The sequence below is a fragment of the Cnephaeus nilssonii genome (assembly GCF_951640355.1).
Source record: "Cnephaeus nilssonii genome assembly, chromosome: X".
Classification (NCBI taxonomy): Eukaryota; Metazoa; Chordata; class Mammalia; order Chiroptera; family Vespertilionidae; genus Cnephaeus; species Cnephaeus nilssonii.
Genome location: NC_137071.1, coordinates 4,002,605 through 4,579,320, shown reverse-complemented (window position 1 = coordinate 4,579,320; position 576,716 = coordinate 4,002,605). Strand labels below are relative to the sequence as shown.

Sequence of the window (576,716 nt, the reverse complement as noted above, 5' to 3'; positions counted from 1 at the left end):
CACCAATTTTTTTCAATTACTCTCAGTTAAATTACAAAATATAATAGGTAGAATAGAGACCATCCAGGAAGTTATCCAGTGTTTCTAAAAATTATTTGACTAATGTGTTCATTTCTTGTGGAACACATCTGGGGTGAATTTAAGGAGAAACACATGCTTGCATATTTATTAATGTTTACCAGGCAAGTGCTCACGATGAAGATGAAAGATGTGAGTGGAGTGGCTTAGCCAACTCTTGTCACACTTTATTTGTTACAAATGAGGTAACATATGCAGGAGACTTTGGAAATTCTAATGTCCTATGTATAGAGAAAGCAAAGGAGAAATTTTGTTATCATGGAGCGGATAAAATAGGGCATGTGGAACTTTGGGGGAAGATGCCATGCACCAAAAATACCACAAATAATTAAAAGGAACACAATAAAACAAGAAAAAATATTTGCAACACACATCAGAAAGAACTAATTTCCCTACTATATAAACTGGTCATGCAAATCAATAAGACCCACAATCCAATAGAACAAAGAGTGAGTTCATAGGAAAATAAAGAACAAATGTCTTATAAACATACAAAAGAATAATAATTTTTGCTCCTAGTTAAGAAAATGAGAATAAATAGTAGTTACCATTTTTCACCTATTGTATTGGGACAGTTGTACAGTACCCAATGTCAATGTGGGTATGGGAAAACAGATATACCCTTGAGGTGACCTCTTTGGAAGATAATTTGTTAGTTTCTGTCAAAATTGCAGTCCCATGCCATTTATCCTAACAATCCCTTGCATAGTAATTTGTCTTACATACACACTTGCATATATGTACAAAACCATATATTTGAGACTATTTATTGCATCATGGTTTATAACAGTAATAGACTGAAGAAAGCTTCACTATCACTGGGGACTGATAAAATACATTATGGAACACCTGTACAATGGTGAAAAATGCAGGCAAGAAAAAATAGGTCTTTGGAATGAGGCATTATTCATTAAAATAGCATATAGATTAGATGGGACTAAGCCATTTTAACCAAGTGCAATGTGTGAACCGTCTTTGAATCCTTATAACAAATCAACTTTAAAAGTGCATTTATGAGCCATTTAAGAAAATTTTGAGCCAAAACCGGTTTGGCTCAATGGATAGAGCATCGGTCTGCGGACTGAAAGGCCCCAGGTTCGATTCCGGTCAAGGGCATGTACATTGGCTGCGGGCACATCCCTGGTAGGGGGTGTGCAGGAGGCAGCTGGTCGATGATTCTCTCTCATCGATGTTTCTAACTCTCTATCCCTCTCCCTTCCTCTCTGTAAAAAAATCAATAAAATATATTTTAAAAAAAGAAAATTTTGAACACTGACAGGATATTTTGGTGAGTCTAAGTAATTATTGTTATTTTATTAGGTTTGATAATGATATTGAAGTTATATTTAAAGAAGAGCCCTTATATTTAAAAAAAGCACAATAAAACATTCTGGGTAAAATAATATAGTGTTTGTGATTTGCTCATAATAACCTATGGGTTATAAAGCTTAATAATCTATTAATCTGTGGGAAGGAAGGATAGTATAGATGAGACATGGCTGGCCCTGAGCTGAAGATTACTGTGGCTGGATGATGAAAACATGGGGTTTTATTACACTGCTATTTCTTCAGTGTTTGAAATTATCCCTAATAAAAAGTCAAAACTAATAGTTAAAAATGAAAGCTAAAAACATTAAAATAAACCAAAAAAATAAAAATAAAAAAGCAAAGTGGATAATAAGTGTAATAATCTAATAATGAATCTGCATAAAAATTCTGGGAAAATATGTTTTCCTTCTTTGAAGAAGTTATGGGGGCCTAAGATATAAGGAATACTTGCTTTTCAATATTTGGATAATGTTTTAAAACAAAGCTATAAAAATGAAGTACTGTACAAATATTAAATTTCCTATAAGAAATAATGTATGCCACAGTTAAATCCAAAATGAGTTAAGGGTCTCAGTAGGGCTATCCAATGAGCACATTTATTAACTCAGGTTTTGCTTAGACTTCTACTGACATGTTAATTATTTTAATTAAAGTCTTCAGCTTGCTTGCAATCATTTAGTACTTGGTATAAATGATAATATAATAAACTCTATTATTTTATTTATATATAATTTATTTGTGTATAATTAAATATACATATAATTAAATGTTTTATTATATTGGATATGTATATATATTTAATTAAACATATCATTAAATCTGCAGGCTTGGTTTAATTCATTAGACATTTATTGGAATATATCAATTTATCAAATAAACATAAAATAGAAATATAACTGACATCCATCATCTAGATTTTCCCCCCATATTTGCTTCATCTATTTTATCTGAAGTATTTAAAAGTAACTCACAGACCTTGTGACAACTCCTAAATACCTCAGTATGCTTCTCTCTGCTGTGCCCAGTCTACTAATAAACCCATCATTATTTCTGTATGGTGCTTTTGATCTCTAGCATTCTTTTTGGTTCTTCCTTAGGATTGCCACCTCTGCTTACATTGCCCACCTGTTCTTGCATGTTGTCTACTATATTCATTAGATCCCTTAGCATAGCAATCATCATTGTTTTCAATTCCAGCTTCGATCATTTCAACATCCCTGGAATGTCTGGTTTTGATGGTTGCTCTGCTTCTTTGAATTGAATTTTGCCTCTTGGTAGGCCTTGTAAATTTTCTTGAGAGCCAGGTAAAAGGAACTGCTGTAAATAGGCCTTCAGTGATGTGGTGGTGAGGTGTGGGGAGGGCAAGAGTTGACCTTCACAAGTGCTTCTCGGTTTCCCCTTCCCACCTCTTAGATGGAACAGGATGGCTGGAGTGGGCTGGAATTGGGTATTCCCCTTTCCTCAAGTCAATTAGGCTCTGGTTAAATAGTTTCTCCCGAGGGTAGATCTTGTTAAGAACAGGGTGCTCTGGCATATTTCAAAGTGGTTCCTTTTCTCCTCTCCTTGTCAGAAGCACCAGGGGATTTTCCTTCGATATTTACTAGGAGAGTCAGGTTGAGCTCCTGGAGTTAAAATTTACAAAAGTGTGGGGGCCCCTTTATGACTGGGTCCCCTGGAGTTTTTAGCTCTCAGATTTGTCCACTCTGAGCCTCCAGCAATTCATCAATTACAGTTCAGGTTTTCCTGCCTCATCACAGGTTTCCTCAGAGTTGCAACCTCCTAAGTTTCTGCTCTGGTAAGTTGTGATTTTTCTGTGTTTGCCTCTCTCTCCAATTTTGGGGGCAGTGGTTTCCCCTGTGACCTTACTTCTCTTATGCATCTAAGAAGAGTTATTAATTTTTCAGTTTGTTCAGTTTTTTACTTGTTAGGATTGAGTGGTGGTTAACTTCCAAGCTTATACACAGACACAGAAATTTTAAGTTCTGTCTTTCTCTCTCTCCCCTCCCCCCATTGACCTGATGAAGAGACCAGGCCAGAAGTACCTGTAGGGGATTATCCTCCTAAGGAGACAAGTAGATTTTGTCTACTGAATGGCACTCTTCAGGTGTTCTGCTATCTGGAATTGGTAGCCCAGCAAATGGTGCTGCACATGGCCGGCCTCAACTTCCCCACAAGACTGCTGGCTGCTATCGGCGGAGGCATCCACTACACAATACTTCTTTACCACTTTCCTGAGTTCAGGATTCCCAGACTCCCCCTGCTTTCAAGGCCGCTCATGAAAGGGAGGCCCTCTTTTGTAACATCACTCATGGTGCTTTCTGCTGTGCACACATCCTACTGTAGAACCCTCTGCCTGTGAGTTCCAGCATACACTGTGCCAAGATTGTTGATGTTTGTCCAAAGCCTTTGATAATCAATGGGACCCTCTGCTTTAAACAATAGCTCTATAATAGTTTCACTTCCTGGACTTGTTGAAGTTTTACCTTGTGGAGTCATTTATGCCCTGCTATGCCCTGTTATTTCCTGTAAAGTGGAAGTCAGATCATCAGGCTTGATTTAACTCACATTAAACATTTATTGGAAGGAATACTTCATAAGTGATGGTGTATATTTCCTACTTCAACACCTCAGGGAGTTCCTAAGGTCTAATTGTCCCATTATTATTTGAAAATGCTGATTGATCACTGGGTTAAAGTGGTGACAGCCTAATCCCTCCCTTGTAAAGTTACATTTCCCCCCTGGCAAGCAGTTTGTAATCTCTGGCATAACTCTGATACCGTGTGATTATCCAATTCTTCATCAACAATCCACCTAATGGTTTCAACATCTGTGGATAATCCTTGCCCTAATGAAAGACTACAAAAGAGGCTACGGATTGGTGGTTTTCTAATTCTATCATTTGTGCTACAATTTATCAGCTGTCATTCTACTTTGAGAAAGAGCTTTCTCATCAGCTGTGTCAATTTAGTTACTCTGAAGTATAATTCCTATTGCAAACCGGGATAAATTCCAAGGTAAAGAGTAGGTGTTCTAATCTCCTCCAGTGGTGGCAAATGAGTGTTTTGTTGTTATTTTCTTCTTATCGACTTATGGATTTTAATATAGTTAATGCCTTTCAATCAGTGATAGTCATTATATTTTTGGAAGGCTTGTGGTTTTCGTTTATTGCTACAGAGGTTTATAAACTTGCCAACTAATTTCAATTGGAATATTATGAAAATTAGTTTTTATTTTTAAAATATACACCCTTAATATACTGTTTGATTCTTAATAAGCCCAAATTTGGTCAGTGGAAACTCAATCCTATTAGTCTTTGAGTACTTCCTTGCTTTCTGGCTCACCAGTCCATCCCTTGTTTACTACATCCCATACCTAGAAACAGCTGTTACTCTCAAGAACCCTGACACTCTTTAGCTGTTAATAGCATTTAGGAATTGTAGTTTAGAGCATGTCATTGTTTCCAGGCAGTATCAGCAGACAGCCTTAGAACACACACACACACACACACACACACACACACACACACACACACTCACACACTGAGTCTAATTGATATTTTTTAGCATTCTTATTTGTTTTTATACTTATGGCTCTTTTCTCTTACACTGAAAAATCTTATATTCTACTACTTACTTTTCTTGAATATAAATGGAAGAGTTTGAGAAGGATAGGTATCAAGTCTTCTTTAAATGTTTGGTAGAATTCACTAATGAAGCCATCTGGTCCTGCACTTTTATTTTTGGGGTTGTTTTTGATGGTTCTTTCAATTTCCTCACTGTTGATTTTTTTTTTTTAGAGATAGAGGAAAGGAGAGGGATAATCAGATAGAAACATTGATGAGAGAGAAACATCATCAATCATCAATCGGCTGCCTTCTGCATGCCCCCTACTGGGGATCGAGCCCACAACCTGGCATGTGCTCTGAGGGGAATCAAACTGGCAACCTTTCAGTGCACAGGATGCTGCCCAACCAACTGACCCACACAGGCCAGGGTAGAAATCTAGTCTATTTAGATTTTCCAATTCTTCATAATTCAGTCTAGGAAGTTTATATATTTCTAGGAACTTATCCGTTTCTTCTATGTTATTGAATTTGGTGGCATATAGTTTTTCATAATATTTTAGTATGATCTTTTGTATTTCTGTGATGTCTGTGGTAACTTCTCCTCTCTCATTTATGATTTTGTTTATATGGGTCTTCCCTTTTTTCCTTAGTGAGTCTAACCAGAGGATTTGTCAATTTTTTATTAATCTTTTCAAAGAACCAGTTCTTTGTTTTATTAATTTTTTGTATAGTCATTTTGTTCTTTATTTCATCCAATTCTGCTCTAATTTTTATTTCCTTTCTTCTGCTGACTTTGGGCTGCTTTTGTTCTTTTTCTAGTTTTTAAGATGCAATGTTAGGTTCACTTGAGATTTTTCTTGTTTCTTGAGATAGGCCTATAATGATATAAACTTCCCTTTTACTATTGCTTTCACTGTATCCAAGCAGTTTTGATATGTTGTATTGTCATTCTCATTTGTCTTTATATATCTTTTGATCTCACCTTTTATTTCTTCTTTGATCCAGTCACTTTTTAGTAGTATGTTGTTTAATCTCCACATAGTTGTATGTTTTTTACTTCCTTTTTGAAGTTGATTTCTATTTTAAGGCGCAGTAATCAGAGAATATGCTTGGTATGATTTCAGTGTTCTTAAATTTGTTGGGGCTAGTTTTATAACCCAACATAAGGGTCATTGCAGTATTATTCATGGTGGCCAAGACATGGAAGCAAACAGACTGTTCCTCCATAGATAATTAGATAAAGAAGATGTGGTACATATACACAATGGAATACTACTCAGCCATAAGACAAGATGAAATTACTGCTATTTACAACAACATGGGTGGACCTTGAGAATATTATGCTAAATGAGATAAGTCAGTCAGAAAAAGCTGAGAACCATATGATTTCACTCACATGTGGGATATAAAACTGAAACTCAGAGACAACAGTATGGTGGTTACCAGAGGGAAGGGGCTGGTGGATAGTGAAGTGTAAAAGGGGCCAAATATATGGTGATGGAAGATGATTTTACTTCGGGTGGTGGGCACACAGTGCAATATACAGATTATGCATCAAACAAATGTACACTTGAAACCCATATAATCTTATTAACCAATGTCACCCCAATAAATTTAATTAAAAATACAATATAGTATTACCACTAACCAAAAAACTACTGAATGAAATTTAAGATTTTTTTTGCATTTCTTACTTTCCTTGTAATATATATCCTAAGGATGCAAAGTCAAAACGTGTTTTAGAGACACTTAAAATAATTATTTTCTCTGGTTATATTGCCAAATTGATATGTAATTAGTTACTTTTGTTTCAGTTGTTTTCCAATTTTAGGATTTTTTTCTTTTTTCTTTGACTTTGTGAAATTTTTTTTTAATTACAATTTTGTAAAACACCATTATGTTTAATGGACAGGAGTTCTTAGCCAACTATTAAATATTTAACCTCTCCAATGGAACTATACACAGAACTTCTAATCCTTGAATTTTCAATTGGTTCTCCAGTCTCTAGATAATGGCCTCTGTGTAAATTTGTAGAGTAATTATGTACTTATAGGTATTCAATTATAGACACTTATTGAATTTGAATACTTGCCTAAAATTATTTCCTCTATTTGCACCCCCTTTTAATTTCTTCCCCACAATTTCCAGTTATTTTTTTTAAATGTGCTTAGGGAGGTTTAAATTGATTGTAGAATACCAACTAAAAGAAGAATCACAGGATTTAAAGAAAGAAGAAGGAGCTAAAGGACCCTAGATATGTTTTATTTTATAATGGAAGTTTCCTCATTGGCATGATTTTTTTTTCAGCTGCTGTACACCCAATGTGGCTAGAAACGTTGTTTATAGCCAATGTCTATCTTAATTGGTCCGTTTCCATGCCTAATGTCATCATGAAATATTTTTAATATCATTTCTGTTTGGAGGCGTGGGATTTCATTTCCCAAATTAGGTCCTGTCCACATTGGGATCCCTTCCAAATACAGATATGCAAGAACAAACACATGTGATTAAAAACTTCACAAGGAGTCTGCTGAGCAAATCTGAACTGATTGAGTTTAGTTCATATAATTTTATCCAAGAAGATTAAATATAGTTATTTTCTAGTGCAAGCTAATTACCTTCTTCTCCCTTGTGTCCATTAATGGAACACACATTTTGCTTTCATAAAGACAACACAGTTTTCATGGTAATGTGCCTCTGGCTCTGAAAGAAAATGAGAAAATTTGCTGTTGAAAAATTGATTGCCTTCTTTCCTATCTTAAGATTATAGAATAAAACACTGAAGGTTTTCTTCCAACATGCAATTTGGATGTACTTCACCTTTGAAGAGTGAAGGTGGAAAAGACCAAAGAAAGAAATCAATGAAACATTAAAATTCTTCTAGAAAAAATATAGGCACTAGAAATAAAAATCAGAAAATAAGAAACACAAATGGCAATATGTACAGCATTGTTGGTCAAGCACTATAAATGCAATTCATGCAATAATAGGGAATTCTTTTGCCTGTCCAAAAATGTGATTTTTAAAAGAACATATAATACTTGGTAGTGGTAAGGGTGTGGTTAAATAGTCACTTACAAAATAAATGTTGGGAATCCAAGTTTGTCAACCTTTCTGGAGGGCAGATTTAAAATGTGCATCTATAAGTTAGATATTAATTTTTCAGGGATATATCCTGAGGACATAATTGGTATGTGAGCACAGATATATGGAAAATAATATTCATTGTAGCACTATTTAATATGGCATAGAATTAGAAATAGCAGAGATCTTTAAAGACAGTAAATGGTTATATAAATTATGGTACATCTATATAATAAATCCTATGTAGCTTTTAAATATTTATAAAGACTATATGATGGCATAGGAAATATTAACATTGAATTAAGTGAAAAAAGGAAGATATAAATTATGATCACAATTTTTGTAAAAAACAACAACAACAAAACCCAAAAAGCAAAAAGCACTCCTTCATTCACACTTGCATACACCTATGGAATACTGGAAAGAAATATGCTAACATGTACAAATAATTTTATTTTCTTATGACTTTAATATTTTCCAAGTTTTAATAATAAAGGTATACTACTTTGTAAAAAGTAGACTGGATATGATTTCTACCTATCAAAAGGTACACAAAGAACAAAATTTTAATTCAAAACCTTGCATGGATACAAGGAGAGAAACTAATATTTTACAAAATCTCTGGAGCCAGACACAATCAACTTAGTCTGTTTCATGCTTCCATGTCTCTGGATCTATTTTGTTCATTAGATTCCACATATGAGTGACATCATGTGATATTTGTCTTCCTCTTACTGGCTTATTATGCTTATCATAATAATCCCCAGGTCCCTCCATGTTGTCTCAAAGGATAATAGATCCTTTTTTAAAGCTGCATAATATTCCGTGGTGTAAATGTACCAGAGACATGGAAGCATGCAACAGACTGAGGAATCTCGGAAGGAGGAGGCAGGAAGAGATTAACCAAGGACTTACATGCATATATGCATAACCCATAGACACACACAATAGTGCGGTGAAGGCCTGAGGAAGGGGTGAGAGTAAGGAGGAGGGGCTCATACGGGGGAATAAAAAGGGGACATCTGTAATACTTTCGAAAATAAAGATAAATTTTAAAAAAATAGTCAAAGTTGAGAGATGACTTTGGAGCTAAGAACGATTTTTCTGCATGTGAGGCAGGTGCAATATTATTGGAGTTGAGAGATAAAGTTTCTGAAGACTAGGGCAGGGCTGAGCTGTGAATTGGCTTTAGCAAGAATGACTGATGAGCATTATTTGTTCAAGCCATTATTTAGTCATTGATGCTTCTCTGTCTCTGGATCTATTTTTGTTCATCAGTTTATGTTGTTCATTATATTCCACAAATGAGTGAGATCATGCGATATTTATCTTCCTCTGACTGGCTTATTTTGCTTAGCATAATGCTCTCCAGTTCCATTCATGCTGCTGCAAATGGTAAGAATTCCTTCTTTTTTACTGCAGCGTAGTATTCCATTGCATAGATGTACCACAGTTGAAATTTCTAATTGCAGCTAAATCTAAACTTACTTGATACCATGATATAAACAAATAATATACGTAATTGGGTGAAACATTAAAGAAACAGTCACAAAACTAGGAGGTGAGAGGAGTCAAGATTTTCTCTCAGTTCTCATAAAATTATTAGAAGACATTGTTCAATTTCCATTTAGAATTTAAAAACTAATGTATTTTATGTAAGTGGTATGTGTGTATGTTAATAAAAATATTTTAAAATAAGATGCATGACTATAAACTTACTAGAGGGGAGCTAAGAGATGATAAACAGTTATGTGAAAAAGAAAAAAAACACACAAGGAAATGTCAAAAAAGCATTAGCCCTGGCTGGTGTGGCTCAGTTGGTGGAGTGTTGTCCCATGCACTGAGGGGTCGCCAGTTCAATTCCTGGTCAGGGCACTTGCCCAGGTTGCAGGCTTGATCCCAGGTAGGGTGCATGTGGGAGGTTGATCAATGTCTCTCTCTCTCTCTCTCTCTCTCTCTCTCTCTCTCTCTCTCTCTCTCTTTCTCCTCCCTCTCCATTTCTCTTTCTCTAAAAATCAATAAAAAATAGTTTTAAAAGATTATTTAAAATATAACATTTGTTTTATTATTAAATGGAAGAGGGTACAATATTTATCTTTTAATTTACATATTAAAAGATAAAAATCTAAGATGGATATTTAAAAAAACAAAAATGCATGCTCTGTACAAGGAAAAATCTATAATACAAATATATCCTGAATATAAGAGAACTTATACAAAAGAATCAAATGATTAAAAATAAAAGTATATGGGAAATATATTAGGCAATTACAAAGCAACAAGGATTTAATTAGAGATTAAAAAGCATTAAGTAGGACAAAAAGGGTCACTTTAAAACCATGAAGGGTAAAATTTACAACAAAGATGTAACTGTCAGAAGGCATTATATCCCAATTCACATTAAGAAATATGACAAAAATGTTTTGCAAAACATGGAATAATAGTGAAAGAGTCTAAGATGCATTCCTCTGTCTCTGACAGAACAAGTACATAAAAAGAAATTAAGGGTTACCTCCTCTTGTTGCCTGTTCTTCCTGTTACTCTTAGCAAGCCAGAAATGGGCTGTCGAGTTCTTTGTTCTTCCATGTAATTTTATTTAAGCCTGAGTAATGGGAACTTTGGGAATTGAATTTATGTGGTAAATGGAAAAAAGAATGAAGTAGTTCTGTAACTGAACTTGTGGTTTGCCTATAAAAGGAGAGTTATGTCACTCAGGTGTGAGTTCAGCATATCTCTCTAAACAGAAATTAAAAGGGTGAGATAGACATAAGACAAAAAGAAAGTATACCAAATAAGGCAAGTCATGAGTACAAGTCATGATAAATTGCCTTTAAGTTTTGTATCACGGATGCCGGAAAGCTGATTTCAAACAAGTTTGGAAGGGATGGGTTGCTTAAAATTCCAGTGGGTCCAGGGTCAATTAGTTCATATTCTCATGCCCATTGCTTAATAAACTTTTCCTTTAATAGGTGTCACCTTACCTCTCTTGAGGATGTAAAATTGAACGCATTTTCATAGTTTGTACCTAGATAGCATGTTATTCTCCCTCTTTTTTTTAAAAAAAATATTTTATTGATTTTTACAGAGAGGAAGGGAGAGGGATAGAGAGTTAGAAACATTGATGAGAGAGGAACATCGATCAGCTGCCTCCTGCACACCTCCTACTGGGAACATGCCCACAACCAAGGTACATGCCCTTGACCGGAATCGAACCTGGGACCCTTCAGTCCGCAGGCCGATGCTCTATCCACTGAGCCAAACCAGTTAGGGTGTTATTCTCCCTCTTAATCACCCTACAAAGAAGTTAATTTGCTAGGTGAAATGAGGACTGGTCAGGTGGCTACTCTAGTGGAGTAAGGAATTTTTCTTTCTGGAACCTGGGGACAGGATGATAGTGAAGCCCCATAATTCCTAGGGGTAATCTGTCATGTGGTGTCTGGGAGCAACTCCCCTCCTGAGGGACCTTAAAGATAGATCTTCCTTTGGTTACTGCTATCTAACTATCCTGTTTTTTACTTTATTTTGATTATCACCAGGAATTTCTTGTGAAAAGGCAGAGCCTGGTTTGTGATATGCTGATGACAGATATGGAAGAGGTTATATCCCTCACCTGTGATGAAGAGGGTGATGAGATAATAGTGTTCTCTTGTGAACAGTTATATTAAAGAATCAGCAGCAGTCACTTGACAAAGACAGCAATACCCTGCAGAGCTGGGATCCAGCTCACAATAAATACGCTGTACCAGGGGAGCCAGCAGTTTGGCCATGTAACCGGGATGCTGGAGTAGAATGTACTTCCTAGTGTGTGTGAGATGCTCTCTGGAATCTCTGATAAAACTGGTGGAAGACCCTTGGCAATAAATATATACAAGTGCATGATCCCAATAATTCCATACAAGGGTATGTGTGTGTGCATAAATCTGTGTGTGCATATATGTGTGTGCATGTGCATGTGTGTGTGTGTGTGTGTGCATGTGCATATGTGTGTGTGTGTAGACCATGAAAGACAAAATGGAGGGAAATTGAGAGCAAGCAGTTTGGAAGGATGTTTAAATGTTTCAAATTAACTGTGGCATGACTTTGACTGATTTTTAACTTCTTCTTTGTACCTTTCTGCTTTTATTTTACTTTCCTTTTTAAATATGAGAGTATGTCATTAAAATATTTGTACATGGGCTAAGAAAGGAACCAAATTCCCCGGCTACTGAATTATAACAACACTTAGCAGGAATTACATTTGCAATTTCATGCGTAATTTTGGAATAGACTTTGCCTTTGGGAAAAAATCCTCACAATGTGGAAAGACCAGTGAGCTCTTTTATGAGACAAGGGATTAGATTTTTCTCCTTACTAGTCAGCAGCCACATGGCCTCAGACTAGTTTATTTATTTCTTGAAACTACCTCCTTAAGGGTGAAACAGGAAGGTATTTTTTACCCAATAGAATAGTATAGTATGGTGTAATTGAATTGTATGCACATGCTATGAATTATTATGAAAAATTAAGGTTTTTATTAGTGTTATTATTATTGTTGTTGTTACTTGTACTGGAATTATGATGATGTCAAGTTTCAGAGAAACAATTTGCTTTCCAAATTAGATATTTGGATGCTAAAAATGATGAAAAGGCTTAATACTGGCTGTCAAGGAAAGCAAATAAAACTAGGTCAAAAAAGAGGAATTGGATTTGTGAACTGGAATTTAATATGTATGCATGAAATGCCTTACAGAGATGACTTAGAGCACTCAATAAAGACCTGTTGGTTGGTTGATTTGATTTAGAGCAGCAAAATCCATGAAAATAAACACTGACCCATCTACCCAGGAAGGGCTTTGCAAATCAAATAGCTTTTGGTCAACAGGCCTGATGACAATATGAGAAATTCAATTTACTCCACATCTATTTTTATATATTGGATTGGAAGCCTGTGGCTTTTTGTGGGAATCTGTGACAGAAATTGAGTGTTTTAGCTGCAAGTTGAGAGTACGAGTCAGTTTAGTGAACAAAGAAATATAGGTTGTATCACTGTTTAGGAATATGATGTGGGGCACAAATATATATATATATGGTTGAGGCATTAATGAAATACTGTGAGACAAAATACATTTGGTCAAAGGTTCTCAAAGCTATTTGAAAATCTCTTTTTAATATTTATCTTCCTTTTGTTAAAATATAGCATACTCTAGGACTCCTAAATCCCAGTAGAAAGACACAGGGATCAATAAAAAGCGGGCAAAAAACTTGAACTTCACTAAGGAAGATATATGACTGGTCAATAAGCACATGGAAAAGTTTTCAACATTATTAGTTAACAGGAAAATACAAAGTAAGCATGTGTGAGGTGTTCCCTGGAACAATATCAGAGGTACTACTACCCACTAGAATGGCTAAAATGGAAAACACTGACCATACCGAATGCTGGCAAGGATGTGGAGGAACTGAATTCTCTCATATGTTACTGGGGAAATTTGAAATGGTACAACACTTGGGCAAAGAGCTTAGTGTTCTTATACAGTTAAACACACACCTACGTTTGTCCTAGCAATTCTACTTCTAGGTATTTACCCATAAGAAATGAAAATGTACATTCAACAAAGTAGAGTTGAACAAGCTCTGACTAAGAGCTATGTCCCAGCATTGACTGTGTGGGTTTCAATGGGTCCTGTCATCTTCTGAGCTCTACCTTCTCATTTTACAAGAATTTGTGGGATTGGATGATTTTTAAGGTTCCTTAAAGTTCTACGTGCTAAGATTCTATGGAATATGACTCCCTCGAGATGTGACTCATCTCAGACCCATGAAAGTTGTGCCAACCTGCTGCCAGCAGGAGTAAGGACTCAGATTGCAAGTAGTCCAAAATGTCTGGTAGCTCTTTAGGAATTGTCCCCTTTTCAGAGGAAAACTCTTCCCCATTCCCTCCCAATCGAGGTTCAAAGGGACCTTGCTCTGATCATGTGACTGGATATATTAATAAATCCATTCATCAACAAGTATTTACTGAACACCTGCTACACACAAGGCATTGTGTTAAGAATTTGATTTGATGATCCTGAGAAAGAAGAACAAAGTAGGTGGGATCTCAATACCAGATATGAAGCTGTATGACAAAGCCACTGTTCTCAAAACAGCCTGGTACTGGCTCAAGAACAGACATATAGACCAATGGAATCGAATAGAGAACCCAGATATCAACCCAAACCACTATGCTCAATTAATACTTGACAAAGGAGGCATGAACATACAATGGAGTCAAGACAGTCTCTTCAATAAATGCTGTTGGGAAAATTGGACAGATACATGCAAAAAATGACACTAGACCACTAACTTACACCATACACAAAAATAAACTCAAAATGGATAAAGGACTTAAACATAAGATGGGAAATCATAAAAATACTAGAGGAATCCACAGACAGCAAAATCTCAGACATATGCCAAAGCAATTTCTTCACTGATACTGCTCCTAGGGCAAAGGAAACTAAGGAGAAAATAAACAAATAGGAATACATCAAAATAAAAAGCCTTTGCACAGCAAAAGAAACCATCAACAAAACAACAAGAAAGCCCACTGCATGGGAGAACATATTTGCCAATGTTATCTCCTAATAAGGGTTTAATCTCCAACATCTACAGGGAACTCATACAACTTAACAAAAGGAAGATAAACAACCCAATCAAAAAATGGGCAATGGACCTAAATAGATACTTTTCGAAAGAAGACAGAAGGAAGGCCAAGAGACATATGAAAACATGCTCAAAGTCACTAATTATCTGAGAGATGAAAATCAAAATGACAATGCAGTACCATCTCACACCTGTCAGAATGGCTATCATCAACAAATGACAAGTGCTGGCGAGGATGTGGAGAAAAAGGAACCCTCGTGCACTGCTGGTGGGAATGCAGACTGGTGCAGCCACTGTAGAGAACAGTATGGAGTTTCCTCAAAAAACTAAAAATGGAACTCCCATTTGACCCAGTAATCCCACTTCTAGGAATATATCCCAAGAAACTAGAAACACGAATTAGAAAGGATATATGCACCCCTATGTTCATAGCGGCACAATTCACCATAGCTAAGATTTGGAAACAGCCTAAATGCCCATCAGCAGATGAGTGGGTTAAAAAACTGTGGTACATCTACACAATGGAATACTATGCTGCTGTAAAAAAGAAGGAATTCTTACCATTTGCAACAGCATGGATGGAACTGGAGAACATTATGCTAAGCGAAATAAACCAGTTGGAGAAAGATAAATATCACATGATCTCACTCATTTGTGGAATATAATGAACAACATAAACTGATGAACAAAAACAGATCCAGCTGTACTTATAACACATTTCTATGTCCATAAATGCAGTGCTCATAAATACAGCCACACTAATTTATTTATGTATTATCTATGGCTGCTTTCATGCTATAACAGCAGAGTTCAGTAGTTGTGACAGAGGGAGTATGGCCTGCAACGTCTGAAATATTTTCTATCTGGCTATTTGCAGGAAACAGTTTGCTAGTCCCTGGACTTGATAATCAACATATAAAACTTGTTTAAGAGCTTTGTTTTTACTGATCACTTAAGGCAGTGGTTCTCAACCTTTCTAATGCCGCGACCCTTTAATACAGTTCCTCATGTTGTGGTGACCCCCAACCATAAAAGTATTTTCATTGCTACTTCATAACTGTAATTTTGCTACTGTTAAAATTTCCTACAATGAAAATTTCAAAAGGAAAACCCGTAATCCACACTGCAGACACATTCTAGAGTAACTACAATGCATGGCATTATAATCTGTAACTCCCAGTCATAAAATATGTAGGTTGTATGACAGGTAGCATGTGTGAGCATGCAGATAAATTTATCCAAGGACAGAGGGGATGGAGTGTGGTATGAAGTGTTTTCCTCCTGGCTTTTGAAAACAGACTATCTCTTTCAAAACCAATGCCTGCAAAACTTAGTTGCAGCCAGGTGCTGGTCATTATCTGAGAAGGTTATTTTGTTTCTAGGAAATGGAGAGTTGGAATAATAAGAGGTATGGGCTCATAATTTAAAATAACTCTGTTATAAAAGGCCAATAGACATGTGTAAAGATGCTCAACATCATGAATAACCAGAAAAATGAAAATTAAAACCACAATGAGATATCACCTCACACCTCTCAGAATGGCTATCATTAATAAATCAACAAAAAGTAAGTGTTGGGGAGGATGTGAAGTAAAAGGAACCCTTGTGGATTGTTGGTGCAAATGCAGACTGGTGCAGTCACTGTGGAAAGAAGTATGAAGTTTCCTCAAAAAATTAAAAATGGAACCCCCATTTGACCCAGTAATCCCACTTCTGGGACTATATCTGAAGAAACCCAAAACACTGATTTGAAAGAATATATGCACTCCTATGTTCATTGCACCATTATTTAAAATAACCAACATTTGGAAGCAGCACAAGTGCCCATCAGTAGATGAGTGAATAAAAAAGCTGTGGCACATTTACATAATGGAATACTACTTGGCCATAAAAAAGGAAATCTTATATTTTGTGACAGCATGGATGCAGAGTATTATGCTAAGTGAAATAGGCCAATCAGAGGATGATATGATTTCACTTATATGTGGAATCTAATAAGCAAAATAAACTAATGAACAAAATAGAAACAGCTTCATGGATACAGAGAACAGACTAACAGCTGTTAGAGGGGATGGAGGTTGGGGGCTAGGTGAAAAAGGTAAAGGGATTAAGCAAAAAAAGTCAGCCTGTAGACTGAAGGGTCCCGGGTTCAATTCTGGTCAAGGGCACAAGGCAGGGTAGTGGGCTCAATCCCCAGTGGGGGGTGTAAAGAAGGCAACCGAGAGGGCACAGGCCAGGCTGAGGGACTGCCCCCAAGTGCATGAATTTCGTGCACTGGGCCTCTAGTATGCATATAAATTCTTTGGTTAATCTCATCCCTCCACCCCACCCCTTCCCTCTGAGATTCATCAGACTGTTCCATGTTTCCATGCCTCTGGTTCTATTTTATTCATCAGTTTATTTTGTTCACTAGTGGTCCAGTGCATGAAATTTGTGCATGGGAGGTGTGTCCCTCAGCCCAACCTGTACCCTCTCCAATCTGGGACTCCTCAGGGGATGTCTGACTGCCGGGTTAGGCCCGATCCCTCTCGCAATCCAGGACTGCTGGATCCTAACCACTCACCTGCCTGCCTGCCTGATCGCCCCCAACTTCCCCTTCCTTGCCAGCCTGCTCACCCCAACTGCCCCCCCCTGCTGGCCTGATCACCCCCAACTGCCCTCTCCTCCTGGCCTGATCGCCCCTAACTGCCCCTGCCTCGGCCCCACCACCATGGCTTTGTTCGGAAGGTCTCCCGGTCTAATTAGCATATTACCCTTTTATTAGAATAGATTAGAATCCTTGTTCATTTATTTCGATTTTTAGATTCAATTGTTGATAGATATGTATTTATTGCCATTTTATTCCTATTTTTTTATTTTTTTTCCTTATTCTTCTTAAAGACCCTTCAACATTTCATGTAATACTGGTTTTCTGGTGATGAACTACTTTAGCTTTTGCATATATTTAGAAACTAAATGAAACAAATAAGCTTATGCCACCTAGGCTCTTCAAAAACACTTTAGGGCTCCATTTCAGGAACAGAGAAAAATAGTATAGAACTAAAAATAAGTCTATAGGTATGAATCCAGTCCATAATAAATGTCTAATATTAGTTGTCTCCAATCTCTGTAGAGTTTTTTCAGAAGAGGGAAACTTTGGCTAAGTATTTAATCATTCACCAATGATGTTAATTCAGTGGAATTTGAAATTGAGACTGTTATGCATTTAAATATCCTCTAAATAAAATTCAAGCAGTTTTGTCTAAAACTGATCATTGGCCTATCATGGTGTAGCCATTTTCTCCCACAGGCTGAATTATGTTAACAGGAATCATCTTTTTTATGTCTAAATCGATATTTTTCATTCATTTTTAAGTAACCATTCTTTAAGCTGATCTTGTCGACATGGTCGATGAATCTCTGGCATTATTTAGATTTGTGGGCCGTTAAGGGCCCTCCAACAAATAATGTCAGCTGTTCCATCTTCCACTGACATTGCGGTTGTTCCTCATTACTCACTGTATTTTAATAGCTATTTGGATTCTTTAGGTATGTAAGTAGCTAGCTATTTTTTCTATGTAAGTGAGGGTTGAAAATCTTCTAGGTGGCTGGTAGGGAATAGAGGGGGACAGAGTATTTGGAATAATGTGGCTTTTTGTTTGATTAAGAGCCATAGAGCCCTCCTTATAACTGAGTAACTTTGCATGGGTTGAAATGAACAGTGATACTGGAATTTAGCCTGGAAGTTACAGAATCTTAAATAATTGAGAAAGAGCAGACTATCGTGGAACAACCACCTGGGTTCATATAACCCCAGACACAGGATTAGGAGTTCAGAAGTTGAAGAGTTATACTATCTACCCTTACAGAAAATCACTTGGTATGTGACTGTCCAACTTTCTGAGTAGATGAAAAGATTCAAAGCTATAGCTGTAGTCTTGCAGGAAGAGTTTAAGGCACAAAGTAAACATAGACTGTGGAATTTGTACCCCATGACAGAGCATCACTGGACTAAGAATGGCTCTTTCCCTAACGGTCTGGATTACACTGAACAGCTCCATTCTCTGAATCTCCTTACTTATCTGGAAAATGAGGATGAACTTGGAATTTAGAGTCTTGCTTCTCAAACTGTGTGGGTGAAGGATTGTGTGTTTTATTTCCAATTCATCATTGATTGATACTTTTGTTAAATACAATAAGAATCATTATTAAACAAATCATGTGCTCGGGTGACACCAATGTCTTAGCAAAATGCAAGTTTCTAAGTGCTTACTGTAAATTTCTGTACCTATTCATTGTGGACTCAAACATTTGACCACATTTTAAGTAGCACTGCTTTAAAGCAGGCATTGGCCAACTGCAGCCTACAGGTCAAATCTAGCCCACCGCCTATTTTGGAAAATTTTTCTTAGCACACAGCCATGCCCCTTCACTTACAAATTGTCTATGGCTGCTTTCAGTGCCACAATGGCAGGTTTGAGTTGTTGTGACAAAGGCCATGCGGCACCCAGAATATTTACTGTCTGGCCCTTTATGAAAAAATTGTCTACCTTGGTTTAGAGGGCACAAAAAATAAAGGAGCTGCATTAATTTTCTAAGGCCCTTTCAAACACGTAGAGACAATAATTCTAACAAGATGCTTGGTAACAGGGACAATTGGCTGTCTGGCCCTGAAAGAGAAATAGCCAGAAAACACTGTTCCTTCTGGTAAATTAGATCAGTATGTTCTATGAAGACATTCTATTCCAAAAGAAAATATTTCATTTTTTCTATCCATTTGCATGTCCAATATTCCAGTGTATGCCACCTATGCACGCTAATTACATACATAATTGTATGTCTGGTCAGTTGGAGTCATTCAAGGTCAAAGCTCTGCCCCTGCTGGTGAGGCTCAGTGGTTGAGCATTGACCTATGAACTAGGAAGTCACAGTTCGATTCCTGGTCAGAGCACATGCCTGGGTTATGGGCTCGATTCCCAGTGTGGGGTGTGCAGGAGGCAGCCCATCAATGATTCTCTCTCATCATTGATGTTTCTATCTCTCTCTCCCTCTCCCATCCTTTCTGAAATAAAAAAAATATATTTTTAAAATGGTCAAAGCTCTGTCTAGATTTCTGTCTTATTCCTTTCTTGAATTTCTAGAAATGTGTGCTTTCTTATTTCATTTTCAAAACCTAGCAGATTCCTAAGTAATCACTAAGTTTCTCTGTTTACCACAAAGGTCTTTTTAGAATGAGCTGGAATTTGTGGGCTTTGGTGGTTCTTTCTAGTTAAATAGCTTTCATTTGTGGGGTTCACAAATCCCTAATAGCATCCCTCTACTACCTACTTTGCTGCAGAAAAGAAAGCTCCACTAATTTCCTACTTATTAGCTTGGGTTGAGAATGCTGTTACTACAAAAAAATGCAGAATTCTGTAATGACATCATGATGCTAAGAGACCTTTCTGAACATTGTGAAAACCAGAAAGTGAACAGATTTCTTATTCTCAACCAAGTATTACCTATTACCAATTTCTTTATTTTCCTTCAAGAAAATTGTCCTGGCACCACATTTACTACCTCAGTGATCAACACAATTATTTATCCAGCCTTCCATGCTAGAAGTATCAAGTTTATTGGATTTTTTTATTTAGCTAGTCAGGAGCCTTGTCATTTCTACCTCGGTTGTCTCTTGAAACTTTATTCCCTCCCTACCCCCACCACAACCACCTTAGTTCAGGCCATAAACGAAAAGCATTTATAACATATTTTCTCTAACAAATACCTTTTTGTCCCATGTTATGTCCTGATTTCAGTACCTCTGAGGTGGGCAGTTCCATTTAACCTAAAGTTATCCAACCTCAAGAACCTAGAGCATTGCTTTTCTTTTCTGCCCTAGGGTCCCACAGGCCCTCTTAAACTCTGGACAGTAACAGCTGGAGGTGCTAGGAAGTTAATATCTGGTGGCAAGTTTCAACAAGTGGAAAGTCTCTATATGAATGCTTTAGCCAACGCCTTCCTTCACTTCCTTCACAGAAGCAATTCTAAGAATCATTCTATACATGTATGCTCAGAGACTCTGGTGGGTTTGAGTTCAAGTTATTCATTGTGGTAACAAGCTCATTTATGAAGATTTTAATTGTATTTTTCTCTTTACTTATCTCATTGTTCTTGCTCTCTCACTCCTGCTTTTTGGGACTACCTCCCAAGTAAACCACGTGCTCTTTAGTCCTTGTTGCCGGCCCTGCTTTGGAGGAAACTAATATATTAACTCATTATCTATGAAGCTGGAGGGTTTTATTATTTTAAAGATGAGAAACCCGAAGCATGGATAGGTGCAGTATCTTGTTCAAAGTTTTATTTATAGGATGTGTGATATCTAGGAATATATTCTGGCCCACTGTTTCTACAACACCGGGGTCTCCTTTCCACCTAAGATCCAAAGCACTTTCCATGTAGTACCTCATTTATCTGTATAAAAATTCATTATTATAGATAGATATTGAGTATTTTACAAGCCAATTCTTGAAAGTGGCCCCTTTGAAGTTAGACAAAATAGTAAATACTCATTAGATGAGAGCTATATGCAAGTGCTAGGACCCCATTTACAGTGATTCAGAGAATGGAGACTTCATTAGCTTTGTTTGTTTTGCAAGCCATTCATATTACAATGCATTGTTTGTCATGTTGCATTTCTTGAAATACAGCCAAATTAAGTATTTTATAAACAAAATAGGCCACTCAAATGATTTACTATCATCCACAAATAAATGAAAATGCACAATTAAGCTTTCAAATGTAAGTACTCAAGGTTGACTTCCTCATTTAAAAAAATAAAATTAGCTTTAAAGTCTTAGCTCTAATTTTGACTAAGCAGAAAAGAAAATCCCTGTCCAATTGTGAACTGTTTTTATTTTTTCTTTATAAGTCTTTTAAATTTTAATTAATTTATTTTTAGAGAGGCAGAGGAACAGGGGAAGAGAAAGACAGAGACATCAACTTGTTGTTTCACTTATTTATGCATTCATTAGTTGTTACTTACATGTACCCTGACCAGGGATCAAACCCACAACCTTGGTGTATTGGGGCAACACTCTAACCAACTGAGCTACCTGGCCAGGGCTCTAAGTCTTTAAAAACATCAGAAGTATGAGGATAGATAAAAGACTGGTGGAAGAAATGTGCCTAGTATCCTTGATGGTCATAAATAACAGGCAGGAGCAGAAGATATCTTAGGAATGCCCTCTCGGGTTCTCTAGTCTTGCAATCACACAAATGAAATAGGAAACTGGGCCAAGGAAAATGAGTATATAGGTCAGAGTCCCAGAAGAAAACAGCACATGCAGCTAGGAGGATGGAACAAATCTTTCTAGTGAAGGAACTATTTAGAGGTATAGAGTGAAGGGAACCATTAAGAGATGTTGAGACACCAGAGTATAGCAACATCAGACAGCTGTTAGCATCCTTGGGCCTGATGAGGCAAAAGAGGAAACAGAGCTACCAGGCACAGTGATAGTTAAAACCATGGAAGTGGGTTTCCCATAGGAATTGTCACCACAAAAGAATAGTATGGAGCTGGGAGAGAGCCAGGGGAATAATTGCTTTGATCTTTTTTAAGTCTCCTGTACTCTGTTCACTCTCCAGGTAACTCCTGTTAACTAAACCCAACTACAACCAGAGGTACAGAGGTCTGGCTGATATAGTCCATGGAAGTAGGCCTGCTTAGGCACATAGAAGGACAAAGAAAGATGGAGAAGAGATCTAGGAACTGTTGAAGGAAGAGGGAGGTCCTTATTTTGCTTACTCATTCATGAATCAAATCTGAAATATACCCAAGGAAATGCAGTTTCAGGAGTGCTTTAGCTCCCCAAAGGATAGAACTTAGACTCAGCAATTACAATAACCAATTGAGGAACACTTGAAATAGTTTTTTAGCCTAAAATTTAAATTATCCACTAACATTTATGTGAAAGTTTATACACATTTGGCTACATATTTAAGCAAAGAACTGTGGTAATAACTATCATATCAATAGATAGTAATAAGTGTCCATGAAACAAAATGACTTAATGTCTTTAATATTTGAAACATTGGTGTTACACAAATCTTTTCTCAGTTGACTAAGTATTGCATCCATATCTCTAAAATGTATTTAATGACATTGGACATAATTTTTTTTACATATTCTTATTGATAATATGAAATGATCACCAGATGAGCTCCTAAGGAATGTTTTTGTCTTATTAGTCTTTGGCTTTTATTTGAGTGTGACACCATGCTTGCAGGTTTGCTGCAGTTCATTCATTCATTCATTTAATGAACACTTGTTGAGCATCAAGCAGTGTGCTTAGCATAAGAGTTAGATTATAAAATGTTCCTTGCCTTATTCAATAGTACATGCTAGTTTAGGAGGTTGATAAGAAGCAAGCAAATTCTTTAATAAAATATGTTCAGATTATGATCAGCACTGCACAGGAAATGAAAACAGTGAGGAGGCTGAAATATAACTAGGGAGAAAAAATCTCAGTAAACAAGGTGGTCATGGAAGAGCCTTTTGAGAAGAGAATGTAAAAACTAAGGTCTGAAGGATGGGGAGGAGCTGGACCTGCAAAGAGCAAGGGGAGATATAACACAGGCAGAGGGAACAGGAAATATAAAGGCCTAGTGGCAGGAAAGGGCCTGAGTCCTGTGACAGTGTAGCTTCATCTTCCCTTAAGATAAGGTGACTTGGGGGAGGGGTACTTCATAAAGTAAATTTCTGGTCCCCATCCTAGATTCACTGAATCAGGATCTATGGAGGAGAGTCTTGGGAAACAGATGAATGCTATCATTAGGAATACTTGGGAAACCCTAGCCATAGGAAATATCAGTGATTTTTGGACCATAGATTTGTCAAGGATATGGGTATTAAGTGTAAAGAATAATGTGTAATTTTTTTGGTCTTTCATAGTGCCTCTCATTAGACTCAGCAATTACAATAGCACTGATCAACGTTAGCAAGTTAAAATGTATCAGACACAGCCCACTCTCTGGGCCCTGAAGCTGCCACCTGCTTTAGATAAATAAATCATGAAATGTGGTAGGCAGAATTGCAAAGATGTCTCCCCAAGATTCCCATCCCCTAGTTCAGTGGTTGGCAAACTCATTAGTCAACAGAGCCAAATATCAACAGTACAACGATTGGAATTTCTTTTGAGAGCCAAATTTTTTAAACTTAAACTTCTTCTAACACCACTTCTTCAAAATAGATGCGCCAGGCTGTGGTATTTTGTGGAAGAGCCACATTCAAGGGGCCAAAGAGCCGCATGTGGCTCGCGAGCCGCAGTTTGCCGACCACGGCCCTAGTTAATCATTGAAACATTATTCTAGTATGTAAAGAAATTTTGCCAATGTAATTCTGGTTACCGGACTTAAAATCAAGAGATTAACCAGATTACTTAGATGGGTCCAATCACATAGGCCATGACAAGTAGAAAAAAAAAGTGTGTCCAGAATGAGAAGAGAGAGGTGTTCAGAGAGATGCAGCAAAAACAAACTTGTAGAGATTTGAGGCATGGGAAAGACTTGACGGGATACTGCTGGAAGGGCCGGTGGGGAGGTGTTGGGGCAAGGAGGGCAGATGGAAAGTATAAGAAAGAATGTGGGAAATTGACCCAAGCCATTATGCTCAATTAATATTTGACAAAGGAGGCAAGACTATACAATGGAGTCAAGACAGTCTCTTCAATAAATGGTACTGGGAAATTTGGTCAGATGCATGCAAAAAAAATGAAACTAGATCATCAACTTACACCATACACAAAAACAAACTCAAAATGGCTAACGGACTTAAATGTAATCAGGGAAACCATAAAAATCTTAGAAGACTCCATAGGCAGCAAAATATCAGACATATGTTGGAGCAATATCTTTACCGATACAGCTCCTAGGGCAATGGAGACTAAGGAGAAAATAAACAAATAGGAATACATCAAAATAAAAAGCTTCTGCACAGCAAAAGAAACCATCAACACAACAACAAGAAAGCCCACTGCATGGGAGAACATATTTGCCAATGTTATCACCAATAAGGGTTTAATCTCCAACATTTACAGGGAACTCATACAACTTAACAAAAAGAAGATAAACAACCCAATCAAAAAATGGGCAATGGACCTAAATAGATACTTTTTTAAAGAGGACATTCAGATAGCCAAGAGACATATGAAAATATGCTCTAAGTCACTAATCATCTGAGAGATACAAATCAAAACAACAATGAGATACCATCTCACACCTGTCAGAATGGCTATCATCAACAAATCAGCAAATGACAAGTGCTGGCGAGGATGCGGAGAAAAAGGAACCCTTGTGCACTGCTGGTGGGAATGCAGACTGGTGCAGCCACTGTGGAGAACAGTATGGAGTTTACTCAAAAAACTAAAAATGGAACTCCCATTTGACCCAGTGATCCCACTCCTAGGCATATATCCTAAGAAACTAGAAACACCAATCAGAAAGCATACATGCACCCCTATGTTCATAGCAGCACAATTTACCATAGCTAAGATTTGGAAACAGCCTAAGTGCCCATCAGCAGATGAGTGGGTTAAAAAACTGTGGTACATCTACACAATGGAATACTACGCTGCTGTAAAAAAGAAGGAACTTTTACCATTTGAAACAGCATGGATGGAATTGGAGAGCATTATGCTAAGCTAAATAAGCCAGTTGGAGAAAGATAAATATCACATGATCTCACTCATATGTGGTATATAATGATCAACATAAACTGATGAACAAAAATAGATCCAGAGACAAATGGCAGAGGGCGTGGGGGCGGTTAGAGATCAACCAAAGGACTTATATGCATGCATATTAGCATAACCAATGGACACAGACACCGGGGTCGTGGGGGCTTGCTCTCTGGGGTGGGAGTGGCCAGGGGAGGGTCAATGGGGGGCGGGGGAAAGGAGACATATGTAAAACTTTAAACCATAAAAAAGGGCAAAAAAAAAAAATGTGGGCAGCCTCTAGGAGCAAAGACCAGCCTTTGGTTGTTAGTCAATAAGGAAATGAGGTCCTCAGTCCTGCAACCACAAGGAAGTAAATTTGGTTAATATTTTGAAAGCTTGGAAACTGAGTTTTTTCAGTCTACCAGTAAGAACCCAGTCAGTGAACACTTTGATTTTGGCCTTGTAAAATATGAAGGTGGGAAGCCAGCTAAGCCCACTAGGACTTCTGACCTATAGAACTGTGAGATGATAAATTTATCCTGTCTTAAGCCACCAGGTTTGTGGTGATTTGTTATGGCAGCAATGGGAAACCAATACAAGAGATAACAGTAAAATTTAGCAGTTCCCAACCTTAAGGCCACTCTTTACACTATCATCATTAGGATTCCCTCCATTAGATTAGTGAATTGAGCCATGTACCAGTCATTTAACTTTTCTAAGATTCACATTTCTTATCTGTAAGATGGAGATAAAAGTATCCCTAATTCACAGAGTGGATTTAAGATTCTAATGAGATGAAGCTTATAAACTTGGAAACACCACACAGACATCTGGAGGTTGTTCCCATAGATGTTATCAGGATACCTTTTGGCAACGCACTTGCACTTAAACTCTTTCCACTTGTTACAAGTTGGGTTGCTTGGGAAGGAGACGTGAGGATGATATAGTATGGTACTTGGAATAGGGAATGTTTGGGATCACACATTTGGAAGGAATAGGGAGGAAGTAGGAATGGGTCAGGGAGAAGTTGAGCTGGGATGTAATCTAAACAAAGTGACAGCTCATTTCATGGGTACATTGGAGATGGGACAACCCTTCAGACTTGTCCAGGAATGTCCCAATATCTGAGACTTTATGACCCATGCATTGTTCATCATTGGATAAAATTGCCCTGGAAAGAGTGTATGAGTTTGGTCCAATCTGCTAGATTAAGTAGAGATAGCCCCTGATGAGGACTCTCAGAAACTAGAGATATAAGTCCTTTAATCCTAGAGGGGCATCTGAGAAGTCCATTATAGTGTTCATCACAATATTCCTTATCTTTGTGGACCTCCAATAAGAGATTTTTCCATCACAAAAGGAAATAATAGCTTTTCTAGTTACCCATTTGACTTCTAAATCTTTCTTGTATGTCAGAATTTCACTCATATGCAAGATAGAAGGAATTCTGCTATCAATATTCTACTTCTAACTCAACAGTCTGTTGAATCAATCCATTCTTTAGGTCCTCCTAATAATCATAGATTCCTTGGCCAGATTGGAGCCTACTTAAATACTCTAGCATATATGTCTGCCAACACTGTGTCAAGGAAATAACAGTGGGAAAGAACTAAGGAGGAGAATCCCTTAGGAACCATCATAAAATGCCTGTGGGCTAAACATTTAAATGAACTAACAACCACTGGGGTCCCCAAGGCTCCAATTTCCTGTACTAAAAGGGAACATTTTGTGCAGTGGCACCCACAGGATTTCAGGAGAGTTTTAGGAGAGACATTTTAATATTTCATCTTCTCAAGCCTCTTCTCTCTTTCAAGTGGAATAATCAACTGAAAATGTCTTATGACCTTGAAGTATTTTTATACCATACTCCCAGCCTTGCAAGTTACCCTGGAATGTGGAGCTGAAATGTTTTGGTAATGTGTGATTAAGAAGGGAGAAATTAGAGAAGGAAAGGAAAAGGATAGGAGAGACATATGTTTTATACATCTTGTTCGATTCTATTCCCCCGGATGCCATTTTTGTGCCTTTGGAATTAGCATTAATTCTCCCCTGCCTATCATAAATGTTATTGTTTGGTTATTACAGGGAGTGGAAAATATTAACCTGAACTAAGACCTTTGGTATAATTGAGAAAACATATTTTGACTCTTGGGATTTTGGGTAAATACACTTCCCCCAAATATTTTCCCAAGTGAATGTTTTTCCCCCATCAACACTTCAAATGAGACATACTCTTAAATCTTAGAGAATTATAGATAAAGGGAGAGGAAAATTTTCTGAGTACAGAACATGTTATCTTGATCTTTACCTAGATGTCCCACAGGCAAAGCATTTGTCCAAAACTGATTTCCTCACTACATCTGCTCCTCCTTCTGTATTCCCTGTTTTGATAAGTAGACCAAATATCCTCTCCGTCACCTAAATCAGAAACTTAGGAATTAAAGAAAGTGAAGATAGAGAAAATAGAGAGAAGGTCTCAAAGAAATTAGGAAAGATAATTTTCTATAGCTGAATAAGAAAATGCATTCAAATTGAAAGGGATAACCAAGTGGCTGTCGCAAAAACACACACACACACACAAAAAAAAACCACCTATGCATTCTGACATTTTTTTTAAGAAAACTGAGGTTAAAGAGAAAAGTCTTAACATTTTTAAGAAGAATATTTTTGTTCCATTTCTAGAATGGAACAATAATTAAACCACAATCTTTCTTTCCATCAACAACACCAGGTGCTAAATGCTACTGGTACCATGTAATATATTATCCACCCAGGAAATCTCACCTGGAACATATGGATCAGTGTTTGGGATAAAAGGGCCATGACTATCCTAGGCACACTGGGACAAATGGTCGTTATACCAAAAGCTGTTAAAACAAGGATTTCAAAATTCAGAGGGAAAATTATTTTAACCTAAAATTCCATAAGTAGAGAAAATATTGAGCCAGTAGGAGGGCAGAATAAAGACTTTCAGACATGCAAGAAAGTGTGGCACCTATGCATGTTTTTCTTGGTAAGATACTTGAGGATATATATTTTTTAAAAAAAATTGTGAAATAGAACCAATAATATAAATTTTTTTTGGAAAAAAAAGAAACAAAATTATTCTTAGAACCAGAAACATTATTTATTAATCACCCAGTTAATCAATAAAGTCACTGCTTATGACTGTTAGCCAAAATTGTTTGTATATATGACGTGCCAGATTGGGTGGGGGTGGAGAGGTGTGTATTAGATGAAAAAGCGATAAAATAAGCCAAGAGGTAAAAAGAGAAGGGTCAGAGAAAATAAGGACCTAAAAAGGAAGAGATGGAAAAAGGAATTCTGTGGTGATGGGGCAGGGAAATCTAAGCTCACAAAGCTGTGAGCCTCCTAAGAGAACATTCAGCTCAATCATAGGAGGAAGGACACAAGAGGATGGAGGAATCTAAGAGTGAAATGTCCAGATATAAAGGGAATCAGAAGAGACAACATTAACAATTAACAATTTGGAGGTGATATAGAATGAGGCAAAGGTCATTTAGTCAAATATATAAAAGAATATAATCAATTTGAACCTGACACTAGGGACATTCTCCTCTGAAAGCCATGTGAAGGAACTGTCTATATATATAAAAGCCTAAGTGACCAGCTGGCCGGCTGGTAGCTATGATGTGCACCGACCACCAGGGGGCAGACGCTCAACGCAGGAGCTGCAGAGTGACAACAACTTTGCAGAGTGCCCTCTTGCAATCCGGGATCCCTCGAATAATGTTGGACTGCCAGTTTTGGCCCGAACCTCGCAGGCCAGGCTGAGGGACCCCACCTGCTGGAGGGACCCTGCTCACTCTGTGGATGCCCTTCAAGTCCTGGCACCGCCCCAGGTGTGGCCGGCTGGGGAGGGACCATGGGAGGTTGGCTGTAGGGTGTGTCTGGCCCATCTCGCCCAGTCCTGCCCACCAGCCTCCTTCTAATTAATTTCCTTTCAATATGCACAAATCCGTGCACCGGGCCTCTAGTATTATAATAAAAGCTAGTATTTATTGAGTTACTATGCGTAGACACTATACAATTTACATGTACTAGTTCACTTAAATACTCATAGCAACCCTATGAGGTAGGTAAATTATTATTCCCTACTTTTCAGGTGAGGTAACGAAAACACAGTGAGGTTACTCACCCAAGGTTACACTGATAGTACAAAGGTGACATTTTAAGTCTGCCTCTGGCAGTCTGCCTCCAGAGAACATTTGCTTCTAGGGTGAACAATAGTTGGTCAAACTAATGTTATAGGTTTTTAAACTTTAGAATCGGTCTGTAGACAAATCACAAGAAACTTAACTATGGTTACAACTCAGAATATAAATGTTATCATCCAAAAAAGATATAACTGACAATAGTTGGGAGCTGAAAGGTTGGAGGAGACATAGAAGGAAGGATGGGATATTACTGTCCTCATCTAACAAAATGAGAGAAAGAGAAAGAGCCTATGTTTGACAATGAGGTACCATCTCACACCTGTCAGAATGCTATTATCAACAAATCAACAACAAACAAGTGTTGGCAAGGATGCAGAGAAAAAGGAACCCTCGTGCACTGCTGGTGGGAATGCAGACTGGTGCAACCACTGTGGAGAACAGTATGGAGTTTCCTCAAGAAACTAAAAATGGAACTCCCATTTGACCCAGTGATCCCACTTCTAGGGATATATCTCAAGAAACCAGAAACACCAATTGGAAAGGATATATGCACCCCTATGTTCATAGCAGCACAATTTACCATAGCTAAGATTTGGAAACAGCCTAAGTGCCCATCAGCAGATGAGTGGATTAGAAAACGGTGATACATCTACACAATGGAATACTATGCTGCAGTAAAAAAGAAGTTCTTACCATTTGCAATAGCATGGATGGAACTGGAGAGCAGTAGGCTAAGCGAAATAAGCCAGTTGGAAAAAGATAAATATCACATGATCTCACTCATTTGTGGAATATAATGAACAACATAAACTGATGAACAAAAACAGACCCAGAGACAGAGAAGCATTGATCAGACCATCAAACCTCAGAGGGAAGGTAGGGGAGGGTGGGGGTAAGGGGGAGAGATCAACGAAAGGACTTGTATGAATGCATATAAGCCTAATCAATGGACACAGACACCAGGGGGGTGAGGGCATGAGTAGGGGGGGGCGTGCAATGGGGTGATAAGGACACATATATAATACCTTAATCAATAAAGAAAATTTTTTTAAAAAATTAAAAAATATATTTAATGATAAAAATAAAATAAAATAAACAAGAGCCTATGTTTGATAGTTCCAGACATGGAGATTTAAAATGCAATTTAATGTTGTAGAGGTGACCATTCTTTTCATTCTCTTGGGTGGCATGTAGAGGGAAAGTGAGGAGTAGATAAGTGGGTTAAGTCTACATCTAAAAATCAGGAAATCGATGTAAAATGCTTAAGATTGATACATAAATAAAAAATATCAGTATATGCAAATTATTGAAAAATAAAGTGGTACCCATCAGAGAAACAAAATTAAATATCATGGTTTCTTCCAAGGTAGGCAACTGCAGTTTTTCATCTTATGCTCGTTTGTACTATTTCATTTTTAGGTATATTACTTTGCACATATTAGTATGATAAGCCAGAGAAACAGAAGATGCAACATCAGCAACATTAGCAATTTGGTTTCAGGAGAACAACTTCATCCATTACACTAAATGAAATGTGGCTAATTTGAAATCCATTGGTATTGTAACTTTGATCATATTTGTTTTGTAAATTTGTTTTGACTTCATAATGGAATGAAGGCATATAGATTTTATACCTAGTGTTGTGTATGTACATTACAAAATATCATTAGAATAAAACATACTGTAGGTCAAACAATCCAATTAAAAAATGGGCAAAGGACCTAAATAGACACTTCTCCAAAGTGGTTATACAGATGGCCAAGAGACATATGAAAAAAATGTTCAAAATCACTAATCTTCAGAGAGATGCAAATTAAAATAACAATGAGGTATCACCTCATACCTGTCAGAATGGCTATCATCAATAAATCAACAAATGACAAGTGCTGGAGAGGATGCGGAGAAAAAGGAACCCTAGTACACTGCTGGTGGGAATGCAGACTGGTACAGCCTTTAGGGAAAACAGTATGGAGTTTCCTCAAAAAATTAAATATGGAACTGCCATTTGACCCAGTGATCCCACTTCTGGAAATCCTATATAATAAAGAGCTAATATGCAAATGGTCATCTTGCTGTTATGCCATCACACTGTGATACCCTCATGCCATTATAATCCATCACCAAGGGGCTGCATGCACAGCGGGCATGCACGGGTGGGCGGGGCTGCGTGCATGGTGAGGTACACGCGGGTGGGCATGGACTTGACGCTGCATGCGTGCATGGAGGTGGGTCCCGATGACTCCGTGCAGCGATGGCAGGGGTCCCGGTGGCTCCCCCGACTCCAGCCTTCCTCTTTGGGGCAATCCATCGAGGAGCCCCGGGTGGGTTGGCGGGGCCTACCTCTTTGGGTCGATCGATCGCAGGGCTCCCACACTGTGAGAGGGCACAGGCCAGGCGGGGGGGACCCCCCCAAGTGCATGAATTTCATGCACCGGGCCTCTAGTGTATAATAAGATAATAAGAAACCCGAAACACCAATCAGAAAGAATGTATGCACCCCTATGTTCATAGCAGCACAATTTACAATAGCTAAAATCTGGCTAAAGTGCACACTAAATTGTGCTCAAGTGCCCATCAGTAGATGAATGGATAAAAAAGCCATGACACATTTATACCATGGAATACTATTCAGCAGTAAAAAAGAAGGATCTCTTACCTTTTGAGACAGCATGGGGGACCTGGAGAGTATTATGCTAAGTGAAGTAAGCCAGTCAGAGAAAGACAAATATCACATGATCTCACTCATACATGGAATCTAATGAACAAAATAGATCCAGAGACATAGAAGCATGGGACAGACTGTCAAATCTCAGAGGAAAGGCAGGGGTGAATGGGTGGGTAGGAAGAGATCAACCAAAGAACTTGTATGCATCTATGCATAACCCATGGACATAAACAGTAGGGTGGTGGAGGCCTGGGGAGGGGGTGGCAGCATGCTATAAGGGATCAATGAGAGAAAAAAGGGGACATATGTAATACTTTCAACAATAAATGTTTTTTAAAAATACTGTAGGTCAACTCTAAGAGGCCAAACCATTTTTTTTCTATCATTTTATCACTTAAGTTTGATAAATACCACTTCATTGTAAGGGGTCAAGTTACCTTGGTACCAAGTCATTACTTAGGGCTTAGTTCAATTTCTTCTCTTCTTAATATATTTTTATTGATTTCAGAGAGGAAGGGAAAAGAAGAGATAGAAACATCAATGATGAGTGAGAATCATTGATTGGCTGCCTCCCACATACCCCCTACTGGGGATAGAGTTTGCAACCTGGGAATGTGCTCTAACCAGGAATCAAACTGTGACTTTCTGATTCATAGGTCGATGCTCAACCACTGAGCAACACCAGCCAGGCCAATTTCTTCTTTTTTGTAAAGCATTTCTGTAATCTTTTAGGCAAAAATGATGATGGTCTCCTTTGGATCTCACTGTATACTGTACAGCTTGTGTCTCTCTCTGTAGAGTACTAGAGGCCTAGTGCACGGCATTCATGCACTGGAGGGGGTGTCCGTCTGCCCTGCCTGCACCCTCTCGCAGTCCAGGACCCCTCCATGACCCCACAGGGAGCGGGCCTAAGCCGAGGGATGTCCGAGGGGTCCTTTGTGCTGCTGCAGAGGCAGGAGAGGCTTCTGCCACCGCCTCTGAGCTCGCCAGCTGTGAGCCTGGCTTCTGGCTGAGTGGTGCTCCCCCTGTGGGAGCACACTGACCACCAGGGGGCAGCTCCTATGTTGAGCATCTGCCCCCTGGTGGTCAGTGCACATCATAGCGACCAGTTGTTCCATTGTTCGGTCAATTTGCATACTAGCATTTTATTATATAGGATTTGTTTACAGAGATGTTTGTTTATGACTCATAAACTAAAAGTGCTTATTAGTGAGGCCTATAGCTTATTCATTTGTATCCTTAGCAACCAGCTCACAACCAATCGCATACAAGGAGCCCAGCAAATGTTTGCTGAAACAATGGGTGGTAGCAGCAATGATATTCTCTTGGCTTTAGAAACTCTTTCAAATGTTGATCATGAAATTGAAAAAGCACTTTAGCCTAAAAGCTTTTTAGAAATAGGAAAGCATCAAGATGAAATTTAAGTCTTATAGTTAGATTTATGAAACATTAAAGGCATCATAAAAGGAGTTGTGTTAAACTCCTCTCCTGAGTATCTGTACTCCTGTGGAGATAAGGTAATGGAGTCATTATATTCATGTATAGTAAATATTAGCACAATAGTAGACTAATATCTTAGCATATAATGACATACCATAGTTACTTACACATGACCAGCTTTGTTAAGATAACTTAGCAACACAGATTCTCACTGCTACTGCATGTAGGGAGTTTAACATATTTCCCAGCCCCATTCTTATTTAACATATTTCCCAGCCCAAAATAAAATTAATTTGGCTTATTAGTATATCTGCTTAAGAGAGGGGAGAATAAATCTTCCATACAAAAAAGTCAACAGGTGAAATTGTGGGATTTTTCTGAAAAGGTCAGATTCAAAGGAGGAAGTAGAACTTTATTGGTGGCATGTTACTATGGGTTATCATTGGTGAGATTTTCATTCATTTCCTCCTCTGCTCTCCCACCCCCACTCCCCATACAATCAACCATCTGTGAGTTCATTTTGCAAGAATTAATCAGACACCAGTTAGGAGCAAGATGTTGCTTTAGGCACCATGGTTTATTCAAAAGTAAGACGTGGTCCTAATAAGCCTGAGTTAGAGACTCATGCAATTTGTCTCCTGACCAACCAGTCTGTTACTTGTAGTTTTACAACCTGGCTTTAACAAAGGGGACCATGTCTCCTTCTATTGATTACAACTTTTTAAATGTCTCACAGGCAGGTATTTAAACAAAGACATGAAGGCTCCTTGGGAGCTATTAAAGCTGGCTTACTTGTTTTATTCTTTTAAAAAAATATTGTTTTATTGTGCTCTCAATTATAGCACTTTCTCAAAGAATGGCACCTAAGAGGGACTACTCTGTATTATGGAAAACCATTATGTAATACTTAACCCCTACACACTTTTTAAATATCTCATTTCATTCCCATTCATGAAGAATATTGATTTCTTTGTAAAATGAAATAAGACCTCTTTTCTTGAATCTTCTGCTTTTTTGAGCTGGGAATTTCTAGATGGTGATCTAGTTAAAAACATCAACATTTGAAAAAATAAGATTTATTCAGTTCCTTCTGAATGTTTTTTTATTATATTTTTCACTGAAGTTGCTTCAAACATTCTTAAAGATCTACATTAGGTATTTATGGAAACTTCTTACTCTCTAACTTATAGTGTTTATAATTTAAAAGTATCACTTATTCTCAGCTAGGAGTCAAACAAGGATATCTGAAGAATATTAAGAATTCTTTTGAATTTATTTCCTTTTATTGGTCATCTCCAGTAGCCCCAGTTTTCTTTAAACTAATAATTTTTGTATTAAAGCATATTTGGTGTACAATATTATATTAGTTTAAGGTGTACAATATAATGATTCTACATTTATATACCTTACAATGTGATCAACACAAGAAGTCTGCTAACCATCTGTCACCATACAGTTATAATATTATTTACTATAGTCCCATAGAATATTATTCAACAATAAAAAGGAATGAAATCTTGCCATTTGTAACATGGGTGGACCCTGGAGGGTATTATACTAAGTGAAATAAGTCAGAGAAATACTAATACCATATGATTTCAGTTGTATGTGGAATCTAATAAAGATAAATCAAGTAAATAAACTACCAATGATTTTTATAGTTATAAGCAGTCTCATTTGAAATGTAGGCATCAAATATGAACTGATAATAAATATCTCCCATTCCCCTAAAATAAGGCCAGATATTACAATCTTAAGATATCCTCACCTAGTGCCCATGGGAATATATCACTCATACATAGAACTCTGTGCTGATGTAGACAGCGACAGCCCTTTGCAGATGGGAGAAAAGAAATGGTGCCATATTTAGACTTAGTCTAACAGAATACCTTTCTGTGAACTCTGGGAAGCACATTATTGATCCAACACTCATTTTCCAAGTTTCACCAGGCCTGGTCATAGAAATAGGGCCTCGATAATAATTGTAAAGCAGTATTTCTTAATCCCACACCCAGAACTGACAAAACCAATTCCTCTTGCTACTCCAAGAGAAACTCAGAATTCCTGAAGTTTCCCTTATTCTAGCAAACATAGCCCTTTTAGGAATCTTCTCTTGGGCCATTTTAACTGATGTCTGCTTGGGCTCCAGGTTGCTGTCCCGAAGTTCCCTGTTTTCCTGACATGGAGGGCCCAGTCTCAGGTAACTGTGAGGCTTCTTAAGCAGGGGGCCAGGGACACTGATGGTCACCTCACTGAGAGAAGGAGTGGAGAGAGGGAGCAAGGGCAATGACTCTCCTTCAGGTTGGAGCATAGGAACTAACATTTGGAACTAGCCAAAGTTCTGCAACTCTTATTTTTTCACTTAAAATTCTGGAGGAAGTTTCTAGGGGCTTTACATGCTTGAGAATGAGTGTAATGGGAGGAGAGAGGATGGGAAGGTTGTAGAAGATAGAGGATCAAGGGCTTGACCTTCAGAGCAGGAGAGACTATAACTCCACATATAAATAAGGTAAAGTGTTGTTGGGCCACTGATCCAATGGGCCAGAAAACTTGAAGTCTTTGAAAATGCTCCCTGGGATATCTTAAACCCCCAGTGGACGTTTCCAAAAACTCAGACTAGTTAAATATGGCATTTTCAGGCTGAGAACTGACCCATCTGTATAAGGTAAAGGAAGCATTAAGTTGGAGAATGTTGCTCACCTTTCTGACAGCTGATCTTTCTGATAACAGTTAAATCTTCAGAGTCACCATATTGGGTAACTTGGAGTTTTGGCTAAGGGTAAATAATTTTTACCCCCACATTTACAGGTTTTTTAAAATTTCTTTATTAAGTTATTGCATACGTGTCCTTATCCCCTCATCACCCCCCATTACTCCCCACTCATGCCCTCACCCCCCTGTTGTCTGTGTCCATTAGTTAGGCCTATATGCATGCATACAAGTCCTTTGGTTGATCTCTTCCCCTTACCCCCACCGTCCCCTACCTTCCCTCTGAGGTTTGACGTTCTGATCGATATTTCTCTGTCTTTGGATCGGTTTTTGTTTACAGTTTTTATAAAGTGCCATAGTTCTTATCTGGCTGGGCCTCAACTTTCCCATGCAGGCGTTGTTTAACTGCTTTTCCAGAAAGGCAGTGCCCACCTAGCTGCTTCTTTTGATAGAGAAGAACATGTAGAGGTGGCAACTGAGGGTGTGTTTGACTGTATTACTAAAAAGAGGTCTTAATAGGAGCCAAGGGACAGTTTCTGAATGTGTCTTGACTTCGAAGTCCACTGATCTTTTCTAATGTCTGTCTGCTGCTGTTGGATGACCTTCAGTGGACATCAAGTCCCAGCATTGTGCAATGGAGACACAAGAATTGTTCACCAACAGATCAAGCACTTATTAGTTTTGTAACCATGGACAAGTTATTTAAACTTCCTTAACAAACTATTTATTTCAAATAGACTTTACTTTGCCAGGGCATTGTAGGGTTTAAACAGCACAATCTACAGTTGATCCTCATTATTCATGACTAGAGGCCCGTTGCACGAAGAGATTCTCTGCAATAGGCCTTCCTTCCCCTGGCTGCTGGCACTGGTTTTCCTCCAGCACCCGGGACCCAGGCCTTCGCTCTGGCCACAGCCTTCAGCGCCGTCCTGGCGGAGCACTGTTCCTGTAGCTCCCTCCGCCCCTGCCCTCCCCCTCATAGCAGACGTCCTGCCCCACCCAGCTGCTCTGCTCCTGCATGCTTGCTGCCCAGAGGCCAGGAGCGGCTGGGGGGTGGGGCCATTACCATCTTTGTCGGGTTAATTTGCATACTCACTCCTGATTGGCTGGTGGGCATAGTGAAGGTATGGTCAATTTGCATGTTTCTCGTTTATTAGTGTAGATTCTGTATTTTTGAATTTGCTAAAATTTATTTGTAGCCCCAAATCAATACTTACATCTCTTTTCACCCAAAGCACACATTCCTAGCTGAGGTAAAAAAAGATGATGCTCTGTCTTCTTATTCCAGCTCTCATACTGTAAACAAGTGTCCTTTTTTGGGGTCTATTTAGTGCCATATTGTTTGCATTTTTGTACTTTCTGTTGATGATTTCACTATTAAAAATGGCCCCCAAACATAGTGCTAACATGCTGTATAGTGTTTCTAAGTACAAGAAAGCTGTGATATGCCCTATGGAGAAAATACATGTGTTAGAGAAGCTTTGTTCAGGCATGTGTCATAGGGCTGTTGAATGTGAGTTCAATGTTAATAAATCAGCAATATATACTTTAAAAGTGTCTTTAAACAGAAACACACAAAACAAGGCTCTGTATTGATCAGTTGACAAAAACACTATGACCAGATAATCACAGGAACCTAACCCTGTATTTCTCCTATGAGCAATGGTTCAGTGTTTGCTAATTCAGTGTTTGTGTTGACTTGATAGACTGAAACTACCATGAATAATGAGTATTGACTGTACTCTAAACGCCTGGTATTTTGTTGGAGCTAAACAAATACTTATTCCTTTGTCTTCTCTCTATATGCATAAGGGTAAAATTATGAATTTTCTTTCATGAGGGATGGGTGACTGCTTCCCTCACCCTCTTATCCTTAGAGTGTTTCCTTGAAAACATAATAGGACCAATAAGAGGCCTAACCTTTGTACTTTACAATGCAAGGTTAGAAGCCTTCTGATCCTTGGCACTGTATATACATACCTCCAAAGTTAACTCTCTCATGTGGTATACAGGAGACTACACAAGGTGAATTTATTTATTTCTCAAGGAGATTGAAATATTCACCCTGCTACTTCACTGTGGAAACTTGTATAAAATTCTGTCTGGACTTTGTAGATACTTTTGAGCTTGCTTACATGCATGTAAATCTGGTTGTGCTTATTCTTTAACAAATTGTGTTCCCTCTCTGAATATAATTGATTCAGAGGGGTTTTTTGTTGGTAGAATTATTTTATTTCTTCAACATGAGTTTGGGTTTTATTCTGGGAAACCTGTTATTTTAAAATTTCCTGGGCTTGTTTGTATCTGTCAATGACTGAATGGCTTTTTGGCTTTGCCTTTATGCAATTCAAATTATACTAATGTATCTGTTAACTTAAAGTGGTTATGCTTGTGGGCTCCTACTGAATTAATTTTCCTGCTGAATATGAAGGAACTCAGGTTTTCCATATTTTTGTGTGTACTTAGAAATCAGAAAATGGCTGTCCAGGCATTTTGCAAGGTACCTGATGATCCTAATTGTTGACTGAGGATGCTGCAGGCATGGGGAAAAGGTTGCTTAGATTAAATTTCATGGCATGATTCTCAGTTATTGGCTCCAGCTCAGAGCTAGATGTCTGATTTTTCTAGGAGATGTGTAAAACCAATAATTTAAGATAGAAACAAATTTAGAGCTCCATTGATCCATCTTGTTGGCTGTTTTTAGGAACTCGTTTCACCAAAGGACAATGCAGTGGTGCTTGCTTTTATGCTCATCAATCTGTTCCCCCTCTTCTTTTCCTGCTGATGTTCAGGTGGTACCTGTGTCATGACTCAGCACACAACTTCCTTTAGGACAGGATTTGCCAACTCTTAGTTGTTGTGGGGACAATCCTGTGCATGGTAGGAGAAATAATAACATCCCTGGCTTCTACCTACTAGATGCCAGTAGCTCACTCCTTGCTCCAGTTGTGACAACAAAAATCCCCAGACATTGTCAAATTTTCCCTACGGGGAGACTTGGGGAGATTACCCCAATGAGAAGCACTGCTTTAGAGAGAGAAGGTGTACTAATATTCTGTGCCAAGGCGGGGTTTCCAGTCTCTGAGCCTCCAGGCAAACAACAGAAGCTCATCAGTACCTGCCACTGAGGATGTCCTAAGAGAAAATGTGGCTACCACATGACAAGATTCTTCTCAGTAGTATGTTGAACTATTCTTAAGTTGCCAGCATCTCAGGAACAGCACCTATTTGTGTTTTTCTTGTCTATACAAGGAAGAAAACACTGCCCTTTACAGAAGCTTCATTTTGTTTTGCTTTTAGTTTTTTGTCTCCTTCATAGAAGACAACAAGCATAGCAGCTTCTGGAACATAAAGAACTATCTATCATCTGAATTTCATTCTTTCTTGGTTCTCTGGAGCTCCTGACCATAAAAGTCAGGAGCTTCCCTTTTTCCATAGTTTCATCTTCAGGATTTTTGTCCAACCAAACTAATTGGCTCACTGCAGAGAGGCAGGAGAGCATAGTGGCTAAAATCATAGACCCAGTTTAAAGCCTGGCCATGCCATTTACTTTATGTGACTTTGTATAACTCAGTTTAACATCTTAGTGTCTTAAATTTCCTCTTTACAGAGTGCTGATAATAATACTGACACTCTTACATCATTATTGTGAATCTTAAATGAGTTAATACCTTCGTAGCACTTGGAATAATGGTATAAGGAAAAATCTGTGTTTCAGTGTAAACCTATATACCTTTCCTCTTTATTAGCTTCTTCTTCTATGGGAGCTATTTTACAACTCTTAACTTGTACATAACTGATAGCAATGCAAAAGAATTCTTGTTTACGGACATGAAAATATGCAATAATTGATGTTGCAGTCACCTAGCCCCTTTTATTTCACCATTTCCCTGTGTAAGGGCCATGGGTAGCCGACATCTTTGGCTATTTTTCCTTTCAGTGTTTATGTAATAAATTGTCTGAATCTTAAAAAGGTTCATGTTTCTTTACTGGCCGAATCTGTCAGGCCTTGGCCTTGCCTTATACTTGACAATCAGAATTTGAAATGAGATTTACTTGACTTTCCAAAAGTCTATCTATTTGTCACTGTATCTCTTTTGTTAATAGCCTGCCATCTTGTAGCTATCTTTTAAAAATTCTTTTTGTAGTAGGATTTATGATAGACTGTTAGCACCAACCTGAAATAAAAAACACAAATGTCTGTTGTCTCCCAGCCTACATTAGTTATCTACTACGGCATAACACTTTACCCCAAAATTCAGCAGCTTATAAAAAACACAAATTTATTATCTCAAAGTGTATGTGGGTCATGAATTCAGGCATAACTTAGATGTATGGGTCCTCTGGCTCTGAGACCCTTACAATACTGTGGTTAAAGTGTTGACTAAGGCTATAGTCTCATATGATGCTCAACTGGGGAAGTATCTACTTCCAAGTTCACTCACATGATTGTTGTCAGGATTAATTTCCTCAAGCACTGTTAGACTGATGGGTCAATTTCCTGCGGGCTGAGGCTTCCCTCATTTCCTTGTAATACGGGCCTCTCCAACATGGCAGCTTGTTTTATCAAAGTGTGCAAGCTAAGAAGACAATAAAGATAGTCTATTAACAAGATGGAGTCACAGTCTTTCATAACTTAATCACTGACTTGGCATCCCATGACATTAACATATTCTGTTTATTAGGGGCAAGTCACTAGGTCCTGCCCAGAATTAACAGGAAGGGGTTATGCAAGGATATGAATATCAGGAGATGGGAATCATCAGGCCATCATAGAAGTTTGCCTCTCACACAGCCAAGTGTGAACCAAATCTATGGGCTCTATTCCAGCATAATCTGAACCAAATATGGTGAGGAAGACAAGATCATCAAAACCCAAAGTTCCTTAATTCTCATAAGCCGAGGTACAAATGTGATAACATTATTATTAACTAGAGGCCCAGTGCATGATTTAATCATGCACCTGGTGCACCAGCGGGCTGGCTGTCCGCCGGTGCACCAGGCCTTCCGAAAGCCTCCTGCGTGGCGGAGGCTTTCGAAAGGCCTTGTGCCGGAGCAGACAGCCGGCCAGCTCCCCCGCATTGGCTTTTGATCGTGGGGGAGCTGGCCGGCTGTCCGCCGGTGCACCAGGCCTTCCGAAAGCCTCCGGCTCAGCGTCCTGCTGGCCCAATCAGCTACCCCGGCCACCCTGAGTCCCGCCCCCTGCGCCTCCTGCTGGCCCAATCGTGGGCGTAGCGGAGTGATGGTAATTTACATATTACCATTTTATTATGTAGGATGCCCAAATATAGCTGGATCTTAGGCCCTGCCTGCTAATTCCATGGCTCTAGCCTTTCCCTCAAAGTCAACTTTGTTTATGTCTGAGAGTCCAGAAGGAGTATTTCATATAGTCTCATGAATCAGCCTACTTGGTCTTCAGCTGCAGCTTTTAAGAAATGCACTCAGGCACTGGCATTACTACCAGGGCTACCTGTCCAACGTATTCCTACATTTGAAGGTTCTTTCAGTCCTAATTGTACGCTTGAAGCCATATTCTACAAAACAATTTTAAAAAGAAACATTTGATAAAAAATCCTCGCTCCCTGCTTTATGTCATGACTTGGATACCCAAATGGTGCCACTTGTTTCACAATGTCCCTGCTGTGTAGAATCCTCTCTATTTGGTTCAAATCCCCTTGCCTAGGTTAGATTGGAGAATTGATAACATACCATCTTCCTTGCCTCTTAATCCCTCCTATCTCCATTGACAGAAGTTCAAACTTCTTCATTTCTTCTCTTTCCATTTCCCATCCTTGTAAACACCTAGGGACAGTTGTAAATGTTTAACAACTGACTCTTTAAAATAAAATAATAAAAAAAACCCTCTGATTTGGGGCACTTGCCAGTTTCCATGGTACACATGCTTCCACCATGGATGATTAGAAAATACCAATGTGATGTCATTGAATGTGGAGTCGGGAAGAGATGTGTACAGCTGGCTCTTTGCAAGCCAATGCAAGCTGGCTTTAGCATGCCATTGTTTGAAGGACCAATAGCCCAGAAGACGCAGCCACACTATGAATCCCAGCTAGGACTAGCTGGAACCTTACTACATACTCCATATTTGTATTCACCTTCATCTGGTGGCGAATGGGATTAAGTACTCCAGCCATGACTGTAGTCTCTTATACATTTCTTTTACTTATGGAAGTACTTTCATTGCAAATGGGCCTACATTTCAATATCCTCAGAGAAAAGTCTGAAGGAGGGCATTGGTTCCAGGACCACCCCTCCCCGCAAAGCCATCCATCCCAAAATCAGCAGATGATCAAGTCCCTTATATAAAATGACATAGAAGAATACATACAGTGGACACAGAGGGCCAACTGTACTGTACTCAAACAGCCCCAAAGTTATAGCCCCTTAAAGATTAACTTCCTATTGCCCAAGATCCTCATGGACTCTAGGCTATTTCACAGACTTGGTTTGTTTTTCTTGATGTTTGTTCTTCTCACTCTACATTCTCCCATGTGGCCCAGCCTAAAGGACTAAGTTTTTATCAAAGTTCTACCTCCTTGATTTTGGCTAGGACCCTACATTATTGTTAAGTGACACTACTACCCCCACCAATGTAACTTGATCCATTTTCTTTTCTTGACACTTCATTTTGACCCTCTAAATACAATAAGGGACTCAAAGCTCCTTAACACACAAAGCTTATAGAGATTTTGGAAAGATTCAGGCAGACAGGCCCTTATAATTCCATGGCAATGTGACCTTGGGTGAATTACTTTCCTGAGTCTGAGCATCTCATTATGTTTAGTCTAGATAAGAATACCTACTTGCTACGTTTGTTGTAAGGATATTAATTAGAGGATAGATATCAAGTTCCAGACACAGAGTATGTGCTTGGCAAAAATATTTCCAAAGACTCCATTCCATTATTGCATTCATTCATTTCTCACTCTCTCTCTCTCTCTCCACCCCTCTCTCTTAATTCTTCTCTCCCAATCTTTAAGCATGGATGCATCTGTATCTATGGATACAGGGTTGGGTTGGGTGGGGTTGAGTTGATCTATCTTGGGCTGTGTTAGAGTGGATACTCAATGAAGGACACAGACAAGAGAGAAAGAAGGAGCTGTCACCCCACCCCTCCAGGAGGCGCAAAGCCTGGTATCAATTTTTAAAAAAATATATATTTTTGTATTAAATTTTTAAAATATAAAAGTAAATTGCCTTTGTTTTATTAGCAGTTTCTTTTGCTGTACAGAAGCTTTTTATTATGATGTACTGTAATTCCATTTATTTATTTTTGCCTTTACTTCCCTTATGTTTTGGGTCAAATTCATAAAATCTTTTTTAAGACCAAGGTATATAAGTTTAGTACCTATGTTTTCTTCTATGTAATTTATTGTTTTGGGTCTTATTATTTAGGTCCTTGATTTGTTTTAAGTTAATTTTTGTATATGGGGACAAACTGTAGTCTAGTTTCACTCTTTTGCATGTGGCTTTCCAATTTTCCCAGCATAATTTATTGAAGAGGCCTTCTTTTCTCCATTATATGCTTTTGGCTCCTTTGTCAAAAATTGTTTGCCCATATACATGTGGATTTATTTCTAGGCTCTCCATTCTGTTGCATTGGTTTCTGTGTCTGTTTTTCTGTCAATATCATGCTGTTTTGATTATCATTACTTTGTAGTATAATTTGAAGTTAGGGAGTGTGAATCTTCCAGCTTTGCTCTTTTTTTCTCAGGATTCCTTTGGCTATTAAGGGTCTTTTGTGGTTCCATATAAATATGATGATTTTTTTCTGTTTCTTTAAAAAGTGACATTGGGATTTTGATGGGGATTGCACTAAATCTATATATTGATTTGGGTAATATGGGCATTTTAACTACATTGATTCTTCCAACCCATGAATGCAGAATATCTTTCCATTTCATTGTGTGTTTTTTTCAATCTCTCTCTCTTTTTTTAGAATATTTCATTGATTTTTAGAGAGGGAGGAAGGGAGAGGAGAGGAGAGGAGAGGAGAGGAGAGGGGAGAGAGAGAGAGAGAGAGAGAGAGAGAGAGAGAGAGAGAGAGCAAGCACATAGATGAACTGGTAACCTCCTGGTGCACTATATGACACCCAACCAACTGAGCCACGTTGGCCAGGGCTCAATCTCTTCTAATAATCCTTTGTAGTTTTCAGTATATAGGTCCTTCACTTCCTTTGTTACATTGATTAGTTTATTCTTAGGTATTTTATTCTTTTTTGCAACTGCAAAAGGATTTTTTTCATTTCTTTCCCTGAAATTTCATTATTAGTATATAGGAATGCAATGGATTTAGGTTGTGGAGAAAACAGAACTCTCATTCACTGTTGGTGGGAATGTAAACTGTTACAGCCACTATGGGAAACAGTATGCAGGTTCCTAAAAAATTAACAGAAGAGTTACCATATGACCCAGCAACCCCTCTTCTGGGTATCTACCCAGAAAATTTGAACACATTTATTCACAAAGATACCCCTATGTTCATTGCAACGTTATTCACAGTGGCCAAGACAAGGAGAGAACCAGAGTGGCCTTTGCTAGATGATTAGATAACGAAGATATAGTACATATATACCATGGAATACTACTCAACTATAAGAGATTAAATACTGCCATTTGTAACAACATGGATGGACCCTGAGATTATGCTAAGCAAAATAAGTCAGTCAGAAAGGGCTAAGAACCATACGATGTTCCTCATATGTGTGATATAAAACAGATACTCAAGACACAGACCACAGTATGGGGGTTACCAGGGGGAATGGGTGTGGGGCAGTAAAGGGTAAAGGGGGTCAATTATATGGTGACAGAAGAAGATTTGACTCTGGGTGGTGGGCACACAGTGAAATATACAGATCATGTATCAGAATTTTAAACTTGAAACCTATGTAATTTTATTAACGAATGTCACCCCAACAAATTTAATAAATATAAAAAATAAAATATAAAAGTATAACCTGCTTATCTTAAGAATAGAAAAATATCCAGGCATGTATTTTATAAATATAATAGTCCACTTTATCTCTCCATTCCTATTCTTTTGTTGAAAGCAATGTGTTTATCCTTTCATAAATCTTATATGCTTACACAAACATAAGTACACATATAGAGCTTTCTTTGATACATGCTCATTTTTATAAAATGGGTTCGTAAGATATGCATTACTTTATAACTTGCTTTTCTCATTTAATAATTCATCATGTGGGCATTATTTGCTTTTTTGTCAGCTCTCAATAAATAGTTACTTAAATATTTGTGAAATAAGACTGTAAAATTCTTTTGTTGTAACAACTTTACTGAAATATAATTCACTTACATACAATTCACTCATTTAACCTATAGAGAATTCAATGGTTTTTAGTACATTCACAGAGTTGTACAACCACCCCACATTCAATTTTAGATTTGATTTTACATTTCATCACTCCCAAAAGAAATCCTACACCTTGTAGCAATTGCTCTTCATTTCTCCCCATCCCCCACCCACCCTAGGCAACCTCTAATCTACTTTCTGTCTCTATAGGTTTGCCTGTCCTTTACATTTCCTATAAATGAAATTATAAAATACTAGAGGCCTGGTGCACAAAATTTGTGCATGGGGGAGGGGGTGTCCCTAAGCCCAGCCTCCACCCTCTCCAATCTGGGACCCCTACATGGGCAATGGGACATCCCTCTCACAATCCAGGACTGCTGGCTCCCAACTGCTCACCTGCCTCCTTCCTGATTGCCCCTAACCACTTTTGCCTGCCAGCCTGATCACCTCCTAACCACTGCCCTGCCAGCCTGATTGATGTCTAACTGCTCCCCTGCCAGCCTGTTTTTCCCCAACTTCCCTCCTCTGCCAGCCTGGTCACCCCTAACTGCCCTCCCCTGCAGGCTTGATTGCCCCCAACTGCCCTCCCTTGCAGGCATGGTTCCTCCCAAATGCCCTCCCCTGCTGGCCATCTTGTGGTGGCCATCTTGTGTCCACATGGGGGCAGGATCTTTGACCACATGGGGGCAGCTATCTTGATCTTGTGTGTTGGAGTGATGGTCAATCTGCATATTACTCTTTAATTAGATAAGATAGAGGCCTGGTGCATGGGTGGGGCCAGCTGGTTTTCCCTAAAGGGTGTCCTGGATCAGGGTGGGGGTTCCCTTGGGGCATGGGGCAGCCTGGGCAAGGGGCCTGTGGTGGTTTGCAGGCTGGCCACGCCCCCTGGCGACCCAAGCGGAGGTCCGGGTATCTGGGATATATTTATCTTCTACAATTGAAACTTTGTAGCCTGGAGCAAAGCCAAACCTTCTGCTCACTCTGTGGCTGCCGCCATTTCTGTTTGGATTTGTTTACCTTCTATACTTGAAACTTTGTAGCCTTAAGCGGAGGCCTGGGCCGGCTAGGGCAGGTTGAAAGCTTGGCTTCCTCAGTCATCAGGGGCAACCCTAGCCTGCTCTTTCCAGCTCCGTGGCTGCTGCCATTTTTCTTGGGATTTATCTTCTATAATTGAAACTTTGTATTCTTGAGTGGAGGCCTGGGCCCGTCAGGGTGTGTGGAAAGCTTGGCTTCCTCTATTGCTGGGGAAACCCAAGCCTCCCTCCTACTCTCTGTGGCAGCAGCCATCTTGGTTGGGGTTAATTTGAATACTCACTATGATTGGCTGGTGGGTGTGGCTGGTGGGTGTGGCTTGTGGGTGTAGCGGAGTGATGGTTAATTTGCATATTGCTATTTTATTAGGTAGGATGTGGTCTTTTGTCACTGGCTTCCTTCACTTAGCATGTTTTCAAGATTCATTCATGTTATACCATGTATCGGGACTTTATTCCCTTTTATTGTTGAACTAGAGGCCCAGTGCATGAAATTCGTGCACTGGGGGAGAGGCACCTCATCCCAGCCTGCGCCCTCTTGCAGTCCAGGACCCCTTACTCCTTACTCCCACCTGCTTGCTGCTCCTTAGTGCTGCCGAGGAGGTGGGAGAGGCTTCTGGCTGAGTGACGCTCCCCCTATGGGAGCACACTGACCACCAGGGGGGCAGCTCCTGCATTGAATGTCTGCCTCCTGGTGGTCAGTGTGCATCATAGCGACCAGTCGTTCTCGTCATTCCACCATAACAGTTGCTTAGGCTTTTTTTATATAGATAATATTGTGTTGTATGGATAGATCTTGTTCTCTTTATCCATTCCTCAGTTGATGGATATTTGGACTATTTCCACTTCTTGGCTATTATGAATAATGCTGGTCTGACCATGCATGTATACCATCTACTTTTTAAGGTCATCTGTTGACCTCTTTCTCAGGTGACCAATCTTCAGTTACACACTATATCTGCATGTTTTATGGCAGATGATGATACCAGACATTAATTTTTAAAAGAGAAAATTTTTATACAACAAAAATAAAGTTGTACCTTTCCTGACAACTTGGTTCCATGATATAGTCAGAAGATAGCCTGAAGTAAAATGATAATCTCAACTCTATTATCTTCAGTACAGATTGCTTTTCAGAGTATAAAATATCCAGCTGCCTGGGACATCTGGATTTCCTATAGACTTACCTAAAAATCCTGTCTAAGATGATGGTCATCATAGCCCCTGATGCCCTAGCCCCCATATCCCCATTCTTACTCCTGTATTCCCTAAATGTGTGAAAGGCACTATGATATAGAGTCACCCAAGTAAAAAATATTGTAAATGCCCTAGACCTCTCCGTCTACCCATTCTGCATATGATCAGTTACCCAGGCAAGTCAAGCTCTCTGAAATAGTTTAATTCATCCTCTTCTCTTTATCCCTACTGCTATTACATTTTTTTTCAAGTTATCACAAGATTCCCCTGGTGCACCATGACCTCCTGAAACACAGTGTTCCATGTTTGAGTATTTTCTTTGCATATGATATCCTTTCCCCCTCCTGTTCCTGGTTAGTGTTGTCAACTTTTTTTTTTTTAATCCTCACCCGAGGATATGTTTCTTTGATTTGAGAGACAGAGAAAGGGAGGGAAGGCAGGAGGGAGGGAGAGAGAGAGAGAAACATTGATGTGGGAGAAAAACACCAATTGATTGCTGCCCATACATGCCCCAACTGAGGATTGAACCCACAACCTAGGTGTGTGCCCCAACTGAGAATCATACCCACAAACTTTTGGTGCACAGGACTACTCTCCAACCTATTGAACCACCCAGCCAGGGCGGTATTGTCAACTTTTAAGCCTCAGCTCAAATGTCACCTTCTCTCTAATGCCTTTTCATTCAAGTCAGGTGAGTTTCCCTTCTTTTCTCTGTGGCACACTGTTCTTATCTTTATTTTAGCCCACACAACATTTTAATGTGGTTACCGGTTCAATTGCATATTTCTACTTTCATTTATTTCTGAAATTCTTCCATTTTATCACTGTAGCTCACACATTATTAGTGCTAAACAAGTGTTTGCTTAATAAATGAATGAATAACTAACCACTTATATATAAAAAATTTGAGATGATCAGTTTTTCAAATATATTTGAGGAACTCCCCTCCTTATTATATTTCAGCTGTTCATTTGCAACATGTCTTAGATTTGAGGGTGCTTCTCTAAATATGTAACTGTTTTCAGTTTTGTATTCTCCATCTGATTTGATAAATTTTCATGATTAAATTCTGAATAATTGGAGAGACTCCTCCAAATGTGTGTAATAGGTCCATTAATAATAATATCTAATTAAGGAATATTTTAAATTAGCAAAGTAATAGAATAAATTCATTAAGTTCCCATTAAGTCCCTCCATGAAAGTGAACACTTTGCATTTGTTAAGGGTTTCTTAATGGAATATCATTAACCCAAGTACTTCAGAAATTAATATGAAACCCTTGACACAGAATAATGTCTTATAGAGGCATATGGCATGTTACATTGGCCCCATGGTCAGGGCTCATCAATTCCATAAGTTTATCACACTGAGGAGATTAAATTTCATGCTTTACTAAAGATTAATAGAAAATATCATGGGAGTTGTACACATTATTTATTAATCTAAAGAGATGGCTGTCTCTTCCTAGCAAAAAGAAATTCAAAATTAATGTATTATAGTGGATTTCAAAATTTTTATACAGGAGAAAACAAAAAGGGTAAGAAATAAATGAATAAGAAGGAGATACTAAATATTTAAATGTATATGAGACATGCTTACCACAGTTCTGTAGGTTTATGGGGAGTAGGAAAGAACAATTGACTTTATCTAGTCTGTGAAAGAGAGCACTAAGCAAAATACTAATTTGTTACCTCTGTGTCAGGATGGCAAACTTCACCCTTTTCTGCACTTGACAATTTCAATGATGTGTCATAAGAACTGGAAGAATTATGATAAATTCATAGCAGCTCTGGAAAGAGACTTAGGTGCCATCATCAGGTTATACATTTTGAAGACTACCTGGAAGTTTAAAAAATAAAGTTGGACTGATGGAAAAACCCATTCATGCAGATGAGGAAACTGCAGAAAAGTGAGCAGACAGGATTTCACAGGGAAGTTCAGTGCTGCAGAGAAACTAGGGAGTGGGAGAAGATGAACAGGTGGCTGGTAGAGTGATTGGGATGGAGGTAAAGATTTGTAATCTGTCGGTATATAGGTGACCTTTTAGCCATGGTGCCAGATGAAACCCTGTAGTGCTGGGTATTTTTCAAAATAGCTACTCTTAGTAAAAATGAACTATGTGCTAGTTATTTTATAATTCACTATTTAATGATTCAGAGTTGCTTCTCATATGAAATGATAGAACTTACTGAAGGAAGGCACTCTAGAATTAATTCCCAATTTCTTATACAAAGAGCATATAATCCAGCAGATGTAATATAGCTCTCCAGTCTGAACACAATTGGAGTTTTTATTTAATTTCCTTCCATTCAATAACCTAATATTTCATCATTCCCAGAAATGCCTCTTCTACATTCAACATTTCTATAAATGTGTGATGTCTTGAAAAACATTTCTCCTTTAAATGCAATCCTATTATCTAATTTGTGTTAAAAATCCCAAGTCCAATTCACTCCTTACCTTATTTCTTACAAGCTCTCTAGCCTGCAAGAGGAAGATTTTTCTCTCCTCACTGACACTTGCCATCACTGCATTAAGAAAAGAATGAAATCTGTTTGATTTCAGAGATGAGCTGTTTTGTGGATAATGAAAACAAATTAAGCATAACAGTTTATTTTGTTCATTCTATCACAGGTGGGGTCTCCTGTTGAAAAAAATCTTGCAATCAAATAAATTATTTCACTTGACACTGAAGACCCAGAGACTTCACTAATATGGCCATCCTCTCTATTTAGAGATAGATCAGCAGGTACGACTCATATTTGCTGTCCAACTTCCATCGTTCTCTGAGCTTTAGACATTTTAAATTCTAAGACCTCTGATCATTATTGCCTATTTTTAAACAACAAAAAGCTGGAAAATTATTTTTCTTTATAGTCCATAAGATATATATCAGTGCAGGACAAAAAAATACTAGGAACCTTCATGCTCTAAATGGCTTGTCTCTTCAAAGTTTCAAGGTCACAATTGTTTTGGTTTTTTTAAAAGGTCAGTGCAAAAATAAATGAATTGCAACAAAGAGAAATACCAAGTAAACAAATACAGCAGAAGGGAAGCCCAGGGGATTAGGGGAAAAGGCAGGGATGAGGGGTGAACTGAATATTGGTTGATGAGTTCTGAAATAGGTATTTCACACTCACAAAAATTCTTCTAGAAATCATTGTGCATCTATTTTGCAAAAGCTTAAAAACAGGGGTCTCAAAGCAAAAGTTATATCCCTTTCTAACAGAATATTTTCACAAAATGATTCTCTGTTATTTTTGTATGTCTTCCTCAGGAATCCTTTATCATTTTTAAAAATATATTTTTATTGATTTCAGAGAAGAAGGGAGAGGGAGAGATAGAAACATCAATGATTAGAGAGCATCATTGGTTGGCTGCCTCCTGTGCACCCCCTACTGGGGATCGAACCCTTCAGTCCGAAAGTTCCAAGCTCTATCCGCTGAGCCAAACCAGCTAGGGCAATCCAATCCTTTATCATTTGAATGACATGGAGAGAGCCTGAGAACCAGAGAGGTCACGTGACTTACTCATATTAAACACAGACATTCTTTCATATCTAGGATGAGCGATTCAGGATAGTCATTGTTGACCAACTATTTACCAGGATTCTCCCTGATTTTTCATAGGGACATTTAGCATTATGTACAGATAATTATTCAGGATTCTTTTTATTTATGCAAATCAGATTATATAGTACATAATATTTAGCCATCACTTATCTAATTTAATAATATGCCATGCTTGTCTTTCCATGTTAGTATGTGTGGCTCTGATACACTCTTTTTAAAGATCACATTTTATTTACTTAAATGAGTGGTTCCTAAGGTGGTGAAGGGGAAATTTTGCTCCCACGGTGACAGTTGGCAATGTCTGGAGTCATTTTTATTTGTCACAATTGGATAGAAGTTGCTATTGGTTTCAATGAGTGAAGGCCAGGGATGCTGCTCAGTACCCTACAATGCACAGGACAAGAATGATCCAGCCCAAATATCAATAGTGCCAAGGTTGAGAAACCCTGAAAATAGATGTACCACAATTTATTTAATGAATTCCCTAATGGTGGACATTTTTAGTATTCCCAATTTTATCTATTATAGTAGCACTGAATATCCAAGAAACTCTATGTTTTGCATCAGTTCAAATATTATTTTAGGATAAATACTAGAAGGATAATTTCTTGGTCAATGATTATGTTACCAAGGGGTTATATATGTTGCCAACTTGAACTATTAAAGATTATATGAATGTACATTTCTTCCAAGGACATGTGAAGTTATGTGGTTCCCCAAACACTCTTCAACCTCTACTGGGTATTATCCACTTTTTGATATATGGCTGTCTACTACTTTGTTATTTCAAATTCATTAGTTGTTGGTGAGCTTAACTATCTTTTCAAATGTCACTTTCTCTAAGGTTTTTGTTTTCTTTTGCGAATTGTGTTTTCACGTCCTTAGTGATTTTTCGCTTGAGTTGACTATCTTTCTCTTCTTGATTTGAAATAAGTTTGTCTCTTATATGTGCTGAAGATATTTTTTCCTGGTTTGTCACTTGTCTTTTAACAACATTTTTCGGCCATGTGGAAGTGTTACATTTTATAAGGGCAAATTTATCCTTTTTCAAATATTTCCTCCTGGAGTTTATGTCATGTTTAAGAATGCTTTCCCTACCTGAAGAATATAAAAATATACACCTAAGTTTTCTTCAAATCTTTTCCTAGTTCCTTTGGGGTCTGTTTGTCAGTTTGTTTTACATTTAATCCTTTATATCTTGCTGGAACTTACTTCAGTATAAATAATGTTAACCCACTGACTTCTCCTAACAATCATCACAGCTTCACAGGAACAATCCAAGTGAAGATTACCCTTGCAGAAAATAAATTCATAACCTAGCCATGTGTAATCCATTCTGTAATACCAGTTAAGGTTCTTCATAATATCACCCACATGCAAGAATGATACTCGACACTGTTAAGTGTTAAGCTTGTTAAACGAAGAAATTTACAAGATTTCATGTTAGTATTTTTTCACATTATTTTATTTATCCATACTATTTCATTTCTGTTGCATATTGTTTCATTTTATCTTCATATCACACCTAAAAGCAGGATGTCTTATCCCTACTCTACAGTTGAGGCACAGTTAACACTGCCCGCTTGGCTGTACATTTCTTGAGAATACAACTGTGGGTTTATATTTTATTCTCCAGTGCCTGGAACATATGTATTGAATAAATTCGTGGTTGGCCCAAGGGCACATTTTACTAGGTAAAGGAAATGAGCACATTGATGGGATAGTCGACACTTCTCATCTCTACTTGATTTAGCTATAACTTAGCCCAATATCATCCCAAAGAGAAATTGTTTGCAAAATACTAGGTGATTTTGTTCTTTCAGTTGATCACTGTGCTACTTACCCTTTTTTGTGCTTTTCTCTCTCTATATATAAATTGAAGATAAATAATTTGAAATCACCCAAAATTAGTTAACATTAGATGTGGATGTTTAAGGGTCCTAAATTAATACTTTTGAGATGTTTAGAGTCCTTTAGCTCAGATTTTGAGGGAGAGCTAAAATACTAAAATTACTGCTAGAACTCTAAAGAAATATCTTGGTTAGAGAGAAGGAAAATAGAATTTTTTTAATCAAAATAAACCATAATAGTATTTTTACCTGAAAACATTTCTACTTCTCTTCAAGAAAGCTAGACTATTCAATTCCCTTACAAATGACTTGTTACAATCACCTGATAAAAAAAAGTCTTCACTATCATATTTCCAACCTATAAATCAGAAACCAAATTATTTATTGATTGCCAGCCCACCTGTAGGGAAGTTCCTTGTTGATTCAAAAGCACTTACAACTGCACTCCCCTGGAAGACCCAAGACCAGGTCCATGTTATGCATGATTATGGAAACAGACAGTGGTGTTGGTGTCCTTAAAAGTAATTCTATCCACTTGGTCAATGATCATGTGTCAAACCAGCAAGCATGATTGCACAAGTGTATGGAGAGATCTTCAGAATCAACCCCCTTTGACCTGAGGTTGAATGGCTAGGGCCATGACTAGATACATTCAAACTTTGTGAGTGGTCAATGCTACTGCCTTAAAAAAAAAGTTCTATGAGAAAATATCAGAAGCACCTCCAAACAGAAGCCTTTTTTGTATTCATGGCTAGCTACATCCATAACCACCAGACAAGAGATAAAAATTGATAAAACTACAGCCTTGGGGATATAACTTTATCCCTGAGGTCTCCTCAGAGCCTCAGCTTTATATAAATTTTCCATCACACTCTCAGCCAGCTGTTCAAAGTACAAGAAACTATTTCCCTGATGGGTAAGGCATCTCAGGGTAGAAAACATATTCATAACAAAGTTACAAAATTGTACTTCTTCTCAATAAAAATTCATTTCTTTTCTTACTTTTAAAGAACATCCACAGTGCAGTCTAAATAAGTTTTCAGTCTTATGTTCTTAAGAAATCAAGGTCCTTGGGGTTGGTCTTAGACACACTGCAAGGCTCTGTTTGAAACTATCTTTCCTGTGCCTGTTATTTCAGTTGGTTGCTTTGTCTTCTGGATCCTCAAATCTCTAATTCTTTAAATTTACACTGCTTTTGGATTTACTGCTAAATTCAGGGTCACCTGGTGGTTCTTCCCATTTTCTAATGTTAGTCAGTTTGCTGGTTTGTTTTTGTCACTTAAGGACTTTGGTCTGTTCTAGAATCTTGATCTGAGCTAAGCCATGGAGGGCAGCAGATGGAAAGGGTGGGTGGGAGTGGCGGAAGATTAGACAAAGAATGAATTGAAAACTGTGTTTGAGGTACTTACATTTTCAAGTAAGAGAAAATTCCCAACTAAACTGCAATAAAAAGAGGATCTACTAATTATAATAACTAGAAATTAATAGTCAACAATTTACAAAACAATTCCACATATATTATTTCACTTTATCCTCAAAAAACCCTCTTAGGCAAAATTGGTGTTTCTGATATTTCAACGGAAAAAGCGCCAATTCCGAAGGTGAATTGCCTAGGATGACAAAGCCACTGGGTGGCGCAGTGAGATTCCCATAGAAACTTAGTATCTGTTGGTCTCTATACCACCTTACCTCTCCCAGGGTGGTTTTAAGTGAGGGTTGGAAGTGGGGAAGATTACGCAGAAAATGCAGAATAGGAAGGTAATGAGGGAGGGAGACCCTGGAACATTTCACTTAAGGAAACACTTTATAGAACTGTGTAAAAAAGAAAAAAATGGAGAGAAATCTCTGAAAGAAGAAAGGGGGAGGGAGCTGCAATAATCTGGCTTTCTAGATAGGGCAGGCATTTGGAGGGATGGGGAATGGTGCTGAGAGGAGAGTGGACAGAAGTTATTAAAGAGTGAATCCGCCTCTTCATGGTTGAATGTCAGACTAGTCCTACAATGACTCAAGATTCTACCTCCACAAATGTGTTTCCTACATATTGGGTTCTATTTGCTTATATTGAAACTAGTCTCTCTCTGGTGACTCTGATGCAAAAATATGGTATACTATTTGCAAAGACAATTGTCTAAAGCTACACAAATCATTTTCAGAGCCCAAGGGCTTGGGCCTTACCTCTCATGATAGAGGCACTTTTATTCAGAAGTGAAGAATGGGAGTGAGAAAGGGCAGAAAAGAGTCGCCCTTCATACTAAATCAGATAAAATGAGTTTGGCTAGTCTCTTGAACTTTCCCAGGGCCCCCTTCACATCCCAGGACTTTTGATTTCCAAGTTTTATTTTTCTTATAGGACACAAAAACAAAACAAAAATAACCTTTCCTCCCAGAGTGTTAGTCAATTCAGGTCAAGTCAATTATGCTGCTTATATTTTTCTGCCTGTTGATATTGTCTGTGGTCAGCTGCTAGATTAAATAGGGAAGGCTCATCTTGAAGATATCAATCGGAGCTACAAAGAGGTTATCCAAAGAAGGAGGAAAGAACAGAAGAAGGGAAGGGGTTGTGTAATCCACCCTCATGAGACAACTCAATTCTAGATGAAGGCTATGGCATATTTGATTACAACCTTTTCCACAATGACCTTTTCTCCACACACCTGTATTATGCATCTTTCAGAACTTGAGCTTGAAGGCTTGATAAGAAAGAACAAGCCTTGACACGTTTTATGAAGTATGATTACCTTGATAAACCTGCAGAGCCCTGATACACAGTTGGGAAGGTGCTGAGGACAGGGGACACAGCAACAACAACAAAAAGGGCTGACTGGACTGAACTTTTCCAGTACTTTCTTTTTCACTTCTTTTTAGCCAGCTTGTGTGTGTGTGGGGGGGGCGGTGGGGGGGGGCAGCATAGAGGAGACTTGCTTAATCTTTACCTTGCTCTCAAGTGATAAAAACTAGTAGTCCAGAGGTGTCAAACACACACAGAAACTATAATTTGAGCTTCAAAGTGTTCAACTCTTAGGATAGAGACATATTTCAGGGATCCTAGCACATAGATTGACTTTAATATGCATGCACTCTCTAATCTTCATATGTGCACATGGACATCTTCACTCCTTTTTTTAAATACTAGTAGCCCTGTGCACGAATCCGTGCACCAGTAGCTCGCCAGTAGCTCGCTGCCACACTCCTGTAGCTCTCTGCCTGCTGCCCCACCCTCCTGTAGCTCCTCCCGCCTCCCTTCCCCCCACCCCCCTCATAGTTTGCTGCCCTGCCCCCTTCCTGTAGCTCTCCGCAGCTCACTTGTAGCCAATAGCTTGCTGCCGCCCTCCCATAGCTCTCCACCTGCTGCCCAGCCCTTCAGTAGCTCCCTCTGCCCCCCTTTCTGCCCTGCCCCCTCCTGTAGCTCTCCGCCACCCGCTTGTAGCTTGCCTCCCCACCCTCCTGCTGATCCGTGATCCAGTTGTTATGTGGTCGGTCGTTTGCATATTACATCTTTATTATATAGGATGTTTGCAATATGGGTTTGATGAAGGTATTTCAGAAGTACTACCTGGGAAGAATTTTTATATTTCTGCCTCACTGAAACTTGGAAATTGAATCAGCAGAAAACCTATAAAAGGATAATGGGTTCCTATATACTGTGTTTTGAGGAGCCTTTGTTGGAAGAGAGTTCCAACATTTTTTTGAAATTATATCCAATCATAGAACTATTTTTTTCTGTTAGTGGTTGCCATCTTAGTTTCCACATTTTAAAATGAGGATAATGAATCCAGAGAGACTGAGAATATTTCATTGCAATAAAAATATATGATCCCCTAACACCGGGGTTCATATTGCTATAGCAAACTAGTTTTCTCATTTACAGTATTTTTTGTCAAGTTTCATAAGGAGAAGATTACCACAGAAGATGCAAAAGGATAAAAAAAGTGATGACTTTTGCCTCTCTTTAAGTGTAGCTTTGTAGATTGTAATTCTTTCAAATCCATTTCTGTACGAGGCCTTTGGGACCCAGAGCAGAGGTGGAAGGGAGGAGGTCACACTGAGAGGCCCCAAGGGGCACAGGTCATGACTGTGTCTGCAATTTCATGTCAGCAATGCCCAGGATGACCTGGACTTGGGAGACTTCCTCATTTCTCCCTCTGTTAATTAAAGAAGGGAGGGCATTACCATGGGAAGATTACTTATTTTCTGTTCTATTTTTGTCTTCATTTATCAGCTACCTCTTTGACTAAGTATTGAATATTTGTTTTCTCTTCTACCTTCTGGGATTCCCTGTCCCCTGCTTCTGTAACAGTGTGTCATTCAACAATTTCCACAGTAATAACAAACTACCCCAAAACTCAGTGAATTTAAGCAGTAATCATTTATTCTAGTGATCACAGGTCTGTGGTTTGGGTGCATATGGACTGGACTAACCTGGTATGTGGGCTCTAGGTTCCATCCAGGCTCTAGGTCCCATACTTCAGGTTCCAGGATCCAGGCTGAATCCGATTCTGTCTCACATACTGATCATCTGCCATGGACCAGAGGCTACCCAGGGCATGTGGTGAAGTCAACATGTCTCATTCTGGGACCAAGGATGCAGAAGATGGAGATGTATAATGTGCCCTCAGGCGAATAAAGAATTAGGAACAAAAAATTAAATCTTTCACAAATAGGAAGTATCATAATGTACTGAAATTGTTTGGTTACCTATATCTACTTAAACTTAAACTGGACTGATTAACCCGAGGATAGAACCCAATTCTCATTTCTACCTCTAGCATAAAACCCACATTTATCTGAGTTACTCAATAAATTATTCTAGAAATTAATTATCCAATAAATTATTCTGAAAGAAAAATAAAGAATGGAACTAATTCTCTCAAAGCCCCATTTAAAAAGAGAGAGAGATAGAACAGCAAGGGACAGCATCCCTTTTTCTTGGTGATTCTTTCAGCGTTTCTTCCCCTACTCCTTTATTCATCCTTATTCTTTTTGGCAAGAGCTACGTTTTCTTGATTTTGAAGCTATTGGTTCCTCTTGCAGAAGCCCATCATGGCAGGCAAGTCTTTATTTTGGTTTTCATCTCCCTGTGGTTCCCAACACCTGTGTGGACGCTTGCTGTTTTTATTTTCATAAACAGAACAGCACTATTCCCCAGGAAAGCATATTTTTTGCTTTTGATGAAACTTCTTGAATTAGATGGGCCCCTAAAATAAGATGTGATTGTCTTGAGCTTTTTGTTTCCCCATGAAACTGACAAGAAATTGAAATGCAGGCATTCTATTTTCCTCTGTGATCCTGGGACTCAAAATAGGTCGACTCTAATGCTAAAATAGCAACTAGATGCACCCCTTGATATTATGTGTATTAGGGTTTTGAAACAAATTATGTCAGTCTTTATTAGTTGAATAAAAGCAATATTTATGCATCACCTATTTTTTTTTTCCAAATGTGCTTCAAGACTAAGCACATGTATCTTGTAGAAGCCTACCTTTGGAAGGAAACACTATCAGTGCCCCACATATCCCCTGGGAATTCAACATTATTGTATCTCCTGTGTTAGGTATTGAACAATTGTTTCTCAAAGATGTCCCAGTACTAAGCCCCAGAATCTGTGACTATGTTACCTCACATGGAAAAAGCAACTTTGCCAGTGTGATTAGGTTAAGAATGTTGAAATGGGGAGATTATCCTGGATTATTTGCCTGGGCCCAGTGTAATCACAAAAGTTCTTACAAGAAAGAGCAAGGAGGGATAGAATCAGAGAGAGAGACATGGTAGCAAGCAGAGGTTGGAGATGTTGTGCTGTTGGCTTTGAAGGTGGAAGAAGAGGCTATGAGCCAAGTAATCCAGGTGGCTTCTAGAAGCTGGAAAAGGCAAGGAAATGGATTCTTCCTTAGAGTTTCCAGGAGGAATGCAACCTGGCCAACAAATTTTAAACTACTGATTTCCAAAATTATAATATTTGTGTTGTTCTAAGCCACTAAGTTTGTCACAATAAGAGACTAATACATCTCCCAAAAGCTTTCTACTGCAAATGCATACTAACACTCTAGAGGCCTCAGCACTTTCTCAGAGTTGTTCATGTCTTAGATTAGCCATGTATGCCAAGTAGTTGAGCATCTAGGAACACCCTCAGCCATTGACCGATAGGACCTATACTCCAACTTCCTTGTCCCTCAGGTGGGACAACTTCGAGGCATGTTCTATACCATCTCCAGCAGTGTCAAGCTAGAGTGGAACCCAGTTGCTCATAGCAGTAATCTACCCAATGACCCAGTCTTCACTGGTTTCCTCCACTTTCCTGTCTCACTTCTCCATTCTAGTGCGTCCAGGGATTGCTTCCCAGATATAATACTTGTCTCAGGGCCCATTTATTAGGGATAACAGCCTAAGACACCTACACAGATGCTTGGAGAATCACTGGAGTGGGGAGGAAAGCATGATTAGGAAACACCTTGGTATGACAGCCCTGAGAGCCCAAATGGATATATATTGGGGCCCCTCTCTTCTTCTTCACATTTTCAGTAGAAGACAGAGCAAGTTTTTATCTGTAAAAATTCTCATGAATAGGAAGCTGTAGAATGATAATAGAAAATTAATTAGAGCTCTTGAAAAAGAAATTATATTTTATAATTTGCTGATTGATCTTATGATACTAGCTTATCCCATAAGATTTTGTAGGGACCTTTAAAATCAGAAACATCATGCATAGGTATTGTTTTCTTCATAGGTCAACAGGAGAACAAAAGATAATTTCAAGCTAAATGAAATATGCAAAATAAATGTAATATTCTGGGTTTTGTGAAAGTCATTTTGCAAGCAAGTAGACTAAAGAGGTCCATTCGCATGTTCTGAAAGTGGCCTGTTAATAATAACAACTTAGGGTTTATGGCCATTCCAGTCTTTTATCTCAAGCCATCCAAATGCTGCATTCAAAAGTACAATTCCTATTGTCAGAGTCTTTTAACATCCATGACAAAGGTGTGTGGAGTGTTTCACCATCATTCAGTAAAAGCAGCCTTAACCACCATTCTTTCAACTATTTCATCTTATCAGCAAAAGCAGTTGGCAGCAAGAATATGGTTTTGCTCTTAGTAGTGGAATTGCTGTTTTATAAGGTATTTTTTTATATTTAAAAATATTATTAAACAAGGCCCATTGTTTTGTACTCAGGGTTAGAATACTTTAGCTGCAAAATGTCCATAGTTTGATATTTAAATATGAAATGACCAAAACCTGATAATTTTAAAGCTTAAGACAGAATAGTTCTATTGCACTTAACATCCCATCTAGAAATAATCTCTTGTATATTGAATGGTCTAGGATATATTTGGTAGATTTTTTCTACTGATATAATTTCACATTACAATAAAAATAATATGGCTATAGTTATATCACTTTATTGAGCACTTATTAATGTACCAATTTGTGTGCATTAGCTTACATAACCAAAATGATATGAGAAGGATATTCTTGTCATGCTTATTTTATATATGAAGACACTGAGCATCATAATAGTAAAGTAATTCATCATAAATCATGTCACATGCAAGTGGCAGAGCCAATATTCAAACCCCTCAACAAATCCTTCACCTGTTTTAAATGGCTGATTTAAATATTTGAGAACCTTTATATATAGGTTGATTTTAAGACTTGTCCTATATAATAAAGAGGTAATATGCAAATTGACCATCACGCCATCACAAGATAGTGGTGCCCACAGTGGGGCTGGGGCCGGCCACTCTGTGCGCCTGCTGCCAGAGTCCCCTCAGCCCCGCTGGGGTCCTCGGGTCCTCCTGTACCCCCCACTGACTGACAGCTCGCCCAGGCTCCTCCAGCGAGCTGCCCATCCCTCTCTTCCTCCCTCCCCCGAAGCTGAAGCCTGACTGTGGTGTCCAACAAATTGGAAGTTATAACTCATGTCATTGAGAGTATCCTCCATTCCTCAGCCAGGGCCGGCCACTCCACGCGCCTGCCACTGGAATCCCCTCAGCCCCGCCGGGGGCCTCGGGTCCTCCTGCACCCCCCACTGACTGAGGCTCAGGCAAGCAGGGCCGGCTGAGGTACAGGCAAGCCTCATATGGCAGCTGCCCAGCTGCTCAGGGCCAGCCCGAGACACAGGCAAGCCTTGGATGGCGGCTGCCCAGCCTCTCAGGGCTGGCCCGAAGCTCAGGTAACTTGGGCCGGCTGAAGCTTGTGCTGCCAGCAGTGGCAGCAGCAGAGGTGTGATGGGGCATCGCCTTCCCCTGATCACCAGGTTGCCTCCCACCCCTGAGGGCTTCCAGACTATGAGAGGGGGCAGGCCGGGCTGAGGGACCCCCCCCCTTCCAGTGCATGAGTTTTCATGCACCAGGCCTCTAGTAAAGTAATAACAACTTTCAATATTATAGTTAATTTAATATTATTTGCTGTAGAACAAAGTATTGTGGGAGCCATGGAGGAGGAAATGTAATCCTTTATCAGTTTTACTGTCCCTGATTATGTTTTTGCCCCATGTTTTTCTATGGTTCTTTCATCCAAACCTAAAATGTATTACTATTTATACACAAACTAATAATTCTCACATTTATATCTCCAGCTTAGACCCTTCTGTTAAAATCCATATTTATGCTACCATCTGCCACCTATGATCTCAATGTAGATATTTCAGAGGTATTTCCAAAAGTGAATCATTGATTCTCCTCATCACCCCTAGTCCATTCTGTAACTCCTCCAATATCATGCATGAGTCTAAAGCCATGGCATTGCCATCCATCCAGTTCTCATCACATGAGACTCATTCTTGGTATCTCATTTCTTCCTATAATCTTGCATTCAACTGATCATATTCTGTTGTTGATTCTACTTTTGGAGTCCACTTCTCTCCATCTCTATCTTCAGCATCATTGTCTAAGTGGCCATCAACTCTTGGTTGAACCATTGCAATACTGTCCTTACTGCTTGTCCCAGGACCACTCTTACCCTGAGTCTATCCTTAATTTGTTAAAATAGTGATTATGAAATGTTTAATAGAGAAAAATGTACCAGACACTTATGTAAATAAGAAAATTAGAAAACTATAACTCACTACTCTTTTATAAAGATAAATATTATAGTTTTATACAGATCTTATCTATATATATAAAACCCTAATATGCAAATAGACTGAACTGTAGAACAACCGAACAACTGGTCGCTATGACATGTGCTGACCACCAGGGGGTGCGTGCATAACATGGCGGGCGTCAGCCATGGCAGGATGGTGGAGCAGGTGAGCAGGGGTGCTAGACCAAGGTGGGGTGCCAGTCGCTGTCATCGGGGCAAGCCTCTGGTGGTTACTGAAAATTCTTTGCTCCCACGCACTGTGGAACCGCTGGGTGCTGGCCCCGCTCACACCCACTGCCAGCACCAGAGTCACTGCTTGCACCCAGTGCCAGCACCCGGTGCCAGCCCCAATCACCCCTTAGGGCTTCTCCACCTCCCCCTGCTCCTGAGGGGTGATAGGGGCTGGCAGCTGCCTCTTGCACCCACTGATGGTGCTGGCCCTGCTTGCACCCGCAGATGGTGCTGGAGCCACCATTCGCACCCAATGCCAGCGCCAAATGCCGGTACTGATTGCTTGGCACCATCAGTGGGTGCGAGCAGCAGCTGCCAGCCCTGATTGCCCCTGAGGGCTTCTCCACCTCCCCCTGCTCCTGGGGGGGCGATCAGGGTAGCAGCCACTGCTCACACCCACTGATGGTGCAGGTTCCGCTCACACCCGCTGCTGGTGCTGGCCCCAATTGCTCCATGCTGTCAGTGGGTTCAAGTGGGGCTGCAGCCATCAGCACGTGGGAGTGGTGGTGGTGGGAGCGGGGCTGCCGGCAGACAGGGGACCAGGGGCTGCAGGGGGAGAGGCTGGGCAGGGGCACGGAGGATGGGCCAAGGCTCACCCCTGTGCCCACCACAGCCTTGTGGCCCACAGTTCCTTTCAAAGTGCACAAATTTGTGCACTGGGCCCCTAGTAGAGATAAATATTTTCCATTTCTTTATTCAGATATCTTTTAAAAGAAAGAAGACAGGACAAATAGAAGTAAACCTCTATCTCCTTTCCCATCCTTTCTTCCTTCCCCTTTTCCCTGAAGATGGTGTATATGATCCCTAAAATGCTTATATGCTTTTACTTCCATGTATAGACCCTTAATATAATGTATTGCTTTGTACAGTGTGGAGGAAAAGTAGATTTGCAGTTGTCAGTATGTGAAACAGTATTTATTCTTGTATTATTTATTAATTATTGTATTACTAGAGACCCGATGCACGAAATTTGTGCAAGGGGCTTGGCCCTTGCAGCCCCGGCTTCATACAGAAGGTTGTCCAGAAGGATGTCCAGAAGAACGTAGGGAAGGACGTTTGGCTGTCTGTTCTAATTAGCATATTATGCTTTTATTATTATAGATTTTCCATACGAACAACTGTAAACCTAATTTTTCCCCACCATATGTATTTTAAAATATACACCAACTGTGGTTTATTCATACAATGGAGTCCTTTATTGCACTTAAAATGAATAAACTCGATCAATATTTATTGACATATATGAAAAGCATAATATTAAGTTAGGAAAACCCATTGAAAAAGAACCTTTATAGCCTTTTCTCGTTCCTGCATATAAGCACATAGAATAAGTGGCCTTTTAAAAAACAGGAACCAGGACACATATTAAAATCAGGGAAATGTCTTCATGTTTGCTCTTAGGAAAAAGTTCAAAATCCTTGTTATGACTTGTACAGATCCTCCCTACCTGCCTCCTACCTTGCTTCTTGCCTTTGTCTATATTTCCTCCCTGTCTCTCAGTCATCAGACTCCATCTGATCTGTGGATTTTCAGACTTCTCACTGCCTCCTTTTCCTCCTATGCCCCCAAACCTGGCCAATTCCTACAGTTTTTTTTTATACTCCTCTAATGTCTTTTCCTTGCAGAGGCCTCCTCTGACTTGCAGGTCTCTCCACCTCTGAGTCTTGATTCAGTTGCCCTTTAAGATAGGTGTTTATCAGCTCTGTTCAATATAATTTTTGTGATGATGGAAATGTTTTTTATATGAACTGTCCAATATACCATGTGTGACAAAGAGCACTTGAAATGTGGCTAGTGAACTGAAGAACTGAATTTGTAATTTTAATTGATTTAAATTTAGCTAATTATATGTGGCTGTGGTTACTATATGGGACAGCACAGCTAGAGTCTTGTGCTTTTCCTTCAAACCACTTCTTTTCATGGTACTTATATATTTCCCTGTGTGGTAGGTGGTTTAATATCTGTCTCCTGATACTCTAAGCTCCCTGAGCTCTAGCCCTAAGTTATCTTTTTTTTGTCTGGCTTCTTTTGTTCAACATTATGTTGGTAAGATTCATCCATATTGTTGCACATGGTTGTGGTTCATTTATTCTCATTGCCATATAGTATTTCATTGTGTGACTAGTCCACAATTTATTCATCATACTGTGGCTGGGCATTTACAAAGTTTCCATTTTCGGTGATTAAAAATATTGTTCTATGAACTTGCTAAGAGACATTTTTGATGACTATATATACACATTTAAGTTAGGACTATGAATAGAAATTAAATCAGATTTTTATTTTTGAAGCAACAGTATCACCAATCAATATGTACAGCAGTAAATGAACTCAGAGTGAGAACAAATGGGACATTCAACAGCGTGTAGGCAACTAGATGGGAAATATGAGGGGTTGTGCATCAGCATTAGAAGAATCAGTCAATAAAGACTGAACTGGAATAGATTAAACTTTCCAGTATGAAAAAGGGCAGAGACCACACACCAAGCTTATATGAATAAGCACATGAATATTGACTGAAAGAATATTCTCAATATAAGGACATTGAGACATATCTGTGAGTGTGACATTTGGGTAGAACATATACAAATAAGGTAGAAAAACAAGGTAATCTTAATGGGCCAATACTCATTAGTTTCTAGTAGTAGGTGATGAACTGTGGCAGAGAAAATGCTCTCTTAACCAAATCCTGTTTCACTTTCTAAGTACACAGGAAAACTACATTCCTTAGCCTCCTTTGTAGCTTTCTGATGCCATATGGTTGGGCTCTGGCTAATGGGATTTAGTCATAGAATGCCAATTACTGGCTTGGATATAAAACTTACTATGTAATTTTCCACTCAATCTCTTTTTCTTTGACAAGAGCCAACAAAGAGTCCCCCAAACAACATCAGACTGTTATGATAGCAAAAAAGATATACCTTTGTTACAATAAACCACTGAGATTTTAGAGTTATTTTATTACTGTTGTTTAGCTTAACTACCATGATTATAATTGTAGGCAATAAGAGAGGTTATAGAGAAATTTTATAACTTTGAGCTATCTAACATATTCAAACTATATCTAGACTGCCTTTAACTAGGTTTGTTAATATTTGTTATCTCTTACTGATCACTTCCAGGCCTTTCTTATCACCTGTCCTCCCAACATCTCTGTAAGGTACACAGACAACATGAGGAAACTTGGGCTCAGAGAAATCCTGTACCTGAATTGCAGTCATAGAACTAAGCGGCAGGTTGAAATCTGTGCCAGAGTTGCCCAAAACCAGCACCCTTTTTTCTTGTTCCTTCACTTGCCTATTTAGGCTATTAAGAGGTATCTTTCTTTTCTTTTTTGTGTTCCCCCTGAGATAATTATTTCAGTGCAAGTAGTTTATTTGGGAAGTGATCCAAGAAAATACCAGTGGAGAAATAAGAGGAAAGAGAAGGCAATCAATAAAGGGTATATTATCAAGTCAGTTACCTCTAGGGGCACCAGGATCTGGGTTGGAGAAGGAAGCTCTGGGAGTAAGTGTAGAACACATTCCTCAGGTTATCCCTCCATAAGGGTGAGAGAGCTGGGATATTAAATTTTAGTCCTCAAATTTTAGCTGTGAAAACAGATTGGTTGGCCCTATCCCCAGCTCTCTGATTCAATAGGTCTGGGGTGGAGTTTGATAATTTGCATTTCTGACAAATTTCCAGGTGCTACTGATGCTGGCTGGTCCAGGGACCACACTTTGAGAACCACTGTTATTAGTGTTTCCATGTGGAATTTCTTTCTCAGAATTTCCCCAGGAAACATGTGCTTTTCTGAATTCCAAATCCTAAGAGAAGATAAACTCATTGATAAACTGAGAAAATAGGGGAAAAAGTAGTACAATTCTCCGGTAAGAATTAAAGCTTAACTATCCACTTAGAGACTATGGTTTCAAAGGAATTCACTGATGTTAAGTAAAAAACAAGAGCAAAAGTTTGAATAAAAACTTACACATAGAATGAAAGGTTAAGGTAAACATTTCCAGGAATAGAGACAGAAGCACACAGAAGAAAAGTGGTCATGATGTAATTGGTCATTCCTCTATCTACTGCCTCATTAAAAGCGTGTAGGTGTTTGTGGCTCTGTCTCTTGTTACTGGTGTATCATTCTTGCCAATAAAATAAATATTTAGAAGTTTATACCAATAACTACACTTTGTACAAATTTTATGATCTGTACACTAGAATAACAAGTTTTAGAAGCAAAATAAATCCTTAAATTGGCAGTTCAGCATGTGATTCTGGGTAGTGCACTTAACCTTAAAGAGATATTAATATTCAGACAATATTCAAGTAATATGCAATAATTTTGTTATCTCTAGTCTTTGAACATTCACTATAGGCCACTGTTCTTTGAAAAGACTACTAAGCTTAAAGTTTATTAATCATTAAAGATTTTATATAGTCGTAATAATGAGTAAAGAGTATGAAAAATTGATGAATTTATAGAATAATTTATAATTTGAGGAATTCCTAAAATTCCCAAGTATTTAAATTTATTATTTCAAATGTTGGAAAATTTGGAAACACCATTGTACACCGACTTCCATCTCTTGTTATCGGAGAGTATTCAAAGGGAGTGCTAATAATCTGATTTTCCCTCTGGCAGAGAGCATGGGGAAAGCCAGCTCTGTCTATCAGCTGGAGGGGATATGGTGGGCAACACATGCAAGAGGACACAAGTATTGGGAGAAGAGTTGAACTGAATTACTTTTTTAAAATAGCTTTATTGGGGTATAATTTATATACTATAAATTTCAGCCATTTTCAATGTACAATTCCATCATTTTTAGTAAATTTACAGAGTGGAGCAACTATCACCACAATTCAGTTTTAAAACATTTTCATCACCCCCCAAAATATCACCCATGCCCAGTTGCAGTCTATCCCAGCTGCAAATGTCAAGCAATCACTCTGCTTAAGTTACTTTTAAGGCATCTGCCAACCCTAAGATTCTATGAAAGTAGAATTCCGAGACTTGGGCACAGTTATGCTGCACAAAAATGTGAACTCTCTCCAGGAAATTTCAAAGGCATTTGCCTTTCAGAGAACACAGGCCTTCCTTGCACTTGCCATGTTGACACTTAACAGCTTTCTTCATTAGCATAACCTTTCACTCTGAGCAGCTTTGCAGACACCTGATGATTGTTTTGCTATTAACCTGCCATCCTAGGAATGCTGAGGTCAGGGGGCTCTGTCACATGTTATAATCATCAGCTCCTTTGTTAATGTACTCATTTTGCTTCCAGGTTGTTCTTTATGGGTGAAATCAACAATTTTTTTTTTAACTTTTGAAGTACCAGATGTTTACTTCTGGGCTTTCCCTAGAATGTTATCTTGTCCTAACTTCATAAAAGAGACATATTTAAACCCAGTTCTCTCCATTTAGGGACGAAATTGATGTTCCAATTAGAGATATCTGAGGTTTTGCTACCCATCCCTAAGAATGTGCATTTGTATTAGGCATTGAGCTAATTTCTCCACAGCTGGAAAGATTGTTATTGTGTTCTTCAGCTCCCTTAGAAGTTCAGGAGGCCAGTTTTGTTCTAAGAGTTAACTTTAAAATTGAGCTTAGATCAGGAATCAAACCCATATTATCAAAAATATGACTGGAAAAGTGCCATCAAATTTTTTTAAAATGTAAATTTCTAGGGTAGTATAAAATAGCAAGTTTATTTCCAAATCCTATAAAATGAATACATAATTTTTTTCTGAGCCTCAGTTTTCTCATCTGTAAAAATAGGCCCAATCATTGCACACTCTAAAGTGAGGGGTAAAATGTATTAAAGAATAAGAAAGTATCTAGAATTTTGTACAACATTTAAGACACATGTAATACATTCTATTTTTCTTCTTTGATTTGTTTACATTGATTAAATGAGAAGTTCCACTCTGCTATTCTACACAAGACAAAAATTACAGGTTGTGTTGTATTTTAATCTATGAAAGCAAAGACAGAAGCTATATTAAAAAAACAAAAACAAAAACAGATTGGTTTGAATTCATAAAGTAAAACAAAAAAAAAAAAAAACTTTGTCAAGAAACACCAAAGCACAATTTTGAAAGCATTTGAACAATTAGGAAACATATTTGCAACATGTATAATAGAGGAAATAATAGTAGTAGTACATAAAGAACACTAGCAAAAAAAATTCAATGAAAATTAGGACAAAATACATGAATAATAATACCACCAAAAAGATGTACCTATAAATATATTTTAAAAGTTCATCTTTGCCAAATATTTTTAAAAAATCAAATTGTGTCTATAGTGAGATACTATTTTCTACAATGAGACTGGAAAAGATGGAGAAGATTAGTCATTTCTAGTGATAAGCACAGTGTGGAAAACAGACAATCTTACATATGGCTGGTGGGAGTGAAAAGTAACACAACTTTTGTGTATGAGAAATTTGTTAAACATATTTATATCTCTGGACCTAACAATTGAATTTCTAGGACATTTTCCTAAGGAAATAATTATTAATTTGCACAAATATTTAGCCATATAATGCTCAAGGTATTCTATACAGGGTTTTAAATTTATAACAACAATTTTAAAATACCTAGGTAGTCGCCCTGACCAGTTTGGCTCAGTGGATAGAGCGTTGGCCTGCGGACTGAAGGGTCCCAGGTTCGATTCCGGTCAAGGGCATGTACCTTGGTTGCGGGCACATCCCCAGTAGGGGGTGTGCAAGAGGCAGCTGATCGATGTTTCTCTCTCATCGATGTTTCTAACTCTCAATCTCTCTCCCTTCTTCTCTGTAAAAAAATCAATAAAATATATTTTAAAAAAATACCTAGGTAGTCAATAGGAAGGATGAAATAACTGTCACATGTATTAATCTGAGTACTGTCAAGCTAATAAAAATTACAGAAGAATAATTAATGATATATGGTGCATTTTCTTTAAAGTCTAATGTCAAGGGGTGGAGTAGGAGATGATGGTTGCTACAAAGACATATGTCAAAAGGTATGCATACAGAGAAGGGTGAAGATTTGGGGCCAATAATGCAATCTGCCACAACCATTATGCTAATACTCTTTCCAATATGTTTCATGATTATTACTCATTCTCAGGAGCTCAGCAGGGCTTGCATTGAATATACTACCCCCTACTTTTATGAACAAACTATAGGCCTGGTGCATGAAATTCGTGCACAGAGGGGGGGGGCATCAGCCTGGCCTGCACCCTCTCGTAATCCGGGACCACTGGCTCCTAACTGCTGGCCTGCCTGCCTGTCTGATCCCCCCTAACCACTCACCTGCCTGCCTCATTGCCCCTAACCACTTGTCTGCCTGCCTGATCACCCCTAACTACTCTGCCTGCCTGCCTGATCACCCCTACCCACTCGCCTGCCTGCCTGATCACCCCTAACTACTCTGCCTGCCTGCTTGATTGCCCATAACCACTCGCCTGCCTGCCTGAGCACCCCTAACCACTCTGCCTGCCTGCCTTCCTAATCACTCCTAACCTCCTCTGCCTGCCTGCCTGATCACCCCTAACCACTCATCTGCCTGCCTGATCACCCATAACCACTTGCCTGCCTGCCTGATCTCCCCTAACCACTTGCCTGCCTCCCTGATCACCCCTAACCACTTGCCTGCCTGCCTGCCTGCCTGATCGCCCCTAATTTCTCCCCTGCCTGCCTGATTGCCCCTAACCACTCTGCATGCCTGCCTTATCACCCCTAACTACCTCTGCCTTGGCCCCCTCCACCACAGCTTTGTCCGGAAGGACATCCGGAATGATGTCCAGAAGGTCGTTCAGCTGTCTGGCCTAGTTAGCATATTATGCTTTTACTAGAGGCCCGGTGCACGAAATTCATGCATGGGGGTTGGAGGGAGGGTCCCCTCAGCCCAGCCTACACCCTCTCCAATCTGGGACCCCTTGGGGGATGTCTGACTGCCAGTTTAGGGGATCAGGCCTAAATTGGCAGTTAGATATCCCTCTCACAATCCTGGACCGCTGGTTCCTAATTGCTCACTTGCCTGCCTGCCTGGTAGCCCCTAACTGCCCCCCCCCCCCCCGCCAGCCTAATCGCCCCCAACTGCCCCCCCTGCCGGCCTGGTCACCCCACACATCCTGCTGTTCAGTCGTTTGGTCATCCATCACTAACCCCCCTGCTGGCCTGGTCACCCCACACAGCCTGCTTGTTCAGTCGTTTGGTCATCCCTCACTAACCCTCCTGCTGACCTAGTTGTAGACAGCCATCTTGTGAGGGTGTGAGGGTTAATTTGAATATTACCTCTTTATTATATAGGATTATTATAGATAAGGTTATGTCTTATTTTTATGCACACTGTATTGAAAGGCATCACTGTGGTCTCTGGATATCACTAGGGCTAGCATTTTACAAGATCGTAGTTCTATCCTCTTTGTACCAGTTAGGCTATAGCAAGAGAATTCATAGCTAACAGTATTTTTAACATAGAAATTCAATTATTATTTGTAACAAGAAGTCTGGTGGTCCCAGGTTTGGTGTGATGGCTCAATGAAACCTTCAAAGGTGCAGTGTGTTTCTGTCATTTTGTTCCTTCATCATCAACCTGTTGGTTTTTCTGCTTTAGGTTGCTGCCTTATGGTCACATGATGGCTGCTGCAGTTCTATGCATCACAACTTCCCATGTTCATATTTAAGGCAGGAAGAAGAGTAAAGGAGCTGTACCAGGAAGTACTCTCTTCACATTTGTCCCTTTATAAGAAAAAAAAATAGTTTCCAGAAGTTCCTAAGAGACTTTTTCTTTCATATTACTGACTGGAACTGTGTCACATATACACCTGTAGCTGGAGGAGCGACCAGCCTCTTTAATAGAAGTGGCAAAAGTGTGGAAGAATATTGGGATGGTTATTGTGTACCAATTGACATAACCTGCCATACTTTATTCACTGTTCTGAGCGATTATATCAGAGCTGCATAACCCTAGATTTAGATGCTTCTAACAGTTTTTCCAGATTCCCAGACACATTGAAGAAGAGAGGAATTAATCCCTTTCTCAGAGAAGCCTTGGTTTAGACACCCTGTGGGTTTGAGTTAAGTAGACTTTTCCTACTACTTTAGGGTTCTATATTTTATTTTTTGTTCGTTTGAGTGGTTGTTTATTATCCCAGGAACTATAGTATAATCCTAACAATAAAGAAATTATGTAATTATTTTGACTAACTGAAACAGACAAGAAAACAATCCAGAAGCTTTATTTTTAAAAGTCAGCACTGAACTTAGAATATGCAATTAGAATGGAATTTACTGTGACTCTACCTTTGGGATATAATTGGGCTATTATTGAACTCCCCAAATAGCAAACACTGAAAAGACTCAATTTTAACTAGCAGCACATACATCTATACACAAAAACTTTTGCCTAACCCTCATTAATACAACTAAAATCTATTTCTATTTACTTGTGGAAAAAAGATTGATTTTGTCATTTCTTTCTTAGATAAACTCTAAAAAAATGCCATCCACATGCAGTGTCTTCTTCCCCAGGGTCCCATCAAATTAAAGTTACCCAATTCTCCCAATTCATACACCAGTTCCTCTGGTCAGAATACATAAATTAGGGTCACAAATACAACCTGAAAATTAGAGTGAGTAAGAAAACAGTCTTACCTCATGCCATAAAACAAATTTTAAAAATTGCAGCTCTCTCTAAAAATGTTTTCATCCATATATTATGAAGGAAAATGAAAACAGTCCAGGAAACAAAAATGAGTTTTTACTGAAATTAATATTATTTTATTTTGGCCTTTGAGTTCATGGTGAAATCTAAATTTCCATGTCTTATCTTTATGATAAAAAGGAAGCTGATAACTGGTGCTTAAATATATTTGCTTAACATACCCATGTATGTGGAAGCCCATTACTTCTTCAATGAGGCCATTTCTACCTAGGACCAAACCACACTGCACAGCAGTATCAGTCAGTGTGGTTCATTACTGACCACTTAAAGTTCAATCTAGTTTGTTCCTTGAGAACCTCAACTGCTTCACTCAATTGGTGACTGATGGTACTAAGATGTTGCCACACAATAGCCGGTATTTATTTTATCGTGTTCTTATTCAGTGCCAGTAATTGTTTTAAGTGTTTTACATGTATTATCTCATTTTAGTCTTCAGGACAATACTACACCTTTGTATTATTATTATTATTATTATTATTATTATTATATTTATTTGTGGAATTAATACATGGATAAAAACTTAATCAATAGAAAGCAAATGTTTCTAAATGCCCTTCTCCAGCTCTTTTTCTCATCTTTATAAATTGTAAAAAAAGATGTATTCAAAACTAAAGTACCCCATCCTCGTTCAAAGATGTCCTACAGGTGTGGGCCAAATTGGGTTGGCAACAATCAAGTATGTAAAGGGGTAAGACAGAATGTGGGGCTGTTCTAACCTTGTTTTGCTCTGTTGTTGCCAATGTCCCAGAGATCCAAATTGGGTACGGGTAGATTTTAAGATTAATATATCTATGTAGTAGACTGTACCTATGTGGTTTCATAATTTTAAGATGTAATGCCAACATGTCATCATTTCAATTTGAAACTCACCATCTACATCCATTTGAGGAAAGAGTATCATGTTTTAACAAAATGCCATTTAACAACCCAATTAAGGTAGGGCTTTGAGAAGGCTTCTTATGGTAGATTTGACCTGCCCATGAAGATCCACTTCAAAAGGGTGACAGTCATATCAGTTCTCTGTGACAAGTGCCTTATTGTCACTCCCAGGCATTGCTACTACTGGCTATTAGGGGACACTATGTGTTCCATGCTAGGGTAACCAGATCCTCTGTCATAGGAATAAGAATGGGGATTCAGAGAAGGATAGGAATCCTCTGTGTCTGGCTTGTACTGAGAACATGGAAACTTAGGGCCTGTGGAGGAATGGCTATGAGCACGGAGAAACAGAGATAACTGAGGAAAGAAATGAATAAAATACATGAGCAAGAAGAAGCAGTGGTGAGAGACCAAATAGTATAACATAATAGGAGAGAGAAGGTGGGAGGAACAGACTGTTTTCCTATAAGTTTGGGCAAATGTATAATGACATGTATCCATTATTATAGTATTGTACACAGTAGTTTCACTGCCTTAAAAATCCTCTGTGCTCTACTTGTTCAACCTTTCTTCCCTGCAACCCCTGTCAACCACTGATCTTTTTACTATCTCCATAGTTTTGCCTTTTCCAGAATGTCATATAGTTGGAATTATACATTATGTAGCCTTTTCAGATCAGTTTCTTTCACTTAATAATATGCATTTCAGTTTCCACTATGTCTTTTCATGGCTTGATAGCTCACTTCTTTTTAGCACTGAATATTCCATTGTCTGGCTGTATTACAGCTTCTTCATTTATACACAGTTTACTTATACATGGAAGGACATTTTGGTTTCTTCCAACTTTTGGCAAACATGAATAAAGCTGCTATAAACATCTGTGTGCAGATTTTTGTGTGGACATAGTTTTCAACTCCTTTGGGTAAATACCAAAGAGAGTGATTACTGAATCATATGATAGGAGTACTTTCACTTTTGCAAGAAACTGCCAAACTGTCTCCCAAAGTGACTACCATTTTCCATGCCCACCAGCAATGAATGAGAGTTCCTGTAGCTCCACATGCTTACCAACAATTGGTGTTGTCAATGTTCTGGATTTTGGCAGTTCCAATAGGTGTAGAGTGGTATTTTGTTGTGGTTTTAATTTGCGTTTTCCTGATCACATATGATCTGGAGTGCCTTTTCATATTCTTATTTGACATTTGTTTATCTTCTTTGGTGAGAAGTCTGTTAAGGAGTTTGGCCCACTTTTTAATCGAGTTGTTTCCTTATTGTGGAGTTTTAAGAGTTCTATGTATATTTTGGATATCACAGTCCTTTATCAGATGAGTCTTTAGCAAATATTTTCTCCCTGTCTGTGGCTTGCCTTCTTATTCTCCTGACAATCACTTTTGCAAAGCATAAATTTTAAATTTTAATGAAGTCCAACTAGTCAATTATTTTTTTCATGGATTCTGCCTTTGGCATTGCATCAAAAATGTCATTGCCAAACCCAAGGTCTTCTAGGTTTTTGCCTGTGTTATGTTCTAGAAGTTTTATAGTTTTATGTTTTATATTTAGGTCTGTGATTTATTTTGAGTTCCTATTGGATATGGTTACACAAAGGCAACACAAGGGATCCTTGCACTTGTGGTATTGGAAATATTCTGCAACTTGTCTGTGGTGGTGAATACACAAGCCTGCACTTATGATAAATAGTAGAGAATTAGTACACACATAAGTATAAGTAATACTGGGGAAATCTAAATAAGATCAGTAGCTTGTATCACTGTCCATATATTGGTTGTGTTATTACATTATAGTTTTGTGAAATATTGCAATTGGGGGAAATGGCTATAGTGTACATGGGATTACTCTGTATTATTTCTTCTAACTTTATATGAGTCTATAATAATCTAAATGAAAAAGAACTAAAGGTTAAGCCCAAGAACTAAGCTATATAGTGTCTAGAATCACAGAATTAGTGTTAGAGCTCAGAAAATCCTTAAAACAGCATTTCCCACATCATGGTCTCAGAAAAGTAGTACTATAACATAGTCTATGAAAAAAGGGGAGTTATTGGTCAACTAAATAGAGAATGTGGTATTATTTAAATTTCATACTGGAGACTTACTATGCTTAGGAGTAAAAAGTTCTGTACTTTTCTGCATATTAGTCATCATGGCCATGGTCACACTGGGTTGCAAACATCCATAGAATCTCAATAGCATAAAAAATGAAAACTGATTGGCTAGAGCTCTGCTGATCTAGGGTTGGCTTGGCTAGGATGATTTGCTTCTACTCCATGTGACTCATTTTCCTCTCTGTGTGTTTCCTTAAAGTCTTTCATTTTTCTAGGTGTTGGGAATAGTAGTGATCAAGGTAGACATAATCCCAACCATCTGGTGAGAGAGATAGAGACTCAAACTATCACAGAAACAAAAATATAAATACATGCTGTAATAAGTGCTATCTGAAGGAAAGATATGGAAGAATATAAAATATATAACATAGGGATCTAACTTTGTGAGAATGAAGTTGGTGTGGGAAGATTTTCAATGGAAATGATATTTGAATTGATGCCTAAAAGATGAGTAAGCGTCAATCAGAAGAAGCATAGTGGCTAAGCAGTATGACGCATGTACAAAGGCCCTGTGGCCCACTTATAGTCATTGTGGCTGGAGTGTAGAGAGTAAGGAGAAATGTGATATAAAACCACTGTCATTCATGTGGCTGAACCATTTACTTCTCCTAAGAGAATAACTATGTCCCCAATAAGAGGTTAACTATTAGAGCCACTCATCCAAAAAAAGCATGGGGGTGGGGGTGGGTGTTGGTAACAGAGACATCAGGCCAAGAGGCTAGAAACAGTTCCCAGGGAAGGCTGAAGGGAGCAACAGCTGGAGCAGGAGGTTAGGTAAGATGGCATCTTCTAAAGTTTGGTGATGGGTGGAGTGGCAGCTAAAGCAGAAAATAAATTATTTTCCTCTCCTTGGCTTATGAACCACATACTTCAGAAAGAGACTCTGAACCACAGCTGAGGTAGCCAGCAACTCTCAGGAATGTGAGAAGTACAGTGGTTCCCACATCTGCTGTTTTACTTTCTGTGGTTTCAGTTACATGACATCAACCATAGTCCAAAAATTTTAAATGAAAATTTTCAGAAATGAACAATTCATGTTTTAAATTGCACACTCTTCTGAGTAGCATGATGAAATCTCATGCCATCCTACTCCATTCTGCCCAGAATGTGAATCATCCCTTTTTCCAGGGTATCGGAGAGAGAGAAGGAGAAAGAGAGAGAGAACACATTCACATAAATTTTATTACAGTACTAGAAGCCCAGAGCGCAAAATTGCATGGCCCTGCCCACTTGCGTGTGCCTCGCTGCACACACAGCTCTGCCCACCCACACGCACCTCACCACACATGCAACCCTGCCCACCCCAGCACACCTCACCATGCATGCACCCCCGGCCACCTGCGCACCTCACCATGCACGCAGCCTCCTGGTGACCTGCCTTTGGTTGTTATGGCATCACAACCATTGGGTTTTTATTATATAGACTAGAAGCCCGGTGCACGAAATTCATGCACGGAGGGGGGTTGTCCCTCAGCCCAGCCTGTACCCTCTCCAATCTGGGACCCCTGGAGGGATGTCCGACTGCCCGTTTAGGCCCACTGGGATCGGGCCTAAACGGGCAGTCGGACATCCCTCTCATAATCCAGGACTGCTGGCTCCCAACTGCTTGCCTGCCTGCCTTCCTGATTGCCCCTAACCGCTTCTGCCTTCCAGCCTGATCACCCCCTAACCACTCCGCTGCCAGCCTGGTTGATGCTTAACTGCTCCCTTGCCAGCCTGTTTGCCCCCAACTTCCCTCCTCTGCCGGCCTGGTCACCCCTAACTGCCCTCTCCTGCAAGGTTGATCACCTCCAACTGCCCTCCCTTGCAAGCCTGGTCCCTCTCAACTGCCCTCCCTTGCAGGCCGGGTGCCTCCCAACTGCCCTCTCCTGCTGGCCATCTTGTGGTGGCCATCTTGTGTCCACATGGGGGCAGGATCTTTGACCACATGAGGGCAGCCATATTGTGTGTTGGAGTGATGGTAAATCTGCATATTACTCTTTTATTAGATAGGATAAAGGCCTGGTGCACAGGTGGGGCCAGCTGGTTTGCCCTGAAGGGTGTCCTGGATCAGGTGGGGGTTCCCTTGGGGCGTGGGGCGGCCTGAGCGAGGGGCCTGTGGTGGTTTGCAGGCTGGCCACGCCCCCTGGCAACCCAAGCGGAGGCCCTGGTATCTGGAATTTATTTTCCTTCTACAATTGAAACTTTGTAGCCTGGAGCGGAGCCAAGCCTGCTGCTCCTTCCGCGGCCGGCAGCCATTTCTGTTTCAGTTAATTCACCTTCTATAATTGAAACTTTGTAGCCTTAAGCGGGTGGGCCCGGACAGGGTGTGCGGAAAGCTTTGCTTTCTCCGTTGCCGTGGGCAACCCTGGCCTGCTCTCTCAAGCTCTGTTCTGCCGCCATTTCTGTTTGAATTTGTTTACCTTCTATAATTGAAACTTTGTAGCTTGAGTGGAGGCTTAGGCCTGGCAAGGGAAGACGGAAAGCTTGGCTTGCTCTGTTACCTGGGAAACCTTGCTCTCTGTGGCTGTAGGCATCTTGGTTGGGTTTATTTGCATACTTGCTCTGATTGGCTGGTGGGCGTGGCTTGTGGGTGTGACGAAGGTGCGGTCAATTTGCATATTACCTTTTTATTAGGTAGGATACTGTTATACTTATTCTATTTTGTTATGAGTTATTGTTCTTAATCTCTTACTGTGCCTAAACTTTATCATATGTATGTATGCATAGGAAAAAACATATTATATATAGGGTCTGATTCTGTCTATGGTTTCAGGCATCCACTGTGAATCTTGAATATATTCCCTGCAGATAAGGGGGTACAACTGTAGAGTGCTTCCATCCAACCACATCCATTCTCATTCCTGGGCAACAAAGTGAGAGCTTCAGGATGGCAGAATGTAGTGAGAGGGAGCCAGAAGCATAAAGGCAACCAATGTGTTCATGTTGCTATAAGCTGGATGTAACTCTGTAGGTGCCGAGCCAGATCCCCTTTCCAGGGTTAAGATTCCCATCTACCAGCTGCTGTTAGTTGTTGACTCCAAACAGCTCAGTGCTTCCCCTTTCTCTGAAGATTTGTCCTAAGCTGAATGACAGCTGCCTGGGAGTTAAGCCAGTCCTCCCAACACCTGGGGTCCACGGCTAATGACTTTCTGGCATGGAGATACAAAAGGCCAGTCAGTCCCCTTGCCTCATAGTGCTGTTAATGTACCTTGAGTGCCTAATTCTCTAGAGCTATTTATGCTCAAGGGCTTCCCATGGGATCAGATTGAATCTAGTCTCCAGCCAAGCCCATACTCTCCCCTAGTTGCCACCTGCCCTCCCCTGCTTCCATCACTTCCTTTCTCTGAGACCTCTCCTTCCATAAACCACATTCTTGGTTTCAGGCTTCACTTCTAAGGAACCAATTCTAAGACAGAGTTTTGGCAACAACCAACCAGTTAGTTAAAATTTATTTTAAGAATAATTAACAGATTAACCTAAATCTTGTAAAAATACCTGCTCTGCCTTTTAAACACTTAAAAGGACAGTTAATAGGTACTTGCCCCAAACAGATGCCATCTGATGAATAAGCATACCTGGACAGGTTGGCTGAGGCACAGGTATTAAATCTCAAGGCTTGGTACCCTGGGAAGTTTATGTTAAATCCCCAGACTGTAGTTCCACAGGGGATTTCCTATAGAGCAGGGGTCAGAAAATTGTGGCCCAAGGGATAAATCTGTCCTGCAACCCCTCCCCCTTTTTAAGTGAAATAAGCCAGTCAGAGAAAGACAAACATCACATAATCTCACTTGTATGTAGCCCACTTTTATATATAACCCACAAGTTAAGAATGGTTTTATATTTTTAAATGGCTGAAAAATATTAAAAATAGAATAATTGTGGCATGTGAAAACCATATGCAGCTCAAATTTTAGTATCTGTAGGTACAGTTTTATTGGCACCCGGGCACACCCATTTGTTTACACATTGTCTGTGGCTGCTTTCCCACTGCAACAGCAGAGTGGAGTACTTGCAACAGAGACTGCATAGCCTGCAAAGCTTAAAATGTTTACTATCTGCCTTTACAGAGAAGGTTTGCTGACTCATGGTATATAAAAATGAGGGGCTGAATCCTGAGCTGTTTGTTAGCATTCACTGTGAATAGCTAATGTTATGAGATATTTTTCTGGGTGACAAGTTCGAGCTGAGCAGAGTAGAAGTAAGTACGTAATTGTATATGGGGCCAATGGGATAAGGAGCACTGAATCAGAGGTTAAAAACTCAGTGAGAAAAGGGGGGACATTGCAGCCTTGAATGACTCACAGTTATTGTCACTAAGAGGAAGGAAGAGGCTGGCTTGAGCAGAAGGGTCTTGGAGAGTTGACGATAATGGAGTGGGCCAGTAAGGAGCTCATAGAGCTAAAATAAGCGAAAATCAGTTATTGCATTTCCATGGTGCCTAAGCCCCAGGAACTCCATTGAAGCAGCCCAAATAGATTGAATTCCAGCTGGGGGCGAGGCTAGCTATTGATCACAGATCCATCCAGCAATCCTGCATCTTAGCAGGAATTATTGCTCTCTGAGAAAACCTGCCTAGAAGAGGGCCTCCATCACTTTCCTATTAACTCGAGAAAGCATTCCAGGCAGGATGAAGTCAGTAGGATGGAACCCTGCGGTACAAGCTAAAGAGGGAAGAATGTGTGAAGTTGAGTGGGCTCTCATTCTAATTCAACTCACATTTGTTTGATATCGAGCATGGTTCTTGAATATAGTAGCGTCCTTATCTGAGGTTTCCTTTCCATGGTTTCAGTTACCCAAAGTCAGCCACAGTCTGAAAATATTAAATAAAAAAATCCATAAATAAACAATTTATAAGTTTTAAATAACATGCATTTTTGAGTAGCACGATGAAATCTCATGCCATCCTGCTCTGTCCTGCTAGGTATGTGAATCATCCCTTTGTCCAGTGTATTCGTGCTGTGTGTGTAGAACAATAAGACATTTTGTGAGAGAGAATGACTACATTCACATAACTTTTATTACAGTATATTATTATATTTGTTCTATTTTATTTATTTATTTATTTATTTATTTATTAAATATATTTTATTGATTTTATTACAAAGAGAAAGAGAGAGGGATAGAGAGTTGGAAACATCGATGAGAGAGAAACATCGATCAGCTGCCTCCTGCACACCCCCCACTGGGGATGTGCCCGCAACCAAGGTACATGCCCTTGACCGGAATCGAACCCGGGACCCCTCAGTCCGCAGGCCGACGCTCTATCCACTGAGCCAAACCGGTTTTGGCTTGTTCTATTTTATTTATAGTGCTGCTAATCTCTTACTGTACCTAATTTATAAATTAGACTTTATCACTGGTATGTACACATAGGAAAAAGCATAGTCTAGATAGGGTTCATTACTATCTGTAGTTTCAGGCATCCGTTATGGGTCTTGGAATGTATCCCCTGCAGATAAGGGGGAACTACTGTATATGTTACCAGTCACTGTGGGTCCCAATTTATGGATGAAGAAACTAAGATTCCAACAGTTTTTAAATATTTTTACAGTATCACGCTGCTAGTAAGTGAAAGTAGCAATGTTGACAAATTAGATAGGCATCATGGGGTGAGAAGAGGATGAAGGAGGTTGTGGGGGAATTCCACTGCATATAGGAACCCAGGTGACCACCCCTGAAATTAGACCTTTAACTCTGTCGATGTAGACCATCTAGTAGAGTGTGTCCTGGACCAGGGATGAGCATATTAAGGAGGTTGTAGATGATGAAAACAGCTCAAGCTGTAATTATGAGGGAAGGTAGAGTGTTCCCTAGAATATAGTATGTTTTCTGAAAAGGAATTGCTGCACAGATGGTGATTAAAAATATGGAGCCTGAAATCATACTGCCTTCCTAGTAGCTTTGTGAGCTTGGACAAGTCACTTAACCTCTCTGTGCCTCAATAAAATGGAGCCAACAATAGTACCTATCCCATAGGGTTGCTATGAAGATTAAAAGGGGTTAACATTTTTAAAATGTAAATATTCCGTTATTAAATAAAGTAGATAGTGGAGATCATTAGTAATGTGCTTGTAAACATTGAACAACCAGTTCTCTAGGGGAAAAATGTTTTTCTGGTTTGTAGCATTTGTTTATTCCCATGGTATAAATACTCCTACTGTGGCAGGTTTCAAGCTACTGATATAGCATCATTGAATGCAAAATTGGAAAGAGATGAGTACAGAGCACACGATTATATGGTATTTCTACCATATAAATACAATAGACATAATTGATCTCAAGAGCATAATAATATAAAATGGTCCCCCCTTTTCTGCAGGGAAAATATTTCAAGACCCCCAGTGGATGCCTGAAACTGTAGATAGTATTTAACCCTATATATACTATGTTTTTCCTATATATACATACTTAACGATAAAGTTTAATTTATAAATTAGGCACAGTAAGAATTTAACAATAATAATAAAATAGAAGAATAGTAACAATGAAATAAGTGTTCCTTGAGCACACGCACTGCAATACCATTACAATCAATCTGATAACTGAGATGGTACTAAGTGAGTAACAAGTAGAGAGCATATGCAACATGGAGACACTAGATAAAGAGATGATTCATGTCCCGAGTGAGACAGAGCAGGATGGCGCAAGATTTCATCAGGCTACTCAGAATGGTGTGCCATTTAAATCTTATGAATTGTTTATTTTTGGAATTTTTCATTTAATATTCTAAGACCATGGTTGACTGTGGATAATTGAATCCACGGAAAACAAAACTACAGATAAGGAGGTACTGTGGTAATGCAGTAAAATAATTAGAAAGTGTTGAGTTTTGAGTATTAACCTTTGTTTTAAAATAAATTAATTTAAGTTTACATAATTTAATTTTGAATAGAGTCTATATTTAACAGTTGGTTCTTAAATCCTGACATTTTAACCATTGGCCCTCACGAGCAGGTATAAGGCAGATTTAGCATTCCTGTACTGAATGGCACATAGTTTAGATACTCTAGCCTTCATGGCAAAAAGATATCTGTGGGATGAGTAGCTAAATGGATAAGCCAAACCTCTATGCTTCAGTAGACATGAACATTGCTTAAAATGTGAGGATACAGGCAACTGAATCATTATAGGTGGACCTCTCCTGGTGGCAGCAGGAGCTGATGCCAACTCAGAACTGTCAACTCCTGGAAACCATCCCAGACCATGCATCTGCTCTTGCAGCTTCCCTTTGAAAGAGGGTGGAATTCTGAAAGAGTTTTATTTTGTGGAGTACAAAAAAGCCATGCTGGATTATGTTGGTAGCACAATTGAACACAATGAGGGCTTAGTTTGGGAATTTAGGTAGTGCTTTATCAACACTGAGATAATTCAAATGTATAAATGAATACTTTGTTGAATATTGTTACCTCATTCATATTTCTCCTTGTATCCCTCCTAGAGGTTCATCAGTATGTCCAGAAGAGGGTGGACTAGATGTGTTAGATGTGTTTGAGCTGACCTTGAAGAAAAAGGTCAACTTCTGAATATAGTTATAGATTTATTCTGAGAAGTCCCTTTAGCATTCCCAATTCCCTCCTACACACACACACACACACACACACACACACACACACACAGGACATTAGTAGATCTTCAACAAATTGTTTTTTGATACATAAACAAATGAATAAGTGAATAAAGCAATTTGACTTCAAACAATCAAAGGTGTTTTGTTTTGTTTTTCATAAAGAGAAAAGAACTATCTAACCCTTGATGTCAAAAGGATTCTCAACACTATGATAGAATTGCTGTTCATAACATACTTTCCCTTTTCCCCACCTCCACTGGAGGAATACATTTCCCTATTCCATTGATGTTGAACTCATTCATGTGACTTACTTTGGCCCATGAGATGTTAGCATGCATGACACAAGTTTTTAAGAATACTTGAGGTTAGGGCATGCACACTTGTGTCTCTTCTGTCACCATGAAAAGAGCTTCCCCTGTGGATTTGCTACCTCTTCTGCCTAGGCTGATGGGTGAGACCCATTGGGAAAAACAGAGTCCATCCCACAGCAAGGCAAGCCTGATTGGGCCCACAGTTCAGAGTCAAACAGCCTATTAGAGGCCTACCTAGAACATCCAAACTCAGTCAACTCACAGACACATGAGTGTGGTTGTTTGTAGCGATAACTGATTAATATAACCAAAAGTACACCTTGAGGTTAAATGCTACTGGACCATACACAGGTTCATGGTCTGGTAAGAACTGGATGAAATTAATACCTCTGTGTCAAGAGGTTACAAGCAGAAGGAATACTTTTAAATTAATTCATCCATCTATTTATCGAGAGCCTATCATGTGTCAGATATTCTGCTAGATACACAAATACAACCTGCCATTGAAAACCAAAATTTCACTCTTGGAATACATGTGGTCTACTCTTATGAATATATGTGGTCCCTGCCTGTATTTTCTTCATTAATGAATATATGAATCCCTGGACATTTCCTATTGGCATATTTTTAGGGAGGAAGGGATGGATAGAATTTTTTTTCTTTGTATAAAAGGCCACTTGACTTATGAAATAGTTAGGACTCTTTTTGCTGTGGGATATGGAAACTCAACTCAAAGCAGGTTAAGCCTAAGAAGAAAGATATTAGTCATCTAACTGAAAAGTCCAGAGAACTGGCATCAGGAAAAGACTGACCCAGGGCTTCAAATCATATCATTAGGACTAACTTTATCTCTATTTCTTGGCTCTGCTGTTTTCTGTGTTGCCTTTATTCCAAGAGTCCTTGTGGTGAAAATATGGAAGCCAAAAATTCCAGGTCTTCATCATCCCAGATTCAAATACAAAGGAAAAGGTGTTTTTTTTTTCCTGTAGCTCCCACCAAGTCCAGCTATTGACTCTGACTGACACTATTGGCTTTTTTTTTGAGTCACATGCTTATCCCTGAAACAATCACTGTGGTTGAGGGAATGAAATGTTATGATTGCCCTGGGATGAGTTATGTATCATGATTGTGCTTCCCTCCCTTAAAGAGCTACAAGCAAAGAAGGAAAAGAGAAAATGGATTTTTAAAAAGTAAATATAGCCTGGTTGGTGTGGCTTAGTGGTTGACTGTTGACCTATGACACAGGAGGTAATGGCTTGATTCCTGGTCAGAGAATATACCTGGGTTGCCAGCTTGATCCCCAGTGGGGGGCATGCAGGAGGCAGCCGATCAATGATCCTCTCTCATCATTGATGTTTCTATCTCTCTCCCTCTCCCTTCCTCTCTGAAATCAATAAAATATTATTTTAAAAAATCTGAAGCTTAACATGGTGAAAACAGATCTCTAAAACAAAAGTAAATACAGTATGTAGGTAAATTTATTTTTATAAGGATGCTACATGTAACTGAATGAAGTTGGACCTCTATATCATTCCATATAAAAACTAATGAGAAATGGATCAAAGACCTATATGTAAACATAAAATTATTAGACAAATACATAGAAATAAATATTTGTGATTTTGGATTTGTTAATTTATTGTCAGATATGACACTGAAAACACAAGCAACAGAAGACAAACTAGATAAGTTAGACTTCATTAAAGTTAAAAAAAAAACTTTTGTGCTTCAAAGAGCAATATCAAGAAAGTCAAAAGATAATCCAGAAATGGAAGAAAATATTTACAAATCACATGTCTTATATCTGGAACATATAAATAACTTTTACAACTCAATAATAAAAAGACAACCCAATTTAAAATGGGCAATGGGTTTGAATAGACATTTCTCCAGAGGATATGCAAATGGCCAACAAGCACATGAAGAGAAGCTCAATATCAATAGTTGTTAGAGAAATGGAAATCAAAACTACAATTAGATTTGACCTCACACCCACTAGGATGTACCCAGTATAATTAAAAAGTTATAATAATAAGCGTTGACATGGATGTGGAAACATTGGAAACTTTATACACTGTGGTGGAAATGTAAAATGGTGCAGCCACTGTGAAAACAGTGTGGTAGTCTTTTTTAAAGATTTAAACATAGGGTTACCATTTGACTCAGCTATTCCACTGCTACATATACACCCAAGAGAAATTAAAATGTATCCATACAAAAAATCAGTACATAACTTTTCATAGCAGCATTATTCATAATAGCCAATGAAAGGTTTGGAGTGGGCTGGGGTCACACACCTATGATATGAGGCCATGATGTATCAAAAGAACTTGTATTTCAGGCACCTGGGTGCAGGTGGGCTGAGTCCAAAAAAGGAATCAGCGGAAACTGAAGGGAGAAAAAGGTTTTTATTAATGCTTGCTGGCTGCAAGCGTTCTGCTGACGTAAGTGTCCGGTAAGTCCTTGGCTCCTTCAGATGCCAGGTGTCTTCTGGCTATCTGAGCTATGTAGTGCTCAAGGCTGCAAGCTTTCTGCAAGATACCTGCTAAGCACAATAAGTTTTGTCTGCCCTGTTGTATTCTCTTTAACCCTTTCATTCCTGTCTTAAAGTGTATATATAAAGGAAAAGAAGGGGGATGCGGTTAGTTTCTCTTTGCTTCTTGCGTGGGAGGAGCTGTTGTGAACACCTAAGGAGTAAATTCAGATTATTTCCTGGGGTATAGGCCTGTAGGGTCCCTTTACTTGGGTAAGAACAAACTGTCCTACTGTCTGGTTAACTAGGACTTGTAATCTTGTTTGGACAAATTTGGTAACTATCCTGAAAATGCAGGGCCTGAGGAGGAGGAGGAGAAGAAATAGTGCTGGGGGCACAAAAGGGGTAAAAGCCAGGTTAATTTGGGCAGAGCTGCTTGTAGGCTGGACCATATGGACAGTTCTATGCTGTCCTGACTGATCTCCTTGAGCCATTGAATATTCTGTAGAATGCTTTGTGTTATTTATTTATTTATTTATTTATTTATTTATTTATTTTTGACCTGTAGAGTTTAGATAAAAACAGCAGGAGGTATTAGCAATTAAACAAACCCCTTCCTCTTTGGCTAAAAGATAGTCTAGGACTAGTAGGGGGGCCATTTTAGGGATATAAGAGATCTGTGAGATTCAGAAGCACTTAAGGTAAACAAATAGATGTGATCTAAAGAGAAATCTTGTAAATTTTCCTGGAGCCAGAGGTCTGTAATGAGTTCAAAAATATCTTGCACTGTTCAGATGAGATACCAGGTGTACCAGTTAATAATGCAGATTTTTTTCAATAGATGGAGTTACACATATGTTGATATATATGCGATTTGATATGTAGATATGTATGCTATTTTGTTGTATTGACAGCAAGCTTCAAAACTTCATATGTCAAATTTTCTGAAGGTGTTAACATCATAGATATTTTTATGCTTAAAAATGTCAAATTTCCTGCCAAAAAAATGAGCATTTGTGGGAAGTTTAATTCATTACGTTATTTTGAAGAAAAGTGCTGCTGAAAGTTAATGTATACTTTGGTCAGCTTATGGTGAACATGCTCCATCTCAAAATACTTGTGAATGCTGGTTTAAATGCTTTAAAAGCGATGATTTCAATGTGAAAGACAAAGAACGTCCAGGTCAACCGAAAAAGTTTGAAGACCAAAAATTACAAGCTTTATTGGATGAAGATGCATGTCAAACTTAAAAACAACTTGCAGAAAGATTAAACATTGCTTAGCAAACAATTTCCGATCATTTACAAGCAATGGGAGAGATTTTAAAGGAAGGAAAATGGGTGCCACATCAACTGAATGAAAGACAAATGGAGCCGAAACCGGTTTGGCTCAGTGGATAGAGCGTCGGCCTGCGGACTCAAGGGTCCCAGGTTCGATTCTGGTCAAGGGCATGCACCTTGGTTGCGGGCACATCCCCAGTAGGGGGTGTGCAAGAGGCAGCTGATCATTGTTTCTAACTCTCTATCCCTCTCTCTTCCTCTCTGTAAAAAATCAATAAAATATATCTTTAAAAAAAAGAAAGAGAAATGGAAAACTGAAAAGTCATCAGTAAAATGTTGCTTCAATGGCATGAAAGTCTTTTTTGCATCGAATTGTGACTGGCAATGAAAAGTGAATTTATTTTGAGAATCCCAAATGCACAAAATCATGGGTTGACCCGGGTCAACCATCAACATCGACTGCAAGGCCAAATTGCTTCGGAAAGAAGACAGTGCTCTGTGTTGGTAGGATCAGGAAGGTGTGGTGTATTATGAGCTTCTAAAACGAGGTGAAACCATTAATACTGATCGCTACTGACAACAAATAATCAATTTGAACCATGCTTTGATCGTTAAACGACCAGAATAGGCCAGAAGACACGGCAAAGTAATTTTGCTTCATGGTGACGCACCATCACACACTTGAAAATCAGTTAAAGACACGTTAAAAGATCTTGCCTGGGAAGTATTAACTCACCTGCTGTATTCACCAGGCCTTGCTCCTTCACATTACCACTTGTTCCGATCGATGGCACACACACTTTCTGAGCAGCACTTCAAAATGTACGAAGAAGTGGAAAATTTGGTCTCTGAATGGTTTGTCTCAAAACAAGAAAAATTCTATTGGGACGGTATCCACAAATTACCTAAAAGATGGGGGAAATGTGTAGCTAGTGATGGACATTACTTTGAATAAAGCACTTTTGATGTTTCTCTTGAAATCATCGTGTTTTCTTTGATTACAAAATCAGCATTATTAACCGGTACAACTGGTAGTCTGTGCCATGTGGGGGAATGTTGTTACTAACAAGCTGCAGGAATGTGGAAGCCTGGGTATATAATTTATTAGTCATTTGGCTGATATGCCAGAGGGGCTATTTTTCTCCCGGAAGGCTAATTGGCGAGTAGGTTACCCTAGGGGCAAGGTTTTTACTTTCCCAGTTTTGTCCCCTGCTAGGCTTCTGGAGTTTTTTGCTTTGGTGAGTTTCTACACCTGTATCTGGCCCATTGTCCTTGTTCTGGGGGTCAGGGGGATGATGAGGACTTGGCACAAAAGGAGTTTTAGATGGTATCTAGGGGTGGTATTTCCTGAGTACAAGTAGGGCTTATAACTTGGTGGAGACAAACTTTTTTATACATTTTAATATTACTGGGGCAAAAGCTAGAACAATAAGAGTCATGACAAATGGCCTTGTGGAAGAAAGGAGACATTAGTTTGGAGGGTTGTAGTCTAATATATCAAAATGAGGTTTATTCTTAAATCATTTATTCTTAAGTGTCCTTGGTTTAGGGAAGATAGGATTTTTTTAGATGGTTGTGGACTGCTGTTTTACTATTTCAGTTTCCCTATTCTGCTTGTTCTGGCTTACTGGCCTGTGTCATTTATATAACTGCCTTTTAACTTTTCTCCCTACAAACCTTCTATAACTTTCATAAACATTCTTACAGTTTTAACTCACTTTCTTTTTCCTTTAAAAATGCATGTCCATGCCTTCTATTATTAAAAACCATACAATTTATTTTCAATTTAATTAGAATTCTTCACTTTTGGAAACCTTAATTTTCCAATGATAACCAAAAAGTAAAAAGCCAGCATTTCTTAGATTGACATTTATGAACATTCTTACTTTTAAGAAATGTATCTTTAACAAAGCACAAGACATTATATTAACAGTTCAAAATTTACTTTATAGGTTTTCTATAACAAAAGCTAAAATCAGGTGAACTTAAAACTTGTTGAAATATTTAGATGTTTATTATTTAACCCAGCAATGCCCCAAAGCTTTTAAGTTGTCAAAGACTTTGGAAAATTATGTACAGGCACATGAGGCTGGAGAAAAGGCAAGGGAGGAGGGAGCAGGCCTGCAGCCTGTTCCCAGGCCTTTAGCTGCTTGGATTTAAAACTGCCACGTTTTTCTTAGAGATAACATTGTAAGGTTTGGGTGATAATGAGTTCAGTTTCTGATAGTAGCTGGACTGTTAAGTAAGTGTTTATAGTTTTGCAGTAAAGAAAGTTGTTCTTGGGAAAAGGGTGTGTGTGAGAGAAGGTGCTGAAGTCAGATCAGTTTTCAGAGCATTAAAGGGGTGAGAATGCTGGCCTTGGGATTTAAAAGCTCAGTGAGGAGTCCCTTTGCCATGTCATGTCATAGAGGAGCTTTGCAAGAAAACTGAAGTTGGGAACTCAGAGGAGAGAGTATTTAGCAAATATGAGAAAGGAGAGTATTTCTTGTTTAGAGGAGGGGACAGGCATGGAGGAGATAAGGCTTTTACAATCTAAGGAGTGGCGTGGCTTTGTGGGGTGAGAGTGAAACTGAAGTAGGTGACTGTCGTTTGGGACAACTGGGCTTTATGAGGGGATGCCTGTATCATTCTGGTTTGGCAAGAAGAGTGGATAAGGGGTTATTTAGTAAGATGCAGTGTACAGGTGAGGTGGCTAATGCATGTGAGACTAATCTGTCAACCCCCATAATAGAGACTGAGGAAAAGGACAAGGATCCCAGTGAATTCAGAGAGGGCAGAATAAATGGCCCCAGTGTCAATTAAAAAGGAGATCAGCTGACCTGCCACCACAATGGTTACCTGAGGCTCTGTCCTGGTAATGTAAGTCTGTGGGGCCTTGTTGGGGCCCAGGCAGCTTTAGTCTTTGGAGGACAGTCACAGGAGGTCTGAGAGCTCCAAACCAGATCCAGAGGGTGGCCTTGCTGAGGTCCGACCTGGAGGGGCCAGACTACAGTCTGATTTTCAATGGCCTTCCCTCCCGCACCTTGGGCAGGGCCCAGGCAGGGGTCTCAAGTTTGGGCAGGACTTGGTCCAGTGTCTTCTCTTGTTGCATTTGAAGAATGGGCCCAGAGAAGGCTTAGCCCCTGACTTACCCTTGGTTGGAGGACCAGCACTTCGTTTGGGGTTCATGAGAGTGATGGCTAGGAGCTGAAAGGCCTTTGTCTGGGCCTCAGCCTTGGCCTGATCTCGCCTTTGTTTTTGAATTTGGTTCTCTATTATTAAAGACCTTAAGGGTCAAGTTTAAAAGGTCTCATTTGGAGGTTTGTCCCTTGAGGGATTAGAGTGAAGAAGGAAAATCTGTGAGGGAGAGCATCTGTTACAGAGAGAAGGACGTGTCCTGACTGTAAAAAAAAATCCTGGATATACGGGACCTCAGACCACTTGCCCTTACCGTGGCAGAAATTGTCAAGGTCGGTTAGGATTTGGAAATCAAAAGTGCTGATTTCAGGCCATTGGGACCCATTGTCTAATTATACTGAGGCCAGACAGTATTGCAATAAAAAAATAAATCACTTAGGGCATAAGTCCTGCGCAAACCCTAGGGTCTGAAAATTTTTAGGTAGACAGCCCAGGGGTGTGGTGCAGGGAATGGTCGACTGCGAATTCCCCATGGTGGCGGGCTGTGGCTTAAGGTCTGTTCTCTGTGAAGTTAAGGTGGAGAAAGGTGTCCCTGTCTCCCCTAACATTCACCAGAAATGGACAGAGCCCCCCCCGCCCACCCCCCGGGACAGGCATCCCCATCAGGAGAGTGGGCAAGGGAACCTGGTTCCCGGAGCACTTGTCCTGACCAGTGCTGAATTTCTGGGGGGCCAGCTATACAGTAACAGCCCAGAGCCTGGCTCCAAACCCAAAATTAGAGGACAGTCTGGAATGAAAACAGACTAAAGCCACTTACCCATTAATTTATGCATGGTGTTGATGGAGGAGGAGGTAAGGTAAAGAGAGGTCCACTATCTAGTCACGGGCATGACCCAGACCAGTCCAGAGGAAGGCTATGAGGACCCAAGTAAGTGTCATGAGTCAGCAGCAGTTCCGTCATGCAGAAGCATGGCTGGGGGCCTTCCCTGGACACAAGGGGAGCTCAGGAGCTGGACAATCATGGTCTCTCTGAGTGCCAAGTGCCCGGTTGCTGAAACCCTGCAACGAATCTTACCGGACCCCTCACTAGACCTTCCCAGGTCTCAGCACCAAATGAAAGGTTTATAGTGGGCCGGGGTCGCGCACCTAAGACATGAGGCCATAATGTATCAAAAGAACTTGCATTTAAGGCACCTGGGTGCAGGTGGGCTGAGTCCAAAAAAGGAGTCAGTGGAGACTGAAGGGAGAAAAAGGTTTTTATTAATGTTTTCTGGCTGCAAACCGTTCTGCTGACATAAAGATCTGGTCCATCCTTGGCTCCTCCCAATGCCAGGTGTCTTCTGGCTATCTAAGCTATGTGGTGCTCAAGGCTGTAAGCTTTCTGCAAGATATATGTTAAGCACAATAAGTTTTGTCTGCCCCGTCTTATTCTCTTTCACCCTTTCAGCCAAGAAGTGGAAACTACCCATATATTTCTCAATTAATGAATGGATATACAGAATGTGACATATCCATACAATGGAATATTATTTGACCACAAAAAAATTAACTAGTGATGCATGCTGAAACATGAATGAATCTTGAAAACAATATGTTTAGCAAAGAAACCCCTCACAAAAGAACATATATGATTCCATTGTATATAAAATGTCAAGAATAGACACATTTATAGAGGCAGAAAGTAGTTACTGGGTATATAAGGCTGAAGAGGATGCGGGGATTGGGATTGGAAGGCTATAATTAAAAGGCATATGGTTTCTTTGTGGAGTGATGAAAATGTTCTAAAAATTGTGGCAATGCTTGCACAACTCTGTAACTGTACTAAAAACAATTGAATTGTACACATTAAAGCAGTGAATTGTATGGTGTGTGTGTCATATTAAAAAAAGATGTTACAAAAGAAGAGTAAATATCTACCAACATGAAATAAACTAATAGATTATGGTACCAACCATGAAGTAGAGAATGGAATTATGTATTTATAAAATATTTTATTTAACATTCCATAAATATTTCAATATTTCTATCTAATTTGTTTTCTCCTCCATTTTGTTTATTATTAATGTTTTGTTCTATATCATGAAAACTTTCCTTTATATGAAAAATAATAGTAATTAATAATAATAAATTATAGATGAAAAAATAGACTGAATTGGGAATTATTTCTCAATTTTCACATATATAGTGTGTTAGGAATTTCAGATTATGTAAGGATGATTGATATGATTTATTAACAAGAAAAATCCATATGACATGATCAATATGTATTAGGTTTAGTAATTTTTACAGGCATGCCTAATTAGCATTTCTACTGACATTTCTTAATAAAAATAGAATCTCCTAGCATTCTGAGGATTGCATTAATTTGTAACACATGATGGCACAAAAGACAGAAAATTTTATTTTAAGTCTTCATTAATGGCCTGGAAGAGAGAATAAGCAGCAGGCTCATTAAGTTCTCTACTGATACCCAATTAGAAAGTTTTCCCACACTGGGAAGGCCAATAAAGTTACATAAATAGATCTGGAGAGTTTGAGTTGATTTAATTTGAGCATGAATTAAACTATGCAAATTTAACCTGTTGAATGACAAAGTTATGTATTTGGAGGAAATACAATAACTGTGATAATTATATTCTTGGAAGGTAGTGTGGCCAAAGCTAGATTTATAGGCTAAATATAAGTAGAAGCAAACATTCAATGTGTTATAAAGAGCCTATAGTGAGTCCATATTGGACAGATGATCACAACATACAAATTTAAATGACAGCAATTGAATTCATTTTATAGGAACCCTAATCAGATAGTGGTTAAGAAGTTGGGATTTGGAATCAGATAGCTTGAGTCTTAATCTTGTTTCTACCATTTACTAGTTCAAGTTAATTTACTTCTCTATACTTCATTTACCTCATATATTAAAGATAGATAATTTATTTTCTCACAGGAATAAAGAATATACTCTTAGCTGGGGAGTATAGCACAGTGGTCTGGCACTCAGGAACTAATCCATGTCAGCAGGTTTATTATTATTACTATTTCAACAGCCTCCTAATGGTTCTCCTAATTGCTGTCAACAGTCTCATTTGCTACTGAATGATATTTATAATAAGCAAATATGAAGCTGTTATATTTTGCTTAAAACATTCTACTGGCTGTATGAAGCCTATGGACCAAAGTTCAAATCACTTGCATGGCCCATAAGACTCTACAAGCTCCAGCCCTAATCCCCTTCTGTCTTTATCTCCAGCTATTTCCCCTTGTGCATTCTATCTTGCAATTAACCCAAGCTTTTACTTCTCTTGGAATCACAAACTTTTACATGATGAGAGAGAATCGATGATCTGCTGCCTCCTGCATGCCCCCTACTGTGAACCGAGCCTGAAACCCAGGCATGTGTCCTGACCAGGAATCAAACCGTGACCTCCTGGTTCATAGGTCAATGCTCAACCACTGAGCCACATCAGCTAGGTGAAAATAAAATGTATTTTAATAAATACTACCTTTATAATTATTCAAAGTGTATATATGCATTATTTTGGGGACTGTATATCTACATATTAAAAGAGTAATATGCAAATCAACCAAATGGCAGAATGACCAGAATGACCACTTCACCAGTGGCTATGAGGCACACTGACCACCTCTTGCACCCCCCCCCCCGCCCCCCGGCTGTCAGGCTTCGATCACCCAATGGCAAATGGGGAACCAGGGGTGGGTGGCAGCTGGGGCTGGGCTGGTTGCCGGCAGCCGGAGAAGATGGCCCTGATCACAGGTCAGGCCTACTGACTGTACCCACGCATGAATTTCATGCACAGGGTATATATACAGAGACAATTGAGCAATGAAAATAGGAACAGCTAATTAAATATATTGGTGAACAAGTAGTTGAAACTTGTTTGCAAGCTTGGTAAATGGCATAATTAGATTGAAATTTGGGGAGAATGAAATACCCAATGTTGAAGATTCTAATTTTTCTCCTTGGGGAGGAATCTATAGATACATACCATTGGTGGGAAATAAACATGGCTTACTTTCTAAAAGAATCATGCATGCTACTCTTGCCTGGCTTCTATTCAGTAGGTTTCTCAATAACTAAGTCTTTACTGTTGGCAATAACATTATGAAGTCAAATCACTCAGAGGTTTGTAAAGAGCTTTAACCTATTGCTACAAGGGGTACCTGAACTTCTCTTTAGTATTTACTGAACCTAAACAAATGCCTATTCTATGACCCAGCAATTCTATACTCCCAGACATATACCTCAGAGAAATGAGTGCTTTATGCCTATCAAAGAATTATGGCCAGGGATGTTCATAGCAGCTTCATTCATAATAGCACCGACTTGGAAACAACACAAATGTCCACCAAGAGTATAATGGAAAATAAATTGTGGAATATTTATACAATGGAATATTCCAAGGAATGAAAAAGAATGAACTGCTGATATATGCTGCAACTTGGAGAAGTCTCCTGCACATTGTGGTGAATGAAAGAAGCCAGACAAGAGGGTGCATACTGTACATGATATTAAAGAAGAGGTCAAAACATGCAATGGTGATAGAAGGCAGAATAGTGTTTACTGCTGTAGGGTGTGGGAAGGAAGGAGGCTATTGACAGGAAGGGGCATGAAGGAGCCCCCTGTGGTGCTGGAAGTGTTTCAGATCTTGATCTGGGTGCTGTTCACACAGTGTATGCATTGATAAAACTCTTTTGAACGGTACATTTTTGTGCACTTTACACAGCTTACTGTGTGTATTATACATTTCAGTAAAAAGCAATAAGCAAATAAATCCATAAATAAAATTTTACAAAGGAAATCCTTTTCTCACTACCAAGTACATGCCCAGAGAGAGACTATTGGTATCCAGTGAATCTCATAGATTTAGCATGGAACCTGGATGTAGTTACATCCATGAGTAGGACTTAACAGAGGCAATTATGCTCAGGGCTCCCAGTCTTCCCCCCGCCGCTTCTTTTTAATGTATATTTCTTATCCTCTTTGGCCTTCTTGACCATTTGGGCAGCTACATCATATGAAAAGGGATGTTACAATATGGGGACGGGAAAAATATGAGTTTTCTAACTTAAGTCCTGAGGGAACTCTGAGCACAGATGAAAAATAGTGATAAGACAGAGCTAGGTTTCCTGTCAACCAGACTAAGGGAAAGTTCACCAGGTAAGGGAGAGTACAAGAGTTGGAGGGAAAGCAAGGAGTGTAAAGATGTGAGTCCTTGGGCAACAGGGGTTCTGTCCTCTCCACAGAACTCCCAGGTAGGATAGTAAGATCGAAAGGACATCTTGCCTTGCTTCCCAACCTCTTTTTATGAATACTTTACTGATTACAGATTTTTATTTTCTTATTGATTCTGAGTGTTCCCGATTATTAATCTTGAGTCTTCCATTTTCTTTCTCTGGAATATATTGGGCCAGAAACATAAATGTATCTATTTAAACAGTGTCACGAATGGCTGGGTAACTTGGTTAGAGTGTTGTCCCGATATGCTAATGTTGCAGGTTCAATCCCTAGTTTGGGCACATATAAGAATCAACCAATGAATGCACAAAAAGTGGAAAAATAAATCGATGTCTCTGTCTCTCAAAAAAAATCAATTAAAATTTTTAAGTAGTGTCACAAATGACAAAGTGACTTTTATATCCATACTCACATTCTTCTTATGAAATGTAATTTTTAAAAAATTGGCTCAAAATTCTATCTACTAAGGATTCTAACACTAAGAATATTTTTTAGTGAAAAAGTAAATTAAAAATAGAGATTGGGAAAATAGGGAAAACAATAATATATATTTCCATACTGGAAAGTAAAACAACTTTTGGCTTGCCTACCTGAGACAGTTGGGAGAGTGATTTATTCATATCTGTTATGATAAGTATTCTTTGTGTTCCATTTGTGCTGGGAGAAACTCAACAGCTTGTTTACAGCATTTTTGTCTTTTGATTTTGGCATCATAAATAGCTATAACTACAGACATGGGTAAAGTTTGGTCTTCACAAAAAGACTGATTAGGGAGCCCAACATTTATTGATTACCCTTCCTGAAAGGCTTTGGATTTCAGAATACATAGTGGTCCAGCAAACACAGGACAATTAACCTTAGATGTGAGGATTTTCTGATGGACAAATTAATGCTGAAATAGGATACATGGTTATGTATTAACCTGAAAGTCATCATTTTCTTGGCCATATGTTGACTTTTTAAATGTTATATTTCTCATTTCATTGAAATAATGACAGTGTTGGAACACGAAGCTTTATATTGGTCTTTTGGAAATACAAAATTATTGAATTATACATACAAATCAAGTTGGTATTACAGCTCTCAGACATACATATATTCCACTGAAAATGAGCCAAATTGTGAGCATCACTGCATTTGTAAAATCCACCACGCATTTCAGTTTGGCACTTCACACATCATCAAAAGGTTGTCAGCAGGTCAGGAGACATAGAAATTTAGAGATGAAATGTAGCATTTCTGAGTCCCTGTCAGACTTGTCAAATCTTTGTTTCCTAGACTTCATAGGGATAAAACTTAGGAGTATAAGTGGGGAGAAATCTTTATATTTAAAAGGTATAGCAGTGTTTTCTAGTATCAGTTAATAGACAGGTTGTGTTTATATTGTTCAAAGTGTCTCCATTTGTACATCACAATATTTAAATCTGTGAAATCAAAGGCAGCATGCTGTCACTCTGCTTGCTTCTTCACAAAGTGTATTGAACAGTAGCTGGAGACTTGAAACCCAATAAATGCACTTGGAGTTTATATTTTTGACTTGCACCATTCTACTCAAACCCTATCCATTAATATGAATTCTTTTGTGGATGTGATGGGGGAAAAGTTAATGCCAAGACTGATGGAAACCTTTTGTAGTTTAATTGCATGTATGTGGACTAGTAGTTTTGCTTTCTCACTATCTTTTCTAAAATGAGAACAGCTAGAGGCATAACAGTCTCCATCATGTTTTTACTTTTTAAACTGTTGATGTTGAGAAAAAGAAATATCACCTGTTTATTTAGGCACTCTCTACAGCCTGAAAATCATTGCAAATTTATTTCTGGTTAGTAATGATTTTATTTATATTATTTCTGATTTATAGACTTGAACCATAGAGTTATTTGCCCTCCCTCTTGCTTACTGGGCAATCCCAGCATTTGTCATGGCCCAAGTCACAAAATCCATTGCACAAGAAAACTTGGATTTCATTGAAGAAGATCTTATCTCAGTAATGCTTAATTGACTTCTGTAGGAGTTGGTGGTTTCTAATTCTCCATCGCCTACCTTAACACTAATGTTCAATGTAGAATCTCCACCTTTGAGTATGTAGTGTGTCAACAGGAGTACCTTGTGGTACCAAAACCATGAGGGCCTTCTGCTGCTTCCAGGAGTCTCCTCAGAAACCCTTTCAAATCCTTGTAACAGGAAAAGAATCATACTCTTATGGGATTCCCACTTTTTTTATTTACTTTAGTTTTTTATTAAATTTAGTGGGGTGACATTGGTTGAACACTTTTCATTTCCTAGTTGAGACAGGATCTTGTACTGAAAAGGACCTGGTTTTGGAGTCAGGGCAGTCAGAGTTTGAGTCATGATTCTGCTCTTTGACCTTGTATGAGTCAGCTTAACTTTCCTGAATGTCAGCCTCCTTTTCTGAAAAAAGTAAAACAGAATACCTACGTCACAGAAGGTTGTTGCAATAACACCACTAAAACATGTAAAATGCTAATAATCATAGTAGATGCTCAACAAATGTTGATCCTAAGCTTTGTCCCTCTTAACACAAGTCTTTCCTTTCTCACTCTATTATATTAATTCAACAACATCAATGGAACCTCTATTATGGGATATACTCCGTAGAAAGTCATGGGGAGAATACAACGATGAATAAGACAGTGCTGTCCCCAGCTAACAACATTCTAGCACATTGTTTCTCAACTTTAGCTACACCTCAGAATCACCAGAGTAACTAAAGAATGCCAGTGTCCAGGCCATGCCCCAGGTCAATTACATCAGATTCTCTGGGAGTGTCACCTCTGGAAAGTATTGCTTTAAAGTACCCTAGGTAATTTCAATGTGCATCCAAGTTGAAAGTTACTGTTCTAGAGGTAAGTCAGATGTGAAACCTAGAGTTATAAAATCCAATTCTGTTTGATATAGAGGATTCAGGTCAGTGGAATGGATAGGGCTCAAACATGAAGTGTCTTAAATACCGCCTTATAGAACTTGGATTTTGTCTTAAATATAATGGAAAACTCATGAGAAAAAAGTCTGATTAAGTTCCAGAATGATTCTTCTGGTATATATGTGAAGAATGTTTAGCAGATGCTGTCTCACCCATATACCTTGGAATTCACCATTATAGACTTTCAACCAACTGCCTAACAGCCTTCTCTGACTGATGAAACTCTATTCTTGTGCAGAGCAGACTAGAAATATGGGAGAAATAGACAACTCACATTTCCACTGCTGAAGCAGCCACTGATGATTCAGGGGTTGGTGTATAGATACCTAGTTCCCATACCCCTTGGGTGGGATAATTCTGAAGCATATGGTCTATACCAGTGGTCGGCAAACTCATTCATCAACAGAGCCAAATATCAACAGTACAATGATTGAAATTTCTTTTGAGAACCAAATTTTTTAAACTTAAACTTCTTCTAACGCCACTTCTTCAAAATAGACTCGCCCAGGCCGTGGTATTTTGTGGAAGAGCCACACTCAAGGGGCCAAAGAGCCGCATGTGGCTCACGAGCCATGGTTTGCCGACCACTGGTCTATTCTATCTCCTAGAGTAGCAGGACTTAGCTATGGTGCCCACAGTGCTAACATAGATTGATAATGAACCTTTATTTGGTTTCTTTCTCTTCCCTGTCTCACTTCCTTACTTCTCTATTGCAGGGTTTCTCAATGTGGGCATTATTGAGATTTGAAGCTGGCTATTACTTTGTTGTTGTAGTTGTGGTTGTGTGTGTAGGGGGGAGGGTTGTTCTGCGCATTGTAGGTGGTTTAACTACATCCCTGATCTATATCCACTAGAGTCCAGTAGCAACCTCTCAAAAAATTTGTAATAACCAAAGTATCTTCAGATATTGTCAAATATTTCTGTAGGACTAAATTGTCACCCCCTGTGGGTTAAAACTACTACCCTGCTGACGTTTCCTGGGTTCATCTCCCAAATAAACTACTGGCCATTGAATCCTTGTCTCTGGATCTGCTTCCAGGGAACCTAAACTAATATAGGGGAGTTGAGCAGGACACAGAGGGGATATAGAGATCAATTATGAGATAATAATGTCAGCCTGAGACAAAGAAAATAATCTTAACCTCAGATGAGGCTGAGATGAGAGGAAGAGATGGATATGAGATACCAAGAAGGACCCAATTGATGGAAATTGGAGCCTTAGTGTATGTGAAGAGTGAGGAAAATGAAGAAATTTAGTGTGACCCTGATGGTGTCATTCAGTGATAGGAAATCTAGAAGTAAGAGCTGGATGTTAAACTCTGTAGGGTTTTTTAGTGGATTTGTGGGAAGATGGAGATGTTGGATTCCATTTTGTATCTCAGTTAAGAGCCATATTGTAATGTCACCATCCCCCTAATTCCCAGGAGAAAAGTCACTTTAGATCAATAGTTTTGATTCTTGAATGCACATTGGGATAATTTGGGAATTTACAAGATGCGATGCTTCAGATCCCATACTCAGAGACTGTGATTGAATTGGTCTGGGATGTGGCCTTGGCATTAAAATATTTAAAGTTCCCCAAGGAATTCCAATGTGTAATAACAAATCCATTAAAATTTAACAACATACGAGGAGTTGTTTGGAGAAAGGATCTCTCTCTCTCTCTCTCTCGCACATGTGCATACATAAACACATACACACTGCTCAACATTTTGTCTCATACTTTTTCTATTACAAATATAACAATGATATGAATTTTAACTTTATTAAAAGATGCTAAAGATAAAGCTTAATCAAATAGTTAAAAGTATTGAGCATTTCTTCTGTCCAGGTACTTTTCTAAGCACTTCTTATGCTTTATCTCATTTAATTCTCACAAAAACTTTATGACATAGTACTATTATTATACCACTTTAGAGATGAAGCAACTGAGCCTCAGGGAGTTTGGCGTGCTTGAAATTCTGAATATGGCACCAGGGCTGCCTGACTCCAGAGCCTAACCTGTCAACAATGATACTAGATGATTGGTCCAATTTCCTCATTTTGTTCAAGCCTCTTAGCTTATTGGGAAATTTAATTACTAGTAATATGTGAATGAGGGATGGGGGAAATGCAACATTTTAAAATCTAAGAGGCAGCTCAGCTAGCATTGCTCAGTGGTTGAGGTCATGGTTCGATTCCAGGTCAAGGCACATGCCTGGGTTTTGGGCTCAATCCTCAGTAGGGGGCATGCAGGAGGCAGCCAATCAATGATTCTCTCTCATCATTGATGTCTCTATCTCTCTCTCCCTCTCGCCTCCTCTCTGAAATCAATAAAAATATATTTTAAAATAATAATAATAAATAAAATAAAATCTAAGGGGCAACAAGGAACTTTTCTACAGGTCAGAAAAATCAAAAGGACTTGACCTGGTCAGAATAGAAAATGGCCATTACCTTTCCAGGGCTAAAAACATTTTTCTTCAGTCTCAAATTCAAAGTAGAGCACCTAATTCAGCTTATCTGAGGAAGACTGATGGTTCCAGTAAAGTTTTAGAAAGCTTTACGAGATTATCTTGCTTTGTTTAACTACCTTTTAAATTAATTGAGTATTATAATCACTTATTTGTTAAAAGTTCTGTGTAAATTTGAGGAGGGGAATGCTAATAATCAAAATAACATCTATCCTGTTTCTCTGGCATAGTTTTCAAGTCTGCACTCTCCTGTATGCTCATAAGTTTTCACTGTCTTTTAATAGACAGTAATAAAGAGAAGTATATAAGAGAATAACTTTACAGGCATTACACACTTTATTCTGAAGCATATGACAAATGACCCATTTACCTATTTCTCTGTGCTTCTTTATAGTATCTTTTTTTGCAAGGATTGTGGAATACTTTACAACTATTTTTTTGTTTTTATTATATTTCTGTGATGTTCAAAATGGACAGGCATATTTGACTTGTTTCACATTTTTCTTTTTATTGCACTGATGTTAGAAAAAATTATTAAATGACATTCAATCTTTAAGAAATGTTGAGAATTAAGATTTTATGCTAAATTCCATAAGCCTTATATCTGCATTTCAAAAAATGATACCCATATGAGCAAATGGTATGTTTAATGCTATTGTCCACTACATGAGCTTGTGGGCTCAGACTGAAAAAGCCATGGGTCAGCAAACTTTTCCTATAAAGGACCAGATTGTAAATATCTAGGGCCTTGTGGGCCATACAGGGTTGGCTACAACTACTCAACAACTCTATTATAGCATGAAAGCAGCCATAGACAAATGAGCATAGTCGTGTTCCAAGTAGATCTTTATTACAAAAACAGAAAATGGTCTGAATTTGGCCTGTTTGTTGACCCCTGGCACAAAATCTTACAAGAAAGGCTATAATCTGGGCTTCACAGTTTTAAAGTCCTAGTTCCACTCTTCATTTGTGTGTGTACTTCAAAGGTGTCAGATGATCTCTAAATAAGAATGGTTAGATTGTGTAAACAAACGTATCTGGGCAAATCCTATTAGTTTTATCCCAATCACTTTAACCACCTGGCCTGTCCTTGTTTACTTGCATTCAGCCTAATCTCAGAAACTGGGAGAAAGTTGGGCTGGAAACTTGGCCGTAAATAAAGTTTGGATGTGGCCTGCTGTCCAGCAGCAACATGGTTAAAACAAGGAAAACTTATTATTTCCAAGGTTCTTCCACTTTCAGCTTTCCAGGGTATATCTAAGGCCATGTACTCATTCATCACAAAAAAAGGACCAATGGCTACAAACATGGCCTTTGAGGTGAACACACTCAGAAAATCACTAAGTCCTGCTGGTCACTGATTTAATGTTAATAAAAATAATGGTTATTTGATATTGAGGCATCTGTCATTTTTCTCATGTAAACCTCATCAACACCTCTAAAGTATTAGTAAAACAGTCTTATTCCTTTACAGTTAAGGCCACTGAGACTTGGGTTCCCCCAAATTGCTCAGTTCCACGTGTTCTGACTGCAAAACCTCTATTCATTTCACTTCAGAATCTTCCCACATAGACTGTGAGGGAAATAATAGTAATGATGACATTATGAACAACAACGCTAATGTTAATTGAGCATTACAAGGTGCCTGGCACTAAGTTCTTTATAGATGTGAACTCATTTATCTCTCCTGACAGGCCTATGTCCTCTTGCCATCCACACTTTCTAGATTAAGAAACTGAGGCACAGATAAACCCAAACAACTGATTTCAAGGCAATTCCTAGGGTTGGAAAGCATCACTCACTCCAAGTGGAAACAAGCTAGGCAGGAAATGCTTCCTTAATTTTCCAGTGTCAGAAGACGAAGAAAAACTCCTGAGGTCTAAAGAAGCAGTTAAGTCCCAGCCTGGATTTGTATTCTAACTGCAACCCTTCTCTCTTTACTCAACCTTCATGTCAATTCATTTTGTGCTGATAAATTCCAACCTCCTTGGAGTCTTTCCTATGCTGCCAGGTGAAACTTGCATCAAAGCAAAACACTATGGGGAGGCATCACATGGACAACAGCAGAGAATAGATCTGTCTCTATGTTGAAAGGAGAGATAAACCAATTACCTCCTTTTGCCTCTCCCTTTCCATTGTTCTGCTGAAAGCCACACAACAGTCACACCAGAGAAGCTCATGCAGCACTCCAGAGCCCAGGTATTTAGGACAAGCAAGGCAGACGGCATATTGGAGAAGGGAAAAAGGACTATATATATCACCAGCCGGTCAAGTAGCTTCAATTTTGAATATGGCACTGCCTTTCAAAATGTCTGCATGGTGGATAGAAGCTTTTTCTCCCTTTTGCAGTTGTTAAACTATATATATAAAAGCCTAAGCGACTGGCTGACCAGCTGACCAGCCGGTAGCTATGATGTGCACTGACCACCAGGGTCAGACGCTCAATGCACAGGCATGGAAATATGGAACAGACTGATGAATCTCAGAGGGAAGGGGGAGGGGGGAGGGCGGGAAGAGATTAACCAAAGATCTTATATGCATACTAGAGGCCCAGTGCATGGATTCATGCACCGTTGGGATCCCTTGGCCTGGCCTGTGAGGATCGGGCTGAAACCAGCTCTGTGACATCCCCTGAGGGAGTCCTGGATTGCTAGAGGGCACAGGCCAGGCCGAGGGACCCCACTGGTGCACAAATCTGTGCACCAGGCCTCTAGTTATAATATAATCATGATGATATCAAATGCAAATCTAATTCCTGCTGTGAAGAAAATAGATGTCCTCTGTATCCTCTTTCATTTGGGGGATTGTGAGTAACAGGATTTCCCATCATTTCTTTCTTCCAAAACATTTTGCTGTCCATCCTTCTTTCTTCACATAGTATGAAGATCTCTCCATGCCTGAGGATAAGAGTTGCAAAGCTTAGAAAAGAAGCAAATAATTTTCCCCAAAGGATACTGTTTGCTGTCGAACTTTTCCCATTTTCAGTTTTTCCTACCAGAACAATCCTCAGGGTGTTGTCCTGAAATTTCAGTTTAACTGAGGCCACTTGTGAACTAACCAATAATTAGACAGCAGTGACAATTATAGGTTAGGTAACATGCTCACAACATTCTATCAGATTACAATGCTAGTGTCAGACAAAATGCCACTACACAAAAAGTCTTTTAAATATTATTTTAAAACTTTTTACTTTTAAATAATTTTGCACATAAACAAGAGTTCCTAAAAGAGTATGGAGAGTTCCCAGATAAAGCCTTTACCCAGCTTCCCCTAATGATTACATCTTGCAGAGTTATGGTACAATGTTTAAAACTAGGAAATTAATATTGACATAGTATTATTAACTAACCTATAGCTATTTTGTGATGTTCTCTAGATTCCCCACTAATGTCCTTTTTCTTGTCCTGGATCTCACATTCAATTTAGTTGTATCTCCTTAGTCTCTTCCAATCTGTGACACAGAATGTTTAAGTAATGTGCCAAAGGTTGCACACTTATTAATTGGTAGAGTTGAGGTTTTGAATCCAGGTGTGTCCCTATAAAAATCACTTTCCTAATCATTATACCATTGTCCTATGTTTCCTTCTGGCCACTGACTGGACTATACATAGTAAAAAGTAAATGCCTAATTTTTATGACTTTGATCATTTATTTGTTTCAGTAGCTGTCATTATTTTAACTAATATATAGATCCTCTATGGGTCCATATAGTATAGTATAGTAGTATAGATTTATACTAGTAGGTTTATAGTATAGTGTAGTATAGTATAATTATAGTATAGTATAGTATAGTATAGTATAGTATAGTATAGTATAGTAAATATAGGGTTATCCCAGTACAATACTATACTTGACAAAAGAAAGTGACAGAAGTGTACCTGTCCTTTAATTTAGGCCTTTGTTTTTTAATAAACATTTATCTTTGATTATTTTAAGGACTAATTAAATGTTAAAAATATAACTTTAAAATCAAATATTATTTTCTAAATTAATAGATGACAGAAAATACTATTTTTAAATGGTGGAGAGGATGGAGTAGAGGTTGTGTATTAGGAAATCCAATAAAGTTACAGTATTAGAAACTTACAGTATTAAGACTGTAAGTTCTAATAACTATCTTATAAAGGTTGGCAATCTCCAGCATATGGTTGATACTAAACCTCAGAGGGAAGGTAAGGGAGGGTGGAGGTAAGGGGGAGAGATCAACCAAAGGACTTGCATGCATGCATATAAGCCTAATCAATAGACACAGACACCAGGGGGGTGAGGACATGAGTGGGGGGTGGAGGGGCAATGGGGGACAAGGACACATATGTAATACCTTAATCAATAAAGAAAATAAAAAGAATTTTTTACACATTCTACAGTATGTTTTTTTTAGTTCTCATATCAACAAATTTGATAATTAAATTGAAAGTTGGAATCATTAATCAACAAAATGAAATTAGAGCTAGGAAATTTGTGTGGGAGCCAATTAGTGTATAGCCTGTGGGATAATAATAAAAATGCAGCCGTGGGATGCAGCACCAAAAAGAACATTTTCCCAGGAGAAACACCTCATAGAAGTGACATCATCATTTCTAGCATCATGTTTGGTCAAGAATTTGGAAAACAGTCCAATGTACTGTAAAATAACAATTATTTTTTAAAATATTTCCAGTGTAAACACATGGGCCTTTCGTTTTCCAAATAATATTTGGTGATAGATCAAGTAGTTGATGAAATACAAGGAAGAGAAAAGCGTTTGAAAAATTCTATCTGAGAGAAATATCTGTGAAATTGAATTTTCCTTCTTCTGTTCAGCCTCCCATTTATCACCACAGTGGGCTATTAAAAAATGACGTGTCCCTAGTCCTCACTGTTGATAGGCTGTGTGGAGTGTAGACATCCCTCCATACTTGGCAGACCAGTAGGTGGGCTGGTGTATAGCCATTGGCAAACTTATTTACAGTTGCATGAAAGGCAGGAATGACTTCACTTATCCTGGTGGAACTGAACCTAACACAATCCTAGCAGCTTAGCTTATTGTACTGCTGTTACAACCATGAAAATTCACCTCTTAGGTCTTTAGCTGCAGAGGGTGGTGGGCCCAGCTTCTGCTCTCTGAAATCCGTCACTGCATTTTATAAGAGGAGCTTCATTGCCTACTGCTTCTGATTCATGACTCTCATTTTTAAAAATTCTATTCACCATTTATGCCAAAGTTTTTGTTGAAATTTGGATATTAATTCTATTTTCTATGATACAAATCAGTTGTTCTTGACAGCTTATGAAACTTTCACATTTAAATATGTTTTTGGTTTTTTTTTAAATATATTTTATTGATTTTTTACAGAGAGGAAGAGAGAGGGATAGAGAGTTAGAAACATCGATGAGAGAGAAACATCGATCAGCTGCCTCCTGCACACCCCCTACTGGGGATGTGCCCACAACCAAGGTACATGCCCTTGACCGGAATCAAACCTGGGACCCTTGAGTCCGCAGGCCGACGCTCTATCCACTGAGCCAAACCGGTTTCGGCTTAAATATGTTTTAATGGGTTTAAAAGCCAGTAAGTCTTTTCATTTGAAATATATTTTTCAATTTAGAATATTTAATTTCAAGGCTTTACTTTCTATATATTTATGATAATATTTAACAAAATGATATATTATAACAAAATTGCAAGACACTGTAAAGTTTTCCAAACATTTATTTTGAAAATACTGTCTACATAAAATATCTCCTTAAAAAATCAGTTATGTTTGCACACTTTGCTAAAAATATTAACATGTACCTTGAAGAGACACTTTAGTACGTTAACTTTAAGTCTGCTAAATAGCCAACTACTGAGAGCCACTTGTCATCATGGAAAACTTCCATTCTTTGCCAGAAAATGAGGACATTAGCCTTCTTACAAAGGAAAAACATATAACTCATCTTTAAGTATATAACTATTTTAAGTACTTTGTCACAGATAACCAGAAAATTCTGTGGCAAACACAATGGAATTTTATACCATTTTGTTACAAAGCCTTATAAAGATTCTACTGTTATGGTCTTGTTTTGATTTTAAAAAACTTGATGGCCCTGGCTGGTTTTCTCATTGGCCCGAAGACTGAAGGGTCTTGGGTTTGATTCCCAGTCAAGGGCATGTACCTCGTAACTCGGTTGCAGGCTCAATCCCTGGCCCTGTTCGGGGCCTGTGCAGGAGGCAATCAATAGATGTCTCTCTCTCATATTGCTGTTTCTCTCTGTCTCTCTCTGTCTCCCTCTCTTTCACTTTCTCTAAAAAAAAAAAAAATCAATGGAAAAAATATCCTCAAGTGAGCATTAACAAAAAACAAAACAAAAAACAATACCCAAAAAACCTTAATGACATCCTGTAGTATGCAAAGTGAAATATCACAAAGTTCCAATGAGGTATAAATGACTGTCAATCCCTCCACATTTTGATATCCCCCTCTTTCTTCAAGGACATATTACAGACTGACTGTTACCATCTAATATATAGTTGAAAGAACATGCCAGTATCAGTATTTATATAAAATGTCAATGATGTTTAATTTCTTACTAATATATAGATGAAAATAACATAAATTGATCCTTATATCTCTATGATGCAAATTATAGCCAGAGTGGTAAGGATCCAACTGGCTGGTGGGTAAGGAGGTTCCAGTCTTGGTAAACCAGGGGTATGGGTTTTACCACCCTGCAGGGACTGGAGACAGGTCTTCAATTTATGCAAGGTGTATAGTAGGAAACAAGATTCCGCATAAAGCCAAGATTCTTAGAGGGCTTCATATATAGAAAAAGAGGGTTTTTGTTGTTGTTGTTGTTGTTGTTGTTTAAAGTATTATATATGTCTCCTTTTTCCCCCATCTACCCCTCTCCAGCCACTCCCACTCCCCAGGATAAGCCCCCACCACCCCAGTGTCCATGTCCATTGATTATGCTAATATGCATGCATACAAGCCCTTTGGTTGCTCTCTTAACCCCCCCCTCCACCCTCCCCTGCCTTCCCTCTGAGGTTTGATGGTCTGTTCGGTGTTTCCCTGTCGCTGGATCTGTTTTTGTTCATCAGTTTATGTTGTTCATTATATTCCACAAATGAGTTAGATCATGTGATATTTATCTTTCTCCGACTGGATTATTTTGCTTAGCATAATGTTCTCCAGTTCCATCCATGCTGTTGCAAATGGTAAAAGTTCCTTCTTTTTTATAGCAGCATAGTATTCCATTGTGTAGATGTAGAACAGTTTTTTAATCCACTCATCTGCTGATGGGCACTTAGGGTGTTTCCAAATCTTAGCTATTGTAAATTGTGCTGATATGAACATAGGGGTGCATATATCCTTTCTGATTGATGATTCTGGTTTCTTGGGATATATTCCTAGAAGTGGGATCACTGGGTCATATGTAAGTTCCATTTTTAACTTTTTGAAGAAAGTCCATACTGTTCTCCACAGTGGCTGCACCATTCCCACCAGCAGTGCACGAGGGTTCCTTTTTCTCCACATCCTTGCCAGTACTTGTCATTAGTTGATTTGTTGATGATAGCCATTCTGACAGGTGTGAGATGGTACCGCATTGTCGTTTTGATTTGCATCTCTTGGGTGATTAGTGACTTTGAGCATGTTTTCATATGTCTCTTGGCCTTCTGCATGTCCTCTTTCAAAAAGTGTCTATGTAGGTCCTTTGCCCATTTTTTGATTGGATTGTTTATCTTCCTTTTGTTAAGTTGTATGAGTTCCCTGTAAATTTTGGATATTAAACGCTTATCGGAGATAAAATTGGCAAATATGTTCTCCCATGCAGTGGGATTTCTTGTTGTGTTGGGGAAAGAATTTAAATGTTACATCCACTAGCACAATAAGGCAACAAAGAAACTTTTTTGTCCATAAAAGGGCTTTGGGTAGAAATAAAAGTTGTCTCCCTTTAGATTATATAATTGTGTGCCTCTCATGATTTAGGGTTTGAATTTAAACTATTCTGGATCAGGAGTGCTTGAGCTGAAAATGAATACAGAACTTGATCCTGGACCAGTTATAACCCTAAGGTATATGCCAGAAGAAAATATAAAACTTTTCTGGATGGGTATGCCCTCCCCCCAAACAATAGGGGCTTCCCACAGGTAAGGAAACCCTGAACATGAGCTTACATCTGTACTGAATGTCCACTAGGTGCCCCTCCAGATCTTCGCTCCATTCTTCTTCACTCTGCTTTGTTCCCCAGTAGATTGACCTCTATATACTGCATCACCTGGGCTCCTGTCTTTTCATTGGGTTCTTCCAGTGGGACATAATGGCAAGAGATTGAAGGACAATAGATTAGCAAGGACATGTGGTATGTTCCCACAGCTGCATCCATTCTGAGCTGCTAATTGGCAGTGTCAGCCTGCCTCTACCAAAGACCATGGCTCCTGTCAGGCAACCCTGTCCTCCAGCCACAGGTCTGGTAATCACTTCCTCCTTATGCCACTCAGGCTTGAGATAGCAACATCTTCATGTTTAACTATCTTCTGCCTGCTCTTAGCCCTGCCCACACCTTTGGAAGTAGTCCTTTTATTAAATTCTCCATGATTGCTCTATTTGATATGCCATCTCTTTCCTGCCAGAAATTTGACTGATGTGTTATTGATCATTTTAAAACTTAATATTAATGATAATTTTTGAAGACAAACTCTCCATAAGCCAAGAATTGTACACATACCTAACAAATAGGATAATTAGTACTCAAAGAATTTTATATACTAGAACAATTTATTGGAGATTATGAAATATCATAATAAAATACCAAGAGGTGTCATGACCAAAACGACCAAATGACCGGTCGCCATTAGGTGGCATTGACCACTTCTTGGTCCTTCCCCACGCCCCGGCAAGTGGGCTGAACTGATGACCTCTTGGTCTCTCACCCCCAGCCCACAGAATCTGATGTATAAGCGATGGTGAATGTGGGAATCGGGGTTGGTGGCGGGAGGACCGGGCTGGCTGTCAGGCCATTGGGATCACCAGCTCATCCCCAGCTGCTCAGGGGCTCAGGCTTGGCACTGGCAACTTCACCTCCATGCGTGTGCACCAGGCCGGCAGCTTATGGAACACGCTGCCTGCTCGGGGCTGCTCACACCAGGACAGGTAGGTCACAGGTGCACCCCGCAGTCTCTGTCAGCATCTCAAGCCCCAACAGCAGTGGCAGTGGCAGTGGCAGCGACAGCACCCATGTGAGTGACCCCGAGCATTCCATCAGCGGCCAGCCAGGCGTACGTGCATGGAGGTGAAGTTGCTGGTGCCCGCTTTCCCACAGGCCTGAGCCCCTGAGCAGCCGGGGATGAGCTGGTGATCCCAATGGCATGACAGCCCAGCAGCAGAGGCAGTGTTCAGCCTGCAGATGGGCAAACGGGCAGAAGATGGCCCTGATCGCAGGAGGCTAGGCCTAGGGATCCTACCTGCATGATTTTATCATGCACTGGGCCTCTAGTGTTTAATATAATTAAAGACATAAAAGCAGTAACCAAAATCAGAAAAAAATACTATGAAAGAAGAACAAACATTTAAAAAGTAGCCAAATAGAAGTATTAGAATTAAAAAAAAAGTTATTAAAAATAAAAACTCATTGGACATATTAAACCGTGAATTATATATAGCCACAAGTAAATCTCAGCATGTTGATCAGAATGAAGCATGAACAGAGATGTTTTGTTGAGTTGTATACTTGAAACCTCTATGGTTTTGGGAACCAATGTCACCCCAATAAATTCAATATATAAAAAGAGGTAAATAGATTGAAAGTATGAAAGAGGGGTTAAAAGATATTGAGAAATTAGTAGCAAGAAATATTTGAAAGATAATAACTGAGACATTTTCATAGAGGATTAAATACATGATTGCTAAAATTAAAAAAATGCAACATGCCTGAGTATGATAAGCAAAAATAAACCCACATTCAGATATATGTAGTGAAACTGTAGGCAAACAGACAAAGAAAACATTTAAAAAGTAGCTAAAAAGAAAAGCCACATTATCCATAATACAGTAAGACAGACAGTGAGCTTTGCAACAGTAATAATATAGACCAAGTTACATTGGAATAATATTTTCAAAATAATGAGATAAATGAACTGTCATCTATAATTTTACACCCAGCTAAAATCAGCATTCAAAATTAAGGGCAAGTGAAATAAGCCAGTCAATGAAAGAAAAATACCACATGATCTCACTCATTTGTGGATAATAAAGAACATTATAAACTGATGAACAAAAAGATAGATACAGAGGCAGTAAAGCATCAAACAGACTGTCAAATTACAGCGGGATGGTTAGGGAAAGGTGGGGGAGATAAGAGATCAACCGAAGGACTTGTATGCATGCATATAAGCATAACCAATGGATGCAAGATACTGGGGGGTGAGGGCATGTATGGGAGTGGGGTGGGGGGGGCAATGGGAATATATGTACACATGTAATACCTTAATAAAAAAATGGGAAAAAAATAAGGGCAAAATGAAGACTAAAATGAATGATTTATTTCTTTCTAAAATATTAATTTTATAAAATTGACTTAAAAATAGAAAACATAACCACTAAAGAAATAGAATTAATAATCTAAAATCTAGTTATAAAATGAGTACTAGACCCAGGTGGTTTTACAGGCAAGTTTTTCTAAAAAGAAAAATAATCCAAAAAAGACATGGGCAAAGCATAAATTGATAATCCAGAGAAGAGATATTCTCCATGTCTAATAATCTATATGGAAAGTTCCTCAGCCTCATGTATAATAGTGGAATGCAAATTTAAATAAAAAATGAAACATTATTGCACCATTCTCAGATTGGCAAATATTATTCAAGTCTGAAAACACCAAATGTTGGTAGAAGTTGACATAGAGAAACAGGAACTCAGAGGCATTGGTGGTAGACTATAAATTGGTTTATTTCTTTGGGAACCATTTTTATAATCCTATCTAATAAAAGAGTAATATGCAAATTGACCATCACTCCAACACACAAGATGGCTGCCCCCATGTGGTCAAAGATGGCTGCCCCCGTGTGGACACAAGATGGCCTCCACAAGATGGACAGCAGGGGAGGGCAGTTGGGAGGGACCAGGCCTGCAGGGGAGAGCAGTGTGGGGGACCAGGCCTGCAGGGGAGGGCAGTTGGGGGCAACCAGTCCTGCAGGGGAGGGCAGTTGGGGGGACCAGCCCTGCAGGGGAGGGCAGTTAGGGGCAATTGGGGTAGCAGGGGAGCAGTTAGGCATTGATCAGGCTGGCAGGGCAGTGGTTAGGGGTGATCAGGTTGGCAGGCAGAAGCAGTTAGGGGCAATCAGGCAGGCAGGCAGGTGAGCGGTTGGGAGCCAGCAGTCCTAGATTGTGAGAAGGATGTCCCATGGGATCGGGCCTAAATGGGCAGTCAGACATCCCTTGAGGGGTCCCAGATTGGAGAGGGTGCAGGCTGGGCAGAGGGACACCTCCCACCCCCATGCACAAATTTCATGCACTGGGCCTCTAGTATTTAATAAAGATGCAGGTAAACATAACAACATGAACTGGACAATGCCATTTCTGGAAGCTTTTATACCTGTATACAAGAAGACCAAGTACATTGGAAATAATCTAACTCTATCCCTCAATAGAATAATGGATAACCGTAGTATTCAAAAGATATATATCATACAACAGTGAACATACATGGACTAGGTCTATATATATTATCATGGATAAATCTAAAGAACAAAATGTTGAATGAAAGGAGCAAGCAAGGCACACAATATGCATCATTATATAATTTATATAAAAAGTGAAAACAAAATAAAATCATATGACTTCTTTATGGAAAAGACATATGTTGCAAAAGTTAAAAACATGCAGAAGAATACACATCAATTTCAGGTAGTAGGGTAAGGGGAGGGTTGGAGTAGCTACAGCTGTATCTATAACACTTAAAAAAGATTGAAAAATGTAAGACATTTCTATCTATTTAATCTTGATTGAGGAACAAAGATATATTTATGAATTTCTATAATTTAACTGTATGTTTGAAGATGTTTTATACTTTTAGACAAAATAAGACCAATATGTTCTTATAAATCACCAGAATATTTTCCTGGGAATTATACTCTTATTATATTTATTTATACCTGTAGCAGAACAATAGAAGAATAACCAAATCTATTTCTAAACAATTTAAGCATACATAAAATTTGTATTATAAACATTTGTATTCAGGGTTGTTTTAAACCTGCTTCCTGCCCTCTGGGATATAAGTAGGGATGAAAATGGTTAGCCTTGAATTTAAGGATGTGCATCTGACAATAAATGTTTCCTGTGAGACTATGCCACCTGCTTGCTGTATAGCCTGTTAACAAGCTTATTGGAGGCCACAGAGTTGTCATATTTTACTTCCCCCTGAGATACTTCTTGTTGTTATTTATTCTGGCTGCTGAGTTTCCAGCCTTTTCCTTGCCTGTTAAAGTACTGGCTTGTAACGCTAATTTGAGAGAAGGAAATCCACCTGCAACCAAAGTAAATATATGAATTCTTATGAAGTGCTTTGCGTACATAAAAGTTAGAAATGTTGATTCAACTAAGCTCATTGAATTTCTATTTCTAACTTTTTCTATTCTAAAGAGCCTGTTCCAGCGTCCTGCCGGCCCAATCACCACCCCAGCCACCCCGAGTCCCGCCCCCTGTGTCACCCGCTGGCCCAATCATGGGCGTAGCGGAGTGATGGTAATTTAAATATTACCTTTTTTATTATGTAAGATATTTATCTATATTTACTATAAGGTAGGATTGTTGAGTTGAATTGAACCACTAAGCACAAACTAAATTGGTATTTACTTCAGTGCATGGAGGTAGGATGGAAGTTACTCAATTTTCTAGGTCCTCCCATTCAATTTCAATGTTTTATGACAGTGAGAATTAGGAGGCACTAGGTCTACAGGCTCAGATATTATATCAGTGTACAGGGGAAAGGGAATTCCCCCTTCCTCATCAGCTTAAATATGTGCTGGTTTTCCCTACAGGAACTTAAACTTGTTATATGTATTGACTGCTCTCAATGCCAAGTATTTCTAACTGTTATTACTTTCAAATGTCATCCTGGGTCTTGGTACCTGAGGCAAGTTGGGAACACCCATCAAAGTGCTGTTGTTTCATTTTCATCCAACGTAATTGAACTATTTTTAATGACTTCTCCACACTCCTGACCCCATGAGTGCAAAATAATTTCTCTTTCAGACAAAGGTGATTTTGCTCAATGTATTAATTATTAGATTTGTTGACATTGATATATATAACTATAAGATATTTTACTTCCACAGGGTAAAAAAATTCTCTTACTTCCCACATTTTGCCCTCTTCATCACTAATATAAAGTGTTCTGTTCTGGATCTTCATTTTTCTTTTCCCTCAAATGACATTCTCTAGTGTACAAAACTTAATTACTTTGGTGAAAGCAGTCTTTGAGTTTTCATACTCTAAAAACTGATATTTATTCACTCTCAACTGGTTTTGCTTTCCAATTGCTGTTAAAACTATCATATCTCTACAGGTCAGAAAAGTCTTAAAGGTAATAGCAATAATTTGATGTAAGTGAAACTAATTTAAAAATAAGGATATGTATTTGTCTTAATCATGGGTAATGTGATCCTTGGCTAGAACCTTTTGCTCTCAAAAAGTAAAAAGATCCTCAAAAGGGGGAGCATTGTCAGGAAAAGCCCTTTGGTGTGAGAGGTAACACGAATACACAGAATCAGTAAGGAAGTATTTTTCTGTAGGTAAGTATCAGGGCCCAGTTAGAAGACAGAAATCACACCATTTTAATAGAGAGATTTTTTAAACTATGTTTTTTATTGATTTCTTAGAGAGAAGGGGAAAGAGGAAGAGAGATAAAAACATCTATGAGAGAAAAACATCAATTGGCTGCCTCCTGCATGCCCCCCTACAACCTGGGCATGTGTCCTTACTGGGAATTGAACCGGTACCTCTTGGTACATGGGACAATGCTCAACCAACTGAGCCACACTGGCCAGGCAATAGAGAAAAATTTTTTTTTAATTATTGCTTTAACATTGGTTATAAGATTATCTAGACTTCAAGCATCTATAATAATAAAAGCATAATATGCTAATTAGACTGGACATCCTTCCGGACAACCTTCTGGATGAAGCCAGGGCTGGAAGGGAAGCCTGGGTCCTGGGTGCCAGAGGGAAGCCGGTGCCGGCAGCTGGGAGAAGGAAGGCGTACGCTTGCACAGATTTTGTGCATCGGGCCTCTAGTACATGTCTAAGATACATGATCTGTGTATTGTATTGTGTGCCCCAGAGAAAATTTAATATAAAGAATTGTTAACTAGGTAACTGAAAAAAGGTGTTGGAGATATCAACTGCAAGATATAGCTACTCCCCCAGAGGTAACAAAGGGGAGAGGTTGGAATTGTAAAATTTTAGAAGCTTGGATGAGGAAGGGCTCATAAAGTTAAAATTCAGAGCCCTGAGAAAGGCACCCTGATTGGAAGGTGCTGGTTTCTTAGGGTGGTGATGATGTGCAATGAGGCTGGCTCTGCATTTGTTGAAAAAAAAAAAAGAACTAAATTCAGCTGCTGCTACAGAAAGGCCTTGCCACTGCCAGGATAAAGAAGTGAGACTGGGGAAATGATGACAGAAACAAGAATCCAACAGGAAGCCCATAGAAAGCAAACAGGAAACAGACAGGAAAAACCAAGTCCCTCTCCCTTCTCCAGCCTTACAATCTATTACTGGCTCCCCCTAGTGAGAGCCTAATAGAGGTCCAATGGCAACATGAAAGTGTGTTTTACAGAGTCCTGGCCCCAGCATCACAGAGCCCAGTACATATGCTCCTCAATTTATAATGGCCTCGAAAATATTGGAAGTCAAAATGCATCTAATACACCTAATCTACCGAACATCATAGTGTTTTATAGATGAGATGGGATGTGAAAACACAATATCCAAAAGACACTGACAACACAGTACACTGTAGCCTATTGGTTGTTCACCTTCCTGATCACGTGGTTGACTGGGAGCTCTGGCTGTCACTGCCCAGCATCAGGGCAGAGCATCATACCTGCATATCACTAACCCCGGAAAAGACCGAAATTCAAAATTCACACCATCACGAAGTGGAAAAATCGTAAGTTAGGGACCCTCTAGAAGGGCAGGTTTGGAGCTGGGCAATAATAGCTTAATAACTGGCACTTAGGTTTGCAGAAGTAACCCCATCTACAGTATGAGTTGGTTATAAAATTAAAGTACTGCCTACAGACCACTGTGATGGCCAGGCTAATTGACTCCACATCATCCAATGGTCCCTAATGATTTGTCTGAGCCAAAATTTCTACCCCTTGGTAATGACTGATACAGAAATGAGTTCCTCATATTTTATATGTTACCTAAGAATTGTATTAGCCCTTTAGCAAATTAATTAAATTGGTCCAGTGCCAGTATTTTTAATAAGCTGCAGCCATTGGCATTAGGGCTTAAATCCAGAAAGCTGACATGTAACAAATTTGGTCCCCTGTTGCTTCTTTATATCAAAGACCCAGAAGAATTTTTGAAGACTTTAATAAAGTAACATTGAAATAAGCTAAACAAAATGCTGAAAAAGGAGCAAGTCAAATTTGGCTGCTTTCACTGCTCAATGAACATTATTCTGTGATTCTTAGCCAATGCCTTTACACAAGAAAAATATATAAGATACATGAATATAAAAAAGTGTTGTTATGATTTGAAGTTTTTATCATTCTCCACCAGAAAAACCTATTCAATCAACTCAATCCCTAACAGAATATTAGCATTCAATAAGTATGCCAGAGGTAAGATCGACATATACAAATCAGTAGCTTTCCTTCAAACCAAGCACAACCAATTAGAAAATATAATAATAAACAAAAGAATTTAAAAAGTTTATTTACAGCACTATTAGAAACTGAAATACAATTCAGGATGAAGTAATCAGAATGAGGTAAATTCTTTAGGAGAGAGATATCCCTCGGTGTCCCTGAGAATCTTTTAATTTTGTATTTTACACTCTATGATCATCTGTAAAAATAATATAAGAGCATCCGGATCATCTATATCAGTGGTTGGCAAACTACAGGTCAAATTCAGGACTCTGTTGGCTTTGTAAATAAAGTTCTATTAAAACACAGCACATATTCATTCATGCATGATGTATGGCATTTTTGTACTACAATGGTAGCATTCAGTAGTTGCAACAGAGACTCAATGGCCCACAGAGTGGAAATATTTATTATCTGGCCCTTTACAGAAAATGTTTGCTGACCCCTGAGTTGTATGATCACATTATAAATGAGACCAGTTCATATTTGTGTTTGCATTTCTAATCACAGTGAGGCTTGAAGTGACTATTTAACTCTCACTATGCTGGCTGATAAGCAGATCCAATTCCCTCCAGTTTGTAATATTCTTAAGTCAAAATGGAAACAACGATCTTCTTACCACCATTGTGCCCTTGTTTAATTCTATCAATAGTGACAAGAATGAAACTTATCTCTTACAGTTATAATTTACATTTATAACACTTTCATAGAATAAGACTTCTTTCATAAGTTATTTAGTAAATTGAAATTGGTTTTCTACAGTAAAATCAGCAAAATATAGATGAGTAATGTACTACTTTAATTGTTATAAGATAAAGAGAAATATACAGAAGAGTACTTAAGACAAAAATGCTTTTGCCCAATAATGTCCCAGTGTGTGTCCATGCAAATGTGTTGCAGTAGGGCTATTAAAGAATACTGGTGGGAGACTGAGTCATTGTATGACTTTCTCTAGCACAGGCAGAACAAACTCAAAAGAAACCACTTTAACCCAAGGGTAAGCACATTCGTTGACCTATGACCAGATGGGATGTGAATATCGCATTTTTATACTGACCAACAGGTTTATTTTCAGTTATTATAACAATAAATATGCAATGGAAATTATTTGTTAAGAAGCTTTTTAAAAAACTGCATTTTGGGAGGGAACACAACCCTACCAATACCTTGATTTGGGACTTCTGATTTCCAGAACTGTCAGAAAATAAATTTCTGTTGTTTTAAGCCATCAAGTTTGGGATAATCTGTTAATTGCAGTCCTAGGAAACTAATACATGGCCTTTTATAAAAATGTCCGCTGGCCTCTGGTTTAGATTTTTTTTTTTTGGTATAGCAAAGTTTTTAGCAAATTAACCACAATTTGCCAATTGACCTTAAAGCATTTTCTATTTGACTGTTATCATCTTCCCCCACTCTCACCACTATATGAAAATGCACAGTGTGTATGTGCACACATACTCACACACATAAACACCGCAGACATTCTGTGGGGAGGGAAGAACAGCTAGTAGCATCCATTCATTCCTTCCCCAATCCTCCAGGCTAAATAGCTTGTATTATCAAGTTTAACCACGCAATCATCACCCCAATACCCAACCCAGAAGCTTTGAGGGGGAAAAAACTAGAAGCTAGCTAGGGGACTCCCTAATGTGTTTTTTGAAAAATAGAATACCAATATTAGTATAAATATAACAATATTATTTGATTTTTGTGTGTGTGGACAGTCTAGGAAAAGTTTGTTTTGATGATGATAATAATAATAATAATAATAATAATAATAATAATGTAAGGTACATTAAAAGAAGTCACTCACCAACAGCTAAACAGTGGTTCTCAACCTTTCTAATGCCGCGACCCTTTAATACAGTTCCTCATGTTGTGGTGACCCCCAACCATAAAATTATTTTCGTTGCTACTTCATAACTGTCATTTTGCTAGTGTTATGAATCGTAATGTAAATATCTATGTTTTCCGATGGTCTTAGGCTCTACAGCAGCGGTTCTCAACCTGTGGGTCACCTAAGACCATCGGAAAACACAGATATTTACATTATGATTCATAACAGTAGCAAAATGACAGTTATGAAGTAGCAACGAAAATAATTTTATGGTTGGGGGTCACCACAACATGAGGAACTGTATTAAAGGGTCGCGGCATTAGAAAGGTTGAGAACCACTGAGCTAAAGCAATAGTTCAAAACCTTTGGAAACCCTAACTGGATTGTTTTGCCTGTGTGATTTTCCTTTAATTACAACTTAGCAGGTAAAGGCAGAAGAGAGAGACTGGTGCTTCTAGAAGAATGTTCTCAATGATCCCCTTAATAGCTGACTATTACAAATAAAGCTGTAGGCAGCTTTAGCCAACATGAAACTATAATGTTAGTAGATAAAAATAGTTACCATGGTTACCTTTCTCCACTGGGAAAAATTCAAGTGTCTATAGCTATCCCTTATAGGGCTTTTGTAACAAAGCACATAGGCTTGGTTTTATCTTATGACTTCAGGATGCTGACACATCTGTGAAAATTAGTTTGGAGATGTTAAAATACATTGCTATCCCTATACCCATTATTTTCTTAAAAGAACAAAAATACCTCTATAAAGTTCTGTGAGAACTCAGTTATGAATGGAAGGAAACAATTGGTTAAGTCCTTGGGTATAGTAATAGATGCTGATAAGTGACAACAGAGAGGGGGAGCTGGTCCCAAGCATCTCTGTTGTCCTGGGCACTGAGGCAGCCACAAGGATGTATCATAGGAACAGAGTATTCACAAGATGTCAAAGAACTTGGCCAATAATATTATTACAAAAAAATTAGCAGGCCAATTTTAAGATGGCCAAGTCCCTCTAAAATGTATGTTTCTTTGGGAGGCATACAGAAGTATATTGAAAATGGTCAGGAGGCTTGGAAATTTTGGAGCAGACTCCCTAGTATAGTAGCTGAGAGCCTCTGAGTTACTTCTGTCTCAAGATAAACTAAGCACACTTTAATAGTCTTCCCCTATAGAAGTGAAAGAAGAAAGGCTCTGTGGTAACCTAAGATGCTATCTTTCTAGGAGTTAGTGTAGTTTTGCACAGTGCTACACAAAGTGCTGATTATATATCAAGATAAGTAGCTTGCACCGAATGTCAATCAATCAACTGCTTACTTTATCAAGAAAATTTTGATACCAAAATTAGATAAATTAAACAATGTTTTTACTGTTATAGTTGAATTACATTCTGGCACAAGCTTTTATCTCATCAGAGGTCAATAACATTTTGCTAATAGGCGGCCAATCTGCAGACCACACAGACTTTGGAATAACATGATCTGGGTTCAGATGTTCACTATGTCAAGTACTCTGTAACCTTGCATATATTTCTTTCTTTTTTTAATATTTTATTGATTTTTTTTACAGAGAGGAAGGGAAAGCGAGAGAGTTAGAGACATCAATGAGAGAGAAACATCGATCAGTTGCCTCCTGCACACCCCCTACTGGGGATGTGCCCACAACCAAGGTACATGCCCTTGACCAGAATCGAACCTGGGACCTTTCAGTCCACAAGCCGATGCTCTATCCACCGAGCCAAACCAGTCAGGGCAGCCTTGCATATATTTCATAACCACCTTAAGCATCAGTCTTCTCATCTGTAAAATAAGAATGGTAATGGTACCTATCATGTGGGGGCCTGTGAGGAATTTGAATACACACATGCAAAGTGCTTGTTATTCACAAAAAGTGGTTCTGTTTGTGCACACAGTCCAGAATCTATGTAATATGATGGGCTCCAGTGTACCTTAGAGGCTCAATTCTAGCTTTTTATCATGTACCACAGGCACTCAAGCAATGAATGAGAAGATCATTTCTAAAATTGCTAAGGGCTCATATTACCTTCCTTCAGATTAAACTCCATGTTCTATATAGAGCATTAAGCATTGTTTTGCCATCCCATTTGAGAAAATATGCCATCAAGTTGGCATGTGCCTCTCCTTATCTCTATGCATTAAGAGTATTTATTTACATGTCTTTCTACCCTCATTGGACTATGAATTCCTCAAGGTCAAAGGCTTGGACTAATTTTCTTAGTATTGCTTGTATGCCGGGCACACGGTAGAGAGTCAACACATTTTTATTGAACATGTGGAATAGCAGACTCCTGACATTAACTACAAACATAACAGAGTACAAGCTTTTGTCTACAATAATTGGGCTGACCTTTCCAAATGAATAAGTAATTTCTCTGCATTGGTTGGCCTTCCATGAATTACAATTGTTGGTATTTGACAATTAGGATATGCTAATGTTAAAATGTAAGCACCATTAGGTGTGAGTCAAAAAAAGATAGATGGACAGTCATGAACGGTAGGTACATGATGTATCTAATTTTCACAGTGTTGCTCAAGATTTAGAATCTCCTACTACTTTCTTTTCTCTGACCAAGCAGAATTTTGATAATCTGTTTTTGCATTATTTGAAGACAGCATGAAGTTTGAAAAAGAGTTAAGATTCTAGACTAAAATTGATTCTTCAGTGAAAGGTGATGGATCTCACCCAATTTATGCACCCCCTCACTTTCTCTTGACCACTTCTGCCTCACTGGTCATTGGCTAAGCTTTTGATAGAGAGGCCTGAGGCCACCATATTGGCCTCATCTCCCAACACCCATTCAGTCTCACTGGGAAGCCAGGATGTGTTGAACCACTTCAGTGCATGAGTGGACTAACAGGCTCTGACTCCTCCCACCACTTCAGGACTCAGTTGAAGGACTGTACCTTGGGATATGGTGCCTGGGGAAGTTAATGTTCTGTGGGACAGGCATTATAGGGAAACCAATACATTTTATCCTTTTTGTTTCACACATGGTTCCTCATTGTCAATGAAGTTTTAATGGTGTAAAAAATCATGTTACCTGTCCTTTATTCTAAAAGGGATATTTCTATGCATCTTTGAGTCAAATTTTTCAACTTGAATTTTTTTGCAATGAAGATAAGAGAGTTGGGGTTGGTGACATAGATGTCGTGCAGAAACATTAATCATAAGCTAGTCATTTTCGGTCAAGTTTTCTGAAAAGTAAAGTCTATGAGCTTTGTGCCATAGACTGCATATCATTTGTATGGAGTACAATTCCATGGCATTAATAGTGCAGGGGGAATGTAAGTGAAGCAAGGAATGAGAAAAGGCAAAAAGAGTGAGGTATCATCAGGGGTGCTGCAGTTCTCAAAGAGCCAATTGTGTGCATCTCTTTCCAACTCTATGTGCAGTGATTTCTCCACTGCTCTGCCCAGACAAAGGGCCTCATCACCTCATACCCACCCATTGCAGTAGCTTCTGATCTGGTCTCCTTACCTGCCTCTCCTCATTCCAGCCCAGCCTTTGCACCATTGCCAGAATATTACTCTTACAGCTGAATTTCAATCACACCCTCCTCATGCTCAGAAACCCTCAGCAGCTCCCCACTGCCCAAAAATAAGTATCCAGCATCCCCACCTTACTACTGAAGAACATCCACAAGCTGGCCCAGATCCTTCCATTCCTCAGGATATCAGCTCCATCTGACTACCTACTTAAATCTGAACATGTCCTGAATTTTTCTGCCCATAAGCCATTGCTTCCTCTCTTCAGTCTAACTGGGATGTTTGTCCCTTTCTTCCCTGCCTTTTTTTTTACTACTGAAATCCAATCTTTTCTTTAGAGATAACCCCAGAGCAGAAGCCGATATCCATTCTTTCTGGCTTACATTATTTTATCCATTTTTTCTGTGTTTGCATAACATTTTGTTTGTATATTGTAGCCTATTTGGGTTTCTAATGCAATGATTTTCATTTTTAGTAAATATTTGCATCTCCCCTGAAATCTGTTAATTCCTTGAAAGCAGGGATGTATTTCAATGATCCATGAGTCATCTCAGACTGGCACAGTCTCTGACATGTGCTAAGTGGTTTAATTATATTCTAACAAATACCTTTGAAATGGCCTAACTTGATGTAGACATTTCCCGTGTTGTGTATTAAGAACCAAAACAATAACAAAACCCACCTCACTAAAAGAATCCCCAGATTTGTGAAAGTTTCTGAACCCTGAAGTAAGAGCAAAACACATTTTAATTCCTTATAAATGTAGTTTAAATACAAAATGGAAGGTATCCAACTGTCCATGACCAATTCCTGTTATAAAAGAAGATACTTTCTATTTTAATAAAAAAGAAAAAACTTTATGGTGTTAATTAAATTGCTCACTTATCTAAAACTATCAAGTATCCAAAATATTGTACAGTCTGGAGTCATTTATTTTTTTGAGTCCTAGTGAGTAGTTTTTGTAACCTTGAGGGAGAAAATTCTGTGATTTCAATCTATCCTGTCAAAATCCTTTAGCATTAAACTGTAAAAAATCCTTATTGAAGTTGGTCTCAGAACACTGCCCACTTTTAGCTTGAAGCTTAGATTAGCTTTCAGAAAAGGAAGCCGGAGGTTGTGTTGACATAAAGGAAATGCTCTTTGTGAAATTCCTGCATTAGCTGGGCTCTTCTGGAAAGTGAGTTATGCTTGGATTTCAGAGGTGTTTGTCTTTGCAGGGAAATGCACATTTATGTCATATCATAAAGTCTCTTAACAGTAAGTGACTGGGGACACTTTCAAGTGATATTTTTAAAAGAATCTCTGCAGAAGGACGCAATCAACATAATAATGTCATAGGGTCTAATCAAGAATACAAAAATGACAGAGCCAGGCTCATGTATCAAAAAATAAGGATCAGTTTATAGGGTTTAATTTTATATACTGATGAAGTTTTATACATAGAGATGCATTATTTTGGGTAAAATAAAGTGCAATATTTTTTTCACTTTGATATTCTAGTATTAATATAGGCATAATATGGATTATCAGGATGATCACCTTTAATAAATGTGTTGGGCTCTTACTGTTTAAACTTATTTTATTTTGGTTGTCAAAATCCAGTGAGGCACATTTATTGTATCTCCATTTTGAAGACAGGTAAGGTTTGCACAGGGAGGTGAACTAACCTGCTTTGAGTTCATAAAAGGAGGAGGCATCATTAGTAACCTGCTCTCAACAGTGTTTTAGTGCTAACTTCAATTGTGCCAGACTTATGAACCAAACAGAGACTTAATAATGTAAATCAATTACACCTGAATAAAGGCTGATTACACCCCATTGAGAAGTGATGTGCAGTGGAAATTTTAGTGAATACTAAAAGAAAAGAAGTTTATCCTTAAATTGAGAATTAAGCAAACTGAGTTTTCAACATCTTTGCTGGAGAAATCTACTAATAGCGTTTTGGAAGAAAAGCAGGACCTTTGTCTACATTGGTTGATTTTTGCTTAGTACCCTTTGGTGCCATTGTGCTAATTGCCTCTTTGTCAGGGGATGCAACCTTATTACTTGGTACATCGAAGTGATAGCCGCACATAGTTGGTTTATTGTTTATATCTATTACCTATTATTAGCAATTATGCCCTAAATATTAACTCATGCGACTTGGTAAAGAAATGGCCAGGTTTGGGCTATGGTAAGTTGAATACTCTGTGAAAGAAACCTGCATCATCACTTAGCAACAGAGCTCTGTGCTTTACATGCAAGTTATCACCTTGGTAATGCAGTTTGAGGGACACCAGAGAATATTTTGCTATCTGTCCCCAAAGATATTTCATCTTTGACTCCTGAAAAAGTTAGGATTTTTTTATTGCATGTGATTTAAAAACACACACAACCCAAACAGGCTTGGAACCCAAAAGGGACTAAACTGACTCACACACATGAAAAGTGCCAGGGCCAATTTGACTTCAGGGTCAGCTAACTGGTAAACCCATGACCTTCAGCCGTATCACCAGGAGCTATTCCTTTTGTATCTCTTTGATTTGTTCTCTGTATTGGCTCATGCTCAGGCTCCCATAGGGGACCAAGATGTAGGCTTCAGACCTACATCCTCCTGATTTAAGATGGGCAGGAAAGAGAGTCTCCTTTCTCTAGCCTCAACAGAAAAATCCCTTAGCCCTCATTCTCACTGGCTCAACTTGGTCATGGGCTCATCCCTGAAGCAAGCACTGTGGGAAGTTCATGGAAAAATAATGAAGGTTAACATTTATTGAGTACTTAGTGTGTGTCAGGCACTTTTCCAAGTTCTTTTCCCGTGTGATAAATATGATTTTGTCTATTTTACTGAAGATGAAAATGAGACATAGAAAGACTATATCCCAGAGCTAATAGGTAATAGAATGAAAAGTCAAACCAAGGTAGTTTTGCTCCAGTCCCCAATTATAAACCATTATACCCTGTTCTCTGTATAGCTTAGACCTGTATCCAATGTCTACCTCTGTAATCACCTTTACATAAACCTCAATGGACTTGAGGTGGTGGAAGGATACTCACAAAGAAAATATTACCAAAAAATTGGGAATGAATGCATGCCAGCTGTAATCAGTAAATCTCTGCTTTATCACATCATGATATTTTGTTAATATAACAGTTCTTATTTTTTTCCAATCAACACACCTTAAAGTTACTATGTTACCATCAGTAAAAGGGGTACCCATAAAATACTATGTGCTAAAAGGTAATTTTCAGGAAGAGGTAAAATCATGACTCATAAAAATATAAAATGAACATGTACTAAAGTGTTTATTTTACTCATGAAGAAACTGCAGATATTAAAAGTGGTACAGTAACAGTGAAAAAATCACAAATTTATATGCAACAAAGAAATGTTTAATTGAATGTGCAGATGGGCACAAAACTTGTTTTTCTACAAGGGACAGAGAAGTCAGACCTCTATCAGAGAAGACAAAATTTGCATGTCTATAAGGGTTATTTTACATCGGTATCACTTAGCTACATTTTATAGAATGGTGAAATATTTCAAAGATAATGAAAGGCTAGAATCTGATAATTGGGAATGGTGATCTCTAGACAGTGTATAGCTGTGCACTGAAATAGTATTTTTCTATAAATTTTTCAAAGTATTTTATTGTGGCCGAAACCGGTTTGGCTCAGTGGATAGAGCATCAGCCTGCAAACTGAAGGGTCCCGGGTTCGATTCCGGTCAAGGGCATGTACCTTGGTTGCAGTCACATCCCCAGTAGGGGGTGTGCAAGAGGCAGCTGATCGATGTTTCTCACTCATTGATGTTTCTAACTCTCTATCTCTCTCCCTTCCTCTCTGTAAAAAATCAATAAAATATATTAAAAAACAAACAAACAAACAAACAAACAAAAAAGTCAACGACTTTAAAAAAAAGTATTTTATTGTGGTAAGAACACTTAACATGAGCTCTACCCTCTTAAAAGTTTTTTTTTTTAATATATGTTTTTATTGAATTTTATAGAGAGGGCAAGGGAGAGGGATAGAGAAATAGAAACACTGATGAGAGAGGAACATCATCGATTGACTGCCTCCTGCACACCTCCTACTGGGGATCGAGCCTGCAACCTGGGCATGTGCCCTGACCAGGAATCGAACTGGTGGCTTCTTGGTTCCTGGATCGATGCTCAACTGCTGAGCCAGACCAGCAGGACTTAACAAATTTTTAAGAGTACAATATAGTATTGTTAACTATAGGCACAATATTGCAGGACAGAAAGAACTTATTCATCTTATATAATTGAAACATATGCACTTTGAATAGCATCTTAACATTTTCTCTTCTTTCCATCCCCTGACAACCACCAATCTACTCTCTGATCCTCTGTCTATTTCATATGCCTCATATAAGTAGAATCATGAAGTATTTGTCCTTCTTTGACTGGTTTACTTCACTTAGCATAATGTCCTCAAGGCTCATCCATGTTGTCACATATTGCAGAATTTCCATCTTTTTAAAGGTTGAATAATATATCATTGTATAAAATATATATTTTAAAAAGCTTTTTATCTATTCATCTGTCAATGAACATTTAGGTTATTTCTATCTCTTGGCTGTTGTGAATAGTGCTACAATAAACATGAGAGTGTTAATATCTCTTTAAGTTCCTCATTTCAATTCTTTTGGATAAATACCCAAAAGTGAGATTTCTAGATCATATAGTAGTTCTATTTTTAATTTTTTGAGGAACCTCCATACTGTTTTCCATATGGTTATACCATTTTGCATTTCCGCCAACAGTGTACAAATGTTCCAATTTCTCCACATCCTTGCTAACATTTGTTGTCTGTTTGTTTTTTTATAATAACTATCCTAACATGTGTGAAGTGATATTTCATTGTGGTTTCAATTGCATAGGGCAGATATCAGGAAAAGTACCAAATGTGGAACTTCCATTGTCTTCTCCCTGTAGAGTCATGGACAGGGTTACTTACCCAGCATTAATGTGTGATAATATATATGGAAAAATTTTATTGGGGCTTGATTACATACTGCTCATGTGGCTGACCTTATTTTTGAGCCCCTCCAGAGATAGAGCTGATACTTCATAACCCAGAGCTCCGACCATAAATAATATTATTAGACTGTCTTGTGGCCAAGGTCTCTGGGCAAACAAAGATGTCCCAATGAGGCATGAGATTCCAAGGGTCTAGAGCTCACCTCCTAGTAGCCAAAGGCAAAGGTTAGACCACTCTTTGGGTAAGGTTAATTCTTCACTGCACACAGGGTATAATCAAATTGTTTTAACTACTTTAACTTTCAGATCTGCAAATTACAAATATGAATAACAATATGAAATGCCCACACATATTGTATGCTTACCAAGTGTGATTCCCAGAATAAAAACTTTCATATACAGTATATCACTCAGTTTTGGGTTATATCATTCAATCCTGTGAGGTGGGCACTGTTAGGCCTGATTTATACATGAGAAAGTGACACTCAAGAGAGTTTGGGTAATTTATCAAGGACTCATAGGCATTGATAGAGTTAAATTCCAGCCTTTGTTGGAAAGACACCAAACCCTTTCTTTTAACCACAAGACTTCATGCCTTATAGTTAGCATACTTTGAATGAAATAATCCAGGCAAAGTATTGACATAAAATAGATTTTAAAAACTAAATAATTATACTGGTAGAATGGCTCTTTATACTATCTACAGTTAGGTGGAAAGAAGATGGTTGATCACTAACTATTTTTGCCTGGGACAACAAAGAAAACTTTTCAGAATAGAAATATCAGCCTTGGGAGAATAGGTAAGGAAAGCATGTCGGTGATGGAATGTTTTTCTTTTTTCCTAAGCTGTTGGCAGAGTCTAAATCATTACAAAGAAGTTGAAATCTAATCTGTCTTGTGCAGTAGCTATAGTGAACATTTGTCTGTCTCCATTTGGGAAATTTCAATACTGTAGTTTTCACCTGCCAAACTTCTACAGGAAGATTATGAGAATTAACAATGTGTTTTGAAAGAGTTTATAGCTATTGCTCAAAGGTGAGGAATAAGAAACAAAGTGTTCCCAGAGAAACCAGTAAATATGCATGTTACTCAAAGGTGAATTTGCTCCACTAATTCATGGGCTGGTAGAATTATTTTACAGTAGTGTCCCTTTGAATGTCATCTGAATAATACATGATTTTATACTTTTGTTGTCTGCACAATTGTTTAAGAGTTTTTAAAAATTAGTTATTTTTCATTTTTTAAAAAGAAATAGTGTGAAGAGGCAGGCTAATGAGTTGCACAACCACAAGAATGGATCAGAAATGAAGAAAGCATATATTGTATTTAAGTACTAATTATGGAGATGATAGAAATGCTACTAGAACCTAAAATCAACTTCTCATACTAGGACATTCTCTGTCTTCCATAAAGAGCAAGTCAAACTAAATCTTGGAATATTCAATACCCTTAGCCTAGAATGGTCAGTACCATCACTAATGAATGACTGTTTTAACATAGAACAATATAAGCCCATATTTTGCTGTGATTTAAAACTTGTATTCAAATGCTGTCTATTCAGATACTGATTATTTGCCATAAGCAGCCTCCTTTCTTGTTTTAAGAGGAACACAAACTCAGACAAGCATCAACATTCAAAGAAAGGTCAGCAAAAGAAACAGTGACCCAGCAACCAGAAGGAAACACAGGAGAGTGATGCTCTGAGTCAGAGGACATCAGGCCCTTGAATGCCATCATTCCTGGTGGCCCAACCTCTTCTGACAGCCCAGTAAACCATTGCTGTGTCTGATCAAGTTTAGTGCCAGGCCCCAGCTTCTATGCAACCACAAAATCTGCCTGATATGCTTTGTGTAAACTCATAGGCCTCATTAAGTGGTCTTGAAAGTTGATACCTTGGGGGTTGTGGGCAAGGAACAGAGTGACTCTTTATGGCATGACCTGGAAAATTTCATTGGGAAAATGGAAAATGGGCATGGGCTTGAGATGAGTAGGACTTCCACTATTGGGTGCATTTCCTCTAAAGCTATAAGAATCTATTGAAAATATACCCATCATTGCTTCTCTCTCTCTCTCTCTCTCTCTCTCTCTCTCTCTCTCTCTCTCTCTCTCTCCTCTGTTCCCCATACCTCTGTTCCTCTGTTCCCCATACCTCTGTTAGAAATATTTAGGTGTTTCCAGAAGCCCTTTATGGCGAAGCCCTCAGGTTTCCAGAAGACCACAGCAGCTTTGAAGTCACTTGGGAAAGAATTGCTCTCTGTTCTGAAGTAAAGGGTTATTCCATGATAAAGCTTTTCACTAATCTGAATTCTTAGAAAGTGAAAAATTGTATGGCACTTCTTTCACAAGCTAACACTTTGGGGTTTTACTTTTATATGCAAATATTCAGCTTTGGGATCTGTATTCAACTTCACAATTAAATTTTTATGCAGAGCTAAATTAGATGTGCAAACTTATAGTATATTTTTAATTTTTGCTTATTTTAATTATGATTTTAGTCATCTCTGAAATGGAACATTTGTTTTCCTACCTATAGATAGTTTGCAAAACAGAAAAAAAGAAGTTTCAACATTGTCAATAGCACTTATATGTTTCCTGAAAAAAATATGGTAGAATTACCTTATTTCATTTATTTTTTCCCCTTTATTGATTAAGGTATTACATATGTGTCCTTATCTCCCCATTACCCCCCCATACCCCTGTACTCATGCCCTCACCGCCCCCCCCCGGTGTCTGTGTCCATTGGTTAGGCTTATATGCATGCATACAAGTCCTTTGGTTGATCTCTCCCCCTTACCCCCACCCTCCCCTACTTTCCCTCTAAGGTTTGGTGGTCTGATCGATGCTTCCCTGTCTCTGGGTCTGTTTCTGTTCATCAGTTTATGTTGTTCATTATATTCCACAAATGAGTGAGATTATGTGGTATTTATCTTTCTCTGACTGGCTTATTTCACTTAGCATAATCCTCTCCAGTTCTATCCATGCTGTTGCAAATGGTAACAATTCCTTCTTTTTTTACCACAGTGTAGTATTCCATTGTGTAGCTGTACCACAGTTTTTTTAATCCACTCATCTGCTGATGGGCACTTAGGCTGTTTCCAAATCTTAGCTATGGTAAATTGTGCCGCTATGAACATAGGGGTGCATATATCCTTTCTCATTGGTGTTTCTAGTTTCTTGGGATATATTCCTAGAAGTGGGATCACTGGGTCAAATGGGAGTTCCATTTTTAGTTTTTTGAGAAAACTCCATACTGTTCTCCACAGTGGCTGCACCAATCTGCATTCCCACCAGCAGTGCACAAGGGTTCCTTTTTCTCCACATCCTTGCCAGCACTTGTCGTTTGTTGATTTGTTGATGATAGCCATTCATTGTTGTTTTTATTTGCATCTCTCAGGTTATTAGTGACATTGAGCATGTTTTCATATGTCTCTTGGCCTTCTGTATGTCCTCTTTAGAAAAGTGTCTATTTAGTCCATTTTGCCCATTTTTTGATTGGATTGTTTATCTTCCTTTTGTTAAGTTGTATGAGTTCCCTGTTAATGTTGGAGATTAAACCCTTATCGGAGATAGCATTGGCAAATATGTTCTCCCATGCTGTGGGGTTTCTTGTTGTTGTGTTGATGGTTTCTTTTGCTGTGCAGCAGCTTTTTATTTTGATGTAGTCCCATTTGTTTATTTTCTCCTTAGTTTCCATTGCCCTAGGAGCTGTTATCGGTAAAGATATTGCTATGACATATGTCTGATATTTTGCTGCCTGTGGAGTATTCTAAGATTTTTATGATTTCCTGTCTTATGCTTAAGTCCTTTATCCATTTTGAGTTTACTTTTGTGTATGGTATAAGTTGGTGGTATAGTTTCTTTTCTTTTTTTTTTTTTTTGCATGTATCTGACAAGTTTTCCCAACACCATTTATTGAAGAGACTGTCTTGACTCCATTGTATGCTCTTGCCTCCTTTGTCAAATATTAATTGAGCATAGTGATTTGGGTCGATTTCCAGGTTCTCTGTTCTGTTCCATTCGTGTATATGTCTGTTCTTGTGCCAGTGCCAGGCAGTTTTGAGAACAGTGGCTTTGTAATATAGCTTTATCTGATATTGTGATCCCTCCAACTTTGCTCTTCTTTCTCAGGATTGCTGTGGCTGTTCAGGGTCTTTTTTTTTTTTTTCAATTCCAGAAGAATATTTTGAGCATTTGTTCTAGGTCTGTGAAATATGCTGTTGGTATTTTAATGTGTATTACATTTAATCTATAAATTGCTTTGCGTAGTATGGACATTTTAATGATGTTGATTCTACCAATCCATAAGCACGGTATATTCTTCCATTTATTTATGTCTTTCTCTATCTCTTTTTTTTTTTTCAGTGTCCTGTAGTTTTCCGAGTACAGGCCTTTTACCTCCTTAGTTAAGTTTATTCCTAGGTATCTTAATTTTTTTTTTTTGCAGTCGTAAATGGGATTTTATTTTTAGTTTCTCTTTCTGTGAGTTCATTATTGGTATATAAAAAAAAAAAGCCATGGATTTCTGGGTGTTAATTTTGTATCCTGCTACATTGCCAAATTCATTTATTAAGTCTCATCATTTTTTGATGGAGTCTTTAGGGTTTTCTATGTACAATATCATGTCATCTGCAAATAATGACAGTTTTACTTCTTCTTTTCCAATTTGGATACCTTTTATGTCTTCTACTTGTCTGATCTTATGGCTAGTACTTCCAGTACTATTTTGAACTGCAGTGGTGAAAGTGGGCATCCCTGTCTTGTTCCTGTTCTTATGGGAAATGGTTTTAGTTTTTACCCATTGAGTATGATGTTGGCTGTAGGTGTGTCAAAGATGGCTTTTGTTATGTTGAGTTAGTATCCCTGTATTCCCACTTTGCTGAGAGTTTTTATGAAGAAAGGGTGTTGGATTTTGTGAAATGCTTTTCTATATCAATTGATATGACTATGTGATTTTTATCTCTCACTTGGTTTATGTGATGTATCAGGTTTATTGATTTGCAGATATTGTACCAGCCTTGCGTCCCCAGAATAAATCTCACTTGGTCATGGTGTATGATCTTTCTTATGTAATGCTGGATTCAATTTGCTAGAATTTTGTTGAGGATTTTAGCATCTATGTTCACCCGGGATGTTGGCCTGTTGTTCTCTTTTTTTATAGTGCCTTTATCTGGTTTTGGAATTAGGGTAATGCTGGCTTCATAGAAAGAGCTTGGAAGTGTGACTTCCTCTTGAATTTTTTGGAATACTCTGCTGAGAATAGGTTTTAGTTCTTCTTTAAATGCTTGGTAGAACTCCCCTGGAAAGCTGTCCAGACCAGGGCTTTTGTTTGCTGGAAGATTTTTGATTACTGCTTCAATTTCTTTGGTAGTTATCGGCCTATTCAGTTTTTTTTTTTTTTTATTCTTCCTGATTGAGTTTTGGGAACTTGTATTTTTCTAAGAATATGTCCATTTCATCTCGGTTGCCCAGTTTGTTGGAGTAGAGTTGTTCGTAGTTTTTTCTTTTTTTTTTTCAACCTTTGTATTTTTGTGGAGTCGGTTGTTACTTCACCTCTTTCTTTTCTGATTTTGTTTATTTGGGTCCTCTTTGTTTCCTGGTGAGCCTGGCTAGAAGTTCATCAATCTTGTTTATCCTTTCAAACAATCAGCTCTTGGTTTTATTGATTTTTGTATTGCTTTTTTATCTCTATGTCATTTATTTCCACTCTAATCTTTATTATTTCCTTCCTTCTGCTTACTGTGGGCTTTTCTTGTTGCTCTCTTTACAATTCTTTAATTGTAGGGTTAGGTAATTTATTACCATGTTTTCTTTCTTTTTTTCTTTCTTTTTTTTTTTTTTTTTAGGTAGGCTGTAGAGCTATGAACTTCCCTCTCGGGACTGCTTTCACTGTGTCCCATAGATTTTGGATTGTTGTGTTTTCATTGTCATTTGTTACCAGGAAGCTTTTTATTTCTTCTTTGATCTCTTTGGTAACCCAATCACTGTTTAATAGCATGCTATTTAGCCTCCAATTGTTTGATTTTTTTCATTGTTTTTGTTGTAGTTGATTTCTAGTTTTATGCCATTGTGATCTGAGAAGATGCCTGATATGATTTCTATCTTCATGAATTTGAAGAGACTTTGTCCGTGTCCTAATATGTGTCTGTCTTTGAAAATGTCCTGTGTGCACTTGAGAAGACTGTATATTATGTAGCTTTGGGGTGAAATGTTCTGAAGATGTCAATTAATTCCATCTGATCTAGTGAGTCATTTAGGATTGATGGTTTTGTGTGTTTTTTTGCTGATTTTTTGTTTAGAGTATTTATCCAGTGGTGTCAGTGGGGGTATTAAAGTCCCCTACTATGATTGTATTGCTGTCGATATCACCCTTGGTATCTTCCAGAAGTTTGTTGTGTTTTTTGGGGGGTTTTTTTTTGTATGTATTTGGGTGCTCCTATATTGGGTGCATATATGTTTACCAGAGTTATATCCTCTTGTTGAATTCCTCCCATTAGTGTTATGAAGTGGCCCCCTTTATCTCTTGTTATGGCCTTCACTTTGAGTTCTATTTTGTAAGATTTAAGTATTGCTACTCCAGTTTTTTTTCACTTCCATTTGCCTGAAAAATTTTTTCCATCCCTTCATTATCAGTCTGTGTGAGTCCTTTGTTCTGAGGTGGGTCTCTTGTAAACATCAGATATGTGGCTCATGTTTTCTTATCCATTCAGCCATCCTATGTCTTTTAATTGGAGCATTTAATCCATTTACATTTAAGTTTTTTATTGATAGGTACTTGCTTTTTGACGTTTTTATTCTTTATGCCTGTGTGCCTTCTTCCCTTCCTATTTCTTCTTTGTATAGCAGCCCCTTTTGCATTTCTTGCATTGCTGACTTGGTGGTAATAAACTCCCTTAGGCCCCCCCCCCCACTTTTTTTTGTCTGTGAAGCTCCTGATTTCACCTTAAATTTTGAATGATAGCCTTCCTGGGTATAGTATTCTTAGATTCAGTCCCTTGCTTTGCATCACTTTGTATATTTCATTCCATTCCCTTTCAGCCTGATGTGTTTCTGTTGAGAAATCAGTTGATAGTCTAATGGGAGATCCCTTATAGGTAACTTTCTGTCTCTCTCTCTGGCAGCCTTTATGATTCTTACTTTGTCATTGATGTTTGCCAATTTAATTATGATGTTTCTTGGTGTCAGTCTTTTTGGGTTCATCTTGTTTGGGACTCTGTTTCTTGGACTTGTGTGAGTTTTTTCTTCCCAATATCGGGCAAGTTTTATGTCATTATTTCTTCAAACAAGTTTTCTATTCCTTGCTCCATTTCCTCTCCTTCTGGCACCACTATTATGCGGATGTTGTTTCATTTCATGTTGTCCCAAAGCTCCCTTAGGCTCTCCTCCTGCTTTTTAAGATTGTTTTTCCAGTTGCTGCTCTGTTTGGTTGTTTTTTTTTCTATCTTATCTTCTGGCTTGCTGATTTGATCCTCATCTTTTTCTACTTTACTGTTGATACTTTCCATTATGTTCTTTATTGTAGCTATGTCATTCTTCCTTTCTTCTTGGTTCTTCTTCATTTTCTCTTACACATTTTGTTTAATTTGTCTGCCATCCTTTTCAGCATCTTTATAATCATTGCTCTGAATTCTTTCTTTGACAAATTGCTTGCCTCCATTTTGTTTACTTCCTTTTCTGGTGATTCCTCCTTTTCTTTTGTTTGGGGGTTGTTCCTTTGTCTCCCCATTTTTACTGTTCCTTTGTGATTGTTTCTATGTATTAGATCCAACTTCTATGTGACCCACATTTTTTTTTAAGTTTGTCTTATATAGTAGATGTTTTGTGGGACCCAGTGGTGCAATCTCTCATGTCTTCTGGGCTGGGCATTCTAGGTATGCCCCCTACTTGGGATATTTAGGTTCTCTTGGTGTAGTTAGGTCTTGAGTGTTATTGTCCCATTTGTGGTTGGACTCTCATCTCAGGGTGTCTGGTTATGTGGCTCACTCTCTACCACGTTGACCAAATAGCACAAAATACATCTCAACAAGACACAACACAAAGGGAACGAAACATGAATGTACTCACAATACCGATAACCCCAATAAAAGTGCCCACCAGAGAAAAGAGAATTAGGGGAGAGAAAAGAGAGCAAAAATAATATTGAGAAAAGGATAAAATATAAGAGATAAAATAAGAAGAAAGAAGAGGAAAAGAATATACATATATGGGGAGAAAACTCCATAAAACAAAGAAACAAACAAAAAACAAATGCAAACAACAAACACCCAGGAAGAAGGGGAGGGTTACAGAATCTGTAGAGGCAGAGCTTACAGTATATCCAGAAAGTAAGGTAAAAGAATTGAATGCATAGGGGAATGGCCATGGTTCAGTATAGAGGAGGTAGAAAGACAATGAGTGGATAAGAAGAAAAGTAAAAAACAAAATAAATAATAATAATAATAATTATATATATATATATATATATTTAAAATTTATCTATCTATATATTCATCTATTTTTGGAAAAGGAGAATAGAGGAGAGAGCAGATAGGCTTAAGTTTAGTGAGTGAAACTAAGCAATTAGGAGAAGAAGAGAGCAAGAGAGGAGAGGAAAAATAAAAGCATAAAAAATTGGCTAGTAAAGAAAGAGAAAAGAGAAGGTTGCATGGACTTGGAGCAGGGGAGAGGAAATTAGATATATGAGTAAGCCAATGGAGACTACAATAAAAATAACATCAATAAAGCAGATAAAGATCAATTTTTAACAAGGAGTTAAAAGAAAGGAGGGAGAAAAACTAAAGCAGGGACAGAAGATGAGAAACAGGATGAAAAAGGTAGAAGTAAGGAAGAAAGGGGTGGGAAAATGATAAAATGAAATAAAGATAAAAATAAAAAATAGAATGAAGAAAAATAATACAAAAGGTTAAAAAATGAAAAAAAAATTTTAAGTAAAAGATAAAAAATAAACAAGTGAAGTGTCATTTGCTTCAGCCAAGTTTTAATGTCCCATGGGGGCTGTTTTAAGACCCCCCCTCTACTATTCTGTATTCCACTTCTCAGTTTCCTGTTAGGTAGTCAGCACTGTGTTGAAGTTTCCAGCCATCCACCACTCCTCTGTGACTGTCTCCACAGCCTTGGTTGCATGCAGGTGGGACCTTCCCACTTTGCTTGTCTACCTGCTTTCAGTCTTATTTACACAAGTATCTATTTCTGAGACAGGGTTTAGTTGAGGGTCTTGCTTTATTGGTTTTCAGTACCAAACAGCCCCTTAACCCAGTTCCCCAGGGCTCCCTGGGGCTATTCAGATTCTTCATTTCCTCTGTAAAGCTCCAGGCTGGGTGCGGCTGCACTAGTTTCCCTGCAGGTACTGCTGGGAGGGGCTGGCTCTTCAGAATAAAAAATGGGTGCTTAAGATTGGAGGTTCCAGAATGTCCCAGTGCCAGATTTCTGGTCACTTCTCCCTGTCCTACTCTTCTCCACAGCCTCTCCCCAGCCTCCCCAAACCTCACCTCCACCTGCACCACAGCCTCAGTGAATGTTTGTAATTGAAAGGTCCTATGAACTGGGTTTAGCCAATAAAATCAAGAAAAATATAAAGTCAAAAGAATCATGCCACTGTGAGTTTCTTTCCCCCGGGAACTTGCAGCTCAGGCAGTTCTTCAGGCTGCCTTTCTGGGAGCAGCCTCTCGTGACTGTGGACTTAGATCTAGATTCCCTAGCTGCCAGAAGCCCTGTGGACCTCCCTTCCACAGTTGGGTGTTATGTGTATCCCCAAGGGATGTAGACTTGGGGATACAAGATGCACCACAGGATCCTTCTGACCCCCTCATCCCAGTGGTCTCGTGTCTCTCTCTCCAGCCCAGGTTCCCTATCCTACCATTCTTCAGGCATCCTCTGTCCTTTCCGGCTGTGGATTGTCTCACCAGCTGTGTTTAATTTTCCAATTCTGGTTGAATGTTATTCGATTTAGTTGTCCCTTCCATCTGTTCTGTGAGAAGGCACAGAACACGTCTGCCTATTCAGCCACCATTTTGAAACGCCTCATCAGTTTTTCTTATAAGCTGAACACATACAATGTTTTATCAAAAAGAGAGAATGTATTTGCTACTATCATTGCTATATCAATCTATATTTTAAGGCATGCCAAGTTAAAATGCATTTTTGAGATTTAAATTTATCATAACCTTGTATGAACTCTTCGAAATCTCACTAATCTATATATTATATCCATTCAATATTTTAGATTTTTACCTGTTCCAAAATGATAAGGTAGGAAAATTGACAAATTCAGGCTTTGATGGAATCTACTCTAACATTCATGAACTGATGAATTGATTTTAAAAGCTAAAACAAAAAGAATCAATATTTTTATTTCTTTGAAATAAAAACTACTGTTGAAATCTAATCTTACTGGTGTATTGTGTATACACATAAAATTACTCGATAATATCCAGGAAAATGAAATTTATTTAGGTAAATGATACCTGTAGACTTGTACCATCTTGAGACTGAATTATATGACACAACCTCACTGGGATCCTCCCATCAGGATTGAAAAGTTCCGAGTTCATATGGAAGCTTCTTTTATATCTGAAATTCAGAGTTGGCCAACCCTACTCCCTCTGTCCTGATCCCCAACATAAGCATCGGTAGGTAGAATTCCAGAAGAAAGGGAAGGAAGGTAAATGACATTGTTACCTACAGATCTCCTGCCCTCCTTGTTCCACAACCAGCTCCTCCTGTACAGAGGTTGGCTTACTGAGTCCAGAGATGATAAAACACAACAGGAACCCCAAAGAAAGCAAAGTTGGAATTTACAATCCCCTCTACCCTTCTGTAACACAGCCCCGTGTTTAACACTTAGTGCATCACTGGAATCATGCTATTCAGGTGAGAAGGAAGCTTTCATGAAGTTGGCCCAAGAATTATTTTCAGTTAGGAAGAGAGAGTGCATGCTTGGGAACATGCATTCCATTCCCAAATGCATCAATCAAAGTAACTCTAGCTGTCTGAAGGCTCCTTATATTTAGTAAAAATCAATAGTCTGACATATCCTCACCATATTTTCTCATGAGCATGCTTTCAAGTTCCCTGTGGACCTTTCCCTAGGCCCCCTATCAGAACTTGCATTTTCCTTTTGAATGCACCATTTCACTGGAAGTCAAGTCATGCAGAAGAATGTTGCATCACTCAGTTAACCTCTGCCATAGGCAAAGACCTTTTCTCTAAGCCTGCAATGGGCACCTCATCTGCCTTTTCTAGTTCATTTCTCTCTTCTTTGAGGTTAAATAAAAGTATTACTGGATTGTTTTTCTTCTCAATGATAAAGAAATGTTGTCAAATATAGGTATATCATAGCCTGGGGTTTTCCAAAAGCAGAGTATGAGAAAAAGGCTGTGTGCATAGACTATTTGAGATTCAGGGACATAGAAAAAGAAGGGTCGTGGAGGTGGTATATCAGGGAAGAAGAAAAGGCCAATGCAAAAATGTGTTACTGAGAGCTCTTTCTAAATGATACCTACATTTGATAACCCAGGACCTGCCCAAGTGACTTATGAGATGCATCTCAGAACTGTCTGCATAGGGCACAAAGAGGGAGCCTTTGTCTTTCAGTTGCAAACCCCAGTGGTCAAGGCTGAATCTCACATGTTCATTCCCACATAGACTTTCTGGTTGTGTTTACATGAGGGCCAAGTGGGTTCTTCTAAGTGGCTCATGCTATGGGGTCACAGAAATCTTAGGGCAAGAAGTAAGAGGCATGACATACGGCGAGGCCCTGTCAGGTGCATCTGTGTGAAACTGCTGGAAACCACAGTATAGAACATGTGACCAAAAGGCTGTGCTTCCTTGGGATTAATTCATTATGAAAAGCAAGCTGCTCCCTAAAACTAGATTAATTCCTACTTTGCAAAACTATTTTTTGTTAGCTCATAAGCACTACATTAAAAATTTACTTTAGAATTTTCCCAAAGTTATCAAAGTTTACAAAGAATTTTCCCAAAGTTATCACCTATAATATAAAACTATCCAGTTTGTTCCAATGCCAAACAATGTTGTACATCATCTCTGTAAAGTAACATCTCATTATACCCATGGTTGATAAATTCATGGTTACTTTGGACTAGTTAGGAACTTTCTGGGTACCAATGAGAAAAACATGATCCAAAAGCAAAGAAAATAAAAGGGAAGCCTTAGTGGTTTGCATAATAGCTGAGAAGTCTTAGGGTAAAATTAATTTCAGGCTCAGTTATATCCAGGGTCACAAATGATGCCTCCAGGTCTTTCTCCTATTTTCTCTTCTCTCTCGCACTTTCCTTCTTTCTTTCCATGTATTGACTATCTTTCTGTGCCATTCTTTGCATGCAACTTCCATTCTCTGTTGCTACAAGTGGATAAAAAAATGACCAAAGGCAAACTAAACCTTTCAACCTCATAACTTGTGATTCAAAGTCTTATGTATCTATTTGGCCTATAGCCCAGTCACTGTAGGGAGGAATATGGGATACCTTGATTAGCAAGGCTTGGGTAAATTGGCCACTTTTGTGGCCCAGGTGATTTTCTGGGTTATCAGTCCCATCAGAAACACATGGGGTTGAAGAGTGGCAGGTCCCAATACAAAGAGATGTGCCAGGCTTTAAAAAAATAATTATATCCAATGCTTGCCCATGAGTAAACTTTCCAGTAACAAAACTTCAAGCAACAAAACCTTTTATGTTTTTTTCTCAAAAAAATTTACATAAAAACATTTACCAGGATATTTTATGCATTTTTGCTCCCCTTACTCCTTCCTTTTTCTTCTCAAATTTTTTCTACTCATTTTACGTTGTTATCCCCACAGAAAACTCATATTCGCAATCTAATACATAATCCTTCTATATTTTTTCTTCATGCTTATGAAGAAATCACAGCAAATATACATATGCATATTTATATATACATAGCTATGCATTTCTTAAATGATAATAAACTTTGCCTCCCCCCCCCTCAGGGTAAAAGTTGGGTAATGTTTGGAGATACTTTTAGTTGTCATAACTGAAGGGGTGCTACTGGCATTTTGTGGGTGGAGGTCCAGGATGCTGCTAAACATCCTACGGTGTACAGGTAATTGCCCACAACAAAGAATTATCTGGCCAAAAATGTCAATAGTGTCGAGATTAAGAAACCCCAAGATATATACATATGAGTTTTAGTCATTATTTCTTTATAAAACCAAGATCATATTAAGCCCACGTATCCACATCTTGTTTCTCTCACTCAATAATAGCTAATTAAAATAACTCAAAATTAGTCATGATAGCATGAATTAATTATGTATGATGGTTGCTTAATATTTCATTATGTGGATATAATCTCATCTCTTTAACCATGCATCAACTGATAAATACTCACTTTGTTTCCTGGTTTGGATTTTTTCCCATTACACCCTTATTTTAGTTTGGGGATCCCAGAAGCAAATCAAAGAGGAGGGTTTAAATTGAATATTTCATTTTTGAAAGTGGACAGAACCCCTGGAGGGAAGTGGGAAAGTGAGACTGGGAAGAGAAGTCAGCCCCTGGAGGGCACAGTATCCAGACTGCTTTTCCTGTGCACAATTGGAACTTAATCCTATTAGAGTTCTCAGAGCCAGTATAGAAAACATGCTTCCAGATTTCTCTAGCCAACAATGAGGGAGCTGGGATATTTAGATAAATTCACACCAGTGATTGGTTGTGGGCCAACCAGGCTCCAGCAACAGTCTCAGGCAAGGAAATGTATGTACTGTCTGTTGGAAGGCAGACTGGTGGGCAATGTTGCAGTTAAGTGAGCACATAGAGGCTGAACACTGCTGACAATCTGCCATAATTCTTGATATACATATATTTATTTGTAGTCCTCCTATTTCTGTGGAAGTCTTTTAATAAAGGAATTGCTGAGCCAAAGTATATATTTATATTAATTTTGATAGATGCTACCTGATTGCTTTCCAAAATAGCTGTCACAATCCACATTTCCACAAGCAAATTGTGAAAGCACTCTTTTGCTCACATCCCTACCAGCAAGAAATGTTATGACCCTTTACAATTATGCCAGTATGGGAAGTATAACATGATGTCTTGTTGCTTTAAAAAGTATTCTGACTAGTATTTTTGTATGTTGGCCAAATAGATTTACCCTCCTGTAAAATATCTCTTTATTCACTTTTTGTGGGGTTTTCTTTCCTTTTTGACAACTTACCCATTCAAAGTGTACAATTCTAAGATTTTTGTATACACTGATTTGAGCAACCACATCATAATCAATTTTAGAACATTTAAGCCACTTTTGAAAGAAAATCCTATACCTATTAGAAGTCATTCCCAGTTTCTTCAAATCCCCAGTCCTAGACAACAACTAATTTACTTTTTATCTCCCTGTATTTGTCTATTCTGGACATTTCATATAAATGGAATACTACATGTGCCCTTTGTGACTGGCTTCTTTCAATTAGTATAATGATCTTAATGTTCATCCATTTTGTAGCATGTACCAATATTTCATTCCTTTTTATTGCCAAATAATATTTCATTATATGGATAGGCCACATTTTATTCAAGAATACATCAGTTAATGGTCATTGAGTTATTTCCACTTTTTTACTATTATGAATAATACTTCTATGGACATTTATGTACAAGCGTTTGATAGAAATATGTTTTCATTTATCTTGGGTATATAGCCAGGAATGGAAGTGTTGGCTCACATGGTAATTCTATTTTTAATCTTTTGAGGGAGGTTCTTCTATCCCACAAGACAAGGTGAGAGTGATCTGGATTTTTAGTGTCAATATTTAAAAAAATATCTGATGAATACTTCATTCCTTAAATAGTGGTTGAGCATCTGTCATGTGCCAGGTGCTTATCTAGGTGACAGGGCTACTGCAACGGAGGATAGACAACAAATAAATCAGGAAATAAAGAAATCACTATTTCAACTAGTGAAAAGTGCCAGGAAGAAAATAAAACCACATGGCCCTAACCGGTTTGGCTCGGTGAATAGAGCATCGGCCTGCGGACTAAAGGGTCCCAGGTTCGATTCCGGTCAAGGGCATGTACCTTGGTTGCAGGCACATCCCCAGTAGGGGGTGTGCAGGAGGCAGCTGATCAATGTTTCTCTCTCATCGATGTTTCTAACTCTCTATCCCTTCTTCTCTGTAAAAAAATCAATAAAATATATTTTAAAAAAGAAAATAAAACCACATGGTATGAATGGGGGAGAGGGTTACACTAGATATGATGGTCAGGGAAGGCTATGCTAAGGAGATGTCATTTGAAGCTGAAACCTGAAAGAAGATTCCCTACCTGGGTCCAGCATTAGAGGGTGAAATATGATGGTTCTAAATCATAATGGCTGTCCTGTTCTCCTTTGGTCAGTGATTTATTGAAAGGTGAGTGTGTGACTTAGTTCTAGAAAAAGAGATGGAATGGTAAGTCTATTGGGGAGCTTCTTGGGAAGGAAAAGTTAAAATCTACCCAAAGAGAAAGCCCTTTTGCCTTTCCTTCCTTTTTCTGCTCTAAACACTGTCTTAGAAAGATATTATATTTAGAGCTGGGTCAATAACAAAAAGGAAGGTAAGAGACATGGTCCTTGATGACATCATTACACTGCTGAGCTAATTCTGAACCATTTACCAACATATTTCATGTAATAAAGTATGAATGTTTTTATGTTAGCTGGGTTTTCTGTGACTTGCATCACATAAAGAAGACATAATAAAGTGAATTAATGAATACTGATCTACATTTATACAAATTTTTCTGAATAATTTATTGCATTTTTGTTATCATTCATTATGATATCCAAAGCACATATCATATTGACTAGTACTTAATAAATACTTATTAAAATTATTGAATAAATAAATGATGAATGGGGATGAAAATAAAAAAATCAATATCTAAGATAAACCTTAGTGGACACACTTAGATAATCCTATATAATCCTATATAATAAAAGCCCAGTGACCGAATGGCAGAACAACCAGAACGACTGGTCGACCAGTTGCTATGATGTGCACTGACCACCAAGGGGCAGACGCTCAATGCAGGAGCTGCCCCCTGGTGGTCAGTGTGCTACCACAGTGGGAGTGTGGCTTGGCTGACTGAGATGAGCAGGGATCCCACAGCAGGCTGTTCCCCACAGGCCACGCCCACAGCAGTGCACAAATCCCATGCACCAGGCCTCTAGTTGTTCCATAAAGCAGTTTATTTTAATGCCTAAGATCAGCAAGTATTCACATATTGCAAATTGCCAAGCACATATTTGATTTGGTTAGATATATTCTAAATTTAAGAAATGGAATGCAAATAAGCAGAGACTAAAAGCTTTTGCTGGCTCTGACATAATGTATTTTGGCAGGGGAAAAACGCAATAGTGGGACTAGAATAAAGAATTCAGTGTAAAGTGAAGAGACTGATCTAAAAATTCAGTTTGCATCATCCTTTAATATATCTCAATCACCCAGCATAATATAGAGAGAGAGCATTGTGAGGAATATATTGATCTATTATTCCCATTTGAAAATTAAATTTTCCCACATCAGTGCCACTTAAAGACCTTCTAAAGCAGCCTAGGATGCTTCATTCTTTAGTCCTTTCCAGTTATCCTCTCATCACATTGTCTCAGATTAAAAGCTGTGCAGGCCCTAGCCAGGCACCTCAGTTGTAAGGAGCATTGTTCCATACACCGAAAGGTTGCAGGTTCGATCCCTGGTCGGGGCACATACGGGAGGCAACCAATTGATGTTTCTCTCTTATATTGATGCTTCTCTCTCTTCCCCTTACTCTCTCTAAAATAAATAAATATATCATCAGGTGAGGATGTTAAAAAAAACATGCAGGAAGTCATTTAATGTAGGTAACAACTTTTACCTTGTTTACAGAAAATTTTTGCCAGCTAATATGTATAGATAGTAATCATGATTATACATGGTGTAGGAATGAAGAAAGTATGGCATATAAAAGTTAACATATCTATCAACAAAAATCTAAAACATGAGTACTCAGCTTGTCTCTCCCTCTCATTCATTTCTTTTCCATGAATTTTTAAAATATCTCCCTTTAAAACAACAAAATAATCTTTGTTAACCTTATATCTCACTCCAGCCAACTCCAAATCCCCCTTATATCCCTTATCTCCAAATTTCTTGAGTTATCCATACTACCCTGAAGCAGATACACAGTCAGTGTCCAACTCAACTCCTCTCAGTACTCAACTTCCAGTATAGGCTTAGTCCTACATTAAGCACCTGGGATACTCCAACTGGAGACTTAGTTCCAGTCTAGTGCAGAGCACACCAGAAATGTTGGGGAATTCATGCCTTTGTAATATCCTAGCCAATGATGAATAACAACTGGGGGATACATATAAACTTCTGTGGTGAGATGAGTATAACTCTGAGGTATGTTCTTCATTGTCTTTCAGAGAGCCCCAGTAGGGCTGATGGACAGTTGCCCACAGCAACAATATGTTCAGTATGTCAGGTTTTTTTGGGGGGGAGGGTGGGCAAAGCTGTGTAAATGGCATGTCTATATTATCTAGTCTTCCTTTTACTCCTTTACTTTTTTATTTATTTTTTAATTTCTTTATTGATTAAGGTGTTATATATGTGCACTCTTTACTCCTTTACTCACTTATCCTTATTCCTTTCTTTTCTTTAAAAATATGTTTATATTGATTTTTGAGAGACTAGGGAGAGAGAAGAGAGGAGAGAGAGAGAGAGAGAGAGAGAGAGAGAGAGAGAGAGAGAGAGAGAAGAGAGAGAGAATGCAGTTGGTTACCTCCTGTACACACCCCAACCAGGGACCAAATCCACAACCTGGGCATGTGCCCTGACTGAGAATTGAACCAGTGACACTTCGATGCATAGGACAACGCTCAACCAATTGAGCCACACCAGTCAGGGTTCTCTTCCTTTCTTACTCCCCTTCATCCTTACTGTTGCTCTCTGGAATTGCCTCCCAAATAAACCACTTGAAGTCAAATCCATGTCTCAGAATCTGTTTCTGAGGAGACATACCCATTTCTATTTCATCACCTCTCACCACTTTTCAACCACTCCCATATGGGTTCTGCCCCATCATGTCACTGAAGACCTCTATGTCATTGAATGCAAAGGATATTTTCAATCCTTACTTGTCTCTCAGTGATATTACACAAATTGACTGCATATACCTCTTGAAACACTCTCTTGACTTGGCACTATGTACCTACCATTGGTTCTCCTTTTACTTTTCTACTTGTTCCTGCCTGGTCTCCCTTGTGGAGTCATCTGTCTCTAACTGACCATTAAATGTTAAAGTTTTTCAAGGGTCAATTCTAATCTACTACTCTTCTCACTCTGGCTGATTTAATCTACATCTTCATCTTCAGTTACCTTAAGGGAATAACTCACACATTTGCATATTCAGCACAAACCTTTAGTCTGCACTCCAGACCTGCATATCTGATTGTCTACTGTATTCCTATTTGATATCTTAAAGACATCTCAAACTCAACAGGATCCAAAGGAAAATATGACTTTTCCTCAAACACCCCGTACTATTTAATTGATCTCATGTCAGGGAATGTTAACACTATTCATCTAATTTTGAAAAGCTGAAACCTAGTAATCATTCTCAATTCATCTCTCTTCTTCTTCGCCATTCCCCAAAACACATGTCTAATCCATCCTTAATTAAATGAGTGTTCACTACCCCAAGTCAAGTCTCCTTCCATCACTGTTATCTCCCCTTTACCTTCTACCTTGTCTTGGGGTGGTGAACACACAGTACAGTATACAGATGATATATAATAGAGTTGTACACCTGAAACCTATATAATTTTATTAATCAATGTCACCCTAATAAATTCAATATTTTTAAAAATCCTTTTGATTTTACCTCTTAAATTTTTTTGAACCCGTCAACTTTTTTTTAGTCTTTCCATCATCTTCTAACCCCCTCTGCAAACACCTCCTAGCTTACTGGCCCACTTCCTCTCTACTGCTGTCTATGATCCATTCTCAACACTATAGTCAAAGCAATAGGATTGTGTCAGTCTTCACTCCTCTCCACTTTAATTTTATCTATCTATCTATCTATCTATCTATCTATCTATCTATCTATCATCTATCATCTACCTACCTATCTACCTACCTATTATTTCTCAATTACTATTTACATTCAATGTTATTTTGTATTAGTTTCAAGTGTACAGCATAGTGGTTAGATAATCATATTCTTTACAAAGTGATACCCCAAACATAGTTATTACAATATTATTGACAGTATTGCCTATGCTGTACTTTATATCCCCATGATGATTTTGTGACTACCAATTTGTACTTCTTAATCCCTTCACTTTCACCTTTTTTCACCCTAAAGCACTTTAATTTTAAGCACTTTGAAATCATTACTCATCAAATAGACACAAAATCCATAATCGATACCACAAGATTCTGCCCATATGACTTCTACCTGTTTCTCCAGCCTCATCTGGTCTCAGACTTCCCCTCCATCTTCCTGATGTGGCTATAGTGACCTTCTTTTACTCCTTCACATATACTCCTTGACATGATAGTCTTTATATATACTCTTTTCTCTTCTAAAATACTTCCTTCTGCCCTTCATTTGTTTCATATCTACTAATTTTTTACATCTTGAATTTTTACTTTCTTAAGGAGGTTTATATTCACCTCTTTGACCAGGCTAAATCCCCCTAATATAAGCTTTCATCACCCCACCTATTTGTGATATTGTGATTTATGAGAAATATGGTCATTCATATGATCATATATATTTGGTCTTCCTCCACAATTCCTGGTTCTTAAAACTCTTGGAATTTCCCAAGTGTTGAGAGTGAAAAAAAAAAGTCTTTTTTTAATTTTAATGAGGTGACTATTGGACCATACCTAAGGAAGGGGGTTGGATGCCAGGAGAACCAACTATGTAATTAGAGATTTGGAACTTTCAGTTTCATCCCCTGGCCTCCAGAAAGGGGAGAAGGGCTGGAGGTTGAATCAGTCACTAGTCACCAATGATTTAATAACTTGTGCATGTGTAATGAAGCCTCGATAAAAACTCAAAAGGATGGGAGTCCAGAGAGTTTCTAGGTTGGTGCACACACACATGGAGATGCAGGGAGAGTGGTGTCTGGAGAGGACATGGATGCTCTACACCCCTTCCCACATACCTTACCCCCTGCATCTCTTCCACCTGGCTGTTCCTGAGTTATATCCTTTTATAATAAGCCAGTGACCTAGTAACATATTTCTCTGAGTTCTGTGAGCCATTCTATCAAATTAATAGGACCCAAGGAGGGGATTGTGGGAACCTCTGATGTATTGCCGGTAAGTCAGAAATACAGATAACAGCCTGGATTTGTGGCTGGTGTCTGAAATGTGATATGGGTGTGCGTGGGGGGGGGGGGGGTTCAGTCTTATAGGATTTAAACTATGGAATCTGATGTTCTCTCTGGATAGTTAATGTCAGAATTGACTTGAATTCTTATACACCCCACTGGTGTCTGATAACTGTTTGTTGGCATGAGGGGAACACGATCCAGAAACCCAAATTTTTTGTTAATCTTCACCTGAGGATATTTTTTACCATTGATTTTTTTTAGAGAGCGTGGAAGGGAGGGAGAGAGGGAAGGGGAGAGAGAGAAAGAGAAACATAGATGTGAGAGAGACACATCAATTGGTTGCCTCCTGAACGCACCTCAACTGGGGCCAGGGATCAAACCTGCAACTCAGGTACATTCCCTTGACCAGGAATCGCACCCACAACCCTTTGGTGTATGGGCAAACATTCTAACCATAGGAGACGCACCGACCAGGGCCGGAAACCCAAAGTTACTATCTGTCTTGAATTACAATTATTATAGTTGAGATTCACAATTATTTGTTCATTAAGTAAATAACTGCATTAAATGAATGAATGATGAAAAGCTACATTTCCAAAGCTAGAAGAATTTTGTTGTCTCCTGTTATGAGCTGAATTGTGACTCCCTCAAAATTCAAATAATGAAGCCCTAACCCCCAGTACCTCAAAATGTGATTGTATTTGGAAATAGGGCCTTTAAAGGTGTAATTAAGTTAAAATTGGGATTTTAGGATAGCTCTATAATCCAACATAAATGATATCCTTACAACACAGACAGGACAATCATGTAAGGACACAGTGAGAGGTGTTAAAAGAAACTAAACCTCTGACATCTTGATCTCAGACTTCTAGCCTCCTGAACTGTACAATAATAAATTTCTCTTGTTTAAGCCACCTAGTCTGTGGATTTTGTTATGGCAGCTCTAGCAAACTAACACATCTTGGTTATATGAATGGGTTGGTGTATACTATCTTGGAATGCATCCAACACTATCTTGTTCCTCAAGAACTTTTCTCACATACTTTGCCAAGTACAGTTTTTTTTACTCTGCCAGGATGTTCCCATCTGCTCTAAATGAAGCAACATTCATCATTGACCCATGTATTCAGCTTGAAAGCCAATCTTATAAATTGGGGGTTGAAATGACCTTGGTGTTCTATGTAGTACCCTCACTATATGGGCAGAAATCAATAGTAATACAAAAGACAAAGTCTTTTTGGAAGCAACAGGCTGTACCTTTTAAGGAAGCTACCTTTGAGCTATTCCCAACACCTTTGTTGTTGGGGAATTTACAGTTTCTCTCGCTTTTTAAAGAACGAACAACAGTATTTCCTATAAATCCTTTAACCAAGAATTCTAATACTTCTATTCTTTCTGTTAGTTTATTTTAAAGCAGATGTGGTGATTGGTGAAGTCTCATGTTTGAAATGATAAGATGCTTTACATGGGAAGATGGAATTATTCAGTAGCAGGATATTGAGTTTTCTATCTGTTTATTTTTTTAAAAAATGCATTTTAGTTTATTAATTTCTTATAAGATAGCATTAGTACTAGGATGATCGTTCTCTTTGAATATGTTGTATTATTTCTGTAAGTGGTGCTATAGTGGTTAATAGCCTAACTCCAAAGCTAGCCATGTTTTCAAATATGATTAATATTTCTCTGTCTTTTCCTTAATGCTCCATTAACTAGTGCAAAGTAAGTGATCCTACTGCCAAAACCTTTTCCATTAAATGGAAAATACATTTACTCACTTAGAGAATTAATTAAAGTCATATGGAATTTAGAGCAGAAGACTCTAACTTATGCATTTTGTTTTAGAGATTTAGAAAATATAGAACCATTTGTGCCCAGTGGGACTTCTGTATGCTTTCATGTCTTAAAACAAAAATACAGAAACACGTATTTCAACTTTTTCTCAAATATTACTATTTTCATGTGTATGATTATAACAAGATTCTAAGGTGTGTGTGTGATTACGAGCAATGAGCTACACTAAACATCAACACCTTTGGGCGGAGGGAGATTTTTCAGTGGTTTTTCTCCTGATTCCATAAATCTCTAATATTTTAGGAATTTGAGTATGAAGATTTGGTGTGGGGGGCTTGCCACCTGGGTAGTTGAGGTGATGGATGGCTACATCCCTGGCCTAAAAGAAATCCTATGCCTGTTAATTCAACAGCTGTGCCGAGCCAGGCACACTGGTGTTAAGTAGGGAGGCCCACACATGAGTGGTTTTTTGTGCCAGGATTTGGGTGAAGAAGAGACTGTGGTGGCTTAAGCAATGGAATATATTGAGGGTTTTTGTCCTCTACATGCCTTTTTCTTGTTCCTTGGTTCAGTAACCATTTATTGAACATCTGTGGGGCAAGCACAGAGTAGCTGACCTAGATCTACACACTATAATTTGGCACACAGAGAGGTGGCACTGGTCTTCTCTCACAGCTTACTCCACGGAAGGCCAACTCCAAGAGCTGATGTCTGTTTATGGCCATCCTTGAAGAAATTTGCTGAAAAGTCACATGTCTCCACAACCACTGCTCCCCATCCAACATAGAAAATTTAAGATCACTTTCATCTCTTTTCCAAAGCCTAGGGCAGTGGTCGGCAAACTCATTAGTCAACAGAACCAAATATCAACAGTACAACGATTGAAATTTCTTTTGAGAGCCAAATTTTTGAAACTTAAACTTCTTCTAACACCACTTCTTCACAATAGACTCTCCCAGGCCGTGGTATTTTGTGGGAGAGCCACACTCAAGGGGCCAAAGAGCCGCATGTGGCTCGCGAGCCGCAGTTTGCCGACCATGGGCCTAGGGCATCAGTTCTCAAACTTGAACATGTATCAAAATTACCTGAAGAACTTGTTAAAACAGAGATTGCTGGGCCTCTTCCCCAGAGTTCCAGATTTGGGGTACAACCCAGGAATTTGCATTGCTAACAAGTTCCCAGTTGATAATGTAGGTCTTGGGACCACACTTTTTGAACCATTGGGCTAGAACATAGCCAGCCCCAAGCAGCCAGAAATTCCATTGTTCTTACCTGGATATTACTCCAGGCCCTCTCAGCTCTTCTATTCCAAAGGCACCTCCCAAGAAGACACATGCACCTCTAAGTTTCACCACCCAAAATGCCCCATTCAAAATTGAAAAGATAAGCATCATCAGAAGGAGGTCTGCTATCATCGTTTTATTACTAATTGCAGGAATTGTACCTCCATTTTAACAATAGACAATTTGTTGTTGATCATTTGCTATATGCCAAAAACTGTGCTAGGACTTTGAATAATATTGAGGAAGCATACATTTAGTGCTTACCTGTGTGTTAAGCTCTAGTCACAGTCATTTATGTATATTATTTCATTTAATCCTACTACAGCTCAGTTTATAGATGACGAAACTGAGGTATATAGAAGGTAATAATTTTCCCAGAGATATATGACATATAGCTAGTGACTAGTGCAACCAAAAACATAAAACCAAGAAAATGTGAATATAGTACTTAACCATTAGTATATAGTATCTTTCAATATGTCTAGCTAACTAGCTAAATTTCTTTAATCTTCACAAGAACCTTTAAAATTAAGCATTGATAACCTCATCTATAATTGAGGCAAATGAAGTTTAAAGATATTAATAACTTGCCTACAGGTCAGGGATGAGTAGGAATGCAGGCTGTCTGACTCCTGAGCACATGCTTCTAGCATATAGAGGTTTATACTTGCCTTAGCAGGTAGAGAGAGCCAGTGCTCATGTGTACCCTTGATTTACAAAGTGGCTGAAATGAAGGGGAAGATTGGTTAGGGCCACCAGGATTCATATCACTGGAACAATTATGCGCCCAAGTCAAAGGGCTGGAACAGCTCCTCCAAAAGACAGATGGTGACCAGAATTTCTCCAAGTGCCAAGAAGTTTGATGTTGGGTCTTTGGTTCTCCAGATTAAGATGACTACTCATAAGGGACCAATTGGGCCCACATTTGGAACCATCAATATTCAAGTAATTTCTGACTCCAGACTGTAGCTTAGTGTAAAATCAGGCACCTCCCTGTGAGTGCCCTATGTTGGGCTGCCAGTTGCGAGTGTCCCCCCATGACCCCCATGGTTCAGGGTTCAGGTTCAGGATTCGGGCTCTGGAGGAGGCTGCACACAAATGAAAGAGACTAGACAAGAAAGTATAAGTTTGGAAATATTGGGGGCCAGGCGGGAGCCCAACTCAAGGGGAAGGACTCCACTCAGCTCTGGCCTTGCTATCCCTTTTATTAAGACTACTAGATGCCAGGTGCATGAAATTCGTGCATGGGGGTTGTGTCCCTCAGCCCAGCCTGCACCCTCTCCAATCTGGGACCCCTCAAGGGATGTTCGACTGCCCGTTTACAGGGATCAGGCCATGGGGGTGTGGTCAGCCTGGGCTAGGGGCTGAGGGCTGTTTTCAGGCTGGGCACACCCCCTTCAGGGTGGGGGTCCCCTCTGGGGTGCCTGGCCAGCGTGGGTGAGGGGCTGATGGCTGTTTGCAGGCTGACCACAGCCCCTTCAGGGTTGGGGTCCCCTCTGGGGTGCCTGGCCAGCGTGGGTGAGGGGCTGATGGCTGTTTGCAGGCTGACCACAGCCCCTTCAGGGTTGGGGTCCCCTCTGGGGTGCCTGGCCAGCGTGGGTGAGGGGCTGATGGCTGTTTGCAGGCTAGCCACACCCCCCAATGACCCAAGCTCCCAGCCCCTCATTTCTTTCTTTCTGGTTTTTTTTTTTCAGCGCCTCCTTGAGCGAAGGCCAGGGCCGACTGGAAGCAGGTATCTGGGATTTATTTATCTTCTATAATTGAAACTTTGTAGCCTTGAGTGAAGGCCAGGGCCGGCCAGTGTGGGCGGGAAGCTTGGCTTCCTCCATCACCGGGGGCAACCCAAGCCTCCTGCTTGCTCCAGCTCCATGGCCACCGCCATCTTTGTTGGGTTAATTTGCATACTCGCTCCTGATTGGCTGGTGGGTGTAGCGGAGTGATAGTCAATTTGCGTGTTTCTCTTTTATTACTGTAGATGGGATACACCCATAGCCTTTAGGCAGGCAATTCCAATAATAGCCAATCAGCAAGGATTTACATAAAACTAGAAGGTGGAAGTTGCTTTAGCTACCATTGTCTCAACTAAAGAGTGGGTGGTTGGCTCTGACCTTTCAGAGCTTCAAGGTTGACCAGCCTTCCGGGTTCCTTGTCCACACCTCTCTGCTAGTGAAGGCAATGGACGACTTCCAACACCTCCCAATAGTGCCCCCTTCAGGTCTGAAGCTGATCATTCCTCCAGCTGCTAAAAAAGTTGGTGACTGACAGCTCACAGCTGATTCTATCTCCAGAAATTGCCCTCTGCTGAAGAGAGCCACCTCATCCGAGGTCATGCCTCCTCAGGCATTAGGAGGACACCCTCTATTCAATGAATGGTTGACTCATGGGTGTAAAGGCCCAGGCATCTGGTTGCAATTCAGGATATCTCTGTGAGGCCATCCCAGTCCCAGTGGTCCTAGGGTGACCAACCTTATTTTCCCAGGACATGAGACTGTAAGTGCTAATTAGACAGTCTCAGGCAAATTGGGACAAGTTGATCACCTTAAGAGATGCCCTTGTGATTATTTTTGATCCATCTCTTCTTCTGCCCAAGCCTGATTCCTTCTCTTCCCTCACAAGTTGATTTCAATACCATTTCTTAATAAGTTTCCTGCATGCTAATCCTCTCCTCAGAATCTGCTTTTCAAGCTTCCCCTAAAACCTGACAAGTTTCCCCTAATACCTGTGACACCAGACTTTAGGAAAAATATTAAAGGGTACTGCCACCTCCCATAATACTCCTCCTTCCCTCACCTGCTTAAGGATTTATAGGAAGGATCTAGAGAGATAGTGCCAAAAGTGATGGATAAAATGAAGCCAACTGGGATCATAGCCAAATATTTAATTCACTCAGCATCTCCAATAGTTTAAATCTGTTTGTCAGTGAAGTCACAATATCTGAAACAGAGTGGAGTAAAGCTGACATATGCTATAATAAACACTTGTATTTTTTCATTTAAAAATTATATTGAATTTATTGCTATGACATTGGTTAATAAAATTATATAGGTTTCAAGTATACAATTTTATAATACATCATCTGTATATTGTATTGTGTGCTCACCATCCAAAGTCAAGCCTCCTGTCACCTTTTATTCCCCCTTTACCCTCTTCTACCTCCCACACCCCTCTTTCCTCTGACAATCACTATACTGTTGTCTGTATCTATGAGATCTTTTTTGCTTAATCCATTCACTTATTTCACCCAGCTCCCCAACACCCCTATACTTTGACAGCTATCAGTCTATTTTTTTTGTATTTATGAGTTTGTTTCTATGTGTTTGTTTATTAGATTCAACATACAGATTAAATAATATGGTATTTGTCTTTCTCTGACTGGCTTATTTCACTTAGCATAATACTCTCCAGGTCCATCCATGCTGTCCCAAAAGGTAAGATTTCCTTCTTTTTCACAGCCGAGTAGTACTCCATTGTGCAAATGTACCACAGCATTTTAATGCACTCATCTACTGATGGGCACTTGGGCTGCTTCCAAATTGTGGCTATTGTAAATAACACTGCTATGAACATAGGGGTACATATATTGTTTCAAATTAGTGTTTTGGGTTTTTTCAGATATGTATATTCCCAGGAGTGGAATTGCTGGGTCATAAGGCAGTTCCATTTTTAATTTTTGGAGGAAACTCCATACTGTTTTCTATAGTGACTGCACCAATCTGCATGCCCATCAACAGTGCACAAAGGTTCCTTTCTCTTCACATCTTCACCAGCACTTGTTTATTTATTGATGGTAGTCATTCTGACAGGTATTAGGTTTTAATTTGCATTTCTCTGATGACTAGTGATGTTGGGCATCTTTTCATGTGTCTCTTGGCCATCTGCATGTCCTCTTTGGAGAAGTGTCTATTCAGGTCCTTTGCCCATTTTTAAATTGGATTTTATGTTTTCTTACTGTTGAGTTGTATACGTTCTTTACATATTCTTTATAAATTTTGGATATTAACCCCTGATCAGATATATCATTGGGGAATATGTGCTCCCATACAGTGGGTTGTATTTTCATTTTGTTGGTTTCCTTTGCTGTACAAAACTTTTTTGGTTGATGTTGTCCCATTTATTTTTTTTCTTTTGTTTCCTTTCCCAGAGGAGACAGCAGAAAAAAAATATTGCTATGAAAGATGTCTGAGATTGTAGTGCCTATGTTTTCTTCTAAGATTTTTATGATTTCAAGTCTCACATTTAAGTCTTTAATCCATTTTGAGTTTATTCTTCTGTATGGTGTAAAAATGTGGTCTAGTTTCTTTCTTTCTTTCTTTCTTTCTTTCTTTCTTTCTTTCTTTCTTTCTTTTTTTTTTTTTTTTTTTTTTTTTTTGCACATATCTGTCCAATTTTCTCAACACCATTTATTGAATAGACTGGCTTTACCCCATTGTATTGAACATGTGTAATTTTAACTTGTGGGAAAATCTGTCCATACTGAAAAACATTTTTAAAGACTTTCTTTCCCTCCCTCCCTTCCTCACTTTAGCCTTTGTCAGGGCTTCGGCTCTTGCCAGAACATCTACTAATACAAATGTTTTTGCTGAGCCTGACTCCCAAGGCCAGATGCAACATTATTGAATTCTAAATTTTGTATAAAATGGGCTATAATCAAGGTGGAGATCCTTACCAAAAAAAATAATTAGCTTTGGGAATAGAAACCTCAGCAGAATCACAATAATTAAATTGACTCCCTGTTTTTATTTTATTGAGAACACTAAATTATATTGATCTTCTTTCAAAGCAGATGCTGATTCATGCAGCCCCTTGCAGATCTTTGGTGATGTGCTTATAGAAAAAGAAATAAAATGGAGAATTCCACCCTAGTCCACTATCAGATTTTGTAAAATTCCAACACTTGAAGCTTCAAAGCGTGTGATTTCCAGGTGGGAGGACTTGACTGGGAAATCCTTTAACTATCTGGCAGGTCTCCCAACATGGAAGGAAAATGTACAAAGAAAATAAGATTAGTGTAGTTTCAGTTTTGCAAGATAAAAAAGTTCTAGAGGTCTGTTACACAACAATGTGAAATGATTAACACTACTGTTAAAGAAAGTTAAAAGACTAAATGTTATATTATGTATTTTTACTACATTAAAAAAAGACAATGGGGCCCTAGCTGGTTTGGCTCAGTGGATAGAGCATCAGCCTGCAGACTGAAGGTTCCTGGGTTCGATTCCGGTCAAGGGCACGTACCTCGGTTGCATGCTCAATCCCAGGCCCCAGTGAGGTCGCATAGGGGAGGCAACCAGTTGATGTGTCTCTCGCACAGCCATGTTTTCCTCTCTCTGTCTCTCCCTCTTCCTTCCACTCTCCCTAAACATCAATGGAAAAATATCCTCAGGTGAGGATTAAAAAAGACAATGGGGACCTCTAGGCCAAGTCTGAAGTAGCAGATGACCTACTGACTGCTTCTGCTTGTAGTTCAGACCTGATCCTGCCAGGAGGCCTATAGAGAAACCCGAGTTCTGAATGGCCCCCACTCTCAGTAAATGTTTCTCCCAGGCCCACTCTTCTTCCTAATCTTCTGACCTTCTGACCTTGAATCCCCAGCCTGGACTTCAACTGTTTTTGTTCAATTTTCATCTCTCAGGACCACCCTGCTCCTCTGTACCAAAATGAATGTACCTCCTCCCTGTCAAATGGTTTCCTCTTGGCCTGGCATTTACTTTGTGTTAGATCCCCTCATACAGGTGTCCATCTGTGTACTGAGCCAGAGGTCACCAGCAGCTCATACTTTGGTGCTTTTGGCCTCCACGCCTTTCAGAAGAGTGTTCTGTGCCTAAAATGTCCATCCCATCCTGATCCTCAGGAAGTTAGGCATAGCCTCTTCCCCCCCCCCCCCCCGACTAGAAAGCTCTGACATTTTTATTTCTATGATAGCATAAATAGTCTATTTTTAATTTAGTAGTTTTTGATAAGCCTGGTAAAAGTGAGTTGATTCTGAGAATGACTTTTGTTTGAGAAAGGTTTTGTTATTTATTGTCGCATATCCATTTTAGAAGTCATTGTTCACATTTTATGTATCAGAAAAAGTATAAAAGTTATTAAATAATTGCCGTAAGGTAATTTTATTGATTGTCCCCAAAGGAAAAGTAAAATAGTTTCCCAGTATTTATCTACTATGGAAATCAGTCTTTTAAAATATAAAAGACTTGGTGTTAGTGTAAAAAAATGAGCTGTGGTATAAAATTATTTCTTTTGCTGTCAACAATGCTTTATTCAGTCTCCTTTATATTTATGTTGCTCATACTAGATTTATACCTCAAAAGAAAAACACAAATCTAGCTACTGTCACATTCTTTGAGCTAATAGTTGACATGAAAGCTATCAATTCCAAAGCTATTTAGAGTTCCAGGTTTCTAAGAATAGATAATAAACTAGGTAGAGTACAAAATTTATTTTTTAACTTCTATATTCATGTAAGTTATATTTTTATGGGCAAAGTTGTAATATGCATTAAATACACATATAATGTTTTTACAGATTTGTACAAAAACCAAATATCCGCCCTGCCATTGGCCCTTCCAGAGAAAATCACTTTCTCTTCTTCTAGTTGAATGTAAATGACATCACTTGAAGCCCTGGATCTGATTAACTACATCCTTAACTTCTTTATAATTTCACCTACTGTACTCCATTTGTTTTTAGTTGAGTTTCTATTACCTTCAACTGAAAGTTTTTGACAGATACAATATCTTTCACGATGTTTCAATGTCTGCCTGAAAATAATGTAATTTATGCCACCTACAAATGCAAAAGGGTCATTGACTATTTATCATTTCACTTCAGCTATCTATTAATGTCTTGTATACCCTGTGAGTACCAGTGTGTCACCCAGTGTCCAATATAGCAAGAATGAGAATGGATAATATGAAAATAGACACAAAAATGCCATTCACAAGTAACAATAGTGATAAATTCACATTTTCTCTGCATGCCATATCCTCTCCCTCAAAGATTTCATTTGGTTCTGGGCTATTCAGATAGGGAGAAATTGTACCAAAGATTTTTCCCGTTTCTTATTTTTCACTCTTACTGATTTCCTCTTGATGGTGTATGCATTAATGCCTCTTTCTTAGAATTTTTCCACACTTAGCTTGCTTGTGATAACAATGTGAACCTCCCTTATTCATGTCTTTATTTCCCAGATGTAACTATTCTTGGTCTTGAATATTTTTACATAACCACTTTAAAACTCATATTTCTTAAACAATTTCCAGTTATTCTTTTTAGAAGGTGGGAAATAACTTCTCAATTTGAAATGTATGTCTATTATTTAGCCAATTCTGGTTTAATTTCTTTTAAGATAAATGAGAATTTAGAATACCATAATGATACTATTTTTTTTTTTTCGTGAGCCATGTCTGAATGTAGAGTATCCCTTAGAAAGTGTGTCTAAAGATAGCACTCATAAACTTCACATTCCTGTAAAATCGGGTTGTTTTAGACAGCAATTGAGAGTCTGTGTCTCACAGTTCTGTATCCACAGGGCCTGATGCATTTTCTACGTCCATAAAAAGAGGCCCCAGAATAATGATTAATTTTACTTGGAAATAGTGTTGCCTGTCAAAAATACTTTTAGAGATTTGTGCAATCAATGTGCCTGATTTTGAAAACATTGGTAAAGTGGTGTTTATAAAATTTATTACTTCTATCATGCATGAGCCTTTGGGCTTATATGATCCTAGGGCTGGAGGAAAAAGAGACAATCATTCATTCAGTTTCACACTTCACAGTCAGTGTCATACAAGCAAGAAATAAGCTTTTATCTCAGAGCCAGGAGATGCTTGTAAGGCCAGAATTTTAAAATAAGGAGCTGGGCATCAATCACCACAAAGAGGCAATGCTTTTAGAGGTTTTAGAGGGGAGGAGCAGGTACCCTTCAATCTTCACTACCTGATGATTAACCCTTTGCACTCGCTTGCTTTTTTCTCGATTCCTGCTACCGATGCTAACCGTGTCGAGTCACACTCGACATCCGAGTGCCAAAGGTTAAGGCCTTAGGAGGACCCTCCAATCCTTACCTGTCTCCCCTTTTACCCAATCAGAGAATTTTTTCAATGGGATCCATGACTTGGTCCCTTTATTTTACCTTTTGCCAATTTTCCATTTTGAATATTTCTATTTGCTCTCTCTCCCAAAAGATGACTCTACAGCTAAATATAGTCTGATTATTTTTCTTTAAGCCTGTCTGATTTTAAAGTATTTGTTAACTTTTCAGTTATTTGATCTGGAGGCAAGTACAATATGCATCCTAATTTAAGGACAACTTGTCAATAAAAAGATTAGGAATAATACACGAGCATATACAGATTTAATAATTGAGACAGACCCCAGCCCAACAGTGTCAATGACTTTTTCTCAAGGATTCTGTGAATACCTCCTTCCACCTGGAAAATATCCAGAAGGTGGAACAATGAAGCATTTCTTTAAAATCCAAACTTTTCTTCCTCTAGCCAGTGGAAAAAGTGTTATAAACTGTCATCTATAAAGCAATGTGGAATTTCTGATCTGTAGAAAATTAAACGTCCACGGAGTCTGGCTGCGCAAAAGAAGCAGGCTTGTCTACACCAATGTCATTGTCCTTATTTTTCCTATTGGCCCAAAGACAGAGGATTTCCAGTTACAAGATTATGAGGGTACAACTCTAAGAATATGTTTTCCCTGAAGTAACTGTACATGGTAGATAATAAAAGAGATAGCCTTGGCATCAATAAGCAGTGTTTATAGATTTATAAAATTTATAGTAGACCATTCTAAAGCATTTTTCAGTTATACATTTTACATTGTATATCAATATAGCTGTGCCCTCTTGGAAGAATTTTCTCTCTTTTTGTTCTTTTCTTTTTGAAGGAAAAAGACTTAGTTTATAAAAAGACCTTTGTGAAACACACACTTTATATAATAAATCCCTTCACTCCTTCCATCATACCTCTCCTTCTAGGGATAGTGAGAAGGTTAAGTTGACTAACCCTATAATTCTAAGCTTTCTTGGTTTAAATTCTTACATGGAGTTAAGAACTCTGAACAGCTACACTGACACACTCATCTCTTGTTTTTCCAAAAGAATTTTATTCTTGACCTTCAAGAGTTGAAATAACTTGACAATAAAATGTTGAGGATTTTGTAGTAACTATTTCTCTACACTACAAATAGTTTTCCTCGGCATAAGAGCTTTCATTAGAGGAATTTCCAATGTAATGGTGTACATCCTCACAAACATTTTGACTTTCACTCTGGGATGGTATATGGAGAGACATGAGGTAAGATTTATGCTTCAATATTATTAGACTAGTGGCCCGGTACACAAAATTTGTGCACGGGGGGGGGGGGAGGGTCTCAGCCTGGCCTGCATCCTCTCCAATCTGAGACCCTTGTGGGAACGGGCCTAAACTGGCAGTTGGACAACACCCTCACAATCCAGGACTGCTGGCTCCTAACCACTCACCTGCCTGCCTGCTTGATCACCCCTAACCACTCTGCCTGCTGGCCTGATTGCCCCCAACTGCACCCCCCTGTCGACCTGCTCACCCCAACTGGTCCCCTCTGCTGGCCTGCTCGCCCCCAACTGCCTTCCCCTCCTGGCCTGATCACCCCCAACTGCCTTCCCCTCCTGGCCTGGTCACCCCTAACCACCTCTGCCTCGGTCCCGCCACCATGGCTTTGTCCGGAAGGACTTCTGTAAGGTCTCATGGTCTAATTAGCATATTACCCTTTTATTAATATAGATAGGATGTGACATACTGCCATAACTATAACATATGTACCAGTATTACTCTATGAGAATACATACTTCATGCAATAGGAAGGCATCTAATACATTACATTGTATATGTTGTAAGTAGTAGGAAATACTGTATTCATAGCAATAATATACACCCTGTGACTTCCCTTCCTGATTTGGGAATGGTTCCCCAGTTCTTTGAATATTTCCTGGCCCCTAATGTATTTTTTTTTTGTCATTCAGTGTAACTTTATTTACTGTTTATTGCACATGATTTGAGGTCTTTAATTTCTGACCACCAAAGATTCAAAGGACTATTTTTTCCATGAAGTTTAACATTAACATCAGTGAATTCATGTATTCATGTGTTTTTATTGTAAACATCTGAATTATTCACATTGTCATAGATCCTGAACTCATAAGCATGGACCATGCACAGGCTGGCAGCAAGCCAGGAAGCCACTCTGCAAGCAAACAGATACTCTGCATAAGGAGAAAAGTCATAGCACAACATTTAATGTCCAACCTGAGTCACCTCAGAATGTTATATATATTGACTTCTTAATTCATAAAGTATCGGGAACTCAACTGCTTGGTTGGTGACGGGGTTGACCTGGTTTCAGGAGGATTATTCCTGAAATAATTAAGGAAAGGGGGGCTCAATCTTTTCTTGGTTGCTTGCTCCTCCCCAGCACCTTCATCTTTCTTCTCATCCTCAGCTTCTTGGGCATCTTCTCCTTCACCTTCACCTCCTTCTTCCTCCTTTGCATCCTCAAATTCTTCCTTGGCACCTTCTTCCTCTCCCTCTCCTTCCTCTTCGTCAGCCACTTCCTTCTCCTTCTCCTCCTCTTCAGTTTCTCCTTCAGAGGGGGTTCATCCTTAGCTTCCTCGGCTTTTGCAGCCTCAATGGTCTCCTCCACCTCGATCTGCTCCTCCTGGACGTGGTTGGTGTATTAAGAAGGGAAGGAGTGAGCGGACATCAAGTAGGAGCTCGTCTGTAAAGCACCTTAGGCAGATCGACCAAAGATCTGGGAACTCTGGGGGTATCCACTGGCTATGCTTCCCACACTGGTGAAACTGAGCTGGGTCTCCTCACCTTCCAAGAGTTTCCTGTAAGCTGCAATGTCAATGTCCAAAGCCACATTGAGGAGGTCCTGGTATTCTTTTAAATATCATGCCATTTCACTCTTTGTAGTTCTTAACTCATTTTCTAATTTGTTGATTGTGTCCTGCATAGCACTAACATTGGAGTTCTGCTTATCCTCCAACTCTCGCAGCTGCTTTCCCAGAGCTTAGTTCATGCCCCGGCATGCTTTGATCTCCAGGGTCTTGGCCTTGAGCAGGCGGCGGCTTTCAGACACCTCCTCCTTGGCCATGTGCACCCCGTAGGTGTTCTTGGCAGTGCTCTCGGTCAGCATGGTGAAGCAGCTCTTATACCATTCTTCTGCATTCTGCATGTTCTTAACAGCCAGCTTCTCCTACTGGGCGCGGATGTCCTTAAGCATGGCAGAGAGGTCGGACTTGGAGAACATGTCCATCTCCACGGAGATCTGAGCGTACTGGATCTGCGCCTGCAGCTCGGTGATCTCCTCTTCATGCACCTTCTTCAGAAAGGCGATTTAGTCCATCAGGCTGTCGATGCGCTTTTCAAGCTCAGCGCCAGCGAGAGCCGCCTCACCTGCACCTTTGCCCGCCTCCATCAGCCAGCCCTCTGCATCCTCATGGTTCAGCACCTCTTCCTGGTAGCATGCCTGCAGGTTGTTCCCAGTCCCTTCCAAGCCCTGGTGCCTGTTAACTGCCCACTGCCCTCTCCTCGCCAGGGACTGGGCGCGGTAGGCCGTGGCACAGGCATCCCATTTTCATTAAAATGTTCAACCCCAGCCTGCTCCACCAGTGTCCACAGGCAGCCTGGGGGCAGACAGTGATCCCAGAGACCCTGGCCACCCCACCTACCCAGGTCCCCGATGGCGGCCTGGACCCCGCGGACGGTGTCAGGTGGAGCCCGCCAGGCCTGCCCTACCCCATGGCTGCCTGAACCCTGCGGGCGGCGTCAGGTGCTGCCCGCCCGACCTGCCCTGATACCGATGGTGGCCTGGACCCTGCAGGCTGCGTCAGGAGCTGTCCCCCCTCCCCCCTGCCTGCCTGATTACCGATCACGGTCTCGACCCAGCGGGCGGCGTAAGGCACAGCCCGCCTGGCCTGCTCGGACCCCGATGGTGGCCTGGACCCTGCAGGTGGCGTCAGGTGCTGCCCACCTGGCCTGTCTGGTCCCCCATAGTGGACTGAACCCCACGGTGGCATCAGGCGCTGCCCACCCGGCCTGCCCGGATACCTATGGTGGCCTGGACCCCACGGGCGGTGTCAGGCACAGCCCACCCCTCCTTTATATGCAAATTTACCCTCCATCTTTGTTGGCTTAATTTGCATATCACTCCTGATTGGCTGTGGGTGTAGCGGAGGTATGGTCAATTAACATTTTCTCTTTTATTAGTGTACATAAGTTCCTGCCAGATATTTTTTCTTGATGTTAAAATCATTCCAACATAGGACCTTACGTTTTATTCAGCTCTGAAGTCACTTTCATAACCACCTTATTGAGAAGAGGGCATAAACATGAATGAATTTATTTTGTTTCTAATCATTAATTTCAACCATGTGCTGTCATATCTCCTTTCCCTGGCAAATACTTAATGGATATTTTGGAAGATTCCATTACTTTCTTTTTTTTTTCTTTTGTTTTTTAAAAATATATTTTATTGATTTTTTTACAGAGAGGAAGAGAGAGGGATAGAGTTAGAAATATCGATGAGAGAGAAACATCCATCAGCTGCCTCTTGCACACCCCCTACTGGGGATGTGCCCGCAACCAAGGTACATGCCCTTGACCGGAATCGAACCCGGGACCCTTCATTCTGCAGGCCGACGCTCTATCCACTGAGCCAAACCGGTTTCGGCAGATTCCATTACTTTCTGGTGGCTTTTAGTTACTTTAAGACCCACTCAGGTTACAACTTCAATCTTAGACTTGATTTATAATTCATATCCTCCATTGCCCCCAACACAAACTTAAGCAGAGACAATGACTGCACTAGTGAGGAAAAGCTTAACTGTGAGACATGCTTTTCCCTATTCCACTCCCAGAACTAACTATAGAGAAAGGCAGGCAAAAAGACAAGGAAAGAGACAGGTGCCTCTTGACTTAAAGTGGCTATGTCATCTTTGACTATCACAGTGTCACTAACATTCAAAGGAGCTAAATACTAGTACTAGTATTGGCTCTCTGGTGGAGTGGAAGTTTGAGGGTGTGAGTTCTTAGGTATGGAAGATTTCAGGGGGTCTCTTTGTTACCCAAGACTCTGAAGAGACTGAGAGGTTCAGCTTTAGCCCTTTTCAACCTCTCCTCGGCTCCGATATCTTACTCACAGAAGAGTTCCAAATAATATATTTAGCTACCTATCCTTTCAAGGAGGTGGAGTTGAATTTTCAACCTTCACCCCAATGGGGACTAGGTTTAGTGACTTATTCTAATGAATGGAGAATGAGAAGGGCAAAGTAGGAACAGGAATTTTATGGTGAAAAAAAAAATCCTGTCAGACAGCACCTTATCCAAATCATTAAGGTTAATATCACCAGAGATAAGTCATGTGGACATAACTATCCCCTGGTGTGATGAGATGAAAAGGGCACTTCACCTCTGTGGTTCTTTCCTCCAAAATCAATTATTTTCATTCCAAATCATAAGAAAAAGTCAGACAAACCCAAAATGAGGAACACTCTATACAATATCTGACCAGTGGTCTTCAAAACTGTTAAGATCAAGAAAAGACTGAGAAACTGTCACATACCAGAGAGCCTAGGAGGACATGACAATAAAATGCTGTATGGTATACTGGATGGGATCCTGGAATACAAAAGGCACATTAGTGAAAAAACTAGTGAAATCCATATAAAGTTTTAAAAAAGTAAAAAGAAGGACAGGAGAGAATATGAAGAAAGATTAACTATGGATATAGAATACTGTGTTATTTTTATTATTCTCATATTATACAACACCTCAAGAAGTAAGGCAGATTTTACTTTCCTCTTTTGACCATGTCATTCAATGCTCACAACTTATTGGGCACAGTCCTAAACAGATTAGATATAATATCACGTAACTCATTTAATCCTTACAACATCCTTGAGTTGTAACTTAGTAACCAAGTATTCCTTGGGTAGTTACTATTTTCATCCCCATTTTCCTGCAGAAGATAATGAGACACAGAGACGTTAATTGACTCATTCAAGTTAACACAGCTAGTTAAGTGGAGGAGTCTGACTATGAGCAAAGGTAGTTGGCTTCAAGTCTTGCCAATTGCCACTAAGCTACAGTGCCTTAGGTCTTTGGGCTCAGAGAGGCTAAGTGATTGGCTCAAGGTCACAAAACCAATTGATTCAAAACTGAGACTAGAATTGAGGTGTGTTCATTCTCAGTCCAGTGCTTTGCCCCTATTTCCAGGCACCACCAACCACACTTGTTTTTCCTTTTCTAAATCATAGTGAAATTCTTGGAATTTCAGGAACCAATCGGAACATGCTCTCAATGGCCAAAAGAGGAACAATTTGAGCAACAAAATAAGGTAATATTGGATTATGACACGAAGTATCCTATATAATAAAAGGCTAATATGCAAATTGTCCCCTCGGGAGTTCGACCAACCAGGAGTTCAACCACTTGCTATGACGTGTGCTGACCACTAGGAGGCAGTGCGGAATGAAGGAAGGCCCAGCTGGCAGCTGGCAGCCAGGGAAGGAAGGCCCCGTCTGGTCCTGATCCCCAGCCAGGCCTAGAGACCCTACCCGTGTAAGAATTTTGTGTACCAGGCCTCTGGTAAATAAATAGGTATGCATCCACACTGATATAGGAAAATGTTTAAATAACTAAATAAATGGGGGGAAAAGGAATTCTTTGACTTTCACTGTTCCCAAACAACTCAAAAACAGCTAAGATGTCTCAATTACATATATTTGTGGTCCCAGGTTGGAAACTGAATAGGGAGAAAAACGTTGTCATTGTTTTAGTTTCCTGACAAGATTCCAATGATTGTCTCAGAAATTTTTTTAGGCTTTGTGGATATTGTCTTGGCAGTTCTTGACCTTTGTTAATCCTTGAGGTTTAACTTTGTTTACACTGACTTTATACTTTTATTTTAGTATGTGTTCTCTGCAGTTGGACAATAGTGTTGATTGTCACCAGTTGCCTTCTTCAAAATGCTTTGTTTTAAAACAGAAGAATGACTTTCAAGATTTATAGGCTTTGTGGATGCTTTTATAATTTTTCCCTAACTTTTAAACTCTCTTTCCTGGTATGTATGGTATTCAGATTTAATCTGAAGGAGAAGGGTGAGAACTAATTGTGGTCATAGTTTCTTTAAATATCTGTCAATATCTCAGGGTTTCCTGGGTTTTCATGGAAAGTGGTTTAAAACTCTTTAATTGGGAGACTGACCAGTTAGATTCATGATTCAATTGTATTATGGTTTGAAAATAATAAAACTGAGGGAAAGCATTTCCCAATTTAGCAGCAATTATAATAACATAAAATTTGTCAAGGGCATTTGCATTTCTAAACTGCTCTTACCCTTCTCCCTAGAGCCTCACAAAACCAGCAAGGTTGGTACTATTACCTGCCTCTTATAAGGGAAGAAATTGAGGTTAGACCCACATTTACTCAGCTAGTTGTGGGCTAAGCTGAGATACCATCATTTCATGATACCTTGAATCTTTAAAAGGAAAACAATGTAGTAGGGTAAAATCTTACCAATATGTCAATAATAATTGCTTTTGATAAGTACTACATATTATCAATTCTCCTTAGATATGCCACTTACATCAAAATGACAACAAAACCCATTTAGTAGTTTATATGGTAATAGAAGATGAAACAGGATCAAGACCAATAGTGGCCATTTATTATAATTTTATTCACATTTAAGAAGCAGAAAGTAAAAAGAAATCTTGGGATAATAATGGTAGGAGGCAAATCTACCATTACATAATGAGATACAATCTCTCAAGGATAAAATTTTTTAAAGAAAAGGTCACAGTGTCTTAAAAGCACCTTGCATAAAAATTGGTATTTGGTAAATATTTTTTAAAAGCAGGGCAGTAAGCAATACATCTGGGGATGGATTGATGTTGGACTTCAGTCTCTTGGACTTAGTTGGGATGTTTAATGGGGATGATAAAATCTCCTTTGCAAGGTTGATGTGCGTATTAGAAATGAGAAAATTTATGTCCCTTGCATAATACACTACCTGATACTCAATAATCATTATATTTTTGTTTATATTTTTATTAAATGAATATCCAGCTGCTGGATTTTAGAGAATCTTTGGGTAAAAGCTTTCTTTTTCCTGAAGTAGAATACATCAACCTTGAGAATTGTTTTTTCTTTACACTTGCTTTCATCTAATGCTTTCAAATTAATGTACCAAAGAATTCCTTGTTTAATGCTCATAAAACCACTTCTTAGGCTATTTACTTGGAAATGAATTCCATGGAGTGGAAAACATCAGGCAATAGGACAGGAGGAGAATTTTCTCTAAATATGATATCAAGGAAATGTTGCAAGTATTAAACCAGCAGGTTCTTCAGATGAAGAAGTACGTGCCCTTCAAATAATGACGAAAGCCATTTGAAGCAGAACAGTAGAGACAGGTCCAATTTGTTAAATAATCTTAAGAGGTAGAAGCAGGAGTAACACTTCAAACATATTCAGCCTCTGCCTTCACACATGAAGGAGTTTTAGTCCAGTAACCATGGTTACCATATGTACTACTCAGGTACTCATAAAGTGAAAGAGAGGAGTGAAGAGTAAAGTTGAACCCTACTGAGATATACAAAGCAGAGACTGGTAATAGAATGGCTTTTCCTTTCACTTTGTAGATTTAGATTTGTATGGACACTTACGTAGTTACCGTATTTTCCGGCGTATAAGACGACTGGGCGTATAGAAGATTTTCCTGGGTTAAAAAGTCGTCTTATATGCTGGAAAATACGGTATTTCTATATGTGTATTTTACCTATATCAGGACCATACTTTGACTAGGAAAAATAATATCTTATAATCTAAAATAGCAAAACTGTTCATAGAAAAGAAGTATACTAACTGTCGTGGGACATTGGGAATAATCTGGATAAGTAGAGATGTGAGAGTTAAGGGGGAAGGAATCAATTAAATACCGCAGACAAATCTTAAGGAGCAGTATAAATCACAGTGTTTATGAGAAGGACATACAATTACAGTTAAGGATACAAAAAAAAAATACAGGAACACCTCCCAAGCATAAATAAATAAGTGATATCATAAATAAGTGAGTTCAAAGAGTTCAATTGTATTATTGCATGGTTAATGAATCATTTGGTGCAAGCCTTCATAGCTAGCTGTTGGGGGTTCCAGGAGCCTGGCTGTGGGAAACAAATCCATTCTTGTCCTTGCTATGTTTTAAAGTCACTCAGTGACAGTTGTTTTCTCTGGCCTAAGTATTTTATTTTTATTTTTTATTGATTTCAGAGAAGAAGGGAGAGATAGAAACATCAATAATGAGAAAGAATCATCAATCAGCTGCCTCCTGCATGCCCTCTACTGGGGATTGAGTCCGCAACCCGGGCATGTGCCCTGACCAGGAATCAAACTGTGACCTCCTGGTTCATATCTTAATGCTCAACCACTGCCCACATCGCTGGCTGGGTTGGCCTAAGTATTGATGGGAATGAGTTTGGGTTCCATGGATAATTCTGAATCTTTTTGTTAGATTGTGCCCCCTTTTTCAACCCAATGTAGGAACGTTGATGCAAGTGAAAACTCAGATCACAAGGGTATACTTTCCACCTCTGCTTCCCAGGTGAGGTTCCGAGGTTCCCTCCCACTTTTTTCTAGAAGACAATGATTTTAGAAAGGCCCTTGATATTAGTTGAAAGTCTCACTAATATTTCATAGTCAGTTAACTTTTCTACTCTCTATAATGTCTAGTTTTCATTTTAAGAAGGATTGAACTAAAGCGCCTACACAGCAAAAAGACAAGATTATGAAGGAAAAGAATGTTCTCTTGCCTTACCCCACATACTACCATTCAGTAATACTCCCAGGACTCTGTATTTTTAGTTCTTCTAGTGATGATTTCTATAACTCTAAATAATATTTTTGACTTAAATTAGGAAAATTTTATTGATACATTTTATGAAATACTAGTAGCCCGTTTGCACGAAGAGTCGTGCAATAGACCTTCATTCACCTGGCTGCCTGCACCAGTTTTCTGCCGGCACCGGGGACCCAGGCCTTGGCTATGGCCACCGCCTTCTGCCTTCTTTCAGGGTCAGGGCTTGGCCCTGGGTGGTTGCCTTGGGCTCGGCCGCACCCAGCGTCCCTGCTAGGGATCGCCGGAGCCGACCCCCAGTGGTTTCCTGCGATCCCTGCAGGCTGCCCACTGGTGCCCAAGGCCGGGAAAGCCTCGGGGGGCTTTCCCGGTCTTGGGCTCCGCTGCACCCAGCGTCCCTGCTAGGGATCGCAGGAGCTGACCCCCAGTGGTTTCCTGCGATCCGTGCAGGCTCCCCGCTGGTGCCCAAGGCTTTTCCGCCCGAGGCTTTCCCGGCCTTGGGCTCCGCCACACCCCAAAGTCCCTGCAACAGTTTCCTGGTGGGCATGGTTGGTGGGCGTGGCTTGGGCGTAGCGAAGGTGCGGTCAATTTGCATATTTGTCTATTATAAGGTAAGATGATATTACCTCATACACTATCTTCAACCTGTTTCCCATATCGTACATCAGTGTTTGATAGTTATGTTATTATACTAAGTTTTCTTTTTGGTTACTTTTGTAATTTCAAATAATGTATTTATATCTCTATTCTTGTTCCATCAGGAATAAGAGACTCTAGTTAATATTTCAAACTTTATGTAAAATAACCCTATTATGCTCCTGATAAGGGGGGAAATGGTAATAGAAGATAAGTGAAACAAATATTTAAAAATAGATAAGTGATAGATTTACACCAAACATAAAAATATTCACATTAAATATAAATGGTCTAAACACTCCAAATAGAAGACAAAAATCATCAGATTAAATAAACAATCAAGACCCAATTATATACTGCCTACAAGAACCTCACTTTAAATATAAAAATACAAATAAGTTAAAATAAAAAGTTTGGAGCCCGGCCAGCATGGCTTAGTGATTGAGCATCAACCTATGAACCAAGAGGCCATGGTTCAATTCCTGGTCAGGACATGTGCTCAGGTTGTGGGCTTGATCCCCAGTTGGGGGGGGGGGCATTCAGGAGGCAGCCGATAATGATTCTCTCTCATCATAGATGTTTTTATCTATCTCTCCCTCTCCCTTCCTCTCTGAAATCAATAAAAATATATTTTAAAATAAATAAAAAATAGAAGTATGGAAAAAGATATATCATGATAACACTAATTAAAAGATATCTAGAGTGGCTATATTAATATCAAAGTACAATTGACCCTTGAACAACATGGGTTTAAACTGCATGGGTGGAATTTTTTTTCAATAACTATTATAAATGTGTTTTCCTTATGATTTTCTTAACATTTTCTTTTCTCTGGCTTACTTTATTGCAAGAATGCAGTATATAAGCCATAGAACATACAAAATATGTGATAATCAACTATTTGTATTATTGGTAAGGCTTCAGGTCAGCAGTAGGCTATTCGTACCTAAGTTTTGGGGGAGTCAAAATGTATACTCAGATTTTTTACTGCACGGGAGATTGGCACCCCTAACCCCCATGATGTTCAAGGGTCAACTGTATATTTCATAAAAAAGCATATTACCAACAATAAAAAGGTCAATTTTATAATGATAAAGGGATAAATTAATCAAGAGGACATTGCAGTTCTAAATGACCTTAGGCCTAAAACAGAGCTCACAATAAATGAAGCAAAAATTTATAGAATTCCATGGAAAAATAAATACCCACAATTATAGTCAGAGATTTCAACATATCTATCTCAATAACTGATAGAACAAGAAGATAGAAAATCCACAAAGATATGGAAGACATAAGCAACATGATCAACCAACTTGACCTAATTGACAATTATAGAACAAACTACCAGACAACAAGTGCACATGAAACATTTACCAAAATGGGTTATATTTTGGGCTATAAAACGAATGTCAATACATTTAAAATGATTTAAATTATACAAAGTATATCATCTGGCCACAATGAAATTAAATGAGAAATAAAGATATCTTGAAAAATTCCCCAAGTATTTAGAAAGTAAATTCATTAGTTTGCTAAGGCTGCTATAATAATAACAACAAAACCCACAAACTGAATGGTTTAAACAGGATTGTTTCTTTCTGAGGACTGCAAGAGCAAATCTGTTCCATGCCTTTCTCCTGGTTTCCAGTGGTTTGCCAGAAATCTTTGGCATATTTCCCTGCGTGGGTGCCTCTGTGTCCAAATTTCCCCTTTTTATAAGAACACTGCTCATATTAAATTAGGGCCCACCCTAATGATTCATCTTAACTTAATCATCTGCAAAGATCTTATTTCCAAATAAGATCACATACAGAGGTACTGGGGGTTAGCACTTCAATATCTTTGAGAGGATACAATTTAACCCAATAAATAACACACTTCTAGGTAACCCATAAATCAAAGAAGTCATAAAGCGAATAACTGAATTCAAATGAAAACACAAAATACCAAAATTTTGGGATGCTGCTAAAGCAACACTTTGAGGAAAATTTTTATTACTAAACACATATTAAAAAAGAACAAAGGTCTCAGCATCCACCTTAAGAAACTAGAAAAAGAAGAGGAAATAAAACCCAAAGTAAACAGAAAAAAATATATAGTAAAAATTATCAGAAATCAATGAAGTAGAAAAACCAAAAAACCAAAAGTTGGTTCCTTGAGAATATCAATAAAATTGATAAACCTTTAGCCAAACTAGTCAAGGGAAAAGGGAGAAGACATAAATATTCATGTAAGGAAGAGGTGGCATCACTACAGTCTCTACAGAGATTAAAAGGATAATAAGAGAATATTATGAACAAATTTATGCCAATAAAATCTATAACCTCAATGAAATAGGCAAATCCCTTAAAAAGCACAAACTTACAGAGCCCATTCAAGAAGAAATTGCTAACCTTAATAGCCATACATCTATTACATAAATTAGATTTTTAATCTTAGATCAGCCTAATTTTCATTCGTTTATAGTTATCCCATTGGTCTTCTCTTCTCCCTTCTTTTCTCTCCTCTCCTCTCCTCTCCTTTCTTCTCCTCTCCTCTTCTCTCTCTCATCCCCTCTCCTCCTCCTCCTCCTCCTCCTCCTCCTCCTCCTCCTCCTCCTCCTCCTCTTCTTCTTCTTCTTCTTCTTCTTCTTCTTCTTCTTCTTCTTCTTCTTCTTCTTCTTCTTCTTCTTCTTCCTCTTCTCTCTCTCTCTCTCTGCACTCAAACTCACTTAAAGTTCTTCCAATTAAAAATCTCTCACTGTGCCCAGCCAGTGTTGCCCAGTGGTTGAGCATTGACCCATGAACTAAGAAATTACTGGTTCAATTCCTGATCAGGGTGCATGCCTGGGTTGCAAGCTGATCCCCAGTAGGGGTCATGCAAGAGGCAACCAATAGATGATGTTTCTCTCTCATTGATATTTCCATCTCTCTATCTCTCACTTCCTCTCTTTCTAAAAATCAATAAAAACATATTGCCCAGCTGATGTGGCTCAGTGGTTGAGCATCGATCTATGAACCAGGAGGTCAGGACACATGCCCAGGTTGTGGGCTCGATTCCCAGTAGGGAGCATGTAGGAAGCAGTCAATCAATGATTCTCTCTCATCATTGATATGGCTCTCTCTCTCACTCTCCCTTCCTCTCTGAGATCAATAAACATACAGTATATCTTAAAAATAAATAAAAACATTTTAAAAATCTCTCACTGTATCCAATTTTTGCAAAAAATTGTTACTCTATTTTATTTATCAGCCATCATACCCAAACTTTTCAAAAGAATGCTCAATAATTGCCATTTCTATTTCTTCACTTTCCTCTCACACCTCACATTCTCATTTTACAACTTCCATATGATCAAGACTGCTTTTACTGAGATTATTGGCAACCTCCATGTTGTTAAACCCAATGTACCATCTTCAAACTTCTGACTTAACATCTCACCACCTACCTTTGACACTAGTGTCCTCTCTCTCTTTTCTGAAACACCTCTTTATTTTTCTTTGGTTTATGCACACCATATTTTTCTGGCCACTCTAAGCCCCTTTCCTTTTAATCAACTCTTAAATGTTAGTGTTCTTGATAAACTGGTCCTGTGCTCTCTTCTCTTCTTAATTCTTCTCTCTTCCTAGGTGATCTCATCAATCACCATGGCCTCATTGTCATGTATGTGTCAGTGGCTTCAAACTAATCCTCTCTGCTGAACTCTAGATACAGTTAGTGTCTCTGAGGCATATCAAGCAAATTGTAACTAAACGTGAACTTATCATTTATCTTCCAAAATCTGCTTCTCCTTCAGTGTTTCCTATCTTAGTTGATGGCTCCCACAATCTTCCCAAATGCTAAAGGCAGAAACCTTGGAGTAAAATTTAATTACTCTGTCACCCTCTATCAAATTATGTCATGAAAGTAAGAGAATGAGGTAACTACACCACAGGAGGTTGTGAACTGAAAGTGGTGCTTCAGAGTCCAAGATTGTAGAGGTGGAAAAATTCCAGGCAATATTATATTTTAAAAGGTGACTAGGAGTATAGAAGGCTTAAGTGGATAGGGAAGTAAAGGTCACTAGATTGAGAAGTTTTGAGGTTAACATGTTGGAAGTTTCTACATCTTTCTAAGGGGAAAAAAGCCTAACTATCTATATACATTTAATCAAAGAACAGGAATTAATTTTGCCTTAATTAACATTCCCTCAGCACAAATGTTTTCCCAGGAGTTAGTTCTAAATGATTTCCTGCAACATACAGACAAATGCTGAGAAAAATAGTGATATTCTATACTGGTAAACATTAGACTGCATACATCTTTTTCCCAATTAGGAGAAAAATGAGCTTTTCCTCCTAACATTGCCCTTTGAAGGTAGAACTAATTTAAAAACTCTGGTCTCTTGGCAACCATAGCTGATTCACACATTTAGTGTGGATAGTAGATGTGCTTTTCTGAAAAGATTCAAAGTTACTATCTAAGCTTCCCAGGGAATGTTTTTAAAACGTATTTAAATAGCATATAGCAAGGTATTTAACAGAGATAAGAGTCCTTTAATGTCAGTAGTCATATTCTATTCATAATCTTCATGACAATTAAATCTTTTCCAAGTTTCTTGACTGCCTACTCTTGCCTGGCTACAGTGGTAGAACATATGCTTGCTTATTTGCTTTAAGACAGGGATTTGCTTTCAGATTTGGTCTTCTGTACCACTCACAAGAAAATTTTAGTACATTGTGATTCATTATAACACTGTTCTTCTAGCCACTACACTGGTTGATGCATAAGTACATTCTGACTAAAGACCTACTCCCTTATTCAGGACTCAACTTCTAAACTGAAGTCAAGAGTCACAACCTTTGTTGAAAAATCTCTTGTCACACTCAAGGTTATAAATTATAGTAGTAGAGGAAGCTGTCAAAAATGGCACAGTAAGCTGTTTGCAAGAAATTTAGTTGTGGCCAAGTGTGTGTGTGTGTGTGTGTGTGTGTGTGTGTGTGTGTGTGTGTTTTCTTTTTCAGGCAGAAATACAAATTCATGTAATTGCTTTCAACATACATCAGAAGTTCTCAAGTTTGATTTCTGTTTTTACCCCATAGGCTCTAACACTTAGGGGCTTTCAAGTGGATTGAATTTGATTTCTCTTATTTCCCTCCAGATAATGAATGTTATAAGTGCTTGGTCAGTAGTTTAAAAAAAATAGTAAAAACATTCTTACAGGCAATGTGGAAAGAGCACAAAGAACTGGAGAGAGAAATCAAGCAATTTTCAAATAAGCTTGAGGACAGAATTCCAGCCTGAGAAAGAAATTCATTAGAAAATTAAGTTCCTTCCAGATACAAGAGGTTTCAGGGGCCATTTACAGTATTTTGGCTCTATTCGGTCACCTACTTTCTGTTCTTTTCATCTCTAACTGGAGTGTTTTCCAGTCATATTTCTGTGGATAACTCTAATGAAATAAAAGAAGTGAAACTCCGTAAGACTGTCTTTCTGCTCTTTTGGCTTACCTATGAGCTATCTCTAGCACAGGTCCAGATACACGTAGGCCCTCATTAAATATTTATGACATAAAGAAATTCATCTTTCTGAAATAACACTGAAATAAGTTTCTTTAATGTTTCATCTTGTGACTCGACATACAAAATGTGCATAAATATAAATATTTAGTTTAAATATTATTAAAATCACCAGTGTGCATTCCCTGCTGATCAAAACATAGAATTTCTGCCCCCTAGAAGGCCTCCACCTGTCTCTTTCTGTTAGTAATCTCAGCCTACATTCTGCAAGTGACCACTATCCTGATTTTCATTATATTGATATTTTTGCTTCCTTTGGGGATATACTACATACTGTGTGTGTGTGTGTGTGTGTGTGTGTGTGTGTGTGTGTGTGTGTGTAAGTTACAAATAATAATATATTGTTATATTATTGTTATTATACTGAATAATAATGGTTTAACCTGGCCTATTTTTGAAATATGCCTCAATGGGATCATACAGTATGTAGCCTGACTTCTTTAGCGCAGTCTTCTGTGCTTAAGATTTATCCATGTTGGATAGAGATGAAAACTATTATGCTAAGCAAAATAAGCCAGTTAGAGACAGGCAAATATCACATGATATCCCTTATATGTAGAATCTAAGGAACAAAATAAATTGATGAATAAAATCGGTCCAGAGGCATGGATGCGTGGAACAGAATAACAGATCTCAATGGGGAGTGGAGTGGAGTGGACGAGATTAACCAAAATATATATATGCATATATGCATAGCCCATGGACACAGGCAGTAGTGAAAGGAAGGACTGGGGTGGGGCAGAGGTTGGGTGGAGGGGGCAAAAAGGGGGAAAATGGGGAATATCTGTAGTACTCTTAACAATTAAAAAATGCTTTTTAAAAAGTACTATCAAGCCAGAGGATGCTCAGCACTGTAAATGGGGTAGGTTTATTTTTCTGAAACAAATTAAAAATCAAAAGTTCTGCCATGAAAAAAAAAGATTTATCCATGCTGTTGTATGGATAGGGTAGTTCATTTTCTTGCTGTGCATCATACTATGGTATAGACCTATTTCCATTTGTTCTTCAGTTCTTCTATTGAGTTGTTTCTGTTTGGAGCTTCTACTAATTACGCTCTTGGGAACATTCTAAAGCAAGTTTTCTGGTGTAGGTAAGCATACATTTCTGTAGGATTTAGACATCCAGAAATGGAATTGCTAAGTCATAGACTATATACATTTTCAGCATTATTGTTAGACATTATTCAAAAGTGATTTTATAATGTATCCTGCTATCAATGGTGCATGAAAATTGTATTGCTCAACATCCTCATTAATACATGCTCAGGCAAAAGTAGGTTTACAGTTGTTTGTATGGAATAGAATAAAAAATAAACTCTGTGTTTCCTGTACTCACAGCTGTAAAGCTACTTTTGCCCCATCCTGTATTTGGCAGTGCCTTATAGCTCTAAAGTTTTTGCCATTCTGATACGTGTGTATTATCAGATGTTTTATTGTTGTCACTCTGATGCATATGTACTGGCATCTTGTTTGTGGTTTCAACTTCCGTTTACCTAATAGCCAATGAGGTCGAGCACTTTCCATATGATATTGACCATTTAAATTTCCTCTATTGGGATATTGCCTGTGCAGGTGCTTTACCTGTTTCCCCCTGTCATTGTCTGTCTAATTCTTATTCATTTGTAAAAGGTCTTTATATTTCAGTAGGAAAGTTTATCTTAATCATGTAATTTACCCTCACCAGAAGCTGAAAGCATTAACATGTACATTTTACTCAGATGTACTTTATGGTATCAGTTTTCTTGGTGATTCACAGTGGCTACCTGTAAAATTGAAAAAGATTAGAATAACTAAGCTAAAATATATTTAATTTTTAACAGACCTGCTATTTTAATTTTTATGCAATTCTATTGTCAATATTTTCCTTCTATTTTTCATTACTTGTAATAAGTTTACTTAGTGATGATTTTATCACTTGAAAATCTCTATCAATCCATCAATATTATCTTTCTCAAGTACAAGGAAAAATTAAAGTATATTTTTCAATGAAACAATGTTTAACAATATTTAATATTAAGTTAAAAGAGATAGTATTCTAAAGTGATTAGCACATAGCAAGAACTCAGTAACACTAGTTAATAGACTCTATTTAAGACCAACATTAATATTGCCTTCTTGTATCCTTATTCCCTAAATGTAGATTATCTATATCTTGTGAAAGTTCTAAGAACCAGAACTTGGATTAACTAGAATGCTTTATTTCATCTAAAATATTGTATAACTACACACTCATTCAAAATCTAAAAGGGAAAAATCCAGTAGGGGGTGTGCAGGAGGCAGCTGATGGATGTTTCTCTCTCCCTCTCCATTCCTCTCTCACTCTAGAATCAATAAAAGCATATTTTTTTAAAAAAGAAGCATTTATCTGAGAACAATACCCGTCCTCTAGAGGGCCTGGTTAAATATGGAACCCTTCCTCCTGTGGTTATATAAAAATTGCAAAAGGATATTCAGATAAATGAAGACATAACTCGAATTTTAAGAAATTATATATTTCTGGTTATTTTGTAACTCATCAAGCTGAAAACTTGCAAGACTAAATGAAAAATGTTACTATTAGCTGTAGAAGGCAATTTCTGGCAACTATCCTTGAGAGTAAAAAATTCTAACAAAGAAGATTATTTCTTCTGATTCTTTCTAAAGAATGTCTCTTTGCTTTACAACACACTTGGGACAGAAAGGCACCGAGAGCTCCTATTATTGATGTCTCCATGACATCATTTGAAACTGTGCTGGAGGAAACTTATGGACTCCAGAACCTCCTTCTTTAACAGTTATGCCCTAAGTTGCCCTCTTAGATATTTTACAAAATGTAAATGATTAATGTTTTGATAGACACCATCAGTCTTAGAATAATACATGGTCTTTCATCATAAATGGTCTTTGAAAATCTAAGGTTCACAACCCTCTACGTGAAGACCCATAAGACTAACATCTGAAATGCTTTATTAACTTTTTCTAACTTACGATTTTAGCTCTAGGGCACCAGAATTTTTATTTCTCTTTCTTTTCAGAGAACAGATTTGATAATAGATTTAAATATTATGCCCTCATACAAATTCAACATGACAGAAAATGTATAGAGACTCTTTTGAAAAGCTTAGAATTTGATGGGGTCCATTCATCAACCTTATGGAACTGGGTGTTAGCAGCATACTCCGTGTTTCTGCTTGGAGTTGGAGTACATATACTATGATTGTACTGGACCAAACTCTAAATGACTGAACTGTGAGAAAATATCTTTGCTGAATTTACATTACTATTCTAGATTAAGACATGATTATTTTTTGTCATGAAGAGAAATATAATGACCCAAATTCTGCCAGTAATATTTTTTTAAATATATATTTTATTGATTTTTTACAGAGAGGAAGGGAGAGGGATAGAGAGTTAGAAACATTGATGAGAGAGAAACATCGATCAGCTGCCTCCTGCACACTCCCCACTGGGGATGGGTCCGCAACCAAGGTACATGCCCTTGACCAGAATCGAACCTGGGACCTTTCAGTCCGCAGGCTGAAGCTCTATCCACTGAGCCAAACCGGTTAGGGCTCTGCCAGTAATATTTATAAATTACCAAATGAACATGGAAATGGAATATTAAGATTATTAATTAAGCAAGGGTGCTTTTCAAAAATAAAACAAAAATTAGATATTTCATGGCAAATTAACTCACATCACTGCCCACTAATGTCATGGTATATCAAGCTCTCATTTATTGAAGAGCAGAGAAAGGCTGCCTATAAAACTTACCTAGAAGAGTCCACAGCTTAAAAAGGGGAGGGGGTGGTAGAGAAACTTTCCATGAGACATGAGTATAAAAGTTAACAGTACAGGATCTGAGTTGATTTGCTTGGTTAAAATCTCAGTTTCCCTGCTTGATAGGATGGATCCTCAGTATGGTCTTCTGTTGTTTATTTCAAAATAATTTTTGAAATATAGTGGTGATGCATAAAATAATATTACAAAGCCATACACTTATTTATCAAAATAAACATATTAAAATTTGTGCATACTTTTTAAAATAGAACTGTGAAGACAAAAGTTGAAATCTCCTCTGTTCCCTTCCCCAGGCCATTCCTCTCCTTCTCTCTCCAGATATATTCATTTAAATGATTTGTATGTATATCCTGTTCATGAGTCTATAGTCTATAAATATGTGGGGTTTTTTGAGGGTGCTATATTTAAAACAATTGGATCTGTAAGAATTTGAGTTTGGCACCAGCAGGCTTTTGAACTAATGGGTCTCAGCTTGCTGTGAAGAATAAACAATATAGAGGCCAATATATAGGGGCCATGCTTGGCTCATTTATATAAAAAAATAATGAGTCAAAATAAAACTGTGCTTTTTTTCCTTCTTGGGGATACATATGAAGCTATGAACAAAGAAGGAAAAAAGCACAGTTTTATTTTGACTCATTATTTTGTTATATAAATGAGTCAAGCATGGCCCCTGTATATTGGCCTCTATATTGTTTACTCTTCACAGCAAGCTGAGACCCATTAGCTCAAAAGCCTGCTGGTGCCAAACTCAAATTATTACAGCAAGTACTCTATGTCAGTCTTTGAGAGAAGCTAGGGATACAGAGGTAGTAACCCCTATCACACATTCTTGTGGGGAAGACAGACTGTAATCAGGTTTAAAGAAATAATCTACACTAATAAAAGAGTAAGATGCAAATTGACCATACCTTCGTGAGGCCCACCAGCCAATCAGGAGTGACTATGCAAATTAACCCAACAAAATGGCGGGTTAATTTGCATATGCAGGTGCTGAGCAGCCGAGGGCAGGGCGGGACACTTGCGTGTTCTGCACTGCCTCAGCCACTCTGGGCCTCTGGGCAGTGTGGGGAGGCGGAAAGGCGGCTCTGGGCTGGAGCGAAGGCGGTGCCTGCAGCCAGGGAAAGGAAGGCCCATTCTTGCACAAATCTTCGTGCATCAGGCCTCTAGTTTTTATATATTATATTTAAAACATATAATGATAATTTTAGAGTGATGTTATTACACATAGGTAAATGTGATTTTACATATGGTTAAGTGTTCTGAGTACAATAAAGCAAGGTAAAGTACAGAAAGATACTGAGATTAAGGGGTAGGAAATTTTGAAAAGGGGTAGTCTAGGAAGGCCTTTCTGTGAATCAATGTTGGCCAGAGACCAGACTTATAAGGAAGGAGACAGCCATGGAAAGACCTAGGAGGAGAGCATTCCAGGGAGAAGGGTCATAACACAGAGATTTGAGAAAAGTGAAGAAAGGCAGCAAGATAAAATCTAGGTGGTGCCCCAACCTGTGATGTACTATGTAAGGCATGATAAAGGCATTATACATGCTACTGGAAGTCACTGGAGGGTTGTTGGAAGGAAAATGACATAATTTTACCTGGACTTTGTTGTGAACTTTACTTGGCTTTTGCCAGTAATACCTTTCCATTCTAACTTTAATAAAGGACCAGCTTTATTCCAAGGGTACAGTCGTCTGTCTTAACAGATTTTCCATGGGATTAGCATCTTGCTTTGGTTGTTCTTAGTATGTAAACCAAGGTTATTCTTTTTCTCTCTATTTTTTTTTTGCTATTCAAAAATTTTATTGGAATTTATTCTTCTGCATTGATATATTTATATAAATCCAGACAATGGCATTCCAAGTATAAGCCAAGTAATGCAGGAGGCATGGCCTGTATTGTAGAGCCTATATTCTGTTCTAGCCTCCAGAACAGTCTAGCAGAACTAAAAGGATGAAAATTGCAAAGGAGGGTTTTGAAGTATGTGATGGCAAATGTCCCTCTATAGCTGGGTGAGTTAAACTAAGGTTAATCTTGAGTGCAACCTTGGAGAGAGGAATAAGTATATGTGGTTGTATTGTGATTTATGCCCATTTCCTACTGAAAGCAGCCAGTTGAAGGGTGACAGGAGCCACATGTGGCAGTGTCCAGATGTGTCAGCACCTTAGATGTGTTGATTAACTAGATGGGGGGTCCTTTCACAATGTATATCAAATCATCACAATGTATACTTCAAATATCTTATAATTTTGTCAGTTATACCTCAATAAAACTGGGGAAAATATATCCATCATCTCCTTGCTTGCTGATGTGCAGGGAAGAAGAGAAGAAGACCTCCAAGACAAAATTTAATCATGACATTGAATTCAACTTGAGGTTGTATCTAGATACCCATGAGGTCTAATCAACTCTGAAAGAAATCTCTGAGAATCCCAGGCCAGGTAGCAGGTGTTTCTTAAGAAGCAAATTCTCGTAGAAAGACACATAAATCAGCAGAGTAGAAATTAGATTTGGGCTTTTTTGGCATTTGGAATATGTCAGAACATTCACAGCCATCCCCCCTTCCCAACCTGATTTTGTTTTACTCATTTTGCATAAAAGTTTACCTCTCACTTTGTATTTAAATCTATTGATGGGAAAGGATGCCTCAGAGCTGGCTTCTGACATTCTCATATAGCTTTTCCAAAGCCAACCTCATTAGTAATAGTAGTAAAATTTCTACAGGAAAATTACTGGACCCAGAAATTATAGAATGGCCCTAGAAATATCAACAGAAAGCCAAGGGGGCATGTGATCTCAGTAAGCTCAGCTTAAGAATGCAAATAAATGCTTCCAAGTTCAAGGTTTCTGATTCTCTACACAGAGAAAAAGGGTATTCTTTGGAATTAGGCTCAAGGACAGATTTGTGCTTAATAGTAGAACCACTCAGTTAAGTAACAAACATAGAGTGTGGTGTTGCAGTGGGTGAGGCAAATGGTGGAGGGGAAATCTTCTATAGATGGTGCAAGATCTCTTTTCTGTGCTTTGTGAAAGATGCTGTTTTTTGAGATATTTCAGTGTGCAACTCCAGGACTTAAGGTTTATAAGCCTGATCAATTCATTTCCAAGAATTGCTTTTCTTCTTTCCTGGAAGAGAAAAAGCACATTTCATTTCTGGTATTCCTGTGAAAATGAGCTTTACAAATGCACTGCTAGGCTGTCAAGCAAGAAAGGAATCTACAAAGGCCAAGGGGAAGGGAAATTGGGCATCCCAGGAACTGAGAAGGACTCAATGTGGCTTTCACCATGAGAGTATCTGATGACCCCCTCAAGTTCTGTTTTAGGGAATACATGGGGCCAAGAGGGCAGAAAATAAAACCTAAGAAATGCTAAGGTGGAGCCCTTAACAGGAAAACCCTCTATTAAGCTAAGAACCTGAGATGACCCAAATAAATAGAATCAGAAACAAAAGGGTGAAGTGAGAACTGACACCACAGAAATACAAAGGATTGTAGGAAAATACTGTGAACAACTATATGCCAACAAGTTGGACAATGTGGATGAAATGGACAAATTTCTAGAAAAATACAATCTTCCAAAACTGAACCAGGAAGAAGAAAACAAGAATAGGCCAGTAACAATTGATGAAATTGAAGCAATCTTATATAATAAAAGGGTAATATGCAAATTGACCCTAACAGTGGAATGACCAGGAACTATCGGTCGCTATGATGTGCACTGACCACCAGGGGGCAGACGCTCAATGCAGGAGCTGCCCCCTGGTGGTCAGTGCGCTTCCACAGGGGGAGCGCCATTCAGCCAGAAGCCGGCTCAAGGCTGGCCAGTGCAGCGGTGTTAGCGGCAGCGCTTAGGACCCCTTGGGGGGACATCCCCCAAGGGCTCCTGGGCTGCCAGAAGGATGTCTGACTGCCAGCTTAAGCCCAATCCCCCAGGAAGTGGGTCTAAGCCAGCAGGTGGACATCACCTGAGGGGTCCCAGACTGCGAGAGGATGCAGGTTGGGCTGAGGGAACTCCCCACCCCCACCACCAATGCACGAATTTCATGCATCGGGCCTCTAGTAATAATAATAATAATAAAACCTCCCAGCAAACAAAAGCCCTGGTCTGGAGAGCTTCACAGGGGAGTTTTACTGAACATTCAAAGAACTAACATCTATCCTCCTCAAACTATTCCAAAAAATCCAAGAGGAAGAAACACTTCTAAGTTCTTTTTATGAGGCCAGCATTATCCTAATTTCAAAACCAGATAGATGATACAAAGAAGGAGAATTACAGGCTAATATCCCTGATGAACATAGATGCTAAAATCCTGAACAAAATATTAGCAAATTGGATCCAGCAATATATAAAGAAGATCACACACTATGACCAAGTGGAATTTATTTCAGAGGTGCAAGGCTGGTACAATATTCACAAGTCAATAAACATGATATTTCACATAAATAAATTGAAAGACAAAAATCACATGATCATATCAATAGATGCAGAAAAAGCATTTGACAAATTCCAACACCAATTTTTGATAAAAACTCTCAGCAAAGTGGGAATAGAAAGATCATACCTCAACATAGCAAAGGCCATATATGACAAACCTACAGCCAACATCATATTCAATGGACAAAACTAAAACAGTTTCCCCTAAGAACAGGAACAAGACAGGGATGTCTGCTTTCACCATTCTTATTCAACATGGTACTGAAAGTCCTAGCCACAGAAATCAGACAGGAATAAAATATAAAAGGCATCCAAATTGGAAAGGAGGAAGTAAAACTGTCATTATTTACATATGATATGATATTGTACATAGAAAACCCTAAAGACTCCACCAAAAATCTACTAGATTTAATAAATGAATTTGATATTGTAGTAAGATACAAAAATAACACCCAGAAATCGATGGCATTTTTATACACCAACAATGAACTCTCAGAAAGAGAAACTAAAAAAAATCCCATTTGTCATTGCAACACAAAAATTAAGATACTTAGGAATAAACTAAACCAAGGAGGTAAAATATCTCAGAAAACTATAGGATGTTGGAAAAAGAAATAGAGGAATATATATTAAAAAAAAAAGTGGAAGAACATACGGTGTTCATGGGTTGGTAGACTTAACATCATTAAAATGTGCATACTATCCAAAACAATTTACAGATTCAATGCAATCCCTTTTAAAATACCAGTGGCATATTTCACAGATCTAGAATGAAGCCTCCAAAAATTTATATGGAACCAAAAAAAGACCCCAAATAGCTGCAGCAATCTTGAGAAAGAAAAGCAAAGTTGGAGGAATCACAATATCAGATTTCAAGTTAAACTGCAAAGCCACTGTAATCAAAACAGCCTGGTACTTGCACAAGAACAGGCATATAGATCAATGGAATAGAACAGAGACCCCAGAAATTGACCCAAGCCATTATGCTCAATTAATATTTGACAAAGGAGGCAAGAGCATACATTGGAGCAGAGACAGTCTCTTCAATAAATGGTGTTGGGAAAATTGGACAGATACATGCAAAAAAACAAAAACAAAAACAAAACCTAAACTACACCACCAACTTACACCATACACAAGAATAAACTCAAAATGGATAAAATACTTAAATATTAGTCCTGAAACCATAAAAACCTTAGAAGAAACCATAAGCAGCAAAATCTCAGCCACCTCTCGTAGCAATATGTTTGCTGATACATCTCCTAGGGCAAGGGAATCAAAGGAGAAAATACACAAATGGGACTACATCAAAACAAAAAGCTTATGCACAGCAAAAGAAACCATTTACAAAATGAAAAGGGAGCCCACTGTATGGGAGAACATATTTGCCAATGATACAGCTGATAAGGGGTTAATTTCCAAAATATATAAAGAATTCTTACAACTTAACAAAAGGAAGATAAACAATCCAATTAAAAAATGGGCAAAGGATGTATATAGACACTTTTCTAAAGGGGACATACAGATGGCCAAGAGACATATGCAAAAAAATGCTCAAAGTCACTAATCATCAGAGAGATGCAAATTAAAACAACAATGAGGTATTACCTCACACCTGTCAAAATGGCTATCATCAACAAATCATAAATGCTGGCAAGAATGTGGAGAAAAATGGAACCCTAGTACACTGCTGGTGGGAATGCAGACTGGTGTAGCCACTGTGGAAAACAGTATGGACTTTCCTCAAAAAATTAAAAATGTAACTCCCATTTGACCCAGTAATCCCACTTCTAGGGATACATCCCAAGAAATAAACACCAGTCAGAAAGAATATATGCACCCCTATGTTCATAGCGGCACAATTTACAATAGCAAGATTTGGAAACAGCCTAAGTACCCATCAGCAGATGAGTGGATTAAAAAACCATGGTACATCTGCACAATGGAATACTACGCTGCTGTAAAAAAATAAAGAACTCTTACTATTCGCAACAGCATGGATGGACCTGGAGAGCATTATGCTAAGCGAAATAAGCCAGTCAGAGAAAGGTAAATATCACATGATCTCACTCATATGTGGAATATAATGAACAACATAAACTGATGAACAAAAATTGATCCAGAGACAGGGAAACACCGAACAGACCATCAAACTTCAGAGGGAAGGCAGGGGAGGGTAGGGGGGGGGGGGTGATGGGGCAAGAGATCAACCAAATGACTTGTATGCATGCATATAAGCATAACCAATGGACACAGACAGTAGGGGGGTTGAGGGCATGTGCTGGGGGGTAGGAGAGGCTGGGGAGAGGAAATGGGAGGAAAGGGAGACATATTTAATACTTTAAACAATAAAGTATTTAAATTTTAAAAAAAGCTGTGGTACATTTACACTATGGAATACTATGCAGCTGTAAAAAAGAAGGATCTCTTACCCTTTGAGACAGCATAGAGGAACCTGGGAAGTATTATGCTAAGCCAGTGGTCGGCAAACTGCAGCTCTCGAGCCACATACGGCTTGCAAGCTGTGGTTTGCTGCTCTGTTAACTAATGAGTTTGCCGACCACTGAGATAGGGGCTTAATCACAAGGAACAACAACAGCCTGTAATTATTGGAATTGAGAGTCTAGGTCAGTGGTCGGAAAACTCAGTCAACAGAGCGGCAAACCGCGGCTCGAGAGCCGCAGTTTGCCAACCACTGATCTATACTAATAAAAGGGTAATATGCTAATTAGACCAGGAGACCTTCCGGGAGACCTTCTGGACATCCTTCTGGACAAAGCCATGGTGGTGGGGCCAAGGCAGAGACTGTTAGGGGTGATCAGCCCAGGAGGGGAGGGCAGTTGGGGGTGAGAAGGCTGGCAGTGGGGGGCAGTTGGGGGCAATCAGGCCGGTGGGGGGGGCAGTTGGGGGCGAGCAGGCCGGCGAGGGGGCAGTTGGGGGCAAGCTAACTGGCAGGGAGTGGCAGTTGGGAGTGAGCAGGCCAGTGGGGGGGCAGTTGGGGGTGAGCAGGGTGGTGGGGAGGGGCAATTGGGGGTGATCAGGCTGGTGGGAGGGGGCAGTTTGGGGCAATCAGACTGGCAGGGGTGGGCAGTTAGGGGTGATCAGGCCAGAAGGGGGGGGAGTTGGGGTTGATCAGGCCAGCAGGCAGAGTGGTTAGGAGCGATCAGGCAGGCAGGCAGGTGAGCAGTTAGGAGCCAGCGGTCCCAGATTGCGAGAGGGATGTCCTAAACCAGCAGTCAGACATCCCCTGAGGGGTCCCAGATTGGAGAGGGTGCAGGCCGGGCTGAGGGACACCCCCCCCCCCCCCATGCATGAATTTTGTGCACCAGGCCATTAGTACTTAATAGTAAGATTGTTCTAAACAATAAATGAAATGATGTGTATAAAATTTTATAACAGTGGTGGCATGTGTTAAACCCTTAAATAGTGTTAGTTAGCATTGTCATCATCACCATGGTTATTGTTTCTGCCTTGTCTCCTTCTTTGCTGATGTTATTTGGACAATGTATGAATCTGTCTTTTCATCATTCTTATTGTTAAGACCAAGATGAGAAGCAGACCTAAGTCATCAGCTTCTCTTTGCTCTTTCCTTGGCTCCTGTATCTCTCCTCTTAGTAGAGGGACTCTCCCAAGCCCCATCTCAATAGTCTAACAGCTGAAGGCATAAAGAAAGGGATAGATGAAAAGGATTAGAATCAACCTGGCTCTCCAGGATGGGATGGGAACCACACAGTGTGTCCTTAATGACTCATGGTTCTCTCCACATATCCACAAGTTCTGCTTCTACAGAGAGTGGAATTGTGCTATTGCAAGGTATATTAATTAAAATCACAAAATGTGGGATGGTTCACATACAAAATAAGTATATTTCTCTATAAAGTCAAAAAGAGGTGTTCCTAATTGGCAGGAAGCTTCCTTTCCGCCATGTGGCTCTGCCATCTGCAACAAATGGCCTCCCAATCGCTAAGCTCATTTGCATGAAGTTGGCAGAAAGGAAAGTGCTTGGAAGATCACATGGAGAGAGAGTTTCATGGGCCAGGTCTGCATGTGACCCACATCATTTCTACTACATTTCATTGGCTAAAACCCAGTCATATGGCCACACCTAACAGCAAAGGAGGCTGGGATAGGTAGACTAGTTAGGTAGGAGATGATTGGATTTGGTGAACAGCTGTAGAATGGGAAGGAAGAGGAGGGATGTGCCCAATTTAAATCACATTTTGCAGAATTTCTGTGGTATAGGGAGAGGGAAATGCCTGATTACTTGGAAAATCATTTGCAAGGTTTAGCCCAAGGCATGTCAAATGGAAGAATATCCTGTCCTCTGAAAACTGATTTCACTGAGCAATGCTGAACATAGGATTGTTGAGGGTTTAAATTCAACAGTCTATCCAGAGGGGCACAATATGCGGTTCTAGGAAATCCTGGAGCATTTCATGTAGTGAGGCTAAGCATGAGATACTAGAATTTCAGCTGTTGCTGGAGCTTCCTCGACTCCTCACCAGAAACAGGATATTAACACTCAGAATGGAACTGAATAGCAGTCTCCTGACATTATCTGGTGCTTCCTTAGACTCTGGGCAAGCAGATGGGGCTTAGCAATAGGAGATTTTTGCATTCAATGCAGCACAACTTTGCCAGTTACTTTAGCTGCTGTTCTTACAATTGAGATACATGGAAGCCTCAGCACTATCTAGGAGCTTGTTAGAATTGAAGAATCTCAGACTCCATCTCAGACCTAGTGAGTCACAATCTACAGTTTAGCGTGATCACCAGGGAAATCCTATGTAATTTAAAATGTCAGAAGTTCTGCTTTAGAGCACTGGCTTAAAATTGGCTGCAGAATGGGATCACCTGGGAAGCTTCAGAAATGCTAATGATTGGGTCCACCTTCAGAGATTCTGCTCTAATTGGCTTGGTCTATGGCCTGAGCATTGGGTGTCATAAAATCTCCCCAGGTGATGCCTTTTTCGGTTAAGTTTGATAGCTACCACTTTAAATGGCCACTTTTTCTCACCAAAGATTCCTCCTTGGTCAGCATGGAACTTGTTTAAAGAATTGTTTCAGCTTGTGTTTGATGTTGAATCTGACAGTCCAGATCCATTCACCTTAGATTGAAAAAGACTAGGAGTATTGTGTGGACCTTGGTCAGCAGAGCAGCAGCTGACCATGACATCACAGCTGGGGGTGGGGTTATGGTCTTGCAAAAGCCTTGGGCTGGTAAACAATGCCTGCAATTTTTCCCTTACAGTCCACTACAGGTACTCCCCCCGCCCCACCACTTTTTTCCTGATTGGCACAGTCTTGGATAGAAAAGAGGAATTTCAAATGAATTGTTTTCTATTCCCCTGTATCATTTTCTCAGAACACAAAATTGACATGATGCTCTGCTTCTGAGACAACCCCATATTTCAGTTTTAAAATCTGCACAGAAAGAGCTAACTTCAGTGGCTTTTTTTTTCTGTCTCATGAAAGATTCTAACAATGATAGAGGATATCCCTTCCTTTAATTTTAAGCCCTGCCCCAATCCCATCATATGCTTAATAAATGATGAAACAACAAACCTCAGTCGCTCATGTATGTTTGGTAAAAATGGAGAACATGCAAGAAGATTACCCTCAGTGTTTAAAACTTGGCCTATATTTGCTCTTATGTTGTGTTGTCCCATGTCCATTTTATCCACTCTAAGCCCATTTTATCCACTCTAAGCCTGGAGCAGTGGTCATCTGTGGACTCTGAGTCAGCATCATCGCTATCCCCTGTGAATTTATTAGAAATGCAGATTCCACATTCCACCCCAAGTGTTTCAACAAGCTCTCCGGGTGGTTCTAATGAACATTCAATTGAGAAATGCTGGCCTAGAGGTTAAAAGCTTAATTCAGGAAACAGACCAGTTTCTATCACCTTCTGTCCAGATAACTTTGGGTAAGTTTTTCAACCTCTGTGAGCCTCAGTTTTCTCATCTGTAAAGTAGTAATAATTCTAATGGTACCTCATATGTGGAATTGCTGTGAGTTCTACATGTGATAACACAAGAAGAGTAACTTGTAGACATACAGCTAATGCCCTGAGTTCTATTATTTATATGTACTTATGTATTGTGTATTATTATGTATTGATAAACAGTTTTCTATTGAGCACATCCCACAAGCAAAAGCAGCTGCCTTAGGCAATGCCAGTACAAAGTGGGACAAGGCCCTAAGCTCACCGACAAGGGCTTCTTGATCTAAACAAAGAGTCAAATAAGAAAGCAGAGAGCTCCTAACTGGTGTAAATACTAGCTTGGATGGCTTTCTCTTTGAGGGACTAAACATGTGCATGGAAGTGTGGGGATGGGGAAAAGGGTCTGGCTTTATGGTATACATAGTGGTGAAGAACATGAAGGAGAGCAGAATATGCCACCCCAAAATGTATCTCTTGGGCATAGGGGTTATTGAGCTGATTATTTTTAAGGAACAAACACAGGAGAATCTGAAAACAAAGTAGAAATTGCACTTTCATGAGCAAAATACACATTTGTGAGAGGAATCTCCATTTGTAAGGGTGCCTCCCTCTCTATAACAGAAAGAGGGTGGTGACTATAAATTTCTAGCAACTTATCGATGGAGAAGGCAAGGACTTAAATCTGTATAATAATCTTACCCTTGTTTACTGTGCTTTTGCTGGTTACCTCCCATAACTGATCCCCTCCCCACCTCGAGCACCTTTTATCTCTAGCTTGGGATGGTATTTAAGGTTCTGGCTTTGGCCATTTCAGAGAGTTACTCAGTTTTCTTGGGTCTCTCTCACGTGTACAGGAAGTTTACATTTATTGAACTTCCATTTGTTTTTATCCTGCTAATCTGTCTTTTATTAGAGGAGGTCTTATCAAAGAACCTAGGAATGTAGAGGGAAAATTATTTTTCCTCTCCTATAAGCATTACTTAAGAGTCTGAAAGCAGAAATTCCAACACCAGGTCAGCCCCACCTGTGAGGCCCAAGAACACTTCACTTGTTACCTTTGGGCGTCGAGTTCTTAACTATGAAATAAGGGGGTGGTCCAGTATAATTTCTGACAGTCCTCCTGCTGCAGATACCAAAATTTTAAGCTTCAAAACAAAGTAACCCAGCAGATATTGTAACAAGTTAAAAGAACAATTCAAAAAAATCAACAGAAACATTTATAGATCAAGAATATTAGAATGAATGTGCAAATGGGGACTGGACTTTGTTCCAGGAGTTCTGGGGAGGGAACTTTGAGTGATAGAAATGTCTCTATTATTCAAGGTGGGCCCTTGTAAAAGAGAGGACTCGGGATGGAGACGAATCATAGGATTAGACTAACCATGTGATTCAAGGTTTGGGGCTTTGAGCCAGGTGATTTAAACCCAACCTCCAGGGGGTAAAGGGTACTGGATAATGAGTTCTATCATGTAGCCTACGATCCAATCAATCATGCTTCTGTAATGATACCTCAGTAAAAACTCTGGAGACCAGGCTCTGGTGAGCTTTCTGGTTGGGAAATACATGTGTGTATTGAGAGGATGATGTGCCCTGATTCCACAAGAGGAGTGCAGGGTAGCTCTGCATTTGAGACCTTCCCAAACCTCACCCTATGTGTCTCTTCATTTGACTAGCCCGCATCTGTATACTTTGTAATAATACTACAATAATAAATATAGAGGTTTTGAGTTCTGTAAGTCATTATAGTGAATTAGCAAACACAAAGGGGTAGTGGGAATCCCTGAATTTGTAGCCAGTTGGTCAGAAGTGCAGGAGGCTTAAGGACCACCAAACTTGCAGCTGACATCAGAAGTGAGGACAATTTTGGGGACTGTGCCTTTAACCTACTGAGTCTATATTAATTATAGGTGGTTAACCTCAGAATGATATTGCAGAGTTTTAGAGACAAAACCCTTCCTCCAGTGAGGGAGGAAAGTTGATGGGACTTTCAGAGGACAGAATTTGCATGTCCCTAGACAATAGTTGTTTTGCTATCAGTTATCCACAGCTTACAGTTATAACATAGCTTTCATAGACTCAAAATGAGATGGGGAAAGGTGATCTATAGATAATGCATACCTTCCCAATGAAGCACTAATTTTTATATATTTTCTTTACATACAGAAGAAATGGAACTTAAGATGTCATTAAATCCAATCTCCTGCATCTAGGAGAGTCTATCTAAAACCAGCCCAAGCTGACCAATAAACAGTGGTCAAGTCCCAAATTTAAATAATCAGAGAGGATTAACTTCACCTCCATTGGCACCATAACCCAACATCACAAATCTCCCAGTTAGGAAATTCTTTCAAATGTGTAACTCAGCACAACCCTGTGCACCCTGAAAATATTAATAATCATGAAATTAGTAAATAACCAAAACCCCTCTGTTTAGATCCTCAAGGCTGGTGTATCCTCCATATAAAAAATGTGCATCTCATCCACAAATCAGCATTCTATCATCTTCCCAGTCTTTCCCTCTCCCCTCCCCATACACACACTGCTCTCTGCATTGGGGCTTACTTCCCTTTATGCTCCCAACAGTTTATCCACATTATTTTTTTGTTTGTTTTGCAGTCAGCTTCTGTTTTGTGTGTGAAACTAGAAGTTCCTGTCATGCAGGTCACATCATGGGCATCCAAAGTTAGCATCTTCCATGTGACTCCAAGTCCCATGCTAGCTTGACCTATTGGGGATTCAAATATCTACAAAGAAAGAGGTACTTGGGTGTAAGTCCTCAGAGTCATGTGTAAGTCATCCTTTTAGGTTTAAAAATAACCAGAGCAGTGGTTCTCAGAGCCTGGTCCCTGGCCTATCAGCATCTTCTGGGAACTTGTTAGAGATACAAATTCTCAGGCACCACCCCAACCCAGACCTTCAGAATCAGAAATACTTGGGGTGGTGTTTTAATAGGCCCTCCAGAGGATTGTAAGGCACACTGAAGTGTGAGGACCACTGTATATATTTTTAATTTTAATGGAATTTGAAACAGTCTGGAAAAACCATTGCACATAATGAAATGAAATTGTTTCTTGTTTCTGTTTCTGGTCATGACCTGGATACACAGCTTTACAGGAAGACTCGCCTGAGCTTTTAGGCTGAACCTAACAGAGTTGTTCTACTCTCAGGTTTAGTAATCTCTTTGCCCCAGGAAAGACTGCCCCTTGAGCAGGAAAAGACCCATATAGAACTAATGGGAAGTTTAGAAATATCATTTTCATTCTAACCTACATTTTCGTTGGCTCCACATCTCCATCTGCATGTGGAAAGAGCTTCCAGTGGGCTCAGCTGGGCAAAACCACCACAGTGTCTCCTAGATGTTTTAAATGCTTGCTTCCAGATCACTGGACCCAATAAAATCTGGGGCAACAAGCTCATCCCACCTACTTGCCTGACTTTAGCCACGGTTCGGAGGGCCCCTGTTACATACTGTTTCTTGCTATTAGCATCCTACTCCCTTCGTTGGTATGACTCATCTGGCACCCGATCCTTTTCAACAAGAGAATGGACTTTTAATCATAGTACAAAACATATGATTCTCTCTTATGACATTTATTTAAACTTCTTTTCCAAATCTCCCTCAAGATTGCTGCCAGGGGTGGTGACACCTCTCAGATGCTCATCTTGAAACTTGAAAGTGCCCTCAAAAAGGGGGTGGGGAGGATATTTTTAACTTGGGGAAATGTCTTTCACTACTGTGGAATCTGGAAATAAATGCAGGAGGCTATCTTCAAACCGAGGCTATGTAATTAGGCACTTCTGATGAAAATGACAGTCCGCAGGTGGCATACCACTTTGGAGGTATGATCACAAAACCAGCCCTCTCAGGAGATAAGGTAGAAGCCTTTAGTACTTAAATTAGTTTATCCTTAATTTGCCTTTGATTTTGGTGTAACATTTGCCCACTAGGAGGTAGAGAGTTGATGAGTTGAAAGTCACTGTTTTGCATAAGAGCTACTTTCGCTTCAGCAAATCTGTAGAACTGGCATACCCATGAACTCTGCATAGTTCACACAGCAGATTCTGATATACACTGTAGGGGTCTTAGCTGTGGGAGGGGACATTTGGATTTGGAATACCGGTGTTCCCAGTAATGATTGCTCTACAAACATTTTCCCTCGCACTTGCAAACATTTCTTGGTACTGAGAGGGAGACATCCTTATAATCAGGGTGTAACTCTTAACAAAAGAGTAACTTCTGTTTTTGGAGATTATCCTGTGTCTGCTGTTTCTCAAAATAAATGGCTCAAAATGATCTTTATGCCAAAGAAGCATATTTGGGTGTGCCATATTCTGCTCTCCTTCACTGTATATTAGAACCCTTTGGGGAGGTTCTAAGAAATCCTGATGCCCAGGCCATATTCCACACCAATGAAATAAGAATCTCCAGGAACAGGATCCAGGTATCAATACTTTATAACCTCCCCAGGCGAGTCCAATGTGCAGACAAATTTGACAACTAGGGGGAAGAAGAGAGGACACAGGAAGGCATCACATTTCATCCACCTCCTCAATTTGGCCAAATCCTGTTCCTTCCAGTGAATAGAAATTGCTGCATCTCTGGCTAGACATTATGCTGGAACATAAGACATCCTGAGAACAAGATGCATTATGTTATTTGGGGATTGAGTGTGAAGATAAGCCTCAATCAGAAAGCCCAAAGTGAGCAGCTTCCCTGCCTGCCTTCAGGCTCTGTTTTTATAAATTCCTACTAAGCTATATTCTTTATCCTGGAAGAATTGTTCTTAACCTTGGTTGCACCTTAAAATCACTAGAGGAGGTTTTAAACGCTCAGTGCCCACGCCACACTGCAGTCCATTTAAATCTGGAGGAGTGGAGAGCGGGGAGAGAGAAGGTGGTCATTGTGGTGTTTTGTTTTTTTTTAATTGAAATTTGTGTTGAAATCATTATAGATTAATGTGCAGTGGTTTTAATTTGCATTTCCCTAATGGCTAGTGATGGTGAACATCTTTTCATGTGTTTGTCATCTATATATCCTCCTCAGTGAAATATCTGGTCATATCTTTTGACCATGTTCTAATTAGATATTTGTATTTTTACTATTGAGTTTGAGCATTGTCTAGATAGCCTAGTTACTTTGTTAGATATAAGGTTTGCCAATATTTTCTGCCAGTCTGTGGTTTGTCTGATTCTTTTCACAAGGGCTTTCACAGAGCAAAAGCTTTTAATTTTCATGAATTTACCCATTTTCTCTTTTATGGATTGTGCTTTTGGTATAAAGTCTAAGAACCTGCTACCTAGCCCTAGATCTTGGAGATCTTCCCGTATGTTTTCTTCTAAAAGTTTATAGTTTTACGTTTAAAACTATGATCCATTTTGAGTTAATTTTTATACAGGATGTGGGATTTAGATTCAGGGGTTTTCTTTTGTTTTGTTCCAGCCTATGGATGTCTAAGCATCAGTATTTTTTTAACAGCTATCCAAGGTTATTTCAATGTGCATTCAAGGTTGAGAACCAGTGGCCTGGTGATTGAAGGACACGCCTGTTAGAAACTGAATCCTAAGATCTTTTCATGAGCATCACAATAAGATTAAAAAAGAATACAGAAATGTGTGCTTTTAGCATAGCACCATCCAATAGAAGTACATAATTTTAAATTTTCTAATAAACCATTAAAGTTAAAACTAGATAAAATTAATTCTAATATATTTTATTTAACCCAATGTATCAACAAATTATTTCAACTTGTAATCAAAATACAAATAACTGAGACATTTCACATTCTTTGTTCTGAAATAAGACTTTGAACTACAATGTGTATTTTACATTTATAGCACATCTTAATTGAACTCACCACATTCAAGTACTCAACAGTCACATGTGGTTATGGCTACCAAATTGAAAAGTACAGTTTTAAACCAAGACAGTCTTGTTCCCTACCCCCTGTTCTTTGCATGTTCACTGACTGAATATTAAATTTCTGCACCATTCTACCTGGCATAAATGTAAGAATACTCACTCCAAATAATAGAGGCTGTATGTAGAAAACCCGTTTCTTCTTATGGCAGAATGAAACAAGTCTCTTCCAGACAAATGCACTCCTGGTGGAATATGCTGTCATAAATATTTATGTTGGACTGACAGTGATGGGCCCAGAGCCTTGGAATCTTGATGTCCTCCCCCAAGCTTTGATTCTTATCTTATTTTCCATCAACTAAAGTTATTAAATTCACATGAGTTTTCACAGTGTTCTAAATTCATGAGGGCCTTGTTTATAGATGGAACTGTGCAGCAGTGAGGGTGGGACAAGGTAAATCTTACATGTCATCATTTACTGTCTCAGAAATAAAGAGCTGAACAGGACTGATTTCCATTCTATAAATGAAAGGATGCCCGTTTAAATAAATGGACCCTTAGCCATATGACATAGACTAGAACAGAATTCCTCATGCTTAGCACAGTTGCCATTTTGGATTGGACCATTCTTTGTTGTGGAGGGTTGTCCTGTGTACTGTAGGGTGTTTAGCATCATCTCTGGTTTCTACTATCCATACATTCTACAGTGTAACAACCCAAAATGTGTCCAGACATTGTCAGATGTCACCTAGAGGTCAACATTTCCATAGCTGAGAATCATTGGGCTAGAATAAATTAATTTCTGATTCATGTATGCTTGTGTGTGTGTGTGTGTGGGGGGGTATTTTTGGCCAAATTTGAAAATTTACATGACTAACTGCATTTGAACTGTTAAAAGATAAATTGGGGCATATTAATTTTTATGAGCTTATTTGAGCAAAAATTAATTCAAGTTGTGCAGTATCCAATCTAACAGATAGAAAGGGGCTCTAAGGAGCTGTACAAAATGAAAGACTTTTATAGGCAGAAGGGAGCAGGAACAAGGAAGTTATTCTAGGCCCAAAAGCAGGTTGTTATTGCAAGGTCACTTTCCTCTAAGGGAGGGCAGGGGACTATTAGGCAGGTTATCTAACTAGTGCTGATCAAGTGATTCCTTATTGACTGGTTTAAGATTCCATTTTGGGGAGAGCTGAAACTGTCATTAAGTTAAGCAGAGGTTTGGGGACATGGGGCTTAGCATAAGCTACTCCATTTTGGGCCTGTTGTCTTGCTGCTTTTTTTTTTAACACTTCACTTCAATATTATGGAATAGTTTACTCCCCAATTTGGAGGGAAATTATTTTTTTTAAAGTGCCTGTGACAGTTTTTAATCAGTTAGAAAATAATACCCTTAGTTTCAGATCATGGTACTATGGACTCCTTGAGACAAAGACGTAGGATACAGAAATTCTCATCTAATCTTTGGTATAAGATTTATCTTTGAAATAGACCTCTATTCTCTGCTTGATGAATTCCTACTCCTCCTGTAAGGCCAGCTCAGATGTCTCCTCATTTGTGAAGTCTTTGCTAGTTTCCCAAGAAAAATGATACCTTTGTCAGAGGTCTCCTTGCTTTTTGCTGAAGCTCCGCTAAAAGCATCTATTCATTATGACTGTCGTCCCTCTCAGTGAGTGAACAAATGAAAGATTACAAATGACATTACAGGTAGAAGCTGGAGGGTGAGGCACAGCCAACTCTTATTAAACCAAGAAGCTCATTTCATGTACACACAGACAACGGACAGACTAAAAGTAACCCGTAAATAGATAATGCTTTGAACATGGCCAAGAAGCTTTCAAAAAATTTAAAAATTAATGAAAAGGATTGACATCATCCATAAAGAGAATACTAAAGACCAGAGTAGTTATGAAATATGGTACTGCTCATAACCTTAAGTAAACTTGAATCAGTGTTGTAAATTCATCTGATCTCGTAATCAGTGGCTTTCAAGATATATGAATTATTCACTGTAAATGTCATTTACAGTCAATAGTCTGAATTGCCCTGGCCAGTGTGGCTCAGTTGGTTGGGCATTGTCCCCTGTACTGAAGGGTTGCCAGTTTGATTTCTGGTTGGGGTACATGCCCGGGTTGAGGGATCGATCCCCAGTGTGTGTGTGTGTGGGGGGGGGAGTGGAGGGGCATGCGAGAGGTAGCCAATCAATGTGTTGTTCTCACATCCATGTTTCAGCTCCCACTCTTCTTGCCAAAGAGGAACAAATGGGCAGGTAGAGACAAAGACCACAGCACAGATGTGTGACTGGCTCATGGGATGTTATCAGAGGCTATCCAGGGAGAAAATGCATGGTTTGGCAGCTACTGGTTCCATACCACTTACAAATCACAGAGGGGTGAACATGGGGTGAGTGGAGGAGAATACATGGGTGACCAGCTTCTAGTATGGGGCAAATCTACAAATACCAACTGACCACTTATTCTGTGAGAGGCATGGTAGTGATACACTACAAGCCTGTGGGAGAAACAAGACTAAGTAAGATACAGTTCCTAAAGATACAGAACTTATTTATGTTAGTTTCCACATGGCTCTTCTTGTGACCAGCCTGATAGCACACAAACCATAGTTTTCTATTTCCTGCTCTGCTTGTATTTGTTTATGTGACTCCCAACTTACAAGAGAGGAAGGATGGGAAAGATCTGGACACCGCACACTGGGGCTTGGATCTTAGCCTTGTTGCTCACTATTTTTATAACCTTGGTCAAGTCATGTCACCTCAATGTGCCTCAGTTTCCTCATCTGTAAAGAGAGAACAATGATAGTACCTATTATGTAGGTTTGTCATAAAGATTAAATTATAATATATTTAGCATTTAGAGCAGTAACTGGCATATAGTGAGCACTCAAAAAGTACTCTTATTGTACCATACCAACCAGAACTTTTATTTTGTAAAATTAACATATTAAAAATAATCATCATTTAAAAAATAAAAATAATACCAGGCCACAGCAGGAAAAGGAAGATTATTTATTTTACATGTTAAAAAATGTTTTTATTGATTTCAGAGAGGAAGGGAGAGGGAGAAGGAAATAGAAACATCAGTGATGAGAGAGAATCATCAATTGGCTGCTTCCTGCACTGGGGATCGAGCCCACAACCCAGGTATGTGCCCTGAGAATAGAACCCCGGCCTTCTGGTTCATAGGTAAATCCTCGATCACTGAGCCACACTGGTGGGGTGGAAGATTATTTTTAAGAATGGCTTCAATCAAGATTGCAAAGACCTAATTTATAAGATGTTGAGGAAATATATTGGGTTCAAGTTCATTGTTCACATGCAGATAGTAGCCTATTTGCCACTGAGCTTGTTTATCTGTAAGTAGTAATTGACCCTGCCAAAATGAAGAAATGGATCAGGTCATGGAATGAAAACTAATAGAAATGAAATGATTTCTAGTAGTAATGCAAATAAGCAACAACGATACATATATAATTTCCTATTTTTTTCTTTAGCAAAATTTATTCAAACTTCTTGTCATGTGTTTGAAAAGTTCTTTTCAAGAAGCCTGAACAGCAACTTCAAGTCCAATAAGAAAAGCGTTTTAATGTAGTCTCTTCGAGATGGTTGTCAGAAAGGTCAGCAGAGAAGTTTTGTAATGTGAACATCTCAGCGTTGCTTTCAAATTAGTGCTAGCACGTGTTCTAAATGCAAGAAACCAAAGAATTAGCTGTCAGAAAACTGATGATAGGGGAAAAGGGTCATGAGACCCTCTTGCAGCAAAATAGTCACATCATGCTTCTCTTTTTGCTTTGTTATGCAGGAAACAGGGTGTTAGGTGGAAGAGGGAAGAATCTTTGACCCGAGGAAGAAGAGCAAAATGTTATGAAATCTGTGTAAGCATGTGACTTTTCTGTTTGTGGTTCTGATGGGAAGAAGAAACTCATCAGCTGAAAAGAGACAAATGGAAAAAATTATTTGGTTCTAAAATAGCTTCGGAATATGAGTTTACATCCTTAGATCAGGATTTTGCAATCTCAACACTATTGACATTTGGGGCTGGATGATTATTTGTTGTAGTGGCTTCCCTATGCACTATGGGATGTTGAACAGTATCCCTGGTGTTTACTCACTAGATACCAATAAAACTGGCCCGACTTTGCCATTTTGAGGATCAAAAATGTCACTAGACATTGACGAATTTCCCCTTGATAGAGGGGCAAAAATCACAGCCCATTGAAAACCACTAGATGGTCTGACCCAGAAAAGAAGAGTTAGAGCAGTGCTTCTCAAATTATCTATAGTGAAATACAATTCTTTTTGTCAGATTCAAATAAAATAAAATTATTCTGTGAAGTTGGCAAGAAGTTTCCGAATGCTCACTCTCCATTTCTGTACTTAAGTGAACCAGTAATGAACAGTAGACTGGCCTAGCCCTCAGTACCACTAATTTTGATGACATTAGCGTTAAAGAGAGAAAACAATTCATTAAATCAAGAAATACTTGCAGCATACACTATTCCCCCATTATCCTTGGGGGATATATTCCAGGAACCCCCAATGGATGCCTGAAACTGCAGATAATATGGAGCCCTATATATACTATTTTGTCCTATACATACGTACCTATGATAAAGTTTAATTTCTAGATTAGGTACAGTAAGAGATTAACTATAACTAATAATGAAATAGAACAATTATAATAATATGATATAATAAATGCTATGTGAATGTGGTCTCTCTCTCTCTCAAAATATCTTATTATACTATACTTACCCTACTTCTTGCGATGACATGAGATGATAAAATGCATATGAGATGAAGTGAGATGAATGGCATAGGCATTGTGACCTAGTGTTATGGCATTATTGACCTGACTATATGTCAGGAGAGGATCATCTGCTTTGGGTGGTCCTGGATCAACAACGTATGATCATGTTGATGGTTGGATGTCAAGAGCAGACAATGTTGATGTTTGGGGGAAATTTCATATTTTTAGACCATAGTCGACAAGTAAGTAAAAATGTGGAAAGTGAAGTCACAGCTAACGGGGGTCTACTGTAGTAAGAGATTATTAAATTTTTATATTCAAATTTTTGTCACCTTTAAATTACATGATCTAGGTCAGCTTTAGTGGTTTTATTGGTCACTTTTATTGAATTGTTAAAAGGAATAAATGCCTTTGGAAAAGTATGATCATTTATAGCTATTATGTATGGCAAAGCTGGCTGTGAAGACTCCAGCTGAGATAAAACATTTGACTCTTAGATAGTACATAATTTCTCTGATTCATTTCTTTATTCATTAATTCAACATGTATTTGTTCAACAACCCACACAGTACCAGGCATTGGGCTGGGCCCTGGGGATCCAAAGATGAGTGAGGGAGAAATTTCACCTCTGAGGGAGGATAGTGGCATCCAGAAACCTTCCTGGAGAAAGTGATACCCAGCAGAACCCAAGGCATAAATAACAATCCACTGGGTGAAGCAAAGGAGCTGAGAGTGTGTTTCTGGCAGAGGGTACTGCTTGGGAGACAGTCAGCAGTTATTCATGACCCTTCCAGGGAACTGAAAGTAAAACATGGCTGGAGTTGAGAATTGAAGAGGAAGAGGCAAAGATGATGCTGTAGAAATACTGAAGGGGTCAAATCATGAAGCCCTTGTCAGTGAACAGTAACACTAGCATCACCTGGGAGATTTTTGTAAATACAGACTCCCAGGCTATACCCCAGATCATTGATGAGGCAGTGGAATATTCTAGGATGGGTTGGAAACTACAGACTATAAGCTAAATCTGACCTATCACTTATTTTTATAAATAAAGTTCTATTGCAACATAGGGCACACACTTAGATTGTCTATGGCTGTGTAGAGGAGGAAAACTCATTTTCCTTCTACCTTTCTAGGTTCTTGGCTGATATCCCTCCTGTACTCAGGAAAACTGAGTAACTCTCTGAAATTGAAATACCATCCCCAGCTAAAGACAAAAGACTTTTTTTTTTGGATGGCGGTCAGTTGTGGGACATGACCAGGAAAAGCAGAATACAAAGGTAAGGTTGCTATGCAGATTTAAATTGATGCCTTCTCCACTGATAAGAGTTTCTGGAGATCTAGAGTCACTCCTTTCTTCCTGGTACAGAGAGGGAGACACAAATGGAGATTTCCCTTAGAAATGTATATGTTCATTACAAAAAGAGAACTTCTACTCTGTTCTCCTGTGTCTGCTGTTTCTCAGAAATAATCAGCTCAAATGTCTTCTCCACAACAACTACAACAACAAAAATGTTAATGTGTCATATCATGGATGTGTTAACTAACCTTATTGTAATAACAATTTCATAATATATATGTGTGCCAAGTCATCACATTGTATACCTTCAACTTACACAATGTTATCTGTTAATTATATCTCAACCTGGGAAAATTAGAATGTATTCTATTAGGTGTAGTAAATGCATTTTTTAAAAATATATTTTTATTTATTTCAGAGAGGAAAGGAGAGGGAGAGAGATAGAAACATCAATGATGAGAGAGAATCATTGATCAGCTGCCTCCTGCACGCCCCCCACTGGGGATCGAGCCTGCATGTGCCCTTGATCAGAATTGAACCTGGGACCCTTCAGTCCACAGGCCAACACTCTATTCACTGAGCCATACCGACTAGGGCTTAAATGCATTTTTGAATTAAGATATTTTCAACTTATGATTGGTTCATTGGGACATAATACCATTGTAAGTAGAGGAACATCTGCCCTCTGGCATGAAGTGAAGTTCTCAGCAGAATTTCTGCCTTCAGAGAAACATCAAGATGGAAAATAAGACTCAAAAAGGAAATGCCATTAACACAGAGAGAGAGAGGGTGAGATGAAACGATTATATGTAGTTATATCCAAGTTTGCCAATACTTTAAAAATGCCATTAACTTTACGCATACTTACATGCAATAAGGTCCCCTAAGTTAGGATACTCATACTGCCCTTGAGGTCTACTTGGATTTGCCCTTTGTGAAGAAAAGCCAACAAAGATGGGTGTGTTTCCTGGAGGTGGTAACTGCCTGTGGGCCAGGAGCTCAGGCTCAAAGTTGTGTGTGGGTTGGCTGAAATCCTGCAGAGCAGAGCAATAAGGCTGGCTCTCATAGTGAGCTTTCATCTCAGTGAATTGCAAAAGTGTTTCACATATTTAACAGATCCACAGAAAGATAACAGACAAATATTGCTCCAAATAGAGATGAGAAGGAAGGGGGAGTCAGACATATGCAATCTGGTCATGACTAAAATATAAACTAGCTGTAGGGGGTAAAATATGACATGGAAATGCAAATCCACAGAAAGTACATATAAATATCACATTTTCCTTATCCGTTCATCCATTGGTGGACACTTAGGTTGTTTCCGTATCTTGCCTATGGTAAATTATGCTGTAATGAACGGGGGGGGGGGGGGTGCATATACCTATGTCAGTTAAATCCTTGCCAACACTTGTTGTCTCATGCCTTTTTGATAATAGCATTGTAACAGGTGTAAGGTGATATCTCATTGTGACTTAGATTTGTATTTCCCTAATGATTAGTGATATTGAGTATCTTTACATGTACCTGTTGGTCACTTGTATAGAAAACTGTCTATTCTGATCTTTTGCCCTTTTAAAAATTGTTTTGTTGTTGTTTTTTTGTTATTTACTTTTATGAGTTCTTCATGTATCTTGGATACTAGCACCTTATCAGATATGATTTGCAAATATTTTCTCTCATTCCATAGGTTTCCTTTTCATTTTATTGATGGTTTGCTGTGCAGAAGATTTTTAGTTTGACATAGTCTCACTTGTTTCTACTTTTGTTGCCTTTATTTTTGGAATCAAATAAAAGTAATCATTGCCAAGACAGATGTCAGGGAGCTCCTGCCTTTGTTTTCTTGTAGGAGTTTTATGTTTTCAGGTCTTAAATTTCAGTCAATTAATTTTGAGTTAGTTTTTGTGTGTGGTATGAGGCAGTGATCTAGTTTCATTCTTTTTTTTTAAATATAATCTTTTCTTTTTTATTGAGGTATTATATGTGTACATATCTTACCATTGTAGTTTCATTCTTTTTGCATGTGGCTGTCCAGTTTTCCTAACACCATTTATTGAAGAGACTGTTCTTTCTCCATTGTATATTCTTATCTCTTTTGTTATAAATTAATTGATGATATATGCATGGGTTTATTTCTAGGTTCTTTTTTCTGTTCCATTTGTCTAATGTCTGTTTTTATCCCAGTAACATACTGTTTTGATTACTGTAGCTTTGCAATATAGTTTAAAATCAGGGGGCATAATGCCATCAGCTTTGTTCTTCTTTCTCAAGTTTGCTTTGGCTATTCAGGATCTTTTATAGTTCCATACAAATTTAATTTTTTTTCTATTTCTGTGAAAAAGTGCCATTGGAAATTTGATAGGAATTGCATTGAATCTATAGATTGTTTTTGATAGTATGGACATTTAAACAATATTAATTCCAATCAAAGAGCAGAATCTCTATTTGTGTCTTCTTCTGTTTCTTTCATTAATGTCATAATATTCGGTGTACAGGTATTTCACCTCCTTAGTTAAATTTATTCCTAGGTACTTTATTCTTTTTGATGCAATGATAAATGGAATTTTCTTAATTTATTTTTCTGATAGTTCATTATTAATGTATAGAAACACAAAATGTTACATATTGATTTTGTATCTTGCAACTCTACTGAATTCATTGATTAGATATAATAATAGTTCTTTGGAAGAGTCTTTATGGTTTCTCTATCTAATACCATGTTATTTGCAAATTGTGACAGTTTTACTTCTTCTTTTACAATTTGGATGACTTTTATTTTTATTTTTTGCCTAATTTCTCTGACTAGGACTTCCAATACAATGTGGAATAAATGTGGTGAGAGTGGGAAGAGAGGGACCTTTTCAGAGCAAATGTTGACCTGAGAGCTAGTGTGAAGAGGTGAAGGTGAGTGGTTGAGTTGGAGAATTCTAGGCAGAGACATAACCAGACCATAGAGGGAGAGAGGGGGAATTAATGAGGCAGGAAAGGGTGGGAAGGGCCAGATCATTCAGGAATTTGTAGGCCCAGTTAGGAAATTTAATCATGGGCTAAGATCCATGGAAGCCACTTCAGGGCTTTAATCTGGGGAGTGACATGAGAGGATGTGCAATTTCAATGGGTCCTGAATATCCTTGAATGCAATATGGAGATAGGACTGCAGAGTCAAAGGGGACATCACAGATACTTCCTGCGATTGTTGCAGAAGTCCAGGTGAGAGATACTGTAGATCAAAGAAGTATGTGTGTGTGTGTGGGGGGGGGGGGCTGGCAGAGGAGAGGGAGAGAATTAGAGAGGGGAGGGGTCCTATGGGGTCAAGAATAAAGGTCAGGTTTGTAGCTGGTATAAATGGATGGGGGTGGTGCCATCCATTGAGATGGGGACTGGAAGACTAGGTTCAGGGGAAGATCATGAGTGGCTTTTGATATTTTGTGATGAATACCTGGAACTGCAGAGTTGATGGTAGATATATACTGAGTGGCCAGATTATTATGATCTCTGAACACATAATAATCTGGCCACTCAGTGTATATCCTATATAATAAAAGGCTAATATGCAAATTGCCCCCTCGACCAGGAGTTCGACCAGCAGGCAGACTGGCCAACCGCCCATGTCCCCTCCCCCTGGCCAGGCTGGCCGGACCCTACCCATGCATGAATTCATACACCAGGCCTCTAATCCTACCCAATAAAATAGTAATATGCAAATTGACCGCACCTTCGCCACACCCAAGCCACGCCCACCAGCCAATCAGGACGAGTATGCAAATTACCCAACAAAGATGGCGGTTAATTTGCATACGCTGAGGGAGGGAGGAGTGAAGACTGAAGACAACTTAGAAGGAAGAGGGAGGAAAAGCAGAAAGCAAGGTGGCTGCCAGAGGGAAAGCCCGGGCGGGGCGGAGCGGGGCGGGTGGCAGCGGCGTGCGGGTGCAGGCGCGGCGGCCGCAATGGCGGCAGGCAGCGGCAGCACACGTGTCGGCAGCGGCCGCTTGCAGGATTCTTCCTGCAAATGGGCTACTAGTCCTATCTAATAAAAGGGCAATATGCAAATTGACCATCACTCCAACACACAAGATGGCTGCCCCCATGTGGACACAAGATGGCTACCACAAGATGGCCGGCAGGGGAGGGCAGTTGTGGGCAATCAGACCAGCAGGGGAGGGCAGTTAGGAGTGACCAGGCCTGCAGGGGAGGACAGTTGGGGACGATCAGGTCAGCAGGGGAGGGCAGTTGAGGGGGACCAGGCCTGCAGGGGAGGGCAGCTAGGGGTGACCAGGCCTGCAGGGGAGGGCAGTTAAGGGTGACCAGGCCTGCAGGGGAGGACAGTTGGGGGGACCCAGGCCTGCAGGGGAGGGCATTTGGGGGGGACCAGGCCTGCAGGGGAAGGCAGTTGGAGGGGACCAGGCCTGCAGGGGAGGGTAGTTGCAGGGAACCAGGCCAGGAGAGAGAGCAGTTAGGGGTGACTGAGCTGGCAGGGGAGGGCAGGTGGGGGGGACCAGGCCTGCAGGGGAGGGCAGTTGGGGGCAACCAGGCTGGCAGGGGAGGGAAGTTAGGGGTGACTAGGTCTACAGGGGAGGGCAGTTGGGGGTGACCAAGCCTGCAGGGGAGGACATTTAGGGGCGACCAGGCTGGCAGAGGAGGGCAGTTAGGGGTTACCAGGCCAGCAGGGGAGAGCAGTTGGGGGCAATCGGGCCAGCAGGGGAGCAGTTAGGCATTGATCAGGCTGGCAGGGGAGTGGTGAGGGGATCAGGCTGGCAGGTAGAAGCGGTTAGGGGCAATCAGGCAGGCAGGCAGATGAGTGGTTGGGAGCCAGCAGTCCTGGATTGTGAAAGGGATATCTGAGATTGGAGAGGGTGCAGGCTGCGCTGAGGGACACCCCCCCACACACACACCCGTGCACCAATTTCGTGCACTGGGCCTCTAGTGTATACACACACACACACACACACACACACACACACATACACACACACTGAGTGGCCAGATTATTATGTGTTCATAGATCATAATAATCTGGCCACTCAGTTGTTACATTATCCAAGGGTTAATGGCTTACTGATGCTAAGTGTAGCCCTGGGTTTGGAGGAGATCCCAGTTCTAACTTGAACATCTTAAAGACTTGGTGGAGGAAGATGAGCCAGTAAAGGACACTAAGGAGTGTTGATGGGAGAAGAAAAACCGGAGTTCATTGTCTCAGGTATCTAGTGGTTGGTAGCCAAATGCTGCTGTAAAAGCTCACTTCAAATTCAGGCTGAAGCATGTCCATTGATGAAGTGACAAGGGGGTAATTGCTGGACTTTAGCAAGTACTGTTTTGTTAGAGTGATGGAAATAGACATTAGAATGGAAGAAAAAACAGGGAGTGAGATAGAAGTGGAGATATGGTGAGGAAGGAGCCTTCCTAAAGAGGTTTGTCTAAGACAGTGATGGGCAACCTTTTGAGCTTGGTGTGTCAAACTTCGCCAAAAAACTGAGCATAACTCGGGTAGTGTGTCACTTTGAGGAAAAAACATTATTTCGCACATGTTTCATCCTCAGGAGCAGCAAATGTTTCATCCTCGGCATGTGGTCGCCTCAGCGGCCGCGTGTCATCAGAAATGGCTATGCGTGTCAGTGCTGACACGCGTGTCAGAGGTTCGCCATCACTGGTCTAAGACGAAGACCAGATTTCAGTTCTGATTTTGGCCCTATGTGAGCAACCTCACTTAGTCTAACTCTCAATCTTAGAACATTACATCCCCCCCAAAATACAAATCAAATTCTTTATCTGTTGTCAACATTAAAGTTTGGACTCACTAAGCTATGGGTTACTATATCCATCTCTATCTGCCTCTGGGGTCCCATGTTGTTCTGCATCAGGATACTTTGAGTTGCTGGTGAAAATTTGAATGAGAAAGAGCTGAAGATTGTTGTAAAGTAACCGGGTTATCCTAGCTGGAGCTCTCCCCACAGGAGCTCTTCTGTTTCCTAGAAATTATGTCCTTTAGGAGAGGAGACCATGCCCACCACAGTAGGTGTGGCACTTCTTGTTAGGTTACCCTTTTCTCTGTAACTCAATATTTATTTTCTCCGATGGGTTTGTATCTCTACCTCTTTTTCTGTTTAGAAGATAGACCTGTCTTATTCATTTTACTTCAATGGAGCAGTAGCTGCCACCAGGAGGTTGTGTGTTCTAGTGGAAAGGGATCATACCAACCCTCAACCATGCCCATTGCACCAGGACCTCCTCACAAGGACTGCCTTCCATGTACGTGCTCAGTAGCCAGACAGGAAGGTATGCGGGGGAGAGGGGAATGGAGTCGCTCTGGTGAATGGTTTCACCATGGAGCCCCCTGCTGTGACAGTGACTCCAATGCTAAGTCTGAGGAAAAGAGAGCTCCAGTGAAGAGAAGCCAGACCATGACACGGGGCCAGGAAAAGGAACACAGTTAGGACAGGTCACCTGATGAAACAAGTGCATCTTTGGAAGCTTGCAGGGATGTCCTTATGAAAATGCAAAGCAAGTGTAAAAGAAATTAATGTGATCTTTAAAAGATCAGAGTGAGCCGGAACATTGGTTTTTAAGATGCTGTATCAATTAGAGACCAGAGATTTTTTTTCCTGATGATATTTATTTCATAAATGTAGTTATTTTTCTAAAACATATTAAAATAGAAAACATGTTCTTTTGATCAATTTATACAAAGAAAATACCAATATAGTAATAAAATACTGAAAATATATGAAAAGCACCAGAACATTAGAGAAATTACACTGGCAACAATTCTAGGAATATATTTTTTTGCAATTGTACAATAAAGTGCTATTAAATCCAGTCAAAATTAGTGGCAATATATAAAAAGTAATGCTATCATTATGAAATTTGAGGCTAGGTTTACCAGCAATTGCATTTTTAGGCAACTTGCAGATCAAACTAATGATATCTCAATGTTTTCATGCAAAAATCTATTCATTTCCATCAAGTGAAAACAATCTAAATCTACATATACGTTGGTTCTTGATAATTTGGTCATGAAAAAGTAATGACGTGATTCAAAATAAAATAATTATAGAGTACCAAAAATAATCATACAAATGTGATTAAATAAAATCAAATAAGACAGAATAAAATCACATGTAAAAACAGTGATTAATCAAGACAAATACACAAGTTTAATGCCTTTGATTTTACAGTAACTTTTCAGTAATTTTGCTAGTCACATTTAACAGACACATAAATGTTAATAAGATATGTTATTACATTCAACTGACCAGATATTAAGGAAGAACATTTTAGTGAATCAATGTAATTTTTATATGAAAAATTAAAGGGACACTGTTAGGATAGTACATTTCCAATTTTGACTAATTATTTCCTCATTTATTTGCTGAGGAACAAAAAACATATATTTTGGTATTCGATTATATTAAAGCCAGAAATCTAACATATAAGGGAAAACCGCTGTGCACAAACACAGGGGGATACTATGGATAGTACTTAGGGTGGACTGCAGTCATTTTCACGTCTGGAGTTGGCAAACTGAAACAGAAAAACCCAAATTAAGACAGAGTATCAGACCAGTGTCCTTTGAAGGACTCTCTTATATGGCTCTTCATAACTCAGTCTTGGAATCATCAACTTCTCCAGATGAAAACTATCAACACTACACTTCACAATAAAAAAAAATCTCCAAACATGGCTCAATTAAGACTCACAATTTATTTTACAGGCAGGCTATTTTTTCTTTCATATAAAGTAGATTTACTTGTGAACCAACATGGACTGAAACTGGTGATATTAATGAGGACAAACTAATTTAATAGCAAGGTGCTTCTTTTTAGGAATTTAAGAACCGCCTGGGTATTACTGTGAAAAGGCAGAGCATCAGGCAAGTAACTTAGCCCTGGTCTGAAGGTTTTACAGCTCATCACAAGTTGTTTTATAATCTTAAGTGAAGAGCTGACACTTGAGTTTTGCTTTTTTTTTTTCATGCTTATAGGTAACTCCAGTCTTTTGTCAAGTTCCCTTTTCATAGCTGACTTGAGCAAGGAACTGAAATATAAACGAATTCTACTGCTATGTATCTCAAAAACTACCTCTGCAAAAATTTTTATCTAACTCCTTTAAGGAAAGAGGGTGAAGATGGTGCAATAGATGACCAGGATTTTATAACAAATGAAGCAAATGGGTGAGGGTACAGCCACAGTGAGCAACATGAAAATGGCATAAAAAAAGACTGGAAAGTGGAACTGAAGAGATCTTCCCTCTGGACATCACCAATAGAATTAAAAGAAAATCTAACCAAAGTTTTCGAAATTCTATCTAAAGAAGAGTGTTCAGAAAAATAAATCCCAGCCCTGGCCTGTGTGGCTCAGTTGGTTGGGCATCGTCCCATGCACCAAGAGATTGTTAGTTTGATTCCTGGTCATGGCACATGCCTGGGTTGTGGGCTCCTTCCCCAGTAGGGGACGTGTAGGAGGCAGCCAATTGATGTTTGTCTCTCACATCGGTGTTCTCTCTCTACCTCTCCCTTCCTCTCTCTCTAAAATTGGTAAAAAACATGTTTAAGAAAAAGTCTGGCCCTAGTTGGTTTGGGTCTGTAGATAAGAGCGTCAGCCTGCGGACTGAAGGGTCCCGGGTTTGATTCTGGTCAAGGGCACATGCACAGATTGCGAGCTTGATCCCCAGTGAGGGGGTGTGCAGGAGGCAGCCGATCAATGATTCTCTCTCTTCATTGATGTTTCTATCTCTCTCTCCCTCTCTGAAATCAATAAAAATATATATTTAATAAAAAGAAAAGAAAAAAGTCTGAGACTAATAAAATGCAGGCTGTTAAGGAAGATAGAAAAGAAAGGCAAAAGGTGGCTAGGCATTAAGTAGTTTTACATTCCAAAAGAATATTGACTAGCATCTTTAGAAGTAACTCTCAAAATTACAAAGTCATGATTACAGAAATTACTCTGTGTGTTTTGTTCCAATATACATGTTCTATATATACAGTATAGAAAAGCTAATAAGTTGGCTCAGCTATAATAATCATGTCATAAAAAAATCAGATTACATTCTTTTGGCTGCAACAAAGCATGTTATAATTTTCAGTTCTGCTAACATATACACAAGATAAAACTTAAGCTTTAAAAGTATTCAAATCAAAAGAAAAAAATAAGTTATATCTAAACTATTCATTTATACAACAAATATGCTTTTACTTATTTTACTAACCAGCTATACTCTCATCAATTTCTTAAGTGTTTCTTTATTCTAACAGTTTGTTTTCAAGATGTGTATCTGTTCCCCTTTAAGTGTTGCACATTTCCTTTTAGGAAGCACAGATGTGTGACACTGTTAGTAGAATGGTGGAGAAGTTCTGGGTTTTACTTTTTCCAACTAATGGACGAAAGAGTCATGTTGCCTACCAAGCACCACTTCTTTAGCTGTACAACAAATAGAAGAAAGAGATGACAAAAGCAAGCAAGAGCACTGTTAAGGAAAGCAGCAGCTGCTGGAACCAGATACAACGCTGAACTTGGTCTTCAAGCTTTCTATTGCTTTCTAGTAAACGATTGAGCTAAACAGGGAAAAAAGGATGAAAGATTTGTATTAATAAAACTGTACATCAATCACGTGAATGACAAACAGGAATATTAGAAATCCACACATTTACAGGAATGGTCCATTTATTCTGAAAGGCTGGGAGCTGGAAATGCAATGAGGAATTAGAGTCATTTGGTGAACAGACGTGCATTGGCTTACTCCTGTTTTGAAAAGGTCTAATTTCTAGTTGAGAAAGGAGCAAAGTGATCACTCCCTGGAAGTAGCGGAAGCAGCTACTCAGAAAGGGTCCTCCAACCTTTTTTTAATTTACCAGTAATGCACTACATGGTACCTCTTCTGTGAGACAGAATTCTTGGATTACATCCCAAAGCACCATGTGCTTTGCAATACATTCCTAGTTCAAGTTAAAATGGCCAGAGCTTTGCCCTGGCTTGTATGGCTCCATTGGTTGGATGTCATCCCATGTACTAATGGGCTGCTGCTTAGATTCCTGGTCAGGGCACATGCCCGGGTTGCGGGCTCGATCTCCAGTAGAGGGCAAGCAGGAGGTAGCCAACTGATGTTTCTCTGTCATCAATGTTTCTCTCTTTCCCTCTCTAAAAATCAATAAAAAATCTTTGAAAAAAATAAAATAAAATGGCCAGAGCTTTAAAAAAGTTAGATCTCCAAAAGTAACTCGCAGCTTACCATTTGTGATTTCGTTTCCCTTTACAAAGAAGAAAGCATTTCTGTTGTGTCTATGCCAAAGGTTTTCCTTATGTCAGTGGGAAAAAATGGATTTCTAATGTTAGTTAGCATTAACAACATTCTTTTAGTTAGGAAGAATGAGCACTTACTTGTAGACACATATCTTCACTGGTTTTATCTGACATGTTAAAAGCACCGTCTTTTAATGTAAGACTGGTTGGTTTACTGCTCTCAACAATATGGCATCTCAACCTATGAAAATCCAAAGGAAACATAACTTCTTAAAATTTTTAATTTTTAAAAATGAAAGTAAAATATAAATTTTTAAAAACCCACAGAAGTGTATGTAACACAGGTAAAAATACTCATTCCTCTACCCAGTTTTACCTAAGGTAGCAGTGTATTTATCTTTGAAGGGGACAGAATTTGTCACAAATATTATCTTGAACTCAGTAAAAACACACACACACACACACAAAAAAAACAGCAGACACCGGAAAAGCTCTGAAAACAAACAAGTTACCCCTTTGTAAGAAAGAGTTACATTTACAAAAGAATCTCCCATTTGTAAGGGTGTCTCCCTCACTGTACCAGGAAGAAGACTAAATCTGTAGACTCTCATCAATGGAGAAGGCACTGACCTAAATCTACATAACAGTCTTATCCTTGTTTCCTGTGCTTTTCCTGATAACTTCCCATAACTGGATCCTTTACCCCAACATCATCTTAATTGTAGATGGTATTTAAGTTGGTGGCCTGGGCCATTTGGGGGAGTTTTATTGTTTTCTGGATCTCTCCCATGCACACAGAAGAATCTATAATAATAAAAGCGTAATATGCTAATTAGACCATATGTCCTTCCGGACAACCTTCCCGACGAAGCCACGGCGGCAGGGGCCGAGGCAGAGCGGGCGGGGCCGAGGCAGAGGCAGTCGCTACAGTAGCGGGGCCGAGCCCCTTGCACGGATTTCGTGCATCGGGCCTCTAGTATACATATATTAAACTTCTGTTTTTCTCCTGTTGTCTGTCTTCCATTGTGGGGTGGGGGCTCTCAGCCAAGAACCTAGAAAGGTAAAGCAAAATTATTTTTCCTTCCCTACAGTATGGTGACCTACTATGGGACCTGCTGAGACACCATACTCATTTGGGAGCCTGCAGGTTGGATCCTGGAAAACTGGCAGAAGCTGGCAAAGGTAAGAATTCTTTAAAAAGTCAGTTCTCCTGGATCTCACTCTAGTGCCAGACTGAGAGGGGAAAGTCCTTGTCCCCACCTTTCCAAATTTAGATTAAAAGGAGAAATATTTGTGTGAATTAGTTCCTTCAGTATTGGTATAGTGGTTTTGGTAGAGATTTTTGTTGCATACTCTTCTTTTCTTTTTTGTTGTTGTTGTTAATCCTCACCTGAATATGTTTTTTCCATTGTTTTCAGAGTGAGTGAAAGGGAGGGGGGGGAGAGAGAAAGAGAGAGATCCACTGGTTGCCTCCCACACGCACCCCAACTGGGGGCGGGGAGCAAATTCACAACCCAGGTGCCCTTGACCAGGAATTGAACCCTTGACCCTTTGGTGCATGGGCCCACACTCTAACCACTGACCCATACTGGCCAGGGCAGTACTCTTATTTTCTATTGATACTTTTCCCTCCCAGAGACAGTCATTGTTTTCTTTTGTGTCATTTGTCATAAGGAGAAGAACCATATGCCCAAAGAAGTTTTCCTTTTATCTTGTTCTATGTCTTGAGAGCTTGGCTTTGTGACCAGTTAGGGATATTCTCTGGAGAGTTGCATGCATCTGGTGACCAGCTGAATAGGCTTGGGGATCAGAGACACAAAGTAATAAGCGGCATTCTCTGTGGGACTGTGCCAGCTCCCATGGGAGTTTATCATACGGGGCCCTGGTCTATAAGGAACATTTGTTGTCTCAACCTTCATTGTCTCGTAAGTGCTAGAAAAGTCCCATTCCAGTAGCACCTGCCTGGTGTCAGAGATTAGCGGGTCTGTGATTGGGGGCACCTCACATTGCTTGTTGGAAAACAGAGACATGCTTGCACTATACTATTTTAATGCCTGAGACAATGAAGATTTTTGCTTTCTTAATATAGCTAACTCTGCGAGTGAACTTTTTGATCTTGTGAGGACTGCATTTTTTGAACTCTCTTTTGGGATACCTCTTGCATCCATGGTTAAACCATAAAAAGGCTTATTGGTTTGAGTCGCTATTGAGATTAATATAAGATCCTACTGATCAGTGGCCAGGTGATAGATCCTTTGAAATGCAAAACCTTCCATGTTTGAAAAAATTTTAGACCGCTCTCATCCTAAACAATGTCTTATTGGTATCTATGGAAAGACCAAATTGAAAGGACAGGAAAGAGTATGGCAAAGTCCCTAGCCTTAAGGACTTCCTTATCAAGATGAAATTATAAGGCTCTCTTTCCCTCTACTTTCAGAAGATATCTATCAAATTTAGAGAAGAGTTAAAAAAGATCAGTGGCCATTCAGTCCCTAATCACAGGGACTTTAACTGACTGCTAAATCACATTCTTCCCACCCATGATTATACTGAAGTTATCAGACAATATCTGTGTGTTGACACATCCAGATTCTTGTGACTGGCCGGAAAGCAAGTGTCTGCTATTAGCAACCATCTTGAGAAACTCCAGGTCTCATTCCCCTGGGCACCCCCACAGCCTCACAGAACTCGGGCCCACACTAGATGCCTCAATGTCTGCCAAACACTAGAAGGCACATGTCTTTTTCGGATCTTTCCCACCACATTTCAAGGCCTATGAGTAAAAAGCATACCTGTGCTCCATCACTTTGTTCCTGGGAACTTCTTTCCAGAACTGAGCCAATTCTGCTGGGCCTGTGCTAGATGTCTGTTCCATTTCTGCAGCCATTATCAGAAACCGGTCTTGGGCAGAGACTGCAAAGCCTGTGTTCAAAAGGGCAAATTATTTGAACAGGAATCGTTACCGAAGTTTAGGTGTGTGGCTTAAGGCGTTATTCTAGAAAAAAGTAAGGAAAATAGGGATATGGAACTACCGTAAAAAAGGGAAAAAGTCCTAAAAAATGAGTTCTTTTTTGAAATTAATTTCAACTGGTATCAGCTGAAACAATTTTACTCGTTAAAAAACAAGTGACAATTATTTAACGCTGGGAAGGACTTGGGAGACCCATTTGCCCATTTCATTTTACATGTGGGAAAACAGGTGCCTACAGTGCAATGGCTATCATATGACAACTTACCCCCGTGTGGAGAAACAACTATATCAATTGATGCTCCAGGGTCACAGCTGCTGTTGCTAGGCTTGACTCTGTATTTTTCCGGAGCAGTTGTTCTCACCTGTTTATAAATACAGTAGTCACATAATAACCTCTATGACTTTTGGGAAAATGGCTTATAAGGGACTTTTAACAAAATTAGCAGTTAATCAATAACCAAAATTTACAAAATAAGCTTTGATGATTATGCATAGAATATATCTTTGCTCACCATTAGGAAAAAAGCATCTCAAGCTATTTAAAACATATTTACTCATTTTTAAGTCCAATTGTCACTTAGCCTTCCCCTTAAATAAAATAAGTATTCTATCTGTTAAATATTTATCATGTGCTAATCACTTGAATTAACACAAATTCAAAAACCTGAATCCACATGTTAAAATAGTGTTCAAAAATTAAAAAAACACACAGCTGATAATCAAAGGACATCCAGACATCCAATGGTTAAATTTAAATTAAATAGAGGACTTAAGGAAGTAATACCTACAATATGGGATGGTGGTTGACTCAGTCTTATGACACTTAATGCTCAATATCAGGTTAGTATCCAGTATAAACTAATACTCCTGAATATACTATACTTGGGAGAAAATGCATATTTGATTTTATAATTTTATTTTAAGAAATATTATTAAGAACTAATCATATAACGAAGAGTGATTTCCTTGGGTTTTTTATTTACAACAAATGTTAAACCCTGGAATTAATTTGGGCATTAGCCTGTTATTGTAAATAAAAGATTGAAATACAGATCCCAGGAAAAATTCTGGATAAGCTAAGGCATTATAACATGCCTAAAAAGATCATAAATAAAACCACTGTGTAAGTTCAAAATTATCAATCTTTCAATTAATATTGTCTAAATGTCATGCCAAATTTTCACACATAATTTGTCCTATATTTCAAAAATTTACCTTAAATGCCACTATGTTTTTAGTTACATTTGTCAACACTATTAAAGTTTTCTTCTCTCCAGATTCTGCACTTCCAAAATACAGTTCTTCCGCTGGGCTAAGTAATGACAAAAACATAGGACATCTGTATTACTCAAAATAAATGACAATCTAATCCAGCTTGAAGAAAAACATTTGGTTAATATTTTATGCTCATTTGCATAAGTAAATTTTATCAAAAAAGACAAGATTACAAAATAATTACCTAATATATTTTGTATGTCAATCTTATTAATCCAATGCATGCTATTTAAAAAGTCCTATGGTTTCCCCAAGATCAAAAGCAAAATAGGAAGGAACACAGAATTAGAAAGATTCTGAATTAGTCCTATAATCAGCTCCAACTTAAGGTACACTTACTTGAACTCTTTGGAAGGTTATAGACAATAATCAAAGCAAATACAGAATTGCTGCCTCAACTTCATCTAATTACAACAGATTAGAGTGGAGCATATTTTTATACACCAACAGAGAAGAGCATAACTTCAAAAGAAAATCATTAGAGATGTATTCAAGTAACAGAATAATTTCTTACTAATAAAGGCCTTTTCTATGTAATAGGGAAGAAGAAAAATAAACACAAATAAAATCTAGGGTGAGAAGTGCAGGAAGAACTTGTCAAACAGTAAAACCAGAGAGCCTCAAAATGCACATTTTACTGTTCTTGGCTACTGTAATGTCCGTGACCTAAAATGAAAACACAAACACTTCAGCTAAGTTGTCCAAACTGGATCAGGTGCCTCCAAACAATGGGAAGGACAGTATTTTTGTTTTTGTTTTAGATAAAAAGGTGAATTCTTCAGATAGCTCTTGACGTAGAGATGCACCTTTAAATAGACTCATGTTATGACAGGAATGTCTTCACATCAGAGATGTTTATTCATTTAGAGAACATACATTTTTAAGGAAGTGCTCTCCCAGTAGGGCTTTGTGAGCAGGACTGTTGGTTTCCTTTTCGGACTCAACCTGAAGTATGCCACAGAAAAGTCAGGAAGGTTTTGGATATCAGAACTGCTCCCAGAAACCAGCACAGAAACTGTGAGAAGCTCTGGGGAGGCAGACATAGGATGGGTCCTTGGGTGCGTGTGGAAGCCCTGTGACTGTCCTGGAACAGAGGCAGGGAATGGCAGAGACCCAAGTTCCACTTTGGCTTTCTCCCTAATGAGCTCTTCCGGCCATACCGTGATATTTATAAGCCTTGATATTACAAATATAAATGTAAATATTTATAACCTATGGTTTTGACAAGCCTCTAGTGAAAAAATGGAGTAACTTCCAAACCAGTAGAGGGAAAAATGGGAAACAAACTTCAAAGAGGTAAAATGGCAAAGAAAAAACATGGTAAACTGAACAGTCATGCGTGTTTCTGTTTCTCTTTCTTCCTCTCTCACATACATACATGACAAATCCAAATATAACAGTAATCATAATACGTGTAAACAAACTAATCTTGTCATTTTGAGAATCTCAGATTCAATTTGTTAAAACTCTGGCTGCATTGTTCATAACAGACATACCTAAAACAATTACATAGAAAAGTTTCAAGTAAAGGCATAGAAAATGATATATTAGGTCATCACTAAAGAAAGATGATATAGCAACATTAATATAAGGCTAAATAGATTTACCAACCAAAAAGCATCATTAGAGAGAAAGAGGTCTTTACATAAAGATAAAGAAACAATCCTGAATCTTTTGGATTGCACAACCTAGAAACAAGAGATGGGTTGAAATGTGGCTTTAATAAAACTATTTTTCTGATTCAGCTTTAGCTTTTGGAAGGTCAAATCGATAAATACCTACATTTCAATGTTGTTTCTGGAATCTGTGAACTTGTTTAAAGTCTAACAGTATCAGTAAAATGAGAAAAATACATGTCATTCAGATTTACTGTTACTATAAGAATATCCTATCTAATAAAAGAGTAATATGCAAATTAACCACCACTCTGAGACAAAAGATGGCAGTGCCATAGCGGCCGGAGGAGGGGGGGGGGAGATGCTGGCGGCACGGCGATGCAAGCCCAGCGTCCCGTGCCCTGGCTGTGTGGAGGGAGGGCCTCTGGCCAGAGGCCAGGGCGTGGGACGTTGGCGTCATTGCACCAGGCCTCTAGTTCACTATTATTACCTGATATATGAGAGCCTTTTAAGCACACTGAATGGAAAATAATAAAAAGGTGGCTAAAACTATCCATTATGTCTGGAAACCAAGGTCTTTAGATAACTCTTAATTTTGTATTTCGCCAGTTTCAAAAACAGTATAGAAGTTTTCTTACTTTGCAGTTCCCTCAAGATGATCAAAATATGTTATGAAAGCATAGCTAATAAAATCTTCCATTATTACCTGATGTGTAATAAGGGCCCTTTAAATACACTCAATGGTTTTTTGAAAGCTTTAGTCTTGGAATCAACTTTTTCATTTTCTTCTGCTTTGGAAGTAGATTCAGTTAGGTTAATCTAAAGATTAAAAAAATATGAAGAAAAGATCAAGAAATTTAGTTTCATACTTGATGGTTGGGCAGGTCATTAGGTCAAAAAGTAAACATTATATTGATTCAATGCAAATTATAATCTTTAATGTAGCTTTATTATACCTAAATTACATAATTAATATATATTGTTACATTAACATACAATTTGAGTGCCTACTATAAATGATTATAGAACATACAACATGGTCCTTCCCTTAAGAGTCTTTGGATTTGTTTTAAATTATAATGTATTTATCAAGCCCCTGATTATAAGAAGACAACTAAGTGCTTTTTAAAATATGAAACAAAGAGAGGAAGTAGATCAAGAAGGTAAAGTATTAATTTTATTTCAGATAAATAAAAATAGTTTAGATAACACCGTCAAGTGCATTTTGCCAATTTTTATACAAAAGTATGGAATCACCCCATCCCATCCTTCTTTCTTTGTACATACAAAGATGCAGAAGGACAGAAAGTTGTGAATTACCCAAAATCGCATAGCAAGCTATTAGTAGAATTGGGGCTAGGCCACAGCTTTTGATTTAATTTCATATTATTATTACAATTACCTTTTTTAGAATAGCTATTTGTTCTTCATTAAAAATTGCTTCCAAGATTTCTTTGCCATCACTTTCTGTATCTTCCTTACTCGAAGCTTCATCCTCACTGGCAATAGGCCCATTTTCACACAACGGTGTCTGGAAGTCATCATCTACTAGTGGTGGGTAGCTATATTTGAAAGGATCCTAGAAGAAAAGGAATTTTGGATCAGCTTGCTAAGGAAAAGAATTCTCTTAGTAAAGTTGAAATCCATTCATTTGGCCAAGGAAATAGACTGAATCAGACAGTGAAATTTAAAACAAACCAGAAAAGGAAAAAGTAATCAGTGGTGTGAGACAATTGGCCAGCCATCTGTAAAACAAGCAAACTGGATCTTTAGCTCACACTTTACACCAAAAAGAATTTCAGATGGATGAAAGCTTTAAGTGTGTCTGCAAGTCTGTGTGTGTATTTACTTTTTAAAACCATATAAGCTCCAGAGCAACACACAAGAGGATAGAAAAAAAAACAAAAACAAACCTAAGCAGGGATAGCCTTTCTAAGCAGAGCACAAAAAATAGAAGGCATGCAAATATTGATAAAAATTGAGCACAGTAAAATAAAACTTTTAAAAAAGGGCCACAAACTGGGAAAATGTGCACCACACACAGAATAAAAAAACAGCTTTTGTTAATATATACAACAAGAAAAGAATAACCTAACAGAACAAGGAATAAAGGAATGATACAGTTCACAGAAAAATAATGAAGGCTGCCTTTTAAGTCATTAAAACATGCTCAGCATCACTGACAATAAAAGAAATGAAAATTAAAACTATAATGAAATATTTTTCACCCCAAACTGGCAAAAACGATACTATGTGGTGTTGGCAGGAATGTGGTTCAAATGTTCTCACACATTATTGGTAAATGACCACAATCTCTTTAGAGGAAATTGGCAACAGCTATAAAAATTAAACACTAAATATACCCATTGACCTAATTTTACTTCCAGGAGTTTATCCTCTATATATACTGCCGCACCCGCTCATCAAAAATTATTTACAAGGATAGTCACTGCAGCACTATTAGTAATGGCAAAAAATTAGAAAATAAGTAATGTACCTTCAAAAGAGAACTGATTAAATAAGTTATGTTATATCCACACAGTGGAATGTCCTGCAATGGCTAATGAGTCAGGTAGACCTCTATGAGTCAATATGGTATAACTTAAAAATAAATTATATAAAAAACCCCACAATAGAATATATATGACATGTGACCATTATGTAAAATAGTATAATGGACACAATATCTCCAGAAGGAGAGAAAACCTGGAAACAGTGACTGCCCCAGGGGCAGTGACCTGTGGAGGGAGACATACTTTTCACTGTAATGTTATACTTTTCAATCTTTTGTATTCTTTTCTGTTAAAAAAAAAGTGTATGTATTACTTTTTGAAAACAAAAATAAAAAAATGAAAAAATTAGTAGTCCTAACTACAATTGTGACTACAATCTGAAGAAATATACCGCTAACATCAGAGAATGGGAAATAAAATAACCTTTTATATCTCTAAAATGAAAAATAAATTTTACTAAATGCTATTAATTTTAGGATAATTCTATGGGCAAATGTTAAAAAATGTCAAATCAATAAAATCATCATTTTAACTAAGGGTAGTACTTGAAATGAACCATAGTCTGGTTTTTATAGGTTAAAATATGAAATATAAAGTCTCAGAATAGAAAAGCATCAAACTTCAAATAAAAAAAATATTAGTTCAAGTTTTTTTAATCAAAGAAAACAAACAAGGACATACCAAAACTTTTCATCTTGCTATCCCCTTGGTTCTGGTTGAATACAATTTTGCCAGGAAGGCAGTATACAACGAAGATTATAAAAATCAAGTAGAAATATTGTCAATCAAGTTAACCCAAGGCATACCATTTCTATAGGTTTTACAGTTTATAAATAGTCATTATCACAATATGTTTTATTGTTATATGGTATTAAGAATTTAACACATACCTACTTACTCCTGATCTCTTATTTGTAAGTAGTAAAATCATTTGCAAAAAACTTGATAGTATACATTATCTTTTATTTTATTTATTTTTAAGTATTTTTATTTATTTCAGAGAGGAAGGGAAAGGGAGAGATAGATAAAAACATCAATGATGAGAGAATCATTGTTGGCTGCCTCCTGCACACACCCCCACTGGGGACCAAGCCTATAACCCAGGCATGTGCCCTGACTGGGAATCCAACTGTTGACCTCCTGGTTCATGGGTCGATGCTCAACCACTGAGCTACGCTGGCTGGGCTAAATTATCTTTTAAATGAAAAAGATTATTTAATAGTAAACAATTGGAAACAAACTAAAGATAAATAAAAAAAAACTAATACCTAATGGTTATTAATTAAATAACTTATGGTTCATCTCTAGACCCTGGAATATTTTGCAGTCAGAAGTAAGAGTAAGACAGCTTGTCACATATTGATTTGAAATGATCTCTGAGACAGGTAAAGAAAAAAGCAGGATGCATAATAGTGTATAAATATACTACTTGGTTAAAAGAGAGGGGAAGAAGGAAGAATTACATATATACTATATTTGCTTATACATATATTCTACAGTTGCTTATATAGGCAATACAGATCCCTGGAAAAAATAAATAATGGAACTGGGGAGGGGCACAGGGTGACTAAAATAGCAGTAGAAAGACTTTTACTGAACACTTGTTTCTAAATACTGAATACATTTTTACTGAATAGTTTTCAGTTCAAACCCATTCAAAAATAGCAATGTAACAACTTGAAAACTTAAAAAAAATGTAACACTGCTTATTATTTTGGTGAATCTATGAGCTTCCTTTGGATATTATGACACTGCTTTTCCTTTTTCCTTGAGGAAAGAATACAGCCTAATGTGCCATGACCCAGTCTTATTTTAGGAACAAGTTTCAAGTACTATACTTACAGTTCCACCCATGTGGGGAGGCAGGTATTCTACACTGACATAGTCTTGGACTTCATGTTTATTTGTAAACTTCAACAAACTCACTGCTTCTGGACCAAGCCAGGATTTCACAATTTTGAAAGCAGCTGAAGAAAAAAACAGTTACTTTATTAAATTCTTTTCATTCTCTTTCTCAATTAATTTACTGTAGGTGCTAACTCAGGTCTTCTGAAAATAGGTTAGGCTAAAATTTGTTAATATGTATATTCCCATGACATGATACTTAACATTGTCTAATTCCTACAGGCATTTACACTGTGACTTTCCCTTACAGATTTCAATGGTCCATAAAGATTCAAGAAGATTCAATTACTCTAATGTTCTCAAATATACTCATCAGAGTTTTGGCCTCTGCACAAATCCATCAATAATCCCAACTACTAAGATTTCCAGACACTAAATCAAACAGCATTGATTGAGGGAATAACTGCACAGTATTATGGGAAAAGTCATTTGCCTTATGTTTCTGATAAAACTCCCAGTCTGAAAAACTTTCTGAAATGGGAAGTCAGGAAGAGAAGTAGGCCACCTCATAATGGGTGTGAGCTGCACCCAGATTTCCATCCTAATCTAACCTCTGCCTTTCTCTCAAGTCCTCCAATCTATGTAATTGTGAGGAATTGACAGAATCTGCAAGAATAAACTGTTATCAAACCCAGCTGTTTAATAATTATAATCCGTTCTGTCATGCCATTCTGTAAATAATTTTTTAAACCTTCTTTCCATTGTGACATTCCAAACACATTTTAAAGAAATTAAAAGAGGAATCCTGCATTAAATTTGCAAAAGCATCAATTTAAATCAAGAAATAAAACAGTATAAAAATGGAAGGAGACTTGACTTGGGGTGGTGAATACACAATACAATGTATAGGTGATGTTACATAATCGTACACCTGAAACCTATATAAGTTTATTAACCAATGTCACCCCAATAAATTCAATAAGAAAGAGAAAAAAAGAAATAAAACAGAATAACAAATGCTGAATATAGTTCAGAAAATTATATTTTTACTTTGGCTAATTGTGCTTAAATTTTTTTACATAACATTTGCATTTTCATTTCTATCTAAAAAGTCTGAGTTGACATATTTAAAGTTATACTGCTTGAATTAGCTAAAGTGCTCTATTAGTTTAGAACAGTGTTATCTAAATACACTGAGTGGCCAGATTATTATGATCTCTGAACACATAATAATCTGGCCACTCAGTGTATATAAAAGCCTAAGTGACCAAACAACCGAACGATTGAACAACCGGTCGACCAGTCGCTATGGTGCGCACTGACCACCAGGGGCAGACACTCAATGCAGGAGCTGCCCCTTGGTAGTCAGTGTGCTCCCACAGCCAACCTCCCATGGTCCTTTCCCTCCCCTCCCCCTGGCCCACTGGCCCGATCCAGACTGGGCGAGATGGCCCCGACTGCTGGCCAGGCTGAGGGACCCCACCCGTGTACGAATTCATGCACCAGGCCTCTAGATGATATATAATTTACATATCATAAAATTTATCCTTTTAAAGTATACACATCAATGGTTTTTAGTATATTCACAGAGTTGCACAACCATCACCACTCTCTTAATTTTAGAACATTTTCATCACACCAAAAAGAAACCCTCACTTACAATCTCTCCTTGTCTTGTCTTCTCCCATTCCATGGTAAACACTAATCTACTTTCTGTCTATATGGATTTGCCTATTTTGGACATTTCATATAAATAGAATCATACAATGTTTTTTTTTCCTACTGGTTTTGTTCATTTACTTAGCATGTTTTTAAGGTTCATCCATGACATAGCATTTAAAAGGTATTTAATTGCTTTTTATGACTGAATAATTGTCCATTTTATGGATATATAACACTTGTTTATCCATTCATCAGTTATGAATATTTGGGTTGTTTCCACTTTTCACTATTATGAGTAAAGCTGCTATGAACATTTGTGTACAAGTTCGTGTGTGAGCATATGGTTTCACTTCTCTTGAAGATATATAGCTAGGAGTGGAATTTCTGGGCCATATAGTAATTTTATGTTTAACTTCTTTGAGGAACTGTCATTTTTTCATTCTCACCACCAATGTATGAGGGTTCCAATTTTTCCACATCCTCATCAACACTTGCTACTGTCTGTCTCTTTGATTATAGCCATCCTAGTGGGTATGAAGTACTATCTTATTTGATTTTGACTTGAATTAAGGACTAATGTTGAGCATCTTGTCATGTGTTCATTGCCGTTTACATATCTTCTTTGGAAAAATGTCTATTCAAATCATTCACCTTTTTTAACTGAGCCATTTGCTTTTTTATTGTTGCATTATAAAAGTTACTTCTATACTCTACACTTAAGTCCCTTATCAGATGTATAATTTGTAAATATTTTATTCTATTCTGACAGTTGTCTTTTCACCTTCTTGGTGGTATACTTTGGAGCACAAACTATTTAAATATTAATAAAGTCCAAAGTATTTTTTCCTTTTGTCCCATGTGGGGTTTTTTTGTGTGTCATATCTAAAAAAAACAATGCCTAATCCAAGGTCACAAAGATTTACTCATTTGGTTTATTATAAGAGTTTTATAGTTTTAACTCTTACATTTGAGTTAACTTTTGTATATGATGAGCGGTAGAGATCCACCTACATTCTTTTGAATGCAGATGTTCAGTTGTCATAATACTTTTTATTAAAAAGACTATTAATTCTCTACTGAATTGTCTTGGCACCATTGTCAACAATTAACCATTAATGTTAGTTTCCTTTTGGACTCTCAATTCTATGTATCTATCTAGCCTTATGTCTGTACCACATCTTAATTGCTATAGCTTTGTAGTGAGTTTTGGAATAAAAACATGGGACCCAGACAGTGTGGCTCAGTACTTCAGGATCGACCCATGAACCAAGAGGTCACTAGTTCGATTCCTGGTCAGGGCACAAGGGCACATACCCAGGTTTTGGGTTTAATCCCCTGTTGAGGCACATATAGGAAACAACCAATCGATGTTTCTTTCTCTCTCCCTTTCTCTAAAATCAAGAAATACTATTTTTTAAAATAGTGTGAGTCCTCCCAATTTCATTGTTCTTTTTCAAGATTATTTTTACTACTCTGAGTCTCCTGCATTGCCATATCAATTTAAGTCAATTGATTGCCAATTACTGTGAAAAAAGAAAGGCAGCTGAGATTTTGACAGGGGCTGCATTAAATTTGTGGATCAATTCAGGAAGTATCGTCATATTAACAATATTAGGTCTTCCAATCCTTGAATAAGAGATGTTTACCTAGGTCTTTAATATCTTTCAGTGGTGTTATGTAGTTTTCAGTGTGCAAGTATCAAACTTCTTTTATTAATTTTATGTTTAAGTATTTTATTCTTTGTGATGCTATTATAAATGAAATTTTCTTAACTTCATTTTTGGATAATTCATTGCGAGTATATAGAAATACAATTGATTTTGTGTATTAAGTTTGCATCCTGCCACCTTGCTGAACTCATTTATTAGTTCTAATAAGTTTCTGTGTGTTTGTATTCCTTAAAATTTTGCATATAGAAGATTATGTCACCTGCAACTATTGTTAATATTACTTCATGTTAGCTGTGGGTTTTCACAGATTTAGGTTTTACCTAGATGCCCTTTATCAGGCTCTGCAGGTTCTCTTCTGTGTAGTGAAGACTTAACCTTACTCAAAGAAAGGTCTGGCCTTTGCCTTTAGCTGCTTGGGGCCTTGGGTCACACAGGACCAATATGACTTAGAGTAGGGGCTTTGCATCACATAGTATCAGTAAACCTCTGGGAAGACTGGGGTAAACATTGTGGTAAATCAGTCTGGCCTATGTAATGAAACCCCAATAAAAACTCTGAGCACTGAAGTTTGGGTGATCTTTTCTGATTGGCATTACTCCATAGGTACTGCCACATATTGGTGCTGGAATACTACCTTGCTCCACATTTGGTATTTCCCTGGATTTGATTCTATGTTTTTCTTCCCTTTGCTCATTTTAATCTGAATCTTTTCCCTGTAATAAACTGTAGCTGCGAGTATACCTGTTTCCAGTGAGTTCTGTAAGTCATTCTAGTAAACCTGAGTGAGACTGGTTTGGGGAACCCCTTGACCTTACAGTTTGTGTCAGAAGTGAGGGTAGTCTGTGTGGACTACTGGGTCTCCCTAACTTCACAGTTGCTTCAACTATTTGTGCCTTCTATTCCTATTTTCTTGAGTGTGTTTATCAGGAGACTACTGAATTTTTTTCAAATGCTTTTTCTGTGTCTATTGAGAGAAACCTTTTTTTTCCTTTTAGCCTATTAATATGGTGGATAACACTGTTTGATTTTCTTTTGTTGAACTGATTTTGCATTCCTGAGATAAATCCCACTTGGTCATGGTGTATAATCCTCTTTATATGTTGCTAGATATAGTTTGTTAGTACTTTATTGAGGATTGGCCCATCTATATTCATACGAGATGTTGGTCTATAGTTTTCCTGTGATGTTTGTGATTAGGCATATACTTGCTCATGAAATGAATGGGAAATTGTTCCCTCTTCTAATTTTTTGGAAGAGTTTACAAAGGATTGGTGTTGCTTCTGTATGTTTGGTAGAATTTACCAGTGAAGCCATTTGGACCTGGACTTTTCTTTGTGAGAAGTTTTTTGATAACTAGTGTTTTCCAATAATTTAAAAAATATATATTATGACTGTCATCCTAGGGGTATGTGACTACAGAGATTTGGAGTACATTTCAGATTCATCCCACCTTCCTCCTCAACACCTGAAGCCCATGAGAAAACCTAGCTAAGGCCTGTGTTTCATGAAATACCCCACCTGTGGGAGATAAACTGAGGCTTCGGACTATAGTTTGACCTGAATGGTTGACTATCCTGAGGCTGGTTTTAGAGAAGACTAGTAAGTGACCCTATGGGGTAGAAAAATTAGACTAGTTTGCTTTGGAACAGCCTTTCAATGGTTTAGATCTAGCCACTTAAGAGTATACACCAAGCACAATATCAATATTTTTTTAAACAACCATAGCAATGTGGCGAAGTTGGCAAAGAAAAAAGGAAATCAGACATTCCATTTTAGAAAGTATAGGTAATATACTCACCGTTCATTATCCAAGGCATATCAAAGATCACTATTTTTGCTGAAAGATGAAAAAAAAATTAATTGAATGTGACTTAGTACCACTATAGTAATATCACATATATCTAACCTAGAAAAAATGATGATCTGAATATAACAAAAAACGGAGCTGACTGACTCATTTCTAAGTCAGTGAAGGGCGAGTGGTGCTAGAATTAAACTAACTTCTCAAAATGGTGAGGAGCCCAGCCAAGGAGAATAGCTTACAGGAAATAAATATTGCATTATCACTGTCCTTTGGCAAGTAGCTTGGCCTTTTGTCTGTTTATTGTTTTTGTTGTTTGCATAACGGTACAAAAGAAAATTGTTAAGTGGGTAAATGGAGTCTGGATGTGGCATGTCATATTACTGTTGAAGTCCATTGAACTTTAAAACAGTTTCAACGTCAGATTCAAATACAGTACACTATAGTCGTTTTCTCAATGACAATTTGTAAATAGCAATTAGTAACAATGTACTTTATGTATGAGTATAGCTTATCACAAAGTACACTTTATCAATATTAATCTGTTTCTTGTATGTAGGACATTCCATATAATAAATGTTTTCTTGTATTTGAAATTGATTTTTAGAGAGAGGAGGGAAGAGAGGGAGAGAGAGAAATATCAATTTGTTGTTCCACTTATGCATTCATTGGTTGATTCTTATATGTACCCTGACTTGGGACTGAATCCACAACCTTGGCATGTCGGGACAATGCTCTTATCAACTGAGCTACCCAGCCAAAGTCAATATAATAAATATTTTAAAGGAATTTCTGAATTGAAAGATTAGTAAAAATGGGTTAATCTTTGAGATAAGTGTATGTTTTCATGTACCTGTGTGTGTGTGTGTATGTTATAGGATACCATATGTACAGTTTAGAACTCTTAAAACTAACTCTAAAGGACATGATTATTTATGTAAATTTCCCCCTATGCCTATTACAATATGTGCTTAAACTTCTATGAACACATTTAAGCTCATCAGAAAACAATGTTTCAGCTATTAAAGTCTATAATAATATAAAGCTCCACAATTTTAAGACATTGTTTACAGTTTCTACATTTCATCCCATATAATAAAAGTCTAATATGCTAAGTATCTGACTGTTTGACCAGTCGCTATGATGTGCACTGACCACCAGGGGGCAGATGCTCTGATCAGTAGGTTAGCTTGCTGCTGGGTTCCAGCGACAGGGACTGGGCAAGATGGACCAGACATGCCCTTCAGCCCTCCCACGGTCCCTCCCCAGTCCTGACCGGGCACCGCTGGGGTCCATCAGACTGGCCTGCACCCTCTCGCAATCCAGAACCCCTCGGGGGATGTCGGAGAGCCGGTTTCGCCCCAATACCTGAAGGCCAGGCCGAGGGACCCCACCGGTGCATGGGCCTCTTGTATGTTTATAAAGGAATAAGTTACTTACAGAGGTATTTAGGGTAATAAACCTTAAAGCAGTTGATGATAAAGCGTACAAAATCCATGTCCTAAAAAAAGATTATACATTTAAATCTTTTAAGACTGTCCACATTAGAGAATTTTAAACTGCATATTTCTAAAAGTGATAAATTATTAAATACAAATGAGACAATTATTAAATTCTTTAAAAATAAGCTCATGTATTAATACATAGATTCCCAAGGATTAAGGTCTTAATTCATTAAACTAATTATAATAATCAGTCCTAAAACTAAGTTAAAGAAATCAGAAGCTTAAGCATCATTCATGTTACCTCAAATGAGTTAGATCTCAGGCTGCTAAGATAGCATGGAATTATAAAATGGAGCTAAAAGCAATCCTCATAGAGAAACTCTAAAAATTCTGCTGAATAATTAATGAATCATGTATAAAGTTTATAATCTGACCATTTGGGATAATAAAACATATGTATATAAATTCTGCAATAGTTGATTTTAAAGCTAATTTCTATACTTCATAATAGCTTGAATAAAGCATATTTTATTAATCTTTTGTTCCACAATTAATCTTATCATATTGGCCTGCTGTATCTATTTTACTTCAAGATTCTTTCCTCTTATTTAGAGGTCTAGAATGAGAATTAGAATTTCTCAGTTTACATTCAAGTATTGTTCTTTGTCGAGTGTGACTCGACATGGTTAGCATTAGAATAAAGGAATCGAGAAAAAAGCAAGAGAGTGCAAAGGGTTAACTTCCATTTCTGGAAGCCTTTATAAGCATAGTTATCTGGTTGGCTCCACTGCATTGAACACAGTAACATGAAATTAGGTTAGTAGGGTCATATGGATCATTTTATTACATGTTATTCCATGGCCATACGCTGACTTACTAATCCTGACCAGCCTTCTTATAAGGACTATAGGATGAAAGCTACATATAACCAGGCAAACTTAAAGCCATCAATTCTGAAAGGTGGTTTGTCCTATAGATGAGAGTCTATTAAGTCGTTCCTAGTGGGTGAGTTGCAGCATCTTTAACTCCAGTAAACTGTAAAGTAAGCATCCTTAACTATCTTAAGCATTTATTATGGGATAAATCCTACTATGTAATAACACCTTTATAACTAATCATTATACCCACTGTGCAGAGAGCTTAATAATTTTTAGTCAAGGGTTAAAGAAATATCTCACTAACTCCTTATATATAAATTTGGTTACCTAGTATATGATCTGTGTCTCCCAGAGACTTTGCCTAAAAAGTCTTTATCTGATATTCTTGTTTTCATCTTTTCTATAATTGAATGGCCTTGCTTATAAAATCCCAAGTTACTGTTAATTCATGTGGATTTGATAGGATGCCACTGGTGTACATATATTAGTGGGTCCTACATAAAAAAGCTCTATGAAATGATTGGTCTACATTCTGTGAGAATGTTTTCAAGGACGCTATACATTATCTTGTAAAATGCCCTCCCTTTGAGGACTCATGAAAGACTTTTCTCTCTACTTTAAGTATCAGGAATGCATATACTTTTCCTAAGACACTGGTTTTAAAGTATAATCTCTGAATTTAAATGATTTCATTTTTTTTAGGTAGGCAGCTGAAAGTTTAGAGCCAAATTACTGGCCCAACTCTAAAAAGTAATTCTTTAAATTTCTTGCCTTGTAATTTTGTATACATCTTTATAAGCCAACTTAAATCCTTCATGAATTATTAGGGTCATATATAAAAATAATTCAATATGATTCAAGTATTTTAAAACAATATTATTTAAATATTTAGTCATGCAAATAAACCTTATTTATAAATTAAAGATAATGAGAAAGCATATCTTTTGTAGCTTGAAAAAAATCAGACAATTCAAGTCAATTCTTTGCCCCTATATTTGGCAATAAAAAACATTAACATTTATTTTTCATTATTCTGGGTTAATACTTAGAAATTATTGCACATAAAAGATAACAGAGTCATGATTTATTTTTATGAAATATTATTTACCTAGGCATTTTGATTTAAATTTTGGGCATAAAACGATTTACTCTGTAATCTAAAACTCAGTGACACAGAACTACACTGAAAAAATCCAGGGCAATGAACCCTTTAAATATAAAGATAGAAAGAAGTGTGTGTGTGGGGGGAGTCTGTGGTTCCACCACCCAAAACTCATCTCTACTTCTCTCTAGAGGTTCTCTCTAGTATGTATTTTGTTTATCTGTTGTTGTTGTTTTTTAATGTCTAAGACTTCTTGAGGGCTAGGTTTCACTGTGATATAATCCTGTTGCCTTTTTCAGTTAAAAGAGGTATTTTCCAATATTACTACAAATTATTTATAAACACCATTATACATACTCCATAAATGAGTACACCTCAATTTACCATTTCACCATGTTGATGAATACATTTTTCTAATTTTTCATTATTTTAAATGACACTCTGAAAAAACATTTGATGCGTAATACTTTTTCTGTACCAGGATTCTTTCTTTAGAATAAATTTCCAGAAGATAGTTACCAGGCAAAGAATATGAATGTGAACACTTTAAGATTCTTAACATACTTTGTCAAGTGGATTTTCAAAAAGGTTTTAACACTGCCCTAGGCAGGTGTGCAAATGACACTTCACTGCTACCAGAATTAGCCATGGTTTGAAGACATCAGTTCTAATAAATGTGCTAATGGATCCCCATTCCCGCTGAAGGGTTTGTAGTTACCATTAAGGTTACAAGGGCCCAAAAATAAGGACGGGTAGCTTTTACTTATTTTTTTAAGCTTGGGAAAATCACCTGGAGACAACTGTTTTCCAAAGCTAACCAAATCAAACAAACAAAAAATCCAACCAAGCAAACAAAGGACCCCAAACAAAATCACAAAAGTGCTGTATGTGCAAAACTCAGGTGGACATCTCGCAACGTTAAAACACGGTATGAATCTAACGGTACAAGAGAGCAGATGTCACTTTCCTCAGTATTTACTGAGTGCATTATGCTGTGCCAGGCACAGGGTTAGGTGCTGTAGGATAAGAGCTTTGATAGAAAAGTTCACTGTTACCACCTCTACTCAGTACCCTACATCCTACACTTATATCCTGTGTATCAGACAAGGGACATTTCTGGAAAATCTACAGTTTCAATGCCAAACACTAAAGCAAATTTATTTCTTTGCAAATTGTATTCTATATTTAACTTCACTCACAATTCAGGGGGAAAAAATAAATCCCCCAACATAACCTGGTTAGCTCAATTTTATAGCAATATTTGGTTGGGGGGGGGGGGCGGTGGCAGGGAGGATAGGAGAGAGGGAGCACACCATGATAAACAATCACTCAGAATTTTAAAAAGTGCTTACTATGCTATTGATTCCAGTTTCTGACAGGTCAAACATCACGGTGATGGGTTTCCCATTTTCTCTTTTAGCATAACGTTCCAACCAGAATGCGATAAGCTTCTTTTTGTCCAATATGGTTTTATGGTCTTTTACATGATACTTCACCCTGATCCACACTTTCAGGAGAACATTAGATAAAACATAAAAAAATTATGACTTTATAATATTATTTTATACATATATCATTCTATCCCTTTTCATTTTTCCATTTATAATTCATTTTATTTCTCAGATAAAAAATATCTCTTCCTTTTTTAAAATGAGAACTAATGCGCCCTTGGGAACCTTAAAGAAGAGTAGCAGGAAGGAAACTATTTTTCCCATCCCCTTAAGAAATAAGTAAACTTCACTAGTAAGTAAAGGGGGAAAGAAAATACAGGTGAACAAACAATATGTGGTAATAACCTAAGAGTACTCTTCACCATGCTTAACAAAAAAAAAGCCATTCATTCTATCAAGCACTAGAGAAAATGTTCCTTCCAGAGGAAAAGCCCTAGAGGCACTATGCAAGTGTGAGCCTGTGTCCTGCATGTGGGCGGGGTGTGGCAAAGCATTCAGAGTGGTGGCAGCTGAGACAAAAAGTGATGAGTGGTGAGAGGAGAAGCTAAATAGACAGAGTGGGTGTGAAGGACCCTGAATGATATACTAAGGCGTTTTTGATTTTCCTATTGACAACATCTCTCAGGCAGCAGCCCAGAGGGGAGAAAAGAAGAGGCAGAGAAGGAAACGCAACAGGTGATGCCCTGGGAAGGGATTAGGGAGAAGGGGGCCATGAGGGACTAAACTGAGGAAGTGCTGGTGAAAACGGAGAGGGGTTCACTGAAGCTCTGGCAGACGGAAGAGTATGTGTTTGTTGGCCTGAGCTGGGCAGTACAGAGAGAGAGCAGGGGGTGGGACACGGATGTCCAGCTGTGTGTTGTGTGGAGGGCAGCAGGCCAGCAATCAATCTGGTGGCACCAGTCAGTGAGGGTCAGTGAGGTACGTGCATGTGGCCTGGGATGCTGTGGGCTTGCTGCTGTTTGAGGAGGGGCAGGAAGCTGAGGCTGTCAAGGTACTTGAGATCGCCCACAGAGACTGTGTCAGCTGGAAAGTAAAAGAGGCCAAGGAAGGGATGAAGCCCGGGAAGCAAATTTAAGGGAAGGTGGAAAGGGAGAAATGAGAAAGACCAAGAAGGAGGAGCCAGTGATAGGAGAAAAATGCAGAGAGAGTACTTAACTGTTCCAACAGGAAGAGGCCACACACCACAGAGGGCGAGCAAATTGCACTGACTCTGCTGGGGCTGGGGTTCCGACACTCCTGCCTAGGCTAAGCCTTGGTACTAAACCAAGCCGGATTTTGGGCTAGGGGGAGGGAAGAAAGTCCTTGGGACAGCAGGGATGAGTGCCACTGTTCTTCCTGCTATCACACACACTGAAGAAGAAGCTAGAGGGGCAGACTGGGAAACTTGAAAAAAGTCCATTTATTAACCATTAGGGACCGTCAAAAAAGTTTTTCTGTAAAAATACCAGGTTGAATTTTAATATCACAGTCAAATTACAAAGAAGAGAATGACTCTGAATTACATAATTTTGGCTGTGTCAGAGGATGTAGCATTTGCCTTTGCTGTCCGTTTTATTATACTGCAAACAGTAGTATAACTACTAAGTATCTGATGCTCAGTCAAGATGGCCCTAACAACCCCCAGTTACAGGAAACTTGCAAATAGAGAAAGTGCTGCCTCTTACTAATTCTATTGAGATAGATAAGTACATCTCAAAGTCTTGAAAAACCAGTATATAAGTTAAATATACTCACACAACTTGTTGCCTTCTTTGTCATAACCATGGAGATAAATACCACCAATTTCCAGTAACCATTTGGGAATAGAGGCTTCAGTCAGATCTAAAAAGTGATAAACATTGATGAGTAATTGTAACTTAGGCACCTTTTAAAAAAGAAAACTCACAATGTAAAGTTCTATAGTAGTTTTCATAGGGAAAAAAAAAAGATCAAGCTTATTCAAACATCTGGATAGAATGGCAATAAAATGGTGTTTCTTACTAAGTAAACAAACTACATAAAAGCATAGATGAGAGAAATGAAAAACAGCCATCGCCCTTTGACGTCAGTCATTATTTATGTAGACACATTTCCATGTTCTGTGCTCCACATAAAGACTTGCAAACAAATATTATCACTACTGGCCAATCTCAAGAGAACATGCCAGCAAATATCCACATGACAGCTTCGGATTAATGAAAAAAATCACTGTGGTTACTTTCGCAAAATACGATTTTTCTCCAAAGTTTGATATCCAGCAGAGTTTAATACATTTTATAATCTTGGGGCAATTGGAAAATACTTAACAATGCTAGCTCCTTTAGCAGGAGGAACAAAAAGGGCCTGTTTAGTCTCTAGTGAGGCTGATAACCAACGGAGCAAGGTGGCAAGTGCCAAGGCTTTTGTTACATTCACTGCTAGTTCATCTAGAACTTTCAAAGATTCCTGTATCCTCCCCCACTCCTTATTATCATCTTCCTGCTGTTTGCAACTAGAAACAAGCAATTCTATGTAAGAAAAACTACTAAGTTTAAAAGTTTATTCTGTACTTGTGATTTAGAAAGATCAGATTTATATTTATAAATGTTTCAGTTTGTTGAAATTACCTACAATTTTGACATTTCCAAGCAAATTATTTTTAAAAAATTTTCCTTCTGAAGGATTCCTTCTATAAGAGTGAAGAGTGGGGAGAGTGTCTGCTCTGGATTTATTTGTTGGTTATTCTGTATAAGTCTCCAGACTCAGTCACTGCAGAGTTTATAATCTTCAAGGTCAGAAAATCCTTCTTTATACTCCACCAAACCCAAAAGTTATGCCAATTTCTTGGTAAATTTTTAGAAGAGAGATAATGGGTAACCTTGCCTGAGAAGAGTCCTTTATATACTTGAAGACTATTATAAACCCCCCCTCTAAGTTTTAAAACTCCTGTTTGTGGAGAAAATTTTAATCCTGAAGTGAGCCTTCAAATGAAGCAGTTAAAAGAAGGCTGCCAAAGGCATCCTTGAGGATAAGCTTACTTTTGGGGGACCCCCATTCATTAATTCTATATGGAACCACTATCAGCACAAGGAACTCTGGGGATAAAGACATACGTCAACAACAGAGAGAAATAGGCAAATAGTATCTCCGTACGTCCGGGCTTGAGAGTGAAGATGCTGTCTTGCTATTGTTTAAAGCAGGCGTCCGCAAACTACGGCCCAGGGGCCACATGCGAGTGTTTTTGCCGTTTTGTTTTTTTACTTCAAAATAAGATATGTGCAGTGTGCATAGGAATTTGTTCATAGTTTTTTTTTTAAACTATAGTCCGGCCCTCCAAAGGTCTGAGGGACAGTGAACTGGCCCCCTGTTTAAAAAGTTTGAGGACCCCTAGTTTAATGGTACCAAACAAAACAAGCGCAGATTATGAGACTGCTGTGAGTGAAGAATCAGTGTGATTCTGCTCCTTGGTGACCTGATTGCCTTTCGAATGATCCACCCTACACTTAAGTCTTATGACACTCCTTTCAAAGTGTTAGTGGGACTGTGTAAAACATTGTATTCTGATGTTGATGATGACTGCCAAGGATATTTGCAAATATACTATTACTTACTGGTAAAAGTAAACCAGTAACATTTGTACAGGGGATAGTATACTGCCAAGGTTAAATTGAACAGCTTACCGTTGACAGCCATTTCTTTCCTCCACTGAAAACTCTCATCGATCATCTTCAATGTTTCATCTACAACGTCATGTCTCCAACATAAGTAACTTTCAACCCAGTTATCATCTTGTTGTAGCCTTTCAACATCACGTGGATCATATTTATCTGACTTATCTAGGGGACAAACAGAAATAAATATCCAAGTCAGATAGATTCTGCAATGAATAATAACAAACACTAATGCCAAAGGAACAGAAAGAGCCGGAAGAGAAAGCTAAGCTATTTGAAGATAGAACAGGGATGTAGTTCAGATGAAAACGCTTCTTAAAGGATTAATGAATTTCTAAGTGTGAAGACAATAAAGTTATCTAAAGACTGCAGGTTTACTTTAAACAAACCACCAAAGATTTAAAAAAATAAGACCATAGTAAAATATTTTGCACAACACTCTCTAAAACTATAAAACAATGTCTGGGAAGATCAATTATGTTACCTGAACTTGAAATCCTTACCCTAGTCAATGAAATATAAAATTTTATATATAAAAAAAACTAAGTTGTACTTAAGACATGTTTGGCAAGTGTCTTTTAAAAAAAATTAACTAAATACAAAATGGAAAACTGACCATTAGGCAGCAGTTAACATTTCCTGGGAATAATTGTTTTCAATAATTTCTCATTATCTGCTTACAGACATGCTATGGTCCTACCAACCTGTATATCTGATATTCCTCCTTCCATATCCTTTTATTTTTCTGTACCTGAAATTTCCTGGTCTCCACACAACCACCTATGAACAAATTCTACCATTCTGCAAGACTCCTTTCAAATGGTTCCTCTTCCATGAAATTTTCCCAGAGCCCAGAAGTCATTCCTTCCCACCTGTGAACTAAGGCTTTAAGGCACTTACCACTTTTCCCCTTGAGTGAGTTACTGGCATGCATGCTATATCTTTTCATATAGAGACCGTAACAGCATTGTCTATTGATTCTAAAAATCCCCAAAGCAGATTATAGTAGTGCTGATGAAAAGGCCTTCAGGAAACATTTGTTTGACAGAATCTATTCCTTTTCTATTTTTATTTTCTCGGTTAATGGTACCCTCCCAGGAGCCCAAACGAGAAGTTTCAGAAGATTCTCTGGCTCCTTCATCTCCATTTTATTTTTGCATCTATTAGTTGCCAGGTTTCATAGATTCTATATCCTCCATTTTCTGGGACTTATGTCAGCCCCACAGAGATAATAGCTTAAAGGGCAGGAAAATAAAAAGTGCATTCAGAGAATTATCTTCTTTGAGTCTCAGTTTTCTTATCTTTAAGCTAGTTTATGTACTCACAGGGTTGCTTGAAGATCAGATGAAAATGTATATATGAAAGTACTTGGAAGTTTAAAGCACTATAAAATACAAGATTTGGCCATAAATCATGCATTTTTAGAGTGTTACCTTGGAAATGGCTTTCAATATCTGGGCTCTGTTTTTCTGATTGATCTACACAATGAATAGTTCTTCAGTAGGTAAACCTTAGAAAATATTTTTAGCTCTGTTATTTGAAAATCTATCACTATTCAAAACGAAACTTTTCTTGAATTATAATTTATAAACGTGAGTTGGATATAAAACACTTTATGCTGTTTAGTAACAAGAGAGCCCCTGGGAGTACCTGTCCCCTGAAGAAGCACCATCCATTTTGGTTTCTGGACAGCCCTCTGCACTGGACCAATGAAGTGTTTTCCTTGAAATTACAGGCTCATTTCATTCGTTTTCAAGAAAATTTCTGCCCAATATCCAAGTCAGAATAACCAATTTACTTGCCAGTTGTTCTTTCAAATAAAAGTGGTGGTCTATAAAAAAGTGACTAATTTAGCTGCCAACTCAAGCATGTAGAAGTGTTTGATGCATACTTCCCAATTTTATCACAGAGAACATTAGAAAACACATACTCAAGGGCCAAGTATTAATAAATTTACTGCTTCATTAGGGGGTTTCTAAAATAAAATTGACTTAAAAAGACTGAAAATGTTGATAATGAAGACTACAATGACCACTAGCTTTGATTCGGGCTGAGGAGCCAGATGGATTCATATGTGGATATGTAAGAGATATAATATCTTAGATGACACATCTGTCTACTGATCTGTATGGGTCTTTCAATGTTCTTTAATAGTTTATAATTTTTCCATAAAAGAAAATGTCATATATTTCTTCCATTAGATTATTATAATTTAGAGATTTTTGTGTTGCTATCATGAGACAATAATGATAGATTGGCAAACCTCACATCTATTTTTCTTGCCATATTGATAACTAGGTCATTTTATACACTGTAGAATTATAAAATAACTAGAGGCCCAGTGCACAAAATTCATGCATGGAGGGGGGTCCCTCAGCCCAGCCTGCACCCTCTCGTCATCTGGGACCCCTCAGGGGATGTCCAACTGCCGGTTTAGGCCTGCGGGATTGGGCCTAAACCAGCAGTCCGACATAAACCTTGCAATCTAGGACCTCTGGTTCGTAACCGCTTGCCTGCCTACCTGCCTAACCACTCTGCCTGCCTGCCTCATCGCCTCTAACCACTCAACTGCCTGCCTCATCACCCCTAACTACTCTGCCTGCCTGCCTCATTGCCCCTAACTGCTTGCCTGCCTGCCTCATTGCCCCTAACCACCTCTGCCTTGGCCCCTGCTGTGGCAGCTTCCTCCGGAAGGACGTCCGGAATGATGTCCAGAAGGTCGTTCAGTTGTCCGGTCTAATTAGCATATTATGCTTTTATTATTATAGATAGTGGAGATCAAGTCTTTTCCCTGACTTTATGGAAGTTATGTTGAAGTTTCACAATTAAACAATTACTGTAGGTTTTTAGAAGATACACTTAAAGTTTTCCAAGTTTGCTAAATGTTTTGTTTGTTTGCTTTTCATTAAGTTGAATTAAAGCCAGTTTGGTTTCTCTGTATTGAAATAAACATTTTCCTCATTAATTTTGTTAATGAATGTACTATGTTTGTATTGGCTTAAACAAATATAGAAAAATGAAAAAGAAACAAATATTGTTATCCAAAGAGGGGAGAATAGGGAGTGAAGAGGCACAAGCGATGAAAGACACTTTTCAATGTTGATCTTCTTTGATTGCTGAACTGTATCTATTCAAACATTTCATTGAGAAGCATGATGGTAATGTGATAAATTCCTCTGCTGCATTTCCTGACTATGAATCATCTCTGCATTCCTGGGGCTAACAAAACTGCCTGCTCCTTATGCATATGTGGATGACTTCATGGTGGCAGGCGGTGAGAATCAGAGATCTATGACTACAAACTGAATTTCTTTAATAGTCACTGATCTATTTAGGTTTTTGACTTCTCAGAGATAATTTTGGTGGTCTTTCTTTCTCCAAAAAGTTTTACATTTAATCTAAGTTTAATAACTTAATGTGATAAAGCTGGGCATTGTATTATTCTCTTATTATTTTAAAAATCTCTGTTATATACTAGAGGCCCAGTGCACGAATTCATGCACTAGTGGGGTTGCTTGGCCTGGCCGGCAGGATCAGGCGGAAACCGGCTCTCCAACATCTCGAGGGGTCCTGGATTGCGAGAGGGAACAGGCCAGGCTGAGGGACCCTACCGGTGCATGATCGAGGATGGGGAGGGACACGGAAAGTTGGCCAGCCGGGGAGTGACCGTGGGAGGGCTCCAGGGCATGTGCGGCCCATCTCACTCAGTCCCGATTGGCTGGACCCCAGCAACAAGCTAACCTACAGGTCAAGGCATCTGCCCCCTGCTGGTCAGTGCACATCATAGTGAGCGGTTGAGCAGCCTTAGCATGTCCTTAGCATATTACGCATTGATTGGTTGAACAGGCAACCGGACAAAGCATATTAGGCTTTCATTATATAGGATATATATATATATTAGAGGCCCAGCACATGAAATTCGTGCATGGGTAGGGTCCCTAGGCCTGGCCTGCGATCAGGGCTGATCTTCCCTGGCTGCCAGCAGCTGGCCTCGCCCCTGCCACCCACGTCTGCTGCCACCCACTCCCGGATCCCCGTTCCCCATCGGGCAATCAGAGCCTGCCAGCCGGGTGGGGGGAGGGGGGGGATGGAGAGGTTGGCCGTTCCTGCCCGCTTGCTGGCCCCACCCCTCACTGCCAGTCACCCTGTGTGTGGGGCGACCAGTAGGGCGATCAGGGCCCCACTCGCTTGCACCTGCCTTGGCTTGGCGCTGCCTTCATCCGCCGCCATGCACTCCCGGTTCCCCATTCCCCATCAGGTGATCGGAGCCTGTGGGTTGGGAGCAGCTCCTGCATTGAGCATTTGCCCCTGGTGGTCAGTGCGCATCATAGAGACTGGTCGTTCCGCTGTCCGGTCTATTTGCACATTATGCATATATATGTTTTATATATATATACACATACATATATGTATGTGTGTATATTTATACCTGCTTTTGTTCCTAGTGTATTCTTTGCCTTCTCCCTTTCTTTGTAATCAGTCATTTTATTTTACTAGTCCTTTAAAAAATCAGTTTATTATATCTATTATCCTTTTTTCCTATGCCATGACTATCTACTCTTATTTCCTTTCTTCTGCTTTCTCTGTATTACCTTTTGGTCACTTTGTAGCTCTTTGAATTGAATCTTTAGCTGACTTTTATTTGGGCCTTGTTTTTTATGAATGCACATAAGATAATTTATGGTTGCTCAGTTTTAAGGATTTTGTAATTACCATTGTGATATCCTCAATAGCCCACAGGTTATTTAGCAGAAGAATTACAAACTTTGTTAGGAAGATGTTAACCTATGGGTTATTGAGAGGTGTATTATTTCAGTATCCTAGCATTTGATTTGTTTTTAAGTACCTGTTTATTGTGACTTCTAACGGTTTCTTAATGGTGTGCGAACATGGTCTGTATGATCAAGCTGCTCTGGAATTTCTGAGACTTTCTTTATGACTTAATATGTGGTGAGTGTTTGAAAGCTCCAAATCAAAAATATATATTCAAAAGAATATATTCTCTATTTGCTGGATAGGAGAGTCTGTACACTCACACATACATATATACTTACCATCAACTTTGTTCTGGGGTGTTAAAATCTAAAATCTTAGGGATTTCTTGCTTGCATGTTCTGAGTATTTCTGAAAGACGTTTGTTAAAATCATTCAATATTTTTGTGGATTTCTTGAGTGTCCCTTATAATTCTGGGATCTTTTGCTTTATGTATTTTAAGGCTGTATCGTTAGATACTTTGTATGTTGTTCCTAATTGTTATATCTTTTTTGGTTCCTTTTATCTCTAGTTGTATCCCTTCTTATATGTATTTTCACCCTAAATAACATTTTGTCTAATGAAAGTACAGATTACATAGGATTACTCTGGTTAATATTTGTTTCATATATATACATATATATTTTCTATCTCTTTATTTCAATTTTTCTACATTAATTTCTTTTAAAGTAGTCTATTATAGGCAGCATGCAACTAAGATTTAAAAAATCTGCTCTGATAACAAGTATATATTTGTTCATATTTGTGGTAACTATCAATAAAAGTTGGATTATTTCTGCTGTTTCACTGTATTTTCTAGTTACTAAGTTGCTTGTTTCCCTCTTTCCTGCTTCCTGCTGGAGAGAGAATGTTTTCTCCATTCCCCTTTTCATGCCCCCACTGCATAATATGATGTCAAAAATGCACAAAAAGGTACAAGAAAGGAAAATTATAGGCCAATTTGTGAAAACAGATTCAACACTCCTCAATAAAATATTAGTTAACTGAATCCACTGATATGGTTTAAAAATCTGACTAATATAATCTACCATACTATTAAAAGAAAAATACCAGATGCGATTAATGTGTTCAGTAGAGGACCAAAATGCATTCAGTAAAATTCAACCATCAGTCCTGATGGTAACAAAACAAAACGACAAACAAAAACCCAAACTAGCAAACCAGGACTAGAAGGAAACATGTTTATTTTGATAAAGGATCTCTACAGAGACTATGCTTCATGGTGACATGTGTGGAGCTATCTTTCTCAGATCAGGAATAAGACAAGTAGGCTTTTATCATTGTTTTTACTCAATACTAAAGGCTCCAGCCTGTGTAAAGTAACCACATTTGAAGAATTAGAAAGTTAGGAAGGAAACTATCTTTATTTCAAGATGATATTATTGTACTAGTATATGCAGAAATCCTAAACTAATCTAGAGATAAACTACCAAGACTAAGACGAGTTAGTAAGGTTTCTGAGTTCAATATTAATGTAAAAAACCCAAATGCACTTTCTACAAACCAGCAACAATCATTTAGAAAATAAATTCTTAGAGGATACCATTTAAACAACAAAAATAAAAATATGCCCTAGCTGGCTTGGCTCAGTGGATAGAGCGTCAGCCTGCGGACTGAAGAGTCCCAGGTTCAATTCCAGCCAAGGGCACATGTCCAGGTTGCGGGATCTATCCCCAATGGGGGGCATGCAGGAGGCAGCCAATCAGTGATTCTCTCTCATCATTGATGTTTCTATTTCTCTCTCGTTCTCCCTTCCTCTCTGAAATCAATAAAGAAATATATATATATATATATATAGTAAAAATAAATAAAAAATATTTTCAAAAACAATTACAAAAACATGTAAACCTGGGAATAAATTTAACAAAATGGGTTCACCTTTGTCGAGAAAATGATAAATCTTTCAACAAGAAAGACTTTAGCAGATAGGAAGATATACCATGTTATTGGATTGGAAGTTTGAGCCATGATAATGTCAAGTCTCCCACAATTGATCTCCTGATTTAACACAATTCCACTCTAAATCCCAATAAAATCCCGAAACATGATAAGCTAATTCTATAATTTACATGGAGGAACAAAGCACCAAGAGCAAGAAGTGATTTTCACAGAAGTGGAAACCAAATGGCCCATAGAGATTTGAAGAAATGCTCAATCTGACTAGTACTCAAAAAATGCAAATTAAAACCACAATGACATATTCCAACATCCCCATCAGATGGGGGAAAAATAACAATGGCAAATTTTAGGTTATGGAGAAACGAGGACACTAAAATACTGCTGCTTAAAATAAAACGGGCACAATCTGGGGAATAGTTTGGCATAACCTAGTAAAGTTGAACATGTGCCTATTCTATGACCCACCCATTTCATTGTTGGGTACAAATTCTAGAGCAGCAGTTCTCAAGATTTTTGGTCTCAGGCCCCCTTTTACACTCTTAAAATTAACTGAGGACCCCAATGAGTCTTTTTGTTTATATGGGTTATATTTATTGGTAGTTACTATATTAGGTATTGAAGTTGAGAAAACTTTTACACATGAGAACACACAAGCACTCATTCTATCAGGTGTCAGAGCAATGACATCATCACATGCCGTGTAGCCTCTACAAAACACCACCGTCTGCTTGTGAGAGAATGACAATGAAAAAGGAAAATGATGTTTTAGTGTTAGGAAAATAGTATTGACCTCTCAAACACCTTAAAGTGATCTCAGGGAACTACAATTGCTGGACCAACTTTCAGAACTACTGCCTTAGAGCAAGTCCAAGCACCACATAAGCATGAGAATGTTCACAGCAGCATTGTATATAATAGCAAAACCTAGAAATAACCCCAAATCCATCAACTGGTATATTCATCCCATGAACTACTACGCAGATATAAAAAGGAATAAATGACAGTATGGTTCTATTAGCCAAGATGAATGACTATTGAGCAACAGAAGCAAGCATGAAAAAATATATTCAGCTTTTATTTGAAGTTCAAAAAGAGGTAAACTTAATAAAGTACTGGTGAAGAATACGTTATAGGTGGGAAAGCTAATGAAAAGCAAGAGAATGAGGAAGACCAAATGCAGGACAAACAGCTGTCTGGAGGGTGCACAGGAAGGGATAAAGGACAAATGCAGGATGATCAGGGATGGGATACATAGCAAGTTTTATTGCTGAGTGGTGAGTACATGGGTGTTTATTTTATTCATGCTTTATACATTTTGCCTATGTGAGACATTTTGAAATTAAAAAAATAATAAACCAAGACAAAACAAAAATTAAAAGACTAGAAAAATTTATTGGATGAGAGAAAATTATTTAACTTAATAGCAATGGAAGCAACCACAAAAGAATGGGTAATTTTGAATACATTAAAAAAAAGAAAAAAAGTAAAATTGACATAAACAAGAAAACTCCAAACCAATTATAAAGCCATAGCAATAAAAATTAAATTATAAATGGATGTAGACATATGAAAAGAAGTTTAATCTCACTAGTAATCAAATGCAAACTAAAACAGAACCATAAGTTAAGAAATGATGCCACTAAATATGGGGAAGGCTATGGTGAAACTAACTTTTTTACGGGCTGTTGGGAATGAATCTTGGTGCAACTTCCACTGAGTCAAGTTCAGCACACATGAAATGAAGTATCTTAAAAATACACTATTATAATCAGAATTCTACTTTTAGACACGAGTCTTAAGGAAATAACCTGAACTACTGTACAAAAAAAATTGTATTAAGAAGAAATGTCCAAAAAGGGAATACTAAGTTAAAGAATAAGAAGATTATCTTTACTTTATAGAAATGAATATTGATAATAATATAAAATGTTGCTAACTTTATATATCTGGGGAAAGAAAATCATGTCAGTAAGAAATGCAACACAAATTACACACAGAATGGCTTTTTAACTATGTTTTTTTTTTTATGTATAGAAAAATAGACAGGAAAGAATGCTTCTCCTGTTAGAGCTATCTCTGCATGATGAGCTTATGGGGGATTCCTCAGTTGTTTTTGGTATCCAAATTCGTTTTAATGAGTTCTTATACTTGTAAAGGCAGAAAACAAACCTAAAATAACGAAGCCCACAAAACCGTCAATAGCTCTCCAAACTCACCAAGCACAAAGGCATCACTTAGGTGTCCAAGGTTCTCTACATTATTGTTCTTAGCTTACCCTCCCCAGGCTCCTTAAAATGGACTCCCTCTGGCTTCCTGAACATGCCCTCCTCATACCTTCTCACTTCAGCAACTTAGCTCACACTATCTGCCTGGATCGCATTCTCCACCTGGCCAAGTGCACCATCTTTCAAAGCCCATGAGAAACACTTTTTTTCTGTGAAATTTTTCCTAACTTTGCGAGCTTAGCCACTCCAACCAGATGCGATTTTTCCTTGTTTGACTCCTACAGAAATGACTATAGCACTCTTTCTACAATTTGTCTCAACTTTAACTGTTAGTTCTATTTTAATGCTCCTACTAGATTCTAGGCGTTCGAGAAGGGGCTCTATCCTTCTTCAGCTCTTTCTCTAATACTGACACACTTTTTCGCAGCATTAAACACATACTGAGCATTTGGGGAACTGAATAAATTATTGTCACAATGGATTAGTCTTTTGCTTTGGCCACAAGAAGGAAGAGAGAACAGGAAATGTTACTCATTTGAAACTCAGCATGGAATTTCTCATAGAAACAATAAAAAATGGGTTATTAATGAATAAAAAAATAATGGACTTGTGTTTCATTCTTTTGCCAGCTACAAATCTATCCATAATTGGTAACTTCATTTCTATGGAAACAAAGATGCGCTTTGAATTCCCAAAAATCTACCTCCAAAGAGTTTCTGGAGTACAGCCAGTGCTTAAAATGATATACTTGCAGATAATATTTTCCTTTAGAAAAAACATTGTGTTGCTTAAATCTGCCTTAAGCCTCTTCTGAAATGACAATAGAAAGGGTGAAATAAAACAGGAAAAAAGGAAAGTGGATGTTCTAAACACCTGAAACTTTAAGGGGAGAAAGTCTTCAAAGGTTATTTTCTTTTCCATGAAAATCTTTAAATTAATTAAATTAATATTTACAAAGTCTGTGCAGATAACCCACCCATGAGTTCACACATACCTAAGTGTGTATATTTAAGGACAAACCCTCCCTACATTTAATAGCACACGGGGCTTTACTTAGAAATAACGCTGTCTTCATCAGACATTGTTAGGGCTGCTCTTTGCCAGATTTTGGTGGGGGAGGGAAGCTGGTTAGGACAGCTCTTAATACTGACTTGGACTAACCTCCCTATGTATATATTTAAGCATTGCTCCATATCCATTCATTCAATGAATATGTATTGAGAACTGTGCTAGGTATACAAAGGTTAGTATGGCCTTGCCCTCAATGCCCACAGGTTGCCCCAGACCTATATACATTCTACTGGAGGGACTGAACAATAAGCAAGTAAACAAATGAACGAGATAATTATAGGTTATGGTAAGACCTGCAAAGGAGACGAAATAAACAAGTCAGGGAGGCTATTTAATAATCACCACAGGCCTCTCAGATACATTTCAACCAAGATGGAAAAGAAAAAAAAAGACCTAGCCACGCACACTATCTGGGCAAGAGCCTTCCAGGCAGAGAGAAGTGGAAAGGTTTCCAGATAGAAACAGACTCAGTTTGTTTGAAGAGCATAAAAGAAGCAGTGTGGCTGGTCATGTTTTTCAAACCGTGGGCTATGTTTGTAAGTTGTGATAACCATTTTGTGGGTCACTGCATCAGGGAGTTATAGGTTTTCAGAATAAGTATTCTTTAACCAATTTTTGCTTCAGTTTTGTGTGTGCACATGTACTGGATTGCAATGTATAATACATCTCCTACTGCGGGCAGTGGAGAAATCTGTACTAAGCAAGAGGAGTGGGAATAGAGGAGGATGGAGGGGTGGGTAAGAACTAGGGCATGCATGGCCTTTGTACTGAGGCCACCATAAAGAATTGGGATTTTTACTCTAAACAAAGTAGGAAGGTACTGAAGGGTTTCAAGCTGGGGAGTGACATGATGTAATTCGACAGGACGGTGTGGCCAAAAGATTACTATAGTGAAATTCAAAGATCTGAGCACCTGCCCTGGCCTAGCCACTAACACTAGAGATTTGGAGCAAATCACTTAATCTCTCTAACTTTACTTTCCTCATTTTACAAATAGAAGGTTGGAGCAAGATGACCTTTGAGATCTTGTCTATTGCTACATTCCGATGAGCACATTGGGGGCAAGTAAATGACTGACGACTGGGGAGACACTAGGTCAAGTTTTATGTTACTTCTTAAAATAGTATGAACTACGTAGCCATAAAAGTCTCATTTCTATAGAAAGAAATTTTAGAATTATTTCTTTACTGGAACCAGCTATGTGATTAGAAATGAGATCTCTGGACTCAAGGTGAATCAGGTGCTTTTGCAACTCTCTGGTGCAAAGTTTAAGATGGGAAGGGATTAAAATATTTACTGACCAGGTGTGTTTTTTTTTGGGGGGGGGGGGAACAGATTCCTTTTTTGTTCTAGGTCATCAACTGACATAATCTAGGGCAGTCTAAAGTTGCAGGGAACCTCTTCTTAGCACTAAAGTCAAGATGTGGAAGCATAGCTGCTTTCACAGTAACCAAAATGAATATCAAGGCAAAATATTCATTGACACACTACTATATGCTAACCCCATGCTAGACAGTTTGATATATGCTTTTTTTAAATTATTTTTTTATTGTCTAAAGTTTTACATATGTCTTCTTTTTCCCCAGTCGACCCCCCCCCCCCCCCCGCCAGCCATTCCCACCCCGGGCAAGCCCCCACCGCCCCAGTGCCTGTGTCCATTGGTTATGCTAATATATGATATATGCTTTTTATTTAATACTCCTAACCCAATTATTTCCATTTCACAGCAATGGAAACAGAAAGGACAATTACCTATTAAGTGGGCTCAGAAAAGACAAGTAAACTATCAAGTGGCAGGATTAGTATTAGAATATTATACCATGTTTATAACAAATTTTCCTGCATGTTTTTAAAATTACAAGGATTGAATCATCGGCTTTAACTGGACAACTCAAGTATCTGCAACATATGGGCACAGAATGTTCAAGCAATAAGTCAATTCTGGACTCTCAGGTACTTTCCTAGGTTACAGTGTGAGATGAAAAGATGAGAACTTGTTCCAGCACTGGAGAGCCTACGCAGTTGGTAGCATGCTGGGTTAGTTGCATGACCTGGAATTACACAAACTATCCAAGGAATTTGGATCCCCACCTAAGTACACGTGAATGGGATTATGGCAGTTTCCAGGGTCATTTTCACGTTTGCTGCTGGTGAAGTAATCAGCAGAGGAACCAGGGACTGGCCAGTGTCACCAGTGCCGTGGCCGTGGCAAGTGTCCTGCAAGTTCCATAAACTTGTGATGCTGGATACACTGATTTCCAACTTCCATTAACCCTTTAGCAAGCAATGGACGCATCAGCTGCCCATGCCATGTCACGGAGAGGAAAACCTTGGAAACTTGCAGGGCACCGTCCCCGTGAGGGTCGAAATGGTCCCCAACACTTCCCACAGAGACACCCGCAAACACTCCAGCAGCAAAGCTGGGGATGCTCATTGCACACCTGCCGAGAACGCGGTACCCACCTGTCACATACTCGGCTTCGAACCTCCTTCGGGTCTCAGAGATGAGCTTGGCTTTATTCTGGGCGTGACACTGGAAGGGAGACAAGAGACGCTAAGCAAGCGCCCCATCCCGCTTCCCCTTGGCTCAGCCTACCTGCACCTGGGAGCGTCCCCCCGCCCCCCCCTCCGCCTGCACCCCGAGCTCAGAGGATTCCGGGTCCCAGCGGGGGGCGGGCAGCGCTGCGGCGCGCTCAGCTTCTCACCTCGGCCATGGTCGCGGGCGCAGACGTGATGGCAGCCTCCGTCCTCACTTCCACCGCTGCCGTCCCGGTATCTCCTCACCCGCGGGCCGGCCTGGAGGTAGAGAGGGAAGGGCGGGAGGTGGAGGCGGTCGCGTGACACCGGAAGGCGGGCGGAGGTGTAGCTGCGCTGCCCAATCCAATGCGGCCGCCCAAGTCTGGGGGCGGGACCATGGCCTAAACCTTGCCTGCCATTCGCCTCTCTGTCGCGCCCCGCCCCCTGCGTCCCTGCACTGCGGACCCACCCCCGCCAGCCTTGGACAGAAGGCGCTGCCCCTCTTCCCCCCCAAGAACTGCGCCCGAGCAAGCTCCGCCTACTATTCCGCTTTCACCATGTTCCCCGGAGGCCCCGCCTCCTCCGCCTCCTCCGCCTCCTCCGCCTCCCTCGGCAGCCAGCTCCCAGCCGGCTCTGCGGGCTCCACCTCCTCAGAGCTGAAGGCCGCCTCCAGGCCAGCCCTCCCAAGATGCAACGCGCGGGCGGGAGGTTTGGAGCCTCCGGAAGTGGGTGCGTGGGGGGAACTTCGGGAACTTGGGGGCTATAGGCTGCAGGGTCCCGGGCGCTGAGGTAGGGCCTGCGAGGGTTTCCTTACCCGACCTTCCTGGAGGGGGCGGCAGGGCCGGGGGTGCTTCCTTGTCGTCTTAGCGGGAGAGCAGGGAGAAAGCGGGCGCCCCCGGGCCTGTGTCCATCATCCCTTGGATGTGCATCATCCCATGGAATGATAACTAGATTTTAAGTGCTTGCTACATTTGGGGATATTTCACTTGGAAGTTTCTCCGCCCCTGCAACATCTTTCTCACTTGGCACTTAATGAATATATCATTGAAATCTCTGAAACATAGAGATGTAAATTGTATAGTTTATGAAGATGATTGTTCTCAAAGCAAGGGGGGACAATTTTGCCTCCCAGAGACAATTGGAAATGTCTTGGAGGCGTTTTTTTAAAAAAATATTTTTATTGATTTCAGAGAGGAAAGGAGAGGGAGAGAGAAAATCATTGATCAGCTGCCTTCTGCACGCCCCACACTGGGGATCCAGCCAGCAACCCAGGCATGTGCCCTGACAGAATCTAACCATGATCTGCTTCATAGGTGGATGCTCAACCACCCCTGCCTGACTGGAGGCGTTTTTTGTTGTCACAACTGGGAGGGGACCTGCTACTGGCATCTGGTGGGTGGACGCTAAGGGTACTGCTAAATTTGCAATGCACAGGTCAACCCCCACAAGTTATCCAGTGCAAATTATCAGTAAGTGCCAAAGTTGAGAAAGATTGACTCAGAAGTTACCAGGACAAATTTTATGGTTGTTGGTTAAAAATTTGAAAGGAAAAATTCGCATTCAATGAAATTAACTTTTTTTTTATTTAAAGGTACTGAAAACTGCACACCTTGTAAGAACAGTCCCCATGTCTCCACCATCCATAGTCAACCGTGATTGACACTTTAGCATCTTTCACCCAGACATTTTGTTTACATTTTTTTAGAGAAAAAAATGAATACATTGCTTAAAAATTATTTGGGTGTTTTTTAATAATATTTTAGATACAAGCACACCTCATTTTTTCTGTTTTTTTTTAAAATATATTTTTATTGATTTCAGAGAGGAAGGGGGAGAGAGAGAGAGAGAGAAACATAAACGATGAGAGAGAATCATTGATTGGCTGCCTCCTGCATGCCCCCTACTGGAGATCGAGCCCACAACCTGGGCATGTGCTGTTGACCAGAATCGAACCCGGGGCCCTTCAGTCTCCAGGCCAATGCTCTATCCACTGAGCCAAATCAGCTAGGGCAGGCACACCTTGTTTTATTGCACTTTGCTATATTGTGCTTCACAGGTGTTGCGTTTTTACAAATTGAAAGCAAGACCCTCCACCAGCAAAAAGATTATGACTTGCTGTATTGCGATACTGCCTTTATTACCATGATCTGGAACTGAACCCGCAATATCTGTGACGTATGCCTGTATAGCTAAGGTCTTCTTCTAGCTCCATTCCCCTACCCTGAAATCTATCCCCTTCTCTAGAATAAAATCATTCAGAATGTGGCATGAATCTTTACAACTTTGTGTGTTGTGTTTTTTATTAATTTGGGGGGGGGGGGGGCCAGGCTGCCTGGATTTGAATCCTGACTCTTTCACTTCGTTTTTGTAGGCCTTTGAGAAGATCCTGAAACTTCCTGCCTCAGTTTTCCCATCTGTAGAATGGAATAATAGTGCCTGTGGCATAAGGATGTTGTGAGGAATACATGAGTGACTCTGAAGTCCAACAGTACCTGGTACAGAAAAAAACATTCAGAATATAGCCGTTGTAAGGTAAACAGAAAATATATAATGCTGTTTTATGTGTTTTGATTTAGATAAATAATGTACTGCCATATATATATTTTGCAACATTTTTTCTAATTTTATTTTTGAAATCTAGCCATGGTGATATACATAGATCTAACTTATTTCTTTTAACTATGTTATGATATCCCATCTGTATTTATACATTTCACTATTGGTGGTCATTGAAGGTTTTACTATTTTTTTTATATTACACATAACAACACAGTGAACATTCTAAAGCAATATCTTTGTGAATTATGTAGGATTACTTCTCTTGGGTCATATTTAGAAATGAAATTACTGGATATATGCATTTCCATTTATTGCCATATTGCCTTCCAAAGTCGCCTTTCCCTTTAATTAAGTACTCATAATTATCTCCTAATTAATGGCTCTGCCTTCAGTCTGACCTCACCCGTCTTCAACACTGTCACCCAAATCTTTATAATTCAGAAATATAATACTGTGATTTCTATTTTTTAAATCTTTCAGTTTTATCTTTGCCTAGAGAAAGTTAGAAGTCCTTAGTATAACATAGAAAACCTTCTTTAACTTAATCTTTCCTAACTCTGTTATTGGATCACCATTCCCCATATTCACTTGTATTTAAGATCAACTAAATATTGTTGGGAAAAAGAAAGGGGAGATTAATTCTGGGGAGGCCTCAACAAATGAATTCTAGTCATATAGGTAGAAAAAAGTTTTAACACTGGTTCTGTAGCCAAGTTAATTTACTTAGGTAATAATGTCTATATGTTGAAAAAAGGACATCAATCAGTATTATGCTCATAAGATTATGTTTAATATGATTAGTTTAAATTTTTATTTAGCTTTCTTAATGCTACCTTTTTTTCCCCAAAGATACGTTATATTGGTCGCAATTGGTATGGCTTCTTAGAGACATTTTTAGATTTTGCCTACAGATCATACTACCAGACTGGTAGTAACTAAAAGAGTTCTGAAATACACAGTGTCCAAATGAATTTAGTAGCTTTTAAAGGCAACATTGTATATTTGTTTGGGACACTGGTGGAAAAAAAAAGATGAGGATAATTTATTGCCAACCTATTATACTTATGCTGTTATGTATTGTTTTTCTAGTATACCACACATTTTATGTATAAAACTAGAGGCCCAGTGCACGGATTTGTGCACCGGTGGGGTCCCTCGGCTTGGCCTGCAGGGATTGGGCTGAAACCGGCGCTCCGACATCCCCTGAAGGGTCCCAGATTGCGAGAGGGCGGTTCTCGGGTGATGCACCCCAGAATTGGGCTCCCCCCTCTCTGGTTCCGGGTGCATCACCCGAGAACCTCTGCTGCCAGGTGACCGCATCTTGGCAGCTCCTGCGTTGAGCATCTGCCCCCTGGTGGTCAGTGCGCATCATAGCTATTGGCTGGTCAGTTGGTTGGCCAGTCACTTTAGGCTTTTATGTATATAGATATATACAGTAAAATCTCAATATAATGGACTAATTCAGAACATCAGCTGGCATGTGTTTAAACTCCTGCAGAAAGTCACGCCATGTGACAACAGAAACAATTACCACTCTAGATGCAGTGTGATCATGTGCTAATCATTCCCCAAACATTGTTTACTAGGGATGACTCTTGGATTTAAATATGTAAACTATAGTTGTAGATAGGTAATATTTACTTATGTCTGTGAAATTACTAGTGTTTTTTCCAACATATGGCTTATTTGCTAAAATTTGTTAAAATAAGTGAATTAATAACCAAAAAAATAACCTGTTAATTTAATTATGAGCAAATCTTGGTGAAAAGCATTTTAAGCCCTGGCTGTCGTAGCTCGTTTGGTTGAAGCAACATCCCATACGCAAAGGTTGTGGGTTAATTCTTGGTCAGGGAACATACGTAGGCAGCCCAATCGATGTATCTCTCTTACATCTATGTTTCTCTTTCTCCTTCTCTCTCTCCCCCTTCCTTCCTCTCTAAAAAAAATTTAAAAAGAACAAAAAGCATTTTAAAATTAACAGGGTATTAATTTTCACACATGACATAGAGACCAGAAATTTTGTTTGTTAAATCCGAAGTCCATTAAGTCGACAATTTGCTGTACTTTCAACTTTGGTGTAAAGTAATATGGGACAGGAAAAGCTCATACTAATTGCTACTATTTGCACTGTAAATAATCTGTTCCCAAATATCTTCCCTCCCCCATAGTTGAAGTAGGAGGTAAAATTTGACTAGTTTGAGTTACCTCTTTTTTTCTGCAGCCATTGTTTTAAGGGTACAGATGATGTGCAGGCTGAAATATGATAAACAGGGTTTGATTAATCAGGGCTTATTTATATTGGTTTAGGAACCTCCAAATTGAACTTGAGTTACACATGTTTCCAGATTATTTCTATCTAAAAAATAAAAATAAAATTGCCATTTATTACATAGGTTTAAAGGTTTATTTTATGAACATATGCTAAGAACTTTTACTCTTAAAACAAATATTTCATTAGTATAAAATAGAAGATATACACATATTTGTGCATTTAACAGGCCTTGAGATTACAGAAAGTCTGAGGGAAAAGTTGTCTTCAAAAATTCATGACATATTAGTAGCTTCTAATTTTTAACTCTAAGGTGGCCCATTTAAATAACATTGAAAACATGCATGTTTTTGCAATAGTATTTAAAAATAAAAAGTAATGACCTTTTATATAACAGTCATTTGTGTTTTTAAATCTGTTTGCGTTTAAGCCCTTGAGAGTAAATTTAATTATAAGCAAATTGCTTATAGCTCATGCTGAAAGAATGTTGGGTTAGGATTATGGCAAGGCTTTGAATATCATGCCGAATTTTATAACAGTGGTTTGTAACATTTATCTCTATATCATTTATATGTTCAATATGTTTAGCATCTATATTTCTAGGTAGTAATTCAAGGACCATGGATCTATTGAAAAGGGCATGGGTGTGAATACAAGGTTTTTAAATTAGGAGGCAGTTATCAGATAAAGTTTATGTTTCAGACCAATAACAGACAGCATAAATAAATTGATCTGTTGGAGGGGGAGAGACTAGACTAAGGAAGACCAGTTAGGAGCTTTAACCTCAGCCTAAGTGAGAAGATGAAACCCTGAACTCTCCTAATGGCATTTGGAATAGGTAGTGTGAAGATAGAGGTTTCTAAGTTAAACAACTTGGTGATTTATTGCATTAAAAGAATAGAATATAGCCCTGGCTGGTTTGACTCAGTGGATAGAGTGTCGGCCTACGGACTGAAGGGTCCTAGGATCGATTCAGGTCAAGGGCACATGCCGGGGTTGCGGGCTCGATCCCCAGTAGGAAGCGTGCAGGAGGCAGCCGATTAATGATTCTCTCTCATCGTTGATGTTTCTGTCTTTCTCTCTCCCTCTCCCTTCCTCTCTGAAACCAATAAAAATATATATAAAAAAAGAATAGAATATAAGGGGCCTGATTTTCCTAAATCATAACTTTGTCAGGGTGTGATAATACATACTCTAAAGTTTAGTGAAGGGGAAGAGTCTACTAACCTTTTAACTGTCAGATTCTCCTTCCTCCTGTCACACTTGGATATTAGTGAATCAGAGCACTGTGTTGGTTAAATATTACCTGTGGCATTTAATATGAAAATAACAAAATATTTTCTATACAGAAGTTATTTTTGGTTATTTTAGCTACTAATATATTAATGTATTAATGACTATTAATTTTTTTTGCTCAAACTTTCAGTAATTTCAAGGCTTATTAAATTCACATATATGTTTATATCTTTTATTTTTTTGCTAATTAAACATTTGTTTTAAGAGTAAAAGCTCTTAGCACATGTTCATAAAATAAACCTTTAAATCTGTGGAATAAGTGGTATTTTATTTTTAAGAATTTTATTTTTAAAAAACTTTTTTAGTAGGTAGTAAAAGACAATGCTCTTATATCTTTATCTCTGAATACCTCATCTTATACTTTTCCTTTTTTGGATATCTTCTAAGAGTCCTGACATGTCTGTGGAAAATTTGAAATATAGGAATTACTATTCATACATTTTGGTATAATGTAACTAAATGTTTATTTCCTTTAAAGTAAAAGGTAGTTTCATATGTAAAAGTCACACCTTTGATTTACCTAACTTATCTTTACTAGAGAAGCTGAAACTACTTTGTTTGCCCTATATCTTTGACAGTAATTGCCTAACAACACACCAATAAGCCAGTGACATCTGCTAGTTTGTATTATGATACATTATCTTCAGTTATTTCACAACATAGATTTCATGAAGTTCTGAAAAATAATAACAATTTAATTTTAAAAAAACTAAAGCCATAGTGGAATGTATTTGTGTGTTGCTGCATAACAGACAGATATAGCAGCTTAAAGCCACAGACATTTATGATCTCAAAATCTCGGAGAATCAGGAATTTGGGAGCACCTTAGCTGGATGATTCTGGCACAAGATCTCTTGAAGGGGCTGAACTAACTAATGGTTTGAATGGAGCTGGAGGATCTGACCCCAAGAAGGCTCACTCACATGACTATTGTCAAAAGTCCTCAGCCCTTTGCTGTCTTTTAGCAGGAATCCATAGTTCCTTGCTTGTGCATATCTCCATGGGGTTTCTTGAGTGTGTTAATGCTATGGCAGGTGGCTTTCCCCAGTGCAAGTGATCCAAGGAAGATGTCATCAAGGAAGCCAAAGTGTTCTATGACCCAATCTGGAAAGTCACACACTATCACTTCTGCCACATTCTGTTGGCTAGAAGTGAGTCATAATGACCAGCCCTCACTCAAGGAGAGAATTAAGTGTCACTTTTTGATGACAGGAGTTTCAAAGAATTTGTGAACATGTTTTAAAACCACAAGTGATGTATTTGGAAATTAAACAATAGGGTTTTCAATTAGAGGCTGACTAATCTAATCTGCTTTTATGTAAAACCTCCTCCAAATCAGGCATTTCTCTAAAATGCAGGCTACATTAAACTTGTAGATTATGGTTCAGTGATACTTTCTTATTCGATTCTTGGCAGATATCCTAATATATAAAAAGCCAGGGGCTGTCACGACTGAAACAACTGGACGGACGACTGAACGTGGGGCAACCAGGCCAGCAGGGGGGTTAGTGAGGGATGACCAAATGACCGAACAGCAGGCTGTGTGGGGCAACTAGGCCGGCAGTGGAGCAGTGAGGGGCAATCAGGCCGGCGAGGGGGGGGGCAGTTGGGAGTAACCAGGCTGGTGAGGGGGTAGTTGGGGGCAACCAGGCCAGCGGGGGGGGGGGGCAGTTAGGGACAACCAGGCCAGCGGGCGGGTGGCAGTGAGGGGCGACCAGGCCGGCAGAGGGGGCCAGTTAGGGGTGACCAGGCTGGCAGGGGGGCAGTTGGGGGCAACCAGGAGGGCAGCGGGGGCAGTTGGGGGCAACCAGGCCAGTGGGGGAGCAGTTAGGGGTGACCAGGCCAGCGGGGGGCGGGGGGCAGTGAGGGGCGACCAGGCTGGCAGAGGGGGGCAGTTAGGGGCAACCAGGTTTGTGGGGGGGGGCAGTGAGGGGCAAACAGGCCGGCAGGGGGGCAGTGAGGGGCGATTAGGCCAGCAGGCAGGTGAACACTTAGGAGCCAGCAGTCCAGGATTGTGAGAGGGATGTCTGACTGCTGGTTTAGGCCCAATCCCCGGGGGTCCCAGATTGGAGAGGGTGCAGGCTGGGCTGAGGGGGATTCCCCCCCCATGCACTAATTTTGTGCACTGGGCCTCTAGTTTATAATAAAACCTAAGCCTTTGGAATTTGCTTCTCATTCAACAGGGGAAAACAATATTATTTACTTATAAATTACCTAGTTTTTATTTCTTTTTTTTAAATTCTCAACGGAGGATATTTTTCTATTGATTTTTAGAGAGTGGAAGAGAGATGGAAAGACAGAGAGAAATATTGATGTGAGAGGAACACATCGGTTGGCTGCCTCCAGCACGCGCCCCAACCAGGGCCTGGCTGGGGAGGAGTCTGCAACTAAGGTACCATGCCCTTGACCAGAATCGAACCCGGGACCCTTCTTCGGTCTGCAGGCTGATGCTCTATCCACTGAGCCAAACCGGCCAGGGCTTATTTATTTCTGAAATAGTTGAATTCCCTGGTGGAAATGATCCATAGGTAGGAGAAAAGAAAGAGTATGAATTATTTATAGTGGAGAGGGACCTTTCAGTCAGTATTCACAAGCCATGAAAGTATGAAGCTATTCTGATATTTCTAAGGTTAGGTACTATATAAACTAGAGCCAGCCATGATGATGATGATGGCGATGATGATAATGATAGTAGCTTACCTTTATTGAGTACTTTCTCTATGCCAGTTTTTATTTCAAGTGGGTTATATTAGTTAATTCCAATACTCTGTGAGGTAGATACTTTTACTATACTCCATTATCTAGATGTGGATGTGAGGCACAAAGGGGTTAAGTAACTTGCCTTAAGTCATGCATCTAGTAAAAGGCAAGCCCAGGTCTCTAACCATGTGCTAAGCATTCCGTAAATGTTACAGGAATGACTCAGCAAATAGAGCGACTGAAAAAACAGAGATCAACATATTTTTCTTATACGAATGTTCAGTGTGTGTGTGTAAGGGGGTGGTGTTCCTTGGTTCTTTATTCTATTTTACTAATTCTGTTAAGTTGCCTTTTTTTTAATATATATAACTGGTGTTTAGAGTAAGGGAAGGTATGCCGGGACAGTGTGGTGGTTACAAGTGTAGATTCTGGAATTAGAGGTCCCCTCTTCCAAATCTAGTGCCATTGCTGATCAGTATTGCAACCTTGGCAATTTTTTGACCTTCATTAAGGTTTTCTTGTTTAAAATATGGGATAATAAGAATACTTGCTTTAAAAGGATAGTTGTGTTATCGGTGGAAGTGGAGTTCTCGGGGTGCCTGGAGGAAAAGAATTTCCTGAGGCCCCCTGGGAGGATGGGGTTTCATGGAAAGCTTTGTTGATGATGTAAAATTCAGAGTGCTCCCCTCCAAGGTCCCATGTCTGCCTGTCTCACTGCGGAAGAAGTCCAGCCTCGTCTTCAGCAGGGCCAGAATGAAGGCCACTGCTCAGAATTTCTGTTTCATATTCAAGTCCAGTCCAGTCCTGCATCCGGCTAGTTTAGCTTGTGTTCCCGGCTGCAGTCCATTGTGTGGGGGTCCGCATGGCCGTGGGACATGCATCTGCTTAAGAACACATGGCTATGGAGACAGAACAGAGGAGCACCTGGGCTAGTGCAGGTTACGGAGCAAAAGAGAGCAAGAGAAGAACTAGGTAGACAAGAGGACAAGAGAAGGAACTCTGGAGATTTTAACCTTCCAGAATATCACAGGCTTCTCTGATGGGGTCCACAACCTAACCAATCCATTGTTTCCAGGCAAGTATCTTTCCTACATCACCCCAGCTTCACTGTGCATGCGCCCCACCCCCCTCCCATTTGATCCCTTTCCCCAGTGGTCTGCAAGGAATGGGCCCCTGGTTCCCTGGGAAGCATGAAGTTATAGTTCCCTTGTGAAGCTGCCCAGATGACCATGTTTATAACATGTGGCCTCCCCTTTGCTCTCTTCCTATTATTAATATTAACTAGTTCTGATGATAACATTAGCATTAAGTACAATAATGTGTGTATTGTACCTGGCATAGAATAAGCATGAATTATTTAAGTCTTGTGTTCATTGTAATATTGTTAATCCACTATTTTTTTCTACATTGAATAAGAATAGTGACTTAGGTCTTAAAACTGCATTGTTTTTGCAAAGTAAGACTTAAGATTTCTGTTACTCCTGTGGATATTTTTTAAAGCCATGTTACAGCATCTCCTGTTTTTCTTTCTGGGCTTTCATTTTCGTCATAGAGTCTGTACGAGCTCCTGTCTCAGGACAGCAGGGACGCAAGTGCCCGGGCTCTGGGGGCAGTCTAATTTGAACCACTGACGGACCGACTGGTCATTGTGAAGGAAATGGGGAAACCAGATTGGATCCGTAGGTTTGAAAGAGAGACAGAAGGGGAACCCTTAAGAAATTCCCTGCGCCGGAAAGAATGTGTGCAGTCACTTTAATAGAGCCCTACAGCTTTTAATAGTTGCTGCTGTTAACACATCCCATTATTGTTTGTGATGTGGTTGCTTGCATTCTTTGCAAACTGTGTTTTTTAAGGGCTATACCGAAATAATAATTGGGATATGTTTTTTTTTAAATATATTTTACTGATTTTTTACAGAGAGGAAGGGAGAGAGATAGAGAGTTAGAAACATTGATAAGAGAGAAACATGGATCAGCTGCCTCCTGCACACCCCCCACTGGGGATGTGCCCACAAGCAAGGTACGTGCCCTTGACCGGAATCGAACCCGGGACCTTTCAGTCCGCAGGCCGACGCTCTATCCACTGAGCCAAACCGGTTTCGGCAATATATATATATATATATATATATATATATATATATATATATATATTTTTTTTTTAAATATATTTTACTGATTTTTTACAGAGAGGAAGGGAGAGGTATAGAGAGTTAGAAACATCCATCAGATGCCTCCTGCACACCTCCTACTGGGGATGTGCCTGTAACCAAGGTACATGCCCCTGACCGGAATCGAACCTGGGACCCTTGAGTCCGCAAGCCGACGCTCTATCCACTGAGCCAAACCGGTTAGGGCGGGATATGTTTTTTGATGTGTGACGTTAAGATAGCATAAAATGCTTTAAAATGTTAACTTAATAAAATTTATAGTAGTCTAACAAAGGTAATAGTTCTCTAACAAAAACGTGTATTCTCTTCAACTCTGCCTACTTGATGGCAGTTTTTCTCATTTCATTTTTAGGTTTAAAAGCATCGAATGGAATCAGTTTGCATTCCAAAATTGGACCAACACAAAGACTTGATATTGTGGAATGAGGAGCAAACAAGCAATGTCATCTAATGAACAAGAAAGAGTCTTGTGTTATAATGGTGAAGTCCTTGTTTTTAAATTGTCTAAAGGAAATTTTGCAGATAAAGGGCCTGCAGAAACACCCATATTACATGTCAGAAGAATGGTATTTGACAGCGAAACAAGTGCATTTGTTCAGAAGTCCACTGGATCCTTTAGCATAAAGGAAGAAAACTCTTATTTAAAAATCATGTGTTGCAACTGTGTGTCAGATTTCAGAACTGGAATGAACCTCCCTTATATTATGATACAATGCAATGAAAAGAATAATGTTTTCAAATATTTTCTACTATTTCTTCACAGTACCAATAAATTTGAAAAACGTTTGAGTTTTAGACTAGCCCATGAGTTGAAGGATGGCATAAGGGTCTTTAATGGGCCTTTAATTATATGGGAACATATTAAAACATTCTTCTATATCTCTCCCCAAACTGGCAAAGTTATTACTGTGTCCATTAACTTTTCCTCTATTGAGTGGGCAGGGGAGATTGAAAATCTAGGTATGGTTTTATTAGGACAAAAGAAATGTTCTTTATCTGAGGAGGAAAGCACCTCAAAGCCTTCAAAATCCGATTATGCAATTTGGAACACCAGATTTTGTGTATACTTTCTTGAAAGTGAAGAAGTAATAAGTGATACATATATTATCCCTCCTGCTTATAGCAGTGTGATAACTTGTGTGCATGTCTGTGCAACTGAGTTTGTCAACAACAAGCTAAGAATGTCTTTGATTGCCCTTACTCGGAGGAATCAGTTGATTTCATTCCAGAATGGGACTCCTAAAAATGTGTGTCAGCTTCCATTTGAAGATCCTTGTGCAATTCAAATTATGGATTCAGGTGGAGACCGCCTTCTCATTGTGTCCTTTAGGTCCAGTGCTTGTGGTGTTTGGGAAAAGAACTTTCAGGTACAGTACTTATTCTCATAATTATTCACTCTGTGTAGTCTTAGATCTAGTAAGCATTCCTACACTTCATAGCGTTCATCCTGGAGTCTTATTATCCAAATCAATTTTCAGTGCTGCACTTAAAAGAAGATCATATATGCTCTTTTTTCTTAGAGTTATCGGAATACTACCTGATAAAGGTTTTGCCTTGCTATTTTGAGTCATAAAACCTTTGCGTTATTTGGAAATGTATAAATATATAACTATAATTATTATGTATTTATTTGTCTTTTAATGTGACTATCTTTAATTTTTATAATGTGATAATTAGATGTGTATTTTTACTTAGAATCTATAGTAACAGAAGCGTAATATGCTAATTAGGCCAGACGTCCTTCCGGACGACCTTCTGGATGAAGCCGGGGCTATGAGGGCCAAGGCGGCTGCCGCTGCAGCGGGGGTCGGACCCCTTGCACGAATTTCGTGCATTGGGACTCTAGTAAAATTTTAAGTGATTTGACTTCATAAGCCTTCTTAGAAAACTCAAATAAGTTTAACTTTTTAAAATCTGGTATTTATCTATTTAAACTTAAAATCTAGAGGAATTTCTTTAAATGTGTCATTGTCCCTTAACAAACAAATAATTGTTCTCCAGAGACGAGAGTGATAAGTGTTATTTTTTCTAAAATCTTGCTTAGAGAATTTTATGATGTTATATTTTGAAACTCAGAGTTATTCTTAGCAAGCATTCACATTTTATCCACATTTACGGTAGTTGTATCTTTTAATGTAAGGTTTGGAAATTGCTTTAAAATACTTGCTGGTATTGAGTGTTCAATAACAGGTAAAAAGGTGCAACAATGAATAGGAATTTGGAGGTTTGTAACAGGGCATCTGCACCAATAATATTTCTCTGACCCTGATATTTGGTAACACTGCATCCTCCTGGCTTGAGATATATATCAGCTCATTCAGGTATGTGATGTGAGTGTTTACAGTTCAAGATAAGTAATCATTACTTGTCAGAAATGTCTCTTCCAAAAGTGATTTTTTTAGTACATTATATATACAACTTTTTAAGTTGGAGATAGTGCCTTCCTTTGTGTGCCCTAGCCACTTAATTAGAAGCTCAATTACAATTTCTATCACTCCATTATCACCTTGATATGGAATATTGATAAATATTTTAGAAAGTTTGGGGGGCATTTTTTTATGTGAATCGTTACTTTCTGTATGTGGAAATGTCAGGTTGAAATTGTGTTTTATCAGACTTTGCCTTATAAATTATCTTTATGGTAATAGGGATTATATAACTATATTCATTCTCTGTTACACATAAAGGACTTAAATCCTCAAAAGGAAAATAATTTGAAAGCTATCCTGTTTAATTTGAAAGCAGTCTTGTAAAAGCACATTGTACTTTTACTTGAAGGTTATTTGGAAGGTAGCATTTTCTATCTTTTTATACTTCTTTTCCTTCCAAGAAATGGTGGGGGGAAATCACCTGGTATAGCCCATATCCTTATTGGGGTCAGGATCATGGAAAATACACACTTAACCCAGGATTGAATCCCATCTGAGCCATTTACTAGTCTTACCTTAAGGAAAGTATTTCATTTTTGTGAGTCCATTTCCTGACTTTATGAAATTGAAATCATCCTGCCTCTTGAGAGGGGGGCATTAAATTAAATGACATTGTAAAGTGTCTAGCACAGTGCTTGGCACATAGGAGAAGCTCAGTAAGTGATGGCTATTATTGTTAGGCTTGGACCTACCTAAGGTCCCTTCTTCGCCTAGGTAAGGAAAAACCAATTCCCTTGTGCCTCATTAATTCACTGAGGATAGTCCTAACTTCCTTGAAGTGGGTCCCCTGCTTGGACACTGTAGAGCACTGCACTAACACATTACCCAAAGCAGGAGACTGTCACTCCCTGTAAGTCTACAAGTAACTGTTGGCCTCCTTGCCTTAAAATTGTGTTCTAGAATTCTTTCTCTACAATGGATCACCATCCTTTCCACAAGTTACCCGAGGCCCTACCACTTCAGCTACCTCTCCAGGGAGTCTGTACTTCTAAACTATTTGCAAATGCCCTGATATCTCCCTAATTAAGTGCTTCTAAATTGCCTCTGTAACCTTGGAGTTTTGGATATAGTTTAGGGTAAAATATTTGATTACTTTAAAAGTGGGAATAAATGCTAAGAATCTACAAATAAAGGGGGAGGGAGAGTTGAGTTGAGGGAAGTAATTGCATGTGAACAATTACACTTAGTTTAACAGTTAAGACAAAAACGTAAATATAGCAGGTTTTACAATTGAATGGAACATATACTGTTAAGGGGAAAATACTTTCTAACATTGAGTTCTGAGAGGAATTTACTGATTGTAGTAGTCTGTAAGAGGTTTTGAATAATAAAACAAATACATTATTGAAAAATAAAATGGTGTCTGTGATGGGAGTTTTTTCCCTCAAATGGGAGAAAACAACAGAATGGTCTTCCTTTAGGTTGGCTAGGGACTATCCATCCATCCTTTTGGTACCCCATGCCATAAAGGAATTAAGGCAGTTTAAAAAGATAGGTTAACTACAAACAAGCATAAATTAGAATAAGTAATGAAAGTCAAGGTTAGTGTGTTCTCTTATCAGTCCTCCCAGGTAGTGTTTTATCCAGTGATAGGACTTGAAACAGAGCTGATTCTAGAGAAATACGAGTAGCTTTTCTCTTCGTAGGCTTTCTCTCTTGAGTAGAAATTACCTCTGCAAGTTTTGGCAAGAATTTGCAACAGGGTTTTCAAAATTGAGATCATTGTGAAGTATACCTGGTTCTAGAAGAGTTCTGTAGCAGAAGTGTTCTGATGCAGCCACTAGACACATGTGGTTATTCAACATTTCAAATGTGGTTAGTCTGAATTAGAATGTGCTAGAAATGTCAAATATACACCAGATGTCAGAGATGTAGTAAAAAAATGAAAATCAAATATCTAAATTTTTATTGATTATATTGAATTGAAATTATAGTATTTTGGATATATTGGATTAAATATAATATAATAAAGTTACTTGTACCTTTTTCTTTTCACTGCTACTAGAGACTTTTATTGGGTCTTGGGATATTTAAAATTATATATGTGCCCTGCATTTGTGGCTTGCCTATATTTCTTTTGGATGACTATTCTAGACTTGCGGATTACAGATATGTGTGTGCATGTATGAGTGCACAGCTCTATGGTGTTTGCATAATGAGCACATTTTTATTACTAATGTATAGTTATATATAATCCTATATAATAAGAGAGGAATATGCTAATTATCCGTTACACCATGAGGCAACGACCCACCGTGTAATGAACGGATCATGGATCTGCAGGAGGATGGGGCAGCGAACTACAAGCAGGCGGCAGAGAGCTACAGGAGGGGCAGGGCAGCAAGCTACGGGGGGACTGGGGGAGCTACAGGAGGGTGGGGAAGTGGGCAGAGAGCTACAGGAGGTGGGCAGCAACCTACTGGTGCATGAATTCATGCACAGGGCTAATAGTCTCATATAGCTATTGCACATCATGATACTCAAGGGGAGGTGGGAGAAAGAGGCCATGGGTTTGCAAATAAGCTCATTCCGCACATAGTGAAAAAAAAAAATCACTGTGTTATCAATTAGCATTATAGAGGAAAGGTTGACATTTGGTTATATAGATGGAAGAGTCTTATTTATATTCTTGCTCAAATGCAAGGTGCCCTCCTATATCATCTAGATGATGTGTCTGGGATTCTGAGTGGGAGTTTTAGTTTTCTGCCTGAGGGAAAAGGGTATCTGATCCCCATGGTGTTAGTTTCCCAGGGGACTAATCTGGAGGCCTTCAACTTTATGGACATTTAAGAAGTTGTCTTCTATTTTAAACTTGGGGTCTCACGGTCTAGTATAAATGGGTCAAATTAGTCTATTAGGCTAGGATGGTTCTAGGTGCCCCACTATTAGAATCCCTTTCCCTTTTGTGACTGATAATAACTGTGTTCTCCCCAACCAGAGTTTGGAGTATTAAGTTCATCTTGACTCTTTTCTTAAAATGTTTAGATTAAATTTATTGGATGACACTGGTTAATAAAATTATATAGGTTTCAAGAATACAATTCTATAATGCATCATCTGTATGATGCATTGTGTTTACCACAGATTTCCTTTTGTCATCTTGACTCTTAAAGTTATTCTGCTTTGAGAGCTCTTATAGTGTCTAGTGGTACCTTCTAGTTACCTACTACAACTACATTCTTTGATCGTACATACAGGATAGGGCAAAAGTAGGTTTTCAGTTGTGAGTACTGAAACACAGTTTATTCTGTAAACCCACTTTCCCCCTACCTTGTAGATATTGGCTTATGGTAGTGAGGGCCATCCTTAAATTAAACATGTTAGAGAAAGAAACCACTAGAGTTATTCACGAGAAACGTTAGAACTTCCAAAATAGTCTTGAGAAGTATGAGAATTTATAAATTATAATAAAATTTTAATATAGAAATCAGCAATGTTATAGTCCCTGGAGAAATGTTGATAAAATATTGAATTTAAGTATCTTGATATTTATAAAGGTATAACTCCTTATGTTTCCTGTTTATACTAGTACCATTTTCATTACTTGTTTATAAGATTGAAGATAACAAATTACAACTACATGCAACAAAAGGATTTAGTTAATTTCACATCTGATTTTTTCCCCCTTCTCTATTCTTTATCACTTTCAGGTTGCTGCTAAGTGGGAACAAATTAGCTCAGTACTCATAGATGACTTTATTGGAATTGGAACAGAACAAGTACTGCTACTTTTAAAGGACTCATCAAATTCAGATTGCCTGAGTTCATTTAAAATAACAGATCTTGACAGCATAAACTATTCAGTAAGTACTGTTTACATTTTTTGCATTACTTGAAGTACCATTTTAGAAAATCTGAGTGCTTTAAAGCTTTTGACCCACTATTTAAGTATTTGTGATTTCATACTTTAAGTAAACTTTTTGAACTTTAAAAATATATGGATTGAATATTTTAGAAATACAGTCATATGCCACTTAACAATGGGGATATGTTCTGAGAAATGTGTCCTTAAGCAATTTGTCGTCGTGCAAACATCATAGAGTGCAGTTACACAAATCTAGGTGGTATAGCCTACTACATACCTAGGCTATGTGGTATAGCCTATTGCTCCTAGGTTACAAATCAATGCAGAATGTTACTATATGAATACTGTAAGCAATTGTAACAATGGTATTTGTGAATCTAAACATACCGAAACATAGAAAAGGCATGGTAAAAATATGGTAAAAAAGATAAAAAATGATACACCTCTGTAGGGCACTTACCATGAATGGAGCTTGCAGGACTGGAAATTGCTCTGGGTGAGGCAGTAAGTGAGTGGTGAGTAAATGTGAAGGCCTAGGACACTACTGTAGACTTTAGAGACACTGTATACTTAGGCTATACTGAGTTTATAAAACAACATAAGAGTAAGTCAAGCATAAGATACAATGATGCAATCAAGAGATGTAAACATGAGATGTATGAGGCTGCTGCTGGTGTAATAAGGCATACTATTTTACAACAAACGTTTGTATAAGTAGGAAGAGAACAATAAAAATTCTAATATAGCCCAGCCTGGTGTAGCTCCGCGGTTGAGCATCAACCCAGGAACCAAGAGGTCACCAGTTCGATTCCCAGTCAGGACATATGCCCAGGTTGCAGGCTCAGTCCCCAGTGGGGTGCGTGCAGGAGGCAGCCAATCAATGATTCTCTCTCATCATTGATGTTTCTATCTATCTCTCCCTCTCCCTTCCTCTCTGAAATCAATAAAAATATATTTAAAAAATTCTAATATAGTAAATCTATAAACTAGTGATAGTTTATTATCATTATCAAGTGTTATGTACTGGATGTAATTGTATGTACTATACAGTGTACATGTGCCTATACGTTTATATGACTGGCAGTGCATTTGGTTTATTTATACTGTATCACCAAAAACATGTGAGTAATGCATTGTCCTACAATGTTATGATGGGTCCAGTGTCACTAGGTGATAGAAAACTTTCATGTCCACTTTATAATCTTATGGGACCATAGTCGTATATGTGGTCTGTTGTTGACCAAAATGTTACATGATAAATGATTGTATGCATTGACTGTCCTTTCAACAAATGCCTAGGTTTGTGTAACTATACTCTATGATGTTTGCACAATAGAAATTGACTCTGCTTTTGACTACAGTATATCTGGTGGTCAGTCAAATGATAAAAACTGTAAATTAACTTATTATTGCTTCTGAAAATTCTTTTATATCAATAACATGATAATATTGGATTAATTAAAGGGTAAAATGAAGTGAAATGGCTCTGAGCCTCAGTTTTGTTCATTAGTAAAATGAGGGTAATTCTCATTTTCTCTAGTTATGGGATTTTAGGATTTTATAAAAATCCAGTAAGCTGATACTTTTTGAAGCATTATACAACTGTTACATGGGTGGTAATAGTAGTAATTATAATTTTTTCTGGTTACAAGAAGATGGGGAAATATATATTTTGTCTTTTATATAATAGTGTCTAACAGAAAATTGTCCTTTGATTGGATAAACTTTAATTGTCTGTTAATATTATGAATTTTCAATTTCAAATTTTCAGTTTCAGTATATTTTTTTATTTATTAGAGTCAAACATTGGATTGCAATGAAGATGACTTATTTGAAGACAAAGAAGATAATTCTTATTTGGTGGTTCCAGCTCTAGAAAGAAGAGTGAAAGTTAGTGTCTGTGTTTGCTTTGTGCTTTGCTTTTTTGGATCAGTGCTATTTTAAATGAAAAAGAACATAGAAAGAAAGTTCTTTAACATATAAACAACTCAGTGATTGGGAAACACAGTATTTAAAGGATCTTTACTTTTTATGTACCTCTGTAAAAGCTATTATGACATTATTTATAAATATAGCATCTAAAAATCATACCTTTTTGTAGTAAGATTATGTATATTTAATAAACTTCATAAGATAAAATATAAGAAACTCACTTTTTTTGGCTTTTTAAAAAATCTTTATAGTTGAGATTATTACAGATGTCCCTCTTTTTTTCCCCCCATTGCCCTCCTCTACCTGGTTCCTGCCCTGCCCCAGGCCTTTGCCACCCTATTGTCTGTGTCCATAGGTAATGCATACATGCATATAAGATTTTTGTTTAATCTCTTCCCACCCTTCACCCCTCCATTTCCATGCCTCTGATTCTATTTCATTCACCAGTTTATTCTGTTCATTAGATTTTTTATTTGTTTATTTTGATTTTTAGATTCAATTGTTGATAGGTATGCATTTGTTGCCATTTCGTTGTTCATATTTTTTATCTTTTTCTTCTTCTTCCTCTTCTTAAAGAATACCCTTCAACATTTCATATAATACTGGTTTGGTGGTAATGAACTCCTTTAGCTTGTTCTTGTCTGTGAAGCTCTTTATCTGACCTTCAATTTTAAATGATAGCTTTGATGGGTAGAGTAATTTTGGTTGTAGGTCCTTGCTATTCATCGCTTTGAATATTTCTTGCCACTCCCTTCAGCCTGCATAGTTTCTGTTGAGAAATCAGCTGACAGTCATATGGGCATTCCCTGTAGGTAACTTAACTGCTTTTCTCTTGCTGCTTGTAAGATTCTCTCTTTGTCTTTAGCCCTTGGCATTTTAATTATGATGTGTCTTGGTGTGGTCCTCTTTGCATTCCTCTTGTTTGGGACTCTCTGCTCTTCCTGGACTTGTAAGTCTATTTCTTTCACCAGGTACGGGAAGTTTTCTGTCATTATTTCTTCAAATAGGTTTTCAATATCTTGCTCTCTCTCTCTTCTTCTGGCACCCCTATAATGCAAATGTTGGTACGCTTGAAGTTGTCCCAGAGGCTCCTTACACTGTCTTCATATTTTTGGGTTCTTTTTTCTTTTTGCTCTTCTGATTGGGTGTTTTTTTGCTTCCTCATATTTCATATCATTGATTTGATTCTCAGAATCCTCCATTCTACTATTGAAACCCTGTATATTATTTTTTATTTCAATTAGTGTATGCTTAATCTGCAACTGATCCTTCTCCATTTTTTTTGGAGGTTTCTGGAAGATTCTTGAGTAACCTTACAACTGTGGTTTTGAACTCTATATCCAGTAGTTTGCTTTCTTCCATTTCTTTCATTTGTGACATGTTTCTTTGTCTCTGCATTTTGGCTGCTTCCCTGTGTTTGTTTCTATGTATTGGGTAGAACTGCTATGTCTCCTTGAGTTGGTAGAGTGGCCTTGTGAGGTAAGTGTTCTATAGGGCCCAATGGCTCAGCCTCCCCAGTCACCAGAGCTGGATGCTCTAGATGCACCCCTTTGTGGGCTGTGAGCACAGTCTTGTTGTAGTTGAGACTTGATTGCTGTTAGTGTCACTGGGAGGAATTGACCTCCAGGCCAATTGGCTATGAGGACCAGATGCGACTACCGTGGGAGAGCTGCTGTGCAGGAAACACCCTTATGGGGCAGGACTTGCTTCAGTGGGGCTTTGGTGCTGAGTCTGCCCCTTGAGTGTGTCACTTATAGATGTATAGAGTTCTAATCTGGTATGGTCTGACACTGACCACTGGGTACACTGGCTTTGGGTCTCCAGGGAGGTGCAAAGTCAGCCACTGCCTGGGGCCACCCGGCAGGAGCTATAGCGAGAGCTGCAGATTCCTCCTCTTTGTATCGGGTTTGGATGTGCCCAGATGAGGCCCAGCCACAAAGCAAGGCAGGGTGGTGCTGGTGCCGGGTCTTGGCCCTCTATTGATAGGTTTGGGGCTCTGTGACCCAGCTGCAGCTTGCTTAAGAGACCCTAGCTTGAGCAAGGACAGGCCATTCATATGCAACAGCCACTGCACACAGCTGGGGTTGGGTTGTGAATTGGAAGAGGTGGGGTCTTAGGGACTCACCAGGGCAGAGAAAACAGAAATAGCTGCAAGTCAGCCCTGCGACTCACTGGGGAGGTTCCAGCATAGGAACAATGATCCCTGCGAGCACCTTCATCTGGGAGAAATCTGCCCCCGAGTGCCTGCCCCGATGCCAGTCAGTACAGTTCCTCATCGCATGTGTCTGTGTCCCCCAAAGCCTCACCCTGGCGCTGGAGCTCAGAGGAAGCAGGACCTTGTAAGTTCAGTTCGTGGTCACTGAGCCCCAGTCCACACTGGTTTTTACAGCCCGTAGTTCTTACTGCCTGTAGGGACTTCTTTTCCCAGCCCTGGGAGCCTGGGCTGGGGTTCTGGTGTGGGGCTGGGACCCCTTGCTCCTCTGGGCGGCCTCCACAGACAGCTCTCCCTCCCGATTAAAAAAGTGGCACATGTGGGTGCCAGACCCGCCAGTTCCGTGCCTCCACACCTCCTCCCAGTCTCAGTGTGCTTCTTTACTTCTCTAGTTGTAGGACTTCATCCAGCCAGCTTTCCAGCAGCTCTGGATGATGGTTGTTCTGTATTTTAGTTGTAATTTTGATGTGGTTTTGGGAGGCTGTGAGTACAGGTGTTTACCTACGCCACCATCTTCTCTGTTCCCACCAAGAAATTCACTTTTAAAGATACATTCTTTCTGGACTGTAGGATCAATATACTACGGTGTCTCTTTTTAAGGAGCAGCAAATATGGTAAATCATAACATGTTCCAAACATGGACAGTTCACCCTCAAGTTTTCCATACAGAGCTCTCTAAAAAAAGACTTTTTCCTATTGTCTGAAGGTAATTCATACTCCCTGTAAAATACTTAGACTGTGCAAACAAATGTTATAAAGAAACTAACAATTACCTTTGATTCTATTACTGAGATATAATCAATTTTAACACTTTGGTATGGATATTCTTGCAAATTTTTTAAATGAATATATGCAAATATATACGGAAATGTGATTATAAGATGTTCCTTTGTAACTTGCCCTTTTCCATTTGTAAAAATTTTCAAATATACAGACATGTTCAAAGAATAGTATAGTGATTATCCCACATTGATTCAACTATTGTTCCTGTTGAAAAAATCGTATTTGCCTCATCTATTTGTGCTTGTGTACCTATATGTGTACATTTTTGCAGGATCATTTGAAAGTTGCAAGTATTATACTACTTCACTCTTACATATTTTAGCAAGAATCTCTTAAAATTAAGGACATTCTCTTAGGTAACCAAATACCATTATTGCACTTAGAAAATTAATAAAAACCCTTAATCATAATTACTGTTCAGATGTCTTTAACTGCCACAAAAAATGTTTTTTTTAAATCCTCACCTGAGGATATGCTTATTCATTTTAGAGAGAGGGGAAAAAGAGAGAGAGAGAGAGAGAGAAGCAACTATGTGACAGAGAACATCGATTGGTTGCCTTCCATAGGTGCCCTCACCAGGAGTTGAACTCTAAACCTAGGTATGTGGCCTGATGGGGAATTGAACCCGGAAACTTTCAGTATATGGGGTGACGCTCCAACCAACTGATCCACACCGGCCAGGACAAAAATATTTTTTATAGTTAATTCTTTTCAGGATCCAAAGTTTACACTTCCATTTGATTATTATAACTCTCATTGATCTTTTTATTTCAAATAATGCCCCCTCCCTTATTTTTTAAATGATTCCAATGAGCAGGCCAGGTGAGGTGCTCCTCCTTTTGGATTTGTCTATTTCCTTCTGATATTACTTAACATTTTCCTCTATCCCTGGCCAACTTTTCTGTAAAAGGCTAGATAGTAAATATTTATACATTGCAGGCATTTAAAAATTATTTGGAACTATTTTAATTATTAAAGTGAATTCACCAACTGCTTACTGAACACATGCTAGACATGAATGTGAACAATAGATACATAAAATATCATAGTAGACATAGAACCATAAAGGAAAAGATTGGTTACATTTAAAACTTTTGTACTCAGAACAAAGTAAAATAAATAAAAAGACAAATTATGTTGTAAGAAATTGTAACACAGAAGAGAGAATTAATTTTCTTAATATAAATATATATTATGAGGAGAACCAATATGGCAGTGTAGGTAAATTCCAATACTCACTGCCTCCCACAACCACATCAAAATTACAACTGAAATAGAGAACAACCATCATTCAGAACCGACTGAAAGCTGGCTGAATGGAAGTCCTACAACTAGAGAAGTAAAGAAGAAAGCACACTGAGACTGGTAAGAGGGATGGAGGCACCCAACAGGCTGGTCTGGCATCAGTGTGTGCCATGTTTTTAATTGGGAGGAAGATTGTACCTGCGGAGGCCGAGGTGAGGAACAAGAAGAAAGCACATTGCCCTAACTGGTTTGGCTCAGTGAATAGAGCTTTGGCCTGCGGACTCAAGGGTCCCAGGTTCGATTACGGTCAAGGGCATGTACCTTGGTTGCGGGCACATCCCCAGTAGGGGGTGTGCAGGAGGCAGCTGATTAATGTTTCCCTCTCATCGATGTTTCTAACTCTCTATCCCTCTCCTTCCTCTCTGTAAAAATCAATAAAATATATTTTTTAAAAAAGAAGAAAGTACATTGATACTGGTAGGAGAGGCAGAGGTGTGGAAGGGAACTGGGGAGAGCAGGACCTTGGAGAAACTTGTGCACATATACAGGAATGTTCAACGCAACATTGTAATACACCACATCTCGACATAGCCCAGATGTCCATCAATAGCAGACTAGAGAAGTAAGCTAGTGAAGTCATATGATGGCATATTATAGAGCAATGAAAGGCATGAACCACAGCTGCTAGTGACAAATGGATGACATTTAAACCTAATACATACAGAATGATTCCACTTATAAAAAGTTCAGAAGTAAAGGGTCAGGGTAATGCTGCCTCCAGTGGAGAAAGAGGGGGCCCATGGACAGCTTCTGGAGTGCTACGTTTTGACTTGGGTGTTGTTACATGCGTGTTAACTTCATTAGTCTGCTAACTGTTCTTTGTGTGTATTATGTACTCTTCTGCATGCATGAGAGAGATCAGGGTAAAAAGAACAAAAAGCAAGGTTCGCTATCATGCAGTATAGTATGCTCCTATATTTGGTTTTGTTTGTTGGGAGAAGCAAAGCATTCCTTAAAATATACTACTTGGAAAAATTCTGGAAAGGTAAGCACTCTGTTGGCTGCACAAATGGGATTAAGGCTGTATGAAGGGAAGGTGAGATGTACTTTTATGTTATTTAAATTTCTTACCATATGCTTATTTTCAATAGTTTTATAACAAAACTTCATAATAAAATATTTGAGTCTAGTGATTTACCATTTAGTCCTGAAGCAGAGGGCATGTTGAGGGGCGTAGGGAAGAGAGAACAGGATCATTTCTGAGAGGGCCCTTATTTTCATTCTGACCACATATTCCTCTCTTCATTCCCTCCCTCTTCAGCCATCTCAGATTGGCTCCACCTCTGATGGGTACATCTTTCTTCCCATAAATCACAAATTACTCAGCAAATGAGTGATGGAGTGTGAATGCTGTGGAGCCCACAGAATTAGGTCAACGGATGAAGTTTTTAAAATATTAGCTAGATACTTTGCATGGTGAGGTAAAATATGATTCAATCTTCATTCTCCAACTTCTATTTATTGATACAAAGAAAGAATGTACCTGCCTTAAAATGTAATTTAAAAGAAAGGAATTAAAAAATAGGATGCATTGTGTTTTTGCAGTCTAGAAAAATTTATATTAAAAACTGGATTAATACTTAAACAGTTTCAAATATCCATCTGAAATGAAAGTTTCTATCAGTTCAATGACATGACTCTTTAAATTTTCAGTAACAAAATGTATTTCATGAATGTTTCATATTTTGTGCTGAAATCTTTATCTGGTACAATAAAAGGAATGGATTGTTCTATGCCTAATTCAGAGCCAATTTTTCCCCCAGTAGTTAAGAGTCAATCCTAGTACTGGGTTTATTAGCACAAAAATAAATGTGTGACAGTTTGGAGGCTGTTAATGTGTTATCTTAAATTTTTTAAATAAAGGTTATATGAACAGAGGATTTCAAATAGTATCAAATTAATTAAAAGTGACTATTTCTATTTATAATTATGTCTTTTGGTTTCTGAAACAGATATTATTTCAACAAGAAAAACAATTTCCTTGTGGGGGTAGGAGTGTTGGTAGGCTTTGATTTTTATTCATATTGATCGGACTTACTCATAGTCATATTGATTGATTACTAAACTCAGTAGTGAAACTAATGCTAATACATTGGCATTCTCTCAATTTGATCTGTACAATTGCAGTTACTTGCTGTGTTTCTTTTGTCATTAGAGAATTAAAATTTACAAGTAAAATAGTTTTGCTCTGAGAAGTATTCTCTGCTTTTCTATAGAAAAATGAATTAATAGGCAGATTTGGAGAGAGCACTTCCTGAATTAATGGTAAGTCAGTTTTCATTTGAAACTCTGTCTCCGGCAATGATTTTTCTTTCTACTTTACAGGTTGGTTTGGCTTCTATTCAGGAAGTACAGCAGCATCTTTTGCTTAAGGAAAAAGTTATCTTAAAATCTTACAAAGCTTTAATGAATTTGCTTCAAGGGAAAGAATATACTACATCAATTGCAGAGGAGGTAAAATTAATCATGTGACCATTTTATCATTTTATGAATTAAAACCTATTGAAGAGTTATTTACTTAACTTTATTTTTATTGTCGACACTTACTACAGAAGAATTACTTAAAATGGAAATTAGAATATAATAGAAATACGCAATGGATCAAGAAGCAAAGTGGTAGGGATTATTAATGGTAGGCTTTTATGTCACTGAAAAATATGTGCTTAAGAAGCCAGTATTTTACCAATTTGTGAATTATTCTTAGTAGGATATCAAAATCTCAGTTACCAGGAACCTTGGGGGAATAAGTCCTTTTGTTTAAAAAATATTTAACTAAACTCTTTTATTTGTATAGTTTGAATAGAAATTACTCCTTATTGAATTATAATTTTCTGACTTCTTAAGCAAAATTACTGAACATTATTTAACCTTGTATTAATGACACAGTTTTATCATTAGTATAATTGTTCTTTTAGTCTCTTGCATGGTTCATTTTTAAGGATATTTATTTCTCTAGTTAATGTCCCTAAATTGCTCAGACTTTTTAGCCCTTATGTCTGCTTTTTATTATTTTCCTTGTGGTTGACCATCATCTGAATCTCTTTAGTACCTTGTAATTATTTATGCATGTACAGTAATGTAGAAAGTTAGCAAAAACTGCTTTGACTTCATAAAAATAGTATTTATGCACATTAGTTCTATGCAGAGGACAGTGTAACAAAGTTACAAATAAATCAAGAAAAGCTAGGCAGTGCTTTGCTCTGACCCTCTTCAAGGTTGACCATTCTTGTAATGGTCTGTATTTCAGTCCTAGAAATATGAGGGTTTGGGTCCAAAATAGATTCTGTGAGTATAAGAAACATAACAAAGACCCATCATGTTACATTTCTGTAATACTCTTCTAGTTTTCTGAGGAACCTCATAAAAGTCACTGTTAAAAGTCTCCCCATTTCCCTTCCTTACCTCACCCCAACAATTTTGCCAATATTAGAAAAGGGGAAGAAATGTTAAGAAATGAGTGCATTGAAACCACTGTGTGTGAGACACCGTTTGGCCCTTTACAGGGTTAATTTGAACAGTAGTCCTAGCAGGTAGTAAACATTTCTGCAGGTTTGGGATGAATAGTCTGCCTCACATCTCACCGCTACTGACAAAAGTGTCAGACTCCTAGGAACATGTGTAGTCCACTCTAGTGGAAGTGCCCTTATCGTTGTTCAGTAATTGGCACACAGAGGGGTAACATAGATTAATGGTTAAGGTAGAGCATGGGCTCTGGAACCACTCTGCTTTGGTTCAAATCCTAGCTGTGCCCCTTGCTAGCTGTGTAATCTGGGACAGGGTACTTAACCTCCCTGAACCTCATTTTTTTAAAATCTGGAAAATATAGTAGATAATAATACTATGGACCTAGGGTATTAGGGTTATTGTGAAGGTTAAACAAATTAATACAGAAATGGTATTAGAACAGTGCCTAGCCTATAGTAAGCATTCAGTAAGTGTTGTTTATTATTAATATTACTATTCCTATTCCTCCTCCTACTACTGTTTTATTGTTATTAAAAATCCATATGTGTTGAAATGAGTATGGCTTGGACTTTAAGAATGAAATTTTAGCAATAACCGATCAGCAGTCCAAAGATACAGTAGCTTAATCAGTTTTATTTGTACAAAAGTTAACATTCATAGGTTGAATGTAAGTCACTGGTAAGATAAAGATTGGATTGTTTTCAGCATGCCTAGGTACATATTGTTTGATTATTTTCAAGATGGATTCCAGGTTTACTTCCCTTCTGTGTTGGATACCCTGTCTTATTTCTAATCAGGCCATGCTTCTTAATCTGAGTAAATAGTTAATTATATATATTTTTATAAGTTTCATTTCAGTGAATTAGGTATAATCTATAATATACATAATTTATTTTTAAATAATTTACACTTTTTTAGTTTTGGTACATTTGATAGTTTTGGTGTGTTGTTGTTTTTTGTAATCAGTTACTTAAACATGCTTTTCTTTAAGGAATGTCTTGTTACTCTTTGTGGTGAAGAAAAAAATCCTGTTCATACTTGTGATAAGAACTTATCAGGCAATTCTCAAGATTCAAAACAGCTAGTAGAGAAGACATGGTATCGTGTAATAGATGATAGTTTGGTTGTTGGAGTGAAAACCACATCTTCTTTGAAGCTGTAAGTAAATTCTAACATGATACCGTTAGCACTGTCCAACAGAAATATAATGCAAGCCACATAGGTAATTTTCAGTGTTCTAGTAGCCATATTAAAAAATGTAAATAGAAACAGGTGAAATTATTTTTAATAATAGTATATCCCCAAAATTATCATTGCTGAGGGATAAATAATCTGTATCTATTTATTTATGTTTTATATGTTTTTATGGATTTTTACAGAGAGAGGAAGGGAGAGGGATAGACAGATAGAAATATCAGTGAGAGAGGGAACATCATTGATTTGCTTCCTCCTGGATCGAGCCTGCAACCCAGGGATGTGGCCTTGATCGGGAATTGAACCAGCGACTTTTTTGGTTCCTGGGTCGACACTCAACCACTGACCCACACCAGCCGGGCAACAATATTCTGTATTTAAAAGCAGATTTTATTTAAGTTATTTAGGGGATTATAAAATGCAGTTTTTACTTTAGAAGTATTTGCATTCTAAATTATTGCCAAAATAATTTTTTTAAAAAAATAGTATTTTTTTCTTGTTTAAAGGAAAGTGAGGAGTGGGAGGCTTACTTAAAGAATAAAATCCAGGCATTAATTTACCATTTCTTTCCATTAAAAAGCTACTTTCCTAAAGTCCAGCATATTTACAATGTTTTTGCTTTCTTATTTTAAGAGAGGTATTAATTATAGGATTTTTAAAAATGTATTTGGCTTTTATGCCTAATTTTCTGATACATTTTACATTTGAAATTATGTTTCCTAGGAAAGGAAAGAATAAAATGTGTTGTTGTTTGTATGGCATTTAATCATATATTTGATTTTAAAGAATGAAATTTTAGACTAACCCAAACTCTGGATGTTTTACAGGCCTCTGAACCAGGTGACTTTATCGTTGTTAATGGATGAACCTCATAGCTCCAGCTTTCGGCTTATTAAGTGTCAAAATAGGGTGATCAAGTTGAGCAGGGACTCTTTTTCAGCACCCTGCTCAGTGCCATATGAAAAAGGATCCGAGGCCAAAAGGATCAAATTGACTGTTGATAGTGAGGAAGAGGAAGAAGAGAGCTTTGTTTGTGGACAGTCATCTGAGAAAGAGTGTGTTCAGATAGTTACTGCCGTAACATCTCTTTCGCCACTTTTAGCATTCAGTCAGGTATGTTGCATTGTGCTGCTGCAAATTAGGGAGAAAGAAAATGATAACTCTTCTGAACATCGTTGTTTTCCATGTGGCAGACTTTTTTTAAGTCTAGAAGATTTTTCAAGTGGGAAATACCTAGTGACATTTCCAAAGAAACCTATAGGTAATTTTTGTTGGTGCTTTTTAATCATATACCAAATTGAATCAGAAAATTTTAAGAACTCTTCTTTATTTGATAATAGATTTTAATGAAAAAGCTTGTGACATGTTTTTCTTATAGAACAAATGGAAGATCTCTTTGCAGTTCTTGCAACATTGCAAAAAACTTGCTTCCAAATTACATCAGCCAGATATGCCCTGATTTCAATGAAGACATGGCTCTTAGAACACATGAAATGTGAAGTAATCAAAAAATTTCCAGAAATTTGCTTTTGTAAAGGGTCAGAAAATTTGTATGGGACACTCTTCCACTGGCAACAAAGGACACCATTTGAAGGAATTTTAATAATCTATTCCAGGTAATGCACATCAAATTGGAATTGGTCCACCAAAGTTAGTGTATGGTGAATGTTTGGTCCAACAGGAATCTCCATGATAGAATTCTGTGCCATTGTGGGACATGTCCGGGTCATTGCCTGGTTTGGTATGAATGGGCTGGTGGCCTCATATAAAAACTATAGCTGTTTTAATTTTGTTTGGTTTTGACTTTTTTATTTTTGGTTGAATTGGGCCTAATAATTATTTTAAGATTTTTCCCTTACCTCTCCCACTCCATGACATTTAAAAATATATATAACTAGAGGCCCGGTGCATGAAATTCGTGCACGGGGGGTGTGTCCCTCAGCCCAGCCTGCACCCTCTCCAATCTGGGACCCCTCTGGCAGTCATATATCCCTCTCACAGTCCAGGACTGCTAGTTCCCAAGTGCTCGCCTGCCTGCCTTCCTGATTGCCCCTAACCACTTCTGCCTGCCAGCCTGATCACCCCCTAACAACTCCCCTGCCAGCCTGATTGATGCCTAACTGCTCCCCTGCCCGCCTGTTTGCCCCTAACTGCCTTCCCCTGCAGGCTTGATCACCCCCAACTGCCCTCCCTTGTAGGCCTGGTCCCTCCCAACTGCCCTCCCCTGCTGGCCATCTTGTGGCAGCCATCTTGTGTCCACATGGGGGCAGCCATCTTGTGTGTTGGAGTGATGGTCAATTTGCATATTACTCTTTTATTAGATAGGCTAGAGGCCTGGTGCACGGGTGGGGGCCAGCTGGTTTGCCCTAAAGGGTGTCCCGGATCAGGGTGGAGGTTCCCTTGGGGTGTGGGGCAGCCTGGGCGAGGGGCCTGTGGTGGTTTTCAGGCTGGCCATGCTCCCCAGCGACCCAAGTGGAGGCCCTGGTATCTGGGATTTATTTATCTTCTATAATTGAAACTTTGTAGCCTTGAGTGGAGCCAAGCCTCCTGCTTGCTCCGTGGCCGCAGGCATTTTTGTTGGGATTTATTTATCTTCTATAATTGAAACTTTGTAGCCTTGAGTGGAGTCTAGGGCCAGCCAGGGTGTACGGAAAGCTTGGCTTCCTCCATCGCCGGGGGCAACTCAAGCCTCCTGCTCTCTCCAGCTCCGTGGATGCCGCCATTTTTGTTGGGATTTATTTATCTTCTCTAATTGAAACGTTGTAGCCTTGAGTGGAGTCTAGGGTCAGCCAGGATGTGCGGAAAGCTTGACTTACTCCATTGCCGGAGAAACCCAAGCCTCCTGCTCTCTCCGTGGCCACAGCCATCTTGGTTGGGTTAATTTGTATACTCGCTCCTGATTGGCTGGTGGGCGTGGCGGAGGTATGGTCAATTTGCATATTACTCTTTTAATAGATAGGATATTGATCTTACTACTCAGAAAAAATTAATTAGGAAGCAACCTCATGAGTATTAAATGACTTTGTGTAGGATATGTAGTTTATATTGCTACAGTCTGAATTCTATCAATGATCACACATGCATTATTGGTTCTATTCATTGCTAGAATATTTATACATGAATATTAAGTGATTAGTATAACATGTTGTACACAACTGCTTTGTACTGTCCTGAGTTTTGTAATATTGTGTTTTTGTGTTGTTTTTTTTATTTCCAGGAATCAAACAGTTTTGTTTCAGTGCCTTCATAATCTCACCAGAGTTCTCCCTATAAACTGTTTCGTCAAAAATCTAAAGTCAGGAAGTGAGGATTTCCTAAGAACTCATTTGGCATTAACTTTGGAGAAGGAATTGGTTATCCTTGGTTCTCTTTCTTCTGCCTTAGTTAAGGTTGAAAACAATTTGATGCAGAGCTGTGACGCAAGCAAAGAAAATAGTAGTGGTGTTCTGGCTGTTTTATCAGACAGAGAAGAAAACATCCAACCCTACAGAGAAGAACTTCAGAGAGAAAAGCAAACGTTGGGGATGGACCTAAAAGTGAGTGGTGCCCTTTATAGAGAAATGACTTTGCAATTAGCTGAGGTTCAGCTGAAATCAGACCTTACTGCACAGAAATTGAGTGGTCAATAATTATAATCTCAATTTGGTTACATTTTAAAATATTTTTCCCTGCCAGAATAGTTTGGTTTCACTTGTTTTTATTTCACATTATATGCCTCCTTTGTAAAAATTAAAAATGACGCTTTTTGTAGAATCAGGTTTTGATGATGCACAAAATATCAAGCCTTAGAGCAGCACTTCTTGAACTGGGGCCATTTTGCCTCCCTCCAACCTTCTTTCCCCTTTCCTCACCTTCCCTGCCCAGGAGCATTTAGCTTGTTTGGAGACTTTTTTAAAAATTGTCAAAAGGAGTGGACTGTAGGGAGTCTGACACGGGGCACTATTCATATCTGGTGGGTAGAAGCCAGGGATGCTGCTAAATATCCTAGTCTGCACAGATGAACCCCCCTAGAAAAAAATGATTCTTGCCTGGCTGGTGTGGCTCAGTGGTTGAGCATCGACCTATGAACCAGGAGGTCAGGGTTCAATTCCTGATCAGGGCACATGCCCACATTGTGGGCTCGATCCCAAGTGTGGGGTGTGCAAGAGGCAGCCAATCCATGATTTTCTCTCATCAGTGATGTTTCTTTCTCTCTCCTTCCCTTCCTCTCTGAAATCAACAAAAATATATTTTTTAAAAAAGAATTATCCATCCCGTAATTCAGAGGTTGAGAAATCCTGCCTTGGAGTTACCATTTGAGAGAAGGCAGAAGTGCTTTAATAATACTTTGGTCTAAATCTTTTTTAAAAACTTAAGTAGTTCTTTTATTGTATTCTGCTTAGTAAAATCTAGCTTATAAAAATTAACTTCAAACAGTCAAGGTTGTCAGAATTCACAAGTTGTGTAAAGACCAAACTCTTATGGGAATTTAAATGTCTGGGTGAGACCATTAAAATGAAAATGTTTGGACCCTTGTTCATTTAAATTTTATTAGAAAGTTTCTCTAAATTGTTTAAGTTTATAGGAATGTGAAAATTTTAGGCGATTTCTCTAAAAAGCATCTCTTTTTCAAAAGGTTAAGTATACCTCACAGGCCACTGTTTTGTTTTTTTAATTAAAAATGCCTTTAAGCCATGTGCAATTCTAACTCTTAGAAAAACTAAAATATAATACTCTAAAATAATTTAAAGAATATGGTGTTTCTCACGGACTGAAAAATTTTAAAATAATTGAAAATTCACTTCAGTTAGGAAGTGATTTTTAAGGGATTCAGTGAGACATTTCAAAGGGATAAAAATTCAACTTACTCCTTTTTAAAAAAATGAATTCTGGAGTAATAAGAGAATGTCAGGAGAGGGGAAAAAGACTCAAAAGGATATGGGCCAAAAGGAATATTTCTGATCCTTTTTCACTCTAAAATCCTTAAGTGAGATGGAGGAAATAAAGATGATTATGGATAGTGGCATTTTGTGCTTGCAGCTATGAAGTGCTAATTCTCCCCATGCCTTCAAAATGCTTGTACCTAATGATATGATTATGCAAATGGGTTTTAGAGAATGTAGGTTATTTTCTTGTCTCAGCCTTTATGATTGTCCGTATAATGTACTCTTTTTTTATTAATCCATTGCAAATTGAGACAGCTCTCTTTGTCAATGGAAAATATTTCAGACTTTCTGGAAATGGAAATGAAATAATTTCAGGATTAATTTTGGAAATCTGGGAGCAGTATGTGTCAATAGATATATTAAAACTGTCCATGGCATGTTCTGAAAGAACAACCAAGTATAAAATATAGGAACTAAATTAGAAGATGGAGGCTGTCAGAAAATGTAACATTTATTGACTGCCAACTATGTGTAAAACAGTAAGCTTGAAACACACACACACATACATGTTCATGTTCATATCCATGCATATATATGGGTTAATCCTTCACAGCAACCCATTAAAAGTAGTTATTAGTATTGTCCCCAGTATGAAAAGGAATGTTAAACCAAATTAAGCGGGTGGTATGGAAGCAACTTGAACCTGTGTCCTTGTTAGAAATTTTTCAAAATCAGCAGACCCTTTAAGAATTCTAGTAATGTACAAGCCCTGGTTGAGTAGCTCAGAGCACTGTCCCAATAGGCCAAGGTTGCAGGTTCAATCCTGGTCAGGGCACATGCAAGAATCAACCAATGAATGCATCAGTAAATGGAACAATAAATGAATGTTTCTCTTCTCTCTTCCCTCCCCTCTCCCATCCTTTCCCCCCTCTCTCTAAAAATCAATAAAAGTCATTTTTTTAAAAAAGAATTATAATAATATGCAAGTGAATATTGTCTTGATAAAGCTTTGTTTTCCTTCTTCCATTCTTCCTTTCACTCTTCCTTGTGTGTTTGTGTGTTTTTTTTGCCTAAAAGTTGGACAGTATCAGATATTGAGAGATATCCTTTTTTCCTTGTACTTAAACTTGTAAAAACAACTGTTTCCATTCTCATGGCATGAGTGAAAGCTCTTTCTTGGATAACCCCATCTAGAGGACTTTAGGCTTTTATTGCTAAAGACAGTATGGTGCAATGGAAAGAATGCTGATCCATAAACAGTGTATTGAATTGAATCCTTCGTCAGTTTGTTCTGTTTTCCCTTTGAGAGTTTCCTTGATCTGTTACTTGAATTGCTTACTCCCTTAACCAAAAGCCCTAGCCCAGTGGTCGGCAAACTCATCAGTCACCAGAGCCAAATATCAACAGGACAACGATTGAAATTTCTTTTGAGAGCCCAATTTTTTAAACTTCAACTTCTTCTAACGCCACTTCTTCAAAATAGACTCGCCCAGGCCGTGGTATTTTGTGGAAGAGCCACAGTCAAGGGGCCAAAGAGCCGCATGTGGCTCGCGAGCCGCAGTTTGCCGACCACGGCCCTATCCTATTGTGTTGAGTATCTTCACAGTGCTAATTGTCTGGCCACCTTCTAGGAGTTTATTTCAATAATCGTGTTGGTTTTTATTCAGCAGGGTAGCAGGCACTATTCAGCTAGTGAGTGTTTATAAGGACCAGAAAATCAGACACCTTCTGTGCTGCACTGTTCAGATTTGTCCTGTGTTACACTTGTGAGGAGCTACACTGGACAAAGTACCTGTGTGTGTAACTGGAGGTCAACATAACTGTCCTGAGTCCAGCTAGGACATTTCTTTAGCATCATTAACTTCATCTTTAAGTATCCATTTCACGGCAGCAGTCATTTACCCCAAAAGTATAAATAGTGTTACTGGCCAGTAAAGCATACCATTAGCAATCAAGCAAAGCATTTAGCACTAGATACCCTGTCAGTGAGGAGTGGGAGAGAAGTGTGATGCGTTCTATTGATGGCCTGTTGCACATCATTTTCTTTCTTTTCTTGTATCAGAAACTCTCATTTTGTTAAAGAAACTTCCTTTCCCATAGTTCATGTGACTGGGGGAGTGCACTCTATTCCCAGTTCCAGAAGTTAATCCTGACTCATCTAAGCTAGTTGGTGCAAGACATTTCCCTGGCAACTGTTACTGGTTTGGATGGGCAAAAGACTTAAATTGGACCTAATTGGTCTGAGTGGAAGGACTGGGTTCCTTGTTCAGGAAGAGGTTCTCTTCCTTTCCCATCTAGAAGTAGGTGACCTTAATTTAAAAAGTTGAGAGTTACCTTATAACCACAGGAAATAAGGCTTTTGAATCAGTCTGACATTATAGACTGCAAAATTGTTTTATCGTGCCGCTGATCAAACCTAAATATCACCCTTCCCCAGGACTGCCTATTACTTCAGGAAAAAGTAATTTGTAACAGAAATCAAGGTTTCTATTGCTTGCAGGTAAAATAATATCTCACTGCTAGAAATGGGAAAAAGAATGCCAGAGAGTGAAGCTGTCTGTTGGACATGTGAAGTCCCAGAATGGGAATCGTTTAGTACAGAGGCAGGTTGCTTGTACCTGCTGAAAGAAGAGTAGGGCTCAGTTGCTATGGCTCAGTGGTGAGCGTCAACCTATGAACCAGGAAATCATGATTCAATCAATTCCTGGTGAGGGCACATGCCCTGGTTTCAGGCTCAATCCCTGGTGGGGTGTGTGCAGGAGTCAATGATTTTCTCTCATCATTTATGTTTCTGTCTCTCCCTCTCCCTTTCTGAAATCAATAAAAATATGTTTTTAAAAAAAAGAAGAGTGGGAAAGAGCCACCCACTCTGCCCCCACGTGCACCTTTCATTGGCTCACTAGGCTTCTTTCTTGGGTTTTTTCTTTTTTTTTTAGTTTACAACTCAAATTTATTTCACATCTCATAATGTTTTATATCTGATATCAGCTTTTTCTTTTTAGTCTTTTAAATCTTCTTTTCTCTATTGCTTAGCTTCCCTCTGGTATTATACCAGGCTACTTATTCAATTAAGCCTTCCTCATTGGGTTAAATGTATATTTCAGATTATTTAACCTATTTCTCCATATTTCCTGTGTCAGAATATAAAATTATGCATGTCAGTACCATATCTTTTATGTTTCTGAGATATGAGAATTCAGACTTGCAATTCTCTTCTGACAACTGTTCTCATATCCTCAGTTATATCCTGTCCAGTAGGAAGAGAAATCTTTATCAATTTTGATTGTTCTAGGAGTCTTTGTGCTAGAAAAAATTGATTTGATATTATGGGACTTGTATCATTTCCAAAGCTAACAAATATACGTTAGAACAGGAGTAGTTGCCTTTTAATATATACTAAGGTAGCAAAAGATAACCCTTTCTAACTTCATTCTGAGCTCATTAAAAAAAAAAAAGGTTATGGGAATTTTTAGTGTAGTTTTTGTAAGCCTGAGGAGATGTTTTAAGGTTTAGAGTGAGTAATTTGGGTATGTCAAATGTGATAATAAAATCCTTTTAAAAGCTATCCAAGCAGGACATGAATATGCTCTAACATTTGAGAGATTCTCGTAAATGTAGTAAAAACTTTGGGAGTGGGCATGAGGGGAAGCACCTGCAGGGAGCCAGGACCAAATGTTCTCTGGATAGTTTGCAAAATCTTCATGCAGACAGAAAGTGAACATGCAGTACGTGTGTTGGGCCTAAGAAGGAGGTGGGGCTTGGTTTGCAGACTGGTCTGGTGTTTTCTGAAGCCAGTGCCAATGGAAGGCGAAAGAATTAGTCTGGAAGTATAAACAGTAGGAAAAATAATTACTCACAGAATTTTCGGAAAAAGTTGAAGAAAATTGTAACTCACACTTGCATACCAGTTTTGTTTTGTTTTGTAATGTGGCATGCTGAGAAATAGCAATAGCTCACATTTATTGATAATTGTGTGCCAGACATTGATTTAAATACTTCGCCCATCTGACCCTTACAACTGTATAAAACTGTGCTTTCCAGGACAGTAGCCACTAGCCACTGACTATTTAAACTTATATTTAAGTTAATTAAGATTAACTTAATCATTTTCTTGGTTACACTAGCTACATTTCATTTCAAATACTCAATAACCACATGTGGCTAGTGGCTACCATTTGGACAGGACAGAATAGAACAATTCCATAGTCACAGAAAGTTCTATTAGACTAGAGGCCCAGTGCACGGAATTCATGCATGAGTAGGGTCCCTAGGCCTGGCTGGTGATCAGGACCGATCTGTGGGGCGAGCAGCAGGGTGATCGGGGGCGAGGGGAGGGCCCAGCTGGCACCGCCTGCTCGCCAGCCCCGCCACTGCCACTGGGTTGCCTTCCTCTGTGGGGCGACCAGCAGGGGATCGGGCCCCCCCCCCCCCCCACTGACACCGCTTTGGCTGGCCTGGGGCCTGCAGGCTGGGGCAGATCCTGCGTTGAGCATCTGCCCCCTGGTGGTCAGTGCACATCATAGTGACTGGTCAACTGGTCAACTGTCTGCCCCCCTGGTGGTCAGTGCATGTCATAGCGAGCAGTTGAGCGGCCTTCGCATATCATTAGCATATTACACTTTGATTGGTTGAACGGACAACCAGTTGACTGGACGACCGGTTTGACTGGACACTTAGCATATTAGGCTTTTATTATATAGGACTAGAGGCCCGGTGCATGAAATTCGTGCTTGGGGGGAGGATCCTCAGCCCAGCCTGCACCCTCTCCAATCCAGGACCCCTTGGGGGATGTCCGGGATCGGGCCTAAACTGGTAGTTGGACATCCCTCTCACAATCCTGGACCACTGGCTCCTAATCGCTCACCTGCCTGCCTGCCTGGTCACCCCTAACTGCCCCCCCTGCCGGCCTGCTCACCCCTAACTACCCCCCTGCTGCCAGCCAGGTCGCCCCCAACTGCCCCCTCCCTGTTGGCCTGGTCGCTCCTAACTGCCCCCCCTTCCGGCCTGTTCACCCCTTACTGCCCCCTCTGCCAGCCTGGTCGCCCCCAACTGCCCCTCCTGCTGGCCTGGTTGCCCCTAACTGCCCCCCCCCGCCGGCCTAGTCACCCCTAACTGCCCCCCTCTGCCAGCTTGGTGGCCCCCAACTGCCCCCCCCTGCTGGCTTGGTTGCCCCCAACTGCCCCCCCTGCTGGCCTGGTTACCCCCAACTTCCCCCCCTGCTGGCTTGGTTGCCCGTCATGGCCCCCCTGCCGGCCTGGTCACCCCATGCAGCCTGCTGTTCAGTCATTTGGTCGTCCCTCACTAACCCCCCTGCTGGCCTGGTCGTAGGCAGTCATCTTGTGAGGGTGTGAGGGTTAATTTGCATATTGCCTCTTTATTATATAGGATAATGCTGCTATAAGACGTGTACTGTTAACAATCCCTTGTTTGTAAATCAAGAAACTGAGACCCACACAGGTTAAATAACATACCCAAGGTCACATAACTAGTAAAGAGCAGAATCAGGATTCAGGTCCATTGTAGCTCCAGACCTTTTGCCACTATGCTATTTGGCTTATAAAGTCAGTTTGTAATAAAACAGTGTATGTCTCTGACTGTTTTATATTAACAAAATGCACTTATCCCAAAAGAATTTACGAGAAATGTAAAAGTCAATAAAAATATAAATTTGTTAATGTAATTGAAATATTGGGGTAAATGTGGGCCATGCTATATTAAATCTTATCATTAGCAAGTTCTTAGAGTTGATTGATGGCCTCAGCTGAATTTTATCTCTTGACTGCTTCCCTCCAACTATATATAAATGACTGAGTCTCTTCCTTATTTCCTCTAGCTGTCTCGTCTAGAACACTTACATCTTTAGTACATGAATACTATATCACTTGCGAAGAAAAGGCATGGAATTATTTTTTCGCCCTTTGCATGCTCTAATGCTCTCAAATGATTTGCCGACGGAAAAACATTTCATCTCTTTAACCTTTTGCACTCGGATGTCGAGTGTGACTTGACACGGTTAGCATTAGAATAAAGGAATCGAGAAAAAAGCAAGCGAGTGCAAAGGGTTAAAGATATGAGTGGTGTATCAAGTGGAAGGGAATATAGAGTTCTTTCATTTGGTCATGTGTTTATTGATATTTCATTATTGTGCCCTGGCATATAAGTAGGTGCTAGAGATATAGAGATACATAGGACTCTTCTTGGCTTAATGGGAGAGACAGTGGCACAGTGGATTAAGTGGTAAAATATAATGGCATTTTGCCTGGTGGTTCAGGGATCATCTGCCAGACTTATTGCTGGCCCAGGGAGAAGTGTATACACAAAGAAAGAAGTTCAAACCAGAACACTTAGGACAGTAAAAAGGGGTCTAAGATATTTAAATCATGTGATTTCTGAAATATTTATTGATTGAAAATTTTATTTTATTATATTGGTGAACCCATAAAATAATTATATTTAAAAACCTAGAAAACAAAATTGGTTTTGAAAATTAAAACAACATATTCCTGTACATTAAAGCAAATAATTTCTTTAAATTGATTGTCTGAATTATTTTGCCTATTTTATTGTGGTAAATACATGACATTGAATTTATCATATTATTTTTAAGTGTACAGTTCAGTAGTGTTAAGTATATTTACATGGTTGTGCAATAGATCTCTAGAACTTTCTCATCTTGCAAAACTGAAACTCTATACCCATTATACATTAACTAGAGGCTCAGCGTGCGAAATCACGCGAGACCCAGACCCCCCAGTGCCGTGGGATCCAGACTCCACCGTGCCGGCGGGACCCCAGATCCTGCTGCGCGCTGCAGGCGGGACCCATCAATGCACCTCCTGGTGACCAGTCTTTTGGCCATTCTGGCATTACGGCCACTGGCTTTTTATATATATATATATTTTTTCACTTCACTTCCTTCCAGACCTTGTTCTACCCTAATAATTCTCAGCCATGGTTGTACCTAAGAATCACCTGAGGACTTCTTAAGACGATTTGCTGATCCTAATCCTTACCCCAAAGATTCTGATATAATTGGTCTAGGTTCTGCCTTTGGCCTTTGTATCAGTTTAAAAGGTTCCCAGGTAATTTTGATGTACCGCCAGGATTGAGACTCACCTCATTACAACAAGCAGCAAATCAGCTTGACTGTTTGAGGGGGCATAACTTAACAAATTTATTTTTGTCAGTGGCCTCTTTCTCTTCATATTGTAATATGCCATGGTTTCTCAAATTTTAATGTGCATACAAATCATCTGCAGGTCTATTCTGATTCAGCAGGTCTAGGGTGGGGCCTGAGACTGTATGTCTAACAAGCTCACAGGTGATATAATGCTGTTTTTGAATGCCCATTATTGATTGGCTTAGGTCTGGGTTATGAGAGGTAGACTTTTTATCATTTACTGTTTACCACTACTTAAATGTGTTTGACCTAAGCATTTGTTATGGGTTGGATTGTGTCCCCCAAAAAGATATGTTCAAGTCCTAACCCCATACCTCAAAATGTGATTTTGGAAATACAGTCATTTAAGATGTGATTAATTAACTTGAGATGAGGTCATACTGTAGAGGTTTGGGCCCCTAATCCAATATGATTGGTGTCCTTATAAGAAGATGTGAAGACAGAGACAATGAAGGCAGAGATTGGAGTTATGTAGCTGCAAGCCAAGGAATGCCAGAGATTGCTAGCAAGCCACCAGAAGCTAGGAAGAGGCAAGAAGGGATTCCCCTACAGATTTCAGAGAGAGCATGGCCCTGCCTACATTTTGATTTCAGATTTCTAAACTCCAAAACTGTGAAACAATACATTTCTGTTGTTTTAACCTTTTGCACTTGGATGTCGAGTGTGACTCGACACGGTTAGCATTAGAATAAAGGAATCGAGAAAAAAGCAAGCGAGTGCAAAGGGTTAAGCCACACAGTTTGTGGTATTTTTGTTTCAACAGCCCTAGAAAATGAATATAACAGTTATCCATGACATTAGTTTTAAAAATTAAAAAAATCAAGGGTATTTTGGAGGAAAGAAGATAGGTCATTTTAAGGCAGTGAGAAATAAAACAGTGTGATGTTTGCATAGGACTAGTAGTATAAAGCAGGTGGTTGTTAGTATTAAAGTATAAGATCCTATCAATCTGTCCTCCTAAATGTCTTTTAAGTAATCAAGCTTTCTCCCATTTTCATGGCTACCTCCCTATTCCATGCTACCATTATTTCTTACCTGGACTAATTCATCAGCTTCCTAACTTGTCTCCATATTTTTCACTCTTGCTTTCTTCCAGTCCTGTTCTCTAAACTGCAGCTACAATTGGCAAAGCTCAAATCTGATCTACTGAAAAGCCATTCGTCATCATTTCATTGTCTTCTGTGTTCATTCAGTGGCTTCCCATTACTTTAGAATAAAGGTCAACATCCACATGTGGTATGTAAGGTATGCTGTCATCTAGGCTACCTCTTGAGCCTAGCTAGGATATTACTTCTGTCCCTGTTGGGCACTACTCACTAACATTCCATCAGTTCTTCAAGCATGGCATGTTGCTTTCCTACCTCAAACTCTGCACATGCTTTTCCCATTACCCAAGCTGCTCTCTCTCTAATTCTGCACTCTTCATCTAGTTTCATGACCATATATCCTTTAAATCTCAGGAGTTAATTCACTTCCTCATGGACATCTGATCTTCCAAGACCAGGTCAAGTCCCCCTCCTCCCCAGTATACACTTTTGTAGTATTCCATACTTCTTTCCAGTGACTATAATTAGAATTTAATAGCTAACTAATTATAGGCAGGAACTATAGTGAACTCTGATTTGAAATCAGGGCTGTTGATTCCAAAATGGAAAACTCTTAACTTCCTTATGGGTAGGGCCCATTATCTGTCCTGATTACCTTTGTATACCATCTATCATAGTGCTTTGCATATAATTTCTGCTTAAATAATATTAGTGTAATTTTAAAAAAGAAAACACTAATGAATGAAATGTAGTTTTAAGAAATTAAATAACTAATCTTGGTATGTATGTGGGAGGGGCCATAATTTCCATATTAAGAAAGTTGTACTTAATTCTTTAATCACTTGTTCCCAGACTTTGATCACGTGGGTAGGAGTAATTGTAAAAATCGGGGAGGCAAGAACAGAACAGAGAATCTAGAAATAGACCCAAGCCATTAAGCTCAATTAATATTTGACAAAGGAGGAAGAGCATACAATGGAATAAAGACAGTCTCTTCAATAAATGGTGTTGGGAAAATTGGACAGGTACATGCAAAAAAAAAAAAAAAAAAGAAGAAGAAGAAGAAGAAGCTATACCACCAATTTACACCATACAAAAGAGTAAACTCAAAATGGATAAAAGACTTAAATGTAAGTTGTCAAACCATAAAAATCCTAGAAGAAAACATAGACAACAAAATTTCAGACATCTCCTGTAGCAGAATTTTCATCACTACATCTCCTAGGGCAAGAGAAACAAAGGAAAAAATAAACAAATGGACTACATTAAAAAAAGCTTCTGCAATGCAAAAGAAACTATTAACAAAATGAAAAGGGAGCCCAATGTATGGGAGAATATATTTGGCAATGATATATCTGCTAGGGGTTAATTTCCAAAATATATAAAGAAAACATACAACTCAACAAAAGGGAGATAAAAAATCCAATTAAAAAATGGGCAAAGGACCTATATAGACACTTCTCCAAAGAGGACAGATGATCAAGATATAAAAAAGGTTCATCATTAATCATCAGAGAGATGCAAATTAAAACAAGGTATCAGCTCACACCTGCCAGAATGGCTACCATCAATAAATCAACAAAAAACAAGTGCTGGCAAGTATGTGGAGAAAAAAGAACCCTAGTATGCTGCTTGTGGGAATGCAGACTGGTGCAGCCACTGTGGAAAACAGTGGAGTTTCCTCAAAAAATTAAAAATGGAACTGCCATTTGACCCAGTGATCCAACTTCTAGGAATATATTCTAGGAATCCTGAAACAGCATTCAGAAATAACATGCACCCTGTGTTCATAACAGTGCAATTTACAATAGCTAAGATCTGGAAACAGCCCAAGTGCCCATCAATAGATGCATGGATAAAAGTTGTGGTACATTTACACTATGGAATATTATGCAGCACTAAAAAAGAAGTATCTCTTACTCTTTGAGACAGCATGAAGGGACCTGGAGAGTATTATGCTAAGTGAAATAAACCAGTTAGGTAAAGACAAGTATCACATGATCTCACACATATGTGGAAAATACTGAACAAAATAAACTGATGAACAAAATGGATCTGGAGACATAGAAGCATGGAACAGACTATTGAACCTCAGAGGAAAGGTGGGGGTGAGTGGGTGTGTGGGAAGAAATTACACAAAGAACTTGTATGCATATATGCATACCCCGTAGATACACTTACTAGTGTGGTGATGGCCTGGGGCAGTTGGTGGGTATGGGCTAGAAGGGGTCAATGGGGAGAAAAGGGGACATGTATGTAATACTCTGAACAATAAAGATGTTTTTAAAAAAGATGTGGTATATTTACATCATGAGTTACAATGCAGCTATAAAAAGAAGGATCTCTTACCCTTAAGACAGCATGAAGGGACCTGGAGATTATTATGCTACGAGAAATAAGCCAGTCAGAGAAAGACAACTATTACATGATCTCATTAATATGTGGAATCTAATAAGTAAACTGATAAACTAAATAGATCCAGAAAAATGGAAGCATGGACTAGATCCATCAATCTCAAGAGGGAATGGGGGAGGGGAGGTGGGAAGAGATTAACCAAAGAATTTATATGCATACTAGAGGCCCAATGCACTGGTGGGGTCCCTTGGAGGGCGGGGGGGGGGGGATTGGGCCAAAACCGGCAGTCCAACATCCCCCGAGGAATGTAGTAGTGCGTGAAGTGAGGCTCACTACTGTTCTGCTGTGGTCTCCGCACGCCTGTCCTAGGGCAATACCAGCACACCCATGACTGAGAAGCAGCTGCGGTCTTGTACCCAGTCAGTCCCAATGCTGATCCCAGTCCCTGTCCAGATGGGGGAGGGGCATGCAGGGGGAGTGTCTGCGGAGGAGGCTTGTGCATCTGCAGCTTTGTTCGCAGCAGCTGTGCTCCCCAGCTGTGAGCCCAGCGTCTGGCGCCCATCAGTCAACTGAGCAGCACTCCCACTGTGGGAACACACTGACCACCATGGGGCAGCCCCTGCGTTGAGCATCTGCCCCCTGGTGGTCAGTGCACATCATAGCTACCAGTCTAACAGTCAAACAGTCCCTTAGGCTTTTATATATATAGATATGTATTGCCCATGGTCACAGACAATAGTGAGGTGAAGGCCTGGGGTGGGGCAGGAACTGGATGGAAGGGGATAATAGGAGGAAAAAGTTAGGGACATCTATAATACTCTCAACAGTAAAGAAAAAAAAAACTTTCAATCTTACAAAACCAAAAAAAATTGAGGCCAGAATAGATTTAACAACTTTTTTAATGCTTTATAATTTGATATATTTTTTGTCATGTAAGATTAAGTGACACCATCATTTTATAAAACAAAACATATTGATACTAAATATATGTAATCATAGAATACAGATTTAAACTGAATAAATTTGATTTTGTGAAAAAGTCACTGCATTTTCTCAGTCCCATCATGCAAAATACCATTTTGGAAACTTATGGATCAGCACTAGTCAGTGGACATATGCTTAGGAATCATAGATGGGAAGTTTTGAAAGAATTTATGTTGACAGGTGGCATAGTCTGATTTTTCTTTTACATAGATGACCTTGTCAGCTGTTTGGAGGCTGGAATGTAAGGAACAAAGAGTAGACTCAGGAATAGCAATGAGGAGACAGCTAGAGTGGTCCGGGTGAGATATGAAGTATTGATTTAAATTGGCAAGGGTAAAACTGAAGAAATGTATTGCAGGGATATTTAGGATATATGGTTAACAGGACTTAGTTTGTAATTTGTTAATGGTTCTTAAAAGGTGGGGGTCAGAATCACTGGAGTTCAATGTGTGTGTGTGTGTGTGTGTGTGTGTGTGTGTGTGTGTGTGTGCGCGCACAGACATACACATTTATGCATATACTTGCCCTAGACATGAACCCAAATGGTCAAGGGTAGAACCTGGCTATATGAATTTTTTAAAGCTGCAAATGTGATTTAGATGCTTACCATAAAAACCATGGGTAGCTGGTCAGAGGAAGGAGAGGGAGTAGACAAAGAGGACTCCCAGGTTTTTATTTTGGGTTAATGATATGGGGATTTAGGGAGATGAGTAGTTTGAACTCCTTAAATTAATATATCCCATTTTTATTAAATGAGCTGAACTTAATGAAAGCCATCTTCTTTCCTACTCAAGTAATATTTCTTGTACATCCGTATACCTCCTCTGGTACTTTTAGGTACAGAAGAGCTGTTAAATTTTTTCAAGTATTGCAAAATTCAGTCCCATCTATTGTCTTTAAAATTAGACCATATAAGAAAGAAAATATATCATAATTACAGTAACAACAAAAAAGTATCTAAAACAGGAAATGTGGAATATCTGAATGAAGAAAATATTTAAATACTACTAAGTGATCCCTCAAAGACTAAAAAATAATAATACATATATTCTTAGATAGGAAGACTCAATGTTGTTAAGATGTTAGTTCTCTCTGTTAGTTTATAGATTTAATCCCATCCCAATAAATAAATTCTAAATTTCTTGTGGAAAAATCTGTTAGAAAAGCCATGAAAACTCTCCAAAAGAAAGGCATGGCAGGGAATGGAGATTCACTCTACTAGATATTAAGATATATAGTGAAATATCAATAAGTTAAAGTGTGTTTCTAGTGCTCAAATAGATAAACACCACGGTAGAATAGAAAGTTCAGAAATAGGACCAAAAGCATATGAGCACTTAGTTTATTATGACATTCCACTTCATTGAGGAAAAGATGGTCTTAGAAAATCTGAGTAGTGATCTGGTAGAAAAAGGGAGAGTGTGCCATTACCAGGTTCGGTATGATATAGATCAAAATTTCAAGTATAAAAAAAGGAAATAAAAGTAATGATGAAAACAAGGGATAACTTCTGTGTTAACTTAGGATGGGGAAGACTTTATCTATTTCAAAAAATCCAGAAGCAGTAAAATGCAGTCACATTAAAAAAAAAAGTTATAATGTCTTCATTAAAAAAAAAAACCAAAATGGTGCACAGCTGGCATGGCTCAGTGGGAGCATGGACCTATGAACCAGGAGGTCACAGTTGGATTCATGGTCAAGGGCACATGCCTGGGTTGTGGGCTCAATCCCTGTTGGGTATGCAGAAGGCAGTCAATCTGTGATTCTCATTATTGATGTTTCTCTTTCCCTCTCCCTTCTCTGAAATAAAAAATATTTTTAATGGCATAAAGCAAAAGACAAGATAATACTGGAAAACTACCTGTGACATATCTCAAAATAAGGAGTGTCCACAATACACAGAAAATGTCTTGAAAGTGATTACGAGAAAGAATCTAAAGAAAAGGGGGCAAAAACGTTAAAATTTAATGAAAAAGAATGCAAATAAACATTCCGTAGTATGTACAACTTCACACAAATATGCAAAATGAAATTAAATTGCATTGAAAAAATGGGACTTTCATGTAACAGTAAAATGAAGCAGGTTGCCACTGACCTACTCTCCCACTAGACAAAACGGGATCCATTACAAAAATCACCTTTTATATTTTTTTATTTATTGGTAAAGATTTTAATATTTGTCTTTTTTTAATTTTTAAATGTTTCAGAAATCACCTTTTAAAGGATCCGGAGAGCTATAAAAAGGAGTAGATGGACTAAAATTCCAAAAAAGAAAAAATTGACTTGATAATGGTCAACCCTTTGTTTATCTGGGGGCAGGCTGTGGATCAGGCTTGGTTCAGGCCGAGGGCTTCTGCTTGGGGACAGAAGTCAGCCACCTTTTAGCAGTTGTATAGTGCTATAATGACAAATTGAAACATTAAAGGGTCTTAAATGTGTACAGTTTTCACCTTGGGCTATTTTCATGGTTCTGTGGCTGCACAAGAAAGTGGGGAGCTAGCACAAAAACGTCTAAAAGGCATACTGAAATCTCTTTCAATTGCACAGTGCTGCCAGGGAGGAGCTCTGCTTCAAACATGGCTGGTTTTCCCTTCAAGATATCTGCAAAGTTTTGAAGCTGAATGAAGTAGGAGGCTAAAGGGATAAGATAAAAACTTCTGAGGGTCAGAACAGTCTTTTGTTGGCATCTAGGGCCAAAGAGATCTGTGCTTCTGGAATCTAGGAATAGGAACACACCAGAGTAGACTGAGTCTTACTAACCTTGCAATAGATCTCTGTTCAAGTTCAGTTTCTGATTGGATTGAGTTAATCAGCTAGTCATCCTAATTGACTAATGAAGTAAAGAGACACTCTTTGCCATGGAACCTCTATGGTTTTCTATACACATTGTCTGGCACAATAAAATAATAGACAGCCCTGGCTGGTTTGGCTCAATGGACAGAGCATCAGCCTGTGGACTGAAGGGTCCTGGGTTTGATTCCGGACAGGGCACAAGCCTTGGTTGCAGGCTCGATCCCCAGTAGGGGGCCTATAGGAGGCAGTCGATTGATGATTCTCATCATTGATGTTTCCATCTCCCTCTCTTCCTCTCTGAAACCAATTAAAATATATTTAAAAATAAAATAATTTCTAGATATGCAAAGAGGCAAAACTCTATGACTGGCAATTAAGAGGAAAAATACATATGGATCCACAGATGTTGCTGATATTGAAGTTAGCAGATACGAACTCTAAAATATGTTCTATAATATATTCAAAATAGAGGAAAAGGACAAAGCATAAAAAGATGGAAAATTGAAAACAATTGGAATCTAAATAATCATATAGAAAGATTAGAACTGAAAAGTAATATCTGAAGTTAAAAACTCAGTTTATGAATTTAGCAGCAGAGGGACATAACAGAATGTAGGATTAGTGAATTGGGATATGGGTCAATTAAAAATACTCAAACTGAAGCAGAGAGAGAAAAGATGGAAAAAAAGATTTGAGTAAAAGAGATATGTAAGACATATTCAAATGGTTTAACATTTATGTAATTGGAATCCTGGAAGAAAAGAAGGAGCATGAGGCAAAAGCAATATTTGAAGAGGTAATAGTTGAGAATGTATCAAAAATGGTGAAAGATATCAACTCAGAAGTTCAAGAAGCTCAGAAAACTCTAAGAAAAATTAAAAAAGGAAACCACACTTACGCACATCATGGAAAAACAGCTGATAAAGCCAAAGCCAATTAGAAAATCTTAAAAGTGGTTAGAGAAGATACATTACCTTCAACAGAGCAATAGTGTGTAACTGATGGCTAAGTCTTAGCAGAAATAATTGAAACCAGAAAGCAATGGAATTCCATCTTTAAGCTGCTTCATGGTCCAAAACTCCAAGGTTGCAAGATTGATCGCTGGTCAAAGCACACATAAGAATCAACTGATGAATGCATAAATAAGTGGAACAACAAATTGATTTCTCTCTCTCAAAATAGTAAGTAAAAAAATAAAGGCGACGACATCTTCAGACAAAGATTAAGCAAATTCATTGCCCACAGGCCTACTCTGAAAGAAATATCAAAGGGATTTCTTCAGGCAGGAACAAAATGATACTATATGGAAACATGAAAATGCCGGAGAGAATGAAGAACAAGAAAAGATATAGTCAGTAAATATGCAGAAATAAGTATTTCTCAAAACAATAATTGTCATGTCTTAAGTTTAAATTACTTGTAGAATTTAATGCATGAAAATGGGGATTGGCATAACCAAGATGGTGGAGCAGGAGACCCAAGCCTCAGTCCCCCAAAGGAAAATAGCTCTGGGAGAGCTCAGGAGTCCATTTAAGGAGCTTCAGCAACACAGTGGACCGTAAAACCTGAGAATATCTGCATAAAAAAGGGTAGGAAGAATAGTTTAATTTTGCCTGCATCATCCCTGTGCCTGGTCAGCACTGCTCAGAACTCCCTGACCCAAGATCACCTTGCTGGGGAAAGGAAAACAGGGTGAGCAACGAGCTTCCCTAGCCTTTCAGGACACCGCACAGAAGACCCACTTTGGTTTCACCCCACCCAGAAACCGGCATAGCTGAGACATCTAGAGATGGCTAGGGATAAGGAAAAAGGCCAGGGACTACCAGTGTTAGCCATGCGGTGGGAGTGAATATTGTTTCCAGGGCCTGGTCTGCAGAGGACCCTAGCAGCCTTTGTCACTGAGGACCCCAATAGTCCTTGTAAATGCCGTGGACCCCTGCAGCTTTCATCACTGGGTACCTTATCACTGACCCCAGCAGACTGCTCTACAGAAGATCTAAGCAGCTTTTGCCACTGAGGAAACCAACTGCCAGCACAGCCTCTGCAGATCCTATCCAGCTCTTGCCACTGAGGGCCCCACAGGTTTTGCATTTGCAGACACCAGCTGCCTAATTCCCACTCCATACCCCTTTTCCTCTCCTTAGCCATCATGCTGCAGAACCCCAGGATCTGCACTGGCAACCAGACATGGCCTCAGTGGCTGTGTGGACGCATAATGCCAGCTTAGGTTTATGTGGCCAACCTGCCACTACCATGCACATAACTGTAGTTACCCCCTGTAGGTGCATGAGTTCAGGCCCAGCACCTGCTTGTATGCCTGGATACAGTCCAACTCCTGTCACATGACTCCATTGCCAAGCACATTCCCACAGCTAACCACTACAGCCATGTATCTGCATGGCCCTGGCACCTATATCTAGTGCCCACAACTGAGCATGTGCACACTGCCAAGCACCGTTAAAAAGACCCTAACATCCATTACAGCCACCATAGATACCCTGAAGCTCTCACCACAAAGGGTCATTCAGTTGTCAATGTGGAAAACAGCTTCCTGAGCCAATTAAACACCATGCCCCCACCCTCCAGACCTGATGCCCCTACTACACTGGGCACCCTACACCACTAGACTGAGGGCCACAGCATGCTTCAGCATGCCATGATGCACAGGGGAAGGTTTTTTTCTTACTAAACCCTGTCCATAAATCCTGAAGAGGTGACTGCTTGAAATGTGCTGACCCATAAACTAGGCTACACAGATCATGATGAGTCAGGGAAGCATGACACTGCCAAAGGAACACAATAAACTTCCAGTAACGGAACCCAAAGAAATGAAGATCCATAATTGCCTGACAAAGAATTCAAAATAATTGTTCTAAAGGAACACAGCGAACTACAAGAGAACACACAGATTAACATTTTAACAAAATCAGGAATACAGTACAAGAACAAAATGAGAAGTTCAACAAAGAAAACATTAAAAAGAACAATCAAATTTTTGAGCTGAGAAATACAAAAACTTGAATATGAAATGTAATAGAAAGCTTCAACAGCAGACTCCATGGAGCAGAATAAATATTCAGTGAACTAGAAGACAGGTGATTTGAAATTATGCAGTCAGAGGAGAAAAAAGGAAAAAAGAATGAAAAGGAATGAAGAAAGCCTGGGGAAAGATGCGCACATTCAGGTACATGAAGCTCAAAGGTTCCCAATTAGGTTCAACCCAATGAAGACTTCACTGTGATGCATTATAATAAAACTCACATATTAAAGACAAAGATAACATCTTCAATGCATTAAGGGAAAAGAGGCCCATCACATACAATGGAACACCCCCTCCCCTTATAAAGCTGATGGAGTTCATCCCTACTAGACCTACCTTAGTATAAGAAATGCCAAAGGGAATTCTTTAAGTAAAAAATGTAATAAGAGACAAATATATAAAGCAATTATTAACAGATCTAAAAGGAGAAATAGATGGTAATATAGTAATAGTAGAGGACTTTAATGTAAGAATCCCTTTCCACGTCCCGCGTGGTCCAGGGTTCCGGTTCAGAGTTCGAGTTCTGGAGAAGGGCCGCACACAAATGAAAGGAGACTTGAAGAAATTCAATTTGGCGATATGGGGGGCCAGGCGGTAGTCCAACTCTAGTGGGAGAACTACTACCTGCTCTGGCCCTGCCATCCCTTTTATTGAGGTTTTGGGGAAAACATCTTAGGCAAGATAAACAGAAACTTACATGTAGCCCTTAGGCAGGAAATAACAGAAACTTACATGGGACAAACAAAGGTGGAGGCTGCTTCAGCTAACAATGTCTCAACTAAAGGGTGAGTGGTTAGAGCAATTAAGGTTGTTGACCAGCCTTCCTGGCTTCCTGTCAACATCTCTCTTTTAGTGAAACTGATTTGTTTCCGGCACTTTAATATCTCACTTTCAACAATGAATAGATCATTCAGACAAAAAGCAGTAAGAGCTTTGAGCCTCCCCTAGCCAATTTGGCTCAGTGGATAAGAGCTTTGGCCTGTGGACCAAAGGGTCCTGGGTTTGATGCCAGTCAAGGGTTTGGGTGCAGGCTCCTACCTGATCAGGGTTCATGCAGTAGGCAACCAATCCATGTGTTTCTCTCACGTCGATCTTTCTCTCTGTCCCTCTCTCCCACTCTCTCTAAAAGATCAATGAAAAAAATATCCTTGGGTGAGGATTAACTGAAAAAAAAAAGCTTTGAGCCTGAACTATATTTCAAATGGACCTAACAGTTTTATACATAACAGGAGCAGAATAAACATTCTCAAGGGTTCATGAAATATTCTCCATATGTTAGCTGAAAAACAAGTCTTAACAAATTTAAGAAGACTGAAATAATATCAAGTATTTTTTACAACTACAATGGTATAAGACAAAAAATCAATAACAGGAGGAAATCTTGAAAATTCACAAATATTTGGAGCTTAACACACTCCTGAACAATCAATGGATCAAAGAAGAAATCAAAATGGCAATCAGAAAATAGCGAGACAAATGAAAATGGAAACACAACATACAAAAATTTATGGGATATAGCAAAAGTAGTGCTAAGAGGGAAGTTTATAGCAATAAATGCCTACATTAAGAAAAAACAAAGAGCCTGGCTGGCATGGCTTACGAATCAGGAGGTCATGGTTCGATTCCCGGTCAGGGCCTATGCCCAGGTTGTGGGCTCAATTTCCACTGTGGGGTGTGCAGGAGGCAGCCAATCAATGTTTCTCTCTCATCATTGATGTTTCTCTCTCTCCCTCTCCCTTCCTCTCTGAAATCAATCTATATGTATATAAATTGGATGCAAGTATGTAGTTGGGTGATATTCTTTGTTTGTGTTTTTGTGTGTGTGTGTGTGTGTGCACCATTTCTGGAAGTACTGCAATACCAGGTCGATGTGTGGAGTGGCTGGTTGGGTGATATTATTGAATGCAGCCAAAGAGTAAAAAAAAAAAGGTTTCAAAACAAAGTTTTTAAAAAAGAAGAAAAAATAAAGATGTCAAAAAACAATTTTACACCTTAAGGAACTCAAGTCAGCTTCAAAGGTTTGGCAGACAACTTTCAATAGGTCTGGTCTGAATATCTTGGGAAAGCTTTCTCATCAGGTCAACAGATAACATGTGGTGCTTTCTTCAGAGTGTCACATGAATCCAACAGTCTATTCCCTGAAGTTTGATGGCACAAAGATTGGTTAGTAGTCACAAAGATTGGATAGTAGTAAGTGATAGGAACCTTTCTAGCAAAGTTGAAGAGAGTCTTTTTGGAGGTGTCTTTTCCAATAAATGAAATCTCCAGGTTGCAAACTTGTCTCACTGGAACATACTGTGAAAATATTGCTCTACCAGACCATGGTTAATTTTGTAAGGTTATATTTTTCTAGGAATATGTCCATTTCCTCCAGGTTGTCCAGTTTGTTGGAATAGAGTTGTTCATAGTATTTTTTAACAATCCTCTGTATTTCAGTGGGGTCTGTTGTTATTTCACCTCTTTCATTTCTGATTTTGTTTATTTGGGTCCTCTCTCTTTGCTTCTTGGTGAGCCTGGCTAGAGGTTCATCAATCTTGTTTATCCTTTCCAAGAACCAGCTCTTGGTTTTGTTGATCTTTTGTATTGTTTCTTTGGTCTCTATGTCGTTTATCTCCACTCTGATCTTTATTATTTCCTTCCTTCTGCTTACACTGGGCTTTTCTTCTTGCTCTCTTTCTAACTCTTTGAGTTGTAGGGTTAGGTAATTTATTACCATTTTTTCTTGTTTTTTTGCAGTAGGCTTGTAAAGCTACGAACTTCCCTCTCAAGACTGCTTTCGCTGTGTCCCATAGATTTTGGATTGTTGTGTTTTCATTGTCATTTGTTGCCATGATGTTTTTTATTTCTTCCTTGATCTCTCTGGTAACCCAGTCATTGTTTAATAGCATGCTGTTTAGTCTCCATGTGTTTGATTTCTTTGGATTGTTTTTATTGTAGTTGATTTCCAGTTTTATGCCACTGTGATCTGAGAAGATGCTTGGTAGGATTTCTATCTTCTTGAATTTGAAGAGACTTTGCCTATGTCCCAACTTATGGTAATTCTCTTTCATTGTGTTGTCTTTATCTGGTTTTGGTATTAGGGTGATGCTGGCTTCATAGAAGGAGCTTGGAAGTGTTCCTTCCTCTTGATTTTTTTTTGAATAGTCTGAGGAGGATAGGTTTTAGTTCTTCCTTGAATGTTTGGTAAAACTCCCCTGTGAAGCTGTCTAGCCCTGGGCTTTTGTTTGCTGGAAGTTTTTTGATGACTGCTTCAATTTCTTCCATAGTTATTGGCCTACTGAGCTGTTTAGATTCTTCCTGATTGAGTTTTGGAAGGTTATATTTTTCTAGGAATACAGACCATGGTTAATTTTGATAGAAGCAATTTATCCTTTACAATAATGAAGTATATCTCCTCTTTTCAGCAGTGGATCTGTGGATCAAATGAGGCAGGAGTTCGCTAGAAGGACAATGGAAAACATCTGGCTTGTTTTAAGAAAGGAGTTGGTGTGATCTGGCTACCATTTGGAGAGTGGGTTAGAAGGAGCAATACAAAGCAGGCAGAGTTAGGAAGTTTTCACAGTAATCCAGGTGAAAGATGTGGCCAGGACAAGGTAGTGGCAAAGCCAGTGAATTTAAGTGAGAAATATTTTAGCACTCAAAATGACAGAACTTTGTGATGGGATTGCCTGTCAAGGCAGATATTGAATGGAGTGCCTGTGGTAGGTGGTGTCCTTGAAACTGATAATCATTGTCCTATAAAATCTATTGAACTCCTTTAGTTATATAAATATAAGTGGAGAGTGCACCCATTATCCAATATGGGAAAATACACTGAAAATCTATACCTGCTTCCCAAGATTCAAAGTTAGGGAGACCTGTAAACATAGGCTAGAGAGACATCTTCTGAAAACTAGTGGTGTAGATGGGCAATCAGAACTGGTAAATACAATGACTGAAAAAGGGGACTGCTGAACAGGGACCAAGACAAGGGTTTTGGAATTTATGGAGGAGAGTTCTCCTTATGGAGCAGGGTTTGGGCAAAGTCTGTGGCTGGTGCTGGAGGCTTCTCCAGGTTATTGTATTATATGATGTTGCAGCCTGAGATGGGTTCTTGACTAGACTTTCCAGATCATTCAACTGTACAGGACTTGTTGACAATAGGAGAATTGTGTGAGAATTCTGTCAGCAGTTCCCTAGTTGATTCTCTACTTGGTGGTTGTATGAAGAACCAAGACCATCCTTCCCATCCCGATGCCAGCCTTTGGATTGGGTAGTGCCTGGAGGTCATGGTAAATTATGGGGAGATGTGAGATAGAGGCATGCCATGGACATGCTGCTACCAGAAGGGGTAGAACCTTGAGTACATATAATTGTTCATGTTTGCATTGTCCTCGTGATGGGGAAACAGGTGATACTGGTTCTTATTGGGTGTTAGGAGTGAAAGAAAAGGATAAGTCAAGGATGTTTTTCAGGATTTTGTTTTTGGATCTGAGTCAACAATGACGCTATTCTCAGACTTGTGGAATTAGTTTCCTGGCCCTGTCTTCCACTTGGCTAGGCTTTTATGCCTCTATCCAGACACCACACAATAACTAACATTTGCATAGTACTTTACCATTTATCAGGATCTTTCACATATAATTATATGTGATGCTTTCCAAAGCCCTGAGAATTCCACTAGACAGTCCACCATTTCTCTTTTTTATGATAAGAAGATTGAAGCTGAGAGGTGAAGTGAGTTGCTCAAGGTAGTACAGCTATTAAGAATTCCAGTTCTAAATCCAGTTCTTATAATTCAGTCATTTGCTTGTTCATTTATATATCCATTCTTTATTTCTTACACAAATATTTATTGGGTACTTCCTAGATCAGATTTTTCCAAATGTGTAGAGGTATTGTAAGGGCACAGAGAACTCCATATGAACCAGCTCCATTTTCCTACAGGTGGGGTTTCAACTGGCACATGGATGATGTGTAGGAGATATCAGGTAGAGGGGAAAGAAAAACACTCCAGGAAACTGCTTTTTCTTTTCTTTTTTTCTTTTTTAAGATAGTGTGAGTCTTTTTCTCTTTTTAAATATATTTTTACTAGGGGCCCGGTGCACGAAATTCGTGCACTGGGGGTGGGGGATCCCTCAGCCCAACCTGCCCCCTCTCACATACTGGGAACCCTCAGGTGATGTCCTACTGATGGCTTAGGCCCGATCCCCATGGGAAGCGGGCCTAAGCCGAAGTCTGGCCTCCCTTTGTGGGAGGCAACTGGGCTGGTCAGGGAAGGCACCAGCCCCAACACCACCAAGGTGTTTTCATCAACACAACTCCAGTCCCTTCACCAAGAAAAAATGACAACTTTCTTTAGGCATTTTCAAGATGTGTCTTTCATAGGATATGCATTTCTTTCTTTCTTTCTTTCTTTCTTTTTTTTTATCCTCACCTAAGGATATGTTTCCATTGACTTTTAGAGAATGTGGAAGAGAAAGGGAAAGACAGAGAGAAACATCAAAGTGAGAGGAACACTTTGATTGGTTGCCTCCTGCATGAGCCCTGATCTGGGCCCCAGCCAGGGAGGAGCCTGCAACCTAGGTACATGCCCTTGATCAGAATCAACCCAGACCCTGCTGTCGGCAGGCCGAGGCTCTATCCACTGAGTCAAACCAGCTAGGGCAGGATATGACATTTCTTAACCTTCCAGCAGCAGACCTTCATTTTTTTCTCCAGAAGTGTGGTGTAAAAACCCTAGATCACCTTTTTGGATTCTTATTACCCACTAAGAATATTACCAGTGGCATACAGGAAGCTTAGCCAATGTGCAGTCAGAAAAGGTGTGTCCTCTATAGTTCACACCAATCATCGGCTGTGCCCTGCCCAGGCCTAAAGCCTCTGGCCAAAGCTTTAGGCCTGGGAAGGGGACCTCCAGCTCCCTGTGATCGCAGACACCGCCCATTGGGCAGGGGACCCCAGTTCCCTGCAATCCACCACAGGAGCAGAACCCCTCACAGGAGTGGACCCCCAGTTGCCTGTGATCCATCACAGGCTCCCTGCTGGTGCCCGGCCTTGGGCTTGGCTGCACCCCAGCATCCCTGCAACGGATCGCAGGAGCCGACCCCCAGTTGCCTGCAATCCATGGTTTCCTGGTGGGCGTGGCTGGTGGGCATGGCTTGTGGGTGTAGCGAAGGTACGGTCAATTTGGATATTACTCTATTATTAGGTAGGATGATTTCAGAGAGGATGGGAGAGGGAGAGAGAGATAGAAATATCAATGATAAAAGAGAATCATTGATTGGCTGCCTCCTGTACGCCCCACACTGGGGATTGAGCCCACAACCCGAGCATGCGCCCTTGACTGGAATGAATCCGGGACCCTTCAGTCCTCAGGCCAATGCTCTAACCATTGAGCAAAAACTTGCTAGGACAGAAAATGCTCTTTCTTAATGCATGTTCCATGGTTTTCTGATTTCAGAATCTTGAATGTTACTGAGAGAAGTGTAAAGTTAATGAGGTTGAGTTCTACCTTTTATTAAAAAATTGGGAAGAATAAAATACAGACTAAATGAGGGAGAGCATGGTTTTATGCAAATGGTTGTACTTCATGAATAATTTTTTTCCTTTAAAGGCCTTTTTTTTATGTCAACTATTCAATAAAAGGAATTATGTTTCTAAGATGGGTAATTTTCTCTCTTGTATTTCACAATTTGAGCCCAGAATACTAAACATTCCTTGAAATTAGGGTAAATAGAAGTTTCATAACTAACAAATGTAAAATAATTGTTCATCACGGTAGCATAAAAATCTGTCATTAGGACAGGTGAAAATATGGTGGTCCTTTTAATCTTTAATGGAAAATTTTGTGACATTGCTATGGAAAGAGAAGTTACAAAGTTAGATCTTTCTATCCTAATTCAATTTGGACACTGCTCCTTTTAAAAGTTACATGGTATAATATGTCATCCATTCATATTGAACTGAATGTCCTCTGAATTTTCTTGCTTCCTAATGTATATATTTATTTTATACCTCCACCCCTATCTCTTTGCAGCAGCTGATGGAAGGCAGACCAACACCAACTTCCTGCCCCAAAGCCCTGCTCTGCCTCCAGCACCATCACACTATAAATGGGAAGATTTCTCCATCATTCCAACTGTACCCAGCCCCATCTTTTCTTTTCCCTTTAAGGTATGAATCTCGTTACCTTGCTGTTTGTTAGTGAAAGTAAGATCTTCCTTGAAGAACATTTTTAGAAATGGCAAATGAAACTTCTAGGGAATATAATAAAATTTTGACCCATCTATCTCAAAGGCCATAACCCTGTGAGTAACACTGTGCATAACTCCTACTCCAAGCATGTCAAACTCGCGGCCCACGGGCCACATGCAGCCCACAATGAATATTTTTGCAGCCCAGCCAATATAACAGTATGTAAGAAACATTTTAATAAAAGTTTAGTGACTTAGTTTTTACAATATCCTGTTATACATAATTATTAATAACGAACTACAACGTTCGCTAATGACTGATTACTGTAATCGTGTTGCATTCATTTCCCTTATGCACCTTATGGGCAGGCACACCATTTCTCTCCACTAATACCAGCAGCGAATATTTTAGCAGCTGATGGCCACGTCATTAGTCTTGGACTGACTTGCTTGGTGTGCGCAACAGGAAATATTTCGCTTTCGGAGAACAAGAAAAATAGGTTTATTTGTGTTTTGCTTATTAATTTGTGCAGTTATTCAGTGTCTGGTAAGTTAATGTTCAAGAAAAAATATTAATTTTTATTAAAGTATTCTATTATTTTATGATAACGATGACTTGTGTATTTCAGCCCTTTGTATTCAGCATGTCTCTATCAAAATAAACCTACATTTCTATGAAAATGGAAGCTTTTGTTTTTTTGCAGCCCACATAAACTTAAACCTTGTTTATTTGACCCGTGTTAGCCTTTGAGTTTGACATGCTTGTCCTACTCTATTGTGGTTTAAGACAGAGACCTTGCTGCAGGCAGAGGCTTCTGAGGTTCAGTTCTGGCTGTGACCCTAGCATTGCACTCTTCCAGGACGGCCCATGTCTAGAATGGGAACTCCTAGGTCTTTGTTTCAATAAATGTTAGTTGAGTGAATGAGGTCATAGAGCAAACACCTAACCTGTATGATTCAGTCTCTTTCCACCTTGGAGGCATTACTTTGAAGGCTTCTTCTCTAGAAATGTATTGTTATTGGGATGGCCCATGTCTTGTCACTGTATATCTTCCAGGGTGATCTCACTCATTGAAATGGCTTGACCTATCATCTCGTTATTGGTAAATCCTAAGTTTAAATTTTATAGCCTCTCTCTCCATTCTTTTCTCCCCCCCTCCCTTCCTATCCACTTCTCTCTTCTATTCTTTTATTCCTTTATAATAATAGACCCTTTACATTCCCAAGAAGAATTCAAGGGCTACCTCAATAATCCTTGAACTCCTGAAAACGAGAGTGGAATTATAATTTTCCTTGTTAAATGCCTGTAGAAGAGAGTATAGAGCAGGGGTCCTCAAACTTTTTAAACAGGGGGCCAGTTCACTGTCCCTCAGACGGTTGGAGGGCCGGACTAAAGTTAAAAAAAAACTATGAACAAATTCCTATGCACACCGCACATATCTTATTTTGAAGTAAAAAAAAACACCAGCATGTGGCCCCTGGGCCGTAGTTTGAGGACACCTGGCATAGAGAATAAACAAATACAAAATATAGACTTAAAACACAAAACAAGCAAACAAAAACCAGGTCTCTATGTGTTCTTTAGTGAGACCTCTTCTTTGGTGTCCTATCTAATCTTCAGTTTTGTCAGTTCTTCCATCCAACAAACAGCCTCTTGAATCATTGACTCCCCCTCATTTCTCTTTCCCTCCTCCTTATTTTTTTCACATTTTATTTACTTCAATAAAATTGTCCATTGGTCTCCCTGATTTCCCCCCACTCTATTTTGTTGTACACTAGTCTTCTTAGAAATCTGTTCTTGTCTTGATATCTCATTCTTTCTTTTTCTTTTTTTTCCTTTCCTTCTTTCTGGTGGATAGCATAAGTGGCTCCACTTTGTGTATGAGCCCATATTCAGTCTCTTTCCAGGTACTTGAGTCTGCCATACAAGGGCTTTATGTCACCTGACAACCCTGCTTCCCACCTCTAAAACCCACCCCTAGACCTGTTAGCCTAATGCATAGCCACTAGCCACATGTGTGATTAAAACCTTGAAATTTGTCCTGAAGGCCTGAGGAATTGAATATTTCATTTATGTAATTTTAATGGATTGCACTTAAATTTAAAAACTGAAGGAATTTTGGTAATGTGGATGTGAATATTAACAGAAAATTATTTGGGACATTTGATTCATTACTGTAAGACATTTAAATCATATTTGGAACAACTTGGCTATGTGAATTCATCCTTTCGGTTGTAAGTTTTATAAATCTAAATTCAGACCAAATGCCAGTATTTCTGATGAAGTTAGCATCCAAATTAAGATATGCTGTGTGAAATGCACATTAGCTTTCAGAGACTTAGTATGAGTAAAATAATGTAAAATATCTCAATAATGATTGTGTATTGAGTACATATTGAAATAATAACATTTTGGATATACTGATTTACATAAAATGTATTTTAAAATGAATTTAATTGGTTGCTTCTGCTTTCTAATGGGGCTACTAGAAAATTTCAAATTACATATGTGGCACATATTATATTTCTATGAGACTACTATTTTAGAATAATTGGACCATTTTCCTATTCTCTCCTCCCTTCAACTTAGATTTTTTTCAAGGCAGGCTAAATTTTTAATATTTCCCATACCCCCCTCATCTTCATAAATAACTCATACTTGTCAGATAACCTGTTAACATGAATGGCTTAGAAAATGTGATCCAAGCTTCGCCCCACTCTAGTGTTTTCTAATGTTGTTCTCCCTCCTTTGACACATTTACCACCTAAACTACTATTTTTTGCGCAATACAAAGGCTCAGTAAGGATTAATAAAACTAGGGCTTTAGCTTCAATTCTGCCTCTCTGGGCACCTGGCCTTGGACAAGTGCACTTCACCTTTCGGGGACTGACTTTCTGCATCTAGAAAATAGATTAGGTAATCTCTAAGGTATATTGCAAATCACATATTTTATAAGCCTATGATGGAAAGATTTCTCAAATGTCTTACACACTACTCCAAATTTTTAAAAATAGAACATGCTGAATAGAAATTAGCATTTAAAAAATGTCAAAGTCATTATTAGGGATGTCAATTATACACTGACAGTGTAATGCAGCTACGGGGTTATTGTGATGTCTGTGGCTGCTTACTTTTCAGAGCATGTGGGTTTTATTTTTTAATTAATGTCTGCCTTTTAATTTCCTCTTTTGATGTCAGACTGCCCGCAGTCAATGATTGCTTACACTAGCCCTGTCTATACTAATAGCCTCTGTGTCTTCATCTCACCTAGTTTAGGACTTCTAACCTAAGATGATGGGGGGAAGCCCAGTAATGTTAAGCTTGTTTGTCTTATGTCTGAAATTGGTCATTTAGTCACTCAGCAGCCATTTATTGGGTTCCTGCACTTGTGTGCAAGGCACAAGAAGGTGCAGGGGGTGAAGAAGAAATAATTTATAAGCCATCCTAATAACCTTGGGAGATGTCACAATTTTAAAAGTATGTAAACTTTAGTGCAGGGCTTCTGCAGGCCTTTTTCTTCACTTCTCAGTTTCTAGTCCCTTTGCTGGTGGCTAAATTTCCCAGAAAAATCACCTATAGATAATAGAGGGCTTAATAATAATAATGGTTGCCTTGAACAGTTTGGCTCAGTGGATAGAGCGTCGGCCTGCAGACTCAAGGGTCCCAGGTTCGATTCCGGTCAAGGGCATGTACCTTGGCTGTGGGCATATCCCCAGTAGGGGGTGTGCAGGAGGCAGCTGATTGATGTTTCTCTCTCATCAATGTTTCTAACGCTCTCTCTCTCCCTTCCTCTCTGTAAAAAAAATCAATAAAAAATAATAATGGTTAATCAACACAGTGAGGAATTCTCACAGGAATATTCAAAGGGACAAGTGGAACAGAACAGAAAGTCTGGAAATAGACTCCATTTATATGTAGGACTTGGGCATATACAGAAGCAGTTTTTCAAAACAGAGAGAAAAGGATGGATTATTTAGGGTCTCATTTAATTCCTACAATAAGCTTGTGAGCCAGGTAACATTGTTCCCCATTCTAGAGATAAGGTAAAAGGAGAGTCAGAGATCTGCCCAAAGTACCAGTGGTAGATCTGGGGGGAGAAAATGTATTTTATTATCTTTGGTCTATTTCTGCCAGTGCTCAATAATGGGTCATTTCATGTGTAAAATGGCCTGAACCCTGCCTAGTGGTCAAAGGAAGCGAATAGAAATGTGGTTCTTAAACAGGAGTAATTTTACCCCCCAGTGTAAAATGTAGGGAAATGTTTTTGGTTTTGACAAATGGAGTGGGAAGGCTGCTTTTGTCATCTAGTGGATAGAGACCAGGGATATTTTTAAGTATCCTGCAGTACAGGACAGTCCCCCAAGAATGATCTGACACTAAATGTCAATATTGCCAAGATTGAGAAACCTTATCGTATATAATAAAAGCCTAATATGTTAAGTGTCTGGTCGACCAGTCGTCCATTCAACCAATCAAAGTGTAATATGCTAATGATATGCTAAGGCCACTCAACCGCTCACTATGATGTGCACTGACCACCAGGGGGCAGACAGTCAACCGGTCGACCATTCACTATGATGTGCATTGACCACCAGGGGGCAAACACTCCGACTAGTAGGTTAGCTTGCTGCTGGGGTCCGGCCCATTGGGACTGGGTAAGATGGACCGGACACACTCTGGAGCCCTCCTGTGGTTCCTCCCTGGCTGGCCAACCTCCTGTGTCCCTCCCCGGCCCTGATCGTGCACAGGTGGGGTCCCTTGGCCTGGCCTGTGCCCTCTCGCAATCCCTGGACCCCTCGGGGGATGTCGGAAAGCTGGTTTTGGCCTGATCCTGCAGGTCAGGCCAAGGGACCCCACTGGTGCACGAATTCATGCACTGGGCCTCTAGTAACAGAAAAAAGAAAGCTCTTAGTCCTTTACTAGTAATGTGGGTCGGATTAAAATAAATAATTTATTTGAAGTCCAATTTTTTTCTTCATCACACCATATTGAAGCAATGAACAAATGGGAGGAAGGTGGGAAAAAGCTACTGATGCTTGAAACCTCTTCATTTTATCTTTCTTATGGGAATACAGAGAAAATCTAAAGATATCTATAGTAGACATATCTATAGTAGACATAATAATATGTTTGCCATCAAGATTTCTGATCCTTTTTTGGGGGTGGCAAGGGCATATGCCCTCTTGAAGTTAAGGGCAGTCATGTGGCTGAAATGTGAGTTATGCATGAAAGCTAGTTCCTGATTTTTCATGCTTTCTTCCTAGGCCACAGCAACCATGGGAGTGTATGTTGGTATGGAGAAACCGTCAAACCTAAACAATGTGGACACTGTGCCTATTCATGGAGATCAGCAATTCTGCTTAGTCTCCCAGAGCTGCTAACGACATTATATGAGTAAGAAATAATCTTTTGTTATGCTACACCACTGAGAATTTTAGATTATTACTGTAGTGCTCTCTAAATTATCCTGTCTAATACACCCAAGTTAATTAGCAAGGACTTTGGAATTCCTGAACACCCACAATTTCTAGGGTGTTGCTTCTGCCTTGGGAATCAGGATATAGTAACATGTCACACACATATTCCTTTACACTGCTTTCTCAAATTCTGATTAGCACTGAGGTCCTAGAAAGATGTTCATCTCTATAAAACCCTGAAGTAAGCACCAAATGTTCTCACATATAATTGTTGGGACGGTGTGTGAAGGAATATGTTTTTAGGCTTTGGAAATATATTTCATGTCTGAAATTATTTCTGTTGGCATTAAAATATGTCCTGAATGGTGACATCCCAAGCTTGATGACTTTTACCTGCTTATTATATAAATTCTATTATGTAATATATGATATAAATTTTATTTAGTTTCCTGAATTTCTAAATTAGAAATTGTGAAAATTCTAGGACAGCGGTAAGCAACCTCTCCCTCTTCTCTTCCACACACTTTACTCTCTCTTTGTCCCTAATTTGAATCAATACCATGTCATTATTTCGGTGACCTGTTGGAAACAGTATACCTATTTTTTTTGTAAGTTAAGGATCCAGAGACTAAAGACCAATCTTTTAAAGTTGTCATTAGTTATCTTGTAACATTACTTTACACCTGCAATCCAATGTGATTTTTACCAACCCCTTTCTGTAAGTGTATCTATTTTAACTAGCATATTTATTGTTGCACTTATTTGCTTACTCCAAAGTATTTATTTACTTTATAGCAACCCTATAACTTCATTGAATGATTTCCAACTATAACCTAAGGGTCAGCTGCCTAGAAGTCCCTAGTTCTTTCTGTCTTATGGGAGTTGTGTCTCCTTTCCCTCTGATGTCAATTAAACTGCCCTGAGACACATTCCCTCAGGTAGTAGAAAATTTAAGTTGACAAAGGGACATATAAAAGCTACTAAAAAGTCAGGACTGGCCCTGACTGGTTTTACTCAGTGGATAGAGCATAGGTCTGTGGACTGAAGGGTTGCAGGTTTGGTTCTGCCCTAAGGCATGTACCTTGGTTTCAGGCTCAACACACAGCCCCTGTCAGGCAAATGTGGGAGGCAACCAATCAATGTGTCTCTCACATTGATGTTTCTCTCTCACTGTCTCTCCCCCTCCTTTCCGCTCTTTCTAAAAATAAATGAAAAAATATCCTCGGGTGAGGATTAACAAAAAAAATTTTTTAAAAAAAAGGTTAGAACTAGACTTCAGGTAGAATCAGGACTGGAGCTATAAGTTAGGGAAATAGAAGTCTCATCCATTTTGCCAAACTGCAGCCTTTGATTTCTTAGCTCTGTTAAGTGGGGTGGAACTGAAAAGCAGAATCTAGCATTTTAAGCCTACTCTACTTCTACAGGGTACCCTGTCAAAATTTGCAGAGGCAGGTAGCTCTTTCATAATCTATAAAGCGATTGAGGTGAGTAATGAACTTGGGAAAAAGGATGAAATCTAATCCATATCAGCAGAATTATATCTTTATCTCTGTATGCCATGGATGGAAAACAAGCATGATATTTGAAGCCATAAATGTGCTAAATTTTCACTTCTGATGCTTTATTTTTTTTCTTAATATAACTTTACTGATGTCTACATGATGCTCCTCTCCCTCCCCAAAAAACTTGGCAGGAATTTCTTCTTCCTAACATTCCTCCACCTCCAACCACTATCTCCCCCCCCCCCCCGACACAAGCACCCAAAGCATTATTAACAAGTAATTTAACTCAGAAAGGCATTTCAAAATGTAATTTCTTTTTTTTAATATATTTTATTGATTTTTTACAGAGAGGAAGGGAGAGGGATAGAGAGCTAGAAACATCGATGAGAGAGAAACATTGACCAGCTGCCTCCTGCACACCCCCCACCGGGGATGTGCCCGCAACCAATGTACATGCCCTTGACCGGAATCGAACCTGGGACCCTTCAGTCCGCAGACCGACGCTCTAACCACTGAGCCAAACCGGTTTCGGCATGTAATTTCTTTATTGGTAAAGAAACACATGTGATCATTTGTAAATATTGAATGGTGAAGGGAATTCCCACAGTCTTTCAGACAATAGATTAAACTGGAGTCTTATTCTGCAATAACATTTGCTGGCACCAAGTGTATTGCTGAAATCTAAGTAGCATCTCTGCTTTGCCCTGGCTGATCTGCACATCTTGTCTCTAAGAATAAAAGTCACTCCTTTAAGGGGAACACCAGCCTGAATCATTCATAACCAAATCCTCTTAGTGTATACAAATACAGGATGTCCCCAAAAAATGTATACACACTTTAACAGCTGGTAGCTCAATTTTTAAAATGAAATCTATTTTAATAAACACTGCCTTTATACTTATTCAAAGTGTGTGTATACATTTTTGGACACCCTATAGTAGGTTTTTTGGAGTCAAAGACAAATTCATGAGGTCAGCCCCATGGAATGGCCAAATAGACTCTTTTCCACTAATGCAAACATCTTGGCTCTCAAAATGAAAGTTGGTTGTTGTATACTAAAATGAAGAGAATTTATTCAGGTCTCTGCAGTACCTAGACCAGAAGATACTAGCATAGGTGCCCTAATTTTTCTAGAAATTCATGTATTCAGTTCATACTAAATCTTTTCTCCTTCTGAAATACATTCCCAAGGACTATGCTAGAAACCACTGCCTGGTGACTTGAAAGGAAAGGATTGACTGACTGAAGGCTTGTACATTTCTTAGGTTGTTTGATTGCACTTCAGCTTAGAAAACAAAAAGAAAAGAGACTACCATATCCCGTTATCTGACATGGATAGGCTTTTGGGAACTGAAACTTTAAACAAAACCAATTTGGTGGTAGACTGATTGATATCAACAAGAGTTAAGTTCCTACAGCATAGTTCTGGTCACAAAAACATCACCAAACTTCTAAATAAAGACCCAAACACTCCTAATGTGAAACATTGAAATAAATGTGAGATATACATACATTTAAGAAAGACAGATAAAAACAGGAAAGATAGTTCTTTTTTCAACCAGCTTATTCCAGTTCAGGGTTGCGGTGGCCAGGGATTCTCGAGACAGTGCAGGGCACAAGGTGGGAACCCACCCTGGACCAGACGCCTGTCCATCTCAGGGCCACTCACACTCACCCACATTCATTCAGACTGTGGCAGTGTAGACACAACAGTTTAGCTCACAATCACATCTCTGGGGTGTGGGAGGAAACCAGAGTCCCCAGAAAAAAAAACACACAAAAAACCCAGGCAGACATGAGGACATGAGGAGAATGTGCAAACTCCACAGACAGTGGCTCCTGTCTGGGATTGATTCTTTTTCTTCCCATCAACATTAGAAGGAAATGATGTTGAATGAAAAATATGTTATTTGATGCCCTGCTGTACATGCTTGCATGTAGACAAAGACTGGCAATGCAGCTCAATTCTCACTCTTCCAAGAGCTAAATAAAACTGCCTAATTAACGGAACACAAACTCAGACACTGGAACAACCTATGACAGTTTGGTCCTAGCAACTTCGGTCCTAGGGATTTGGAAGCCTGTGCTATGGCTCCACCATTTGAGAGCATTTCCAGCAGTGGTGCTTGTGTTCTGGTAATTTCCACTGCTGTGGCTGCTTATTGCGCATATCAAACTGACTGGCAATTAGTGTCTGAGTGTGTAAACAAAACACATGCAGAATTTAAATCCCTTACTAATGTGTGGTGATGTTTGTCAAGAAAACACTGTTGTTTCTACTCCATTAAATTCCACTTGCAAAAATATTGTTTGGTATTTTTGCAGCCATGCGAGAGGGGAAAAGAGGAAATTAGAGATCAAGGCGGATGTACACAAGCCAAAATAATAAGTACTATAACTTTCACATATGTCTTAAGCCAAGTTTAAATGAAATTATTTGCTTGCATAGTTAATTGAATCTAATTGTTTATTAAATTAAAACATTTATATCTTGCTTCCCAAGCAGATACAGAATATATATAGGTTCAATGCAAGGGAAGATTTCAGCTAGTCGGTATCTATCTTTGATACTTTCTGTATTTGTTTCCTAGTGCTGTTGTAACAAAGTACCACAGACAGGGTGGCTTAAAACAGTAGAGATTTATTCTTTCCCAGTTCTGGAGGCTAGAAGTCTGAAATCAAGGTGTCAGCAATACCATGCTCTCTCAAACACCCTAAGGGAGGATCTTTCTTTGCTTCTTGCTAACTTCTGGCGTTGGCTGGCAGTCCTTGGCTTTCCTTAGCTTCTAGATGCATCACTCCAATCTCTGCCTGTCTTCACATGTCAATTTCCTTATGTACCTCTTCTTTACATGGTGTTTTCTCTGTGCCTTTAAGTCCAGGCTGATAGTGTTTTCGCTGGTATAAAATTCTCCCCAAAATTTGTCAGTTTCCTGGTAAAATTCACAGGAGTCGGAGCCATTAGACATGAGCGTCCTCCACAGGTCTTTTCTGGATAACCCCATTTCTGTTCCTGGCTTATGCCAAGGTGGTTGATTGGATCCATAAATCATATCTAAATAGGCTGAGAATTTTACAAATCAAGTGCTGGTTTATGTTTGCTTAACAATTCCTTCTCAATTTATCCCTTTCCTTTAACATCTATACTAATAAAAGGGTAATATGCTAATTAGACCGGACGTCTTCCAGAGGTCCTTCCGGACAAAGCCACAGTGGCGGGGCCAAGGCAGAGGCGGTTAGGGGGATCAGGCCAGCATGGAAGAGCAGTTAAGGGGATCAGGCTGGCAGAGGAGCAGTTAGGGGCATCTGGCAGGCAGGCAAAGTGGTTAGAGGTGATCAGGCAAAGCAGGCAGAGTGGTTAGGGGTGATCAGGCAGGCAGGCAGGTGAGCAGTTAGGAGCCAGCGGTCCCGGATTGTGAGAGGGTTGTCTGACTGCCCCCGAAGGGTCCCAGATTGGAGAGAGTGCAGGCTGGGCTGAAACACACACCCCCGTGCATGAATTTCATGCACCGGGCCTCTAGTTTTATTATAAGCAGCAAGGAGAAACCAGGCAATACCTTCCATATTTTCTTTGGGCATCTCCTCAAATACCCAAGTTTATCACTTACAAGTTCTACTTTCTATAAAACTTTAGGACAATTCAACCAAGTTCTTTGCCATTTTATAACAAATATTGCATTTTTCTCCAGTGTCCAGTAACATTTTCCTCATTTCCTTCTGAGACCTCACTAGAAGCACCTTTAATGCTCATATTTTTACCCGCATCCTGTTCATGATGGTATATGAAATTCTTTGAGATAATAGAAGCTTTCTCTACTGTGTTCCTCACTTCTATCTTAGCCTTTACCAGAATCACCTTCAATGCCCATATTCCTACCAACCATCTATCTCTTCAAGGCAATCTAGGCTTTTTCTGTCAACCTCCTCAAAATTTGCCAAATCCAGACCCATTGCCATATTTTCAGGTATTTGTTATAGTAGCATCCCACTTCCAAGTACCAAAACTTGTATCAGTCAGGGATCTCCAGAGAAACAGAACTAGTACAATATATACAGATACATTTATCTGTATTCATATTAGTATCCATATAAATATGAAGAGATTTGTTTGGAGGAATTGGCTCACATGTTTATAGGTGCTGGCAAGTCCAAAATTTGTGGAGCAGTCTGGCAGTATGGAAACTCAGCCAGGAGTTTATGTTACAGTCTCAAGGCAGAATTTCTTCATCTTTGAGAAGCCTCAGTTTTTGCTCTTAGGGCCTTCAATTGTTTAGATGAGATCCAACCACATTATAGGGTAGTCTCTTTTACTTAAAGTCAACTGATTGTAGATGTTAATCACACCTATAAAATACCTTCACAGCAACATCTTAATTAGTGTTTGAATAAATAACTGGTCACTATAGCCTAGCTAAGTTGATAAATAAAACTAACCATCATACTTCCAAAGGCAGAGTTGGTCACATTCTGTCATAAATTATCAATAAGTATCTGATCCTTTATAAGCTCAAAATAATGCTTATTTATGCTTTTATTTGTAAGTTTTAAGCTTGATACTTAGCCACAAGTCTCTTGTACAGCAGGTCCTCTAATAATGTAATTTCATTATAATGTTGACGAGATGCTGTTGGAACTTAACTCTTGTTTATTTCAATTAGCCTATGGTAAAATTAGTTTTATTATACATTGCTTTGTTTAACATCACAAAACCTATCGATGACATTGAGGACTTACTGTATTTGGTTTATTTTATATCCTTGTTTTGTAATACATATGATTTTGAAAATGTTAGGTATTAAATGCTCTTCTCTTGAGTACTATACCTCTATGTAAAACATAATGCTTATTTTTTATATTAAGAAAACTATTTAAAATTTTAAAATTTCTTTAATGAAGTTGAGTTATCTATCAGAGGAAGTTTTCACACCCACTTGCATGATATGGTGCACCATATCATGCAAATCACAGAGATATGTGCTTGCTCACTAAAGGCTTAAAATATTAAGAGACACAAGAGTGGATGCAGATGATAGAGGAAATGCTTAGAAACTCATGGGAGTTACATCAAGAGCTTTTAAAAATCGCAGCCCAATTAAATCAGAAGGTCCAGAGGTAGTAACTAGATGTCAGTATTTGTAAAGCTCCCCAGATATTGTGGTTTAAAAATATACCCACAAATTGTTTGATATTCCTTTCCTTAAGAGGTAAAATTTTCCTCCATCCTTGAGAGTGGGCTGGACTTAGCAACTTGTTTCTATAAAAAGCATATGGTGGCAGTGATTTCCAAAACTAGGTCATGCAATATTTGAGCCTTTCTCCTGACTTTCTCTCTTGAATCACGTATTTTGGGAGAAGCCAGCTACCATGGCCATGAGGACACTCAAGCAGTCCTATAGAGAGTTCCATCTTGTAAGGAACTGAGGTCTCCTACAAACAGCTAGCAAGGATCTGAGGCCTTTGTAATGGTTAATTTTATGTGTCAAACTTGTCTAGGCCACAGGGTACCAAGCCATTTGGACAAACATTATTCTGGGCATGTCTGTGAAGGTGTTTCTTGATGAGATTAACATTTGATTGGGTAGACTGAGTACAACATAGTGCCATTCCTAATGATGGGCCTCATCCAATCAATTGGAGACCTGAAAAGAACAACAAGACTAAGAGGGAACTCCTCTTGTTTACATGCTTGAGATGGAACATCAGTCTTTTCTTGCCTTCTTACTTGAATTGAAGCATCTGTTCTTCTGAAGCATGTAATTCATCTTCTTATACACAAGAAACATTTTAACAGTGTCCAAAGGATCCCAACAGCCCTTATAACTTCTGTGGGCCATCCACAGTGCTTACCAAGGACTATGCAGTTGTCAATGTTGTGGACTTCAGTAGCCTGAGCTAATGAATAACCGCAGCCCCCAGACCCAGGGTTGCCACACACCCCTGCACCTGGCACAGGGTCACAGCATACTCCATCATGTTCCCACCCATAAATGGAAGTCTTTCCTTACTAAAGTCAGATAATAAAGTCTGGAAGAGGTGACTGACTATTTCAAATGTACAGATACCTATCGCAGGCTGTAGGGATCACAAATAATCAGGGAAACATTACTCCACCAAAGGAACAACATAAACTTCCAGTAACTGACCTGAAAGAAATGGAGATACAAAAACTTATGTGACAAAAAAATTCAAAATAATTGGTCTAAGGATGCTCAGAGAACTACTAGACAACACTGATAAATAGTGGAATGAAATCAGGAAAATAATATAGGAACAAAATTATAAGCTCAGCAAAAAGGATAAAAAGCAAACAAAAAAATCAAATGAATTTTAGAGCTGATAGAAACAATGACTGAACTGAAATTCAGTAAAGAGCTTCAACATAAATAGGACCAAAGAGATGAAAGCATCAGTCAGCTCAAAAATAGATCATTTGAGCCGAAACCGGTTTGGCTCAGTGGATAGAGCGTCGGCCTGCGGACTCAAGGGTCCCAGGTTCGATTCCGGTCAAAGGCATGTACCTTGGTTGCGGGCACATCCCTAGTAGGGGGTGTGCAAGAGGCAGCTGATCGATGTTTCTCTCTCATCGATGTTTCTAACTCTCTATCCCTCTCTCTTCCTCTCTGTAAAAAATCAATAAAATATATAAAAAAATAGATCATTTGAAATTATCCAACCAAAGGAACAGAAAGAAAAAGGAATGAGAATAAATGAAGAAAGTCTATGGTCCTTAGCAACAACATTAAGAGAAACAATGTATGTATCATTGGAAGCTCTGAAGAAAAAAAGGGTAAAAGGGGTATAAAGCTTATTTAAAGAAATAATGGCTGAGAACTTCCAAAACCTAAGGAGAGACTGGGAAATCCAATTACATGAAACTAATAGCACCCCAAGATTTCAATACAAAACAATCTTCTCCAACAGACTCTATACTAAACCATCTAAAATAAAAAACAAAGAGAAAAATTTTATAGCAACAAAAGAAACAATCCTATATAATAAAAGGCTAATATGCAAATCGACCAAACAGTGGAACAACCGGTCGCTATGATGTGCACTGACCACCAGGGGGCAGACGCTCAATGCAGGAGCTGCCCCCTGGTGGTCAGTACACTCCCACAGAGGGAGTGCCGCTTGGCCAGAAGCTGGGCTCATGGCTGGTGAGCAAAGTGGCAGTGGCAGCAGCCTCTCCCTCCTCTGCGGCAGTGCTAAGGATATCCCTGGAGCGGGCCTAAGCCATCAGTTGGACATCTCCCAAGGGCTCCTGGACTGCAAGAGGATGCAGACCGGGCTGAGGGACCCCCCAAGTGCACGAATTTTGTGCACCAGGCCTTTAGTTCTTGCATAAAAGGGAACTCCCATAAAGCTATCTATCACAGGATTCCTCAGCAGAAACCTTACAAGCCAGGAGAGAATGGGATGATATATTCAAAGTGCTGAAAGAAAAACAAAACTGCCAGCTAAGAATATTTTACCCAGCAAAGTTGTTGTTCAGAAATGAAGGTAAGATAAAGACTTTGCCTAATAAACAAAAACTAAGCGAGTTTATCTTCACTAGTCCTGCCTCACAGGAAATGCTGAAAGGCTTTCTAGCTGAAATGAAAGTACACAAACCAGTAATATGAATACATATTAAAATATACAATGCTCTGGTAAAGATACATTTATAGTTAAATTCAAATACTCTAATACTATAATATGGTGGGGTATTAACCACTTAACTCTAGTAGAAATGTTAAAGACCATAAGTATTAAAAGTAGGTATAGCTACAATAATTTGTTAATGGTTACACAATACAAAAATATTTAAATTGTGACATCAAAAACATACAATGTTGGAGTAGGAGTTAAAGGATAATATTTTGTATTCAATCAAAGTTAAGTTCTTGTCAGCTTAAAATAGACTTCTATATCTATAAGCTATTTCAAATAAGCCTCAGGGCAAAAATCTTTAGTAGATACACATAAAATTAAGAGAAGTGAATCAAAGTATACCACTAGGGAAAATTATCAGCTCACAAAGGAAGACAACAAGAGAGGAAGAAAGGAACTACAAAATAGCCAGAAAACAATGAACAAGATGGCAATAATAAGTCCTTACCCATCTAAGTACTTTAAATATAAGTAGACTTTAACCCAGTGGTCGGCAAACTGCGGCTCGCGAGCCACATGCGACTCTTCGGCCCCTTGAGCTTTTAGCAAAGGCCAGCTTAGGAGTACCCTAATTAAGTTAATAACAATGTACCTACCTATATAGTTTAAGTTTAAAATATTTGGCTCTCAAAAGAAATTTCAATCATTGTACTGTTGATATTTGGCTCTGTTGACTAATGAGTTTGCTGACCATGCTTTAACCAAAAGGCACAGAGTGGCTGGATGGATAGAAAACCAAGCTCCAACTATATTCTTCCTGCAAGAAATTATTTCAGCTTCAAGGACACAGGTTGAAAGTGAGAAATGGAAAATAATATTCCATGAAAATAGAAACTAAAAGAGAGTAGGTGTAGCTATATTTATAGTAGACAAAACAGACTTTAAATCAAATATGGTAATAAGAGACAAAAAGGTCATTATCCTATATAATAAAGAGGTAATATGCAAATTGACCATCATGCCCTCACAAGATGGCTGTCTACGACCAGGCTAGCAGGGGGGTTAGTGAGGGATGACCAAACGACTGAACAAGCAGGCTGTGTGGTGACCAGGCCAGCGGGGGGCATGAGGAGCGACCAGGCCAGCAGGGGGGGGCAGTTGGGGGCAACCAGGCTGTCAGGGGGTGCAGTTGGGGGTGATTAGGCTGGCAGGGGGGAAAGTGAGGGATGACTACACCAGGGGGGGGAAGTAAGGGGTGACCGGTAGGGGGGGCAGTTAGGGGTTATCAGACCAGGATGCAGAGGCAGTTAGGGGTGATCAGGCCAGCAGTGGGGGAAGTTAGGGGTGACTAGGCAGGCAGGGAGGTGAGCGATTAAGAGCCAGCAGTCCAGGATTGAGACCGGGATTGGGCCTAAACCAATAGTTGGACATCCCCCGAGGGGTCCCGGATTGGAGAGAGTGCAGGCTGGTCTGAGGGGACCTCCCCCCCTCCGTCCCCCCCGTGCAAGAATTTCGTGCACCGGGCCTCTAGTATAATAATAAAGGGATCAATTTATCAAGAGGATATAACTATTGTAAATATATAACCACCCATATTGGAACACCTAAATATATTAAGCAAATACTAACAGATTGAAGGGAGTAATAGATAACAATACAATAATAGTAGGTGACTTCAATATCTAACTTTCAAAATAATCTAAGTGTCCATTGATAGATGAATGAATTAAAAAATGTGGCAGGTATGTGTGCAATGCTGTATTATTCAGTCATTAAAAAGAAGGAAATGCAGCCATTTATGACAACAGGGATAGACTTGGGGCATTATTCTAAGTGAAATAAGTCAGACAGATAAATACTATCTGATCACACTTGTATAAAGAATCTAAAAACACGAAACTTGATGGAAACGAAGTGGAATAGTGGTTGTCAGGCTCTGAGGTGTGGAGGAAATTGGGAGATGATAGTCATAGACCAAGCTTTGAATTACAAGATGAGTAAGTTCTGGGGGTGTAATATACTGCATGGTGACTATAGTTAACAATCCTGTGTTGTATACTTGAAAATTGCTATGAGAGTAGAGTTTTGATGTTCTCACTGTCACAACAATGACAACAAAATGGTAATTATGTGAGTTGAAGGATGTGTTAAGGATGGTAAACATTTTGTAATATACATGTGTATTGAATCATCACATTGTATACCTTAAACTTACACAATGTGGTATATCAATTATATCAAAATAAAGCTGAAAAAAGAGGTAATGATAATGCATATTAGAAAAAGTCTGCACTTTAAATTCCATTTCCAACAACACAGAAATATTTAAATTGTGACATCAAAACCTAAATGGCACATTTCCTTTTTTAATTTACAGTATTATAAGTGGAAATATTATTTATGACAAAATATCTAGATTACTTCCAACTTACTTTTTGTATATTTAACTCGACAAATTACAACTCCTTTTATAATGATGCCATGTGTTTAATTTTTTACATGATGCATTGATTTTGAAACCCATCCTCTGATTCTCTGATTTCTGTTAGCATACACACACACACACACACACACACACACACACACACACTGAGTGGCCAGATTATTATGATCTCTGAACGCATAATAATCTGGCCACTCAGTGTGTGTGTGTGTGTGTGTGTGTGTGTGTGTGTGTGTGTGTGTGTATATTAGAGGCCCAGTGCATGAATTTATGCATGGGTGGGGTCCGGCCAGCCTGGTCAGGGGGAGGGAACATGGGCAGTTGGCCGGCCTGCCTGTTGGTCGAACTCCTGGTCAAGGGGACAATTTGCATATTAGCCTTTTATTATATAGGATATACACTGAGTGGTCAGATTATTATGCGTTCAGAGATCATAATAATCTGGCCACTCAGTATATATATATATAGCTTAGCTTCAAGGAGGGGACAGGTCAGCCAGGTGGGGAGGGAGAGTCAGGTTCTAACTAAAGTAGGGCATGATAAAGTGACTGGCTTACATGGAGAGCCTTGCTTTTCCTTCAGATCAAACATATTCAGCGTCTTGAAAAAGTCCTCTTGCTAATTTGTGCACATATTTCTTTTGAGATTGATGCTTTTGGAAGGAAAGTACAAAATGACAGTGTCTGAGAGCAGTGCTTTTAGAAAGATATTCCTGACCCATTTAAAGAAGTTAAAAAGTCTCAAATTTTAGGGAAAAACCTATGTTTCCAATTTCCTCAGCAGTTCTATGACACATATTTAGTGAAGTTATAACAATTTTTCAACCTTATCCAATATAAAATATTATGAATATAAATGTAAGATTTTTAGGTATAATACAGTTGTCATCAATTTTTTTGTTTTTTATCATTCTTACCCTAGATGGAATGGAGGCTGCCCTGGAAATCAGGCTGTTAAAATGTCCCTTTTAAAAATATATTGACAAATATGATTGATTCATATAAAAGAGGACATGGATTCTCAATGGCTGCCTTAAGAAGAAAAGGTATATTAAAAATTGAGAGGCTAATAGCAAGATTTATTGTTGCTTCAAATATAATGAACACACAGAACAGGTTTTTTTACAGTCTAGGTTATAGTTTTAGCCATTGCAAAGTTATAGCTTTCTCTTCCTTTCTTTAGGGGTTGCTGAAAAACAACATGATAATCTCTCAGCCGCAACAGGTCCACCTTCTATGGACTCTGTAGATGTCTTTAGTGCCCATGTCACCTCCCTTGCATGCATCTAATTTCAGCCATTGCTTGTTGCACAGTTCCTTGCATGCTCAAATTCATCACAGTTTGCTAGGCTGTGGTAACAAAGTACCATGAATTGAGTGGCTCACATAACAGAAATTTATGGTGTCACAATTCTGGAGGCTGGAAATTTGAGATCAAGATATTGGCAGGCCACGTTCCCTCTGAAGGGCTAGGGAGGGGTCTTTTCTAGGCTTTTTTCCTAATTTCTGGCAATTCCTTGGCCTGTGGCAGCATAATGCCAATCTTCATATGACATTGCATGCATATATATGTGTGCCTTTCCCCCTTTTGATAAGGAGACCAGTCATATTGTATTAGGGCCTGCACTAATGACCGCATTTCAACTTGTTTACCTGTGTAAAGATCCTATCTTCAAATAAGGTCACATTTTGAGGTGCTGGGGTTTAGGACTACAGTGTATGAAATTTGGGAGTCGGGTGAGGGGACACAATTCAACCCATCACAGTGTCACACCTTAAACTCTTGCTTTCTCTGTGATGGCCTTCTCAAAGCTGAAGCTATGGAAGTCTGCAGAGCTTAGAAGGTGAGGCTGTTGACACCCTCGGGGCAATCCTCAATCAGTCAGGGATGGGACCCAGTGAAAAAGTGCACTGACTCCTCTCCTTTGAATGGGTTATTCTGGCAGGTATTTTGTCTTTTCTCAGAAGTCCTGATGGGACTGGGTCTTAATTGCTACAATAATAGCAACTTCATTAATACACCCTGACATTGGCTTCTCCCTGTCTCAAGGTCCCTTTCTCATCCTACAATTTATTAGGATTTCCCTCTCAAACAAATTCCAACACTCTGCTGAAATTACCTCTTGTCTCAGACTCTGCTTCTGAGGTAATCCAAACAGCTGCTTTTGCTATCTTTAGCAGAAAAATCTAAGTAATCCCCTATAAGGTTGCATTTCAATTTAAGTTATACGTGATAGCAGTACCTGTGGTTATGATACTAACTCTAAAAAGGTATATTTTTCTTGTCTCCATAAACTTGGCCTGTCTTGCTAGTATGATTAATGTAGACATACAGAAAATATAACTTTATTGCTGAAAATACCTTTGAGACCCTACTCCCATTTCCATAGGTGGCAAAACTGAAACTCAGAGAATATAATTGACTAGAGACCCGATGCATGAAAATTCATGCACTGGAGGGGGCCATCCCTAAGCCTGGCCTGCCCCCTCTCACAATCTGGGAGCCTTCAGGGGTGGGAGGCGACCCAGCAATCAGGGGAAGGTGACGCCCCCATCATACCTCTGCTGCTGCCACTGCCGGCAGCGTAAGCCTCGGCCGGCCCTGGTTATCTGTGCCTCAGGCCCGCCATGGGCAGCTGGGCAGCCAACATCCGAGGCTTGCCTGCGCCTCGGGCCGGCCCTGAGCGGCTGGGTGGCTGAGGGTGGGTCCGGCCACACCATGCGCCTGCCAACCCCCATCCCAGCGGGGGCTAAAAGGACTGGGAACTCTGGCGGGGCTGCCACCATCTTGTGGCTATGGACGCCGCCATCTTTGTGATAGCATGATGGTCAAGTTGCATATTCCCTCTTTATTAGACAGGATAACACAAGATGTAGTATAGATAGGGCTGATTCTCTGATATCTAAATTAGCATTTTCCCACTACGCATTTAATTCCTATTGCCAGGAATACTTCATATATTAATAATTGTCATTCCTTTCAGAGCGTGTTTTAAAAGCTTTTAAAATAAGGTAATAGGAACTTCTTTAAGATAGGGAAGATTCCCATTTATATTTTTAACAAACGGGATTAATGCCTTTCATAGAATGGGTGCTAAATAGATCTTAGCTCCGTAGTGGCACAGATTTTTATCTGGCGTGTTTACTAACATATACCAAGAACCTAGAATAGTGCCTGGCACATAGTAGGCATTCAACAAACATTTGTTGAGTCAACAAATGAATGTGTACATGCTAAAAAGACAAGAAATACTTGTTTCTGTCTCTTTTGCCTTCTATTAGAGGGCCACCTAAAATCTGTTAATAATAGTACAATTATACAAGTCAAGGAATGTTCTGGATTATTTACATATATCCATGATCTAATCTAATCATCACAATATCCCTATAAGGTAGTGAAACTGAAACTTAGAGAAGTCATAACTATTCCAATATCACAAAGCTAATGATTGATCCAACAATGTGTCAACCATGTTGCCTCTGATTATATATAACTTATATAGCTCAGTGTTAACACTATAGAAAATGAGGGTACAAGGAGCTCTTAGTCTCTAACTATAAATTAAGCAATCATCTTGCAAACACCATAAACCAAAAGGTGAAGTACTCAATCCAAGGTATTTCTAAACATTGAATCTGATAGAGAGTGATGGCTTATCATAAAACCAGAAAGAGCCTTTATTTCTCCCTGTTGGGTTGTTGTAAGTCTGCTGGGTATGAATTTTATTAAACTGAAATGACTTTCATTGTCATAATTCCTTATGTTATTAAGTGCCATTATTAATTGTTGGTTTCCTTTATCCAATTTATTCTTTCTGAGAAAATAATGTTATGCTGAACAATGCCAAGCAAATAAAATCTCCTCCTTGTGAAATGTCAGCTCCCTTTGATAGTCAGAGACAATATATTCCAGAGGTTAAGTCAAGGGCTCTGCAGTCAACTGTGTGACTTTGGCAAGTTTCTTACCCACTTTAAATTCCATGATCTGCATCTGTAAGATGGGATCAAAAAAGTACTTAGCTTTGCACAGTACCTGAGTCTAAATGTATGCCTTTTTAAAATGACATAACACTGTTTTGTTTGAAAAAAGATTGCCTTTGCTGAGGTATAGATAGTTTTCTGGGACTGCAGATATAACATAGAAGGTGAAATTTGCCAAGATGATTTGTGTTCCTTCTTATGTGTTTTAGGGCCTCACCATCCCTTACAGCTGTACTGTCTACATGGTAGCCTCTAGCCACATGTGGCTCTTGAGCACCCCATATGTAGCTAGAACAACTGAGGAACTGACTTTTAAATTTTATTTAATTTTCATGTGTTAAATCAAAACTTAAATAGCCACTGTGGCTAGTGACAACCAGACCAGACAGCACTGCGCTTTGTCATGCTGGGGATGGCACTTTGCAAACCTTTGCCAGCTAATGCCCTGTGTAGCTCTGCCAGTAGGGGTCAGTAGAGGGAGACTTCAAAGATAGGAGAAGAAGGCACTTGTACCTGCCAGTCCACTTCTGTTCCTGTCAGTGAGTTTCAAGGCACCAATGGTTCTTCACTCTTTTTTAAAAAATATTTTATTCATTTTTTACCGAGAGGAAGGGAGAGGGATAGAGAGTTAGAAACATCTGATGAGAGAGAAACATCGGATCAGCTGCCTCCTGCACACCCCCTACTGGGGATGTGCCTGCAACCAAGTTATATGCCCTTGACTGGAATCGAACCTTGGACCCTTCAGTCCGCAGGCCCATGCTCTATCCACTGAGCCAAACCGGTTAGGGCGGTTCTTCACTCTTACGTGGCAATTAGTTTCAGAACTTGCCACATTCCCAGAATTAGCCCCATTGTACCCCTCAGAGATGGCAGGACCAGCTGGGTAGTGCCCACAACCCCATGATCCCTGGTCTGTGTCCCAATTACATGGGGCTCTCCTTTTCTACCTTTAAATTCCAGTAACCCTGACTCCTTACATGGGGGTAGGTTGCTGCTTCAGTTTCTTCCTTTTGTCCTTTATCTGACAACAGTTCAATCAATTCTCTCTATTAAATCTTTTCTTTTAAATGCCTGGCCCAGTGTCTGTTTTTCTGTGTGGACCCCCATACAGGCTTCCTGGGATCTTAGTCCATGTGGGCCATGTTCCCACTGCTTCAGAGCTCCAGCCCACAACTTCGCCTAAGACAGTGGTCGGCAAACTCATTAGTCAACAGAGCCAAATATCAACAGGACAACGATTGAAATTTCTTTTGAGAGCCACATTTTTTAAACTTATTCTAACGCCACTTCTTCAAAATAGACTCGCCCAGGCCATGGTATTTTGTGGAAGAGCCACACTCAAGGGGCCAAAGAGCCGCATGTGGCTCGCGAGCCGCACTTTGCCGACCATGGACCTAGGACTTCGCCTCTGACAAAGTCTAGCCAGATGTTTTCTTTCTTTCTGCTAATTCTTAACCTCACCCTTTAACCAAAAATGTTTGTTTTATTTTAGCCATACATACCTCTCTCAACTTCTGTTTCGATTGCTTTTCTCATTGGAATTAAGTTTTCTAATGTTATATTAATTTTTCATTTCTCTTTAAATTGGGTTTATTACTATTTCTATTTTTGTTTCCTCTTGTTATTTTCTCTTATCTTTTTTGTTTCCTCATTTAAAGCTTCATTTATTTTTTCTTTCTATATTTATACTGGGTGGGTTTATAAAAAATTAAAAATGAACAAATTAACTTTTAAAATGTTTAATTGTAGATCTAAGTCTCTTTGCTTCTTTCTTTTCTCTTTGTCTCATATACTCTTTAAAGTTATTTTAAAATTGTAGTAAAATATACTTGACATAAAATTTATCATCTTAACCTTTTGCACTCGGATGTCAAGTGTGACTCGACACGGTTAGCATTAGAATAAAGGAATCGAGAAAAAAGCAAGCGAGTGCAAAGGGTTAACTATTTTTAAATGCACAGTTTAATGGTACTAAATATTCATATCACCACCATCCATCTATTTACTCTTTTCATCTTGTAAAACTGAAACTCTGTCCCCATTAAACAATAACTCCCCATTTTCCCCTCCCCTAACCCCTGGCAACCACCATCCTATTTTCTCTCTATGATTTTAACTACTCTAAGTATCTCATATTAATGAAATTGTATAGTATTTGTTCTTTTGCAACTGGCTTCTTTCACTTAGTGTAATGTCTTCAAGGTTCATCCATGTTGCAGCATGTGCCAGAATTTCCTTCCTTTTTAAGGCTGAAAAATTATTCCATTGTACATACATACCACATTTTGCTTATCCGTTCATCCTTCCATGGGCACCTGGGTTGATTCCACATTTTAGCTATCCTGAAAAATGCTATTGTCAACATAGGTACACATCATATGTTTTAAATGACTTTCCATAAGTACAGAAAGAACTGAGTGAGTCCTAAAACTTGATGAGAGAATACTTTAAACTCTGAGAAAAATGGAAGTTTTTCTTATTCTCACTTCTTTGTATTTACTTCTTTGACTCCCCAAAATGGATCCCTCAGCCTAGGTAAGGCATGTTCTTCCAATAAATTCATCATGTAGAGCTTGATACTAGGGAGGTAGAAGCCAGGGCAAGGCTGACCCCATGGTGTTCTCAGGTAGTAATGAACTTCTCAATTCCAATAGAGGCCCAATAAGAGATTATGTTGCCACTTCTTGGACAGTTTTACCCCAATCTGCTTCCTGCTTACTAATTATGAGGCTCCTTCTCCTCATTTTATTATCAGGGACATGGAAATGCTTGTTTGAGGTAGTTTTCCTCAGCTCACTTCCCTTGCCATCCATGAAGGCCAAAGAGAGACTGTGTGAAACAGGGATTAGCACAAATAGAACTTTAAAAATACAGTGGGCCCTCGGTTCTTGAAATGAATTCTTTCCAGAAGGCTGTTCAAGAAGCACTTTGTTCGAAAACCAAATCATATTTCCCCCATTAGAAATCATGTAAATTGAATTAATCCATTCCTGACCCCCAAATGATTCCCTGTTTTAACCTTTCTTATATACAGTACATGTCTAATGTACTGTTTAATCTATAGATAAACACTTCTTTTCTTAATTTATCGAGCCACCCCCTACTAGCCTTAACAAATCACTTTCAGCACCTCATTCCAGGGGTGTCTTTCAGGCCAGCAGGCAGCATCTTTGCTTGTTTATATATCACTGCCTCCAAAATAGCTGTTACAAGTGAAAGGCTTTTCCTTTATCCAAATCAACAACAGTTCTTCTACCTCTTCCATTGCCTGTGATCATTGCTTCTTTCACACCCTTAGCAACATCAGCACTCTTAATGGCCTCTTTATGTTTTAAAATTGTGCTAATAGTTGATTTCCCCAGCAACAAAAGCATTCTCTCCTTTGTTTTTGCCTGAAAGACCCTTTTTGTCATGCTGAGGTATCAGCATAAAAGGGTTGTTAGGTTGACAACTTGGTCAAGAACCGAATTATTTGAGATCAGAGATGTTCAATAACTGAGGTTTGACTGTAGTTTATTTCCTTTTGGGAGTTTCTTTGATTTGTCAGATTTCATTCTTGGTAACTGATGATAAGGAGAAGGACCAGGCCCCAGCACTTTTAGATAATCTGCCCAAGATTCTCCAGCCCCCATTTGGGGGACAGGAAAAGACCTCTCAGTATATTAAAACTTCTGGACAAGGCTTTAAAAAGCTTTTCACCATTATCCTTGTACTAGGTGCTACTGTGCATCACCAAGGTTTCCCTTAAGAACTGAAGCACCCTCCCTCCCACCTGCTGGCTGCTGGTAGCTGACAACTCTCAGTGGAGTCCCTCTCATACATCTTCCCCAGGTATAGTCACTGTCATTGACTAGCTGATGTTGGAGTAGAAAGGCCCCACTCCTTTGCCTCAAGGCAGGACAATTTAAGGGGCCAGCTCAGCTTCAGAGCTCTCCACAAGGGCTCAGCTGAGGCCATTGTTGTGAATGCATTGCCATTAATTTCCTCTCTGTGCCCAAACCTGCTTTCCTCACATTCTTAAAGGTGTTCCCAGGAGCATTTCTGCACCTAAGAGATTGGGCACCAGAAGTGATCTGAGGAAGGTCACCTTAAAATGGGATTTGGAAGGTGGATCACCCATCAGTTAGCTGACAATCAGGACTCCATCGCTGGGGGATGGTGTCTACAAACAATGTCTGGCATACTGAAGCCCTGGGATTGTTAAAACTTTCAAATGTGCCAGTCAACTAGGAGATAAACTGGGGTCCTATTTCAGCATAACTCTATCAGAGAAGTGCTGGCTCTCTGAGGGAGAAAGGGGGCTTTGTCCCAAAGTTACTGCAGGATCTACCAACATATGCTGTTAGGGTCCAAAAGAGAACTCTGGTAACTGGATCTGGAGGGTGCAGGATCAAGGGGGAAGGAGCAAAAGATTGGGTCAAAGACAGTGCATTGAATTGGGAGCACCCTCCTGTGGTGCAGGATTTGACACTCTGGTGAGGATGCCAGGAGACCATGCTGACACACAATTGTGATGGCTCTGGGAAGCTTGGAGAAAACAATGGCTTGCACCAAGTCAGGTAAAAATGACAGAATTGCCATAGTAGATGGTGTAAGAAGGATCCAAAAGGACCTGAGAAATAGTCATTCTAGCCTGCAGGTTCTGTGTGAGACTGAAAAACCCAACAGTTGATCATACTCCTAATCCCCAGAACATGTGAATATGTTACCTTCTATGGCCAAAGGGACTTGGCAGATGTGATTAAGGATTTTGAGATGAGGTGATTACCTTGGATTACATGGTGGGCCCAAATTTATTCACAAGGGTTTTAATAAGGGAAAGGGGGTGCAGGAAAATTAAAGAAAGAGATCTATGACAGAAGCAGAGGTTCAAGTGATAAGATTGCCAGCTTTGAAGATGGAGAAGGGGAACAGGAGCTGAGGAATGTGGCAGCCTCTGGAAGCTGGAAAAGACAAGGAAATGAATTCTCCCCTAGGGCCTCTTGAAAGGAATCCAGCTTTCCTGACACCTTGATCTTAGCCCAGTGAGACCAATTTCAGACTTCTGACCTCCAGAACAGTAAGATAATATATTTGTGTTGTTTTAAAAAACCACTAAGTTTGTGATAATTTGTTACAGCAACAATAGGAAGCTAATGCTAATACAGGCATGGATCGCTAACATGGCACAACTGCATCTACCAGTATTTGGGCATTTATAGCTGTTGTATTCATGGTAACAGGGGCAACTGTCTAGCCACTCAAGAATATCTTCTCTGGTAGTTATGCCCCAGCATTTACATACTGAAACATGTGTTGTTTTATTGTCAATTAAATTTTTTTCCCTTCCTATTTCTTCCCTTTGGTTTAAAAATACTGAAGATCTGTTCCCACAAATACCCTCCTGATTTTTGCTGTTATAACTTAAATTCCAATAAAAAAACACATTTTAAATTCCCAAAGACCCTCCATTGTATAAGCCTTCTCTTCCTGAGTCTGAGTCCACACTCAGTCCCCCACCCAGGGCATACTGGGATCTGATTATGGTTATTGACGGAGAGACACTGACTGGCGGTAGGGTACTGAATATGAACTTGTTATGCAAGGGCCATTGCTCAGGCTAGGAAGTAACAGTTTCTCTAAGTGAGGGTAGGAGAATTGGTCTGCAGGTACAGGAGGTCCAGTGGGAGGAACTTCTTAGGGGGTTGGGGATATAGGGTACTCCTCAAAAGTGTTTTAGATATTTCCACTCAAATTGCTGAAAATGCACTCTTTCCAGGTCACTGCCTTCATTCTCATCAAAGACCTGGCAGGACTACGAATTCCACTGATACTGTAATTCAGCAAGTAAACTCAGATTTGATCAGACTCAAAATCTGAGTTAGATTTCTGGATATTTTATTCTTACTGTTCCTACCACCGTAAGAGAAAAAAATTAAAGCATGCTATAAAAAATCTTTGATATTAATCTGTGTCTCAAGGCAAAAGCTTAGGCATATGAGGTTTTTGTTCTCCATGCTTGAAGTTCAGCACTGCCGTCAGGAGCAGCAATCCGGCTTAATTAGCGATTTCAGCCCTTCTTAGTTTGAACTACTGGTTTCCTGTATTAGATTATGGACATGAGATCAGTGCATTTTACAGTCTTGCTACTCAGAGTATGATCTGCAAACCAGCAGCATGGACATCCCCTGGGAGCTTGTTACAAATGCAGCATCTCAGGCTCTATCCCAGATCTGCTGATTCAGATTTGCAGTTTAACAAAACCACCTCCCCACCCCTCCCCTGCCCAGGGTAATCCACATGCCCATTAGTCTGAGAAGCACTTGACTCACTATCTTGGCCAGGCGAACAAGGCTAGATTCAGTGTTTTGCTTCTCACCATCTCCTGGCTCTCCATTCCCAGTGGTTTTCAATTTGCAGCTTCTAGTGCTGGCCCGAGCCTCGATATACTCTATATCCTCTCAAATTTAGGCAGGTAGGGAATATTTAATAATAAACAAAAACTGACTGTACTTTTCGGATCCCAAGTAGTTCTTGTGGTTTCAGTTAGAAAATTAGCTTGTTATAAAGATAAGTGTTCCATTTTGTAAAATGAGTAGTCTCGGGCCACAGAGAAACAAGCCTCTTTTTTATGGTTGGCCATAATCACAGTTCAAAGCCATTTGATCTATTCGTGTATTTCTAGAGCACGAAGCCCCTTTTCAAATAGAAAGTAATCAACACCTACGAATTTTTCATTTTCCTTTATTACATTTTGCTATACCTGCAAGTTCCTCTTTAGTTAGTAATGCACTTGGAAAATGTCCAATAAATTATGTTTAGTTTCCACTAAGGTTTATTAATGTACCCAATTCTATTCATGTGGAATACTCTCTCTCCCTTACTGAAAAAAATCATTAATAGTTTTCTATTGCTCACAGGCTACATCCAAATTCCTTAGTTAGACTCATCCTGGGTACAGACTCTCTCTGACTTTATCATCCCCAACCTCTCTGGCCTCTCTTCTTATGTATTAGGTTCTTCAGAAGCAGACTTAGAGACAAGGGTTTGTGTACAAGTGATTTCTTAAGGAATTCTTAAGGAGAATGGTGAAGGAGTGGAGGAAGGAGGATAGGGAAGAGTGTGATTGCAGGGGAGCTCTGGAGTGAAAGTTGCTTCTCAGCTTTTGTCTTGCCTTGAGGAAAAGGACCCGAACTAGACTCTTACAGCCTTGAGTCATTGCCTAAGGACTGCTCCGGAGCTAGTAGAATCCTAGGCTAGTGAGCTTTTTGTGCATGTGATCAAAGTGGCTCTAGGTATCTAAGGACATCTTTTGAACAAAGTCATAGGTACAAGCCTTTACAAGCAGAAGCACACTGAAGCTAGGGAAAGGGTACACAGAAGTGATATGAGGGATCTCAATTTCTATCACATCATTTCCGTTGGCATATTCTTGCCATATAGCATGTACCACCTTCTACTTCCAAATATCCCTGGGAGTGAATCTTGGCTTTCTACTCAGTCAAGGGACCATGGTCATATGTCTAAACTTCTCTTAGTCTCTTAGGTTGTGCCTCTTTAAATGGGCATAGTTCTCTGTCCTTCAGAGAATTACTCTGCTGATTTAAGATGATACCTGGGAAACTAATACAGGATAGGTCTTCCACACATGTCAAATCTGAAATTGTCCCACTTTGCCAGTCTCTGGAAACACCTTGCTCTACTGGCCAAAATTTATAATCCTATCTAATAAAAGAGTAATATGCAAATTGACCATCACTCCAACACACAAGATGGCTGCCCCCATGTGATCTAAGATGGCTGCCTCCATGTGGACACAAGATGGCCAGGAGGGGAGGGCAGTTGGGAGGGTCCAGGCCTGCAAGGGAGGGCAGTTATGGGTGATCAGGACAGGAGGGGAGAGCAGTTGGGGGGGACAAGGCCTGCAGGGGAGGGCAGTTGGGGGGAACCAGGCCTGCAGGGGAGGGCAGTTGGGGGTGACCAGGCCTGAAGGGGAGGGCAGTTAGGGGTGACCAGGCTGGCAGGGGAGGGCAGTTAGGGACAATCAGGCTGGCAGGGAAGCAGTTAGGCATCAAACAGGCTGGCAGGGGAGTGGTTAGGGGGTGATCAGGCTGGCAGGTAGAAGCAGTTAGGAGCAATCAGGAAGGCAGGATGGTGAGCAGTTGGGAGCCAGCAGTCCTGGATTGTGAGAGGGATGTCTGACTGCCCATTTAGGCCCGATCCTGAGAGGGTGCAGCCTGGGCTGAGGGACACCCCCCATGCATGAATTTCGTGCACCGGGCCTCTAGTCTCTATTATATGACACACAAAAACACCACTACAAATGACGAATCCTGCCCTAGATAGGTTAAGCAGGACATCTCAACCTCTATTGGCCTTTTGGACTGGATAATATTTTTGTAATGGGAGGCTGTTTTGTGCACTGTTGGTTGTTTAGCAACATCCTTGACCTCTACTCACTATATCGTAGTAGAACTCCCCAAGTTTTGACAAGCAAAAATGTCTCCAGACATTGCCAAATGTCCCCTAGGTAGCAAAATTTCTCCTGCTTGAGAACCATTGGATTAAAGAAATTCCTACACGTTGTGCAGAATGGATTTTAATCTTGGAAATCATGTAGGCTGATTAACAGCAGCACCTTTGGAATGCTGGGAATATTTTCCTATTTCCTACTCTAAATAATAGAATTTTTCATGCGTGGTATTGTGTTGGTTGGTTGTTGTTTTGGATGTTGGGGAAGGTAAAAGGTAGGAACCTCACATATTCCAAATGCAAGGATTGGAGGAGTCATGCTTCTAGCAACATGTGAGTATCAGAGATGCAGAGAGTTCCCATATAGAGTCTATGAAGGAGCCAGGATTTGAATGCAGACTGCCTTGCTCAATTCAGTGTTGGGAAGCAGCCATTGAAAGACACATGTGCCATTGCTTCCCAGAAGTGGGGCTAGGGAGGTTCATGGCTATCTCATTCCATCTTCATGGCTCCCTTCTCAGCTCAGGTGCTCTGCAGACCCAAGCATTCTGTTCAAGAATATTTGCAAATGACTAGTGAAGTCCAACTTTCTTATTTTGCAAACAAGGAACTTAGACCCAGAGAGGTACAGGAATGAGTTCAAAGTTTCATCGCTCATTTTCCACAAAGACAAGATTTGAGCTGGCCCAGTGCTCTTTCTCCACTAGCCCTCCCAAGCATCTTTTCTCTGTCATCCTCTATATAGCAGCATTTTGTGTCCTGGAGCTTTACAGAGTTTTTGGTGCATGTGACCAGAAGGCACAGACATTTGTCCAATAGTAGATACCGGGTAGAGAGATAGATAGCTCTAAATAACTGAATAACAAATTTTATGAGGTACTCAAACTGGATCAAGCTGGTTTTGCAGAACTTTTTGTTTTGTTTTAATAAGTTCTGTCCCAAGAGTGTCCTTAACTCTTCAAGTTAAAAAGAGGAAAGAGATTTCTGACAGATTCAGCCCACTGGACCCACAGTATACCCAGACAGTCTCAATTCCCCTTGGTGACCCAGAGGAAGCTCAAGCTGAGACTTCACTATGCTATAAAAAGTAATTCCCACAGTTTAGGATTTGTCTACAAGTTGGGCTCTTTTTTTGCCAATGAGCTGGTCTGGAATAGATGTCTTTCTTTCCTTGATGCTTCCTATCAGCGCCAGGGTCCCCAAGTGCTCTCATAACACCACCTTCTGCCTCAGCCTAGTTCTGAGGTTGCCCTGTTCCACACTGACTGGCCAAGCATTAATTGTACTAAAAGATAAAGTAAGGAGTGGAAGGATGATTGGCAGTAGGAAAATCTGTAAGTATAGAAAAGACAGTTATATATTAGTATTAAATAATAGTTCGCAATTTATAAAGGATTTTGTATGTACTTAATAGACATAACAACCATGGGAGTTGGGCATTGTTTTCCTTATAAGGTTTCAATTCTTTGAAAGTACAGTCAGGAAAATGTTATATGCCCTCAGAGGAACTGGTATTCACTCTCCTTAATGAAAACCAAATATATGTAACCTCATTTTCTCATTCATGCCCTGGCTTCTAGGAACCCAAAGTTCTAAGGTAATGAATATTTATAGCTGTTACACTAACCTGTATAGTTAGTGTGCTTTTTACCTTTTTTGTCCTGATTTTCTATTTCTGTTTCATCAGCTTCAGGTGATTATTACATATTACATTTTCATAATCTGCTTCAAGTGTTAAAAAAGAGGATACATGAGAAAATAAATGAATATAAAGAGAGGAAGGGGAGCTAGGAAGTAAAGGGAGGGATCCCCCATATTAAACGTTGAAAAGTCATAAAAACGATACCAAAATAAAAAGATTGGGTTAGAGGGATGGAGACAACAGAGTGGAAATAGAAGAGGACCCCAAAGGAAAAGTTCTAGTTTACAAAAAAGATACATGGTCAGGGCTTTAGGAATCTGATCCTTACCTACCTGTAAAAGAATAGGAAAGAAAGTATGTATTGAAACATTTGTATTTTTCCTCTGAGTTTTATACTTCCCCTGAATCATAGGAAATTATTGGAGATTCATAGGGAAAATTATAGATTATTGGAATCTCATTAAAATATTTAACATAATTAAAATTTTATGGATGCTTAATATTCTTTCTTATGCCCTAATTTATCAAACCATTTTGCTATTTTTGGACACTTAGGTTGAAGGCATTTAGTGTTTTGTCAGATCTTTATTTGCTCTCCTTCATTAGGTAATTGCTCCTTTCCCAATCTAATCAAATGATTTGGGTGGGGGCTGTTAAACAACCTCATCATGTGCTGGTAGTTGGTTCAACAGATGGATCTGTGGCTCAGGCCAGCCCAGTCAGATGCTTTCACTGGGATCTCTTTGAATTGGGGATCTCATTGGGTACAGAGAAGTGACATGATGAGCCGAGAGTTGTAAGCCAGGAAGGTTTCAATTCATGGAGAACAGAGCAAGACTGAAAAAAGTTGACACCAATAGAGTCTTCTGGTGACATAGACCTCCTGCTTTAGGTATCTCTGACTAGAATCACATTCTTTCTGATTATGAGAAGCAAAGTATCTAATTTTTCTAAAAACATATCCCCCCAATTTTACTGAGGCATAATTGACAAATAGATAGGATGTACAACATGATGATTTAATATACATATACATCGTGAAATGATTACCACAATCAATTAATACATCATCACCTCGTATAGTTACCATTTGTGTGTGTAGGTGTGGTGAAAACACTTAAGATTTACTTTCTTAAGAAATTTCAAGTATACAATATGTTATTATTAACTATAATCACCATGCTGTGCATTAAATCCCCAGAACTTATCTTACAGCTAAAAGTTTGTACCCTTTGATCAATATCTTTCCATGTCCCCTATCCCCTGGCCCCTGGAAACTACCATTCTGTTCTCTGCTTCTATGAGTTTGACTTTTTAAAATTACATATATAAGTGAGAATATATAGTATTTCTCTTTCTGTGTCTGGCTTATTTCATTTAGAATAATGTCCTTTGGCTTCATCAAATTTGTTGTGGCAGTATTTTTTTCTTTTTTATGGTTGTATAACATTCCATTGTCTATATATCACACATACACTGAGTGGCCAGATTATGATGATCTCTGAACGCATAATAATCTGGCCACTCAGTGTATATCCTATATAATAAAAGGCTAATATGCAAATTGTCCCCTCGACCAGGAGTTCGACCAGCAGGCAGGCCGGCCAACCGTCCATGTCCCCTCCCCCTGGCCAGGCTGGCTGGACCCCACCCATGCACGAACACGAATTCATGCACCGGGCCTCTAATATATATATATATATATATATATATATATAATATTTTTTTTTCACTGAGTGGCCAGATTATTATGCGATCAGAGATTATAATAATCTGGCCACTCAGTGTATATTCATTGATTCATCAACTGACACTTAGGTTGTCTCCAAATCTGTGCTATTGTGAATGATGCTGCAGTGAACATGGGAGTGCAGATACCTCTTCAGGTTCCTGTTTCATTTCCTTTGGATATATACCCAGAAGTAGAATTGCTGGATCATATGGTAGTTCTATTTTTAACTTTCTAAGGAACCTCCATACTGTTTTCCATAGTGGCTGCACCAATGTACATTCCCACCAATAATGCACAAGGGTTCCCTTTTCTTCACAGCCTCACCAACACTTGTTATTTCATCTTTTAGGTAATGACAATTCTAACAGGTATGAAGTGATGCAAAGATAGTTTTAATTGAAGTAGTACTGAACAGTATAAAATATTTTTCCTAATTTTCTCCTTCTCTCAATGCCTTTGTTTAGATATGAGAATCTTATTGAGTACTGGGTGTCCTCTAAAATGCAATCATGTCCTTTCTACTGGTTTTCTTTCTCCTGTTCCTCCCTGCATCCTGCATGTCAGCCAGGCTGCTTTATGACTACACCTTAGCCTTTCATGCCTTTGAAATCTCTCCTGAGACTCCTAGATGCTCCCATTTTCTGATTTGAATAGCACTTTTATGACACTTCACCATTCATAAGAGGTATGTTCAGAGCCCTCACAGACCCTGCCTTTGCTAACTTGAAATGTTTGTTTAGAATTTCTTCAGAGCTGAAGTTTTGTGCAAGGCATGCCTGTATGCCAGTGCTGGCTCTTTAATCATCACTGAAGCTTTAGTTTTCACTCGATTACTCTTTTTCACAAACACCTTTTAAAAAACCTCTCCATAAATTTCTATATGCTGTATTAGATTAAAGGAAAATGAAGGTGACTCAATGAAAACACACATGACCACCTGGCTTCACACATTAGCCCAATGATGCATCCTTCACCCAGCCAATGGTTTTATGACAACTGCTCTCTAAATGTTTGCCTGGATAAAATTACCCATTATTAGAATTACTCAAAGCTTTGATTGTTAAGTCAACATGGTTGCTTCAATTTTTTCTGTGTTTTTTTTTCCTATTTGCATTTAGTATTCGCTCAAGATTTTATGTTTTTTGAGGAAAGAAAACACATTTGATTCATCCCCCACAACACTTCCAGGTGCTTACTAATTTGCTTAATGGCTGAATGAATTTCTTATACATGTTAGTTTTTTCCCAAAGCACTTGGCACAGTAACGCACTTGATAAATATTTATTTAAGAAACAAAAATGAATGAACATAGAAAGAATAATTGAAAGAGTGTTGAATAGAGCAATGAATGTTTTCAAAGTAAACATTTTCCAAATACCAGAGAATTATAGCAATCTGATTTGTCACTATAACAAACAGTTCACATTTATCTCTCTCTTCAGCAGTATTTCTCAACCTGAGCACTAATGATATTTTGGGTCAGATAATTGTTTGATGTGTGGGGTTGGGCTGTGCATTGTAGGATGTTTGGCAGCATCCCTGGCCTCTACTCAATAGATGCCAGTCCCTCTGCCTTTTTTGACAACTGAAAATATCTCCAGACATTGCCAAGTGTCCCCTGGGGGGGGGGGGGTAGAATCACTCCTAGTTGAGAACCACAGCTCTTAAGATCCTTTGGTTCTCCATTTCTTCCCTTCTCTCCAGCTACATGTTTAATAATGTGTAAATTATTTTTAAATGCCTTTTCTGTACCTCCAGCGGCAGAGTGGACGTTGGCAGGTCTCTCAGTTATCTGATGTGTGTTTGCTTTTCCCATCCTTGCTTGAGGAACTGCAGGACCTTATATTTACAACAGACATCACTTGCTTGTCACCAGCATTTTCAGGCTGAATCAAGCTGTCAGGCTTTATTATGTTGACGCTGCTGTTGCCAACTTTCGGAAGCAAGAACAACAAAAAATGCCTTCTGACTTCCCTAACAAAGAGTCCTGTTTGACAGATTTAATTCAATAAAATAGATACTGAGGCATTTCATTAATAAATGATCACCATAACTGCCATTTCTGAGCTATTTTTTTTTACTCTTCAACTAGAGAAGGTTTGCTTCTCAAGTGATGGAGCTATTTTTTTATTATTGTGTCTCATAAAAGAGACAAGATAATAGGTTGACAGTTACCTATTGTATTAGTCATCACTTACTGTGTAACAAATTGCTACCCAAACTTAGTGACTTTAAATAACAAGCATATATGATCTCAGTTTCTGTGTGTCGGGAATTGAGGAGCAGCTTACTCAGGAGGTTGTGGTCTCCTGAGGTTGCAGTCAAGATGTCAGCTGTGGCTGCAGTCAGATAAAGATTTGATTAAAACTGGGTCCGGGAGTCTGTGTCAGTTACATGGCTGTTGACAGGTAGGATTATCAGATTTCAGACAGACAGACATACACAAAAATCAGGATATTCATTTAAACTGTAATTTTAGAAAACAATGAATGAATTTGTAGTATAAGTATGTTACATGCAATATTTTGAGTCATACTAAACTTATTCGTTGTTTATCTGAAATTCAAACTTAAGTTGCATTCTGTGTTTTTTGTTTGTTTGTTTTTGTTAATCCTTAAACGAGGATATTTTTCCATAGATTTTTTTTTAGAGAGTGGAAGGGAGGTGAGGAAGAGAGAAAGAAACGATGTGAGAGAGACACATCAATTAGTTGCCTCCTGCACAGACCCTGACTGGGACCAGGGATCGAACCTGCAACCCAGGTACATGTCCTTGGCCTGGAATCTAAACTGAGAACCTTTGGTACATAGGCTGATGCTCTAACAACTGGGCCAACACCAGTCATGGTATTTTTATTATTATTATTATTATGACTACCTTATTAACAGCAGTAGGTCTTAGATCCCTGCTATATGGGCCTCTCTAAAGAGCTATTTTTGTATCCTCATGGCATGTAGCTTGTTTCCCTGAAAACAAGGAACAGAGAGGTGGAAACTGCATTTTCTTATGGTGTAGCCTCAGAAGTCACATGTCATCATTTCAGCCAATTTTGATTGGTCACATAGACCATCTCTGGTAAAGTGTGGGAGAGGCTTACACAATGGTGTGATCATTGAGTGTCATCTTGGAGGCTGGCTCCTATATCTGTATTGTGGGATTTCAGGGCTGCTGGGAAAATCTTTCTCAGTCTTCAAATAATACCCTTTTGTGGTAAACAGAATTCTAAGGTAACCCTTAATGAGTTATATCCTTATATAATGCCCTCCTCACTTTGACTGTGGGCAGAATCTGAGACTTGCTTCTAGCCAACAGAATGTGACAAAGGTGATATCACTCCCTTGATTGATTAAGTTATGTTATCTGTCAGAGGTGATGGGGTTTCATTTTCATAATTCTTTTTTTGAAACACGGTTTACATTCAGTACTGTTCCACACAAATTTCAGATGTATAGCAAAGTGGTCGGAAAATGATGCACGCTACAGGGTGGTCCCCACACCAAGCACCCACCTGGCTCTATAACCTGTTATCTCGACACTGTTGACTATTATATGAGTCCCTCTTAGCCTGCTAGAGCAAGATGCTCATCCTTGGGTGGTAGATTAAGTGAAAGCTACATTAACATGCTCCCAGACCAAACTGGAATTATGACTAAAATATAGATAAACCATCCTAAGTAATCAACTGAAGACTAGCTGGAGAGAACCTTGATAACCAAGGATGTAAATTGGCCAAGCAACATATGAAAAAATGCTCAGTCACTAATCATCAGAGAGATGCAAATTAAGACAACAATGAAGTATCACCTCACACTTGTCATAATGCCTATCATCAACAGATTAGCAAATGACAAGTGTTGGTGAGGATGTGGAGAAAAGGGAATGCTAGTACACTGCTGGTGGGAATGCAGACTGGTGCAGCCCCTGTGGGAAACAGTGTGGAGTTTCCTCAAAAAATTAAAAATGGAACTGCGATTTGACCCAGTGATCCCACTTCTAGGAATATATCCTAAGAAGCCTGAAACACCAATCAGAAAGAATATATTCACCCCTATGTTCATTGCAGCATAATTTATAATATCTAAAATCTGGAATAGCCCAAGTGCCCATCAGTAGATGATTACATAAAAAAGATGTAGTATATTTACACCATGAACTACTACTCAGCCATAAAAAGAAGGATCAATTACCTTTTGAGACAGCCTGGAGGGACCTGGAGAGTATTATGCTAAGCAAAATAAGCCTATCAGAGAAAGACAAGTATCACATGATCTCATATGTGGAATCTAGAAAAAAAAAAATAAACTGATGAACAAAAATAGATCCAGAGACGTAGAAACATGGAACAGACTGTAGAATCTTAGAGGGAAGGTGGGGGTGCGTGGGTGAGTAGGAAGATATTAAGCAAAGAATTAACATGCATATATGCATGGCCACACATAATAGTGTGGTGAAGGCCTGGGGCCAGGGGCGGGGGGGGGGGGGCAAGTGAGGGGTAGAGGGAGTCATTGGCATGAAAAAGGAGGATGTCTGTAATACTTTAAACAGTAAAGATAACTTTACAAAAATAAATAAAATGTGTTCCTAAATGTCAAAAAAGAGACCCTCTCTTGCTGGCCTTGAAGAAGCTTCCATTTGAGAGACCTGTTCAAGGGCCTTTGACAAGGAAAATGGGTGGACTCTACGAATAAATAGTGGCCCTTGGCGGACAGTCAACAAGGAAGTGGGTGTCTCTGTTCTACAGTGGCACAGGATTAAATGTGACCAACAACCATGTGAGCTTGGGAGAGGACCTTGAGGCTCCCAAAAGGAATACAAGCCTGGTGACACATTGAATGTAGTCTTGTGAGACCCTAAAGCAGAGGAACCAGCTAATTTGTACCTGAACTTGTGATGCACAGAAACTGTGAGAGAATGTGTGTTGTTTTAGGCTGCTGAGTTAGTGAATTTGTTACAAAGCAATATATAAGTAGTTCACCCTTCTATATTTCTCACTGCTCTGGGGCTGATATTCTACCCTTGGGAGAGTATTATTAAATCTTACTCTCTTCACGTGGCTTCTATTAAAATGTGTGCACTTTCACAATGTGCCTGAAAAGATAAATAAAGCCAATTTGCAAAACTTGATTCAACAAGTAGTTGTAATTAAATGTGGATAGTTGTTCAGATAGGTGAACAACAGGGGACTTTGAGCACACAGCATAATGAGCTAAAATAGTCTAGGAATTTAGGAAAGGGCCTCTGGAGGAAGTGATATTGAAAGTTGGAAGAGCAAGAGTTATTTAGCAAGAAGGAGAGGTGCAAAGTATGAAGAACAGAGAATTTTTATAAAGTGTAAACTATCATGGTATGACTTACAGAAAAGTGCATAAATTCTAAGTGTAAAGCTTGGCAAATTTTTACAAAGAAAACACCCATGTAACTAACAAGGAAGTTACAGATCAACATTATCTACCTCCCAAAGCCCCTCTGTGCCCCATTCTTGAGAGTAACCCACCCTTTTTCTCTGTCCTGACATGTAAGACTCTAGTTAATTTTGACTATTTTTGTACTTTATATACTAAGACTAATATAGCATGTCCTCTTCTGTACTTGGCCTTTTGTCCCCAATGTTATGTTTGTGAGAGTCATTCATGTTGCATAAAGCTGAAGTTACTTTTGTATTATGGATGAATAGTATTCCCATTTTAGAAGATAACCACATTTATACATGCTAATGTGGGTGATCTGGGTTGTTTCATCCTTGGAGCTATTACTGTGAAGATCTTTGTGCATGGCTTTAGTGAACAACAACATATGTTAAGTAGATACCTAGTTGAGTCATAGGATAAAGTCATTGGACTTTTGAAGTCAAGGAGGGGGGCATCTAATGTGGCTTATAGGGGACTAAGCAATCTAGCATCTGCCAACCTTTCCAAGCTTGGTTTAAACCACCTCCTGAAATATAAGTGTTCAGAGTCACAAGTGATGTAAACAGATGTCAGAAAGGTGGATCAATGCTAGATTGCTCAGTGCTCTGCAAGCTACATCTGAATTTGGACTTTATCCCAAAAAGCCGTTCAAGAGTTAAAGTCAAAATTCATAAAAAATATATCTTCCTAGCTACCTACATTTTGGAGAATTAATTGAAAAGAGGCAAGCCTGGTGTGGGGAGACAAATTGACTGCTATTTCAGTAGGTGTAAACTACAAACATTTTGTCTCATAAGGGTTTATTGAGTCTGGGGTTGATAGTTTCTGAAGGAAAGGACCTTGCATTTATTCATCTTCCGCCCCGCCCCCCCCCCCCCCTCTTTGGATCAGCCAGAAGACTTAGCTGGCATTTTTTTTCATTTTGGAACTACTTTTTAATTTTTTAATTATTTTTTAACAAACAAACCCAGGGATACGGCAGCTGGCATTTTTCACAGAAGGAATAGAGAGAGTGGTGAAACAAACCATGTTTTAATTCGCTGTAATGCATTTCTATAGTAGTCAAGTACTCTGCAAATGCCACTATAAAATAAAAGCATGGGGGCCATTGTCCAAATGGGGGCCTTCAACCATAATGACATCACTAATTGTGGAGAGAAGCTGGATTCCAATGCTTTAGGAACAGAAATGCAGACTAATGCTTGCAGAAAGAGGGCATCGTCGTTTCTCTTTGGTTAGGTGTGTAGTAAATATACCCTCCTCCATACAACTGAGACCGTTCCAACCAGAATGGCCCTCTTCTCATGTTATGACTAGGTCTCCCCTCACTGACTCCTGCTTTTAAGCTGTTCCATCATGCTCTCTTCACCCACCCCCATCCAGGCTTAACCTGTGTATCTACAGCATTCACACCTTCACAGTGCCCCCTTCTTCACTCTAAAGAAAGCTATCTCTCTAAATAGGTATATCTTTATCCTCTCCAGCAAAGATTGTACCTGCCTGAAGCCTGTTCCATATCCGTTCCCCATATGTCCACCTTATACTTTCTATCCTCCAGTCATTTTCCCAGCCGGACATACTCTTTCTAACCACTCTATATCCATTCAATAAATCCCATCCATTCTATCTAGAAAACCTCCTCATGATCAGTGTTTCCTTTCCACACCTACTGGTGATTTTTTACTCCTATTTCAGGTACTCAGCATCACTTGAATGACCCCAACTGAATGACCCAACTGACCTTCTTGCAAATGCTCTCTGCTCTACTTCATTTCTTCATATGTCCAGAAGGTAGTGTCTTTTTGACACGTTTTAAAATTTTTTAAATGTTTTTAATGATTTCCGAGAGAGGAAGGGAGAGGGAGAGAAATAGAAACATCAATGATGAGAGAGAATCATTGTTCGGCTGCCTCCTGCATGCCCCCTACTGGAGATCAAGCCCACAACCCAGGCATATGCCCTGACCTGGAATTGAACCCTGATCTCCTGGGTTGATGCTCAACCACTGTACCACACGGGCAGGGCTCTTTTTGACAGTTTTCTTCTGCTTACAGCCACAGTCAGTGTTCATTCTTAGAGCTTCTGATACTGTTGCTGCCCATTCTAAAAAACTACTGATCACTGTTCTGGAAAGCGATGTGATGCACAAGCCCAGAATGGACCCACATTCCTTGGGGATGGTTAAAAAAGGCAATTGTTTCTTAGCCCTCTAAAAGTTTAATCTTTGCCCAGATCTCACAATCACATTGCTAATCTATGATCTATATATTTTGCCCCAATCTGCAGATGCTCAAGGAAAAGAGCACCTCTTAACCCTGTTCCTGGTATATCACTCCATCTGACCAATCTACTTCTAAAAGCATTTTCTCTACAACTCCTTATAAGCTCTCACCCCTATACCCAGTCATGAATTGCTGTCCATTCTGTTTCCAACGTCTATCACGTGCCAGCTCTCCTCTTCACCTTTTCTGCAATGCCTTAATTCAAACTCTTGTCATCTCTGGAATAATTTACAACTGGCTTCCCTGCCCTGTCACCATTACCCCTTCTATAATTTATTTACAATTATCTAGATTCTCCCTCAAATATTAAACTTTTATGTTACTCAAAAATCTCTTAAGATAACCTCTATAAGGATATATACTTTTATGGCTATTTAATAATATGGGTTCCCGTATCTCCACGTCCTCACCAACACTTGTTATTTTCTGTGTTGTTGTTTTTTTATATTATAGCCATCCTACCGATATTCTCTCCCCAACTCTTGTGGTTTTGACTTGCATTTCCTTAATGACTAATGATATTAAGCACCTTTTCATATGCTTATTGGGCATTCCAGTATCTTGTTTTGTGAGAAATATCCTTTGCTCATTTGCCTATTTGTCCATTTGTTCATAGGGTTGTTTGTTTTTTTAAATTTTATTTATTTTTTTTCTTTTTCACACTTTTTTTTTATTAAGGTATTATATGTGTACATATTGTTTTTTTTTAAAAATGATTGTATTATAAGAGTTCTCTATATATTCTGGATGAGGCCCTTATCAGATATGATTTGCAAATATTTTCTCCTATTTTGTATTCTTGTCTTTTTACGTTCTTGATAGTGCCTTTTGATGCAGTTTCTTAATTCTGATGAAGTCAATTAATCTATTTTTTCTTTTGTTGCTTGCACTTTTGGTGTCATAACTAAGAATCTCATGCCAAATCCAAGGCCAGAACTACTTTCAAATTTCCACTTCCAACCATGAACCTTTTTCTGTGGTTTACCCAAAGTGAGTAAGTCCCGGGACATGCCATTTCCTTTACCTAGCAAACCTCTATCTCTTCCTTCCAGATAGAAGTCAAATGTCTTCTCAGCAAATTTTCTAAACCTGCAGGGATGGTTGCTTACTAAAACACGCCCTCCTTCATGCACTGATCCTATCTCTGTACCTGGTATGTAAATTTATCTGTGTCTTTTTCTCCTTTTAAGTTTGTGGTGCTTTGAATACAGGGATGGATTTTATTTTGCTCTGAAGCCTGTGCCTTTAATAATTGCTCACTGTTTGTGGAATGGATGGATGAATGAGCAATTATGAGAAACAACACATTCTCTTGTCATACAGCTTTAAAGCCATTTCTTGTATCCCATCAGTTTCGTGAAGAGGGGAGATCGATTTCCCTCTGCAAGGGTCAGATAGATGTAAGATCGATCGAAACACATGGCATTGTCATTTGTTACTGAACATCCAGCAAGGTTCTTTTTGTCTTACCTACTCCTTGTGGTTCTTTTTTTTGGAGACCTTCAAATTCTCTAAGACAGCCATGCCCCTCTTTGCATAGGTCAGATGAGAAGAATCGCATATGAGGCCTAACTTGGGCTTCGTATTTCTAAAGAAATATCACACATTCTATTTTATTTAAAACTAGGGGCATACTACTAAAATGTCAGTAATGGTAGTCAGGAATTGTTTTATAGAAGTATATAAAAATGAATGCTATCCAGTGGCCTGAATTTTTATCTCATTATCTGATTCCAGTTTCAAAAAGACACAAAACAACCTTTAACTTGGTTCCTTTTTTTCCCCCTTCTGTGCCTCTTAAATATCTCAGACTTCCTCTTATTCTCCCTTTTCCCCTTCTTTAGTGAAATCAGAGGGAATATACTTTCAATGAAATACCATTTCTTGTACTTATGGAATTTGTAATTCATGAGGGTTGTGAATATTACCTTTCAGAGGTCTACACTGATAGAGTCTTTCTTAGGTTGAGCTGAAAAATGGTCCTGACTTTATACTTGGGTGGCAATGGCTTCATAGAAGAGCCATATTCCATGTGGTAATAAGTCCACTGTGAAATAGCATCTGTGCCTATGTGAGGCCATGAGAATGTAACCTTTGCAGTATCATCCATTAGTTCTGAGAATTCACATAAAGCCCCCACAATCCTAGGAAATGACAGCCCAATCCCTAGCCACTTTAACAATCAAACCCTAGAACAGGATCTAAAGCTGTCTTATCTGTCACTGGTTACTCTCTGAAAGTCTGTCAATCAGTGACAGTCTCACACTTTAACAGTCAGCTGATGGGAAGCTGCTGACTTGAAGACATTTCTAAGGCTGACCCACTATTGTCTATTGTCTCTTAGACAAATGTAACTTCAGAACAAACCCATCACCGAAATCAGTGGTTTTCTTTGCTCAAAATGATTCTACCTGACCAGCAAAACTCTCCCTTACTTAAGTAAAAAATAAATTCAGCCTTTTGATTTCAGAAATGTTGTGATGGCCTTATCTTCTGTGAGTTTTTCATTACCTCTTGAATGTCTGCATATTCCACTATTACAACTTCAATCATCTATGCTATATGTGATATATGATGATAAAGGCAATAGTTATCAAGCATAAAGATATATCTATGGTACATATATGATGTTAAGTCTTATAGTTATTGAGGATAAATTAAAGTATATTTTACATAGTCACAGATTAAGAGATATATTATATATAACAGGGATTGGCTAAGCATTTCATCTATTCAATTTTTAAACCCTTCCTATTCTTAGTTTGATTTTTGTTGTTGTTGTTGTTGTTAATACTCACCCAAGGATATTTTTCCATTGATTTTTAGAGAGAGTGAAAGGGAGGAGGAGAGATGAGAAACATTGATGAGAGAGACACATCAATTGGTTGCCTCCCGCACGTGCCCTGACCAGGGCCAGGGATCAAGCCTGAAACCGAGGTATGTGACCTTGACCAGAATTGAACCATGAACCCTTCAGTCCATGAGCCAATGCTCTATCCAATGAGCCAAACCATTTAGGGCTAGTTTGATTTTTTAATTTTAGGTTAGAAAAGTCAAGTTTTCAAATTCAGCCTGTTCATGTTCTCTTAAAAATATTTAAACCAATATATATAGATATCTGAAAATTCTACATGTAAATCTAGGTTTTCATAATATCTTGAAGAAAAAGGCACATTTGGTATTCTAGGGCCTCCATTGCTGCATGAAAGCACTCAGCAGTAATGAAGGAGCTGCTGCTGTTGCTGCTTGTAAAGGGCGTGTATGCTCTCTTCTTTACTGTAGCCTCAGTTTCCCTATTGTTGCCCCAAGAGGAAGAAAGAGCATCACTTTTTCTTTATCATTATTCTCCTATTGTTGTTTTTCTTATAATAGGGACCTATTGCTCTGCACAGAATTCTCCATCATTCAGTTGTTTGTGGTAATTGCATTATAGTTCAGAGAGTGAGTATTACAGGTAATTTATAGGCCTTTAAATTTGACCTCTTTGACCAATAAAAAGAAACAGGATGACAAGCCCTTTACGAGTGAACTTCTGTTATAGGTCCTTTTTCCTCACTGCTGTGGCACCTTGATTTCAGAATCTTTCAAGGCTGTAATTTAAGTGTTCCTACCTTACTATTTGGAGGCTTTTGTATTTTCTCATTTCCCCATTAATAGCATAATCTTTATTCTTTGAAAAAAATATCTTATCCCTTGCCTTTAGCTGCTGTGGTATATTGTAACATTTCTACTATTTCCCTCCATGATCTATGGGCATACTCTCCTACATTGACTCTGGACTGGCCTTGTGACTTCCTTTAGCCAATGGGACACTAACAAACAGGATGCAAGCAAAGGCTTGGAAAGCATTTGTGCATTGGGGCTTTCTCTCTTGCTGAGCTTTAGAACTGTGACCACAACCATGTAAATGCACTGGGTCAGCCTGTTGGATGATGATACACACATGGCTAAGTCATCCTTATGTCCCCTGCTCATAGTCAGCCAACTGCCAGACATGTGAGTGAGGTCAGTCTAGACCATCCTAGAACAAGTTGGGCCAAACTAGAAGAATCATTTAGCTGACCCACTGAATTGTGAGGAATGATACATTTTTGCTGTAATAAATTTTCATTTTGAGCTATTATGTTTGGGGATAGTTTATTATATAGCGAAAGTTAAATGATACAACCTAAATTAAAGAACATTCTAGTATAAAAATAGACCTGCAGTTTTCAAAAATGTCTATTTCATGAATGTAAAGAAAGACCAAAGAGGTAGTCCAGATTGTAGGAGAGTAAAGAGGCATGCAAATCAAATGTATGCAATACTGGATTGGGTCTTGGACTGGGTGGGGAAAATGCTCTAAAAGACATTGTGGGACCATTTAAAATGGATTATGGACTGTAGAATAGATAATAGTATTGTGACAATATGAATTTTCTTGAATTTTATAATTATATTGGTTATGTAAAAAAATATCCTTGTTCTTAGGAAATACACACTGAAGTGTTATGAGTTAAAATGGCATGATTTATACAACCTAATCCATGAGAAAAATGACAATAATATTTTCTCTCAGATAATAAATATAATAATAATGAGAGAGAGAGAGAGAGAGAGAGAGAGAGAGAGAGAGAGAGAGAGAGAAGAAGAAGAAGAAGAAGAAGAAGAAGAAGAAGAAGAAGAAGAAGAAGAAGAAGAAGAAGAAGAAGAAGAAGAAAGGTAGGAGGAAGAGAGAATTACAAAGCAACTATGGCAAAATAAAAATAAAAAAAGATCGGTCTGGGTAAAATTATATGGAGGTTACATACTTCTCTTGTATCTTTTATAATTTTAAAAATATTTCAAAAAGAGGTTAAAAGAAAAACCTTGACAATTGAGGACATAAAAAAATTAACTGTATAGTTCCCTTCAGGAACTTCCTAAGGATATTATCTCAATACATTTGTTTTAGACAAAAGCCAAGACACTTATTTGTGTAGACACAGACCTTGGGGCTTATGGTTGAAATGGGAAATGGAAAATGATGGAATCATGTTCATTTTATGCCAAATACATGTGGAGATAAACAGAAGCCCTTTACAGGTGTGGGGTAGTAGAGAGGGTACTGGATAAGGAGCAGAAAATCTGGATTATTGTCTTGGTTCTGCCACAACTATCTTTATGTGTTAAAGCAAGTCATTCTAGCCCTAGCTGGTTTGGCTCAGAGGATAGAGCATTGACCTGTGGACTGAAGGGTCCCGGATGTGATTTCTGTCAAGGGCATGTACCTCCATTATGGATTCCTTCCCAGTCTGGGTCCTGATCAGGGCTTGTACAGGAGGCAACCAATCACTGTGTTTCTCTGACATCAATATTTCTCTCTGTCTTTCCATCTCTCTTCCACTCTCTATAAAAATCAATGGAAAAATATTCTCAAGTGAGGATTAAAAAAAAAAAGCAAGTAATTCTCCTCTCTTGGCCTCAACTTTCTTCCTGAATTAAATGGGAAGGTAATATTTTAAGGTTCCTACTGATGCTAACATTTGTAAAATACTTATAAAATGAAACCAAGTGTGTTAAGAATTGACTTCTAGTGCTGTAATCTTAGTGACCCTTTGTTATTATGTGATAACTACATGACATATATTTATGGCTAAAAATGGGTACCTTGTTAAATAGAAATATAGTAGAAGTATAGTGAGCGTAAGCTTGAGTTATTACATGGTTGCCCCTGTAGAAGATAGGTTATTTGGGGATGTTATTAGTGGAGAATGAAGTTTGCATGATCATGGTGTTGGAAGCCCTTATTGGTGTTTAGGGTAGGTGATCCAGATCGCAAGTATTGGGATTGGTAAGGATCATCCTTCACACACACACACACACACACACACACACACACACACACACACACACACAACCATAGCTCCCCAATATGAAATTTCAAAGAAGAATCACAATGACAGAAATGACAGCATGGCATATGGAACAGAAAGACACATTATAGACTGGAAGGCATGTACTGGATTGCCCATAGGGAAGGCTTGTATTTTTAGTAGCACTAAGATTTAGCCTAAATAAGAATGCGAGTGTCACTATGAAAAAGTGTCTTGGATCCTTTTGTTATTGTCAGAAATTTGGGGCATATATCACAAAATGGCATTTTTTAGGAAAGTGGTAGTTATCTCTGGCTCTTGATACCCTGCAGCATTATTCTGTATCCTCACCAACTCTCCTCTTCTTTATGGCTTACTTTTACATTTCTCCCTTCCCATCCCTTTTACTCTTTTTTTCTTCCTTTCCAAAGGCTGGTCACCATCATGATCAATATTTAAGTACTTTGAGAGTGGTCACTCAGGTGAAGGTCACCATTTTAAAAAACTTTTTATTGCTATAAGTATTCAGCATAATGAATTTTCACAAACTGAATACACTCCAAAGCAGCACCCCTGTTCCAAAAGATAACATTTAGCTGCATCCCACAATCCATCATCACATCTATTCCCATTCAGTAGTTCTCTTCAAGGGTAACCACCATTCTGACTTCTAACAGCATAGATTAATTTTGTTCATTTGGAACTTCATATAAATGGAATCACACAGTAGGTAATCTCTTTAACTTTGGCTCAATGTGTATGAGTTTCATCCATATTGGTGCACATAGCTTGTTCATTTTTATTGCTATGTAGTATTGCATGTAAGATATATCACAATCTATTTGTCCATTCTGTTCTTGGTGGGCATATGTGTTGTTTTTACATTTTAGCTATTATGAACAGTGCTGGCACCTGAATTTTGGTAAGTATGTGTATTTGTTGGGTGTATACCTGGGCGTGGAATTGCTGGCCTGTAGGAGATGTATGTGCTCAACTTCAGTAGATGTTGTGAGGGCACTATTTTTTGAGTGTCTTTTATGGGCTAAGTAAGCACTTGCCATGCCATCTCATTGAGTCTTTATAAAATCCTTTTGGCATCTTATGGAGCTTATGCTGCTGCTAAAGACTTTGAGGTTTAAAAGGGTTAAATAAATTATGCAACGTCCATTATTGTTTGGGCAGGAGCAGAGATTAAAACCTAGCCTGACTTGACTTCAAAGCCTGATTTTTATTTTATTTTACTTTATTTATTTATGATGTGCTCCAATAAGCTTTTGATCTCTGATTTAGAACTATGCTAGACTATTTTCATGTGATTTAAGGATTAATAACAGTGTTTTCCAAGCAATGTTGTCTGTTTATTGGTACCCTAGCTATAAAAACCTTAGATGTATGTATTGCCTGGAAATGCTGGCAAAAGGAAAGGATGCAAAATGGTAGAGATTTGTATTCTCTCTGTTTCCAGGTGAGGCTCAGGAGGTCACCTCTCCCCCCAATGTGGTGACCCTTATGTGGTGTTGAGTTGTCTTTGGCAAACCAGGACTGTTCCCCCTGTACCTACTGGGATCATGTGAAGGTTCTCACCCTTGGAATATGAGTGTTAGAGATGTGTGTCATCTCCAGGCATAACTAGTTGAAGGCAAGTGTTTCTCCTCCTTCCCCTCCTCCCCCTCCCCCTCCCCTCACTTCCCCTCCCCCTCCCCCTCCTCCTTCCCCTCCCCCTTCTTCTCCTCCTCCTCCTCCTCCTCCTCCTCCTCCTCCTCCTCCTCCTCCTCCTCCTCCTCCTCCTCCTCTTCTTCTTCTTCTTCTTCTTCTTCTTCTTCTTCTTCTTCTTCTTCTTAATTTAAATATATTTTTATTGATTTCAGAGAGGGAGGGAAAAACAAACATCAATGATGAGAAAGAATCATTGATCAGCTGCCTCCTGCATGCCCCTTACTGGGGACCAAGCCTACAACTGTGGCATGTGCCCTTGACCAGAATCGAACCTGGGACCTTTCAGTGCACAGGCTGATGCTTTATCCACCGAACCAAACCAGCTAGGGCTAGGTGTTTCTTCTTATCCCTAGCTTTTTTCCCCCGACACCAGACAGATACAGAGAATTCAGCATGGGCCTTTGAGTCCATAATGAGGCTGGACTTATGAAGGGAGCCTGGCTCCTAAATCACTGCTTGGAAGAGAGAAGAGCTAGCTACCGGTCAGAAATGTCCATTTGGACTTCGCATGAATGAATGATAAACTTCTGTTTTGCTAAGTCTCTGATATTTGGGCACTTATCTGTTATAGCAGCTTGTATTACCTTAACTAGTATACCAGGAAAGTTTCTACACTTATCCCATCTGCTTCCATCATTTGGATTCTGGTACCTTTTCCCGTGGTTGAAATCTTGAAGACATACTTCCCTTCCTCTCCTTACTTGCCAGGATCATAGGAATCAAAAGCTCTACAATGCAGGACCTTGATCTGATTATCTTTGTGAATCATCTTTGGCCCCATCATTTATTGCGTGTGCTGTGACAATGTGATGTAATTTTGTGTAATTTAGCCTTTGCACCTCTTTGTTCTTGTGAAGGAAGCCATTACAGAATGGAAAAGGGCCTTTTCATGGTAACAATGGAAAATTTAGTGGGACCTCTTTTTATATATAGCCATGCACTTGTACAAAACTCTTTTATGCTTTTTTCAAACTTCAAGCCTCACAGGAGCTTTGTGACATAGGACAGACAGCTTTATTATCTCTATTGGGCAGTTGAAGAAAATGAAGTAGAGACTAGAAGCCAGACTTGTGACTCCAGTTCACTGTCCTTTTGACTCCTCTTTGACGCCTCAGTGTCTGTGCCAGGAGCCAGGGAATTATCACAGAATTTACCAAACCACATTATACCGGGCTGCTGTTACATTTGGGAACTAGGTCTGAGGAATCAGTAGTTTAAAGGAGTCAGTAATTTCTTAATACATTGTTTAAAGTTGGCTTCTTGTGGACTAATTTTACATGCTAGTTTCCCAAGCTTTATTCTTTTATTACAGGGCTGTGGTATATGGCTATATAGATTGAACACTACATAACCATATCTGGTAGCTCATATAGTCATATAATGGATGATACAAACACCGCAAGATCCAGGTACATTCTAAGCTCAGATCTGAGCCCTATATCTATAAGTCTAAAATCTTGGTCCATTTCCTGGCAGTAAGTATCTAAGGATCCAAATCAATTGAGATCTTTGGGGAATAATTAAATCATGCCTTTATTCTTTCATTAGCATACATTTACTGAATGTATTATCTATTGCTGCACAACAAATTGCCTTAGAATTTAGCCGCTTAATACACCAGACATTTATTATTGCATAGTTTCTGTGGTCAAGAATTCTGTGTGTGGCATACCTGGGTCCCCTGGCTCAGAGTACCTTACTAGGCTGAAATAAAAATGTTGTCCTGGTCTGCAATCAACTCTTAACTGGTGGGTAATTTGTTCCAAGCTCCTTTATGTGACTGTTGGCAGATTCAGCTCCTCATTGGCCTCAGAGGTCTGATGGTCTCATTTCCTTGCTGGGTGTTGGCCAGAGGACTCCCTCGGTTCCTTGACACATAGGCCTCACCATAGGGCAATTCAACATACTGTAGTTTGCTTCTTCAGAGCAAGCAGACAATAAGAGCGAGAGTGAGAGCAAGAGCAAGAGAGAGAGAGAGAGATCACAGTCTCTTGTAACCTTATCTCAGCCATTCTGTCACTTTTGTGATATAGTCTGTTTATTAGTGGAGGCCAACAAATAGCTATCTACTTTTTCCATTGAGTGTGAACTAATTGAAAAATAAGACAAATGGGCGAGGCAGATGGGAGGCCCAAAGTGCAGATATCTCTTGCTTAGTGTTGGTTTTCTGTTAAAGAAATCAGTTGTTCTATATGAAAATGCTAAAGGAACCCTTTTCCAATTATTTTATTGGGAAAAATTACTATGCATTAACATCAACCCAAACCCCCAACTAATGAAAACACATTACAATGCCAATATGTAAAGAAAAAACTGTCATATCATGAGGTAAAATGCTTAAAACATTGCTTCCTTGATGCCAAATAATTAATATGGTTATTAACAAGCAGTTGTTTTGTCTAATCATGTCTTTCTTGATGCCAGCAACATCCTCACCTCTGTTGACACTCTGGAGCACTAAAAAATATCTGTGCGTACTTCTAATCCATCTAAATTTGATTTATTCCAAATGCCAATTGTATTAGGAGTGAAACTTGAGATATTTTCAGCATGGTCTTTTGTTAAAAAGGTTGTATTGATTTTTAAGGTATAAATGTAATTTTTGAATACAACATCTATTTGCCTGAAAAGTACTTAGGTGAAGTTTGGGTATTAGAAAAAAACAAGAGGAATTTTACTGAGAAAACATTAGTGGAGGACACATTCTATGTGATATACCTGTTTCACTTTTATTGTAGGTAGTGCCGATATTAGAAAATGTGCTTTACATCTGTGGGTAAGCAGGCTCTAAAATTCTGTGCTCTAGAATTAATCAGACTTATCTTTTGAGTCACAGATTGTGCTGGAGAATTGTGGGCTTTCCCTGAAGGGAAACGTTGAAACATTTCCATTATGTTGAAAACATATGGCAAGACCAGAGCACAACATGCAGTTTTGAAGAATTGGCCATCCCCCAAGTGAAAGGAAAGTGGAGGGGCCAGGGAAACACTTGCAAGATTCCCAGTGAGATTCAGTCACTTTATTTCCAGGGAGGGGCTGAGAGAGACCAGAAGGAATATGTAGAGTTTGGGGGGCATGACCTTTCACCCAAACCCTGTAATTTAGTTTCTTAAACTTTACATGCATGAATCTAACAATAGCATTGCAAGTTACGTGCTGCTATTATTATTGCCATTACAGATGGAGAAACTGAGATTTGAGAGATTAAGCAACACATCTAAGGTCCAGGAACAGAAAGTGATATATCTGAGAATTGAACCCAGGCCTGTCCAATGCTTAAAGCCTGTGTTCTTCACCACAGAGTGATAATACCTTACTGCTTGCCTACTTTACAAAAATATATATATATTTTTTATTTCAGAGAGGAAGGGAGAGGGAGAGAGAGATAGAAACATCAATGATGAGAATCATTGATCGGCTGCCTCCTGTAAGACCCACACTGGGGATCGAGCCCGCAACCCGGGCATGTGCCTTGACCAGGAATTGAACCTTGATCTCCTGGTTCATAGGTTGATGTTCAATCACTGAGCCATGCCAGCCAGGCTGCATACTTAACTCTTGATATGTGATGTTCAGATATTTACAGTCTGCAGACCCTTACATGTGAGCCCATTTTAATGATATTGGAGGGCAACAAAGAAAAAGAAAGTTAGATTCATCCAAAGCTTTCTGAGATCAATACCATTATTATATTTTAGACCCTCCAGGTATTAATCTTCTGCTTTGTTTCAGAAAAGCAATTCCATTTTCCTATCATGGTCTGTTAGAAATAATACTGCTTCTCCATGGCTCTTTTGAAATTTTTCCCCTGAGGGAGAAAGAAAGGCAAGCTTTTTCCTTTTCACCTCTGTTTCTCCTACCGCCTTTCTCTCTCTTAAATTGAATGTTCATTGATGCCCTAAAATGACTATGCACAGAGAAAAGGCAGATGTGAAAATGCTTTATAATATTATACAGTTTGAATATAAGCTGTTTTCAGTGCTTTCTGACACTTCTTGCTTTCATTATTTTATTTAACAAATATCATTGTGTTTGTTGTCTAAAATATATTTTGCTAAAATAATATAATGCTAATAATATTTGTCAAACATTTGTTATGGGCTAATGATTGTTCTAAGCACTTGACATTAATTAACTAATTTAAATCTCATTAGAATTCTGTGAAATAGGTACTGTTTACACATTAGGACTGCAGTGCAGAGAGAGTTTGGAATCTTGCCATAGTAGGCTCACAACTAGTAAAGCGAAACTGAACTTTGATCCCAGGCAATCTCATACCACCAGTTGCATATTGAACTTTTAAGCTATATCTGGCTGAACCTGTATGTACCTTACACCTTGAAAACTGTAAAAAATTAGACACAATTGGTACCTCTACTGGATTGAATAGTGTTCCCCAAAAATGCATGTTCACTAGGAACTCTGGAATGTGACCTTATTTGGAGAGTATCTTTGTAGATACAGTTAGTTAAGATGAGGTCATACTGGCCCTGGCCAGTATTGTTAAGTGGTTAGAGCATTGGCCCATGCACCAAAGGGTCTCTGGTTCCATTTCAAAAGCACATACCTGGGTTGCAGGTTCAATCCCTGCCCTGGTTGGGGCACGTGTGGGAGGCAACCAATCGATGTGTCTCACATCAGAATTTCTGTCTCTCTCCACCCCCCTTGCTTACCCTCCCCCTCCCTTCCACTCTTTCTAAAAATCAATGGAAAAAAATATCCTCCTCGGATGAGGATTAACAACAAGAACAAAAAAGATGAGGTCATACTGGATTAAGGTGTGCCATATGAAGTGTCCTCAAAAGGAGAGGGAGATTTGGAAACAGACAGGTAGGTGGGGCAAATATCATCATTCTCATTCTGCAAACATTGCCTAGTGTTTTAAAGTTCGTACCCAATGGCTGGATCTGCCTCAGTGATAGTGGCCTCCATTGTGCTTTGTTTCATTTTTCTTATCAGTAAAATAAGGATCACGATGCTGCTGTTGGTGGTGGTTATGCTGCTGCTGCTGCTGCTGCTGATGGTAATGCTTCTGCTGCTGCTGGTGATGGTGGTGGTGATGATGATAATGATATTGATATGGTGGTGATGCTTTTGCTGCCAATGGTGTTGTTGTTGGTGGTGATGATGATGGTGGTGGTGACACTGCTGATGGTGATAGTGATGATGATGATGGTTATCACCTACTAGGCTCTCTGATGGGCAACCATTATTTTTCTCCATTTTACAGGAGAATAAAGTGAAGTTGTGAGAGAAACTTGCCCAATGCCATCATTCCTGTGATTGCAGGATGATCTGCCCAAATTTAGGTGAAAGCAGTTTGTAAACTGTGATGGTGCTGTACCAATATTAGTTATATATAGCAAAAAGTCCTCCTAATAACTTCCTCCCACTGGCTGTAGTCATTGCCAACTTGAACTTTTTCAACATTTAAATAAAAAAATATTTTCCTTGCTGTATTAGTTCAGAGTGAAACAATTAAATCTCTATTGTCCCCTTTTACCAAAGAAGTGTGTTCAGACTTTCTCTAGATATGGTCTTTTCACTTTCAGCCTTTTTTATATTTAGACTAGAGGCCCAGTGCATGATTGAATCATGCACGTGTAGGGTCCCCTACACGCTTTTGCTTTTGATCACGGGGGAGCTGGGTGCCTGGCCCCTGGTGCACCAGGCCTTTCAGAAGCCTCCGGTGCAGCAAAGGTTTCTGAAAGGCCTGGTGCCTGAGCGGACAGGCACCCAGCTCCCATGCTTTTGCTTTTGATCGCAGGGGAGCTGGGTGCCTGTCCGCTAGTGCACCAGGCCTTTCAGAAGCCTCCGCCCCGCCGGAGGCTTCTGAAAGGCCTGGTGCCTGAGCGGACAGGCACCCAGCTCCCCCGCTTTTGATGGTCCGTGGCGGGACGTGAGCTCGCTGCTCCAGAGGCCCCTTCTGTGCCGCAGCACAGCCATGGCAGAGATGTTGAGCTCCAGCCGCCGCTGGCGACGCGAGCTCAATGTCCCGCTGGCCCAATCAGCCACCCCGGCCATCCCGAGTCCCGCCCCCCCCCCCCCCGCGCCTCCTGGCCAATTGCGGGCATAGCGAAGGTACGGTCAATTTGCATATTTGTCTATTATTAGGTAGGATGATGGTTTAAGATTACAGTAAAGTAACTACACATAAATTGGCTCCTTTCATAGCTGATAGGCTCTGAATGGTGTTGTTATTAATTAAAGGTAGGTAGGAAGGGAAATGAGAATTAATATTACTCAGTACACATTAAGAGGTAGGTACCACTCAATTTAGTTCTCACCTACAATTGTATGTGGTAGATATTATTATGTTATACTTTACAATATTTTCCATTCTGGGGAATGAAAGCATTGCCCAAGGACACCCTGCAAATATTAGACAGAGGGAGAATTTGACCCCACCAACTGTGCCTTTACAACCATGATACCTGCCTTCCAGAAAAATGAGCAAATAATCATGTGGATGTAGAATAATTTAAAAGAGATAAAATGCAATTTTTAACTTTTTCTACCTGGGATACATGGGGAAAAGGCTAATGGGGGTAGTTATAAACTAACCAGGACAGAATTCAGGGGATTTTGGTTCTAAACCCAAAGTTACATTAACATGCTATGTTATAATGGCATGTCATGTTAATGTTCTGGTCTTGGTCCTGTTAAGGCGTGATATTAATAGTCAGATATTAATTAAGCATTAACTTTTAATGTCAATGGTCAGAAAAATTATCTGAAACTTGGGAAATAGGCATAAAAAGGTTACAGGTGCTCTTTCAGTACAGTGCTGGGCGTGACATTGTATTGCCTGGGCTATTTCATCACTTTGTAGTGGCAGAGGAGAACTTGGTGAATTTTGTTCAGTAGAAATGCAAATATTTTCTGTCCAAAGAAGAGATAGAAAACCCTAAAGGTTACTGTTTATGGCCCTGTTGGACATCAACCAGTTTTGTATCTAACCCAGGAAACATATCCTAATGTTGCTTATAAATATTTAACTTATCAAATACTTTTTGAGAAGGATTGGTCTTAGCATTTTACTATTTTTAATCAAGTTAAATACAATTTTGACATATGGTAATTTTATATTTGTATCAGAGTCATGAATTTATCTTTTGAAAATTATACTTTAAGAGTATTTAGATAGAAAGCCTCAAATCTACAAGCATTCTGGAATCTCTGTCTTGGCTTCCGTCTTCCAAGTGACACAAAAATGGAACTGAAAGTCAAAACTGCTATGTGGCATTTTGAGCTCCTCAAGCCAGGCAGGCAGCAGGCAAATAAGGGGTTTTCTGTACTATGTGGGGTGATTGATCATGACTATCTATCAAGGTGATTGATCATGACTACCTATCTGTAGTTGCCACTACAGAATGCAGGTAAAGAGAAATATGTCTAAAATGCAGGAAACCCCCTTGGATACCTCTCAGAACCCCCCTGTCTTAGAAGGCATACATTTTCTAATAAAAGTCAATGGGAAACTATAAAAAATCAATTAGACCCTTAAGGATTTGTAGAATTTGGGTTTTTCAGAACATTCTTTGAAAAAATGCTAACCTAGTGCAATTTCTTCATTGTTATAGACCTAAAACCTGCTTAAGTTTTGACAACTATTTTTATCTCACTGGGTAGTATTATGTTCTTTAGTTCTAGCCCTAAGTCTCACATGCAAACACACAACTCCTTAATAATTATTAATTATTCAATATTCATTGAACAAATGCTATATTGATTTAACACTAAGTGCCAGGCTCAGATCTAAACCCTGGGAATACAACAGTGAATCTCTGTTTCTAATTTCTCACATAAAGTTGTCCTTCAAGAGGTGTGTGTGTGTGTGTGTGTGTGTGTGTGTGTGTGTGTGTGTGTGTGTGTTGACAATAAACACATAAAAGCATCTATTGGATAGTGACAAATGCTATGAAAAATATAAGGCAGGACTTGTAAATAGATTATAATGGTTGGAGGGTACTAGTTTATATAACATGGTCAGAGAGGCTTCTCAGCTAAGATGTTCGAGTAGAGGACTGAGTTACATGAATGAGTAAGCCTTGTTTATATTTAGAGCAAGGGTTTGTCTTTACTGCCTACAAGTCAAATTTGGAATGCCACTTGCTTTCATAAATAAAGTATTATTAGAACACACCCACACTCATTTATTTACATATTATCTATGACTGCTTTTATACCACAACGATAGAGTTACGTAGTTCAGCAGAGAATGTATGGCCTGGAAATTCTAAACAATTTGCTGGCCTTAAAATGTTTGACAACTCCTGGTCTAGGGAAAGAGGTGCCAACCAGGTAGAGAAAACAGCAAATTCAAAGGCCCTGAGGTAGAAGTGTGGTCAGCATGTTTAAACACTGGCCAGTATGCTCAGAGGAAGTGGGGACAACAGAAGGTGGTGGGAAGGGAAGGGAGGTAAGATCATGTGGCCACAAAGAAGACTCTGGCTTACTCTCTAAGTAAGATGGGAAGCAAAGTGACATGATTTGGTTTATGCCTTAAAAGGAACTTTCCATCTACTGTTTTTTATAAAAATGTATCTTTATTATTGAAAGTATTACAGATGTCCCTTTTATTTTTTTTCCTATTGACCCCCTCCACCCTGTACCCGCACCTCCCAGGCCTTTACCACCCTATTGCCTGTGTCCATGGGCTATGCATATCTACACTAATAAAAGAGAAGCACGCAAATTGACCATACCTCTGCGACACCCACCAGCCAATCAGGAGTGAGTATGCAAATTAACCCAACAAATATGGCGGGTTAATTTGCATACACAGGCACAGAGTGGCTGGGTGGGGCGGGACGCCTGCTATGACGGGGAGGGCGGGGGGGGGGGCGGAGGGAGCTATAGGAGCGGCACTCCTGCTGGAGCAGAGAAGACTGAAGGCTCCGGCCGGAGCGAACACTGAAGGCTCCAGCTGGAGCAAAGACTCCAGCCAGAGCGAAGATGGAAGGAAGGCGGCAGCCAGAGTGAAGGCCTGGGTCCCAGGTGCCAGAGGAAAACCAGTGCTGGCAGCCAGGGGAAGGAAGGCCTATTGAACGAATCTTTGTGCAACAGGCCTCTAGTCTACACTAATAAAAAAGAAAGATGCAAATTGACCGTACCTTCATGATGCCCACCAGCCAATCAGGAGTGAGTATGCAAATTAACCCAACAAAGGTGATGGGTTAATTTGCATATGCAGGTGCCCAGCGGCAGGGAGCAGGACACAGGCATTCCGCACCACCCCAGCTGCTCCAGGCCTCTGGGCAGTGTGGGAAGGCGGAAAGGCGGCTCTGGGCCAGAGTGAAGGTGGTGCTGGCAGGCAGGAGAAGGAAGGCCCATTCTTGCATGAATCTTTGTGCATTGGGCCTCTAGTCTATCTATATAAAAGCCTAAGTGACCATTGCAACCAAACCGACGACCGAACAGGCTGCGTGGGGCGACCCAGCCGGCAGGGGGTTTAGTGAGAGACGACCAAATGACCGAGCAGCAGGCTGCGTGGGGCGACCAGGCTGGCAGGGTAGTTAGTGAGAGACGACAAAATGACTGAGCAGCAGGCTGTGTGGGGCAACCAGGCCAGCAGGGGGGGGCAGTTGGGGCAACCAGGCCAGCGGGGGGGGCAGTTGGGGGTGATCAGGCTGGCAGGGGGGCCATTTGGGGGTGATTAGGCAGGCAGGCAGGTGAACAGTTAGGAGCCAGCGGTCCAGGATTGTGAGAGAGACAACTGGCATTTGGACATCCCCTGAGGGGTCCTGGATGGGGGAGGATGCAGGCTGGGCTGAGGGGACCCTCCCCCATGCACAAATTTCATGCACCGGGCCTCTAGTGTACATATAAATTCCTGGGTTAATCTCTCCCCCCAACCCCCACCTTCCCCTCTGAAATTCGTCAGTCTGTTCCATGCTTCTATGTCTCTGGATCTGTTTTGTTCATCAGTTTATTTTGTTCATTAGATTCCACTATTTCTTTTTATCTCTCTTCCTTCCCCACTACTCAGCCCCCCAAATCTTTCCCCATAGAAAGCAGGGGTAGCTTAAGAAATGATTAACCATTTAATTTGATGAAGTCTTTGTTATTTCTGATACTTGTACATGAAGGGTCTTCTAGCCCTTGGTTCCACCATTTTTGAGGACCTGGAGCCTCTTATGAGACTTCAGTCTGCATGAGGACTGACCAAGCTTCTCATTCCAAGACCAGCCCTGGGTCATACAAAAAGGCCAGTATGATTGCTTGCTTCACAAAGAGCACCCCAGAGCTTTGCTCTCCTCTTTCAAGATGCCTTCACCTATTTATAAATCATTTGTGGCAAAGTGATAATGTACGCATAAATGCTGGCTTGTAGTCTAAAAACATCTAATACACACTGCTCTCAGCTTGAAGGAAACTATGTTACTTATTTTTAAAGTGCATTTGCACCAAAGCAGAAATATTGCATCTTATGTGGGGCATGTGTGACAATGTGAAGGTCATTTTCTCTCCTTCAGAAATGGAAATAAACACTTTCTAAATTGAATTCTGTTTTTTTCCAACCCCAGTGTCTTTTTGGTCATTCAATCACATATGATATTTACTCTGTGAAGATGTTTTTAATGCCGTAAGCACAATTTTGAGCTATTTCTCTTAGGCATTTTCAACAGAAATATTCTATTATATGCTCTCTTTTACCAATCTGTTTTGTCATCCATGAGGGTAGGTTAGTGGTGACATGACTTTTTACTTTTTCAGGCTTTTATTTTCCTAGACAGTGTGGATATAGTGAAAGGCTATAGGAAACAAACTGTGCTGGAATGTTCAACCTCTAACACTATAGGAACTTTGGGTGAGACATTTAACTCATAGAGCTTTGGTTTATCTATTTATCAAAGGATAGATAGTCAATACTCTTTGTGATCTGGCCACCTTGGATCACTACTATATTAGAATTGAATGCTGTTGTAGACATCAAAACATGTTGATATGTGGAAAACACTATATGAATATGAGGTTGTGATGTTAGCTTTAGTTCTCCTACTTTGTGATCTATGAAGAGTATGTATTACCTGAATCATTCAACTTTATATTTTAAAAAGAAAAAAAACTGAATTGGTGAAAATAAGAAAAAGTTTATAGCAGAGGCTGAAAGATTTAAAAAGGAATATCTGGCAGATATATAACTTATATTCATCCAACAAATTGGCTTCAGGTTTAAATTAGGAAATGGATAAATTAAAATAATTCCAAATAGATTAAGTCTTTATTTTCCAAAGCTGTGAATCTTATGATATGGAATTCGTGCTGTATTTTGGTTAGAACCTTTATGCAAATATCAAGTAAGCAAAATGTAAAATGATATTCATTTACATTGGAAGTTTTGTTTTCAGAATTTGGCAGATCTGTTCAGTGGCATAGATGAGCTTAATGCTAACACTTTTATGAGGATTTTTAAAAATCTACAGCCCATTTGATTTGTAGTATCTGTTTTGGGCCAAGATGCTTGAAAATGTCATAGAGTCTTAAGCCTTAATTGAAAAATGTTTAAAATACAAATCCCTTAGTAACCCATTATCTGAAAAATGGTGGCAGTAACTGGTTACCTCGTATCATTGCTTGGGTGGGTAAACTTACATAACTTTGTCAATAGGCATAGCATATCCTCCTTCACCAACTTTTTTCCTAGTGATAGTAATAATACCTGTTGAGCATTTGAGCTTTGGTAGGAATTCCAGAGAGCCAATTAAAACATAACCAATTTCTTCTAGAAGCTTCCAATCTTGTGAAAACAGGTAGTAAGTTCTCTTCTTCAGGGCTGTAATCTTACACTTGAACTAGTTTCCTTCAAATACTATTATGAAAGAAAATGTCCTACATAAAAACTCAAATAACATTTTAGAGGAATTATCTATTTCACCAGAATATGTGGCACTCAAAATCCTTTCCCTGAGATTTTATCTTACTTATATAACCCAAATCAGTACATTCAAGAGTTCTTTCCACTGAACATGGACTAGAATTAGACAAAAGCCAAGAATCCCTCTTGCCATCCAGGATGCCTTTGCCTACTTGAGTGGCTGACAGATATGTTTAGAAGTAAATCTTTTAAAAATTTTCTAATGTGGGGACCATGCCCTCACAAAAAATTATATGGTACACACATTGATTAGACATGACCACTTAGCTGAGAATTTCCCCCAAGGTACCTCCTCACCCACCATATGTAGAATCAGGGCTCTTCCCAGGTCACTTATGGGGTCAGGCCCATTTTGAGAGACATTTTAGTCTCAATTTTACTAGTTGCAGGGGAAGGAAGAAAATCAAGACCAATCAAAGACTTGGCTTTATTTATTTGAAAAGGAATGAGCAATAAAACAGAGATAGTATTTCAGAAATGGTGCAAAAAGCCTGGCATTAATCTTGACAAGGTTAGACAATGAAGCTTTTTACCCTGTGGATAGCCAATACTATTCATATTAATAATAATAATTTTATTATTATCTATTAGTTATTGAGAATTTACTATGTGTTAGACTCCAAACTAATGGCTTTACTTGCATTTTTCTCAGTTTATCCTCTTAAAACTCTATGAGACAGAAAATACTCAGAAAACTTAGGTAATTCATCTAAGATCACTCTGTTGATAGGTGGCCAAGCTAGTCTTTCTATCACCAAAATTCATGCTTTAGCCATTCTGCAATATTTCTCTCTATGGAAATGCGTTATTATTTGAATAGATTTAAGAGGGCATAAACATTGACTTATGTTTTCACATCTCTCTGAAAATATTATGATGCATATCTCTGGTTAAGGAAAATCTACTGGGGTCAAGATGAGTTAATTCTGCTTCACTGGTGTTCTCAGAATTTTTTTTTACATCTTAGAACTTCATTCCTGACAAAATCAGGATGGATAGCTGGACGGGTTGGTCTTTTGTATTTCTTAACACTTTGACAGTTTATAATTCCTCAGTGTTCTTGGAACATTTCCACATTTCATATGAAGTATCCAGTATTATATTCTGCTCACAATGACTACTAATGCTTTTATGTCTCCATTTGCCTATTTCTACAATGAGGATAACTTTTTTTTTTCATGGGGATACTATCAGACAGTGGTCAGCAAACTCATTAGTCAACAGAGCGACAAACCGCGGCTCACGAGCCGCAGTTTGCCGACCATTGCTATAAGCTATTATTATATTACTAGAGGCCCAGTGCAAAAATTCGTGCACTGGGGAGGGTGTTCCTCAGCCCAGCCTGCACCCTCTCCAATCTGGGACCCCTCGGGGGATGTCTGACTGCAGGTTTAGGCCCCAACCTGCAGTCAGACATCCCTCTCACAATCCGGGACCACTGGCTCCTAACCGCTCACCTGCCTGCCTGATTGCCCCCTAACTGCTCCCTTGCTGGCCTGATTGCCCCCAACTACCCTCCCCTGCTGGCCTGATCACCCCCAAGGCTTTTATTAGTATAGATATGACCCTTCAGAGAAAATTTTACTAACCCTGCTTTACAATAAGGGCTTGACGATTGAATCATTGGGACCAGACACCAAGATTTCCTTTCTTTGAATAATGGAGGGAATGATTATCTTGTCTTTAAGTTGCCCTGAAATTAAAATGAGATAATGACTTAGAAAAGTATAAAAGCACCATATAAAGACAACTGTCTTTTTCATGTACTGAAAAGATAATAAAGTGGTAAAATGAAAAACACTATTTTTATTCTCCCCTTCTTTCCTTTAAGCCTTTATTTAAACTTTGAAATTTATAAAAATTTCACTCCAATTTTCATTCAATATTATGTTGTATTGGTTTCAGGTTTTATATTAGTTACAAACTAGTGGTTAGACAATTATATACTTTACAAAGTGTTCCCCGATATTTCCAGTACCCACCTGGCATCATACCATCATTACAACACTATTGACTATATTCCCTATTTAAGTGACAATGGGTTTACAGGTTCCTTCCAGTCTTTCTTTTGTGTTGCTTGCCTTTCCTTTTCTTTCTCACTTCTTCCCTCATTTTCCTTATATAGTACCTCAATTGGCCATCAAAGCACAGTGAAGGCACTGGGACACACTTCATCCATTTTACAGACCAGGAAGCTGAGGCCGATTCCAGTTGGCTGTGGAACTTGACTCAGCACACAGGAAGCCCTCAGAGCCATGCTTTCCGCCCTTCCTAAGGGGCAGGCTCTGGGCAAACAGAACAAACCTTCCTGTCAGGCTTCTGAGCCTCTTTCTCAAGCACCTCTTCATTGCGGACGCTCCACATTCTTTCCTCTCCCCCCGTCTCCTGCCCCCATTCTTTACTGCCCCACCTTCTCCAGAGCAGGTGGAAGGCTTCCCACTCACCGCCTAGGCATGCTCTGCCGTGGGGCAGGGCGGCGCGGGCTTGCTTTTGGGTCAAGGCAGGAGCAGGAGTTGCTGCCTCTGAAGTGCTAAGGCCGCCTGGGCTAGGCTGGTTAGCACTGGGAGCTTCTCTGAATCACGTCAGTCAGTCCGGTACCCTGCAGTGCGGCACCCCTCCACTGAGGTGGCACTGCCCCTCAAACCCCACCTCAGGGCTGTGGGTACTTGCCCCTACCCCCGGACATCCTTCCATGCCCCTTGATCCCTGGCCTGGCCCATCCGCGTCTTGGGGCCACTGCAGAACCTCTCTCTCTGCAGGTGAGGCAGATCCCTGCCTGCAGGTCCCCTGCCCCAGCCCGAGCCCCCTCTGGTTCACCCCGCCTCACCAGATTTTTGCCTTTGATCTATGGCATTGGTGACAGCACACTCCTAGCAAGCCTGGTACCCAGCGGGGCACAGGATCAGTTCTTTGCCCAGAGTGTTAGAGGTTGCAGTAGCATTTGCAGAAGTCGCCCAGAGCCTGCTGGTGAAGGCAGCGCCTATGTGGGGTGTCCTCATAGAGGAATGGTGAGGTGCTGCTTGGGGCCCCTTAGAATGCCCGCCTCCTGGCCAGCCGCTTTACCAAAGCTGTGGCACTCGCCCTGGAGCCGCCCTTCAGGCAGCCCCAGAGTCATGTTCACAGGGCCCCACGGGAGTGGCTAGGCAGGCCCAGCCTCACCTCCCCTGGGCAGCGATGTTCCCAGGGCCCCACAGGAATGGCTAGGCAGGCCCAGCCACGCCTCCTCAGGGTGGCGATGTTCACAGGGCCCCACAGGAATGGCTAGGCAGGCCCAGCCGTACCTCCCTTGGGCAGCGATGTTCCCAGGGCCCCACAGGAATGGCTAGGCAGGCCCAGCCACGCCTCCTCAGGGTGGCGATGTTCACAGGGCCCCACAGGAATGGCTAGGCAGGCCCAGCCGCACCTCCCTTGGGCAACGATGTTCCCAGGGCCTCTCGGGCATAAATAGGCGGGCCGCTGCCCCTCCCAGGGCCTGCAATGGACCCGGACCCCGCGGGTGGTGTCTGGCGCTGCCAACCCCAGGCCCCGATGGACTGGTACCTTGCGGGTGGCATCTGGCACTGCCCTACTGGCCTCCCCTGGCTCCCAATGGACCTGGACCCCAAGGGCGGGCCATGGTGCTGCCCGCCTCGCCTGCATATGCAAATTTACCCGCCATCTTTGATGTGTTCATTTGCATACTCGCTCCTGATTGGCTGGTGGGCATGGCTTGTGGGCATAGCAGAGGTACGGTCAATTTGCATGTTTCTCTTTTATTAGTGTAGACTAGAGGCCTGATGCACAAAATTTGTGCAAGAGTAGGCCTTCCTTCCCCCAGCTGCCGGCACCAGCTTCCCTCTGGCACCCGGGACACGGGCTTCCCTCTCAGCCCTGGCTTCTTAGTCTGGAAGGATATCTGGTCTAATTAGCATATTACACTTTTATTATTATAGACTAGAGGCCCAGTGCATGAAATTTGTGCATGGAGGGGAGGAGATTCACCTTACCCCAGCCTGAACCCTCTCACAATCCTGGACCTCTGGCTCCTAACTGCTCACCTGCCTGCCTGCCTGATCACCCCCAACTGCCCCCCCTGCCAGCCTGGTCGCCCCATGCAGCCTGCTGCTCGGTCGTTTGGTCACCCCTCACTAACCCCCCTGCCAGCCTGGTTGCCCCACTCAGCCTGCTGCTCAGTCATTTGGTCGCCCCTCAGGTTGTTTGGTCACCCCTCACTAACCCCCTTGCTGGCCTGGTCGCCCCACGCAGCCTTCTGCTTGGTCATTTGGTCGCCCCTCACTAACCCCCCTGCTGGCCGGGTTGCCCCATGCAGCCTGCTGCTCGGTCATTTGGTCACCCCTCACTAACCCCCCCTGCCGGCCTGGTCACCCCACACAGCCTGTTCGGTCATCAGTTCGGTTGCGATGGTCACTTAGGCTTTTATATAGATAGATAAGAATAATATAATAGCTATATAAGTGCTTCAAGCTTATGAGGTAGACCAGAAACAAAAATCCAAGTTACCATTGTCATCTAAATTATTCACATTGTAGTGCAAAAAACAGAAAGACTCTTAGATAAGTTCTGTGGCACACTTAGCTTTATTGTAATTGAACAAATACTTTTTTTTTAAATAGCCCCTTTTACAACACATGTAAAGTTCAATTTTTTTTCATTATATTTTTACAGGTTGTCTTTTATCTGAGTAAGCAAAAATACGTCTTTTTTTTTTTTTTTTTTTACTTAAATCATGTAGCCAGGATTCAAACCACGTAGCTCTGGTACCAAAAAGGCAACGGGTTATGAAAATCACAGTACAATTTTAAAATTATTTAAGTTAATTAAGGATATCTAAAATGATATTCACTTGGATTGACAGTAGAAATCATGGGTCAGTTGACATTAGGACTAGTAGTTACACCTACAATGAGAGCAGAAATGGGAAGTTCAGGCTAATAAGAGCTACACCATTCAGGATACACCATCTTCATAAATACTGTGGCTGTGAGGTTGCAATGGCTACATCACACTTGAGCACTTCACACATAAATATAGCCAAAGCGAAAAAAATATATAGTGTGCTAACTTGGATCTAAAATAAAGTGGGCATTTATTTTTAAGAGGGTATACTATTAAACAACTGCACAAGACACAATTTAAACCCCCAAATTACATCTAGGAAAGAAAATAATATTAAAATGCACACCTACACAGACAGTAAAGTAGAAATCTGTTCTTTGTGATTGGTGTTTATTTTTCTGAGTAGAAATAATTTATGACCCACAAAAGGATTTCACGGGTGAAACACTAATTACAGACATTGTAAAGAATGTAGCTCAGGAGGCTTGTTTTAAAAATGAGGCAGCATTTTCTTGAAAAAAGTTTGGTCCTCGACTCACAATAGGCTAGTCACTATGGTCTGATGGTAAGCATTTTCTCTGTGTGTGTGTGTGTGTGTTAAGCTTTTCCAGTATTAGAATTAGTCAAAACCAGACCAAAAGACAAATTGCCCTTAAAACCTTACCTTGCATATCAGTCTAATTGATGTATCATCTGAAAGAACAATGCTAAAGACTATGGAGGGAATTATGCTCACGTGATTCTGCAACAACTTAATTTTGTGCAAACATTTTCCTTCATTGCCATATAACTTATCTTCATTTACCTAGGTGCCAGGAAACCCACCCCATGATCCTCCCTCTCCCCTCCCCCAATCTTCTCCTCTATCAAAGTGATATAAAGACAATTTCACTGTATATTTACAAGCACAACACTTAGGCAAGAAGGTCCCAGGGTCTGAAGAGCACATCTATTTCTTGTGGACATCTTCATGCCGAATGATCTTGTATGTGATCCAGTAAAAGATGTTGAAAATGAGGAAGGCCAATGGGAAGGCAGCTCGAGATATCGTGTCAATTCTTTTTGCCCGGTCCACAAACTTCTTCTTGATGGTATCTGCATCTTTTGGGGGTTGTGGGACCGGGTTGGCAGGTGTGGTCTTGACAGCTGTTCCATCCTTCACTTGGAGGCAGTGACCCATCCCATAACCGCTGAAATTAAAACGACTTTCACGAGTAGCATCTTCTTCCTGAGAGAAGAAAGACAGAGGAAGCACAGTTTGGTTGTCAGTCAAATCAGATAGAAGATGCTTAAAATTCTTTAGAAGTAAAAGGATAAATCACAGTTAACTGATAGTGTGGGAGGCTTTTGGAACGGGTGGTTCTCTTTCAAGTTTAACTCAATTATTCATGGAATAGATACAGTTCATTAACTTTCAGGCTGAGAAATTAAGGGTAAGAATAATGACTTTGTGGTCATTTTAATTAACAAAGAGAGACACCTACATTATATGTAGCACCAACTTTTCCAAAATCTAATGTATTAATCCATAGCTTTGAATAGATTGTTTTAAAGTGAAGTCTCTAAATCACAAACATATACTCTAAATCTATGAAGAGGACCATTTTTCATTTACTCATTCATTCATTTACTCATTAGTTCATTTACTCATTCATTCATTCATTCAAAAAGCATTTACTTAACTCCTGCGGTATACCTGGCCCTGAGGTAGGAACTTCTAGTATTGTGGCTTATTCACAGTCCAGTTCCTTCTATTGACATTGATTTTAACATTAATGGTAGATCTAAGGTTATCCTTTTACAAGTATATGTTTCCCCTCTAGCACTCTAGTTCATTTCAGTTAAATGGCAGAGATTAAATATTCGTTATTTGGTATTGGATATTTCTACCATGAATAATTTTTCTTTTTTAATATATATTTTTATTGATTTCAGAGAGGAAGGGAGAGGGAGAGAGAGATAGAAACATCAATGATGAGAAAGAATTATTGATCGGCTGCCTCCTGCAATGCCCCCTACTTGGGATAGAGCCTGCAGCCCAGGCATGTGCCCTTGACTGGAATCAAACCTGGGACCCTTCAGTCTGTAGGCTGATGCTCTATCCACTGAGCCAAACAGGCCACAGCTACCATGGCTACTTTTTCTAGTGTTAATTTTTAATATTGATTTAATATTTATTTCTACCATATTTAAACATGTGTCCTTTTAGCTGATGTCAGTGGTATTTTGTGTTGATTATTTCTACATTATTTAGATAAAAGACTGAAAATTGTATTTATTCCTCAGGGTAAAGAGTAAATATCCTTAATAGAGACAAATGTATGGAGTCTGGGTGTGAGGTGGGTCAAAATAGTGGGGTTGAAAAGGCAGGATTGAAATGACCTACTTAATAAAAATTTAGTTCTGAATAGCCATCAATTGAATCTTCTTCTGAAACTAGATTACTGCCTTCCACAACACTATGCAACCCTTTCAAAAAACCAGAGGCACTGCACTATTTACCTTGCCTTAAAATCAGAATGATATATTTTATGGATGCAAAGGTTTTAATTAAGTATAGTATTTCAAAATATGGTATAAACAGATATATTAATCATTGCAGTGTAATTGGAAGACTTATTTAGTACTTAGCAAGAAAGGAAGCATAGAGGCCATTAGGGGAAGGGGACTTGCTTATCACATGGGTTATAGGCTGTCTTGGACATCCTATTACTGATTGGTAATTAGATCTCAACCATTGTATCAGAGAAGAAGAAATGGTGCCAGTTGGTTTACTAGAGATTCAGACTAGGAATTTGGGTATTTCGGTTCTAGGACTGGCTCCAAGGGTTACAAGCTATGTTGCTCTTAGGCAAGATATTTATTCTTTCAAGGCCTCAGGATCTCATGCAAAAAAAATGTTGAGGCTAGACTAGATGTGTGGATCTCAGCTTTGGCTTCTGCAGAGCTTTCGTAAGTATATGTCTGCCTGCCTCCCCTCTCAGCAACTTCCAGATGAATTGAATCAGAATCTCTGGGGAGGAAAACTGAGAATATGTATTTTGAAAAATCGAGTGACTCTAATGCAAAAGGTTGGAAACCAATGGCCTACATGAGCTCTAATGTCCATTTCTAAAATCCTGAATCTATCCTATATTATCGAGTCTAAAGTGACTTTTCAAATGGAAACAATCTTTTAAATTTCCCCTTGTCTGCCTAAATTTATTGTGCTGTTTATTCTTTCCATGTCTGTAGAATCCTGCAAATCGCTGTTCTCACCTCTATAAACATTTCGAAACTCGTGATTAAGCATACAATTTACTGCCTGGGTGAGATAAGATTATTTTAAAAGTCTTGGGCCCCTGAAGAAATAGAAATGGTAGTTAGCTGGTAACCCACTTTTAGCACATAAAAAAGGAAACCTAAATACACATGTCCATATTTATTTTCAGACTGACTCATTCATTTAATTTCTATAGTCTTTCCTCACATACTGTGAATGGATAGCTGAGCAGGTTAACTTACTCACTTCACTACCAAAGCTAGAATAGAATGATGCCAGGTTAGGCTATAATTACGTTGTACATTGCCATGCAACCTGTGGGTGCTTAATAAACGTTTGTTGAATAATGAACAAAAAGAAACTTGAAGAGGTTTTCTCTATGCTTGAAAATACTTTCCTTATTCAACAGTATTTTAAATTATGCTTCTTAGTATAGTTAAGCTAGTTAAATCAATTCTTTAAAATTTTCCACCATAAAAAATAAATCTGTTATAGGTAGAAAATTATCCATTGAATGTTTCAAATGCAGAAGATATGAATGCTAATTTAAGGGTCTTCTTATTTACCATTATGACTCATTCAATGCTTTTTAAATATAGAACCTTAAACTATCCACATAAAAGGGTATGGTTTTGCTTCAGAAAACATAATTGAAACCAATTGAAACCAATTTCTGTGTTATAATGAATAATTGCCTTTATAGCAGGTTCAGAATAAAATGTTATAGTAATATGTAAAGATTCCTATATGAGGGAAAAATGGAGATGAGCTTGAGTCATGGATAAACAGAAGCTAAAATAAAGAACAATCTGTAGGCATAGCTTAGTTGAATGTATTCACAGGGAGAGTCAGGTACATCATCTCAGTAAGAATAGAATTTTAGACACATATTATCCATTTCTTCTAATTAGCCAATAAACCAATTAGTTATTGCTGCCGACCAGCCATCTTCAATAACTTTGAGCAGAAAACACTTCAAGCTCATTTGTTATTCGCTGATTAAATCCCCATAGAAAATGAATCTTCCAGTCCAAGTATCAATATATACAATTTCTATATCCCACTTTGATAAAATCTTCAATTTTGTATGCTGTATGAAGCACTTCATGGCACTATGCAATTTGTTTGAGACTTATTATCTTATTTATTTTATGAATCAATTTTACTTACTGTAAAATTTACTTATTCCTGTGTTTGGAATAACTGTTGTCTAGATGTGAAATTACACCTAAAGCATCACTAGAACTGCATTGTAGTGAATTGTTTAAGAAGATAATTTTAATATAATTTAAAAACATGGTACTTATAAAATGAAAGATTTTAGCAGAGCCTATAGTTTCAATTATTCTTTTGTGCCCTAGAGAGGAGGAAATAAAAGGACTCCTAAAAACTGGGGTAGGGAAAGATTGTTTTCATCACATTTCTCACCCAGATTCTTTGATTGGAATAAGTCTCCCTTTTGTTGAAATAAGAAATTGCTCAGTTGGAACTGAGGTTGTAGTTAGCCTCAATCAATGCAAGGACATAATGGGATCGCCAGCCCCACTTGGGAAACAGTATGAGTTCAAACACAGCATGTTTTTACCAAAAAGTCTCCTGAGCAAATGAAGACTGGCTGATGCTTACTAGTAATTGTAGGCCTGTTGATTTCTATCATGTGGACTTGGGGAAGAAGGATGGTCTTGAGAAATACTCAATTTTTGTGGCCTCAATTCCCTTTTTTGTATCACAGGGACTTAGGAATAAATATGAAGAATGAATAAATACCATTATTGATTATGACTGTACACCATGCACTTAAAACTACAGTCATTCTTATCACTAAACTAACCCTGCCAATCACATGCTTCCTGGTGAAATTGAGGCTGAGACCAGTTCTATGGCGTTCCAAAATTATATTTCTGATAAATATTGAAGCTGAGATTCAAATGCAGGTCTGTTTGATTCCAAAGACTCTACAAGTCTTTTATTTTTATGTATTTGTCCTATAAAATCCCACATGGCTTTCATTAAAGATTATGGATGAAGAATCTGACTGAACTTTGCAGAACAACAAAGTTGAAATAAAGTAAACTAAATATAAGTACTTGTTTCGTAATGACATGTGGTAAATGAATTAAAACTGTCAAAGTGTCGTTTTGGGAAGACAGTGAAAGGCAATTTTTCTAAAAGAAAAGCATATCAATAGATCATCTCTTTTTCAGTGAAAGATATAATTATTATTGAGTTTTTAAGAAGAAAGTTCTGATAAGCATTTCTTGAGCACTTGTCATTCATGTATTTATATTTCCAACAAATAGTCATTGGATGCCTATTATGTGCCAGGTATGTGGTGGGGATGCAGCAGTGAACAAGAATACAAAGTATCTGCTTTTTTGGAGCTTATATTCTAGTGGGGAGAACAAATAGTAACAAGTAAAGAAATTATACACAAACACATACATGTATACAGGTATGTACATATATACACATATGTATAAATATACATATACACATGTATATGCATACACAAGACACTTCCACATACTTACATGCACACACACATATACACATATATAATTATGGATGCTTTGAAGAAAAACAATCAAAGTAAGAGACTTAAGAGAGGTGAGGGGCAGGGAAATAGATGTTTTAGATTGAGTGAGTGGCCAGAAAAGGCCCAAGGAGATGTCAGGCACTATGCCATGTGCTGGGGGATCCAGTAGTGAGCAAACTAGATCAAATTCTTGCCCTCAAGGAGTTTTCAACCTTGAGATGAAAATAAAAATAAAATTATCGCATGAATAGATAGTTATTAACTATGACAAGGGCTCTGAAGGAAAACTATAGGGTGCTGTGAGAGCTTATTAATGGGGGTCCTCATCTAATCTGACAGATAGGAGAAGTTTTTCCCTGAGGAAATGATGTTTCATTAAAGATAGTGAAAAAATGAAAGCATTAAAGAGGTGAAAACAGAGTTGGGAGATGTCTGAGACTGGAGGGTTTTCTGCAATTGAGAGATGGTAGGATGGCTCCTGAAATGCACAGGGAAGGTGGGGATGAGGACAGTTTCAGAAATGACCAAGGGCTAGATCATGTAGGGCCTTGCAAGCCATCTGCCTATTTGGAGCTTTATTTTAAGAGCCAAGGGGAGGAAAAGATGAATAAGACCTTGGGTTTTTGTGGGGACAGGGGCATAGAGAACTATATAGAATATAATATGAGAGATATTCTTTTTTTTTGAGAGATATTCTTGAGTTATGTAAAAAGGTTTGTTGGCATTCAGATAAGCCTGCTGTCTCCAGAGTTGGTGAGGTAATATTGCTGAGATACACAAATCACCTAATATGAAAAGGACTCTGTAGCTACCTATTGGTTTTCAGTATTCATTTATATTTTTGCTGTTTATTGTTATTTTTAAATGTTTGCTTCTCAATCGTATTAAAGAATGGGTACTCAGGGAATCTGAATTTTGATAACTGATTTCCACTATTGTCTTCACTCACTGGAGGGTGAATTGTTAGGAGTGTGCCAAAGGCAGCCCTATCTGTTAGTACAGTGCTGGGCCCCTGATGGTTATTCAATAGCTGTGCTTGGAATGATCTACTTGATTCTGACTAAGGACTCCAAAAGGTAGTGCTCCCTGTGGCAGAAAAGGCAACAGCAATTATCTCCTAGCAGATTTCCCTCTTTTTGCCAATTGCAGTCCTTTGCATAGCCTCTGGATCAATCTTCCTCTAAGAAGTTCCATCCTATTGTTCTCACTAGAGACTCAATAGCCTTGATATTGTAGAGGACCAGAGGAAAACATTGGGATAGAGCCTGAAAGACTTGGGTCGAATTCATATCATTATTGCCTCAGAGATTTTTGAATTTAGGACAGTCCCTCAACTTTCTTGCTCTTCTATTTCCTTATCTTTAAAATGAAGACATTAGGCATTTGGCCATTTTCTGAGTTTGAGTATAGGCCTATAATGCTGGCTAGTATATTGCCTTGAGACTAATCTCTAGCTGGCTGATATGTTTCTTTCCAAGCGGAGAGTAGACAGAATGCAAATTAAGTGTCTTAAATTTTTAAAAAGTGTTTATTTGAGCTAAACTGATGATATATGCCAGGGATCAAGAGCTCAAATACTCCACAAATAACGGTCTTATTGTCTTCATCCTACACCTGCCTTGATACCTTCTGTTGGGGTTGGCTTCAAGGCCGTGCATACTGCATGGTGTCACAGGGCCCAATGCTTAGAAAGGTCCTATAACTGTTGTAGCCATCTTGAAATTCAAAATAATTTTTGAAAAGGACTCCACATTTTCATTTTGTAGTGGGCCCCACAAATTTTTAAGCCAGACCTGCTTTCTGCTGTAGTAGAATTGATGGAATGCCATTTGCCCATTGCTTCCATTCCCAGCCTTAATTCTTACCAAGTTTCTCTTCTCCTTAATGACCACTCCCAAGCTCCTTTGTGTGAAATTCAAGGACCCCTCTGTCCTGCCTTATGCCTCTCTTGAGGTTTCATGATCTTTGACTTTAGTCAACTGCTTCCCTTTGCATAGAATGTTCCTCCCCTCTTAACCTGGCAAGCTCCTGCATGTACTGCAAGACTCTACTCTGCCACCATCCCATTTGTGATGCCTTTTCTTGACCCCTGAGCTTGGGCCATGGGTTCCTCCTTAGCTCCTGTAACACCTGGAACATGTCTCCATAGTGGAACTTGCTATTAAAATCAGCTATTTATATGTCAGCCTCTTATGTAACCTTCAAGTACAGGGACCCAGTTTTGTATATCTTGATGGCCCTAGTACCTAGAATAATAATTGGCTGAAGCTTCCTATGTTGAATATATATAAAGTAATTTCTTCTTAAATTAATGGTAGAAAAAAAGTATTTTGTAACAAGAAAAATGTTTTCCTTGCTTATTTATTATGTGGCTTATTTTCACATATTGAATTTATATAATATTAAGTCAAACCTAAACTCAACAATGCAACTCAGGAACTGAGGTATTTGTGATCTATATTTGAAACACTGTCCATCTTTTTTGAGCCCAGTGTTAAACTAATGAGCAACCCAGATAGTGTGAAAATATGTAAAATTAGATGCACTTCATTAATCTCAGTAAAAAAAAAAGCATGCTTTCTTTGCAAAGAAAATAAATGTAATAGACAAACACTCCAGAATACAAAGAAATATTTTGTCATATATGTACCTATTGGCAAGTCAAAATAATAAAGCTAGGTAAATGAAAGCCAGTATTTATTAGTTATATGCAAATATATCACCACATAAATTAGACCTTGTCAGTTCTTACTCATGACAAAAGACCAAAGAGTATTTGCATAACATTAAGGTTATTTGAACCATAGCCATCCATTTGGGTTTGGTGAAGAGAATAAAATTCCTGTAAATCTAATGGTTACCACCAAACATCAGTTTTAAGTCTTGAAACTCTAATCAATGAAACATTTTTCTTCACAAATCTTTTAAAACAAATTAATACCTATACTGTGATGCTGTTCACCATTTAGCTGTCATAACACAAAATCTCCTTCATTGCTTAAATCACATGTTAAATGAAGTTAAAATGTTTTTCTGTTGAAAAAAAAAAGTCAGCAGAGACTCTGATTCGGGACAAAGCTCACCCCCAATTACAGTGGGATAATATGTAGGTAAGAATTTAGCTGTGGTATGAGCAGGGATTCCAGAACTGATATTGCCACATCATAGGAAGTTGAGTTGGCTAAGATTTCTAGTTATCCACCTAAACCCATGGTCGGCAAACTGCGGCTCGCGAGCCACATGCGGTTCTTTGGCCTCTTGAGTGTGGCTCTTCCACAAAATACCACGGCCTGGGCGAGTCTATTTTGAAGAAGTGGCGTTAGAAGAAGTTGAAGTTTAAAAAATGTGGCTCTCAAAAGAAATTTCAATCATTGTCCTGTTGATATTTGGCTCTGTGGACTAATGAGTTTGCCGACCACTGACCTAAACCCATCTTTCTTTCTTCTTCCAGTGGTGGACCTCCCTTTAGCTTAGGGTTGCTTAATTGCAGCACTATTGATATTTGGGACCAGATAATTTTTGGTTGTAGGGAACTTTACTGTGTATTTCAGGATGTTTAGCAGCATTCCTGACCTCTTCTGAGTAGATGCCAGTAGCATCCCCTCTTCCCCAAGTTGTGACAATGAAAAATGTTGCTGGACACTGCCTAACGTAGCCTGGGGCATAAAATCGCCACAACTTTAAGAAATCCTGCTTTAGCTGGTCAAACATGTGCACGTGGGGAGACTGCACTTTCTAACCTCCCTGCACATACGTGGGGCTATGCAACACATCTAGTGTCAGGAAGTCCAATGAGCTCAATCTCCAAACCAAATTTAGTCACTTCTTATATCACCCCCAACACTACATGCTGGTCTGAGCCACTCAGTGGTGACTCATCAAAGCATTCCCAGCAGAATTATTGTAGTCTTTTACCTGGTCCCCTGGCTTCTAGACCCTCCTTTCCAGCACTAATGTCTGTTTTCAACACAGCAACTAGAGAGATCCTGTTAAAATGTGAGTCAAGTCAGATCATCAGCTCAAAACTCTCTGATGGCTCTCACCTCACTCAGTAAAAAGCAGGTCTTTGTAATGTCCCCTTTACCTTTCAGACCTCACCTCCTGCTGCTCTCCTTCTAGCCCAGGTGTGAGCAAACACTGTCCTTAAATGACCAAATAGTAAATATCTTAGACTTCATGGGCCATATAGTCTCTGAAGAATACATCTTTTCAATGTATATTTTGAAACAAATTTTCTGAAGTGGAATACATATTTCACTGTATCTTAGACCACACTTTACCTATAACACCATATTTTTAATGGACTAGAAGTAATTATTTAAAAGTAATTGTTTGACTTTTGGCTCAAAATCTTTAAGCTGAAATGTTTTCACTTACTGTCAGCTGTAGTCTTAGAGAATAGTTTAGAAATCAATTACGTGGTTGTGATGTTTCAATTCCTCAAGAGGAAAGCAATGCCTTGCATATGGACATTTTTTTTCCTAGTAGTCTCTGTCAATTCTAGTCTATCTAGAATGCTCAGAAGACACACTAAATTCTAAGAAGCATGAAGGTGAACATCTCCCATCTGGAAGATGAGCTGTTCAATTATTAACATCATTTGCCATCTGTTCAGGGTGCGAACAAAGTGAATATTGAGACTGTCTACACAGCACAAACTGAAGGAGACAGGTGATTAGTACTAGTATATGAGCCAACTGCCAAACTAAAAACAATAATAATGATAGCACCACCAACAAATAACACCAAGCAGTTATTTGCTTTCTAACTTGGATGATCATGACCACCAAGTTCTTCAGACCATTAGAGAGAGAGAGAGAGAGAGAGAGAGAGAGAGAGAGAGAGAGAGAGAGAGAGAGAGACTTGGTGTCAAAAACTGGTTACTGTGTGAAATTATCTATTGTTTACCTGGCACCACTCCTGTAGAAGTTCCTGCCTAATGCAGGGAAGAACTACATTTCCCAGAATTCCCTTCTTGATTGATTCTTGGTTAGGGTTTGCCAGTGAGAGGAACTTGGGAGATTTGGAAAGTAGAAGGGAAGCAGAGGCTATTATTTTGGGGAATGTGTGGGGGTCAGATTAGACACAACAGCTTTCCAGACATTTCTGTGGGATCCCATTTTATGATCTCACTTTAGCAGGTGGTTTCTCAGATTTCTTGGTGAGCACCTAATTTTCCACCCAGAGATTCATGTTGAAGTCCCATCTACTGACTATAACCTTCCATTCCCCTAGTTACTCCCATATTCATATAAACCCTGATTTCTACATTAAACCCCTTATTATGATAGTATGTGTAATGTCTCTGTTTTCCTAACTAAACCCAACAAGATAAAGGTATACAGGTACTCCAGACTTCTAACAAAAAACATAATTTTAATGCAAATTACTGTAGTTTCCCTCACTTAAAATTTATTAGGCATCATAATGTACCAAGGATTAGAAAGAAATAAGGATAAAAGATGATAGAGTCCTGTCCTTGAAATCATTGTGGAATTGGAGTAGGGAGTCAAGAAAATATAGACCAGTAGTTCTCAACCAAGAGTAATTTTGCCCCTGAGAGGAAATGAGGTAATGTCAGAATACATTTGGTTGTCACAATAGAGGAGAGGGTCCTATTGTCATCTAGTGGGTAGAGGGCAGGATACTGCTAAATGTCCTATAATACACTGGACAGTCCCCCACAACAAAGTGTGAATTATCTAGCTTCAAATGTCAATAGGACATGAGTTTTGGAAACCCTGATATAGACAAATGATTCCAATATAATGTAATATCTGCTATGATAAAGGAATGCACAAGCCACAGGATAGAGAGGTTAGAGGGCATGTTATGGTAGAATAATTAAAGGAAAGTTAGATGGCATTCTTTCCATAATAACATCATGGAATGGACTGCCTCTGGAAGATATACATGAATATTAATTACACATATATCACAGAAAAGCAACCCATGTAAAGGCAGCTTCGTTTGGTTAACCAAGCTCGCCTTTTAGTACAACAACAGAGCAGCTCAAAGGTACTTGCCTGTGCCATTTGGCCAGGAGTACGTATCTTTTCATCTTTCTGTATTTTAATCAAAGAGGATTTGTTACAAAGGACAAAAACCTACTCATGGTAGCTTAAATAAATGGGGAATTTCTTTAAAAATTACTATAAAATTATTGTAAGACTATCTTATGAGTCCCTAAGGATAGGGAAGCAGTGCCCTGTACAGGTAAGAAGCCTGGGTTCTGTGCCCAGAACTCCTGGTTTCAAATCTTGGTTCTGCCTCTGATCAGTGCGGGAGTAGAGTAAGTAAATAAAGCCTTTACATGCCTCAGTCTGTTCTGCAGTAAAAATGGAAATAACAACCCCTTCCTTATAGGGTTTTTGAAAAGATTCAGTGAGATAATGCACATTAAGGGCCTATAACAGTGTCTGGTATATAGTAGGTACTCAATAAATGTTAGCCATGATCATGACATTGATGATGGTGGAAGGAGGGCTACCTAGCCCAGGAATTCCAATTGAGCAAGTAAAAAATAAGATTCTTCTTAATCTCTCAGGGCTATTATTCTCTTCAAGTTCTGCCTTTCTCCTTTGATTCCTTTCTGTACCCATGTTCAAACTGGGCCACCCTAGCCTCAACCCTATGGGAACCTTTTCAACTCAAGTTCTTACTATCATCTAATTAGAGTAATTCTTCCTTCAAATTCTTGAAAGAGATTCTCATTGATATCCTAGTTTATGGACTGTTGTACTTGGGACATTGGACAGATAAAGGGGTAGGAGATACAAAATTAGGACAGCCTAAGAACAGGGTGAAGAGCAAGGTACTCCTCCCAGGGTGGTGAATGTTTCCAAAAGCACATCACAAGAGGAACCATAGAAGAAACAAGAGAGGCTGGCCTTGAAAACAGATGAGTCTGGTGCTGGAAGCTACCCATTGTCTACACTATCATGAAAGTGCAGCAGGGAACACAGAAGGCTGATGGACCTTGGGCTTTAGCAAGGGCTAAAAGCTATGCACTGATTGTTTTGTTGAGACAATGGTGGCTCAAGGCAATCCCCTAACCTGATAATCTTTTACTGTTTAAAAAACCTTACCTTTGATATGTTTGTTTGCTTTGCTAAAGGGCAAATGCATATTCTAGTAAATAAAAAGCTATGGGTCCAGAGATTCAGAGAGCCACTCCACTACAGAGTAGGTCTCCACTTGGTTCCCCCCTGCCTTCTAAATTTATATTTATTGTCTAGTGTATCCATTTATGCACAGCCCCTTCTCCAGATCCTGAATCCTCACTGCAAAAGGTTGTGGCAGTCTGGCACATATGGAAGGTGTTTTCAAAAGAGTAAAGAATATTTGTATTAATGGCTTCAAGGTTGCTAATCAGAAGCAATTGGTTGACATTACAGGGAGACAGAATTTAACTCAGTATGAGGAAGAACTTTTAACAACTATGAAAATGAACATGGAGCACAACACCTTGGAAGGTAATGAATTCCTTGTTACTAGAGACAATCAAGTGTTTATTCATTTGTTGGAGCTGTTGGGTATTAATGTAACATGTGGGTTTGAGGTAGATGACCATTTATGTACCTTTTAATTGTGGGAGTTTCTGATTGAATATAAAAATTGCTAAGGGAAGAAGTCCAGAAGGGCAAACTACTTTGAAGGTGCAGAAGATATGTATTCAACAAGTTGTGCCCTGCTATGACCCTCCTTGACCTCCTAGAAATTTCTAGTCCTTCTGATCCCATTTTGAGAAAATCATAGCAACAGTTTGGTTAAGATGTGTTTTCTCTTTTATTTATCTTTGACTTGAAAAATATTTTTATTTCATTATTTTTAAGGGTGTAATTTGTGCAGTAAGTCCCTTGCTGCTATTATAATTTTGAGGAAAATTCTAATATAGAGCATATAAGATATGTAATATAGAATAATAAAAATCCTAAAAGAGTAACCTGTAACCTCACTGTAAAATACACTGAATGGGTGTATTTTAGAAGTCAACACACCATGTTCATGGAGGCCTGTCTTTATTAAAAGTATCTAGTTTTGATAGCCTAGAGGCTCCAAGCAATAATGTCAATCTTCTAAATAGCCACTTTTTTTTCCTCCTCTTTCCTCCCACTGCTCAATGTCTGATGACAGGACCTCAGAGGGAGAGGAGTCAATGCTCTTGGCCATCTAACTTTGATGAGCTATTTATTTCAATAAACTGAAGAGCTGAGAACTGAATCAATAGGATTGGCTCTATGTTTGGTCTTGCCCTTGATCCCTTCCTACTCACTTTTAAGAGACAGATTAATGTCATGATGAAGTCACCCAGGTGTGACTTGAAGAAGCATTAGAAGGTTTTGAAAGAGGAACAGTGAGGAAAAAGGCAGCTATGGGCTATCACTTCATTGCTTTCCATAGCTGCAGAACAAGCAGGTAAAAAATGATAAATCTGCTTTCTCTGGACAATCTTATTTCCTTCTGAATTTGAATGATCCTGGTAAGCTAGCTCTTCTCTAATGAATATGGACTGTTAGTTCTGTTTTAAAATTAGCAGTAACTGAAGCAGATGAACACTGTAAACCACCAGGAGGCACTTTGTTGCTTTTCCCAAGAATGTTCAAAGCAGCAAAGTGTATCAGAAACTGTCCATGCTTCATTATTCTGGCTTATTATTTAGCTTGCAAATCATCTATACCCTACCTCTCTCCTAACTTTCCTACAACCATTTTTTCACTAGCACTTCAACTATGGCTTATTGTAAGCAACTCTTACAAAAAATAATTAGACAAAGGCAAATGGAAAATAATGGTTAAAATGAGAGGTTGTTTTTGTTTGTTTTTGTTTTGTTTTGTTTTGTTTTTGTATCTGCAGTACATTTCCAAAATTTTACCTTCTCGCTACTTCATTACTATGGTTACCAGATTTAACATTTCAGACAGAACCTTGTCTGTAGGCCCAGAGGAAAGATTGATTGCAGTAAACACATAAGACAGAAATTGGGCACAATCTGAAAATAATACCAGTATCTGTTGACTTAATTGTTGACCAATTGAATTTCTCATTTAGAAAGTTAAAGGTATGCAGCATTGGCACTTAATGGGGAGTCTGCCTCCTTTTCCTTCTCAAAGATGTCAATGCAATAGTTATAACCAGGGCAAAGAGGAAACCTTATATGGATATAAGAAGAAATATTTTCATAGAAACAGACTTAGTCTCTGGGTAGGTGTTTCTTTCTCTCCCCCTACCCTAGTGTGTGCTTCATTATAAGGCAGATGTCATGCCCAGATGTAAATGACAAATTCCACACTGCCAGTAGAGGTCACTGCATGATGAACCCAGGTCATGGGCATCCCAGTCTGGGGCAGGGTGAGGAGTTGGTGTAGTCTGGTAAAACAGGGGTGAGGGGCTCAGTGAGTATTAGTGAGGTGCAAGGTATGCCTCTTGTCCCTGTCATCACAGCAACCAAATAAGGACCCCCTGCTACTGGACCTGTGACTGACTCTTAAGGGTACCTAAGAACATTTAAACCATTGAAACTTAGGTGAATTTGTTTACTTCACCTGATACACTCTGAAAGCACTTTTTCCCCCCATGACCCAAAGCAGAAAACATTTTCCATTACTGACCAGGTCACATACATACACACCCTGCAAACATGAATATCTCTAACAGAAACAGTTTCACAAAGTGGCATTTATTTTTTCAAAGCTGAATGCACTCTGATATTTTCTAATGTTTTCCTAATTTTTATTAAAAAAACACATACAACAACAACTAGCGGTGAGCCCCTGAACTGACTTTTTGACCCACAAGTCAATCACAGCACACAGTTTGACAAGTTCTGTGTTTAATGGTCTTGATTTCTTCACTGTCAGTATTCAGTCATCAGCTATTTACTGAGCATTTACCATATGACAGGCATGTGCTAGTCATGGGGAAATTGGCAAGGGAGGCTTCCAAATACACAGGAGAGTCCTGAGAAAGGGTCAGATATTCTGTTAAAACTCATTGCAGCTCGTCCATCATGCTTAAGAAGGTGCTGGGATTCCATAGGGAGTCTGGGAAATCTACTGTGTACCAGGCATTGTGCTAGGCCCTGAGGCTTCCTGCATCCTTAGGTCAAATTATAGCTCCGTCTAGGAGGTTCTTTCCTTCTGATTTCTGCCACCTCTATTTAGCAGTAACCACACCTTTTTTGTCATATTCTCTCCTAAATGCCTGCATTTATTAGGTTGAATTTTAACAATATAGTTGTGAATCTCTTGTGCACTAATAGGCAATGAAATTAATCATACTAACACACAGGATCATTTTAAAGAGTCAGAGGACATTTTATATGAGCACAAGAAGGTAAGTTTACATAAAGAGCTCAATTTTACTATTCCGGGGGTTGTGCATTTCTTTTCCCACAGATGTGTGCGTTGTGCTAGAAGTTAGATGCCAGTGGGCTGACTTCATAGGAAGACATTGCTATCTACCCCATATAAGAAATGGCATGACTTCTGATGAATTAGTGCTGGCGGGTTTTCTACTCTCAGACCACTAAGCTATGAGACCTGAGTGGAAACTAGCAATTCATTCAGCAAACAGTACCTAGCATGTACCAGACAATGTTACAGGCTCTTCAGATTGAAAGATAAATTCTGTAATAGCTTTGCTATTGAGAAGATTGCTGAGATTTTCCCGAGGGTCTTTACAAAACAGGTGACGGGAAGTGAAAGGAAGTATTTGATGAGTGTTGGCTGTGTGCAATGCACCAGTGTTCACATGCATAATCTTGTTTGCTCCTAATAGTAATCCCATGAGAAAGGCCTTTCTTTATTAGACCACTTTATAGAGGAAGAAGCTAACCAGAGTGATTAGACTATGGCTCCAAATCACCTAGCAAATTATTACTAGGCAGGGTTTGAATTCATTCACGTAGACTCCCGGCTGAAACACATTTCACAGTGCCATGCTTCTCTCCCATCTCTTTATTTGTATGATTTAAAGAGAATATATATATACACACACACACACACACACACACACATTGAGTGGCCAGATTATTATGATCCCTGAACGCATAATAATCTGGCCACTCAGTGTACTTCTCTTGAGTACCTCATTTATTTTATATCAAAGATACTATAAATCGTGCACCTGATCAGTTCCCCCCTTTGCACTGGCTGGTAGAAAGCTCAGGACAAATAGGTGGTTGATTTCCAGCAAAAGTCTATAATACTTTTGGTACCCATTTGAGATATAAATACACTGAGTGGCCAGATTATTATGGGTTCAGAGATCATAATAATCTGGCCACTCAGTGTATATTAAGAGGACAGGCATTCACATTGCAGAATTATTCCAGGAAAGGGTGCTGTAATGAAACATTAAAACATGTTGACATGGTAGTTGGCTGGGATGAAGAAAGCTTGTTTTATGACAGGGATTTTTATGTTTTGTTTTGTTTTTTAATCACAGGAAGTGTGAAAGGGCATTTGATGATTCTGTGATGAATTAAGGCATCTAAGTAAGGTCTGGCTGTACGACATTTAGCAAACCTCATAAACTCCCTGTGCAGATATTACTGCCAAACTACTTTAATTTGAAGCATTTTGTGCTTTCTAGAATAAAGCCATATGAATATTTAGAACAATTGTTTTACTACGTTATATGTGTGTACACAGTTCAATCCAGATAACTAAGGTGAAACATCACCCTGGCATGGATTCTATTGGATGGCATTTGAGATCATCTCCCTGTTATGTATGTGAACACAGACCTGAGAGGGCACCCTCTCAGTTACAGGAAAAGGTGCTGCGTGGAGTTCCCATTTGGCTCCCAATACTAGAATGATAATGCTACTCTTTTTAAGGAAAACAACACAACAAGCAATATAGGAATATATTATTCTGTATGGTTGAAATCTTTCATAATTAAAAAGAAATAAAATGTACTGAAAAAAACACAAGCAACCATAGCGATGAACTTAACATTTTTCATCAAACGGATATTAATTTTACTTAGAGTGTTGGGGCATTTATCCATGCATTAATAGTATGCCTTACTTAAGACTGTGCACATTGCAATATGTATGCATTTTTAGTGGACTATTTGCAATATGCTCTAGTGCAGCACTTCTCAAGCTTCAGTGTGCTTGTGAGTCCCCCAGGGTGGGGGTTGTGTCATAATGCAGATCCTGTGCGGTGGGGCCTGAGAGTCTATCTCTAACAAGCTCCAGGTGCTGCTGGTCCTGCTGGTCACCAAGTGATACCTTAAGAAGGGAGGATCTACAGCATTGGTTCTCAAACTTGGCCACACATTGGAATCAGCCAGGAAGGTTTAAAAATCAAGCTCATTTTTTTCTATCCCCACAAATATTCTGACTTAATTGGACTGGGGTGGGGTGTAGACATGGAGATCTTAAAAAGTCTCCAGGTTATTAGAATGTGCAGCCAGGATTGAGAAGCTTACTCTCGTGGGTTACCTTGTCTCTAGAAAATGTAAGGACTCATATTTGGTGTGACTCTTGTTGCTCTGGAATAAATCCAGCAGCAGACAGAGTGAAATGAAGTGGAAACGTTCAATAACTTCGCCTACTAATGTTTACACCCATGTCAATTTCCTGAAAAGCAGTGAAATTATACACCCAACAAAATTCATTCCTCTGCTACCAGTGCAAAGAACCAGGCTGTGGATCCCTTTTTTACTCTCTGGTGTAAAGAAAAGAAGCTTGTCTAGAGTAAAATACTAACTAAAGAGGAAATTTCTAATGTAAAGGTTTTTCTCTCTGTACCATCCTTTGGGTTATACTAGCTCTAATTAATGACTCCTGACAGGAGTGATATTTTTGTTCATAAGCAAGTTGCAATTAAGAGGCTAAGCTTTTAAAAATGTTCTCTCAAAAAGCTCAGTCAGTCCTCTGTGTGCACAGCATGTCTCTGTCCCTTGGATCAGGATTTCTCACCTCAGTACCCTTTGCTGAGGGTGTTGTGTCCTGTAAATTGTGGGATGTTTACCAGTATTCCCTAGCCTCCGCCCACTCAATGCCATTTGCTCACACAGTCTCCCACCCAAGTTGTGAGAACCAAGAATGCTTTCAGACAGCACCAGAAGCCCTCTGGGGCAGAGAAGACATACCCCCTGCTTGAGAAGCACTGCCTTAGATCGAGGGAGGTTTCCATATCACTGACTCCCACTTTTATCTTGACAATCTCAGTGTGGGAAGCTCTCCAGGTTTATCTGATGCAAAGGATAGATAATCAGCAAAGTAGGATGAGGCCATTTTCTGATGAGCATTGAATGCCACCTTAAAGAGTGGAATTTTCATTACCTGTTTAATTATTTAATTCCATTTTATTTATTCATTCACAATAACAAAATGAGGTTAAGATAATTTACAGTTAACATTCCAAGACTAAATGAAGTTTACAAATGCCGCTTCCTCCTTGAAAATAGCTCCTCCTCATCAGCTGGAGGTACTTCCCAGTTGATTCTAATGTGCAGCCAGGGCTCCAACTATAACTATTATGGTTAATATTCTCTACCCCATGTTAGAAACATCTTGCACTTAATTTTTTTCTCTTATTGATTTCTAAAGCTTTATGGAACAGGTTTCAAGCAGTTTTCATATCCTCACTCTCATATCTACAACAGAACTCTGTACAAATCAAGCATTCTACAAAATAATTGTTGAACAAATGAATCCTAGGGTTGTCCCGCAGCTTAGAGTTAAAATTAAGAGAATGGGGGCCATTTCTATATAGTTACTTCTGGACAGAGCCAGGAACATTTATTTTCTAAATGGTTACACTTGCTTATGATAATAATACATCAACTAGGTAGGAAATAACTCACTTAAATGTTTTGTTCCCAACTGAGCTTGTTACAAACAAGAATGATATTGAGAGAAGACAAATTAATACTGTGACTAGGCAAACCTGTATCTCTTTAATGTAATATCAGGGAAGCACCAGATTTCTCTTATTCAGTTTGATCTTTTTAGGAGTCCAGTTATATTGAAACTAGAGGCTTGGTGCATGAAATTCTTGGGGGTGTCCCCTCTCAGCCAGGCCTGTGTCCTTTCGCAGTTTTGCTCCCTGTGGGGAGCAGGCCTAAGCCATCAGTCAGACATCCTTAGCGCTGCTGGGGGCCAGCCATCAGCCTGGCTTGTGGCTTCGTGGCGCTCCCCCTTTGGGAGCGCACTGACCACCAGGGGGCAGCTCCTGCATTGAGCATCTGTCCCCTGGTAGTCAGTGTGCATCATAGGGACTGGTCATTTCACTGATCAGTCTGTTTGCATATTTCCCTTTTATTATATAGGATAACCACAATTTGTGTCACCATGAAGAATTCTACAGCAATTAAGAGCTGAGCAGTTAAAGGAGAAGGTTTAAGATATCTGCCATCATAGAGCTGAAGGCTGTATTATGAAACCTGTCAAGTTGTTTGGAAAACCCAGTAACACAAAATATTTTAGCAATACCAACTGGAAGTTGCAATAAATGAAATTCATTTTTTATCTGTAACTTGAAGAAAGTACTATTCTGTCTTCAAGGATGGCATTTGCTGCTGCTTCTATAAATTTAGCCCCCTTTTTCTACACTTTAGACATAAAAGGTACCCTGGGATCTGTTTGGTATTTCGTGAGGAGCTAGAGGATGGGTTTAAATGGGACCATGATTGTCATCAGGCCCCTGGCCCAGGAGGAATTGCACTTTTGTTTGATTTTGTTCTCTCTAAAACAACCCCAAGACAAGGGTTGGTGTGCAAGTAGTTTATTTGGGGAGCAGTATCAGAAGTGAGGTGAGGGAGAGAGGACGTGGGACAGAGAAGGGAGGAAAGGCTATAAAGGGTGCCTGGATGATCAGCGTATTACCACTGTTGGCAAATATGGCTCAAATCTCTGAGACTCAGACTTGACCTATCAAGGGGTGTGAGGGTGCGGGGTATTAGGCCACCAAACCCCTAACTCATTGGCTGAGGGTCACCCATGGGGCATTTACCTCCTGGCACTTCTGGCTTGCCTCGAGTATGCATGGAGCACACTAGAGTGGCCTACAGATACTCAGATGGTCACAGGAAACCATTGCTGTGTGTGATAGAATAATGGCTATCAAAGGTGTTGGTGTCCTAATTCCTGGAACCTGTGAATATGTTATTGAACAAAGCAAAGGGTGTTTGCAGGTGTGATTAACTGAAGGGACTAGAGATGGGGAGAAAGGCCTGGATTATCCAGGTGAGCCCAGATTTCATAATATGGCTCTGTAAGTGGAGACGCTTTCTCAGCTGTGGTCAGAGGGAGACTCGACTATGAAAGAAGGGTCAAAGAGAGGCAACATCGCCTGCTTCGAAGAGGGAGAAAGGGACCTGTAAGTCAAGGCATGTGCCTGGCCTCTAGAAGTTGGAAAAGGCAATAAATCAGATTCTTCACTGGAACCTTTGTTATAAGACCCCAAGCTGCTGTTTGCCCTTTGGAGCTCTCTGACACTCCCCGTGTGCTGGTGAACAGTGTCATCTAGAGAGGTAAGTCCCCTCTTTAATACTCTCTCCCCTTCTGGGTGGTAGCTCTTTGTTGTAAGCCTCTGGACCATCTTATGCTGTGAGGGACTTCCCCTCATGCAACCCTGCCCAAGCCCCTCCCATACAGCTTGTTGTGTGGTACTGCCTCTGGTGAGTATATATATCTTTTTCCTGGATCAGCTCCCAAATTCCAAGAAATCCCACAAGCCTCCAGAAGCAATTTAACCTTGCCGACACCTTGATTTTTGCCCAGTGAGTTCTGTATTGAATTTCCGACCTCCAGAATTGTATATAATAGTTTTGTCTTTTTTTTAAGGCACTAAAGTTGTAGGGATGTTATAGCAATGATAAGAAGCATTTGTTATTGCAAATTAATTCGAACCACAAAAGCATTTTTGTATTTATGATTGTTTGACAAGCTTTGCTAAGGTCATAGTATGTATCCCAGATTTGGAAAGGTAATTCCAGCAAAATTACCAAAAGATGAACTAGCACAGTGGTCGGCAAACTCATTAGTCAACAGAGCAGCAAACTGCGGCTCGTGAGCCGCATGTGGCTTGTGAGCCACAGTTTGCCAACCACTGAACTAGCATGTGTGTGTAGGGATGGCTTTCAGGTAATTGTAGATTAACTATACAATTAAAAGTGTGTTTAATCAATGAAAATTTTGCTATGTGAGATGTCTGATATTTTGCTGCCTATGGTTTCTTCTAAGATTATTATGGTTTCATGACTTACATTTAAATCTTTTATCCATTTTGAGTTTATTTTTGTGTATGGTGTAAGTTGGTGGTGTAGTTTCATTTTTTTGCATGTATCTGCCCAATTTTCCCAGCACCATTTATTGAAGAGACTGTCTTTACTCCATTGTATGCTTCTGCCTCCTTTGTCAAATATTAATTGAGCATAATGGCCTGGGTCAATTTCTGTTTTGGGGGGTCTCTGTTCTGTTCCATTGATTTATATGCCTGTTCTTGTGCCAGTACCAGGCTGTTTTGAGTACAGTGGCTTTGTAGTCCAGAGGTCGGCAAACCGCAGCTGTTGACTAATGAGTTTGCCAACCACTGGTATAACTTGTTATCTGATATTGTGATCTCTCCAACTTTGTTCTTCTTTCTCAAGATTCCTGCGGCTATTTGGAGTCTTTTTTGGTTCCATATAAATTTTTGGAGTGTTTGTTCTAGATCTGTGAAATATGTTGTTGGTATTTTAATAGGTATTGCATTGAATCTATATATTGCTTTGGGTAGTATGGACATTTTAATGATGTTCAATCCATGAACACGTATATTCTTCCACTTGTTTATATCTTCTTCTATCTCTTTTTGCAATGTTCTATAGTTTTCCAGGTACAGATCTTCTACCTCCTTGGTTAAGTTTATTCCTAAGTATCTTAATTTTTTTTTTTTTTGCTGCTATGGTAAATGGATAGTCATCAATAAATCAACAAATAAATGCTGGTGGGAATGTGAAGAAAAAGGAACCCTAATGCACTGCTGGTGGGAATGCAGACTGGTACAGCCACTGTGGAAAACAGTGTGGAGTTTCCTCAAAAAATTAAAAATGAAACTACCATTGGATCCATAATCACACTTCTAGGAATATATCCTAAGAGGCCCGAATTACCGATCAGAAAGAATGTATGCACCCCTATGTAGAAACAGTGAGTGCCACAGGGATATAGGTGGGGCATCAAAAGTGTTTACCACAGGGTCCCTACAGTGTGTTCCCAAGAGCCAAATCTATTGTGTATGACATGTAGTAGGTGTGCAGTAGATTTACACTGAATATATGAATAAATGAATGAATGAATGAAATGAGATAGTCTAAAGTGATGAGATTGTGAGTAAAGGAAAGATGAAAATTAGAGACAGAAAAGTATGATCTAGAAGGAAGGAACGTTGTAAAGAAAATAGAGATAATGGGAAATAGCCTGAGATGAAAAGAGAAATTGGAGAGATTAACTAAAAAGATAGGGATTTCATTTGCAAGGCTGCTTCTGCAAATTACTTTGCATATTGCAAACCCCAAAATAACAGTCTGTCCTAATACCTAGGAAAATGGAACAAGTTTGGAAGAAAAACACCTTAAAAATGTTTCAGGCCACAATGTCCCTAATAAACACCAGCTTTCTATCCTGGTGGTATAGGGCAATTACAAAGTACCATGACATTTATTTATTCTTGCTGGATTTCACAATTAAATCCAAATTCTTAATCTACACAGGCCTGTTAAATCCTCATCTAAACCCCTCAACCTTTAAGACAAAACACAAACAAACATGCCTTTACTTCCCCAGGGAAGAAGTTACTACCTCTTCAACATTCTGCTTGCTAAGAAAGCAGTTGTTACCTTAGTTAATGACCTATGAAATCTCTTTAAACACCTTGTGCAAACATGTGGCAGAATATGAAAAAATGCTAAGTGAAAAAAAGAGAGCACATACCATTTCACTATATTCTTCTTGAAAGAGAAAAAAAAACAAACCTAAAATTATGGAGTTTCCTTTCTAAGGAGAAGGAAGAAGATCTGTAAGGATTTCTAGTCTATAAGAAATGTCTTTAGAGTACTTTCTTTTCTCTTGGTTAATCCTTCAATGGCTTGTTTCCCACTGTGGAATCATTATGGTTAATGATTCCACAGTGGGAATCATTCCTGGACATGACTATGGACACATTTATAGCAAAGGTCTGAAGTAATCATAGCACTGTTTTTACTGAAGGCCACATTTTAGGAGTCCTCCGGACCCTCGCTAATCAAAGTGTGGTTCTCTGGACTAGCAGTATCATCATCACCTGGCACCTGCTTCTTGGAAAAGTCAAATCTCAGACTCTGACCTACTGAATCAGGCTTTCTTGGGCTGGGGCCTATGAACCTTTGTTTTACCTAGGCCTCCAGGTGATTCTTTTGTGTACCACTTTGGGAAGTATTGATCTAGAGTAGAAAGATCAAGATGTAGTCCATGCAGCAGTGCCAGTATTTTGACTGTTGCAGTCTGCAACTGGACAAGGGCATTTATTATTGATACTAGAGACCCAGTGCATGAAATTCGTGCACAGGGGGAGGAGGTCCCCTCAGCCCAGCCTGCACCCTCTCCAATCCGGGACCCCTCAGGGGATGTCCAACTGCCGGTTTAGGCCTAATCCCCGATCAGGCCTAAACCAGCAGTCGGACATCCCTCTCACAATCCAGGACTGCTGGCTCCTAACTGCTCACCTGCCTGCCTACCTGATTGCCCCTAAATTCCCCCCCTACCAGCCTGGTTGCCCCAAACTGCCCCCCTCACTGGCCTGGTCACCCCCAACTGCCCCCCTCTGCTGGCCTTTTTGCCCCTAAATGCGCCCCCCCCCCCGCTGGCCTGGTCACTCCTTACTGCCCCCCCCTGCTGGCCTGGTTGCCCCAACTGCCACCCTCTGCTGGCCTGGTCATCCCTAACTGCCCCCCTGCCAGCCTGGTTACTCCTCACTGCCCCCCTACTGGCCTGGTCACCCCCAAATGCCTGCCCACTGGCCTGGTTGCCCCTAACTGCTCCCTCCCCCGCCAGCCTGGTTGCCCCCAACTGCCCCCCCCCTGCTGGCCTGGTCACCTCCAACTTCCCCCCCTGACAGTCTGGTTGCCCCATGCAGCCTGATGTTCATTTGTTTGCTCATCCCTCACTAACCCCCCTTCTGGCCTTGTCGCCCCATGCAGCCTGCTGTTTGGTTGTTACTGTTACTGTGATGGCGTCCTGGGCAATTTGAATATTCCTCTATTATTAGTATAGATTCTCAGTTCCTGTATTTATTGCTAGTCTAACTAGTGGAGGATTCTTATGTGCATTCTCCCAGTATTAGTAGCCAACTCAATATAAAATTCCTACTGGGTTCTTTCTGGAATGGATGAAATTGTTGTTCTTATTTAACACTGTCCTACTGCCTTCCCTTTTTCTTTTTTTTTTTTTTTTTTTTCAATTTTTTTATTAAGGTATTATATGTGTACATATCTTACCATTGCCCTCCCCACACCCCACTCCCATATATGCCCCCACCCCCCAGAGTTTTGCATCCATTGGTTATGCTTATATGCATGCATACAAGTCCTTTGATTGATCTCTTATCTCCCCCACCTCTCCCTAACCTTCCCCTTGTAATTTGACAGTCTGTTTGATGCTTTACTGTCTCTGTATCTATCTTTTTGTTCAAGTTTATAATGTTCTTTATTATCCATAAATGAGTGAGATCATGTGGTATTTTTCTTTCATTGACTGACTTATTTCACTTAACATAATGTTCTCCAATTCCTCCCAGGTTGCTGCAAATGATGAGAATTCCTTCTTTTTTATGGCAGCATAGTATTCCATTGTGTAGATGTACCACAGTTTTCTGATCCAGTCATCTGCTGACGGGCACCTAGGCTGTTTCCAAATCTTAGCTATGGTGAATTGCGCTGCTATGAACATAGGGGTGCATATATCCTTTCTAATTGGTGTTTCTAGTTTCTTCGGATATATTCCCAGGAGTGGGATTACTGGGTCAAATGGGAGTTCCATTTTCAGTTTTTTGAGGAAACTCCATACTGTTCTCCACAGTGGCTGCACCAGTCTGCAATCCCACCAGCAGTGCACGAGGGTTCCTTTTTCTCCGCATCCTCGCCAACACTTGTCGTTTACATCAAAATAAAAAGCTTTTTCACAGCAAAAGAAACCATCAACAAAACAACAAGAAGGCCCACTGCATGGGAGAACATATTTGCAAATGGCATCACTGATAAAGGTTTAATCTCCAACATCTACAGGCAGCTTATACAACTTAATAAAAGGAAGATAAATGATACAATAAAAAAATGGGCAACAGACCTAAATAGAATCTTTTCAAAAGAAGACAGAAGGAAGGCCAAGAGACACATGAAAACATGCTCAACGTCACTAATTATCCGAGAGATGCAAATCAAAACAACAATGCGGTACCATCTCACACCTGTCAGAATGGCTATCATCAACAAATCAACAAACGCCTTCCCTTTTTCTTTAACACTAAGCATCATTGTGTGTGCCTGTTCAATCGCACATGTTTAGGTGTCAATACTAAAAATAAGCTTTCATTATGACTCTTCACACCACAGTGTATTTCCTAAATAGGTGTGATGAAGAATTTAATTTTTCCTACACACATACAAGCATCTTCCTCTCCCACAATCTGGATATTAATTCAGAGTCTGAACCTAATATTTCCCAGATTTGGGCTCTGCCTTACTTCATGCATGAAGCTATGTATAACATAAGAGATCATAGGTAGGGCACATGGTGTGTACATCCACATGATTTTTGACTTTACTTAATGAATGAAGCCAATCAGATTTAGTTTTCATTTGTACTCAGTTGAGTGTGAATTTGAATAAATAAATCAAATTTTCAAAAATAGGCTGCTGGATAGAATTTGCTTTTTTCTAATGTAAGAGAAAGACAGCTGGCCATCACCCAATGTGCTCTACCTACATATGAACATGCAGGAATTGACTCTGACTGAGGTCATCAAAACTGAAAGCATTCTCCTGGATTTTAGTGAGCAGTGTTTGCAAGGGAGATACAATTTGCATACAAGAAAAAAGTAAGACAATTTCATATTGAGAAGTATAGCCTAAAAAAAAAAAAGAGAAGTATAGCCTAACAGTGTTATAAAGGAGGGTTTTCTCCATGGTAGCACTATCAACACTTAGGACTGGATAATTGTTTGTGGTGGGGGCTGCCCTGTACATTATAGGATGTTTAGCACCATCCTTGGCTTCTACCCACTAGATGCCAGTAGCACCCTTGCTAGATGTGACAACAAAACATATCTTGCTCCATGTCCTTGTTGGGCAGAATCACCCAGGTTAAGAACTACTGCTCTAAGTGTTTGGAGGAGGAGAAGAGAAAAAGGTGAAAGACTTTTAGCAAGATTCTCAAAGCTTGACCCTCCTTTGATTATAGTTCTGTGGGTTCCTCATTTGCTTAGATTTGTTCGGTTGATTAGACTTAGTGGTAGTAACATCTGCATTGCAACAGCCTTCTTTCAAAGTCAGTTTACATTCTAATTGAGTTGGAAGGGTCTTAATGGGTTTTCTACTTTTGGGAAAAGTGCTCTTGTACTTAAGATGTACATCAGCCAAAGTCAGAATCAGTGAGAGGTAAAATGAGATTTCAGTTTGCCCCTAATTCTTCCCACTTCTGTTGTTTAGACGCTGTAGAGTAAAAGCACGAACTCATTATTTCAATCATATGATTATAAAAATAGCTGTACATGGGTCACATCTTGCTGTGCAATCTAATTTCTCTTTGTGGGAAAAAGAGGAGTAAAAATAGGGGATGATGTATGTAGGCAGCCTATTATTGCAGCTATTCTAATATACTTGATTTTAATTTGTAGAACATGTTCCCCAATAAATTGAACAATAACTTTGTGACCCATCATCTGCTACATACTTTTCTGGTGGAAAAAGTACATACTAAAATGAGCAATCACTAAACATGGAACTTTCCATTCCATGTGCCAGGACCTATTTTATGAGCTTTATCCATGGGACTCATTTTATTCTCACCACAATTCTATGAAGTTAATACTGTTAACTCCATTTTACAGATGAGAAAATTGAGGCACAGAGAAGTGTTTTTTAAGTAACCTGCCGAGATCACAGAACTGGTAAATGATAGGGCCTCCATTTTAATTTTTGTAGCTTAGCCTCTCATTTTAGGACGCGAAAACCACAATTCCAAAATTTTAAGTCATCTCACAGAATACCAACCTCAGACAAGGTTAATTGTGACCATGATAAAGTGAAACACAACAAGGCCACTTCATAATTTTGTCCAAGCACAGGCAAAAACAAGGTCTCTATGCCATCCACAAAATGCTAAACATCTTCCTTTTGGTTAAAATTAGTGCTGCTTATTTACAAATTATAGTTTTCTTCTCTATCTAGTCTGCCCTCTTATAGATAAGATTTATTGAGATACTCAGTCTTAGAATATTCCCTGCTTTCTGACAGCATCCAATCTAGAGCAAACCCCTGCTTCCTTAGACTTTCTTCTTAAATCACCCAATTTACAGAGGCACCCTCTCCATGGAGCCCGATGGTGTGCCTTCTTTCACACTACAAAGAGCAGTAAACCCAACTTGTTTAACTATATGCAAGCTTGATTCCTGTGATCTTTGGCTGAAGGGTGTTGACACCTATTTGTCAATGTTACAAAGCTAGTATTTTTCTAAATAAGTATCAGAAAAATTGATACAATCTAGAACATGGGCCAAATACGAGGGGAGAATTTACAGGAATAAATCTAGTCCTTTATTTAGGTTAGAATCCCCCCCCCCCGCCCGCCCCACAAGCATGTTAATATAGCCAATCATATTAATAATAGGACAAAAAGACTTGGGAAATTAACAAGCATTAGCAAGTTCAGAATGAGCCAATAATGGAATATGAGTACTTAAAAGCAATACTGTAATTTAATGCTCTATTAAAAATTACACATAAAGGCAGGGGATGTTACTGCTTAACTGTGTTACATGTTGATCATGTAACTCTTTCAGATTCTGTAAGTCATACTTCAAGATGTTCACTAGCAAACTAGAGAAAGGGTGACCAGTGTGCTGTAAGCCATATCATAGGAAGGACTAGTTCTATTTATACAGAAGAATTGAGACTACCTACCAGCTCACCATCCTGAAATGTTTGAGGGATGTCTCCAGGAAGAGAGGATGATATTTTTACCCCTAAGGAGGAGGAGTGCCAGTCTAACTGGGGACATTCCAGGACCCCATGCATTTAAATAAGCCACTCCCAGGTGACCATTTGCTCTGGGTCCTTGTCCTCTTATCTTCATCATTGGGGCTTGGTGACTCCTTGGAACATTGGGAAGAAAATAGTTCAGGGCTTTTGGACCTACCCAGTGGAGGGACAAGGGCTTCTTCTAAGTACGTCTCCTCCTGTGACATTACATTGGGGTTTGAGGCTGACACCTTCATAAAAATAAGGTAGTTCATTGTCTTTTTAAGTTTATTTCCCTCCAACAGGTCAATGGAAGATGATCTGTTGAAAGCAGGATTCAGATATTAGTAGGTAAAGTGTTCTAAATAATGTCTCCCAATATCATTTCAATTTTATAATCATGTACAACAAATGGGTAGAAGTAACAGAAGTTATAAATAGGAACAAATTAGATACTGTGGGTGCTTGAATGAGTGGGATTATTTAAGCCTGTGTAGGATCAGGAAATTATTTTTTGAAGAATTAACAATTTAGCTAAGATTAAAAGGATAGAATAGATGGGAAAGGGAGAGAAAAATCATGCAAAAAATTGAGTACTGAATTCCTGCTTTCCCAAGTTATCATCACCTGAGACAATTTGATCAGGGTCTCCCTTTCTTAACCTGTTGTCTAATCAAGTTAAGAGGGCTCATATTTTCTTCCCATCAAGGCAGTCCAGGAATTGGGAAGCCAAAGATGGGAGATTGAAGTTTAAATAGTGTGTTAACATCAATCATTTTAAATGGTGGCTTATCACTAGGTGGCCTAAAAGTCATAACCATGTTCTCAAGAAGCCACAATGTCCGTTTAGTCACTGAAAATAAAGAAAGGCTATGTGGGCAGCTGGAACTGCCTGAAATCAGGCACACTGCCAGAAGTCAGTTAGGGTGTGGCCAGATATAAAAGGAAAAGGAGAAAGGCATGTGAGGCTTTAAAGTTCTTGTGGGGAAGTTGCTATAACATCACACAGTATGAAAATGTCTTATTGGAGCTGAGGGGAACACACAAAAATAGGATTTTACCACACAGACCTGGGACATCAGCTTCTAATAAGCTGAGGTTGGCCAAACCATAGGGATTGGCTAGTTTTATCAGTGACATCTTGACTTGATTGATTCTAAGAAACTCTACTTTGATAAAATTGACAGGGACTGCTTTTTGAGATGTAGAAAAGATAATCAAAGCCAATGCACCGAGTCTCAACTTGCCTGGCCCCTCCTTGAAAGTGACCCTGTTTCATAACTTGATTGTTCAGTAAACACCAGGCACTCTTCCCATGCATGTAAGTGTAATATCAGGCGTTTTCTCAATATATATCTTCCTTAAATAAATCCGAATGCCAATGTCATTTGTGGAAGTAATCTGCTCTTTGTGTTACTAATACCTGCTAAAGAATCAACCTATATTGTATTGTGGAGGTCAGTTTCCCAGTAGAAAGTTAGAGTTGACTTTTTTCATTGGGAATATTAAACATTTTTAAATGGTAGTGGTGGTGTTTGATTTTGTGTGTTGTTGTTTTTTGTTGTTGTTGTTGTTTTGTTTTTAACTTAGGCTACAATTTGTTAGGGTCTGTGAAAATTCAGTGGTTCATGACCAGCTGGGCTGGAACTAGGACGAGGTGCAAAATTTAATAGATGTCAAAACCCCAGTACTCCAGATAAATATTTAATGCAATATTTTAAAAAATCATCATTAATGCAAAAATCTGTGGTGAGAAAATATCAATTTTAAATAAAAACAGGATCTGACCCTGCACTTGTGTGTCTTACCTCACTTGCCTTACCTAATCTCATCCCTGATGGCCAGTATTTAAAAAAACACATACAACAGAATATAGACTATTAGAGTGCATTAGAGGGAGAGAGAGAAGGGAGAGAGAGAAGGGGGAGGGAGAGAGGGAGGGAGAGAGGGAGGGAGAGGGAGGGAGAGGGAGAGAGAATGAGAGAATGGATCATAATAATGTAAGATGTAAAATGTGAGCTCAGCTCAGTTATGGTGAGGGACATGCTGGAGCCAGACTGCCCGCATATGTGGCTTTGGGCATTTTACTTAACCTGGCTTTGCTTTAGTTCCCTCATCTGTAAAATGGAGATAAGAACACTGCCTTCATTTTTGGCAGGATGGCCACTTACTTTATCCAAACAAGGACAATTTTGATAGTGGAAAGTGTCACTAACAGACAATACAGCTTTATAATGTTAATTATTGCAAAATTAAAAAGCACTATCAAACAGTAAAACAGTTACAGATTTATATCATGCAAAAATGACAAAACCATTCAATCATGAACATTCAGATGTTCAACAGCAAGACTGTTTAGCCTCTATTTCGTTTCATGTTCATGGAATTTTCCATGTTTTTCACTGACCCCACTGAGTGGTGGGCTAGTGGTTTAATGGATTTTGCATGTTCTATCATGGATCAAAGCTGGTACCTAAAGTGGCCAGCAGGACAGGAGAGTCCCACCATTGACAGAGACCAAGAAAAAGAATCATTTATCCCCAGCCTCTTGTGTCTGAGTGTACTGTGTTATATCAGCAAGGCCCTTTGATCTGTCCTGGAGAGAGTATCAGTTATGACATTGCTCTGGAAAGAGCCACAGAGGCCAAGGACAATTATAGCTATTTTCTAGATTTCACCACATGTTAAAGTGAGAACTTGTGCACTACGTATGCATACTCCCACACCTGAAGATCACTGCATGACAGAAACCAGATGTACAAAGTGGAGGTCAAAAAACCCATCTCAGTTTATTTTAATGCAAGTGTTAATATAAGTGATTGGTTTAAAATGAGTAATCCAGGACAATGCTAAATCACACAAGGCATCAAGAAAATAGGCAAAACCAGTATGTGTCATGGTAAATTAGGCTCTATGATCACACTACCACACAGTTGTTGTGGGGATTAAGTCAATTACTATGATGGGAGGTGCCTGGAAAAGTGCCTGGCATATAGCAAGTACTCAAGCAGTGTTAGCTCTTGTTACTATTTTTTTTCTTACCGTGGTTCAGACTCAGAAAACTTTAAAAGCACTACCTTAGAGAAAAAGATGCCATTTCCTAAGGGACAAATAATTGGAAATGTCTCCTGCTCTTTTTTTTTTTTTCAAAATTTAATCGTTAATGACAATAACTGCCTTGACTGCAAAGGTCAAGCATGATTTGTTTTGCTTTCCATCTTTCCCTCAAGTCTTAACTTTGTTAATTAAACTTCATATTTTGAATAGCCATTTTGATATACACAGTCAAATTGAAGAACATCTCCATATAAACCATATAAGCTTGGATTTCTCAAATATTTTTAAAAGAAAACAAACCAGTGATTATAACCATATGAGTATATGGCTAAAGGCGAATACAGGAAAAATTGACAACAAGGCAATCCAGGAATTGGGAAGCCAAAGCTGGGGTAAATTATTTATATGGATATTGAAGACCCTCCAGGAAAGGTAAAGTTAATAAGAGTGTTGGGTTGATAGTGAAAAAGGTGCTAAAGTCATTAATAAGGAATGTGGCTGGAAGCTGATAGATAACAGCAGTGATAGGGGAAATCAGCAATGAAATTGAAAGACCTGAACTTCAGAGGCTCCAATGGAGCTGGGTTTGAGGAAGGAGGAAAAGGAGATGATTGTTCAGGCATCGCAAGGAGGATACTTGAAATGGCTGATAGTAGTGGGCATTAAAGAGAGACTCCTTAGAGATGCTACATATATTTAATTACTTTCCAACTCTACTGGTATGTCTCACAGGCATCTAAATTTAACAGCATCAAAATATGACTTTTGAGTTCTACCCCAAATCTGCTTCTGTAACAATAGTCCCCATCCTAAATAGTAACACTGCCCACACAGTTGCTTAATCCAACTATCTGAGCCATATTACTCATTTCCTCACCTTCCCACATCAAATGCATCAGTATGACCTATTGGTTTTGCCCCCAAAGGATAAACCACTAGAATGTAAGTTTCATCAAGGGATTGCACTTTGTCCTGTTCAACAATGTATTCTAAGGCTGTGGACATTGCCTGGCACATAGTAGGAAGCAAATATTTGTAGAACGAATGCATGGATCTTGAATCTGACCACTTGGCTCTATACTCCTGACCAACACCATAGTCAAAGCCACCAACACCTCTCATCTATATTTCTACAATGGCCTCCTAACTGATGTGCTGCTGTTACTCTTGCCCCCACAGACTATCTATGCAATAACCTGACACTTGGTATGTTGAAACTAACCAATGGATTTTTATCAGTTAGAATAAAATTCGTTCCTTTACACTGGTCTGCAAAGACCTATATGAACCTGAAATTAGCTATTTCTCCAACCTCATCTTCTACTGCTTTGCCTTTCTCATTTGCTACTGCCTGCTCTAATACTGCTCAACTTTCTCCAAACTATCTTTATCATAATAAGACTCACCAGGACTCTGGTGAAAAATACCACAGTAATTTAGTGACCTCCCTGTAGACTCTGATTCATAAGGTTGAGGGTGGAACACAAGAATCTGTACTTTTAACAAGCACTCCAGGTGATTCTTATGATAAGATTAGGTACAGATACAGCCTAAGATTCCTCCCCATAGCATTTCAATTATTCAGATATGAGAAGCAAAATGAAATTAATTTTCTATCTCTGGTCTAGGAGAACATGCAGTCAATGGCCACCTACTATGCTATGCCAGGAAATTCTGAGAATACTGCTTATGTGCTGAAGTATCCTCACATTCTAATAAAATTTCCTGGGTAGCACAAGTGACATCAAACTTGTGTCACTTTGTGCTAGACTCCTGTGGATGAGGTTGAAGAAATGGTTATCACAGGGAGGCAGGGAGGAGAAAATTGAGAAAGGCTTGATATTCAACAATGTATAGAAGGGTGTGTGTGTGTGTGTGTGTGTGTGTGTGTGTGTGTGTGTGTTTCCTTAGGCTGTGGCAGAACAGAATATTCCTGAGAGGTAGGGAAGAGAAAGAGACATGGCAGCCAGCAGGATACGAGTCCAGAGTATGTGCAGGAAACATTTTGTAGATGCAGGTGGGACTCAGTGAGCTCATACACATATAAGCTCCACAGCCTAAGCAACATGTAAACCATAACAGATGCTCAATTTTACATCTAGATCTGGAAGCATTAAGCTTGACAATGAACCATTTTTGGTTTTGCTCTGATAGGGTAGCATATAATTATGGCTTTACCAGCAGGTTTAATTTGTTGATTGGGGGCAGGGGGGATTTTGAAAAATATCTCTTATCTCCTGTATATAAAATTTTAATTTTCGTTCTCTAGTGATATTACCACAGGCACTAGCATTCTCCTTACCGAAGGGCATGTTTCTGTCCCAGAACTTGAAACTGAAAACTGCGAACCTTCTGTTGTCCTATATAAAATTGGCTTATAAACCAAAGCGGTGCTGCTCAAAGGTGTTCACACACTGCAGTTACTGGGGTGGGGAGGGGGCTTCAGAAATACTGACTGCTGTGCTTCATCCCAAGACTGGGATTTAATTGGTATGGGGCATGGGCAAGGTTTGGGACTTTTGAAACATTACTGGGGTTATCTAATGTGCAGGCAAGTTGTTTGGGAACCACTGAACTGGATATTTTGAGCCATGTATTTCAAATCTCAATCCTCTGGATAAAGTTCAGGTTTCTGCATTAAAGTTTAAGTTGAGATGATGAAATCCATGTGACTGGATTTATCAAGTTGCAATCAACATGGGTTGGAACCTTATTTACATAAAGTCAGAGCAATTGATGAAAAAGATAAAGAACTTATAGCACAAAGTTCCACATACACATACATACAATTATCAGTGTTCAAAACATGATTTTAAAGTAATTTTGTCAGATTAAGTATATATCTCCAGTCAGAATTGTCAGCTAAAACACCGGGCTCCTAGTTAAATTTGAATTATAGATAAACAATGAATAATTTATTAATACAGTCAAATCTCAATTCTTGAACATCTCCCATCTTGAACAATTTGGTTTTTGATGAAGTTGTTCACAGAAAAAATGTCTAGGTTGTGGAACAAAACTTCAGTTTTTGAGCTGATAACCCTCTCATGGTGATACCTCAGCATGACAAAAAGCATCTCTCAGAAAACAAACATAAGAGAGAATGCTTTTGTTGTTGGTGAAATAGAATATTAGCATAATTTTAAAACAGAGAGGCCATCAAGAGTGCTAATGTTGCTAAGGGTGTGAAAGAAGCAATGATCACAGGCAATTGAAGAAGTAGAAAAACTGTTGTTGATTTGGATAAAGGAAAAGCAATTAGCCCTGTGACAGCATTTCAGAGGCAACGACATGTGAACAAGCAAAGATGCTGCATGCTGACCTGAGAGACACCCCTGGAACAAGTGCTGAAAGTGATTTGTTAAGGCTAGTAGCGGGTGGTTCAATAAATTAAAAACAAAACAAAAAAACAAACAAGTATTTATCTATAGATTAAGCAGTACACCAGACATGTGCTATATATAAGAAAGGTTAAAACAGGAAATCATTTGGGGGTCTGGAATGGATTAATTCAATTTACATGATTTCTAAAGGGGAAAAATGATTTGGTTTTCAAACAAATCACTTCTCGAACAGCATTCTGGAACAACTTAAGTTCGAGAACCAAGGTTTCACTATATAAGTATGCCCCATGTAATATTTGGGATATATATATATGATATATATATATATATATATATATATATATATATATATATATATATATATATGTATGTATATAATAGTGTTTATTGTTTATCTGAAAATCAAGTTTAGCTGTATGCCTGTATTTTTATTTGCTAAGCATGACAACCTTGCCCCAGCTGTAAATGACTAACCTGAGCAGTAATTCAGTATAGTAGGGCAGAGCAGAACAAAAATTAACCGTAGTTTCTTGCTCATTATATGTTCTTGTGTTTTCTGAATTATATTGTCTGGTTCACCACCTCAAGCACTACCTGACTAGCTGCCTGAGGCTCAACTGTACCTTATTCTGCCTCTTCTGTCGTCTTCTGAGCCGCAGGAACTCCTTGTGTTGCCTGGAGACAAAGTTCACTGCTGCATATTCCAGTAAGGCGGCAAACACGAACAGAAGGCACACTGCCATCCAGATGTCAATCGCTTTGACATAGGAGACCTGAGAGAGACAGATAGAGAGAGTCCATGACAGCTTGTGAGGAACCCTGTTCCTAATGTTGTGAGCAGAATAACCTCATTTGTGGATGCTGGGCAGAGCAGTGGAAGTCACACACCCCACCCTCAATGTCCTGAGCCCCTCTTCCATCTTTCTCAGTGTAGCCCATCTGTTCAAGTAGCCTCATCCTTGAGAACAGCTCCAAAGAATTTTCTTAATTAAGAAAGTAGACATAAAACCAAAACATTGAGGAAAATAGAGTGGACGCTATTCTCAAAACTGCTCATTTTCTTCTATTTTTTTCTTAACATTGACTTATTTTTAAAAAAATATATTTTATTGATTTTTTACAGAGAGAGGAAGGGAGAGGGATAGAGAGTTAGAAACATCGATGAGAGAGAAACATCGATCAGCTGCCTCCTGCACACCCCCCACTGGGGATGTGCCTGCAACCAAGGCACATGCCCCTGACTGGAATCAAACCTGGGACCTTTCAGTCTGCAGGCCAAGGCTCCATCCACTGAGCCAAACCGATCAGGGCTTTTTTCTTAACATTTAAAAACAAATATTAAGATCACTCCATAATTTGGATGAGAAATAAACTATGGTCTTGGGCCCTTTAAAAACCAATTTTTAATTTTCATCCATCTGTTGGCCCTAACTGGCATGAAAACACATTTCTTAAATAGTTTCAAACTATCACAATTTAAGGATATTGAACCAAAATAAAACATCAGGGCTCTAGCCTTGGGGAAAGTATCTGGTTAAAAAGAACACTTTTATAACCCTTCAGTGGTTGTTTGAGTATTTACTACATCTTACAATTTAATAAAGCAGATTTTCAAGAAAAGTACTTTTTACTTGCAATGGAAAGTGCCCCTCATATTACTTAACTTTCAATTATTTGTTAAATGTAAGGGTGAAAATAACTACATAAAGTTGTAGTATATTGGACCCTAGACTTCAAAAGATGCTTATAAAACTGCCGGCTGAATGTGTACTATTTAGTCCTAACTTTTAAAAAATATTTTGTTTTATTTTTACTTTATTTTTTAAAATTTTTCATTGTTTAAAGTATTATATATAGTATTACATATGTCTCCTTTTTTCTCCATTGGCCACCCCAACCCACCAGCATATGCCCCCACCCTCCTAGTGCCTATGTCCATTGGTTATGCTTATATGCATGCATTTTTTTTATAACTAATACTGAGTTCTTACCTATCAATATCTATATATATAAAAGGCTAATATGCAAAGTGTCCCCTCAGGAGTTCGACCGGGAGACAGGGAATTTGACCGGGAGACCAGGAGTTTGAGGCTCTCTATGACATGTGCTGATCACCAGGGGGCAGCGTGGAACAAAGGAAGGCCCCGGCCAGCCCTGATCACCAGCCAGGCCTAGGGACCCTACCCATGCACTAATTTCATGCACTGGGCCTCTAGTTTTAAGTATTTTACGTGTATTAATTTTCTAACCATCACAACAACTATATTTCTCCCATTTTGATGAGGAAACTGGGGCACAGAGGGGTTAAATTATTACCTGAGGTCACAAATTTAATAAGTGGCAGAGCAAAGATTGTAGATCCCAGTCTGACTAGTGAATTTTCCTTCCGGTCACACGCAAACACATTAGTAGGATTATACAGTTTGTTTCTTACATTTCCCCTTGACCTTTATAGTGAGCATTTCCTATGCCAGTGGTCAGCAAACTCATTAGTCAACAGAGCCAAATATCAACAGTACAATGATTGAAATTTCTTTTGAGAGCCAAAGTTTTTAAACTTAAACTTCTAACACCACTTCTTCAAAATAGACTCACCCAGGCCATGGTATTTTGTGGAAGAGCCACACTCAAGGGGCCAAAGAGCCGCATGTGGCTCGCGAGCCGCGGTTTGCCGACCACTGTCCTATGCCATTTAACTTTCTTCTAAATCATAATTTCCAATGCTTGCATAATGGTCCATACCATGATCAATCATTTGTATAAGACATTTAGGTGATTTTTAGTTTTATTTTTTGCTACTATAAATTTGGGGGCTGTGAAAATCCTTCCTCTCAAATATTTAACTATGTTTATATGTTAGGTCAATTTTTAGATTGGAATTATAGGAATAAATGCTATGTAAATAGGCTCTTGACTTAGAAAGTTAGTACCAGCACAGAGGATGTAAAAGCAGAGACTTCACAGTGAGATGCCCCAATAGGAAACACTGCTCTGTTCCTGAAGGTCTCTATAATTTTGCCAAGTGGTTCAACCTATCTCTGGCCTCCTTCTTCATCTGTATCTTGAATAATAATACCTGTCTTATAGAATTATATGGATACAATAACTTAATAATATGCAAAGTGCTTAGAATAGTGTATGGCACAGAATAAGTGCTATATAAAGATTTACAATTTGGCTACATAAGGGTGTGATTTTGTTAATGGAGAAATTTTGGAAAAGACAGAAAAATCAACAAGGAAAAAAGAAATCACTTACAATACTGATATATTCCAATTAATTTTTTCTTTATTGATTAAGGTATTACATATGTGTCCTTATCCCCTTACTGCCCCCCCCACTCATGCCCTCACCCGCCTGGTGTCTGTGTCCATTGGTTAGGCCAGTGGTTGGCAAACTCATTAGTCAACAGAGCCAAATATCAACAGTACAACGATTGAAATTTCTTTTGAGAGCCATATTTTTTAAACTTCTTCTAACACCCCTTCTTCAAAATAGACTCGCCCAGGCCGTGGTATTTTGTGGAAGAGCCACACTCAAGGGGCCAAAGAGCCGCATGTGGCTTGCGTGCCGCAGTTTGCCGACCACTGGGTTATGCTTATATGCATGCATACAAGTCCTTTGGTTGATCTCTTCCCCTTACCCCCACCCTTCCCTATCTTCCCTCTGAGGTTTGACAGTCTGATCGATGCTTCTGTGTCCCTGGATCTGTTTTTGTTCATCAGTTTATGTTGTTCATTATATTCCACAAATGAGTGAGATCATGTGATATTTATCTTTCTCTGACTGGCTTATTTCACTTAGCATAATGCTCTCCAGTTCTTTTAAGGCTACCACATTCCTAACACTATTTGTCTCAGTCAATCTGAACTACTTGTCAGTCTCACATAAGTTGTGAAGTGGTCCAGCACTTTATCATCTTCAGCACTGTAAATGACCACTCTTCTTACCTGGGATACTGTTCTCATTCTTTCTGATTAATAGACTTCTCAGAATCTTTCAGGACCTGGCTCAGATATCAGCTCCCCCGACAAGCTTCCCTAATCTTCTTACTTTCTCCAGTCTGGGCTAGGGGCCACTTTTCTTTCCTTCCTTATCTGTTTCTATTGAGCCTGTGCAGTTCCTTCTTAGTCTAACAGATTCCCTGACCCCAACACTAGACCTGTAAGCTTTTTCTTTTTGACAGGCCCTGTGAAGTATTACTCTTTGTATCACCAGTACAGGACATGACAAATAGTGAGTAAGGATTAGCTATGTGGGATAGATGACGAAATAAATGATTGAATGACAGGAGGAAGGAATGAAGGAAATATTTGGCCACCTTTCCATTTTCTGCTTTAATTTCAACAATTCTACACCAAATAATATTATCCACAATTTCGTGTATTTGATATTTTAAAAAGTAGACTATTAGCACATTTCAATTCTCTCAGTACACCTAGCATTCCTGGAATGTTTCTTTCCTTAATAAGCAATAATTTGTCTTGTATTTGTTCTTCTGGAGTAATCCTATTCTCTTGTAATAATAGAACATTACCAATCACAGCATTCCCAGTTATATATTATTCAGATGGCCCATAAATGTTTTAAGACCCAATAATGAGAGGACTTTGTCAATGCCTGAGATATGTCCATACCAAGAGCTAAGTCCAATAGAGCTGACCATCATTCCTCCCCATCCTGGTGTTTACAACATTCAGTAATTTGTAAAACATACCCCCATCTCTTTCTGGCCATCAGCAGGCCAAGCACGTATTTGGCTTCTTTTATAGCTGCTCGTAAATGGATCCTTTCAGTCTCTTAATCATTTTGGTTGGTCTCTGAGTTTCCTCCAAATCACGAACATCTTTCCAGCATTGAAGTGCTGGTATTAAATGCATTATTCACATGGATTTAGAGGGTGTTTTGAGACATCTATTACATATGGTGTGATGCCACTTGGTGCTAGTCTCTAAGGATTGAAATACCTTTTTGTTGCTTTTACCCAGCTCTGATGTCAGATTTGCTCGCTTTGGCTGCTAATCCTTAGATGTTTTCAGCTCACATCTTTCCCTGACACATTCTTTTTTATGATTCTTGGGCTTATGTGATCCCTTCCTGAACTACTTTACTACAATCTTACAAAATAGTTTTCAAAGGTAATTAAGCTCTCAAAATGCTAAGATGATTCACTGAGTTCCAGGCATATTTAATTTAGAAAAGCATCGCATGCCTACTATGTGGAAGGCAATGTACTAAGTGCTGTTGGGAGATGGGGCAGAAGAGATCAGGATAATTAAGATGCACATCGATTCTTCCTATGACTTCTCAGACTAGGCTCCAGGAAACCCCTTTCACACTGTGCTCCAGAAAGTGTCATTCACTGGGAGCACATTTTGGCCGGTCGATCAAATCTGGCCCACCACATGTTTTATAAATAAACTTTTTTTTGGAACACAGCCTTACTCATTCATTTACATATTGGCTGTGGCTGCTTTGAACTAAAATGGCACTGTTGAGTATTATGACAGACAACATGTGGCCTACAAAGCTTAAAATACTTACTATGTGGTCTTTTACAGAAAACGTTTACCAGCCCTTGACCTAGACTGTAGTGTTGTTTGGTTTGTCCTGGGATTATACATCCCAATGGCCCTGCTTGATACTTGAGAAACCCATGGTCTATTTAAGGAGAATGTCAAGTGAACATATAACTGATAGATGTAAAATGCATGGTCCCATGTGCCAAAGTATGAGAAAGATCAAAAGGCTGATGGACTATGGGGAAGTTGATGTTGATAGGGAAGATCAGAAAAGGCTTTATTCCTGGATGGTGTGGCATTTGACTTAGGGTTTGAGGAAAGCCAAGCTTTTGATTGGTAGAAGAAGATGTAAAGCAAAGCCATGAAGATGGGAGAGAGAAGGTGGGCTCAGGATGAACAACCCAGTGACCAGGATATGCTGGGTACCTGGAAAGTGCATGGTGAGGCGTGGGCAGATAGGCTGGGCCAGCACATTGAAGGGCAGGCAGAGGGGTTTCAGTTTCAGACTGCTTTTAAAGATAAGCTAATGATGGTTTGAGCTGGGGTATTGATGTATACTTTTTTTTTTTTGGTAAGATTTGTGAACTTTGTATCCAAAAGCAAGATATTGGCAAAAGCAGACATTTTTCTGTCTTACAGAAAGTTACCTCCCTTGATCTTGCCACTTTCCACCCTATACAGGTCTGGTTTTCTTCTAAGCTTTCTAACAACATCCCTGAATCCTGTGCTGGATCTTCTATTTGTTATTGGGTTCTTTGAACTCTTTCCTCTTAAATTTTCACTCTTAATCTTCATGTCCTTAATTAATTCATCCACCCCTATAGTTTTCTTCGTGTGTGTGTGTATGTGTGTGTGTGTGTGTGCGCGCGCGCGTGTGTGTGTGTGTGTGAATCAAATTTTCTATTCCTGGAACACTAGATTTTCCAGTTCAGTTGGGTCCCCAGTGGGATGTGGGCAGGAATACACTGAGTGGCCAGATTATTATGATCTCTGAACACATAATAATCTGGCCATTCAGTGTATATCCTATATAATAAAAGGTTAATATGCAAAATGTCCCTCGACCAGGAGTTCAACCAGCAGGCAGGCTGGCCAACTGCCCATGTCCCCTCCCCGTGGCCAGGCTGGCCGGAACCCACCCATGCACAAATTCATGCGCTGGGCCTCTAATACACACACACACACACACACACACACACACACACACACACATACACACACTGAGTGGCCAGATTATTATGCGTTCAGAGAGCATAATAATCTGGCCACTCAGTATAATTCATAGCACTTCACAAGGCCTCTAAAATCTCCCACGAGTTCCTTAGGACTTAACCCTTCTGCAGTCACGTTGGATGTCACCCATTTAAGATGACAGTGCCATAAAATGGAAGAAATCGGGATCCCTAAAAGATCCAGGGCCACACACTCCACAGTGGAGTGTAATGTGAATGAGAAATAAAATTTTATTGTATTAAGCCACAGAGATTTCAGGATTGTGTGTTTTCAACACTCCAAAATTCATCACTCAGTCATGACCTCTCAGCAGCATTCCCATGTTAATTCTAAAATGCCTGCAATTAGCATTTGTAAAATCAAACTTATTAAATGCTCCTCCTTCCCATTTATCTCATTTGCATCTTTCTTCCCACTAGCAACCCTAGTTTCATCATTTGATCTTTCCTTGCCTTCATCTCTAATATTCAATCTATTGCAAAAGCTCATCATTTCTTTCTGCAAAGTACCCTTGAGTTTACTCTCTTGTCTCCATTCCAAAGATGTCACTACAACTCTGGCCATCAACACTTACACCTGGTTATTATAACAGCTTTCTAACTGATGCCCCTGTATTCAGTTCGCCCGGTGGCACTTTATCCTTTTGCTTCTGCAAGATTAAATTTAAAACACCAATTTTATTTTGCAACACACCTGCTTAAGAACTACTCTGGCTGCCTATTACAGGCTCTAGCATCCAAGATCTCACACAGCATGTGGCCACCCTAGTTATTCAATCTTATTCCACTCTTTTCTAACACATACCTTGTACTTTGTTTAAACAATTCTAGTTAACCCTGAGGAAGCCAAGTCCATTCCTACTGAAAATCCCAGTGGTTCTCATATAGGTGTGATTTTTGCACTCCAGGGGACATTTGGCAATGTCTGGAGATATTTTTGGTGGTCACAATGCAGGGGGCGGGGTGGTACTACTGGCATCTAGTAGGTTGAGATCAGGAATGTTGCTAAACATCTGATAATGTACAGGACAGACCCCACAATGATGTTACCTAGCCACAAATGTCAATAATTCTGAGTTTGATAAATTCTGAGATTTATAAAGAAATCCTCCAAAATCCAGGTATCAATGTTTACTCCAGTGGCTCTCAATTGGGGGTGATGTTGCCCTGAGAGGGCATTTCCAATATCTGAAGATGTCTTTCATTGTCCTAACTGGGTAGTGGGGTTTTACCACTGGCTTCTAGTGAGTAGAGGCCAGGCATACTGCTAAACATCCAACAATGCATAAGACAGACCCCATGACAAAGAATTATCCACACCCCAAATGTTAATTGTATAAGGTTGATAAATCCTTGTACTATTCTCTCAGCATAAAAATTCTTCCTGCCTTTTCCACATCTTCATTTCCAGATAATTCCTCAAGGAGTAGCTCAAATTCCATCTCCAGAGTGATACTTTCTCTGTCTATTCTAGCTCACAGTGGTCTTACCCATCTTTAGAATTTGTAATGCACTTACATTTAGGATAATACAATTTAGCATTTGCTTCATGCATGCATGTTTTATCCATCCAACTGAAGTATAGGATACTTAGACTATAAAGACCTAGTAATGTCTTTTCTATCTATGCCACTAATGACAAGTCTTTGTAAAGGCCCCATTATTTCTGTTGATTAACACATTATTCAAGCCATATATAAATCCAAATTATTTTCACAGTCACTGCTATTTATAAAGGTTTGGATATCAAAAATGAGAGAAAGAAAGCTAAAAGGAAAAAAATGGCTTAGGTATTTTAAACCTGATAGTTGATGATATCCAGAGTACTCTTGATTTATTTTTACTAAAGGGCAAGAAGAATGCTTATTATTCTCATGACTTTACAATTCATGTAGTTTACAAACATATCTGGTAAAAAAAATAGAGCCATTCAAGGGCTTTAGGTTTTTTTGTGGCACTAAGTAAACAGTGAAGATTTGAGCAGATCAAGTAGATGGTAGAGTTTATTTATTAGCTCTTTGCTCAGTTTTGACATCATGCTGACATTTCCAGTATTGTTCTTTCAACACTGGCTTGGCATTTTGGAAAACTTTGGCAAGTTTTCTAAAGTCAGTCTTTTATTAATTATATACTCAGATTAGTATCAAAGGGGAAAACAAAACCATGAACTTATTTACTTTAGTCCCATAATTTGTTTTATCTATATTAAAAAAAAATAACTACCTCATTTCCTGTGTCATGAAGCCAGTTGTTAATGAGTTGGGTCATTTTCTACCTGCTGTTTATCCCCAGCATAGAAGAGTGGATCACTTTATAAGGATTGCCTAACTATCCTTTCAGCTCAGAGGCCCTGTCCATCTCTCATGGACAATGCACTCCCATGTGTGTATTTGCCAACTAAAATATGTCCACATTCCTGGCCCCTAGGCTGATTCCAGAGAGATGTGACATTTTTCCAGCAGCTAATCAAGGAGGATTGGTTATGAATATATAGAGAGGCATTTTCTACAGTGGATAAATATTACTAATGACTATAATCAAGTATTATTTTTAATAGAAAAGAAACAAAATGTACTTTGTAGGATAATCTCAAAATAATGAGATAGTTTTCTTTAAGTGAAATGATCTGTCACACCCACCTGCTTGAGTCAATGTTTAATTATTCGCAAACTACATGTAACCCATTGCTAAACCAAAATAGAAGCTTTTCTGCTCTGTACAGTAGAATTTCTTTTTATCTAATTTAAGAGAAAAATTGCAATTAACACTCATTAATGCAGCTGTTGAAATGAAAGATACTGTTGGTCACAGTAACCTGACTTGTGCTTCCATTATATGGAACAAAAGACTTTGGTAGCTCCAATCAACTTTTTTATTAAGTGCTATGAAGTACATCACCATCCTCTCCATTCTCATTTTATGGGAGAGAAAAATAAACTTATTAAATACATGTCTAAATCTTATAAAACTAGTAATCAACAAAGGTGGAAATGAGAACTCTGGCTTTGATTTTTGGTTTTGTCTCTTACCTACAGTATTCAATCACTGTAAAGATATCAGAAAAAATATATAGACTATCAAATTAATCCTAGTACAATCCTAGTTGTACATTTTACCTTTATAGTTTTGCTACCAAGTTGCCATTTGTATTGCCCGTTTAAAGAGCTGACACCTATTAATGCCAGGAAAGTAAGATTTCATGGGCAGAGAGGGATAGTGGCAGCACTGACTACCTGGCCTATCCAGTGTCACTACTGCCACTCCATTTTCTATCTGCATCTTGTGCTCTTGTTGGGTTCTGGGTAGAGTATTGAGTCAACACACTCTTACAAAGGTGCTGTTTGCAGAAACAGCCAGTAGGTGGCAGTGCCTCCAAGCCTGGTATCTTTAGGGGCCAACTAGTTACAAATGGTACTGGTTAACAAAACTCATCAGGATAGGAACTGAACAACCTTCAGGGACCACTTTGTTGGTGTTGGGTGGCATAACGACCTAATTAGCTGATATTGTTTCCAAAGAGGAATAAGTTTCTCTCCATTGTGTTGGTCAGAAAACTTCAAAGTATCTTGCCAAAGTACAGCATCCAGGTCAGTTTTTTGAGTGCAGAAGAGAAGGGTAGAACTGCCAGCCCCAGAATACCCGAGAAGTACTAGGTGATATCCACTGTTAGAGGTACCATAGGGATAATCTTCAGAAAGGTACCCCCAAATATCAGTCTTCAGCAAATGTAGGCATCTGGGGGAGGGGGCCAAGGGTGGGGAGGGAGTGGCGTCAGGAGGAAGGGGAGGAAGCAGGACTAGGGGGCAACTTCCTGTGTTTGCGTCTACCACATTCCCAACTGATGGACAGGAATAATGATTCCTTCAATAGTCTACTTCCGGTGGCTGCACCTTAAATGACAAAACAAGTGCAGCATATTGCTTCTCAAACAAGAGCAGGAATGAGGATGGAGTGGGAGTCAGGAGCAGATTGTCCACTAGTGTAGGGGAAAAAAACTGCAAAAAAAAGCATCAGTTGGTTTATCTCAGTATTGGAAAGACAACCATAGGCTTTGGGGAATAATGTGATGACACTCCACTTAATAGAGATTTGTGTAGTTAGTGCATGCATGTGGAGGCAAGGAATTGGTGAGGGGAGGGGGAAGGAGATTGGGGAGTATATGAAGATGGGAAAGAAAGGAAGGAAATGAACAGCTTTGGAACCAGTCCAGCTTGGATTTGATCCTAGATGAATGGGCGGTGAACTTGGGAAAATTACTTAACCTTTTGGAATCTCAGTTTTCTAATATTAAAGTAGGGCCCAAGGATTCCAATATCATGGTGCTGTTGAAGGATTGAATAAGACACTTTATGTAAATCTTATCACTCATTTGGCAGATTGTAGACACTCAGTCACATTGGTTTGCCAGGAATGAGCTCTTAAAGACATTGCATAATTCAAAACTTGCATAATTCAAGGCAATGTTCCCTAGAGGAAAAAATGTAAAGTAGAATTTGTTGTATTTCATGCTCTGTGCATGCATTAAGACTTTATTAGAATTTTTGTATTGCCCTATTTCAAATTCACATAAAATGGGACCTGGTTGTAATGAGCACTCCTGTATGTCAGGGGGTCTGAGACATACTGTTACAAAAACAAAAGAAAACAACAAACCACCACCATCACTGTCATAAACAGAAGCATTGCGACAACACAACTATGTGTTATCTCCATTATTAATGTAAGAAAACTGAGTTTACCCATTAACTTTGCCAAGATCACACAGATAAAAAGTGGTTGAGCTGCTATTCACATCTACTCTGGTTTGATGCCACACTCTGCTTTTCTGGCTCACTGACCCCTGTAGGAACTTCCTTCTCTGGGGAGTGAGTCAGGAGGATTACTCACACCAGATGACAACATCTGATGTGAAAGAGAGTTGAGAAAGTGCATGCAGTGGAGGGGCGGGGGCGCGAGGAAAGAAAGAGCAGCATAGTCACCTGCAGCCAGAGAGATACTATGAAAAGAAATGTTTAAAGATGAAAGATAACCAGGCTGTTCTCCATTTAATTTCCCAGTCTGCAACGAGTGCTGTTTCTACTTCTTTATTTATACCCCCAACCACTCTACCCCAGATTCAATTTTTCATACTTGTGAACAAGAATGGAGAGGCAGGAAGTTTAATAATAACAGTCAAGTCTTGTTCTTTGAACTAAGGCTGAGGGAAGGGCCTTGGAATGAATGATGGATGGGGTTTAGAGCGATGACAAAGGTGTTCTCTTATTTTCCATCTTGAGTTACCCAGGAGGGGACTTGATGGGAGGGGGAGTATGGAAAAGCTGAGGAGACCCCACCTCCTAGACTGGGCTTACTGGCTTATGATTTCTAAGAGCTATGCTCCTTAGATTAGTATGAGGAGGCCAAATCAGGAAGGCAGATGGGCCAAACTTCTCACCCCTAACTATTTCTAAAACTCAGAACCTTAGCAGAGTGAGTGGGAAGGCCAGTGCTGAGTGAGGGTCAATGCTGAATAGCAGGCTCTTCATTGTCAGACAGAAATCACAATGGTGTATCCTGATGCAAGCCTGATTCTGAGATGACTGGTGGGTAAGATAAGTGGGGAATGAGAGATTCTGGGCTACAAAATGGAGGCAGCCTTTAGAAGCCCAGTTCAGCCTGCAGCGATAGAGAAGCCATTTCTTCAAGAATACCTAGAATCTTGTCATGACTCCAGGTACAAAGAGGTTTCTCCAGGTGTTGAGTTTCCCCACTATGCACCTGAAGCCTCTGAGCACTAAGATGCTACGTCCTGGGGATGAGGACAGGTGATTCTTTGATGTAGGGCCAAAGCGTAATTCACAACTGAGAATATAGTACAAAATATTAATTTCATTGAAAGGCAAACTCAGTGGTAGCCAAGAAGTTTTATTGCCCAACCCCTGGCCAGTGGCCTGGTTTAGCATCATCTCTGTACTTTAATGTGAGCTCACAGTGGAGGGAGCAGGTTGGTGAGGATGTCTCCATGGGAGCCACCTTGAAAGAAACCTTCCATTCTTGGTATGAGACCCTGGACAATCATGCCTGGTGTGTGCTAAAGCTCTTGAAGCTAATCAGCTACCTACTAGTTCATACCATCCAAAGTGAAACTGAAATAGAATAATGCCAGGCCCCCATCATGTTCCAGGTTACATGTGGGGAGGAGAAAACAAGAAAAGGAGCTACAGTTCAATCAGAGGTTGGAAATTAATGTGGTACAAAAGCCTCTGACTGGGCTGGTGATCTCACTTTTTGTTACTGTAAATTACCAAAGAACTGGCCTCCACTGTGTCCATTTCCTGTAGCTAAGCAGCATTTTGATGATAGTCAGCTCCATGCCTTTCTCCTCACCTCAAAAACCAGAACCACAAATCACCCACTTATGATGACTTATTTGCAATAGATATTAGCCTGCAGGAGTCTGTTATAATTAAAAAGAAATTCTACAGCCTCTTGAATAAAATGACACAGATAGATGTGCAAGCTCTTTGAAGAAATATAAAAAGCCATGCATTATGGAGACATTATTATATTTCAATATGGAAGTGTACAGATTGCTAAAAAGATAAATTGTAAATGTGAAAAGATTTTGTTTGGGCTCATTGAGCACACCAGTTTCTAATATATCAGTTGCATATATGTGCTTCAAGGAGCTCAATTTCAGTTCCTTTGTGGAAATCAATCCTGTAGGATTCTATAAACTAAGAGGAGTCAGCAGAGCTGTGATAGAGAGAGCTGTGAGAAGATGCCAGGGATATGGGTCTTGGCTTTGCCACTGGCTGACTTGGCCATGTCATTTTACCTTTCAGGTTACTTCTTGAAAATATGAAAGGTTTATATGACTACTAGAGGCCCGATGCATGAAAATTAGTGCGCTGGGAGGTGTCCCTCAGCCCGGCCTGCCCCCTCTCACAGGCCAGGAGCCCTCAGGGGATGCCTTTGGCCCTCGCAGCTGCTGTGGCTTTTTCTGTAAGGATGTCTGGAAGGACGTCAGGAAGATATCCGGTCTATCCAGTCTATCTGGTCTAATTAGCATATTACCCTTTTATTAGTATAGATGTCTAAGGTTTCTGTTAGTCTATGATTCTGTGACTCCAGGGAAAGAGAAAGTGATGATAGAGGAAACGAAGTCACTAGCAGGATGGGGTCTCAATCTCAAGGTGATCAGAGTCCTGAGTCCCAGCAGTAGCCTCTGGCCTTCTTATCGCCTTCCGTCATCCAATAATGCATTTTCATTGAGTACCTCAATGGGCCAGGCAGAACTTGCCTAAAATGGTGAATTCCTTGCTTAGAAACAAATTGTATTGGCGAAAAGCATTTACATGTGTAAGCAGATGCACTGAGTTCACCTGCAAATTTAATGGCAAAGTCTCCTGTAAACCATCAGCAACTCACCTCAAGCCCTTGAACACTTTTGCTTTTCCATCCAAGAGATTTTTCTAGCATTTTAACAACTTTCTCAACTTGCATACAAGGAAGCCTAGAGCACTCCCAGGGGCAGCTCTCAGGCACAAATGGATGGAAGTTGGTGGGTAAAGACCCCAAATTTCCAGTTACTTGGTGAGACAAGTCTATGAGAATTCTGCATGGTGTTCCAGAGAATGCCCAGCTGGATTGACCCCTCGTTGCCCTCCATGTTAACCATCTGAGTAATATACTTTATTGGCTTTTCTCCTTTCCTGTTTACACTCCACACACTCTCACCCACACACTCTCACTTGTCCTTTCTGAGACCACATCCCAACAGAACCATCTGCATGCAAACACTTATTATAGGATCTGCAGTTCACTGAAACAAATGACCCAAACATGAAATAGATCAGGGAAGCCTGACACATAAATGATGCCTGCCACAGCATGCACTATTTAGAACCAGGATGGCAAACAAACCATACGGCCTCCTGAAAATTCCTTTCTGATTGACAAAAGCCCTACATTTGGCTGCTTTACACATCATCAATAAGAATGGTGTATTGACATGGTTCAAAAACTAATCTGGAGAAGCAAGTATGAAATCAATTTGGGATCTATATTACCCATGTAATTTAACACTCATCACCTGCCTTTTGCTCTGCACAGCTAGTTTTAAATTGATGACCTTAGAACCATGTAACTATAATAAAAGCTACTATTTCCTTTCTAATATGTTGCAAAAAGTATTCAGCATATACCGACCTTCCTGGGAATAGGGAAATAATGACAGCACCTTATTTGCAGAAATATATAAATAATCTGTTCCATGTAGGTATTAAATTTGCACATCATACCTAGGGATACTGAGTTAAAAGTTATATAAAGATATAGACATTTTGAAGATACAAATTACTCCTGTTGACAGAACATCAATTAAAAATCTTAACAGCATTACACTAAAGGATCAATGCAGACTTAGTGTTAATAGTGCATGGTAGGCAGCCTTTAAAATGCCCCCCCCCAATGATTCTTGCCTCCTGTTATTCATATCATTGGGTGCGAGCTGAACCCTTCCCTTGACTGCGAGCTGAACCCAGCAACTTGCTTCTAACAAATACAATATGGCAAAAGTGATGGGATATAACTTTCATGATTAGGTTATAAAAGATCGGCTTTCCTTTTTGCTTGCACTTTCTTTCTTGCTGGCATTCTCTCTCTGGCTCTTCTCTGACTGCCTTGGTAGAGAGGGCTACCTGGCAAGAAACTGAGGGTCACATTCAGCAAACAGTCATTGAAGAACTGAGACCTCAGTCTAATGGTTCAGGAGTAACTGAATCCTACCAACAAGCACATGTGTGAGTTTGGAAGTGGATCCTTCTCTACTTGGGCCTTCATGTGAGACTGCAGTCCTAGCTGACACCTTGATTTTAACCTCCTGAAAGACCCTGAAACAGAGGTCCCAGTTAAGTTGTTCCTGGATTCCTGACCCACAGAAACTATGTGCTTAAAATGTTGTTAGGTGGCTCATTTTTTTTTGGGGGGGGGTAATTTTTTATGCAGCAATAGATAACTAATATAGGATGTCTTTAGGAGAAGAAGGGAGAGAGCTGAGAGATACATTGTTTATTTTGGGCCTCACAAATTCAAAATTTGGTAAGATTTGATGGTTTACTTTTAGACTTTTGTTTTAATAAGGAATTTTTAAAATCCTCACCCAAGGATATGTTTTTATTGATTTTAGAGAAAGAGGAAGGGAAAAGGAGAGAGAAACATTGGTTGATTACCTCCCATACACATCCTAACCTGATATCAAACCCGCAACCTGGGTATTTGTCCTAATGGGAAATCGAACCCATGACCCTTTTGTGTACTGGATGATGCTCCAACCAGCAGAGCCACACTGGCTAGGGCTACTTTTGGACTTTTTAAAGAGGAAAGTTTAGTTAAGAAAAATAATAGATAAGATGTCTGTGAGGATAATTAATTAGAATAAGTGAATAAGAACCATAATATATTATTTTTTAATCTACACATTCAAGTAGGTTCCCTACTTGAATATGTATAAAATAGCTATTAAAAATAAATTCACTTATGCCGGAGCCCCAGGACAAGGAACTACTGCCCATGGGTTAAATCTGGCTTATTACCATACCCATTCATTTACATATTATCTATGGTCCTCTGTTTTGGAATCACTTAAATTCTCATCTCGATTTCTTGATGTCATTGTATATACAGATATAGGGTCACAAAATGAATTGAGTATTTTCAGCAGTCAGTCAACAAATCATCATAAACTGTTCTTTATGTGTGAGATGCTGAGAGATAATTTTGGTTCCTGCCCTTGAGAAACCTGTTTTATAGAGGGGAAGAAAAGAAAATAGATGATGTCCAAGCACTCTATCAGTGGTAGGTTGGTGTAGTGGTAAAACCCATTAGCACCAGTATTCAACTTTGAGGATCAAAATCAGGCCTTGCCTCTTCCTAGCTACACTTCTTGGGCAAGATACTTAATCACTCTGTGTCTCAGATTTCTCAGCTGAAAAACTGACACAGTAATGGAGCCTATCTTATAGATGTATTGTAAGGATTGAGATAAGCACGAAATAATAAGTAGGTAGTGCTTAGAACTGAGCCTGGTACCTTGTCAATGCTCAAACACATTAATTCTCATCATCACTGTACAGTTGACCTCTTAGAGTTTATGCCTTGACTACTGCAAATTAGTTAGATTAATTAATGGTTTCATCCAATTTAGGATCTTCATTAAATTTGAATGTGGGAGTTAGTCTCATATGACTTCTTTCTAGATGGAAGCACTACAGTAATTTTAGGCAACTGCTGTACTTGAAATAAAAGCTATCAGTGAGGGGCTAGTTTTCCTGCTATTATTCTTGTTTTTAAATTATCCTTTGTCCTGAAATGGCTCAGTTTTACCTTTAAATCTAAAAATGTTAATTTCAGAAAACTGGGCAAAATTATTCCTGTGGAATTTTAGGTAAACAGGATGTAAACTATATTCTCTCAAATGCTACTTAGAGATTCATTTATGCTTTTATAATTCATAATCGAATTTGATCTTTTCCATAAACTTTTGCTGAAGTTTATCCAATATGACTCATGGTGATAATGTTGAAGGCATTCTGTTTATGAGTACCATTATGGAAATACTATATTTGCATAATTTTACCCAATTTTCTCTAATATTATGAAGCATATTGTCACCATCAACAACCATTATTATGTATGTTGTATAGAGTACATTGATCTTTCAAAAATATTTTAATATATAATTCATTCTATCTTCATATATTATAGTTATGCAGATACTGAAGTCAGAGAGTTTGAGAAATTGTGCTAATGCAAAGAACCAGTTAAGGGCAAAGCCATACTTAAAAAAAAAACTTTATTGTAGTATTACATATATCCCCTCCCCCCCCCCATTGACCCCTTCTAGCCTGCCCCTGCCCCCCCCCCGGCCTTCACCACCCTATTGTCTGTGTCCATGGGTTATGCATATATGCATATAAGTCCTTTGGTTGATCACTTCCACCTACCCACCCTCCCCTGCCTTCCCTCTGAGATTCAATAGTCTGTTCCATGCTTCTATGTCTCTGGACCTATTTTGTTCATCAGTGTATTTTGTTCATTTAGATTCCACATATGAGTGAGATCATGTGATACTTGTCTTTCTCTGACTGGCTTATTTAGCTTAGCATAATACTCTCCAGGTCCCTCCATGCTGTCTCAAAGGGTAAGAGATCCTTTTTTACAGCTGCATAGTATTCTATTATGTAAACATCGCACAACTTTTTTATCTACTCATCTATTGATGGGCACTTGGGCTGTTTCCAGATCTTAGCTATTGTAAATTATGCTTTAATGACAAAGCCACACTTTTTTTTCTACTATGACATCATATGTTCATTCTAGTTTTAAGATTTTGAATATTTTTGTTGTACTATAATTCCTTCAGCATTTTAGATCTAACAAATATTTGATTAACCAGGATACTTCCTAAATACCTCTTTTCAGGTGACTTAAGCCTACAGAAAGGGTTTAGATAAGATGATTTCTTACACCCTTCCCCCTTCTTTTATTTGTCTTTGATTATTGGTAACAGAATTTCTAAAAAATAATAAATTGATTGGGGTAACATTGGTTAATAATAGTATATAAATTTCAAGTGTACAACTTCATAATATGACATCTGTGTACTCTGTTGTGTGCTTTCTCCTGAAGTCTAGTATCTTGTCACCTTTCATTTGATCCCCTTTACCCTCTTTTTCTTCCTCCCACTCCTCTTCCCCTGTGGTAACTACCATTGTGTTGTCCATATCTAGTTTGTTTGTTTTCTATCAGAATTTATAACTTTATTTATCCACACACATAAATAGAGTTCTCTATTGTTTTTTAAAGTCCAGTTGTAGCATATTTCTATATATTAGCAGCTTGAAAATGTATAATTTTATCTTCAACATAGTTCTTATTTGGAAAACATCTTTGAAAATATTACTACATTATTTTTAAGGGCACACATAGAAATTAGATAGTCAAATTCTATAAATAAACAGAACTTTAGAAAAAAAAAGTAGAAAATGATACCATACAATACCCATGTGTGTTTCTCCATTGGTGAGAAGGTATTGGGATAGGTAAATCTCTTAGATGAAAGTTCATCTACTATAATAAATGAAGATGGTGGCTGTTACTCGGACAGGCATGGAGGAGGAGTGCACTTGCCTCTGCAGCGTGGGCCCTTCGCGGGGATGCTGATGTCTCCAGCAGCGCCAGGGCCCAGCTGAGATGGCAAGCCGGCCCCGGCCCTGCCCCAGCCATCCAGGGAAGAGGAGCATGTCCAGGCGGCAGCATGGTGCTGTGCGGGGAGTGGAGGGTGAGCCCCAGTCACCGCACCCTTCTCGCTGCAAGACCTGCCTCCAGAGCTGCTGGTGGTGATCTTCACCTTGCTCCTGGGCACCGACCTGCCCAGCCTGGCCCAGGCCTGCACCAAATTCCACTGCATCCTGCACATCGACAGCATCTGGAGACGGCACTGCCGGGAGGAGTATGGCGTTTGTGAAAACCTGCAGAACCTGGAGATGATGGGTATGTCTTGTCGAGAAGTCTATGTGAAGCTGCTCCACCCTTGCAGACACATTTTGGGACTGTGGCAGGAAGATAACGGGCCCTATGGAGGGCTGCTGAATGTAGTGGTGGATGGCTTATGCATTATTAGTTGGCTGTACCTGCCTCTGCATGACCCCCATGTGGATGACCCAATGCAATTCAAGCCCTCGTTTACAATTCACCTGACGGAGAGGGAATTGACCATGGTGGAGTGCATGTACGGCCACAGAGGGCCCCACAGCTGCCACATGCAGATTCAGGATGGGTTCTCCACCAAGTGCAACCAGATGCACCACCACTGGATATCTGGTTTGAGCCCAGAGGATTTACTAATGTGGCTGAGGGAAGAATGGGGGCAGGCGCTGGAGGACATCCAGGAGGACAGGCTGCAGTTCATCCTGATGAAGTTCATCTACCATCAGTATAACAACTGCCTGAACTACCACCACATCTACCTCCCGCCAAGCCACCCAGATGACCTCATCAGGCCAGGCCTCTTCAAAGGCACCTACGATGCCTATGGCCTAGAGATTGTCATGCTCAGCTTCCATGGGAAGCATGCCAGAGCCACGAAGATTACAGGAAACCCCAAGTCCCTGCTGGGCAGCAGATGATAGAGATCCCCCTCATGCACTGCATCCAGCTGCCCAATGTCGAGATCTTCCTCAACTTCAATGAGCTCTCCCGCATTGTCCAGGAAGTTCACGAGCAGGTGATCCAGGAGCAGCAGCAGCAGCAAGAAGACAGGACTGAGGACGGCGAGGGCCATGGCTGGCAGAGCCCTGCTCAGCCCAGTGTCAGGGAGTCCGGGGCTGCAGCTTTGGAGGAGCAGACATTCAGTTTGTTCTGCCTGTGGGTGTGAGCTCAAGTGACCAGAACTACCCCTGAGCCTGCAGGATGTGTTTCTATGGCATGGGCATTGTTTCCGACTATGGCTTCAGCAACCCCCAGTGCATCTCTGGAGTCTTCATCCTGTTCGATGAGGACCCCTTCGGGTTCATCTGGCTGGAGCTGAAATGTTTCAGCCTGTACAGCAGAGTCCAGGTCACCTTCCAGAATGCAGAGGCACCATCCCCACAGGTCTTCCTGGAGATGCTCAAGAACATTCAGTCCTGACCCTCTGATGGCCCCTTCCTTGCCCAGAGGCAGACAGCAAGGAGAAGCGGCTTCAGAGGCAGAGCAGTTTGCATGCACTTTGACAATTTGACCTTCTGACCAGATTACCCACCTTCTTCTTTTTTTTTTTTTAATCCTCACATGAGGATATTTTTTCCATTGATTTTTAGAGAGAGTGGAAGAGAGAGGGAAATACAGAAATATCGATGTGAGAGAAACACATCAATTGGTTGCATCCTGCATGAGCCCCGACCAGGGCCCGGGCTGGGTAGGAGCCTGCAACTGAGGTAGAATCCAACCTTAGCCCTTTCAGTCTGCAGGCCCAGGGTCTATCCACTGAGCCAAACCAGCTAGGGCTGAGCATGTCTTTTTAAAGAGAAAGAAATATTGCCCTAACCGGTGTGGCTCAGTGGATAGAGCGTCGGCCTGCAGACTGAAGGGTCCTGGGTTCGATTCTGGTCAAGGGCATGTACCTTGGTTGCAGGCACATCCCCAGTGAGGGGTATGCAGGAGGCAGCTGATTGATGTTTCTCTCTCATCGATGTTTCTAACTCTCTATCCCCCTCCCTTCCTCTCTGTAAAAAAACAATAAAATATATTTAAAAAAGAAATAAATAAAAAGAAAAGACCCTAAAGTTAGATAGTGGTAATTGTTAGATTGTACAACTCTGAATATAATAAAAACCACTGAATTGTATATCTTTAAAGGGTGGATTTATAGTATGTGAATTATATCTCAATAAAGCTGTAGTTAAAAATAAAATGGAAACCAGAATCAGCAGAGGACACAGGAGAGTTTGTGACAGTGCTGATTTTAGCAATGAATTACAAGGAGATCCTATACTTCTGTTGTTTCCTCCAAGAACATCTGAACAGATGATAGACACACATTCATATCAGAAGAAGCATGTTGGTTGCACCTTGGAAAAATCTCTTTGGCTGATCTTCAAATACCATTTCACCTTTCCTTTTTAATGATCCAAGGATATTTGATCAATAGTATTGGTGGAACTTTGACTTCTTATTGTAAATTGTTGTGTAGGACTGGGAATAGGACTTGCAAGCCAAAAAAATCTCAATAAATTTCAAAAATTGGAAATAGTATGGTAAACATTTTCTCATGATAATATGGCAAAACTAGAAATAACAAAAAAACAGAAAATAAAAAGTCCTTACATTCTGGGGGGAGGGGTGGGGAGGGATTAAATTTCTCTTAATCCTTGAATAAGAAGAGGAAATATAAACTGAAATTACATAGTTTCTAGAAAATACTAATAAAATAATATGAATTGAAATTATAAGGCATATCTAGAGCAGTACTTAGAATGATAAAACAGACTATAGAAAAATAAAAGGAATGAATCATGAAGATAAAAGTAGGAATTAATGAGTTACAAAAACTAAATTATTTGAAAAATAAATATAGGGTGTCCTAAAAATGTATACACACACCTTGAATAATTATAAAGACAATGTTTATTAAAATACATTTCATTTTCAGAATTGAGCTATCAGCTGTTAAAGTGTATATACATTTTTCTGGGATACCTTATATGATGAAAAGCTAGCTTTGTTGTTTTTTTTTTAATAAAACAAGATAAACCACTAGATAGACTAATCAAGAAAGAGAAGAGATAACTATATAAATTAAGAAATGATAATCTACACTAATAAAAGAGAAACATGCAAATTAACCATCACTCCACTACACCCACAAGCCATGCCCACCAGCCAATCAGGAGCAAGAATGCAAATTAACCCAACCAAGATGGCAGCCAGCCACAGAGCTGGAGCAAGCAGGAAGCTTGGATTGCCCTGGAGATGGAGGAAGCCAAGCTTCCTGCCCGCCCTGGCCGGCCCTAGCCTCCGCTCAAGGATACAAAATTTCAATTATAGAAGATAAATAAATCCCAACAAAAATGGCGACGGCCATGGAGCTGGAGCGAACAGGAGGCTTGGGTTGCCCCCGGCGATGGAGGAAGCCAAGCTTCCTGCCCGCCCTGGCCTCTGCTCAAGGCTACAAAGTTTCAATTATAGAAGATAAATAAATCCTAGATACTTGCTTCCAGCCAGCCCTGGCCTCCACTCAAGGAGGCGCTGAAAAAACAAAAAGTAAAAGAAAAAAAGGAGGGGCTGGGACCTTAGGTTGCCAGGGGGTGATCAGGCCAGAATAGGACTGTAGGGGCTGTTGGGGGTAAGCAGACCAACAGGGGGACCAGTTGGGGGTGAGCAGGCTGTCAGTGGGGGTCAGTTGGAGGTGATCAGGACAGCGGGGGGGGGGGTAGTTTGGAGTGAGCAGGCCAGCAGGGGCGGCATTTGGGGGTGAGCAGGCTGGCACAAGGGGCAGTTGGGGGTGATCAGGCTGGCGGGGGGGGGGGCATTTGGGGGCAAGCAGGCCAGCAGGCAAAGTGGTTAGGCGCAATCAGGCAGGCAGGCAGGCAGGCAGGCAGGCGAGCGGCTGGAGCCAGCAGTCCCGGATTGTGAGAGGGATGTCTGACTGCCGATTTAGGCCCGATCTCAGTAAACCGACAGTAGGACATCCTTCGAGGGGTCCCAGATTGGAGAGGGTGCAGGCCGGGCTGAGGAACACCTCCCTCCCATGCACGAATTTCATGCCCCGGGCCACTAGTCTATATATATAAAAGCCTAAGTGACTGTTATGACCAAATGACAGGAACAGCCGGAACGACCAGTTGATCAGTCGCTATGATGTGCACTGACCATCGGGGGCAGACGCTCAATGCAGGAGCTGCCCCCTGGTGGTCAGTGCACTCCCATAGCGGGAGCACCACTCAGCTGACTGACCCGTCTTGGTGGCCCACCAGCTTGGTGGCAGCCACTCACTCCCTCAGTAGTCCTGCAGGTTCAATCTCTGGAGAACGGGCCAGGCACCGATGGACCAGCACTGCTGGCATGATCCTGAAAGTGCTGGCCTCCTGGAAGTCAGCCTTGGGCAGAGTGGCTGCTTCCCCTCCCTAGACGCAAGGAAGAAAGGATATAAAAGCAGCTTCCAGGTGGCTGCTGACAGCCTGGGCGAATGTCAACGGGACGGATCTATATCCCAGGCCGGCAAGGGCATCCCGCCACCTTCCTGGAGGGCCGATCACGTCCCATCCTCCCCCCCCCCCACCAGGACCCCACCTATGCACAAATTTATGCACCAGGCCTCTAGTAGGGAATAAATCAGAGAAAAGTAAATTAAGAATAAATAATAAGAGGCTACTTTGTTCAACTTAAACATATATATTTCAAAACCTGGATGAAATAGACAATATTATAGAGAAATATGATTTACTGAAACTAATCCAAGAAGAAAATTTTAAGAATGTAATTAGAGCATTTCCCTAGACAAAGTAGAGAAGTTACTTTGAGGGCTACCTTTTTCAACATATAGATAATCATATGATTTCTCTTCTTAGATAAATTAATATGGAATATTTTATCAATAGATTTTCTTATAGCAAATTATCATTGCATTCTTGAATATATCTAGTTGGTCATAACTTACTATTTTTTAATGCCTTGCTAAATTGTTTGCCATATAGAATTATATCTATTTTCCTGAGTAAGACTTATATGCAGTTATCTTTTGTGTGTGTGCATGTAATCTTTTTGAGGAATTTTGGTATCACTGTTACATTTACTTTAGATTTAGAAGATTTTCTTTCATACACCAGGTTCTGGAGTAGACAAAACAGATTAGAATTATTTACTTCAAGGTATACTAGAAGTCCTCTGTAAAACTATCTAGGCCTCGAACTCCAATGTAAAAAAGTATGAGGTCATCTACTGATATTTTAACAGATATTTGTAAAATTCACCATAAATTCTTGATAAAATATGTAATATTAATTTATGGAAATCTATCTATCTATCATCTATCTATCTATATAAAAGATTAATATGCAAAGTGGCCCCTTGGGAGTTCAACTGGGAGACTGATAGTTAGATCGCTTGTTATGATGTGTGCTGACCACCAGGGGGCATCACGGAACAAAGGAAGACCCCGGTCGGTAGCGGGAAGGAAGGCCCTGGCAGGCAGTGGGAAGGCCCTAATCGCTGGCCAGGCATAGGGACCCTACCCATGCATGAATTTTATGAACCGGGCCTCTAGTCCTATATAATAAAGAGGTAATATGCAAATTGACCCACACGCCCTTGCACAAGATGGCCGCCCCCATGTGGTCACAAGATGGCTGCCACAAGATGGCTGGTAGGGGAGGACAGTTGTGGGCTATCAGGCCAGTGGGGGAGGGAAGTTAGGGGCAACCAGGCCAGCAGGGGAGGGCAGTTGGGGGTGACTAGACCGGCAGGGGATGGAGGGCAGTTGCGGGGGACCAGGTTGGCAGGGGAGGGCAGTTGGGGGTGACTGGGCCGGCGGGGGGGGGACAGTTGGGGGTGACCGGGCCTGCAGGGTAGGGCAGTTAGGGGCAACCGGGCCAGCAGGGGAAGGCAGTTGGGGGCGACCAGGCCATCAGGGGAGGGCACTTGGGGGCAACCGGGCCGGCAGGGGAGCGATTAGGTGTTGATCTGGCTGGCAGGGGAGTGGTTAGGGGGTGATCAGGCTGGCAGGCAGAAGTGGTTAGGAACAATCAGGAAGGCAGGCAGGCGAGCAGTTGGGAGCCTGCAGTCCTGGATTATGAGAGGGATGTCCGACTTCCGGTTTAGGCAGTCGGACATCCCCCGAGGGTTCCCAGATTAGAGAGAGTGCATGCTGGGCTGAGGGACACACCCCCCCAGTGCATGCATTTCGTGCACCGGGCCTCTAGTATGTATATAAAGGCAAAAACTATGTATAGTGGAAAAACACAAGTAGAGTTACAACTAGTTTTAGGAACAAGACAGGGATTTCTATATTACCAATATCATGCAACATTGTACTAGAGGTAGACATTAAGGCAATTAGGCAACAAAATAACTAGAGGTATAAAAATTAGAAAACATATGGTAATATTATAACCACTTGTAAAATTTAATATCAATCTACCTTGAAAACCAAAGAGAATCAACTGAAAAATCTACAAGTATTAAGATAATTTAGTGAGGTAGCAAAGTACAAAATTAATATATAGAAATCAAAATTTTTATTCATATAAAACTATAAAAATAATAAATTCACAGTAACAATCCTAATATATAAAAACCTTGGGTTATAATGACCAGTAACAACTGGAGGCTGACCAACTGGAAGTCAGGGCTGGCCCCACCCCCCAGCAAAGAAAGAGGGAGGACCAGGCCAGCCAAGCCATTGCATCCCAGCCTGTCCCCTGCAGAGAGAGTCAACTAGTGGCAGGGGAGGGGGGACAGCACTGCACAGATGGCAAGCAGTGGCAGCGGCGGGGGTGGGCCAGCTGCCTGCAGCCTGGGGAAGGAAAGCCCCGATAGGCCCTGATCTCAGGCCAGGCCTAGGGACCCTACCCTAGGGGTCCCATATTGTGAGAGGGTACAGGCCAGGCTGAGGGGACCCCCCTGAGTGCACTGGGCCTCTAGTATAAAAATAAAACATTTGAGTGAAATTAATAGGAAATATGCAAGAACACAAAAGTTAATTTGAACAAATAAAAAGACATTCCATGTACTTGCATAGGAAGGTTCAATATATAAGTTTTAATCCTTTTATAGTTAAACTAGAGGCCCAGTGCATGAATTCATGCACGGGTGAGGTCTGGCTGGCCGGGCCCCAATCAGGGCGGATTGGGGCTGTGCCTGTCAGGAGGAGGGGACGGTGGGAGGTTGTCTGGCCAGCCTGCCCAATTGGGGGCGACCAGAGCCAGGCTGGCTGAGGGGAGGGGCCATGGGCGATTGGCTGGTGGGCCCCGCCCCTGATTGGAGAGCAGGGTGCGATTGGGGTAGGGCCGGCCATGGGGAGGAGCTGTGGGCAGTGGGCTGGCCAGCCCTGCCCCCAAATGGGGTGGGGGGGCCCGATTGGGGGTCAGCGGCTGGGGAAGTGGCCATGGGTGGTTGGCCGGCCAGCCCTGCCCTTGATCGCGGTGGGGGTGGGGGCGATGTGGAGGGGCTGATGTGGAGTGGGGCCGGGTAGGGGAGGGGCTGCAGGAGGTTGGACGGCCAACCGTGCCCCCTATTGGGATAGGAGGGGCAATCAGGGGTGAGGCCAGCGGGGGGGAGGGGCCATGGGGGATTGGCCAGCCAGCCCCACCCCCCAATCGGGCTGGTTTGCTGGCTGCAGTGGCCATCATAGCGACTGGTCATTCTGGTCATTACAGCATTCTGGTCGCAGGCTTTTTATATATACAGATGTGTTCCTGATAAATATATGAAATGTTCTCCAATTAAAATGGATACAGACTTAGGAACTGGGCCTGTGGAATATGGGATCAGGGGAGACTTTTATAAAATACATTGAATGGGCATTTATATAAATGTATTATTGCCTGTTCAGAAAATTAAATATACATGAATATACATCAGGTGCAACTAAACCTCTAAAGTCTGAACATTCATATACATTTTGTTTAGGGATAAAAATTCTTACCAGAATAATTTACATATTTTTTGTCCTCATTCATACCTGAAACAGAGTTTTAAAACTGAGCTTAAGTGAATTGTGTTGCTTCTCTTTCTTTGAAGTAATATGTAACACAAAGTTAATGTGAAAAAATATGAGCTAAGCTTTCTGGAACTCTGAAATCAAGTTATATCTGCCCCTTTAAGAAAAATTGTGTTGTTGATTGTGAATATTCATTAATAGGTCTTTGTGTATAAATGTGTGTGTGTAGGGGGGTGAAGGGGGCAGGAGTTAAAAGTGTGTGTTCTGCTTCATGAATTTTACAGAGACAGACAAAGATCTTAGAATGTGTAAATCACCCTGATATATCAGAAGTCAACAAAAGGAATTATAGTGACAAATTGGGAAGTATTCAGGAAAAATAAATTCCAGATGTCCTGGGCACTTCAATTCTACCCATCTAACTATTCTACTCCCCTTTTCAAATATGTTATGGAAATTAAAAGTGATCAAATAATTATTAGTATTATATTTATTTGGGCAGAGTTGCAAATTTTAATAAAGCATAGGTTTGAGATATTATTCAGTTCAACAATTATTAATAATCTGTGAAAATGTACTTAATTCAGACTGGATGATTTTGACAAATCTTTTCTTGGCAAATCTTTTCTATTTTAAAGTTAAGTTTTAGCCAACTTATCTACTTCCTAGAATTTATTATTTTTCTCTTGGCATAGTTTCAACTATACAGTTTTTCTCGAATGGATGAATTTTCCTGGCTTTTTTCTTTTGAATTTAATTTCTCTGATCATTCAGCTTGTCCAGAAATTGACAAGTCTTCTTTGAACAAGATGAGTCATTCTCTTATACCAAGAATAACAAAACGGGACTGCCAATGTATTTATTATCTTTTCACACAACAGAATTGATAGGAAAGACAGCACACTACCAAGTTTGAAGGTCATATTTTATCCTAAATACCATTCAAGGTAAATGAAACAATTAGAGGTTTTCTCTCTTCCATAGAAGGATGATATTCCTTTCTCAAAATGTGTAAATTGGTCTCATGAAAATGTCTGTACATTCATCTATTCATTCATCCATGCATCCATCCATATATTCATTCATTTATTCATGTAGCATCTTTGAATATTGGTAAAGTACATTGTAATCCATTTTGTTCCTGCACCCTATTAGTGCTAGAGATAATAAGATAGAAGCGAAAGTGTCCTGCCATCAAAGAATTTACAGTGTAGTAAAAGAAACAAAAAATGCCATGAGCTGTATTTTATTCAATGAAATTTGCACTCTAACCAGAATTTTATATTAACTCCACACTTGTATACCCAATGCCAACTCAATAACTCTGGTGTTTAATGGATACATCTATACTAACCTGCTCTACCTGCAATCTTTCCCAAGGTCCTATTGGTTGGCAACTCCATCATTCTAGTTGCTATGTTAAAAAGTTTGAATACTTTCTTTCATTTAACTTTCACATCCAATCCATCAGGAAGTTCTCTTGGCTCTACTTTAATATACATCCATCATAATGTGACCATTTCTCATCTCCCCACTGCCAGCCACTGGTCCCACTCTTCCATCATCTCTCATTTGAATGACTACAATAGCCTCCTAATTAGAATCCCTGCTCCCTCCCCCCCACCCACCCTTGTCCTTCCAGAGTGTATCATCAACAAAACAGCTGAGGTAACCTTTTAAAACATAAATCATATCATGTCACTTTTCCACTCAAATCCTTCTATGGACCACATTTCACTTAAAAGATAAGCTGGAATCCTTTCAATGGTCAACAAAGACCTACATGGTCCATATACCATAATAACTTTGACCTCATGTACTAATTTCCCCTTCTCTACTTCAGACACACTGTCCTCTTTGTTGCTTCTGCCTTAGAGTCTTCATACTGACTGTTTCCTCTGCCTCGAATGTTCTTTCCTGGATATCTATGTGTCATTCTCATCACTCCATTCAGTCTTTGCTCAATATCTTATTCTCAATGAGGTGTGCTCTGATCACACTATTTAAAATTGTATTCCTCTATTTCTGCTCTCAACCTCCCATCAAGCTTTAAACAAACACACCAAACAACTATTTTTATTGATTTCAGAGAAAAAGGGAGAGGGAGAGAGATAGAAACATCAATGATGAGAATCATTGATTGTCTGCCTCCTGCACGCCCCCTACTTGGGATTGAGCCTGCAACCCAGGAATGTGCCCTTGACCAGAGTCGAACCTGGGACCCTTCAGTCCACAGGCCGACGCTCTATCCACTGTGTCAAAATGGCTAGGGCTCATCAAGCTTTTTTTTTTTAACTGTATGGTACATATTCCTTCCAAAGTACCATATGCTTTTTGTAGTATATGTATTGTTTATTATCTGTTTCTCTCTGCTGGAATGCAACATATGAGTATGTGGATATTTTTCATTAATAAATTCTAAGATAACCTGGCACACAGTTGATACTCCACTAATATTTCTTGAATGAATCTGTTGACTGAAATTTTTTTCCAGAACTTAGTTTGCATCAAATAAATTAATTGAATGACCAATTTACCATATTTATAATTCATCAAATTACCAAGTTATGTTAAAACTATTTGTGGTGAATTGGCCTGTTTCCAGTTAACCGTTAGGCATGCTATGAATCTTCTTCTTAGAGCAGAAATCAACAAACTTTTTCTGTAAGGACTACATCATAATTATTTTGAGTTTGGGCTATATATTCTGTGTCATAACTACTCAATTCTGCTTTTGTGGTGCAAAAGCAGCCATACACACTATGTGACTGTGACTACATTCCAATGCATCTTTATTTATAAAAACACTAGAGGCCTGTTGCATGAAGATTCGTGCAAGAATAGGCCTTCCTTCCCCTGGCTGCCGGCACCGGTTTTCCTCCCACACCGGGACCCAGGCCTTTGCTCCGGCCGCTGCCTTCCACCTTCAAATTCTGTATCTGCACGAACTTGCCCTATCCTATTGGTGAATGAGTTAACTCTCATTTTTTAAAATCTTAAAATGGCAAAAATTTAAACCCATCTGAGAGTAGTGATAATAAATTGAGAAAGTGTACATGACAAGGGCAAAATATAAACATATGGATGGTTATTGTCTTCTTTTTTTTTCTCCTTTTCTTCTGAATAAAGGCTTCTTTGTTGCTAGGGCTGCTGACTATTCAACATTCATCCTATTGGCCAAGTAGAACCAAGGTCAAGGCAAAAGAAACCTAAAAAAATAGATTGATTTATACTGGGGAGGATACAAAACTACTCTCAGGAGGAAAAAAAAATGGATTTGGAAAAAAGAAGGAGGAGGAGGAGGGATGGAGAGAGAGCACAAAAGACATCCTGGGATGGGTTTCAGGAAGAGAGTTTTATAAGTTTGGAAGAAGTAGGATTGGAGGCATCTCTAATGAACTTCTTTGTAGACTGGAGGGATGCTGGAGGATGCATGGCAGGATGGGGAAGGAGGGAGAGAGGGACTCTTAAGAAGTGTTGCTCTGTGTTATGAATGTAATTCTCCTCTGCAGTTTTTATAGAGGATTCAATAAAGACTAAAACTATAATTTAATCTTACAGTGTAGGACTTGGAATAAAACCATTTTATTGCCTGGCCTGGAGGCAATCTAACTTTGTAAGGGTTACATAAGTACAGCACTAACCACAGACCATGACACAGAACTTAAAATGGTAATTATATAGTTTTTGCTATGGTGTTTATACCTGATGAGGGAGAGATAAGGTAAAGCTGCACAGAAAATAAACTCTTAAGTTGTATTTTATAAATGAGTCGGTGTTTGTTAAGCAGGTAAGTGACATGACTATGAGCTCAGGCATTGGAACCAGAAAGTCTGGACTTTGAAGACTGGTGTGTTCACTTCTTGTATGCCTTTGGATAAGTTGCCCCAAATCTATATGATTCAGGTTTCTGGGAATGAATATGGCAGTAACTAATGTATAAGGAGATTGTAGGAATTAAATTTGATTACCAATGTAAGCTATTTAGAAGAGAGATGAAATGTAACTAGGTTTATCTTGTGTTAGTCAATGTTGTTCTAATGACTATTTAACCTTCACTACTGGAGTCAAATAGCATGTGAAAAATAGGAGACCTGCCCAGCTGCTGTGGCTCTGTGGTTGAGCGTAGATCCATGAACCAGGAGGTCAGAGTTTTATTCCCGGTCAGGGCACATGCCTGAGTTGTGAGCTTGATCCCCAGTAGGGAGTGTGCAGAAGGCAGCTGATCAATGATTCTCTCTCATCATTGATTCTCTTTCTCCCTTCCTCTATCTGAAATAATTGAAAATATATTTTAAAATAGCCAACCTTTAAGCTGTAAATGTTAAAAAAAATAACACACAAAAATACAGAGGAGACCCGTCATGGATACGTTTATCATCATCATCGCCATTTCCATCACCATCACCAATCATCATTACCAGACACTGGTTCTTTGGGGGCTTATATTCTTACTTCAAGATTTTGCAATTAGGACCCATAATTGGGACACAAATCTCTGAACCCTAGATGTCCTTTGGCAATGGAATGTTATAAATAAAACCATGACATCTGGAAAAAAGAAGTGGTTCAAGAAGGAGGACAGCAACAAAATAGTGATGTTCTGCTACTTGGCTGGAACTAGACTCATGCAGTCTGGAACCAGAGCCATGCTTCAGCACTCTGTACACTAGGCCCAAAGGGGCTGCCTTTCTCCTGGTCCTGGTTTCATGAACAGTTCACAGGACTTTGATAAATCAAAGGTGAAGAGACAAAAGCAGAAGAATGCCTAAATGGACCTTTTCATCACATCATAGAGAAGGAGTAAATCTGCTGAACTCAAGGCACTGCCTGGAGTAGTAAATACTATCTCTGTATGTGTTTGGAAGCACAGGCCTGCAGATTCCAAAGTAAAATATTACTATGTTGAAAAGTAGAGAAGTCGAGCCAATGAAGATGCTCTGGCTTTTTGTTACTTTTCTGCTACCTCAAATGTAAGACAGTTTTGCCTTCAGATAAATTACCTTTTCCATAAATGCACTTAAGCTTTGATAGTTTCAAGACTTAAATGAATGTACTGCTCTCTGTTTACCCCTTGACCTCTCCTAACTTGTTTCTACCTAGGGATCTTATCCTTGCATGCTCTCTGCCTATCTTTGCTTGGCTTGCTTCTTGCATCATTCAAGTCTCTGATCAAATGACCCCTCCTCAGAGAGGTCTTCTCTGATCACTCAATGGAGTTAACTCTCCCCACTTGAACCTACCAATTTATCACTCCAACACTTCACTATACTTTATTTTTCTTCTTAGCATTTATTGCTACCTATGTATCTATTCTACTTTAATTTTTATTTGCTTGTTCATTATTCATATGTCTTATGTAATATAAGTTCTATGAGGACTAGAACTTTTCCTGTCTCAGTTATTTACCCAGCTTCTCCTATTTCCAAAATTAAAATTCAAGATTCTGGGATTTACCCAAGTAAGTTCTTACTTTCATTTTTAGAGAATTCCCACTGTTCAGGTAGCCCCTGCTCAGTGTGAGTCTCACACCTGTCTTATTTCTTTCTATTCAAACAGCACTCACTCTCCTCCATTTTGGAATATTTTGAGAATTCAGAGTTCCATATCCGCATCTTCAAATATTTTCAGTATTTATTATGCATAGGGTACTGAGTGTGAATGTAAGTTTACCAGAGGTGGATGCTGATGTCAAAGATTAAAAATGGATTAGAGGTAGAAATGTCCATGTTAACTATGTATTGCGGGGGGGGATACTTGAAGAGGGAGAACAGAGCAGTGTTTATCTTCTATCTTAAGGACATCAGGATGACTCTGTCCTCATTTATGTCCAGTCATCCATATTTGATTTCTGTTCAGGCAAGCAAAGGATGACTACCTTAATAAAGCATGCTAAGCAAAGTTAGTCACATATGTTCTAAGTTAGGTATGTTCTTTGGAGCTTTATGTTTCAACTAACCTGAGTTTACAGTGGGGTAACTGAATATAATAACATGGAGTTAAGCTATAATTGAATGATGCATTATAATATAAAATGTAAGTTTATATTTTAATATCTGTTTAATTATATAATATAATTTATATTATAATGTAGGGTAATTATAATGTCAGGCATAACTTTACTTTAAAAATTTTCAACACTCTGATCCTTACATCTAAAAAAACATATTGCTCCCTATCCACAGATTTAGGATTACAAAGTGTGGGGAAAACAGTTTTCTGGAATGATTTAAAAGCTCCTGCTTGAACTTCATTTATTAGCTAATTCTTCCATCATGACACAGTAATACCACTTTCACAAATGATGATCTTGGCATTATTCAATTTTAATAGAAGAAGAAACAGTATATTTACATTTGCATGTAATTATCTCAGAGATGGCATGCTCTCCAGTGAATGCTACACTATGATATTTAAACTGTTAACATGTATCTTCTGGAATATAGAGAGCTTTACTGATATCATTATGAATATGATAAGTATAAGGGTATAGGAAAAATCCTTTCCTCCACCTTCTATCCAAAAACAAACTTCTCAGCATCAACATTCACAAAAGGATATTCTTTTTCTTTTTAGTTAAGTAGCATACCAGAGAATCCTCCATTCACTAATTCTAGAATTAGTCACTAAAACAATAAAGTCCCATGTCAAAAAGATCAAGCTATGGATGCCCCAGCTAAGCTTTTTCTAGCCTAGCAAATACACTGAGTGGCCAGATTATTATGATTTCTGAACGCATAATAATCTGGCCACTCAGTGTGTGTGTGTGTGTGTGTGTGTGTGTGTGTGTGTGTGTGTGTGTGTATTAGAGGCCCAGTGCATGAATTCGTGCATGGGTGGGGTCCGGCCAGCCTGGCCAGGGGGAGGGGACATGGGCGGTTGGCCGGCCTGCCTGCTGGTCGAACTCCTGGTCTAGGGGACAATTTACATATTAGCCTTTTATTATATAGGATATACACTGAGTGGCCAGATTATTATGCATTCAGAGATCATAATAATCTGGCCACTCAGTGTATAGGCAAATATGGATCCTCCTGATTTTTATTTTGGGGAGAGAAGTAAAAATGAGACCTTTATGTGCTTGGGAGCACTGGAGTGGAGATGAGGAAATTGTGATGAAGTGGAAGGCAAAGTAATAGGCTGTCTTTATTTTAATTTAAAAAATGCAGTGCACCAACTACTTTTTTTTTTTTTTTTGTTCCATGCTGAATAGATTGCTACTAAAATTTCTTGATGGGTGGAAAGGATCTGGGAGCTACTCCTTACATCTCAATACCCATGCTCCATTAGTCAGAAGGCTGGAAGGAGTAGTTAAAGGTTCTCTCTAATGAGACAGGAGACTTCTTTGTTTTCCCAAAGGTGAAAGGTACAAGGAACATTCAAATGTATTTTTCGTTCCTGCCATATTTACTTGATTAACATGTCCCGAAAGAACAAAAGAACCCAAGGGAACAGGGATTTTGTTAATTTTTTTTCTGAACAGAGCTTAATTTGCACACCACGAAGAAAAATTGATCTTTTTTTTTTAATGTCTGCTACTCTGTTGAGAGTGTCTTACACAGAAAATCAATTTCCTTGTCTCAAGTTGGCTTGCCTACTTAATTAACTTATAAGCTTAATGGAGACAAACATGATTAAAACACAGTTTGAGAAAGTTTTCAAAATTGTCATTTATTATATATAATAATATTTCATCAGAGATTTCCCTGTAGTAATTATGGTGTGTTTGGATTTTGTTTTCCTTGCACCAATGTTTTATTAGTTCTTGAAGGTGATTAGTGCAGTAGTCCTGTGATAATCAGAAATAAAAATATTCTTATGCTTTAATATATGCAATGTTATATTTCCTGGGTTGGAATGTCATGTTTTATATGAATCTGTAACTTGGTGTTTTATTTGGCATATTTAAAAAACTTGCATTGAGTAATCTTATATAATAAAACCCTAATATGCAAATCAACTGAATTGTGGAACGACCGGTCACTATGACACACACTGACTACCAGGGGGCAGATGCTCAATGCAGGAGCTGCCTCCTGGTGGTCAGTGTGCTCCCACAAGGGGAGCACTGCTCAGCCAGAAGCCAGGCTCATGTCTGGAGGCACAGTGGTGGTGGCAGGAGCCTCTCCCGCCTCCGCTGCAGGCGGGCGGTAAGGAGTGAGGGGTCCTGGTCTGTGAGAGCCCTGGACTGTGAGAGATAGTCTGCCTGCTGGCTTAGGCAGGTGGACATCCCCCGAGGAGTCCCAAACTGCGAGGGTGTGCAGGCCGGGCTGAGGGACCCTCCTGAGTACACGAATGTCATGCACCGGGCCGCTAGTCATTACATTAATGTCAACTAACTTATTCAAAACAATGAAGAGTTTTAGGATAACTGCTTAATATTTTTTAGCTCTAATTTTTTTTTAGGGCAAGTGACCAACATCTATATATCCCTGATCAGATAAAGAAGAAATCTTAGACAATAATACTTATTTGGAATCAGATTAGGCAGGTCAGAGAAAACTTAAATATTAGGGAGAAAGATGACATGTTGCATCTTTGACTTTATTTACTTTAAATGTTTCTTTTAAAAGTTATTTTAATCTCTAAGCATAACATAAAGTTTATTTAAAGTTTCTTAAGTATTTTGAAATCATTGAGCAGTGAATTTATTCTTCTCATTGTCCTGTTATCTTTGCTAGCTGTGCTGCATCTACATTGTCAAAGCATAAAGCCATTATGTACTGTTTTATCCTTTATAACCTTAATTTAGTTTTAATTCTACAGATAAATAAGTACCACCAGTCCTTAAACTCTTAAAGTTTATCGTATAGATATACTACAGTGTACTTATTCATTCAAGTATTGATGGGCATTTGGGTTTTGTTCAATTTTAGAATATTGTGAATAATACTACTAATAAGTACATATATATACAAGTCTGTGTGGGCATATATTTTAATTTCTCTTGGGTAAATATCTAGACATGGAATTGTTGTGTTATATGCTAAGTTCCATATTTTATTTTTTAAAAATAGGCTTTAATATTTTGGATTCCCACCAGAAATACATGAGGATTTCAATTGCTATACATGCTCACCAACATTAGATTATAATCAGTGTTTTTAACTTTAACCTTTTTGGCTTACAATGGTATCTCATTGTGATTTTATTTTGCATTACCTTAATGACTAAAGATTGATGTTGAGCATCTTTTCTTGTGGTTATTGGCCATTTGTATATCTTTTTGTAGTGTCTGTTGAAACTTTTTGACTCATCATTTTATTTGGTTGTTTATCTTGTTATTGACCTGCAAGAGCTTTTTAAAAAATATATTTTGGATAGAAGAGTTCTGTTCCATTATACGTTTTGCAAATACTTTCTCCCAGTCCATGGCTTACTTTTTTATTTACTTACGTTCAATTTAATATTTAATAAGGTCCATGTTAGCACTTTTTTTTCTTTCATGGCTTGCACTTTTTCTGATTTTTCTTAGAAAATGTTGTCTAATCCAGTATCTCAAATATTTTCTTCTCAGACTTTAATAGTTTTAGCTCCTACATTTATATCTCTGGTTATTCAAGATTCAATTCAAATATCATTTCCCCTGACTGCCAGGAAATGTTCATCAAACCATCCTTCTGTAGTTTCTCAGCACCATATGTTCATTTATCTCAGAGTACTTAATTGTAATTATTGAAATGTTCATTTTCCCTAGTAGACTTTGAGCTTCAGTGCATAGCGATAAGTCTTGTTCACTTATGAATACCAAATACCTAGACAGACCATGCCTGATAAGTAACAGACTCTCAAATAATACTTGTGAAATGAATGTATAAAATAATGCAATTACAGTCAAACCTTGGTTCTCAAATGCTTCCCATATTGAACAGTCTGGTTCTTGACCAAGTTGTTCACTGAAAAAAATGTCTCAGTTGTCAAACAAAACTTCGGTTCTCTACCCTCTAACCCAGAGGTCGGCAAACTCATTAGTCAACAGAGCCAAATATCAATAGTACAACGATTGAAATTTCTTTTGAGAACCAAATTTTTTAAACTTAAACTTCTTCTAACACCACTTCTTCAAAATAGACTCGCCCAGGCCGTGGTATTTTGTGGAAGAGCCACACTCAAGGGGCCAAAGAGCCGCATGTGGCTCGCGAGCCGCAGTTTGCCGACCATGGCTCTAACCTAACCATTTCTTGCTGATACCTGTATAGTCGGTCTGCATCTCTCAGATGACAAAGGAGAGGATGCATGAGTATGAGCCAGTTTACTGATAAACCTTGCATTGTTAACATCAGGAAATTGTGCTATGCATATTTTTGTGTGTTTTTGCTTTTGTTACTGCTTATTATTATTAAATATGTACAGTAAGTCACCATGAGTCCTAAGGAGGTTAGTGATAGCAGCAAAGTGAAAAGGAAAGTTGTGAGAACAACAGAGAGCTTTAAAAAGAAGTAATTGCAAAGTATGATAGAGGTGTTCACGTGTCTGATCTGGCTACCAAGTATGGCATGGCGGAATCGAAGATTAGCACAATTTTAAAACATAAAGAGATCATCAAGAGTGCTGATGTTTCTAAGGGTGTGAAAGTGCTCATGAAACAACCGTTATAGGCAATTGAGAAAGGTTAAAACAGGGAATCATTTGGGAGTCTGGAACAGATTAATTCAATTTACATTATTACTAATGGGAAAAAACGATTTGGTTTTCAAACAAATCGCTTCTTGAACAGCCTTCTGGAACTAAATAAGTTCAAGAACTGAGTTCCCACTGTATATAATATTAATTCCTTAAATCATATTTTACAAGGCACCTTTGCATCGTTTTATTAAAATCTCACAAGAAACCCATGAAGCATTGTGTTACCTCCATGTTTATAAACTATTATTGGTTTTCCAAAGCCTATAAATTAGATCAGTTTAGCTTGACATTCAAAAATGCCTATGATATCACCTTCCCCTTCCAGTTTTATTTTCTGCTATTCCCTTTCACATATCCAGTGCAACAAGTGCACTGGGTAATGCATTGTTCTTCATCTATGACCTTGATTTCTACCTCTTCACATTCATTCAAATTGTTTCACCCATCTTAAAAGTCTCACCACCCCATTTCTGCTTGAGAATATCCTACCCAGTTCAAAAGACAATACTTTTATGTACCTTCTCATGATCTCACCAAATAAATAACCAGGTCAATGCAAGTGCTACTTTATGTACACAACCACACACCTACATCTATCTTATCTTAAATAAAATAAATTGTGTTTGTCTTTAGTTTTCTATCATTTCTTTTTTGATACCTATCTCCTGGATGTGGCATGCTCTTTTCTATTAGTAGGTTCACCCTTGCTCCCCTGTTGATCCCCCCTCCAAATTGCCCTGTTCAGCCTCACATTAACTCAGAGCAGGAGTCATGAGATCTGGATTTCCACTTTAGCTGTAAGGCACTGGCAACTGGGCTTGGGCCCTTAATTGTTTCCTTTGCAAAGGAGATCTAGTCCTGCCTGCTTTTGAAGGCTGCTCTGGAAATTAAATGATACAATGGATGGGAACGCCACTTGTAAATTTAATATGCCATACAATTATAAACTACTGTAATCATTATTGAAATCAACCTTTAGCTGAATCCATGCATCTCTCAACCCTGCTGCTGAAGACAAATGTGTTTGGGTGAAACGTTTTAGGGCAGGTGTATTTTTGGCATTTCCTAATGGTTATTCACCTCTGAGTGTGTCCCTATGACTAAAGCAAACCCTGAACAGTAACTTCTAATTCTTCCCTGCATTTTGCTTTATGTTACTTAGATACTTTTAGATCCCTGCATGCAATGTACAACATCTGTTTATGCTTCCTAGGGTCAGACTTTCTAAAGCTAATATGAAGGGAATAATGGCTTCTTTTGCCCAATTTACTTGGGTTTTTACAGTTGTGAAAACCTGGCCTGAAAATGGCTGTCACTGTCTTTTATGAGGTCTAGGATACAGATGGCAGGAAAGGAAAGCTGAAGCTGAGTAAGCAGTCACTTCCTATTTTCAACACCATCAAAGGGTCTTGCCTCCCTAGGCAAAACTGTGAGGTTACCACAACTCAGCTGTCCACCTTCCTTTGCTAATGAACCCTCCCTACCTTTGTTAAATCTTCCCCTTGGACTCTATCACCCTCAGAGTCTTCTCTGTCATATGTGCACCTACACACCCCAATTATCCTCTTCTAAGCCCTCTGGGTTGGTTTGAGACTGAGTCTGGCTCCCCAAATTCAGTTTACTTTCCCAAGTCCCTCTCGTGGGGAAGGTTCAAGGTAGTTTTTTAATGACAGAAGGAGAGGTCATGGTTAAAAGCACAGCTTCTAGTGCAAGGTTTTCTGAAATAAAATTCCAGCTGTGCCATAGTTTTCTTTATGAAGATACCCAGTTATTGAACTTCTTTTTGCCTCAGTTTGTAAAACTCTAAAACGAACTGCTGAGAATCCTTACCTCATTTGATGTTTGATTAAGTGAGTTAATTGAAGGTTTTAATGAGTTAATCACACAAAGAATTTATTACATTGCTCAGTACCAAGTAAGCAGTCAATACAAGTACAGTATGCCAATTAATTGAATTAAAGGCACCTAGCACATGGCTTCAGACTCTTAACTGTCTAGGTTCTAATCTTGTCTCTGCCACTTACTGGCCACACAGTCTAAGACTAGGTAATTATTCTCTGTAAGCCAAACTTCTTCAACTGTAGTAATAGTGCCTTCACCATATAGGGTTGTGTTAAACATTACATAACATATGTATAAATTGTTTTTAGCACAGTGCTTAGTACATACTAAGCATACAATTGAATTGGCTGTTTTTATTTTCTTAGGTTATTGGAATTCCCCTCTAATTCTTTAATTATGGTCTGCTGGAGCACTGTCCAATTGTCTCCATTTATTTCAGAGGGATGGCTTTCATGGTATATTCTTAAAGTCAGGTTGGAAGGTAGAGGAGCTATTTTTCAAAACACATCTATCTCACTCTATGGGAAAAGCAGCTATCTAATATTGTGCCAAGTCTGGCAAGCCTCAGGAGGACTTTGTTCCAAAAGCTGTGATGAGTTCTTGTTCTAGTCTTTCCTTTAGGTTAATTACAAAGAGGCAAGTTAATGGATTGAGAGCTGTGTTCCGTTTGGATCTATGTTCAAAGTACTTTGTTTTAAAAAAAATGACTGCCATTTGCACACATATGTGTGAAAAGTGTCTAATTATGGGCTCAAAGAAGGAAAGAGAAAAATAGAGTTCATTTCTTCATATTTTTCTCAGTTTTCTGTTGCTAAATGTGTAACTCAATTCCTATCCCAGAGGGAGAGCTTGGGAAATATAACCCAATAAGAATACGAAGCACATATAACCATCAAAATTGGTGGCATCAATTAAGGGTTTATCTTTGCTAATGAAAGAAAAGGAAGAATATTAATTAGACTCTTTGATCTAAGGTAAAGAGGATCTATAGCTGAAATCAAGGAAACTTTACAGCTTCCACCTTGCAATTATCTTTCATCTACCCAAGCTAAGTAATCAAACCATGGACAGAGCAAGCATGGAATTTGCTGTTCACTTTTACCTCCCTATGCTATTGCTATGGATCACAGAAGTCATATCAGTGGTATAAAATCAATATTTCTCATTAATGTTCATATAGCAAATTGTTCAGGTAACTTTTATTTATACTACCATAAAAAATTCTTTACATGAAGATGAAGGCTTAAGCACTAATATGTTTTCAGAGATTGAACAATCAACACTATTTACAACACTCACTAACATGTTGTGATTAGTTCTAGAGGCTAGCACTAGAAAGAAAGTTAAGGGATAAACAAGCAAGCAAGAAATTGCTTTTATCAAACTATAAAGCCAAAAGCCAATATTGAACTGAATTATGTTCTCCTGTTCATTCTTTTCTTCAAATCAGCACTTAATATGACTAGTTAGAATGTTTAAGGATAGAGCAATACTTTAAACAATTTAGAACAACTCACTTAGGTAGGAAATAAAATAGATTGTTTGGTAGACCAAGGAGTGTTTTAGTTTTTTTTTAAAGCATACTAATTAAAATATAAATAAAATACATCCTCTGAAGTATTATATCAGCAAAAGAAACACCATAAGTTATGATAGTAAAATAAATTACATAGGCTAGATGCCCTGTGCTTTTCTTTTTGAGTCTTTGGCTGTAGGAAATGTCATATTTCTTTACCTTGCTTGAACTAACAGGCTTTGAATCCACATTTTTTCCCATAAAGAACTCACTATTTTTAGAAAGCTTGGAATATTATTTGAAATAGGGATTTTCCAAATATCTAGATTGCTCCCATTAGTTTATTAAAATTCATGACTCTTAATTTCTCTATTCCTAAAATAATCTACTTCATTTCTTTTATTATCCCATTAATCTATCTAAACAAAGCAAGAGATATGCACTCTAGTGAGAAGAGGACTCTGGAAATCAGAAAGAAGAGTGTCATGTAGGCACTATTACAGGGAAATTTCTGTCCTAAGACTTGGAAGGGCTCTCCTGCTGGCCACAGAGGAGAGAGGCAAAGGAGGTCATAAGTATAGAGAAAACCAGCAAGAATGGTGGCACACCTGTGGAATCAGAGCCCAGTGGGGTACTTCACACCAGAGTAGAGGGCCTGCAGATCTATTCCTAGGTACTGCAGAGAATGGAGAAGTATATCCCTCTCTTAGTGGCTTCCTACCTTAAAAGGACCCATACTTCTATCTTCTTTCTCTTTCAAGATTATTTCTCTTCCAAGAATCCACATATTATACTTTCTTGTGATTCTGGAAATTTCAAAATATTTTTATCACCACTTCCTGCCTTTCACTTTTCTAACACCTTGTGACACCAATGTTGTGTTTTGTGACAATGAAGCATGATCCCAGTTCATTCATGGAGTTGTCATGGCACTCCTGACCTCAGCCATATTGCTACAGGAATGAGAAAGAGCTCTTCTAAGCCAAGGAGAAAAGGGAAGCACAAAAAGCAAATGGCATTCCTGATATGATTTCAAACTTGAAGAAAAATAATTGTCAAACCCAGCTCCTGATGGAATCTCTTATGCTTATGCTGGAAGACTCAATATTCTTTTCCTTGTCCCAATTGTGGTAATTACAATTGGAGCCTCTTCTTCTCGAGATGACCCCATGAATTCTAATAACCCGAGTTCATCACTGGGTATTTCTCAGGCCTTTTAATTTTCTTTACTCATTCCACTTCTATTGCTTGGCCATTAAAAAAATGCAAAGAGAAGAAATCAGATGTATTAGCTATCTATTGCCCTGTAACATATTGCCATTAATTTACTGGCTTAAAACAACACCCATTTTATTAGCTCATTCTGTAGATTGGCAGTTTGATGTGAAAGGGCATTTTTAGAATTCTGCCTATCACACCAGATCAATAAGCATATGAAAAAGGACCCAGGACTGTCTTTTATTTGAACCAAATAATTATTAAGAATCATTTTCTTAAAATTCAAGAAGTAGAAAGTTAAAAAAACAACAACATAGCAAAATAAAAATGATTGTCTTCTCAGTGGACATATTCATAGCAAGAAATCCATGTAGCCATAATTTAATGAATTGTACAAAATAATCATTACCAAGTGCAAATAATTACACATTGTTATATGAGCATTTATGAAAGCTAACATTCTGGTGGTGATGGATAATAAAAGATGTGATTTCCTTCTGAATCTAATGAGTCAGCGGGGACAGTTAGCACTGTCCCCTGTTCTCATTACATCAAAAAACTGAGAAGCTGGGTGACTGAATGATCATACCTAGTTGCGCCTTGAAATGTCTCTTTCCTGAAAAATTGTTTCTGATATGACATTGGCACATGCAAAGGGGCAGAGATAAAGACTTGTTTCTTCCAGAATTAGGAAGAGCAGATTCTCATTAGCAGAGGAACTGCCAGGCATCTAGCCTAGGCAGATGGACTTAATGAGAGAAAAAGCCCATTGCCCCTTTTAACTTATTGACAGGGAGGAAGTGTTCTTACTTAAGCAGTTTCTCCCCTGCCACATTTGACTTGTGCTCTCTAGCTTCTTGGATGCCCTTGAGTATATAACCTTACAGGACTGCATTGTAGGTTCTACAGAATGATTCTTGTGGAACCCACATGCCTATTTTATTAAAGTGTTCCTGTGTCCTGGGCTGCCTGGAAGGGAAGCTGCTCTTTTAATCCTAAATATTTTAGTTCCTATTCAGAGCCAGACTGAACAATTTACAAGTCATGAATATGTATTATTTGGCCTGGGCCCTCCTAACTTATACACCAAAGGAGCCATTAGGCATATGTTGGGTACTCAAAGCCAAATGGACCAGAAAGAACATTTCAACAGGCTTCAGTGATCATTTTAGTGGTCATTTCATAACAGCAAATTTTGGAGATTTACATCCATTCTCCCAGTTTTTGTTTGCGTGGTCCAGATCCACATGTGAATGTCTCTCCCAATTCATTGGATAATGTTCTAACCTTCTCTTGGTTGAACAGACAGAATGGCACCCCAAGCAATATTATCAATAACTAGTATTTATTGATGGCTTAATGTACACTGCATATTATTCTAAGAGCTTTATATAGGTTAATCCAGTGATCTCCACAACACTAGAAGACAAGTTGTGTCATGATAGCCATTGTACAGAGGAGGTATCAGAGGCATGTATATACAACAAAGATTATATGACTTGAACTCAGTCTATGCTCTGAACCACTAAACTGTAAGGGATTTTATCTTCTGATAATATATAAGAGGATAACAATCATACCATGTATAATTCTGCACTTGGAAAAACATGGTCATTTTAAAATCACTGTTTTTGAAAACACCACAGAGAACTCCTAAAAAGGCAAAAAAATTATTACCGCTAAAAAACCTCATTAGATTGGTTAATAAAATTATGTAGAATTCAACATAGAGTATTCAGCTAATTGAGGTCAAATCAAAAGTTCTGCTTGTGTTGTCCTAGCCAAAGCAATCAGACATGATGAAACAATAAAAGGCATCCAAATTGAAAATAAGGAAGTAAAACTGTCATTATTCACAAATGACATGATATTATATGTAGAAAACCCTAAAGACTCCACCAAAAAACACACACCTAGATTTAGTGAATGAATTCAGTAATGTAGCAAGATACAAAATTAACACCCAGACATCAATTTACAATAGCTAAGATTTGGAAACAGCCTAAGTGCCCGTCAGCAAATGAATGGATAAAAAAGCTGTGGTATATTTATGCAATGGATTACTACATGGCAGTAAAATAGAAGGAACTCTTACCATTTGCAACACCATGGATGGACCTGGAGAGTATTATGCTAAGCAAAGTAAGCCAGTGAGAGAAATATAAGTATCATATGATCTCACTCATATATGGAATCTAATGAATAAAATAAACTGATGAACAAAATAAATCTGGAGACATAGAAGTACGGAACAGACTGTCAAATTTCAGAGGGAAGGTGGGGAGAGATTTAGGAGGGAACTTATATGCATATGTGCATAGCCCATGGACACAGGCAATAGTGTGGTGAAGGCCCAGGAGGGTGGGTGCAGGGTGGAGGGGGTCTATGGGGAAAAAAAAAAACACCAAAGGGGACATCTGTAGTACTTGTAACAATAAAGGTAAATTTTTAAAAAATTGTGCTTGGGTAATAATATAATGGGCAAAAACTTGGAATAAACACTTCACAAGAGAAGATAACTAAATGGCCAATGAGTATATGAAAAGGTTCTCATCATCCTTAGTTATTAGGGGCATGCAAGTTAAAACCATGACGAGCTACCTCTAAGTAGCATCTGAATAGCCAAAATGAAAAAGACTGACAATGAATGTTGACACCAATGTGGAGCAATGGGAACTCTCATACACTGGATAAATTGGGAAAACTGTCAATATATACCAGAGCCAAACATATTCATACCTGTACCCCAGCAATTCTGCTCATTGATATATTCTCAAGATAAGTGAGTGCATATGTCCATGGAAGTTATGTAAATGTTCATAGCAGATTTAACACATAGTAGACTAAGACCTGGAAGTGATGCCCATCAACAGGAGAATGGACAACAAAAAACAAATTACAGCCACACAAACAACATGAGCACATCCCATAGATATTAGGTTCTGTGTAAGAATCCAGTCATAAAAGAATACATAATGTAAAGTTCCAAGTGAAAAGCAAAGGAAGATTTGGGCCTAGGAATTTTTAAATTTCTGATTGAACAGGAAATTTAGATTTTTTTCATTTCTTTTTCATTTGCATGATATTATTTTCCTTGTGATGCAAGCAATACCCTTGTTGATTATTTTTCTTATGATGAATTTTACCACATAATTCTAGTCATCTCCCAAATACAATATGGAAGCATTGCGCATTTCCCTCCTTAAAAATGCTTGCTATATATTGCCTATCTCTTGGTAAAGCAATGGGCAATTTGAGACCTCCTTCTCCCTCTCCTTGCCTTTCTTCTTACCTCTCCCTCCTTCTTCTTACCTCCTTCTTACCTCTCCCTCCTTCTTCTTACCACAAACACAAATCTTTAACGAAAGCAAGCATTACCATGTATACCCATTTAAAATGTGTACCTGCATGCTGTGGTTTGGGTTGGGTGTTAGTATATTATGACCAGGCAAAGAGGAAGAAACCATGCAATGGCACAGAAACAGAGTTGCAAAATATTCTTCCAATTAGGAGCTATAATTGAGTTTCAATATTAAAATATTGATAGGATCATCAGATATGTGAAATTCCCCTATAAAATATACTTGTTTTATACATCGTACAAAATATTTTTACTATGACTATTTTGACATCTGTTTCAGCATCAGCAGTTCTTTTTTATTATTAGAAATACTCTGCAAAGTAATGTTTTAAAAGCTATATAGAAACATTTACATTAAAGAAAAAATAAATATAGCAAACAAACACATGGATATTTCTTTAAATAGGTGTGAACTCTCCGAGTTTAGACAGATTTCAGTCTTTTTGTGGCGTTTGGGGGCACTTTAAGAATTTAGAATCTTTTTTTTTTTTTTTTTTTTTTTTTTTTTTTTAATTTCTTTATTGATTAAGGTGTCACATATTTGTCCTCATCCCCCCATTCCCATCCCACACCCCTCCCCATGGATGCCCCAACCCCCTGTTGAACTTAACCATTGGTTAGGCTCTTATGCATGCACACAAGACCTTTGGTTGATCTCTCCCCCCTCCCCCCACCCTCCCCTATCCTCCCTCTGAGGCCCGATAGTCCGATCGATGCCTCCTTGTTTCTGGTTCTGTTCTTGTTCATCAGTCTATGTTGTGCATCATTTCCCCTAGATGAGCGAAATCATGTGTCACTAGAGATATACTTATAAGAATTGAATGTGCGACGAGCAATAATAGTTATGCTGACAGGCAAATGAATCAGTCTGTAGTGAGTTTCTTTCTGGACCAACAGTTCTTTTGAGACCCAATATCAATGTCCACCAGTTCCCTATGAGTACATGTCGGCACTGACCCCTCAGCTCTGGATGGTGGACAAATGGTGGTAATGCAGGTCCGACTCCCTCTGGTTTGGTCTCGGCCGGACCCAGGGGCACTGATTCACCTGGATCCAGGGGCCCACGGCCTCACCCGGACCCGGGGCCAGGCTCACCCGGATCCAGGGGCCCGCGGCCTCACCCGGACCCGGGGCCAGGCTCACCCGGATCCAGGGGCCCGAGGACTCACCCGGACCCGGGGCCAGGCTCACCCGGATCCAGGGGCCCGCGGCCCCACCCGGACCCGGGGCCAGGCTCACCCGGATCCAGGGGCCCGCGGCCCCACCCGGACCCGGGGCCAGGCTCACCCGGATCCAGGGGCCCGCGGCCCCACTCGGACCCGGGGCCAGGCTCACCCGGATCCAGGGGCCCGCGGCCCCCCAGGACCCGGGGCCAGGCCCACCCGGATCCAGGGGCCCGCGGCCCCACCCGGACCCGGGACCCAGGCTCACCCGAATCCAGGGGCCCGCGGCCTCACCCGGACCCGGGACCCAGGCTCACCCGGACCCAGGGGCCCGCGGCCCCACCCGGACCCGGGACCCAGGCTCACCCGGATCCAGGGGCCCACGGCCTCACCCGGACCCGGGACCCAGGCTCACCCGGACCCAGGGGCCCGCGGCCTCACCCGGACCAGGGACCCAGGCTCACCCGGATCCAGGGGCCCGCGGCCTCACCCGGATCCAGGGGCCCGCGGCCTCACCCGGAACCGGGGCCCAGGCTCACCCGGCTCCAGGGGCCCGCGGCCTCACCCGGACCCGGGGCCCAGGCTCACCCGGCTCCAGGGGCCCGCGGCCTCACCCGGACCCGGGGCCCAGGCTCACCCAGCTCCAGGGGCCCGCGGCCTCACCCGGACCCGGGGCCCAGGCTCACCCGGCTCCAGGGGCCCGCGGCCCCACCCGGACCCGGGGCCAGGCCCACCCGGATCCAGGGGCCCGCGGCCCCACCCGGACCCGGGGCCAGGCCCACCCGGATCCAGGGGCCCGCGGCCCCCCCGGACCCGGGGCCAGGCCCACCCGGATCCAGGGGCCCGCGGCCTCACCCGGATCCAGGGGCCCACGGCCTCACCCGGATCCAGGGGCCCGCGGCCTCACCCGGATCCAGGGGCCCGCGGCCTCACCCGGACCCGGGGCCCAGGCTCACCCGGCTCCAGGGGCCCGCGGCCTCACCCGGACCCGGGGCCCAGGCTCACCCGGCTCCAGGGGCCCGCGGCCTCACCCGGACCCGGGGCCCAGGCTCACCCGGCTCCAGGGGCCCGCGGCCTCACCCGGACCCGGGGCCCAGGCTCACCCGGATCCAGGGGCCCGCGGCCTCACCCGGACCCGGGGCCAGGCTCACCCGGATCCAGGGGCCCGCGGCCTCACCCGGACCCGGGACCCAGGCTCACCCGGATCCAGGGGCCCGCGGCCTCACCCGGATCCAGGGGCCCGCGGCCTCACCCGGATCCAGGGGCCCACGGCCTCACCCGGACCCGGGGCCCAGGCTCACCCGGCTCCAGGGGCCCGCGGCCTCACCCGGACCCGGGACCCAGGCTCACCCGGATCCAGGGGCCCGCGGCCTCACCCGGACCCGGGACCCAGGCTCACCCGGATCCAGGGGCCCGCGGCCTCACCCGGACCCGGGACCCAGGCTCACCCGGATCCAGGGGCCCGCGGCCTCACCCGGATCCAGGGGCCCACGGCCTCACCCGGACCCGGGGCCCAGGCTCACCCGGCTCCAGGGGCCCGCGGCCTCACCCGGACCCGGGACCCAGGCTCACCCGGATCCAGGGGCCCGCGGCCTCACCCGGACCCGGGACCCAGGCTCACCCGGATCCAGGGGCCCGCGGCCTCACCCGGACCCGGGACCCAGGCTCACCCGGATCCAGGGGCCCGCGGCCTCACCCGGATCCAGGGGCCCACGGCCTCACCCGGACCCGGGGCCCAGGCTCACCCGGCTCCAGGGGCCCGCGGCCTCACCCGGACCCGGGGCCCAGGCTCACCCGGCTCCAGGGGCCCGCGGCCTCACCCGGACCCGGGGCCCAGGCTCACCCGGCTCCAGGGGCCCGCGGCCTCACCCGGACCCGGGGCCAGGCTCACCCGGATCCAGGGGCCCGCGGCCTCACCCGGACCCGGGGCCAGGCTCACCCGGATCCAGGGACCCGCGGCCCCACCCGGACCCGGGGCCAGGCTCACCCGGATCCAGGGGCCCGCGGCCTCACCCGGATCCAGGGGCCCGCGGCCTCACCCGGACCCGGGGCCCAGGCTCACCCGGCTCCAGGGGCCCGCGGCCTCACCCGGACCCGGGGCCCAGGCTCAGGCTCACCCGGCTCCAGGGGCCCGCGGCCTCACCCGGACCCGGGGCCCAGGCTCAGGCTCACCCGGCTCCAGGGGCCCGCGGCCTCACCCGGACCCGGGGCCCAGGCTCAGGCTCACCCGGATCCAGGGGCCCGCGGCCTCACCCGGACCCGGGGCCCAGGCTCAGGCTCACCCGGCTCTAGGGGCCCGCGGCCTCACCCGGACCCGGGGCCCAGGCTCACCCGGCTCCAGGGGCCCGCGGCCTCACCCGGACCCGGGGCCCAGGCTCACCCGGCTCCAGGGGCCCGCGGCCTCACCCGGACCCGGGGCCAGGCTCACCCGGATCCAGGGGCCCGCGGCCTCACCCGGACCCGGGACCCAGGCTCACCCGGATCCAGGGGCGCATGGCCTCGCCCGGTCCCAGGGGCACGTGGCCTCACCCGGACCCGGGGCCCAGCCTCACCCTGACCCAGTTCCCAGCCTCACCCGGACCCAGGGGCGCGCGGCTTCACCCGGATCCGGGACCCAGCGGAGTTTCGTCTTCTTGATCCCAATTCCTGTTGGTCAATTCCCTCTCAGCAATTCCTTCGGCCATTTTCTCAGAGTTCCAGGGCAGCCACCGCAGAACTCGTTGGGCGGCGGGCTCGGCAAAGCTCCGGTGTGCCCGGTGCGCGGCGGCGGGCTGGTCCGGGGTGGCTGCGTCGGCCCTTGGGTCTGCAGCGGTGGCCGGTCGCCGAGCGTGCGCACCTGGCCGCTTCCGGGGCGTTGAGATTCTTGAAGGACTCGGAGGTCAGCAAGCGCGTAGTCTCCCGCCCCATGTCTCCCAGGGGCTCGTCTGTCCGTGCTCGGCAGCGAGTGAAGCCTTCCCCTCAGCCGGAGACCGCTGGGGGAACTGCGCCGAGCACGTTCCAGGCCGCCATTGTGTCGCCTGAGCCGTAGTTTTTAAAGTGTGGTCTTTGGGTCACTGGCATCAGCTTCATCCCGCGTACCCCTCTCTTTTATTCTAGTTGTATAGCATCCGCTCAGTTAGCCCTCCGGTGGTTCTGGATGGTGTCCGCTCCGCTCTCCCGTTGTAGTCTCAAAACCGTTGTGGTAGGCAGCAATCAGGCTTCTGCCCTATGCCTCCATCTTGGTCCTTGTTTGTATAGTTAAGTCTTGATTGTTGTTGGTGTCACTGGGAGGAATTGTCCTCCAGGCCTATTGGCCGTGCGGACCCTCTGTGTCTATAAAGGAAGAGTTGCTGTGCGGGAGACACGCCTATGTGCCGGGTCTTGGTGCAGCAAGGCTTCGGCGCTCACTGCGTCTGCCTCTTGAATGTGTCCCTTATGGGAGTGGTCGAAATCTGATGTCATCTCACACCGACCACTAGATGCCTTCGTTTCTGGGTCTCCAATGGAGTGTAGGTCAGCTACTGCCTGTGGCCCCTCAGCAGGAATTACAGTATCCCTTATATTCGTGACCTGTTTCGGTGTCTTCCCCTTTTGGCTGCCTCCCTATCGCTCAGCTTCCCCAATCTCCCTAGGTGGTCGCTCTTGATACCCCCCTTTGTGGGCTGAGTGCAAAGTCTTGGTGTTGTTAAGCTTTGATTGCTATTGGTACACTAGGAGGATGTGACCTCCAGTCCAATTGGCTGTGAGGATCAGCTGTGTCTATGCCGGGAGACAGCCCCATTCAACTAGACTTGCAAAATTGTAAAAGCCTCTGTGTTCAGCTTGGATGGGGCGGAGTTACAGGGCGGAGCCTACCGCCTTGGCTTCCCGTCAGCCCCGCCCTATGAGGTTCCTGTGTCTCAGTGTCCCTCTGTACTCCCAGCAAACACCTCTGAGAGAAAAGCGCCCTGGAGTTTCGCGCGCTGCCAAACAGTCTAGTTTCTCCCCCAATGAATCTGGATTCCCAGATTCTCTCCCGGAACTGGGTTTCCGTGTAGTCAGAATTGGGGCTCACCTCAGTCTGGCGCTTTTGTCTCCTTCCCTCCAGGGCGACTCAGCGGCACAGTCAACAGCCCATCCTCCGCGCACAATCCTGTGTGCGCCTCCGGTGCTCTGCTCTTCGCCGCCTCTCTGCATCTCTGCCTTTCAGCCCCGCTTTCCCCAGTATGAGCATGGCTTCCCCGGGTCTTTCCCGGAACTGGGGTTCAGTGCAGTTGGAACTGGGGGTTCAGCACAGTCCGGAGCTTTTGTCTCCTTCCCGCTAGGGCAATCCAGCGGCACAGGCAACAGTCCCTCCTCTGCGCACATTCCCGTGCGCGGCTCCGGCGCAGCTCCTCTGTGTCTCTGTCCCACAGCCCAGACTCCCCCAGCATGAGCCCGGCTTCCCAGGGTTTCGCCGGGCACTGGGGTTCAGTGCAGTCGGAGCTGGGGTTCAGCACAATCTGGCGCTTTTATCTCCTTCCCGCCAGAGAACGCCAGCCAGGCGGCCAGCCGCCCCTTACTCTCCGGCTCCGGCTTCCCCGCACGCGCGCGGGCTCGTGTCTCCGCCCGTGTCTCCATACCTCAAGCTTTTACGGCTTCTCTGATTTTCCTTGTGGTTTTCTTTTTCCTTCTAATTGTGCGCATTTCAGTCAGCCAGCTTTCCTGTGGTTCTGGATGATGTCCGTTTTGACTTTTAGTTGTGTTTTTGATATTGTTGTGCCCGGCTGTAGGTTAGGTGTTTAACCTATGCCGCCATCTTGGTTTCTCCAAGAATTTAGAATCTTACAAAGGCAACACAAGTCTCAGAATTGCTAATGATGGGCAGCATTAAGGAATGGAAAGCAGAGGGGAACAGGGCTCAGAACTGAATAGCTGTCTTTAATAATTATCTCTGGGGCTCCCATACTGTCACTGAAATAGAAAAAGCGTTGTCACTGAACAACAAAAACCATTAATAATTGCAATGCAGGAGGGAATTTTTTCTAAGAATGTTAAATTGTCCAATTTAACTAATGAACTGTTGAGGATTTCCTTGCCTCTGAAGTGGGACTTTTTCCAATAGGAATTTCCCAATCTTCCTCTAATTATTCATTTGACAAATACATATTGAACAGCTGCTTCATATCAAGCTCTGTCTATGCTGGGTACACAGTGGTTCTCTGCCTTCATGAGGCATATAGTCTACAGTGTCATGTTTCTCAGCATTGGGGATCCGGTTCCCATTAAGAGTCATCTAAGAAGGAAAGTTTGGGTGACTTCATGAGAAAGATACACAGGAGTTTGAAGGAAAAGAGGATAGAACTATCTTTTATGAATATACTGTGTAAGACATTACCCAAAACAGCCTTAAGAGGTAGCTATTTTAATAACTGGCTTGACCAAGGGCACCTACAGCTAATGAGGGCACCTACAACTAATGAGGGCACCTATAGCATTCAGATCCAAGGAAATCTGAATGCTGGCTATTTTATACTATTGCAGAAGACTGCCTCATCACCACCCTTCCCAAGGACCTTTAGCAGAACTTCCTTTTCATAGTCCTCAAAACTTCAAAGAAACTGCATATTAAGTAGCCGTGGTATGGTGTTAACTGCATGCTGAAAATGCCAATTCAATAATCCCTTTCCATCTGCCAAAGTGCCAGAGTTAAAGGACATTGGATTAGTGGTTACAAGACATGCAACCGAGACCCTACACTTTCTCTAGTAAAATCTTTTCTGGGTATCCCTCTCTTATCCATAAACAGCAATGATAGTATTTGTCTGGTTTATGTCCAAGAACTATTTTGATAATTTAAAAAATAACACAAAAGAGATTTGAAGACTGTAAACATTATGTAAAAATGAGGTGTTATTATTAATAGAGTTAGCCTAGCCTTTAAAACAAGTGTAGATATTGTGTATTTCCTTTCAGTTTTCTAAAGTTGTTTTTCCTTGTATTTTTAAAAATGTTTTTATTGATTTCACAGAGAGGAAAGGAGAGGGAGAGAGGGATAGAAACATCAATGATGAGAGAGGATCATCGATTGGCTGCCTCCTACATGCCCCCAGACTGGGAATTGAGCCTGCAACCCAGTTATGTACCCTGACCGGAAATAGAATCCTGACCTCCTGGTTCATAGGTCGATGCTCAACTACTGAGCCACAATGGCCAGGCTCAGACTTGTTTTTTATGACCTTGACAGTTTTGAGGCTTTTTGGTTAGGCATTTTATAGAATGTCCCTCAATTGGTAACTGTCTGATGTTTTTCTTGTGATTACTAGGGTTATGGATTTTGGGGAGGAAGACTACAGAGTTAAAGTTCCCTTCTCAACAGTCATTATCAAGGACATATACTGCCAACAAAACTTATCACTGTTGTTGTTGATCTTGATCTTCTGATTGAGGTAGTGTTTTTCAGGTTTCTTTACTGTAAAGTTATTATTTTTTTCCCCTTTCCATACTGTCTGTGGAAGGAAGTCACTATACACAGCCTGTGTTTAAGTGGGGAATTATCTTCCACCTCCTTAGGGGTAAAATATCTACATAAATCATCCTATATAATAAAAGCCCAGTGACCAAAACAGTGGAACGACCAGAAACCAAAACAACCACAGCCCCTCATCCTGGATGGCAGCCTCCCAGTGAGCAGTTAGGGGCAATCAGGCAGGCAGGCAGAGTGCTTAGGGGCAATCAGGAGACAGAGGCAGTTAGGGGCGATCTGACAGGCAGGCAGAGTGATTAGGGGCGATCAGGCAGGCAGGTGAGCATTAGGGGCCAGTGTCCCAGATTGCAAGAGGGATGTCCAACTGCCAGTTTAGGCCCAATCCACAGTGGAATTGGGCCTAAACTGGCAGTTGGACATCCCCAAAGGGGTCCTGGACTTTGAGAGGGTGCAGGCCGGGCTGAGGGACCTCCCTCCCATGCATGAATTTCATGCACTGGGCCTCTAGTTTAGAATAATTCTGCATGGGAGATTTGTCTACTGTCCTTAATTATCTTATCCAATCATTTATTTAAAGCAGTATGGATTCATGGGTATTTATTTTATGACTAGAGGCCCGATGCATGAAGATTTATGCAAAAATGGGCCTTTCTTCCCCTGGCTGCTGGCACTGCCTTTGCTCCGGCCCGGAGCCACCTTTTTGCTCCAGCCTGGTGCTGCCTTTCCGCCTTCCCACGCCGCCCAGAGGCCCAGAAAAGCTGGGGCAGTGCGGAACGCCTGCATCATCGCCATGGCGATGACGCAAGAGTCCAGCCCCAACCCCTGGCCGCTCAGTGCCTGTGTATCCAAATTAACCCGCCATCTTTGTTGGGTTAATTTGCATACTCACTCCTGAGTGGCTGGTGGGCATCATGAAGGTACGGTCAATTTGCATCTTATTCTTTTATTAGTGTAGATATGGGTTATAATCTAATAGTATATTATTTATTTTGTTGCTTGAATTGTTCTAGTTTTGGCCACTGGGAACTCATTCAGTTGGCTCCTATGTCCCTTCAACATACCCCTCTCTTTATGGTTTTCTTTTTTCCCCCCTAAACCCAGTCTTGGTATGGACAGGGAAGACCAGAAACAATGATTCTGTATGGGCACTAGGGAAAGTATATCTTTGCTTTCCATTCAAACTGCAATATTTGATCCCCATAATTTCTAGATAGGAGACATATTAAAAACTCCTCCCTAGGAATTGTTTCCAATAGAGTTAACATGAGACACACATTTCTCATGACCTGATTTATTTCATATAAAGAAGAATTAACACTTCTGTGTAGACTGTCTAAAACCATGATGAAACTTGTCTTGCATTCTCATATTTTGAAGTGTACATTATTCTTTTACTGTCCATTTTCTTCTGAATAGTAACACAGACTCTGGCCCTCATATTTCTCTTAGCTTACTTGCTTATTTGTGACATTTACTAACAAAAAAAAGGTTCCTACTCATAAGCCACCACCTACGTAATCTCACAGACACAGGTGTTATATAAACAGATCCTGCTGATGGATGGTATCGCTATTTGCACCTAGAAAATCTTCATTAAATGATTCTGGGCCTCTTCTCTCAGCCACACGTGTATACTCAGATTCCATTTTTGCTGTCTATCTTCATTTTCTTAGTGGACATGACAAAGTTGATTTATGATTCTACACTTATTTACTCTCATTGCAATTCATTTATGTGCGAACTGCTTAGTACTTTTCTTTAAAGAACTGCTCAGCCCTAGCTGGGTTTGCTCAGTGGATAGAGCATCAGCCTGCAGACTGAAGGGTCCCAGGTTTGATTCCCCATCAGGGCATATGCCTGGGTTGCAGGCTCGATCCCCAGTAGGGGGCTTGCAGGAGGCAGCCGATCAATGATATTTCTATTTATCTCTCCCTCTTCCTTCCTCTCTGAAAGCAATAAAAAAAATTAAAGAACTGCTCAAAACTATGTCATCATGGAACACTATATATTTTACAAAATGATTTCTGTGGAGATACCAGCAATTGCAGGAGGATTTGAGAATCTATCCGCTTTCCTGTCTTTTCAGGTTAAACTTGCCATAGGCAATTTTGTCTGCTGTTACATAATTAATAGAACACATGAGATTTTTATTCATTCCCTAAGCTTTATTATTCATTCTAATACCACACTAACTTAATTTTAACCCATTTAAATTATTTATTCAAAATTCCATGTGAAAATGTATTCAAACATAAAGATTAATTCACTTAATTAACCTTTTGATTAAAAAATAAAACCCCAGTACTTATCTATATGGATTTTCTCCCTTGAAATAGACTGTGGAGAATTACAACCTAGAAGCTGTATTTCAAGTGGCTACTAATTATGGTCAAATCTGCATGATGAAGGAATCAAAGAAATTAATCTATGGGGATTTGCAAGGTCTCTTACCAAAACTCTTGTTGAAAAATAAAGGTGCTACTGTTGTAACTAGTGAACATTTCCACTCCTTGTTAGTCAGCTAGTCTTTAAACTATTTCTGCATAGCCTCAGGGTCTAGTTAGCAAGCCCAAATGGTTTGGGCTGAAGTGGATGGTTTCATTTATTAATTCCACAAATAATTTTGCTCTGCTGCTGGCTTCCATCTCTGTGCTAGAAGCACTGGAGATTTAAAAATTAGCAGTATATAATCATTGCCCTAAATGTGAGGATTGTCTAGTAGAGGAACAAAGAGAAATGCAAAAATAACCATAATATAAGACAGAATGAGATAAAGGATGGAAGGAAGGAGCTTAACCACTTCAGAAAAGGAAGATACTATCTCTGTGGGGGGGAATCCAAAGGCCTCACATTTCTTTATTTCCCACCTCACTTGTGTGTATAATCAACATTCCAGCTCAATAGGACTATTTCATCCCCCAAATCTTCAGTGCTTATTCATCTCTGATATTTATTTCAGGTCTTCCCCTGTCATTTTTGCTTATTATAATCCTATCAAATTTTAATACATCAACTCATATATTGCTGCCTCCATTAAATCATTCATTATTTTTATAAACCAGGTATTAAGATATGAATCTTATTGACATCTCATAGCACTTGCTTCTGGTCATCTATGTAATACATGTACAGGGTGGGGCAAAAATAGGTTTACATTTGTTCATATGGAAACATACATTCATTAATAAATAATAATATAAAAATAAACTCTGTGTTTCTCATATTCACATCTGTAAACTTACTTTTGCCCCACCCTCTATTGTTCTATGTACACCTCTGCTTTATTTTTCCTCTGCTTCTTTCTATTAGGTCAGTTTTATTGGAGCACAGTCCATGCTCTTGTGTGTACTAGTATGTATTTATCTGTAGCTGCCTTTGTGCTATAAGTTCAGAGTTGAGTAGTTGTGACAGAGAGTGTATGGCCTAAAACAACACCTAAAATGTTTACTGTCTGTCCCTTCGTAGATAATATTTGTTGAGTCTTGTACTAGATAATAAATCCCTCAAGGGCAGGAACTATTTCACTATCTTTTCGACCTACTTAATATCTAACATAGTAGGTATACCTTGAATATTTATTGTGTTGAATCAAACCTTTTCAAAGTAAATAATTATGTGATTTAAGTGAGTGCATCCAGGGGGGCCAACAGGAACCATTAAGAGAAATTGACCTGTGAAGAGGAGTTGCTGCACAGGAGGTAAGGTCCCCTCTTCCCAAAGCAGTCCAGAGTCCAGAGTGTGTTATAAAATAAGAATTAATAATAATTAGTCGATTATAAGCCTAAATATGTTGGAATATAACACTTTAAAGCAAATCTTTTGATGAAACATTTTGTAGAGCAAAATTGATTTTCCCATTAGGCTATTATTTGTGCCCATATATACCAACTATTAATTTTTCAAAAAAACTTTTGTTCTCAGTCTTAGAGTTCATAGACCATTTATTTAATAAATGTGGTCTTAGAACAACAAATGTGGATTAGAACAACTATAATCTTAGCATTTATAAGCTAACTAGAGGCTCGGTGCACAAAATTCATGCAAGAGTAGGCCTTCCTCCCCCCAGGCTGCTGGCACCAGCTTCCCTCTGGCATCTAGGGCCTGTGCTTCCCTCTAGCCGCTGGTAGGCACCCGGGACCCAGGCTTCCTTCGCAGCCCCGGCTTTGTCTGGAAGGTCGTCTGGAAGGACATCTGGAAGGATGTCCAGTCTAATTAGCCTATTACACTTTTATTATTATAGATGCTGGTTCTGATAATTATTTCAGTTATCAAAATTGTTACATTCAATTTATTTACATTCCATGTCAAATTTTAAAAAGAACTAAAGGATTCAAAACCATGGCATTAACTTCCACTTAAGGCCAAGATGGAGTAACAGGGATCAAAATTACCCTCCATTAACTGAATTAACTAAAAAAAAATCTGAAGAAAATATGAAAAAGTGGTTTTCCAGGCATCAGACATTAGGCAAAAAGGGCAGTGATTCCATGAAACATGGTAAACAAATGATGTCAGTCCTGCTATTTCTCCAGCTTACTGTCTTGAGAGAGTTTTCAGGCAGGTCATGATGCAGAGAGGAGGAACCTAAGCAGAACTCAACAAACTTCCAAAATTGAAGAGGTGGAGCTGAAGATCTGGAGAGCCCACAGAAGCTAGAGTTCACAGGGTAGGATTTGAGTTGAAAAGAGCCAGTAAACTTCAGGAAATTAGAAAGACGGTAGAAAAGCTTAAATAACAAATGGGACAAATAAAAATCATAAAATGATAGATTTAAACCTAACCATATCAATGGTCATATGAGCTGCTGGTCAATTCAAATGTGCAGCAAAGGTTGAGACCCCCTGCTTTAGTGACACTTCCTTATGAGGCCAAGTAAGTTCCAGCACTAAATCTTGCTCTGATCACAGAACATCAGGAATGTGGAACCATTGAATGTGGCCCCCATAGAGTATTTAACAGTATCTTCTATGTAAGTCACATGGGCCAGGCAGAGTTGAGCAATACTTGGTCCTTTCTGCAAGGTGTTTACAATATATTAGGGCAAGCACACATGGGCCATGATCATTAAGCCACATGTTGGAATACAGGGATCAATATAAGACCCCCAAAATGCCAGAGATGCAAGGAAGGGAGAGAGGCTGTTTACATTTGATAGAGATTCATGAGGGTTTCCTGTAAGAAGTGGTGTCTTACTTCAAGCAGATCTTCAAAAATGGGAAGTGAATTAACCTTCATAGTCACCAGTTTTTCCATCCCTAACAGGATTACTGAGGCCTGCTCTTCTGCTAACAACACAAAAATTTAAGATTTTATATGATCACTTCATTTATAGTTTAGAAAATACTTTGAAATTTCAGTTTTGTTAAGACATAGTAAATTTTGGAAAGCAAACTGGGGTTGCCCTCCTTTTTTTGTGAGGCATAGAAAATGGTTTGTTTTAAGCATATCATGCAGTTTGCTTCAGATTAGAGCTCATGGTTTCTCAAGCCCAAAGAAATTCTAAGGTTCAAATGCACAGATAGTCTTCGATAACACATTAGAATCAGAGAAAAAAGCCACTTGGTTTTTGTTAGGCAAAGAAAAGGGAGTATTTTCTGATGTTTGGGCCCCATGGAAGAGTATGGGGCTGTACCTCTGGTCTGGAATGGCTGTAGAGAGCTCAGATGAGGAGACCTGTGGATACCTTTATGAGAATTTAAAAATATGCTTGCATCCAAACAAACTGGAGGAGCAAGAAGGGGAAATGGTCACTTGCATTGGCACACTGAGAAACCTCCAAATCAGTTGTGACAGTGCTAAGGAAGCAAGACAGCAATAAAAATGGCATATCTAGTTGCCCTCTCATCTAAACCATTGCTGTTTTATTATTATGTCTTTGGTTAGATTGCCTATAAGCAATAGCTATCCAAGAAAAATGAATACACTACTTGATAGAATAAGAGAAGTGAAACTTTATAAAAGTGTTATTATGTTAGAGTAATATAATGCAGGCATCTAGGATTCTCTGTGGTAAAGAATAGCCAATCAAGGTATCCTAGAGAAAGCTTAGATGGCTTTTTCTCAGTGACTAGACTTTGGAGATGTATATATTCATTCATTCATTCATTCATTCATTCAACAAACATTTATTGAGCATGTACTATAAGCTATGTGCTGTTATAGGGAGTAAGACAGATAAAGATATTTGCCTTCATGGAGCTCATAGTCAAGTAAGGGAAATAGACAATTAAAATAAACATAATCCATAGTAGAGTTTGATATAAATCTTGGAGTTGCTATCCTATATAATAAAAGCCTAATATGCTAAATGTCCAACTATTTCTTCGACTGTTCAATCGGTTGCTATGATGTGCACTGACCACCAGGGGGCAGACACTCTAACCAGCAAGTTAGCTGACTGCTGGGGTCCAGCTGATTGGGACCGGGTGAGATGGGCCAGACATGCCCTGGAGCCCTCCCGTGGTCCCTCCGATCATGGACCTGTGGGGTCACTCCGTGGGGTCCCTCTGCCTGGCCTGTGCCCACTTGCAATTCAGGACCCCTCGGGGGATGTCGGAGAGCCGGTTTCAGCCTGATCCCCTCAGGCCAGGCCAAGGGACCCCACTGGTGCACAAATCTGTACACTGGGCCTCTAGTAAGGTAATAAAATACACTGGGGAAACAAATACAAATTGAAAAGTTGAGTGGGGTCAAGGTGTTGCTGAAGCATGGTGAGGTGATAATGGCCAGAGCAGGGTTTATTGAAAAGGTAAAATTTGAAAAAATACTTGGAAAAGGCAGACAAGTTAGTCATGTGAATAACTGGGGGCAGAGCTGTCCTGGTACAGAGAGCAGTCATTGCAAAGGCCCAGGAATGACAGCATGTGCCTGGCATATTTGGGAAACAACGAGGAGACCAGTACCTGGAGCAGTGAGCAAGGAAGTAGTGGTTAACTGGCTATCACCTTGGTAATTGAAATAACTGGGCTATGTGTCTCTCATCATTTAATAGGCTACCCTTGCCTTATTCACTTGGTGGTGTCCATAGGAGCCCCAAGAGCAGCAAGAGAAAGCTAACTACAATATACAAGCATTTTTCAAGTCTCTGCTTATATCATGTTTGTCATTGTCCCATTGGCCAAGGCAAGTCATATGGTCAAGTTGACAGTCAATGTGGAAGGGGGCTATTACCTAAAGGGTATGGATGCAGAGAGCATAATTATTATGGTCATTTTTGTAAAAAAAAAAAACAACAAAACACACACACAACAACAAACAAAACAACAACACAAAACTACTGCATTGCCCTTAGCTTACTGAATTAAAATATTCTATTTTATGTATGTGTCAGTCTTCATAAGGACAAAAGTTTTGTTTTCTCAGGTCTGTATCTTGAGTCTGTAATACATTCTGTGTAATAGTTCATTTTTTCCTCACCTGAAGACACTTAGGATGTATGACCCTGAGAGAGTTATTCATTTTAATGAAATGGAAAGAGTGTATGAAATTATATTGAACCTCAAAATGCTACTTCCCCAAATTTATGAGCCTTATCAGGACTTGAGAAGAAGCATAGCCTAGGTAGCTTCTCTGATTGTCAGCTTCCCTGAAAAGGCTGCCAACAACATTCTTAAACTAAAGCGCCACTGGTGCTCCAGCTCTGTCCTGAGAGAATTCACCCACGTCATCTCTTTGCATATTTTTATCACACACTCACTACATCAATGACTCTTCAATTTGCTGTGGCTTGGGAAATGTCAGAGGGAAAATTTATGAAGTCTCCCACATATGCAGACATCTGGTTATAAAGCAAGCTGGTCTGCAGATCAATTTGCCAAACCTTGGGCATTCAGACTTTTTAATCTTTTATCCAAGAACTTAGTGGCATCCTGATTTTAAAATACAAAAACATTTCCCAACCTCTTTCAGAAATACCAATCTGACCCAATAAATTCATTCCAATTAGCTAGGGATGTACCTGATTCAAGGAGCAATTATGTTTATTTTTTAGAGTTAAAACAGACATCCAAATCTTTATTTCAGAACTTCTATAACTATCAGTCTTACTGCTTTCATAGTTTCTCTTACTGCAGTGTCTACATTCAAACATTATCATGGGGAATAAAGCAAGACTGAATGTGGCAGAGCTACGGCCTCTTTTGTTTTAAATTGCAAGCTGTCCTGGGTTTGGTAGCTGCTTGAAATGGTCCAGCTGGTCTTAGTTTATCAGATGGCTGAAAATAAGGGGGCGTTTTCTTCTATAGGAAATAGGGAATCTCAGTTAATAATGGTTAAAGATGCCTCTGGATCCTTGCTCCAAGGAGATGATTATGGACCTGTCAGAGTCACCTGTGCACTTGTGTCATCCCCACTGTCCCCTACCAATGCTCGTTCTCACCTCTACAGTGTCTAGGCTGCAGCCACAAATGAGGACTCAAGACACACTTATGAGTTCCCACAACACATTCAGCTATACTAACAAACACAGAGTAAGGGAAAATACTGCCTGATGTTTCACAGCCTGCTATTCAATTCATCCTGATATTTCCCTGCATGTTGGAAAGACAACAATACACCCAGCCTATAGTCTGCCACTGGGGGTCTTATGTTCCAAATGGTTAGAATATTATCAGCTGAACAGTTTCTTGGAGGTTGGCAGAGATGTATATAGAGTGTCCCAAAAAATGTATACATACTTTGTATAATTATTAATTCCAGTGAGTTAAATCTGAAAAGAAATAAACCTCAATTGAACTATCAGCTGTTAAGGGTGTATGCATTTTTGGGACACCCTGTATGTATGTATATATAAAAGATATTATATAGATAGATATAAATATTTTATTGATTTTTAGGGAGAGAGGAAGGGAGAGGGAAAGAGAGAAACATCAGTGTAAAACATCAGCTGCCTCCTGCATCCCCACCCATGGGAATGGAACCCATAACCTAGGCATATTCCCTGACTGGGAATCGAACCAACAACCTTTTTGTGCATGGAATGATGCCCAACCAACTTAGCCACACTGGCCAGGGTGGCAGAGATGTTTATTTTTAGAACTAGTTTTACAGCTTCAAATGGGATGGTATCTATGGAACAGATATTATGCTGGTATTTCTTTTTCCTGTATTTGGGGAAGACAATGAACTTCTGAAAACCAAAGCAAACAAAACCAGACCAAATAAAGCAAAATCCACAAAAGCCTTTGGTTGGCAGGAAGGCAGGATATTAACTTGGAATCAATAAACACAAGTTTCTTACTTGAAATGTGTTTAAAATTTGTGAAGCATGTTGGAAACCTGCCCAGATTGTCTTCTAGAAAAGCTTATTTTATAAGTGTAGCCCAAATATGAGTAGGAAGTCCTCATCACCTGGAATGACCTTTACCTCCTCCTACTTCACCTATTTAGTCTGCTTTATAGATTCAACTCAGGCTCCTTCCTTTAGGCCTTTTTCCTAACTTATCTCCCTCCTTCTCTTTCTTGCTTCCTTCTTCTTTCCATCCTCCCTCCCTCCCACCCCCTCCATTTCTCCCTCCTCTATTTAATAGGTTAGGCATCTTTCTTGATGTACTTACACAGTCATGTGTGCTTACTGATTGGGATATATTCTGATATATGTGTTGTTAGGTGATTTCATCATTGTATGAACATCATAGGGTGTACTTACACAAACCTAGAGAAGCTACAATAAAAATATGGCATGAGAGATAAAAATGATATGCCTTTAGAGGGCACTTATCATGAATGGAGCTTACAGAACTGGAAATTGCTCTGGATGAGTGAATGAGTGAGTGGTGAGTGAATGTGAAGGCCTAGGACATTACTGTATACTACTATAGACTTCATAAACATTGTCCCACAAGCCTTCTGCCTGCTTCCTCTGACAAGGTTGGGAATAGAACATTGAAGCTATCTGTGCTACTCTATGGATAGGGATGTGGACTAGATAGATTAGAAATATTGAGGAGAAACTGACTGGGTAAGGCGTATTTCTCTTATGTGCCATTGAGTTGCCTCTAACTGCTTATGACCCTACAAATGTGCAATGTCCACAATGTCCTGTTCTCAACAGCCCTGCTCAGCTCCTGCAAACTCATGCCTATGGCTTCTTTTATGGAGTCAATCCATCTCATATTTGATCTTCCTCTTTTCCTGCTGCCTTCTATTTTTCCCAGCATCACTGTCATTTCCAAAGAACTCTGACTTCTCATGATGTGCCTGAAGTAGGATAACTTTAGTTTGGTCATTTTTGCCTCCAGGGATATTTCAGGTTTAATTTGCTCTAGGACCCACTTTTTCATTTTTCTGGAAGTCCAGGGAATCTGTACAGCTCTCCTCCAGCATCGTATTTCAAATGAATCAAGTTTTTCCTATCAACCTTCTTCACTGTCCACCTTTCACATCTGTACATAGTAATAGGAAATATGAGGGTGTGGAAGATCTCAGTCTTGGTCTCTAATGACAATCTTTACTCTTAGTGATCTCTCCGAATTCTTCCTTTGCTGTCCTTCCAAGTCTCAGCCTTCTCTTGATTTCCTGGCTGCAGTCTCCATTTTAATTGATGACAGAACCAAGGTAAACAAAAATATTTAACAATTTTGATGTCTTAATCAAATATGTTAAAGTTGTATAGTTCTTTTGTAGTTATCATGTATGTCTTCTTGATATTCAAATGCAGTCTTTCTTTGGCACTTCTTTCATGTTGATGAGAAGTTGTTTCAAATCATTGCTACTTTCTGCCAGTAAGATGGTGTCATCTGCATATCTTAAGTTATCTGGAGGGCGTAGATCACCATAATAGTGATTGTCAAGAGGGGATCAAAGGTTGTCTGAGGGTCAGTAGGAATAAGAAAATCAAAATGGAGAGATAAAGGAACACAGGGGACTGTCATGACCATGTAGTTTTGGCTGTTATATATTGGAACAGTGGTCAGATTAAGGAACTTTGTGATATTAATAAAAAAGAGGGTATTTAACATGGAGAGAGCATAGAACCGAGGACCCAATATTTGGACTTTGGAAGTTTGTTTTTTGTTCCATTGACCCTATCTGGCACAAAGGGGGATAAATAAAACCTATCTATGCTTCACATCATTACAACCTAAAAATATTTCCAAAGTACGGGTACAGGCTGGTTCCATATTATCACTGAGAGCTTTTACTAAAGTGGCAGTGTCACTTAATACCTGTTAAGGTAGCTCTTATGAACCTGTGTCCTTCTATAGGATCTTAGTTCCTCAACAAAGAATTTACATCCATATACTCTGAACACCATCAAACTATGCCTGGGAAGCTATAGGACCCTCTGAATATGTAGTGTTGGGGGGAAAGGCTCCTCTGTGCTGAAACAGGTCAGTGGCTGACTGATGGGAATATAATCTGTGCACTCAAAATTTAGGTGCTATAAGAATACATTGCCAAGCCACTCAGGTATTGCTCCGATTAAAGAAAACAAAGTTTGTTCTGACCCACAAATCCTTCAGTTTTTTTACAGGAAATTCAGCTCTCTCATAATCTTATGTGACCACCATCATATATGTGGTCTGTCATTGAGCGAACTGTTGTCATGTGGTGCATGACTGTATTCCACCTTTATAATAATAAGTCTACTATGCTAATTAGAACAGACATCCTTCCAGACAACCTTCCGGATGAAGCTGGGGCTGCAAGGGAAGCCCGGGTCCCGGGTGCCAGAGGGAAGCCAGTGCTGGCAGCCAGGGGAAGGAAGGCCTACTCTTGCACAAATTCGTGCACTGGGCCTCTAGTTGTTTAATAATCACTAGTCCAAGTATTTGTCTTTGACATTAAAGATTACAAGCCCCTGAGAGCAAGGATTATGTTTTCTTTATAGTTCATTTCCCCAGCCCCTAGCATAATGAGTGGCACAGAGAAAAAATTTAATAATGTTAGTTGAGTAAATGGATGGGTGAATTAATTGCCAATTAAATTACATGTGGAATACCTCTTGACTACAAGACTATTCAATATTTTTCATTCATTCACTAATCAACACTTTACTGAGTGCCTATTATGAGCCAGGTGTTCTGCTAGTGGAGGGTATGTAAACTTGGATAAAATCAATAGAGTTTTTACCATCGTACAGATAAAACTCTAAAATTAAGTATTTGTTTTATAAGTTTAACATTTTTGAGAGGGGATAATCTTGTTATCTCATAATTTTGACTAAAGCGTCACTCTTAAGGGAGACTACATACACATTTGCATGCAGGATGCAGGACATTCTTGAGAAAGTAAAAGCTATTTAGAGACCCTTATACCCCCAAACCCGGTATTATTGCAGATGACTGGACATTTAAAAATAATTAATTGAAATAATGTACATGCCTACTCTGTAAAGGTTGTTGCCACAGGCACTGGAGTACCTTTACAGTCAGCATGGTGGAGCATCTGCTCAGGGACTGCAGTATTTGTAAATTAAAATGAGTATCTGTGTGTGTGTGTGTGTGTGTGTGTGTGTGTGTGTGTGTGTGTGTAAGTGTATGGTTAATTCTTTATTTTCCATGACTCACTTTTGATCCCATTTTCTTTTCTCACTTGTCATCTATATGAGTCACATCTCTCCACAGTCAGCTGAGTGCCAACCATGTTTAATAATAGCCAAAGAAAAATACATGTGGGAAGATAAACCTGCTGATGGCAAAAAGATAACCCCTATGAGTTCAGAGCCCAGTATAAAATGATTTTTGAATATGCTCTCTTTTGGTTCCTCATTATCTCTACATGCAAAGATCACTGATCAGCGACAATTTATTTAGCAATAGTTTTGACCATTGATGTAAAAACAAAATAGCTAATAAGAATGAATAACACATTTTTAAAAACTCAAGCTCTCACTTTGAAAATAAATGGCTACTATTTTCATAGCGATAAGTGGTTGGAGGCTAAATGTCTTATTTTTGACATTATCTGCTTACAATTTGTCACCAATACCTTAGCTGTCTATTAAATTGTAAAGTACATAGTTGTGCATCCTGGGGTTTAATAATGGCATGGCATGCGGTGATGGCAGTAACTAATAACTAAAGAGAAATAAGCAAATGAACCAGTTTGGGAGGAAGCACAGTGTGGATTAGAATTTCTAATAGGTAAAATTGATTTGTGATTTTATAGCTGAATAAAAGGCTGTTAGTATTTCTCACAACTATATTCCAATAGAAATATGGCACACGTATTTTGTACTATTTGTTCTAAAAAAACTATCAGAGACATCTATTATTTTCTTTGTTAGCATACTAAAATCTAATATTTATCTTTGGAGGCATGGACCTGAAAAGTTTGTAGAACTATTTTCACAACATCCAGTCCATCTCCATTATAGCCACAGACCTTCTTCACATGTCACCATATCTTCCAACATAGGAAATAATGTGGACCACAATCTAATATTTCTCATCATGTGAAATGCAGAATAACTGAGCATAAGCTCACGCCAGCAAAGATATGGGATTACATCTCAATTTTCTGGAACTGGTTTTTGGAGAGACTGCTCAACCATACGAGGCAGTATACACTGAATACTAAATTGAACTCACACTCCTGTAAAATTGAAGCCAATGCCTCAATGTACTCAGTGAAAGTGGGAACACACATAGGCGCACTTTTGGGGAGCTGGGACATTTCACAAGTGGAGCATGTATCATTACTTGCTTAAGTAGTATTTACAAATGCAGAGGGCCTGCCTTACATAAAAATAGATTGTGCAGCCATTATGGATTATTACTTGACTTGCCAAAAAATGTCTATGTGTCACTGATATCCACCCCACACTTCTCTTTCAACCTCCCACAGTTACCAGAATATCCACCAAGTTGGAGGATTCTGCTGATCTTTCTCTAGGTAATTATGTCACTTGAAAATAGTAATGTATCAACCATTATGGTAAATTAAGGCATAACAAAGATTCATGTATCTCATTTGCTGCACCATAATATTGTACATTCATTTCATATATACCAGTATATATATACATACTCATTGAGCTGGCTTTTCTGCATAAACTGCCAGGAGCTTAATTTAAATTTTTATTAATGTAAGTGACTTTACTTAAGATATGGATCACAATAACTTCACCAATAAAATGTTGACAATACAGCGTAAGTTGAATCGATCTTTCTTCAATTCCTGCCTGCAAGCTTCATGGCTCATAAACAACATAATGTCAAAAGCACTCAAGCGCGTCTTAGAATCCCTGAATGTTTCTGCCTCCACTCATTCCTCCTCTCTCAACCCTGACTCCCCTTCCCCCTAATTGATCTGATTATGAAGTTGCCCCATGTCCTCAGAGCTCTAATGATCTCAAACTCAGTTCTTTGTTCTCTTATTGCATTTGCATCTCCAACAGTGTCACAAACTGGTAAATATTTCTGACTTCCCAGAATCCTCCAGCCTACAAAACCTTTGACAAACTTTTCAGGTCACTGTGGTCAAGTGAGGAGATTTCTTACCTTTGGCAGAGATGCCCTGGAACCTGAACTCTGGGTGGTCATCGTTAAAACTGTGGTGATGCCCAGTGCGACCCTGGCAGGGGCTGCATCCATGTTTATCCAAAAGGAGACCCAGGACAAAATGACTATCAAGAGACTGGGGATGTACATCTGGATCAAATAATATCCCATCTGGCGTTCCAAGTGAAACTTAACCTCAATACAGGTAAACTTTCCTGGAAGGCAAGAAATGATTACTTAAAATCCAATTAGAATTTATCTTTCCTATTAGACTTGCACTTTATTTTTAAAAAATAAGAGTATTATAGATGGATTTGGAAGGTTTTACAAGATTCTCACTCTACATAAGCAATTGAACTTTGTTCCTACTTAACAAGTAATAGAAATGACAGTGGAAGAATGAGTGATCTAAAGAGTCACTGGACCAAGACCATGCGGGATTATTAATTTTCAAAATCTGTGCCTTTTTGCAGCTTAATTTTATAGAGTTTCAGAATTTGCAAGACTATCATAAGCTTACCAATGGAAATAAAATATTCATATTGGTGTGGTTATTATATATAGCATATAATATATAACCCACAGAATATATGTATAGTATGTAGTATATAGCATAAATATATAATATATAACATGTAATATGTAACATTTGAAACCATTCTCTCCAAAGTTGTAAAGTTCACATGGGCCTCCCAAAGAATTTGAATAATTGTGTATTTATTTTTGACATACTACTAAGAAATAGATGTTCCTTCTCCTTTCCACACTTCCCCTCTTTAATTGGCTTGACGTTAGAGCTCCAGAAGGTAATTTGGCTTTGTTCAGACAAATTATAAGAGGTAGGGTTGGACTCTGCTTTGTCAGGAAGAACACCTTGGAATTATGTTTTAGTTACTTGAATAGGAAGCACTGTTGACTGCTAAAATAAGTTTTCATGGGCCATTCTACTCAGCAAGGGACCTGGAGCAGTCACTGAACAAACTATCATGTCTCAATTGCCTACCTATGATCAGCTTGTGGTATCAAAACTGGGACATGCATATGAAAAGCCATCAACTTGACTGGGCAGGCATAATCTTCCAGGTAACAACAGATGCCCACTGTTGCTACTGACTCAAATTCTCCTCTCTCCCCCCTCCCCCGCCATGTGTCTGTCAGCACTACTGACAATGCAGGTCTTTAGAGCCAGCTGAATTCCTGCCAGCTGATTTTCATCCAAACTCCTATTATTGTTCAGTACCGGAGAGCACAACAGCTGTGCTTCTGGGTTTACAACGACCTATGTTATTATTCCTCTCTTCTACTAAGACAGAGAGTGTAAATTGACTTGGGGGGTCCCATGTTAAAAGTGGAAGCCAGGAACTGGCCAGAATTTATACACTTCCTGCACCACTTACAAGGTCCCATACACCTGTTCCCAGACTCATTTGACAGCAGATGGTCAGCAAGAGAACAGTAAAAGATTCCCAAATCTCTTTACTTATCTCTCTGTTTTGGAGAAATTTTCTGTTGTGCTCACTGACCTATTCCAGAGGGTATTGGTATCTTATCTTGGCGGGGGGGGGGACAGGTGGAGTCAAGTCTAGGCCCTTGCCTTGTAGCTCCATTTTCCTGGTGAATATGCAGCAATTAAAGTGATGGGATATATAACCCAAGCTGCAGATGGAGCCCACTTGGGTTTAGCAGCTGAAAGAAAACTTACCAGTGTTGTAGTGTTTTGTGCAGTAGCCGAGTTCCTTCTCTTCTTTTAAAATAAACTGAGGAAGGGTCAATCCTTCAGCAACTTGTACTGGACCATCACTTAACCACTCAAATATTAGGTCATTCATTGTGTATCCAACTGAGATAAACAAATCACAGTGAAAAAAAAAGAATGCATCTTTCCAAGAAACCTTGAAAAGCTAGCCATGTAAAGAAACAAACAAGAAAATTGTCTAAAGCAGACACATGCTCAATCAGTTTAAGAACATTTTTTAATAAAATAGCTGCAATCATCATGACAAGTACATGTCATTGTAGCCAACAAAATTGAAGACAACAAGCTATTTCTGAATGATTTATTTCCATTTAATGAAAGAATGGAATCCATAAAGTCCATTTTCTTCTGCTTTCTTCATTAATTTTTCTGAAGAGCAAACAAACAAATATAAAAACCTATTGGAGACTATCTTGACTTGAAAGAGCTCTGTCTGTGACAATCCAATAAGACAATGCAATTCATGGTGCTAGCCTTAGTATTTAAAATGAAAAAAACTTTTTTAAAAAAATGAGAATGAATTCATCATAGGCCTAAAGCATTCCCATGGCAACTTGGCCCCTCTCCTATGTCTATTAGCTTTGTTTCAGAAAGCTTATGTTAAAGTTCTTATGGTCAATCCTTAGTTACTTTAGCATGTGGGGAAAACTAGAGAGAGGTAACCTAAGAAGAAGTTGCAGAATATGCAAATCAAGCATATTCATTTGTTCTAGTGTCTTGCAAAATGGGTCCACTCATCACAATGATTAATATGAAGTAAAACGTTCCCTATATATAATGTCATATTGTTATATGACTCTTGAACCATCCAAAGTAAGATTGTTATCAGTTTACTAAACCAAAGTTAGTTCTTAGTCTCCAAGCTCCTTGTTAACTAGTTCATTATCTATAAAGTGCTCTGGATCTTTTTGCACCCCAGAAATGAAGGCTGCTCTTCCTTCAGATGTTGTTTCTCTCTCCTCTCCCTTTGTGATATTTGAACACTAAAATTAGAGTGAGGAGTACAAAGAATATTATGTGAAGTTTTGATTATCCAATAACCTCAGCATGTTTATTAAGTTTATAGATTCTTAGAATTGTTTACTACAGCTTAGTGACTCACCAAAGCTATTCAAAATCAATGGCAATGTCAATTAGAATCTACTTTGCTCTTTCTTTGGACCACTTTTCCATTCAAAGCCAAAAATAATATAGAAAGCAAGGGATTACAAAACAAGAAATTGCAACAGAGAGAATGACCAACCCTATTACAATGCTATATGAGTAGTTGGGTGTCTCCAACAAATAAAAGAAGGTCATCAAACACCCCATATCCTTGTCTGGCAAGCTTCTTGCTGGCCACCATGATAATAGTCTTGTCAGCCACCTTGAAAACCCAGCCTAGGACAGACAGACCAGCTAAAGAAGTGGGGAAGGAGGAAGTAATATGAGGGTAGAAAAGTAGAGAGTAATTTCTGTCCTTCATATTCAAAGTTAGTGGTAAACTCATTACTTCTTTGATTTCCTACTTCTAGGTCCTGCAAAGACCAACCATATTTACTAATTGGAGTTTTTTTTAGCCTTGGAGGAGTCTCAAATGGCAACTCTGATTGCTGATTTATAGAGAATCTAAGTGTTGGGCTAAGGCAGGGGTGAGTTTGGAGCAGTAGAGAAGATATGAAGAAGGAATCATTATGTAAGAAAAAAATTTTTTCTTAACTTTCTTCTCAAGAGAAGGGGTTATAGGGGGGAAAGAATACATAAAGTTTATTGTCAATCAGAAATTCTCATTTTATACCTGACAACTTTTTTTTAAAACAAAGACATTTCATTATTTTGTTTATTTCTGTAGGATGTTCCAAGGGAAATCAATGGTGATTTTAAATGATCAGAAGGACACCCTGTCACTGCCTCTTTAAAATAATAGTTGATATCTTTTTTATTATTTTTCTAAACCAAGAAGTTAAAAGTATTTCCTTGCCCTTGCCTCATTAAATCTTCTAACATCCCCATAGGTCAGTAGGACTTATTATTCTCTACATTTTACAAACAGAGAAACTGTCAGAGCAAGCCAGAAAAAAATTCATGTCTCTTGACTGAACATGCCATTACCTTGGAGGCATTAGCAGCTTATGGCATGTGTCAAAGATTTCAGTGTCATCATGGCTGGGGCATAAAGGGGACTAAGTAGATAGCATTTCTCTGCTTTCTTCACCATGCCTTTATGTGTCCACTGCTCATCTAAAGGACATGCCTCTTATCCCATATCATCTCAGGCCCCTCAGTTTTGCATCTTCCTCTGACTCTCTTGTATCTTGTCCTCAAATCAATTATCCCCCCCTGCCAAAATTCCTTTTGGGGTGATGGTCTATATAAGATAGACATATAATTTTCTGAATAGAGAGCAATTCATTGTAGAGATTGAATGACTAATCATCTTAATTTTCTGAGGAGACATTTTCATTTCAAAAAATAGCTTACTCTATCAGGCTTGTTTTTGAGGAAGGTGAGTTATTTGGCATTTTACTCTGAAAGATTGTCTATTAGGTAATCAGACATGCACACACACTTTTGCTTGCCCTTTCATTAGGACCTTGGGAGGTAGGTAGAGAATGAGACTTATGGGTCTTTTCTCCTTAATTAATGACACACTAAAAGAACCAGGTTATTGATTAAAACAAGGAGGCAGTCATTTCAACAGCAGTGACTTACAACTCTCCAGCTGCATTGTACATGTCTGGACATCCATTGGAAAATTCTTCAAGTCCATGGGACAGGATAAGGTCAAAGTGAGCCTTAGCAAAAAAAAAAGTTATAGAAAATAAAAAAGTAAGTTTTAAATCTGTGAGGTCTGATTTTTGATAACCAAAAATACATTTGATATTAAAGCAAAGTGACTGATTCAAATAATGAAATCTAAGCTCGCACATAGGTCAATGCTTTTTATTTTTTAAATTTACCATATAGGTAAATTTGAAAAATAATGTAGAGTTTTACTATAACCCCTTACTTTCTATTTCCCATCTTCCAACCTCTGACTCCCACCTCCCTAGTGGCACCAGTCACAAGCTTATTTTAGGATCAGCAAGAGCACTGAGAAATACTGTAATGAGGACAATGGGCTCTCACCCATACTGCTGTCCAAAATACATGAAGTTTATCCTGTTTTTAGATTTATACTTTGGACAGGTGGACTTTGCTTCAATGATAATAAAGAATGTGATAAGCATATTTGGTTGTGATTGAGCATTGGTTCTTCTTCCATCAAATGAGCAAATTTAACTTGAATGTCTTTTCATTTGATAATCTATGTGTGAGGGTTAACAATATATTGCAGCATTCATTCTAGAATTTTGACAAATCTGGAGCATGTAATCCTTGAGCTGAAAGAAAAACATTTAAGGATAGTGGTTTGTACATAGTCTTTACATCTCTGCACCAAAGAGGGCTTCTCTGTTCCCTTTTCCCCTTTTCCTTAACTTTTCTGAGCTCCCAGCCAGCAATGATCAAGCCTTATATCATCGGGATATTGTTTGAGCCACCATCTCTTTTGCACCATTTCATTCATTCATTCATTCATTCATTTTCTTTCATATCCTCACCCGAGGATATTTTTTCCACTGATTTTTAGAGAAAGTGGAAGGGAGAGAGAGAGACAAAGAGAGAGGGAAATGTCGATGTGAGAGAGACACATCGACTGGTTACCTCCTACATGCACCTGACTAGGGCTGGGAGTCCAGACTGCAACCAAGGTATGTGCCCTTGACCAGAATCAAACCTACAACCCTTCAGTCCACAAGCTGATGCTCTGTCTACTGAGCCAAACCAGCCAGGGCTACCATTTTCCTTTTTTTAGTCCTCAGTGAGATGGTGCTTACTTATTGCTCTTTAATTTTTCTATACCTCGGTGATTCAAGAAGGAAATGAAGGTAGAGAATTAGCATATCTGAGTTCCCTTACCAGTATTGCTTCAAACTATCTCTGTCCCCTAAGAAAGACCTTAAACTTGATAAACATTAATCTCCTTAACAAATGATGGGATAGGATAGAATAATGTTTATTTCTATTTAACACCAATACTAGAATCCCTGTTATTCTAAAGTTCACTGCTCCAGTCCTGTTTATTTTCTCTAAGAACTCTTTTATATCTGTAGATCCCTTTGACTCTGGCACTACAACCGAAACTCTCCCTTGCTGGCATGCTCATTCTCACTCTCTCCTACTGGTCCTCTTTTCTTTCTCTGTTTCATTTTGTACATTCTATCTAATATGAAAAAAAAGTAGTGGCATATACTTCAAAGAAAGTAAAGATTTGGGATGTGAAGTGAGATTAGACAAAGAATCTATGCTGACAATCTCCAAACTAGTTAAAATACAACAGTGATTATGAAAAGCAAGATACAAAACAGTGCAGTGTGACCTCAATTGTGTAAAAATATATTCTTATTCTTGGAGATAAGCACAACACTATATTAAGAGTAGATATTTTTGGTTTATAGGATGATTCATGTTTTGTTTTTACTCTTTATTCTGCATTATCTATATTGACACATGTAGGTTATTTGAAGATGTCTTTCATATTAAACATGTCTTCAAACAATACCTGAAAGGTAAAATTATAAAAGTTCTGCCTTATTCAGTAACCTTCTGCTACTGCTATTGCTATAATATTTTTTATTATTATTTAAATTTTGCCATAAACATACAGTATTTTACCTCCATTGCTAAATAAGTTACCTAGCTTCTGAGAACACAAATACCATGTCTCTAAAGGGAAAAAAATAGATTTTTGAGTTATCAACAACTGACAACATTTTAGACAGGAACAATAATTTTTGTCAGTCATGGATTTCATTTAGAGATATAGATATTATATAGATATTTAACAATTTTTTCCATAGAAGACTTTATTTTTTGCAAAACACAGTTTTATTGAGATTAATGCCATGGACTATTTTAAATAAAAGTAGAGTAAAAGGATCAAAATGAAAATCTCTAGTAATCAATTTAAAAAAACCTGACACTTTGTAAAGGGGTAAAAACCACAAAAGAATCTATGAGTTTTTAAAACTGTTATTAACTCAAGGAGAATCTATTTATTCTTTCCTATTTTTTAAAGAGGAAATACTTTCATCAAACAAAAATATGTTCATTATACAAAATAATCAGTGAGCATGTACATAATTTAAGTGAATCAAACCCAGAAAAATCTATAAATTTCTTATGAGAAACTAGAAAGTAATAATAGTGGAAATAAATACAGTTTTAAAAGCATGCAACATGGAATTCAACTATATTTTGTTTGCTATTGGAATTCAACTATATTTTGTTTCCAATTTTAATATTCCTAATCATAGCTTTGCTGAATATGACTCTTTTGTGAGGTGAACTTTTTACATTTATTTAGGGAGCAGAAGCCATACACACAATTGTTTCTGCCTTTGTGGCAGATCTAACAATCCTATGGAGATCCAGAATTCTTGGGGTAAACTATTACCAGCATGGAATACCCTATTGAGAGAAATTCACAACAAGCATGAAACTGTCTCTGAATTTTGGCTCAGCTGAGAACTTGGCGGGTATTTCCCTTTCTCCTTATTTGTTTTCTAATTTCCTTTCTACATGGGTTTAGTATTGGAACCCAATGGGTGCCAATAACAAGGAGGCAAGTTAACAGCTCCATGGTTTGCTAAATCATGTAATCAGTTGAGCAAATAGGAAGCAATTGTAAAGATCTAAATCAGTCCCTTCATAGGCTGCAGAACCCATAGTTTATGATGTTTAGTTTACTATACATCTGCAGGCCTGAAATGTGGGCTTGCCCTTTACTTACTTTTTCTTCCTTTTTCATTGAAGTTACTATAGGACACAGTAAAATTATACAAATATTAAGTTGTACCATGATGACTTTTTATATCTCTAGCCATCTATTTAACAAGCACCCAGATCCACTTTTAGAATATTTCATTCACCCCAGAACATTCCCTTGTGCTCTCTTCCCAGTCAAGAACCTTCAAAAGTAACCACCACTGCTTTTCTTTTTTAAGCTATTCTTTTATTTAAAAGTAGTCTTGAGTAAAATGAACTTAATATTTTGTACCGATGCAGAAATTGCATCAAGTAAGATGGACACATACAGCATTACACTAAAATGTGAACAATTTTTATCTGCTTTACACTGGATCTCCATCTATTTTTGGTGGGTCTCACAAAGTATTTTAATTGAGATTCAGACTGTTTGCTGGCAGACACTGCCTACAGCATGTCAGATTTGCTCTCTCCTCTTTTTCATAATTTAAAATATTAAGGCCATTGCACCTGAGAGCAGCGAGCTGAAGCTGCCCATTTGATATTTGTTAAAGAACTCATTTCCTGAAGCATTATCACACATCCCCCCACTGTCATTGTGGCCAACATACAAGCTCCGGTTTGTACAAGGGAAGGAATATAGTTTCCTTACAGAGAGGCCCTGCTTCTTTTACTGAGAGTAAGAGGCTGAGCAAACATTTCCATTTTAAAGGCAAGAGAATAAAACAAAGTCTCCCAAAATTTCACTTCCCTTCCTTACTACTCTCCTATTCAGTTATCCTTGATCATAAAACCAGTTCGTGGCTTTATATCTTGCTTAAAGTTTAAATGACTAATAGATGCAGACATTGTAAATCATTTCAGTTCCTTTAAGTTTTTAAAATCAAATATTATATTTTTATTTACTTATTTGTCCCCTATTTATTCCTTGTCCCATATTTGTTCTTTACCATCTAAAACAGTGGTTGGCACAGAGTAAGTAGTCAATAAATATTTGTTTAACAAATGAATGAATCAGTGTTCTAAAGCTCTGCGGGAGAATTTCAGGCTTTTATCCTGCGGAAATGGGAAAGGATTAGGGATTTAGGAGAGAGGTGTCTGGGCATCAGAGCCCATAGGGTGTTGCCAAATTACAAGACAGGCACAGGAAGCCAGCAAAACTTGCCTGGCCTCTTCTGTAAGTTGCTAACAGATTCCCACTAGAAATAAAGCAAATCAAGCTGAAGGAAAGCCAGAAAGCTCCGTCCACCTGTCTTTGAGCCTTGGTCAGGTGGCTGGGTCCATGGCCAGGACTCTACATTGCTAGAATGATTCAAATGAATTATTTAACTTTACAACATTATGGTGGACAGAGGTACCTTGATTCATAAAGGAACTACTAGTTCATAAGAAACTTAGTAGTATTAGAATTGAGAGTCCATCCCAAGGGAAATGTTCTTGAGGAAAAGAAAACCATTTGAAGAGAAAAGAAATTTTCAGAAAGAAATACACATTTTAATGAGTGATCTGCTTGCCTGAAGCAAAGATTGCCAATGAGCTATTTTGGGAGAGTTAATTCTAATGGTTACAGTAGTCTGTCTTATTTGGAAAGTAATAACAATAGGGAGCTTCCATGTTTTATTCAGGAAACACAAGACAGTCTTGAGTATATTGCTATTGTATCTTAGTTTGGAGACCGCATTTAGCACACTCTATGCAGCATGCTATAAACCCTCAGCAGTTTGTGGAAATCAAAGGGGGTAGGACCTATGGTGCTCTTTTAGGATTAAAATACTTAAGAAAATATTAAAATGTTATGATGATGATGATAGTATTAATAATTACAATCTGCTCAAGCACTCTCATTACAACCATGGAGTACCATCACACAAGGCAGATAGTATTTTCACAGTTTTTGAGATAAGCAAATTGAAGAGATTAGCCATTTTCCCAGCGTCACAAGTAAGTGAACAGAGTTAAATTTGAACCCAACTTTAAATGTTGTCAAAGTTCATTTATTATTTTCCTCTCTACCACATTTCCTCCTTAGTAAAAGAACCTATTGCTAATTTATCATCCTGTCTTGTCTGTGAAGTCAGCAGAGTGGATTGCAGGCACCTTAGTTGTTTTGTACCTGCTCAGGGATACCCCTTTAATTTTTCTTCAGGTGTCCAGACTTCTCATGACCTGTCCTTTTTAAAAACCCCTCCAACCTTCCCCGGCAGCCTCACAGAATACATTCACTATGGATCCAGGGAACTGGTTAGTTGACCCAGCTTACTCTTAAAGAGCTATTTGACCTTGCCTGGCTGGCGAGGCTCAGTGGTTGAATATTGTCCTATGAACCAGGAGATCATGATTCAGTTCCTGATCAGGACACATGCCCAGGTTGTGGGCTCAATCTCCAGTGGGAGGTGTGCAGGAGGCAGCCAATCAATGGTTCTCTCTCATCATTAATGTTTCTATCTCTCTCTCTCCCTCTCCCTTCCTCTCTGAAATCAATAAAAATATTTGGGGGAAAAAAGCTATTTGATCTTGACTAAATCTCTGGGCCTCATTCTCCACCCAAAACCCCATGATGTTCAACATTTATCTGATTCTAAACTAAGTGAAGGTGACCAGCTTAAAGGATTTCCTCTTATAGGTGAGTTCGCACACTTTGAATATGATGGAAGCCTTAAGTGCAAGTTATAATGCTTCTTAATTTAGGAACTTTCTGGAACTCTGGTTATATAGGTGAGATATTTATTGTCCTGATATGGCTTTGTCATCCAACATCCTAGAACACAATCCACTCTTTCCCCAAGAACATAAGGACAGCCTTTCTCTACAATGTAGGTCTGTTGAATCTTTCCTCTCAGTTGTACCTTGAAATTTCTGAACCATGTGACATGCTAATGTCAGAGATTTGCTGGATGCATCAAATATTGAATAAGAATGTCATCTTAACCCATCTAGACCTTATGTGAAATTAGCCTGGGGGCAAGTTAGAAGTCAAGCTAAAAGTGCATCATTAATATAACCCACACATGGAAAGAGGGATGGAAAAGTTAGGGAGTCAGTGGATTAAAGGCACTGCCAGGATGGTTGTCTGATCAAGATAGCCTTTAACACAGTGGATTTCAAACTCTGGTGGATATAAGTGTTATCTGAGGGCTGGGGTAGGAATTCAGATTCTCAGGACCCCTTGATAAGCAGCCCAGGTAGCACTGATGCTGGTGTTCTGGAGCACATTTTAAGAAGCACTGTTTCAGCCCAGCTGGTGTGGCTCTATGGTTGAATGTGGACCTATGAACCAGGAGGACACGGTTCAATTCCCAGTCAGGGCACATGCTTGGGTTGCGGGCTCGATCCCTAGTGTGGGGTGTGCAGGAGGCAGCCAATCCTCTCTCATCATTGATGTTTCTATCTCTCTTTCCCTCTCCCTTCTTCTCTGAAATCAATAATACACATCTATATCTATAGATATATAGATATAGATATAGATATAGATATAGATTAGATATTAAAAGCACTATTTCAAGCATGTTCTAAGGGATGACTTTTTACTGTCTAGATCAATGACTTTCAACCTTTTTCATCTCATGGCACACATAAACTAATTACTAAAATTCTGTACAAAAAACAAAAAACATATTTTTTTACTGATCTGACAAAGAAAAGTTATAATTTTGATTCATTCACACCAGACAGCCATTGTTGTATTGGCTGTTGACATTTTTTTATTTGACAGTCTGAGGGAAAACAGGTCAGTGCCCCTGACTAAATAGTCAGGTATTGCATATTTTAAAGATTCTTGTGGCACACTGGTTGAAAATCACTGGTCTACATGATAGACTAAAAGAAGATAATTTTGAAATAGGAAAGAGGGTTAAGGAAATGCTCTGCAATTTTTCAGTAGCGCTAGCACTCTCTTAGGAAATACTACTTTCTACTCAAAACCAGGGCTAAGACAATTAGGCTCAAGGAGGCTTCAAAGCGACTGGACCCAGGGTTAATGACAAGGCGGATTGATCAAGAGCTTAGGTCACAATGGAGAGGCATTCTAGTAAAGTCAAGTCAGTGAAACCAAGGTTAGTCCACTGGCAACCAAGAGTATGGTGGGTGTGGCTAGAAAACTGGGATAGCTGCTAAGAGAGATGGGAGAACAGTTTCCAGGTGCCACAGATAGGAAACCAAATCAGAATTCCTATTGACACACGTGAATGTGCAAAGATAGGCAGTGGGACTCTACTTACGGTGGTAGCAGTGTATCAGGGCACTGTCTCTGATCTCTGACTAGAAAATCAGCTATGGAGAAACTTCAGAGGAAGTTAGGGAGGTGGCTGCAACATGCATTGGATTAGACTCAAGTGAAAATTTACAAAGCTTATGGTGCTAGTCAGGGATGAGGGCAGAATACACAGGAGGACCAGTTCCATGTCCTTAGTGAGGAGGAGTTAGTGTTAAACAGAACTCTGCCTGAGTTGTAATCTAGTACATCCATTCAGCAATTTTTGGGTGTCATGCATATCAGATACGTGAAAGAACAGTTTCTCTCATGAAGGAGACCATAGTTTAATATCAATATATTAATAAGATATGTTATATGTTAATATATTATTTTAAAGGAATATATCGCAACACTTGTGCATTTATTCAACCTTTTAAAGTTGTTTTCAAATCTCCATTTAAAGAATCCTTCCAAGATAGACAGATAGACAGATAGAGAGAACTGTTAACAATACTTACAGCTAGAAAACTTGGGGAGGGAGAATTTGTGGCTAAGATAAAAAAGGATTTCTAATTTTTTCCTTGTAGGTATTTATTCTCTCTTCATGTTTCCATATATATTCATATATTTACTACTTGCTTTATTAAAATCAAACAGATCAACGACACACACATATACAAAAAATCCTTCCAGATTATGTAAATCAGACACATGAACTGAATCAAGAAAAGGACTTTTAATTTTTCCCGTGGTGCCTACATAAAGGCTCACACTGATTGGGTAAATAGATAATCTACCCATACAGGCCTAGATCCTGAGAGAGCCCTTTTGGTTAATCAGTGAAGTATGACTTTCCATAATCATTTGATGTTCCTGAATCAAAACACATGGTACCCACAAAACAATATTGATCCAATGAAAGCAAAAAACAAGTTTGGCTAGACAGGCAAGAAATGAAATTTTAAACTCTGTAATTAGATGAGTTCTTTTGAAGTCACTCATCATATAAAGCATAGAGCAAGTCCTGCTTACTCTGGCCCTAAGCTGTTCACCTGGCTCATAGACAGGCACAGATGTGGCTATACTTAAGAAGGCTTTCCATATAAGTAAAGGTTGAAAATTCATGCTGTGTAAATTATTAGGAGCTTCAGGAAGATCACAGTGCATGTCCTTGCTCAAACACCTTTCAACTCTTAGCTGCTATATATAATAGAGATTTAACTAAAAGCCCCCATGACTATTAAGATGCAAATCTAGGAAGAGAATTATATTTCCAGTACTGTTAGTAATTTCTTCCTTTGTGTATATGAGTTGATAGATTCCCAGATTCCCTACTAATATTCCCAAGAGCTGACTTTGATACTGAGAATAGCAAACCGAAGGGTGATACTGGATAGAAAACAGGGTTCAGAGCAGTGTGGCAATGGCACCAGAGATAAATTATTTTTTTCAATATTGTCTCAGGCTGAACCTAAGCCCCAAGTTGGTATTAGCTGTACAGTTAGACTATCCTCTTAGATAATTTCAAATAAGAAAATATAAGACCTGTTTTTCCCTGTTGACCTTGGTATTTGGAGAAGATGAATGGCAACACTGCTGATTCATTAGCTATTCTACTCCTCTCCACTGACTAAAATGCCAGTGGCTAACAAGGAAGGTCCATGTTCAGCAAACATTATAAAGGCATAGCAGAAAATACCCATATGCATTGAGCAATACTACCTGGGAAGGACAAAAATACAATATCTTCTCCCATCTGTGCCCTTCAGAAAATTTGCACATCTATGGTTGGCCCATGTTAATTAAGTCCAAATATGGATAAGATTCAACTTGAAGCCTAACCAATAAATATGCAGCTAAAACTTTTCCAAATGCTTTGATTTTTCCTGAACAAAAATGTTTTGGAGGCGTTGAATTGGAGAGGGCTAAAGTGAACTCCACCAGAATGAAGAGCTCAAATTACCAAAGATTCAAATAACCAATACTGCTCCCATTTTAGTTACATTTTAAATTTCAAAGTCATTTTACCTCTAATATTATTTATACACCCAAACATTCATGAAGCTGAAATGTTATTAGCTGCATATTAAAATAATGAGGATTGATTTGTCCATTCCATGATCACTATGTGTCTAATTTTATAGATATTTAATGGTGGCCTTGAAGTGAAGAAGGAGACAATGCTTTTCTCTTAGCATTTTCTTAACAATTTATTTGGGATTATTTTGCTGGCAAAACAGAAAGAGAACAAGCACTTGTGCAGTGAAAATGTGGCTTTAAGAAAACTAAAGTAACTTTATATTTGCTGACGGCTGACAGTAAGATTGTATTACTTTGCTGGTGTTTTGTGCATTAAGACTTCTATTGTAGTAATTGGCAGAGAGTTGGTGGCCATGTTTCTGGTGGCAAAGGTTGGAGAAAGAACAAAGTTCTGGTTAGTTAGATGGTAGGATGCCCCATCCTTTATTAGATAACACATTAAAATTAGGCATAATTCTTCAGTTTATTCTTAACAAGCAGCTAAAGAGGAGGCCCAAGTAATTATCAGAAAGAAGATGCAACTGTCACTTCTATTATGAGCTACATGCTTCCCAAAGGAAGGAAACTCAAGACAAGGCAACCCATGTGCTTGGAACTAAGCATGGATGGGGAGTTGAGCGGGGTGTAATAGGTACCGAATACAGAAATGTTCATGTGTATGGGTTAGGAAGAATAGAGAGAACTATCTAAAATGAAACATCAAATAAAACATTTATTTTATTGTCCTTTGAAAGAAATGATCAATCAGATATCTGAATGTGGGCTGTGTGTGGAACTTCACATAATTATATATGTCCTTAATTGTCTTTCAATGACTGTCCAATGATAAATGTTGTATCCTCTTCAGGATAGATGTTGGTTTGTAATTTTAAATGCCACAAGCCAGGATATGCTGAGCTTTGAGGATGGACAATTTTTTTTCCCATTTTAAAATGGAGCACCTTTCCTTTGGGTTATGTGCTATGAGAATGTGCTAAAGTAATTCATGTGTCTCATGAGAGCCATAGTGTGTTTATTTTGGGATTAATGCCATCCAGGGAGCCTTTCAAAAGCAGCACTCTGGACCAGGGAGAAACCCATGTCAACATAAGTTGTGCAGGCTCACCAGGACCTCTGAATTTCCTTTGGCTTCCTGCCACAAGAAAATTCAGATAATGAGTAATAGCAGATTAGCCCTTCAATTCTGCTAGCTCAAATCTGCCCTGTAATTTCCTTTAGCCTACATATCCAGGTAATAACTGTTTCAGCCAACCATTTTTGTATAATTGTCTAAAAGTATATAAACATATAATTCATGAACACATTCTAAAATATCTCATGGGTACTCTGACTGGTTAAATAAGAGGGTACAAATTATCTAAATTTTAATTGGAAAATTTCTCACTAAGGAGTCCAGTACTGAGTACCTGTCTTTATGTAAGCTATATGTTAAATGCAGGTAGTCCAATCTTTGCTACCCACTCCAAAATCAGGTTCCTCACCTCAGGAATTGGATATTCAGTTTGGGAGAACAGGTTCAAAAATCCAAAAATAGTTTGAGATAGGCACCTTAAATTTAAAACCTCTTCTTGATGACTCCCAAGATCTAAGGGATACGAGGAACCTATTCTTATTTCCTCATCCAGAAGGAATTTTGTGGTTTGGGAAGGAGGAGATAATTTTGAGTTATCTATATATATAAAAACCTAAGCAATCGGCTGCCTGTTCTACAGTCCAACCGGTAGCTATGACACACACTGACCACCAGGGGGCAACACTCAATGCAGGAGCTGCCAAGCTATCATGACTTGGCAGCTGCCGTTCTCGGGTGATACACCCAGAACCAGAGAGGAAGGAGCCCAATTCCCGGGTGCGTCACTCAAGAACCACCCTCTTGCAATTCAGGACCCCTTGGGGGATGCCGGAGAGCCAGTTTTGGCCTGATCCCCACAGGCCAGGCCGAGGTACCCCACCAGTGCATGAATCCGTGCACTGGGCCTCTAGCCCATTGGCTCCCCACTTCAGGTTTGGCTCCCCACTGGGCCTCTAGCCTAATGCAGAGGTCGTGGGTCTGGCCCTTACAGAAACTTTTCTACTCGATCAGCTAAATGATGAGACGTGCAACACCTACTCGCTGCGGCTCTAGCATCTGGTGCCTGCGCTGGCCCATTCGATTACCAGCGGAAGCAGCGAATTTTTCTGCTACCATTCTCGGCTGGGAAACCAGCCACAGCTTCCCTCCTTCTGGGAAGACAGTAGCGCCAGTGGGCAATCTCCGGGGAAGGGAAGGAGGAGAAGGAGCAGCTCAGGTGGGAAGAAGGAGGTTCCCACTGCCACAGGACTCTGCCTGGACAAAAGGGACTGGGTGGGAGCCTGACATTGAGCAGGGTCCTGCCCTAAACCGACTAGATCCCAGGCTAAGTAAATTCTGTTTGCTAAATAATTGCATTTTGCAGCTAAATGCCCACAAGTCCTCAGTTACCGCCAAACTTAGGGGTAAAGTGAGATGAAAGAAGCAAAACAGATACAGAGAGAAAGTGACATAATATTGGGAGAAGAGAGGAGGGAACCCGATTCCGAGGTGTGTCACTCAAGAACCACCCTCTCGCAATCCAGGACCCCTTGGGAGATGTCGGATCCCCACAGGCCAGGTCAAGGGACCCCACCGGTGCATGAATGTGTGCACTGGGCCTCTAGCAGACTTATAATAGATCTAGAAGGAGCCTCAGACTTCATCTAATCTCCTGGTTCAAACTCATTGTACAGATAAGGAAACTAAGACTCAGAATGATAAACTGATGGGGTTATAGAGGCTGTTTTATAAGCCTGGAGGATACAGTAAATGGTGGAAGTGTGGAGCTCCTGATGTCATGAGCTGCCTTATTGGTATTGTTATTTGCACCGTTACTTTCAAAGCAACCTCTGATGAATGTTAATGCAGTGGGAAGTTGCCTCCAAAAGGAGGAAAACCTACTGGTTGCTATTGCTAGTTCAATCAGGTAAACAACCAAAGGCAAGTGGTCATTCCAGCTGCCATGTATTTCTTTGCACAATTTCCTCTTTTCCCTTACTCCGTTCTGTTTGAACCAATATTATGCCCTTGAGTGTATGTGTATTTCTGAACCAAATCATGAGCTCAACAGAGCTTTTCAGCTCTTTAAGAGAGTCTATCATGTACAGAACCCACTTTCTAGACTTTAATACTTCTACTGTCAGCCATGCCTTTTTTGAAAACTACTCTCAAAAAATACCCCCTCCACACCACTTAGTTCAGCTTTTGCTGAATCCACCAGCGTATGTGCATGCCAGTGCCTCCCACCTTCCCAGCCTTGCATGCCTCTAGGAAGAATGGAATCATCGTGGTTTCCATGGCATTTCCCAGCACTTCTCTGAAACCTCACTGCTTAATTCTGATGTGGGCGCTTATGTTACAGTCATTAATTACTGCATTAAAACAAGTCACAAAACTAATGAGGATTTGGACATAGAGTAGGAAAATGAGAATGTAATTTTGCCTGGATTATAGAATATAAAGATAAACATGATCCAAATAAGCATGGAGAGAAGAAATCACAGATTTTTATAGCTGCTTTCTAACAGAAAATATGGACTTACACATCTCATCAAAACTGAGAGTAAAATAAGCAAAGTATAACCATTGGTAACATTTAAACAGGGTTTAGTTCACTGTGCATTTTATTTTTAGCTCTGACATCTAAATAGAGAATGTTCTTTTTTCCTATGCCATAAAAATAATTCTGTTACTAAAGCTAGAATCTTTTTAAGTTCTTGCATCGGACCTTAGGATGAGACAAGGATGGGAGGCTATGTGAAAAAAAGTTGTCCTTGTATGTGTGTAGGTAGAGTCAGTCATTAGATAGGATTGTTTGGAAAGCACCATTAGATATCTTTCTAGAAATCTACACTCCACCTACACTCAGGGGTGTCTGTAACCTACCATTAGAGGGAGAAGGCATGTCAATCCCCAAGAGTTCTCTATACAATTCAAGTACTACTGGGAAGGCTGAATCATCAATACCTAGAATTATGAATGGCATCAAAAGGGATTAACAAGCAAATATTCTCCAACACTATTAAGGAATAAGTTGTAGTTCAGGTAAAGTTTCATTATGAGGGTAGCCAATATGTTGGTGCTATGAAGTGCTGTTGTGGAGGGACAAACGTATAATTATTTATGGTTTAGAAAATTTTCTTCAGTTGAGGGTAACAAAGGCCCCCAGGTACCTTGTAAGTCAATTAAGAAGGCACTGAAGGTAAATAGTATTTCCTTAACCACATTGCTATGGTCATACCCATACTTGAAGAAATTTTTAACATTTGAAAGGTCATAGCTTCCTTAGAAAGATAGTTATGTTTTCCTCTAAACAAACAAAAATAAAAGAGTTTAAATAACCTAATGTAAAAAATGTGCAAAGTGTTTTGGTGGATTTAAGGAGTCAGTCATTAGATAGGATTGTTTGGAAAGCACCATGGAGTTTTCACCTACCCCTCAGATTAAGCACCCCTCAAGGAGTGGGTCAGTCCCAATCTTAATATCTGGAGTTTGTAGGGATCTGTCTCGGTCAGTTTATTCATTAATCTCATAGAATACAAACAGTGAAGGAAAAACTAACCCAGCCAGCCACAGGACAAACTCCACTCTATCCAAAGCTATTTTAGGTATTTCAAAGCCTGTAATATGCTACAGTTGGAACCAAAGATAGAAGAATTGCCTCTGGATCTAGGTCTGGGGAACATTATATTCTTCATAGTTCTAGAATAGAAAGGACTTCATGGAACAAAAGAAAAAAAATTCCTGGTTTTATTTCAGCAGTGCAAGATGCTAGGTATTTACTAGAGCAAATGCCACCCAAAGCCCAGAGGGTTAGCTGGAGCAGCTGATGCCCTGTGCTGCTTTTTATAACTCTTCCTCCCTGTACCACGCTCTACATATGTCCCATTTCATCAGGTCACATCCACTTCGGTTGTGCTCAATACTGCATCTTAACACCAAATGCATTGCCATCCGAAATATTTTGTTTCCTTAAAAATTTTTATAAGAATAAAAGTAAAGTTCCTTAAAAATAAAATAAAGGAATTTCCTGGTTCTTTGTGTAAGCAGTGACTGCTACTTTTTACAAATGAGTAGCCTCTTTTGTTCCACATGGCATCGGGGCTGTCAACCATCATCAAGCTGTGAAATTACTAGGTTAAGAATGGAATATATAGTACAAACCTAAATTGTATATAGAATTGTGACATGAAGTTTTAATGATATGAGTCTGTAAACTTGTGGAAATTATTCACAAAGACACTAGCTGTCCGCTTTTTTTTGGGGGGGGGTAATAATATTGGAGAGAAAGGAAGAATTTTATAAAGGATCTTTAAAATGTCAATACTTGTTCAATGTATTAGAAAGTCTAATATACAATACATTGTCTAGGTCTTTGGGAGGGATTATAGAAGATGCAAAATCCAAATATGTTGAATATAAAGAGCGTACTAATTAGAAAGAATGTTAACTTTAAAATACAAACAGCCATGATTTTATTTATTGATCACATCCTCTGTGTCATGTATTATGGCAAGTATTTTTTAAATGTGTTTTTATTGGTTTTAGAGAGAGGGTAAGGGATAGGGAGGGAGAGAGAAACATTGATTGGTTACCTTCCATATACACCCTGATCAGGGATTGAACCCACAACCTGGACATGTGCCCTGACCCAGAATCAAACCAGCAACCTCTAAAAGCACAGGACAATGCTCAATCAACTTAGCCATTGGCCAGGGTGGTGGCAAGTATTTTTATATACTCTATATTAGGGGTCATCAAAGTATGAACAAAGGGTTTTGAACATAAAGTTTTATTGAAATGCAGCTACACTCAATTGTTTGAGTATTGTCTATGGCTGTTTTAATGCTACAATGGCACAGTTGAGTAGTTGTGACAAAATTGAGACAGTCGAGCCCCCAAAGCTAAAATACTGTCTGGCCCTGTGTAGTAAAAAAAAAAAAAAATTTGCTCTATATCACCCGGTCTCACAATAATACTCAGAAATACTGTTAAGATACCTGAGGGATATGTGTTATGTTACTTAATAAGTGGCAAAGCTTGGATTTGATTTTAGATTTGTTGTATTCCCAAAGTCCATGTTCTTATGCTATATTCATGTATAGAAATAGCCAAAATGTGAGATATTAAGAAATAAGAGCTTTACAAATTCACAGAGAAACTTTTATTAGAATTCTGAAAAGAGAGATTATTTTGAGCTTGGAGTGATGAAGATTTTGGATATTATATTAGAACTAGTAGCCCAGCACATGAATTCGTGCACCGGTAGCTCTCTGCATGGCCTGGCTGCTCCGCACCCACTGCCCAGAGGCTCTCCACAGCCCAGAGGCCCTTGGTGGCCAGGGCGGGATGCTTGCCTCATCGCCACAGCCATGAAGTAAGCATTCTGCCAGGCTGCTCACACTGCCCGCTCTCAGTGGCCTCCCCTCCAGGATGGGGTGACTCTGGCGGGGCTGAGGAGACTGGGCGCCGCCATCTTGTGGCTATGGGAACCGCCATCTTTGTGACAGAGTGATGGTTAATTTGCACATTACCCTTTTATTAGATAGGATATAAGGGCTAAAATGGATCTTAGGAATTGTCTGTCTCAAGCTCAAGCCCAAGAAAAGTTTAGAGATCAAGTTTACATGTTTAGTTAGAAGCAGAGCTGGGATTAGAACCAGTTTTCCACTCACCCAGCCCTAAGTATGGTGTCAGTGACCATAGTGAGCATTGAATTTCCATGTGTGTGGGGGAGGGGGGGAGGGATTAAATGTTATTGTATGACAGTATTATTTGAAATGATACTTTGTACATTATATTCTATTATAATTGAACTAAAGGGCTCTACTTCCTTTATTGAATATTGAATTCGTCAATAACACATTTGTGCAGATATTTACACAATGTCATCACCCATCCACCATCCCACCAAATATATATATATATATATATATATATATATATATAGAGAGAGAGAGAGAGAGAGAGAGAGAGAGAGAGAGAGAATCACGCTTCTGAGATCATGAGAACCTCTCACCAACTTTAAGATTCAAAACATAAACAAGAGACCACAAAAGTCAAATATTCACATATATCTTGCCATGCAGAATTAGACAGTTCTAGGCCAGGAGAAAAATGGAGAACTGAACAGGTGCAGTCAAAGGAAGCTTACCTGATACTGTAAAGCACTTTGCCATTTTTTGAAATCCGAAGCAATTTGTTGTCAGTGGTAACATCATGGAAATTGGCACCCTTCTCATTGGCAAAGAACAAATCTGGTTTCCAAATGGAATCCAGCATCGATGGATCCAAGTCCAGGGAATCATCAGGGTATTCGCTATATGCCAAACGTGAATCATTCCACTGTTGTCTCAGAAAAATGTTCACTCGGTAATCCTACAGAAATGCCATGGAAAGGTGTTACTTATCACCCATTCTGGCATACGAGGTCCATCTACATTTCCCCTCACTCTTCTCTCTGATTTGGTGCAGTGTTTGTGTATACCTTGGAGTAAAGCAGGCTGTATATAACTTGGTTAAAAATAAACCACTCCATTCTATTAGGAGTGGAAACAAAGGGAACAAAGTAAAAAAACTCAACCAAACCAGGTAGACTTGGTTGAATTGTTTACATTTGAATTATTGATTATGGGAGAAAATAGTATCAACTCAAGCTGATTTTTCTATAGGAAAAGGTAATGATGAGTACAGAAGTCAGTCTGTGATGACAGATTGTCAAATAAAACTAATTCATTTTCCAAATCAGAAATGCTAGGATCTATTTCCTCATTCTGCTCAGAAGTTCTGGGCAGAAGCAAGCCCACTCTGTACTTTTGGTAGTGAAAATATGATTGTAAAACTCTTACATGATGGGGCAATATTTCTTTAACTCATCAACATAAATATTTATTAAAATGTTTCATATTGATAATTCCCACACAGCTACTTACTTTTGAAATTCTTAAATATTTTAGCACTTATGTGAATGGGTATCTATAATAGTCAACTTGATGCTTCATCAAAACAGAGATCTTTTTCATGTTCTTCTCATCTGAGCACCTTCTAACAAATGTGTTACTTTTCGTGGGAGCCTCGGGTACACCCTGTTATTCCCACTTGGTCTGGAAATTTCTTTCTGTGCTAATGAATCAGCATAGGGCAGCGATTGCTCCCCTGGGGATTTCTACTCAAAAGTCTTTAGGTTCATGGAAACTGTTGCTTTGCTTGATAGAATGGACCCCATATAGGTTTCAACTGTATTCCCTAGTCAAGTGGGACTAAGGTTTAGAGCTAATAGTTGTCCATTCCTGCCACTTGTGCCCATTTAGGATGATATGTACTCATTCCTTCTTACTTTCTTTCCTTTACCATTTTATTCAAATTTGCTCTATTTCCACACCTTTGGCACCTGGACTTTTGATAATTGTTTACATTAATCTACTGGTGGCCAACTTGTCTTTGTTTGCCTGAGCACTTCCCAAAGTCCCATATTCAGGGAACCCACTCAGTCCGAGGTGAAATTGGGATGGTTAGTTACTCTACTAGCTATAATGGAGGCCACCTCAGGATGGTCAGTTTTGGATAATTAACCTCAGGGCCAAAAGAAAAAAAATGACTTAAGTTATAAAGATCAGGGTATATGGAAAAGAGTTTCAGTTCAGTTCCTTCTACCTATTACTAAACTATTCAAATTTCCATGACTTCTTTTCAAATACAGCCATCCTGATGATCAGGCTGATAGAGTATTTTGAAGGTGATGGTTTTTAGAATGAGTGCCCAATGTAGTTGGCCTAAAGCAGTGGTCGGCAAACTCATTAGTCAACAGAGCCAAATATCAACAGTACAACGATTGAAATTTCTTTTGAGAGCCAATTTTTTAAACTTAAACTTCTTCTAACTCCACTTCTTCAAAATAGATTCGCCCAGGCTGTGGTATTTTGTGGAAGAGCCACACTCAAGGGGCCAAAGAGCCGCATGTGGCTCATGAGCCGCAGTTTGCCAACCACTGGCCTAAAGAATGCTTATAATCAAATTGTTACTAACTTCTGAAAATCAGTCATCAAAACCCAGCTTATTTTGAAAGGCTGAAGTATGAAAAGAACCTTAAGATTCTCAATTGTACAACCTAATGACTTTCTGACTTGGAAAATTTTATCAGCTAACTTTTGAAATTATACCAGGCCTGTGCAGCAAATTCTCAGACTTAAGAGAGTGCTGTTTTTGGCCCATCCATATTTCCATCCCATTCTATGTGTTCACTGTGTATGTACCCCCTCCCCCAATGATCAAACCAAAGGAATGGCAGAACCTCAAAGTTTTTCTCATCATATATTTTGGAATTGTCCAAAGGGACCAGAAGGTTGTAACTAGAAAGAGATGACCAGGTCTGTGTTTCATTGTCAATAGGAGTTACTGGAAGCTTCGGAGTTTTGAGTGAGTAAAGAATGAAAGGTGTGATTTTTGGAAAAATTTTTAAAAGACTATTGAAAATGTAATAATCCAATATAAGTATGCACTAGATATATCAATTGTGAGATTTTTTAAAAGGTTTTCTGAGGGGAAAAATGGAGCTTCTCCAGTGTTTGATATCCACCCCTTTTATTTCCCTTAGAGTGAGAACCAGTTATCCATAACAATTCCAATTGTGGAGGTAGAGAAACTCTAAATACAGAATGTAATGACAGCTGGAAATAACAGAAGTGAATGGGTTAAATATTTTAGGCCATCACGAGGCCAAGAAGGTTCCCCCAGGAAGTAATCATAGGATGCTAGGATGCAATAGGACATAAGAAGCCAGATAAAAAGTATGGGGAAGCAAAATCACCAGGATACGTTGCAATTCTTCCTTGAATCTGTGAATCATTTAAATATGCATATTGAGAGACTCCAGAGAGCATTACATTAGTGACATACAATATGAAAACATTGACCTTTAAAAAAAATCTCAATGTAATTTTTTACAGCGAATGTAACATCTTTTTAAAAAGTAATTTCCACAAGTATTCTCCAGTTTTCCTGGGTGTTTTTTTAAATTGTATAAAGAGAGAAAATAATAAAATAGATTCTCCCACTATTAGAACTTTAAAAAGATCACCGAATCCATTATGCCACAGTAGAACCATTAAATGTTTAACAGTTAATTTAAAATAAATTAATCCTCCTATTTGTAAAGCAAGGATAATTGGAAACTTAAAGTAAAAAATATGTCTTATGCCACAATTAAAGGAATTATGTGAAATAAGTCCTTTATTAGATTTTATAGAAGTATTTGTTCTTTATAATATATAGGAATTAAATTTTTCCATAATTTTATTTATGATGACATACACTATTCTAAAATAAATAGCAACCCTTAATACCTATTAGAATAGAAAAGGACACCCAAGGACCTAGAGAAGTAGATAGCCAAAGAAAATATTTTCTGAGGCTGTGCCTCTGTAATTTTTTCAGTTTTCTATCATTGTCAATGCAGGGTAGACATTACTCATGTGTGCTTTATCTGTGCATCATCTCTGTTTATTTATAGATAGGTTTATTCTCTCATGACATTCCAAACTACAGGAGTTAGTTATATTGTTTTGTAGTCTTCTTTGTTTTTATTTTTGCTTCTAGGTTTAATGAAATATTAAAGGGAGATAAATATTGAGAGACATGCCTAAATGCAGTCTGAATTTTCTTTTACACTGTCATCTCTCTCCAGAGACAGATTCTACTTCAAATAAATATTTCCTTGTATTAAAATTTATCTTCCTATTATTGACTATGTGGATATTGGATTAGGTAATGGAAATATTTTTTTCATAAGCTATGTATAAGTCATATAATATTTATTATATTCTTAATATAGATACCTATATTCCATACTGTTATTTTCTATTAAGTTGACAATTTCTAAAGTTTCACTTTTTCTGGTAGCTTCTAATATGGTGCTGATGCCACAAAGATTGTTTCCTTAAGTTGAATTATTTTTGTACTATTATATTTAGCCTGGAATTTGTACGTAGAGGTTACCACACTGCCTTATATATACTCTTATTAAACCTTACCATTACTGTTTTATTATTTAAAATGCATATATATTTTAATCCAATTATGTTATAATGTTATCAAAGACAAAGATATGTTTCACTGATTCCCCCCAGTGCCTATGGGGCACTTTGGTTTTAACCTCTGGCTGCACAGTAGTACAGTTTTCATCATCTTGAGTCTATGCTAGCTTTGATATAGAAAGTTAGACTTGAATTTGAAATTATGGGGAAACAGTTACTTTATGATGAATTCAGGCTTTAACATTGTGTTGTTAATTTAGAGACTAAGGTCACCTTATATCTCAGTTTAACAAAATGCCAGGCTTGTGGAAGGTTCTTGGTTCTTCTTTAAAAAATCAAAAATAAAAGATATAGTTACCTGCTATTCCTAATAAGTTAGCATCTTCTTATGAATTGCTTATGCAGCTATAGAATAAAAGGGAGCTGATAGTGTCATTTCAGCAGTTACAACACAGCATGTATTCTTATAAGGAGCTGTCTACCTCTTATCCAGTTCCTCAGGAACATGATTTCAGATCAGAGATAAAACAACTCTTTACCCTGCAACAGTAATCAGCAGAGCATGTGGAATTTTTGCTCTGGGGCAGAGTTTTGGGGAGCCAAGATCATATTGTGAAGATGCTCACTGAATGGACAAATTTTGCATACTTTCAGCTCTTGCTCCTTCCTTTCCCCAAATCTGTTCAATGAGAAAGGTGTCAGGATCTGATTCTGTGGCATGGGTAGTGAGTGTTCCAGCACCCACAGTTCCTCTGTCTACCCACATCCTTCCAGGCAGTCATTAGAAAGCTTTGAGGAGACCCTCTCTTTTTCCATTTTCTTGTTTTTAAATATTTTTATTGATTTCAGAGAGAAATTCTATATATGTAAATTATGAGAGAGAATCATTGATTGGCTGCCTCCAGCACGCTCCTACTGGGGATCCAGCCTGCAACCTGGGTATGTGCCCTGATTGGGTTCAAACTATGACCTCCTGATTCATAGGTTGACACTCAGCCACTGAGCTACACTGGCTGGGCTTTTTCCATTTTCTGATGGCCTATCCCTGGAGAGAGTTGCATGCAGATGTCATGCAAATCCTCTTGACCTTTACTGACATTATTAATATTCCCAAACTATGCCTTTAAATCAAGAAAGAGGGGTTTGCAAATACAGTCCTCATCCTGTAAATTCACTTGCCATCAGCAGCTAAAGAGAAGGAGGAAAGAAAAGGAAATGGTAAACTGACATTCCCAAAAACATATATAACCTTTCTCATTATACATCCCTTACTAGTCTTTTGGAACCCACAAAAAAAAAAATTGTTCCACTGAATACTCTTAACACAATAGCAATGACCATCAACAGATCCCTGTGGCTCTTAATGAACAAAAGTATGTATTTTGGAATAATGTATGTCATCATAATGATCCATTAAATATTTCTTAGAATAACAACAAATATGCTAGCCTGTGAGCACACATCTTCAACACTAACATATCAAAAGAGTGAGTTAGAGGCCACATTCCATCTGTAAGCAAGCCTGTACTTTGTGGGCAGGTAGTACCAACAATTATTTAGTATTTCATCAAACATATTATGGTATTTCATCAAACATAAAAGGGGAAGACTGGATAGCACCAAAAGAAAGTCGTGTCGAGTTCTTAATCAGAAAATTACTGCCTCTTATTTAGGAACAAACAAACACCTAAACTAAATCCTGCAATAATGCTATAGGGCTATGTGGTGTGAGTGGCACATATAGAGAGAGGAAAATCCTGTTTAGAAACTCAAAATTCTGAGGTATTCTTGTAAAAATCTATTCCAGAAAATTTAGAGAAAGCGAAACTATTACCCCTCAAATAGCACTAATCAGTGTCCTCAATGACCACATCCATTATTGTGCTTAAAAGCTAAAGGTCTGATGTTCTCACTCCAACTAAAGACAGCTCAGGGAAGAATCTGATTCTGTTTAACATTTTTGACCAATTTTTGAGACAAATTTCTGAAAGTATGAGTAAAATCATGGGTGGTAGAACCTTGGGTTTTGGTAAAGGAAGCTCAGGCTGTGATGACACTGTAGGCACATCAGGTAGATTCCCAAGCAAGGCCTTAGGGATTTGGGAAGATAAGACCCTTTCGAGGGTGGAGCAATTCACACATTCTTATGAGTACCTGAATATTTAAATATTGATGCCCAAAATTCGGGGTTGGCAATTGGCCATAGCCTGTTTTCGTAAGTGTTTTTTTTTTTTTTTTTTTTTTTTTTTTTTTTTTTTTTTTTTTTTTTTTTGTGTGTGTGTTTTTTTAGTGTGGCCACATCAATTTGCTTGCCATTGTTTATGACTGCTTCATGCCAAAAGGGCAGAATTGAGTTGTGACAGAGACTGCCTGGCCCTCAAAGTCTTAAATATTTATGGAATGGCCTTTTACAGAAAGAAAATTTGCCAGTCCCTACTTTATGTGGTACAAGGATTTATTCTTGATTTAAATATGATAGAGTTTCAAAAACATTTTTTAGCTTCACACATATTGAAGAAAATAAATGAGCTTTAAAAAAAACAAGCAAATGAATTTTGTCATTAAATTAAAAGCTAAGAAATGAAATAGAAGCTTAATACACATCACTCTTCTGACCATGTGATTCAATATAGCTCATACAGATAAGCTGTTGATATTACACTTGAGCAATGATTTCCAAATTTTCTCAGAGGAAACATGACAAAGAACACCTTAATAAATGACCAGGAAGCATCAAAGCAGCCCATTTATTAAACACCTTCAGTAGCTGATAAAGACTGGAAAACAAGGATCTCCACAGTTTCCATTTTCATCTCCTTAAATAGTAAGCTTTTTCTTGCATTAATGAGCATTGAAAAGGTGCACATTTGCATTTCTGATTGAGGGTAAAATGCAATGAGGAGATTTAATCAAAGCAACTTAGGAGACTAATTAATGCAATTAGCATTAGGTCGTGCAAATATTGTCATTGAATGCCATCGTGTAAAGCTGGTGACAGTGATTTGGGCTGCTAGGAGATTTATCAGGATAAAACCAAGAGGGGAGAGACACAGACTGAATGCCAAGCTCAGAGTTTCATTATTCTTTCCATGTTCAGCTTTTATTATGTCATTTAATTACCCTATCAAAACTATTTTATTTGGGTAAAATTATTTATGCACTATATTCTGTCAAGGCCCATAAGTCTCATTTCTGGACAATGCTATGCCAGAGCAATATTATAGTGGGTAGTGGAGTTGATTATACCTAATTTTGCCAGTGGAAAGGAGTGGTAAAACATAAATTATTTCTTTCTAGCATCAAGGATACTGAAAAGTACAATAATTTGTTAGACATGATCCTAGTAGCCTAAAAGAGAAAATTCATAAAAACAGGGGAACATTATTTTTTACATCTCAGTGGCATTGTGCTCATTATTTCACTTCTTGAGTGTTTTTAGTACATCAGCCATTATTACTATTTGATCAAGCTCAACTATATTTTATTTTTATCTCATCCAATAATATGGTTGTATATTTTACAGTCATGAAAATTAAAACCAGCCAATTGACTTAGGACATAAAAGAAATTGTATAGGGGACAAGATAATATTTCACTCAAAAAGCAATCTCCACACTATAGCCTAGCACTATAAGGCTACTGATCAAATAGGCTGTGTCAAGGCAACACCATAACTATGACATCTACAAGGAATCTGGCGAATTTTAAAGTATCTAAAACCATTTTCATATACGTGAAACTTGTTTGCATGTACATTACGATGAGCTTTAAATAGTCTTATATTTATGTTATTTTTTTAAAAGCCATGCATGTAATTACTATGGACTCAGGACTACTTTCTATTGCCAACAAAAGTGTGTGTGTGTGTGTGTGTGTGTGTGTGTGTGTGTGTGTGGGTGTGCATATGTGCACGAATGTGTTTATTGTAAAGTCAGCCCCTTGGCATATATCTTAAACATTGCATATATGAGGCCTGACTATGTTAAAAATTACAGTATATGAAAAATAATGGCTATAAAATATTTCCCAAACTTTGAAATTACTTTTCTGAAACATTGGAGATGCAAATATTTAAGTATCCTTAACTATATCTTTACCTAAATCTAACTAACATCAAGTGTTTCCAAAATTTCCTTGGCATGATGGATAAAAGATTATTGACTTTTAAGTAATGAACACTTGACTAATGACTTTCTAAATTAAAAGAATATAAATAATTACTTTCTAAAGGTGAGCGAACTTGGAAATTGGCACTCAGTAAATATCCCACAAATATACAATAATGCTCTTAGATCCCATTTCCCATTTCTTCACACCATGGCTTCAATGTTCATTCCCACTCACCATTGTAGTTTCTGCTACTGACCCAAAGCTGTTGATAAATATGTTGCAGGTAACATTTACAGGAGGCCCTGCAAGTTGAACAATAAATAGAAAATTTGACAGGTTGTGTTCATGGCATAATCAAGTCAAGTTTTTCTCTTGCCAGTGGCATTGTAGCACTTACCATGGTGGTTTCTGTGACTGATCCAAAACTGTTGATAAAAATATTGCAAGTAACGTTTACTGGAGGACCTGCAGAACGCAATAAGAATATTGCAATACACATTGAAGCAAAAATGCAGCTTCATCAACATCTGTGCAAATGACTAGAGATGTAAACAAAATTAAAATGATGGTGAGATTGCAAAAAAAAAATGTTTACCCAGAGGTTTATAGTGATTGCATTCCCACTGGTATTTTAAATAATGACAGTTAAGCTACGATAACTTACCCTGAATAATTTTGGACTTGGAAAATACAAACTGAAGACTTAAACTGAATTCATTGTCAATAGTTGCTATCAAAATACCCTTTTGGATAGGTGGATTTTTTTCATCTTAGACTCAACAATACTGTAGACATCAACAATGAGCACCCCATGGTGATGAAATAAGCCTGGGTCATGAGTTTAAATGGAGCTGTAGTTGGAACTGTGCAGGGGTCAGGGTTCACCTCCTTTCCCGTGACACCCTTTAAATCAGTAGGTCTAGTTTATTTTCATGCCTATGAATTTACCCCATTTTTCTATAATCCCTTGGTACTCCCAAAATGAAAAATGACATACAGAAATACAAAAATATGAAGAAAATTAGCTCATTTTAAGAAAAGAAAAAAAGAGATGTCAATTATGTCCAGATTGTTGCCTCAGCAAATACAATGTAAAAGCAATGGTTTATTAATGCTAGATGTGCTTTGAACAAAGCCCATTTTTTTTTCTTTAAAGAGACAGGGACTAGCTCTCTTTTCCCACCCCCTTTGGCTTCTATCCAAGCACTAACCTGGCCAGACTCTACTAAGCTTCAGTGATCAGATGAGGTCAGATGTGTTCAGAGAGGTATGGCCACACACTCTTTGCTCTTTGACAATAGATAAATCACTCTGATGATTTTCAGTTTAATTTTTTTTGCTGGGGAATATGTTTATTGCCCTCATGTAGTTTCCCCTATGCTTTCTGAGATAAGAACATACTGCCATGAACCATCTTTGCTTTTCCTGGTGGAAGTTTGTCTTCACTCAAAAAGGGGATGAGGACACATATGTAATACCTTAATCAATAAAGAAATTTTAAAATAAAGCACATAAAAGGCTCAGCAACCTGATGCAAGCTACACCCCGTTGGCTCTCTACTCAATTAGCTGATAGGATCTGAACGAGGAGGAGTTTGGCTTGAGGCCTCCTTCAAAGGCTAATAAAACACAGCTGTGGTGGCACTTGAACACCATGTCTTTGAACTCTACAAGTCCATGTTAGGTTCTCAAAATGAGGAAAGGAAATGGGCTGAACAGCAAATTCAAATCTCCAGACAAGGGCCTTTGTAAAAGGAGTAAGGAGTTTTGGTGAAATAGATGTGTTAAGCTGTTTTTCTTTCCAGCATAACTAACTTTTCTGATTAAAAAAAAATGTATTTCTTTAAAAAGTTTGCAGACACCACCATATTACCAAAATGTTTTAAAACCTCCAAGTCTTGTAGTTCATCCCTTTCCCCTTATTTCAGCATCTGCTAAGATGACTTCTCCATGGTCACTTCCTGCTCTGCTTGATATTGTTTTTCTATTTTGGTTACTCAAAACAAAACAAAATAAAAATGAGTATCTTTTTGTATAAAATTCTATTCTATAACACTATATTTTTCTGCTAATAAGAAATACATTATACAAGGTAAAAGCAAGTCATGAGAAATTGTATGTTTGCATTTTTGTTCTTTTTACAATAAAACCTTTTATTTTAGATAGTCTAATCCATGATGAAAAACTTTCATGACTTTATATGCAAGATATATAGAAAATGAATGATGGGGAAAGAAACAGGAAAAGAGAAATGGCATCTTAACAGGAGTATTTTCTTGTACTATACAGTATCTGTTTGTCTGGCCTCCCCAACTGACTTGGAACCATTTAAAGGACATACATTTGTTTTTATCCTTCCCAGTAAATGGCAATGTGAGTATATTGCTGAACTCAAAATATTTTTAAGCTACCATGTATTGACACACTCTACTAGGCATATTACAATTACCTAGTTTAATCCTTACAAAAGAGGAATTGTTTTATTGCTCCAGTAAATTTTTTCAAATGTGGGAACTGGGGGTTAGAGAGGTTAAGTAACTTGCTTAAAGTCATGTCACAGTAATTAGAAAAGCAGAGACTCAGCATCTCATCATTCTGATCCCCCAAACCGAAACTTTCAACCGATTTGCTTCACTGCATTCATTACACAGTATCTTCTCTCCCTTCTGACCCATCAATCACGGTATTTTCCATTGGTTTGTAACTTTCTGGGATAATTTTATTCTTTACATCTGACCTCTTCAATCTTAGGCATTGTCTCAAGGTTCATTTGCATTTAGATATAAAACCAAGAGAAAAAAGTTTTTTTTTTATGAGGGATTAGCACATGCATATAATAAGAGTCGACACACATTAAAACCTCACTGTGTGTCAGTAGATGCCTTATTTAATTCTTCAGTAGTTACGTGTTGTCATGCCCTCCATCTTATAAAGAAAATGAGGCACAAAGGTGGTTAGTTAATTTTTTAAGGTCACAGAGTTTGTAAGAGGCAGAAATTGCTTAACTTTAGAGACATTTTTTTTTAAGTACAGAAGTAAAATGTCTGAGGCCAATAGAATTATCTTAATGATAGAAGCTACAAATCTTTCACCTCTTTGGCTTAATTTATTATTAGGTATTTTATTCTTATAGATGCTATTTTACATGGAATTGTTAATCTTTTTCAGATTGTTCATTGCAGCTGTGTAAAAACACAGCTGATTTTTGTGTTTTGATCTTAAATGCTGCAATTTTGCTGAATTCATTTGTTGGCTCTAGTAGTTTCCTTTTAGATTATTTGGGATTTAAAATATATAGGATCATGTCACCAACAAATATAGTTTTACTTCTTCCTTTTAAATTTGGATGCTTTTTATTTCTTTTTCTTTAATTGCTCTGTAGAAAAATCCCAATACAATGTTGAATAGCAATAGTGAAACAAGATATTCCCTATCTTGTTTCTGATCCTAGGGAGAAAGCTTTTAGTCTTTTACCATTGGGTATGCTTTCTGTAGATGGCATAAAGTCAGGTCATGTTGTTAGCTTTAAATTTTTCATAAATGCTCTTTATCATGTCAAATAAGTCTCTTTCTATTCCTAGTTTTCTGAATAGTTTTCTTCTGTCTGTTGTGAAAGGACATTGGACTTTGTCAACTGCTTTTTCTGTATCAATTGAGATGATATGTTTTCTTCATTCTATTATTGTGGGGTATTATTTTGATTTTATGATATTGAACCACCTTTGCATTCCTGGGATAAATCCCAATTGGTCATGGTGTACCAGTATAATTCTTTTACTAATGCTATTGGATTTGTTTTGCTAACATTTTGTTGAGGAGTTTTGCATCTATATTTATAAAGGATATTGTTCTGTGATTTTCTTTTCTTGTGATATCTTTATCTGGCTTGATATCAGAGTAATGTGGGCCTCCAAGAATGAGTTTGGAAGTATCCTTTCTTCTTTTATTTCTTGGAAAGGTTTGAGAAAGATGTGTGGTAATTCTCATTCAAATAAAAACATCTGGCCCTGAATGTTTCTTTGTTGCAAGATTTTTGATTACTCATTCAATCTCTTGCTCCAGGCCTGTTAAAATTTTCCATTTAATCTTTAGTCAGTTTAGGTAATTTGTGTGTTTCTAGTATTTGTACAATTTTATCTAATTTGTTTAACATCTTCTTTTACAATTCTTTTTATTTCTGTAAGGTCAGTAGTAATGTCTCCAATTTCATTTCTGATTTTAGTTATTTATGAGTCTTCTCTTTCTTTTCTTTTTTTAAAATATATTTTTATTGATTTTTTACAGAGAGGAAGGGAGAGGGATAGAGAGCTAGAAACATTGATGAGAGAGAAACATTGAGCTGCCTCCTGCACACCCCCTACCGGGGATGTGCCTGCAACCAATGTACATGCCCTTGACCGGAATCGAACCTGGGACCTTTCAGTCCGCAGGCCGACGCTCTATCCATTGAGCCAAACCAGTTTCAGCGAGTCTTCTCTTTCTTTCTATGTAGTCTAAAAAAACCCCACAACTTTTGGTTTTGTTGCTTCTCTAGTTGCTTTTCTATTTTTCTTTTATTTTTCTCTACTCTAAATTTTATTACTTACTTTCTCTGAGAACTTTGGGTTTAGTTTTATCTTCTTTAACTAGTGCCTCAAGTTGTAATATTAGGTTATTGATTTGAGATCTGTCTTCTTTTTCAATTTATGCATTTACATTTTAAATTTCCCTCTGAGCACTGCATTTACTGCATCACATAAGTTTTGGTATGTTGTATCTTTGTTTTTATTCATCTCTAATTTCCCTTATAATTTCTTCTTTGACACATTGATTATTTAGGAGTACACTAATTTCCAAATATTTTTAAAGTTATCTTTATTGTTGAAAGTATTACAGATGCCCCCATTTATTTCTCCCACTGACTCCCTCCTCCCCAGTCCCACTCAGGCTTTCACTACACTGTTGTCTGTGTCCATGGATTATTTGAATTTTCAGGGCTTCCTTTTATTGTTGATTTTTAACTTCTTTCCATTATGGTTGGAAAAAATACTTTTTTATTATTTTAATCTTTAAAAATTCATTAAGACTTGTATTATAGCCCAATATATGGACTATCCTAGAGAATGTTTCATGTGCTTGAGAAGAATGTATATTCTGTCATTGGGCAGAACATTCTGTATATACTTGTTATATCTAGTTGGTTTATAGTATTGTTCATGTCCTCTGTTTTCTTACTGATCTCTGTAGAAGTTCTATTCATTATTGAAAATGGTATTAAAGTTTTGAACTATTATTGTAGAAGTGTTATTTATCCCATCAGTTTTGTCAATGTTTTCTTCATGTATTTGGCGTCTTTGCTGTTTGGTGTATATATTTTTAGAATTGTTATATCATCTTAGTGATTTGACCCTTTTATCAATATACTAGGAGCCCAGCGCGCAATTTGAAATCGCAAGGCGCCACCCACCCTCGAGTTGCTGATACAGCCCTGCCTCCCTCCCCGGGCTCTGCAGCAGCCTTGGCTGCTGCTGTTTCGGGCCTTGAAGCAGCCGCAGCTGCTGCTGACCAGGCCCTCCCCCAGCGCAGGTGCGTGGAGGCCCCTGCCGCCCCGCCCCGACACTGCAGGCACAACTTCCTCCTGTCTGGTTGACCAGTTACAGCGTCCTGGTTAATTAGCATATTTCTCTAATGTATATATATATTATGCCATTCTTTGTTTCTGCCCCCTTCAGACCCAAGGACCAGGGTTCCACACCGAGAATGTAGGCTGTCACTGATTCAAAACTATAGCCACTCCTGGGAGAGGATGGGATAAGGGAAAGTAAAAACACCACAAATATTGCATGATAACACCTATTTGTGGAATCTAAAAAAAGCTGACTTGGTAGAAACAAAGTAGAGCAGTGGGGGATGAGGGAAATGGGGATATGTTGTTCAAAGGGTATAAGATGAATAAGTTATGGTGACTGTAGTTAACAATACTGTATTGTATACTTGAAAGTTGCTAAGTGAATAGATCTTAAATGTTCTCGCCACAAAAATAAATTGTAATTATGTGATGTGATGGAGGTGTTAGCTAACACTACAGTGCTAATTATTTCGTAATATTAATGCTATGGTGGTAGTTATTTTGCAACATATAAGTGTATTAATCAACATGTTGTACACCTTAAACTTACACATTGTTATATGTCAATTATATTTCAATAAAGCTGGAAAACAATTGAAAAGAGGGCTGCAGCAAAGATGAAAAATAAGCATAAGGGAAAAATATGGGATCATGTATAAAACCAAAACAACTAATCACTAATCATTAGTTTTGCCTCAGTTAATGTTATTTTCCAACATCATTTTAAGGCAAAAGATGACAGCAGAGGAAATTCTTTCATTTCTAAGATGAAAATGTGTTTTTTTTCCTCTCTTGCCACAAATAGACAAGAATGGAATTTTCATTTTGCATTTTATTTCTCGTAAATAATTTAACATGTCCTCAAGTACTACAATTGCTTTAGTATGGGGTCCTTGGATGGGAATAATATATGAAATATATGTGATTAAATTATACAGAAATTAAATTTCCTTTGGTATAAGATTTTTGTCTAGAGGAAAACTTCTTGCCATTAACTCAAGCGATAAAGGGGGATATAAAGCACATAGAGGAAGCAAGGAGATATGTAGTTAAAGGTCAGAGTCTTGCTATATGAACATGGGGAAGCACTGTTTCTTATGATGGCTTTCTATGTTGCATGGTACTTTGATGCCCATGAAAAAGAGAGCCTTGGAGTATTGCAAGGGGAGGGAATGGCTTTTCATCGTGATACTCCCTTTGTGAGGAATGATTTGAGGCACATAATCTGAAAGAATGGAGAAAGTTGTGTGTGTATGTGTGTGTTTTTTTAATACCATGATGGTAATTAGAGATAGTTACACAAAATAACGCATTGAATTATATTCATCTTCTTGAAAATTCACCACAAATGAATTATATGTAATTGATTCTTCTTCCCAGCACAAGGTCAAAATGATTTTACCAGTTCTACAACATTCAGTTGGGTTGCTGACTAACATCCAGGTCTGTGCAAAGAGCAAAATATTCAGAGAAATAAAGAAATTGGGCATTTATTGATTCCCACAGCCTGGTGAGATTGTCTAGCAAACAATTTGCTTTGGATCAGTCATGTGATAAAATTATGAAATTGACAGACAAAGCAATTAGTTTAGCTCTTAAGGTAGCTTAAACAAGGAGAACCAAATGGCAGGCTCTGTGAGTCCTTCCTACTAATGGTTACCAGTTGTCAACTGCTCTCACATAAGGATGCGTGAATGGACAGATGTACACAGACCAGATCCATATGAGAGGGCTTTGAGAATGCTGGCAAGTTTCTATCTTTGCATGTTATAGATTTATTCATGATTTAAAGAGAAGGAATAAGGCAGGTACCATTATCTCATATAGGAGAATCACTTTTTAAGTGGGTGGTATTAATAATTACACAGAAACACCTGGCATAAACCAGGACTTGTCCTGAGAAAACCTGGACATGTGTCACACTATTCAAAGATGTATCTGAAGTAGGGCAACTACCAGTCTGAGTTGCTTTTGGCCACTAGTTCTGCTTATTACCACCTGTGAACTTTAAACAGTTTACAGAAAGTCCTGAGTCTGTTAGTTCTTCTGTAGAATGGTAATTATGATGCTTAACTTGATGCTAATTATGAGAATTATTAGTGACATATGGAAGGCCCATAACAGTTGCTCAATAAAGTATAGTTTCTTTATAGTAATAGTAGTAGTACTACTATCATTGTTACAAGTTCATTGGATTATCAAAATAGGCCTAGGTAGGAGGTACATCATTAAACACATTTTAATATAGAGTAAACTGGAATGTTGAGATTATAACTTAGATCTCCCAACGTTTTCTATACTACTCTTTACTAAAATAATGCCCATCTCATTCAACTTCCTTTCTCTTCTCTCTGTAAACACTGTTTTGTTCTATGCTCGGTAGAATGTTTTAGCAGGATCAAACCACCTTTTATAACTTTCTTGCTTCCAGGAATGATGCATAAATATTCTTTGTATCTGAACAACCATGTAACATTGTGGGTTTGAGATCACTGCTGCTGCCTTCTTTATTAAAAATAGGGTTTCTCAACCTTGGGAATATTGGCATTTTGGGCCAAATCATTCTTTGTTGTGGGAGCTTGTCCCATACACAGTAGGATGTTCCTTGGTGTCTACTCACTAGTTGTCAGTAACACCCCACCTCCCAGGGTCTCTGTTATGACAACCAAAAATGTGTCCAGACATTGCCAACTGTCCCCTGGGAGAAAAAATATCACCCCTGGTGGAAAATCACTAAACTATAAAAATAAGGTAAAAATGACAGGATGACCAGAAAGGTTATTCAACACAGATCATGTTATGTAATAATTAAATGAGCTTTAAATTGTTGTGCTCAACCAAACAAATTATTAATATATTAAATATTAAAATATTTTGGTGATGGGGAATATGTTGGGGGGGACCTCATTTAATTCAACAAAGAATGTAGATTTTAAAAATATTTAGCCCTGGCTGGTGGTGCACAATGGTTAGAGCGTTGGCCCTTGCACCGAAGGGTTGGAGGTTTGATTCCCGGTCAAGGGCATGTATCTGGGTTGCAGGTTTGATCCCTGGCCTTAGTCGGGGTATATGTGGGAAGCACCAATCGATGTTTCTCTCTCTCTCTCTCTGTCTCTCTCTCTCTCTCTCTCCCCCTCCCCTCCGCTCCCTCCCTTCCACTCTCTCTAAAAGTCAATGGACAAAATATCCTTGGGTGAGCATTAACAAAAAAATTAGAATAAAGAAATAAAATAAAAACATTTAAACATACTTTGTGTGAAGAAAACGTGGCAGTATTATTAAACTTATATTTACTTATTGGATTTGTTGATTAAAAATTTTAATTTGCTTCCTCTTTACAAGTATTTGCTGAATTATGTGCATTTCTATCTTATAAATCTTTAGTCATTCATTAAATAAACAAACATTTATTGAGTACCCATTATGCGCCTAGTATATTCTTGGTCTTCTAATTATCATCCTATATAATAAAAGCCTAATATGCAAATCTACTGAACGGCGGAACAACCGATCACTGTCACACACACTGACTACCAGGGGGCAGACACTCAACACAGGAGCTGCCCCCAGCCCACAGGCCCCAGGCCAGCCAAAGCAGGTGCCAGCAGGGGCCCCCCAATTGCCCAGCCAGTCACCCCACAGATTGGCCCTGATCGCTGGCCAGGCCTAGGGACCCTACCTATGCACAAATTTTGTGCACTGGTCCTCTAGTTTATAATGATATAGTGAGTTGGAGGGGGTAAATTAAAAAAAATCAGGCATTAAGGACAATTTGCTATAAAGCCCTTGAGTCATTCTATAAGAAATGGCAAATGAAAGGAAAAGTGTGTATACAAGCAAACATCATGGAGAGAACATTTTTGTTAAGCCTCTTTCTAATACAGGTGAACAGCTGCCTTTTTGTTCATTGCAGGATTATAGTCACCTTAAAGTGTGCAGTTTATGTTCTGGGAGATGTAGGACACTTTGCTTGTGGTGACAAGGTTCATTTCCCATTTTAAAGATCTCATACTAAATGGAAACTTTCATGTTGGGAGAAATTTATAAGGGTAATTTACATATATTTCTATTTGTGCTATAATAAAATGTCATCAGATGGAGAAATTCTGGAAAACATAAGATTCTTGCTCTCTTGGAGTTGGAGGAGATAATAAATAGAGGCCCATTTGACCTTAGAAGAAGACAGTTTTAAATGTCATTTGGAATTAGTTTTGAAATGAAGAGATCTGAGAATTTCTAATGAACCCAAATGATATTTCCTTTCATTTTAGGAAGTAACAAAAATAGAATTGAAGATAACTTTCTCTCATATTAATTGAATCATCTACTACATTGCAAAATGAATAGCAGGTTCATCAACTTGTTAGGTTCTGACAAATTGAAAATATTTTTCCATTAATAATTTTTGAAGAAGGAACTATTCTGTATTGGGGTTTATAATAATGGAATTAGGTGCAATCCACGCATATATACATATGTTTCCATGTTCAAATATTCTCATCTTTCAAAGTCCAGTTCAAATGATACCTACTCAGTGAATTTTTCCATAATTCTCCCAACTTGAATATCATCTTTCTTGGCACTGTTATAGCCCCATAACCCTTATCATGTTATAGTAAATTTTTCAAATGTGTCTTAATATTTTCTATTTTCTAGACAGGGTATGGTTCAGATCTGATTCACTATAATGTATCCCAAGGCATTTCAGTATATTACTAAGCACATAGTAGACGTTCAATAAAAACTCAGTGAATCTTATTGATCAGAATATAAGCCGCCTCGGGTAAAGAAATGCCAGTGGCATCCAAAGAAATCTGTGATTTTTTTTTATTTTTAAATGTAAGCATTTATATTTCTCCATTGTCAACTCTGATAGTAGCATAAGAGGAAAAACATCTGAATTCACTGAATTTTGATTAACAATGCTATGTTATTAAAAATAGGTTTTGCCTGATGGATTGAAAAATTGTCTGGGAGGACTATGACTCTGATTTAAATAGCCCATAGTATTTCCATTTCATTTCAGAGCAACTTGAAATACAAGGCATTCTAACCCCATTAGTTAGCCTCCATCCCTGCAAGTTCAAAGGATAGTTTTTTTCCCCAAAAGGTTATTAATGTAAATCAAGTGTCTCATTTAAGCTTGTGAATTCTATTTATCAACAGAATGATAAAATTGTGACAAAAACATGACAATCACCAATGAGCAGCATTGCAACATGGCCCTCTGAAACTGCTACTGAGTTGTCCTCTTTGCAGAGAGGGTTAGGAAACGTCTTTACTGTTTCTCTCCCTCCTGATATCATCCCTGACCAGCAGGGCATGGAATAATGGAAATGGTAATAAACTTCAGAGTTAGAACTGGATTTAAATCCTGGCTGTGCTATGTACTCTTTGTGTGACCCTCTGTAGGTTATTTAATCACTCTGGGCTCCAGTTTCCGCAGTTTCCTCAACTATAAAAGAAGTAATATCTTTACCTAACTCACAGGTTCATTGGGAGGACTGGATGTGATAGTGGGTGTGAAATACCATCTATTTCTTTTCTCTATTCCCATCTCCTTCCCCTTTCAAGGAAGGATCTTTCTCCTAAACCTTGAGATTTCCCCTTTAATTTGATGATCAGATGTACTTTTCTCAAATACATATCTCTGCCCTACATTTTATCACTCTCACCTCTGCTCAGAATGTTAAGAAAAAGACCCATATTTTAAAAGTATAAATAGGTTCTAGAAAAAAAATGATATTCTCCTTATTGGCAAAGAATTGTGTTATTAAATCTAACAATTAAGAGTATAGAAACTAATTGTACTTCAATGGAAAACTATGCATTGTTTATAGCACACCTTTCCATGTTATTTGACTGTGATTCTATTGGAGCTATATTACAACTCTATAAGTTGCATAACTGATAGAAATGTAAAATATCTTTTGCTTATTCTTGCAAATTCTGTCCTGTCCTGTCAAGGTTCAAGTGGCTTCCCTCCCCCACTGTGGAAGAGACTAGTGACTAGTTTGCCTCCATTTGAGCATTCATTTCAATATTCTTGATCTATACATGTGTCTGTTTTGGGGCTTTCTTTTGAACTGGTTATACCATCTGCCTGGATCACTCATTGATTAATTAGTTAAAACAAAATCATTAATACGTTTTCATTTTATATCTGCATGAGAGTCATGATTTTACCTTTATTTTTTTTAAAGAAAATTTTCTTTTAATGTGAGTTTTTTTAAAGAAATTATTACCCTTTGGAAGTGTTAGACTCAGAGCCAGGCTTTGGAAACTTGGAGTCCTAAATCCTGTTGAGGGCCATTGCACTGCCAGGCAACTCAGCACTTGCTGTTTTGCTGACAAAAGAGATCAGAGAGCACCATATCTGCCAATGAATTGTACCAAAGCTCTCATTTTTCCCTTATCTGTCCCTCTGTGGCTTCCACATATGGGGACTTGTTTTCTCATTAGCCATTCTGCACCATTTCTTTGAGGGTAGGAAGGTCAGTATTGTACGGTAAGGAAACAGAGATTTTCTATTTCGGCAAGAGATCTAAAAATAGAAGCTAGAGTTCTTGACACACTCTTCTCTAACAACTAGGACAGTCGCTGCCCCACTGCAGAGGGAAACCCTGAAATCATGATGCTTGTTATGTTTACATGGGCTCAGAATTGACTGACAGGCCTCTAGCACTATTGTAGCATAGTATTTTTATGTCTCTTATCTCATGTTACACTATGCATCTGTTTAATTAGAAGGACATTTATTGGACTTCTTAGTTTGGGTTACCTTCGAGTCAAGGATTCAAGTGAAAGTAGTTTATTAGGAAAGTGAACCATACACTAGTTGGGAAGTGGGGAACAGAAACAGTAAGAAAGGAACCCAAGAAAAGGTGCTTTAGCAAGTTCATTATCTCCTGGGGGCAAATGAAGCTTTATCCCATGAGCAACTCTGGAAGACACCTTCTGAGCTATTCTGCCCAAAGGAAGAAGGAGCTGGGGTATTTGACATCAACTCCCATCAGTCATTAGATGAGAGTATTCTTAAGGGCCATTAATTCATCTTCACTTCTGGTCTGCCACAAGGGTGGATAAGGTGGCTTGGGTCAGAGAAAGCCCTCAAGCAAAGAAATGCAACTGCTGGCATTTCAAAGTCAAATGATGCACTGATATGGTAAAGAATTGGGGATGTGGGCTGGGCACTGACAGTAGCACCTGTAAGATGCTGGAAATACCAAAATGTATTCGATCCTTGAATTCAATAAATTCACAACCTGTCATGGCAGAAAGACATAAATTAGACTATAATACAACGCGATAGGAATAAAACTTTTTAAGGGAATATAGCAGCTATGGCAACAAATTGTTCATGGGAAAAGGAAAAGAGAGGAGAGGTTCATTGTAGGGAGGTTGATGTATTTTTTTATATACAGAGGAGGGGAGAAGATAGGCTCTATTTTATAAAAAATATGTATCACTAACCAAAGTTTAATCAGCAATTGAAGGTTGAACCAGCATTATTGCCCTTTTTATAGTATATCCTCCCTGAAATTCAGATACCCCCCACCCCAAAGTTTTCATTGTTGGAGATTTTTTTTAAGTTGTGGAGGAACTATCATATGTCTATATTTTAATATATAAAACCACCTCCATCTGAGTGTGGCAGGATCTCTGATGCTGAGCTGAGTAGAGCTGTTCCTCTGAGTAAAGAAGGCTCTAACTTTGTGTGTTGTCCCAAACACAATAGAGCATAATTGTAGGAAATAAAGTACTTTGGTGAGAAATGGCCCTAATTCTCAGGTATTAGAGATAGAAAGCCCCCCAAATTAAAATAAGGCAAGACTCTACCTAAGAGAGTCTTCTTTCTGGGGAGTAGGCTGGGTTAATGCCTAACTTTCCAAAAGGCCCCTTCCAGTGAGATGTGCTGGGCATTTACATACACGGGCACTCATACCCTGCCTAGGCCACCAGGACGAACTGTGCAGTGGGTATATGGGCTCCAGCACCACAGAGCCTGGATTTGACCAGCTGCTCAGCCTCTCACAGCTGTGCCAGCTAAAAGGATTCTGAACATTAGTTTCTGGACCTGAAAAATGGAATTGGTAACAATAGTATTTATCAATAGTGTAGAGAATAAATGAGATCACACATTTAACACACTTAACATGTTGCCTGGCATGTCATGAGGCACACGTTGTCTCTGTAAATCCCACTCATACTTGAAGTCCTCACTTATTTTCTACACCTTCCTTCTACTTCAGCCATTTTCAACCCGCCTTGCTCAGAACTTCTAGCCTCTGTGAAATAATTCCATACATAGCTCCATGTTTATATAGACAAGAATTATCTTGTGTTTCTCAGACTTGTTTTATGTGTGGTATTTCATTTGCTCAGTAAGATAAACAGATTGCTAAAAGACAGGAATTATCTGTACTGCTTTTAGTAAGTTCCTTAAGTCCCTGCAATTTAGACACATCATAAGTGTTGCTCCCAGATACTTTGTGATTAATTTGTACCTTGCTACAAAGTAAACTCAACTTGGTTCATAAGCAGGAAGTGCTTCCTTTGCTTAAGAAAAGATCACATATATCATTTCAGAGAGTAGTTTCCTTCGTTCTTAAAGAACCCTGCCCCAGCAAGCAGTACTCAAAATCTTACCTCCCCTGTTCACTTCTCAAACTTGGGCTTTTTCATATGTGTTCTAAAGTAATCATAAAGAGAATCAAATTGCAGGCTTCAGGCCTCAGACTTAGCATTTTCTCTCACTAGGCCCAATGACTGAGATTACTGAATGAAAACATTACAGAGCCCAGATAGTAAACTGCACTAGGAAGTAGACTATAGGATTAGAGAAAATGCCAGATGGAAGGCATGCTTTTGGTATGTCACAGTCAGCATTTTCCTGGAATGTATTTAAATATATCAGAAATTTTTACTGAAAGAAGATGTAAAAAAATGACTACAAAATACCATTAGTTAGAAGCAAAATCACAGACTGTGTAACCCATGAAGGTAGCAGTCACTGTATCCCTTCTCCTTTCCTCCACTACTAACTGTCTGTCCCCGTAATCTCTTCAGTATTGGTCGTAGAATATAAAGCTTTTTATGTATGCAGTGTTGGCCCTAGAATAGTGGTAAATTAGAAGGAGGGGGATAGAATGGTTTGAAGGTTAGAATGCTCGTACATTAACAATTTTTAAAAATTCTCTCTACTTGGTACTTACTACAGTGCCATATACCTATTAAATGGTGATATACGTCTACAAATAAAAGAAGATACAACCCGGCTGGCATGGCTCAGTGATTGATCATAGAGCTATGAACCAGGAGGTCATGGTTTGATTCCCGGTCAGGGCACATGCCCAGGTTGTGGGCTCAATCATCAGTAGAGGGCATGCCGGAGGCAGCCATTCAATGGTTTTCTCTCATCATTGATGTTTCTATCTCTCTCTCTCTTCCTCTCTGAAATCAATAAAAATATATTTTAAAAAATAAAGAAGACACATATAAATGGAAAGTTATCCCAAATGAATCCACTCACTCAGTATTAAACATTCATTAAGCTTCTACAAAGACAGGAAGTGCACAAAAACCTGGGACTTCAAAGATAAACTAGACTCGCCCTGTCATAGAAAAGTGGGACAGTCATAATTTAAAAATGCATTCACTAAGGTATTGGAGATCAAGAATGAGTGTCTTTGTCATCATTCTCTAAATGAAAAGGTAGTGTTGGTCTAAGCCTTGTCTGTCAGAAAATTAACTTTTTCTTTTCCCTAAATAGCAAGAATGGTAAACAAAATTGCAGCTGTCTTCCATTCTGAGGAATGGATAGAGTCAAATGAGATAACACATGGGAAAAGACTTCATGCACTTTAAAAGACTAGCAAGTATTAGCAGATAATTTGTTTTTTATTTCAGTTGCTCATATCCAAATTTGCATTCGTACAAATTCTTGGATTTAAATATTAGTATTATATAAAATTAACATACAAAATCAGTAGCATTTATTCTATACACTAACAATGAATTTCTTGAATAAGAAGTAAAGAAATCAAACCCATTTAAAATAGCATAAAAACATGAAAAATTTAAGAAACTAAACTCTGAAAACTATACATTGATGAAATAAATCAAAGAAGATACAAATAAGTGGAAAGTTATCCCATGATCATGGATTGGAAGAATTAATATTGTTAGAATGTCAATACTACCAAAATCCATCTATAGATTCAATGTAGTCCCTATCAAGATTTAAATGACATTTTTTCAGAGAAGTATAAAAAATACTTCAAAATTTAAATGAAGCCACAAAAGACCACAAATAGCCAAATAAATCCTGAGAAAGAAGAATAATGCTGGAGGCATCACACTTCCTGATTTCAACCTATACTATAAAGCTGTAGTCATCAAAACAGTATGTTACTAGCATAAAAGCAGACTAATAGACCGATGGAACAGAATCAAAGGCCCAGAAATAAACTCATACATATACAGTCAACTGATATTTGACGGAGGACCCAAGAATAATCAATGGATAAAAGTGACTTTCCAATAAATGGTGCTGGAATAGTTAGTCACATGTAAAGGAATGGAACTGGACCCATATCTTACACCACTCACAAAAATTAGCTCAAAATGGATTAAAGATTTAAATGTAAGACCTGAAAACATGGGAATAAAGTTATATTTATTTGAATATTATTCAGCCATGAAATTATGACAACATGGATGAACTTTGAAGGCATTATTATAAGTGAAATAAGTCAGACAAAAAAGACAAATGCTGTATGATCTTACTTATATGTGGAATTAAAACACCTCAAACTCATGCAAAAATAGATCAGACTTGTGGTTACCAGAGGTGAAGGGGGGAGGACAATTGGTGTGGGTGGTAAAAAGGTACAAACTTCCAGTTATAAGATAAATAAATACTGGGGATATAATATATAACATGATGACTATAGATAACACTGCCATATGTTGTATAGAAAAATTGTTAAAGGGATAAATGTAAGAATTATCCTCACAAAGAAATTTTTCCTTCTTTTCATTGTATTTTATGAAAAGATGGATGTTAACTGAAGTTACTGTGGTAATCATTGCACAATGTATATACTAGTACTAGAGGCCCTGTGCATGAAATTCGTGCATGGGGCGGTGTCCCTCAGCCCAGCCTGCACCCTCTCCAATCTGGGACCCCTCAAGGGATATCCAACTGCCCGTTTAGGCCTGATCCCACAGCAGTCGGACATCCCTCTCACAATCCAGGACTGCTGACTCCCAAACGCTCGCCTACCTGCCTGCCTTATTGCCTCTAACTGCTTCTGACTGCCAGCCTGATCACCCCCTAACCACTCCCCTGCCAGCCTGATCAATGTCTAACTGCTCCCCTGCTAGCCCGATTGCTCCTAACTGCCGTCCCCTGCTGGCCTGGTTGCCCCTAACTGCCCTCCCCTGCTGGCCTGGTCCCCCCCAATTGCCCTCCCCTGCAGGCCTGGTCCCCCCCAACTGCCCTCCTCTGCCAGCCATCTTGTGTCCCATGGGGGCGGCCATCTTTGACCACATGGGGTCGGCCATCTTGTGTGTTGGAGTGATGGTCAATTTGCGTATTACCTCTTTATTATATAGGATATTTCAAGCCATCATGCTGTACACCTTAATTTACACACTGTTATATGTCAATTATCCTATATAATAAAAGGGTAATATGCAAATTGACCCTAACAGTGGAATGACTGGTGGCTATGACGCACACTGATTACCAGGGAGCAGGTGCTTAATGAAGGAGCTGCCCCCTGGTGGTCAGTCAGCTCCCACAGGGGGAGCTCCACTCAGCCACAAGCCTGGCTGATGGCTGCAAGCGCAATGGCGGTGGCAGGAGCCTCTCCCACATCCTCCACAGCGCTAAGGATGTCCAAATGTAACTTAGACCCACTCCCTATCAGTTGGACATCCCTCAAGGGCTCCCAGGCTGCCAGAGGGTGCAGGCCAGGCTGAGGGACCCTCTCCCTCCACCCCAAGTGCATGAATTTTTATGCACCAGGCCTCTAGTTTCTCAATAAAAGTGAAAAACTATTAGTATTACACATTTTTCTATTCACCTAATAAATGTTTATTGGTTGCCTACTGTCAGATGTTGGAGGTACAATGAATAATGAGATAAGCCCTGCCTCTGGCCTCCTTGAACTAGTCTAGGAGGGAAAGAAACAGGAAAGTAGCCAAACTCAAGAGAGGTTGTAGACTGAGGATATAGGAGAGGATGGACTTAATAGTTTAAAAGAGGCGTTCTAGACAAAATAATATTGATGCTGAGTTCTGTAGTGTGAGTAGGAATTAGGCTGGTAGGAAGGCAGGTATGGTGAAGTAAATGGTTTGAGAAACAAGAAACAGGGCATTGAGGCTGGAACAGAGTGGGATGGCATGGCTAGAGATGTGGAATGATGTTATTAATGTGGACAGTACTGATGCACCACTCAGATTCCTGGGATCTCATTTACCAATCTGTGCCTCTCACCTCAATGTGCTTTTGCTTCCAATAACCACACCTACAGTCTTCCACAGAGGACAGTTCTGGGGCTACTGGAGCTCACTTTGCCCACATGGAGAGATAGAAGCATCTGAGCATTTACTCTCCCACCCACCCAACACACCTGAGGGTAGTCTTTACCCAATAACTAACCAAGGGCAATCTGAAAAACCAACTTTCTTGTTTCCATTCAGGACAATTCTGGGATGTAGCTTACAGTCCAGAGTTCCCCTGAGGGATTAAGGTGGAACCTACCCCTTTGAACTTTTCTTGAGATCACACCCTTACTGGGCTTTCTCATCCTTGTCTGATTTTATCACTCTCTTATATGCCTCTCCTGCTCACTTATCCTTAATAAATCACTTGCACACAGGGTCTGCTTCTCAGAAACCCAATCTCAGGCAGATATAGTAAAAAACCTAATCACCAAGGCCCTTGTAAGCTATTTGCAGGTGTGTGAACTTTATCAGAAAGTGATGAGAAGTCCCAGGAGAGTTTCAAGAGTCATTCGAGGCCTAGAACGGCAAAGATACTAGTATTTTGAGCTCTGCACTCCCTTGGGTGACAGCTCAGCTTGCTCTTCCTGTGCATTCGGATAAAGATACAGCCAATCAGGCACCCCAGAGCAGCTGCACTATGGATTTTCTAAAAAAAGTATAGGAGTTTATTTCAGATTTTAGCTTTCCTTTGGGATCTATTTATTATCCTCTCTATATTTCTTTGCCTTCTTTGCACCTGCCACCTCACCCCTCAGAAGTGAATAACTTTTTTTCAAAGGTGTCTTTCTGCGATTTATGTGGCATATTGCATGATGTCACTGATGGGCACTTTTTATTAACACCCTCAACTGCTTTGCTCAATTGCTAAAGCACATAATTTATTCTGACACACACACACACACACACATATATATATATGTATATATATGTGTATATATATACATATATGTATATATATATACACACACACATATATATATACATATATATATATGTATATATATGTGTGTATGTGTATATATATATATATATATATATATATATATATATATATATGTAGTTAGATGCTGAGGGGATACCTCCTCACTTGAGACTTTACCTATTCACAGATTATTATGGCACATATTGTTAGTTCCAGATTCTTATGCAATAATTCTGTTCTTTCAATGTATTGAGGGATTAGAATGTTCCCATGATAAAGTACTCATAACTCAATCATGGAAGCTTCACATGTCAAGCCACTTCCACAGAGCTCCACCAAGATTCCTTCACCCAAGCCATATTTTTGTTAACTATACAATTGTCACCTCTTAAACTCAGTTGGGATGAGTGGGTACTATGAAAAGTTTTTTACCCATGGGCTCTATGCAAACCCAGTTTCAAAATTAAGCAGAAAATAAAAAACGTGTGTGTAAGCATGGTATTTGTAGAGTCTGGTTGACAGGTGGACATGTGGAATTTTTTCCTTGAGATAGTCTGTTCTCTTGCTGAGGAAATCCTGCTCTGTAATGGGCTTTGGGATATTTTCCCAAGTTACAAATTTATACACTTTGCTAAAAGCCTTGTATGTTATAAACTTGCTTGGCACCAGGATATCTATGGAACAGGAAGCCTCCTGCTGGGTTTTCAGGGGGAATATTTGCTCAGAAATTTTGAATAAAGGATGAGCTTAAATGAGGCATGTGTGCACGATAAACAAAAGTGAATATTGGAAATGTAGGTGCTTAGGGGAAATGAAAAGAACAGATAGCCAAGACGGTGAGTAATTCCTCCTATTTTTGGTAGCTAGAGAAAATGTCTGGTAATATAGGATTAGTTTGGCAAGATTCTAGTCAAGTATGCCACTGGTCACAGAGTGGTCACTAATTCCTCTAAATGAAATAGGGATGTTTCAGAGGGGGAAAGAAACCTGAATAGAATGGCAACTTGTTGCTATCAAGCTATGGCAACAAGCACAATGGCATTTTATCTATAAGAAAGCCACCTAAAATGCAATTTTTGGTGCCAGGGCTTCCTATTCACAAGACATGGCATTGAGCCTATGTAGCACTTCCTTTCAAACAGGAGGATCTGTTCTTACGTTTTTATATTTTTGGAAGATACTATATATTTCATTTTGAAAGCAAATCTTGTAATCCTAGAGAAAATGTTATCCTCTTGTATTCCATGACTTCTATAACTAAAGATTCAGCAAAGCCATCTCCCCACCCCCGATATCTAATGCCACTCTCTTCTAGAAATGGAGAAGCAGCAGTGATATCAGAAGCAAATGATAACAAGGAATCTGAGTAAGACACCCAGACTATGTAAAACAAAATTTGAAAACAAATTTTGAGGATATCGTGAAGCAATGCTACAAATAAAGGACTAGTTTGATACAGAATGTGCAGTGGCTTCATCACCAATGTGCCTTCATCTGTTGTATGAAATAAATGACATGGGTCATCAGCCATTAAGTAGCTTTCATATTTTCTCACCCCCTACTTTGTTTTGTATATTTTACTAAGACCCTGGAATAAGAAACAGGAAGAAAAAAAATCATACTTGCTTATTTAAAAAAAGCTCTCTCAAAGAAAGCGTGGGGAGAGAACAAGCAATAAAGAAGTTTACACACACACACACGCACACACACACACACACACACACACACACACACACACAGGAGTATATATATACAAACATATGCCATTTCCCAAAGACATTTAGGGTTATTTCAAATACATTTCTCTTTTGCCATCCATCTATTGAAAACAATTTCAATACTTTTTCTGAGAATTTATATATGTAAGTATATGAAACATAATTTTGAGCAGACCAACTTAGAATATATTTTAATACTAATAAATAAAGACCTAACCTTAAATCTAGACAAGTTACTTAAGATAAATATTGCATGACTTATATTTTAAATGAGTTTTTTACTATGAATTTCATTTCAAGGAAATGATGGGAAAATTGTTTTAACAAACAGTTGAATGGAAATTGTACAACCACAAGATTTATCTATGAAAGACAAGATGGCAGTCTAAAAGGAAATTCTTCATTCAGGCATAAAACTTTGCCATATTCTGCTGAAAAACATGTCTGTAGTTTGTTAAAGGTCACTTGTTTAAATGTGTATTTGTCACTCAGCCTTCAAGAATTGTAAAGGTTAAAACAGAAGGTGATTATCAGATCAAAGTTTCACTGTCTTTTCTTTTGTCTTCAATACTTGTTTTTCATAATGCCACAGTTTGCTTATTTATTCATATAAATGAAGCAGGAGATAAATAGCCTACAATAATAATCTCATTTGTAGAGTAATTCTCTTGTGGCATTGGAATGCTAATGTTGACCATGTATCAATAAGAAAGCCACATTTACTGAATGCATGGGCCTTCTCTCTCTATGATTATTATCTTTCTAGATGATCATTGTATTTTATGTATAGTTAGGTTTCCCATTATAATCATATATTTTCATGGGAAATATTTTAGATTTATGGAGCTTACCAAGACTACATTTTCTAAAGTATATTCTGTAAATGGTACTCATTTAAAGAATTATGACTAAATTAGAGGCCCGGTGGACAAAATTCCGGGTAGGATGGGGCCTAAACAGGCAGTCAGACATCCCTCTCACAATCCAGGACTGCTGGCACCCAACTGCTTACCTGCCTGCCTTCCTGATTGCCCCTAACCACTTGTGCCTGCCAGCCTGATCACCCACTAACCACTCCCCTGCCAGCCTGATTGATGCCTCACTGCTCCGCTGCCAGCCTGTTTGCCCCTAACTGCCCTCCCCTGCGGGCCTGGTTGCCCCTAACTGCCCTCCCATGCAGGCCTGGTCCCCCCCAACTGCCCTTCCCCGCAGGCCCAGTTTCCCCCAACTTCCCTCCTCTGCCGGCCTGGTCCCTCCCAACTGCTCTCCCCTGCTGGCCATCTTGTGTCCACATGGAGGTAGCCATCTTTGACCACATGGGGGCAGCCATCTTGTGTGTTGGAGTGATGGTCAATCTGCATATTACTCTTTTATTAGATAGGATAGAGGCCTGGTGCATGGGTGGGGGCCAGCTGGTTTGCCCTGATGGGTATCCCGGATCAGGGTGGGGGTTCCCTTGGGGTGTGGGGCGGCCTGGGCGAGGGGCCTGTGGTGGTTTGCCGGCCAGCCACGCCCCTCAGGGACCCAAGTGGAGGCCCTGGTATCTGGGATTTATTTGTCTTATATAATTGAAACTTTGTAGCCTTGAGTGGAGGCCAGGGCCGGCCAGAGCGGGCGGGAAGCTTGGCTTCCTCCATTATTGGGGAAATCCAAGCCTCCTGCTTGCTCCGTGACCACAGACATCTTGGTTGAGTTAATTTGCATACTCATTCCTGATTGGCTGGTGGGCGTGGCTTGTGGGTGTAGCAGAATGATGATTAATTTGCATATCACTCTTTTATCAGATAGGATAAATACAGGATAAGCCTCAGTGTAAAAATTATTTTTAAATGTTTATTTGTATATTTTTATGGCAGGTTTTCTCAAAACCTTTTAATATGCTAATAAATATTGGGACTCTCTCAGAGGATGTTTTATAGAATTTTCCATTCTTCTTATTTTCACTAGAGTCCCAGTGTATAAAATTGGTGCCCGGGGGGCGGGGGCAGGGAAGGGTCCCTTCAGCCCAGTCTGCACCCTTTCTAATCCAGGACCCCTCAGAGGATGTCTGACTGCTGGTTTAGGCCTGATCCCGGGGATCAGTCCTAAATCGGCAGTCGGACATCCCTCTCACAATCCTGGACTGCTGGCTCCTAAACTGCTCACCTGCCTTCCTGCCTGATTGCCCCTAACTGGCCCCCCTGCCAGCCTGATCACCCCTAACTTTTTCTGCCTGCCGGCCTGATCACCCCCAACTGCCCCCGTGCTGGCCTGGTCTCCCCACACAGCCTGCTGTTCAGTCGTTTGGTTTCCCTTCACTGCTCTCCGCCCCCCGGCCCACGCCAGCCTGGATGCCCCGTGCAGCCTACTTCTCGGTTGTTTGGTCGTCCCTCACTAAACCCCCTGCCAGCCTGGTCACCCCACGAAGCCTGTTTGGTCATCCATTCAGTTGCGATGGTCACTTAGGCTTTTATATAGATAGATTTTTAACCTTATATCTGAGAACATTTCATGGAACTGGTGTTTTGAGAAACATCTTTGGCCCAATGCTAAACTAGTAAAGCATGCTAGCTGCTTTTCTCAGACAGCCTCTGTACATTGATTTGCTACATCCAGACCAAAAGCAAGGCAAAAAATTTCAATGGCTGATTTCTTCAGTAATCCCCTCATAAGTTTCCAGAGTCTCCCCCAGAGTATAATGAATCATCTTTGAAATATTGGGAGTTGAAGTAAATTATGCACAACTACAAAAAATGTTCTGGACAGAATTAAGAATTTCTCAGAGGAGAGGCCAATTCTCTAGGAATAGTGGAGGCATCCAAGTTCTTCTGTGGGTGAAACAATAACTTACAAAAGAACATATGCAAATATATTAATATGGACTATAAAGAGAGGGACTATCAAAGTGGAAGGCAACATGGAAAACATCTTGGTACAAATCCTTTTAGATATGACAAGAATGAATCCCAGAGAGGTACAGTGGCATGCTTCAGGTCACAGCTGGCAAAACTGGAGATCAAACCAGGTCTCATGAGTCTTAGTTTAGATTTTTTTATCTCATTTGGTATTTCCCCCTCTATTTTTGGTAAGGCAATACCAGCACACAGTATCTTGGGGAAAATACTATACTGTATCCTTCAGATACAAAAGGAAATATTTCTCATTCTAGTCCTGTCATTCTTAAACTTCAGGGAGTAATTAATTTGTTAAAGTGACTATTTCAAGATACCGTCATCCCATAATTCTGGGGAGGTAGAGTTGGAGAAGTGTGGTTCCCAGGTATGTATTAACAGGACTCTCAGCTCTGAAGCAGGTGTTCTGAAGAATGTGGTTTAAGAAACACATCTGGTTGGTTGCTAATTTGGTTTAGTATTAAATCCTAAGTCCTTTGATTTGTAATACTCTATATAGTGCTCAAGTACTAAAACCAGAGTTAATTAAAATGAAAAAGTAGAATGTAAGAAATATACTGAAACATTGCACAGTATATTTATAAATTATTCTGAATCACAACATTTAACTTGAGTAGCTACATTGTGGTTTGCCAAATGTGTGTATCATTCACTATTGAGAGACTTCAAGGTTCAAAGCTAAATAAACAGACCCCTTGTTTTCTCAACACATTCTTTTTGGGGAGCAAATAATGCTTTTCCTAAGAGAAAGCCTGATGAAAGAAATCCCAACTGCGTTGTTGGACATGAAGTGGTTCTTAGGAATCAACATCTTGAATTATTTAAATGTAAATAAACCAGAAGAAGATAAATTATATTATCTCCTTTGTACACTTGGGTTTTAAAAATGAAATAAAATTATGTGGTAAAGTGGTCTGAGGTTTTCCTAAATAAGTAGAATTGCCATTAGTAGCTGTATTTCAGGTACACTAATCAAACCAGCCAAGGAATTGAAAACAAACAACTGGTCCTCAGATTTCCCATTTTCTTCACTCACTACTCTGCTCCTGTCTTCACACTCTTCTAACTACCCCCTCACATACCTAATCTTTTCTTCTTCTGACACTCCTTATTCAGCTCTGTGTAGAACAGAACACGGAGGGAAAGAATGTGTCTCAGTCGTGCTGCCCCAAAGAGACCTGGCATTAAGTCTTGTGCACAAATCTAAGCCCATAACACATCACAATATGTGGATCCTTTAGGGGATTACTGTGGGGCAAGGACAGTGATTTTAGCAAACTTATACACATATTAAATCAGAGAGAAAGGTAATTATATTAATTACTTTCGTATACTCCACAGGAAGAACTTCCCCCCGCCCCACCAGGCCATTGGTTGTGCCTCTTTCAACTGTCTGTCTATGAGAGGACTATCATGTTATATTATCTTCCTCTCTCTTCTCTCCTTTTGGAATTATCATGTTATCTATTGAGATAATGTATCCAAATGATATGACTTTGTGATTTCTATTCTATCTTAAGTCTGATAAAGGAAGGTTTACTGAACTGATCATGAATTTTGGAGCTGTCTGCTTGACCACCTGAGGGGTGACTTTGCTCATAACTTGACTTTGTGCTGATTATCTTCCATATATTCCCAGAGACACTCTCTTTTCTGTTTTGTTCTTTGCCGTACCCTGGAAAGCTGATCTTCTTGGTTTGCATCATTGAGCCTGCCCTTTGACTTTTAGCTGTATTTGGCCAATGAGGGGCTCCCACAAGAAAATGGGAAAGCATGAGGAGAGTGAGGTCAGACTAGTTATCCCCTAGCCTGTTCCCTGCTAGGACAGCACAGATTAACTACATTGCTCCACAGATCTCATTCAGTGGTCTCTACAAATAGCCACATCCTCTAGGTTCTGGTAACCACTCTCTCCCTTGCCTCTCAGGTCTACTCTTGATAGTCCCAGAGTATGATACTCTCCTTCTAGAGATTGGTTTTCCAAACCCTGCCATACCTCACTGGAGTATGCCATTTCTTTCCTGGATAATATAGCATTCAACTTAGAAATTATATTTCAGTTTTTAGTAAAGTGAGAACTGGCATTTAAAAGCTTATATTTCTGCTTGGCTGGTGTGGTTCAGTGGATTGAGTGTCCTCCCATGCACCAAGAGGTCACTGGTTTGATTCCTGGTCAGGGCACATGCCCACAAGCACATGCCTTAGTTATGGCTCAAACCCCAATAGGGGGCATGTAGGAGGCAGCCAATCAATGTTTCTTTCTCATCAATGTTTCTCTCTCTCTCTCTCTCTCTCTCTCTCTCTCTCTCTCTCTCTCTCTCTCCCCTCTCTTTCTAAAATCAACAAAAACATATTTAAAATCATAGATTTGTTTGAAAAAGATATAAATAAAAGACATATACCATGCTCATTGATAGGAAGAATTAATATCATTAAAACGTCCATACTACCCAAAGCAATCTATAGATTCAATGCAAATACCAATAGCAATTTTCACAAAACTAGAATAATCAAAAAATTTATATGGAACCACAAAAGACCCTGAATAGCCACAGCAATCTTGAGAAAGAAGAGCAAAGTTGGAGTTTTTATGCTACCTGATATCAAACTATACTATCTACACTAATAAAAGAGAAACATGCAAATTGACCGTACCTCTGCTCCGCCCACAAGCCATGCCCACCAGCCAATCAGGAGCGAGTATGCAAATTAACCCAACCAAGATGGCTGTGTCCATGGAGCGAGCAGGAGGATTGGATTTCCCCAGCAATGGAGGAAGCCAAGCTTCCTGCCCGCTCTGCCCGGCCCTGGCCTCCACTCAAGGTTACAAAGTTTTAATTATAGAAGATAAATAAATCCCAACAAAAATGTGCCATGGGACCTAACCAGTTTGACTCAGTGGATAGAGCAGTGAAAGGTCCCAGGTTCGATTCCAGTCAAGGGCATGTACCTTGGTTGCGGACACATCCCCAGTAGGAGGTGTGCAGGAGGCAGCTGATCAATGTTTCTCTCTCATCGATGTTTCTAACTATCTCTCTCCCTTCCTCTCTATAAAAAAATCAATAAAATATATTTTTTAAAAATGTGCCATGGAGCTGGAGCTGAGCAGGAGGCTTGAGTTGCCCCCGGCGATGGAGGAAGCCAAGCTTCCTGGCCAGCCCTGGCCTCCACTCAAGGCTACAAAGTTTTAATTATAGAAGATAAATAAATTCCAGATACCAGGGCCTCCGCTTGGGTTGCTGGGGGGCGTGGACAGCCTGCAAACCACCACAGACCCCTCGCCCAGGCTGCCCCATGCCCCAAGGTAACCCCCACCCTGATCCGGGACATCCTTAAGGGCAAACCAGCCAGCCCCCACCCGTGCACCAGGCATCTATCCTATCTAATAAAAGAGTAATATGCAAATTGACTGTCACTCCAACACACAAGATGGCTGCCCCTATGTGGACACAAGATGGCCACCGCAAGATGGCCAGCAGGGGAGGGCAGTTGGGAGGGATCAGGCCTGCAAGGGAGGGCAGTTGTGGGCGATCAGGCTAGCAGGAAGGCAGTTGGGAGGGACCAGGTCTGCAAGGGAGGGCAGTTGGGGGTGATCAAGCCTTCAGGGGAGGGCAGTTAGGGGTGACCAGGCCAGCAGAGGAGGGAAGTTGGGGGCGACTGGGCCTGGAGGGAAGGGCAGTTGGGGCGACCCAGGCCTGCAGGGGAGGGCAGTTAGGGGCAATCAGGCTGGCAGCAGAGTGGTTAGGGGGTGATCAGGCTGGCAGGCAGAAGCGGTTAGGGGCAATCAGGAAGGCAAGCAGGTGAGCCATTGGGAACCAGCAGTCCTGGATTGTGAGAGGGATGTCCAACTGCCCATTTAGGCCCGATCCTACTTGGTTCGGGCCTAAACGGGCAGTCAGACATCCCTCGAGGTGTCCCAGATTGGAGAGGGTGCAGGCTGGGCTGAGGGACACACCCTCCCATGCATGAATTTCATGCACCAGTCCTCTAGTAAAACTATAATAATCAAATCAGCATGGTACTTGCATAAAAACAAACATATAGATCAATGGAACAAAATAGCCCAGAAGTACTCCCACAATTATATGGTCAATTGCTATAGGACAAAGGAGACAAGAACATACAATGCAGTAAAGACAGTCTACACTGAGTGGCCAGATTATTATGATCTCTGAACACATAATAATCTAGCCACTCAGTGTATATTCTATATAATAAAAGACTAATATGCAAATTGTCCCCTTGACCAGGAGTTCAACCAGCAGGCAGGCCAGCCAACTACCTATGTCCCCTCCCCCTGGTCAGGCTGGCCGGACCCCACCCATGCACAAATTCAGGCACCGGGCCTCTAATACACACACACACACACACACACACACACACACACACACACACACACACACTGAGTGGCCAGATTATTATGTATTCAGAGATCATAATAATCTGGCCACTCAGTGTATTCAATAAATGAACATAGACATGCAAAAAAATGAAACTAGACCACCCTCTTACACCACACACAAGAGAAAAGTCAAAATGGATTAAAACTTAAATGTAAGACTCAAAACCATAAAAATCCTAGAAGAAAACATACACAGTAAAATCTATGACATTTCTCTTATTAATATTTTTTTGATCTATCTAGGCAAGGGAAACAAAAGAAAAGCAAATGGGACTAAATCCAACTAAAGGAAACCATTAACAAAATGAAAAAACAAACTACCAAATGGAAGAACATAATCACCAATGACACATACTATAAGGGGTTAATACACAAAATTTATAAAAACTTATACAACTCAACCTCAAAACCCCCCAAATAATCCAATTAAAAACGAGTGGAAGACTGTTCTCTAAAGAGGGCCTATAGATGGCCAATAGACCTATGAAAAGATGCTCAATGTCACTAATTATCAGAGAAATGCAAATTAAAACCAGGATGAGAAAGCACCTTGCACTTGCCAGAATGGCTAACATCAACAAATCAACAAACAAGCATTGGTGAGGATGTGGAGAAAAGGAAATCCTCATGCACTATTGGTGGGAATTCAGACTGGTGCAGCCAGTATGGACAACAGTATGGAGGTTGCTAGAAAAATTGAAAATGAAATGGCCTTATAATCCAGTGATTCTACTTCTAGGTTTATATCCAAAGAAACCCAAAATACTATTTTGAAAGAATATATGCACTGCTATGTTAATTGCAGCATTATTTATAGTAGCCAACATATGGAAACAATGCAAGTGCCCATCAACAGTCGAGTGGATAAAAAAGTGATGGTACATATATGCAAAGGAATATTATTTGGCCATAAAAAAGAATGAAATCTTACCATTTGTGACACTACGAATGGACTTAAAGGGTATTATGCTAAGTGAAATAAGTCAGAAGAAGACAAATACCATGTAATTTCACTTATATGTGGAATCTAAAGAACAAAGTAAATGAACAAAGTAGAAACAGATTCATAGATACAGAGAACAGATGGATGGTTGCCAGAGAGAATGGGTGTTGGAGGACTGGGTGAAAAAGATGAAGGGATTAAGAAGTATAAATTGGTAGTTACAAAATAGTCATGGGGATATAAAATACAGAATAGGGAATATATATATATATATATATATATATATATATATATATATATATATATATATATATGAAGCCCGTTGCACGAAGATTCATGCAATAGACCTTCCTTCACCTGGCTGCTGGCACCAGTTTTCCTCTGGCACCTGGGACCCAGGCCTTGGCCCTGGCCACCCGCCGATCGGAGCGGCTCCCGCTGCCCTTACCTTCCGCTGGCCCCATTGGTCCCACCTCAGTGTTGGCCGGTGGGGCCGGCGGGAGGAGTGGGGGGTGGGGACTCGGGAGTCTCCACCCCCACTCCTCTCGCCGGCCCAATCGGCCACCCCAAGTCCTGCCCCCCGTACCTCCCGCCAGCCCAATTGTGGGCATAGCGAAGGTATGGTCAATTTGCATATTACCCTTTTATTAGGTAGGATATATATATATATGCCTAAACAACCATTATGATGGAACAGCCGGAATAACCGGTTGCTATGACGCGCACTGACCACCAAGGGGCAGATGTTCAATGCAGGAGCTACCTCCAGCCTGCAGGCCCTGATCGCCAATGGGGCCTGCTGGCCAACCTCCCAGTCCCTCCCCCCAGCTAGCAGGCCCTGATTGGTGCTGGGCCCCCAGGCTGGGACAGGGAACAGGGGGTGGGTGGCGGCTGACACAGCCCCTTTTTCAGGGGAGCTGAGGGCTGGCTCCCTCCTTGGGGCTGTTGGCCAACCTCCTGGGTCCCTCCCCCAGTCCCCCCTACCTCTGGCCGGCAGGCCCATTTGGCCTGCCACCCACCCGCTGTGGTGGTGGTTGGCCCTTTCCCCCAGCCTTCAGGTCCCAATCACCCAATTGGGCTTCGGTCCAGGGATGGGATGGGAACCAGGAGTGGGTGGCAGCAGATGTGGGTGGCAAAGGAAGGAGGAGGTGGGGAGGCGGGGAACCTGATAGGCCCTGATCGCTGGCCAGGCCTAGGGACCCCACCCATGCACGAATTTTGTGCACTGAGCCTCTAGTATAGTAATAATATTGTAATAACTAAGTATGGAGCTACATGGGTACTGGAAATATGGGGGGGGCACTTTGTAAAGTATATGATTGTCTAACTGATATGCTGTACACTTGAAACTAATACAAAATAATATTGAATATCAACTGTAACTGAAAAATAAAGATAACAATAAAAATTGTCATGAATATTCAGGTTCTTGATGTTCTAAATTCCCAATTTGATAGAGCTGCTTTGTAACATTAGTCAAATCACGTCATGGCAAGTCTTAGGTTCTGTGTTTCTAAAATCTGGTAAATGTAGTTCTGGTTTCATGAATAATAAAGCATATCTCTGTAAAGTTATTGGTTTATGGAAAGACTAAATAATAAAGGGAATTCTTATGTTCTTCCAATTTTCAAAAATATAAATAAAAACTTAAATTTCTGTTTACCACTGTATGCTTAGCAAGTAACATGGCACCTGCACATATTAATTGTTTACCATTTAATTGTTCACTAATTATTAAAGGAATAAGCAAATGTGTGTTTAGACTCAAATATAAAGATGTAAATCTTTACATATAATTGTTGTGCCCACATGTGTGCTACTTGACAAAAATGTACTCTGTTGCCCTGACAATGCATGGGCATGTAATTTATTTTTCCTCACAAAAGTGTTAACCCCCTCCCATCAGAGAAAAAGATGCATTAGAAAACAAGACTTATCCAGTCATATTCGTGATAAATGCCTATTGAGTTTCCATATTTTGACTCAATCCAGGATTCTCTTTTGCACTCTTGGATGAATATGTTAATAAAACACAGCCACCATTTGGTGTATTCATGCTCATAAGGGAATGCTGAGTGCATAATCCAGAGCATGAGTCAGAGAGTGCCCAGCATCACTCTTGTACTTGCCCCATGACCACATTAGTTGGCTAGCCAGACTAGACTCCAAGAGGGTCACCTAGTGACTTTATTCTTAAACATCTTGCACACATAAGAGTACCACTTAGAGACCTATTCCTTTTGATCATGATCTTTCTTTAGTGGTTTTTATGTGGCTAAATGTGTCTGCAATCAGTCACAAGTGTCCAGAGTAGCCCTCTCAAAAAAGAAGTCAATGAGCAAATGCTGCATGTCACCCTCAGGACTGCCTCTTTTAAGAAGTGTTAACTCCTAGGAGAACCCAGAGTGCTTCTAATGACCTTGTTATTATGAGGTTAGGTCAACTATATTTTCATTTTTAAGACTCCTATTTCAAATGTATCTGATCCAACACACCAAGAAAAATATCCAACACCAGCAGGAAAAAAACTAATGACTTTTTGTCACTCTAAATTGGCTTGCCCCAGCTGGACACATCGTAATATCCAGTCATTAAGGACCAATATAACCTGATATCTAAGCCATTATCTTTTTTAAAAAAATAAAGTCTCAGATTATCAGCAAAATGGGCTAAATTGCCTTTCAGGATGAGGAGGAGCAACAAGCACTATAGAATTCAGGATAAATGTTCAGGCTCTATCAATAATGAAAACTCAAGATATGAAGTCACCCAGAATCAACTAAGAAGCAATACAATACATTCTCAAAAACTAAGTTATGGTTTCCCATTTCCAGTGCTCTTAACCTTCTAGGTTGTAGAGACCACATGTTCTTTTAAAAATACTTATTCTAAAATAGGAAATAAATTCAGCATATTTGTGCAACAACCCTTGCAACTGCAGTAACTGCACAAGAAAATACATCAGAAATGACAGTCATATATCTTCATGTAAATTTAAGGTTCTTTCTAGGACCACATAAAATTAGTTCCATGTCTTTTTCTTTTTTCACTTAAAGAGTCCAAAAACAATGAGGGATTCAATTTGAATGGATAATGATAAGTCCTTTCCATAAATGGCTCCCTCTTTGTTTCATATTTAGAATTAGAAATAGCCCTTTCATGTTGAAAATTTTCTCACCAAACTAATAATGGGAGAACTAGCTGAGACTCATGTTATCTATGTTCTTGTTACTTTGTTTGAACTCTAAGATGCTAGAACTTTTCAAGACTTTTTTTCATTAAAAAAAATCAAACAGTGCCCTGACTGGTGTGGCTCAGTAGCTTCAGTATTGTCCAATACACTGAAAGGTTGCTGGTTTGATACTAGTCAGGGCACATGCCTGGGTTGTGGGCTTGCTACCCATTAGGGGCCTGAAGGAGGCATCTATCAATGTTTCTCACATTGATATATCTCTCTCCCTCTCCATTCCTCTCTCTCTAAAATCAATAAAAACATATTTTTAAAACATCAAACAATTATAAAGACCCAATTGCCATGAAAGGTAAGCTTTGATAATATATAGTCAGTGTTGGTTAAAAGGAGAAATGGAGGACTAATAATAATAATTCAAATTATTTAGGTCTTCCTACTTCAAAACAAATCTATCAGATGCATAATCCCCTTTGATGTTCAGAACAACCCAAATGAGTAACAAAGGCAGAAGAAAACCTGAGGTCAAAAGTGGCTGAGTCAGGACATGAACCTGGGTTTTCTGGATCTGTGTCCAGGGCTCTTTCTACTATACCGTTCTGTCACCACAGAATGAAAGATATATTCCACTAAGGTGAACTTATTGGAATATACTTTACTAGAGTGTGTTAGAATTCTGTGGATGCCTCCTCCTTTAAAAAAATGTTTTTGTTGATTTTTAGAGAGAGGAAGGGAGAGAAAGAAACATAGATGAGAGGGAAACATTGATCTGCTGTCTCCCATGCACCACCCCCGCCCCCAATTGCGGATCGATCCCACAACTAGGCATGTGCATGTGACCTGACTAGGAATCGAACCTGTGACCTCTTGGTTCATGGGTTGATGCTCAGTCACTGAGCCACACCAGCCAGGAAAGATGCCTCCTTCTTGATACCACCTGAAATCCCTGACAGGCACCTTGAAGGCCTGTAGTAGTAGCCTACTATATACAAATGTATTACTTGGTGTCCATACAGAACACAAAATCTAAAATAAATTATGACAAAGTGGACTTCAGATATTAAAATAAAATCTCTATAAATATCATCCCTAAACAATATCATTCCCTTTGTTATCCACAGCCTCTCTTTTCAATAACCTTTTCTCCTCCTTTTATCTCCTGTTGTCTTACCTAAAACTAGAGGCCTGGTGCACGAAATTCATGCACGGAGGTATGTGTCCCTCAGCCCAGGCTGCACTCTCTCCAATCTGGGACCCCTCCAGGAATGTCCGACTGCCCGTTTAGGGTCGGGCCTAAATGGGCAGTCAGACATTCCTCTCATAATCCAGGACTGCAGGCTCCCAACTGCTCGCCTGCCTGCCTTCCTGATTGCCCCTAACCACTTCTGCCTGCCAGCCTGATCACCCCCTAAGCCTGATTGAGGCCTAACTGCTCCCCTGCCAGCCTGATTGCCCCTAATTGCTCTCCCCTGCAGTCCTGGTCACCCCTAACTGCCCTCCCCTGCAGGCCTGGTCCCCCCCCCCAACTGCTCTCCCATGCAGGTATGGGTCCCCCCCAACTGCCCTTCCCTCCAGGCCCGGTTACCCCCAACTTCCCTGCTTGCCAGCCTGGTCACCCCTAACTGCCCTCCCCTGCAGGCCTGGTCCCCCCCCAACTGCTCTCCCATGCAGGTATGGGTCCCCCCCTACTGCCCTTCCCTCCAGGCCCGGTTGCCCCCAACTTCCCTGCTTGCCAGCCTGGTCACCCCTAACTGCCCTCCCCTGCAGGCTTGATCGCCCCCAACTGCCCTCCCTTGCAGGCCTGGTCCCTCCCAACTGCCCTCCTCTGTTGGCCATCTTGTGGTGGCCATCTTGTGTCCACATGGGGGCAGTCATCTTTGACCACATGGGGGCAGCCATCTTGTATATTGGAGTGACAGTCAATTTGCATATTATTCTTTTATTAGATAGGATAGAGGCCTGATGCACGGGTTGGGGCCAGCTGGTTTGCCCTGAAGGGTGTCCCGGATCAGGGTAGGGTTTTCCTTGGGGAGTGGGATGGCCTGGGCGAGGGGCCTGTGGTGGTTTGCAGGCTGGCCATGCCCCCTGGCCACCCAAGTGGAAACCCTGGTATCTGGGGTTTATTTATCTTCTATAATTGAAACTTTGTAGCCTTGAGCAGAGCCAAGCCTCCTGCTCACTCTGTAGTTGCAGTCATTTTTATTGGGATTTATTTACCTTCTATAATTGAAACTTTGTAGCCTTGAGTGTAGGCCTGGGCCGGCCAGGGAGGCAGGGAACCTTGGCTTCCTCCATTGTCGGGGAAACCCAAGCCTCCTGTTTGCTGCAGCTGTGTGGCTGCAGCCATTTTGATTGGGTTAATTTGCATACTTGTTCCTGATTGGCTTGTGGGCGTGACTTGTGGGTGTGGTGGAGTGATGGTTAATTTGCATATTACTCTTTTATTAGATAGGATGGCTTTACCCTTCAGGTGCCTGAAGGCTACTGCTACTTTCTGTCCTCGGGTCAAATGCTTCTGATACATGAAAGCATTTTACTCTTCATATTAATATGTGATGCCCACATCTACCAGGGTGATCAAAGAAATGATCACACTATGTGGATACATTATCAGTGAATAAATCACTCTTTCCAAAAGTCCCTACTAGATGGACATTTGTGTTCAATCCACCCCCTACAAGGATTGGTAAGCACAGCATTTGAGTTTGATGTTTACATGGCTACAGACAAGAGAATTTCCAAGGGGAGAAACCTGAAGACCTTTAGTTGTTTTAGAAGGGTATTTATTTCTACTTATATCTGAAACACCTCTTGAGCTGATATCTCCTTGGGAAATGGAAGCCATATTGCATGCAAATGTAGGTTTTAATGTCACACATGACACATTCAGATTTAGGTCTCCAGAAATGGGGTGAGGGGGGGAGAATAGTGTGCATGGCATGCACAAAGAAGTGAAGTGAGTAATTATCTCCTGGCTTTATCTTTTCAAGATCCTATTCCAAAATGAATGTGATAGTGAAATGTATTTATTCATATTGGGATAAAACTTAGGCTATAACTCCAAGTTAATTTAATTTTCAAAGCAAATCTCGTTACAATAGATAAAGGCTTTGTTTCAAAGACAGAGAATTAGAACTAATGCATTTTGCTCTGGTTTGAGCATTTCATTTGGCTTCTTTAAAAGCTTAATGTTTAAAGTGGCATTTTCAAGATAATAATACTGACAAAGGAATAGCTGATAGAATGATAGAATAACATCATGATAAATCAACTGACAATGAGACAAAACACCCAAGTGGGGAAAAAGACTCATCTGTTGGCATAAAATCGATATTTACCATAGTTTCAAAACCAGGCAGACATAGCTTGTGTTTTTATCTGAACTGAGGATTTTGAAAATTTATGTTTTAACAAGATCTGGCCCAGGTCTCTATGGATCTTATAGATGTAATGCAATTGGCAACTCTGACTCATGACTTTGTTTATACACTTATGCTTCACATCAGAAAAGCTATTTTCTCCGTATAGCTTCTAAGAATGGCTCTCAATTACAGACCTAAGTCTGAATCATGTCTCAGCTTCCCTTTTCTAGCTTACGTCCATCTTCCTTCTTGTATGTATCCCCATTATGACATCTTTCAGAGTCTATCAGGGACATTGAATAGACATGATATATTTTACTGACTTGAAAGTATGAAGGAGACATGCCTTCCAATAAGAAAAATTATGCATATGCATTTCTTTCTCCCTTGCTAATGCATGGCAGCAAGGAAACAGAAATTTGCTATTATTTAGTAAGACTTCTAGAAAAGCCATTCCCTTTGCCTCAGCAGCCCATATCTGGCTCTTGCTTTTATTCTTGTGGCCAAATATTGCCCTTGTGTCTTCTTGTTAATCATAATCATTTTCCCCTTCTTCTCCTTCTTCTCCTTCTTCTCCTTCTTCTCCTTCTTCTCCTTCTCCTCCTTCTCCTCCTTCTCCTCCTTCTCCTCCTTCTCCTCCTTCTTCTCCTTCTCCTTCTCCTTCTCCTTCTCCTTCTCCTTCTCCTTCTCCTTCTCCTTCTCCTTCTCCTTCTCCTTCTCCTTCATCAGTATAAATAACAACACTTCACTGCTCTCTCAGATGTGGTGTAGGGATGGGTAGATAAAACATAAGTATGCTAAAGAACCATATTAAACATAAAAGTTTTATGGGAACACTAAGGAGAGATAATTGTTTTTGTCTAAAATAATGAGGAATGTTCTATATACAGGAAAAGCCAAGATCCTAAGAGTAATGAGAATTGTGGGAACTGTTAGGTAATTGATCTGTTATAAATTGTCTGTGTAAATAAAATTTATGAAAGAGTATCAGGGTTCATTGAAATGAGGATATAAAGGGAGAGGGATACAAAACTCAGTGAAGTCCATTAATAATAGAGTCTTAAATTATATCCACATATTTCCCTCTTATAAGTCTTTAAACATCCTGTGTTCAGGTCTTCAAGTAGTGGATACATCTCAAAACATGACCATACTTTGCTATACTTGATATTCCCCTTATTTATTTATCCTTTAGGATAATGAGAACTGTCACTTCCAAAGGGTGACATCCCCAGAAGAACCAGAAAAAAAGCTTGCATATGGAAATGATTGTTCATTCTATATGGTCACTTAAAGTAGCAATGGCAACATGGATTTTTATTACTCTCTGTACTTCTATCTCCTTTTGAAGAATTATTCCTAGAAAATAATAATAACTGCTATTAAACAGGATGCTCATGAAGTTGAAACAATTTTTCATCTCTGCGCCTTCTCTATTAAGCTTTCCATGAATAGCTTAATAGAAATCACCTTTTCATTTGTTGGAAACCTGTAGTATTTTATCTGTACTTTCTAATGTTACTTAACTCTTAATTACTTTACTTCTATATAATAATATATAGCTTATATCATTATATTTTATAAATATTCATGTAACATCTAATCTCCTTACTGAAAATTTTTATGGTAGCACCCAAAACTGTGTCATCTTTCCACTTCTCAAAGCATGCAGGTGTTAGTATTTTGCATATAGTTCAAACTCCAGAGTTATTGAATAGCTAAATGAATAAATGTATGAATGAGCAGTCCCATTGAAAGCTGATTCTTGACTTGTTACTCATAGGATTTTGTTTCAAATATTGACTTCCAAAGCAATGATCACAAAATTAATATGAAATGGGCTGAATATGAAAATTGTTTTCAGGAAAATCAAGCTTTGAACTTAGTTCTGTTGTCTCTTTTGGAAATACCCTATAAATAAAAAACATGTTTTGTCAAAATTCTAATGTATTTCTTTATGAAATGTGCCCTTAGCTGAGTATATTCAGAGGTGTAGCATTTAAAGAAGAAATGAATTTAGAATTTAATTTTTATGCTCACATTTGCTAATAATAAAAATTAATCAAAATTCAAGGAAAGCAATCCAATTAAATTGCTAATAAGCAGAACCAAAGCAATGCATGAACTGTGACATAACATCCAGAATATTATAGGTTTCTCCTCTTATAAAATATTATAAACATTTCACAATGCATTAAATTAAATTATAAGGTAAAATGCAATTGTCATTTAAAATATATATTAAAAAATTAAAGCATTTAAAATATGTATTTAAAAATTGAAACATTAAAAATAATCAAATTATTAGTGATTGGTTCTTATTACAGTATTTTTCTGATTCAGAATAAAAATAAACCAAATAGTTAAAAAGTAATTTCTTCAGATTATTAATTACATTTTTGTAATGTTCAATAACGCCAAATTTTTTGGTTTGTTTCTAATTGAACAAAGAATGTATCGTCTTTGACATGTGCACTTTATAATTCTGTTATCTTCTGTGTTAATTTCAGATATGTCAAATAAACAATTAGAATGTTGAAACAAGAGGAAATCAAAATTTTCTGATGTGGTATTAGAGCCTCTTCTCACAATATTTAAAAATGAGAGAGGCCTGAAAATGTGTAAAATGGCATGTTTTACACTGAGATTTAATCTTTACTTTGGGAATAGGTATTTAAAACCCAAACCAAGGATTTTGGTGTAACCATTGAATTATGAGTCCTGGTAGGCATTCATACAAGTGAAGCTCATCATTTGCTCTTGTATTCATTCCCAATCACTCTCTTACTTAAGAGAAAATAGGGAATGTGGCAATAATCTCTGACATTAGTCTTCTTTGTGAAATAGAGCACAAATGAAAGTTTTCAAAAGTTGCAAGTAACATGTAAAATTTAAGCTATTAAATAGACTAGTTCAAAAGAATCCCAAATTGAAATGAATGCTATACTTGTTTCCATTTTATAATAAAAAGACCTGAAAACTTTTTAAAGAATATTTAAATGTCTAGATTTCCCACAGGCTTAACATAAGTTTAAGCAAAACGTACCTTTAAAATTTGGTCTGATTCTTGCATCATATCCTGATGTCCTTCCCATTAATTTGTCCAAGAAATCTGAAGGAGATAGGGTCTGCGAAGGTTGTTTTCCAGACCTGGAGTCATGGTCTTTGCAGAAAGCCGCCCTAAACACATCATTGAATATTTTAGCAATAATTCCATTCTCATTGCCTAAGAACTAATACTCAGATAATGTTTCACATGTTTTGTAAATATATTTGATAAGTTATTAAGAAGAAAATAAATTATAAACTCTTTGGTCAACTTCAGGTCTAGAGTTAACTTTAAATGATGAGAGGTACAAATTCTGAGTTGTATCTCCTAAGTTTTCAAACTTCAGCCATACATAAGATGTTTAAGATGAAATAATATGCATAGTTTTAGAGTGTAGATTTTATGCACATATTGTTAAGGATATTTCTTTCTAGAGTCAACAGAGAAATGAAGATGATAACTTCTAAAATTTAGGTGTTTGTCTTAAAATCATTTCCTCATGAATTTCAAAAAATTCTTCCAGTATTTTAGCCCTTAAAATAAGTCCTCTACTTTTTATAAGAAATATAGGCAGAACAAAATAAGCATGAACTAATTATCCCATTGCTTATTTTCTCACCTGCTAGATTCTATTCCAGCTATCAACTATTAATACTTTTCAATGTGATGTCTAAAAGAAAATCTTCACTTGGAAATTTAACTTCATTCTAAAATAGGTCAACAATGAGCATGCCCGTACTTCTATTATTGTATCAGTTGTTATTTATACATAAGCATTTAAATTGTTGACTGGAATAAAGTATTCATAGAAAAGAACTTTTAAATTATTCTCTCTTGAATGATCAAAAATACTGAATGTTGATTGGAAATTTTTTATTTTCCTTAAAAGGCTTATAAAAAGAGCATATTTAGTTTGTAGTGAAAATGAATTATTTCACAATATATAGTGGTGACTGAATGTTGATTTCTACCCTGAAGAAATTTTACAAGCTTTGTTTTCAATAATTTAATAGTCTTGTTAATTTTATAACTAAAAAAATTACAACAAAAAATACCACATTCTTTCCAGTTTTTCAAAGAAGTAATATTAAATATAAGTGCAAAGATGATGTAAACATTTGGTAGGAGTTAAAAAATTGATATGATCATCTAGAAATACTCACATTCCCATATGCAGATCATCTGATTAATCAAGTACTATTTGATTATGATGGTGGTGGTGGTGGTGAAGGTGAAGGTGAAGATGATGATGATGATGATGATGATGATGATGATGATGATGATTCTAATAAAACCCAGCCTACAGTTTTTCTTAATCATAGTAGGAGGTGTGAACCTGAAAGGAACGTAGTGGGTTTTCCCAGTACTCAGAGCATTGCTGCTATATGTTTCATTTCTCTTGGTTCTGTGAAAAAATACCATAAAATTTGGTGAAAATTAAATGAAGAGTTCTATACTTTGTTGTATGAACATCTCCTATCTATCTTTCATTAGGTTGGCTATTTTACTTATTGGTAATAATCTGATATTTTGAAGTATCAATTGATTTGACAATTTTTAAATTAGGAAGAAAATGCAAGCATGCAAATAATGATTTCTCACTTATTTTAATTATTCATAGTCTATTTCACATGCATACATAAATACAAAGATGTCATTAATTACATTTTGGTAGGCAATCAATTTCGACTGTACTGAACAGTAGAATATAGTGGCAAAATGTGATTTGAAATGTTACTGATGTTTCAAGAAATTTCCTGAATTGTAGTCGTCATAGTATGCATCTAGTTGCTGAAATATAATAGAAGTCCCAAGTTGGCTAAGAATTAGGGTTTTTTTAATATCTCATATAAAAGAATCACAATCTTGGTAAATTAATCCAATCACTTCCAGCATATGAAAAGTATTGCATTCAATAATCCTTTTAAATGACTTCCAGAAGAATTTGAAATAAAAAAATTCACCATTATATAGAAATTTAAAGAGCATGCAACTCATCAGACTACTTTAACATCACATTGGCTGTGAAAATATGTTGAAATGCATAGAGTGGGGTTATATATCATAAAACTTGCCTTTGTGAAAATTTACACCCCTCCCACCATAATTAAGCTTTTTAAAAGAACAAAAGAAATCTAACTCTCTCCCATAAAATTAAAATAGTATGGTCTGGGGCATAGGAAATTGAGAAAAACTGTATGACATGTTATCTTTCAAACAGTTTTCATGTGGAAAATATCAACATGCAAAGTCTTTTCACCTACCTGAAGTTGTTTGTCTCTAAGAAAAATGCAAACAAGGTTGTCAAAATGTTCACTAGCTGCCGGTTCATTCCTGTTTCTGTGATCTTGTGGAAAATATCCCCGAAACGATTCCAGAAAGAAGCTAGGACAAAGTATCTGTCTATTGTCCAGATTCAAAACCTGGCAGGAATCTAGTTTCCTTGAAAATCAGAAAGAGATTTGGGTTTGTATAGTTTGCTGAGAAAAAACAAAAAGTGCCAGTACTAAGCATCGTGGTCAGGTCAAACTGGGCTCGGGACCATCAGTTAACCCAGAAAAGACAAAGCCTTAGAACTGATGATCCCCCAGCTGCTTTTCCTAAATAATAAAAATGCTGCTACCTTAATCGCATCACCATGCAAAGGGGGCTGGTGACAATGCCATGCTGGAAGTCTGGTTGCTGTGGCTTTTAAGTCCTTTCTGTTTAGCAAATCCCCTTTCTCTAGAAAATGTTCTCTTTTTCAAATAAGTTGTAAATGAGGGAGATGAAAGGACTCTGCGAGCTGGAGTGGGTAGGGAGAAGAGGGCAAAAATGCTGAGATCCTGTGCTGGAATGAGGGCTACAGAAAGAGACGGAGACGTGATCTTACCCAGCCTATAAATTTCAGCACTAGGACAGCTTCTAGCTCTGAAGTGCGCATGTTTCCTTTTTCAGTCGCTTGGGGCGGGGGTCGGGGAGAGGCATTCAAGAGGGGACATGTCTGTCATTCAAAGGCAAAGAGTGACTGCCCGCTCAGCTAAGGGGTGCTGAAGGGGGTGCGATGACAACCAAGGAAGAGCAGAGGTCAGGGTAGACGGAGTGCGTGAAGGAGAGGAGGGTCTGAGCTCCTGGAAATGCGAGTCTGTCGGTGGGTGGGCGGGACAGGAGTTTGAAGCAGAGAAGAGAAGGGAATGAGGTCTAGGCGTGGGAAAACGAAATTGGGGGAAGCACAGAACAGGATCTGGAGTACTGAAATTATAATAGGGGAGTGGGTTTCCCACTCTTTATGAGTAGAAGCTGGAAGCATAAGGGAGTCCTGTGCTGAAGATGAGGGGATATTTCCGTGGCATAGAGAAGCCCGTGTGGCAGGAAAGATACGTGGGGATAAATTAATTTAGAAGCCCTCTATACCTTCCTCACCCCTTGAGTGTTTTCGTTTGATTTTAGCCGCCTGTTCCCAAAGTCTCTCTTTACCTCTCTACTAGGGAAAACCCCTTCCGCTGAGTTTTCTTCAGTGGCTCAAAATCCTTGGGCATCCTCTTAAAGTTTCAGATTTCTAGAAAAAGAAAAAATACAATGGGCCAGAAGGGGGCAGTAGCAATCTTTTCCTGCCCTGGTTAAAGGTTAGAGTAGGGCTCCCTGTAAGAAATGGAGCAAGGAAGGGTGAGACTGGGGGTTGTTTCATCTGCCCATTCCAGATGTTAATCACTAGGGAGCGTCATGTAATACAGTGAAATTCTTCTAAATTGGCTAAAGAGTCAGAAAGTAGTATGACAGGTAATCTTGCTATTTCAAATTAAAATTATAAATATTATTAATAATAAAAGAGGAAAGGTAAATAGTTCAGTGCAAGTAATTAGCAGCTTCTGGTAAGGGGAACTGAAAAATGCATGTTTAACCACGAGCTGGGTGAATAAGCTACTTTTTGTCTGTAAAATTACCTTGTTAGTCACCTTGGCACTCCCCTGCAGGTCTTAATTTTAAAAAAGAATATGATTAATTTTTAGTCCATAAATGATGAATCTCCCCAAGATCAGTTTGAATTTCATAGCAGAGTAACAAAGAATTTCATATTTTTAAAAAGTAGAAAAAATTTATGAGAAGAAATTGTGAGTTCTTTTCACCTTTTAATGTTAATATAAATCACTGAGAATCTTGTTGAAATGCAGTTTCTGATCTAGTAGGTCTGAGGTGGTGGTTTGAGATGCTGCATTTCTAACAAGTTCCTAGCTGAGGTTGATGCAGCTGGTCCACTGATCACACTTTGAGGAGCAACTGTCTGTACACCCTTTTATTGGATTTCTATCCCACCAAGCCAGTGAAAATATAGGAACTTCTCCTTAATGAAAAGCAGCAGTGCCCAAGCATTCTGCTTACATACAAAATCAATTCTTTGCGATGTGTTCTCTTAACTCTCAAAGCCCAGAAAAAAGTGATTCAATTTAAAAGGAAGACAGTGTAGTGTAGTGTGAGACATCTCTGGACTGTATCTTCAAATCTGTTCACTTCCAAATTCACCCACATGAAAACTCTAGACCTGATTTTATCCCTGCAGTCCTGACCCCCAAAATAAAATCAATTCCAGTTGGTATTATGGGAAAAACCACACAAGATTTTTATGCTCAAGATTCTTTCCAAAAGTAATATATATATATATATATATATATATATGTATATATATATATATAGTAAAAGTAGAAGAAAATGATTTGTCTCAAATTGATTTGAGGTTGTAATGCTGCTTGAAGTAATATAGTCTTTGCAAATAATGTCTTTCAACAGCAATCTGGTTATTAACCAGGAGTAGGGTGGGTAGGGAAACCTGTGACAAAGGGACACTCTGGCTAACAGCATGAAATTAACTATTTTAGAGTTGGAATGAACGTTAGAGAGGATCTAGTCTAGCCTCCTCATTTTACTTCTCCGCTCTCCTCCATTTGGATTCCAGCTCTGTAAATCCACAGAAATAGCTCTCACTAAGTCTGCCACTGAATTCCATGTAACTAAAACTAAAGGATGTTTTTTGTTGTCATCTTACTTGACAGTTCCATGACACTGAACACCTCGGTCTTTTTTCCCTTTTTTTTTTTTTAAGTTTTAGTTTATTGTGGTAAGAACATTTAACATGATATCTACTTTCTCAACAGATTTTTTTTAAGTGTACAATATTGTTAACTATGGGCACAATATCATGCAGTGGGTCTCTAGAGCGTATTCATCTTGCACCACTGAAATTTTATACCTTTTGATTAATCGCTCCCCACTCCTCCCTCTTCTTTGTCCCTAGCAACCAGCACTCTGCTCTCAAAGTACTTTCCTCCCTTGACTCTGTGACACAGTGAACTCATGGCTTGCCTCTTGTTCTATCTCTTTGGCAGACATATCCTCTTCTACTTGGCTTATGAAAGTTTAATTTCCTAAAGGATATATTCTGGGCCCTCTCTTCTTATACTACACTCACTTACTAGTATAAAATATTATTCCCACCCATAACTTCCAATATCCTTTTACATAGATGATATACAAATGTATATTTCTATCCAGACCTGTACATCCAACTGTTCCCTATACAATTCCTGCTGAATGTATCAAAGGCTCCTCAAACTCCACATTTCAAAATCAAGCCTTTAATATTTCATCCAAATGATGTTTCTATTCTACTGTGCCTATTTCATTGTTGCCAACCAAAAACCAAGGCATCATCTCTAAGACTCCCTTTCCATCATCCACCATATTCAGTTCTTCACCAAGCCCTATTGATTTTATCTCTCAGATATTTCCAAGATCTGTGCATTCTCTCCATCTCAACCACTATGACTCCAGTTGACCTGTCTTTATTTCTTGATTCTATTGCAGCAATAGCTACCTTACTGATCTACCTGGACCAACAGCACATCGTCCTTCACCTCATTCTCTACACTGCAGCCAGAATGACTGTTCAAAAATCCAAACCTGATTATGTCACACCTCTTGATTAACATTATGACTCTCCGGTGATCTTTGGGTAGAACAAGAAAATGTAACATAACCTAAAAGCTCTACAAGGTCTGGCCTATGCTTACATTATCCTTCATCTCATCCCCTACTCATCTCATTTCTTCCCCTCTAGCCATATTGGTCTCTTTTTAGTCCCTCGTGCTTGCCATGTTGCTTAATCCCATGGCATGCTCATGCCTCCCATTTTGTCTTGTTCACTTTAGCTTATTTTTCAAATCTCTGCTCAAGTGTTATTTCCTCAAGAAGGCTTTCCATGACCTGTGTGACTCTATTAACTCTCCCTATTATATGCTCCCTTAGTACTCAGCAACTCTGATTCAAAGAGCTGGTCATCATTGCATATACACTGAGTGGCCAGATTATTATGATCTCTGAACGCATAATAATCTGGCCACTCAGTGTATATCCTATATAATAAAAGGCTAATATGCAAATTGTTCCCTCGACCAGGAGTTCGACCAGCAGGCAGGCCGGCCAACTGTCTATGCTTGCCCCCGCCCCTGGCCAGGCTGCCGGACCCCACCCATGCACGAATTCATGCACCAGGCCTTATATATATATATATGTGTGTGTGTGTGTGTGTGTATACACACACACACACACACACATACACACACTGTGTGGCCAGATTATTATGTGTTCAGAGATCATAATAATCTGGCCACTCAGTGTATACATTTGTATGATTAATTGCTTAGATAATGAGTTTTGTAATGGACAGGACAACATTTGTTTTGGTCCACTATTGTATCCCCATGCATTCAATGATAACGACAATAATCATAATGGTATCAATGCTGATTAAGATACAACATTTAAAATGCACCCAGAAGTACTACTTAAACAAAACAATATACTTAAATATATGTAGTTCTGTCAAAAATTACTTGTGAGGAAATGAACAATTTAAGAACTATGGTTATTTGAAAGGAAACCAAGCTCAGTGGCTCAGGAGTCTATAGCATGAGATGAAAATACAAGTAGGAGACTATGAATCTGATGTGCTTGATTCAGATTCTACCTCTAACACCAATCAATTACGTGATCTTTCACAAGTCATTTAATCCCACTAAGTCTCATTTTTGTAATATGCAAAATACAGATAGTAATGTGATGGTAATATTGTTACATAAAGTATTTCTATATGGAATACTCTTAAAAGTCATATTAAATCATAGTTGAGGATGTGTTTTAAGTTCTTAATCTTAGTTCTTAACATCTATTGACTACTAAAATTCATGTTTTGATTTCATCCCTTGGACAATTATATTTGCAAGTACAGTAAGTCTCAGAGCTTGGAAAGGTCATATTTGCAATGCAATAGAATCCTGAAGTTGAATCCACCTGTGCTTCTAGTTCACTAAATTACAACTGATTGAGGCATGTGGCACCCTTGCTTTTTACTCTTGTCTGATAAATGAGAAGTTTCTGACCCATCCTATCTCTATATATAAAAGGCTAATATGCTAAGTGTCCAACTGTCCGACCTGTCGCTATAATGCACACTGACCACCAGGGGCAGATGCTCAACGCAGGAGCTGCTGTGACGCGCACTGGCCATTTACAGAGAAACGGCACCATGGACCTGGCACCCACAAAGCAACACTCAGCTTCCCCCAAGTGCAACACAGGCCCTGCCACCACCCCAGAGTGACACCCTACCAAATTGCAGCCAACACTGCCAAGACCTTATGGCGCAAAATGCGGCCCAAAGCCCAGCCCAGCCCAGAAATGATGTGGGCACTGGGTACTGACGTCACATATCAACGCCCATCTTCCTCTCCTTAGCGACTAGCCTCCTTGGAGTTTCTTCAGCCCAGGAACACAACTTGCGTTATAGCCAGGTGGAAACATTTTCCACTTTAACCAAATGTCTGTGAAGTGTTTTCCCATGCATTATCTCATTTGCTCCTCACAGAAGTCCTGGAGTAGGTAGATAGGAGACTTGGTGGAATCCTATTTTTCTTTTCATTAGCCAGAAAACAGAGATTTAGAAAGCTTAGAAACTTGACCTGACTGAAAAGAAGTAAGAAATGGTGGACCTTAAAAATAACTTCAGGTTTTCTCACTGCACAGAATATAGTCAAACACTGCTGCAGTTAAATATTTTACCCTTTGTTCTCCCTGCGTGATCTACAATAATAATCTGCTTTGTGTTGATATTTACTGCTATGTTGCTGACAATTACCTGAAAGAGAAGTTGGGGTGCTTCACTGGGCTGGGAAAAGTTTAGCTAAATAAGAAAGCAGGTCTAATTAAGCAAGTTTATTTTATATATTTAAAAGGCTAAGTTAACTCATGCATGTGTGATACATACAAAGCTCTCACTGGCGCCAATCGTACTCATGTGTTTCGATCTGTCATTATTGATCATGAATTTGGTTGACACTTCTATTATAGAGAAAGGTCAAATAGCGATATTAAAACATTTTTTCTAATTAATTTCCTTTCAATGTGCATGAATTCATGCATCGGGCCACTAGTAGTGTTATAAGGATCAATACACGATATTTAGTCTATATGATGCTACTATTAAAAAATTCTAAATAAAAGAAACAAATAAAGACATTTCATATGTTCAAAAGTATCATTTGAAATCAGTATTGCCCGACTGGTATGGCTCAGTGGCTGAGCATCAACCTATGAAGCAGGAGGTCATGGTTCGATTCCCAGTCAGGGCACATGACCAGGTTGTGGGCTCGATATGATGTTTCAAGCTCCCTCTCCCTTCCTCTCTGAAAGAAATAAAAATATTAAAAAAAGAAATCAGTATTATTTACTGACACTGATAACCTCTAATGTATACATAATTCTTTACAGTTTTCAAAATACCCACACCATGTGGTAGGCAGAACAATGATTAATTGGCATATTTTTCCAATGAGGAATCTCAAGTTCATATAAGTTGATCAATTTTCCCAAGTCAACATGTTTATTAACTAATAGTCATACTTTTTGTAGTTATTATCCAAGTGAATAAACTTATTTCTCATCCTATATATGATTGATGCTATTTTTCAAGTCACTTAAAATCTACTATATGCCCACAACTATTTTTAATAGCTATGTTTATTATTCCTTTGCAGTAAGTGTCACTTTCTTGATGACATTTTGGTTTCTATTATATTGAATTCCAAATACACACAAGTGACAGATGGAAAGCCCATTATTAAGAGTCCCAAAGTCAATTTCTTCAGGGAAAGTGTTGAAAGATTTCTAATATATCAACATCCTTTATCAGGTCTCCTCGTGAAGTCTTATGAGTCTTCCTGCAGAGAGATGGTCATCCTAAAATATGGGCATTATTCCCCCACTTGAAAAGATAGAGATTAAGAAAGGACTTATTAATGTACCATGGACACCAACCAAGAAGTAGAGTTTGAGGCAAATCAGAGAGGGCAAGAAATTGTTTTACCAAATCTTTGTTTGCTTGAGGATGCTTCCTCACAGAGAACAATAGAGCTAATTTCATCTTGATAAAATGCACCTTTTGAATTTTAGGAGAAAGTCTCCTGTCCCAAACAGATACTCTTCTCACTGTAGGGCTCACGTTTAGATTTCTGGTTAATAAAACCCTCTAACATGAGGATATGTGATGATTATGATATTTGTTAAAACTTGTAGCTTGTGAGATTAATAATTAGTGATTGCCATTATTTACTATATATAATATCTCAGGGATCAGGTAGAGAGTCTATCTCTTAAATCTGAGATCTCTCAGCTACCACTGCAGAGTCAACAAATGGCTTTCAACTTTCATGGCCACCCACTGATTCATATATCCATTACCACCTTGCAACCGTTGTATTGGAAATGAAAGGCACACTATAGAGCCCACTCAGTTGGATTAAATAAGTTGCCAGGAGGACAGGAATTTAAAAAGAAAGAATGAAAATGAAGCATAGCTCCTGCATGTTGATCTGTGCAGGCTGTTACAAGTGCTAGTAGTAATGAATTTAAGGCTATTTTCAATGGCCAGCATTGTCCACAGAGCAAGCATGCCTAAAGAGCTGATGTCATCCTGCATTTATTCACTTTCATTTTTTGAAACCAGTTTGCTTCTCTCTTCTTTATCTTATGGAATGAATAAAAATGCTCAGCATCCAGAGAGGCAAGCTTCAAGGCCATGAAGTCTAAAATATGAAATTGTTGCTCTTCCAAGTTCCATGCAGACAATTGGATGTCTGTCCAAAGCATTTCTGGATTAAATTACTGAGAAGTCAGAAAACTCATTTTAGGATTGGAACTCTTCTGCTTATTAGTGTTCAATGTTCACAGACCACATATGTGTGCAGTAATTGAAAAAATTTCTATTTCCAGCAATGATTCATAAATTGATTGCTTTTCTATTGACTATCGTGAGAAATGCAGCATTTCTTTTCATAAACATCAGGTGCTAAACATTAATTTTGAGGGTAAAGCAAATGTAATACCATTGGAATGTATTAGAAAGCTTCCTCTGCTACAATTCTAAAATTGAAAATAATGAATAGCAATAAGATTTATTGTTGTGTATTACTCTTCTTAGAATCTCCTAGGTTTGGTTCTGCAACTGATGTGAAAACTGCCTTGACATCACCTTCATTATTATACTCTTGCTAAAAATTTCTTTTGGAGAGTTCTCAGAGATTAAAGTTTTACTATTTACTTAAATAATATATTCTCCCTTCCCATAAAATGCCTCTTCTTGGTTCACAGAAGGGTGAAAAGAAGCTGATTTTGAAAAAATGAATTATTTTAACTTGAAAAAATGGCAACAGTTGTGAGTGCCCTTTGGGGAACCCCCACACTTCATAACCTGCCCAGCCTAGCATCATCATGCCCTCACTCCAAACTTAACCAAGTCTGTCTCCATTTTAGAACTAATCTCAGAGCTGCTTTCAAAGAAGGGGATTGCCCAAAGTTGGCAAATTAATAACACTTGAAACTTATATAATGTTATTTTATCAACTAGAGGCTCAGTGCACAAATTCATGTACAGGTGGGGTCCCTCAGCCAGCCTGATTGGGGCCAGCTGGCCAGAGGGGAGGGACTGTGGGAGGTTGGCCGGCAGGAGGTTGGCTATGGGAGTGCACTGACCACCAGGGGGCAGCTTCTGCATTGAGCATCTGTCCCCTGGTGGTCAGTGCACATCATACCGGCCAGTTGTCTGGTTGTTTGGTCATCCGGTCATAACAATCGCTTAGGCTTTTATATATATAGATGTTACCCTAATAAATTTAATTTTAAACAAATTAACCTTTTGCACTCCGATGTCGAGTGTGACTCAACACGGTTAGCATTAGAATAAAGGAATCGAGAAAAAAGCAAGCGAGTGCAAAGGGTTAAAAATTAGAAGAATCCTATTATTTAATTATATGTTTATCAAGAAACATTTTCTGGTAATGTGTATCAAATACACTTATACGATGCTCAGCCTACATGGGTTACTTGGCAACCTGATAGCTATATTTTCTATATTTTCATTCTGGCTTATATGTTAGGCTCTTATGTATTTAATATATTTGTATTGATTTCAGAGAGGAAGGGAGAGGGAGAGAGAGATAGAAACATCAATGATGAGAATCACCGATTGGCTGCTTCCTGCACTCCCCCTACTGGGGATCGAGCCCGCAACCATGGCATGTGCCCTTGACCAGAATGGAACCTGGGACCCTTCAGTCTGCAGGCTCACTCCACTGATCCAAACCAACTAGGGTGGCTCTTAGGTATTTAGAGTTAGTATGTCACATCCCTGATTAGTAACATAGTTGGGACACTGACAGGATTAATTTTGGAACCTGCCAAGCTAAGAACCAGAGTTTAGACTGTGAATATATAGAATACATAGGTGAATGCCACATTTTGAAGCTCTTGGGTGTCAGTAAGCTGATCTCCCCAGATGATACCCTGGCTTACAGCCCCACCTCTATATTTATTTTTCTTATTTTAATATATAGATCATAAGTCCCCAGAGGGACAAAATAATGTCATATCACTGCCTCATCTTCAAAAAATACGCAGTACTTTGTATATAGTAAATTCTCAATTAATATTTGTTGACTGGTTGATTGGCAGGACTGTTGATTATATATACACTGATGGAGCCATCTCCAACTTGAATACCCATCCATGAAACTGAATATTTATACTATCTGTCCTCATTACTCAATCGTTGGAGAAATTGAATATAACCATAAGACCAACTCTGTGGAAAATATTGAGCTGTGTTTGCTTTAAAAAATTTTTTTTTATTGATTTCAGAGAGAAAGGGAGAGGGAGAGAGAGATAGGAACATCATTGATGAGAAAATCATTGATTGACTGCCTCCTGCCTGCCCCAATGGGATCAAGCCTGCAACCCTGGCATGTGCCCTACAGGGAATCAAATTGTGACCTCCTGCTGCATAGGTCAATGCTCAACCATTGAGCCACACCAGCCATGCAAGTTGTGTTTGCTTTTTGACAGGACAACAAGAAACATAATCAGCTAAAGAGACTGAAACACTTGAATAACCATTCATTTTTCTCCTTTTAAGGACAACTGTTTTTATTATGGCTTGCAATTCCTTGATGATAAGGCCAACTTATACTGCAAAAAGAAATCAGTTTTTAAGTAAATATACTATACAAATCTAGTTGTACAGCCTCCCATCACATAATTAGAAAATAAGCTTTTTTATTTATTATAGGGTACCATAAAGAAAGGATAAATACAATTCTCAATGTCATGTCTACAAAGTCACATTGATACAGATAAAATGAAAATGAAATATGAATAATGGATGATGAATCATTTTCTTTGGTCTCCAGAATCCACTTAAAATTAAAATGAAAGGATGCCATGATTAATCTTTTGTTACATAAGGACATTGAAAACACTGTGACCACTAGACCCCTTGATTCCATTCTGTTGAATAGACCGATTATCCCCAGGGGTGCCTCCTTCCACCCAGCTCCTTGCCCCAGGATTGCACACCCTTTCTACTTTCTAGTTGTCTGGCAATCGATTCTCTCCCTAACATCTTCTCATCAAGAATCTGTAGGGCGCTGGGGCACTTGGTTTCTCCTGTCCCTACAGATTCCCTTCCACCCCCCATCCTGCTTTGTGCCTCTGGAGGCTGATATTAATGAACTGCACAAATCAGCCTTTATTGACATCTGGCCTCAATATGATTTCAGCCAATGGGAGGCACCAGCAGGATATATCATAGTAGGGAAGGAAAGAGAAGTTGGAGTATTTATTTCATCAGTTCCCTTCCAGCTAAGCAGAAATTTGGTAGAGGCTTTGTTGTTCTGTTAAAAGACAAATTCAAAGGGAGAAAAATAGATGGTGGTTTCCAGCAACTTGGGGGGAGAGGGAAATGGGGAATGATTGTTAATGGATATGGGGTTTTGGTAGGTGATAAAAATGTTCTTGAATTAGATAGTGGCGATGGTGGCAAAACTTTGTGAATACACTAAGACCATTTATTTGTGTATATTAAATGGGTGGATTTTATGATGTATGAATAATATCTCACTTAAAAATGGATAGGGAATATACACTAGAATATTATTCAACCATAAAAAGAATGAAATCTTCCCAGTTGCGACAACATGGATGGACTTTGAGGGCATTATGCTAACTTAAATAAGTCAGACAGAGAAGGAAAAATACTGTATGATTTCACTTATATGTTGAATTGAAGAAAAAAATCCAAGCTCATAGATACAGAGAACAGATTAGTGGTTGCCACAGCAAGGGGTGGCATATAAGTGAAATAGGTGAAGAGAGTCAAAAGGTATGAACTTCCAGATATAAAATAAGTCCTGGGGATATAATGTACAGCATGGTGACTATAGTTAATAATGGTGTATTGTGTATTTGAAAGTTGATAAGAGAGTAGATCTTAAATGTTTTCATCACAAGAAAAAAAAAGGAACTATATGTGGTGAAAAATGTTAACTAGACTTTTTGTGATGATCATTTTGCAATATATAAAGCATGAAATCATTATGTGTAAACCTGAAACTAATATAGTGTTGTATGTCAATTATACCTCATTTAAAAATGGGTAGAAAAGTTTCAAATCCAATTTTTGTAGCACAAACCAAAGAAAATATGGACAAATAAAAAAAACAGACAATAAAAAGTGACATCAAAACACAAAAATGCAAACCAAGAAAAATGTATCTTTACATCAATTAAAGAAAATAGACAAGGAAGTAAGGCAGAGAAGGAGGGTGGGAGAGAGGGAGGAAAGGAAGGAAGGAAGGAAGGAAGGAAGGAAGGAAGGAAGGAAGGAAGGAAGGAAGGGAGGGAGGGAGGGAGGGAGGGAGGGAGGGAGGGAGGGAGGGAGGGAGGGAGGAAGGAAGGAAGGGAGGGAGGGAGGGAGGGAGGGAGGGAGGGAGGGAGGGAGGGAGGGAGGGAGGAAGGAAGGAAGGAAGGAAGGAAGGAAGGAAGGAAGGAAGGAAGGAAGGAAAGAAGGAAGGGCCATAGTTCCTAGAAAACGGCTCTCTCTTACAACTACAGCTCTTCCAGTTTCCAGTTATGGCTCCACTCTGTGCCCTCAGGCCTAGGAAGATAACAGCTCCCTGCTGTTTCTGGCTCCTGGGTGTTTCACCATCCCTAGTTAGCTTTCTTTAATTCTGACCACAGACTTTTGTAAAGAATTCTATTAGTAAACCCTCTTCAATTAACTTATTTGAGTACACCCTCTGTTCCTAGCCAGGACCCTTTCCCATACAAATCATCATGTCCAAACTCTTCTCTCTGACTTTTAACTCCCCTTTTATCTTTATTTTCATTGTTGACACTATTACAGATGTTCCCATTCCCCCATCCCTTTGCCCACCTCCACCTTTCCCCGCTGCCCTTCCCTCTGACTATCACCACACTGTTGTCTGTGTCTATGTGTCATGCATATGCACTTATATGTGGAATCTAATGAACAAAATAGAAGCAGAAGCATGGATACATGGAACATATTGACAGCTGCCAGAGGGGATGGGTAGGGGGAGACTGGATGAAAGAAGATGGAGGGATTAACCAAAGAACATATATGCCTAACTCCCTTTTTTATTCTTCCTCACCGCCCTGTTTTGCAAGCTGTGATTCAATATACTTCTCTTCTTCCATATCATCTCTAGCACACATTTTCAATACTCTAAATATTTTGACTTTTTGCTTTGCTTTAAATTCACATATGATTATTTAGCTAAGTGTAAGACATATTTCACCTAAAGATGACACAGAAATCCATTCTTCATACTTCTCATAGTTTTTAGTCCAGGAAGAGGCAATAGTTAGGAGCTGAGTTTGAAATTTTAATTCATTATTGACTGCTTTGTTTTTCCTCCTTTCTATTCTTTCTTAGTTTCTTTTAATCTTAACCCACGCCTTCACCCCTATTTTTTCCTGGACTCAATTGTTATAACCCCATCATTCCCAAGCCCCCTTATAAAGCCACTAAATTAGATTATTGATGACAAATCAAAGGCCTCCGAGTTTGTGAGTCTGAAAGTCCTTTGCTCTCTAATATAATGAAGTCTGAAGTTTCTACTCTTCAGGGCACAATACAGAGCTCATCTTAAGTTTTTGTTTTGTTTTGGCTGATCAAAGAAAGGAGGTCAATTTACTTGGAAAGTGCTATCATGTTTACTTAAATTAAACACTGTTGTTAGTTATTTTAGTGTATTAAACAAAATTCAAATGAAGGATGCTCTAGGGTCATGTAGTCTGCTGTCATGAGGCTGTTGGACCAGGGAAGATAAATAAAGATGAGACTGGAATGGATTTGTAGAACCGGATTCCATTTGGGCTTTATACTTCAATCTATTATAATCTCCTTTTGTACCCCAAGGGCCTGGTTGGGTTCTTCAAGACAGGGCCAGGGCACATTTCATAGATGGTGATAGAGAAGGAGGACTTATTTGTCCATGGTAGAAGAGTCCAATTTTATATTCCTGATAATAAACTTAAGGTACCAGTATATATCCCTATCCCTTTTTAGAGAGGAGAGAGATAAGTGAAGAGTAACTCAGCCCCATGGAGTCTGGGAAAGGGTGGCCCAGATCACACATTCTGGGGCCTCCCCAACTGCAGAGAGCATGGTATTTGTTTCTGGTGTTATCTCTGAAGCATGCTGTTGTAGAATGAGCATTGAACTCTGCGCAGGTCTGTATTTGAACCCTGATTCTGTAATTTACTACGACCAGAGCATACTGAACTGAAACAGTTATGGAACCAGGTTTCTAGAAGGATTCTAGCTTTGGTGACCCTGAAATCATTTATTCATTCAACAGATATTTTATTGAGTGCCTACTATGTTCCAGGCCCTATTCTGAGCAGGGGAGTATAAAAATGGAAGTAATATGAAGTCCCTAACCTCATAGAATTTAGCATGACTTATCAGGCTTGCACTTGACCCTAAAAGGGCTAGATGGCACATTGCCCCGCCTGTGTCCATAGGCAATCAAGCAAAATGCACTAATTAAATGTTTCCATAATGACTGTGTGCTTCAGGAATGGCCTGGTGCCAATGCCTTGAAAAGACTGTGCTCCAAATGCTGCTCTCATCCTGAAACTGATGGATAAAGTGACCACAGCTTGTGCCTACAATTGACTGTTTTCTTTAGATTTAATCAAGCTCTCCTCCCTCCTCCCCTGAAAGTGTTAATGCTTTCTTTCTACTACAGCCACTATACCTCAACATGAAAAGAATTAAAATTTCCTCTCTGACTTTTAATTATCCCCTGACAGCTTTAGGAAATGGCATGGGTAACACAAATCAGAAATGCCAGTTGGCTTTGGAATGCGTCCTGCGTGCTTTTGAAACAGATTTTCTGAGTTATGTTTTGAACAAATGTTAACATTAATTTGTGTTTCCTTAACAGACACCAACAGATGAGCAGAACAGGGAAAGAAGCCCTTCACGAATGTGATGGTGTGACGGGAGGACTTTCAAGGATTAGAAGGTAATTGGCCAGCAGAAAAAGGAGAGGTCATGGAATATTTGTTTTTCTTTTAAATTTATTAGGGTAACATTGGTTAATAACATTATATCAATTTCAGGTGTATAAGTTTATAATACAACATCTGTATACGCTGTTATGTGCTCACCACCCAAAGACTAGAGTTCTCCTGTCACCATGTATTTGACCCCCTTTACCCTCTTCATTCTTCCCCTACTCCTTCCCTTCTGATAACCACTTGGAATTTCTTAAGAATATCTTTCCAGGTGATATATGCTAAGCAGTACCCCAGACATTTCCTCAACTGAGGTCCATTTATGTCAGTGCTTCTCTAAGTATGTTTGGGAAAGGACCAGTTTTTTTTAAAAAAAGGAAAATTTCCAGTCTAAACATTTTTAAGTATGAGCACTCAATTTCTGTACTTTTTTTCACCATAAACTAGTAATGAACAACTAGCACTAGTCCACAAACCACACTTTGAATAGCCCTGGTATATGTAAATAAAAGCCATCACCTTTTAAGGGACAGGTATTATGCCAAATATTTAATCAATATCATACTTTTAGTCTTTCATAACAATCTTCTGAGGCAACTCTTCTGTTTTAATGGGGGAAAAAAAGAGATTTACAGAGTTTAGAAAATATGCTGAAAGTAAAAAAGAATCCATCAGTGATGGAAAATGTTTTTCTCCTTGAGTCAAATCTATCCACCACCACCTTTTCTTAAGGATCAGCAAGTAGCAAAGTTGGGTAGTTTGTAACGTGCAAGGTTATTGACAGAAGAATGACATCAGGCAGAATCAGATGCTGGAAGCAAAAGATCAGGAGAACCAGGTCAGGCTTGAGTCAGGTCCTGGAAGATAAGAGTGGTTGAAACTGGGTTGCCTGCTAGACTACTGAGTGTTCCTTATTATCAACTACTGCAATGCGAAAAAATGGAATAAAATATTTTGTTTTTCTTAATCATCCATTTTCCTAAAGCAACCAAAGACCTGATTCTTCTATCACTTTACAATATACAGTTGTCCTGATCCTTTTATGGTGATAGGGTCATCAATATATATCCATAAGCTTTGCTGTATATGACAAAGGGAGGGACACATCCTTTGGCCCTGCTTGAGACTCAGTTGGAGGGTCTTTATTCTCAGAGACCAAATGATATACCATCCAGGGTTATCAAATTCAAGGACTTGTCTCTGCTTATCAGAACATCCTCTTTACAGGGAAGCAGATCCTGTGAGGCTAACAGAACTGGGAGTAGATCACCCCCTAAGGCTGGGAGGTGGGCACAGGGTGACTAAAGCTATTTGCAGTGAGGGAAGAAGACTTCGCCAGGGAATTAGCTCCTAGGAATACCCACTTGAAACAAAGTGTGGTGTCTTATAGTTGGATAATCTCTCGGGAGCAGGGGACATTAAAGCTAATATTAGAAACTCACATGGGAAACTAAAGTAGGAGGAAGAAATACAAGGTGGAAAATGATATAAGGGAAAATTTTAAAAAGTGCATTGTCATAGCAGGGATGTAAGGTGAAAGGGAGGAGCCAAGAGAAAACAGCAAGAACAGAGTAGGTAGTAAGTCAAATATAGCAGATTAGGCCATGTCTAAGCCCCAGGGTTTGGCACAAGATCAAATAAGTATTTCATCCAAATTGTATAAAATACAGAAAATCAGTAGCGTGCGCGCGCGTGTACACACACACACACACACACGCACGCACACACACTATGAGAAATCAGTCACCCATATTCCCACGATCCAAAGATGATAATTTCAGTGTGTTTTCCTTACATTATTTGACTTTGAGAGTAAGTAGAGCCCAACCAAGCTGATTCCCTGACTGTATTCTGAGTAGTGTGTGTGTTGGAGAGAGGGAGGGGTATTGAGGCCAGGACTCTGAAAATAGGGGCAGCTAATCCATTTCTGGAAAATAGTGATAATGTTGCAGATGGCCGAAGCATTGTAGGATTTCTGACCCAGAGACAACTTGCAGATCATCCAGTTGGTAATTTTAAAAATCTGTTTTTCAGAGCTGTGTAGATTTGGCACAGATACCTCAGGGGCTGCCTGCGGGGCAGGATAAGGGATGGTTGAGTGTATAGCAAAGTGGTCAAGGCTATAGGTCCCCCAACCTGGCTTCAACACAGCGGCTCTGCTTTATCTCATGTATGTATTCCTTTCTGAGTAAGATTTCATTTGAAGAAAGGATTCTGTCCCTTTTAAAAGATTAAAATAAAAATGATTAAAAGTCATTGTTCTAATACCAATTAAGGTAATTGAAGTTCCAAGAGATGAAAGAAAATTTAGAAGATCCCATGGCCATTCATATATGGTAGCTATAAGGAGCATTTTTTCCCACACAGAGTGGAGTAAAACTTCACTCCTTTAAATTCCACACATAAATGAGATGCTGAGAAAGCCCTTGTCATCTCTGACAGAGAAGCAAAGCAGCTGTTTTAAGAATGACAGCACAATTAAAGCTAAAATAATATAAAAATAATTTGAAAAAAATCCCTTTTACTATACACTCTCAAATAAAGCAAGAAAAAGAAACAACAGTTCCTACCCTAGCCGGTTTGTCTCAGTGGACAGAGCATCAGCCTGCGGACTGAAGGGTCCTGGGTTCAGTTCCAATCAAGGGCACATGCCCGGGTTGCAGGCTCTGTCCCCAGTGGGGGTCCTGCAGGAGGTAGCCAATCAATGATTTCCTCTTATCACTGATGTTTCCATCTCTCTCTCTCCCTTCCTCTCTGAAATAAATAAAAATATATTTTAAAATGAAAATGTGTTTCTATTCATTTGGGCTTTGAAGTTCAGTGTACCCCACATCTGTGTGCATACCTGTGTGGTTATATGTATATAATCTATGCAGTATATTAGCCCCCAATCTTTACAACTAGTTTGTGTAATCATTAAGCTACATAACCATTTCGAATACTAATATAAGGTGTATTCTTGATTCCCTAGTCCTTCTCTGACATCTCCCCTCAAATCAGCTGTATCCTTTTATAGGATTTATTTTTTGCAATTGGCTGCCTCTTACTCAGAAAATGTCTGGTTGTTGGTTCAGGATTTCACAGTAACAGGATATCCTACTGTTTCTGCTTTCCCAGGTCTGTGAGGTTGCCCTGGGTGCAGGACTTTGAGTGCAAAGACTGAGAATGTCCCAGACAAACCAGAATGGTTGGTCACCCTACCAGGAAGCCCCTAATTCCAAGATAATTTTATTGTTGTTGTTTATTAATTTTTTCTTTTTCATTTAGTTTATTGGGGTGACATTGATTAATAAAATCATATAGGTTTCAGGTGTACAGTTCTATAATACATCATCTGTATATTGTATTGTGTGTTCACCGCCCCGAGTCAATTTTCCTTCCATCACATTCTGTTTTTGTTGATAAAAAGCCTGAGTATGTTGCTGTCTCACTTTAGACTCCCACAATCATTCAACCTTTGGGGCCCAATATTTGAGCCTGGCTTCCTCATTTCTGCTTCCTGACCCCATAGTTCCTGATTCATACCTGTGTAGATACATTCTATCATCTTACTTCTCTCTGTCATGGACAACACCCTCTCTCCAGCCTTGATATTTTTCTGATCTAGGATCTGACTGCATGTAGTCATTGAAAAAGTCACCGAGTGTCACTTGCTGACCATGTGAATTGCAGTAACTGCTGCTTTCCTAATCAGTTCTGCCAAACTTCTGGGACATTCTGGAAGCTCCTATACACCAATTCAGACTTTTGCACAGCTTCTTTCCATCACCCTTTTACTTAACTGCTGACAGTATTGGAAAACATTATATCTTGACTGGTGGAGGCCAACTATATATTTTACCCCCCTATGTAGTCGCTGAAATGTGGTCCCAGACATACCAGATTAGCAGGGGATTTTTTTAAATTCCATTTAGAAAGAGTCTCTTTGCACCACTGCTGATCAGTATATCTAAATTATTCTCACCACTTAGTTTTGCTGAAGACGACTTGCTACATATCATCCAAGGAAGGTTAAGTAACTCAAGTGTGGAGTTTTAGTGTCTCTTGATGAGAACTCTGCCCAAGTGTGGCTGTTACTTCACTCAGCATTTGGCCTGTGGGAGAGCCTTGTCACCTCTGTTCTGTTCATTTTCCCACTCGCATCTTTTCTATGCTTTTTTCATAGATTCTGATCTGAGCTATTTTTCAGAGTCCCAGACATGTTCTTTTTCAAAAACAAAAAACCAGTCTGGCTCACCTCTGTGTCTCTCCTGCTCTCTCTAGTTGCACTTATGGCATTCAGACTTAAGTGCTCAAGGAATGCCCTTAGAGACATGAAATGGCATCCACATTCATGCCATAGAGCATTCAAGTTCAGCTAACATGTGAAAGATCATGGTGCTCTTCTTTCCATTCAGTGAATGTTAAGTTATATTTTTGGTACTTTCGTGTTTTGGTTTTTGTGGAGAAGAAAAATCACTTTACTTCCTTCCAAAGATATAAATAAGGAGACAGACATTAAATTATGTTGTAAACATGCTATGGGGAAGGAAGTCTGTTAATTGACATCTTTGCTATAGAAGCTACATCAATGAAAGAAAGACTGGAGGAGGAGGTGCCTTGGTAGAGTTGAAATGGAATTTACAATTTTAGCTCATAGCTTTATCTTGGACCGGCATCTTTTTCTTCAGATGAGGACAGTGAGATGGAAAGAGATCAAAGTGGTTCTCCACTCTGAATGCACAGTAATTCTATCTGGAAGCTTGAGAAACTAGAGATGCCGGGCCCCACTTCCAGAACCAATATAACTGGTCATGGATGAAGCCTGGCACTGGTGGTGTTTAAAAAGTTACCCTCTCAGATGGTTCTCATATATAGCTAAAGTCCATAATCCACGTTTTAATGCTCAGTGGCGGAATGGGGAGTAGAACAATGCCGTGTGAGTCTAAGATCAGAGGTGTGTCCTCTACCCCCATGCTGCCACCATTCAGAATGTTGGCTGTGGCCACTGCAGAGAGCACTAAAAGGAAATGAGCCATGGCCACACTGGAAAGGGAGAGTGTTGCAGCCAGGGACTGTTTGAGTAAGAGGAATGCAAGCCCCATGTCATTCAAGTACAGGGAGACAGAGAACACACAAGGGCATGCTGACATACTCCATAACTCAGCTTATACTTTAGTTGGGTCTTACCCTGATCGTGGTACCCTCTGAAAAGAGATACAATTCATTCAGTAAACAGAGTGAGGTGGAGTGCCTTTAGGAGGCAGATGCTTAGAATTCTCTTCCTTTCCAGAGGATCCAAGGATTCGGAACACTCCTGCCAACTCCACATCAGCAGGTCATTCATTAAAGCCCCTTTTTGGCACCCTACCACCCTGTCCCCTGCTAGACAGAAACTGCCTTGTTCCACAGTGTGCTCTAGAACTTAATGCAATACTTCACACCTAGTCAGTTCTCTTTATTTGCTGGTTCCATATTTGTAAATTCATCTACTCACTAAAATGTATTTGTAACCTCCAAATCAATACTTGCAGTACTTTCAAGGTCATTTGTGTACATATGCAGGGCAACAACAGAAAAATTTAACCTTCCAAAGCACATGCATGCTTCTAACTGAGGTTGAGTAAAGACAAAGTTCTGCCTACTTATTTTAGCTCTTCTGCTGTAAACAGGTACCCTTTTTCTGATCACTTTAGTGCCATGTTTGAAAAAAATTTGTGCTTTTTGTTGGTGACTTCACTGTTGAAAATTACTCCCAACTATGATCCTGAAGTGCTGCCTAGTGTTGTCAAACACAAGAATTCTGTTCTGTACCTTACAGAGAAAATACATGTGTTAGATAAGCTTTGTCCAAGCCTGAGTTATGATGTTGGCCTTGAGATCAATGTTAATGAACCAACAATATGTAGTAAATAAGGTATCTTAAACAGAAGCATACTTCAAACAAGGTTATATACTGATCAGTTGATGAGAATGTTGTGACTGGAGTCTCCGGAAACTAACCCTGTATTTCTTCTAGAAGCAATGTTTCAGTATTCACTAATACAGTGTTCATGGTGACTTTATAGTACATTACTGCTGCAAATAATAAGAATCACCGGTATATGTGCTCAGCAATTTTAACTTAGGTAGTTTGACTACTGTTATGGGCTGAATTGTGTCCCTCCCAAAATTCATATGTTGAAGACCTACCCCACCTCCAGGACTTCAAAATTTGACTATTTAGAGATAGGGTCTTTAACCCTTTGCACTTGCTTGCTTTTTTTCTCGATTCCTTTATTCTACTCGGGATTTAATTTTTTAAATACCCCAGATTTTATAAAGCGCAGCAGTAGAATAAAAAACTGGAGTTTCTTTTCATACAAACTTATTTATTTGGATTTTTTTATATTTCAAATTATTGATACATTCAATAACCGTCACACTCGACATCCAAGTGCAAAAGGTTAAAGAGGTAATTGTGCTAAATAAGATCATTGGGGTTGGCTATAGTCTAATATGACTGGTGTCTTTATAAAAAGGAATTATCACACTGACATGCAGAGAGGAAAATCCATGTGAAGACAGAGGGAGAAGACGGCTATTTACAAGCCAAGGAGAGAGGCCTCAGAAGAAAGCAATCATGCCAACACCTTGCTCTTGGACTTGTAGGTTTTAGAACTGTGAGGAAATAAATTTCTGTTCTGTAAACCACTTTGACTATTGTACTTTGTTATGGAAACCCTAGCAAACGAATACAACTACAACCTTAATGCCTGGTTGATAAATAAGACATGGCCCAAGACTCCAAACCACTCAGGGGCTAGCCACTTGTCATAATCCTCTGGAGGCAGGTTTCTTCAGGGAAGGAGCAGTATAATTGTGAATGAGGCTAGGACTAAATCTGGAATTCTGGAACTGCCTGCAAAGATGGAGCAAGGGGGAAAAAATGTGCTGGATATTGGGCCAAAGCCAAGTGGGGCATAAAGGTGGCCAAGCCAGAACAAAACACCAGGAGGGTTGCCAAGTCACAGAATCATACATAAAACAGGGAGGAATTGTGCTGGACAAGATACAAGCCAAATGATCCAGGCAAGAAGAAGGACCAGGTCACAAAGGCCAAGGTTTAAAAAAGCCATAAGGCCTAGGAAAGGGATCATGAAGAATGCTTTCTGAGTCTATAGACCCACTTGGCAGTAGGGTCCAGTTTTAAAAAGCTTAAACCCACTTTTCTATCATGCTCCTTTACCTGGATAAAGAACACAGCATTGAAATTGAATTCTGACAGCCCCAGCAAAATATGGTTGACTGACAAACTATCATTACTGTGTCATGTTGAGTTCCCCAGAAGCAGGTGCTGAGAGGAATATTTTGGAATACAGTAGTTTTTAATTTTAAGAGCACGGAGGATAAGTCTCTCCTTATTTTCTACCCTTTTAAAAGCATTCTGGGCTATTTGGCATACTTTGTTTTCTTATATGTATTCTTAAATCATTATCTTCAATTTTAAAATAAAGCTTATTGTGTTTCTGATGGAAATTGCATGACATTTATATATTTATTTCAAAAAGATGAACATTTTAATTACATTAAGACTTTCAATCCAGGAGCATGTTATGTATCTACATTTATTATGGTCTTGTTTTATATGCCTCAAAATATATAGCTCTCTTGCCCAGGCTGGTGAGGCTCAGTTGGTTGGAGTATTGTCCCTGGTCAGGAGACAACTAATAAATCTCTCTTCTCTCTTCTCTCTCTTCTCTCTCTCTCTCTCTCTCTCCCTCTCCCTCTCCCTCTCCCTCTCCCTCTCCCTCTCCCTCTCCCTCTCCCTCTCCCTCCCTCCCCCTCCCTTCCCTCCCTCTCCCTCCCTCCCCTCCCTCTCCCTCCCTCTCTCCCTCCCTCCCCTCCCTCTCCCTCCCTTTCCCTCCTTCCCCTCTCTCTCCCTCCCCTCCCTCTCCATCCCTCCCCCTCCCTCCCCCTCCCTCTCCCTCCCACCATTTCTTTGTTAAATTTTTCAATACATGTTTTGTAGTGTTTGTCTCTTATTATTAGGTGTGTGTCTGTGTGTGTGTGTGTGTGTGTGTGTGTGTGTGTGTGACCACCCCCCCCCATTTTCATTTCTATTTCTATCTGGTTTCTACTAGAAAATGAATTGATTTTCAAAATATTTTTTTCTGGTAGCCAGTACCTTACTAAATTATTTTACTTCTAATCCAGTTTACTTTCTTAGGTGCCATTTTATTTTATTTTTAATTGTTGACAGTGTTATAGATTTCCCTCCTCTTTGCCCCCCTCCACCCAGCCCCTGCCCCACCCCAATTTTCTTTTCATTGTGCCTCTTAAGTTTTCTAGGACACCATCATATATCATTTGCAAATCAGGATAATATGACTGTGTTCGAATATTGACATATGTCTTTACTTTTTAAGGCTTATTGCATTAGCTAAAACTCTGAAGAATGAAAATAGTAGCATCTCTTCTTTGAGAGAGTAAAAGTATATGCTGTTGGCTAGTGTTTATGCTACAGTTGTAGTTGTGACGGGGTACTTTACATGTGATATATTCTATTGTTTGTCTTATTTAGGATGATATTGCTGTTTCAGAGTGCCTCCCTGAGCAGAGCCACATGCAATCAGAGGGTTTTAACCATTTTTTAAAATTAAATTTATTAGGGTGACATTGTTAATGAGAGTATATAAGATGTTGAGAATATCATGGTAAGTGAAATAAGTCATGTAAACCATATTATTTCACTCCTGTGTGGGATATAAAATTGAAAGCAACAAATGAACAAACAAACCACCAGAGGATTTTTAAGAGACACATTCACAAAGTTGTTCTGCATTGCTGTGAAGTTGATGAGGGATGGGGAAGGGAGCAGGCAGGGCAGGGTGCAAAGTACCCTGGGGTTAATTGCCTGACACAAATTTTTAGTGACATAAAATTGTAGTGATATTTTAAAAACCAAGATAATTTGAATATTTTACTTTTTAGGTCTGGTCAAAATGCCCCCTCATTAAACAAAGTGGAGTGAAATGTTCCCCACAATATATCCTGTGCACGATGGGAAGCTGGAGGCTCAGTCTGCCACTCCCTCACTGTGCCTAGTGACTGGGCTGTAGGTTTGTGGGTCTGCTGTTGTTTCATAACCTTTTCTGTCCTCAATGACAAAACCCACTCCATATAACCAGGCCCACGTGGATTCACACACTGAGGATTATAAATTACTGCACAGAGCTTGTTTTCCTCCTTTTACTCTTATGAGGACTTCCTTTTTATGCTTTAGAAATAAGTAGCTGGGGTAATTTGCACCCTATACCTTCACCTTCTTGCTTTCCATTTTGTAATTATCATACAAGGTCAGTCAGTGAAGGTAAACTCAAGTCCCCCCCCCACCCCCCGATTATCCGATGAGTTCGTTTTTCTAACTTGACCTCACATCATCCCCTTTGCATCATCTTTCCATGTGGTACAAATATTTGTTCGAGTGCCTTGGGCTCTGAGTTCTGTAGAGCAAGCAGCTGTACTTTATTTTTCCTCTTCTGTGCTCTAAGGCACCTGTAATAATTATCATCCTAAAATTAAACCAAATCCATCAGATGTACAGTGTTAGATCACCCTTCAAAGCTCTCTGTATTTTTCCTGGCTGATCCTGGCTGGAATGGCATGGTACTAGACTAAATTTAACATGTATACAATGACAGGATTTTGCCTAATTTTTCTAGGACTTTGATGTTCTGGTATTATGAACCAGCCTGGGTGGGGTAGCTCAAGTTGCCTAGTAACCAGCTGAATACCAGCACCAGAGGGGAACCTAGAGAAGCCATGTTCCTTAATAAACAAAGCAACAGCCAGGAACCAGCAGGTCTAGGGCCATGTCTGGGCTGGAACTTCACTCCTTTGAGGATGTGACTGACTTATCTTTTGTTAAGCTGCTCAAATCCTCCATCTGGAAAATGGGCTTGATATTTGACAATGGTCCCTTTGGCACATATTGTGAGGATTAATAACGAATCCAGAAAATAGTTCGAATCCTTCAGAATGAATGCACTTGGGAAAATGTTAGATTTAGAATAATTTGGTGCTAGCACGAAGATAACTTGGAAAGTGCAATCAGCTAAATCTCCAATTTCCAAAATTCTAAGACAAATACAGTAATATCAGCCTGTCTACTTGTGTTATAGATGAGATAATTGTGTTTATATAATTATCTCTAGGACATAAAATAGTGGTAAATGCAATGAAAACTGAGGAAAAACATATTGAGGTATTAAAAAACAATCTGAATTATGTCTGAGGCCAATCCAACATATGTGGAATTTACTCAGCACTAATTTGGCTAATCTTTATTAGAGAAGTCTGTCACTTCAAGGAGTAGAAACTGCAGATACAATGTGCATAGTGCCATAAACAGAATATGAAAAGGCTTTATTTGGGTTTCTCCTCTCTTGATGCCGGGGTGGAAATTTGGGTCACTTGAGCCAATATGCCCTGCCCAGGGGTCAAGCCCCTCTCCCACCCCTGCAATCTGAACTTCCTTTTTGTTTCTTTGACATTGCCCCATGCATACTTGGCATTGCCCTCGTGCAGTTTATTTCTTCTTTCCCAAACACATTCAACTCTTCACACTTGTAAACATAAAGGCTCACAAACTTCTGCCTTAATTTGTTCTACATAGTCCTCTTGAATGATATGAACAAAATTATCCTGAAAACACTCAGCTCAAGTCTTTCTTTGTAAAATGAACTCTTTGACTTCCCAGACCCACAGTGATCATAATACCTCTAAGGTATCACCAGGCATAAAGAAGGTTAAAATTCTTTCTCTGCTGTTTTCTGTGTATACAGCAAATAATTTTATCTCTCTCAATCTTAGAGTCTCATCTATAGAACAGATAATAATATACTCAAAGTTTTTGAGATTAAATAAAGATATATGTGTAATAAACCTATGTGTATAAGGATAGATAGATATCCCTCTCTAGAAATTTTGTAAGTATTTAGTGCTCAATAAACTTGTTATTGGTAGCATTGTGCGCGCTCTCTCTCTCTCTCTCTCTCTCTCTCTCTCTCTCTCTCTCTCTCTCTCTCTTGCTCTCTCTCACTTTTCTAGCTCTCATACCAATCATGACAGCTTTTCCAGAAGCTACAGTAGGGCCCTATGTCACCTAGCAATATAGATGTGTAGATGTTTTCCCTTGGAGGAGAATTAAAACCAGGCTAAAAATAAAACACATTGTCCACTATCCTGCATTATAATTTTCTGCAACATTTAGAGAATCCAGCCACCTTGCCTGTTTCTCCACTTCTTGCTGAGATCATTTGTTAATCACAAGTGCAAACAGGCAAAGAATCATTCTACATTTTTTAAAAGGATGCTTTGGTCCTTTCTTGGAGAAACGCTTTAATTGTCTCATATTGAATATTTTAAGTGGTATTCATGTATTATAAGAGGGGAAAAACATGAAAAGCCAATCCTAGAGAGAGAGCCACCTTATTTATACTGAGAACTCTCAAAGGTTGCTGGGGCACATGTGTGCCTTCTCCCTGGGAATTCAGGAGCTCATTGTACAGAGACAAGATTGCCTTGGCTAAATCTGATCCACCAGCAAGGACTCTGAAAGGCATTCGTTTAATCACTTGTCCTGAAACTGCTGCTGAAATTGCATCCAGTTGAAGTGCTATAGGAAACCAAGTCCCTGCACTTAGCATGGAAGATGAAAGGAGGAATCATTCAGTGGGTTGATTAAAGGGCTGCTACTATGATAGCCCTCACCCTCAGAACACAGGGGAATTTCTAAACACTGCCCTGACCCACATTGGTTTTGTCTGTTTTTTTTTTTCAAATATAGGAACTGCTGGAAATTCCATTCTATTTCCCCACAAAACCCATCTGGGTGTTTCTATGGAGGCAGATGATTCCCAAAGCCCACTGACTCCACTGACATGGGACTTTGAAGATTTGCGTGTTTTTCTTTAAAAAGAAAGAAAAGCAGAGCAGGGGTTTCTTCCATTTCGGTTCTGGTTTGCCCAGGACTTTCTTGGCTTTAGTGGTCTATAGTCCTGGGAAACCCTGCAGTCCAGAGAAAACACAGAACAGCTTTACTATAAATATAGCCAAGAGTAGGGAATGGCACATGTCCACCAACTTTTTATTATTTTTATTTTTTATTTTTTAAATATATTTTATTGATTTTTTTTACAGAGAGGAAGAGAGAGGGATAGAGAGTTAGAAACATCGATGAGAGAGAAACATCGATCAGCTGCCTCTTGCACCCCCCCTAGTGGGGATGTGCCCGCAACCAAGGTACATGCCCTTGACCAGAATTGAACCCGGGACCCTTCAGTCCGCATGCTGACGCTCTATCCACTATGCCAAACCGGTTTTGGCTCCACCAACTTTTAAAAATAGAATAAGACTTTGTCTCATTCAATTTATAAAAATCCGGAAAAACATAACAAAACATTTTTCTGGTCAACCCACAATCCCAGTGCCATCCAAGATCTTCTTTTTCTTTCCCAATTCAATGGTTTCCATTATTTTTCAGGCAGGAACCCCTTTGAAAAACTGAGGAAAACTGTGGAACCTCTACCTAGAAAAATCTATGCATAGTCACATTATTTTGAAGTATAACATACATAAAGTATACTAAAAAATATTTGGGCCAGGTGGGTACTAAAATACTGGGGGGACCACTCTGTAAATACATGACTGTCTAACCATTATGCTGTACATCTAAAACTAATACAGAATAATATTGAATGTAAACTGTAATTGAACAATTTAAAAATTTAAAGGTTAGGGCTTGATAATTTTTTAAAAAAATGAACACACCCATATCAACAGCATCCAGATCAAAAATAGAACATTATTAGTACCCCAATAGGATCTATCTTCCCCTTTTTGTCACTTGCCCACCAATGGTAAATGCTACCCCAACTTCTAACACTTTAACTATTTTTGCTGGCTTTTGAATTTCATGTAAATGAAATCATCTACAGTGTACACTTTTATATTTGGTTTCTTAAAATTCAACAAAATTCAACATTGAAAGAATATATGCACCCCTATGTTCATAGCAATGCAATTTACAATAACTAAGATTTGGAAACAACCCAAGTGCTTAGCAGCAGATGAATGGATTAAAAAATCTGTGGTACATTTACACAATGGAATACTATGCAGCAGTAAAAAATAAAGAACTCTTACCATTTACAATAGCATGGATGGACCTGAAGAGTATTATGCTAATCAAAATAAGCCAGTCAGAGAAAGATAAGTATCACATGATGTCACTCATATGTGGATTCTAATGAACAATATATATATATATTTTATTTTGGGAAGAGATCTGGATATATGCATAACCTATGGACACAGGCAATAGGGTAGTGAAGGCCTGGGGTAGGGGCCGAGGGTGGGCTAGAAGAAGTCAATGGGGTAAAAAGGAGACATATGTAATACTTTCAACAATAAAGATTTTTTAAAAAATTCAACATTATGTATATAAGAATAGATGACATTATTATGTACTAGAGGCCTGGTGCACAAAATTTGTGCACTGGGGGTGGTGTCCCTCAGCCTGGCCTGCACCCTCTCGCAGTCCAGGAGCCCTTGGGGGATCCTTAGTGCTGCCACAGAGGCGGGAGAGGCTCCTGCCACTGCTGCTGTGCTCGCCAGCTGTGAGACCGGCTTCTGGTGCACTGACCACCAGGGGGGAAGCTCCTGCATTGAGCGTCTGCCCCTTAGTGGTCAGTGGATGTCATAGCAACCAGTCATTCCACCATTCGGTCGGTTTGCATATTAGCCTTTTATTATATAAGATAGTTGCAGTTCATTATTTCCTGCATACATTCCATTAACATACCACATTTTATTTATCCCTTCTATTATTGGTGGACATTTGGTTAGTTTTTAGATTTTGACTATTGTGAATATTACTACAAACATTTCCATGATGTCTTTTAGTAAACAAATATGTGCATTTCTGTTGGCTATAAACCAAAAAGTAGAATGGCTGGCTTCTATAATATGCATATGTTAAACCTTAACAGATACTATTTTAATTTAATTTATTTTAATTTACATACAATTTTGTTTCAGTGCAAAGTTCTGTGCATTTTGACAAATGCATGGAGTCATGTAACCATCACCACAATCAGAATTAAACAATAAAAATTCCTCTGAATTCCCTCATGCTGCCCCTTTATAGTCAATCCCTCACCCACCCTTTTCCCTGACAAAACACTGATCACTCTATAGTTTTGCTTTTGTCAGAATGTCATATAAATGGAATTTTTCAATATGAAACCTCTGTTAGACTGGTTTCTTTTCTTTAGCACAGTTTATTTGAGATTCATTTTTGTTGTTTCTATATACTTAGTTCATTCATTTTTTTATTACTGAATAGCATTCCATTGTATGGATTACAATTTGTTAATTCATTCATCTGTTAAAAGGCATTTACTTTTTCACTTTAAGGCTTCTATAAAATTTCATGCACAGGTTTGTGTGTGAATGTAAGTTTCCTTTCTTTGGGATAATCACTTAGAAATGTTGGTATATTTGGTATTTTGTTTACCTTTATAAGAAACTGCAAAATTGTTTTTCAGAATGATTGTCCCATTTCGAGTTTCCATCAGTAATGTGTAAAAGCTCCAGTTACTCTGCGTCCTCACCAGCACTTGGTATTGCCAGATTATTTTATACTAGAGGCCTGGTGCACAAAATTCGTGCACGGGCTGGTGTGTCTCTCAGCCCAGCCTGCACCCTCTCCAATCTGGGACCCCTCGAGGGATGTCGGACTGCCCTTTAGACTCAATTGGTGGGATAGGGCCTAAACGGGCAGTCAGACATCCCTCTCACAATTCAGGACTGCTGGCTCCCAACTGCTCGCCTGCCTGCCTTCCTGATTGCCCCTAACCACTTCTGCCTGCCAGCCTGATCACCACCTCACCACTCCCCTGACAGCCTGATTGATGCCTAACTGCTCCCCTGCCAGCCTGTTTGCCCCTAACTGCCCTCCCCTGCAGGCCTGGTCACCCCTAACTGCCCTCCCCTGCAGGCTTGATCACCCACAACTGCCCTCCCTTGTGTGTTGGAGTGATGGTCAATCTGCATATTACTCTTTTATCAGATAGGATAGAGGCCTGGTGCATGGGTGGGGGCCAGCTGGTTTGCCCTGAAGGGTGTCCTGGATCAGGGTAGGGGTTCCCTTGGGGCATGGGGCAGCCTGGGCAAGGGGCCTGTGGTGGTTTGCAGGCCGGCCACACACCCCAGCGACCCAAGCAGAGGCCCTGGTATCTGGGATTTATTTATCTTCTACAATTGAAACTTTGTAGCCTGGAGCAGAGCCAAGCCTCCTGCTCGCTCCGTGTAAGCAGCCATTTCTGTTGGGATTTATTTAACTTTTATAATTGAAACTTTGTAGCCTGGGGTGGAGGCCTGGGCTGGCCAGGGTGTGGGGAAAGCTTGGCTTCCTCCATCATCGGGGAAACCCATGCCTCCCTCCTGCTCTCTCTGTGGCCGCAGCCATCTTGGTTGGGTTAATTTGCATACTCACTCCTGATTGACTGGTGGGCGTGGCTTGTGCATGTAGTGGAGTGATGGTTAATTTGCATATTACTCTTTCATTAGATAGGATGCCATTCTGATAATTGTGTAGTGATATCTGATTGTGGTTTTAATTTACATCTCCCTGATAACTAATGATGTTGAGCATACTTTCGTGTGCTTATTTGTCATCCTCAAATAGTTACTTTATGTATTCTACACAGGATTTTTCCTTGTATTTCATGGGATAATAGGATATATGTATGTACTTGTTTCATCTCAGCCAGATACAGATGTCCTCAATACTTTTGTAATTGAATTTTAGTATGTTTCTCATAGAGTGTGGTTTAGACAGTACACCAAATAAATGGGACTTAAAAGCATGAGAACTCTAGATGAAATGAATGCATCTCAGTGACACTCAAAGACACGTCTTCTGCTTTGAGTCATGTCTCCAAGTTTGTTGAAAACCTGCTGTTCTGTATGATGGGCTCCTAGAAAATTCAAGAGGGCAAAAGAACTCGTGTCGGTTCATTGGAAATGCACTCCACACTTGTTTTCTGACTGTCAACCCATTTTGCTTTCTAAGGATACAAGTTCACCCATTCCCCTTGTGTTATAGTGTTTTAAACTGCTATCTTAGAAAGTAACTGTATCTAATATAGTGCTTCCCCTCTTTTGCACAGTCCTACTGGAATGATTTGACTCAGTAGTTCTCAGGGTAAGGAAACAGTCTTTCCCCTAAAGTACACACTCTTCTCAATTTGGCTGCCTTAACAACAGAATTGGGAGGCATGGGTCATGATGATCAACTGTGACAATACATTTGTCAAGCTGGAGCTGTTCTCAAAAGATACTATCTCTGGTGTAGCAAGAGCTTAAGTCTTGAGATGTCCAAGTATTGACATCCATCCTCACTTATTAGGCAGGATTATTTGAACCCACACATAATCCTATAGGAAGATGTCAGGTCTTTTGAATGGCTCCATTAACTCAAAGTATGGCCTGAAGACCCGTGGAATCCGCATCACTGGGGAGCTTGTTAGAAATCCAAATGCTCAGACAACACTGAATCAGACCTCTAGTGGTGGGCCCAGGAATCTGTGTCTTACCAAGCTTCACAAGGCATTCTCATGCATTCTGAAGTTAACAAAACACACACACACACACACACACACACACTCACACACACACACACACACACACACACACATTATATTTCCAATGCTGTAATTTACATCTCTGTGACTATACTATAACTACCAATTTGTAGTTCTTAATTCCCTCACCTTTTCACCCAGTCCCCCACTCTCCCCTCTGTCTACCATCAATCTGTTTTCTGTATCTGTGAGTCTGTTTCTATTTTGTTAGTTTATTTTGTTCATTAGATTCCACATATAATGAAACCATGTGGTATGGCTGGCTTATTTCACTTAGCATAAAGCTCTACAAGTCCACCCATGCCATTGTAAAATGTCAGATTTCATTCTTTTTTATGATCAAGTAATATTTCATTGTGTAAATGTCCCACAGCTTTTTTATTGATGGGCACTTGGGTTGTTTTCATATCTTGGCTATTGTAAATAATGCTGTTATGAGCATAGGGGTACATATATGCTTTCTGATTGGTGTTTGAGGATTCTTAGGATATATTTCCAGAAGTGGGATTGTTGGGTCAAAAGGCAGTTCCACTTTTAATTTTTTAAGGAAACTCCATACTGTTTTCCACAGTGGCTGCATCAGTCTGCATTCCCACCAGCAGTGCACGAGGGTTCCTTTTTCTCCGCATCCTTGCCAGCACTTGTTGATTTATTGATGATAGCCATTCCGACGGGTGTGAGATGATACCTCATTGTGATTGTAATTTGCATCTCTCTGATGATTGGTGACATTGGGCATATTTTCATATGTCTATTGACCATTTGTATATCTTCTTTGGAAGGTGTCTATTCAGGTCTTCTGCCCACTTTTTAACTGGATTGTTTGTTTTCCTATTGTTGAATTGTCTGAGTTCTTTCTAAATTTTGAATTTAAAAAAACACTGACTAGTGACATACTTATTATGAAGCTGAATTTTAAAAGTTGGGAAGAGGAAATGAGATGATTTTCTCAATATTATAAAATACCTACTGAGTGTTGATCTATTACTCTTTTAGGACCAGACTTCCCTAAACCTCAAAAAGGAAGAGCTAGCATGACTTTAGTAATAGCAGTGAATAAGACTGCCAGCTTCCAGGAAAGTGTGTGGCCCTCCTTTTGCAATCATAGGTGGTAAAATAGTATTGTGAAATGTAGGTAAAAATACAACTCTATTTTGAAGGAAATGCATACAGTAAAGTCATTTTTAAATGAAGACAGTTTCTTATTTTTCTTATAAGTAATATTAAAAAAAATAACATTCGGAAAGCATGGGGGAAAAAACAAGCAGAGCTATTTGTGGTACATTACCCTCAGGAAAGAAATTGTTTTCTGAACATTCTACCAGGATAAGGTGAGTAAGTTTTAATAGTAATTCTGACTATAATCTCAGTCTCGAGCCTAGGTAAAGGAATTCTGAGAGCTGAAATCAAGTAAACTGACAAACTGGCCAAAACAAACAAACAAACAAACAAAACAACAACAACAACAAAACAGAAGCACTCTTCTAATTGGTCTTGAATTGGTGAGATGCTGTTAATAAATATTTATTTGGTACTTATTATGTGCAGAGTGTGTGCCTTGTGCTGAAGTTCTCCATCATTATAGCAGTTTGGAAGTATGATAAGCTAGCCTTATAAAATGTCTACCAAAACCCTGTAGGCAATAGAAGGCGATGAAGTTTTATTATTTCCCTCTGTGCTCTCCTTCCACTTCTCCACAACCTCCCCAAACCTTATCAAGTGTGTTTTTATTCCACAGAGAGCTAATACTGCTGACTTAGCATCAGGGGCACAGAATTTCCATTGTTTCTTTGTTTCATCCAGCCATGAAGATCCTCTGATTCAGCCTGTTATTACCAAGAACATGCATATTGCAAACTGAGGTGCAAAGTGTGGACACATAACTAAGCTAAAGGAGATTATTATACAGAGGAACTTATTTTTTGTAAAATTGTCTATCTCTGCTGTTCAAACTTTAAGCAAAAGATACATATCATATAATACTTTTAAGTTTTTCCAATTAATTTCTCTATGAAAAATTCATCAGAAGTGAATTAATTATCGCATCTTATCTTGATCTTGGGACTGGAGCCCAGGCACATTGCCAGTTTTAGTCCCCACTCTGCCCTACCCTACACTTCAATCGAAGAAGAACAGATAAGGTTGGAACTGCAGAGATATTTGACACATTGCATATGCAGCCCCTGGAGGGCTCATAACTGATTACCCATCTTCCTACAGTTTGAATCTCGGGAAGATTCATAGCCTTAGAAGAGGCAGATGATTGTTTGAAAGAGAGGGTTCTGACTAATGAATTCACTGGGCACTGCCTCCATCCACAAACACCTAGGGAAGTCAAAAGCAAAACAAGGGAATGCTTAGATGAAAGACTGGATGGCTAGATGCCTGGGATTCCTTGACTTCTCATCATGCTTCCTCTGATTATTTCTTTATGTTTGGAAAGAAATTGTGGTGTTACAGAATTTTTCAGAAAGTGAAAGGAAAAATCACCTTCAAGAAACAAAAGGGTTTTTTCTTTGGTTGTAAGAGAGCTTTGTTCATTTTCCTTTGTTAGTATCCCAAGTCTCTGTCCCAGGTTCTGCTCCAGCAACATTCTAATGTAGTCAGTGATCAGCAGTGGCTCCTGTTGCTCAAGGATTTGAATAGTCCATTTGCAGACATTAATTCACAATGGGAGAGGACTTAAACCAGAATTTTTTTACCCCTTATGAGTCTGAGAACCCCTTTATACCATCAGAAAAACTCTCCTTGGAGTGGCAAACACACAATACATGATGTGTTATAGAATTCTATACTTGAAACCCATATAATTTTATTAACCAATGTCACCCCAATAAATTCAATTTAAAAAGAAAAATCTCCAATCACTGTGTAATTTTACTTGTTTCTAGTGTTAGTTGATTGAGAAAATATTTGAACAAAAAATGACTAGGTTTCAAAGACAATTTTAAATGATTTTGTACTTGATTGATCTTGATCGTAACACCTGCATACATTTGAAAAAGCAGTCCATTTATAGGAAGACCTGTTTTTATTCATTATGCAACCAATACTTGGTGAACAGAGGGATTAAAAGGTTCTTTTGCCCTAAGTACCCTGAGAGAGGATGGAAGGTAACTTGATGCCCCCTACCATACCACCGCTGGTGTTGATGGGATAATGATAACACATAGGTGAGGGAAACACCTGTCTAAAGAGGGGTATTGGCTCCTAGCAGAGCCATGCTACTTCTCTAACTTTCCATTCAACTTTTTTTTCTTTTTTAACTTTTTTATTGATTAAGTTATTACATACGTGTCCTCATCCCATTAGCCTTCCCCATCCCCCACACACATGTCCTCACCACCCCCCCCCCCCC

The 576,716-nt window shown here is 39.3% G+C and overlaps 3 protein-coding genes and 1 pseudogene across 7 annotated transcripts; 2 read left to right on the top strand and 2 right to left on the bottom strand.

Moving 5' to 3' along the window:
• Window positions 1-207,023: 207,023 nt before the first annotated feature.
• Window positions 207,024-247,320, bottom strand: MOSPD2 (motile sperm domain containing 2). Of its 2 annotated transcripts, none has more exons than XM_079765230.1 (15): window positions 247,190-247,320; window positions 246,948-247,017; window positions 234,525-234,680; window positions 232,621-232,707; window positions 230,788-230,942; window positions 227,451-227,511; window positions 226,008-226,046; window positions 220,875-220,999; window positions 217,922-218,098; window positions 217,226-217,338; window positions 214,844-214,940; window positions 213,894-213,990; window positions 213,450-213,579; window positions 210,796-210,898; window positions 207,024-209,972 (listed from the first exon to the last, which is right to left on the bottom strand). In XM_079765230.1, the coding sequence occupies exons 1-15, from the start codon at window positions 247,196-247,198 to the stop codon at window positions 209,835-209,837; spliced, it is 1,557 nt and encodes a 518-aa protein (XP_079621356.1). In that variant the 5' UTR covers window positions 247,199-247,320; the 3' UTR covers window positions 207,024-209,834. The 2 variants fall into 2 exon arrangements, with proteins under 2 accessions (XP_079621356.1, XP_079621357.1); XM_079765231.1 differs by having other exon boundaries at window positions 207,024-207,943.
• Window positions 247,321-249,051: 1,731 nt separating this feature from the next.
• Window positions 249,052-382,591, top strand: FANCB (FA complementation group B). 2 transcript variants are annotated; one of them, XR_013813185.1, is made up of 12 exons: window positions 249,052-249,533; window positions 258,345-259,359; window positions 264,072-264,224; window positions 266,024-266,116; window positions 272,784-272,912; window positions 274,915-275,081; window positions 275,945-276,378; window positions 276,496-276,733; window positions 278,335-278,653; window positions 304,399-304,535; window positions 309,821-309,950; window positions 382,469-382,591. XR_013813185.1 is itself a non-coding variant. In XM_079764457.1 (11 exons), the coding sequence occupies exons 2-11, from the start codon at window positions 258,415-258,417 to the stop codon at window positions 309,870-309,872; spliced, it is 2,667 nt and encodes an 888-aa protein (XP_079620583.1). In that variant the 5' UTR covers window positions 249,052-249,533; window positions 258,345-258,414; the 3' UTR covers window positions 309,873-309,963. The 2 variants fall into 2 exon arrangements, 1 of the variants encoding a protein (XP_079620583.1); XM_079764457.1 differs by lacking the exon at window positions 382,469-382,591 and having other exon boundaries at window positions 309,821-309,963.
• GLRA2 (glycine receptor alpha 2) lies at window positions 370,070-542,121 on the bottom strand (the record flags this gene model as incomplete). Of its 2 annotated transcripts, none has more annotated exons than XM_079764459.1 (9): window positions 370,070-370,501; window positions 405,310-405,459; window positions 472,214-472,428; window positions 473,916-474,053; window positions 476,661-476,743; window positions 493,194-493,417; window positions 501,415-501,482; window positions 539,778-539,911; window positions 542,045-542,121. In XM_079764459.1, the coding sequence occupies 9 exons, from the start codon at window positions 542,110-542,112 to the stop codon at window positions 370,223-370,225; spliced, it is 1,359 nt and encodes a 452-aa protein (XP_079620585.1). In that variant the 3' UTR covers window positions 370,070-370,222. The 2 variants fall into 2 exon arrangements, with proteins under 2 accessions (XP_079620585.1, XP_079620584.1); XM_079764458.1 differs by lacking the exon at window positions 501,415-501,482 and adding an exon at window positions 501,578-501,645 and having other exon boundaries at window positions 542,045-542,112.
• Window positions 423,567-425,111, top strand: LOC307095975 (F-box only protein 31-like; annotated as a pseudogene). Its single transcript has one exon. The product of its transcript is annotated as an F-box only protein 31-like (transcript).
• Window positions 542,122-576,716: the final 34,595 nt, after the last annotated feature.

What these genes read in the sequence shown, in the direction of transcription:
- MOSPD2 (XM_079765230.1), bottom strand. An exon ending in TATGCCTTGGATAATGAACG is followed by an intron (nt 221,000 to 226,007) that starts GTGAGTATATTA and finishes TTTTTTCTTCAG; the next exon opens with CTGCTTTCAAAATTGTGAAA. An exon ending in AAATAGCTATTCTAAAAAAG is followed by an intron (nt 217,339 to 217,921) that starts GTAATTGTAATA and finishes TTTAATCTTTAG; the next exon opens with ATTAACCTAACTGAATCTAC.
- FANCB (XM_079764457.1), top strand. Translation starts at nt 258,415, where the DNA reads ATGAGGAGCAAACAAGCAATGTCATCTAATGAACAAGAAAGAGTCTTG. An exon ending in TTTGGGAAAAGAACTTTCAG is followed by an intron (nt 259,360 to 264,071) that starts GTACAGTACTTA and finishes TATCACTTTCAG; the next exon opens with GTTGCTGCTAAGTGGGAACA. An exon ending in CGTTGGGGATGGACCTAAAA is followed by an intron (nt 278,654 to 304,398) that starts GTGAGTGGTGCC and finishes ATCTCTTTGCAG; the next exon opens with CAGCTGATGGAAGGCAGACC.